At 42.8% G+C, this 417,019-nt stretch overlaps 37 protein-coding genes across 81 annotated transcripts; 15 read left to right on the top strand and 22 right to left on the bottom strand.

The window, feature by feature from the left end:
- Positions 1–1,305: 1,305 nt before the first annotated feature.
- On the top strand, positions 1,306–13,234 carry LOC108102082. Of its 4 annotated transcripts, none has more exons than XM_017206731.1 (8): positions 1,306–1,582; positions 6,975–7,611; positions 7,694–7,941; positions 9,716–10,438; positions 10,643–10,887; positions 10,948–11,120; positions 11,940–12,063; positions 12,616–13,234. In XM_017206731.1, the coding sequence occupies exons 2-8, from the start codon at positions 7,160–7,162 to the stop codon at positions 12,745–12,747; spliced, it is 2,097 nt and encodes a 698-aa protein (XP_017062220.1). In that variant the 5' UTR covers positions 1,306–1,582; positions 6,975–7,159; the 3' UTR covers positions 12,748–13,234. The 4 variants fall into 4 exon arrangements, with proteins under 4 accessions (XP_017062220.1, XP_017062223.1, XP_017062221.1 ...); XM_017206732.1 differs by having other exon boundaries at positions 1,313–1,397; XM_017206733.1 differs by lacking the exon at positions 1,306–1,582 and adding an exon at positions 1,878–1,919.
- A 3,241-nt stretch (positions 13,235–16,475) lies between these two features.
- Positions 16,476–17,729, top strand: LOC108102067 (thiamin pyrophosphokinase 1). Its single transcript, XM_017206707.2, has 3 exons — positions 16,476–16,856; positions 16,918–17,442; positions 17,500–17,729. Exons 1-3 carry the CDS (start codon positions 16,484–16,486, stop codon positions 17,646–17,648), a joined length of 1,047 nt encoding a protein of 348 aa, XP_017062196.1. The 5' UTR covers positions 16,476–16,483; the 3' UTR covers positions 17,649–17,729.
- Positions 17,730–17,769: 40 nt separating this feature from the next.
- On the bottom strand, positions 17,770–23,013 carry LOC108102065 (Bloom syndrome protein homolog). The gene is made up of 4 exons (XM_017206705.2): positions 22,777–23,013; positions 20,330–22,722; positions 19,436–20,258; positions 17,770–19,357 (listed from the first exon to the last, which is right to left on the bottom strand). Exons 1-4 carry the CDS (start codon positions 22,886–22,888, stop codon positions 18,132–18,134), a joined length of 4,554 nt encoding a protein of 1,517 aa, XP_017062194.1. The 5' UTR covers positions 22,889–23,013; the 3' UTR covers positions 17,770–18,131.
- A 217-nt stretch (positions 23,014–23,230) lies between these two features.
- LOC108102076 (WD repeat-containing protein 55 homolog) lies at positions 23,231–25,420 on the top strand. The gene is made up of 2 exons (XM_017206719.2): positions 23,231–23,358; positions 23,432–25,420. Exons 1-2 carry the CDS (start codon positions 23,351–23,353, stop codon positions 24,912–24,914), a joined length of 1,491 nt encoding a protein of 496 aa, XP_017062208.1. The 5' UTR covers positions 23,231–23,350; the 3' UTR covers positions 24,915–25,420.
- A 49-nt stretch (positions 25,421–25,469) lies between these two features.
- Positions 25,470–30,901, bottom strand: LOC108102020 (E3 ubiquitin-protein ligase Arkadia). Its single transcript, XM_043209201.1, is given in 5 exon segments — positions 25,470–26,461; positions 26,532–26,656; positions 26,713–28,731; positions 28,733–30,159; positions 30,216–30,901. Coding segments are annotated over 5 exon segments (3,840 nt in total). The 5' UTR covers positions 30,316–30,901; the 3' UTR covers positions 25,470–26,292.
- A 207-nt stretch (positions 30,902–31,108) lies between these two features.
- On the top strand, positions 31,109–33,578 carry LOC108102023. The gene has a single exon (XM_017206624.2). It carries the CDS (start codon positions 31,685–31,687, stop codon positions 32,195–32,197), a length of 513 nt encoding a protein of 170 aa, XP_017062113.1. The 5' UTR covers positions 31,109–31,684; the 3' UTR covers positions 32,198–33,578.
- Positions 33,579–34,122: 544 nt separating this feature from the next.
- On the bottom strand, positions 34,123–46,420 carry LOC108102022 (probable serine/threonine-protein kinase MARK-C). 2 transcript variants are annotated; one of them, XM_017206622.2, is made up of 6 exons: positions 45,441–46,420; positions 37,657–37,836; positions 37,083–37,594; positions 36,801–37,023; positions 36,467–36,674; positions 34,123–36,405 (listed from the first exon to the last, which is right to left on the bottom strand). In XM_017206622.2, exons 1-6 carry the CDS (start codon positions 45,622–45,624, stop codon positions 34,242–34,244), a joined length of 3,471 nt encoding a protein of 1,156 aa, XP_017062111.1. In that variant the 5' UTR covers positions 45,625–46,420; the 3' UTR covers positions 34,123–34,241. The 2 variants fall into 2 exon arrangements, with proteins under 2 accessions (XP_017062111.1, XP_017062112.1); XM_017206623.2 differs by lacking the exon at positions 45,441–46,420 and adding an exon at positions 41,190–41,701.
- A 3,398-nt stretch (positions 46,421–49,818) lies between these two features.
- Positions 49,819–62,205, bottom strand: LOC108102051 (zinc finger protein 92 homolog). Of its 2 annotated transcripts, none has more exons than XM_017206677.2 (5): positions 60,836–62,205; positions 54,148–54,255; positions 52,030–52,766; positions 51,545–51,641; positions 49,819–51,474 (listed from the first exon to the last, which is right to left on the bottom strand). In XM_017206677.2, the coding sequence occupies exons 1-5, from the start codon at positions 61,038–61,040 to the stop codon at positions 51,308–51,310; spliced, it is 1,314 nt and encodes a 437-aa protein (XP_017062166.1). In that variant the 5' UTR covers positions 61,041–62,205; the 3' UTR covers positions 49,819–51,307. The 2 variants fall into 2 exon arrangements, with proteins under 2 accessions (XP_017062166.1, XP_017062165.1); XM_017206676.2 differs by having other exon boundaries at positions 54,109–54,255; positions 60,836–62,199.
- Positions 62,206–64,424: 2,219 nt separating this feature from the next.
- Positions 64,425–70,288, bottom strand: LOC108102068. Its single transcript, XM_017206708.1, has 10 exons — positions 70,137–70,288; positions 68,998–69,942; positions 67,996–68,889; positions 66,954–67,792; positions 66,739–66,891; positions 66,266–66,669; positions 65,997–66,210; positions 65,735–65,935; positions 65,303–65,671; positions 64,425–65,242 (listed from the first exon to the last, which is right to left on the bottom strand). The coding sequence occupies exons 2-10, from the start codon at positions 69,881–69,883 to the stop codon at positions 65,123–65,125; spliced, it is 4,080 nt and encodes a 1,359-aa protein (XP_017062197.1). The 5' UTR covers positions 69,884–69,942; positions 70,137–70,288; the 3' UTR covers positions 64,425–65,122.
- Positions 70,289–71,071: 783 nt separating this feature from the next.
- LOC108102059 (glycine receptor subunit alpha-4) lies at positions 71,072–73,068 on the top strand. 2 transcript variants are annotated; one of them, XM_017206690.1, is made up of 6 exons: positions 71,072–71,303; positions 71,378–71,561; positions 71,667–71,976; positions 72,111–72,245; positions 72,355–72,734; positions 72,797–73,068. In XM_017206690.1, exons 1-6 carry the CDS (start codon positions 71,191–71,193, stop codon positions 72,941–72,943), a joined length of 1,269 nt encoding a protein of 422 aa, XP_017062179.1. In that variant the 5' UTR covers positions 71,072–71,190; the 3' UTR covers positions 72,944–73,068. The 2 variants fall into 2 exon arrangements, with proteins under 2 accessions (XP_017062179.1, XP_017062178.1); XM_017206689.1 differs by having other exon boundaries at positions 72,785–73,068.
- On the bottom strand, positions 73,001–80,761 carry LOC108102058 (myotubularin-related protein 13). The gene is made up of 11 exons (XM_017206688.2): positions 80,646–80,761; positions 80,196–80,312; positions 80,017–80,120; positions 79,636–79,956; positions 78,601–79,566; positions 77,535–78,544; positions 75,905–77,472; positions 74,253–75,846; positions 73,922–74,046; positions 73,780–73,862; positions 73,001–73,718 (listed from the first exon to the last, which is right to left on the bottom strand). The coding sequence occupies exons 2-11, from the start codon at positions 80,248–80,250 to the stop codon at positions 73,626–73,628; spliced, it is 5,919 nt and encodes a 1,972-aa protein (XP_017062177.1). The 5' UTR covers positions 80,251–80,312; positions 80,646–80,761; the 3' UTR covers positions 73,001–73,625.
- A 328-nt stretch (positions 80,762–81,089) lies between these two features.
- On the bottom strand, positions 81,090–98,659 carry LOC108102063 (chloride channel protein 2). Of its 11 annotated transcripts, XM_017206695.2 has the most exons (17): positions 98,390–98,646; positions 95,505–96,341; positions 86,769–86,876; positions 86,324–86,489; positions 86,105–86,233; positions 85,361–85,494; positions 85,080–85,236; positions 84,795–85,005; positions 84,607–84,708; positions 83,996–84,230; positions 82,834–83,931; positions 82,698–82,742; positions 82,583–82,618; positions 82,122–82,400; positions 81,976–82,005; positions 81,666–81,899; positions 81,090–81,599 (listed from the first exon to the last, which is right to left on the bottom strand). In XM_017206695.2, the coding sequence occupies exons 2-17, from the start codon at positions 95,676–95,678 to the stop codon at positions 81,294–81,296; spliced, it is 3,444 nt and encodes a 1,147-aa protein (XP_017062184.1). In that variant the 5' UTR covers positions 95,679–96,341; positions 98,390–98,646; the 3' UTR covers positions 81,090–81,293. The 11 variants fall into 11 exon arrangements, 10 of the variants coding, with proteins under 10 accessions (XP_017062184.1, XP_017062187.1, XP_017062182.1 ...); XM_017206698.1 differs by lacking the exon at positions 98,390–98,646 and having other exon boundaries at positions 86,324–86,508; positions 95,505–95,615; XM_017206693.2 differs by lacking the exons at positions 95,505–96,341; positions 98,390–98,646 and adding an exon at positions 90,811–91,718.
- A 2,126-nt stretch (positions 98,660–100,785) lies between these two features.
- Positions 100,786–104,642, bottom strand: LOC108102070 (heterogeneous nuclear ribonucleoprotein F). The gene is made up of 7 exons (XM_017206711.1): positions 104,509–104,642; positions 103,842–104,226; positions 103,516–103,647; positions 102,717–102,861; positions 102,137–102,282; positions 101,365–102,080; positions 100,786–101,291 (listed from the first exon to the last, which is right to left on the bottom strand). The coding sequence occupies exons 2-7, from the start codon at positions 104,206–104,208 to the stop codon at positions 101,010–101,012; spliced, it is 1,788 nt and encodes a 595-aa protein (XP_017062200.1). The 5' UTR covers positions 104,209–104,226; positions 104,509–104,642; the 3' UTR covers positions 100,786–101,009.
- A 473-nt stretch (positions 104,643–105,115) lies between these two features.
- On the top strand, positions 105,116–105,880 carry LOC108102003 (cytochrome c oxidase subunit 5A, mitochondrial). The gene is made up of 2 exons (XM_017206601.2): positions 105,116–105,217; positions 105,284–105,880. Exon 2 carries the CDS (start codon positions 105,286–105,288, stop codon positions 105,733–105,735), a length of 450 nt encoding a protein of 149 aa, XP_017062090.1. The 5' UTR covers positions 105,116–105,217; positions 105,284–105,285; the 3' UTR covers positions 105,736–105,880.
- Positions 105,881–105,955: 75 nt separating this feature from the next.
- LOC108102079 (kynurenine aminotransferase) lies at positions 105,956–108,056 on the bottom strand. Of its 4 annotated transcripts, none has more exons than XM_017206723.1 (3): positions 107,998–108,056; positions 106,857–107,396; positions 105,956–106,798 (listed from the first exon to the last, which is right to left on the bottom strand). In XM_017206723.1, exons 2-3 carry the CDS (start codon positions 107,394–107,396, stop codon positions 105,986–105,988), a joined length of 1,353 nt encoding a protein of 450 aa, XP_017062212.1. In that variant the 5' UTR covers positions 107,998–108,056; the 3' UTR covers positions 105,956–105,985. The 4 variants fall into 4 exon arrangements, with proteins under 4 accessions (XP_017062212.1, XP_017062213.1, XP_017062214.1 ...); XM_017206724.1 differs by having other exon boundaries at positions 107,988–108,041; XM_017206725.1 differs by lacking the exon at positions 107,998–108,056 and adding an exon at positions 107,708–107,827.
- Positions 108,057–108,299: 243 nt separating this feature from the next.
- On the bottom strand, positions 108,300–154,497 carry LOC108102056 (trophoblast glycoprotein). Of its 4 annotated transcripts, none has more exons than XM_017206685.2 (4): positions 154,022–154,497; positions 141,963–142,014; positions 124,121–124,185; positions 108,300–110,600 (listed from the first exon to the last, which is right to left on the bottom strand). In XM_017206685.2, exon 4 carries the CDS (start codon positions 110,580–110,582, stop codon positions 109,284–109,286), a length of 1,299 nt encoding a protein of 432 aa, XP_017062174.1. In that variant the 5' UTR covers positions 110,583–110,600; positions 124,121–124,185; positions 141,963–142,014; positions 154,022–154,497; the 3' UTR covers positions 108,300–109,283. The 4 variants fall into 4 exon arrangements, with proteins under 4 accessions (XP_017062174.1, XP_017062172.1, XP_017062175.1 ...); XM_017206683.2 differs by having other exon boundaries at positions 154,461–154,491; XM_017206686.2 differs by lacking the exon at positions 154,022–154,497 and adding an exon at positions 153,925–153,942.
- Positions 154,498–163,220: 8,723 nt separating this feature from the next.
- LOC108102075 (cytochrome P450 315a1, mitochondrial) lies at positions 163,221–166,012 on the top strand. Its single transcript, XM_017206717.2, has 6 exons — positions 163,221–163,601; positions 164,186–164,395; positions 164,483–164,709; positions 164,877–165,229; positions 165,293–165,499; positions 165,559–166,012. The coding sequence occupies exons 1-6, from the start codon at positions 163,357–163,359 to the stop codon at positions 165,877–165,879; spliced, it is 1,563 nt and encodes a 520-aa protein (XP_017062206.1). The 5' UTR covers positions 163,221–163,356; the 3' UTR covers positions 165,880–166,012.
- LOC108102074 (sphingomyelin phosphodiesterase 4) lies at positions 165,920–168,792 on the bottom strand. The gene is made up of 7 exons (XM_017206716.2): positions 168,641–168,792; positions 168,284–168,583; positions 167,403–168,229; positions 167,068–167,337; positions 166,688–167,000; positions 166,368–166,625; positions 165,920–166,311 (listed from the first exon to the last, which is right to left on the bottom strand). The coding sequence occupies exons 1-7, from the start codon at positions 168,671–168,673 to the stop codon at positions 166,009–166,011; spliced, it is 2,304 nt and encodes a 767-aa protein (XP_017062205.1). The 5' UTR covers positions 168,674–168,792; the 3' UTR covers positions 165,920–166,008.
- A 223-nt stretch (positions 168,793–169,015) lies between these two features.
- On the top strand, positions 169,016–178,705 carry LOC108102025 (RNA helicase aquarius). 2 transcript variants are annotated; one of them, XM_017206627.2, is made up of 8 exons: positions 169,016–169,213; positions 169,275–169,755; positions 169,814–170,157; positions 174,866–175,900; positions 175,959–176,413; positions 176,467–177,682; positions 177,740–178,108; positions 178,168–178,705. In XM_017206627.2, the coding sequence occupies exons 1-8, from the start codon at positions 169,100–169,102 to the stop codon at positions 178,612–178,614; spliced, it is 4,461 nt and encodes a 1,486-aa protein (XP_017062116.1). In that variant the 5' UTR covers positions 169,016–169,099; the 3' UTR covers positions 178,615–178,705. The 2 variants fall into 2 exon arrangements, with proteins under 2 accessions (XP_017062116.1, XP_017062117.1); XM_017206628.2 differs by lacking the exons at positions 169,016–169,213; positions 169,275–169,755; positions 169,814–170,157 and adding an exon at positions 174,714–174,733.
- Positions 170,159–173,569, bottom strand: LOC108102027 (probable G-protein coupled receptor Mth-like 5). Of its 2 annotated transcripts, none has more exons than XM_017206630.2 (6): positions 172,972–173,569; positions 171,660–171,784; positions 171,429–171,599; positions 171,188–171,369; positions 170,628–171,131; positions 170,159–170,543 (listed from the first exon to the last, which is right to left on the bottom strand). In XM_017206630.2, the coding sequence occupies exons 1-6, from the start codon at positions 173,213–173,215 to the stop codon at positions 170,285–170,287; spliced, it is 1,485 nt and encodes a 494-aa protein (XP_017062119.1). In that variant the 5' UTR covers positions 173,216–173,569; the 3' UTR covers positions 170,159–170,284. The 2 variants fall into 2 exon arrangements, with proteins under 2 accessions (XP_017062119.1, XP_017062120.1); XM_017206631.2 differs by having other exon boundaries at positions 170,628–171,128.
- Positions 178,621–179,691, bottom strand: LOC108102028 (putative inner dynein arm light chain, axonemal). The gene is made up of 2 exons (XM_017206632.2): positions 179,149–179,691; positions 178,621–179,092 (listed from the first exon to the last, which is right to left on the bottom strand). Exons 1-2 carry the CDS (start codon positions 179,519–179,521, stop codon positions 178,713–178,715), a joined length of 753 nt encoding a protein of 250 aa, XP_017062121.1. The 5' UTR covers positions 179,522–179,691; the 3' UTR covers positions 178,621–178,712.
- Positions 179,692–179,938: 247 nt separating this feature from the next.
- LOC108102024 (cadherin-87A) lies at positions 179,939–239,561 on the bottom strand. The gene is made up of 17 exons (XM_017206626.2): positions 239,512–239,561; positions 227,362–227,379; positions 206,592–206,621; positions 188,991–189,052; positions 188,581–188,927; positions 188,300–188,445; positions 187,926–188,233; positions 186,784–187,862; positions 184,975–185,991; positions 184,864–184,914; positions 183,419–184,018; positions 182,726–183,324; positions 181,886–182,669; positions 181,554–181,829; positions 181,231–181,493; positions 180,823–181,168; positions 179,939–180,763 (listed from the first exon to the last, which is right to left on the bottom strand). The coding sequence occupies exons 4-17, from the start codon at positions 189,043–189,045 to the stop codon at positions 180,689–180,691; spliced, it is 5,946 nt and encodes a 1,981-aa protein (XP_017062115.1). The 5' UTR covers positions 189,046–189,052; positions 206,592–206,621; positions 227,362–227,379; positions 239,512–239,561; the 3' UTR covers positions 179,939–180,688.
- Positions 184,071–184,947, top strand: LOC108102030. 2 transcript variants are annotated; one of them, XM_017206633.2, is made up of 3 exons: positions 184,071–184,358; positions 184,418–184,618; positions 184,683–184,947. In XM_017206633.2, exons 1-3 carry the CDS (start codon positions 184,114–184,116, stop codon positions 184,810–184,812), a joined length of 576 nt encoding a protein of 191 aa, XP_017062122.1. In that variant the 5' UTR covers positions 184,071–184,113; the 3' UTR covers positions 184,813–184,947. The 2 variants fall into 2 exon arrangements, with proteins under 2 accessions (XP_017062122.1, XP_017062123.1); XM_017206634.2 differs by having other exon boundaries at positions 184,702–184,863.
- LOC108102026 lies at positions 220,042–223,425 on the top strand. Its single transcript, XM_017206629.2, has 2 exons — positions 220,042–220,910; positions 222,116–223,425. Exons 1-2 carry the CDS (start codon positions 220,174–220,176, stop codon positions 223,377–223,379), a joined length of 2,001 nt encoding a protein of 666 aa, XP_017062118.1. The 5' UTR covers positions 220,042–220,173; the 3' UTR covers positions 223,380–223,425.
- A 3,010-nt stretch (positions 239,562–242,571) lies between the features above and the next one.
- LOC108102039 (hormone receptor 4) lies at positions 242,572–289,548 on the bottom strand. Of its 3 annotated transcripts, none has more exons than XM_043209107.1 (2): positions 289,138–289,548; positions 242,572–245,953 (listed from the first exon to the last, which is right to left on the bottom strand). In XM_043209107.1, exons 1-2 carry the CDS (start codon positions 289,159–289,161, stop codon positions 242,987–242,989), a joined length of 2,991 nt encoding a protein of 996 aa, XP_043065042.1. In that variant the 5' UTR covers positions 289,162–289,548; the 3' UTR covers positions 242,572–242,986. The 3 variants fall into 3 exon arrangements, with proteins under 3 accessions (XP_043065042.1, XP_017062150.1, XP_043065043.1); XM_017206661.2 differs by lacking the exon at positions 289,138–289,548 and adding an exon at positions 260,986–261,486; XM_043209108.1 differs by lacking the exon at positions 289,138–289,548 and adding an exon at positions 246,083–246,262.
- A 23,981-nt stretch (positions 289,549–313,529) lies between these two features.
- Positions 313,530–314,700, top strand: LOC108098044 (single-stranded DNA-binding protein, mitochondrial). The gene is made up of 4 exons (XM_017200713.1): positions 313,530–313,663; positions 313,724–313,811; positions 313,872–313,980; positions 314,345–314,700. Exons 1-4 carry the CDS (start codon positions 313,640–313,642, stop codon positions 314,565–314,567), a joined length of 444 nt encoding a protein of 147 aa, XP_017056202.1. The 5' UTR covers positions 313,530–313,639; the 3' UTR covers positions 314,568–314,700.
- LOC108098037 lies at positions 314,623–315,579 on the bottom strand. Its single transcript, XM_017200701.2, has 3 exons — positions 315,284–315,579; positions 314,926–315,228; positions 314,623–314,872 (listed from the first exon to the last, which is right to left on the bottom strand). The coding sequence occupies exons 1-3, from the start codon at positions 315,440–315,442 to the stop codon at positions 314,675–314,677; spliced, it is 660 nt and encodes a 219-aa protein (XP_017056190.1). The 5' UTR covers positions 315,443–315,579; the 3' UTR covers positions 314,623–314,674.
- Positions 315,580–315,876: 297 nt separating this feature from the next.
- On the top strand, positions 315,877–321,646 carry LOC108097367 (organic cation transporter protein). The gene is made up of 3 exons (XM_017199616.2): positions 315,877–316,170; positions 319,400–320,034; positions 320,445–321,646. The coding sequence occupies exons 1-3, from the start codon at positions 316,128–316,130 to the stop codon at positions 321,432–321,434; spliced, it is 1,668 nt and encodes a 555-aa protein (XP_017055105.1). The 5' UTR covers positions 315,877–316,127; the 3' UTR covers positions 321,435–321,646.
- Positions 321,647–322,190: 544 nt separating this feature from the next.
- Positions 322,191–333,159, bottom strand: LOC108097384 (protein sarah). Its single transcript, XM_017199639.2, has 2 exons — positions 332,807–333,159; positions 322,191–323,734 (listed from the first exon to the last, which is right to left on the bottom strand). The coding sequence occupies exon 2, from the start codon at positions 323,726–323,728 to the stop codon at positions 322,844–322,846; it is 885 nt and encodes a 294-aa protein (XP_017055128.1). The 5' UTR covers positions 323,729–323,734; positions 332,807–333,159; the 3' UTR covers positions 322,191–322,843.
- A 101-nt stretch (positions 333,160–333,260) lies between these two features.
- LOC108097391 (histone deacetylase complex subunit SAP18) lies at positions 333,261–334,036 on the top strand. Its single transcript, XM_017199650.2, has 2 exons — positions 333,261–333,480; positions 333,566–334,036. Exons 1-2 carry the CDS (start codon positions 333,415–333,417, stop codon positions 333,950–333,952), a joined length of 453 nt encoding a protein of 150 aa, XP_017055139.1. The 5' UTR covers positions 333,261–333,414; the 3' UTR covers positions 333,953–334,036.
- Positions 333,964–339,269, bottom strand: LOC108097376 (mediator of RNA polymerase II transcription subunit 15). The gene is made up of 3 exons (XM_017199629.1): positions 339,110–339,269; positions 334,401–335,269; positions 333,964–334,307 (listed from the first exon to the last, which is right to left on the bottom strand). Exons 1-3 carry the CDS (start codon positions 339,128–339,130, stop codon positions 334,082–334,084), a joined length of 1,116 nt encoding a protein of 371 aa, XP_017055118.1. The 5' UTR covers positions 339,131–339,269; the 3' UTR covers positions 333,964–334,081.
- Positions 339,270–339,860: 591 nt separating this feature from the next.
- On the bottom strand, positions 339,861–349,074 carry LOC108098023 (organic cation transporter protein). Of its 2 annotated transcripts, XM_017200687.1 has the most exons (7): positions 348,585–349,074; positions 346,587–346,781; positions 342,562–342,961; positions 341,735–342,002; positions 340,425–340,972; positions 340,217–340,362; positions 339,861–340,152 (listed from the first exon to the last, which is right to left on the bottom strand). In XM_017200687.1, the coding sequence occupies exons 1-7, from the start codon at positions 348,972–348,974 to the stop codon at positions 340,060–340,062; spliced, it is 2,040 nt and encodes a 679-aa protein (XP_017056176.1). In that variant the 5' UTR covers positions 348,975–349,074; the 3' UTR covers positions 339,861–340,059. The 2 variants fall into 2 exon arrangements, with proteins under 2 accessions (XP_017056176.1, XP_017056168.1); XM_017200679.1 differs by lacking the exon at positions 346,587–346,781.
- Positions 349,075–349,316: 242 nt separating this feature from the next.
- Positions 349,317–367,334, bottom strand: LOC108097693 (organic cation transporter protein). Of its 14 annotated transcripts, none has more exons than XM_017200186.2 (8): positions 363,834–364,056; positions 362,983–363,353; positions 354,554–354,993; positions 354,120–354,360; positions 353,067–353,334; positions 352,559–352,850; positions 351,157–351,483; positions 349,317–351,085 (listed from the first exon to the last, which is right to left on the bottom strand). In XM_017200186.2, exons 3-8 carry the CDS (start codon positions 354,977–354,979, stop codon positions 350,930–350,932), a joined length of 1,710 nt encoding a protein of 569 aa, XP_017055675.1. In that variant the 5' UTR covers positions 354,980–354,993; positions 362,983–363,353; positions 363,834–364,056; the 3' UTR covers positions 349,317–350,929. The 14 variants fall into 14 exon arrangements, with proteins under 14 accessions (XP_017055675.1, XP_043065019.1, XP_017055684.1 ...); XM_043209084.1 differs by having other exon boundaries at positions 362,983–363,310; XM_017200195.2 differs by having other exon boundaries at positions 363,838–364,056.
- A 4,165-nt stretch (positions 367,335–371,499) lies between these two features.
- On the top strand, positions 371,500–373,198 carry LOC108097290 (circumsporozoite protein). Of its 3 annotated transcripts, none has more exons than XM_017199521.2 (5): positions 371,500–371,634; positions 372,158–372,354; positions 372,416–372,659; positions 372,786–372,997; positions 373,053–373,198. In XM_017199521.2, exons 1-5 carry the CDS (start codon positions 371,588–371,590, stop codon positions 373,178–373,180), a joined length of 828 nt encoding a protein of 275 aa, XP_017055010.1. In that variant the 5' UTR covers positions 371,500–371,587; the 3' UTR covers positions 373,181–373,198. The 3 variants fall into 3 exon arrangements, with proteins under 3 accessions (XP_017055010.1, XP_017055003.1, XP_017054995.1); XM_017199514.2 differs by having other exon boundaries at positions 372,416–372,674; XM_017199506.2 differs by having other exon boundaries at positions 372,416–372,686.
- Positions 373,199–373,287: 89 nt separating this feature from the next.
- Positions 373,288–375,980, bottom strand: LOC108097284 (growth hormone-regulated TBC protein 1). The gene is made up of 3 exons (XM_017199493.2): positions 375,244–375,980; positions 374,531–375,162; positions 373,288–374,450 (listed from the first exon to the last, which is right to left on the bottom strand). Exons 1-3 carry the CDS (start codon positions 375,273–375,275, stop codon positions 374,119–374,121), a joined length of 996 nt encoding a protein of 331 aa, XP_017054982.1. The 5' UTR covers positions 375,276–375,980; the 3' UTR covers positions 373,288–374,118.
- Positions 375,981–376,166: 186 nt separating this feature from the next.
- On the top strand, positions 376,167–377,239 carry LOC108097312 (MICOS complex subunit MIC27). The gene is made up of 2 exons (XM_017199533.2): positions 376,167–376,491; positions 376,555–377,239. The coding sequence occupies exons 1-2, from the start codon at positions 376,340–376,342 to the stop codon at positions 377,090–377,092; spliced, it is 690 nt and encodes a 229-aa protein (XP_017055022.1). The 5' UTR covers positions 376,167–376,339; the 3' UTR covers positions 377,093–377,239.
- Positions 377,240–377,354: 115 nt separating this feature from the next.
- Positions 377,355–395,732, bottom strand: LOC108097270 (serine proteinase stubble). Of its 2 annotated transcripts, XM_017199471.2 has the most exons (11): positions 395,536–395,732; positions 391,364–392,068; positions 383,639–383,701; positions 382,220–382,882; positions 381,598–381,788; positions 381,144–381,487; positions 379,878–380,301; positions 379,173–379,362; positions 378,790–379,087; positions 378,379–378,528; positions 377,355–378,320 (listed from the first exon to the last, which is right to left on the bottom strand). In XM_017199471.2, the coding sequence occupies exons 3-11, from the start codon at positions 383,677–383,679 to the stop codon at positions 378,186–378,188; spliced, it is 2,436 nt and encodes an 811-aa protein (XP_017054960.1). In that variant the 5' UTR covers positions 383,680–383,701; positions 391,364–392,068; positions 395,536–395,732; the 3' UTR covers positions 377,355–378,185. The 2 variants fall into 2 exon arrangements, with proteins under 2 accessions (XP_017054960.1, XP_017054968.1); XM_017199479.2 differs by having other exon boundaries at positions 391,364–395,732.
- Between the last annotated feature and the right edge of the window lie 21,287 nt (positions 395,733–417,019).

Genomic DNA, 417,019 nt, shown 5'->3' with positions numbered 1-417,019 from the left:
CGTCCGTTCAGCAGAAAGTTTGGCCAAGGTCTGGGGACCTAAATGAAGTTTGTGCCCGCACTTAACCAAACCGCAATAAATCAAAACACCTGCTGGTGGTAGTGGTACTTAAGAGCCTTGCCGCCCAGGACGACAGCGCAACAATGGTGCGACATGAGCAACAAAACAGATAACAGCGAAGGGAAACTGTTTTGGTAGAGCAACTCCAAATACCCTTTATTATTAATAAAACATATATATACAAACACAAAATAATATTTTTGAAAATTTAAACTAATTTAATTGGTAAAGAATAATGTACAACAAGAAAAGAGAATTTTAATATTTGAATTAGTGATTTTAATTTATGCTTTAAGGCTTGCATCCATTCCTTAACACGTTTTAGCCCTTCTAGCTTCTCAGAAAATACGCAGAACTCCTTTGCCAAGCAAAAACAATGAAGAAAGTCTAGCTGCGAGCGAAATCAAAAGTTTTACGGCCCCACAAAATAAACGAAACGGCCAAGAAGGCGATAAGGCTACAACAACAATGGCAACAACAGGTGTTCGACACAGATTCCCACGTTCACACAGTGGCACACACGCACACACACACCTACACAAACGCAAACACAAACACACACTCGCAAGAAAGGCGGAAATGAAAACGGTGTTGCCTACTTGCAGGCGCGGCTATTTTGAATGCGGCTTTATCCTTTCAGGGTTCGGAGTTCTGCATTTGTTAACTGCATTTGCGGTTGCTAAACAGGAACACAAGCTACGCACTGTCGAGGAATGAAAAGTGAAAAACTTGGCAGCTGAAAAGTTTGCGGTTAAGTTTTTTCTCGCACCTTTTGCGGTCGGTGGAAGCAACCCATGGGATTCTCCCAGCAGCAGCAGAATGCAGTTAAAACTTGCTGCCGCAATTCAATTAAAACTTCAATGTAATGCTGGCAAGTACACACAGCAACCCCTGCGAACGGAATTTACACGAGTGCGGCTCCTTAACGCCGGGATGACAGCAGCGTGCCAAGTGGCAAGTGCCAAGTTGCAAGTGCCTTGGATGGCTTCAAACTTTGTTGTCCCGACCTCAGCTGTCCTCGTGTAAACAAACGCCCTAAAAATCAGGGGGCGGGCTGTAAATGAGCAGTGGCTAAGGACCACGGACGGCCAGCAAAACAGCCGGCATCATATTGTATTGAAGCGAAGTAGAGGAAATGGAAGTAATCTTAAAAATATTATCCGCGCAGGCGCATTTCCTTTTGCTTTTTGGTAACTATAAAAGCGGCTGTTTTGGCCATGGCCAAATCAGTTGGTTCGTGACGCTTCTCCGGTTAACTTCTAACAGCGGAAAAAGGATAAATATCCTTCGACTCAGTGGTAAAACTTCGAACTCGGAACTCCAAACACCAAACTCCGGTACTTCGCTTGTTGATGTTGTGGCAAAGCAATAAAAACTGTAATTAGTGTGCGCTTGTGGACTCGCAAAATTTAATTAGCAAGCAATGTGGTGAAAAGTGGGAAATAAATAAACAAACCCTTCAGGAGTACAAAAAACTAAACTAACAAAAAAAGTAATTCAAACGAAATGCAGTTTCCGAACGGTTAGTGCAACAAAGCGACCACAAAGAAATCTAATTTGCGTTGGAATTATAATTTGCATCCAAATCAGATTGCAAGCCTAAATACTTGTGTGCTATGAGGTTTTTCTGGTGAATAATAGTCCTTATTTGCTAAAGGAAGTAAATATTTATGGGCTTAGCTTTAGAAACTGAAAGTGGAACCTATATTTGAACTTTAGTTTTGCTCATTAATTTAAAAAGCTTTTTTATTAGTGCAAAATAGTTTTAATGTGGTGTTAAAAGTAAACTAATAACTTTTTATTGGAAATTATAAAATAATATTTGATTAAATAACAAAAAAAGGATAGCTGTAATCTAGGTAATTAATAAACTTTTTGAATTATTTGTATTGCATTTCAAAGTTTATTTTACAAAACTACAGAGCAATTAATTATAACGAAGGTGATGCCTTAAAGGCTCAGCAAAACGATTACCCAATTTTCGGTGGGGGCTTGCAATCCTCTAATTGTATTAAATTTCAAATTATACCTGGGTATTCCGACTGCAGGCCGACCAAGCTCCAAACTCCAAACAATTTCAGCTGGCTTGTGGCCGAGTTTGGGGGATTGATTCATGTGCTTCTGCGGTGGATCTGCCACACACGAATGGGAGTTCGAGAACGAGATGGAGAATGAGTGGGAGTTCGTGCGGCAAGCTGCCTAATTGCAGAGCAACCTCATCGCATCAAGCTCGCTTTGAGCCATTCCACAGCCACAATTTCATATTGTTACAAAATTGCATTGTTAATGGCCGTTGGCAACCCTCGACTGCAAACTAGCAACTGCAAACTGGCAACTGGCAACTGGCAACTGACAGTCGCTGCCCGATGCCCGATGCCTTTTCTGTCTGCCAGTTTTGCCAAGTGGGTTAATGTGGCCCAGACCAAAAGGGGGTTAGGAGGTGGCCTGAACCAGAAGAAGGAGGAGATGCGAGGGGTTCGAGGAGCCATTTACATACCATTGGTTAATGTGCAGTCCTTTGGTCCTTTATAATGGGGCAACTTTTCGCTCAGTCAGCGCAGAATATCTGCGGTTATCTCCGGGCCAGCGAATTTCTTTCTCCTCTCCAGATGCAATAAACATAATCCCGGCATAGATAATGGCTAATGGTTCGAACCGCCAGCACATAACGTAATATAATGATTAGGTCCTTCGGTCGTCGAATGATTTTACGCGGGGAGCAGCCAACTTGGCCTGTTAAATCCTTTTAACATCCTCATCGGCGACCTCTGGGAGTAGATTCACTCCAATTCACTCCTCCTTTCGCCTGCGCAACAATAACAATAACAGCAAACAACAAGAACAGAGGCGCTCTTATGCCATTAAGTGGCATTATAATTACAATTTGCACAGAGGACCCAGAAGTGAGGCAGCCGGCAAGTCGGGAAGTCGGGGATTTGGGGAGGGAGGAAACGCAGGCCGACCTCGACTATAAAGTTCGCATTCGAAGGACTCATTAAGCTGGAAGCGAGAAGGCCACTTAAGTCAGGCGGGTTAACGTTTAACTGCTGACGCCAGAGAGCCAGTCCTGAGATGCCAGGTCTCGTATTTGCCAGGAGCAGTCTAATCAGAGCTGGCCCAATTAGCAAATACGCTTAGCAAATAATCCGCTCAGATTTTAATTAATTGGTTCCACGTCTCTTTCGACTTTCGTCTCCAATCGGTCGGTTTTTACTGCAGCAGGTATATGTATTTATCTTGCCTTTGTGCGGTTAACAGACCTCTGTCTACTATATGATAAAGCCCCGATCCTGAACTACGGCTGAGATTCTGATTTTCAAATTAATTGTGCGCATAAATTTCCCAGGAAGCCGAAGCCGGAGCTCCATGGTTATATCCTTCCGCATCCGGAGGAGTCGGCAACCTTTCGGCTTTCGGCTTTGTTTTTGGGCCCGTCGAGCTGGCAATAAATTCACTTTCGTCTCAAATGAGTTTGCATAATTCAAATACCGAAAATTGAAATATATCCCCCAACAAATATTTGTTCAGTTATAAAGTGGATTTCGTCCAATTTGTTATGATTTAAGCGAGCAAAGGAATTAAGTCTGTTAGTTAATTGAGATGGGATTAACGTGAAAAACGAGAGGGATATAGCTTACCTGCAGTGCGATTCTTCGCAGAGGGGAAATCAATAACAACGGAATTTAATAAAGCCGCAGAGGAGCGTAGGGTAGATGGAAATTCTTTGCAAGGAATGGTGAGCATTCGGGGCAAAAAGTTCATTCGGCGAAACACGAACTCCGGCTGCAAGTGATTTACATATTAGGACCTGCTGGAATTAAGTATCTTCGAGATAGCGCGTGGCAGATAAAACTATTCGAGCACAACACAGTCGTACAATTTGTGTGGATCCAACTAATGGTTGGGAAGATTACGCATACGCCCGGTTGGTTGGTTGGTTGGGTGAGCCAATGTAGATTCGTCCCTGGGCTAAAAGCGCTATAAAATTAATTTAAAGACACTTCGAGCTTAATCATTCGCACAGATAAAAGGCGACAGTTGTCCCCGGGGATAATTGCGTATGCGTGTGGAACGATCCGGGGACTTTCAGCCAGTTTGAATCGTTCGAGGGTCGACGGCTTTGATATGCTGCCCGGAATTCGAGGCATAATTTGGGTACAGCATATTTTTCCCATTCCACATACTGCTACCCTGCCCCCCACCACCCCCCGCTGGACAATTCCTGACCCAAAGAAAAGGAAAAAAAGGGACCCAAATGGAGGACTCCCGCCACTTGTAGAAGTTTGGCCAAACGTGCTGAGCTTTTAAACTGGCCCACTCGACCCACGGGTGTGGGGGTGGCTATCAGTTTTACGAGTCCTCGGGGATCCACTCTTGTTAAACTCGCATCCCGCTGCTCGCATTGTTGTCAGGCGGAGGGAGCACTCGAAACATGTCGGAGATTTGCTTGAGCCAACTGCCTTTTGATATTCAATCATCTCGGGCGTTGCTCAAATAAAGGCACCCACGCACACGCCGACAAAAAATAAAAGTTGCTAGCGGACTAAATATTTTCAGATAATTAAATTTAAACTGGAGGTCGAAGCTCATCTTTTGTAATTTAAACACATTTTAAATAATCGGAAACTATGGTTATATATTTCCCGAATAGTGAATAACTAAATTAAAACAGGAAGTAGAACTTACATTTATGATTATTGACGCATTTTTAATATTCCCAAATTAAAGTCTCATATCCCACTTTTAGAGATTTAAAATACCAATATTTTACAATGCAATATTTCACAAAAACATTTGTATCTATAAACTCAATAGCAATAATTCAAGTAAAGCTTAAAATAAATTCAACAAAAATATTTATAAATAGTTTTAACAGCGTATATGACTGCATTTCAAACTTAGAAATCTTTTTAAAAATAAACATTTTTTGCAGTGCACACACACATGACTGGGTTGACTTTCAGCTAGTCTCCAATTTGTTGATAATAATGTCCGCCTGTTTTGAAGTGTCACAGCGTGGGCGGAAACATGTATTTTGATGTTTCCTTTTCCTGCCTTCAAAGGGAAATCCAAATCGATGTGTGTATTCGATTTGGGCCGTTTCGGTACCCATCCAAAGCGACTTAACAAAATTTGAGTAATAAAACCGTAAAGGCAGAAAACAATACTAATTTTCCGTGATGGGATCCATCCCGAGTTTTCCCCAGGTTTTCCCCAAGTGACCAACCGCAGAATCGCGGCGAAGTTCGCTGAGCGGGAAGCCGCATAAAATATGCATTTGACTTAGCCGGACGACTTTTCCGCCTGATTTACGTGCCTTGCCGTTTCACCTTGGCCCAAGTCTATTTGGAATTCAAAAGCTTTTAACAGATTGTCGCAGGCAGTAACTTTGCCAATTTGCAAAAGTTCAACCGAGCAACTGAGCAGCGGCGAGAGCAAAACAAAATGGATTAAGGGCAATAAAGGCGGAGGGAAAACAATAACAATTACACTGATTGCCGCCCCCGAGGAAAACGTTGAATGTTGACTGACGACCGACGGACAACGGACGACCTGCTGCCGAACGAGCCAAATGGTCAGTGGAACGCTCAAGCGGAAGCGGAAATGGGAGTGGGAAAGGGACAGAAGAACTCAGCTGAACTGAACAGAACTGAATTGGTAACTCGGTGGTGGCTCGCTTTCTGGGCCAACCGATAGAGCCTGGCCATAAAACAATTGAGGGCTCAATTTTCCGCACCCCCGCCTCCGCCGCCGCCGCATTTGCATTCGGATCCATATTTGCTCGTGTTTTGCATTTTCCATTTCGCACTGGGACCGCAGGACGCCCAAAGGATGCGCCCCGGTTCCGGAAAATTCGGAGCGCAACTTTCGTTAGGTCGAAAGAGCGCTGAGCCACTGGAAGCGAACATTTATCTACCAAAAATGTTTTCCCGCTGCCTTATTGTTTCGGCCAACAAAGATTTGCCGCGCTTATGTGCGTAAAAATTCTATTTGATTGCACGTTCATGTTGTGGACTCAACGCTTTTTTCTCCTTCGTCCTTCGTGCACAGGATCTTCCACTGGTCACAATGGCCAGGACCATTGTTTGCCAGCCAGTTGTGTGTGTGGCTGCAGCAATACTTAATCCTGATATTTATTTCCTGCACCAGGATGTGAAAGCGAATGCGGCGACTTTGATGCCCCGAGCCCTGCATCCTGTAATCCTGTTCTGGAGTTATCTTAGTCCTTAAGCCGCTTGTTGCCATGAGAACCCTTTACGGTCGCTATAAATTCTCGTAAATACTGTTTGCTTGGAGTGCATTTCAGGGGGCACGTAGATGTTATTACACTTTAGATACACCTGAAATCAAATTAGTTTAAATCTGATACTTTGAAGGGGGAAGATTGGTTTAAGTAACATAATTGCTTTACTGCAATGTAAATACTAACTTGATCCATCTAGAACTTTAGTTTAATAATCTTTGTTTGCTTACCTTTACATTATTATATGTATATTAGAAAAGTGTAGTAGTTATTTTTCGTTTCTGCAATAAAGCAATACGAAACTGGAGTTTAAGTAAACATTTTTAATATTCACATTTTTTGCCTTGAAGTATTTTAACAAGGTACTACCAAACTATATTGCACTTTCTGCAATAAAAGGCAGTTATTTGTATATAAATTCAACATTTTGCATAAGCGTCCTTGGGGCAACCAACATAAGTTTACCTACAGATGTATATAAAATTGTATATAAATCATTGCAAAAAGTAGCAACTGCAGCCGGCAGCCATTATCATGCAAAGCCCGACTTCACTATTTGAATAGAATTGGAGACTCTGCTCCCGGGGAAGCCTTTGTCCTTTTGTCCTTCGGCACTCCCACCTCAATCAGGCTCTGATTTTTTACTTATTTTTTTCTATCCTTTCTGCAGGGCAGCGATGAATGCAGGTGCTGTGTAAGTGCCTCTCCTGCGGATAGAGGGTCGGATCCCGGCGGAATCAAAGCCGGAACGTGACTTTTGCCGAAAGTAAATTGAGCCACCGCAGCGATAAAAGCTGCCATGCCAAACGGCGAGTGTCGCTAGGACACTCGCAGCCAGATAAAGGATCCGAATCCATGGCCGGGCCAAAACCCGGTGCTCCTGCGATGCACACCGATGACATCTATTCGCGGGCGCACTCCGTCGCCCTCGTCGCCCTGCTCCTCCTCCTCCTGCAACTGGTGGGCTGCTCCACGGCGAATCCTGTGAATCCCTGTGCCCACAAGGGCATGGCCGAGCTGATTCGCACCAGTCCGGTGATTGTCAAGGCCCTCGCAGCGCGGCTCTTTTCCGAGGAGCCAGAGGGACAATCCGCGCAGGACACGATTTTAATAACATTAACGCCGGAAACGATATACAAGGGCGCCTCCCTGCTGAAAATGGCCAACGGGGCGGCCGATGCCGAGGACGCCATGTCCTCGCGAGCCGGAGGACCCATGTCCTGGAGCTCTGCCCGCCGCAGCAGAGGTCCCTACGCGAACAGCGGAACATCCTGGAGCGGCGCTGAGTCAGCCTTTCAGTACGAGGGGTAAGTAATCGCCGGGAATGACCGGCCATCATCATTTTATCCACTTATTTTACCCACTCAACCTTTAATTTTTAACCCGCAGTCAGCTAAACGCGACCCTCCAGCCGCTGCGGTGTTTCGATAGTAACATGCTGAAAATGCTGCCGGCTGAATTAATTGCCTTTGGCAAACTGCTGCCCGCTGCGGCAGCAACATCCCCCGCAGGAAGTCCTGCTGCACGGCAGTTGCAGCGACCGCCCGTCGGCGGCGCTAGCGATGTCCTGCAAATCAGCGTCAACGGTCTGCACCGCTGGACGCCGCAGTTCGAGAACCATATCTGGAAGCATTTGGGTAAGCGGCCACTTCCGGTGTCCTAGGTCATTGTACTCTGCAAACATTTCACATTGGCATCTATGGCGATTTTACACTGAGATTAAAGGGGAAATATTATTAATAATTTACATTACAGTGTATTTTGAATGCATTAAATATATGACGCATTTTCTTAATCGATACTTGTTTGGGATTTTATTTAATATACTATAATCATTACTGCTGACTTTTCTAACAGACTTTTTTTCAATCAAGAAACCTGTTAAACATACCTATCACTTTTGTTTTAAAGTAATTTCTTTTATTAAAATGAAATTGTTAAAGTGTATTCTGGGCTATAAAATTCATTCAGGTATTTCAACATCGGTACATACTCTTCAATTTGTTTTTAAATATACTAATACTCAGCTTTCTTTAAATTAAATATATTTTATCTGCAATACTTTTAATTGCCACAATATTAGCAACTTAAATACAATTTTAAACTCATTTAAAGTTTTAAGAGTTTTATAGTTCATAGTATGATTTTCTCTAAGTGCATCACTTTTGCACCCCTCTCGATGGCCGCCCCCTTTCCCCCCGGGAATGACCCGGCTGGGCTTCCGTTACTTCCGTTAGTTAATCGCATTTCGCTTGTTAGTTGTTGCATTGTTGAGCAAATCGCCCCGCTCGGACGATGGTCGAGTATTGGATGGAAGCGGCGGGATAGAGTTTCCGAACCAGAGGCCACTGGTCAGGCCGAGCTCGGATGAGGCAATCAGTGGTAATTGGCACCGGAGCTCCAAACTCTCCGCCCGCTCGAATATCGCAACATAATTGCAGGCGACTGAGTTGCTTAAAGCGGCTTATATCCCTTTCCCTGCGAGCTTTTAAGTAATTCAACAGTAAAATACGGCAAACACTTGAAATTCACCAGCTTATTTGGCGCATTCACCAGTCTATTGTGACTTCATCAGCGCAGCTGTAAGATTAATCTTTGATGAAGATTGATAGCAATCGCCGTGATGCCTCTGCATGAAAGGGGGCGAAAATATATAAAATAGAGCAAAATAAAATACGAGTAAAGTGAAAAACATAATAAAAAGGGAACTTCTCGATGACGCAGCAGATGCTGCAGATGTGGGCCACAAGCCTCCTTTCAAGCCGGCAAATCCGCACCGTTGCCACTCGAGGGAAGCAACACTTGACTTTTGTGTCAAGCTGCGAGGCGCCCACCGAGAATCTGCCTCGAATTGCGGCAGCTGAATGAAAGCTGCCTTTAGTCCGAGAAAAAAACAGCATTAAAATTTGGCACGATGCTGTCTTATTTTTATGAGTTATAGTAGAGGAGAAAAACGGTTTCCGAATGCATTATGCACGGGAAAACTAACTAACAAACTAACTTGCTAACTACTCAAAAGAGTATATCAAGTTTATTAAATGAGAAAATTTCAGTCTATTAAAACTCAGGCAGCCACTTTGTTTCAATGAGTTTGCGTTCTTGGTAGTGTACCAATTATAATTTATTAATGTTTTTTAATGTATTTCTTTAAACCTCACACGCAATCATTACTAATTAATTTATGTTTAATAACATAAAAGTAAACAGTACCAATGTGTGCGGGGATTAAAAAAATATAAAAGCAAGATTGCTTTAATTAATTTGGAGTGCACAGAATAAAAAACTCAAATACTTAACATGTTAAAACAACTTTTTTGCTACTGGGTAGAATTAAGTTTGATTATTTTTTCGCAATTACTTAACATTTGTGCTTTCCGAAACTCACTGCAAACAATTGGCAATCAATTCCAGGATGGGACGACTGGAGCGACTTCACCCTGTGCAGCGTCACCTGCGGTCAGGGAGTGCAGCAGCGCTTCCGGCGCTGTCTGCTGGACAACCCGCTGGTGGACATCAATATGAACCTCAACCTGGTGGACGACGACGACGACGATGACGACGACGTGGTTGAGGGTGAGGGTGGGGATGCGGGTGGGGATGCGGGTGGGGATGAGGAGGCCGCAGTGGAGCTAACCTTTTCCAAGGAGGCGGACACTTTCGGCGACGGCAATAACGATCTGCTGGCCGAGGATGACGGGAATGAGCACGACCTGCTCATAATGCGAGCAAGTGGCGACGAGTCATTGCATAAATTTGACCAAACGACAACGATAATGCCACAGACCAGAGTCCAGGGGCAGGCCCATCCGAATCCGAATCCCAGTCCCCCGGGAGAAACAAGCGGCGGTAATGAACCGCCGCCAGTCGATGGAGCAGGAGCTGGCGAAAGTGTCAGGTTTGTGCTGAGTGCACACAATGACCGGAATGGAGGTGGAGTTGGAGTTGGAGGAGAAGCAGGAGCAGGAGCAAGAGAGGGAATGCGAAAGGGAGCTGGGAGTGGAACTGCGACCAGGAAGGCACGTGCCAGCAATCAGCACAAGAAACGCAAGCCTGCCAAGAGCGTCGCCCTGTCCACGCTCCTCTGCGAAGGATACAACATCGAGCAGCGCAACTGCAACAGTTTCGAGTGCAGCGGTGAGTTCCCAATCTCAAATTTCACATCTGCTTGAATAGGAAGTTCTGAATCAATAATTTTATATAATTTTTGTTGGTTATTAGACATTTGTTTGGCTCTTTCTGACTTTCTCGAAGAACAGAAAAAAAATAGAGTCATTTAACGTGCATAGAAACTTTTCTCATATGTAATATCACCCCTTTTCCATTAAATCAATATTTCAGATGATATCAGTGATCTCTTGAAATTCTACAAGAAACTCCCAATGGGTGAGGAGCTGCCCACCCAGCCGTCGGATGCTTCGTACGCCTCCTCCTATCCGGATCCGTATTCAAATGCGGATCTCACCACGGCGGGTGTGATGGGCACATCCTTCAGTCCAACGCCCTCGACGCCCTACAACATGGGCTACATCCGGAGCTGGAGGAACCTGCTCAACTTCACCCTGATGGTAACACTGAGGGCCAAAGTAAGTGCATTAAATCCATTTTTATTGAACGGGCGTAACCAGGGATTCTGGTCATTTCAGAACGATACCAAGAGCACGGCGACCATTTTCTCCATCCGCAACGCCACCCACAATCTTTATCTGGAGGCCTGCAAGGACGGACTGCGATTGTATCTCGAACGGGACAATACGACGGAAATGTTGCCGGTGAAATTCAATTTATACGATTATCGCTGGCATCAAGTGGCCATCAGGTGAGCCTGTGTGTGTATATGTGTGTACGTGTGATGGGTGGTAGTTCCCCACATGTGGAGATGATTGGCAATCACTGCCTCCATGCTTCTCTGTGTGTGTGTGTGAGTGTGTGTGTGGGTTAGTGGCACTCACTTCGATCTGATGGCCATCGACGTTGACACTTTCGTTTATTTGCATTTTCAATTTATTAGCATAAATGTTTGTGCCATGAAACGCACACTGTCAAACACTTGACACACATGCAAATAGTACGGTAAAACACAGTTGCGGTCGAAAAAGTATCACTCGGCATTCGAGTTTTTTATTTATACGACTGCCCTGTAGTTTTTAGGTTTCCCAATCAATTTATTTATTTTAAATGAAAGTGCGTTGTTTATTTTCCATTTGGGTTTTCTCTTAAAAAGCTGACTTCAAAAAAAGAACTTACATTGCCACTCAAAAAATGTTAATAAAAACTTCATAATCAACCAGCTAATGTGATTAATAAACCCACCACAATTCATGTAAAACCACAGCCAATTTAACTTGTATTGCTATTATTTTGACCACCAGTGTATACAGAAAGCCTGCACATGAATATCGAAGGGCCTTTTTTTGGTTTTCGCTTTTTTCTGTCTACAACGACACACTGCCAAATTGACACTCGGTTCAAGTGGGCACCATTTGTCATCGACCGTCGGCACATTTCTCACTGTCACTGTGTGGGCGCCCGCACACACACTTACAGTTCGACAATATGTATCCACATATAGTTTAATTATTTGCGAATAGCTCACTTTACCATTATTGTTTTGCTGTTATTTCCATCCACCGTGCAGCATACAGAACGGCGATTTCATATCGATTTACGTCGACTGCGCGTGGACAAACAGTTTTGTCGTCTCCAAGCGACTTTTCACGTTGCCCGTGGACGCGGATGTTGAAATCGGACGCGGCTTTAACGTGAGTATAAGCACGATATGCGACTTCCCAGGGGGGAAATATTTCGCGAGTTTTATGGATTGTTACTATGGCTCAAGTGACAGGGATGATACCTTTAGAAAAGCCAATATTGAATAGAAATAACCTAAAACTAAAACTAAAGTAAAAAATTTAGTATTTAGTATTTTTTAAAGTATTTGTTCGAATAATCTCTAGTTTCGCAAAAAATCTTTCTCAGTTTGGATAAAATAATTTAAAAAACAAAAACAAACTAATGAAATCTGAGCGAATATATATAGAACAGAGGTTAAAAATATCATATTTAAAAATTCAGTCTTTAAATAATTACAGTTAAATAAAAAGTGATTCTGTATTCCCAGGGCTCCCCATTGAGTATTCAATGTAAATCCATTAATGTAAACAAATCGAGGCTCGTGCATTTTTCACGAGGAGGCCTGCATGACGTTGATAGCGCATACGCCCCGTGGGGCATTTACAATGCAAATTAAACAATTATTGGCCGACAATTATGTACTTTATGCGCATTAACTTTCGCTTTTTTGTTCGTCGCAGGGGGAACTGCAGCAACTGCTCGTCCTGCCGGAGAACCAGGAGCGGCTGCAGTGCAGCAACAAGCGGACCTCCATCAACGAGGTGAAGCGCTACATCATCGACACGTTCATCGAGGACTACAACGGCAACTGAAGCAATTGCGAGTTCGAGTGCCAATCGACCGAGAACCACATGAATACAGCATGCCAAAATGCGTATATTATATTGCGGCAAATCCACACAAATCCGATTACAAATTTGCCAAATCAAAACTGCATAGATTTATGATTATATTCATTTCATTTGCATACACATAAGGGGCGAAAAGTATGTGCAACTATACATACTAATATTACGCATACGCCATGTGATTTATGCGCTAGCAAACAGCGCACACCACCACACAGCCCACAAAGCAGTCGGTAGAATTCGATTACGGACACATTATGGGTGTCATCATGCCACTAGAGAGAAGGGAGAATCAACCGGGGAATGTGCTCGGTATTTGTAATAATAAGCTAATTTGACGGAATACAATAATTGTAAACGCGGTAATTAATACATTTTGCATAGCGGAAGGCGACTGCAAAATAGAAGAACAGGACAGAAAATCAAATATAACACAACTATGTATATGGTAAAAGAAAAAAACTATTGTTTTCTTTTGGTGGAAGTTGTTTTAACATAAGTATAGCACACATTTTTAGCTGTCCACCCACACGGATTTTTGGGCTTGAGTAAGCAAAATTTGAATATGTAAATGAGGTGGCGTGTTGTTTGGTCAGCGGGGTTCCAGAAAGTTGACCAACTGTACGGCTGCCAGACAGTTGTGACTGGCAGATTGTGGGTTTCGTGCATTTGAGTGCGTTCTCCTAATTTGACAAAGGATCAACTTGTACATTATGCTGTGCCAGTCAAGTGTTTGCAGCCAAAACTGGAGGATAATCCCTGAACAGATCCCCTAGCACTAGAGAGGATTTGTACGTATAGATAGCTAAGGCTCCAGCGACTCTTGAATAAACTTTACGAACGGGAGGCGGAGCTCTAGCCGCACCTAAATTCATAATTTCCTCTTGGCGGAGAAAAGCCCGACGGTCGGCATCCGTTTTTGCGGCTTGCTTATGTCTCCGGATCGTAAATAACTAGCTCTGCTCTTTGCCCCAAGCTTTATCCTGGATCTTAACGAGGTTATATTAGTTGGATTGCACAAAATAACCGAGTGTACCATGTTTTTGTTATGCTTAATTTGTATGTTCAAAACTAAATAATTGCTAGTGCTACTAGTTATGTTCTTGTACTTAAATAATTTAACAATATTTTAATGAATTACAATTTAAAGATTAAAGTACCTTTGGTATATATTACTCACCTGCAGATTAGTAATTCAAATGCTTTAACCAGAAAAAATAAAATGATATTATCTTCACCTGCCCAAAAAGGTATGCTACAGTTTAAAATAAAAGATAAGGTATCTTCTGCTCGGGACACTCGACTATTACTTTCTTATTCTCCTTTATACTCCAAGTCATTGGCAATTTCAGGCTTTGGGTAAAAATGTTGCCGCGCTTGGCAAGTCGAATGCAGGCGACAGGCGGTGAAGACATTGATGAATTTCCTGTCGCATCCTTGGCGCTCCGCTGTGTGGCAGGTGGGGCTTGTGCTCGAGGACTCCAGGAACCGGGGACACCGCCTGGCAACGTCAAATAAACCTCCGACTCCGCCAAACAGCCAGCCGTCGCCTATTGTGACTTAATAACTTCCACTCACGTCATCAAGGTGCATTGAACCGTAAAGTGCGAGAAATAAAGATGGGCAAAAGGATAACCGCTGCAAAAAACGGGTTGAAACTGCGTTGAATGTGAGTGCAATGATATCTGAATTAACTGCGCAAGGATACACACTCGTTTTCATCTAGCTTTTAATTTTCCAAGCATAAATACCATATATGTGGCACATATTCGAGCTGCAAGCAATTAGTTGCAGTTGCAGTCGCTTCGGAATGGCGAGGTAGCCAGGTAAATAGAGCACGAACTTAACCAGACCTGTCATTAAAAATTTAATAGTTGTTATCTTTAAATCCCGGCGGTTCTTAAATTCGAAAATTTATACCTTGATGCAGGCAGACATAAATCTCTGCCCCAGCACATTTTCGCGCAACATGTTGCACTTGATGTGTGCAGTGCAGTGTCCCAGAAAATGCAAACGTAAATCTTTTGGACCTTTGCTTTTGCCTTGCCGCCAAGGCGAAAGTGTCGAGGCGAATATGTGAATACTTTGGACCACGAACAAGTCTGCAATCGGTTCAGAATGGCAATTACCCCGAAACTCTTGGTTAGGGTATGAAAACCACGCGGCAATCGCAAGTAATTCATTTCAAAGTCGTACAAAGGCGAACGAATACGCCAAAGGCATGCGTGTACAAGTGTAATTTTATTTATTTATGGTTGCTTTGGGGAGCCAACTTCTTCTAGAATACCTCGACGCACATTAAATTTCTTTTGGCTTCTACAATTTCTCCAGGTGAACTTTCAAGGAAAAATCAAATTGTTGAAATAATATAAAACGAAAGAAACCTTCGATGTAACATTAAATTTGAAGTTTTACCAAGAGATATTTGACTCCGAAATCAGATTGTTTTCATTTTCAATTAAAAACTTGTGTGTTTTTGGTTTGTAATAGTAAACTGGCTTTTCATTTTACTCATATTCAGTTCAATATACAAAAACTGAATTTTTTAGCAACTTTTAAAGCTTTCTTAAAGGGATTATTATTTTAATGGATCACACCGGAATATATCATCCGTTAATACAGCTAAGCGCTGCCTAGCTTTAAAGTTTGCAAAGTCACTGTGGAATAAAATGGTTCCGCCCAACAATGCGATTTGGACAATGCATTTCAGACGTGGCATGTAAAGCTATTCAACTTCACCCCTCCGAAGCTGGCCGGCCGACAATGGGCGTTCATGGAACACCGCCCACTGTCAATCTGAATCCAGAAACGGGGCTGGCCAAAGGCCATGGTCAGGGGTCCTGGCGAGGATGTGCTCATGCTCATGGTCTGGCCACAGGATCCGTATAAATGCCTTTATTTGTGTAGGTCAAACAAAATGAACTGTAACAATATTGATACAGCTGGCATCGGAGGTTCGAGCACAAAAAGTATTGTGGTACGACTGCGACTTTACCGCCCCCCGATAAGTCTGGATGGCAGCCTTTTGTTTCCGCTGTTCATCAAACCAGCGAGCGGCTTCATTAACCTAAGCCGCAAAAGTTTACCGAAGGATTAACTTGTCTATTGAATGAAAAATAAGTATTTGGTCGAGGTTGCATGCTCCAGAATGTGGGCATTAAAATAAATGTATGTACGCTGCGGTCAAAATAATTGGCTTAAATAGTTTGCCACAAATCACCGGAAATCTCATTAGAGGAATGCAAAATGTATGGAGTTTTTAGAATTAATTATCGAAAAAATGGCAAATGTACGTACATAGGTAATTAATTATCAGGAAAAAAAATGTTTAGGCTTTTGTTTGTATACATGGCTGTAAATAGTAATTATGAGGTTTCATTTTTATTGTTAATACAACGCTTGCTATAGAACCATGTCAATAACGACAAAGTTTTAAACTATACAAAAAATAATACAAACATTTTATTTAATATGTTATAAAAAATAAATAAAAAACAAATTTTAGATGTAGAAACTACCTTATCAGCGACAAATTATTTGAAATTGCCGCCACATAATGTAGCTCAAGTTCATCCCTAACAAACCGCCAAGTGACGGATGGTGTGACCAGTGCTCATATTTCTAACGACCAAATTTTAAATATTTCAAAAAAACAGTTAATTTACGGGCGATCTGTCCGGGCATATTCGTTCAAATTTATATGATTTTCATTCAATATTACGGCACGCGTTGCCGCACAATGAAACCGCCAAGCGGCGCCGCGGCCGCTTTGAATTTGATGCGTCGCTCCGGCCGCGGATTCGCATTCGTGCGATTGGCACGAGTTGGCAGGCCGACGCACCACCACCACACCACCCACTCACCCCCCACCAACCATCGCTTCCTCTGCACGAAAACAACAATCGGATTCCGACAGCAAATGGACCACACAATCCCGCCCAAGGAGTTCAAATGGACGCCGGGCAATCTCATCAACGAGAACTTCAAGTTGGGCGACAATGGGCACGTTTGCATGGTGCTAAACCGTCAAATTCAGGTGCCGGCGCACGTGGTCAAATTGCTGTGGAAGAACGGTAAGCCTGGAGGTGTTACAAAACCAATCCCAGCCAGCTTAGAGCTCCCCACCTCTTTCAGCTGCCGTGCGATGTGCCGTAGATGGAGGCTCTAATCACTGGCGTGACTTTGTGGTGGATCAGGCAATGTCAAAAAAGTCAACTGGGTCCGGGGCCACCACACCACTTGAACCGCTCGACGTGATAACGGGAGACTTTGATTCGATAACGGAAGAAACGGTGGATTTCTTTAAAACCACGCCTAAAGTCCACACCCCCGACCAGGATGCCACGGATTTCACCAAGGCCATTGCCGTCCTGCAACCCGTAATGGCGCAACGCAAAGTCCGCGATGTGGTCGTGTTTCATGACACCTCGGGTCGGCTAGACCACGTGATGGCCAACCTGAATACGTTATACAAAACGCAGAAGGACAACTGCAATGTCTTTCTGCTTAGCGGAGATTCGGTGACGTGGCTGCTGCGACCGGGAAAGCACACGATACAGGTGCCCACCGACCTGGTAACCAGCCAACGATGGTGTTCCCTGATGCCCGTGGGCTCGTCAGCGCACAATGTAACCACCACTGGTCTGAAGTGGAATCTATGTATGTACACAGAATTTCTCTGATCACTCGGAAATTTAACCAACTCTTCATCCCCAGATCACGCACAAATGGAGTTCGGCGGTATGGTCAGCACGTCGAATACTTATTCCACCGAGTTCGTCCAGGTGGAAACGGACGCCAATTTGATTTGGTCCATGGGCGCCTACGAATTCGAGGCAAAAATACGACAAGCCGCCAATACATAAGAGGCTATTGTAGGATTTCGTGTACTTAAGTGAGGATTAGGTTGCTAAGCATACTACAATGTACAGAGTTGGCCAAAGCGGCGTCCATTTGTTTTTTTGGGGAGCAAATAATATAGTGCTGTTATTGTTTGAAAAATATGAAAGTTTATGTAAAAATTCATAGTGATAAGCTCTTCTAATAACAGAAATTTTAGGGGTGAACGTGGGATGAACAACAAATGTTTTGACAACTTATAAAGGTTTTACCCCAGAAACTATGCAAATCGTACACATTTTTAAATTTAACGAAAATTATATAGGTACAGCTTAATTAGAAAAGTCTGTTTATCTTACAAAGTAACATTTTACAAATTTCCAAGTGAAAGGTTGATGATTATCCATTTTGTTTAAAAAAAAACCTTAAATGGAATCAATACCTGCAGATTCAAAGGCAAAAGAGCTGCTCTTTATGTATAAGTTGTTTTTCAAACGGTTGAGCTAACGTTATTTCGATCCTGGCAAGGGCATCAAGTCGAAGCCCATGCTGTTTCCTGTCTTCTTCGACTTCCATCCAGACGATGATGAGGCAGCTGAGGTACCTCCACGCTTGGCGCCGGCCTTGCCGCCCCTTGTTGATGTGCTCTTCCTGGCCGCCGGTGATGTGCTGGACTTGTATCTCTTGCTGGCTCCTGCCTTGTACATCTTTTTCCGCTTACCCGCCCTAAAGGAGTTGAAACCACTGCCGCCGCTAGTGTTGGCACCGCCCTGTGAGGCTACTGCTCTGTCCCAATCCACACTTTCGTTGTTCCAACCTGACGAGCTGGGTTTTTGCTTAGCTGCTGCTTTCTGCTCTTCCTCTTCGTCCAAAACGGCCTGCATCAACAGCTTTTCCGAAGCATAGTTACATGTTATTTCAAGCAGCTTGGCGCCGTACTTTTCAAAGTTCGCCTTGGTCACGTGAGGAATGCTGCACATATCCTTTTCGTTGAGGGGCAGGGTTTCGGCCATACTCTTCAGGGCCTGAATGTTCATGATACTTGCCATGGTGACGTTCCGCTGGCTGGCAATGGTTCGACACAGATCCAATAGATCCGTGTAGCAACGCTCGTGGATCTCCCGCATTCCATCACCACTACTGCTCGCCGCGGAATCAGAAACGCTTGCAACCGCCGCCTTGGCTTCCTTGGCATTTTTGGTCACAGCAAATTCGAAACTGGGCGTTCCCTCCATTAGTTTACTGATGTTATTACCCAGATACAGATAGGCCTGTGGAAAGTCGTTGGCAAATATAAGGTCCTCCCTTAGAAAGCCGTCGATGACCATTTTCCGCAGCAGTCTGTGTATATCGTTTTTATCCCAGTCCTTTAAGGCTCCATGGTGTGGTGTCTTGTGATGGTTAAAGTCCATAATTTTCTTGATCTTAGAGCCCTTCAGAACGTCGGCTACATGAAGAAGCGTGAAGCGGGATCGGCCGTCGCACAGATCCTTGACAGCTCGTGCCGCCTTACGGGCTTGCTCTAACGCGTCGAGAGCCTTATATGCCTTCTTATTTATGCAATTATCGCAGGCGGTCTGTCTGTTTTGTAGACATTGCTCACTGGTGAAATGCTCCCCAAAGTAGTCCAGCTGCTGGGCGCGACGACAGTCAGTGAGGTTTTCGCAGTAGCCAACAATCCGGTATAAATTGTCCACGTGTATTTTCTTCACATTGTACTGGAGAGCTTTATCGGCTGAAAAAGCAAATAAAATTAAAGATTTAAAGACTATTTTAGTTAAACCTAGTTTCAAACAAATTATTGATCACTTACAATCCAACATTTTCTTGATCCTTAACATGTCTGAATAGTTGTAATATAAGATACAATCGGCTGTTTCACCATCTCGACCTGCTCGACCTGCCTCCTGGTAGTAACCCTCGATGGACTTTGGCAGAGAATAGTGCAAAACGAACCGCACATCCGGTTTGTCGATGCCCATGCCAAAAGCGATAGTGGCACAGATGACCTTTATCTTGCCGGTCAGCCAATCTTTCTGTCGACTTTCCCTCTCGTTGTCCGTCAGTCCTGCATGATAGGCAACCGCACGGACGCCGTCCTTGCACATTTTCTTGGCCGTCTCATCGCACTCCTTGCGCGAAAGGCAATATATAATGCCGCTGGAGTTGGCCGGCTTCGTTCGAATAAAGCTACTTATATCGTCCAACGTGGAGGCACCCTTTTTGGGCAGCACTCTGTAACGCAAATTACTGCGATTGAAACTGGACAAAAACCACTTGCAATTCTTCAGATTCAACTGCGCCAGAATATCCAAACGCACGCGCGGAGTAGCTGTGGCAGTTAAGGCAATGGTGGGAACGTTGGGAAAACGCTTCTTCAAAATTCCAAGCTTCTTGTAGTCCGGACGGAAGTCATGACCCCACTGGGAAACACAATGAGCCTCGTCAATGACAAATCTGCTAATATAGTTGTTGGAATTCAGGGTATCGAGCGTGTCCTGGAAACGAGTAGAACTGCTTATCTTTTCCGGCGTTACGTAGAGCAGTTTGACCATGGGTGGATGGCACGCCAAATCATTAAAAATGGACATTACATCGGCCATTTTTTGCTCCCCACTCAGACTCTTTGCACAGATCTGTTGAAGAAAAAATAAAACATACTTTTTTAAAGTCACTTCTAAACAGCAAGGTATAATTTTCTACTCACATCCAAAGACGCCAATTTATTGATTTGATCAAAGATCAGCGACTTGAGCGGACTGATCACAATAGTCACACCCTCGGTCAAAATAGCAGGCAGTTGGTAGCACAACGACTTTCCTCCTCCCGTTGGCATCAGGACGAAGCAATCGTTGCCCAGAAGTGTGGCATTGATCACCTGCAGCTGATTGGGACGGAAACTCTTGAGACCGAAGCTGTAACTTAAGCCATGCATAAGTCTAGTAGAGTGTTCGAACTTTGTGCCATCAAACTCTCCGGTGATGCCGTCGTTGTGCACGTTAGAATGAAAGTTACCCGACAACTTTTGGCTGTCGGTGGCAGTGGACAATTTGGCAGGTACAACGCTTCTATTACTAATGGGAACTGGAGCTGGGCTGGAAACAGAGTTGTTGGCTGCAGCCTGGGAGTGCATTTGCTCGAACATATCTTCATCGTATTCGGGAAAGCCATCGTCATCCAATTTTACAACTTGCTGTTTTGGCTTTGGCTTTTCCTTCACCTTTACATTCTCGAAATCCTTGTATCCATAGCCATTGAATTCGGACTTACGGCCCTGCATCTGCTGGTGCTCGTCCTCGATTTCCGCCAGGAGTCCTGCCAAGTCATCATCGTCATCATACATCTCGCTGTTTGCCGTCCGTTGGGTCGGTCCATTCATTTGCTCCTGCTCCAAATCGCCATCCAGGAGCATGCTTTGGGCCAAGTAGTCATCATCTGGCTCTTCGCACAGATCGTGGATTATTTCCTCGCGTTTTCGCAACATTTGCGGATCGTTTTGTTTGCTAGGTGGCGAGTAATCATCTGGATCCCCACAAAGATCGTGAATGAGCTGCTGTCGTTTAGGTTCTGGTTTTGGATTGTTTTGCTTGCTGGGTGGAGAGAAATCCTCTGGATCCCCACAAAGATCGTGGATGAGCTGCTCCCGTTTTTGTATTGGGGGTTGATTGCTTGGCTTACTGGGCGGCGAAAAATCATCTGGATCGCCGCAAAAATCCTGTAGGAACTGCTGTCGTTTGGGCATCGTATTGCTTGCTTTGGTGGATGACACAATATCTTCCGGCTCTCCACAAAGGTCGTTTAAAAGCTGTTTCCTTTTTGGTAAATCCATAAGCTTTTTAGAGTTCATAACTTGAAGGCTATTTGGCGGTGAGGGTGTTGTTTGGTTTGTTGACCTTTGATTTTGTTCGGCCTCCCATTCCAATTCCTCCTTCTCCAGAGCGTCTTGCTCAGCTTTTAGCTTGCTCTCAGTCCTATCTAGCGTATTCTGCAGAAGCTGCGTTCGCGCCTTAAACTTCTGTCGCATTACTTTGAGTTTTAAAAACGTGTTTGGTTGAAACCCGGATATTTCATTGAAGTGCATGGCGGGAATTTGATCAATCAGAGAGCAATACTTTTCCATCAGCTCGATGTAAGTTGTGCGAAAGAAGCCCAGAGTTCTTTTGAGACCCTCCACGTTCTGCTTATTGGGATCAATGCTGAAGTTGTCGTTTTGAGCCAGATCCTTTAGGTAATCAGCAAGAGAGTTGTCAAACGCCACACTAAGTCTGGGTTTCGGGGGTGCCGTTGAAGGTGAAGGTTCGTTGAGACTTTCCTTGTTGAGTACGACAGACGTTGATTTTGGGACGGAAGTCTCTTTCACCGAACCCAATTTGTATCCTGTCTGCCCACTGTCACTCTTCTTCGGGGAGTCTTCGATTAGACCACCTTTATATGATTTGGAAGCTCGAGGTGATTCATGATTGGAGAGAGCAGGCTTTTTCTCTGAAACTTTTGTCTTCTTTGAAGAATCCTCGATTTTGATAGGATCATTTTGTGAAGATTTTTTTGGGCATGTGTTTTCCGATTTCTTAACCTGCACTGGAGGTGGCGGTGATTCGGGCAACGTGAGTAGGGGATGTCTTCCTCCATTGAGTTTGTTTGGTGAGTCTTCGAAAGAGTATTTTTGATGAGGAGAGTCCGTGTGTTTCCTCTCATTTTGCGAAAGTTTTTTAGGAGAATCCCCAAGGAAACAAACATCTGACTTTGCTATCGATTTTGCACCTACAGGAGAGTCAGAAAGTGAAAAAACTGGTTTTTTCCAATTATTTACTGACGGTTTTTTCAGGATATCTTCAAAGGACTTATTTTCAGGGGACTCCGACAAGCCCCGGTACTTTTGGGTTTTTTCACTCTCTTTAATCGGTTTGCCTAGTGGCGAGTCATCCAAGCTGTAATAACTGTACTGTTTAAAGTTGGCGGCCTCAGCACTCTTGCCAGACTGACTGGACTTCAGTGAATCCTTGCTGGATTGACTGGATCTCAGGGTAGGTTCCTCATCAGATGAAGAGTCCAGGAAAATAGGATTAAAAACAGCTGGGGGTTTGGTCCTCGCACTTGTAGCTAAAAGACAACTGTTAGTTAGCTTTATTAATTTGTTTAGATTAATGCGCATACCATTTGTCTTAGGTTGACTCTGGGAATTATTATCCAGGCCAATGAAACTGCTAAGTGTGAGCTGTTTTCTGGGCGCAGCGGGTTTCCTAGACATGACGACTTGCGATTTCATAAGCTGCCAGCGCTTTACATTAAAAATAACTAATTTTTGATTCCACTAAACATTACTATTAGGTATAAATCCGGACTCCGGATAAAAAATCGCGCGCAATTATATTAGAAACAATGCGAAATGTGGTTCAATGTGACCGTATCCTGACAATGCATATTAACCAAACGATTGCTTAGATGTAGTTTTAAAATAGCTGCTTTATCGAGTCCATTAAAAACCCATAATTTAATTTGTGTAACTCCGGTAACAAATATACATATATAAAATCGGAAGGGAAATCATATAGCAAAACACTTTCACAAATTGGCAAAAATCTAGCTATAAAATAGCCAGATCTTCTGAGCCCGCAAACAGCTGTCAAGCGACATGCTTTCTGCTTCCTCTTGTTCCCGGGGTATCCAAACAATTTCTAAACGTGGTAAATAAAAGCGCATTTTTCCCAATCAAAGAATTAACAATATTATGCATACGTGAGTATTAAATTATTCATTTAAATAAACACAAGCCTTTACAACAGTCCATTTACGGTTTTTCCTTTCGCAGGCATAACAACTTTAAGACCCCCTCCGACGAAGACGAACTGGATGATCTGGACGAAGACATGGTGGTGGGAGTCATAGCGGAGATCGAGCAGGAGGTGCTGAACGAGTCGGACAGTGACAACGATGAGTACGACCTTGTGGATATGGGTGCTCCAGCGCCGGAAAACGATGGCGACAGCAGTTACGATGGCAACGAGGAAATCAGCAGCGACGACAGTTTCGATCCGAATGCAGCGGACTCCGACTCAGATGACTCGATGGCGGAGGACGAGGCCAGTGCTTCAGCCGGAGGAGCAACGAGTGCAAAGCGACGCAAGGATGATGATACTCCATCGGGCAGCAAAAAGGAACCGGAGTCCACTTTCGACCTGGACGAAGACGATGAATCGGACGAGACTGTACGTGCCATTATAGCAGCCATAAAGAAACCCCGCAGTGCCCCGCCAGAGATCAAGCTGGAGGACTTTATCACGGATATCTGCTTTCATCCAGATCGCGACATTATCGCTTTGGCCACCATTATTGGGGATGTGCATCTGTATGAGTACAATAACGAGGAAAACAAGCTTCTTCGCACCATCGAGGTTCATTCAAAGGCCTGTCGTGATGTTGAGTTCACTGAGGATGGGCGCTTTCTGGTCACATGTTCAAAAGACAAATGTGTTATGGTCACCGATATGGAGACGGAGAAGCTAAAGAAGCTGTACGAAACAGCCCACGACGATGCCATCAACACACTGCACGTGCTGAATGAAAATCTCTTCGCCACAGGCGACGATGCGGGCACAGTCAAGCTGTGGGATTTGCGAACGAAAAAAGCAGTTTTTGAGCTCAAAGAACTGGAAGATCAGGTCACCCAGCTGATATCCAACGATCAGAACAAGCTGCTACTGGCAACCAGTGCCGATGGATATCTGACGACTTTCAATATCGGTGCGCGAAAGATGTACGTGCAATCGGAGCCGTACGAGGAGGAGCTGAACTGCATGGGCATCTACCGCGGTGATTCCAAGCTGGTTGTGGGCACCTCCAAGGGGCGATTGTATACCTACAACTGGGGCCAGTTCGGCTACCACTGCGACATGTATCCGGGCATTAAGAGCCCTATAAGCCTGATGATTCCCATCACGGACAGGATTGCCTGCGTTGCCGGGGAGGATGGTAATATTCGAGCTTGTCACATTGCACCTTATCGTAATCTCGGTGTGGTGGGGCAGCACAACATGCCCATCGAGTCGCTTGACATAAACCACAACGGCGAGCTCCTCGCCTCCTCCTCCCACAACAACGATGTGCGGTTCTGGAACGTGAAATATTTCGAGGACTTTGGGGACATTAAGTACAACGAAAAGCACAATGCGTACAAAGAGAAGCGTCACAACCTTCCCTCCTCAAAGTGCACCAATGCCTCAGACTTTTTCGCCGACCTGACCAAAGAAGATGCGGATGATGATCCAGGCGCTGGGCCCAGTAGTACAGCCTAGAAAGAAATGTTTGCTAGCAAGTGTTGATAGCTGGACTCCTTATGTGGGTCGGTGTTAAAAATGCTAGTTTGGGAACTACATGTTGTCATAAGTTAAAGATTATCTTATCTTTTAGAATTAATCTCGGATCCACATTGGGATTTAAAGAGAACTAGAGATTTAAAGCAGCTTTGTTTTAAAAAATGGACCTTTACATAGTTAACCGAAAAAAAGTATGTTTTTAGATGAACAATTTCATAGTGAAATAGGTCAAAGAAATTTTTGAAATATGTTTACAAATATACATATTTTTCCAAAATTAAAAGAAATTTGCCCATCCAGATGCATAGTAGAATTGATTTAATTAAATTCTATGTAAAGCAAACCCTTTGTAAGTAGGTATCAGTCTTTAGCTTGTTGCACGAAAGATTTTACACAAAGTTGCGTGTTTATATTTCGCAAAAACTGTTATCTGTAATAAACCAATTCACAACATTAAACTGATTAACTAAACATCCAATCGAAAACCAACTAGTTTTTTTCGTTTTTTTAGGGGGAATTAAAACAAAGGAAAAATGTATTTAATTTGATTATTTATTGATTTCTGCCGTCTTAGACAACAATATTATTTCGAAAAGTTTTCAAAAACTTTTATGATAAAATAACTCCATCTTACATTATAAGTTATATTATTTGTTAGCTCAAGCTTTTAAAAATTGCATCGAATCAAATCACTTATATGGCACGTTATGAGATATTGAGCAGTAGTGGGTAAGGTATAGCTCAAAGTTTTGACTGAATATACATATAAAAGTTAGAGAAATAAAATTTATAATTTTCTTTACTCACTTAAATTTTTAAAAATATTTAGAAAAGTCCTAAAACAAAAATCTAATTACACATATCAATCAATCTGATAAATAAAATGTCTTGGCGAACAGATTTACAAGCAGTTAAAATACGGGTCTGATATATGGTAGTTTTGTGTGACAATTAAAAATATAACAACAGGCTTGGGCCTAAATAAATATTTACGCCCATCGTGGGAATTCTATACTATAACAATATACGCATATTTATGAAATTCTTATCACAAGAATTTTGTTTCACAAAACGTGGACAATTTGTACATATGTATGTATAGGAAATAATTTGCCGAATCACTTAGTATACCTAGATATAGAAATTGAGCCAAACAGATTTAGCTTTTTGATATTGTTCCGCGCAACACGGCAGCAAGCTTTGTCAACTCTGCCCAATACATGCGTTGCGGTGGGTTGAATATTTTGTAAGGTTTGTATATAGAATTTAAGATTTTTTCTTTCTTTGTTCTTTTATCGATGCCTGCCGCGACGAACTCAGTCTAAGGGTTTTACATAAAGATTCCATGCACACAATGTCATAAGGCGGCTGTACTGGCGGCATCGGTGACTCCACTGGAGCTCGGCGCCATGGCATCGTTTGGCATGTGGGTTTCGATATCGACGCGACAGATTGGACAGTGCTTGTTGGTGACCAACCACTGATCCACACAATCTGTATGGAAAAGATGCATGCACGGCAGACGGCTGGAAGGCATTACAATGGAAGTTTGAGTCATATTTACGGGGTATTTTAAAAGCCATCATGTAAACCTACCGCACATCGTTCTCGATCTCGAAGAGGGTTAGACAAATGGCACACTTCTCCGCATCCTCATCCGTTTCGCTGGGCCGCCTCATACGTCTGTACTTGTGTGGCAAGGTATTCCGCTCAATGGTTTCCTATAGCATTTTTAATAATTAATATATATGTATTGAAATGGGTTTGATTTTCTTACCAAGGTTGCTCCCCGGTTGGGACGAGATGGTCCAATAAGGATACGGGAGCCCAGAGAGAGTGGCGTGGCCAGTCCGATCTCCAGATGCAACGGTGAGTAGTGATGGTGGAACATGTGGTGATGGATTGCCCGCTGTCGCTGCAATTGCTGCATAACCGGTGGAGATTGTTGAGCCTGCGGCTGCTGTTGCGACTGGAGCTGCAGGTGTCTCAAACTCGGTTGTGGTGCCCCGCCACCACTAGCAGCGCCAGATGTGGCTGGTGTCTGCTGTTGAGAAGGTGGTGGCGGAGCAGCAGCAGCTGTTGCAGCATCGTACGGTGGATAGTAGGCGGGGTCCAGGCTGGAAACAGGACCATTTCTCGCGTGCACACAACTGCAGATACTGTGCAAGTATCCGTTACGCAGTGTGCTCGTCAGCAGCGGGGCATTCGAGGACAGATCGATGGGCGTGGGCGTCATGTGCCGACGGTGCATTTCCTGCATGCTCTGCTGACGATACCACAGATTCTGATGCACTGGATACGGTGGCGCCGGCGTCAACGAGGTGGCCACAATGGCACTGGCCCGGTGAGGCGGATGAATGTGGGCGTGCATTTGGTTTTGTGGCGCCTGGTGGCCCTGATGCGGCTGCGGCTGGTAATGCTGTCGATTGCTGTATGCCGCCTCCGACCGTCGAACACTGAAAGGCGGAGATCCGCAGTACGGAATGGTGCTGCGACCAGAGTACATTTCCAGCGGCGGTGGAGGGGAAACCGCTGCCCCGATAGTGCCATTCGATGATGAACCAGGCGCGGGTGGATTGATGGTTTGCCTCTGCGATTGTTGCTGCTGCTGCTGGTGTGGATGCACCATGGCATGCGGTGGCGTTCGTCTATCGCCGTCCAAACCGGCTTCCATTGCTGCCGCTCGTCCTTCGTTGTGCACCTGTGAGAGCAGGTCATTGAAAGTTTGCGCCTGAGCAGCCGCCGCTGTGGCCGCCACTGCAGCAGCATTCAAAGCGCCGCTTAAGGAACTGCGACTGCTTCCGCCAGGACCTCCCTGGAAATGAGGATGTGGCTGGAGGCTTGGTGAGTACTCCGCCTCCATTACAGTTGGCAGTGTTGTGATCGCATAGTGGGGCATATAGTACGGATGATAGCGATGATACACATTCGCCGGACTGCTGCGTCGCCGGCGAGACTGCTGCGATGATGCCTGTCCGTTGGAGGAGCTGCTGGGCGTTGAGGTGGGTGCCCGCTGCTGATGGCGCACGAAGGCCTCGGCAGACGAGTTCTCGGGCATCGGTGGCGGGGGCAACGGCGATGGTGGCGCATGCGTAGGTTGATGTCCCTGCATCCACATCGATGACTCGTTGATGGGAAGAAAGTAGCGTTGGGAGTCCATGCTGGAGCACCGAGGCGGATAGAAGTGTCCGGCGGTGGGATCCATCAACTGGTCAAGCTCGTAGCTATAGTTGTGGTCGGAGATGGCAGCCCGGTCCGCCAGAGCGCCGCTGTAAAAGGCGAATGCAGAGGTGCCATCACTGTTCGGCTCCGTTCGTCTATCTGCTCTACGAGCATATGGCAGAGTGTAAGCACAGTTGTATAGTGGCCTCCTCTCGTGGCTTGGCTCCTCCACATTAAGTTGATGGTCGGTGCGATAGTGCTCTCGATCCCGATCCCGCTCCCGCTCCCTAACTCCTCCTTGTTCCCTGCTCCTCTGCTGTTGCGTGTCATTGGCCAAACCATCGTCATCTGAGGTTAAGTCAATCGATGCAATGGGCTCTCGGGTCGAGTGAACAAATACCACGTCGTCATCATCGTCATTCGAGTCCGAGGACCAGTCATCCAACTGCAAATCCGGAGCAGTCAGAACCACCGCATCGCCGCGGTTCACGTTACTGCCGCGCCGGCCCGTTGAAGTGGACGGAAGATTAGATAGCTCCAAGGAGGACTGCGTATCCCTCGGTCGTCCCACGTAGGTAATAACGCAGGGCCCATTTGCGTTCGGCGTAGAAGATGCGGGGGAAAGTCAATGGAGCAGGTTGCCCTGAACTGGTTCCCTGCTCCGCATATGTGCGGTGCCGACTTCTACCCGGCTGAAACGAATTATAGTTCGTTGGCGACAGTTTTGTGGACGAGCTAGGCGGAGACCGTCCTGGGAGATCCAAGCGCATCTGTTTTCTGGGCTGGATTGTGTCATCTGCTGGACGCACTCGACTCCATAACACGCCCGAGTTTCCTCGGGCGCTGAACATGCCCTGGGCGTTCGGTTCATCCTGGCGCTGCTCTTGATGAATATTTTCCACCAGATGGGACTGCTCCTGCTCCGAGGTTGTGGACGGTGATCCCGGAGGTGCCGGTTCAACGGATCTCCGACTAATGTGAGACCCGTAATCCACACTGCGGGTGGTGTGGGTAGCCGTGGAACAGTAAGCTGCCCGCATATAGGTGCTATCCGGCGGAGCTCCGCCCACAGCTCGTCGACTATTGTAGTAGGTGTGATCAGCATGCCCTGCCTCCGTCTCGCTGGAAGATCTTCTACCTCGAATAATCGTCACAGTGGGCTGAATTGCCGGAGCAGAGTTATGTACTCGCAGATCCCAGCCATCGTCGCTACTCTCGTTTTCCGGCTCCGCTGCTCTTGAGCTGCGGTAAGAAAAGTGGTTGATCTGCCGCCGTCTTGACTGCGCACTCGTGCTTGGCGTAGCATCCGAATCGACGGCGCCAGAGGAGGAATTGGAGGTATCACTGGAACGATTAGCCTTCTTCTTGTGCGCCTGCACCGCCGACGTGGTTGTCGTGGTGTTGGTGGTGCGCGTATGGGCAAACTGTCCGTGCTCCGTGTCCGAGGCACTGGACGTTACATCATCGTACGCATTCACAGCGGTTGGAACCGTATCGAAGGAGCTGTTGCTCAGCTGCAACGAACTTGAGGGCAGTTCGTACACCACAGCTGAAACATCCATGGCGTGCTCCTCCATGGCGCCGGCTGGCCAAGTTCCGCTAATGGAGGCTACCACCGTGTCACCGGCATTATCACCTTCCTGCTCCATGTTCAGGGGTTCAGTCTTCTTTCGCTTGGGACGTGGAATGGCATGGGCAACGGGCGGATTGGATGTAGACGCTGCCGTAGAGGAGGATGGCTGCTCCACGAATTGTGCCGGCTCCTGGGATTGCGCCTGGATTTGTCCCTGGGTGGAGTCCGCATAACGGCTGCTGCTGCTGGCCAGTGATTCACATCGGCACAATCCAGCCAGTGAACTGCACTTGTCGCACCGCCCGGCCGTGGCCTCGAATCCGGATGTGGACGCCACCTCCCGACGTGGCGCCACCAGGGCGGTGAACGTGGGCGGCGAATGACTGGGGTTACTGTGGGTCTGCGGACCGGAAAGGAACGGCGTCATTAGCATGTAGCTATCCGAAAGCGAGTCGTGCGGCTGATTATAGTACATGGCATATTGGGAATCTGCAAGAAACCGAAAAAATGACTACTATCTGGCACTGGACAAGAGGCGACCTTACGGGTTTCCTGGCTGGCCGGACTCGTGGCCACACTGCCATACGACATGGTGACCCTCGGCTGATGGCGCAGCTCATCCTGGTCTTTATCCAAGCTATCCATGTATCTCTTCAGTCGTCTAGGGTAACGTCAACGGAGCGACAAAGAAATGTTGCACCGCACATATGCCAAAAATGTACTGAAAATATGTATATGTATATACGAAAAGAAAATGTTTGAATTACGAGTATGAGTTATAACTGGCTGAAGGAGACCAGTTTGCTTTTATGTTCCGAAAGCAAGCAATTAGCAGTTTGGCTCTCGAATTCTTGCCACAAAAATCTCTAGTGGATCCATTTAAAATATGATTTTTATGGTTGCATCTCCCGAAAAAGCACAAATCCGATTATGAAGCACCAATTAAAGTTTAAAATCTGTAATTTTTTCGTAGCTTGTCAAATACACACTCCTTTTTGGTCAGCACCAATTTTCCGTCCAAATTTTCATTGTTATACGTCAAAATCCCAACAGTTTTTCAGGAAAACTCAATCGCAGAAGTGAGAAATGAAAAATTTGGCTCTTGTTTTAAGTAGACGGATGACGAGATTGTTTTCCACGGAAGCTCTTAATAACTTATTAGTTTTCTTATTAATTAAGTTCGGTTTTTTTAGACAACGCAATAGGGATGAGTTCAGTATCGATACCTTAACTAATCGATAGTTGATTTCGGAATAAAAACGGGTTCGGTAAATTTTATTTATTACATTTTTTATAAAAATAAAACAAGTTTATCGTTATCCGAATGTTTTTTTTTACTTCAGCTTTAAAAATTATAAAATCAAAATCAAAACAGCTGTTTGACTGAGAGGTAAAATCTAAACAGCTGTTTAATGACAACAAATGCGCTTACCTTTACCAACTTATAAATAATGGATTATTTCCATACACTTATGACAAACTTTTTTTAAGATATATTTTGCATTGTGTTTGGATGTAATAAAACAAGGAGGAAATTTCTAAGCGAGGTGGATGTTCAGATAAGAATTTGATGGGGTGGGAGTTAGGAAGGCAAACAGCTGCTTTCGGGTAACAAAAGGAAGCTTAAATGCAATTTTCTGAGGGGGCGGGGTGGAACATTTATCCGCCGCTACTGATCCTAAAAATGCACAACCCGCACTTTAAATAATTTAACCTCACGAAGTAAACATTTTGACTGTCTAATTGCAACATTTAGCAGCGACAAAACCGAAGAGAAAAACTGGCTGATAACTTTTTCTTCGACGTTGCAAAAATTTGCAATTCGGCGATGGAAACGATACTATCGTTTTCAAATTATCTATTTGTTGCAATACAGATTTTGTTACAGATGGCCACACTGTCAATTCAAAAATGGTTGAGCTTAAAAGTTTATTGGTGTTTCAGATGTTATACTTGTTGTTGTTAAACTTCAATCTTTGTTTCCCTAACTTTGCTGTCATAAAATACAGCATACATGGAACTAAGTCCAACATGCTGGCCCATCAAAGACAAAAAGTTTATATTTTATTGCCGAGGCACACCCGAAAGGCCCATCCAAGGTAGACTTCAAACTCGAGAGCACCATCATCACGATCATCACCATCACAACCACAACACAAACAACTCGTTCACATTTTTCCATGTTGAGGATGATTTGCGAGCCTTTTTCATTACAATTGGAAGGAGCCGACTGCACCATCTGGATTGGTTCGTTGTAGACAAATGCGGAAATTTCATTCGAAATGGAAAATCCATTTACGAATACAAAACTGACTTCAGCTGTGTGTACAAGAGGATCAAATTTTTAGAGGGACTGCTTGAAGAATGCTCGGATGCAAAAAACGCCTCCCATCCGGAGTTCATGGTTTTGCATTTTCCCCGGGCTAAAGCGCCCACGTTCACGGAGTCAGTTGCAGATAGCAATATATATTTCAACTGGCTTATCTGCTTTGCTGGCCTACTTCTTCTGTTCTTTTTGCTTAAATAAAGATGCATATCCAAAACACAAAGTTTAACATTTTATGTATTTTGCATTTTTATTGAGTTTTTATGTATAAAACAATATCTACTCTTCCTTTTATTGCGGGTTTCGTATTCCTTTACTTGGCTTATTTTTTTAATTTTGTATAGCAATAATTTTAAAACAAATTGTTTTCATACAAACATTTAATTGATGTAATCGTTCTGTTTATCAATTATTTGCATGTCTTCCCCGTTTTGTCGTTGGTGTTCACTTTTCGAAAGCAGCGCTGAGCAGTTTTAACGACTTAACTTTTAGCCATTGGTTTAACGGACATTTTCTAAACCAATGTGGTGTTTTTTTGAGTGTGCTTTCATCATGTTTTTAGCAGCGCTGCATGTCAAAATAAACTCATAGATATTTTTTTGTTTCGTTGCGAAACATTCCTCACAGTTTTACAAACAAAACGAAAGCGATACTTTCCACTTGAATATTTCAGTTTTAATGCAAATTTGATTGCGTCTGTAGGAATCGATTGCATATTAATAGTTTAAAATTATCTGGACGCTGTCGTTAATGTTCTTATTATTGGGTGTTCAAAACTTAAATCGAACTCAAAACGAAGCCGTTGGCCACTTTTTCTCAGCAGCGTTTTGAGCCAAAGTTATGAACAATCATATATTTTTCAATTTTATCGTTTCTTTTTTTATTGTTTTAAAGTTGCTTTTATTTTTTTTTGGAAGTTTTTAGTATAAGTTGCTGTTGGTTGGAAAAATAGAAGTATTGGTGTGTATGCACTTGACATTGATTTTGTGGGACGTAAACAAAGACTGTGGAAAATGTTACTTCTCTTGCGGCCTTAACAGTAGCTAGAAGTGGTTGTTGATGGCACAGCGTCATTTGATAGATAGATTTCTTCAGGTGCATTTACATTTACATTTTATATCACAATTTTTTAAATATTATAGGTGTATGTATTTAACAAAATTGGTTTGCATGTTATGCTGTCATTTACGCCCAGCTTAAAATGTTGAGCAACTTGCAATGTCAAGAGTTTGTTAGCTTTGCCCAGTGAAGTTGGCGATAGTGTTTGTGTATGTGTGGGTGTTATATAGTGTAGAGGAGTTTTCGTGGCCTTAAAAAAATATATCTTTCAACAGTTTTGGAAAGAAATAATTATCCACGGGGAAGACATTTTGAAGGGGTTTTCATGTACACACACAAAAGCTTATGATGATTTCAAATAGCGTTTGTGTGTACATGTTAATCTCTTCAAAATATTTTCACCAGCTTAAGTTGTGTTTAAGTTTAAATTTCGGGTCAAACTAATTGGCGAGCCGCTCGAAATTTGGACAATTTAATTGGTTTTATAAACTCAACTTATTTTGGCTGCCCGCATTCTTTTTTTCTCCTTATAACAATTTTTGTCATGAGAAATAAAAACATATTACTTAGAAATTTTAACAATTTTCACTTGTTGTACATTTTGGTATTTGGAACGGGGTGTTTTAAAATGATCTTCATTTCTACTCAAGAGGCATGCAATAATTAATGGGAGTACTTAGGATTTTATCAATTTCACCAGAACAGAAAAGTCTAAATTGTTTTAATGCATCTCTTGATCAAACACTTTTCGTATTCGTTTTTATTTTTCACAATAAAAAATTATACTGCAATATAAATTACAATTTTTCGAATCTTTTTTATAAAAAAAGGTATTTGTTTTCTGTTGTTTTCATCTCGAACGACTGTTTGGTTTGATTCAAAACAGCGTAGACGACAATTGCCACTCTCACTTTCCCTCGATTTCTGTTTTTCTTTCTCTGCGGTCCCTTTTCTTCTACCACAATGTATTCTTAACTTTTTTTTTACTTTTTTTTTGTTTTTGTGTTTTTTTTTTTTGTTAACTCTGTTTGCAATGGCGGAATAAATTGATTAAATAGTTTTCTTAAACTTTTGATTGAAACGTAAGTGGTTGTGAAATGTTGCACCAAAAAGAATGAAAGAACTGGAAAGTTGTTTTTAGAGAATGTGCGTGAAAAACAGAGTTCTCTGTCTAAACAGGACCGACCTAACCACTGGCGGTGGCCGGCTCGCAGTACTCGGACAGATCGTTGGCCCGCTGCTGTTGGCGCAGGCGTCGCTGAAGCAAAACACTGTCACTGGGCGGCGAAAGGCCGATCCGCATGTCCGGTAACTCCTCGATCAACTGGGAAGCCTGCAAGTGGGCAAAGCGACCGCTCCCGATACGCGGCTGCTGCTGGCTCCTCTGGCCAGTCGAACGGATGTGCCGCTGCTGCTCCGGGGGCTGGTTCATGCCGCAGCTGCGGGCGTAGACGCAATCCTGGCGCCAGTTACGGATCGACGACTGTTCGTCGGACGGAGGCGATCCTCCGCTGCCACTGCCGCTGCTTCCAACGCTGTTGTGTCGTGCCGCCAGTTGCTGTGGCGGCTGCTTCGGCGGCTGCATCGGAGCAATCTTGTAGCCAGCGGCACCGCCGCTATGCGAGAAGCTGCCCAAATAGTTCCGCTGCTGATTGCCATGGTGACCACCTCCGCCTCCGGTGCTAAAGGGTGGACGGTACTTGCGATAGCCCGCTGCCGGCTGCTGTTCCTGCGAGTGATGGGTGCGATAGCGCCAATTCTCGGTCTGCTGCTTGGGAGCGACCGGATCTGACCGCTGGTAGCGCGGCGCATAGTACCGGTCGAGCTGCGACCGCTGCTTACGGTTATGCATTGCATTGGCAACAGAGGGCAGCGGCTCCTCCTCTTCGTCGTAGTCGTCGTCCTCGTCGATATCGGCATCCTCATCGTTCTGATATGCATCGAGGGCAAAGTAAACATTGCGGCCGGCCTTACTGTGGTGGCCCGTGGTCTGGGTCTGGGATTGGGTCGGAGGCTTATCCTCCTCCGCCGCCTTGCCAAAAGTCGTTCGCATTGTTGTCCCCTCAGCAGCAGTCGTCGGTTTGATAGCGTTCGAATCATCTGTTTCTGGTTTATCGATTGGTGGGCGTGTTGCTGATGCTGCGTTTGCTGCTGCTGATGCTGCTGCTGCTGCTGTTGGTGCTGCTGGCACTGCCGCTGAGTTGACAACAATATTTGCAGTCTCATAAATTTCAGGTAGCTTTTCTTTTAAATCACTAATACTATCCAATAGTTTAACATCATCATCTTCATTTGCATCGCCAGTTTGCCAGTTGTTAATGTGTGTGGTAGTCATAACTGGTGTTTGCTGCTTGTTATTATCGGTGATGGTAGTAGCACTAATATCACTTGATGGTCCTTGCCTCTTAGCCCCATCAACATCATCCTGCTGCTTCTTCTCGTTCATCTCCTTGTCCATCTCCTGCTGCTTAATCTCCTTCTCCTCCTCCTGCGCATCATTGCGCATTGTGGTGAGTTTAGCAAATTCGCTTTGCTGTGTTGTTACCTCTGTTTCCATATTATCCATAATAAGTTCCTCCTTATCATACCCGCCGTTATCCTGATGTGGCTTCGAGTTTTCCACATTGGCAACGCCAACTTGTTCCACGTAAGCTTGCGATAGCTTAAGATTGTCAGCTAGTTTATTATCCTCCTTCTTCCACTCCTCGTTGACCTCCTCCTCCTCTTCCTCGGCTATGATCCCGTTGCGCTGCTCATACAGATGATCATCGCCCTCGTCCTCGTCCAGCTCACGCCAATAATGCTTGTAGTGCTGATAGTCCTCGCTCTCTCCATCGTCCTCCTCCACATCATCCCCCTCGCTTCCGCTCTGTCGCCTGTAGTGATCCGCGCGCTGTTGCTGATACTTCCTCGTCTCCCTGGCCCACTCATCGTCATCATCATCGATTCTGCCAAAGGCCTCCAGGGCTTCATCGTCGTCATCTTCCTCGTGCACATTGAGAGTCTTAAAGCCCCCGCTGTTTGGATAAATTGCAGATGCATTGCGAGAGCCATTTCGAGATGACTGACGGCTACTGGCTCTTTGGCCGTGCATCGAGGAGATACGCCCGCCGTAGCTGGACAGCGAGGCAGCGGGATTGCGCTGTGAGCGACTGCGAGTGTAGTGAGCCGGCGGCTTGGGATTGTAATTCTCATCGCTGTAGGCATCCATGTAAGCCTGTGACGGCTGGTAGATGTTCGGACGCTCCTTCATGTAGTCGTAGCGCATCGAGAAATGCTGTAGGACCACACGCTTGACGGCCATGGCCGATTCGGCAAATTGCGAGATTTCCCTCGCCGACTGGTGGTTGCTGAAATGGTTTTTGAAGGGTTAATTCATTGAACTATCATTACAATTTAAATTTTAATTACCGTCGAATGTTACTGGGTGTTTGCAGAGCCTTGTGGCGGCGTGATTGCTTGGCCGGCGGCTCTTGTTCGCTCATACGAATCCAGGGATGATTCAAGACTGCCTCGGCACTTAGGCGACTTGAGGCCTGCTTGACTAGCAGGTTGGAAATCAGGTCCTTGGCCTCCTCGCTCACATCGTGCCACTCGGCCTCCGGAAAGGAAAAGTGTCCTATAAAACGTAAAAAAAAATTATTACAAATTTTAATCAGGAAACATTATTTTGCTTCGTATAAAATACATATGTTCTTTGTTTCATTAAACTCTTATTTTACATTTAAATAATTTGCAAACGCACCTTGTTGAATGGACTCGAATAGTAGCTCCTGGCACGTGCGACAGTTCTCACCGCGATTCCAGCCGCAATCCTCGCCACAGTTGCCCGAAAACGGCGGATAGCCGCAAAGCAGGATGTAAGCAATGACTCCCAGAGACCACAAATCACACCTTTTATCGTAGGAATGGGCTTCTCCCACAAACAAATCAACCACTTCCGGAGCCATGAATTCGGCGCTGCCAACCTAAAAATTAAATTGTTTTAAATAGTAATTAAACAAAAGTCTTCTAAGGTCCAACTTACTGGTGTCAAAAGCTGGGGAGTGGCTGCTGGAGATGAAACGTCCGTAGTGAACTTAATTCCCGATCCCAAATCAAAGTCGCAAATCTTGATTGGGCACAGCGAGTCCGTCTTGACACACAGGATATTCTCCGGCTTGAGATCACGATGGGCGATGCCCTTCTTGTGCAGAAAATCGAGCCCGGAGGCGATCTCCTTGATTATCTGCGATGCCTCGTGCTCGGAGAAACAGATGTGCTCCTGGATGCGCGTCAGCAATGGACCCCCGTTGATCTTCTCGAATACCAGGTAGAACTTCTCGTCATCTTCGAAAAACTCGATCAGTTGCAAGATGCCCAAATGGCCCTGGCAATGATGGAATGTCTCCACTTCGCGAAAGACACGCGCACGTGCATGCCCCGGTATCTTATCGATCACCTTCACGGCGTACTCCAGATCGGTATAGATGTTCACGCAAGTTTGTACCGATGCGTAAGCTCCCTCGCCCAGTATTTCGCCAGTCAGCTTGTACAGCTCTTTGAAATGGAAATAACGATTTAATTTATGTATCTTAAGGCTTCGTCTATGATCTGCTTACCTTGGAACGTTGACGAATGCAGGGAGGAACTGATGCGTTTCTTTCGTCGTTTCTTCTGCATCTCCTCCTTGTGCCTATTCAGCTCCGCCTGCCGCTCCATCTCGGTCATGTTGGGCGCCTCACTCGACTCATTGCCCGACACATCCTCGCTGCTGTAGCGCGTCAACTCATTCTGCCCGTCTGCAAATAATAAAAGACAGAAATATCATTAGAGACAAGCTGCCAAAGCCAACATTTAACGCCACAACTTTATCTAAAACTCGAACCCATGAGAATAGTTTGTAATTGTTTTATTTAAACAAATAAAAATTGACTAACTAAGGCATTAAAAACCTATTTAATGGTTAACTTTTTGCCTTTTTTATTTCAAATAATCATGAAAATCAAAAAACTAACTGGCGATTTACTGAAATTTGTTATAAATTTTCTTAAATAAAAAATAGGGTTCGAGTTAAAATGGTTTGGGAACATTTTGATATTGTTTTCCGCTAAGAACCTCTCGATTGCTGCATTCTGGCTGGGAATAAACTGCTGGCACAACACCAACCTAAGATCAACTCAACAAGTGTGGTATACGCTTTTATCGAAATCGCTCGCCATATTTGCATGACTATTTTTTCTGCATTTATCAATGTTTAAAAATAATAATGAAGGAATTAAAAAAAAAAAAGAAAAGCTCGTACTTTTGCACTAACTGCGTAGAAAGCAAATCGCGTGTCGTAAACAAGTCGTCGCAAGTGTGCATAAATATGTAAAATTAAATAATGTGTAAACAGCCGCAAACAGGCCTCTATATAGAAAACTTCTGTGCGGAATCGTACAGAACTAGGGCTTGGAGCTAATCCAAAGCCCGGTGGAGAGGGGAGTGGAAACCGAGGGACCGGCGATCAGCTTGATTGGGTGTGCGCCTGTTCTTCAATTGTTGTCAATAGCCAGACGACTATTTATAAAGCCCACAAACAACTGCACCAAGGCGGTATCTGTCCGAAGATCTAGCTGGTCGAGCGAAGACCTACCTAATCAACCAAGAGGCACGTCGCGTTGCGAATAATGATCGCTTCATTGGAGTGCAATCGAGTGAAGTCAACTACAGTAGATATCATTGTAACTATTGCAGTTTTGAATTGCTTAAAAATATTTGCTACAACAAACCTACGCTACAAAACCTAAAAGTGTAAACTCATAAAATAAATTCTTGGTTTTAGAAAATAAACTTTACAGGAAATTCAAAGTAGAGCCTAGCAATCGATTTTAATTTTAAAAGCGAACACTCTTATACAAGCAAATCACTTGTCAAAAAAATGTGGTTGTATCACTTGACAAAAAAAATAAGTCGTTGTCCTATAAAATTAAATTCTGAAACTGATGGAATTTTTACCACCCGTATATCAAATAAATGTCGACTTGTTCTCCCCCTTTCGTCCGCCCACTCATCTCTGATTCTTCGCACGCTTTCCGTTCCGATCTAAATATAAAATTTGGCCTATTTGTTGGTCAGCTTTAATTGTTATCAATTGCGTAAATAAACGTAGAGACAAAAACAAGAAACTCGTGCGTTTGAGATCAAACTCTTTCGAATTTCTCTTGTTTATACGATGGATGGTCTCTCTGGTTCTGGCTGCCGAATTTTCTGCGCATTTAATTATGGTTTTTCGCCAAATCATTTCACTTTGATGGACGAGAGATGTGTGCGCTGGGGACGTTTTTATTTTAAATTAAATTGCATAAACAATCTTCGCAGTTCCGGCACAAAATGTCTGTGGATGTCGACATAACACATCATCCGATCCCTTCAGATGCAAGTCGATAAGGTGATGACGGCAATTGGAAATGAATGAAATGCCCTTAGTATATTTCGTCAGCGACTAGAAACCAAAACGTTAACGTCAACCGACCAACTTATGTAAAAGAACCTGGCCGAATGAAATAAGCTGAGAAACTGTTTGTCTATTGTTTGCCGGCCGGCTTCCTTTCCTCTATTCTTTTTCTATCTGCTTATGTACTCGCAATCCCGGGTATTCCACCGCCGGATAATGTATCTATTTTAAGTTCTTTATTGTGTAAATTTCTTTGCAATACTAAAAAAAAAATATAATTTCCAAAAAAAAATAATAATGAATTTGTTTCATGGAGGTACTACTTGATTTGAAATAGCTCATTAAAGATTAGGCAACTAAATTGAGAGGAAGGACACATCCCACCTGGTGCAAACAAAAAAAACAAAGGTGATAACACGAAGCTGAAAGCAAAACAAGAATCGAAAGCGTCTAGAGAAAACCTTGAGAATTTCAACTTTACGGCTTTAGCGCAAACATAATCGAAGGCAGTGCCATAATAAGTTATCAAATGTCTAGGTAGGAAACGCAAAACACGGTGGCCACGATTAGCGAATAAACAAAAGGCCGATAAGACCAGCGTACAACGCAAAAAGCGAGCAAAGCAAAAGGTTTGCTTTTGGCACTTAGCTTTGCTGATTTCAATTCAAATATAAAAAGAAAAGGAAAGGAGAAAGAACATGCGGTCGTCCATGAAGAGCTTTTAGTAAATAGAGAGCGGAGATGAGAGAAACGAGTAAAAGAGATAAGGTGAGACCGCCTCTCTTCCTGGGTGTTACTTCATGGCAGAGTAAAAGTGCGACGGGGCACATAAAATAAATTACCATTTAGTAGCCCTAAATGGAAGCCCTGACGTCAAAACCTGCGCGTTTCTTCCTTGATGTTCAAATTGGATTATAAATTCCTAATTATTTAAAAATTTTTGTTTAAAATTTTTTTTTTTAATTCTTTGAGTAATCTAAAAAAAAAAGTTTTATTATGTTGTTTATCAAACATTGAACTTTCTGGTTAAGTACGGTATGAATTTAAATAAAATTCACAATGTATTTATTTTATGATTTTATGAAAGAGAAGAGTTAACGAAACCTAAGGGTTCCTTTTTAAAGCAATCCCAAACTCACTCCTCTTTGCAAAACACCTTCCACTTTTGCCATCATGAATTCACGGGCAGAAGCACTGATACATATGCGCGCACACACACGTACGCTATCTGAACGCATGTGTTTGTGCTGTAAAGAAGCAGAAAATTATTGCGCAGCAAATGAAATTGTAAAAGCGAAAAATGTATGAAATGGCGAGTGAGCCAAAGAACAAGATACATATGTATGTATGTATGACAATAAAAACTAATTATGTATGTGCAATTAAATTATAGAATAACAAGCCTTTGTTTTACTTCGTTATTTAATAGGTTTGTTCAACAACACTCTTATGACAAGGTCGATCTAGTTATCTTTATCGTTGCGCATTAATTACAAATCAGTTTTGTAAAGACAATAGTTTAGAATATACAATGCAGTGCAGGCCTACAGCCTGTAATATATAGCGGAAAACTTGTTCGAGCAAAAACAATAACAAAATGCAAAAACCGGCATTTCGAAACGTTTCTCCCCACACAGTTGCACATGTTTATCGCTGTGTGTGTGAAAGTTCTCTCATCTCGTTCTAGGACTTTGTTATTGTTGTTTTTGTATTTACCCAACATGTTTGCTGCCGTTGTTGTTTTTTTTGACGTTCGCCTTTTAATCGCAACGCAATTTGTCTAAGCAACGCCCGTTTTGCTGCTTGTTCTTCTCCTAGGCGGCACGTTTTTGCAATGCGTAGATAAAACCGCCTGCTTTCGTTAATATATTATTGCTCCCCGTCGATATATTGCTTTAGTTTCAATTAGGTTGTTTGTTTTTGGGCTAATTTAAACCCTATTCCGGTTGGATCATCTTCAATTTAACACACTCCCTTTTCCAGAAACCGCCCGACGAAAACGAAAACAATAATCTGAACGCTGGATGGGTTGGAAGCACACGGAAAATTTTCAGATTAAGTGGCCGGAGATTTCGAATTGGATTTGTAGCGGTGTGTGTGCGTAGTACCGGCGACTTTGGAAAATTCGGGTGTGCGGCGAAAACCAATTGGCCAAAAAGTGAATTTAAAAGAAATGGAAAAACACGGACAAATCTTTGCGGACCAACGTCGCGCGGCGCCAACGAGGAAAGAATCAAATTCAAACACGCGCCCGCTTTCGGGGAGCGACAAAACCGAAAACTAACGCCATGCGAGAGAACGTAAGAGAGTTGTGGGCGGCGAGAGCAAAGCGAAGAGAGCGGCCGCAACGAGAGCGAGAGTGGTAGTTGTTGGGGCCGCGACTTGTAACAAAAAGGCATGAATGTGTATACAGTGTTGGCCGTTGAAATAGTGCACCCAAACTTTTAACAGTTTTAACACAAGACACCTTTTAAGCAATTTCACTAATAGCTATAGGTATAGATTTTGCTCGGGTTCTTTTTTTAATTGAAAGTGCCCTAGTTAAGATGGTTTACAATAGAATTCAACTTTTGGTTAACTTTTATAGTTCTGACGATTATTGCTTTGACTCCCGCTGTATGTAAATTTATGCTGCGCTCTTTGCACGTGTCAGAGCGAGACAGTTGGATGGTTCTAAAGCGGCACATACTAAATAACCAGCTCAACAATGGCAAGTGCTGGCAGCTCAAAATATCGGTTGGCATAGGACAACAATCAAAACAATAACTCGATCATTTTATTACAAACGATATTTAAAGCAGCCCGGAAGAGAAACGCCTCTGCTTGCAAAAATCCGGTTTCAATTTGAATGCACAGCAATTACCGGCCATGTTTATTCATCGAGTTCATATAAAAAATTCATATTTGCCGAGAACTCGATCGCAAAATGAAAAAGAGCGGCATTAGCTTTTGCGTTTGCCGATCAAATTCTTTGCTTTCGAGGAGGGTAAATATTGATGGACTAGTTTACGCCGGATCAACGCGAATCGAGGCGATCCGATACCGATACCAACACCGATACCTGTGTGATAACAACCTGGCCAATAAGCCCACGCACACCAACACATTAGCAGCGGAAAAGAGAGCGGAGATAGGCCACATCATTGATTGGACACAGAACCAGTTTTGACAAGAAGTAGCTTTGTGGTTGTGGCCGCCGCAGGAAAAACAAAAACAGCAACAGGAAAACAATAACAAAGCGGCAGTCCGAGAAGTAGAAGGTGGCCAAAAGAGAGACCGGGGGCGACTTAAGAGTACGACGCTGGAAAAGACCGGTGCGCCAGAGAGCCTTACATGATGCAATGCCGAATGCTGTGTTTCATGTAATAATTTAAATCCATTAAGCTTTCACAGGAAAAAAGAACACAGAAAACAATATTGATAAGTTTAATGATTTTGGATATTATTTTGAACCAGTTAGTTAGTTCAAAAAACTCGTTAAACGTCAGTATAATTAATATTCGGTCACCAAATATACATTTTTTTAACGTCTGATTTTCATGAAGATTTCAAAAATTTTTCCAGTGCAGAAAGAGAGCATTCTTTTTTTTTTTTGAAGTGCGAGAGCGAGATGTTAAATCGCACGTAGGCAGAAAAAATGTAGGAGGAGGGCCCGAGGGGGTAAGAGAGAGACTTCAACACTAATGCAGCATGGAAGGTGGTGTGATATGCGCGAGTTCTGTTTAAAAGCAAACAAGTGGAAAGGGCAAACAGCAAAACAAAAACTACATTTAACTTGCTTTGTTTTCGTTTTTGCACAAGTAAACAACAACATATGTATGCCTTTAGGTTTCAGCTGACGTTTTTTGATGGCGGCATTGCCAAAGCTAAAAAATACATTTTCTCGCAGGGCTTTTGCGCAAGAGTGGGAGATAGAGATAGAGAGATGGGCTGCTTTTATGAATCGGAGGCTGCACGTAGGCACTGGCTGTCCTCCAAAAAGTCTAGATAGGATAGGAAACTTCTTGATAAAAGTTAGTAACGGAAAACAAGACCAGCTATCAGACTCTTATTGACAGCATTTTCCATTCAGTTGATTGCTGTAATGGGCACATTGGGCACACTCCTTCTACTCCCCTGTTCCCACAATTGCAACTGTAATCCTCTCTAGAAAACGCTTAATGGGAGCATATGTGTGGGAGGCCTCGCGCTCTCATCGCTGCCTCCGCTTTGGCAAGCTCGTTCGTCTGCCGTCTGCTTGTGTTCGTTCGCCCGTCCGCTTTGGCTTGTCGTTCTATTTTGGGCTGCAACAAACGTCACCAAGTGCAATAAACGTCATGAAGGTTATATGTGGCTCGCTGGCTGCAGCTTTGGAAGTTTGTTCACATTTCGCCGTTCGATGCATTTTGAGCACGAATACCAATGCATGACGCTCAATCGATCAGCTTATATGACTCATTTTTCATTTCCATTAATTGCCTGCACACGCTCAATTTCTCGGCTAGCTGGCACAGATACTAGTGCTGTCTCCCTCTCTTTGTTTCGCCGCCTGGCAGCTGGTGCTCTCTGGTAGTGTTGGTAAAAGCAACATGAACCAGGAACCGAAGCTTGGAATACCCTTGTGCTTCTACTATTCCATTGGAAAGTGGAAAGCACTCGTCCCAAAAATCCTTTATATTGAGCTTAAACCCTTTTATAGAGACCAATACATTTCCTACAATAGATTTTCTATAATCTTATTGTGCAAAAACGACGTAATGTGTTCATCATCCATACATAGTAGCTACAAAATTAAAGTAGTCTGACCGAATATTGAAGAAGATAAAAACGAATTTAACTAAATAGAATCAAATGCTCTTTGTAATAACTATATATAAAATCCAGATGCTGGAATACCCTTTTAAAATAGGGCACATACATTACGTTTAATGGTCTCACATTCGCATGATGCAATTTAGTTCTCTTGGCAAAACAAAAAACAACTGTAAACACCCCACAGACAGGCGGTGGGTAGAGGTGCGGAGAATGAGGTGGGGGTGGTGGGTTAGTTGCCGGCAGGCAGACAACATGCATGTTCTCGAACTTTTTGTGACGTCAAGGAAATACACTGGCACTGCGTGCTCAGCTTGCCCCAGTCAATGCTCCCTAGTTCGCTCGATTGATTAGCAAGGGTAAACGAATGTTCTGCTTTCCAGTCTAGCTTTACCGATAGCTTAAAAATAGACGCTGGATGGCCGAGCAATGGTAATCTTTAACCATTTGAGTAGTGAAACCTCAACCAATAAGGATCGGAAAGGAGTCCGAAAATTTTGTAAAATGAATTTTGCCCAATCGAAATCACCAACTTCTACGCAGGAGTTAATGTAGGTTTCTACAGCAGTTTTCAGTTTGGGCTTTAAATTTAAAACGTAAGCCCTTGTATCCCGAATATACCAATTCTTATCCACTTTTAAAAGGTGATAAATTGAGTTGCTCACGTTTGACAAAAATAATAATGACTAATGCAGTAATTTAAATGATTTGTCTTGTAGCACTGTGACGAAGATTGCAAATCTAAATGTTTGCCCTAGCCAAAATCTGTGATCGCTGCCTAAAACGTAGATTGATTACGCAATAAGTAATTTTGGCATGCAAATACTAGTTATCTACAAAAAACACAGAAAATGAGAGCTGTGTAAGAATTTTAGATCTGTATTTTTAGGAAAAAAATTAAAGCTCTTTTAAACTTTCATTAACATAGTATAACCAGTTAACAAGTCTCTAAGTTCTAGCATTGATTACTCAGTCTCGATTTGCCTTACTTAAAGTGGTTATATCTAATTGTTTGACAATTGGAAAAAGTTGGTATGAGGTATACAAGTTAGACTCCATGGCAATTAAATCAATATCCTACCAATAGATTTAAAGACCTAAGAACTTCGATCGGATATATAATCGAGTTCTAACTTTTCTTTGAAACTAGCTCATGGCGACTAGTTAAGTGCTCACCTGACTGACTCTGGCTGCAGCTGTTGTCCGTGTTGCTGCAGGAAATGCCGCTGCCACTGCGGATGCCGCTGTCCCCAGATCCACGGGGGTTGTTGTTATTGTTGGCGTTGTTGCGCTGCAGCGCAGCAGCTGCACCGCCGGCAGAGGCAGCTGTGCCGGACTTTTGCTCCTCCAGCTCCACCATGGCGTTGTTGTAGTGTTTCTCGTTGATGGTATACGGCGTTTTCCTGGACGCGATTAGACGGAGACAGGAAGAGAGTTCCAAGCTGGAAAAAGGGTTTAACGGTTACGCCGCGGCCAGCTGCAATGCGTAGTGCAACAAATGAGCGCTGTTTCGCTCTCTCCCGCGCTCTCGCTCTTCTTTCAGCTCATTCAAAATGGTGGCCGCCTATGGGATGTTTTTTGTTTTCCTCTACTTTTTAATCCAATTGCCAAGAAATGCGGCGGCTGTTTTTGTAGTTGTGCAAACTGATTCGATTCTGGTGCCCTCTCTCTCGTTGGTCAAGTTTGGTGGTTGAGTCGTCGTTGGTGTTGCTGTTGTTGTTGTAATCGCTGGTTGCTGCTGATTTCTCTCATCACTCGGGCGAAAAAAAGCGCAAGCAAAATGGGGTTTATCTATTTGCACCGCTTTTTCGGTTATCTGAATTGGCTTTATTTTCTGCTTTTTTTTTCTTCTCGACTTTTGCGTTTCACCTTTCCTTTGTGGGCTTGGCTGTGCAGTAGTGAGTGGTAGCTGTGGTTGTAGTTGTAGGTGGTATATGTGATGGTGCAGGGTAATTCTATTATTTTCTGGGGCTGCTGGAAGTGGCTAGTGGTGGAGTTGGTCGTTGAAATTTCCTCTGCTGATTACAACACAAAAAAAATCGCTGAATAGCGGACAAAAGCCGTTTTCTTTGCGTATTTCGCTTTAAGTTCCTTCCCAGCTACCGATCCATTTTCAAAGTTCGAATGATTCCGACGAATGACGAGGAAAAATCGGTGTGCCCGAGGGCTCCAATTTGGTGGGGCTGTTTTTCGGGATCTTAAAGACACCAAGTAGATTGTCAAAAGTGGAGGGTTTCGGCAACATTGTGGCTTGGTCAGACATATTTACAAGGTGGCAATGCTGGTAGTTGCGCGCTTTTTAAAAGATCCAGTTTCGTTCAATTAAAAAAAATTAATTTATTGTTTTGATTTATAATCTTATGTACTTTCCAGAGTAAATTTGTAAGATAGCTTAAATATTTCTGATAATCAAGCCATTGCTGTTATGTTAATTCTGAAATTACCCCAATTTGTAAAAATTTCACATCAGCCGGTTCTGACACAAATCGTTTTTAATCACAGAGGTGGCAACGCTGGTGTCAACACTTGTTGGGTTGGTGTGTTCGCTAAAGTTTCTACGTGTATTTTACACAGTTCAGTAGGACCAAACTTGGCGGATGTTTAAAAATAAAACGTTACCCAATAAGAACCTAAAAAATTGTGAGTTCAACTAGAAAAATTAAAAATGATTACTATTAAAATTAAAAAATTGTTGTTATCGGTAAATTTTAATTAAATTTTTTAAGATTTTTGTTTATATTTTAGGGTTTTAAAGTTTTTTTTGTTAAAAATCTTTGACGCTGTTTTTATTTTTTATCGCTTTTTAAATCATAGTAAATGGGAATGGTGTTTATCAAGTTTGGAAATTGTGGGATAAAATTCCTAAAAACTTTTTTTATACTTCATATTTTATTACAGACAAAATCGTACTTACCAATAGCAAACACTTCAAAAGGCAATTGAAAAAATGCGTTTTTGGGTGATTATAATTTATTAGAATTTTTATTGACTTAAGGTAAATATAAATAAAATATTATTCAAGTACAAAGTTATACATACTCATTAATATTATTTGATTCAAGTAAATATATTTCAAAGTGGCGGTGTTGTATTATATCATTTTTCAATTAAGTACAATTTACTGTTCCTGCTCTATTTCTAAGGGTTCGCAGAGAGCCCAAAAGTACGCTTAACACTCGGTCTTGTAAGGTATATTATATTTTGGGGGCAAGCCACCTCCTTTTTAGATTTGGCTCGTCCACAAATTATTGCGAGTCGTTGACGCCGCACCTCCAAGTTTAGAACCTGGCTTTGGACTCGTGGTTTCCTCGTCTTAGAGACCCGGGGATCGAGTACTTGTGGGTGCTTTGCGAACCCGGACCTTTGCATCAAACCTTGCCCATGCAACAATTGTATCTTTGTGTAATTTACGTTTAATCAATGAATTTGGATCACAAACAGTAAATACGTCTTTAACGATAATTGCAGTTGAATTAAACATATTAAGATCAGGGGGTTTGGGGTTTTGGGGTTGGGGGGTTTTGGGTTTGGGTTACCTTGTAATTATAAAAATATTGTATCTGCATTTTACATGTTTTGTTTTGCTACTATCGTTTTTTGCTCGAAATTACATAAGTCCAGCCTTAAACAAGTAATTTTCGTCACCAATCGCACTCGCGCGCACGCTCCATTATCCATAACACTCGGTATCTTTCAATTCAATTTTGCATTTAAACGCTACGTTGCCTTAACTTCAGTCCTTTCGCAGAAAATCTAACCCTTAAATGTATTTAGCTCTTCTTCTTCGCCCGTCGATCTGTATTTTCTTCCCCTTTTTCATTTTTCACATTACCGCATGCTGCTGCAGACACTAAACATAAATTCAATACGTACAGTTTTCAAATTGGTTGTGTGGCATTAACTTCGTTTTCTAATATAAAAGGTGTAATGTTACGCGACCGATCCGATCCGTCAGATCCTTTAAATGCCATCCATTTCGTCCACTTCTAACTACAATTTAACTTCATCTTTGGCCGCATACCCCCGCATTACTTATTTAGCTCCTGTAAATATGAACTGCTGCTTGTGTTTCGCTTTTTTTTCTGTTTTTTTTCCGTCGTCTACAATTTATTTAAATGCACTAAATGTTGCACGGACCGTTTGCCTATGAAGTCGGTTTGTTCGGTTGTTCGGTTTGGTTTTGCGATGATGCGATTCTATCCTGTAATTGTCGATTTTATACCTTCGATATATAAGCCAATGAAATGTGAGAAAAATATGTTTCTATTTCGTCATTTGTTTGTTTGTTCGTTATTCATGCATTGTTTGTTGATGGTTCGTTTTTGCTTTTTATAAAATGCCAAAATTTGTGCAAATTTCTAAAACTTTTTACTTTGCCCTTCTCGTATTATACTAAAATATTTTTAACTTTAAAATGTACTTTCTCTTTAGATTAAATTTTTGTTTTTCATTTCTTTTGTTTTGTTTCCTTTTTCTTTTTCTTTTTTTTTCATTTTGTTTCGTTTAAAATATTGCATTTTTATTTTATGTTTTTCTTTTGGAGGCTTTATCCCTGAGTGATTTAATTTCATTTGTTTGTCATTTATTGCAACTTTTTCTTTATAAACTTATTGTTTTATACTTTCTTATTCGATTTAGTGTGTCAAGAGAGAGAGTGTGTGTAAGAGAGAGAAATTGAGACCAAGAAAATCAATGGCAAAATAATAACTCCTCGTCTGCTGTGAAGGTTGCTTAATTATTTATAAGTTGTCACGTTATTGTTGTATTCAAATTGTCTCTGGGTTGCCAGCCCACTGGCTTTCGGGCCGAAAAAACGCATTAATAATATGCTACCCTCTAGCGTAGTAACTGTAATTAGATTTGCTTAGTTTTCCTTCGATTTTTCCTTTACTTTTTGGCTAATAGATCTCCGCGGTTTACTTGTCTATGAGTAAGTTGCTGTTGTGTTGCTTTGTGGGTGCTTCTTTCTCTTGTAGGTGTTTAGTTAAAATATTTGTACTTCACTGCAAGTGTTTCAATTACGTTCCGCACTGTAAACTACTGTAGATCCGAAAGCGGCTGGCACCGAATCGAATCGAATAAATACAAAGGTGTTCGGCACCAAGCCGAGAGGATACTAATCTTGATTAAGTACATTTTCTGTGAGAGATGTGCCGGAAAAAATAGTCAAAGAACGTGAAAAATGCATGGAAATGTAGCTCTGGCTCAAACTCTTCGGGAAATTACAATTCGAACATTTTTGTTTGTCTTCTAATTTATAAAACTTGACATTCTGCTTGGAACCAATGGGTTTTTGGAGCTCTAAAATTTGCCTTAAATTGGAATGTGAAACGTTATCCACTCCCATTCGATTCGGAATCAAAAAGGGACTCAAGTTCGAGCTCAGGGGAACATTTGCCAGCTTAGAGATCGAAACAAACAAGGAAAGAAACAAACAAACAAGCCGTTGAGTGTTCGCTTTACAGTATCTGAATCTGCATTCGTATCTCTATGTGTGTATCTGTAGGTTAGCGTATCTAGTTTGAAGCTTCGTATAACTATACAAGTGTTTTTGCAATATGCTGCATTGCTATATGCTTGCAATTGGATCTGTTAAATCGTTTACTTTAATCGTTAATCTCAAAATGCTTTGTATTTGAACAGTAAATTACGTTGTCACTTGCTCGAAGTGTTTGCACTTTATTTCGGTTATTGTTTTATGCCTTTATTCCTATTCGGTTTTCATATGCTCTCTCTTTTGTATTTATATATAAAAAATATCCTTTTATACAGTTGTATTTCCGGTTATTGTTGCTATTGCATTGGCAAATGCTCCTTAAATGTTTTTTGTTGTTTTTAGCGATTCTGCTGGATTTGTTGACCCGTGCTATTCTGCGATTCTATGGCTATTTCTGCTGCTGCTGCTGCTGCTTTTGCTGCTGTATATGTGGCTCTTAACGCTATTTGTGGTTATCAGTTATCAGTAATTCAGTATTCAGTATTCGGTATTGATTGGTAAGCTGGATATAGGTGTACTCTTGTCGGATATTGCAGTTGCAAGCAATGACGATGGCTGGAAGTTCTGGGCACGCCAAGATGCAAGTTCGTATTGTGGCTTTCTGTCTAGTGTTTTGGTGTGTGACTCGCGTCGAAGTTTCTCCTTTGAACATTCAAGTTAAAAAGCTTAAGATTACATGACCTCGTTTCGGGTTTCCCTCTATGCCTATCGGTAAAATAAAATACAAGACTAGAAGTACAAATTTCGCTTGTAGAGCAGCTCCTTACTTCCTTAAAGTGTGTGTGTGCATATCTCAATTCAATAAGAATCTCCCATGGAGATGGGAATCTCCGCACGGGAAGAAACACATTTATCATTTAATGTAGTGAACAAAAGCGCCGCGCGGGCAACTAAAAGGCAAATCAAAAGGATCATAAATTGCACATACATATATATAGTATAGTAAATCGTTTAGCAGATATATTAACTTATTCTTAGAACAGCTTTCGATCGACCGACCGCCTACGATCGTCTCCGTTTGTTTTTTGTTTATGCAGCGACTACAGATCACAGATCCCCGAAAAAGAAACGAAAGCGACGTTCAAGCGGCGTTATCTTCACTTCACTTAACATATGCGCATACTAAACTCGAATTTAACGAATAAATCTGTCATTCTGCTGATTTGTACATTTCGATTGCTATACTTTGCTCGACTGTTCTGTGTTTTGTGCGAAAATCTCAACTGAAAGAACTAAAGCTAAAGAACTGAAGGTGTCGTGAACAAAATCGTACTAATACTTGCATCCAGTAAGTATGTATGTATGTGTATAACTCGTGTGTGTGTGTTTTATTGAGGGTTATTGTAATTGGAGTTGGGTGGTGACGCTCAGCAGGACCCCCGCTAAACCCCCAGCGAATTTCAAAGGCAGCCCGCCTGCTCCCGCCGGCCGGCAGTCCGAGATCCGTATCCCCGGATCCCCCCGCCCGCCGCCGCCAGCAGTTCGTCGGCTGCCTCTTATGGCTTGAAATTCGTCTGGGAGTTTACCAGAAGTCCTTGTACGATCCTCAGGAGCCGTGCAGCGCGTTGCTCTGCGCACTGTTGGCTCCTCCGCCGCCGCCGCTGCCGCCTCCTCCGGCGGATCCGTTCACGTTTTGCGCCGACACCTCCGACTTGACCCGTCGGGCGATGTGGGAGCGCGTGTGCTTGCGCAAGTGATCCTTGCGATAGAAACCTATGGATTAATTGAAAATATTAATAAGTAAATAATTAGGTAACTGATTGGTAAGTTCAGGGGTACTCACCTTTTCCACACTCAATGCATACATGCTTCTTCTCGCCGGAATGGATGACAATGTGCAGAGTTAGCTGCTCCTTGCGCTTGAAGGACTTCATGCAGATCTGTTTAAAAAAAAAGGAGAGTAAATTAGTAATGCAAATAAAATGAGAAATTGGGGAATTCATTTATGAGTATAATATATATTATAACAATCAATAATAGTAGTAGTAAATTATTTTTATGATATTAATATCTTTTTTCTGACATGTCTATAAAATCTGCACTTTGATCACTGATTTAGTGTTTCAGTATAATATATATTAGAGAACATAAAATACAGAGATTTAAGTTTGCCCTGATGATACCATTTAATTGGAACCAAATAATTTGTTTTAAATTTGAATAACTAATCTGAATAACAGGACATTTAAAGATGGATGTTATTTAAAATACACTCAAATTAAAAGGACTTTCTGGGGAATCTTTCAAGCTCCCTTGGGGGGCACTCACATTGCACACATGCGGCCTGTCCGGTATGTGGGAGAGCTTGTGCCTGGTCAGGTGGTCCTTGCGCTTCAGCGCCGCGTTGCAGATGTCGCAGACGAAGCGCCGCTCGACGGCGTGCGAGATGACGTGCTGCTCGATGAGGCTGCGGTCCGGATAGGCCATCTGGCACTCCGGGCAGCAGTAGAGCGTGGAGCCGTCCAGCGCCTTCGTCTCGCGGATCTCGCCCGGCTTGGGGCGCGGCTTCTTCTCCTTTGGTGGTTTCTTCTTTTTGGTCTTCTTGCCGCTGGCCGTTCCCGTGCCGCCGCTGGCGTTCGTGGTGCCCACGGATCCGGTGCTGGAAACCGCTCCGGCTCCACCATTGGTCACCGTCCCGTTGGCATTGCCATTCACTCCATTGCTGGCGCCGCCGTTCGTCAGCGCCGCTCCGTTGGCGTCCGTCATGTTGGTCATGTGGCCGCCATGGTCCATGCCCACCAGGCCGTTGTGGTGGCCGCCGTTCGCCCCATTGTTGCTGGGCGTCAGGGCCACGCCCCCCAGCGCCAGGCTGGCCAGGTTGGTGCCGTTCTTCAGGACATCGCCTGTGGACTCCTTCTTGATCGTCTCCGAGTACTTGAGGAAGTGCTGTATGGAGATGGGCAGTGTGGCGGAGAGCAGGTGCGACGAGTAGTCCACCGTGTTGGCCGTGTTGGCCAGCGTCTGCCACGATTGGTTGACATTCTGCAGGATCTGCTGGTTGAGGACTGTCGAGAGGGAAAAGAATACAGAAATGTTAGATTGGCAATTAAATGGGGCTTAAACCTCTTGAGATTTTAAGACCATAATGATTATACCAAAAACGTTACTAATATTCCCTAAAATGTACGGGTAAATATTTCTTCAAATAACCGACTTATCTTAGTTCTTATACCATTTTTCTAATTAGTATTTTCTGAGTATTATTATTTTGCTGAGGGTCGGTTAAGGTGAAAAAACATCACCCTGGACACACAGATAAACAAGGGACAATATATATTTCATACTATACATGCCCTTAATCCCTTTTTTGCTCTTAATCATCGAATATATGTATATTTTCCTTGCTCAGCGTATTGCCTTGAAAAGGAAGGGAAGTAAAATCTAACCAACACCATTTGGGGGCGTGTCAGCTGTACAAGTTGGTTGCTAACCAAGTATTCCATGATTTATTGTCTTCCTCGACTCGTTAAAGAAATATCAAACTTGCTTTAAAGTATGTTTATGGAAAAATAAACTGTTTTTAAATGGTGCACTATAAATAAACTATAAAACATACTGAGTCACAATATTGTATATTTTAAAGACACGTTTTCATACCTAACCTACGAATAAATTACAAACCTACAAAGAAATCAATATTCACTATTCCCTAATGAAAAAGAAAAATGTGCTTCTTAGTTTTCCTAGGGGAAGAATCCTTTTTCTTTAAAGAATGTTTTGTGATATGCTAAAATATAATCGGTTATTACTGGATTATCAAACACATATGTACACAGCTACCAAATATTTCGAAACTTTGTGACCGGAAAGGGCTGTCTATTCTCAAAGAATCCCCGGATAGTAACCATTTACTGCCAAGGACACATCGTATTCCCCGCCTGCAAGTTTTCGGTGCGGTGCAAACTTTTTGCCTTTGCAGCGTGCGTAATCAGGATGAGGGGCAGAGCAACATCCACTTGTTTAAGGTGGCTCTGGCTGGCGGAAAACTGGATGAAAAAGTATGCTATGGTGCCATAATAACCTCCCCACTCCCCTTCCCTTCCTCTATAAACCGCCCACACCAGCATGGGGGACAGCAGACAGGCCCAAAAACATTTATAAATAACGAAGCCGAAGGGAGACGCACGACGAGTGATGACTGCGTCCTTGAAATACACATATACCGACCGACCGACCGACCGAACTGAAAGCGCTGTACATACCATTTCAGCTCAGCGCTCAGCTTCAGCTTCCCCAATCTCCAATACCTTCTTCTCTATTTTTTTGGCCACGGAAAAGCCACACGGAACCACCCACTATCCGCCCGTTTTGGGGCACCCTTTCCCCGCGGAAAGTCGCCGGACTCACCTTCTTCCCGGTCACGTTCGATTTTTGGATGGATTTTACCCTTATGATCGGCCGCAGCGGCTGCATTGAGAAAGTTCAGATCGCCCTGCGGTTGTGAGTACGGTATGGATATATTCTGGCCATATTGCATATTGTTGGCAGCCGAAACTGAAACGAAAGAGAAACACACATTCACAATTAATTTTGGCTTAAATGTGGCGTAGAAATCGGGAAGGGGATAAATACGAAAAAATAGATATTTACACATGATGAGCACACAGCCTTTTTTTTTTTGTATAAATTGTGTATATAGTTCTTGACTTAGGATTAGCTTTTCACTGCGATACAACAATCCAACAAGCTTGCCACTCGATTCGGCCGCCGCTCTCGCACTCAACGCTTTCTGGCCGACTAACTACAACCGACTGGGCCCGGCCGGAGTTTCCCGATTTGGCGGCTCCGGCTCCTGGTTCCGGACAAATGTCTCCGTCTCCGGCCGGCTCCGAATCGAATCCCATGGCTCAGCTGGCGAGCCGAATAAAGATCGGGTGCCGGCACAAAAACAACATACGGCCGGCCGACAAAGTAACGACGCTTTGGCACGACACACGTACCCTCCATACACACACTTACTTATATATATATACGTCTATATGGATATATGTATATACATCGAGGTATACGCATGTATCTGGGGCCAGTAATTCTGTGCCTGTGTGGAGGCAGCCACATTTTCTGCATGTACAAATTTTGGGGCGGACTTTGGTTGTGTGCGACAAACACGTTAACCGAAATTGGATTTAATTTCTGCTCAAGATTATCACTCATACGCAGCTCATTACGTATACGCAGCGTTGTTATATATTTAAATAGTTTTCATCAAAATTGTTAATCTATTTATTTCACAGATAAGTTTAAAGGGTTTTAAAAAGAGTTTTAATGTTGGTAATGTATTGATATACAAATCAAAGCTTTTATTTTTCTGAAATGTACACAATGTACTTCAAATAAAACCAATAAAATGTCGTAAGCTCTTTAAAAATAATAAAATATTAAATGTTTTGACTAACAGTTCATATTATGAATTCAATTGGAAATTAATCGATAAACTAACAAATACTTTATTTATTTATTAAACATACAATACAATAATAGAACATGGTTATTGGCCAAATTGTGCAGGTCACTTGGCAACATTAAATTTATGGTACCAAATTGTTGCCTATTAAAATTGCAAGTTTGAAACACGAAAGTTCCACCCTAAAGTCCATAAATATGTATCGGCTCTATATAGTTAACCACGTTGTTCCTTCTCGGCAAACGTGCGTGTGGAGCCTACAAACTGTTGTTGTCTGCTGCCTGTCGTCGCCCCCCAACCGCCCATCGTCGCCACCCCCCTTCGGCCACACGCCGCCGTCTGCCAAGGCCAAATTTTCACACACACACACGCACACACATACAGAGGAGAACACACACGTGTTTTCGGGTCCCGACAACGCATACATAGGAAAAAGGAAATTAAAACTGAAACTGAAAATGCCGGCCGCGCACACGCCCGAATGTATGCCATAGGAAAAGCGTTCCCCACTTTTTCGGGGCTTTTTCGGTGGGTGTGCATTTTCCCACCAGATTTTTCGATCCCCCCACCCCTGAATTTCGATTCTGCTTCTTGGCGTTTTCTTAGCCGGGTGCTCGGTTTTATAAATAACATTCTCGGGCTGTTGCCAATTGCCTGGTTTTGTTATGTGTACTATTCAGACTGCTCCTGCTTTCCTTTCAAATTACATGGCCCGATTTTGGATGGAAGGATTCGGGAAGCTGTACTTTATATTTTATAATATTATTCAACGCAAATAAAGAAAAAACACAAGGAAAACGAAAAATAAACTTCCTTTTCTTCTTTCCTTTTAGGCTGACGTGATGAAATTTATTTGTCTCCGTGCGTGTGTTTTGTGTTAGTCTTAGTCTCTGTATAAATTACCATTCGACCTTGGCCACCCACTTAACATACTTCCAAATGCTTTAATTTTCGCTTAGGCCTTAGACTTCTTGGGGTAGATAAGCCTCTCAAATTGTTACTTTAATAAAATCATTGAAGCGGAATTGATTTAAATTGAAAACATATGCTCATGCAAATGGTTATGCGTACATGTATGAACGAATTAAAGGCAGTAAATAAAAAGGTAGCTTACTCCAAACTGTCTTGTTTATGAAAAGGATTGGTGCCAGATACAAATTTAGAAAAATATGGCATCAAGAGATGCCAAGAGATTATAAGGATAAGTTAGAATTGAATTTGTTGAAAAGTAGGCTATATATTTTTAATTAAGGCTTTAATATTAAACACAATTATGGCTTTTTGGTTTTAAAACATTTTTAAAAGATTTTCAGTTATGGTTTCAACCAAACCAAATTCGATTAATAAGCATTAGATAATATTTACAAAATCTATTTAACTTTAACTAGTTGGGTTTTTTTTTTAAATCTTTTAATAAAATTGTTGTGGATTTCTTAAAGCGTTACCATTTGGGAAATGGCAGTGAAATCTCGTGAACAAATGAATAAACAGGAATCATAGAAAGGGTTCAAAGGGAGCCGGAAAAATCGGCCGGAGTGGCCGAAAATCCGGAGCCATGGCAACAACAAAAGCGGGAGGCGTGCGTGGATGGCAACCGGCATTCGTGGCATTTCACTTTTCACTTCACTTTCCCATGAACGGGATGACGACAACGACAGGGAAAACAACGTGGAAAACAGCGTGGAGGAGACGAATATATCGCCGGAATCGGAGCCGGAGTAGCGAGTCAAAGTCGGTAAAGTCGGAAACACGGCCAAGCGAGAGTGAGAGAGCGGTGAGAGTGGAGAGAGTAGCGGAGTGGCCGAGAGTGGGAGAGTGAGAGAGCCAAGTGGGGTTTTGGGCGGATCGTTCGCACAACAAAGTGGAACAAAATGGAAAGGAATGCGCCTAGCAGCGATTTGAAAAACATGGCGTTTATCTGCTCCTGTCCAAGTCTATGTGTGTCGTTTGGCTTAGTGTGCGTTTGAGAGACAGTGTCAGTGAAAGCGGTGAGAGCGCCCGCGCGGGAGAGGGAGAGCGCTTGGGTGAGAGTACCCAAGCCAGAGAGTAAAAGAGCGTGGCGTGGTTGGGAAAAACTGCAACCCCTAAAGGAGTTGGGCGAAACTTGACCCCAAGCAGAGAGAGTGAGTCAGAAAGTGGGGGTGGAAAGGGTGAGCAAAAAGTATACTTTGAAAAAATGTAAATACTAAGTAAACTTAGTTTTATACCAAAAAAAAAAAATAGAGGACAAACATTTTTTGACAACATAAATAAAAAAGTTACAGAATTGGCAAAAAAGTTACAACGCAACCACTTAGTATGTTTTTATAAGCCAGTATTAGTATGTAGTTTATAATTTTGAATAAAAAAAGAATAAAAAATATTCGTTTTTTAAACGTTTAATATTACTTAAAATGTCTAAAGTAGGTCCCCGCAAACATTAGCATGGAAGCCTAGGTTTTCTGAGTGTAGTTTTAAGTGAGAGAAATCAGGGAGAAAACGAGAGGGGTACAAAGCAAACGGCGCCATCGGCAGAGTTTAAGTCATCAGCGCCAACAGAACGAAAAGAAAAACTGAACACACAACGTCCGCTTTAAGCCTTAAAGTCAATGAGGGAAAACAAAGAAATAAATAATCAATGACTGCTAATATTTATTTATCTATACCCATTCAAATGAAAGGGCTTTTGGGGGTTGGGGTTGTGTGCCCATCGTAATTGCTTTATCATGCGCACTTTTTTAGTGTTGCATACATCCAGGCAACGATTTGGGGGTGTAACCAGCGATTCACACCCATGAAGCACATACATCTCTATGTACTGTGCACATAGGTACAGAAGTATGTACATATGTACACACATAAAAAATGCAAATGGTTTATGGCTGGGGTGTCTGCTGAACATTAGGGGGACGTTAATAAAGGGCAGAGGACTGTGTCCTCGACAACAAGATACCCGGTGTCCACTCAAACTCACATTTATTCCGGGCGAAAGGTAAAAAAATTAAAAGTTAAATATATCTTATTTAACTTTGAAAATTCGAGCTACCTAATTTAGGTCTACCCAATTAAGTATGTATTTATGTCTTTGTATATACGTAAATTAAATACTAAATATTAGAACAAAGCTTTGTTAAGTTATTTAAGTATTAAGTTATCTGATTTATTATTTGCCACTACTTTTTGTTTAGTTTTATAAAGTAATTTAGTTTGTCAAACTGATAGAGTATGGGTTTAAATTGCTAATGCATTAAAGCAAACTTGTAGTTATTTGGAATTAATAAACGGTTTTCGTATGAACATATTTCTAAATTATATTTATTGCTGCTAGTTAATTATATGCTGTTTTGGGTTTTCCTACATCTGAACTCGGAGCAACCTTTCTTCCCGTCCTAGCCAGGTATTTATCTGTTTACATTTTGAGACCCATACCCAGAGGGCAACTCTGAAGGTCCGGCCATATCTACATCTACTGCTGCATATTTCCTGGTAACCCAATAATGATTTACACAAGCAAACCGAGCAAATTATCGGGTAGGTATCGAAAGATAAACCTCGAGCAGGTCACAGAGTCGCAGGGCAGCGATAATGCAGCTAGCTAATAAGCGAGAAAAGCAGGAAAATGCAGTAGCTCGAGTACGTGGGACATTTTACCTGCCTGGGATCAGTCGCATGCAGTCCACGAAAAATACCCAGACCCATAGATTACATCCAGTCGTATGTATTGGGAGAGATAAAAGAGCAGCCCACAACACACAGGCATACACATACTGGCAAACGCATTTTCCTGTTATAGCAGGTAAAAAAATATAAAACGCTAAACTGGAAATATAATGCGTAGCTCAAAAGCCGGGATCAATGAACCTAGCCAATGCAGAGGAGTTTGGGTCTGGGCTTGGTTCTCCACTTTCCAATAAATGCAAGTGGAAAATATCTGTGCAGTTGCCAGGGCAAAAATAAATTATGAAATGCAATCCAGAGTATGGGGGTTGCCCTGGGAATCTAATTATGCAAGCAAATGCAACTAATTAGAATTGATAAGATGAAGGAGCCTGCGGTTAGGGTTTGGCACATAGGGGTTATGTATTCTATATACAAGGGGTGGACCGGTCACACCCTGCCACTACAAAAAAAAAAAAAAAGTTGCAACTTGGCAGGAAGTCAGTGCAATTAAAAAGGCAAAGGCAGGCTCTCGGGGGTTGGGGGTTGTAAACTCACTCACACACACACTCACTCTTACCCAGCGCACACATATATGTATTTAATTGTATTTCTATGTATGTGCTTAAGTAGCTACAGAGAGCGGCGAAACCCACCCCTACAATAAAAAAAAACAAAGTGAAATGCAGCAAATTCAAAAGTTATTTGAGTTCATTGCATTTTCAAGCCACGCAAAACAACAACAGCCACAGCTCACACACACTGCTACACCCACTTTGGGGGTGGGTGGTAATGACTCAAAACATAGAGCGGAATACTCGTATAAAAAAAAAGAGCGCAAAACAAAAACAACGACGAAAAATCGTTAAATTCAGCTTTGATGACAGGGTATACTCGTACTCGCACTCGTACTCGTACTAAGTCGCTCCACCCCTCCGACCAACCCCCGAAAAATTGTAGTGCGGTTTACAAATTGCCTGAAGAAGATGTCTTCGCTGGCCAGAAAGCGAGAATAACAGGGATGGGGGTGGAAAACCCGCTTACACTCACACACATGTCTTTATGCGAATGCCAGTAAGTAGATCCAGATGGAAGCCACCTTTCGCTGACAATTCATGGAAAGTATTGTTCGAGTTTCAAGTGGGTGGTATAATGAAAGAATCCAGAAAACCAAACTAAAGTGCAGAAAACAAATAATAACCGTTAAAAATATGATCCTCAGTTACCACAAGAAAAAAAGTGTTAGCTGCTTTGTAATACAACTGTTTTTACCTTGCAAACTGTCCGAAGTAAACTTTTTAAAAATAATCTCTAAAGATCAATTAATCCATGTGTTGTGGAACTTAAGAAGCTATTTATTATATACTGCTGTTATAGAATTTACTAGCAATAAGCATTTACTTGAACTTGCCTTTGGGTTAGATTTTTGCTTACTCTTCAACATTTTTTGTTTTTATTTATTTCCTGTCTTTATTTCTACGGATCTACATAAGCTTCTGATTTTCATGGGCGTAGCCATTACTGCTTATTCTACGGAGAAAGGTTTTTATACATAAACCAATTGGAGAATATGTTTACTTCTTCTTGCCCTTAATTATTATTATTTTTGTGAAAAAATACTAATTTAACTGTTTATTTATAGTTTGTTTACATTTGAAACGTTGTCTAAATTATTTACTTTCCGACCAAATATCAAGTGCAAAAACAAGCAGTCCTGCTCACTGTATAGCCAACAAAAGTAGTGCCCTTTGCCCCAAAACAAAACCCTGTGTAGGGCATTAGGCGAGGCAGTAGCCGACCCCCTCTGCCGCCACCTCTGCCTCTGCCGCGGTCGCTGCCCGAGTGAGAGTGTATACCCCCTGACGCTGTGACGTCGGCGTCGCTGCCCCAGCGGGCGAAAATAAATCGATAAAAATAAAATAAATTTTTAGTGATTATGTTATACAGACACATGTGCATGCATGTGCATGTGCATGTAGATGTTGGCGTACAGGGCATTATATAGTTTGTAATGTGGGTGGCAGATGCACTTACCGTTGGGCACATTCTGATTAAAGTGATTGCCATTGGTCTGATAGCGCTGCACATGGTTATCGGTGCCGGCCGCTGCCGCAGCGGCTGCTGCATTTGCCGCGGCCGTGGGGGGCGTGCCAAAGGCGCCGGGCGTCTGGGCGTCGAATTTAGCGGCAAACTGATGGATGCCGGAGAAGGGGCCGCCGAACGCGGAGAAGTTCATCATGTCAGGATCGGCGGGGAATCAGTTACGGATTGATTTCGCGGGGGGCCTCGAGGGGCCCTAAGATAATCCTCAAAATCGGTTTAAGCACTATGCACGATCGGGGTTTTTTTTATTATTCTAATTCCTTTCTGCACAGCCCGGAACGATGACGAAGAGTGGGTGGTGGCGGTGGTGGTGGTGTGCTTTCTGTTGTTGTTTTCCTGTTCTCCGCCGCCGCTGGTGGGGGTTGGTTTTCTTTTCTTTGCCTCCTTTCCCTTGCCACACTCACACACTAGCGCACTCGCCACAAACACACACACTCACACACACACACTGGCGCGCGTACGAGCGCACAGTTTTATGCTGTGCTTTGCTTTTTCGGGGGTAGAAAAGCAGAAAAGCGGGCCCAAAGCACAACAACACTCACTCACACACGCGGAGAACCACTTTCAGTTTCGATATTCTCGATTCTCGCGTCTCGCTTCTGGATTCTCGAACTAACACGCACACAGACACCGACACCCCGGCGCAACGGAGGAACGGAGCGGAATCGCACTAAAGTCTCGCTTACGGGTTCGCTTACGACCAGCTCGACGAGGCTCCGACATCAAACTAAAAGTAACATTACAACGAGCCAAAAGAAAGCGGAAACACTGGGCCAGGCAACGCGACGCAGGCGGCAGCAGCGGCAGAGCTGCGACGCAAATGACAGTGACAGTGCCCAGGGGCTTGCAGGGTATATCGGCTCGATTTACTGTTTAAGTGGTTTTCAGTTTGTCTTCTATTTACTTTAACCTGCAGTTAAGATCGATGTTTAGTTTATCAGATCCTCGTTTGATCACATTTTTATCAAATACCTTCATTTGACTGCAGAAATTAAAGTCAAAAAGTTCTCATGTCCTTAATTAAGTAAACGATATGAAATTTTAAAATTGTTTTAGACCATCATCAAATTATTAAAACTGGCTATAGTAGCAACTTAATTTGATGGTAATTTGTCAGCTCGAGTTTGAGAATCAGGACTCACACCGCTTTTACTGGGTAGCAAATGGTCGCATACCAACCAAGAGAACGACTGCAGCATTCTTACATGTTTGTATTAGTTCGCTGTGTGTTTGTACGATTGTCTGTATGTGCGCTGTGTGCCGCTTTGAGGGTGGAAGTTTTTCTACTTCTCTGGAAAATGCGCGTTTATTTGTACGTTCCTTACATTTCGCTGCACCGAGCGCCGGGCATATGACACTGGGCCAGACCCCTGCTCCCGACTCCCAAGATTGGCTTGGTCACTTGGCCAGAATGCTTGGTAGAATATTCACGCGCGATCCGTGCAGGCTAAGTGCAATTTATGCTGGGACTGAGGCTCAGCCAGACACTCAGCGAGACACGAAATTCGCTGTAAGTTATCAGGATGAAAACCGGTTGGGAGCGAAGCATAAAAACTGGTTTCCAGCGAGAGATGAGCTACTTTTTGTGACCGCCGTCGAGGCAACAACAAATAAATTGACAACGCCGAGCAGGATGACTTTTCGAATATGTGGATTTGGTATTAAGTGCAATCCAAAAAAGCCATAAAGACTGCATTTTTTCTTTGGTTATTTAACACATAAATATGTTTTTTTTTAATGAATTTCATGCGCATTTAGAATATCTTATACTGTTTTTGAGGGGATTCACAAAACATTTTTCTTTAAAAAATACCCGATAAAATAGTTTGTTATTTTTGTATTATTTTTTATTAATTTAATAATAAGTAAATAAATAAATTTAAAGCTCATTCATTTTGAAGGGTTTGCCGAGCCTTGTAAAAGAAACCATTAGTTGGCAAGTAGGGTATCCGGAGATCGCTGTGGACTGTCAGCAAGAAAACGCACACACAATGCGCCTTGTATTTTTATTTGGTTTTCCAACTTTTTGGGGTTGTGTGGTATTGCTGTGCACTTATACGTTTACATGTGAATGTCCGTATGTACGAGCGTATGTACCGCGTGTTTCAAGTATCTATGTTTGGTTATATGCTTGTGTGCATGTATCTGGATCTGTTTGCCCACGGATGCGGAGAGGGAAGAGGCGGAGAGAGCAAGAGAGCGTTCTCGGGCGCATTGCTCTCGTTGCATTCAATTCTGCTGTATGTTGTATTAATGAAAGTGAGTCCAGCAGTAAAAGAAAGCAGGCCGTGGCTCAGCTGCAGTACGACAAGTTCTGTTTCTGATTCTGCTTCTGGTTCTGTTCTCCTCCCACCGGTTTGCAAGTGTTTTCATGTTTGCCAGACCCACTGAAAAGGGTTCGAGATCGGTAAATTAACGCCCCTTAAGATTTTCGACCCATTTTCAGAATACTGATCCGTCTTCAACCTGCAGTTTTCTAAGGGAATTAAATGACAGATCAGTTAATTTTAAAGAAAAATTAAAAAAAAATTGTAACTCTTTTGATCAAGTACTGTACATACATATGTTCAAGATCAAATCTATTAAAAATAAATTTCTTTTTAGGTGATCTATGGTGCAATTTCCCATGTTCTTTCAGTCAACAATGGAAGATTGTTTTGATGGAAAATCATATCTTGTAACCAAAAACCAGATCCAATAAGATATAAAATGCTTACATATTTAGTGCATATACAAAATTTAAACATATAAAGCATCAAGTGCAGGGCACTGGCTAGTCGTCCGAACTACAACTCATTTTTTGTGTTAATGCACACATATACAAACACTTGCATAAATGCCAGTGTGTGCATGTCTGTATGTCTTTCTCATTCTTGTTTTTTCCTGTTGCAGTCTTGTCTTCTACTCGTTTTATTAAGAGGGTTGGAGTTTTTTTACGTTCTCTCACATTCTGCTTGCTTCGTCTCTCACTCTCTAGCTCGCTCCCACTCTTGCGCCCTCTCTTTCTGCCGCGCTTGAACCTTTGAATGCAATGCTTTGTTTAGCTTGATTTTCGAGCAATTGCAACTGTTACATGTGTTTATCTAGAATTTATATGCACATTTTCCAATTATGAATTATTGCCCGGCTACCGGGTAATTTACTCAGAATATCGGTTAATATTCCTTAAACTCGATCACCGGCACTATCAAGTATTCAGATACACTCACACACATGGACACCAAATGTACCTGCAGACACATATTTACACTATGTATATTAATGTTATGATGTCTGTATGTATGTTACTCGTTTCCCTATTCAGCATCCTCTCCAAACCTTCGTCCCCATCTCACTCGCACACATTAATCATGAGCATGCAGGTTCCCGTACTCCTCCGAATCTTTTTAGCTAATACCCGACTTAGGACCACGAAAACCCTTTCCTATTCGGCCAAGATAAACCCTATCACCACTTGCAATAATTGAAAATGTCAAGGACCATCACTCAATGAGCTTAGGATAAAATAAAAATTCGTTTCTTAATGGCGTTTATTCATTTTATTAATTATCATGAGCTGTTAGTGGGCTGAAAGGCTTACGGCAAAAAGTTGGGCGTTGGGAGGGGAATTTAATCTATGCTAATTGAAAAAGACAGGCACAGCATTGCAAAAAAATATTAAGCCCACCTTACATAAATATCTTTCCTAATACACATTTATAAATGTTTATGTTCTGTTTATTTTATAAATAGCCATATATTGTTATTTGTATGCCATATGGATATGATCCTTGGACCAGTAGAGCACCCCCAAAACATAACATTATGGATTACATGTTTAATTTTTATATAAGTTAGATTACGTATGTATGTATAATATTTTGTCCTTATTTTTCTGTGCAATATTTGTACACAATGTATTTATAAAAGGTAAGAAATAATGACTGTAGAAAACAAGTAGAAACTAAATAACCTACAAAAAATATATACCAAGATCATTGATTTTAAGGTTAATATCACAAAAAATTATTCAAATGAATTGTTACTAAGCGCAAATGAATGGATGAGTCAAGCGGAGGCAGGCATTACAAAATCATAATACACATTACCGACTATATAAATATCAATACTTTCTGTTCTTTAGCTATTTTGAGTATTCAGGATAGAATATTTAACGCTTGAGATATATGGAAATATAATTATCTATTTGTAAATGGAGTATATGTGGCTATAGCCACTTTAGCCCAGCGCCGCCGATAGCAGAGGCTCCCAGGCCCTATTGGTATCCATATAGAGCTGGTTGCACTGCTCGGCCAGAGAGTCACCGTCGTCTAGTATAGTTATTGGAAATAGATCGTTCTGTGGATATTAAAACAATTAAAATATTTTTATATATTTTATAACCTAGCAGTAACTCACATTTTTAGACTGCCAAAGTTGCTCTAGCAACCGCAGAAAACGTTGCATTTCCATGCTGCTCGCAAAAAAGATCACCAGATCGTCCAGATTTTCTAGTGGAGCCTCCTGACAGGAGAACTCCAATATGCACCACCAAGTTTCGCTGCGCGAGGTAATCTTAATGCCCGTCATCGCTTTTATGTCGGCACAGGTGAGTATCGCCAGACCAGAGTTCTTTCCATAAACACTTGTCATTCGCTGCGACTTTCCAGGTGAAGAAGCAACTTCCTTTAAAGCAGCAGGCTCGTTGATTTGCCTAGTGGGTGTTGAGCTCAGCGAGGGGTACGAGTGCTGAGTGCCACGTGTTGGTGTACTTATAGTAGAGCCCATCTGCAAATGAAGCACCAAATTAAGATTATTTAAATCTCTTGAAGTTTTAAATATCATTCTTACCAAGCTGCTGGTTTCAAAAACACTGAGCATATCCTCCTCGAGAACGACTTCTCTGTTCTCCGGAACAGCTGCACTGTTGTCCGTCTGTTGGCTAACTTGCCGTAGAGGAGCCGAAAAGTCTTCGCGCAAGGTTATCAAATGGTTTTCTGTAACAATCAAAGTGCATCCGAGGGTTTTGTGCTTCTCTTCCTGAACCACAAGCTAGAAGCAGCAAGAAAAGTGTTTATGACATGTGAATATTTTTTATAAATTGCATACTTACACCACTAGCAGATTGCAGGAGGGCCTGGAGCCATTCGGAGGCCACATACTCGTCTGGTGCTGCCATTTGCAAGACTTCGCCCTTCAGCGTAATCTCGAAACAGTGTGGGCGCTCCGATTTTACAGTCCGCTGGGCGCCTTGGCACTCGGCAAGGGCCATGGCCCAGCTGGGGAGCCTTTGGGTGGAGTCGTTGAACATGTACAATACACCAGCTCTGAAATATATACATTTTAAGTAAGATTTTCTTTAAAACCACAGAATTAATTTACTTCAGTAGAAAGTATCCTGGTTGCCAGTATATTCTTGCCGCAGCTGATGTGCTAGTGTTCTGCTTGAGTCGTCGATGCATGAGGAATCCCTTAATAGTGGGTCCCAAAAGTTCGCTGGGCGATTCGACTCGCATGGCGCCACCAGCTGGCACATTTACAACTGCATAGAACAGCCAGTGCTCAGCTACGCCCACACAACTGTTGGCGCGGACGAAAGCCTGAAGTGGAGCCAAATGTTCTAGGGTTAGTTGACCAACTGCAGGCAGGGTGGAGCCACTGCGTCTGGCACACAACTCCAGATTTGCCACCAGGGATCCGGCTGGATAGGGTCCACCCGCGAGCAGGACCTGCTGCATATCTCGAGTGCTGTTGCTTAGCAAAACAGTGTTGCCGAAGGGTCCCATCTAAAAGGATTATAAGTAACAAAATAATTAACTATTTTTAAATGAAAAACAACAAGTGGTGACACTTACCAGTATGACATCCAAGTCCTTGTAGGCCAACACAAACTTGGCACACAGATTATTTCGATCCAAGTTTGCAACATACAGAGATTTATCAGTTAGTAGGACAAGCACAGGTGTCATAATACCATCAACACTATAGCCTGTATACAGTTTAAACACCTAAAATAAAAGGGATTTATTAAATGGTGATTATAGGTAGCTAAAAAATTTTTATAAAGTACCTTCATAAGCTGCTCATTTGATTGCTGCAAATTGAGCAAAGATTTTCCTTTGAAAACATCAATCGAGATCTCTCCGATGCCAAGTTCAAAATTCGAGCTGCCCGGCAAATCGTTATCCAAACTAATGGCAAGTTCCCGGCGTGGCGAATTCGTGCCGCACATCTCAATCTCCATGGCGATCTCTGCGTTAAGGTCATCTATCAACTCGTAGTTCTTTGGCCTTGCACCCTTTACATAGAGATCGGATCCCGTGGTCCTCTGTTCGGTTCGCAATTTGTCGGCGAAGAAATTATTCTTGCGTATGGAAGTCTCCATGATTTTCTTCTGCGTGACATTGCGAAGGAATCGATTTATCAGCGAGGTTTTGGCCGCCGGAGCAGGCGGCTTCAGCAAATGAGCATAGTCCACATCTGTATAATCTACGATGACCAAATCGCTGTCCATTGAACGCTTATCGTTAGTCGTATCCGTGGTTGTGATGGTTAGTATGTCGTCAAATTCCTCACTAAGGATGGTGCTCTTTGAATCGCGTCCACTGCCTCCTGGTCCACCGCGTCCCGCTGACAAGTAGGTGCTGGGACTGTGGAGACTCCTGCTTTGATGGGAATGTTGTTGGTCGTAGTAGCGCGGTGGCTGCAGAGGTTGTCCGCGCTTCTTGAGCGGAGAAGGAAGATGACGCGAGTGTCGCTCCGCATTGCTTAGCTGTGGGTTCATTGCCATCTGATGGTTGCTGCTAGTGTTGGTATTGGAACTGGGTTCCGATATGGTGGATGAGGAGTAATTCCGCTGAAGCTTGCCTGCGGGCGGTGCTTGCTGCTGCGGCTTTGAAGGTTTCGAAGCTGTAAACGGAGCATAATGGCGGTTGTTAGATTTTGGGTACAATTTTAAAAACAAATGCATGACTGTATTAGAACTGTATAGCAATAAAACTTGTCAATGTATAATAAAAATAAATTAGGAATACTTGGATGCCATTAAATGAAGAAAGCACAATGTATACTATATATGCACATAATTATAATCTTGTTATTTAGTGGCTTACCGAAATGGTTATTTGTGGCTGCCGGCTCGTCCTTCTCAACTGGTGTTCCCACAGCACTTGTGCTCTCCTTGAAGCTGCGAAAGAAGTTGCTGAACGTCTTGGCAATGGGAGCATCCAAGAAGGACTTCTTGATGTGACTAGCTGCCGGCTCCGCGACAGGAGTATTTTGCTCCAGCAAACTTGCTACGCTGGTGTGCTGGATGCCGGAGGAGAGTTCCGATTGTGGTTCACCCGTCTCATAGGACACTCCAGTGTGCTCGAAGACGGTGCTCTCGCAATTAATTATAAACTTGCTGCGGAACTCGCCCTGTGCGCTGCCCATTGGCACTGTTTCCTTATCGAACTCTTCTTGGCGGTGTAACATGTGCGACTGTTTTGATTCCATCGGAGATGCCTCCGTGGAGCTGGCACCATCGTCTTCGTTCTTATGTCGCAGTTGCTCGTCCACGTTGTGTACAAATTTCTTGACTGGTTGTGCCTGTTTGCTGCCATCCAGACTCTTGCTGAGGAACGGCTTAGCTTTGAGCGGTGGTGACTCGGCCACTGGCCGCGCTTTGTGCTCAGGAGTTTGCTCCAGCTCGGGAACGCACTCCACCACGGATTGCAGATCCTCGGAGCCCTCGGGCACTCCACGCTCTGGCAGAGGCATGGTGAAGATACTCTTCAGCGAGCCAAAGATCATCTTGCTACTGTTGTCCAGCAACTGGTGCTTGATGTCGTGCACGTTGAACTTCTTCACCCGCCCATTGAGATCCTGCTCGAGTATTACGTTCGTCTGTCGTTTGGTTTTCTTCAAGCAACTCGACTTGGGCTTTTTCTCCTTGTTCCAAACTGACTTCACCTTGGGACTGTCAGCATCTCCAATATTGGGCTCAGAATAGTAACAGTTCTCACCTGAGAAAAGTATTATTTGAAAGATAAGTATTCAAATTAGAAAATTATTGCTTAAATACTGTAATAAACAAACATGCGTTTATACAGACTTAAAACTCGTTATCTTACCGATTAAGTTGTTGTTGGCATTGCTCATACCAATGCAATCGCAAGAGCTGCTTTTAGCTTGCTCGTATTGCTTGCGATTTGCATTTGAGTTCTTGTCCTGCTCGTCGGAGTCCAGGCTGGAGTTGGAGCTGCTGCAGACACACTTGTAGAGCCGCGGTGGCTCATCCTTTTTCTCGCTAGCAGGTCCGTATTCGAAGACTCCCGAGGTGTCATAGTGCAAGCCGTGCGCTTCGTCCGTATCAAAAATGTTGTCGTAGTCCAGGACATCTGAACAGGCATTTCGGTAGACCAAGTGCCTCTTTCGCCTGGCTCCTCCGCCTCCGGCTGCCTCTTCACCATCATCCTCTATGCCAGCTGCACTGATTTCGTTGGGTCCCTCTGGCCTCTCTCGATCTGGACACCAAGAATAGCGACCCGGAGCACCGGCCACGCCCGCAGAGTTGGCAAAGGCCAATTTTCTTCCGTTCTTGTAGGTTATAAAGCCATGCTCAATGTGAATGTTGTCGGTCCGTGTGTTCTTCAGTATGTCCTCGTGAAAGGACACTCGTTTCTTGGGGGTTTTGGAGGCGGAAGAGGCTTTGTGCACCTTTCGTCGGTAGACTATCTTCTCGGTGGTGTCGAACGTAGAGCACTCGCTGATAGTCATGGACTCCTCAGGCGCTGCAGTTACATTGGAGTTGGGATCCACAGAGGCGAGGGGCAGGGGTCGCACGTTCTCCTCATATGAGCAGATGGACTCCACCATCACGTCGCTGTTCTCCGAGTCCAGGAGTTGAACTCCCGAATCGCTGGGCGTGGTGTCTTCCAATGTGCTGCTGTTCAGGCTGGAGCTCATCTTGTCCATGCCCATATTGTTGTTGGCCTTCGGATACAGTGGGGATTCCATGATCGATTCGATTTTCCACTTGTCAAGAGTTATTTGCGTAGTTGATTTCACCTAGACACCTTTGGAAAAATTTTAAAGTCGTTAAACCATTATTTGTGTATCTCGGCGTTCTTGCTATTAATCAATATCCACAAGTTGCACAATGCGCCGCAGTGAAATCGCGTCACTGCACAAAGGAAAATGACCCCTGACCCCCACCCGCTTGTAAAATCGCACCGGGATTAATTTACAATCTGTTGTTTTCGTCACTTACCTGCGATTTTATCCCAGGATTCCATTTTACTTTTGATCTCGGTTGTTTCGTTTTTCGTTTCTACCAGTTTTACGGTTTTTTATTTATAGATATTTCTTTACTTTTGCATTTTAAAATTGCCAAAAAAAAGAACCCTTGGCAAGTGAAACAATCAATATTTTGACCTTATAGAGTTGCCAATGATGTAAACAGCTGATTGCGCGCCAGTGCTGCCAGATTCAAAAGTGGTTGGCAACACCTACCGTTACACTGATGGGAAGTTCCGGTTTAAACAAATCGTGCTGGGTTAAAAAATATGATTTAGAGAATTTAATTTCAAAATTTATTTCGACAGTAATAATGATTCTTCTTGATTGGAAAATGTCAATATAAATAAGTTGTTGCTAATCAAAAGGTGCCTTTATTACTGATTACTGATTCAAAACCATATTAAGATAAAAAAAAAAGAGTAACTTGTGGTAAGCTTTTAGCTGTTAGAGAACTAAAGAAAACGCCAGATTTTCAACCTAATAGGAGAAAGCCAGAACGTACTGTAAACACAACTATATAACCCTTCGGTTAAAGCAAACATCGGAACTTACCCGATAAAACCGTTTGTGACATCGGTTGTTGGCGCCTATTTTCGCAATTTCGCGAAGACAATTTGTGTTTCATATTTTATAGATAGTTTTCGAAAATACAAAGTGAACATTCAAATTAATGCCCTTGTCACTGGGTACGCACATCATTTCCTCTTTGTCATTTCGCTGGCCGGGGTCAGTTGTCAATTTGAAAAGTAGTGTAGGCGAATGCCAATGAAAACGAATGAAACCTTAGAAATTAATTTATCACACTTTGCAGCACACATCACAATCGTCGCGATAACTCTGCCGTTTGTTTATTGGTTTTTGCAGCGGGACAAGTAAAATATAATTCCCGCATAGCATTCGTTAAGTAATCATATCAAGTTCATTTTCAAGCGCCTTCAGATATGAGCGATTTTGGCAAATGACATGGACTGCGGTGCAATGTGTCCCAGAAGACTATTACTAAAGTGGAAGGTAGTGTGCTCATAATGAAAAGTCCAACTAGCAAATTGGTAGAATTCAGGTTCCTGATTGCGTTGGCAATATATTTGCACGCGCTGGAGCAATCGATCCAGCAGTGCCATTGTGTTCATGGTTTCAGGTGAGTGCGAGTGCGTTTGTCCACTTTCATCAGATTTACCCCACAAGGCTGTTCGAATACCCGAATACCTGCAGAAACAATACGGAGAGCGCCGAGCTGGTCTCCCACTACGAGTCGAGCCTCTCACTTCCGGACATTCTGCCCATTCCCTCGAAGACCTACGACAAGAATCGGGCTCCCAAGCTCCTGGGCCAGCCCACTGTGGTCTACTTCCATGTCACGGTCCTCTCGCTGGACTCCATCAACGAGGAGTCCATGGTGGGTTATCAATTCATACTTCCATTTCTATATCTATCGATCCTTTTCTCTTAAACGCACAGTTGAATTTTTAAATCTTTTCTTAATATTCCATTCTTTGATTAGACCTATGTGACGGACATCTTCCTTGCACAAAGCTGGCGTGATCCTCGCCTGCGGCTGCCGGAGAACATGAGCGAACAGTATCGCATCCTGGATGTGGACTGGCTGCACAGCATCTGGCGGCCCGATTGCTTCTTCAAGAACGCCAAGAAGGTCACCTTCCACGAGATGAGCATTCCGAATCACTATCTCTGGTTGTACCACGACAAAACGCTGCTCTACATGTCCAAGCTCACTTTGGTACTGTCATGTGCCATGAAGTTCGAGTCCTATCCACATGACACGCAAATCTGCTCCATGATGATCGAAAGTTGTAGGTGGAAATGTGAAGGTTTCCTTATCCTGTCCCTGCTAGTCCTCTATTGCTTGAAAGTTTTCCTAACGCTTCTTGGAAAATAATTATTATATAGATTTTAAAGTAAGAACTTAACGAGCTACGATTGGCAGTATCGCATACGGTGGAGGATTTGGTTTTCATTTGGAATATGACCGACCCACTTGTGGTCAATGCGGAGATCGAGCTGCCCCAGCTGGACATATCAAATAACTACACAACCGATTGCACCATAGAGTACTCAACGGGTAAGGATATAAATTATTAAACTGTTCTATATTTTAGAATTGATTCCTGGTATTTAATATTTTTTTTGAACCACAAATTATATTCACTTAACTTTACTATTTTTTTTAGGCAACTTCACCTGCCTGGCCATTGTGTTCAATTTGCGACGACGTTTGGGTTACCACTTGTTCCACACCTACATTCCCTCGGCTCTGATCGTGGTCATGTCGTGGATATCATTTTGGATAAAGCCAGAGGCGATTCCAGCCCGAGTTACCCTGGGAGTGACCTCGCTGCTGACCCTGGCCACCCAGAACACCCAGTCGCAACAATCGCTGCCGCCCGTGTCGTACGTGAAGGCGATAGACGTTTGGATGTCGTCCTGTTCGGTGTTCGTTTTCCTCTCGCTGATGGAGTTCGCGGTGGTCAACAACTTTATGGGACCGGTGGCCACCAAGGCAATGAAGGGATATTCGGACGAGAACATCAGTGACCTGGACGACCTTAAGGTGAGGTTTTCGGTTGTATGGTAGTATTCCCTTTGACTGACGCCTTTCAGTCTGTCCTACAGCATCATCGGGAATCGATTATTGAGCCCCAGTACGACACTTTCTGCCATGGCCATGCCACAGCCATTTATATAGACAAATTCTCGCGCTTTTTCTTCCCGTTTTCGTTCTTCATACTTAATATTGTCTACTGGACAACGTTCCTATGATGGATGGCAAAGTTTCATCGAAGGAATAGAACGCAAACAATAATAATACCAAGCGCATTTGTTTAAAAATGTATATTATCGTTTGTAAGCCACAAATAATTGCATTAAAGTATGTATTATATTGATTACCATGTAGTATATAAATAAAGGAAAGCGTTTAATAATAGGGTTTAGTTTAAAGGAAGCAATCAAGAAATGCGTTTCAATTGCGCAACAAAGGTGGAATAATCTTTGGTAAATTCACTATAAACCTATATAGTTCAGGCATAAGGATTATGTATATGTATAAAAAAAATGATATCAAAAACTTGCGGGCGTGGCTTTTCCATTTTATCGTTAATTTATCATATAGTCTGGTATTTGTTTGTTTATATAATCACATCATTTTATAGTTTCTTTACATTCACATTTACAGATGGATTTCATTCTTTAACTAACTTTTCGCTTTTTGCTGGGCATAATTGTTGCTAACATTTATGTTAATGGGTGCGAGCGATTTCTTAAATCAACTAAGGAAATTCTAAGGTGATAGTTTAGCTATGATATGGTGTCAGAGCCACAGATTCAAAATATTAATACGTAGAACTGGAAACATACTGATTTACACTACAACAAAACTTCCGAATGGCATACAGAACGCAAAGGAAAATGTTGAAAAAATAATGATATTTTCCCCGTCTGTTTATTGCAAACACGCCTGCAACTTCTCGATCCATTCCTGTGCAAGATTTGCATTGATCGCGTAGAAATTATAGGTGCGCTTTGATGTTTTAAGCTAAAAGTAAACGAAGAACAGGTCAAATTTTATAAAGCTCTGTTTTGAAAACACGACTTACATCAAAAAATCCTTTCTCGTCTATGCTTTTTGCGCCAATTTGTGCAGGTTGTGCGGCAGTTACTGATTGCACCTCAGCCAGTTCTGTTGATAAATTAGTTAATTAGTACACTGTTTTTAAAATATCTAATAATTATATTTACCAATTATGCCCTTGGGAGCAGTGTCCTCAGAAGTGTCATAGTATCGCAGTTGATGCTTTATCGAGTCCAGGACGAACCAGCGTTGTTTCCATCCTTTGAGCAGTGCACCACGTTTGTACAGATGTCTATATAAAGAATAAAATTAAAAGTTTAATTAGTATTCATTAAATAATGATGCTTACTACTAGATTTTTAATCAATTCAATAATTTTATGAAACAGAAAACAAAACAAAACAATAAAACTGGTTTGGACAGATTCTTTTTCTCGTAAATGGAACTTTCCTAAATGACTGTTCACTTTTTTGGAAGCTCTTGGAGATTAAAACTCACCCCTCGTGCGTCCGATTTTCGGCAACGTTGCTGCTAAACTGGTTGTAGAAATGGTGGCTGGAGGTTCGCGCCGTCGTGGCGGCACTGGAAGCGATGCTGGCCGTGTCGCCCTGCGACATGTTCACATTTGGCGGGCCGACAGCGCCGTCGATGGCCTTGTACTTTGTGCAGTTCTTCATGGAGTGCTCGGTGCACTTTTCGTGGTAGGAGTTGCCGCAATCCATGCACCGATAGCAGACCGGTCCCCAGAGCAGCTTGCTGCAGTGGTTGCAGTTGGTGGGCGTGGTGTACGGATGCTTCTCGAACCGATGAGGATGGAAGTACTTGTCCTGGTATCCCGCCAGTCGACCCTTCATGATAATCTCTAATGTAGAGCGCTTGTGCTGATGCGTCTGCACAAAGATGTTGCCCAGCGAACTGTTTCGAGCAACTGGCTCTAGTTGTGGCACCTCCAGACTGTTCCACACCTGTAGCCACTTTTGCATAAGATGTCCTCGCTCCGTCTCCGCTTGCTTCACCTCGCTCAGCAGGCAAACATAGGCATTGGGGTTGCACTTCTCCACGTTGTCATAGCCCGCCGTAATTACCATGCGTTTTCCCTTCATCTCGGACAGATCGTTTTCGTCATCCACAGTGGTCACTTCCAGATCGTACGGCGCTCCCTGTGCCAACTCCTCGTTGGTATAGTAGCTCCACAGATCCAAGTTGGACACATTGCTCTGCGGTCGCAACGTAACGTTTTTGTCACCAGAATATAGGAAATTGTAGAATATTGGTGTTTTTATGTGCTGCCTTTCGATATAATCGAATATGGAGTGACCGATGCGATTCAGGGGCGCAGGAGTCCTCTGGCTTCTGATGTCCAGCGGATAGACACTGCACTCGTCATCGGAGCCATTGGACGCCATGCCGCCGGTTCCGAAAATATGCTTGGCATTCAGTGATCCTCGCTTATCCTCCATCGCTGCGATGCCCGAATCAGAGCGCTCAAGCTCGCAATCGAAAAGGAACGTGCGGAACCGACATGACACCGAATGGTAGGCTAGGAATCTCAAATAGAAATCGTTAAATTCGAAGGCCATTGGAAACTGGCGCTGCAGCTGATGAACCACGTCCAGGAACTGCAGGAAAGTGGGTGCGAACGCAATGTTTGTGTTTGCATGCGAGGGCTTCAAATTGCTACGATGCGCAAAGCGATGGCCAAAGGCCAGCCACTCCTTCTCCACCAGCACACGAAAGCCATCTAGGCTTCGGTAATAGGGATCCAGGCACAGCTGGGCAATCGAACTAAGCTGAGCAGTCACATCGGAGCCATCCTCCAGGGACAGCATCACGCTGCTCTCCTGCAGATCGATGAGGTCCACCACCGCACCCGAGAGCTGCATAAGCGAGGAGATCTGCTGCAGCCAATCGGATTGCTCCACCATCTTGGCGAAGGTCTGGCCATCCGCTTCGTTGGTATTGTGTGATGGCATACAGGCCCGAATCAACTTCTTGAAGGCCGGTCTCGATTGCCTGATGTCCGGATAGTCCACGGGTATAAAGTCCGCACAGAAGTCCACATTCATGTTCGACTTGGCCTGAGATTTTTCTCCTAGGAAATTGAGAAAGTATTAGTAATGACGATCGAAGTCTTAACGATCTTAACTCACCCAATGCGTAAAGACGCATCTTGCGGAAGGCGTGTGCTGATGAGTTCTTGGAATTGCTCTTCATGGTGCCGCCCTTGCCTCCCTGACTGGATTTGCTGCCATCGCTGACATCCAGATTGTTTTTGTGCTTGCGCGACAGCTCCGGAGTAAGCGGCTGTCGGTCGTCGGAAGGTCCATGACCCATCAACGAGCTCATCGAGAGGTTCATTCCGGAGTACTGATTGAGAGCCAGCGGCGTTAGCTTCGGCATCGTGTTGATCAGGGCTAGGAAGTACTTGTCCTGCTCAGGATAATGCGTCACATCGTGATGGGCGTTCGTGTTGCTTCCCGTGGTATTCTTCAGCATTCCGATGACCGACTTGCTGTTGGGTTGTCCACCTCGGATGAGAAGGGCTCCGTTCGCATGTCGCCACGTGGGCAGTGGTATGCGCTGGCCCTTGAAACACCGAACCAGATGCATTATCGCCGCATCGCTGCACTGCACGGGTGCCACAATAATCGCAGGATAGGAGCGGCAGGCGGCGTAACTGGTATTAACATTGCTAATACGGAATCCACGCTGCGACTCCGCATCGAAACCGAGTCGCTTCCAATCCTGCACGTAGCTCCTTTCCCGCATTCTTTCCACATCCTTAGTCGTTAGCAATCTGGGCATGGCATTGTTTTGAGTTTCGAATTCATCTCCATCCTCCAGTTCATCGTCGATGGACTGCGTTTCCTGGGCATCTGTTCCATAGTCATAGTCAGAGACCAACTTGCGCTTGGTCTGCTGCTTCTGCTTGAATCCCGCCTTCTTCGCCCCGCGGAGCAGCGTCTTTTTGGCGAATCCCTTTAAGGTGGAGTACTTCTCCTTTGTTTTTAACGGAGCCACACCCTGGAGCATTGTGCCGTACGATTGAAACGCGAAGTACTCAAACTCATCGAACGGATGACGAGCTTTGCTCAATATCTTCCTGAAGCTCTCTATCTGCTCCGGAGTCACTTCCGGATCGAAGGCAACCTTGATAAGCTGAAAGCTGCTGGAACGCAGCTGCAGTCCCTCGGTCAGCGTTTGGTCCAGGTGAGCCAGGTACAGTACCGATATCTTCTTCTCCTTCAGCAGGGAAGCAATTGGAAAGGTGCGCACGATAATCTGCTCGCAGAAGAACGGATCACAAGGTGTGCCCTTGAAAACCACACGGTAGTTGGTGAGGAACAGGGCTCCCTCGGCGGGTATCAGGCACTGGGTTTCGTCCTCGCGTCCATCCGGCATGAGGAAACAGCGCAGGTGGTCGGTGACCAGGTCCTCTCCCGGCAGAAGGCAAGGTGTCTGAATCTTCGGCTTCTGCACATGCGGATGACGCTTGGCCTCCAGATAAACCGGCGCCAGGGATTCAATGTGCATGTGCACCACTCCTGGCACCATGTCGTGCAGGTTGCGTATGTGGTCCGAGGTAACTCCTCCTTCGGTACAAACGCAGTCAATGAAGCGGGATATTTTCTTTGCAACTGCGACGCCAATTTCCGTGGCATTGTTCTCCACGAATCCTTCGTCGGAATGTTCGCTTAGGCTGTGCGAGCCCATAATACTATAATTGAAAAATAATTGGCATTATTTAAAATAAGTACACGCATTTCCTGGAATTCTCACCTATTGGAAACACTCTGGTTTTCCTCCAGACGAAACGCAGGCTTCGGCTTACTAGCGGCATCCACATTTACGTCGAGCGGAATCAGCAGGGAGACCATGCGGTTGGCAAAGTGAATGGCCTGGCTGTACAACGTGGACTCCTCCGACTTGGCCAGCTCGGCCTTTTTCTCCTCTTCGATGGTGGGACTTTTGCGCAGTTGCTCGGCCGTAATCTCAAGTGCCGTGGGCTCCTCCAAAGGAACCTCGTCCAGCACACAGTTGGCCTCCTTTTGATGCTCGTTCTGGCGACGGTGAAGCAGATACAAAGATTTAATCTGACCCTGAACATCCTGAAAGAATGTGGACTCCCAAAACTGCAAATTTTTCCATATGGCGTGATCCTGAATCTCTGTGTAGGCGAACTGCACCACTCCAGTGGACAGCTTCCGGCAAAAGATGGTGGACATGGGCAGCAGAGCCGCCGCCACGGTGTACTCATCGATCCCGGATGATTTATGTAGCGCCTTGTTCATAAATCGCACAACCAACTCGAATTGCTGATGGTCCAGCACCGCCTTGTTGCCATGCACGTAACCAAAGAACTCGCGGCAGAGGATCAACCTCGCATCCCGATGCATCAGGGTGCGCATCACAGCCGGCAACAGTTTCCTGGCATCCGTAATCCGGTTCTCGAAGATGTACGACACACAGATGCGCAGCACCTCCAGTCTTCGGGCGGAGTTTTGGACATTGGGACGCACGTCCAAGGCCTCGGGCAACCTGGGTCCCATCGGAATGATCCGGTGCTGATTACGCGTCACATGGAAGCGCTGTGGCACTCCGTTCTTTCGTATTCCCTCCTGAATGATAAGCTCAACCTTCTCGGTGCTAATTCGCGGGAAGGCGGGCTGGTGGATTCGCTGGAAGGCACCCTCAGGCGGGCGGAGAACCTTCTGCATGTAGCTAGTGTGAGCCAAGCTGCCTTCGTTCTCATAAAGAACGCGTCCCAGTTCCTGGATATGTGTGAGTATCTAAAATAATAGTATTTAATTAATAACAAGCATATAATAGTACAAGTTCCACTTACGAGATTCCGATTCTGGGCCTCCGTCTTGACCAGCTCGTTCATCGAGCTGTAGAGCTCATCCCAGGCATCGGAGGCACGCCACGGAGGTCCTCGCTCGTTGACAAATGTGGTGAAGAACATGCTATCCAGAACGCGAAACAGAAATTCGCTCTCGATCATATCACGCGCACCCAGAAAACCAGCCTTGTGGAAGGTTATCACTGGCTTGGGATGGATCCGAATGATCGTCAAGCAGGAGCGATAGCCCTGTAGCAGTTGAGCGAAGAGACGCATGAAGATGGCGCGAAGTTCCTTGTCGATCTGGGCGTCAGTCTTGGCCAGAGCAGACGGCCGCTCGAGCGTGGGGAATGCCAGATCCGCCTGAGCCAGATTCGGGAAAAGGATCATGCTGAGCTGCTCCTGCGTCTGCTCCCACAGTGGTGAGGGAAGTATAGGAACGGGTGGAGTGAGAGTGTCGGGAATGGTTACTAGGCCGCCATCCAAGTCCACGACGATTGCCTCGAGCAGATCGGGAATCTCAGATTGCAGCGAACTGTGTATGCCCATGATGAACGGGGTGGGTGTGGAGAGCACTTCCATCAGTGGCGCCGGCAGAATGGGTATATAAACGTGTGTATACCGGAAGGGATACATCAGAGCCACCAAAGCTCGGCAACTGTCCGTCAAGTGCCAATAGCATTTGGAGAGGAACAATATCTTGTTCTCCGTCATTACGGCGCAGAGCAGGATCAACACATTCTTGATGCCCAGCTGCTTGAAGAGGAAGTGCACTCCACTGCCCGTGGTGGGCAGCGAGGAGCTCTGCGGAGGCTGCAGCGACTGTTTATCTCCCGCTCCAATGGAGAAGCGCACCTGCGGTCCACCCGCTGGAGGAACTTGGATGCATCCCAGAATGTTGCCAATAAGTGTCTCCAAGCCGTAGGACAGGTTCTCAATGTACACGGTATAAATGGTGCCCAGGCAATTCTGTAAATTGAACAATAGGATTAAAATAGGTTGCTTCTAAATAGAACATTTAGTAAAAGCGAATCTCACTTTAAATATCTCGGCACAGTCCAATCGTGAAATGAGCACCAGGCACTTTGGAGCATACATAACGCTGTGGTGCGTTATGGACGCCGGCGAGGCAGTTGCACCTAAGCCATCCGTTGAGGAGGGGGTGGCCCCCAGCAGCCTGCTGCTCCCGATCGTTTCATCCTCGTCGTCCACGCTGCGCGTCTGCGTGATGGCCACCGTCTCGTGGAAACTCAAGCAGGCACAATAGTGCTTGTTGGCATCGATGTCCGTCAGCACGGAGACGAAGAACTTGGGCTCCTGCTTTTCGTACGATAAATTCCATCCCAGCGGCTGGCAGAACTGAGGAAAACGATAAGGTAAGCTCAGATATGCTTAAGAAATAAATTTTATGGAACGCACCCATTCAATGCCCTCGATAAACGGAGTGTCCGGCCAATCTTTCTCGGGAAAGCGCTGCACGATCTTGCCGCTCGTTGGCTGGCCGCCCACATTGCTGGCGGTCTCTGAGGGAATTGAGGGATCGGAGGAAGTCAGGGAATTACTAATTATGTCTGGGTATCGCGACTGAATGCACTCACTCTCCTTATCGCTGTCGTATCCGACTATTACGAAGTAATCAGCGAGCCGGGACATCTTGCCCAGCACATTGCCGGCTCGTCGTCGTCCAGGATCTTGTGGTTACTTGCTGGCCAAATCTGATAAAATAAAGAGTACTAGATTTTTATTTTATTTTGGTTGTTTTTTTTTTTTTTTTGGTCTACAGAAGGGGGCTGCGGCAGATGGCTACTATTCGCCAATGCCGTCATCCAATTTGATATGCTAATTAGGCTCTGTCTCTACGTTCGGCATACATGATTAGCTCGAAGGCGATCGACTGGCCAAATTGTTATTGTATTGTCTATAGACCCCGGAGGCGTTTACGATTCTTGGTCTTCACTCTTTTTTTTTTTAACCACACCCCGCCACGCAAAGTAACTAAAGGGCGCCGGGATTGTATGGGCACTCTATATATACATTAGCGCACACACCTCGCAGCCGGCTGCAGCTGAAATCCCCGCTCACTGCCTAAAAATCTCGGGGAATTCGGGACTACAATTATTATTTTTAAGTTTGCATAGAAAATGAGAGATGCAATACACAATTATTACTAAGAGTTTTGCAACACTGTTTGCATCAGCTGAGAGATTTTTGCGATAGTTTATTGGCGGTCTCGGAACTATCGATAGCTCTTATTGCGGTTAACAGCTAATCGGCGCTGTTTTTCAAGTAAATTTTACTTGAAGTTATTGAAAAACGAATTTTACCACTTTACGTTTTATGTGGCTAAGAGAGGGTTATATTCCCCACTTATAATTCATAAATCAAGCAATGTCTTGTCACCTCTTTTTCTTATTATATTGACAAGTTAAAGGGCCTGGTGGTATTTAAATTATAAGTTTAAAAACCCATTCAACAAAATAAAAAAGAAAGGCTTCGTTGGTGACTTCATTTTCTTTTCAACTTAAATATAGATCACGATATCTTTGACATTATGAACTAACGAGATATAAATACATAATAACATTGATGACTAACTCGTGTAAGACGTAACTTATGATATAGGTGTTTAGCTGATCTTTACAAACATATTACGTATACGTATCGTATGTACTATTCTGATGGCCAATCATCTTGTTTCAAGCATGATTGCCATTTTCTGTGGTTTTTGTGTCCGCCGGTGGGTTTTGGTTAGATTCCTGTGGCGGTATCGTGAGCGATACTGTGCCCTTATCCGTGTGCTTTATGTGCTCCATTTCGATGTCCGAGCAGTTCTCGGAATTGGACAGTGCCGAGTCCATTGAGGTGACGGTCATGTCCACCGCCTTATCGCTGGTGTTTGTCGAGAGCAGAGGCTTCTCAACCGCCGGCTTCTCATCCGCATCTTCATCTCGCGTGGGTGGCACAAAACTATTGCTATTGATGTCCTCGATGGCCTTGCGCAACTGTTGAAAGGAATACCATATTAGCATATTAGCTATAATCTTAAGACACGAGCAATCGAATCTTACTTCTTTGAGTCCCACAACGCCCACCAGTCTTCCGATCTTGGTGACATAGGCGTGGTTGATGCCCACCATCGAGAACAGCGAGTGGACCTTGAGTATGGAGGTGCGTTCCACCAGCTGAAATGGCGATGGGTCGATGTGCACATTGGCCTTTTGCAGATCGATGGGCTTCAACATCTCCTCCAGCTCCCATTGCTTCTGGTCCTCCGGCGACATGTCGATGACACGTTCCCTGGGCTAAAAGTAAATACAATTAAAAGTTCATAATGCTGAGTCTTAAAACTTGAATTAATCCTATTTATTCTAGACATACCAACTGCACTGACTTTGGTTTTTGAACGGTCTTGTTTGGGTTAATTGAGATTAAAAAAAACAAGAAAGAACGTTGGTTTCATTAGGTTGATGAAGTATGAAGACGTTAGTAGACATAACCTTTTAAATATTATAACACCAACCTACCTCGACATCCGTTTCTGTACCTGTTGCATCATCGACACCTTCACCAGTGGTTCCCGTTTCACTTGAGTCTTTTATTTCGATTTTCGTTCGAGTGGGCGAACCTTTAACAACCACTTCATTGGCAAACCTTATTTTCGCACATCTTTTTGTCGTTTGAGGAGAGCTATTTAAATCCGCAACCTTATTCGTTTTGAATCTTACACATGGTCGATCTGATGATTGGCTTGAGTTATCCCCACTATTTGATAATGCTATATCGCTGCTATCCTTTTCAGCAGACTTTGCACAAAAAGTAAGTGATTTTATAAAAAAATCCATTTGCTTTTAAATCTGGGTATTCGAGCATTCACTACACTTTTTACCGATTACATTTTTAGCAGTTCTCTATATATAGCTGCACTATCAGCAATATTAGGTTATTAATCTCCATTTTCTACTTTTATTTGATCTTAAAGCCTTACCAATGTTGTTGCTTCCGTTGAAATAGGGTTTACTTGCTTGCAGATATTAGATTGGGTTAAAAGTTTGCACAAAACTCACAGGAATGAATGTAATGAATGTTAGTAAGCTACTTACCAGCATGATTTGATCGGTTACAAAATCCCAATTAGTTTGTGCAGACTTGAAAAGAGATATTCCATCTCCCGGATTACTTTAAGATCCCAGAAATCCAACCCAATTCCCACTTACTTATTTAGATAGCTTTACTTACCAGCTGAACCTTTTTGGAAACTCCGGGAGTGCTGGGAGTTCGAGGCACCTCCACTTCGGTGTGGCTGGCGGCCGGGGAGAGGGAGCCCGTTTCCGGATCCGGCTGGACATCCTGGAGCGTGGTGGACTTCTTGAAGATGGCCTCGAAGGCGGAGCGGATGCGGAACTCCGAGTTGCCGGTGATCGTGGTGTAGGGCGTGATGCTGGGACTGTGGGCCATCGGTGGGGCGTAGGTCTTCAGGTTGAAGGAGTTGGTCTTCTTCAGGATGGATTTCCGAGGCGCCAGCGAACTGTGAAGCGTTTCCGCTCTCTTCTTGGGCGGCAGCATCTCATCGTTGGCAATCTGCCGCAGGCTGAGAATATCCGGAGCGGGAAGAACCTCGAACCGCGATGGTCGCCGCATCTTTAGCTCCACCTCCTGCTTCTTCTTCTCCTCCTCGAGCGCCCGCTCCTGGGCCTCCTTCTGCCACTTCTGGGCCACCTCCATGCGCTTCTCGCGACCGATGTGCTTCTCGATCATCTTGATCAGCTCGTACCGCTGCACGGAGCCCAGGAGGATCATGTTGTCCGGACTGTCCACCAGCGGCAGGGAGCGCAGCGTCTTGTTCTGCTTGAGGACCTCTTTGAGCTTCTGGTAGGAGATGCCGTGCCAAATGTACTTCACATCCCGCACCATGAAGTCCTCGACGAATATGCTGTACATCCCGGAGCTGGAGGGCAGCAGATCGGGCAGGTACGGCAGCTTCTTAATCAATATAATACTGTCGTATATCGACGGTTGCAAAAGCGCTGCCACGGCATTCGCCACCAGTACGGCAATCATCACCGGCACCACGTGCGTAATCTGCCCCGTCATCTCGAAGATGATCACGGCCACGGAAACCGTGTGGGTCACGGATCCCGAGAAGGCAGCAGCTCCCACCACGGCATAGCCTCCTGGCATAATGGGTGACAGTCTGCCTCCATATCGCACGCCATGGGGAAACGTAACCGCCATGAACTCGCCCACCAGTCGACCAAAGCCAGCTCCGATCTTGAAAACCGGAATAAACATGCCCGACGGAACTGGTATCGTGGAGGCGATAATGGAGAACACGAACTATAAAATAAAAGAGTATTTAATCAGTACCACCATAGTAATTTGGTGCAGGATATTTACTTACCGTAAAGAGTGTGTAGATGACCAGGTTACCAAACACGCTGGTGTAACCGGTCATCCAGTGGGTCACCACTGCCGCCTGCTCCACGGTAAGATCGTCGCGTGACCACGTGAAATTGCTGAAGAGCTGCGTCACCTGCTCGTGGGTGCTCAGTTCGCCGGCCAGGAATTGTCCAGTTCCCAGGGGAAACGATATGCTGGAGACCAACAGGGCCAGGAAGCCCGGATACAAAAAGCGACTGAAAGAAAAGTTGTATAATAAAAATTAGTTTTATATAACCAGGTAATACATTGAAAACATAATTACAGAAGTTTAGTTTTCCTTAAAAAGTTCTGTTAGAATAGAACAGTATTAACACATCAAACCTTTAAGTTAAACCTTTAAAATTGTAATTCTGTTTTATTTTTCCATAAAAATTACTATGTCAATTTCAAGTGTGCCTCTTGGATGAAAAAAATATTTGATTCATGGCAACCATGCGTATGCGTAATCAATTTAAAGGTCAACAATTTTTAAAACTAAGTGGTTCTAAAAGTGTTTGATCAACATGCTTTTAAAAAACTTGAATAAAGAAAGGAAAAGAGTATCTTATGCATGAGATCTTAAGAACTTACTTCTTCTGCAGGAACTTGTTCATCCGCTTGTTGGATCGCATAAACAGGACGTACCGCCGATGGACCCAAACGTAGGAGGCGCCACCCAAGCCACAGACCAGACTAAATAAGAAGAACATTAAAGTAATCAAGTAATTGAATAGTTGATTAAATAATTAAATATTAGAATAGATAGTTGAAATAGTTACCCAATTAAGGCGAAGACGAACAGCTCCTGGGGATCGAAGGGGAATTCGGTGGTGAAGTTCGTGAGGAAGAGGGCTCGAACGGTGTCCGCGTTTTGGAACCACACGGCCAGCAGTCTGAAGACGGTGGCGCCACAAACGGCGGCAAAGAAGCCGCGCCAGTAGTTGCGAACCGCAAAGTAAGTGGTGGTTACCTCTATGCTAAATAGCACACCTGTGGTTTACCGTAGGTCAGAGGTCAGAGCACACAAACAGATGGCGAAGATAAGATTGAGATCCAGTACTTACCACCCACTGGGGCTGCAAAACAGGCACCCACACCCACCGCACAGGCGGCGGCCAGCATTTCCGAGTTACGCGACTCATTCTCATATATGCCTTGGAATGATGTGACAAGTTTACTTAATAATTGTGCTACAATACTTGCTATATGTACGAAAGGACCCTAGGGAAACGAAACATATATATATGGAGATCGGAGATTTGGGCACTTATGGCAGAGAGAGATTTTCCAAACTGCACCACGCGGTGGTGCGCATATGCAGTGTGAGATCAATTCTTATACTTACTTCCTTTCCTAATGGCATACCGCTGCCCAGAGTTGCCGTTAAACCAATTACCTTGGCCACTAGTGTCTTAAATGTGAGATACTCTTTCAGCTGAACGCCGCGCAGTATGGTCTTCATTTCGGGTATACCGGAACCTAGACACAGTTTGGTTATATAGATTTGCATTGATCATACGCGCAGTGGTTGCTTGCTTAATAGTTCTAGTTTTAGTAGTTAGTTTCTGAGGTGTGCAGTTAGCAGAATTGTTTTGATAGTTAGTGCTTCGAGTATTTAACATGTAGACACAAAGGATTCAAAGGTTAAGACGTGCCAAGAGTGCTTGGAGTGGGCAGCTGCCAGAGTGCAGTGGTACTAATCGTACTTTTCAAATCAAAAACATTATGTTAAACGGGTTCTGCTAAAAAACCCTTCAAGTTCATTGAGAGGTAGAGACTGTGTCGTCACAGAAAACAATCAAGATTCGTTCGCTGAATTTGCCCTAATCAACCATAGAAGTAAAGTAAGTAAGCACAAAATTCATACAATTTCTACAATTTTGGAAAACCGACGTCAGCACAAACGGAAGAGTGGGTGGCAATTTAGGGCAAATTATATACTTATTTACTCAAGCGGACTAAATTTACAAAACTTCACTACACAAGTTAAGTTAGTTAGAGAAGAAGACGGTTATTAGAAGGAATATATATGGTATGATATATAGTAATGTGTGGCGTGTGGATAATGTGTGATAATGCCGACACTTACCTATACTTTGCGGGGCGATGAGATGGACAAAGCCGGCTGAGAATAATATCAGGCAGACCGGCAGTGAGACCCATGCTATGTACTGAACAAAAGGCTGTGACGTCAGATCGCGATATAGCCAAATTCGCGCTAGAGAGAGAGAAAAAAAGCGAAGGAGAAACGGAGAAAAATGGGCACTAAAAACGAGCTGAAAAATCGATTGATGGCGCTGGCACTCACCGTTTGTACATATGGATATGCCTTTGTCCATGATGAACGAGAGCAGCGCCATGATGATTCCCAGTAGCGCCAGGAAGACCCAATCCTCGCCCAGCCGGGCCACCGTGTGCTTCCAGACCCATGATGACACCCGCTTCGCCCGAGTCGAGTGCTTTCCCAGCAGTTCCTGCAAATATTTCCCAGCACTGCTGCTTTATAAACCGATGCGTTCGGAAGGGTGATCTTAAGTATACCATACTATACTATACTATAGGTATGTACGATCTACATGGGGCTACAACTCAAATTTAGTTAGCGGTGGGGCATGAATCTTGTGCGTGTTTTGTTTTCCTTGCATACCTTAGATATTTAGGATTCTCGTTTAGTTTGCATTCGAATAGATCGCAAAAACATTAATATTGTATTGTGTGCTGTGGCGATGCTTGATCGTTCTATTTAATTTTACCTTATTCCTTTGTTTATCTTCCTGCTTTCGTCGTTTTTCGAGTATTTTGAGCTTTTTGGCTTCATCCTTGGCAAATTCTCCTAGATCTTTGGTATAGCGACCATACATCTGCGAAGAAAAACGAAAAATTAGTCATGTCCTGAGCTTTGGTATCAAAAAATAAAGGTGTATATTTTCTAATTATAACTATGGTAAAGGCATATTTTCAAAACCAAACAAAGAAGCTTTTTGTGCTACCTGTGTTGAAAACAAACAATTACATTTGCCTTGAGCGTTCTAGACAAATGGCAAGAGAAAAAGAACTGATGACAGAGTAGGAAATGCACAGACACTTGCACTTAGAAAAATCCGAAACGATTGTTTTCCTCACCCATGTACATTTTTTTAAGGCTTGTGGAAAAACATGTATTTAAACATTTTTCAAAAAGTCAATTTATATAATTTATTTATTTATAGCATTCTGTTCATTCCTTTTCATTATTTATTATATACGCTTAAGTATTGTTAAAATATATTTCCGAAAATGGGTTAGCAACAAGTTTTTGAAAGTAAACAGGTATTTTCCGGTGAAAGAGATCTACCTTTTGTCTAGGCGATCTGAAAAGTCGAACAGCTGCAACTATTTGTGTACTAAATCACGTATACGTCATTATTTGGTTCACGAAAAATGTTGTCATTGTTGTTTCACGAAAATTGTTGGGAAAGTGAAAATCTCGATTGATTTCAGCATAAGTGAAATTTTATGAATTCCAATGGCGAATCTGATATATTTGCGCAACGAAGGGCAAACATCAGGGTGAATTTCTTTCGGTGTGTGCTTTGAGGGTCAATGCAAGAGGTTGGTAGCTGCAGCCGAGGAAAGTAAAATAAATAAATAATACACATGGATATATAAGTGTGGGAACTAGACAAGACTAGACGATTCGCCAGGCAATTGAGTGCTTAAATAATGGTCCTAATAAAATAATAAAGAGAATGTTTATGAGTTTATTTTTATATGTATAATTTTAATTCTGATATACATTCTCTAATTATTTTTCTTGGGTGAAAGTCCACTACTGCCTTGTTTAAAATTACGTTAAAATGTTTTAATTGTAATTATCGAAAGGGAAATTGGTTCTGGTTATTATGGTTTTTGCTCTTTAACGTTTTCAAAAATGTAACTCCCTTGAATTATCTTCAGTTTGAATATTTTAGGTTTAACACTCAAAAGTAAAGTATTACTGATTCAAATGGCAAACTGTTTTGTTATTCTAAAATTCATTTAAAAACATTGATCGCATTTCATTTTTATAAATGTAACTGGCTTTGGTGATGTTGGTTTCGGTTTTACTAAGATGGTTTTTTTTTATGGTTTGAAGGGCCAACTTCTTGGTGAATTTTTTCTGTGCTTCTTTGAGGGTCTGTTGAGGGCTGCATTTGATGACTGCCACGGGTGGATGCCACTCGTGATGGATTGGGAGGAGGGGCAGGTGGAGGGTGGCAGGTGTTAGGTGGCTCGTGGGCCACTCACATAGTAGAACGCCTCAATCTCGATCTCGATCTGGTTCTTGTCATCGCCGGGCGGATCGGCGTCGACGCTCTGCTTGCGGTGCTGCTCCTTCTGCTTGGCAATGACGTCATCCCAGCGCTGGCGGACGGGCGTGGAGGCGGTCGAGCGGTGGGCGCGCTCCTCCTTCCGCTGGTAGTCCTCGCGATTGATCAGCAGCTCCGGCTCGAAGGCGTATTCGCGAATGTACTCATCCTGGTGCGAGTGGCTGTTGTTAAACATGAAGCAAGCGATGCACACGAACGAGGTTCCCTACTCAAAATCCCGATCAGAATCGTATTCGTGTGTTACACTGGCATTAGCATTCACAAATCAAAATCGTATCAGAATCGTATCGAGAATTGTATCGCAATCGGCTCAAATCAAAATTCACAGTCACACGGATCCGGATGGCGACGGCCTTTGACATGCCCGCGGCTGTTGGCCGAATATTTGTGTCGCATCTTGTTTGCCAATTATTTTTATAGTTTTTTCTTTTCTTTTCTTTTCTTTTTGCCACGGTTATCTCGGCTGCACAGAAGCGTACACAAGCTGGCCGAATCTCTCACTGCCAGACGTAATTAGAGGTGGATGCCACTGCCCTTGAGCCCCGTTGTCTCGGAAACACGGCGATTGTAAAATGCATTGCCATTTATTTTTAACATTTTACACTACTGGGCCATCGGTTTGTGTTTACGGCTTGTGCCTCAGATTCTCATTTGGATCTGATTTATCGCTCCGATCGAATCGGGTATTGCTCACAAATCACCTATATATTTTCCAATAATTTGCACTTTCTAATGATTTCCATTATCCATTGATTTCTTGGCTCTTTTTCCCCGACTGCCACCGAGCGTTCTTGTATTGGCCTAAACTTTTTTGAAACTAAACTGACTTGTCGAGCTTTCGGCGGCTCTGTGTGGAAAATTATTGAAATTTTCTTTTGGCTAGACGCTGCGGCAGGGTAGCACGCTGTGCCGATATTAAAAAACGGCCAACACGAAGATGAAAAAATGGCCCGGGGGATGTGTAAACAAAATATGAATCTTGAAATTGTTTTCAAGTTCGGAATGGTTCGGTAATCAAAAGCGAATTCTTTGCTGTTTTGAAATGGTTCATAAATTTAATTGCACGTTAATGGATTATCAATTTAGGATGTGCTCTTGAAATAACTACTTGCGGCTTGATTTAAGTGCTCGGGAGTTTTCAATATTTGAAGGTTTTCGAATCGTGCATAATGCTCACCTACGGGTTCCCGGTACGGTCACTCTTTTTTGGCACCCTAATACCTTTAGCAATGGAATTTCTTTTTGCTTTCCTTAAATATAATAAACACTTTTCGTTATAATCGGATTAAAAATAGCTAATGTCTTTGCGTGTCTTGTCATTCGTCGTACACTGTTTTTGCATTGCTTTTACAAACGCCCAGATGCGAATAGAAGTGGGAAAATCGCCAGAGGCAACTAACAAGAAAAGCGGCGAGCGAAAGCTTGGAAAACCATTCAGGAATCATAAAAAGTTTTTGTTTTGATCGATGGTTTCACGGCAGATGTACCACAACGGGTGTGACGGCGAAGTGCAAATAAATCTGTGCAGATTATTCGATTTCAAATAATAAACAAAACACACACGTATAAATTTGCTTTTATGGCAAAGGCCACAGTGCGTATGATTGATATACTATGTGGTCGCCATAAATTTGTAAAAATTTAAATGGCCCTCTTTTCACTTCAATATTGTCTTAACAATATCATATGATATTAAAATATTTTACGAGTGCCTCTACGTGATCAATGATGAAAATGCTGACACTCCCTGCGTCATTAAATAGGGGTAATAATAATAAGAAATTCGGATAACCAGACTTATTGGCAGTATAATCACGACGATTTATAAAGCAATGCGCTTGTGAAATAAGCTAAAGTACTGTTAAACAAAAAAAGAAGGAAAATACGCAAGTTGTCATGAAATAAATTGATATTGCCAAAATGCTGTTCAACATATATACACACATTATTTGATAATATATTAACAGCAATATGATTTATATTATAAACATTTCATATAATAGTAAAAGTTTTGCAATTATCAGCAGTAAATAAAAAAGTGGTGGTTGTTAAAAAAAATGTTCCAAATTTAGAAGGTTACAATATTGCAAATTTACACATTGTTTTGTGTACCAATGTATTACCAATGAATTATTCTTTTTGCCGTGGCTGTATAGAAAAGCTATGCAAGTGCCCCAGACAGATGTTCAGATAACAACTTTATGCCTTGCATTATCAGCTAATAAAGGGGATTTTCCCTACCAGTATTTTTATTATACAACTCCTTATATGCACAAAAAAAGATTTAAAGATACTGATTAATATGTCATTTACACCATTAAGTAAAGTAATATTAATACCGGAAATTGTATTTTCTGTCATCTCTTTATCGCTTTTAAACATTCTCTATCAATACTATATTGATACTGATTTTAGAACAAGTATATTTTGTTTTCAGTGTGCTTACGAAAGTGTCGATGTATCCGATGGGATCATCGTCGTCCGAGGAGTCCGAATCTCGAGCATTTTCGGCCGGCGGCGGACACGGATAGAAGGCGTGCGACTTGATCTTCGGCTGGCGCTGCGCGTGACGCAGCTCCTCCTCCATGGACATGGCACTGTTGCGCCGCTTGCGCAACTGGCAAATGAACTTCTCGAAGTCCGCCCACTCCGAGTCCACCAGCTCGACGTTCTCCTCGCCAAACTCTTCATCGTGAATAATACGCTCGACTTTCTGATTACTCCGATCGCGATTGCGATCGCGTTGCCGATCGCCGAAATAAACCATTGTTCTGTTGTCAGTTCGAAATGGGTGTTTAATGGGTTTATAGCACTGCTTCAACGCAATCAAGGGCGCACTATCACAGATGGGATCGATACGGCCGCGTCACATCCATTTCACGGATATCGCTCATTTCCCGTATTTGAATTCCGTTCGGCGGATTGAGTTCCCGGCTGGCTGCGTGTGAGCCGAACAATGTCTTAGGTCCAACTGAAAACTGAATAGTGTCATGAGGATAGACGCTCCGGTCCCGCTTAAATTCAAGATTCCATTAAATTTAGTACACAGACACCGACGCACTCGTCTGGTCATCCAGCGGTCTCAAGTTTGCGGACGCCCGTCGCCAGATACATATACATATACCTACTCATATATATACAGATATAGTAGTTCTCATGCCCAACCAGTCACTCTCGAGCGGTCAAAGTTTGCGTGTAAACATCAATAGAATATCATAAATTTAATAATCTCGGGTCTGGTCAGCGGCAAAAAAGTGAAAATGCCAACCGCTTGGATGACACGAAGTGCGGTGCACAGTGGATGGTATCTAGTTTTCCTAGTCTTATCAGATGTCTAATAAAACATTCTTGAAAATATAATCCATAACTGAGGTATAATGTTTTTGCCGTTCTATATTCTCTTTAATTATGAACCTTGGCATTTATAATATTTTTCTGAAATACCATGTGGAAAGAGCTGTCATAATTTTCAACTTAATACTGTAAGTACTGTCAATGGAAATTATATATTTTCCTTGTAGATTTTTTAAACATTTTTTTCTTGCTCAACCCACTGTGTCGGATCACTTAAGCCGCATAAATTGCGATTACTTGCTTTAATAGTCTCAATGTGTAGACTAGGCATTGGGTCACATGTCTTCGAGCATCTGTTGGATTTATCACATTTAAGTGTACCGGTTCTTTTAGCTCGCCTGCACTATTTTAAATTTCATTATTGTCTTAGTCAATCCGCGAGTTCTTCCCCTTATTTGCGATAATGGCAACCCTAAATAGGTATAGATTGTCGGTGAGGGTGTAAACAGAGCACTCAGCCCATAATCTTGAACTTTCATCACTTTCAGGAAATTGATATAGAAATTAGAACTTAAGAGAGGCGATGTGAAAGAGAGTAAAAGCTTTATCACTTTCTGTCGCCGGCTGTTAGATATCAGCGCACTGCTTGACCAATTAAGCAGTGCGTGACAATAACCTGTCATTATGTTTCTGTTAAACAAAAAATTGTGGTAGGTTAAGTGACCTCTATAGCTGATAAAAACTTAAAGATTAACGATTTAATCAAATAATTACTTTTAACCAAACACATTATATAAGTTGCCTAGTTTTATTACTTCAATCCTGATTTTTTCTTAAAAAATAACTTCAACAATTACTGTAATCTTACTTTTGAAATTGATTCTAGAAGAGCTGTTACTTTTTGAAAAGGCTTTTGGGAAGGATTATCTGGTATTTGAACAGGTTTTGGTAAAGAATAAATAACCACGACGAATACCTAAAGTCTTACCCAACTTAGTTAAACAAATTCTGCCCAAAATTACAGATATCAAAATAAATCCGACGTGTACGCCAATATCGATGAGATGATAATTTACTTACTTTCTTGCGAAGCGACATTTTTAAAAACTCATATGATAGAAATTAGCAGGCTTGCGATAAAACAAAGTGATCTTGGCTAAAACTGTGTGGCGACTGGTGAGCCAGCATCTCAAATGGTGCTAGAAACACCTTCCGAGCCGCAAAAACCGCGATAAGGGTCCAAATAGCAACAACACCTGCTGCAAGGTGAACAATTTTAAAGGATGGGGAAGCAACCGAACTTAATTAAAAATTGAATGAAATCTGTGTGCAAATATCGTGCTCAGCATACATCTATATATATAGACCATCGGATTGTATCCGTGGGGAAAAGATAAACACAAAGCGCGTGAGCCCAAATACCATGCTATAAAGAAATATAATTTTAGCTTAATTACTTTATGATCCAAACAAGAAAACATATCTTTATGAGCTATAACAATATTTCAATAGCCAACGCAAACAGAAATTACAATGGCCAAATTAATTAGACGTATCATGTTGGAAATCCCGAAATCCCGAAACGGTGAACTAAGTGAAAGTGATTATAGATAACGATTCAATTTTGATGGATGGAACAATATAACTTCGATAAGAACCCGTCAAGCCCAAGTGGATAATGCTTCCTTTTGGGTTATCTGGTGATCAAGCGACTGGCAGTCTATTGCCTTTTATAAGCGGTCTAATAAACTCAAATTTAACCACTTAAACATCTACTTTAGTTTTTGTTGCCAAGGTATCTGTTTTCCGATCTCTAATTGAGCGCTCAAGTGAGTATTTAGCTTAAATACCTTTGTCAAAAGGTAAATTCATTTGTTTAGGCGCCTCTCAGGATTTTACTATAGTAAAAAAAAATTAAAACATTTTTACACTATGGCTACATTTATTTTGCGTTTATCCCTAGGTGCTAATTACAGAGTCGGAAATAATTTTAAACACGGAATGTATTTAAGACAGATTTATCTGGATCGAGAAAACAGATTTTACATTGTCAAGCACAAATAAATAAATATTCAACTTAAAGCCTTATTTGTAACTCGTGGGAATTTTAAATATTTCCAACATTGCACAAAAATACCTGCACATTTCCTCAAGTTTAATATAATCTCCGTCTCCATCTCATGTTGAGCTACATGTGTCATAGCACATGACAAAAATTAAAAAATATAAGCAAATAAAGAAAAAACAAGCAAATAGTCACATGTTAATCACATGAGCGGAAAAAGTAAAACAAGAAACAAGTGTGTAAAGGCGTATCGGTCTCAATTATACCCTAACGAAAAATAAAATAAATGTGTTCTAAACAGAAACACTTCTCACAAAAAGATTGATTTCATATTCTGAACAGTGGCCTATATAACATTTGTTTTTCAAATGAATTATACGTGAAAACCGGTTAACAAAAAAGGGCATTAAGCGAATGGTGAATGAACCGAGAATTTAACTTAATCAACTCGTCTGGTAGTCAGACTAATACAATTATAATCGAGTGATCCCCCTTGTCAATAAAGCCAACTGTGACAAGGTTGGAGTTTCCAAATCTTAGCGCCACACCGACGTGTTTATGTAAATAAAAATTCAGTGGACAGCAATTTATTATCAACATGGGATTTCCAGCCAACCAATTACGATAAAAAAAAATTAATAGCAAACAAGTGGGGTCGTTGGAGGCGTTCTAATGCAAACACAATTGTGGGCTTTAAATAGATAAATGTATTTTCCTATTAGCACGGGTATTTACGGCTCAGTTAATAATCGAATATTTGCTGCCTTCTTTTTTAGAAAATTCGTTTGGGTGTTACCGCACTTAATAGATTAGCATTTGTCGCTACTTTCGGAAATTGCTGCGATAATAAACCAAACTTTATGCTCATGAATCCGATTGACATTGTAAACCAATCAATCAATTCTCGATCAATAAAATTGTCGTGATAACTGGTGAGTTTTCACGCCACCCCCATAAAACTATATGAACGAAATTTATGATTAGGGAGCACAAGGGGCATGAATCACAGCGAATTTGAATAATTGTTGTGAATTCTCGCCAGAAATTATATATTATTTTAGAAATAAATCAAGTGGAAAATGTTTTATTTTAAATACGAACAATGGTGCTGACTACATATATGTGTTTGTTTTAATACTATAATTATTTTGAATTTTCTAAAGTATATAATTAGTCAAAAGAGGGGACTGAACTTTACAAAGAAAAGCGGAGCTAAAAAATAACAATGTATATGATGTTGCTCAACAATTGGCTCTGATTATCTAGAAGTAAAACAATATTGCCAACCTAATGCCTCTCACCACAAACAAAAATGTCAATAATGCGGTAATTTTCAAAACCCGATACGATATGGAATGACGTATGTTAATTCCGAGATTGAATGAATGTGATAGCTATCTTACAGTTAAATTAGCTTGTTACACAATCTCAGCAATTACTAAAGTAATATCAGAAAATTCTATAATGACTCATAATATCCGTTGAGTAAAACGTATTTTATAATATTCATCTTCAGTTATTTGACTAGTTATAAAATCTTTACAGAAGTGCTCATTTGTTAGTATTTAAAAAAAGAGTAATTTAAATGAAGAAATTGGAAATATAAAATATTTTGAATTTATATTGAAATATGGGTAATATAAATTGCATATTTTAGAAAAGAATAATTAATATAAAATTGTGAACTCTTTTTCATGTGCAACATTTATTTTTTTTTTAACGAGGCTAATTATCTTGTTTTATTTTAATTAAATATTGTCTGAATAGATATTTTTACTCACCAGCGTGTGGTGGTAGCCCAGACCACCCTCTTCATCGTCGCCGTGGGGCAGAGGACTCCTGTCGTGGTGGTGGTGGCCCAAGGAGGAGGCATTGGAGTAGGTGCGCAGGGGCATCAGGCGGGCTGTCGGCGAGGGGGCGATGAGCAGCTGACCTCCGTTCCTGGTCGCCTTCATCGTGGAGCGGGCGTGATGTGCGAGGCGACTCGGAAGTGAAATTTCTCGGCGATGGTAGACAATGCAAGCGGCAGAGGGATTGCATTCGTCACTTGGGCATTCGGATTTATGAATGCGAATTCCTTGAGCTCATTTGTGCATTAAATTCAATTATCTGCTGCACCACACGACCAAGTCACAAGACCGACTTCCTCTCAATGGCTTTCAGTGGAATTGGAATTGGAGTTGATCCGCCGATGTGGCCGCGGCCAAAGATTATTTATGAATATGCTGCTGGCTTTTATAGCTGCTGCCTGGGAAACTTCTACTGCTGCTGCTACTGCTACTGGTTCTGCTGCTGCTTCGGCTTCTGCTGCTACTGATATTGAATCCGAATCCGAATCCGATTCTGATTCTGATTCAGCTCCTCGACGACGTTATCTGTGAGATCACTTTTAACTTTTGTCTACTCCGTTGGCCGAATCCGGCTGTTGGCGATAAGGCAGCGCTTAAGAGGTTTATTGGTGTTCCGAGCGGACATTTCAAGTGGCACACTTAACTGTGTGAAGGCTTAATTAACACCGGCCGAAGCGACGACCCCGACGAAAGGCAGTTCAGCGAAATGTATTACACTTTAATTATCTCCTTATCAAAGTGAGTGTGTTGCCAAGGCGTGCCGACGATCTGCAACGAATCCGGAATATATTATATTATACTCGTAGGTCCATATATAAAAAGTGTAAACAAATGCAAATAACGGGCTGAGAGCGGCGTATCAGCTAATGAATTTTCCATGGGAGCGTGTGTATGCCTAACAAGCAATGCAAGCATCTCAACTGATAAGTGGCGCAAAAACGGCCAAAATAATTACAGGTGTATAACAAGGTAGTGAGCAGGTAAATAACAACAGCGGTTAATTCAAAGCGATACGATACAGAACTGATAAAACACAGCACAGCTTATCTTTTGTCTTTGAACATTTTTAAAACGGAATTTTTATCTAACAATTTAAATACTTATTTAAACATTCAAGGATAACTTATAAAAATCAAGACATTTTAACTATAATATAATACCTTATTTAAGTCACAGAATATTCAGTTCAACCCTTCTTACATTTACTTTCATCGTTAGGGAAATAAATCTTACACCAAACCTACAAACTGGAACCATCTACAGTATAGAATTTCAATGTTTGTTTTGATTTGCACAAACCTCTGACTGAGCGATAGACCCCACTATACGAGTATAGCCTTATCATTGAGGAAACCTGACACCAAATACTAGAGCAATGTGCAGGAATTATTCTACCGCAAAGTGGATTATGGCGGAATAATTTATGATGCTAATATTTCCTTTAAATACCAACCCTCTATGAACAACTTTTAAACTTCAAAGATTTATTACATTATTTTAATCTTTTGTCACTATTATGGCGCCCGTTTTGGCAAATTTATGGGCTTGCGAATTCGTATTCCCCCAACGATCGTCTATTGCCATCTGGAAGGAGCCCTTAAATCCACAATATCAAGTAAAAAGTGGATTTATCAGGCTTCGACGCAGATTTTTGCTTTTACTTGTCGAATAAAAAACATTTAAATAACTTTGCATATACATTTCGATTATTTTCCCTGATTTCATTTTGTTGCTATATTGATCTGCTAAAAACCAGATGATATTCATGACGAATTTAAATGGGTCTCAAATTATTTAATTGCTTCGTGATTTTTAGATTGGATTTGTTGACTGGGGCTGTTGATGGTAAACTAATTAGGGCTATTAATTTGCTTTCAGAGCTTTTTAATTAAGTAAGTGGTTGGAATTTCTTCGGAACACTTTTAAAGGGAAACAATTCCCGCACACTTTTTTATTGAATTATAAATACATGTCAATAGTTTAAAAAGTGCTCCACATAGCTAACATACTTTATTAATGGCAAATCTGAGTCAGGCCATAACGGCACGGATTTCGCAGAGCACTTGAAAAATATATGAACATGAGTGCACATATTTGTTCTAGCAGATAAGGAGAAACCTTATACTCTAAATGGGGAAGACAAATCTTGTTGAAAGCGGAATTTGGCGACCCAGATTGCCTGCTCAAGTTTTGGAATACTCATAATGGGATTTTAAGCCAGACCCTTTAACTTAAGCTGCAAGGAATTACCATTTACAAGTGCACACTCTAGATTCTCAAATGCAGTGCTCAACGGTTGATGAGTGTTAAAAATACACCAGGGAAAATATAATTCCAATTCCGTGAAAAAAACTCAAAGCTTGCCAAAAATATACTTAAATTATTTTTGCAAACACAACAAAGGCCAGGAAGTAATGCGCTAAACAACAGTATTGCTTGTAGAGAATTTGTACTATATGACAATGGATTTCGGTCACCCTTTTATCATCGAAATATTCCGCACTGCGGCGATCAACAGATATCTGAATGCGGTTGTAAATATTTGCATTTCGATGTATATATTTACTGTAGTAACACGGGCTTATGTACTCGTTATAAAATCAATTAAAACGGCGCAAAGATGCAAAACGAAAACGTCACGAATGCGAATGGGAATAATGAGAACACCGAATACACCGCCCGTCACCTTTCGAGCTCCACCTGCTCACACCTGTGGCGCGTGTTTGGCTTTTTATTCAGCCTTAGTTATTGTTGTTACGATCGCCAGGTCTCACATGCCAAGTGGCCAAGACACGGCCGGGATTGATAGCACTCACTTTTTGGCCTGATGTTTGATTTTGACGATGTGTTTAACTTTGATGTTTGCTGGCGTTTCATCGGAACCGAATCGCGTATCACAGCACGGCAATTAGCATGGTCGATATTCTAGCTCGGGTTGGCCGGAGTGGGGAATTACAATAATAATATTATTGTATTGGGGAATTATTATTGGAGAGCAGCGCTACCGATGTCAACGCGACCGCTTCGCGCTCTGGCATTGACTGGTCGTCGTCGCTGGCGCTGCGACCGCTGCTCATTCTCGCCGAATAGCTGGTGGAATGGTGGTGTTGGAGCCACTGCTTATCACCCGCAGTCTCGCGGTCTCGGCCAAGATTAATGACGTCCATATAGTTACAGTATTTCCATATTCGCTCGCTCGCATTGATCAGCTGATCAGCCTGGGATACCGCCACTTCCGAACGCTCTCCAGAATATCCCCAAACCGATTGACTTAATTTGGTGGAAAATTAGCATTCCGTTCGGCACGCTACCAAAAAAACAAAACAGTTAAAAAAAGAGAGTGAAACCGGGAGCTTGTTACGATTTCGATTCGAAACGCTTATCTCAAACTAGCTCTTTATGGGCCGAAATAAAAATCTGAGTGAGGGAGTCTCTAGATTAAAATTTCGGCGCGTTTATGAATGGGATTTGTTGGGTGTTGTAAAAATTCTTCAAGATTGGACGCTCTTTAAACTTTACCCACAACAAAAATATATAACAAGCTTAAATAAATATTTTTAAATAACATCACAAGCCAGAGATTTTTTGCAAGTAATAAAAATGTTGAGGGTTACAATCCTAGTCCTTGGCACACTTTAATTATTTTTAAACTATGCTAGTAATTATTTTAAAATAATCTCTTTCATCAGATGTATTTTCCCAATAATTTGCAAACCCAACTGAAATTCTCTAGAGGTTTTTATGAAACCGCAGATCAGGGGAATTTTTTATTCAAAACAAATTAAACTCGTCTAACTAGTTCTTGTTCTCCCCTGTAATCCGAATTTTCTACTTCTATTAAGCCGGCATCTGTACGCTTGTTGCGTAAAATTAAAATCTGCCCCGCAATAAACAAATCAACGAACGTGGTTGATCCATTAGCACCTGGCTATATGCATAGACACTATAGATGGGTGGAAATTATGACGGGAACGTACGAAAATAAACAGTAACATTTCATTTCATTTCAGTAACAGCCATTTATGAATAGAGGCGATAAAAAGTACAATAGAATGCTTTAATATTTCTCGCGAGGGTTTTTTTTAGGTGGTTGAATACAAATAAAGTTAATAAGGTGGTCGAGAAACAATTATTTTACCCTCAAAAAAGCCAGCAATTTTTGCTTACAAATTAAATTGAAATTATTTTATTTGCCTGTCAAATTGGCAGTTATTTTTGTTGTTGCTGACACGCGCATCAAGGCCCATCAAATAGATTCAAGTGATTAGCATGATATAATTTCTGTATCTGCACCTTAAAAGGAAAAAGCCGTAATTAAGTAAACATTTATCGCAAAAAGAAAAGCTGTGTCACAGCGCCTGTCAAAAAAGGTGAAGTAACTTTGAAGCTGCCGTGTGCCTAAATTCCTCTTTTGGTCATAAGTACATTTAAATACGTCTCCTTTACTTTACGAGATCTCATAACCCACAGCAAAGCTAGTACGTAATATGTATCGTACGTTATCTATTTTCAGCATTCAGTTTATTGGTACAATTATGAGAAATGATCATTAGATCAAAATAGACGTATAAATTTATTGACAGGTCGTTATCTATCGCCACAGAGATACTGAGCTGTCAACTGTGTATTAAAGAAAGTGAAATGTGAAACCCATAGATTTTGTGGCTCCCCAGATTTGGTAATCGTAAGGAAGATATCTATAACTCGGGTAAAGTCTAACAATTTAAGGGATATTTATTTTAGTAGAGAAAAATATTTTCAAATTTGCGACTTAAGATAAATTATTTATGCATGCTTCTCATTGGTTTATCAAGGTAACAAATTTCCTTATTTGTTTAACAGAGAATTTCATAAATATTTTTCCCACACTGTCAATTGATGCGGAAAACATGCTCTATTGTTACATCATTGCATGTGTTCCGCTATTGCTCGAAAAGCAAATATGTTTATGCAATTCATAACTTACTTTTTGTATTTACACTGACAACTGCTGTGAGCTGACAATATCCATGGTTTAAAGCACCTGTACACTTAGCTAAATAAGATAATTTAATTTTCCCCTTCAAAATGTTCAACCCTGTTCAAATTTTAATGGATACCAATAAGAAAACTCAGCCCTTAATTTTCATTTAAAAACAAAAGTTTATTTTAGAAAAACCTAAAATAAAATTTGGAACTTAAATATTAGGATTAAAATTTCTACAGAATAAAGTACTTAAATAAAAAAGTGCTCTTTATTCTTGATACATTATAGCTTACAATCAGAAAAGAGGTTTTCAAGCCTAACCAATTGTTTCCGTCTGAAATCTGTTCGATAGTTAAGTGGTTTACGTGGATGTAAAAGGGCCTTGGCGGTTTAGAGTACCGCCTTCATCATAATATTATCAAATACTTGCATCTACATTAATTTCAATGTAATCGAACTATGGAAGTGCTTCAGATGCGTCGCGAAAAGTTGCCGCCGCCCCCATTGTTACCCATGGCCATGCCCCCGCCGTTACCACCTCCATTGCCGCCACCGTTGTTCCCATTGCTTCCACCTCGGGTCTTTCCGTCGTAGAACAGCTCAATGTACCGGGAGCCCATCTTCTCTCGATGGCGCTTCATGGCCACTTGGGAATCCTCGTAGGTGTCGAAGTAAGCATCGGCAGTTCCACTGTGCAGACCCTTCTTGTTGTAGTTGATGCGCACATTAGCGGGTCGAATGGGCTCGAAGAACTAGAAATTGATAGGTAAAGTTAAATTGAAATCCAAACTTTACTTTTCTTCTATTCTGGTAATCTAAACCTACCTTAAAGACGTCATTTTCGAATGAGGTGTACGGCAGTCCGCGCATATGGATTGTGTAATGCTCGGCATCATTGCCCCGTCCTCCGCCAATGGGCCCAAAGTTGCCGCCTCCTCCAAGAGAGTTGCCGCCGCCAAAGTTGCCACCGCCATTGTTGAAGCCACCACCATTGTTGTTGCCTCCTCCGAAGTTCGAGCCGCCGTTTCCGTTATTGTTGTTTCCACCGAAGTTACCGAACCCAGAGTTTCCAAAGTTGCCGCTATTGTTGTTGCGACCACCGCCGATCGGGCCAAAGTTGCCGCCGCCGGAGGATGATCCGAAGTTGCCGCTGTTATTGAAGCCTCCGCCATTGTTGCCGCCGAAATTGGAACCTCCATTGTTGCCGAAATTATTGCCGCCAGAGGAATCAAAATTGTTTCCACTGTTGAAGCCGCCGCCGCCGTTGTTGTTGCCGCCGAAGTTTCCGCCTCCGTTGTTGCCGAAGTTACCAAAGTTTCCGCTGTTGCCACCGCCGTTGTTTCCGAAGTTGCCGGAGTTTCCACCTCCACCGTTGTTTCCGCCACCAAAGTTGCCGAAATTGCTCGGTCCAGAGTTGTTTCCGAAGTTGCCGCTGTTGCCTTGGTTGTTTCCAAAGTTGCCGGAGTTCATAAGGCTTGGCAGATTGTTGAAGCCCAGCATGTTGTTGGCACCAACACCGAAGTTGCCATTGTTGCCCCAATCTTTAAATAAAAATAATATTTTATATGTGAATACTATTAATAATCAATAACCTTACCGTTGCGCCCTCCGCCGAAATCGTTGCCTCCACGATTTGCTCCACGATCACGTATATCATATGGACCTGGGCGTCCTCCGACGCCACCGCCAGCACCTGTGGCCCTTTTCATCTCAGCAATTGAACTGCGGAATATCTCAATATACCTACATGGATAAAAGCAGAGAACACATTCACTTTAATAGTTGTAGTTGAAATATGCTAGGGTCGGTGGTGTTTTCTTTTGAGTCGCGATATAAAACGTAAATTTAAATAAAACAATTGAAAGTATATCTGTTAAAGAACTAATGAAAGTAACACTGTTTAATGATTTATTATTGTTAGATAAGCACATGCTGGCGCTTTTACAAGTTTTAAGAGCCCCACCAGACCCGTAGCTATGGGAAATTGTTGCTAATTGGTTTGTCGATGACTGAAATAGAAATTATTTATGATAAAATAGTTTTTTATTTAGTGAATAATCTATAGAAATTGGTGTTGTATTTTGCCTTGTGTGTTTCAACAAGTTAACAATTGATTACCACTTATGTTTCAATTTCAGCTGTTTTGTTGTAGAAGATATGATGAATTAGAAACCCACCTGTGCCCAATTTTTTCCCGATTTCGGCCCAAGGCTTGCTCAGTGTCGTCCTGGCTTTCGAACTGAACAAAAGCTTCCCCAGTTGCACGACCCCTTCTGTCCATAACAAAAAGTATGCCCTCCCGATCCGTTTTGATTTCCAACCCTGCCCATGACGATAACCAACAAAGATTTATACAAATATATAGAGTTCATATATATATACATTATGCAAGGTTAAGCTTAGATAGAGAAACAGAAATACAGAGGTTGATAAATGTTATATTTTAGTTCTGGCATCGCAGAACTTTTGCAGGCTCACGGAATTAGCAAGTTGCTTAAATAAAAAGTGTAATGCAGTCGAAACCCGATCTGCAATCAAGATGGGAATGTTGTCGAGGTTCCCCGACCACCATGTATTACAAAACTCAGTTCCTGTAATTCGTAGACGTGTAAATATCAGGTGTGAAGGGGAGTGAATAATGATCGCTGTTTACCCAAGCAAACTGGGTTATGTGACCAATGAAAAGTAAGAGTAATGATTTATCGGACAAGCGGACGTGACCGCGTCAAGTGTCAGCCGTTGACTTAGGAAGGAGCTGCGTAGACCGCCGAACCCGTTACACAAATGCAAGGGACTGCAATTCGATGCCCGAAAATATATACTGCATGAGCATGTGTAATTGGTATGAAAAGTGTAGATGAAAAGGGACCGTAGGCCATTTCTCAACGAAGTGCAAAAAGAAATACATGCGGTCAACCACTGTCTTTGCTCCTTGTGCCTACTAACATGAGTAAGTGAGACATTATGGGCACTCACCCGAGAAGAACTCCTCGATCTGCTGCTCAGTGACGGCATATGGCAGACCCCGAAGCTTCACAACGAAGGCAGTGCCGTGACCGCTGATTTTTCGCATGGCTTCCTTAGCCTCCTTGGGAGTAGCAGTGAAAACTGGGGAAAGAAAGAATATAATTATTAGCTTAATTACCTATAACATATTATAAAAAAGGTGGACAGGTTAACAAGTCTATAAATAAAATTCACACATAAATAAGCGAAAAAAAATGTAGGCCTATAATTGGCAGCACTTCTGTCATGGCTTATACTAGGTACAGTCATCTCCTGTGTGAGTGGAAGATACAAACCCTCAATGTAGCGGTGGCCCATGCTGGCCTTGTTCAGCTTGCGCGCCTCCTCGACGTCCTCCTGGCTGGCAACCTCCACGTAGGCCTCGCCAGTGTTCTTGCCATCGACTCGACTGGTGACCAGGTGAATGCCCGCCGAACCGTTGGTAACGTTCACGTTCTCCAGGAAATCGAGGATCTCCTTGTGGGTGGCGGACCACGGAAGACCGCGCAGACGGACGAACTTGGGGCTTTCGTCAACGTTATCGATCTTCACGTTGGGGTTTTCGTCAAACTGGTCTTCGTCATCCTGCTGGTTGCTGTCGTCGTTGAAATTATCGCCGTTGCCCTGCTGGCCGTAGTTGAATTGCCCGTCTGCGTTTGCCATTTTTCACTCGTTCTTTGTCTGCGAATCGGGACAATCCGTTTGTATTAGATATTAAAGATGTGAGTAGGGAAAATGGTATTTTTGATAGATTTACTAGTTCTGAGTAATGTATACTGTTTTAATGCGCTTTTTTCAACCGGTGATTTTCTGCTACGACGCTTGCTGCTTTTCTTTTTTTTTGCACAGCGTACGCCATTTTGATTTCTTCTCACCCCTAAAAGGCACATGACATTTTACATGGCTGACACGCAATATTTACGTTCCCTATATCCGCGCTTGATAAAAGATCGGTGGTATTACCTTATTCTGCACTTTTACAACTCGCTATATATTCTATACTTTATTTGGATCGGCTTTATTGCACGATTTTTCAGAGAGCTTGCTTGGATAGAGCACGCGTCAAGGAGTTTGCGATGATAAAACAGTTAGAGATGGTAACTTAAGCGATTAATCAAATTTCACAGCCGACTACCCCTGTTCTAGAAAGTCTCTAAAAAGATCATCTGCGATATATTTGGACGATAGTTTTCACGTGATACCTAAATATTTGATATTCACAGTTCTTATTTTTATACCTTTGCAGAGGGCTATTTCGAATAGCTCGTTGTCTTTGATCATTTTAAGACTTTTGAATTTTATATATCATATGAGCAATCGTCGAAACAATCGGCTGGTCGAAGTTAGCTCCCTATCTTGATTAATTTGAAAGTTATTTGGTTTTCTCGTATTAACGGTTGATGTTTGCCTTTTTGAAAATAAGAATCAACAAATGTATTGAAACACTCTAAAAATTATACATTAATATTTATTTAATTTAATTATTTATCACTACTTAGTGCAATGTGTACTTTACATTTCATTCTGAATTTAATCTGGGCCTCCAACCAATGTTTCACTGGGTTAATGGCTAAGTTTTGGTCGAGGTTGGCCTAGAGCCTTTGGGGGAAAATTCACAATTTACAACACTGCTCCATCGCCCTCTCGCTGAAAAGTAGCAAGAAGAAGAAAAGTGAGTCGAACTGTTACTTAACCAAATTTTTGCAATTTAGCAGCATTTTTCTGCCCTAAAACACAGCCATGTTGCGCATCACGGCCCGTAATTTGGCAAATGCCCTCCGCGGCAACCTTGTCGGCACATCGTCGCGCGTCGCTGCCGTGCGCTTTGCTCACGGAGCTGAGGAATCGGCTGAGGAGTTCGACAAGCGCTACGAGAAGTACTTCAGCCGCGAGGGAATCGACGGCTGGGAGATCCGCAAGGGCATGAACGATCTGTTGGGCATGGATCTGGTGCCCAGCCCCAAGGTAATTGAGGCCGGTCTGCGGGCCACCCGCCGCGTCAACGACATCGCTTTGGCCATCAGGTGGCTGGAGGGATGCAAGGACAAGTGCGGCGACCAGAAGGCCACCCTCTACCCCTACTTGCTGGAGAAGATTACTCCCACCCTGCAGGAGCTGGGCATCCCCACCCTCGAGGAGCTGGGCTACGACAAGCCCGAGTTGGCCCTGAAGTCCGTGTACGATGCCTAAGCGGAGTGCCCTGCCAGGATTAGTTTAAATACACAACACACAACAGAAACCCACAGCGACACTAGTTACCTATCCATTGTATGGTGCGGATGAACATGTTGTTGGATTACTAATAAATGGAGATTGGAGTAAGGCTACCACACCAGCACTCGGTTGTTTCCATTGCGGTTACATAACGCCCAGGTTAGGGAACTGCATTCCGCCAGAGATAAACAACGCATTTAAATCAAATTCGTTTATTGTCCGGCGACTATTTCCACTTGGCGAGCAGTTCGGCCGCCTTGTCCAGGTTCTCCTGCTTCTTGATGAAGCAGTAGCGCACAAAGTCTTCGCCAAAATGCTTATTGGGTTCGCTGTAAAAGGCGCTGGGCGGAATGCCCTGCAGGCCCATGTTCTTCGTCATCCACTTGGTAAATTTGTAGTCCCTGTGCTTGTCCGGCTCTGAACTCAAATCTACTTTGCTCGAAAGAGGGGTCCAGTCTGCCAGCATAAAGTAGCCGCCCTCTGGAATGGTGGGACGCATGCCGGCTTCGGAAAGGAACTTGGCCATATAGTCCCGCTTCTCCTTCAGCTCCCGCGGCAGGCTAAGGAAGTAGCTTTCCGGTTGACCCAGACGAGCCAGTTCCACTTCGAAACTACGCGCCACTCCCTCCTGCAGGGGCGTCGGACAGGTGTAGACCGAGTTCTGGTGCACCATCTGCAGGTTGCGGATCAACTGAGCGGGTCCGTAGGCCCATCCGATTTTCCAGCCAGTCACAGAGAAGGTCTTCCCTGCCGAACCCAAAGTAATGGTGCGGTCCCACATGCCCGGAAGCGTGCATATGCGGATGTGCTCCGCTCCGTCGAAAACCAGCCACTCATAAACCTCGTCCGAGACACACAGCACGTTCCACTTGCAGCACAGCTCAGCTATCCTCTCCAGCTCCTGGCGGTTGAAGACCTTTCCGATGGGATTGTGGGGTGTGTTCAGGATGATCATTTTGGTTTTCGAGTTGAAAAGACTCTCGAATTCGGCGTCGTCAAGAACCCAGTCAGCAGAGCTGATTGTACCCTCTGTCTTGCGCTGTAAATTGAGCAAATAAGTAGGTAAAATGGCTCTGGAATAATAAGTTATTCTTTACCGGCTTCAGGGGCACAAAGCGGGCCACTCCACCAGCCATCTTAACCATTGGCTCGTAACAATCGAAAAAGGGTTCTATGATGATCACCTCATCGCCCACGTCCACATGTCCCATTATGGTGGAGTAGAGAGCCTCGTACGCACCGGAAGTAATCAGAATATCGGTGAGGGGATTTAGCTCCTTGCCGACCAAACCGCTGTACAGCTTTGAAAGGGCATTGACCAGGCGGACGTGGCCGTAGCCTCGGGTGTACTGATGCAGGAGCGGATTCTCGTCCTTGGAAATATCCGCCAATGAATGGGTGACGTATTCCGGAGCGGCATCATCAGGAAATCCCTGGCCCAGGTTCAATGGCTTGTACTGCATGGCCAGGGCAATGTACTCGTTCCAGACGCTGGGCGTGCTGCCCTGCAATCTTTTGGGCAGATCGAATTTGTCCATGCTGCTGGCGGTTTGTTGGTGGCGAATGACTTGCAACTGGAACTGATCCCGGATACTTCTCTTGGCGGCCGAGAGGGTTATTCGGCAGCTGCGTAGCATCTGTAAGAAGGTGACTTTAGTGAATGACTGCTCCCTTTCGCCTTATCACCGCGTGTTGGTTTATTGGGCGATAAGCACGCACTTTGCCTGTCTGTGTGTTTTATGTCTGATCTTAAATGTAACAATAAGGAAATATCACTGGTTAAATGCAATCGTTGGAGTTAAATTCTGGAGCCCTGCAATGCGCGATGACGTTGCATAACGCCTCGGAATTCTGATTAGACTAGCGGAATATCTATATGCGAATACGGTTTTGTTTAAAGCGCTTACACACACTTGCATACCATATATGCAAATAAACAAATATTTACGTGGAAGGGATATACTGCCAAACTGGGAAAGAACGAGAATTCACAGTAAAAACAGCTGCAATAAATAATAACAATGCCAGCTGATCTGTAAAAATATTGTTTTCATATTTTAAACTAAACTAATAACGTTTTGATCGAAAGGAAATCCAACGATCATTTTTTAGTTGCCAACATTAACCCTGACTCTAAATTACAAACGATACGAAAAGTGCAGGCATAGGAAGTATAAATAAATATATATTCAAATACTTTTAAAACACCTTAAAATTAAGATATTAACCGTAACTCACAAAATAAACAATAAGTTTATTATTATTTTACACGGGGGATACGTAGTGTTGGAAATCTCATCAAACTGTTATCGATGTATTTTACCAGGGCTGCCAATAAAACCGCGCTACACACAATCTGCCACATCGATAATGGGAAAGTATCGAAATTTGAATTCGAAAAAAAGTTGGCGCGAACTTTTTTTCATTAAAAGTTTATTTTCATGTTTATTAAAAACGTTGTTATTTAAATAATTTCAACTTAAGATTGGTGGGACCCCTTAAAATTCCTAAGCATTCAACAAAAAAAAAAAACACTTAGGTTCATTTTTCAAAAGTTTATTTATAAAAAATGCTTGTTATTGGTAGTTAATCAAGGATGAAATTATCGTATATCTAGTATAATTGACAAAATAATTGATTAATAACATATTAAGCATCGAAACATTTTTTCATTACGTGTAGAATTATCTGTTATGTTAGAAAAGAATTAAAGTTTGTTTTATTTTTTCCAATTTCGATTTTAAATGTTCGTTCTGCAGAGTTTCAACAAAGTAAAGCTACTAAACTTAAATCACAGATAACACTAAAGTGTTTGTTACGATATATGCATGTATATATATGTGTCTGTTTCTATATATATATATGTCACTATATATGTGTGGTCAAATCGGTTGTTACAGGCCCGCTTTGCCTTCTCCCCTCGTACGATTCCTTTGTGTGGAAATCATAGAACAAATAACTCACTTAAGGTTAAGATAGAAAACCGCTAAAACTAACGAAATTGTTTGTGTTGTCTGTGTTATGTGGTTTTGTGTTGCAGTATTTCTTGTGGCCACATTCCATCCGCTGTTAAATGCAACAATTGGCTTAAGTACTATGAAACAAGAGGTTGAAGTCCTGATATTGATTAAGACTTTAATATGATCCAATTGTTTCCTCCTTTTTATCCCTTTCTGGTGTGAATGGCACACGTTTTGCGTAACGCGAATGGCAAAAACAAAATCGAGGCTTTGGGCCCGGTTGTGGATTTCATTCCGATCAAACTTTCTTTTTTCACATGCCTTATTGGTGTAATTTTAAAAAGACTGTAGCTGTTTTACATTTCTTAGAAAATTAAATTTTGGTAAAAAAAACGCTTAGATCTTCAGCAAATTGAAATGGCAGGAACTCTTGTGGATTTGAACAAATTGTATGAATTCCAAAGGCGTTACTTTAGAGCGGATTTGATATTTAAAACCGGGCCTCATTCCCCTTCCTCTTCCTTTTCGTGTTGATCCTGTGAGTGAAGTGTTGATGTGCAGCTCCTAAACGTGCACTTCCGGGCAGTCCTCGTCCTTGATCGATGTGTACTGCACCTTTTTGGCCACGTTATCGAACACGGGCGTGATCATGTACTTCAACTTATCCCGACTGACGTAGACGAGGGCCACCAGAAGACCGAGCAGGATCATGCTGAGCACGATCAGCAGGAAGATCAGCGTGGCCGTGTGTCCGCTGATGTGAGCCTGCGGCTGGATGGACGCCTCGGCGCCTCCGTAGCGCTGCTCCTCTTCGGCGGTATTCAGGATGGTGGCAGCGGCGGCAATGGCCTCCGCACACTGACCCATGTCCATTTGCAGGAGGTGGATGGGCGACGGATCCACATGTTCCGGCGTGTGGAAGCACATCAAGCTGTCCTTGTTGCGCACGGTCACCTTGGTGTTGGGTATCCACGTGCGGAAGGGCGCAATGCGGCAATCGCAAACAAAGGGGTTGAGGTTAAAGTCCACAATCAAGTTGGCCGTGCGATTGGGACGCTCCTCCAGTTCGTTAAGGACACGCAAATCGGTGGGCTTCACAAAGCCAAACTTATTGCGCTCCAAGTCGAGGAAGCGCAGGTTGTTCAGGCAGCGCACCTCGAAGTTCAAGTCCCTCAGCTCGTTGTCCCCCAAATGAAGATCCCGCAGCGAAGGCAAATCGCAGAAGACATTGCGATCCTTGAAGTGCGTGATCTCGTTCTGCTCCAGATGCAGTTTCTGCAGCTTCACCAGCTGGCTGTTCACGAAGATGTCGTGCAGATCCTCGCTCAGCTGCGGCGAGCTGTTGTCCTCGAAGGCGTCGGTTAGATGCAGACTCTGCAGGTTGATGAAGTTCGAGAAGACGCGCGGATGATGGTGATTCACCTCGTCGTCGAACCGCGAAATGCTCAAGTTGTTGTGATTGAGGATCAGGCGCTCCACACGCGGCACATGGTGGTAGCTCTTGCCGCGGATCTCGCGGATGTGGTTGCTGCTCATGTCCACGATGCGCAGCTGCTTGTAGTCGTTGATGCTGCCGAAGACGTTCCACGGCAGTTCGGTGATGCGGTTGCCCGTGAAGATGAGCACCTCCACCTGCTCGGGCATGAACTCCAGCACACTGGTGTTGCGCAGTCCGGCGTTCGTGCAGTTCACCACGTACTGCATATCGCTCTCGTACAACTCCGTGCCGCAACTGCAAGCCGCTGGGAAGTTGGGTCCGCAGCTGGACGAGCTCTCGCCCAGGACTCCTCCGGCTCCAAGAGCCAGGCCAATGGTCGCGATGACCACGGCCAGGGTAAGTCTCCTCAGTTCGGTGGGTGGCATGTCGCTGGTAGTTTTAATCTGTAATAAAAAAACACAACAATCTCTATTAAATAAAGGTGTATTTAATACGATGTTATATTCATTTAAAAGGGGATATAATATTGTTTTTAAGTTCAGATATATTATTCATGACAGAAGATTATGTATATATTTTATTGATTCTGAAACTACCAACCACCATTCTTTTTCAACAGGCAACCCCAGATATAAAGACATCCTGGTCAAAAGTCATTTCGAAACTAATCATTTTAGCATCATAAGTATTGAGTTTAGAAATCATTGGCTTGACCATTGGTATTCTTAGGTTGTGTGCCGTAGCAAAATGGTTTATTGGCTGCTAATGCATTTTAAATTGGCGCACATGCCGCAGAGAGCCTCGCAGTTTTCTACAGATGCCGGACTATCCAGAGCCACGGCTCTGCCCACTTTCCACTTTCCGCTGAACGGACAGCTTATTTATGCTCCACAAGTTGCAGATTTATGTGCTTATGAAACACGGAGCTCTGTGCCACACCTCAACGGGTGGGGAGCATCTCTCTTCCCAGCTTTCCCACCCCCATCTCAATCATCGGCCCACGCGGCGTATGGGTAATTTCTGTTTAGTGGCAAACTTTTCGGCGTCGGAAGCAGAAATAAACGCCTGAAGGGCACCAAGGCGGGCATCGGCAGTCATCCAACCGCAGCAGGAGCAAAAACTGGAGCAGCAGCCGTAAACCTGATTATTTTTCGGCTTTTATTGCTATTTGTTTAGTGCGAACAAGTGTGTGTGTGTGTGTTTATGAGTGGGTGTATATCTTTATAGCGGGTGCTGCGTAAAATCTTTAAGCCTGGTCCAAAATACTTAACTAAGACTGCGAGCCCAGTTTTAATTTGATCATATGTATGCTTTTTATTCAACCGCACTAAAAGAGCAGATGCTCAATATTTAATTAGTCCATAAGAAACCGATAATAGGTTTCACTCTTAGTACCTATAAATTAAATGACTGAATGCCACAAAATGATACTGAAATTACAGACACACAATAAAGTTTAACAAATCAATCATTGTAACAGCGTGCACACAAAAATGTTGTAAAACCAATTAGGACTATTTACGACTAACGTTGTTTTGAAATTTAAGCTGTGCAGACTAAATTGGGGCAAATGGCTGTGGAAAACTGATGGCTGGTCAGCTTGAAAAGGAACTGAAACACCAGGAGTTAGATGCTAAAAGCGCCTATTTCAAATGGAACAGGATGGAGCCCCTATCCTGGCGTGAATAGGATCTCACTTTGGCCATTAATCTCCTTGTTAAGAGGGCGCTTCCAATTGGTCGCTGGCCAAGGGTCACTCGATGCTAATGAGCGCATCGAATTCCTGTTCGGGAAAATTGAAAACTAACGGCGTTTTAATGGGCCCAGCAGGGCAACCCAAACACTGTTCAAAGCCCTCGACTCCCCGCTTCTGGAGACCACTCAATTATCTCGACTGGCAATTATGTTGCCTGCCTCCTAGCCGGAATTTATGATGGTTTAGCGAATGCAAATTAAATTTACAAATTTTCAAATATATATCCACCACAAATCGGAAATATTTACAAATTAGGGCGATATAAGTGGTGTGTTAAAAAGGGCGAGAATTTGGGAAATGTTTAGTTTACCATACTTTCAGCCATAAGCGTTTATTTTCTCTTTTGGCCAAGTATATGTACATAAATAAAAAAAGGGCGCAAAAGGAGAACAAAAGCGGCGCTGCACTTGAATCTTCCGTTAGAAGTTCATGATGTATGAGTGTGTGTGTGTGTGTGAGTCACTTCCGGTTTGTCGGACTAACAAGCAGTCACAGTGTTTTTCCTCTCATTCCCTCTGCCGTTTTACTTTAATTTCAACTTTTATGTCTTTGTTTTTGTTTGCTTTGTGTGTTTACTGTTGCAATAACACACACCTACCCACCTTCATGCCCCATTCTCCACCCCCCAACCCCCCAGCCCCCTCGTTACCCGCGGCCATTCCACTGCAATAATAAGGCAAACAAACAACATTTGTTCCTTCTTTACTGCACTCGGTTCGCTTCTCGTTGGAATTTATGCATGCGCGTAAAATAATAATAATACAGAAAAGAAACAGCAGCGGCAGCAACAACAAAGGCGAACAACTACAATAACAACGGTATAGTATGAATGTACGTAACAAGCGCAAGCAAAATAATAATGCTGAACATCGTTGTGTGTGTGTGTCCTTATACTCTTACGTAAGGTGTAATTCGTTCAAATTGATATCTTTGTGGCGACAAAAAATGAATACTGCAGGGTAATATTACGCTTCTCCACAAATGACACATTAAGAATGAAAAGAATTAAGATGTGAAGTGTTGAATGGACTTTTTACCACATAAATAAATACATTTAAGCTGTTTATTAAACCTATGAAAATTTTATCTATAACCAATGGTAAAAGTAGTAGGGGTACTGATTTTACTGTTACACAGAACCTTTACCCTTAACTAAAACCTGTATATCTTTTTTTCCAACGTTTCATATGTTGTGATTATGTTCGTGGCTCTAAGCCATTTGGAATTCCATAAGCTGTAATCCTCTAGAAATTTTGAACAATCAGCTAAGGTATGTTAAGCTTCGGTTTTCAAAGCCAACTTAGCTGGCTTGTTTGTTAATATTTTTTCGAGTTTTTTTTTACGTGCTTTGCATTCGCATGACTCCCGCTCTAATTCCCCTTGTGTCCCCCTCTCGTCTTTTAATTCGTTAGTGGAGAAGTGCCAGGCACTTGGCAGTTGCAATACAAAGAAGGAGCGGGACGAACAGGACGAGAAGGACGAGGGAGAACAGGTGGAGGAGTGGAATTAAAGGTGGCCCCTCAATTTGTAATGCACGATGAAAGCGAGCTTTGGACTCCAGTGTGTGCGTGCACGTGTGACGCTGACTTTGTGTGTTTGCGTGGGTGTGGTTGTGCGGTCTAATTAGAGCATAACTATATGGTGGCAGTCTGAATGGAGAGATATGGTGGGGTGGTGTCAGGACGTCCCAGTGGAAAGTCACATGGGGGGAGCTAAATTTAGCTAATGTCAACGAATGACAGCCAATTAGGTTCACTTTCGAATATCGCTCGCCATTTTCCCCAATCACCATCATTCGAAATTCGATAAATACCAATTTTGTCTATGGAAATTTTTCTGTTTCCGCTTTGGTTTGCCATTGATTGCAAATTTTGTATAGAAAAACTAAAACGTTGTATACTTTTTAATATTATAAATTATTATAGTTAAAAAACATTTTAATCCTATAAGTAATGCTGCATGAATATCCATAATAATCCCTACTTCCCATATTTGAGCTGAATTTATGACCAATCCTTGACTTTTGGTTCACCTCCAACATGGTAAATTCCCCCTGGCTTTTGCCTCGAATTTCGCAAAGTTTCGCTTGAGCTCCTCATTAAATAATCTCACCCGCCACCCAGTCAGGATCCCCTTAAAATTGTTGAGCAGATGTCTCCATTATCGCAGCTCTGCTCAATCGGATGCTGTGGCCAAGGCTCTTACCGTTTTTCGCACTGAAAGGCGACGCCACGCCCCTCACTTTCCGGTGGGGAGTGGTGGGTGGTGGATGAATGGGGGCGTCCTTGGGAGTTTTGCCAGTCAAATTTCATTGTTGGCACAACTCGTTGCATACTTTCGGGCAACACTTGCGAATGAAAAGCTCTTCTGAGTGAATTTCGCAGCTGCAACTCGCATCCAACTGGGTAAATGGATATATGGTGGTGGGTAGAGGGGGTTGAGGGGGGTAGAAGGAGGTAGGTTGGGGGGTTGGGTGACTGAGTTGAAGTGCTGCTCGGCTCGCTCTGCCAACTGCATTACGGAAATCCTAATGCGGCCAACAAGCGTTTAATGTCCTGCCCGGCAGTCATTAAGCGGGAGTGAGAAATGTTGAAATGTTTAAAAGCTTTTCGCCAACTCCAACTGCAGGCCAACTCCACTGCCAGCAGCCAAAAATGGCCAACTAACTGTTCGTTGGCTGGCAATAAATTTCAGCGGGTTGTCTGGAGTTTTTAAGTAGGCGCCTGGCCTTCCAGCCAGAAAACACTAATCTCCCATCAAGGATATCGAGCAATGGCTGCAGTGAACTCAAGTGAACAGGGGAAATTATTTCGCTCAGAAATAAGGTTGAGAAATTTGGGTCACTGAGTTGCAAATTAATAAATTTATTACAAAAGCTATACTTGATAATATAATGAGAATAATAAATAGCATTAGAAATTGCAATTTCAAACCAGGTTTTATTAGTGCAATGTTTTTTATTAAAACCAAGTATAAGAAATATTTTCATTAGTGGCAGCACCATGAACTTAAATCTTAAATTTGTTTTCCCAGTGTGCAGTTGAGTTACTACAGAGTCTGTTTTTCCATCTTGCTGGCTTTGTTCAGGATTGTTTATGCCCTTTTTGACTGCCCGCGAAGCGAGACGCGAGTAAGTAGGCAACACTTGTCGGCGTTTCACCCCAAGCCATATTCTCCACCTCTGCACCCCCTTCTTCCCAAAGCTCCCCTTTTGGCCATGTTCATTGTCAACCTGCTGGCGTTTTCCTCAGATGCTGGCGCTGGCTTTTGAGGACCGCGCTCCTCTTGCCAATGCAATTAAACGCGACTGCAGTCCCGGCATGGTTTTACTATCCTGCCCCGTCCTGGCCGCATGAAACTCAATTAGGAAAGTTCACCGGGCGCTGAGGAGCGGAAAAAGGGGAGCGAGGTGGCAGGTCGGAAGCTTCGAGGATGGAGTGCCAGCCACAATATGAAATTGGTGCACGTTGGCTTCATAATTTCATTATGAGTGCGCCGTGCGAAGTGCAAAATATACGAGTCTGACAGAATACAGAAGCCACAATGGCAGGCAACTCGATGGGGCGATAGGGCGATGGGGCGAGGGGCGTGGCAGGAGAGCCTCATGCCATCACTTCTTGGCCAGAGACTTCGCATCCGCTCGGACTATGTAATTAGCAGACAGCTAATTGCACTTCAATGGCCAAGTAAGTGCTGCTCCCCCACCTTCGGAACTGGAAAGTCTGCGAAGTTTTTCACACGCCAAACGGAAAGTGGCGGGGGCTGAATTGTAAGGGAATTGTGAAAGTTGGCCAAGAGTGTGAATTGTGGCTTTGCGGTCTTTTAAAGACACACTCATGCTCCACTCGGCAATGTGGCAATGGGGCAGCTGGCCGGATCAGACTCCAGGTTTATGATGTGGTTAACCAGTTTCGGGCGGGCGGAAAGTGGGCGTCGGAGGAGAGGTCATTAGGTGAGTGGGGTCGATACCGGTGGCAAACACGTGTTTTGCAAGCCGGTATAAGTTTATTTCCGAGAAAATTTAATTTTGAACTTGCGTTGTAACCTTTTGTAGCAGTCCTTACTGCTTTGAAATGTTTCAGACTGTAATGGGAACTTTTCTATTTCATGGTTCTTGTTTAGCTGATAGAGCTCAAATCATTTCCAAAAACGATTCACTTTTAAAGAGGAAAGGGCTTTATTTACCTCTGGTTAAGCTCCAAAACCTAAATCCAACTCAAACTGGTAATTGGAATAAAACGCAATACGAGACGCCCAGATAAACACACACACCCCCCACACACACACACACTCCCATATCCGACAAACACATCGATGGAGATGCAGATGCACAAATACCCGAAACACGTTGCCAACACTTGCCCGAGTGCATATAAACCAGGCAGAAAATTGCACGTGTTACCAACAAGAGCTAAAGCAATACCAACAACAACAACAACAACGGAAGCAACAAGAGCAACAACAACCATGACAACAAAAATACAAGCGGCAGACGCAATCCGTTTTCGAACAGCATTTATAGCAACAGCAGCCCAGTCCCTTTTTGGCCCTGGTAACAAGAATGGCTGTCAAAAATCCATCGAATGCCAAAGGGAAGCGGGAGTACAGACCACAAAAAATGTTTAAAATATTTCAAAACAACCTAAAAACGAAAAAATCTCTTTAATCGACTTAATCTGTGAGTAAAAATCCCCTAATTTCAGATATAAATAGGTATAAAATTCAATACTTATTTATATCAATAATAGAAAGGATATATAAACAAAATATTTTCCAGTGTATCGACGGAATGCAGGGCCTAGAGTGAACGAGCAGGCGACAATTACGATTGCGGGGCTTTGTCCTTTGTTTCGCAAATGTATGCAAGCAAAGTCGCGAACAAGCCGCGCCTGAAACGCGTCCAAAACGCGACCAACTCGCACGACACTTGCAAATTGCATTAAAAGCGGCCGCATTGCAATCGCCCAGCGCCTACCGCTTGTGCCACGCCCCTTTTGGTATTTGTTATCGCGTTTGTGTTTTTCCACTTTTCTGTTTTCACTCGTTTTTTCCAGCTGCTGTGCGACAAAGTTTTCGTTTGCATATTTTTTTGGGCCGCGTTTTGTAGTTCGGTTTTTTATTTGTCAAACGGAGGAGTGGCGCAAAAACCTCAGCAAAGCACTGAATTTATAACTCTTTTTGTTCGTCATATTTTTCGTGGATTTGAAGAGCTTTGAGTGAAAATGTGTTTAATGCAAACTTCATATCCGGGCAATAAAACCAAAATAATATTCAAAGGCATGTTCAATAATTTAAACAGTAAATTGCCCCCCAAGTGCACATTATTGCAGATAAGTGATTATTTTTGGTTAAACGGACGAGCACGTTTAAGTAATTTGGCAAAGAAAATAAATCGTGTTAAATATATTCAAGGCATATTGGTTTCTAGAACGTAATTAGATCTGTTTTTGAAGTTTCATTGGTCATTAGTTAAGGAAACAAGCAGACAACGCAGGCAAATTTAAAAATGCACACTTCATCAATAATATTTGTCTTAACGAATCTATTATTTGTACATTCAGATTAAATAATCAAAGAGAAACAAACACGTAAATTCAACTTCAGCTAAAAAGACAGTGGAAAATCAACGATTTAAAGTCAGGTTATTTAGGAATTATTTGTGGTCAAATCCTGCCAAATCCGATTTGCAAATATTTTCGTTTGACTTTAACGAGCTTAGCTTCTAACTTTGCGATGGCAAACAGTTTATTTTCTTGTCTAAATCAAATTCTCTGGACTTATGCAGCCATTCAAAATGTTCTTTAATCACGACTAAGTACGCTTTTGTGGTTGCACCAACTTTCCACTTGACACGAGAAGTTGCTTTTGTTTTCGCTTTTCCGCTTTCACTTTCGGAATCAATCCAATTTGTAAAACACTTTTCGCGTAAACAAAACCGCGAATAAAGCTCCAAGGCACACGCTTTGCTTCATTGAATCTGTCTCCCAGCATTTTCCTCCCTTTTCTGACCATTCCCTCCAATGGAAACTTTTCAACGTTCCTTTTGTCTACGTTTGCCTCGATTTTTGGTCGATCAACTTTATGTTGTGGCCCAAACTGAAACAGCAGAAACAAAAAAAAAAAAAAACCTAAAAATGTATAAACTGTTTTTTGGCAAGCGGGGCAATCGAAGGGAAAGCGAGTTTGTGACATGGAGTTTGGCTATCCAATTCAATATTTTCGATTTCATCGTTGACGGGAAATGTGTTTCGTTATTTTTCCTGTATTTTTTTTGGCGTTCCCTTAGACTTGGCCAACAATTTGGTGGCATAAAAACTGCGAATGAATGAATTTTAAATAAACGCAGGCTCGACCCAAAGCTGAAGCTTTTCTTATGGCCTGGGAATGTTTTTGCATTGGAAATTCAATGGGGCCTCTGTGAGGAGTTTGGGAAATGTAAATCTACTAAATTTGTTTTTTTTTATTCCACCCCTCCACTTTTTGCCCGCTTCTTTGACGCTGTTTTTGTTGCTCAACTTTTTACTGTCCTGGCTTTTGACTTGCCCGTTTCGCGGTGTTTGAGGAGATTGGGGGGTTAAGGGGATGGGCGCAGACAGGGCCAAGCTGTTTGTTTCCAATTAGAGTCGCCGGGCACCATGGCAGCACCTAGGGGCCGTATGATAATTGGATTGCCATGCATGGAGGACACTCCCGTGTCCTTTTTATGCACAGCAGGAAAAAGTTATAATTGACAACAAAATTAACAAAGCGCTGCAGCTTTATCGAAAGATTCATGGCTTGATATTGTTTTTATGCACAGATACAAGTAATATGTTATTATAATTAATAAGTATGTAATATAAATTGTTGTAAAGTAGGTAAGATAAAAAATATTAAACTGTAAAAGTTGAAATATTGATGGCTTAATATAACCAAAACATTTGGTAATCATAGAACATTTTTTTAGTAATTTAAAATGTTAAATAGATCTGAAGACCATTTATTAAAAATACTAATATGTTTAAGAACCTTGAGAATTTTCATTGCAGCTTAATTTTTAAATTTGCTTTTTCTTTGTGTATAGGACAGAGGGAGATAGATATATCTGTACAAGGCTGCATGCTTCCTGTTTTTCTGCTTCTCGGTTCTCCTTTCTCGGTTCTCCGTTTACCGTTGGCTGTTTGCCTTCTGCTCTAACAGATAAATGGACAGCCCCGTGGGGCGGTAGACAGAGATGGCAAATCAACAGCAACGATGTGCCACGGGAAGAGAGAGCGAGAGACGAGATCGGCAGCAAGAGGCAGACAACAAAGAAACGTCAACAGTTGACAAGTGGCTAGCAAGGAGTGGCCAAAAGGGGTTTGGTGAGGGGGAGAGGCGGGGAAAGAGCTACAAAAACTGTAGCACACTTTCGAGAGCAGCGGCAAGTGAGAAGCGAGCGGCATGTATGAGTGGGGGCTATAAATAGTTGCAGGCGCCTTGGGAACAAGAACTATGCCAAAGGATCCAAAAAGAGGGTCGAAGGGTGGGCAGGTCAGCGTTTAGGCTCAACAGTTGGTCGTCATTCAAAGGGGAAGGCGAAACGAGCAAACATTTAGGATCCCAGTAACATGTCTGTTAGGTGCAACTGTAACCTTTAAAGAGGAGTCCTTTAAGTACTCATCTACATTTAGCAGCACATTTTTTTTATTAAAAAATTGAATGGAATTGCAGGGCTAAATAATTACAAAACGAACTTGTTCAGAAGAATTTAAATCCAAATTAAAATCCCGGTGGTTTTTCATTATCAAAAATGCACAAAAAAATAGTCTATGTTTGTTTTTAGAGATGTTCGTTAATGGAATATCCTCGTAAGCTCTAAGGGAACCATGCATAAAAACTACAGGTATCTAAGCCACAGCGACAAGGTAATTTGGCTCACTGCCGCGGAGCAGAATCAACAAATGGACAAAAGGCCAGTGCATTGTTGCGGTAAAAGCAACACGAGCAAAAAGTCTTCCGTCAGACAGTGCGTATGTGGAACATTACCAACATTGCGTATGCAGAATTTCAGCACTGTTGTCGACTTACACTGCTCGTGGCTGCACTGTGGTTAGATTGAAAACAAAGCAGAGAGACTTTCCTGAAAATCCAGTATGCTTTTACCATATTTTCTCTGCTTAAAAAAACCGAATATAATTGAATAATAAACGATCGTTTTTATGTCCACAGCATCTTTTTTAATATGCAAGTTAATATTTAACATTTTTTCTGTGAACAAAATGGGCAAAATGCTAATGGAACTGGAGTGTGATTGAAAATGGGGTAAAATTAATTGAATGATGCCTTTAAAAGCTTTTATAAGTATTGAAATTTCTGCAGAGCACGCAGATTTTAGATGATATTAACTACTGTCAGTAGGCTGTTCAACTTTTTAGATTTTAATTTACAGCAGGTCAAAGGAAACGCATAAGAGCACTCACTATAGCATCAAAGCCAAAAGCTCAAAGCAAGAGCAGATCGGAAAAAGTAGCAGTAATAAAGGAAAGCAGATAAGCGACAAAGACGAGTCAGTAAAATGACGCGGTGGCAAAAGCAAAAAACCAGCAAAGCACCTGAAAAGCAGATAAGCAACAAAGCGCACAAAAATACAAATGACTTGAAAGGCCAAAGGTTAGCAACTACCTACACAACCGCAACAGAGGCAACTGTTTAGACCATAAAGAAACGAGAAAAACTATTCCAAAGTCATTTGGCAAGCGTTGAAGGGCATTGGGAAGCTTGGGAGGTAGGAGGTCAGAGGTCGGCGAAGGGGCGGGCCAACGGTAATGGTAATGTCAATGGGCAGGGCAGTGGCTCAGCTGAAAGCAGCACGAAGTGTTTATTGCAAAACAAAGCAGCAATAGTTTCAGAAAACAACAATGAATGGCGGCAAAAACCAATGTAGAATATTTGCCATATACGATAGGATCGAAAGGGTAAAATGTGGAATGGCATAAATGGCATGGAAATTGAAATGAATCGAATCGGGTCAGTGGCATAAGAAAGTGTTAAAGAGGTTAACACCTAAATGGTTTTTTTAAGTCATGGGACTGAAAGTTTTCGAACTGTAATATAGCCTAGGAAGTGTTTTCGTTTATGGATTTTTCAGCATCATTTATTCTTTTTTTTTTATTTTAAATAAGGTGAGAAATGCTTTAATAGAATGAGAATACTTTAATAATAAGACAAAATGTTTAAAAGATAGATTCTATATTTTTATTGATATGATGCGTTAGAATAAATTTAATTTAGCCAAATGGTCTGCTCAATGATGAGTTTTTCCGGACTCCAAACTTCGCCTGTCTCCTTTTGCGCTCCTCAAACACTTTTGCCTTTCTACCATTGTTGCACTTTGATTGCACCCTTCCCTCGAGCGACTTGGCCGGCGCCATCATCGTCTTCATCGCTGGTCACCCGTTGGCCTCGTTAAGTTTTTGACAGGCCAACTAATTTCAGGGCAAAAAGGAACAAAAGTGGCTCGAGGACAGTGAAGGGCGAACGCGAAGTGACACTTTTTCACCCCTTGCGACTCGACTTCAACCGGAGGCCAATCAATCTTGGCCCGGAGTGCTGGCAGGCAGTTCAAGTGCCGGCCAAAACCCGGTTCACTTCATCTTCATTCATTTGGGCAATTGCCCGGCTGTCGCCTCCACTAAGTCCTCTTCCTCTTGGTCCTTTTCGTCCTCAAAACTACGAGTATTTTCGCTTCTTGGTCCTTTTCGGCATCCTAACGACAATTGCAAATATGTTGCAATTTCCCGGTTTGGGGCCAATGGTCGAAGGTTGCTTTTCCTGTTGCTTGTTTGCTTCTTTCTTCCCCCTTTTATCTCTCCTTCTCTTCTTCTCTTCTTCTCTTCTTCTCTTCGCTATTTCCTTTTTCTTCTCTTCATTCCTGACAGGACATGGCAGGCTGAGCAGAACCCCGGGGAGCTCCAAAAAGTGTTGCAACTGCCTTGTCCTCCGAATCATTCTACTCTTATTTTTTTGGGACCCCACTCGCTTCACTCCTTCTACCACGAAGATTGATCACAGTTGGGGCAAGTTTTTGTAGTCTCGCCTGCAATTTTTATTTCCGCCACCTCCTGCCACGCCCCCTCCGCCTGTCGTTTAATATGAAAAATTGCGCGCAAATATTTGCAAAGCTTGGAAAGCAGAGCAAAAGGGAAAAGGAGCCTCATCTGGCTATCCTAATTGTGAGAATTTGTCAGTTTTGTTGCCGGGGTCAGATATTAATCGTTTGCCAAGCGAACTACACTTTTTCCGCTGAAACTTCAATTTGCGGGGAATAGAGTAATGAATATGGAATGTCGAGAATCGCGAGCAAAAACAAACTAATGGTAAATGCAAATTAAATTAAAGCTTTAATATACATTACAGTTTAACTTTCGTTTGTAAAGTGTTTAATTTTAAAACGTGTTGGCTATTGGTTGCACACTCAACCATTAATCAATTATAAACTTTTTTGTTAAACAAAGTTATACAGACCTTTTTTGATTCAATGTACCAAAAAGAAAAATCATTTTATGAATTGTGTTGTAATAAAAGATTACAGGAAAATGGTCGCCAAATCGTATATAACTCGTGGTCTGTTACTTAAATTGGAACTAAATCATTAACCCTTTAACTCGGTAATATAACACTTGCGAATCCCGTGGCACTTATTTTTATTCGCTAGGCGGCTACAAGCTTAAAATACATCAAAGGGATCAGGAGCAGCGGGAAAGTACGGAATAAAATAGCAAGTGAAGATTAACCGGAGTAGCTTACCGTTATTCGAATGCACTTAACGGGAGACCCAAAGCTCATTGCCAGTTGTTAACTTGGCTTCATTCGCCACAGTTTTAAATACTTTTCACGACTCTCCTCCTTTCGCCCGAAAGCAAAAAGAGATAAAGAAAACACAGAGAAATACAAACAGAAAGGGAAACTTAATGCCATTTAAAGAAAAAAAGCGCGGAGAGGCACAAAGAATCCATAAAATCTAGCATTAATGCCTTCATTTTGTGCGCAACAACAGCGAAAGTTAGTAAAGCAGACAAGGCCAAACGGAAAAGAGGAACTCGAAAGTGGCAAGAGGCAAAAAGAATCTTTGGGCAAAGTTTTTCGCTTTTACTTCCTCTCGATTTTAACGCATTGCTTAAGCCCCGAGGGAATCGGTGCAGAAATGGGGGCGGCGAAGGGGGCGTGTCATGGCCTAACGCCCGACTGCAATTTGCCAAACGCGCAAGGATAGCGAATCGAGAAATTGGCCTTAGACCAGCAGGAATGATGGGAATTTTCCAACGCGACAAGTTTGCAGTGGGTTATAGCAGAAGCTATATGCATGGATTCTACCTGCACTGAAAAAAACATGGTAATTTATGTGGGGTTAGGAGTAGGCGTAAATTTCAGTTCATGATTACCCTAATATGTTTATCTTAAGCCAACCGAAATTAGTTCTAAGGCTTAACAACGAGTAACATTCACTTTTTTACGATCTGATAAATGATTACAATCTTAATCTATATAAAGACTTGGTTGCCTGTGAGTATTTTTTACGGTGTAAATACATATATCTTCTTGTTGGGCGGTTTTATCCGTCTCCGGCTCTAAAAATGAAAATTGAAAATTGCTTGAATTGCATTTCGCTCTCGTTTTGATGAGAATCTTCTGGTGGAGATGGGGGCGGGCAGGAATTGGAAGGGGTTTCACCCCTCTTTGAGCCATGAGGATGGTTAGGCAAACATCTGCTGCAGTTCGCTGTGCTGCTCCATCTATTTCTGCTGCTGCCGAGGGCAACGCGGCGTATGAGCATCTTCGAGATCTCTTGAGTTTCACACAGCGCGCGGACTGACAAAAGTTAGAGTGCCATGTTTGTTATGAAATCCCCACGGATTTATCGCCTGTCCCTCGTTAGATCCCCTTTGCTCGAGTCCCATCCTATGCCCTTTTTAGTTAAAATCCCATTTAATTAAACCATTAAGCCTGACATGGGCTTTAGTAAGAGTTTTCCACATTTGTGAAGATAAAGATGCAAGGCAATCCAGACGGAGATTGCCTTTGGTTTAATGAGCAAATGCTCCACGCTCCCCAAAAAGTTGTGTAATTGAAATTGCGGATGTGGCGAGGGTAAGCACTGCAAATGACTTTCTGTTTGCAGTTTGTAGTTTTCGCTTTTGGTTGCGCCCTCAGTTTTTAACTTGTTTTCGCGCTGCATTCCGAACTTACCTCAAATGATTTATTTATTTGTTGGCTGTTTTGACTGGTTTGGAATTCGCTTAGACGCCAAAGTTCTGCAATCGAAATAAGAGAGAGAGAAAAATTATTGACGTGCTATGACGGGCAGCAAGGGAAAATATTTTAAATGATTCCAACAAATTGTGACGAATTTTGTTATTGCATTCGGTTGGCTGTTGCCGCATGAAAAGTTTAGGACGGATTACAGAGGCATTAAATATGTTGAATTAATTTTCTGCTGCAGCAGTAATTATACATTTTACTGGCAAAAACATATGTGTGACAAATACTTAGCATTGAGTTTTAATTAACGTAATTATTTTTAGATTTTATCGTAGTAAAGCACAAAAAATGTATAAACCATTTTTTTGTTTTTGAATTAAACCGGAAGCCAATCCAAATAATTAAAATGCAAGATCTTAATAGGCATTGCAATAATGAGCTTTTAAATAGACATGCTGGCCCATTAAATATTACTAAAGTGATTTGCGATCCTTCCCATTTTATAGAAAAAGAAACAACTTTCAGCGGGCATTTATCAAGCCGCTTAGTCATAATTCTCGATAGATGGTCCAATGGCTTTGTCATATTTTGATGACCCAACCTCGAGGGCTTTGGGCCCATTTAGTGTATAAATCTCTGGGCAATCCCTTCAACTGCAGCAGTGACAAGCTTCGGTTGGCCAAGGGGACGGCTACTGAGCGCAATTTGAGGGCCTCGAGCAGCTTACCCCTTCTGTGGACCACGTGACGTATGCGCAATATGCCATCAGCTCCACTGGGGACTTAATTCAAAGCCGCTTTCATCAACAGCTCGCAGGTCAGGAGCTCAATTGGGGGATGGCAGCAAACAAAATAAAACTTCAAATCCACAACCAGACCCTCCGACGCCTCGTCCTTCGTCCTGCCGGCATTTAATTATGGCTTTACAAAGGCAGCCAGACAGATGGACAATTAGTGCTGGCCATGAATTATGAGCTCTCGGCTTTTATTTTATTTTAAAGTTTTGTTTTTTCTGCTCCTCGGTTTAAGTAAATTATGGTCAGGAGTCGGACTCGGGGCTCATAAAATCACTTTAAACAATAGCTGGCAAAAAGGGAAGCCTGCGAAGCAAGGGCCAACAAATGTATAGTTAACTATTATGGCTGCCAGGAGTCGGAGCGTATGTTGAGCAGAACTGAACTTTTGTGCTTCATTTCCGTTTCCGGTTGCGACTGCACATATGCAAAGCATTTGAGTGGAGGGGAGGGGGGGGGGTGGGATGCAAGGGGTAGGTTTGCCAGCATATGGATAATGGCAAAACGTGCCGAAAGCCAAAAAGTTTATGAGCAGAGAAGACAATGTCTGAAGCGGAGGCGGCTGGCAGTGAGGAGGCTAGTGAGGGGCGTGGCCCCAAGAGCAGCTCGTTTGTTTTGACTTTCAATTGGAATGCTTTTCTCCAGGCCCCAGGCGCCCTTGCCTACTGTTGCTCCTATTTTATTTTTTGGTTTGTGTGCCATCTTTTCTTCCGCCTTGGAAAAACTTTTGGCAATTTGTTTGGCGCTGCTTGGATCGCTGGTGAAAGCTCCATTTATGCAAATATAAATACAAATTCAGTTGAGTTCTGGAAAAGAAAGCAGTCATTATAATAAGAAAGAGCTTATTTATTGCCTTATTATATGAGAGTATCTCTGTTTTTCAGTTATTGACTTTAAAAGAATTATGAAATTTAAACAAGATGGAACGCATATAGAATTCATCAAATTATTTTGTTGTCATGATCAACTCATATTAATCCCTTAAAAGGGGTATCCATTAAAGATTTGGTTTCCTTACAATAATATTTGCCACAACCAACAATAGAAAACTCATGTGGTTCTTTGTTTGTAAAATAAGAAAAAAAACTGTGAAAAAAACAATGGAAGAAGGGTGAAGGTTTACAGAAGAGCTAGACAAGAAAACACAAAACGAAAGGATGTTTTCAAAGCATCGAATTGAAGTTATCTTCCCCAGCAGTTTCTCGTCCTGTCCGTCCTTCTGTTTGTCCATCTTGTTAACCCTTCTGCCAACCCACTCCTCCACCTCAATTGCGATGCTATTCAAGATAAGACCTTAACTAAACTCAACCCACTCGACTTGTTGGCCCAATCTCTCATAAAGAACTCTGAGCCAACAAGGCCAAAATCGAGAATTGTTTTGGCCTTAAAACTGTGGGTCAATTGTCGTTTGCTGTTCGTATTTTACATTGCTTTATCTGCTTCTCGTCCTGCATTTTTCGATATATTTATGCACATTTCCATAGTATTTTATGTGACAGGCAAAGCAACTATGAAATGGGGAAAGTTTTGCATTTTCCATTCAGTTCCCCCTTTTTCCTTAAAGTCTCCACTTGTGACAGTTGGTAAACATAAATCTACGTGAAGGGATAAATGACAAAGTGCAAATTTGCTCTAAATAAATGATCAATTTTTAGGGAGCTACAATTGTTGGCGACAGATTTAAGATGGGGTAAATGCAAACTTTGATCGGCTTCTGTAAAGGATAATATGGTTTTGAGAAGAAAAAGCTGCTTTGCTAATTCCAGAGTGGAAATAGCAATATGTTCTACACAAGTATAAAAGGAGAAAAAAAACAAAGCTTAAGGATATCGTTCTGTTTTGAACACTTCTCGACTGTTTGTCATCAGGCTTCCTCCATGGAATAAAAAGCTGATTGGGGCAGCAAAACTCATTTTCCCGACTTCTAATTCCGTACAAAAATTTCCAGTGGCCGGGTGTCAAAATCAGGCCGAATTGGATTTCTCGTCCTTCCACTTCCGTCTTCTTGCCCAAAACAGGAGAAAGCCGTCGACAACAATGAATGGATATATCTGCGGCTGACATGTGTATAACAGAAAGAGAGGCAACTCAGCCAGAGGGAGCTGGAGGGAGAGAGAGAGAGAGAGACAAGGACAGACGCTCTGACAACGTGTTCCATCAACCGCACAACAAAAGACAACAACAACAGCCCCTGTAGAAACAACAAAAGCATCAACAATAACCCGTTGAAGATGGAGATGAAGGAGGATTTATTGTCGGTGGACCGAAGGCACCGTACTGCACATTCTCGGTGGGCTTCGGGCCTTCAGGAGGCGGTTGATGTCAGAAGTCTTGGCTATCAAAAGATTAAATCAAATTGAAGACCCCGAAGGCCAGAGGAACAAAAAAAATTGTTGCCTACATTCGAGCGTCGATGTTTAAACTAGAAATACAAATTTGTTTAAAGAGTTTATAAAATGCAAAAGACATTTGTAGGTATATAAGAAAACATTTATAAACTTTTTTAATTTCTTAAATTCGTTGATTTTCAATATATGGGTGATTCCATATCAGATTTACAGTCGATATCGGGAAATTCGATGAGATATTTTTTTTCATGCTCTTTATCGAAAATAAATCGACACGTATTTTTTTATTTGGCTCAGAAAATTTTTTTGACAAAGTTATGATTTTTTGAATTTTTGATGAACTGCCCTTTTTTTGATGACAGTCGCGTTTTCCAGCCCCAATAACTCGAAAACCGTACGTCGCAGGAAAAAAATCTATAGGAAGTAAAAATTTCATCCTTCCTTCTTCTTTGCAAAACTTTCGTGAAAAAATTTTTTAAACAATTTTTCACCACAAAAAGTTCAAATGTTTATAACAAATTCATTTTTCTCCAACTTGGACATTTTTGATTTTTTTTTTTTCACAATAAATCCTTCAATTTCTTCTGATGAACATACTAAAATTTCAGAATGGGATCAAAATTAGTTTTTGAGTTATAGAATTTTAAAGATTATCATGCACGGTCCGCGCGTCAATTCGCTTCGCGCGCGCATAGTAAGGGTCAATAAAATGAATTTTTAATGCTATTTAATTCTATAACTCAAAAACTAATTTTGATCCCATTCTGAAATTTTAGTATGTTCATCAGAAGAAATTGAAGGATTTATTGTGAAAAAAAAAAAAATCAAAAATGTCCAAGTTGGAGAAAAATGAATTTGTTATAAACATTTGAACTTTTTGTGGTGAAAAATTGTTTAAAAAATTTTTTCACGAAAGTTTTGCAAAGAAGAAGGAAGGATGAAATTTTTACTTCCTATAGATTTTTTCCTGCGACGTACGGTTTTCGAGTTATTGGGGCTGGAAAACGCGACTGTCATCAAAAAAAGGGCAGTTCATCAAAAATTCAAAAAATCATAACTGTGTCAAAAAAATTTTCTGAGCCAAATAAAAAATACGTGTCGATTTATTTTCGATAAAGAGCATGAAAAAAATATCTCATCGAATTTCCCAATATCGACTGTAAATCTGATATGGAATCACCCATATATATCTTAAAGAATCCTAAATGTTTCTGCAAATCCAAAATTAAGAAAGTTTCAACAATAAGTTTAGGTTTTCCACACATACATCTTAAGGACTCGCTGGCTCTCTACCATTTTTTTAATACTCATTAGCTAAAAGGGAATTTTCCTTACACAAGGAAGAAAAGTACCTTGGATATGTGCTCTTTCACCCACATAAATATCCAGACATCTAATTCCGGCAAATTCAAATTTGCCAACTCATCAGCGAAATCTTCCTCCTTATCTGCTTTCCCGTTCCTTTTCCTCTTCCTCTTCCTCTCTCTCTCTGCCTCTCTGTCTCCATGGGAGGGATTACTCCGCTTGCGGGCTGCCATTCAATTAAGTCATCATCGCCATGCATCTTCTTGGCAGCGTTTAACACGCAACTTGCCCCTGCCACCCAGAAAACACCCGCTTAACCCCATAGCCACTTGTCGAACATGATAAATTTGTGGGAAAACGCCAGTTGGTTCCGTACACTAAAAAAACACGGTAGGGCGACATTTGCGTGGCGCTCTCCCGCCCACTTAGATGTTATTGCACATTTTTAGCACACCCAACTCCTCCCGCGAGCTGCGTTAATTTTGCGCCAGCTGTCAAATGTCAAAATGTCTAGTGAAACAAAATTTTCGCATCATGAGAAATGCATGTCAGAGTCACACAAAGTCTCCATGGAGCACGAGCGGGGAACGGGTGGGGTCGGGGGCGGGTGGGGACGTTAGCCAAACTAAGCGACAGTCTGCTCTCCTCTTTTTCCGCTTTTCCACCCAGAGTGCATACTCTAGTTGCCACCCCCCGCGGAACCGCCAATAGAGTGGCTGCCTGGCTGGAATCGTTATCGAGTTACCCAGCCGGATCTCGCTTCATCATCATCAAACGGAGCATGGAACGGGGGAGGGGTGGCAGGGGGCTGAAAAACCCCTAACGAAGGGCTGTGCGGGAAAAGGTCGCAGGGCTGGTGGTTGAGCAGCATCAACATCATGATAATGCCCATTATTAGCAGTGGCAAGGCTTTTGCATGCATTTTAGAATTTGTATATTCCACCAGCCGCACTGCATTTCTGCGCTGCTTATTACACCATGCAACAGAGTAAGAGATTTAAAAAATGTAATTATATTTGTAAGAAAGACTTATACCTTGAGTTTCCAAGTTATATTTAAATTAAATAATAATATGGTTTTTTGCTTGCGGGGGAGATTGAATAAAATGTTACATTTTTCATTTTAAATAAAATTTTGAATTATTTGGAAATTATATTATATATTTTATGTTTGTGTGTGTATAAGTAAAGCAAACGAATTTATACTTCCAATTTAGTTAAAGTTAAGAACCTAACTTTTGCTGACATGTGTGATGTCTAAAAGAGGAAAAGTTGCGTGTCAGTGGTGCGTTGTGCATCTGCGGCGGGAAAACCTCAGACAGACAACGGCCCACGAAAACAGCTAACACTCAGCGTGGCTCTGCTCTCTTCTCCCCCTTTATGGATCCCCGAATCGGAACCGATTTATGCGCACATTATAAGCAATTACACGGCCAAGTCTGCTGGGAACTGGCAACTGGCAACCGGCAACTGGCATCAGTTCCATTGCCACTTTTGCGCACACTTACAGCCACGGCCACAGCCTCGTCCACATCCACTCGCATATCCATTTCGATAACTATTTCGGGCGCTAATTGAATCAGAGACTCATGATGGGAGTAGCCCACCTCCCCGGAGGTTAAGCGATGATTTGATTTGCCGCCCAAGTGTTCCATAAAAGAAGCAACTGCCTCCTTCTGGATATGCATATGCATGAGGGTTAGGGTGAAGCTTAAGTGGCTAAAATCAGACAACTGCATGCACTTCACTTTGGATTTCAATTATAGAATGGTTTGCTCTCATTATTTGAAAGGCTAAAAACATGTACAACCTCATATGAAAATATAATAAACTTCTTGTTCTTATAAAGTTTAGTAGACTGCATTGGATCACCACAAAAATAATTTATTTATATTTATTTTATTATCTTTATAATATTTTTCAATGTGTTCAAAATACGTATGAGTAGTTTTATGCAGATATAACCTTTGACCTGATATACTAAGCATTTAAGGTCCACCCTAAAATGCATATTAGTACTTCTGCCTACGCAAACCTTGATAAAGTCTGTCGGTGAGCGGTTTGTGTGCCGTTCGACACTTTGAGTGGCGACAGGCCCTGGGCCAAATCAATGCAAATGGGAATGGAAATGGCAATGGAAACGACAGGCCATCTCAGCCCCAATATTTACCTCCTGCCATCTCCGTCTTGATCCTGTCACAGGCATTTCAATTGGGCTGTGGTGTAATTAAATTTCACCTGCCTTGGGCCCTGTGAAGGTAGTGAACGACTTAATGGAGCCGGATCTGCATGAAATTGCTCATCAAACGATTTGCTGGGGGGAAGATCCACTTAATGCTCTTAGGACCGAATTTCGGCTGTGGGCAAATGCTTAAGTGGATTTCCGTACAGCAATGTCCGGCTAATTGCAGCGAGTTAACTCCACCCCCAGTTAAGTACCGTCCAATATGTTTGTGGGGCAAAGACTTATTACTTTCCTATTATTCAATCATGCCATCGAAAACGGATGGAGCAAAATGCAAAATTCTGGGATACTGGTAAGGGCCAAAGGAAATTGCCAAGAGCCAAAGGGAAAATGGCCACAAAAGTTGAAAGGGCCATAATAAAATGTAAAATTAATAAAGTTCAAGCGCTTGGCGAGCAAAACCTCAAGCAATTTCCAAAGGATTTGCAAGAAAAATATTATCCATGAAGTAAAAACTTATAATACTCTTTTCTGAATACGTTTTTAATGGGTTAAGGTATTAAAGAAAATCCAGTAAGCTTAAGTCAAAATGTTTGTTATTATAAAAGTTTAAATAGCAGCAGTCGTTGGTAAAAGTATTTCGTAATTAAACAGATCAAATTAGTTCAATACACAATACAAACTTTCTGTCATTCATTTTCAGCGTATTCAAATAGAAGCAAATGTTAACTCAACTCTGAAGCTTAATTAATTTCTTCTGCCTTGTCGCAATGCCTTTTCCATCAGAAGCTTTTCTTTTTGCTTTTGCTTTTCTTCTTTCTTTTTTGACGTTTTCTCCTTGTGATATTGACGTCGAAGAAGTCGCGTTGAGGAGTGGGTGAAAAACTGCTGGGAAAAAGAGAAGCAGTCGAGAATAATCAACGCACTCATTGAAAAATGCAGCGCGACATTTCCGCTGCCGCTGGCAAGGCAAAGCAGAGTCGGAGAAAAAGGGGAACCTCTGGAGATTCAGCGGGATTCATGTTTTCTTCATGAATGTCGCCCTGAAGGTGTCGCCCACGTTTACGGTCCCCCCGCCTCCCTACTTCCACCAATCGGCATTTCTCCGATTGTCTCTTCCGCCCCCTTCACCTTGCCATCCCCCCTTCTTCGCCCCCTTTTTCATGGTCTAAGCTTTGTGCCTTGGGCGGCGTGTCGGGTGCGTGATTTATGTCACACGAAATGCAAATACATGAGTAAACATGCAAGCTCCGGCCCGGACAAATATATACACTTCTGCATATGTATGTAAGGACACTGGGAAAAAATTGTGAATATTTTTAAAACCAGTTATGTAAATAAAATGTAAATGTATAATTTAGAAATATATGTGTACAATTTGATAATTTATGGTAGTGTATTAGTTGAACGGTTTCTCTAATTATTAATTTATTGTCAGTAAAAGGTAAACTTAGACAAGAGAGGATCCAATGTATTTAAAAAGATAACACTTTATGTATGCGTATTATGATTTTTCGGAGTGCATGCATAGAGAATCATCCATATGCATGCCCACATATATTTATATAGTGGGAATGGTTATGGAAATGCGGATCGGAGTGGGAATGGAAATGAGAATGAGAGTTGGTCTATGTGGCCGTCTAACACAAAGTGGAGACCAAAACATTTCACGTTCCTCAAATAAACTGCACACGAGCGGATTAGAAGGGGAGTGGCGGGCGGAAGATTGTCGGGCATTTTGACAGTTGGCAGAACATTCTTTCTAATAAATTTATGCGGCATGCGATATGCACCAGGATAGGGGTCCTGGGGATAGAAGTCCCCCAGGCGAAACCGGCAGGCAGACAAGGGAATTTTAACTGTTATACATGCGATGGTATGGCTGAGTCATAAATGCAGATTGTTTATAAATCGTTGGAAGCCACTTGTTAGGATTACATTTCCATTAACTGTTGCTTATCCAATTTATATATAATATCAATTGATAAACCTTGTATGTAGATATTGTCTTTTGCAAAACAGTGTCAATTAAATTGTGTCTATTTGCACTTCAATTTAATGCTTACACAATCCAATACAGAAACCGCGGATTTAATTTAATAAAAAAGAGAAATTGGATTGTTTATTAAACAGTAACATTGTAGTTTTTAGCTGCACATTGAAAATATTGATACAGTTGTCAGGAAAATGGTATCATTTAAATGAAACACGTTTGGTTACGAATCTGAACAAATTTACTTATTTAAAGTATAACTACACCAAGTGAAAAATATTAATTGGATTTAATCAGTTCATTATAACACATTTAACAGCCGGCAGCGCGGAAGAAAAAGAATGCAATTATAATTAACGAGCATTTTGATTGATTTCTGTGTTATGCATGTTATGCAGTATAAAATTACTTTAACGCATATTTACACATTTAAGTCAGCAAACGAGTTTAAGCCAACAGACGTGCAAAAGTGCGCAGCATATAACATATGGAGAAGTGTTATAATCTGCTAATGAGCGCCACAAAACGTAAATCAAACATTTGGCTTTAATGCATTTTTAATGTGCTCAGCTGATGCGAAACGACCAACGTTCGGTTGGTTGAGTGAGTGAATGACTGGCTGACTGATTGATGGCGACATTTTAATGAGGCCCATTGGCAATTTGCTCTAAATTCACATTATGCAACTGAAAATCGCACCTGTTCCACCACCAGCATTTCGGCTTTTATCCCTCGCTCGTTTGAAGGCTGTATCTTTCCGCTTTCACATGCATCGTTGGCCTAGAATTTGGTTCGATTATTTTTTAGAGCTCGCAGCAAGAAAAATTTGTACGAAGCGTCGGCGCTTTTTTTAAAAACTGATAACAATCTAGTTGCTATCTTACCTTTCATTCTGGCATCCTCCGTCTCGTTCACTCGCGGGCTGGCGTACGGTAAATGAAAGGGGCGCCGAAATGAAAGGGGCAAGTGAAATGCAGAGGTGGAAATAAGACAAGACAAACAAAGTCAGACAGGGAAAAAATGCTGAGGTGGTCCCGCAACACGAACACATAAACACCAAGTAAACGTTGTTGCACATGCATTTACACTGAGAAACAAAAGTGTTAAGATTGGAACGGTGTTCTACTAAACCAATTGTGGATTGATAAATATTATAAATTATATTTAAAATTCTTTTCTTTCTTAAATAGTTGGTTTGTAGTATTTTTATAAAACCGGTAGCATTATAGAAAAATATTCCAAATACGAGAGCTTTAAAAATACGTATACTTTATTTTGGAAGTTGAAGCCTAATGTAAAACTATATTTAATAGATTACTTTAAATATAGGTTTTTAACTGCATGTAAAATCAACTTTTAAGATTTTCCACCTGATCTTTTCAGTGCAGTTCCGCTATACGTGTTGTTGCAGCCGTTGCTGGTTCGCTTTTTGTGCGGTTGTGTTTCGAAGAGCGAGCTGCAGAATAAAGCAAATCGTGTCAATGACATTTGGTGACACACACACCAGTGCGGAACACATACATATGCCGACGTAGATTCATGTGCGTGTGATAGAAGGAGAGACAAGATAGAGCATTAAAAGAATGGAAAAGAAAGGCCGATACAAGAAATTGCTTTACAACAGTGGGGGGTTCCTGGGTTTCTTGTCTAACCGTTTAAGTGGGCGCATGTATGTTGCGCCTGTCACAGATAAAAGGGAGCAGGGCGAATGGGGAGGGGGATATCGCAGGGACTAGAGAACATAATTTACGGTTAGCCGGGTTTGCGTTTACTATTAATAGAATCGCTTTTGGGGTCACGTTGTTGTTGTGGCATACTGCGGTTGTTGTAGCACGATGCTGTTTAGTTGAGATATTAATGCAAATGAAAGGGAATAAGGTGAAATATATATGAATGTAAAGTAATGGCATCATTTTGGTCTTGAGATTACATAGGTCAACATTTTAATTTTACGAAATTTGTTAGAGTATTGCAGTAAATAAAAATAAATTTTAATCTCGAACAATGGATAACTAGTTTTAACAAAACTTTTTCTGCTTTAACCAACATAAAAAAGAGAAGTTAATAGGAAATTCATGTAGGATGATCCAGCGATTAAACACATTTTTATTACATATATACATATGCATAAAACAGCTTTATTTGATTGCACAAAACTGAGCGTGGGATAAGATAGAAAATTTTGTGCTGACATACCTGAGATGATTATAAATACCCCATTAGGGAAGATATGGGTTTTTAAAATTTATTACTTTCCAAATCTTCTCATAAAACTATTCATGCTTCCAAGATCTGACCCATTTTGTCTATTTTTATTTAATCTAGGACAGCCATAAAGCAACCATTTGAAATTTTAAAACTATTTTAGTATGTAATTAAGCAGGAAACTTTTATTGCATCCATTTCCTATGATTGGATTTTTCCTCCTCTTTTTAGTAAATGCAGGGAATTAAATACGTTTAATTAACTAAGCAAATAAGTAACCCACGATGTGTGGGTAAAAGCTTCAATCAAATCAAGTCCTTAACGAGTAATGGCATTGTCATTCAGTTTTCGTCCCGTCAATTTTCGCTTCCATTTCAATTATTTTTTATGCCAGCTTGCATCGATCCAGCCAGCTCGAACCGAAATGCAAACTGAACGGTTTGTATAACCATCCGCCCCGTAGTCCGGCCTCTCTTATTGGCCTGAATATATAATACGGAACAATTCAATTTCGAATTTTTTTCTTGTTTGTTCCTAGCTCCACTTTTTTGCCTGTTGCCATATAATTTAATTTTTTTTATGCTCTCCCTCGCTAGTAGCCCCTTTTTCGGTGGCCATTTAGCTGACCGCAGTGGTTTCACCACACTTACCACCTGCCCCCTTTCGAGTCACCCAACTCAATGGCATTTAAAGTTAAAAGCCATGAAAATCAACACATAACAAAACCCAAATCGAGGTAGGAAAAAAGTTTTTGCGGCTTTGCGGAAATTGTAATTTAAAACTACGCCTCTGCGGTATTGTTCTCCTTCGTTCAGTTGTACTCTGGGTTTTTTACTCATTTAGCCCATATATATTTAATTTCATTAGTAGGGATTTTTTCATTGTTAGCGTCATTGAGTGTTCATAGAATAGCAATTCAAATATATAAATGAAATGCAAATAAAGCGCGCAGCAGAAGGGCAAAAAGTAGCGCTAATCAACAGGCGGCGTTTAAACAAAGCAAAAAGGTTTTCAGGTGCAAGCTATTCGAATATGAGTTACCGTTTTATAAATGTTTGAATCTGATAACATAAAATTAAATAAATTTAATTCGCTGCAAGGTAACTTCCTTAACCCTAAAATACAAAATGTTTTATTGAAATACAACATTTTGTTGTCAACAAAGTTTAAATATCCTTAAAATGTTCACAACTGGCAGCTGTTTAATTTCAGGGTAATTATATTAATAAATGCATTATTTCCAGATGAGTTTCGTTTAAAATCAGTTCATAAATATTAATAGGGCATTCGAATTCAATTTAATGTCCCACAGAAACAACAAATTATGTACCCGTGTAAAAGACTTACATTTCAATACTGAACTTTATCATTCATCAGGCGTTTTCCAATTCCGTTTGTGAACTGCAGAAATTACTGCAGACCGATGACATCCGGTGATGTAATCAGGTATTATAGATGACACAACCTTCTCTACTTCATATGCCGCAATTTAATTGCACTCCACTTTACCGAGGGTACGCAAAAAACAAACAATTAAATGCATTTAGCAGAGATGTAGTTCCACCACAGGCAACCTTTAAACTACATTTAACACACCATGTGCTAACTATACAAATTTATCTGGAAATGCAAAGGCTTTTAAATGTGAATATTCCGTACCAGTTTAAAGCTTTAAAACTCAGGAAAAGTTTTGGGGGCTCTGGCCAACAGACAAGACTGACTTTTCCGCTTGCAATTTGACAATTTTTAGCACCAATTACCAATGTCATTCGTCACTCTTGTTGGATGGAAAACTGGTATATGCAAGAAATTTGCTTCTACTGTTGTCGTTCTTCGTCTCCATCCCCCCTGGCTCCCCATTGCTCCCCATCCCTCCCCCTCGTTTGCTCCCTTGTCTGGCTTGAGCTTATTTAAGCATTCTGCTTATATATTATTTCTGTTGCGGGAAAACTCGGCCAGCTGACAGCGCCGACAAGGCAATGTGTCAACCCAAAGAGGCAAGAACGGACCGGGCAGAAAGCAGCATAAAGAAAAGGCCCAAAGAGAAAAGCCAGATGAAAAACTGGGAGCTCGGGAGTCTGGGCGCAGTTTCTGGTGCTTTTTCGCATACCTGAGGTGGCTACCAAAAGTTGACAATTTCTTTTCAGTTAGCCGTGACTCCTGAAATTAGTTTTGACTTAAATATGCAAACTTCCAAATGAAATGGAATGGAAATTGGGCAAGAGGCAGAAGCGGAGGGTAATAAAGGAAAAGTTCGGTTTAAAGGGAAATTGCCTGGAAGAAACTGGCAGCTAAAGGAAATACAACAATTTATAAATGTGTGGTAAGGAAAAGTTAAAGAATGCAAAAGAAAAATGCTTGGTAAAAAATTATTTTTGTAAGATTCTATTTAAATAACTGATTTTAGTATTTATATTAAAGTCTAAGTAAGTATTTCAATATAATTCTTCTTATTTCCTTGGTTCTTCTTAGTATTAGGGTATTTAAATGACTCCCATCAATCTCTACATAAACTAAAACCAAAACAGACATCATTGATGTCATCCTATCATTTTTCTTGACTTTCGCTCAGCACTTGGCATCCAATTCCCCCACATCGTTGGAGGCCAAATCAACTACAATTCATCACCGACTGGATGACATAAAAGCACTCTGCTACAGTCACCGGCAACTGCTAATGCCCCTCCCCTTTCTGCGGAAAATTTCCCTTGAAGCGAACTTCGGTCTGCATAATTAATGAATTTACACATGCATAATTATAATTACTGGCAGCCGGCAGCGACTAACTGCCAACTAACATCGCTTAGGGATAAGCAGGGGGCGTGGCGCATGATGAAGTCGGATTGCTCGGAGGAAACAACAACAATTACAAAAAACAACAAGAGCAACTTCATTGAAAATTCAAACCAATTGGCAATTTGTGAGCCGGCTTTTTGTACACAAAACCCCAAGCCCCTTTTTTGCAATGACTCCCCCGACCGATTTGGACCATGTTAATTAGCTGCCGGTTGAGCAGAGCAGCGTGGGTCTGGTTTTAAAGGGCGTGTAACTGTACAAAACTGCAATGAATTTGATAAAATAGGGCCCAGACAAACAACAACGGAAACAGAGGAACCGGAAGAGATACACTGTAACAATTAGTTCCATTCCGAGCTTAACTTTTATTGAAATTAAATATTTATTTTTTATAGCATTTTAGGTAAGAAACGTGAATTTAGCTTACTTGTTTAGACCATTTTAAAGGTTTTTTTTGTGATAAAAAATATTATTTTACATTAAAATATTATTTTTAGTAAACGAAAAGTTTTGTCTGTAATTGGCTATAAAGTAGGAACATTACTTTTACATCTAAGAGCTTTTAGATGGATTTGTTAATTTCAAACATTGATTTCAGTGTAGAAACATTGTACTCAGCCACGCCCCCTTCCGCCCCTTTTTTCGATCTAGCTTGATTACTGAATAATTGAGTGCTGCGTATAATGAAATTCGTATTCAAAATTCGTCGTCATTCAGTTGGCGCCGCTAAATCAGAATCTGACTAAATGTTTGTCGACCCGAGGGGCAGTAGGTGGGGGTGTATATATATATGTATGTATATAGGTATATAGGAGGAGGGGCCATTCAGAGGTGAGTAAGTGCGTTTGTGTGTGCGTTCCTGTGTCTGTGTTTGGTTTGCGTAGCCGACTTGCATACGTAATGTTCTTCCTCCCTTTCAACTGGTTCCCCATCGCCTTGCCACCCTCTGTTGCCATGAAACCCCTTTCAACTGCCACCCCGCCGCACCCCCTGGCCATCATCATCGCAACATCATTCAACGCTTTTATAGCCATTCAACTTGACGCATCCGTTTTGGCCAAACTTTTTGGCCTGGGCCGCAGCTGAATGGGCCACGAGGCCATGAGCCAAGTTCTACGAGCTGCTGTTGCCGCTAACGAGTGGGTGGTTCAAGAGGTATTACTTTACAAAGTGGAATTTCCCTGAAACAAGGTATTGTTTAAGCCAAGTTGATAGACAGATTTCATACTAAATATGTTTTCCTTGATACCAAAATGAACTTCGTATAAAAAGAAAGTTTAAAATTTACCATGTGAGTAAGTTATGATTTATTGGCGCGAATGCCTTATGAAACTTTTGAATTTGTTTTATTATAGATCAACGATTTTTAATTTTTTTTAAATGAAATTTAAAGTAAGCTTATATAGTACATGGTTTAAAAGATGTTGTCTATTTACACATTGCGTATACGTAATATATGTTTTTCATATTAATCACGTATACGCATTGTTAGCAAATTTGGTAAGCCAATTTGGTAAGCCAATTTGGTTAAAGATCAATTAAATAAAATCAAAAATCTAGATAACATTCGCACTTTCTACTCTCTCCAAACTAAAGGAAGTATTTAGTACCTATAAATTCTTTCAAGATTATTATTATTTATTTTGATTAAGACGCCCACAGTTTTTATAGAGAAATGTGGGTTATATTTGCATACTTTATCTATTTTACAATCATCTTAAATTCCACCCTCGCTGGGGTTTAAAAGGGCACCGCTGCACGGTTCTCGGGGCAAGGGAATTGGAATAGGAAGAGAAAGAGGACCAAAACCAGAACCAGAACCAGGAGCGGAACCAGGACAAAACAGAGCAGGCCGGGCTTTATCCACTGAACTCCAAGAGCGACTAACAAGTCGCGTTTGCTTCATTATGTGGCCTCTCCTTCGTATTACCGCGTTTATGTCACTTTTCACTTTCTCACTCGTTGACTGTCTCTTTCTTCCATCTGACCCTCTCTCTCTTTCACACTGGCACCGCTGGCGTGTCATTTGGCTTGGTTCATATAAATTGTTTTGGGATTTAGCCGCACGATTTTCCTGCCCCATCCCCCCCCCTCCGTCATCCTGCCAATCCCCAGACTCGGCTCACAGCTCCGGCTCATTATTGTCGTCGGTTCGTTTCTGTTCTTTGTTTAATGACATCATTCTGTATGAAAAATTGTAGTTGCATACAGAATGGCAGGCGGAAGGGGGCGGAAGTAGGATGGCAGAAGGATAGGGTCGGGTAAGCCCTGACAAAATTATAAAGTTGAGCAATGATTAATGTCCGTACTCCTTCCCTGGCTTCCTATCACGCATATATCGCCTGCGTAATAATCCCTGTCATGAAATATTTCGGCGGGGACATGAAAACTGCTTCATAAAATAAAAAAAGGACGGAAAAAAGAGACAAATAAAAAGTTCTTAATTTTTATATTTCTTGACTTCAAATCCGGAGTCACGTTTCTCAAAGGAAAACGCATGAAAGCAAAGGCGAATTGCGGGGAAAAACGAGATTCAAGCAACTCGGGAATCACAAATTAAATGTGTTGACAGCTTTGAAAGAACCGAGAAGTTAAACATGTTAGCAAAATTTGTCTACAATGTGACTTGTTTTTTGGAAAACCAATGAAGCGAAAGAAAATCAAAGAGCTCTTACAATTTTTCGTGCATTTGTTTGATGTTTTAATTAGGAGCTATGGCTTTTGGTGAAATTGATTTATAAAATGTAGAGAATGGCTTTAATATATAAACAAGATAAAATGTTAGCCATCAAAATGAGATACGAAACTTAAATTTACAATCTCCATATTAATCAAACACCACGGCTCGGAATTATTTAAAGTATCTTTCTCCCTTACCATTTAAATCCTTAATTGTGATTGCCTTTGTAAGCACGTACTAAAACCCGTTCGCGGTTATATTCTGACTCTTTAATAAAGATATGAATCCTAAGGCATTACCACAAAATGGTAATGACGACGATGATGATGAGGAAGGGCTCTAACCGCACACATCTTATACGAGCCATTCCTCAAATTTGACTGACAATAAAAGTGAATAGTCCCGACCCGGCCTGAAAATTCTATAGTTTCCTTTTTGTAAAATCCCCGGCACACATTGGACAGGACTCTCGGCCAATATTTGCTTGAAGGCGTGCAAACAGGGTGCCGCGTGCATTGTGTGCACATTAAATACCGCATAAATTAAATTAATTGCTAAAGTTTATTTTTTATTACCCTAACGAGGCGAACAGCCGGAAAGAGACGGCGAGTGTGTAATCACTTTCCATTATGTACCAATCTTGGCACAGTCTCGGCAAAAAGTTTTCAACACTTAGCTATTCAAGGGAAGGGAACTTTCCGTCGGATGGAGTGCGGCATCTTGCGGTGGCACATTTAAAATTTAAATGGCTTCAAAGTGAGCCTTTGCCTATACAGCCTTTTGTAACCTTCAACACAACCTTTCCCATTCCTATTAATGAGTGGCAATCCTGGGATAACCGCAAACGTGTAACGGTAAAATACAAATGTCAAAATCTTCAGCAGCTGTCAGTTGCCCCAAGTTGTAATAATGGGTTTATGTGAAGTCAATTTCTCAAAATTGTATTTGCAAAATAGGAGAAAATGCGTTTGGCAGTAATTTATTAGGTGTGAAAAAGAAAGTGACAGCCCTTAAATTAGGCAACACGTATTAAAGAATTTATGAATTTTACTGTATAAACTGCGTAGATAAAAACTGTTTTGTTTTCTCCGGAATTTCCATGGAAATCCCAGTAAAAGTGAAATTTCCCCAGCCTGCAGTCGAATTAATTGTTCCCTTGGTGAAATGAGGCAGAGCAACAAACATCTAACTGTCTTTTTGGCAACTTTACTCTCCCACTGGGTGCAATTAAAAATTATGTTTATATTTATTTTCCACTCCCTTCTCGGCCAACCATTCTTCTGAAATGACACTCGAAAAAAAGTCGAAAAAACCAACTACCGAAAGGAAACCGAAATGAAAAATACAATATGGACGTCAATGTTGACAGCAGACATGGCAGAATGTTTGTTTTCCTCTGGCTTACAGAAAAGCGGAAAAGGGCTCAATACGGTTTTAAGGTAACAGCTTACACGAAATACCCTTAATCGGAAAAGAGTAATTATGATTTCGGAAATTGTAAGAAAAATAAAATTAATTTTGCTCACCATTAAAGGAGTGCGGAATTAGCTTAGACAACAGGTTGCCAGTCCATAGGAGCTAAAATAAAAAGAAAATTTTAATGTTTTAAATGGACAATTCAATGATGAAATAAAACCTTGTATGAAAACCAAAATGTATTTTTTTGTTGCTCTTTTTTGCCATTTAAGCTTTTAAACCAGTTGATTCCAATCCACCAATCATTGTCAATCAGCAAATCTGTATAAATCGCATTACATTTCCCTTATAGCATATAATAACATAAAACTTTGGTTTCGGTCAAAGGGTCTGTTAAGTTTTTAATTCGAAATGCTTTTGTTTTCACTTTTTTTGTTCGTATTTGTTGCTTTCCAGCGAAAAATCGCCAACTACATGAAAAACGCATAAGCCCAGTTCCCCCTTCTCAGTTTTTGCCCTTGGTCTGCGTCCCGCTCGAGCTCCTTAGTCTTCATTGTTGCTATTGTTCTTCCTGCTGGCCATGCGCTTTATTTGCCCAGAGGAAGCGAGACAGGGAAAGCGCGAGAGCGAGACAGACGATGCGGGACAGCGGCGACGACACCAAAATGCATTTATACGAGGCATCGGCTGCAGATGCGAAAACATCAGCAAACAAAAAATAAAAAAAAATAAAAGAAAAGAAGTACTGGAAAAACAAAACAGAAAGCGAAACAAAAACAGAAAGGGATCTCGCAAAAAGACCGAAATACAATGCGAATGTTTGGTTTGCGGGCTTTCGGGAGACGACTGTGCAATATTCATGGTGTCTACGGAGTTCTATAAGCCGCGCTTTATAACTCATATGGGCTTGTTATGTGCCATGTTATCGTCTTATTGTTGTTGTACGCATTTGTCTTGATACTCAGCATGTTTTTTGTAGCCTTATTTGGTTTTTTTTTAAATATGGAAGTTCACCCAGGGTATCAACAGGGGTATGCAAGATTATTTGTAGCCCAAAGCAAAATAAAAAACATATAATGAAAGCTCATATGTAATTACCATTTTCTCAATATTTAATATGGATGTAAAAATAAATGGTATTTTTTTAATAATATGGTATTAAATTAGTAAAATTCTAAAAAACTTTATAAGTATAGATCAGGGGCGGACGCAGGGGGTGTCCGGGGGTCCGGACCCCCCCAAAATCTCAGACTTTTTCAAATTCCCTTACAGCACACGGCCTTTCAACCATATAAACTAAAAATTTTTTGACCGGACCCCCCCAAACGAAAAAATTTTTCGACCGGACCCCCCAAAATTTTTTCTGCGTCCGCCCCTGGTATAGATCGATAAACTGACTACCAAAAGTTAACCAAAAAATTGTTTTATCTAAAATGAAATCTTTATGAGCTGATTGTAGCATTATAACTACCTGTTATTTGAGCTGTTAAATTTTATCATCTTCAGAAACCCTTTGCAAATCGATAATCACTACCTTCTCAGCTTTGCCTCTTCGCTCGACAAACGATCCAATGCCATCTAACGACCGATTGATCACCTCTTTCGCACAGCGGGGCAATGTCCAGTCCATCTATGGTTCGGGTCCGCCTCCTTTTCGAGGAGTGGGCGGCAGGGAGGAGGGGGAGAGGGAGGAGGAGCAGAACGGGAGCGGAGCAGACAGGGAAAAATGCTGTTAAACAAGTTTCGGGCTTTTCAGTTCTCGGATTTTTTTCCTCGAAGCCTGCAGCCTGACGAGTGCGTGCCTTATGCCCAGCATGGGAATGAGAATTGGTTTTAACGTTTTCTCCTCTTTTTTCGCCACTTTTTTACCATTTTTTTTACCATTTTTTTTGCAGTTCTGTCTGGAAGTGAACGAAGTGCGGAGGCACTTAATAAGCAAAGTGTTTGCCCTGCATCGGCAACAGAAACTCGTTTGGGCAACACTCCTGACAACTTGTATACTGCCGCCTTATCGATATTACTAAATTAAAACTCCGAAAGCCAAGTAAATACATATATATACATTGTAGGCAGGTTGATACGAAACTTGTCATCAGCATAAGAAGGTGGCAGAACTTTTCCGCCCGAATTCAATTTAAGGCGCGACAACAACGCCAAACAAATTCAAGCTCAAGCCCAAAGCGACGGAGAAGTCGAACTCAAATCTGGAGGGGAGAATGAACTTTTCGCTGACTTGCCAGGGTAAAGTTTTATGGCAAAAGCGTTGCCCTCCGCCCTCGAGGTTCGTAAATTACGTTACGTATACGCAACGTTGGCAAACACATAAAGTATTCGCCTTATGAATATAGAAAGAAGTAAACGCAGTAAATTAGGCGAAAAATTCAATAATTTTCCCAACCAAATGGGGACAGCAAACACGGAGGGGCGTGTAAACGATCCAAGTGTTTGGGGCTTGTGCCCCTGAGTGGCAAACTGAAGAGGGTAAACACTCTGAAGGATGTCGATAGCAGCGAAATGATGTTAGGAGAAACACATTAAGAGTGGACTATTATGGCTGTAATGGACACCGAGTTTGTTTTAAGATATTTAATGTTGTTTTTGAAACGATAACTTTAAGGTAAAGTAACGATATTAAACATTTAACTTTTAAAGCCAACAAACTTGTAGTTAGATTTTAATTAATCCTTAAACTTCTTAACTATCAATTCCGTGCGGTTAACCGCTTAATCTTTATCACAGCGTTTTTGCAGATGCAATATTCAGCAGGCAACTGGCCACTAAGTCGCCACAACTTTTGGCCTCCTGCCAGCCGTAATTGGTCTGGCTATCATGAAAGCAGCAAGCGGGCAACACCCCAAACTAAATTACACAATTAATAAGCGCAGCCAACAAACCAAAGCAGAACACCAGGAAACCGAGACAAACAACAACAGCACAAAATAACCACAGCATTTAAGCCAAAAATCTGCACTTAAGGAGAGGGCCAAACGAGGGAAAAAGGGGTGGGGTAGCCCCAAAGAAGTCCAAAGAAGTGAATGCGTGGGAAAGTAAGCATGTTTCGCTGCTGTTGGCCAAACGCGAGTCCTATCCGAAAAGCGACTCAAAAATTAATCAGGCGAACATAATGCAGCGGGCCAGATGAGGCAAAGGAATGCGATAAAAACGAAATGCGAGTCTTCAATGTATCGCCGGGCATATATAGATAATGAAATACGAGGCTCCCTGAAATACCAAAAGCAACCGCATCCGAACAAACCACTGCGCTCCTCAGACCCGGAATAAAGTTTTCACCCGCCTCATCCCGCCGAACCCTTCTTGGCCAGTATTTTCGTCCTGGCCCGAGGGCAGACAGGCCAAAATAATGGAGCCAATGGCCATGGAACAGAACAACAGCAACTACAGTAAAAGCGCCCAAAAATGGTTAACAAAGCAAAACATAAACAAAATTCCCAGCGAATTCGTAATACCCTGAAGCAATGACAAGGCAATAACGAAAGTTGAAGGGTAAATAACTAGAGCGTTAAAGATAATACACCTATCCTCTAATATCCTTACACTAAAGGTAATCTGATTAAAAGGTTTTTATGGTAGGCCATGCATTTATGATTTATGGATTGTTGTTTAAATACTAATTTAAAGGTAATTTTGCTACCTACCAAACTCTTTTTACGGTATGTGACCTCAAGAAGAATAGAAAATATTAACTTAACAGTCCATGTTTAAAAGATTCACTCCTCTTGGCCAAATAGTTCAAGTACTGCTCGGCGAAAGAGTAGCTGCAAACAAATAAAGTGAGCAGAGACCACGAAGACAAGGACGACAAGGAAAAAGCTCATAACCGAGGTCCTGGTGCTTGGCATTTTTGGGCAGCAGCTGCCAGACAATGCCACGCCCCCCGCCTAAGCACATATGTGGGTGGGTCGGAAAACTGAAGTCCGGAAAATATGATGGTGGGGGGTGGGGGAAAAATGCGGGGCGAGCCGAGTGCAATGGCTTCCCCGAGGGCGCGTGGAGAGTAGGGAGAAAAGATATGGCCAGAGACAAGTTCCCGACTTTCTTATCTGGAAGGGGGTAGCGTTTTTTCCTCCCCCCGGCTACATCGTTTGTTTTTCCCAGCGCATGAAACTGCAAACATTTTCCCCGAGTCATCTCAAAAGTGGAAAGTGAGCAAAAAATAAAATAATAAAACGGAAATCCTTTGCTTCTCAGCCAATAGTCATTAGATTTGTGCAAATACTTTGCAGACTCCCCTCTGCGCTTTTCGTTCGACTAATGATGGCTCCCCATTACCTCCCCCCCACCAATTCCAAAAGTAATTCCACTGCTTACGCAATTTTTCATTTCGCGCTCGCTGCGCAAATAAATCAGAAAATTCCCAAATTCTTTTTTTTTACGAGCCACCAACATTTTCCCATTGACTTTTGGCTTGTTCTTCTTGCTTCCATGGGGAAGTTAGTGCATTGGGCGTGACCTGCAATGCTAAGGCAAATAAATCGTTCAAGTTTCGGTTTCAATTCCCATCGAATGTAATCAATGCCGAGCACTTCACATCTCAAATATGTTTGCCATTACCCAACGTATTTCGGGTGAGTTTAGGTGGACTTTGACTGAAAACTTGCTCTTTTCAAGCCAAAAGCACTGGCTTAAAATTCAATAAGCAACTTTAAAGCGAAGTGGCAGAGACTAAGCTTACAAGGCATTATAAAAAATTCACTAACAGATAGCCATTTCAAGGCATTTTTAGAATGCATAAATACTTTTCATGCGTATACTAAAACGAGGAGTTCAAGGAAAAATAATTTTGAAAATATGTATGTATTTTTTAGTCGCTACAATTTGAAGAAGCTTGTGATGTGTTTTAGACGAGTGTTCCTCTTAAATGGCATAAGCATTTTACATCTATCCTGAAGACAAAAAACATTACATTTCGTACAAAATTATTGCCACTTCTCGGCTTCAATTCGATTTCCATGCCAGCACAGTTCCATGCTCGACATTCTTCTGCCGGCTCAGTGAATAATCCTGTTAACATGGTATTCATCCCCACTGCAATATCCCGCATTTGGAATTCAATAATTTCCATTTGCTTGCTACATAGCTGCTCTGTTTGGCAAACCCCCCTCAATTAGCTGCCCTCCACCCGTTGAGTTGCACGAAATGTGCTCCCATTTGGCCACAAATTAAACTAAACCCACTTATGCCCTGTTTGCCTGCCTGCGCCTTCGGCAATGCGAAATCTGAGGGTAATGAAGGGCCTTTTTGGGGGGAGTTGAGCTACCGAAATATCGGATGGGGTTATGGTGGTGGTGTACGAGTACACCTGGTACGATGGCAGCTAAAGGCGAATGCATTCAAGTACCGGGCTTTGTATTTGCCACTCGCAATCAATTGCCACAATTTGTGTTGATATACGGGTTGCCTCTACTCGCTCCCTGATGTTTCCCCTTTCCCCACCCATTTCACACCTGCCCTTTTCGGCCTCCAATACAGCCAAAGTAATTTACCATTAAATTGGAAAAAAAAAACAAAATATATTTTAAAATTCCATCCAGTTTAATTTCCATCACTGTAAAATGCCTTTTCGACCTGTCGTGATTCCTTTTCATCAATATTCCTGCAACTTTTTTCGTTCGTGCTCTGCTGTTTTTATTTAAAACTCAAATCGAATTGCAATTAAAGGCAGCCAACGGTCCGTAGGAATATTTACAAGCCATCCTGCTCGACATCTGGAGCTGGGCCAAAAGTTCAGTAACAAAAATAGTTCGAAGGCTGCTCGAACTGGGAGGAGAAACTAAAAATATCTGAGGTAGTGCAACCATGGTCATGTTGAACTTAAATGAATAATAAAGAAGAACCATTGAACATGTTCCTTTTTTGGGATAGGTGAAATCAATTTCCAAACAGAAACGACAAGGTCGCTTGAAAGTTAGAATTTGAAACTTTTTGACAGGTTCTGTAACAAAAATACATTTCAATAAGCAGAGCAGTTTATAAATTTTACAAACCGTGTGCTACTTTCTTTTAATCCTTTCAATAAATTTGCCTCACTATGCAAGCGTAAACTTAATAAATTCCCAGACATAAGCCATTATCCGTAATTAATTCGCCACCCAATGGACCTCATTCCCTCGGGAGTTTCACTAAAACATGACCGCAGTAAATTGCTTTACAAATTGCAACAGTTTATGCCTAATTATATTTAAATTTGACAGGCCATTGGCTTCGCCTTTGATGCCACACAAGGCGCCATTGACCTTTTCCCTCGTCCCTTGGCTCCCGCCCCCCAAAAAGTCAAGATGTCGGCCACGCCCACCCACCAGTAAGAAAAGAGGCAAGCCCCTCAGAAGTGTTGGGGGGAATATGGAAGGTCGCAGCACAGCTGATAGCTGTAATCCGACCAGCTTAGACCACCCCAAACCACCTCAGAGAAACCCCGCTTTTCATTTTTTCCAGACCCGACGGAAGGAGAATGGCCCGGCAGTAATTCACACAATAAGCCGCAGACAGGCAGCCAAGGGAAAAAAAACAACAAACTTAATGGCGGGAATCGGAGGTGCCAGCGGAGCAGATACTCATTAAATGCTAATAAAATGGGAAGACACAGTAAGACAGGTACCCTGTTTAAAGATTCTGTTGGGTATTTTGTTAATCTTAACATTTACAGAGCATTTTTGTTTAGAAGAATTAAGTTTTCTATTACACAAATACAAAGTTTTTCCAATAAAAATATGTAAAATTGGAAATCACTTTGGAACACACAAAAATAATCAAAATGAACAATATAGATTTAATTAGCAAAGAATTACTTACTTAAGTACAGGTAATCATTATATTGAATGCTGATATTTTTTATACAGATAATCATTATATTGACTGCTGATATTTGTGTTTATCAAACAAATTGTCACGAATTCTTTATAACAGTACAAATTTTAAGAAACTCAAAATCCTGTGGTACCCTGAAAAATGTCAGGTATAAATACATGTCGGGGAAAGCAGAACGAGCAGAAATGAGAAAAGAAAATTTTCTGAAGCTGGCAGCTTGTGGCACGTTCCACCCACACGTACACAAAGTCGCACACACACCTGAGAGTGGTCAAAGAGGAGGAGGAGGGGGCAGACTTGTGGCATGCCTCAAAGGCAAATGTGGTTCAGACAAAAACGCACAGAGAGACATTTCGGCATGCCAAAGCAAACGATGAGGGGCTAGATGAAAAAATAGAGAAGCTCTCTGCCCACTGGAACTTTGCTAGCACACCTCTTTAACACGTAAGCGACAATTACAGTGCTGCAGTTGTAGTTGCAAGATACAGATACATCAGCAACAGTATCCAGAAATATGGGGAGAAAAATCAACCCGTGAGTCATAAATTCACATCGACGCCCCCACGATTTTTTCACCTTCTTTTTGTTGTTTTTTATTTTGTTTCATTTTTTTGCAGACACACAAGGGGGTAAATGCAGCCAGCCAGACGGGCGGGAGATAAAGATAATGTATACGGCGTGGCTTACACAACGTATCCGAGAGATACAAGACAATTAAAGGCAGCCGGCAATCGCTTTAATTGTGATTTTATGCAAATATTCGCCAAGCCCGAGATTCTTAAAGGTTTACTCTGCCGATTGAATTAAATTTCCGTTCTCAGCTTAACTCGCTTATGGCATGTTTATTCGGCTTGCAGAGCACCTCCTCTCCTGACTCATCCTCGGCTCGGAGTTTTTGGTTATTGTATATTTTTGCTGCAAATATTTTCCAGCATCCGTTCTCCAAGGGAGCGGCGGTTGTATCTGAATTTTGTGCTAGCTGACTGCCTTTACCTCCTTCAATTCCTCTACATTTTTACATTTGCCGCACTTGCAATTTACTTGAAATTGTCTTCAAAGAAGCATAACAATAGCAGCTGCATAACTGCCCCAACGTCTGAAGTTTTAGTTGCTGTAGTTGCAGCTTGCAGATTGCAGTTTGTGATCAAGTTGCAGCACGCTTATCCTTTGACAGACTTTGATGGACAGCAATCCGAGAATATTGTGCAAGTTTGTTCCTCTTTACGGTGATTGAAGCAAACCACTTTTGATTATATCTATGGCTGGGTGTCGGAAGATTACATTCAAGTCAACTATTTGTCTGTCTCTTGTAATAAGTTAATTTAGAAGTAATTGTAAATAGTTGTAAATCACGAGATATGTAAAGTTTTCAAATGATTCTTTGCCAAACGTACATCTTAAAAGATATTTTGTTGTTAGCCATCTGAATATTTGCCTTAAAGTTCTTTTGGTTTACGAACTTGTTTGTCCAAGGGGAGACTTTTTGGCAATTTAATTAAAACTCTCAGATATTTCTGGTTTTTACGCAAGGCAATCAGGGCACCCACCTGACCAGCATTTTATCCGCAATTGGCCAGTGCTGCAATTACAACCAGTGGCCATGCCACAAGCTAAGCAAACATCTCAAAACAAAGGAACTATTTTTGTATCTCTATTTCAACCACAGAAGTGGAAACTCCTTCCCTCTATAAAATTCCTTCCTTTGCTAACTTTGCTAAGCCGAAAGTTATCCTCCCATAATGTAAATGAGTTTGTTTGCCATTTTTGTGAATTTCTACTTGGCTCGACATGTGTCCGGCATGCGAAATAATTAAAGAAAATATTCTTTGTTTTCCTTCCATTGGCTTTGCGACTTAAAGTGGGTGAAATGGCAAGAATGCAGATCATGAATACCGAATTAAACCTCCATTCAATTTGTTTAAAGGGGAAACGGATGTGGACCTCCTTCCTGACCAGGGCAATAAAACATAACAAGTTGTCACAAGTGTGACACTGATTGAAATTATAAACTGTCACCAGCAGGGACATCCCTTAGATACATCTCTGCGTAGATACAAACATACGAGTGGGTGTCGTGCCGTGTATATTATTTGAGATTTTTGCATACAAATTATGCCAAAAGTCTGTCTCCTGGCAACTCCAGCGAATGTATTCCAAGTATTTGCCCAGAGAAAGTGTTGACGATTTGGGGACGGGAAAAGGGGGAGCGGGGGGATGTATGGGGAAGGTTTAGGGGGAATTTTCGGGGTATGGACAAAGTTTTCGCCTGCTGCTGTGCGATAGAAAAAATATTGTTGCGCATTAAGTCTGGCTTGCAGGGATAGTTGGCAGTTTTAGTCCCAGTTCTAGTGGCAGATGCACTGGAGCCCATGCAGACTCAATTTTTGCCCCCCTTCCATCGTTTCTCCGGCAGTATAAACTTTTAATTTGTGCGTAGCTAGCGAAAGTATATGAAAAATGGCACAAAAACAAAAGTTGAGCATAAAAGTAGATGCATGGATGCAGGTTTAAGGAGAAGGAGAAGGAGAAGGGGGTAAGGAGCTGGGACAGGAGCCAGTAATTGAGGCAAACTGTGAAATACGAGTACATAACGAGTCTGCAAAAAGCAGGCCAAACAAATTAAAAAGGCGCGAGCCTCGGGGGAATATTGGGGCAGATCAGGACACAGGGATTGAAGGATAATTAAGTGACTGCGTAACGAGGTAAAAACTTTCTCCGATGAAGTCGATTTACCTATTTTCCTATCGGTAATAAATATGTATTATGTTTCATGTTTCATATACCAGAAAGCCCGTTTAAATGGCTTTCGTTTGGCAGCAGTCTTTAAATCTTTTTTAAATCAACTTTGAAGCAATGCAAGTTATAGAAAAGCCGAAATAAAAATGCCTTGCTCAATAAATTCGAGTTACTGTTAATTTGTCGAATTTCCCATCCTTTTCTATTGATTAGGTATTGATTAGGCGAGTAAATAATGCAGAGCGACAGCAGCTTACATGTTCCACAGTGAGCAACAAAAAAACATGTTCACGAAGTTGCAGTCCTGGTAGGAAAGGATAGTTGGAACAAAGTCAAGTAAACTAAATTTCAATTAGTGAGCACTGCCTTAAAAGAAGAAGAGGAGGGGTGCGGGGGGAGAAGTGGGGAAGGAAGAAGCAATGTCAAAAAACAACTCTTCTATATTCAACCAAAGTTGGCTTCGGCTTAAAGTTGACAATTAAAAACTTTTTCGGAGCTTTTTGTGTTCTCTGGTTGTTTCTTTTGTTGTTGTTTTGCCTTTGCTATCAGTCGTTGTTGCTTTATCTTGTTAAAATTATATTTTGAAATACCCTTAATGATGATAAATTAAATTTTTTGAAATGAAATTTTTACAATTTCATTGAAATAATTTCATATCTTTATAGAGATGGTTCGCCTTTCAATATTTTTTATTTCAAATTAAAAACTATATAGCAACTGACTAGTCACTTAATTATTGGAACAACTAAAAAACTGCAAGGGTATAAAAACTTTGGCTTGCGTAATTTCCTTTTTTTTTTATCTTTTTCTGTTTTTTATCTGTTTCTGTTAACACAGAGAGACAAAGTTTGGCAAAAGCGAAACTGTGCAAATTAGTTTAGTTTACTGCTGTTCTGTTGCTTCTTTGAAATGATTTACATTTTCTGGTTCTAGAAATAAATTGAAGTTATCTCCGGTTCTAGTTGGGCAAATGAAGAATGCCTCAACAAGTTGTTGGGGCTTTGCCTCTTTGTGGAGGGGAATCAGTTCGGATCGGGGATTGGGGAACTGATTCTCCGATCAAATTAAAGTTACTTTTCACATACGACAAAAGCCAGTTTACGACGTCGACGGCGGCAGAGAAAGCCGCGACATGTGGGCGGCAAAACACACACACACAAACACAGATACAAACGCACACCAGTGCACTACTCACCTCGGCCAAACCCAGCGGGAAAAGGTGTGGAAAATATACTATTTTCCTGTGCTTTCTTCATACAAGCGGAATGTGGAAAAACCCCTTTACCCCTTACATTTTTGCCGTCTCTCCTTTCAAAATACACGGGGGTGACACAAAAATGAAGGGGTAAAGGGAAAAATCCAGTGGACCTACAGCTGCTGAATGCAGGGCAAAATCCTGTGGATGCTCTGGCTGCTGAAAGCAGGGCAAAATCCTATGGACCTACAGCTGCTGAATTCAGGGCAAAATCCAGTGGACCTACGGCTGCTGAATGCAGGACAAAATCCACTGGTTTTTTTTACAGAATTTCCACAAGCAATAAAAAAACAATACTTTTTAATTTGGTATATGCATTTATTAATCTATTTACAGTCCAAGGGCCTTTATCATAAATATTGTTGTATGTTTTATTTTTTGCCTTAGTGAACGGTGAACGCAGATCATCTTGATATTGGGGAAGACTGTAATTGTCGTTTCTGAGTGACTCTGAAAATAAAAACCATAATATGTTAATATATTACATATTAATACAAGTAATAAATATATAAAAAGTAATGGGAAAAATGGAGAAATTTAGAAAAATAAGTAATAAACATAGTAAAAAGCATGGGGACAGGGCTGTTGAAACTTATTAAAAATTTAGTGAGTACTTACAAATTCTTCTGGATTGGCTTCGGCATCGGAGTCCAAATGGCCGAGTTCTTCAAATGACGAAATCGAATTGTCCGCTTGCGCCTGTTCAGATTTGCCGTTAATATTAACACAAGGGCCAGAATCTTTGAAGTCGAATCTATTACAAACTCTAAAAAAAACATTGTTTGTTCTTTTAAAATTGAAAAATAAATTTAAATGAAAAACTTACACACTTACTTGACAAACGCCTCCGGCGGCTAAAATGTAGTTTTTGGAAAAATGCCTATGTTCACCATATCCGTAACGCTGAAATAAGGATATACATACAAAATATATTTATGTTATAACTTACCTTTATCTTGTTTTTTAAGATTAACACAACGTTTTTTCACTTTTTACACTTTTTGCACGAAATTTTATACTGATGTGACCGTGCATCATAACATAATTTATAACAACATTCCGAAGAAAGACAATAATTAGTCACAACTTCGTTGTAACTTATGGTCATATTCAGAAACCCACCCCATTTAGCGGTCCGAAATTATTTACCCCTTCCCAACGCCTGCCAAAAGAAGTAGGTTTTCATCTATCCCTACCCCTACGCCTGCTAAAAGCAGTAGGTTTTCCACTGGTTTTTTCAGAACAAAAAAACCTACTTCCCACTTTCCCGCTGGGAAACGCTGCGACTGCGCTGCTTCTGCTGCGACGGCTCGAAACTGGTTTTTATATGCTATATGCTACACACATACATACATATATATAGTATTTCTGGCTTAGCTTCTCTTCTCGTCGATATATGCGTGTGTATGTACCGCTTTGGTATTTCTCCTCTTTTTTTCCAATATATATGCTTTTTTATGGCGTTGCGAAACACTCGAGTAGGCTTTTGCCGCTGTTGTTGTTTTTGGCCTGTGGGTTCTGTTGGCCCATATGAGACAAGCATTCAATTAAGCCCCACAATTGGCCAGCAAACAAAAGAAATCACACAAATAAACACTGGCGCACTGTTTCACCCATTCGAACACAGATAACCTGTGTGCTTCACTTGTCGCGCGCGCTTTTCTTCAGCTTTTCCTCGACCGTTAGCGTGGGCGTTTGGTCAGGGGGGCGGGGGCTTGGCGGGGCTGAACGGACCGCCGAGCGGCTCTAGACTATGGATTCGAAGTTTGTAGCTCGTAGCGATTCGGTTTACCAGACAACAACAGCGCGCACACATCCGCACAGCACAAAGTTTATAAACAAACTGAAACTGAAGCCGAGCAGCGACGCCGAGCGCCAATGCCAACGGCGACGCGGCAGAGGGGCGGCAGCGGCGGTGGCGGCAGCAGAACGGCCTCCACAATGGCAGCCGGCTCCAAGCAGGTTCGAAGTCAGCCTGCAACTCAAACATGTTCGAAGGGCAACAGGGCCCGGATGGTGGGTGGTGGAGCGGCCCTGAATCGCAAACAATTGCTATTAAGTATTAATAAAATTATGTCAAAATGACATCAGGCTTCATTTTAAGGTATTCTATCATACAAATGCAATTATTACAGGTGTAATAAACATATCAATACAACATATAATAATATGTGCTAGATATTACAAAAGTTTTTAGTGATTTTTTATTATATTATATTAATTGTAACGTAGATTATTATAGGTAATTAAATTGTGTAATTAAAATGTATAAAAAAAAAAAACAAATTAAAATTAATTTTTAACCTAGATATAAATATAAAACTTTGAGATATGCCTTAAATAATTTTCTTTCATAACTTCAATTAATGATATGTATATATTTGTCATAATTTAAAAACTCAATCAACCCTCGCTTTGGTTTGGCTGTACCAACCTGTTTGAGTTCGATGTGTTGCATTTCGAGTGGAGGCCGCAACTTCCCGAACCAAAGACCACTAATGTAAAGTACGATTATAAATAAAAAGGTAACGAGGGTATAAGCACGACAACGACTTCGATCGAACTTATTTGATTTAACGGAAAATAAAAATCTACTTCTTTGGTTCCTCCCCTTTCCCTTTCTCCTTAAAGGTAGACTTTCATAGCATTTACATTTCATTTTCATTTTTCTTCGTCGTTGATTGTTTGTTGATGTCTTGTCATGGAGCTTTTTATTTTACATTTTTTTTTGCTGCTGCTGCTGACGCTGCTTCTGTCACCGACATTGTTGTTGCTGTCGTCGTCGCTAAGTCAATTTTAAGGTTTATTTGAATTTCATTTTTCCTAGTTTTTTCTCTACGTATTTTCGCTTTTTACTTCGTCTTCGCTCGTTGCTGTTGATATTTTTAGTGTTTTATGTAAATTTTTAAGGCGCTATTGAAGCCATGTTTGCCGTCTGCCCTTCTCTTTCGCTCCCGCAATCTTCAGACTGGCTTGCATACTTGCTAATGAGGTTGACTTTATGCCCGGCCGGGCCCGGCCATACTTATTGGTTTTCCAATTTCAGTTTTTTTCAGCTCCTAGCCAGCATCCTTTCTCCTTCGTGCGCCTGTTGCTTGTGTTTGCTGCAAACTAATAACAAATTAATTTTGATTTGAATTATTCATGCTCGGCTTAACACTCGCAAATTTTAGAGCAAAAGCACACAAGCACGCACACTGACAAACAAATTAGCATTTCGGATTCGGATAAACCGATTTAACACGCTGGATGCAATTAGCGCACTTGGGGATCCGCTTTGGCCCAAAATGAAATTCAATTCCAAATACTGAAACCGCAATAAATATAGACCAGCGTCTGTTCAGTACAATTATTCCAACCAATAGTTCCCTAAAAGCTAAACATATGTGACTGAAAGTAAATAATGTGCATACATTATGGACTGTTTAGAAGTCATAATTTAAGACTCATGATAACATGCGGATGGTTTGAGTCAAACCTTCTAATTTTACCTCTGTTATTACCAAATAGCAGATGCACTCCGAGTCTTCCACTGATCGGATATCTGACTTAATTCGGCTTTAACTAGGTCCCCTTTCCTATCCTGTTTTCTACCTCCAGCAGGCAATCAACAAAGACAACAGGAAGGTGAAAGGAGCAAGGTAAAAGGAGAAAGTCTGAGACCCCCGATTCTCTCCTTTCAAACGTCTATCCTTTTGGTACCGTTAATGATGATGCCACACACGTGTTTCTGCCGCTCTGCTTGTGTGCGCGCATACGTGTGTCTGTGTGCGAGAAGGATGCAGCTGAGCTCCAGTAGGATGCACTCATGCAGCTTGATTGGCCTCCTCGTTTAACCAGCCAACCTCCTTCTTTTTGCCATCCGCCCCATCCTCCCCCTGGCTTTCATTCTCCTCGCCCACTCAATGACAGTCAAAGCCAAAGAAGAGAAACAGGTGGGGAATAAACTAACTAAGATGGAGGAAATAACTTCCTGCACTTTATATTTTACTGTTTTTTGCCTTGCTAAATAAATGGGTTAGTATTACCAAGGACACCTGATATACTGACGGAAAGCAGGGGAGGAATTCTTGCTAAATTGAAAACGTAGGCATAGCAACTAAGAGGGTATTATATTGCCAGGGGAAATTAATTTATAGCAAATCTATGGGGGAAGAAGACATAGCAATATATAGTGCTTTAAATAATGATATTAAGTATTATTTAGGGAAAAGTATGTTGATATAGGAAAATTAACAAAATAGGCATGCTTAAGATACCCACTATTTCCTTTAACCAAACAAAATACTTTACCCGTATTCTTGTAACTTTTCTAGGTAATATCTAGTCAGATTTTTGGGATACTCCGCAGATGACATGCCAGATTTTCGATTGTTGCCCATAGCAATCCATTTAAATTAGCTGTCATTATTTATGAACACTGCCCAATGGGTCCTTCCAATAAATCCTTTGTCCCCGAACTTGTCGCACATTTGTGGGCTAATTAGTTGGTCCGCAGTTCGGAGCCCAGCGTGGAATTATTGTAGTGCCGGCTAGCTGATAAAGCCCAAAACATCCTACCACAAAATGCCATCATCATCATCGATGGCGCCGCAACTGTCAGTGCAGTCCGGTCCATGATTTATGCCTGGATTTGGCCGAGGGGCCTCAGAATAAACATTTCGGCCAAAAACTGAACTGAACCGAAAACCAGACAAAGCCAAACAAAACTATTGCTAATGAGGTCCGCAATGCGCGAGGCAAATAAATTCAGAAGGGAGCTGACCGCCTGACCCCTGACCCCTTAACCCAAACCCCAAACTCAAATTCACGCACTCGACCCTTTGCCCCAAACTTCACCCCTTTGGCCGCCGAAAAAAAAGGCTTCTCCGCTAATGACCAAAAGCGGATTTCGCATTGCAGGCAATTATTATTTCTTGTTCTCCCCCTTTTTTTTCAAACATAAATTAAACTAAGCCGCTCAAGTGGTGACCCCACAAAGCTCCCAACACCCCTGCTCACCACTTTTCGGAAAAAAACTCCCCGAAAAGTAAGTAAAACCCGGTGAACCGTTTCAATTTTGTACATTTCTTGATTCACGGCTAATGCGAGGATATCAAATTTAATTTTGCGTAATTAATGTCGCCCAAACTTCCATTCGCAGCCCTTTTCCCTCTGGCCAAACTTGACCAAGGTCCGAAACATGACCAAAAGAAAACTCATTAATATGATTTAGGCCCACAGGATAAACAACAACAGCAGAAGCGGCTCCAAGGCCTAAAACGTTCAAAACAAACCGAAAAACAACAACGAAAAAACGAAAATGATTTTGTATTTATGTTTTTGGTCCCACATCGTGCATGACTGAGCCAAGGAATACGAGAGTTTACGGGAATAAAACCCTTTGCCAAAGTCTGGCAAAACAAAAACACACTGAAGGACGAAAAACTGACGAGCCGAAAAAGAAGACGATAAAGATGGATGGGGATGGGGGAAAATTTCGAAGTGCAAAGCAGAAAACTGAAAAAGTTTGTCACCTACAAGTCGTTAGATTTCAAATATTTTACACACCGAATGCGAAAATACTTAGAGGCAATATTTGTTTATACAAACTAAAGAATATATATTTAAATGTTACAAAATAAATATTTTAGTTCAAAATTATTTCTCTAAACTAATGAATTGATTTATGTAAACAAGTTACATTCTATCCTCTTGTTTTTCGGAGTAAACACAATTTTTATTGCCAATAATATTGATTTCACTTGATTTCATGGCAAAATGTGAATATTTTAAAACATCGAATTCACAAATAATTAACAATTTCCATGTTTACACAACAGGAAATTTTAGTGGGAGTGAAACCAATTGCAAACTAAAAGCAGAGGTTTTTCCATGTTCCCGCCACCTGGTTGCCCCCCATGAAGTTAGGGCAAAGCATCGAAAAGGTTTTAATCAGCACGTGGCATGCATCCTGCGTGTGTCCTGTTGGGTGTGCGGATTGGTTGCTGTTTCGGTGCTTGGCCAGCCATCCGCTTGACTGCGAATATTGCCTGCTCCGGCCAGACTCATACTCGCCTTTCTCAATTTCCCGGCTGCCCGATTGCCCGAGTGCCTGGCTGCCTTGTTTATTTGCATTGGCTGCGGCGATGGATTTATGAGCGAAGCCATTGAACTTTCTCATCGCTATCGCTCACTCCACTTCTGCTGGGCCGCCCATCCTTGGCTATCAGTCCATGCCTCCTCAGATGTGTGGTTGGCACACAAATATGCCAAAGGCACGCACATACCATAGCCTAAGCCACTCGTTTGTGCCAAAACACTCGCCCGCCCACACACGCCCCGTTTGCCACGCCCCCTCACACTTGGTCAAATGCTCCACTCATCCTATGAAACACCCCTTTCGGCCAATTGATCCCCGCCGGCCTCCACCAATTTTGACATTTGCGTTTTGACGCACGCGGCGTATACGCAATTTCTGACTCTGACTCTTTAAGCCCTGTTTTAGCTCACGCTGCCAACCACGTGACCAGAAAATTGTTATCGCTCGCATTCCCCTTTACTTGGCCAAAAGTTTCCAATTCTAAATATAGACAGGGAGATGGTATACGTTCACTTTAAACTACACCACGTTTCATAACTAACTTGTATACGATATTAACTTAATGATGCTTTCCAAAACAAAAGTATGAATTGATAAATAAAAGAAGATAAATATTTGTTAAACATTCTTTCTTATTTAAAAATTCAAATACTTGAGTTAAATCCAATAACTAGCATAAGGTGTTGACAAGAGTGTCACTCGATGACTCATGTAGATGCTAGATAAATGTACAAATATATATTCCATAATATTGATGACAAACATATATTCTTCCTTAGGCTATTGCGATCATATTGCACACTTCACAACTGTCACTCCATTATGAAACGGACCTTATGTACACACAATGGAAGCGTGCGATTTCTCATATTTCATAGCTTGACCTCTCTTCCTTTAGCCAGTTGTATAAATTGTTTGTTCCTGTTCGAGCACTGTTTGCTGTTGCTGTTGCTGCTACTGCTGCTGTTGCTTTTGTATTTATTTTTATGACCCAAAATGTTGGCACGTATGAGCGGAGAACCCAGAGCAAGCTGCCTTCTAATACTATAACCAATATAAATGTCATTTATGTTTCGGACACTTTTTGGTAGCAGCAGTCGGTTGGGTTGAGTAAGAGGTGAAACAGCACGGAGGGCTCTTTGAGTGGGCAAAAAAGAAAAGCACTGGTAGGGTGAAATTCTGTCATGGTCAGCGATACAAAAACCGCAGCGAATCGAGGATTCGGAATGGGGATGGGGAAGGTGGAACAGAATCAACAAATACTCGAAATCCACAACCACCCACGAGGGATATATGCAGGATGCACAGAGTGGCGGCTCCATCCGCGAGTATCTGTATCTCCAAATCCAAGTGTGTTTGTATCCCTGTCTCTACGTGAACACAAACGCTGTGGTGGAGTGTGATAACCATCACATTCCACACACAAGAAAGAAAGATAGCACCACTTAGTGGCACTTAAGGATATGCAGAAGCTGTGAGGACTTCCGCTTACGTTTCGCTCAGGATACTCCAGCGGAGCTAGAGCAAAGCTGACGTTGTCCTGGAGCTGGCCACTTCACCTACTTGCCTTTTGGTCTGGAAAAGTATTTTGGCTCGGCTTTTCTGCATTTAGTGCTCCGGATGTTAATATTTTTATTTCGATTTCCATTAAAAGAGACATAGTAAAACTCCATTTTAAACATAACTACATATATGCATTATTATGGGTCTAATTGTTTGGCATACAATCCTTGTTGTACTTTTTGCTGATCCAAATTTATAAAAAAAGGTATGTCACTTAAAAATCTGATTGAAATCAGAACTGGTAAAATTTGCTCATATCAGCAAAACCATTAAATTGGAAAAAATCGGCCAAATATTATAATAAAAAAATTCTTAACATCCAGTTTGGTATAGAAATAAACTACAAAATATAAGAGGTATGCCACTTCAAAATCTGATTAAAATTATAAATGTTATCGACTTAGAAGTAGTGAAATTTGGTCAATTTTTAGCAAATCTTTTTTTTTTTGAATTTGCAAACACATTTGCAAATCAAGTAGATATGATCATAAACAACGGCGGGATAATTTTTTTGCCGTTATTTTTTCGATCCCTTTTATGGAAGCTATCCGATATAGTCGCCCGATCTGTAAGTAAAAAACGGGTAAAGTTTCAGCAAGATAGCTACATTGAAACGGATTGGTTCGCATCAGATAATAATGCTTATCAGGAATATATAAGGGGTCTAAGGTGTCTCATTCACTGCGATGCAAACTTCTGACTGAAATTTGAATACCCTCTTCGAGGGTATGAAAATTAAATTTACTTTAACAGGAAAGAAGAAAACTCTTTAAGCGTTTTACAAGTGTTAACATCAAACCAAATCAGCATTCTACGTGCCTATTCTCAACCTATTCAGACGCAATATTAATGGACAGGGAAATCGGTGCTCATCCATCTCAACTTTTCCATTTCCAGCTGAGGAGAAGACAGTCTTCCATTTACTCCGTGTGAACTCCTTGACGTGCGGAGAGAGTCGGCACTCCTTTTACCCATCCCCCAAAAAAGCTCATTCCAACTTCCGGTCTCCTGCTGATTCTCCTTCCAAAGTTGGCAATAAAAGCGGAAGGCGTCACTTTCAAAATGGCGTCATGCTGTTTTGAGCTTTGTTTTCCGCCCCCTTTCCCCTTTATATATTTTTATTTATGCTCTTTCCGCGTTGCTCTTATTATTGCATTAGCTGAAGAGCAGTTCAAGGCGGGGAGTCCTTGTTCATTTTGTTATTTGTTGTTCTCCATGTTATTTCATATTATCTTTATATGAATTGCGGTTCCTGGGAGCTCCACTCATTTTTCCGATATTATTATTTTTATTATTATGCATGTCGCGTGTGCTGCCGCAAAGACAGAAAACAATATTTATTTATTTCAACCCTTTTCGCTCTGTTGGTGGCGGTTTCGGGTTGACACTGGCCCCCCTTTAATTCACCATAAATATGGCAGCGATTTCCGTGACAATTCTTAAACTCCCCCCTTTCTCCCAGTTCCTTTTGTAACCTTCGTCAAGAAGTAAAGTTGATTCTCAGGTCACGATTCCAGGCTTCCTTCGCTTAGTAGCTTTGTTCCAATTCCAACTATTAATAAATAAATTTCATTGTCCAAAACGCACACATTTTCCTTGCTCTTTTCACTTATTTATGATTGTTTTGCTTTCTGTCAACTTTCTGATGGCGCATTTGTTGGACTTATCTAGCTTTTGTCGGTCTCTATTTGATTTATTTTCAGTTTCAAATAAACTGAAACATGCAAAATATGGCGCCTTAAATGCCGCACATGTTCCCCCCTCATCCCACTGAAATATTTCAAATGCAAAGTCAGTGGTTTATAAAAGAACATTTTATTCTGTCACCGAGGTGATTTAAAATAATATGATTACGTGGGCTTAAATCAAAACACACAGCGGAGGATTGAATTGTGTGGACAGGAATAATATTTGAAATATTTTTTGATGTGATCATTGCAACGTATAGTAGTAGATTTTAATAAAAGTAAAAATTTATTAGTTTTACTAACGGGTATGCAGACCCAACTGACAACATTTAAATATTTATTCTGAAGAAGTGGAACCAGTTCCATAATTAGCATTTTATATTTTTATAGATTTTAATAAATGATTTAAAATAGAGATATATTATTTTATTTATTTTAGAGCAGTTAAACTCAATTTAGTCGTTTACCAACAGAAGTTCGAAGCGCGCGCAAAAGGAAATTCAAATTTAACAGAGCTGTAAGCCTGCAGCCCTGGTTCGAAAATATGTCGAAACCAACTGCCAGGGACTTCGAAAATTCGTTTTTAACGGATAAAACTACACTGCGCAACATTTTGGGGCTCGAAGGTATCATTATTAAAAACAGTTTGCGATATGCGATATTTTTGTTCCGCTTTAAAATTATTGTATTGCTTATCAAAATGTTAATAACCTTTAGTAGTACATAGTACTTTAAAAATTAATTTTAAAATATTTTGGTAAACTCTAAAAAAGGAGTTTTAATAATATTAATTTGAAATTCTATAACCTATTTTATTGTGAAAGCGGGAGCATATTGAAAGCGGGTTGGTTTACTGTGACACAGAATTGACCAAAACAATGCAAATTGGCAATTACCTCAACTTTCTCGCTCTCCTTGCGTTTCCTGCTCGCACTCCCTCGCTGGCAATTTGCATGGCCAGCAGAGTTTTAGTGTCCACTCAGCTCGTCTGCGTGCGAATGCCGATTGGATTTGCGCATATGCACATATGTATATCAATCGGATCGGATCGGATCGGGCTGAGCACCTATGCTCGATTCCGATTCGATGCCCACCGGCATCGCCGTCGCACTGATCGTGGGCAGGCAGCGCAGGTAGCCGATCCATGCGATCGCGATGCTCGATACTCGATGCCCGACTCTCGGTGCTCGATGGGTTAAAAGGCCCGCTCCGGCCGGCGGGTCGAGTCAGTCTGCCCCTGGCCTGGCCCTTTATCGGGACGGGACGCATTTAACCGTGAGCGTGATCGTGATCGTGAGCGTTGCAGTTGAGCAGGTGCAGGTGGCTACCCCCCGCTGCCACCGTGACGTACAGCGATGAGAGTGAAGAGGGAGCGGCCGGGCCCGCTGCGCTGGCTGCGCCACCTGCTCGACCAGCTCCTGGTGCGAGTCCTCAGCCTGAGCCTCTTCCGCGCGCGGTGCCAGCCCGAAGATCCTCCTGCGGACAGCTTTCCCGAGCCGGAAATAACAGACGTTGCAAAATACGTGCCCATTCCAAGGGTTAAGGGGTTGCCGATGGTCGGGACCCTACTGGATCTAATTGCCGCCGGTGGAGCCACTCAGTAAATCCATTAGCCTAAAACTCCGAAATAAAAAACGAGCACCTTTTAAACCTTGAAAAATAACTTCAATAAAACTGTTCCAGTTTTGCGCGCCGAAAAACACTAACCAATACAACATAAAAAATAAGCCTGTTCCTCAAGAAAAAAATATTATAACACGCAAGTTAAAAAAAGTGATTACATTTTAACTTATTACTTAAAAAAAAAAAGTGCTGTTAAATCTACTTAATTGTGCCTGTGTATGTGGAAATCAATAATCGAGTGCAAAAACAGAACCTTGAGACCTTAAAATTTTTGAAAAATTAACAACCATTAATCCAGTGCCAATTTATACAAAATATTACAAAGATAACATTTTAAATTAATGATTATAAAACTTCATTGAAAATAATCCCGTTTACAATGAACAATATTGTTTTTTGAGTGATTCTTAAAATCATTTTCATAAGCGTTATCAATTAAACCATTCACAAATTAATATTATATTAAAAATACTTTTAAGGACTCTTTCTCAAATAATAAGATTCATTGAAATACATATCAGATGATCCCTATTTTAATGTAGTTCTCTTTGCCATAATTAGCCTTCATAAATATGTTGATGCCCGGCACCGGCAGTATGGACCGATCTTCCGGGAGCGGTTAGGTGGCACTCAGGATGCAGTGTTCGTATCGTCAGCGAATCTGATGCGCGGAGTCTTCCAGCACGAGGGTCAGTATCCCCAGCATCCGCTACCGGATGCCTGGACGCTGTATAACCAACAGCATGCCTGCCAACGTGGTCTGTTCTTCATGTAAGTGGGGTGGACGAAATGAGTCCGATGAATTGCAAATGAGGAGTCTTCTAAACCGATCTCTATGCCGTTCCTCGACGGGAGCAGGGAGGGCGCCGAGTGGCTGCACAACCGACGCATACTTAATCGCCTGCTGCTCAACGGAAATTTGAATTGGATGGACGTGCATATTGAGAGCTGTACCAGACGGATGGTGGAGAAGTGGAGAAAACAAACGGCAGAGGTAGCTGCTGTTCCGGCAGAGGAGGGTGGCGAGACCCGGAGCTACGAGCTGCCCCTGCTGGAGCAACAGCTATACCGTTGGTCCATAGAAGGTGAGAACGTCATAGACTAAAATAAATTCATTCTCCCGTTTTTCAACGAAAATTTCCTCAGCAATCTTAATTAAATTTGAACGGTGTTTTGCATTGCATAACTCTTTTCTTGTACTATAGCTTCGATCTAATAATTCCCTTTTCGTACATACCCTTTTTTTCTGCAGTCCTCTGCTGCATCATGTTCGGCAGCAGCATCCTCACCTGCCCCAAGATCCAGGCCGCCCTGGACTACTTCACACAGATTGTGCACAAGGTTTTCGAGCATAGCTCGCGGCTGATGACATTCCCGCCCAGATTGGCCCAGATGTTGCGCCTGCGCGTCTGGAGCGAATTCGAGGCGAATGTGGATGAGGTGCTGCGCGAGGGAGCTGGCATCATCGACTACTGCATTGGAGTGCAAGAGGAGCTTAGACATCCTCATGACGAGGCGCTTTACCATCGTCTGCAGGCGGCGGAGGTTCCAGCCGAGATGATCAAGCGGATATTTGTCGACTTGGTCATAGCAGCAGGTGACACGGTGGGCAGAGGAGTGATATTTATGGAAGAAACCACTTAATAACTCCCTTTACATTTCATTCAGACCGCCTTCAGCAGCCAATGGGCTTTGTTTGCCCTTTCCAAGGAGCCGCGACTGCAGAAGCGCCTGGCGAAGGAACGAGCCACTAATGATTCTCGCCTGCTTCATGGCTTGATCAAGGAATCCCTGCGTCTTTACCCTGTGGCTCCCTTCATCGGTCGCTACCTGCCTCAGGATGCGCAATTGGGAGGTCACTTTATCGAAAAAGATGTGGGTAAAAGAAATTCATCGAAGAGCTAGAGCTCATACCTTGCCCTTATTTCTTTCAGACGATGGTGCTGCTCTCCCTGTACACGGCAGGTCGCGATCCATCACACTTCGAGCAGCCGGAGCGAGTGCTGCCGGAGCGTTGGTGCATCGGCCAGTCGGAGCAGGTGCATCAGTCGCACGGCAGCCTGCCCTTCGCCATCGGCCAGCGGTCTTGCATCGGCCGCCGTGTGGCACTCAAGCAGCTCCACTCCCTGCTTGGCCGCTGCGCTTCCCAGTTCGAGATGAGCTGCCTCAACGAGAGGCCCGTCGACAGCGTACTCCGCATGGTCACCGTGCCCGACCAGATCTTGCGGTTGGCCCTCCGGCCGAGAACCGAGTGATACAGTCATACACGCATTAACATAATCATAATACTAACAGTAATGGTAATCATAATCGTAGTTTCTTTAGTTTTATACAAATATATAAATTTCACACCTTTAGTAATCTATCTAGTAAAAAACTTCAAATTAAGAAAACAGCGCCTGCAGCAAAGTGTAGACTAACAGTATGGTGCCTAGAATTATAAGTCCTATGGTAGGGGCACCCCACAATAGCTGTCCAAATATCATGGCACATGTCATTGTAATGAGAACGGGAATAGAGCCCAGGGATCGAAGGCAAACTCGCGGAGGCACCGGGTTCTCACATATTTCCACTTGTCCAGTGCTTTTGTCAAACCACTGCTCCGTCATGGGAGCATAGAGCACTTGCCTCGCAACCTTTCCACAATAATCTTCGCGGGCATAGAAAGCTTGGATCTGGCCGCCATACTGGAATAAAACAGATACTATAAGATAATGTCTTAGATAAACTTAATAAACCTTACCTTGTTGTTAATCTTGTCAGAGATAAAGTGCAGTATCCTCACGAGCGGCTTGATTTCATTTGTCTGGATAGGCAAAGTTGCGGGATCAACAGTGGCATGCATATTGGAGGCATTAAGAGACATTTGGTGCGGATTTAGCTTGGAGGTGTCCAAGGAGTTGCTCGAGTCAAAAAAGCTAAAATTTGGCATCGTTTTGGAGGCAGGCGGACAAGGTTCCTCTGGCAGGTTCTCATGCATGGACAGGTTGGCTTGATCCACCTGGTCAAATATGCAAATATTTTATATTATGTTCAATTTTGGAATTTAACTAACAAACTTACATTAAACGTTTTGCAGAAAGCATCGATACATTGCCGCAGGACCTCCGGAATGCGACTGAATTCACGAAGGGTTATTTCATCCTGGGTGCAATCGCCAAAGATCTTGTTAAAGAAGTTCTTTAGGAATCCCTCAGAACGCTGCTTTTCTGCAATATCATTTCTTAACGAAGCAATGTCTCTGAGCACTGAATTTCGGGCCATGCTGATCAGGAACAGAAAGCTCTCCATCTGCATTTGCATGGGGTGACTGAATAACTTTGTCGAGTTTGTGTTGACTACGTGATTCCATTGAGAGCCCGGTGAAAAGGATTTGCTATAGAAGAAATAATATGAACATTTAAAATATAGATATCTACTTGACTTTGTTATGTTCAACCCACTTCATCATGTTGACCTGTCGCTGCGGGGAGTCAAAGCCATAGGCATTGCCTGCATGTAGACGCTCGAACCGTTGCAATCGCTCTACAAGATCATGCTGAGCAAAAATAGTAGCCAGTCGATACAACATGAAGGCATTACGATAGACAGTATAATCCAGGCGCCCAAAGTGCGGCAGCAGCTGCATGAATATGTGCGTGTACATAATCAGATTGTCGATGATAAAGCCATCGAAGCTGGACGAAATAGGAGGCCTATAGGCAAGGCTGGACCTGAAGTTAAGAATATAGGTTAATAGCAAAATATTTTTATAATAGTTTTAAAAGTTTATACGTACGACTTGTTGTTCAGCGCTGCCATAGTGTACCTCCACGGTTGGATGTAACTAAGCCAAAGCTCCAGAACCACCATCAGGGAGCTGTCAAGGGGCCAACGATCGATCAAACCGCAAAGAAATGCGTAGATCCTCGCCTTTACCATGCTTAAAGAGACTTTACGCAGCGCACACAGTGAACTATGATCATGCTGGGCACCATTGGCAAAGAAGTGAACCTGCTTGACCAACGTCCTTACGCCGCGCACAAAATCGCTGCTTGGCAAATGGTGTTCTGACTCGATGTCATAGCGCAACCAGATGTCCACGAAGAAGTGCAGTACAGTCTCGGAGCGCCAAGCGTAAGCCCTGTTTGCACTGGCATTTTGACTGCTGGACTGTGGTGAGGCGTTACCGCCGCCACCACTGGCATTTGGACTACCTCCTCCGCCCGAAACGTTCCCTCCGTTGCGAAAGGAGCTGGGGATCTTGATGTATCGCGGCTGTCTTTGTGGCTGCAATGCCTGTGCGGGCAGCGGCTGTGGAGCCTTCACCCCGCCACTAAAATGTACAGGTTCTATCCGGGCATCGGGAATTAGGGGCAGGAAGTTATTAAGGTACTCCGAAACCAACTTAAGGTAGATCGTTTTGCTGCGCACGTTATGAATTTGCATGGCGATGGGATTGATGGAGTGGAGCGGTTGCAGTGCATACAGCACAAAGTGGATCACGTAGAAATCGAAAGCATTTAGCGAGAGTGTCGCCACCTGGTGCCTCAATGGATCGATATTGATGAGCTCCGCATAGAAACGGGGGTTCTGACCAGACTGCAGCATGCTCACAAACTTGGCCTGAAAAAAGGAGTTTTATGGATGGGAAATGATAAGCATATGTACACTACTCACCGGCAGGAGGTTGACGTCCAACTCGAATTTGCATTGGTCTAAGAGGAGGCGGTGGCACAAATGCATCCATGGACCACAAACGCCAAAGAACTGATGCAGAGTCTGAAATTGCATTGGACTGTTCTCCAACGTCGTCGTCCGCAGGCCCCAGCCCAAAGGATTCCCATTTATTCCAAATATGGAGTGCACAATGTGAGGAAATATATCCTGGATTTGACGAAGGGAGCAGCGGTCGAACAGAATGCTCAGCTCGTGCAGACGATCCAGCAGAGGCAAACTGAGCACCGTCAACAGGCGGCTCTGAAATGTGCTGTCGGTTTAGTCGCAAAATTTGTTAGAATTAAATTTGCTTCTTACGCTAAGGTTTTCTGGCGGCATTGTTTGCGACATAGTGATTTTGTAGGTCTAGCAGTTGTATAAAATAACGAATAAATAACACTTTAATTCCCTAAAAACTGCAGCCGGCGTGCTGTAAACAAAAACCTTTGGTGGCGTTGCCGGACCCGTCGAACCCCGTGCCGCGCCAAATGAGCTGCCACTTCGCCAAAGAATATGATTAGGGGTACCCACTGGCTAAGCATATATATATAAACGATTTACTTTCATAATTTTAAAGTTCTATGCACCATTTGGTCTATTTAAAATATATTAAAGTATTAAATTCAGTGAAACAAGTTTTTCTGTGGATAGTAAAATTAGTTTGCACTGCTAATGGAATATTTAGCGGTTCTAGCTACGGTCATACTTTCGACCGGCGTTTGTTTTGCTGTAGAGTTTTGTGTTTATTATATATTTTTGCAATTTTGAAAGCATAATATGAAGCGTAGAAGTCAAACGCAGGCTCAGAATGCCGCACCGCCTAATAAAAATATGAAGGAAAAAGCTGGAGCCCTCACAGTGGCTCAGTTAAGCTCCGATGTTGTTTGGCAGGTGGGTGCTCCGCTGGTAAAAACTTTTTAATGCAGATTATAATTTACAAATTAATCCACAGCTGGCATCGCAGTATTGGACGCCGGAGACGAAAGCGGACCATAAGCCATATAGCGCTAAAATCATCGAGCGCATCTACAATGAGGAAATCGCCGGAGGCGGTGTCAACAGCGCACGGCGCATCAATATGCTAGAGTTCAGTCAGTACTTGGAGCAATACTTGTGGCCACACTATCAGCGGGACACCGCCACTCATGCCCACCTCATGTCCATCGTGATAATGGCTAACGAGAAGTTCAGGGAACGCGTCGAGGTGTGGACCGTGTTTGAGAAACTCCCGGATCAGTATCCAGCCTTCTTCCGCCACGTGCTGGAGAGCTGTTTGCCCGCGAAGAAAGCCAAGGAGGCCAGCAGCACGCTGAGGGAGCGAACCGCTCTTTTGATGTTCATTAATCATTGCTTCAACAGTATGGAGATCGAGCTCTGCCGCGAACAGGCCAAGCGCCTGGTTTCCCTTTCCATGTGGCACTGCCTGCAGCCACGTAGGTCTCTTTAAGTCCTTTTAAATCCTTTGAAGCTAACCAACATTCATTTTTTAAGGCCGCCGCGAGCAGGAGCTTCGAGAGGTGCCCGAGTGGCGAAAGTACTGGAAACGTCTGCTTAAAAAGGAAAAGGACAGCAAGCCAGAGGTCCTTTGGGAAAGACACTTCATGCAGAATCTTATTATCGACTTTCTGCACATACTAGAAAAAATTCCAGCCGAGGGCGAGGTAGCTTCCAATGTGGTCCACTACTGCGAGCGCTTCCTGGAATTCATCATTGACCTGGAGGCTCTGCTGCCGACAAGAAGATTCTTCAACACAGTTCTGGACGACTGTCACCTTATTGTGCGTGCTCTTTTGTCACCTCTGGTTCGTCGCGAGGAGGGTAAACTGTTTGGCCAGGTAGGTGTCAGACTTCTCTTTTAATTACTATCTCGTACAGCATAAATTAGTTAAGTTTAAGTACAAATCTCAATGTTGGACATTGCTAAACTACGAAAACACTTAAATTAGTGTGGACGGTGGCTTCTCAGTAGTCGTTGCCGTTCATGTAGTGCAATTCATCGCCCCAGTCGTTTGCGGAGGGTGGCTCGTTGTAGCAACAGCTCTTTTTCAGCAGAAAGGTCACATGTCGCTGGCGCAGCACGCAGATGTAGAGCAGCAGCGGTGACTGCAAGGCATTAACTACGATATGGGCATACAGCAGTCCTTCCAGCTGCAGCCAGGACATGATGAGAAACAGCCAGGCTATTGACATAACCAACAGCATCAGTGAGAACATGATGAAGCTGTAAAAGAAAGATTATTTAGTAACTAAAAGAATTTTATAAATTTGTCATTCATGAATCATGATCAGTGAATGATTGACTCACTTGGCTTTTAGCTTGTGCGCAATTCGACCATAAACCGTCCGCCGATTGATCAGCTTTCTTGTGGTCACATAGAAAAATATGTTCACCAAAATGGTGCATGCAATTGGTGCAAAGAATATGCAAATGCCAAGCATGCCGATCGTCTCCTGCTCGCCTACCATCTGCTCTCGTTTGTAGGACTCTGCATCCAGGAAGAAATGTGCAAATACAGCCATTGCAGCCATTGTAGCTGTGCATCCCCACGCGTATGCTGAGTAGTAGCAGTACTTCCTGCCATCCGTAACTCGCAGGAAAACGTTCCTTGAACGAAAAGTCTTCCAGATGTAAAAGCCGAAACTATTCAGCCAGAAGAAGGCTGCGAGCAGACTGAAGCACATGATGATGTCCGCCACAATAAAGCTAACATGACTAGTCAGCTCTGTAAAGATTCGCACCAAATCTGCAGCCTGGCTGACCATCAGGCACATGGCTATTGTTGTAACAATATTGCCAACTAAATCTCTGCTAAATGGACACAAAATTAAGGCATGAAGAAAGTCGGACTAAACATTACTGCTCACCTGAGTGTAGGAAGTATAAAGTAGATAATGGCGATGACCAGGAGAATGATTAGTGAGATTCCATGGAATATGGGGTTTAGGATTTTGCGCAGCAAGAAGTTGGAGTCACTCCACTTGATTTCTTTGCGCGCCAAGCAAATCTTTGCATAAAGAGCATGCTTTTCTCCTGTGCTGGAGGTGGCCTGAAGTAGGATTGTAAAATTATATATTTTTAACTACGTTAAGTTATGATTAATCCTACCCTATCGATGCAGTACAATCCCTTGTCATAATCGTGGTATCGTGGCTCATGACTTTCGGGAAGGTCTTCCTCATAATCTGTTTGTATTCCATGACGCTCCTCTTGCTCATCCTCGGCATTAGTGTAATGCCTTAGAACACCATTTTCCAGTAGCACTAGCTTATCAGAGCTCTAAAAGTAGCAAATATCTATAAGCTTCTGTAGAACCTGTACAATAGACGTGAGACTCACCCCATCGTAATGGTATATGGGCCACATCTGCATTGATCCGCAGTTGGGAATGCCAATGACGAATTTATAGTCAACTTGTCTATTCTGTTCCCCTTCATAGCTGGTGAACATCGGCTGAAAGTAGTCTGCAAATGGAAACCAATGATAAATAGAGAACACAGAACGTGGAGAACCATTAAGACTCTTCAAGTTCTTGCCGCCTTTGTTGGTCTTCTGGATCGGAGGGGAGCCATAATTTCCTTTCCCATTCTTCTCCTCTATAAATATTTACGCTCCAAGGCAAAGAACGTGAGCACTGCAATACATGTTCATCAGCTGTTTTCCAAGTTTTTGCCATTTGTGCGGATTTGTTCTCCTCCAATTACCGCAGCTGGGATGCACATTTGTTCCATTGATATGCTAATCCTACCTAAACTTGCGGACATTCGGTTCTTTTAATGCAAGTGTTGATTATGTGCTGTGCTTTTTTGTTTAGAATTACTCAAATGCCTTTGATTACAAATCTGATGAGATCAGTTCGCTGCCTTCCGGCAATGATTCAGCTATTCTATATTGTAACATTTTTATGTGTCACCTTAATGGCAAATCCAAGGTCGTAACTATTGATCATTCCTGTATGGTATTGCTAGAATTTTGATTTAGTTACTATGACGCCTTTTGTTACAATCATTCCCCGCAATTTTTTGGTTGCTTGTCAAACATTAATCTGGTATAGTAGATATAGGCTGTTCTAAATTAGCAAAGCATTCGTATAAAATATCTTGTTGAGAAACTTTTCGGCATCTTTTTAGAACTGAGATCATTTAACATGTCAAAAGAAAAGTATTTAGCCATTAGTTCCGTCTAAATATTTATGGAAAGGAATCAAAATGACTTTTACATCAATCTAAGAAAAACAAAAGCATCCATAGTACCTTGCTAATGGATTTTCCGGCTCATTTCCTTTCTGAAATGATGATATTCCCGATTGAGGAGTCCCCCATCAAGTGGCTGCCTTAAAGTTTAAACAGAAGCATACCCCACGGCATAAATCATAATTCTCAACAGGATTGGGGCCACTCTCTGTTTGTGTTAAGAACTTGCTTGGGGGAGAGGGTGAGAGGGAGGAGGTTGGGGTTTTGTAGCTGCTGGCTGCGTTCCACTGATCCACTGATAGCCAACAAATGGGCCATTTAATGTTGGGCGTACATATGTTGCATGCCAGGAGGGTAAATCCATAAAGTTGAATGCCCAACCGAATGCGCTGTGGTTGTTATGGTAACTTTTCCAAAAGGGGTCAGGAGTTTTCCGCCTGACCAGCTGTTGGACTCACCCGTTTCGTTGACCTGCTGGCACTCGTTGTCCACGTGTATCTCGAATTTTTCGCAGCATTTGTTGACCAACACCAAGTTGGGATCGGTGGATGGAGATGCCCCACTAGTTACATGACTGGTTACCGGTAGAGGTTGCGAAGTAAGGAGTAATACTGGAAGCAACCGAATCAGCAGAGCGGAGCAGCTGCTTTTTTTTGCATATTGCCCGTCTGCAAAATGCGCGCCAAGCGTTTTTACGAGCATCTTTTGCTCAGCGGTAGCAGAGATACACAGATACAGATACAACTACACTGGTAAGCGACCGTTTTCGTTGTTGTTTATGTGGATCTGGGCTTGTTAAGAAATGCGTCATCAAGTTGCCGGCTGTGAGCCAAGATCATGACTTGCATGCCAGAAACAGGGTAAGACGACACTTTTCTGTATAAAAACACACCCACAAAGTCACTAAAGCCGGGGACGGGAATCAGGCTAACATTCAGTTAATAAACAACACGCGCTTTATTTCCTCTAAACAATATATATATATTGGTATTCAAATAGAAATGAAAATTCAAGAAGAACCATCAACCGATTCCAAGCGACGACAAAAAGCGAATGACTCTCTGTCGCTCGCTCTTTACTTCTAGTCACTAAGTCGGCGAGCGTGTGGAGAGTTTCGAGAGTATCGCTCAACCCCCATCAAAGCGCTCCCTCTCGCACTGAAAACAGGAAAAACGACATGGAGTATACCTCGATTGTTAAATACCCTCTAATCGCCGTTATTGCACTGCACTGCACCACAGTAAACTCATAAAGGGATTTAGTTCCTAATTAAACAAGCTTTTTGTTTCTTAATTTTATTTTGGAAAGATCAAGAAATCTTGGTGGTTCTTTTCAGGATCAAAAAATCTCACTCAATGTTACAAGTCACACACGAACCTTATTTACCTTTTGCTCACCTAGGGTATGCAGAGTTGAAGCAGGGCTTTGAATGCACTTCTCCCTCTTTCTTTCCCTCGGGTTTCCTCTTCCTACTCTCTCTTGTTTCAATTGAGCGACGGAAATTATCAATTGGAGCAAGTAGTCGGTACAAGTAAAGCAGGAACCGGCACTGTCTACATGTATGAGTATGCGAGGGCTTTGTTTGCTCCTCTAGTATCCCCCTCTCTTTCTCTCCGCCAGGATGTGGCTAGATGTTGCAGGGTGATAAGATGCAGATGTGTGCCTTCCCCTAATGACGCGTGCCATGTCATCACACTTGTCCCCTCGCACCTCCACAAACACTTGAAACAAGAAAGCAACAAGGAGGAAATCTTCTGTAAAAATTTCCTTTTAGATTAAAGTAAGCCAGAAATACCCTTCAGTTAACCTTCACCACAGATTTGTATTGAACACACACGCATATATTGGGTTTCAGGGAATGTCCCTCCTTCTCCCGTAAGGACTTCCGCTTGCCGCTCACCTGGCTCGCCTAATTAGCACTCTCTCTCGCACACAAAGCTATGTATCTTTAGTTTGTGTGAGTGGTCTTGCCCAAACTGATGACGTATCAACCTTTTTGGGGCAGACCAACCGGCTTGGCTTATATTGTTCGTCTGGCCTTAAATACCTGTAGTGCAGCTGAAATTAAGAGAGGCAAAGAGAGTTTGCGTGAGTTTGTAGAATTCACGAGGCAGGTAGTAAAACAACAGAATACGTTCCATTCAATGCACGCGTTTGGGGAAGCGGACAGGAGCGGATCAGGGGGTTTGAAATGATCCCACTATATGAGTACTTCTGCCAGTACATAATATTTCCAATAATAACTTGAAAAAGTTTTGTCCGTCACTATTCTTGATTTTTAAATGCAAATATTATATTTTTTTTATGTGTAATCATCCTTCTTGACGAATTGCAATTATTCTTTACCTAAAGCTCCTGGATATGCTAAAGTTTTACACCCGCTTCGAGATCAACGACGTCACTGGCAGCTCGCTCACGGATCACGATATGACCCAGCTCCACTACAAGAAGATCACCTCTCTGCAGCGGGCTGTGTTCGCCAAGTTCCCTAGCCTTCGGGTATTTGCTTTGTCCAATGTGGCCACAGTGGACAATCGGGAGTCACTGGAGCAGCACTTCGGTGGATTGGATGGAAAGGGACTTCTGCAGATCGCCACGTTCCTGAATCTGGTTCCCGAGGAGGTGGTGGCACCTTTGGACTGGCATCGTGTGGATGAGCAGTTTCTACGCGAGCTGCTGATTACGCGCCACGAAAAACGCTGCTCGCAACTAGAAGCACTTAATGAGATGCCCCTGTATCCCACGGAGCAGATTATCTGGGATGAAAATATAGTGCCCTCGCAATATTATACCGGAGATAGCTGTCTGGCACTGCCCAAACTTAATCTACAGTTCCTGACCCTCCACGATTACCTACTGCGCAACTTTAACCTCTTCCGTTTGGAATCTACTTATGAGATTCGGCAGGATATCGAGGATGCCGTAAGCCGTATGTTGCCCTGGCAGTCGGAAGATGGAGATGTTGTTTTTGGAGGATGGGCAAGAATGGCACTGCCCATAGCCAGTTTTGCGGTGGTCGAGGTAGCAAAGCCGCATCTTGGCGAAAAGAAACCTTCTAGGGTACGCGCGGATGTGGGAGTAACGCTTTCCGTTCGGCGGGAAATCAAGGCCGAATGGGAGAACCTTCGAAAGCACGACGTCTGCTTCCTAATAACCGTAAAGCCAACGCAGCCTTACGGCACGAGGTATAATCACCGGGAGCCATTCATTCCGCAGGTCGGTTTGGTCAGTGTCCGTGGCTGCGAGGTGGAGGGCATGCTGGATGCCAACGGGCGTGTCATAGAAGATGGACCGGAACCAAGGCCGCAGCTGCCAGGTGAACAGCGTTGCTATCGCGTGTGGCTGGACTCGAATCAGTACCGCCTGGATATGGACGATCTACAGGAGGTAAGCATTGGAAAGCAATGTGACTTGCAATATCTTATTTATTACCTTCAAAACTTAGGGTGCCGATGATGTCTACGAGAGCTTCAACATCCTGATGCGTCGCAAGCCCAAGGAAAATAACTTTAAGGCCGTTCTAGAGACCATTCGCCATTTAATGAACACAGAATGTGTGGTTCCGCCTTGGCTGCACGACATCCTCCTGGGTTATGGAGATCCTGGAGCCGCTCACTATAGTAACATGCCCAATCAGGAACGCAGTCTTGAGTTTAACGATACCTTCTTGGACTACAAACATTTGGAGGCCAGTTTTCCTAACTACGAATTGAAATGTGACGTTCCAGAAGAAAAGCGACTGCCGCCCTATCGGTTAATTTTTGAGGATGTACGCATTCATAAGGATAGCGATGACGAGGAGAATGAAGAGAAACAGGAGACGGAATTACCCAAGTCCATTGTTGTTCAGCCCTATAAATACGAGGAAAGGGGACCATATCCCAGCGATAAACCTAAGCAGTGAGTAATTGAAACCGACATTTAATATTCTGTTTCTGACCATTCCATTCCAGAAACTCCATTCGCTTTACACCCACACAAGTGGAAGCCATTCGAGCGGGCATGCAGCCAGGATTGACTCTGGTGGTGGGTCCTCCTGGAACCGGTAAAACCGACGTAGCCGTGCAAATCATATCGAATATTTACCACAACCACCCCAATCAACGCACCCTGATTGTGACACACTCCAATCAGGCGCTGAACCAGTTGTTTGAAAAGATAATGGCCTTGGACATCGATGAGCGGCATCTGTTGCGTCTCGGTCACGGCGAGGAGGCCCTGGAGACTGAGAAGGACTACAGTCGCTATGGACGAGTCAACTATGTACTGGCCAAGCGCATGGACCTGCTAAGCCAAGTGCAGCGTCTGCAGGAGGCTCTCGGCGTGAGTGGGGACAATGCTTACACCTGTGAGACAGCCGGCTACTTCTATCTTTACAACGTGATGGCGCGGTGGGAGAAGTTCCAGAGCCAGATGAGCGTGCACAGGGAGGAATCGGATACGGAGAAGCTAAGATCCGTTTTTGAGAAGGAGTTTCCTTTTGCCAAATTCTTTGCGGATGCTCCGCAACCTTTGTTTAAGGGCGCAAACTATGAGGAGCTAATGGACACAGCCTCCTCCAACTTCCGATACATATCGGATATATTTACCGAATTGGAGGAGTTCCGCGCCTTCGAACTTCTGCGGACGGGCTTAGATCGGTCGAAATATCTGCTCGTTAAGGAGGCCAAGATCATTGCCATGACATGTACGCATGCGGCACTAAAGCGTAAAGAACTGGTTAACCTCGGCTTCCGATATGACAACATCCTTATGGAAGAATCGGCCCAGATCCTGGAGATCGAAACGTTTATTCCCCTGCTTCTGCAGAACCCGCTGGATGGACTGAATCGTTTGAAACGTTGGATTATGATTGGAGATCATCACCAGCTGCCGCCTGTGATCAAGAACATGGCATTCCAGAAGTACTCCAATATGGAGCAGAGCCTTTTCACCAGACTGGTGCGCCTGGGAGTACCAACCGTAGATCTGGATGGACAGGGTCGTGCCCGGGCCAGCATCTGTTCGCTGTACAAGTGGCGGTACAAGAAGCTGGAAGACTTGCAGCACATCTTTGAACGGGATGAGTACAAAAAGGCAAATGCAGGCTTTGCCCACGATTATCAGCTCATCAACGTGGAGGATTTCAAGGGAGTGGGCGAAAGCGAGCCCAATCCCTACTTTTATCAGGTGAGCAGCAACTTCTAACTACTTAAAACTCAATCTAATAAATTTTTTTACCCACAGAACCTTGGGGAGGCGGAGTACATTGTTGCAGTATACATGTACATGCGTCTGCTGGGTTATCCCGCGGAGAAGATCTCTATATTAACCACTTACAACGGTCAAAAGCATCTCATCCGCGACGTTATTAACGCCCGATGTGGCAACAATCCGCTTATCGGTTGGCCGCACAAGATCACTACCGTGGATAAGTACCAGGGTCAGCAGAACGACTACATTCTCATCTCCTTGGTGCGCACCAAGGCGGTGGGACATCTGCGGGATGTGCGGCGTCTAGTAGTGGCGATGAGTCGTGCTCGTCTTGGTCTATATGTGTTTGGCAGGGTTTCCCTCTTCAAGAACTGTTTGGAGCTTCAGCAAACTTTTAAGTTGGTAAGAAACATCAAGGAAATTTTAAGATTTCTGTTTTCTATAATTCAGTTTTCTTGCAGCTCACACAGCGACCTCTTAAGTTGAGCTTAGTACCCGAAGACAGCTACCCAACAGATCGTTTTGCAAGTGCAAGTGTAGACAATAAAGATATCAAAACGATCGAAAACATGTCCGAAATGGCACAGTTTGTCTATGAGCGTTATATGGCCAAAATGGAGGAGCTTAAGGGCACTCTACCCTCAGAGGAAGAGTTGCAGGCCATGCGCAACCAACTGCCACAGGAAGACGATGATGTCGTCCCAGAGGAAACTTCTGAGGAGCCTCCTGAAAAACGACAAGCGAAGGAAGCTCCCGTGTCAAAGCAGAAGACTACAGAAGCCTTCAAGCCCACACCGATTCTCAACGAAATAAATGTGGACGAGTCGGAAATGGATCAAAGGGAACAAGTTGAAAAGGAAGCTACGGAAGAACAAACGCAGGAATCCACACCTACTGAGGAAACATAGTTCCTGTTAATTTGCTCAAATAATTTAATTTCAATAAGTTCCAACAAAGTTTAAGTGACAAATGCAAAACACATAGACCATACACCATAAATTTTCATCTACTTTTTGGGTGCGGTTATGCCCTCTAGCTGAGCCTTCAGCTGGGCGTTGGTCTTCTTCAGGAAAGTGATTTCCTCGGTGAACTTCTTCTCCTCGGAGGCTCGCAACTCGGCATTGCGCCGCTCGGCTTGCTCCTGTTTCAGTTTCATGTCGGCGATAATCTCCTCGAGCGCCTCTTTATCCTGTTCAAGAGTCTTGACCCGATCACGAAGCATCTCCTTTTCCTCGTGCGCCTGCAAGGCTTTGCGCATTCCGAAAGCCACGGAGCTGCAATAAAGTGTCTCGTAGGCCTCCATAGACATGGCGATCTCATCGCGGATGCGCAGCAGTAGCAGGCCGCGCTCGGAACAGTTTATGGTCACCTGACGAATAATCTCATCTGCAGGGCGAATGTTAACTAAATTTGGAAACAGGGAAATGATAGATAGTTCTTACCAAAACACTGTGAGTAAAGCTCACGGCGGACTGGACAGATGCCCGTTTCGCGGGCTTGAGTTTGCTGCAGCCTCGTGTCGAGCATCTCCTGTAAATTAATCACATCCTGGCGTGTGGCCGGAGTGCTGGACACAGACTGCTGCCACAGCTGGCTATCCTCTTCCCAGCAACGTGGGGGCAGTATAGAATTTAATATCTCCTCGGTCTCTCGTTTCGTATCTAGTAAAGCGCCCGCCGTTTGCGGCCTTTTCATCTCAATCTCCGTTAGCGGAGCTCCTCCCTTTTTGTCCGGGTGCTTGACCACCAGCACCGGATTATTGTACCGCACCAGGGTCTGGAACTGACCCACGCTGGTTATGTCTAGCTCATCCATTTTGCCGGCGGTAGTTATTTATTTTAATTTAAACAGGAAAAAAAATATATATATTCTAAAACTTGTGTGTGCTTCGGGAATTCGAGTAGTTCGTTCAACGATTTTGTTGATTGGAAAATCTGAAATGCCTGTGCTGGGAAAACTCCTGGGGGTGTGAGTTTGTTATTTTCCATGCGCCGGCTAGCAACGCTCGAAACTGGGCAACCACCGAAATGTATTTTTTTTTTGTGGCACACATGGTAGCAAATATCAACAGGTGAAAGGTAACACCATGTAAGTAAATTTTTCTTTTTTACTGTGTCCTGAGAATTGATAATTAAATTGTGTTTGGTTGATTGATCGTTAGCACAAACAGTGCGAGTCCATGATTTTCCAGCGAAAAAGGTTCTCCAATCGTAAACAAATATAAACTCTGAATTACTTATTTGTATAATATGTTTAATGTAAATGCAAACATAAATGAGTTTCTGGCTCTGTCCGTGAGGAATCGAACAGCGGTCAAAAGTAACTTAGTTCGTTGCACATTTCCAATTCTCTCCAACTTAAAATACGTACTTATGAGTATGAGCAAGTTTGGCTAATTAAACTAGGGTCTAAAGAACTAATTGTTAGCGACACAACTAAACGTAGAACGGAATTGGAAGAGCAAATAATTTAGTCTTTTTAGTGGTACAACTTAGGCTGTAGACGCATTTGATCGCCATTAAAACTAATATCGCGGAAGTATTCGAGAGGATTGAATTGTGTAGATGCAGATGTAGATGTACATTAGTAACTCTTACATATTCATATCGTTTCATTACGGCTAGACATTGTCAATATATAATAGTACATATATATTATTGTCATTATTTATGCGGGAGAATTTCCTCTATGGGTTCTTGTAGTTCTGTCTTTGCTCCTGGCTCTCTATCCTGTTTACTTGAGTTCTAGATAAACGCTGGCTTACCAGATCCAACTACGCTATGTATATACGCTCTCGCTATAGGTATTTGTATGTGCTATGTACGTGTTTTAAATATTGTTGGTATGAACGCAACGGCGAACTCAAAGATGCAACAGAACGGATTCGGTTTAACTAAACCACGGCAAGGGCTTGTCTACTACACAGATACACAGCTACTACATAATTTACACATCTTGTTGGGCAGCAGATCCCATTGTAGCTTAAATTAGCTCGGCCACGGCATCGTCTCCGTCCCGAATGGGTGCCTGGAAAGTGGATCCTGTGAACTCGTACAGCTGTAAGGAACCAAAACAAGGTTAATTGTATCCTTCAGTTGCTTTTTCTTAGATCTTACCGATGGCGCCCTATTGTTTCTTAGCGTGGCATAGTCCGCAAACTCAGTCATGTGCGGATCCACGCGTGCCAGCAGAAGGCCAGCACCACCTACTCCTCCCGCACTGGCGCCACCACCGCTGCGCACAGATCCACCTCCACCGGCACCACCGCCTCCAGTAAAACGATTCTGATTATTACGCGGTTGGATGGTCGCATAGGTGTTATCCACCGTCTGTCCCACGTGATGGACTTGCTCCAGTGAGCTGCGATGGTCAAGGTGGCCTGGCGCCTCAGAGTTGGAAATATGATCGGGCTCCGAGAAAACCTGCATTGTCAGCTCTTGCTCCTCATACAGTTTCAGTTTTCTAGATGAATGAATTACACAGATATTTAAAACCTCTTAAATCCAGCTAGTATAATTACGTACTGTTCTATCCACAGTGGATTTTCTGTAGTGTTCAGGTCTTCGATTATTTGTTTCTTGATTAGGGCCTCTTTGCGACGCGTCTCCACAGGAACCGATAGATTCCAGTGCTTCAGACAGCAGCACAACACAATAAAACTGATAACGCCCACGAAAAGCACAATCACCAGGGCCACCAGTCCAGCCACAGCTAAATCAAATTCATCTTGGACAATGGCTATGTAGGCGGGCACAACGTTTTCAATGGCAAAGCCAGCATAGTAATCCTAGAATGCAAGCAAACTTGCATTAAAATAAGAAACGGGATTAAGGTCGTAAGAAACTACCTTTAGATAATCGTAGTTCCTGTCAATGTCCTTGAGTATCTCGTCAACGGGAGCAATCTGTTGGGTTTGAGGATCCACGGCATGGAAGTACAGGTCACACCAGTCCATGCGGATGCGACCAATGGAGTCCAAATGGAACCGAATCTCATCCACAATAATGCGGTGCTGGGTGGCATTGCGTAACTCGGCGATGATCTCCTCCTGCTCCTGGTAAACCTCCTCCGGCGGACGGGAAAGGATTACACGCACAAGCTGAGTTCCATCAAAGACCCAAATCTATATAAAATAAAATTAATTAAAAATGTTTTTTGGATTATTCTTCGGCTATTTACATTAACTTTGGTACTGGCAGATCGCTGTGGCTGTTCCAATTCTCGGGCAACAATCTCCAGTTCAAAACGATCCTGGTTGTATTCGGCCATGATTGTGTTGGCGGTGATTCGGCCATCCTGCGAGATAGCAAATGGACTGGGAACAATCGATCCGGTGGCTTTGGTGGCACCAAACTTATATAGATTGGAGGCGACGATCATAAACTCGATCTTTGCGTTTTTGCCTTGATCCGCATCGGTGGCATTCACCAGCGTGATAGCTGCACCCATCTTGGCATTGGCATTTACGCCGGCATAGTAGACAGGCTTCTCAAAAACAGGAGGATTATCGTTTACATCCAGCACGGTGATGGCCACCTTTGCAACTGTGTTATCCCGATTCAAGGTCTTTATTGAGAACGAAGCACGTTCCTCTTCAGAGATGTGCAGATCTGCCTTGATGCTGGCCAAGATGTATAAAGTATACACATCTGTTTCTTCACGATCAAGGCTCTTGTTTGTGTAAATGTCGCCCGTCAGTTTGTCCACATAGAAGGCTCCATCCTCATTGCCCAACAGCATGTAGTAGAATATATCCCGATTGTGTTTGCTCCTCGAGGCAGCTTGAATATGACCGATTTTCACATCCCGACCACTATTCTCGTTGATTGACACCTTGTAAGGATTGGAGGCATCGGGAAACTCTGGACGATTTTCGTTGGCATCCACAATACTGACGCTGAGCAGACGTAGCGACTCAAATGGTGGATTACCCGCATCCCGGGCCACCAGAATAATGTCGTAGCTATTAGTAAAAATCCAAATTAGAAAATGTATCTATATTAGTTAAAGTCCACTTACTTTGCTCGGTTCTTGCGGTTCAACTGAGTCCTGGCTCGCAATTCTCCTGTCACTTCATCGATCTTGAATTCCCCGGTTTGCTGCTCGTTTCGGTTGTTCACCTGCAGGTGGTAGCTGATCTTCCCGTTCTCCTCCGTATCATTATCCATTGCCTTAACGGTGAGCAGAAGATAGTCCGGCTGGACAATATCGCCGGGTATCTCAATAGTCGCATTGGATAGAGCGGGTATAACGAACTCCGGCTTGTGACGATTAACCCTCAAAACAGTAATGATCGCTTTGGCTGTGCTCTCCATGGTTCCAGATCCCTGGGTATCGCGTGCTGATATCGTCAACTCGTACACGCCATGTTTTCCGGTCAAACTTTGTGCAGGATACACAATGCCCGACTGAGCATCGAGTTTAAAGAGCGCCATTTCGTTGCCAGCCGTGATGATGTAGCGAACATCCCCATAAAGACCTTCATCCTGATCGATGGCTTGCACTTGGAGCAAGGCAGCCGGAGGTTGATAAGCGGCATTTTCCGCTACCGTGGAGTTGTAGACATCTCGTGTGAAAACGGGAGCATTATCATTGACATCCAGAATGTTTATGTGGATCTTTTAGAAGATAAATATAATTAAATATAAAAGTAATTAGAACTCCTTTCATTTTTTAATGAGGGTTGAATTTTATAGCCTTTGTGTAACTCACCGTTGCCGTCGCTGATTTCTGGACAGTAGCAGGAGCCTTGTCCTCAGCCACAACGGAAAGTGTTAGCTCCTTGATCTGCTCCCTATCGAGTATAGAGGCATTTGCCACCATCACGTTGCCCGTGTAGGCATCGATGCTGAAGTGCTTATTATTCTCCCCAATCAAAGTATAAGTGATCTCGCCAAAAACTCCTACATCTCCATCCCGTGCTTCAACCTTTCCTGCCACAGTTCCCCGCGGAGAGTTCTCCGTCAGGTTGAAATAGTAATCGGATTGAGAGAACTTTGGATCATTGTCGTTAAGGTTTATGATATCCACAATCACTTCAGCAGTGGCTGTCAAGGCGGGAACACCCGTATCACTGACGGTTGCCTGGAATTTAACCTCCTTGACTGCCTCGTAATCCAATCGCGCAATGGTGTAGATCACTCCGCTGGTCTGATTAATGGCAAAATAGTCATTGTCACTGATGTTGAATTCGCCAATGCTGGAATCTTCATCGGTGGCCTGCAGAGTGGTCAGTACGGTGCCCACTGGTTGCTCCTCTACCATTTGCAGCTTGATCTGCGGCTGTTCAACACTCCATGGTGCATTGAAGCGCTATTAGAATGAAAAGATTATTATTAATGTACCTTAGGAAACACAATCAAAATTAGCTGCTTAAATTTAAAGTGTGATTTCTCAGCGTAAAAAGCATGATCAATGAGTTCTCCTACACAAAGCTTAAACTTCTGTTCATCAATGTCTTTGTCATATTGCACAATGCCACTTATTTGAATGTATATCGCCTATATGGAGACTTAAGAAATGTTAAGGATGAAGTTGATGGCTCTAATGAGGAGATTTGGATCAGGGAAATCTTCACTTTTCTCATCAGTGGTCTCATAGTTGTCCGATTCCTATTGAGCTTTGTTGGATTAGCTTCGAACATAGTGGCCATGTGAGTGATTTAATCATGGGAAATCTTTAACTATTAAGCTTAACTTGTATCCATTTTAGATATCCCATTTTAACTAATTCTCAGGCTGAGATGCTTATGCCCACCATTATTGTGCAAGCAATTGACAATGTGATCCTGAATCTCTATGAGATTATTTTGGGCTATGGCAGTTTGTGCTATCTTTATCCTGAAAGTACAGCTGTTTTTATCTATTTTCTTTTTAAGATGGCGGTGAAGATCGTCTGCAGCATTTCTGCACTGTATGTATTATATATGACATTAAAAATCAAAAATGTAAAGCGCCTAATTTCATAACTTTAAAAGAAATATTTATTCCGATCAGCACAATCACTTGGTAAGTCTGCTAAACTTCAACGAGGAGTCCCAGAGCTTTGGACCAGATAGTGTGGATGAAATTGAGTTGGCTAACCAAAATTTTGATGTAGCTAGCTAAACTTAAGGATTTCCCCCATTAAAAACTATTTGTAATAATTATTGTACTAACCGGTGGAATCTTGTTGACATCAATGATTTGTATAATCAGCAATCCGCGACCCTAAAATGTAAATAGGATTATAAAAACTTTAAATTGTTTTTTATCTAGTAAAAACCTTACCTGCTGGACATTGGGAGCTGTGCTGTCCGTGACCAGAACATTAATCCTCATCACCGCAAACAGATTGCGATCCAACTGCTTGTTAACCGAAACCTTTCCGTTTCTGGCGATGGCAAAGTACTCCTTGAACTGATCATAGTGGGGAAGTTCCTTGCCCTCCTTATCAATTGCGGTAATGTCATCGGTGGCGGCGAACTCCAAGGCATTATGACTGGCAACATCCGGATCGAGGGCGATTAAAGTATACACCAGCTGGCCAGGAGGAGCATCCGCTCGCACCTCAGCATGCTGAGTGGCCGGCACAAAATAGGGATCTTTGTCATTACTGTTCTGTACATTTATCGTAAGAGTTGCGGTTCCCGTCAAACTGGGAGTTCCCAAATCGGAGGCCTGAACCTGCAGCTGGTAGGTGTTCCTTCTATCGAAGTCCAGTTTCCGGGAAACAAACACCTCTCCGGTGCGCTCATCAATCCCAAAGTCGTTGAAGCTTCCCTGCTGGATGCGATAGCGAAGTTCGGCGTTCATTCCCGTGTCCAAATCGGTGGCATGCACTCGCTCCACACTCGTTCCAATCTCGGAGTTCTCCTCGACATCCGCTCTATAGCTCTGCTGCTCGAACTTGGGCACATGGTTGTTGACATCCCGCACTGTGATGTTCACACCGCAATGGGCGGTGAAGAGTCCGTCGTTGGCTTCCACCACAAAGATCAGCTGATCGCTGTTCAAGTTGGTCACATCCAGAGTGGCATTCGGTCTGATGGTGATCTGCCCGGTCTCACGATCAATGTCGAAGATACCCTCAACCTGCTCGGATCCCCGAATTCTGTAGCTTATCCTTGACATGGTGTCCGCATCCCTTGCCTTTACAATCAGCGGGGAATCGAATACGACTGCACCCTCATCCACGCTCGCCCTGTACAGTGGACTCTCGCAAACGGGCGGCGAGTCATTGGCATCGGTTACGGAAATCCGGAGGGAAACCACAGAAGCCGAACCCCGACCATTATCATCGGTAGCCTGTTAGCAAAATTACACATTCTTGATTAGATTTATATTGTTAAAATAAATAAACACATTAAAACCTAAATTATAACATCAAAACCTCATATTTTCCCATTAGTTTAACACCACACACACACCAGATTAGTATCACGAATTATGGTAAAATGCCTAAATTTAATGTACATAAATAATTATCATTTAGTGTCCTTCCGTTGTGAATAAATTTTGCTTACTACGTTACTGAAAAGGATTGATAATAATAATTGTTTACGTTAATTAATTTATTCAGCTAATAACCATATTTGTTTTTGATAAAAGCACAGCTTTTTGTAAAATAGAAGGGTTTAGAAACGCGCTCTCAATTGAAGAGGAGTTAACTGAACATTAGCTCACTCTTACGAATTAAAACTGATTTACCCAAACAAGTGGGCGAGATAAATTCCTAACTAAAATTAACATATAACTAAAACAAAATAATTCTCTGTTGGAAACTTTTTGTTTCCTTTTCTCATTCACTAAAAAACAAAGCTGTATTTAATACTATGCTTAATAGTTTTTAAGCTCTTTATATAAATCATTTTTTGTTCTTCCCGATATAAATCAGGCTTAAGGTGTTCAAGTGTTGTATCATGAAAAATCAAGACCGCAGGCCTGAATTTTAATCCAGTTTCGTTATTTATTATCCTCGTTTTTGATATCTGCCTGCCTACACGAACTGCACGAAACCTATCCCACATGGCTTCCCCGGCCAAAATACGCACATAAAAACCTTGCCACCCGCACACGAAGATTGAGACAGTCACTCACCTTGTATGACAAGAAGTACGTGTCCTCCGATTCGTAGTCCAGACACGTCTGCGGTGCCTTGTCGTCATTAGCAGTCGGTGCGGGAGCTCCTCCAGCTGGAGATGGGGATGCAGCTGAAACTGGAACTGAAACTGGAACCGAAACCGAAGACAAGGCTTGCTCCTCTGGCGCCTGGGTGATTAACGTGTACTGGACGGTCGGCTCTGTGCCAATCTCTCTGGGCGCCGCCTCCATCGAGAGCATTTCCAGGCGACCCTCACCATCGTCGCCGGCATTCTCATCCTCGTGCAGATCACGTCGCTCGCGCCTGTGACTCTCGCCTTCGGCATGGCAATCGGCCAGGCTAATAACACCTGTCTGCTCGTTGACATGGAAAAGTTCAGCTCCACTTCCGGACAGGCTGTAGCGAATGCCCAGGTCGCCATAACTGCCGGAGTCCACATCCCGGGCCGTAATGGTGGCAATGTACTGACCCGGAAGCGCCGCCTCCGAAACGGATGACGAGTAGCTCTCCTGCTCAAAAAGCGGCTTATTGTCGTTCGCATCCAGCACACTGACCGTAATCGTTGCCGTTGACGAGAGCTTAGGATTGGTGTCCGTCTCCTCGGCCACCACCAGTACGATAAACTTCCGCTGGTTGGGATTCTCGTAGTCCAGCGAGCCGTTCGCCACGCGAATGTTCACCTGCGAGTAGCCGGTGACCACTTTGGGCTCCACATCGAAAACCCCGGATACGTCGTCTAAGCGCAGCGAAAACTTCGAGTTAATACCCACATCAGCATCGCTGACGCTCATGTCCAAGGCGAGGGGCGTGCCGGGGGGCGTGTTCTCCAGCAGGGACACGGAGTACTCCTTGCGATTGAACACCGGCGGAGAGTCGTTAACATCCCTAATGGTCACCGTTGCCTTGGCAGTTGCACTTGTCAGTGGATCATCGCTGGGCACTCCATTCACCAGCTCACGAGCGCGAATCACCAGCGAGATAATGCCGGTGGAGTCCTCCAGAGCTTCCCGATCCAGTGGTTTAGCGGTACGCAGCTCACCGGACTGAGCATCCAACAGGAAGTAGTCATTGGGATCTATTAATAAAATAATTAAGGTTGTATTAACGTGAGTTTACCATTTAGTCAACTCTAACTTACTTGTCCTTAAATCGTAGACTATCTTTCTCGGTTCACCCGTATCACCATCTCGAGCATGAACCGTAAGAACTAATGTGTTAATGGGACTATCCTCATCGATCACCGTGGAAAGGGAGCCTTGGAACACAGGTGGCTTATCCTGGACATCCTTCACCCTGGCCTCAAAGGTTGTCTGGGTTTTGTGCGGTCCATCGGTGGCTTCGATTTGGAAGTGGTACACCATCCGTTGGTTGTAATTCAGGGTGTCATTGAGGACCACTGATGCTTCCAGAATGGTGGCGTCTCGCTTGGTCACATGCAAGCGGAATCTGAACGGAAAAATAAAAGAAATTTATTTAAATGTCCTGTTTTGCATTGATGATTGGGGAACTCACTTGCTGCAGGCCTCAGGACTTTGTTGCTGAGGCAAGCACTTCAAGTCGAGACTGTCTCCAGCTATATCCCGATCCTTTACAAGAATTTTGTCGAAAATGGTTGTTCCCACCTTAGCATCCTCGTTTACATCGGCCTCATAGGGAAGCTGTAAAACAAAGTATTAAAATATTATAGAATTACTTAATAGATACCAATGTAATAAGTATAACTACTTTTGTTCTATCAATTTTATTATTAAGAAATATTTTTTTGTTTTATAATAGTATTGTTATTTACTTACGTTCTGAAACTCTGGCGGATTGTCGTTAAGATCGAGAATAATAAAAGTGATCGGCACTTGAACGACATTATCCCGTTCTGATTCTCCTTCAGGATCTACGCGATCCCTGATCGACACCAGGAAATTCAGGGTATCCTTCTCCTCTCTGTCCAGTGGTTTGATCAGGGTTATATTTCCAGAAACTGGATCCACACTAAAGTGATCCGCACCAATGGCTCCGTAGGTCACGGGACTTCCCTCGGGATCGTAGGCTTCCAGCCGGAAAACAACTGTACCCACTGTGACATTCTCGTAGAGGATAATGTTGTTTAAGGTCTGCGTAAACACTGGAGGCAGATTTGTCTCCGCTGCTTAAAAAGAGGCAAAGTTTAAACTGTGTGAATTTCTTTAGGTTTTCTTTTGATTCTCACCCTTGGCAAGGCTCAGGCCCAGACAGATCATAAATAGCCCCAGGGGGAGCTTCATTTTGGAGCTACAAAGAAAAACAAAATAAACATAAATTGTTTGCTCAATTTTTATATTTCGATAAAGAGTGGGACCAATGAGCTTAAACCAACAGATTTGCGAGACAAACAGGAGACAAGCAAAAAATCAGAGTTCAATAAAGGCGAAGTTCAAAATGCTCTAAGCAGGTGTGAAAACAAATATTAAAACAATTAATTGGAAAAAATAAAATCTATGTTCAACTAAAGTTATAATTTATTTAACATTTTGAAACGCTTTTTCCTAAAAAAAAAGGACATTGCAATCAAATGCAATACTGAGAGTATATTAAAATCCTTTTATCATATTTTAGGGTGTTGTATATTGTTATTTGATTTTTTCGACTCTGTCCTTGTTTTTGTTTTTGGCCATTTGGTGGCATAAACAAACAATAAAGATAAATTAAATTTCATTTCGTGCTGAAAATTCAATTAGCTGACAATGCACACGGGCCAGTGAGAGCGTGACAACGATGATGCGGATGATGATGATGGTGGCAGTGGTGGCTGGTGGCTGCGGCATCAGAGGGGCTACTGATGATGATGGCTATAACAACATAACGTTGTTGATGACAAGCAGCAACAAGAGCAACAACAAAATAAGGCAGCAAGCAACATTGTGGCAAATTGTGCACTTTAACTGCGGGTTGGGGGTGGGGCCAGGCCAGTGTGTTGGCCAAAGGGGCGGGCTTTTGGAGTCAGGGAATCGCCTGAAGGCGCCAACATTCCTGTTGCGTCCGTCCAATTGTCCGGCACGCACCACCTAACCGAGAACCAGCATTGCGATGCTCCTGACCAGGGGCGCACATATCTGCCAACCAGCAGACGGGCAGCCGGGCGATGACCACACAAACAGTCGAAGGAACGGTAGCACACTCGAAAAAACAATCTTCTGTTATAAACATTTTTTTTCTGGAAGTGGCAATAAAAACTAAAGAGTGCTTGGCCCTCTAGAATCTTAGTAACATTTAAATTCAGCATTTTATCTGAATGGTTTTCTGTTTAACACAAAAAATATCCTGTGACTGATTACCATAAAACTTTGTGATACCTTTATCTTAATCGTTGTGGTTAATATTTTAAAGAGATTAAATAGTTAAATGTTTATTAAAAACAAATTAAAACAACCTTGAATTTGTTGCCGAATACAGGCCATTTTTTCGACTGTGCATAAGCAAAAGCAGCAGCAGCAAACATAAGCGAGAACCAAAACCAGGCGCAGAGCCAATTAGTTATGCATAAAAGCTCGACTAAATATTTTCAGTTTGGACCATGTTTTGTGTGGGTTTATTTGCTTACAACACGGGCCGAGAGCCTAAACGGGCAGCACGAGCAACAGAATACACACCCCAAATAGTAAGTATGCCTGTCTGGCTGAGTTGGGTCCATAAATTCACCTACAAGCGTTTTGCAGTCGCCCGGCACTGACCATAAACTGAACATTTTAGGGTTAAGCGGGTTTGTTTTCGGGTCTGCTGAGGGTTTGTCGGGCTTGGACTTAAACACACTCCCCCCCGTCACGAAACCCAACTCAATCTCCACCGCAGGCCAAAAGTTCAGGCTGGAAGACAGAATACTCTAATGGCGAATAAACTGTGAGCAGACAGAATAAATGTTTAAGCTTGAGCATCGAGCTTAAAGACACACTTTTGCACTTTGAAAATCAGGATTAAACAAACTTTTAATTCATTAAAACGGATATATAAAAAATATATCCTGCTATTCAATATTTTATAGTTGTTCACAAACCAATAAATGCTTTACTTGCAATTTGAAGTTATAAAAATATTTATCATTTTAAATTTTATGTTACTGCATGTCCTGACTGATAGACCTTTGATGTTTTGTTACCCTTTCTTACCCAGAGCTCGATATAAATTTAATTCAATATTCAACTGGTTGCCACCACAGAAAGCATACATCGTCGCTTTCCGACTGTTTGTCCCCCTGACGCTGCTGAAATATCGTTTAGGGTTTATATTTGGTTTCCAATGATATTCCGGTTGACTCCATTGGCAGGGGGTTTAGTCGAGCTTTGTCCCGTTGATTATAACTAAACAGTGGGAATTTATGGATGTCTAAATCATGTTACCCCCAACTGAATAGATTGGTAGCCATTGTGCGTTAATCTATGGGGATTATGAGCTCAGTCTTTCGAGCAAACAGCGTCCAATGGACTTCCATTGTCTCCTCGTCGGCCAGGAACTAATGATTGTCCCTATGCCATTTCAGACTGCATCGCATTAAGTTGGTACATAACGTCTCCTGAGCTCTATGGAAATTTCATTGCATACAAATATGATAGAATTTCCGGAGCGAAATAATTGCCAGAATTTTGTCGCCTTTGCAAGCTTTAAATATAAGCAAATATGCAAACGGATGCGTCGATATGCATGCAAATACTATTTGCAACGTGCACTACTTTCCCTTAAGGTAGTTTATTCTTAAAGGTTTATTTACAAGTTTGATTTTTAAGGATTTAAATTTAATCTCAAGTGAATTAAACTATAAGGTATTACAAAAAGAAACAAACACTGAGTGTTTCTCACAATTTATTTGGAGCTTAAATTTGATGTGGTGAAGTAAACAAGTCACTTACTGATTCACACTTGTACTGGCTTAAAGTCTTTGGGGATTCACAGCTGTATTCCCATCGAACATTTTCATCATTTCCCTCAATTTTCTGGCTCCGCTGAAGCGAACAGATTTCCCCCATACCGCTAATAACCCGCAGTCTCCTGGCAATATATTTTTTGGTTATTCACCAGCCCGTTCTCCCGCTCTGTGTCAATATTATATCACGGCCATTAAGGCTGTCTCCATAAATATATATACCCGCACGTATATGGACACGCGTTCACTGAAGCTTAACCAATATCAATCATACAGTAAATTTATATTGCATTTACGTATTTCCCTTTTCATGTTTGTCAATCCAAAGCCGAAACAGGAGGGGATTTGCAATCCTTCCCCAACTCCATCCAACCTGTTGATGATTCAAGCCTTTTTGCCGAGGTGGCAGTCACAATTCATCCCCGAGGTCAGGTCGTTTGCCCCAATCGCTTTCGCGTGGCACCATAAAAAACCATGTGTACTTGAGTCAAATTTATTTTTTACTCCTGTGGCAGATGAAGTGGAGTTTGAAGTTTGGCAATCCTTCGAGCAGATTGCCTCCACTTCTGGATCCCATCCATCCCTTTTTCCTGCCATGTCAAACATAATAAATCATATTTATTTAAAATACATTTTGCTTAGCCAGCTTGGCTTTCGTCCTGTGCTCCTTTGGCTCATTCTTTTGGGGATGGCCATAATAATTGAATTAGGTGCGCTCCAAGAGTCTTTACTTCTCGGTTCACCCAATGCTTTTTGTCCCCCTCATCCGATTACGGCTAATGCTAAAAACTTGTTTGTCCTCGACTGTTGCGCGGTTTTCGCCGCTAATCCGGGGAATCCCACTACGACTGTGACTGGCTGGCAAACTTGACACTTGAGTTCGCCGAATCCGTAACTTTTTCGCTTTTCTCGCACTTTCCAGACCAAATACTACAGAACCGCGGATTTAAGGGAATAAAAGGTTGGGGAATTTTTTTGTAAAGAAAAGATAAAGTCCATAAAGTCCACTATAATATCAATATCTATAAAGTTTCAAGTTAAGTGTAACGTATTAAATAAATTTTTAATATTGCAGTAACCAAAAAGTACTCAAGTAAACCAGTTTTTATTTAAAACAATATAGAATCGGTATTAAAATCGATTGTTTATATGTTAGTAAAAATTTTACGTAAATGGCAATGCAATTTTTTTGTGCCTGAACATTTTGGTAAGGGTATTTCGCTTCAATGTTTCATCTTTGCCACCGTTATTCTTTTTATCTGATTTTAGCCCTCGTTGGCATAATAAAAATGTCAAAGTCCGTATGCCGCCGCTTGTAATACATTTTATTCATAAAATGTGTTTTTTTTTACGATTTCAGTCGGCTGTTGCCTAGCTTATTTCCCGTCTATCTTTATTTTTCGTTCATCATCTATTTTTTATTTTATTTTTTCTTCAGCTGCTTTGTGTGTGTGTGTGTGCGACATTTGTTGGGACTGATGATGATGATATCCCAAATGCGGGGGAGGTGAGGTTCACAAAGTGCTCCACTTAAGTATGCTATGTAAATCACCTGTGCGAGTGCCTCCGCTTTTCCCCCTCAGGTGACATCCCCTCCCCGCGGCCAACGAACGTGTCAGTGCCGTCATTTTCTTTATGTCTTGCAGTTTGCTTGGCCCAAAACGTCGCCGGCGAAAAACCTTTGCCAGGGATTCTATTTAAACGGCATTATCTTCAGTTGCCGCCTGGCCTTATCTCACCTACCACCTTCCCCTTTCCACCGCTGCCGTTAGCTCCTTGGAGATGCCTCCACATTTTTCGTTCGCATTTAAATTGCTCTTTTTTTATTTGCGCCTTCTGTCCCCATTTTGTTGGCAGTGGAGACGGGGGTGTTAGGATTTCCCTCTTAATTTATTCATAAGCCTGATGGCGTTGGTTGGGCGGATAAAGGGGGGTGTTCTACTTCTTGAGTGGGCCAACATCATTACTATTACTCATGCAGGGCACACAAATACACTTATACACACACACACACAGTAACACCAAGTCAAACAAACTCGCACACACTCACGTGCGTGTTCCGCCGTAACTCAAAGTTGTCCTGTCCGTGTTTGTTTGGGAACCATCCCCATGCTCAAAAGTCAAAGTTTCCTCATTCTTCTGGCTTGTTTTTGTTATTTTTTGCTAAGCAATTTTCACATTCACCTGACTTGCCACGGCCCCTCTTCTTCTTAACTCCCGATTCATACCGCCTCGCATCGCTCATCGCCCCTTCACAGTTTCACAGATTTGCGCTGTATAATTATGCCTAGCTCGGCTCCTTACAATCCATATAAGCCATGAACAGTGCGTTTCAAAAATATAGGTCGTAAAATTAGAAAACATTTTTCGATGTAAAAGCTTATGTTAAAGTATTGAAAAGCACTCTGCATTTTTTAGAACCACAGCAAATGAGTTCAACCATTTTAAATTTGATTACTACATTTAAGAGATGTAAGTTACAATTTTCAGTGGATTTTTCTTTTAGATTTATATTAAATTTTAAAAATTTAAAACATTATATTAACGTAACGCGGTGTTCCCCTGCAAGACTTTCTCATTTCGTATTCAAAACACTTGTGACAGTTTAACAAATTTGGAATTTAAATTGCACTTGCACTTAACTAAGGGGGGATTGGGTTTGGGTTCGGGGCGACTGTGGCACCTGTTGGGGCAACACACACACACACACACACACACACACTCACTGAAATCCCTTGTTCATTTTACACATTTGGGGGGTACGCGCGTGTGTGTCTATAAATCTGTTGCCTTAATCGTTATCGTCGAGGATGCTGGTTTTTATTATGAGCGAGTCGCTTAATTTCCACAATCCCCTCGCAATTATGAAAGACAAACGGAGGAGGGGCGGGGCTCAAACGTGCCACATCCGAATTTTCCGCTGGGTCGGGTTGCCTCCCGAAAACTTCGGGTCTTAAGGAATAAAGCCAGAAAGCAAGCGAGTTCGAGTTCGAGTTATTATCAAGTTTCTTCTTCAGCTGTTTGCCTTTGCGCTTTAGTTGTTTTTCTTTTTTTTCTGCTGATTTTGTTCCTTTTTCGGGGGATTACCATTGTTGTTTTTCCCACGAGTATTAAGTGGCAGACCGCCCACTTCCACGAAAACTCACACCGTTCCTTCGGCAAGGACAGGTGGGAAACTCGAACTTAAAATTACGACTCTGAAATGAAATTAAAATGGTTTTCTTTCTCGTTTTCCAACCGAAAGGAGCTTGCCGCGCGGTAGTTTGTTATTGTCTGTCTGCATATTGAGGAACGTTAAACAGTCCGCCCCGAGACCCATCCGCCCACTTGGCCAAGTTTAAATTGGTTTTATGTTAAAGCCAAATGAGTACAGCTCGGAGCCTGAGGTCCAGGCCAAGTGGAGAGCTTTGGGGTTGGGCTCCATCCAGCCACCACCGCACCACCGATTCCAGTTGAGCATCAGGAAATGAAATTTCTTGCGAATTCCTCTTATTTTTTGCCTTCCTCCTCCCTTTTTTTTTGTTCTCCTCCTTCGTGCGGAAAATGATGGGTTTGTCGGAGGGAGTTGGAAAGTGCCGTCGAGAGGCAGATTTCCCAGCACTTGACGAGCGGCCGCTCAAGGAGTTTGACTGCTTGTCAAACACAGCCAAATGTTTTGATATATTTCATATACTTGACAATCAGCTCGAGGGATTGCCAACGAATGGGGCAATGTGGGGGAGGTGGGCTGCCAAAACGTGGGCCAAGATGAGAGCATTTCAAATAAATGACCCGTAATGTATTAGATGGTCTGACCTTGACGCAACTTCCACCAACACTTAACCCACTAAGAATACATAAAAGTTTTCCTTATGTATATTTGTTTAGGGTGCCACAAAATCTTTTTCCCATAGAAAATCATTTGCGTGCCCATGAATGCTCTTGTATTGGAAAACCAACCAAAAAAAAGTTCTTCTTAAACTTTCAGAAAACTGCAAGGAATTTGTTAAACTTTTTGGGTTTTGTGGTACCAACGATGCAAAGTAGCCAATGGCCCTATTTCTTGTAATTTCCACTTAAATATAAAAACTAAATCAAAACAAAATAGTTACTGCTTCAAACAGGTAATATAATACATTTTTTTTATTATATAACACCATTGACTTTATTATGTATTTAATAAGCCCCCGTGAACTCCACAGGGTTAATTGTTTGCTGTTTTCGCCAAGCGCTAATGCAGCGTGTTTTCCCTCAAAGAAAAATAGCGATTTTTCTTTGTTTTCTCTATTTGTTCTAAACTCATTGTTCTCTTGGGGCGAAAGCCGTGGAAAATGTGTGGGCCGAACGAAGGAGGGAAAAACTGTGTACCGTTTAGATTTTGGGAGCTTTGTTTCGTGATTTTCTTGGCTCTATCTCTTTCCACTTTAATAGCAATACCATTATCAGCAGAACACTGAAAGCGCTGTGACAATAGCAAAGCCAAAAACAACTTCAACGCTTTTGTCTGTGAATGGGCAGAAACCAACCTGTTACAAAACACACAGCCAAATCCGAAATACCAACAATATCAACAACACGGGCAACAACTATGGCAACCGAAGCAACAATTCTCAGAGGAACAACAGCAACAGGAAAATCAGCAACAACATGCAATAGTCATTGCATTAATGCAATGCATTTACAATGCATATGAGAGCGAATTTACTGCTGTGCATTTAAGCCTTAGGAGTTTGTGAAGTTCTGAGTACAATAATAGTGAAGACTTATGCACCTCGAACACATAGAGTAAATTAATATAAGTGTACCTTGAAAGCTTATGAAGTTTAAGTAAATGGTAGAACACTTGTTAATTTGTTTTTTATAAAATACGAACCTAGCAATTTATGAACAAGTTGCATAACCTGCAACTAAAATTCTGGTGGTATTAGAAACCACACTGGAGCAATCTGAAGAGGTGCAATTACTCTCATTAAATATAGAAAATGTTCGCCCATCTCCCAGAACTTTAATCGCATTACTGCCTCCCCAAAACAGCCTCATCGATAATCGACTGCTATCATCTCGATTGCAGCTGGCCACCCTGCTCGACAATTTCCCTTCGACTTTATCCCCTCACGCGCTTCAAGTGGCCATTCATTATGGCCCTTAAACCAGGCATTGCAGCGTAGTGAGGCCTAAAGCATTGCCCCGTTAGATGGGCAATCGATGGGTTAGGGCCTGGCTGGGCAGATTGGGCTGGTTATGCTGAAAGGACTGCACTGCGAGTCTGGCGGGATGTAAGCAAAGGCATTATAATATACTACTACCTGGCTGGCAGGCTCTCAGCCAGAATATATAACGTTCTGTCGAATGGCAGAGGAGGAACTCGGGGCACGTTCCGGGAGAAAGCACTTAAAATATCTGCGCACGCATGACTGATGATGACTACTTAGGGCCTAGCAGGATTTTCCACAGCTCCCACCCACTTTGCACACAGGTAAGAGCAAAAGCTGATAAGTATTTTATATTTTACGGGATTGTTTGTTGTACGTGCCTCAGATGCCACCCACATAATTACAAGTCCTTCAACTTTTCACTCCACGCGCTCGGTGAAAATTATCGAACATCGAGGGGCAAACATCAAACGTGGTATTACACAAACGGTTGAAAGACATCAGTATTTAATTGCCCCTAATGCGCCTGAAATGGCATGTGCAAACATGCCACAAGTGACGTGGCCGGTAATATACATACATTACATATTTGTATGCATGTGCAGATATGTATCTCTTGGCTTTTCCTGGCTGCCATTGACTGCAGTTCAATTATGCCCGACAACGACTGGATAATTATCGTAACGTACACAAAGAAAACCAGAAGATAAGGCCCAGAAAAACAAGGCATAAATTGAATATAAACTTAATTAAATTAGTCTGCTTGCATCCATTAGTTTTGAACTCTGGCCAATTAGTTTAGGTTAATTGAAATTGGGCTTTAGTAAAATGTGATTGAGCATAAAGGTAATTGGAAAGCTGATGTCGTGCGTGTAATGTTTAAATCAATCACAATCTTGATTTTTTGAAAACCTGGAATGTAATTATATGCAAAAAGTTTAGTAGGTGTTTTCTGAAAATTTTACTATCCACCCAAACAACAACAAATTTCCAAACCAGGAAAAGTTTTTTTCGGCTTTTTGTTAAACCGTCTTTTGGTGCATTTTATTTCCGATTTTTGTTGTCTAAGGTCAGATAAAAGACCACGTAGATATGATCCATTACGTGACACTGACTACGTTTGGAGAGTCTTTTACTTAGCACAAACAGAATAAATAAATAAACAAACACAAAAGTGTACAATCAAGCCCGAAAGAAAAAAACAGGAATTAAAGCAAAAACTAAATCCGCAAGAATAACAATAACATTCAGTCAAGACACGGAGTTCTATCATTTTATGTCGGCGCTCGTGTTTGTGTGATTGTTATTGTGATTTGGTTTGACTTCATTTTGTGACTTTTTATCAATTTGTCTGCTTTACTTTTTGTCCCATTCATCTTGCCATTTCCCCCTTATGCGTGTCACAATGAGGAAAGTACGATGAAAAGATTGGCAGAGAGAAACAGTTAAGCGCATTTGATGCTTCAAAGAGTCAAGAAAGTCAGAAGACATAAAGTATACGACCTGTGGATACTTGGTGCAATGAGAGTAAAAAACAAGCCAACTAGATTCCTCTTGGAGTTTTTGGTTTATAATCAATATTATTAACGAAAACATATTACTTTAACTTTTCGGGAAATAAACTACTTTATGTCTTTTAGCTTTAAACTATTTCTTTGTATTCGGAAGTTCAAGATAAATGCGAATGTGGCTTGTCAAAAGTCGTAAAAAACTTTATATTTTATGTAGTATTAGTTCTAAAACTAATACTTTCCTATATACCCTGAGAAGTACTTTCTCCTACCCTGTACAAAATTTCACAATAAATATTATGCTACTAAAGCTCTAAGAGAATTACATGACAGCAGCAGCAGCATCCACAGTAGCAAGAAGAACTCCCGACGACATCTTGCCACGCTCTTCATACATCTTGCCACCAAAACAGAAGCGGGGACCTCGGAAGTGGTTGGCAGAAAGTATAAAGAAATGAAAGAAATAAGCGTTATTATCGTTATTACGTGAGCAAAATACATACACACAGCAGCATCTAAGTAAAAATGGCAACAACTACGGCAGTGAGCAGAACTATATATTAACAAACAATAACAAAAAACCGACGATGGGAAAAATGCAGGAAGGGTGCTTTATAAAGATGACGGTGACGAGGACGTCGAAAATAAGACGACGACAAAGTCACCAAAGTGCAAGTGGAAGAAAGTGCGCAAAAAAAAGCGAAAAGGAGCAAGAAGCTCTGGTAACGTGAAGCTTGGAAGTGATTTCAGGGAGCACTTATACCACTTCTATATATTTCACTGCTCATATGAGTATAAACATATATATATATATATATATATATATATATATATACATATACATATAAATGTATATATGAAACTAAATGGACACACGTACGTCGTCTTGGACGTGAAGTGCTCCTATCAACAAAAAAAGGGTCGAAATAAAATTGCGAACAGCTAGCTGCAGATGTGATAGAAAATAGTAAAAGTAAAATTGAGACAAATGCACATAAAATACATGATTTATATTGCCCGCACACAGTTCCAAATTGATTTGTAGCTGCATTAAGCCAAACAAATCTATCGCTAAATGAGCGAAACATGTCGGAAATAAAGCTCTAAATGACCTAAAGGCATACTTTATGGTGAAAAGAAATTTTTGACCAAATAGGTTGGAGTCATAAACAGCTTAATTTCGACCAATACTAGCATCATCAAAAATTTATTAAACACTTGTTATTAACAATGATAAAATCAAAATAACATTTTTTTTGGTATTAGAGTACTTAATTAATTAACATTTGCAATATTGATTTATAACAGATTTCAATCTGTTCCTAACTTACAATCGACTTTAATTTAGAAGCCGAACAAATTAAATTGCAATAATAAAATAAAATTCTTCATCTGGGAAGCCATTGGCAAAACCTTTTGGAGGCCATCAAATAGAATCCATTGGATCTGAATCGAATTTTATTCCGCCGCTTGTAGTCCTATTCAAATTACTGCGGATTTGCAGCCGCCAGTCAACATATGGCCAGCAAAGGCCCTCGGCTGGCTGACTTCCTTTTGTGGGCATCAATGGGCTCCAAAGGCAGCAAGGGGTGAACATGGCAAATGCCATTGGATTTGAGCTGCTTATGCCGGGGATTTAGTTATAAATTCCATGGAAAAACGGGCGGAGATCGCTCCTCGTCGCTCTTTGCGAATTGAAATTTAATGCAAATGTAAATGTTGCAAAAGCGAGGGGAAACAGAAACAGATTATTTGTAGCACACATTTGGGGGCCCTCCACTTGAGGGGGCGTAGCACAGCCTTGCGAATTGTAACCCCTTCAGCATTAGCGCCAACCAAATCCAAACACACATCTATGCGGATTTACATACAATTTTAATACGTTTTTATATTGGTTTTATATTTTTTCGTTATACATTTTTTCAGCACTTCAATTTGATTTAATTTACACAAAAACTGCGCGAGGCGGCTTATGTAGAGATTTAAGGGTGGGCTGTTAAGCCCCTGTTTATTTTATTTTCGGCTGAATCTTGTTTGAAGTTGACACAGTGCTTAAAAAAACAATGAAATATGCGCAACAAATACGCAAATAATGACAAAATCCGACCAGCCAGACGAAAAAAAATCTGTAACAATATTGAAATATTTTATGAGTGAACAACGGGCATGCTGCTGCCTCATTCCCCATTCGTTGCCCCCCCTTCAGTCTGCAATCGCCTCCTCTGCAGACACACCCAAAAAAAAAAAAAGAATGTACACACATACAAGGTACACCCATACATCGACGGGAACGTTACGTCCTTTTCCGGATTTTGTGGAGAGCCCCCCATCTCTGTATTTCCCTTTTTTTAGCTTTCACTCAACGCGCGACACTTAAAGCGCTTTAAAAGCAAATTTATCTGCCATTTCCTCAAATGCCACGGGCTCAGCAGCCAAGAACAGACGCATCCTCTGCAAGGACCTCGTCGTCCTGCGTCCAGGATTCAAGTTGCCTCCGACCAATCTCGGCTCCTTCCGTCTATCTTCAGAGACAATTGCATTTGCTGCAGAAGGGGGATAATACTAAAGGCATAGACACACTCAAATATTGATTTATCGAGTTGCTCACATGCTTTTCCCATATGTCCCGGCAGCAACTCTTATTTCCTTCGGCCTCCATTGTCCTGTTTTTCTCGTCTCCCCTTTCTGCAAACAATAAAAATTGCTGCAAAATGGATAGGAAGTGCGGGGGTGCGGAAATTCGCAACCGAATCACTTCAGGTTAACCTCAAGTCGTTCACACCTCGTTTGCCCCCTTCCCTCGCTGGGACAGTAAAAACTTTAAGTCTAATGACTTTTATAGATACTTCACAATAAAACCTTCTCCATCGTCCTTTCGCCAGTCCGAGAACTGCCTTCTTCCTCTGTATGTATGTGTGTATGTGTGTATGTGTGTGAGTGTGCGAGGTTGGATTTGGCCAATGAACTTGATTGTGGCAACAGAGTCTTAGCCGGGGATTGACACAACTCAAGTGGAAGAGGAGCCAGCTAGCAGCACAAAAGGCCAAAAAGCTCATAATGCATTAAGCCCTCCTTTGGAGCAGGAGTCGAGGAAATAGAAGGAAAAGCATCCGAAGTGTAGGAGAAGTAGGGATAAGACTATCTTTTATGAATATTCTCCTCTTTTATTAGCCTCTTCCTTTATTGGACGCTATTTGATTTAGCTTGATTTCAGTTTATGCTTTCATGATCAGCTTATCCGGTCATAGTTGGCCACTTTTACTAAGACTTAAAGGACAGGACAAAACATAAAAAACGGTATCTTAAAGAGTTAACAGATATGAACTTAGCATTAAGGGGTTATATACCTTTTTTTTTTTTAAAAAAAACGAAAAATTTTTTTAAGCTGAATCCTAAAGTATATCCCCTAGAGAACATTTTCCCAAATTTTTGAAGAGATCCGAATAATAGTTCGATAGGAAAACAGCGTTTTGAGGCGCGGTACGTCACTCTTTGTACCGCAACGTAAAACTTTGAATGCGATTATCTCAAAGTCGTTTTTTTCCAAAAGTGCCTTTGCTGTGACCGCGATTGCACAAGAACTATTTGATCGATCTTCTTCAATTTTTTTTTTAAATATTCGTAATGATTGTGCCGAGTTCGTCATTGAATCAGTTTTTCTGCGGCAATTTCGATTTTGCAGATAAGAAATTTTTAATAAAATTTTTAGAGCTCGAAAAATCAATTTTTTGAAAAAATTGTTACTGTATGCAGAAAAAACCAAATATTCTTGAAGTGATTCAATGACGAACTAGAAATAATACTAAACTAATAAAAAATTTTTGGTTTATTGATTTTAGTTGACCCGCTGGACTTCCATCGTGGTCACCGCAAGCCGCTATAACAAAAAAAGGGTTATGAGAGAATTGCCATAACTTCGAAAGTTATTTATATTTTTTTAAGAACAAACGTTTGTTGTGTCTATAAAAACATGTACTATCAATAAATAATAACCTCAGTATCATAAAATAATTGCTACACACCTGAAAAAAAATCCAAAGTTCCCTCATTTTTTTCGCTCAAAAAGGTATATAACCCCTTAAGCTTCAGATAAGGATTGGAACAATATGGTATTAAATCTTATGAAAAAAGTGGCTTTCTTTGTTGTAAGTAAAACTCATAAAATTAAATTTCTTTGCAGGCTTCATAAGATTTTCTTTACTTATATTTCAATTATTTCAGCAGAGGAAATAGTCCACGAATCTTTCTTTTCTTTCTTATTCCTTACACATTTATCATCGCCAATGACTCTGCGGCAAAAGGACCCTCAGGACGAATCCGTACTTTGTCCTTTAATAATCGAGGCTGCGGCGGGGATAAACTGCAGTCCCCGAGCAGCAGAGCATACTGCAGCTTATTGACCACACCCCCAGGAAACAGAATAAGATCACCTCATATATACACATATATTCAACTGAGCTTTATTACACACTTTCGGCACTAAGGAAGGCACCATTCCTTTCTTCGGCAATAAAAAGGATATAAGAAGGACTACAAATTGCCAGAAGAGGTGTTGCACCAAAGGCGCAAAACTTTACAGTCAGCCAGAATAAATTCTTTAAATTCTGAAATGAATTCTGTGCACTCTGCACTACAAGAAAACCGCCTGGTATTCTTTACCAAGTGCTGAGCCCATTTAAAAGCCTTGTTTAATTACAATGATGAACAATTGACAGCTTTTAATGAGACAACAGCACAGCGCAAATTACGAGTAAAACATTTCGTTCTCATTCGCATTCCAACTTTTACGGCCTTCGATGGATGATGGGATTGCTTTCGGCCGGAACACTCACACCAACCTCGCCACTGCGGATTCACCCCCTGACTTAGCCAGAAATTAATGGCCTAAAGGGAGAGGACGTGGGGCGCACTCTTTATGGACTGCCAAATGGGGCAAGCAAGTGTAAACGAATGGATGGAAAAGTAAAACAAATTCAAACTGCTTTTTACGGCGAATGGAAATGGAATTGGAATCAGAGTTAAAATCCGATCGGAAGTGCAGCTGCCTAGGGATTAGCATTGCAAATTAGTTGGGGAAATTACAAAAGCGAATTAGATAACTAACAGGAGATTGATTAGGTAAATGGTTGGGTTTACAAAATTCTTAAGCATATTGGATTGTGTGAGATTAAGTTTCTTGTAAATAATTTAAGAGTTTTCTTATATACAATATTTAGAAGACAAAACGGATTGTCAAGACTTTAGTAAAGGGTTTTAAAAAGAGAACATAGTTATAAAAAGACATTCTGTTTTCCCAAAAAGAAGTTTCCAATCTCAGCATAAATTATCATTTCTGCATGCAGTTGACGCCTTCAAAGGAAAAAACCGAAAAGTTGCAACTCGATTGGCTCCAAAATGTTGCCCAACTTGTGCATCTAGAGGCAAGCTGGAAAAACTGCATAATTCTATAAAAGGCACACAAATTGAAACACAAACAAGAGACGGAGGAGAGACTCTCTCCCAACTTGGTGGCTCCATCTCCCCAGTCAGTAAAAGAAAAGTTGGGCTGGCAGTCTGTGAGTTTCTATTAAAAATATTGTCAACTCAATTCCGGCGGAGTAAGTGCAAGTAAGCGGGAATAAGGCGACGGGGTGACTGTGAGTTGATTGTTGTAAACAAAGTTTTCATAAAGAATTTCCACGCCGCTACAGGGGCTACAAAAACCTAAAAAAAAAAAAAAAAAAAAAAAAAAAAAAGCCGGAAGCCGACAAATTGGCAAAACCTCCAAAAGAATCACAACACAAGGCAAAGGCAAACCAGCCAGCTGCGGTTGGTGGCACAACAAATAAATTGACATTCCCCCACCGCCATTTACTCGGCTATCCCCTGTCTGAGCCACTCGTTATCATAGTTATGGTTGAGGCTTTAGCCGCAACCAGGCAACGATGAATGCTGCGGTTTTTCCGGAAAACGGAGGCAGCATCGGGCAAGGACCAAGGTGTTAGGCTGAGGCACCGAATCGGAAGCTGCCGCTGGCTTTCCATATACTACCGATGCCGTTGCCAGCTCCTGCGGCTGTTGCTGCCACAAATTAAAATGTGGCCGCGCTTAAATTCCCCACAAAATTTATTGTTTGCCGCCAGCTTGGCAAGAGCCCAAGGAACAGGAACAAAGCCAAGCCAGTCAGCCAGAAATAGGCAAATAAGTTAAATGCTTTCTGGGCCAAATATTTATTGGCAAGGAATGGGAACAAGTGCGAATGAGATCGTACCATATCATATAACTTAAAAGTAATTGGATATAAACAAGCTGAAAGTTTCTCTTAACATAATCCTGAAAAAAATCGAATTTATTAACACCTAATTTTTTCGTTGACTACTAAAACAGAAAAAGTTTATAATCTAATTATATTTAATTATGGATTTACTCTTTCATCTCGTTTTAAATGAATTTTAAATTTACTTTGATGACGACCTCTTCCACTGATTTATTTTTTATGACGCACATTAGTCAAACTGCCCAACAAAGTTATGAAATTCTCGCCGCTGGCATAATACAAAAAAAAAAAAAAACAAGGAAAATCTCCTATCCGGCAAACAAAACAAAAATAGCTGCCAAGGATAATGCGTTGCAAATGTCGACGACAATAAAAAGGATAATGCGACAAGTTGAAAACGAGCCAAAAGGCGACCGAATGACCGCCATTTCTGTTCAGAAAAGTTTTCGCAAAGCGCAGGAAAGCAAAAAAAAAAAAATAGAACTTTGTAAAAACGAGAAACAGAAAGTTGAAAGCATTTAATGAGTTTATTGAACCAATTGCAGAAGTTGCAACTTGTTAGCTGCAAGTTGCATGTTGCGTCATTGAGTTTGCAGAAAGGCAGAGAAATCCAGGCTTTGCTTGCTACTCTACTTGCCAAGTGACTCTTGGCCGAGTAAGATGAATGAAGAAAAAATCGCTCGCTCTCTCTCCGTCTTATCTTTTAGTTAAGAAAGAATTAAACCTTAAGTTACGGAGGGAGTCGACAAGTTTTTGTGTGATTCGCCGGCTCTTAGAGCTAATTCTGCCCAGCGTTCAGCACAAGCCAACTGCAATTCTTCTTGGCCATTTTGCCCATATCCGTCTGAACGTCGCCAGGGTCAGCAGTGCTGGGCAACGAAATTGCGGCAGACAGAAGTCATTTAAGGAGAATTTATGGGATTTTAACTGACATTTAAACAGTCGCCAAGAAACAGGGACAGATAGCCCCGGGGAAAATGGAGAGGAGCGGCATGGGCCAAAAGGAACTTGTCGGCCAAGATTAGCGACGACTGTGCAACAAAATGTTATGGACAGGGCCGGATAATGAACGACTCAGGCAATGGAGATCCCAGGGATATGAAGAGAAGAAAAGTCCGCTCCGAAAAGGAGCGAAGCGAGAAAAATGAAATGTAATTACATTTGAAAATGGCAAAAAGGAAAATGCAAAAGGAAAAATGTAAGCGACGGTCAGTCCCGAGAACCATCTGTACCCGATGGCCAGTTTTTGGGGCGTTGCCGTCGAGCAAAAATCACTGCAGCATTTCCTTGTAATTAACTTCATGAAGATGTTCCCTATTTTAAGACTGTAAAAAAGGAACTGAATGGAAAGAGCTCCGCTGACAGCTCAGCTTCAAGAAAGATGAGTGAACGAAAGGGGAAATGCTAGCTGGAAAATTGAGTGCTTACATTTTTGGGTTTCCACTTCAGAAAAAAGCAATCAAAGCCCAAATGACATTTGTATTTTAGAATTTTCTGAATTAATTAAGTAATAATGCTTGTGCTAACATTAAAATTATTTAATTTAAAACACCATCAAATTTCTTATTAAAACTTTAGCAATGTTATTGAACAATTTAAAAACAGCATTCCAAAATTCGGCGTGGGCAAAGAAGTCTTGTTTGCCTTTTTGTTTCAATTATTTAACATGTCACGTAAACGTTTATTTTGTTTGCCATTCAGAAATCACATTTCTAAGTTTTCAGATAACTGCCCGGGGCTTAAATTGTCATGAGGAATTCCGCTTTAATCAAATCCCCCTCAAAATATACATATGTGCATATACATTTATTTTAGCACTCCCAAGATAAAATAAATGACTGTAAGCATATTAAAGGAGGACAAGAGAAAATCATTAAGTTGGGGAAATTCAATCAAAATTTAATTAAACAGAGATTCAAAGGGTCAAAGAAGGTAAAATTGACTGAAATAATCAGACGCCACAAAAATAAAAGCAGGAGTTTTTTTTTCCTCTTTAACTTACATATATTGTTCTTACCTTTAATACTGTTTATCACTTCAACTGTATCTGCAAGAAAACAGGAAAGAGTTAATTAGTTAATTGGCGTTTCGTGATAAAGTTTCAAACTTAAAAAAAAGTTTGCAAGTGAGAAAGTTTAAAGTCGAAGAAAATGCTTGATAAACTTTTCTTTGGAAATTCATTTTTTATGAGCTTTTAATTGAAATTCCGTAATGGCCAAATTTAAACAACATAATCTTAGCTTCCTCTAAACTAGGATGTAAAGTTCTGTGTCTTAATGCTCTTATTAGAGCCCAAAACCTTAAGACTTTTGAATGACGTGAAAACAACAAATCGTGAATGAGAGTATAAGATTTCCATCATAGATACATTATTTTATTCCGAAGCATTCTCATTCAACTATCTACATACATATATTCAGTTGCAAAGATACATATGAGCAGCGTGGCTTATAAAAAATCAACTTCAGCTCAACAAGGTCGACCCCAATTTAATGCCCGCAGCACAGTGAGAATAAAAAGGGGATTTAATAGGCAGGGGAAGAAAGGAAAAAAGAGGGCACTCAAACTGCCAAACCGCAAATTTTTGCAGCCACAATTTCTGTCTGTGATTTGCTGCTCTCCAGTGCATTTTAGCATATTTCCACAATTTTTAAAAAATGTATGGCATTCAGAGGGGCTATCCCAGAAACAATTTACTCGTTTTATAGTTTCTTCCCCTCCCATCGATATTTTTATTTTTTTCAAAACTGCACTTGTAAGTTTCTTCTTCTTGGCAGCAGTAACAAACTGTGGCAACAGTAATCGAAAAGTTAATTCTCCGAAAAACAAGGTAATTAGTGTAGCAGTGCCCATAAAACCCAAGCGAATGTGCAAAAATAACGAGAAAAGTTTAAAAAGTGCCCAACAAAACGGCAATAGAGGGAAAGAGAGAGAGGAAAGGGGCTAGAAAAAAAGTGCTGAAAAAGAGTAGAAACAAGAACTACGAAGTGGGGAGAAGTGTGGCATTGTTGGTTGCAACTAGGCAAAGGCAAACACGCCGTAATGAATGGCTCCGACTTGTAGGATGCAGGCTGGGGGAACAGGTGGCATCGTGGTATAGTTAAGGGCCCCAGGTAAAACTATAGTTACTGCCGGAGCGCCAAATAAGGGTACGCAGCCAACAACTAGAACTAGATCTCGTTAGGCGTTGCCAAGGTTGAAAAATATGCCGGTGGGTGCTTGAACTGTTAGATTGGTAACTGATTCCATGTCAAGGTTTTAAGGCTTCAATTTTGTTTTCCCAAATAAACCAAGTTTTGAAATGTTTCCATTAGAGTGCTCTATGTTTACCGAATCTGAATGAAGCTTAAATTTTGGAAGTTACTTTACTGCAAAGCACATCTTAGATGTTTTATTTTCGACTTAGGGTAAAAGAATAATCAAATCACTTCATTTACTTCCACGAAACAACATATTGGCTAAGAATCTCTTCAACTTTGGCTCCACATAGAGCAACTGTTTTGAACCACTCACATGCACGAGCCCTCAATTAATTAATAAACAAAACTTTTCGCAAAACTCTTCGAGTGCCGCAACCGCACACACACACGCGTAGTGCGAGAACTTTTCGCCGACTGTCGTTTGTTGTGCCAAAAACTTGACTTCACCCACCGATTTGGGCCAAACACATCCAGGAAACCTTTCGGCTACCCCCTTCGGCCCATTTTGCCATTTCGCCTCCGCCTCCATTAGTTGTGCCTAATGACAAACATGAAGTTTTTGCCACCACATCAATCAAAAGTTTTTCATCAACGTCATCAGAGTTATCACCATGGCCGCAGGCGGCACACAAATAAAAACAGCCACACTCACACACAATCACTCCCAGAAATATAGATTCAGCAACAGCAGCAACAAAAGCAACAACAACAACAGCAACAACAATAGCAAAAATAAACCGCTGCCAACACCCTGAGACATGTTGACAAACAAGAACAACATCAGCTAGCCGAGAAGACAACAATGGCAAAAAGAGCAAAATGCCGAAAGCGGGAAAAACTTAAATTATGAACGGACAAGCGGTGAACACGCGGCGTATACGTAATTTTCCACGGTCTTGTGGCTGCTGCTAAATGTCTGCATAATTTATGGATTTAACAGCAACAACAACAAAATCGACCACAGCAGCCGCCACAACGCCAAAGAAGATGAAGAGCAGGGAACAGGAATGGTGGCAGTGGCACTTCAGATGCGCTCGCACCTTAAACAAGAGAAATGGCCGCCATAAAATGCCAACAGCAACGGCAAACAGCAAGTGGAACCAGAGTGATCAGGGGGAAATATCATCAGCGGACCAACTAAATAACTCAAATAAAATGCCTCAAATGCCGCACAAATCTTTTCAACTTGCTCCAACGGTGAGGCGGAAGATGTTGCTGTTGCTATTGCAAGGGGACACTGAAAAAAAAGGAGACAGGAAAAACCTCATATTATTTTAATCTATTTTCAAATTTGAAGAATAAAAAATTTAATAAAAACCTATCTATTACATTCTCTTCTCTCTTTAACCTGAAAAAACTGAAACATAATCAATTCTTTTTAAGTTCCTTGTTAACAAGACATGGAATACTTCATTTGAATAAAGCTAAAATAACTACTTTTTCGCACAAGATCTTTTCAGTGTAGTATTGATAAACCAAGCGCACTTCATCTTCTTCATAGGACGGAGTAAAAAATATAAGATAAAGATATGGCCGAGGAAAAAGAAGATGGGCCGCAGCCAGGGAGCCAAACATAATCAGCTTCATCATCAAGGTGGTGGCAAGTGGCAGGTGGATGTGGATGTGGATGTGGAAAGGTGGAAATGTGGGGGTTACTGAGAAGGCAGCTTGCCACACCTTCGCCCAAAGATGGCCATGTCATGAATCAGGCTGAGCCGGAGGTGAGGGAAAAGTGGGTGGGATGAGGTGTTGGGGTGTTGCTGTCACCATCAACATCTTCATCTTGCTCTTGTTCCTCCCATTTGCGACGGGGGCGACATCTTCATCTTTCAAATGCGTTTAATTATGTCAAAGTAGGAACCTTTTTTCCGCTTTTCTTTAGCCATGGCTCTTCTCGCTCTTCTCGCTTTTCTTGGGGCTGTCCTTTGGGAGACACCCACCAGCATATATAGTCACCTTTCGGATATAAAGCATCTGGAGACTGTAGTGAACCAGAGATATATATATTTGTAAATTTGTATGTAGTAGTTTGGATGGGCAAGCGCACACACACAACATAACCTCGTATTAAAGCCGTGTGTAACGTGTGTCATTTCCATTTTATTTTCCTACCAAAGCCACCCGGACTATACCATCCTATCGCTTTTTGCATTTGTTTCATTTGTGCGACGTTTCACATTAAGCTTGACAGTCGGGCTTTTGTGCATAATCGTGATGCCGTTAGCTCCGGCTTTAGTCCTGTTCCCCGACCATCCAACCCAGGTCCTGTTTTCTGGCTCTGTCCCTTCATTTCCTTTGGTTCCTCCTTTGGACACCAGACACCCGATCCCGCCAGCCATTCCGTCTGCTGATGGAAATAAGCTACCAATTACTAAAGTGTTTCACTCTAAAGCCATTGCAGTTGTTGTTGCTCCTGATTTGGCTTCGGTCGCTGCTTTTGATTCTGTAACTCCATCTCGACTCCCCTGCTGCTGATCTGGACATGAAAACGGACTAAAATGTTGGACGTTTGCATTAGTCAGAGCTCCAGGCAAAATACTAAAGCAGCTGGATATCCACAATTGCAAGTAATGTTTGAAATTATAACGTGTGTTCTCATTGTGGTTACAACATTATCTTCCCCGAGAATATATATTAATTTGCATTTGCGCTAAAATTATAGAAAATTGAACAAAAATTTGTTATTTTTATACTCGGGGTAATAAAAGCGTTTATTAAAAAAGTATGTTTTAAATTTTCATTTATCATTTCCGGATAAATATTTTAGTGTTTTAAAACAGATTCTTATCTTGAGGCATTCTGATGAGTTTAATCTTAACATGCGTGCTCGCATTGAACGACAGCAATATGACCCACATACGTTTATATTTCGTGTCACGTTCAGTAATTTTATTAAAACAACAGTTGATGTCATCGTATTAACCATAATCACTTCCAGTATAAAAAACAGGAAATAAACAAAAGGAATATTAAAAAATTGAAAAACAAGATAAATATTTATAATGGATACTGTTAGATTATTGTTGTTATTAGACAACTTACATATCAAGGTACATAACTTAAAGATTTCATAAATACAAGAAATTAATCGCTTTAAATATGTTGAAATCTGTTTGAAATTGCGTTGGGAATTTCATATTGATTAATAATATATTAACAAGCATCAAAAAGGTTCATCCCCTGAAAATGCCAGCTTCAATCTTATTCGCTCGCATTTTCAATTGCCATTCAAGCGCAACACAAAGCACACACACACACTCATATACGAGTCTGTCCATCATCATTTTAGCATTGCAGATTTAATTTCGTCAAAGTGGAAAAGTCAACCGAAAGGTCGCCGGCGGCAGACTACGCACCAATGAGTGCCACACCAAAAACACTCTGATTCCACCGCCTCAACCTCCTCTCGAAAAGGACTCTCCCGGCCAAATACTCCTCATGCATATGCGTGTGACCCACAGATGGCAAAAGGACCAAGGACAGCGGCAACAAACAGGACTAACCCAAACATAAGGCGGCAAAGAAGTCTGAACAATCGCGGAGGGTTGCTCCAAAAATATAAAATTTATGCATATCCACACAATTCAAGGTTTGATGTGATTAAATTGTAATTTAATGTGCATTCCTTTAAAGCCGAACAAAGATGAGAATTTATTTTGGAATTTTAGAAAAAGGAAAAAGACCTAAAACGGAAAAGAAAAGTAAAAATATTTGGCTTTAATGTTGACGACATTCATAATGAAATTTAAAACTTCTAACTTAGTTATTTATTGCAAGATACAAAACATATCAGTGTCACTTTATAATCTTTATTTTTTATTCTTTCAAAAGACAAAAAACGATATCACACTCAGTTGCTTTCAGAAAGTCTAACAGAAATACTTCCCCTCATATTTACCCTCTGATTGACTCAATTGATGCCACCTCGAAGTCTTCGTTTAACCCTCGCCCCAGACCCAAACTTGAATACTAATGACATTTGCTACCTGTTCATTTGTCTTGGCTGTTTTCCATTTTTTTTGCGTTCGGCTTGAGCTTGTCAAAGGGTTAATTGACGGAGAAAGAGACAGCGGCATGGTGCTTACTCGCTCTAACTAACCGTACTCGACACGTTCCACTTGGCTGGGTCAATATGCTGGCGGATTTTCTGTGCCCTGTAATTAGACACTTTTTCTGAGGAAGGGGAAGGAGGGGGAAGCAGATTCTCTCGGTGATGAGCCAAAGGTGAATGTCTTCCCCTTTCACCCCCATTTCACCTAGAATCCCCCCTCGCCACCTATGTCAAACAGTTCATTCCCCGAAATTAATGAGATTCTTCGAGTGGGCACCTAAGTTCATTCCTCTCATCGGTTAGACCGAGCTCAAACGCTTTAAAGACCCAATTAGACGCCTAACGTTTATTTCGGCCCACAGAACGGTACTCCCAATTTCCCTGTCATTCCCATTTAATTGACAACTGTTAGCTTTCGGCCTAATTGATGGCTTGATGCTTTATCTAACTTCTATCGTTTCCAGCGCTCCCCAAATGCCCCAAATATAGGCACTCGCATCAAGTGTTGTATTTGCGGGAGCCTCCTGCTAGGCAAATAAATAAATCAAGATATAAGCAAAGAAACACTCGGGCTCCCAAATGGATTCGAAATAGTTGCAGTCCATCCGTGAAGCTGTTGACTTCGCCCGGTCATAAAGTGAAGAATCCACTTGCCAAGTTGAGTACTCGAGGACCTCTGGTGTGGGCAGTGCATAAATTGTATAAATACATTTTCAGCAGCCCATCAGTCATGGTCAGTCCGAAAAAGACCAAACTGCAGTCATATATGTATGTAGTACCCATTAACTTTTCGCTGAAGAGGATAGAAAGGACTAAAAAAAAAGAATACTAACTAGCTTTAAAGTTATTCAATAATGAATTTAACAATTTATCAAGTTACGTTGCTATTATTGGGTAGTTTAAAATTTCGTTGTTCATTAAATATTTACATTCATGGCAAAAACACCAACCTGTTTAGGATCCCATGCCCTACAAAATATATAAAACATATGTCTGAAAATTTGATTTAAAAATCAGTTAGTAAAATGACTTAAATTTGCTAGTGGGTACCATATTGTCTTAACATTCGACCATAACAATATTCCCACTTATTTTTGTTCGCTTCGAGTGCAATGAATTCATACAACAGCAGTAATCTCTGGCATTTTTCGGACATGATATCTCAGCCTGGACCCACATGGTCCACATCAGCAGTATCAGCATCAATGTCAAAAGGGGATGCACAAAATGCATTTTGAATATTTATGAATCATGTCAGGCCGACACCCCCTCCGATCGAATGCGTGCAGCATAGTCATTAGTGAAAATATTCGGGCTAACGTGTTTCCATCTTGAGGACAGGCAATTCATGAATATGGAAACGAGCATATAACGTATACGCCTCCTGGGCAGCTTAATAACAAAGTGTCAACTCCCACAGAATTGCCTTGAAAATTGCCAGTAAAGTAAGCCAGGCTGACCTACCATCTTTTAGCCTGTTTGCATAGTTAGCAATTCTGTTGTGGCTGTTAAAGGGTTTTTGAGTTTGTCCAATTTATTAGAAAACTATTTGTAGGTTTAGACAACGAAACGTGATCATCGCATAGTTGCTGGGATTTCGGAAATGGAAATTGTTGACGCAAACAATTATTGACAACAATGCTGTTTCGTACGGAATACGGAATGAACTTTTTATTGCGGAAAATAAAACCAGAAATCAGAAACCAATACAGTTTTAACAAACACAATGCAAAACAAAAGTTCTGTTTGGCATTTCAACCACGGAGTTTTACAGATAGTTCTGAGCTCAACACGCAAAACAACTTGTATAGAACCCAATTATCACTGATTCGCAACCACTTTCTTAATAAGTTTTAATTGTTGAGAGCATTTTTTATCCGATAAATGCAGTCCGAAAATTCACCATTTACCTCCAGTTTGGCGTGGCATTCAAAGTGAATTTACAAAATGTTGAATTCAACAAAATATAATCAATTGCATAGCAACGGTGTAATCCGCAACGGCATCTCCACTTGATGGGCCATTTTCAATTAAGTATTAGAACGACAAACAAAAATTCAATTAGATGCCATGCCATAGATTTGCTGCCATTCATGTTTTTCCTTTTGCATTTTGTTAAACCGTTGAACAAAAGATTTATGGAGTGAATCAATAAATGCATTTGACAGGGAATTCGAGTGAGATGGAAAATACAACAAATGAACTATGGCACCAAAAGTGTATCCCTCCCGTTGGTCACTCCAAACCCCCAGCCTCCCCGATCCCTCCAATCGCTGTCCACGTTTGTCCTGCCGACAAAACCCAAAAAGAGTCCAACAAACTAATTCAATCTTTGCCGCTTGTCCACGTTTATCACTGATTTTCTTTTTTTTTTGACACCCCTCAACCCCGAAAATTCCCAATGCCCCTGTCAGTGTTTTACAGCAGAGCAAAGGAAGAAGGAGGGTGGGGGGAAAAAGTCCATTTGTGTGAATTGCATTTTTATTTGTATAGAATTTTCATAGCTAGCTGCTTCGCCTGGCATTCACACATGTCCCTGTCCTCTGGCAGGATATTCGACTTTCCAGGGGCGGAAATCTGGATGGCGGCAGGGGCCGTTGCCTCGTGTTGCTTTGACAGTTTTTTGGCAAACAGCCAGACGGGCCGAGCGAGCCACCGGCAATGGAGTGCACTCATCGAGAACAAAAAGTATGGCTGCTGGGATGGGTTTAAAATCCGAGATACCCTCTTATTAAAAAATAATGAAAGCCCGCGAAAAAAAGAAGCTCACTACCTTTATAGTTTGTAATAGTTTAATTGTTTGCAACGACATAACACTCAATCAAATAAAAACTTACATTTTGAAGTTATGCAAGAAGAGGAAAATGCCAAAAGCAGTGCCTAAACTGTGTAATATATTAAACCTAAACATGCAGAACCATCTATCACAATTAAAATAATTAAAACGTATTTCCATTCAATAGAGACTAGACATTTATCAAAAACCATTAATCATGCAACAAAAGAGAGATTTTCATGCCTAATTAGTCCGTCAATTTAGAACATCAATTTCATTTTAAATGTCATATAACATTACGGCTACCTCCAAAATTTACAGGATACATCGAAACAGAATACTAGAGGATAAAGTACAAAAAGGGGGCCAAGTTACATAGAGATAGGGATATGGGTAGTGATAGGGAGATAGAGATAAAGCGAAGAATGCGTGCGGAAAATTTAGCACGCTCTACGTGCCATGGCAGCAAATAAAAAATTGAAGTAAATTTGGCAACTGGCTACAGAGTCGTTAGAAGAATCAGGAGGGGACGGTGGGGAAACGTTTTTGGCAGCTAGGGGAATGCCTGGCGTCAGTATTCGGCCCCTCGCAGCTCCTTCGTCCATCGACATACAATGAAATCCGCTCAAAACCAAGGCCCCAACTCAAGTTCAGCAGTGCGGCAATGCAGCTGAAAAGAACAAAAAACAGAACGAAAGAGTCGGGGCGACAATCAGACACGGAATCCTGCTGCAGACTGCAGACATCCTGTCGCCAGACAATCGCCATTTTTTTTTGCTCCTACTGCGTATTCAGATGCAGCTTAGGCCATTAGCGTTCGTGTTCTTCGATTGGTTTGAACATAAGAAAACCATTGGGATTGCGGTGCGAATCTGGTCAACTACAAATGAACACCAGATTTTTTCGTTCAAAGCTTTAAATCTCTTTTTAAGTGTTCTGGTTTAAGTGGTAACATTTATTATAAAAAGCTCCAACTGATCAACTTATAATTAAATACTTTAAGGTCTGTGCACTGCAGCTTAAATTTTAATGGAAATAAACCAATATTTTAAATATTCTGTTTTGAATCCAAGCAGAACACGCAAGTTGAGCCATAACATTAAATCATTACCCAATGATTTAAGACTTAAAGTGAGTACCACCAAGCAAGCCGCAGTAACAGCAGCGACAACGTATACGCACCGTTGGCCACCAACGTAGCTGCAGCAGTAACAACAACAGCCATCGGCCAACGAGTCTAATGAATGACCAACTATGGCCAGCTGGGCCGCAGCCAACCCACTAACCTGGCTCGAACCGGAGCAGGAGGCAATATACATTATGGTGGCTGGAAAAGCGTGGCCCGAGCAACTTATTAATATGCAGAGCAGCCAGCAGGTGTCTTTGCTACCGTTTTATGCCACAATTTGCGCCACGTGCGGCTGGTGCTTGCCGCCGTTGCTTCTCCTGCTGCTGACAAGGCTTTAATAATGCTGCCACTCGGCTGCGTTTGCCTGGCTGCCAAAACGATTTCTTTGCTCAGCTGCAGCTCGAAATTAACAATTCGTAGCTCATTTTTCTGCCAGCAGGGTGGGCGTAATACCATGAGGCAAGTAAGCTAAGAATGGGTGGACCACTTGCAGCGACAATTAGTTGAGTTATTGGCAGCAAGTTGGTCCTGAGTTGTCCCCTTTCCAGCTTGAAGTTTTGCCGACCCGAGTAATTTTGTTGCCTGACAAACAGCAGCCACAGAAACAACGCCCCAAGAGAAATGTTGCCTTGTTTCTGTGATGAATATTGGTTTGCCTTTTTAAGAAACTAATTTACGTAATTTAAAAAACAGGATAAAATACTAGTTTTTTTTAATAAAGAGATAATAAAATTATTAAACAAAATAAAATTAAATAAATCCAAAAAATGTTTGATTAATTTTAAATCCATTGACTATAACTTTTATGCACAAAAATACAAACGTATTCTGTTTAAATTGTACATATCATGAACAGATGCAATAAAACAAATCTCCTCAATAAAATTCTACCAACATTTTACAAAATATAAAAATTAAAATTTGCTCTAGCAAATAAACCTTTTTTGCTGGGCTTTATTAACAATTTGGCTTGGCTGTTTGCAGTTATATTCCTGGACTCCGCATGTGGGATGCTGATCGGTTTGTTAGCTGTTCATCCCAAACATTGTCCGCTGGCCCACATCCACACCCAGTCCACTTTTGTCTCCGGATCCAGTTAGGCAAAGGACTCGAGGCGACCGCTGTCATCGCATAGTTGCTGGACAGGACACTGGGAAGCCAAGAGGGCAGGAGTCACAAGGCAGGAGGCAGGTGCAGAAATTGCAGCAACCACAGCAACAGCAACATCCACCCACGGACGGATGCTCATATGCTCTGTTCCTCTGACAGGTCGGAATACCTGGCCACAGGCCAACTGCATACTGGACCGGACTCTTCTGGTTGGCCAGTCAGTCGGCACAAGGACTTGCAACATGCCACAGTGGCAGGAGGAGGAAGCCAGGAAGGCCAAATGACGAGCACTGGCGGATGATGAGCACTAAGCTAAAGTAGCAGTATTACGACGAAAATCAGAAGGAGGAACTGCAATCCAAGCAATCCGCAAATTGACTGCTGAACATGTCAAGTGATTGAAGCCTTGCTCAAACTCTTCTCGACCGGGCCAAAATTGTCAGTCTATTGTCGTCGTCATGTGTCCATTCAGTGTCGACTGCAGATGAGGAGGCAAATCGAATCAATTGCTGCACTAAGCTTGGCCATCCAAATTGGATTGTTGGAAATCTGATTGCAGCATAATACAACTGGGATTCTGATCACGTTTAAACAAATAACGCAGTTTTATTTATAGCACATCATTTATATATAACTATATATAACTTGTTTTAAATCGAAAAGTATAGGTCTCGTCTTAAGATCTTCATCAAAAACAAGCTTGTTTTACCGAAACAATTTATATCCCTGTTTTATGTAACCCATTGTTTTTTAATTACGTTGAAAGCCAGCAGCTTAAGTGACTATAGGCAAACAAAAACATCACCAACTTGTATGTTGACTACAGCCTCTACGACATTTTCATTAGGTTTTCCATCTACGCTTGTGTGCGTATACGTAACGTAGTTTGATGAGCAACTTATTGCACATACGCAGTGGTGAACGGACCTCCGCCTCCTTCCTGGCCATTCCCACGACTCGTTTTTGTTTTTTAGTTATGTGTGTTATATGTCTATTTTTTTTTTTTTTTTTTTTTTGCATTTTCGGCAGTCACGGCTGTGCCTGACATTTCTCGATGTTACCCCTTTTTTGTTGGGCAGGGGAACGAGCGGATGCTGGCATTCAACTCAGACTGTAACTTGCACCGTTTGGCAGAAGCAGAAGCGTCGGTGGCAGAGGAGGATGCTATAAACCTGCTCAATGCACAAGGTTTCGCAGCCGAAGGAAATGTCAACGAAAGCTACAAAAATGCAAAACACATTGGCAAAAAAGAGAGAAAAAAGCCATAAAAACACAAAAAAAAAAGTGGGAAAGGGGAAATGTAAAGAAGAATTCACGCCAAATGAAATCTGCAACGAGTCTGACGCATTTAGCTGTCAGTTTGTCTTAGCGAGTCGGTCGTTGGATACGCCGTCGTCATGTCTCATTGTGCTGCTGCTCCTCCGATTCCCAGGAAAAGGAGAAGCCAAGGATCCTGACGTTGAAGAGATGGCGAGGCTGGAGGCAGGAGGCAGGTTATCCAACCAAACCGAGGCGGAGGCGAAACGCAATGCGCGTAAAATAAACAAATTTCCGCAGACGACACTCAACTATGCAAACAGTAATTGGAGCAGGCAGCGGGTGGGCGGATCCAAGTCGAAGAGTTGAGAGATGCTGGTGGGTGGCGTAAGCACAGGTAAAATCTTTAGCCAAAACCAAAAACTGAAACTGAAATTCAACGAAATAAAACAACAAGAACAACAATCAAGGCAACACGAAAGTTTCGACTAGGGATTTTCAGAAACATGGGATATCCTGTAAAGTTCGTTTCAATATGATTTCACCATGTTGCAGCACACTTAAAATAATAATAAAAAATTTATAGTTTAAGCCTCTTAATTTGTACATTTTTTTAACCACACCAACATTAATTTAAGCCACAAACTAAAAGCGGATGAACATATTTAAACAGGATTATAGCAAGTACACATGCTGTCGAAAGATAATACCTCATTAGTACATTCCTGAAAATGCGATACTCGTGTATCCCATATCTCAGCAAATAATGGGTATGCACAGGAAACCGTAACTCAAATGTAACGCGGGTAAGCGCACTGGATGGCGGCAGCAGGTCGCTAGGATTCACAGGATCCGCGCAGGATTCATATAACGCAAGACAGTTGACGGTGGAATAAGAGACGGAGAGGTGCTCCAAAACGGGAATGAGTAGCGGTTGTGGGCCAGAGAGAGAAATGTTTCTGCAAATGCAATATTGTTATGCTGTAATGGTATAAAATGTATGCATATGTTTTACACAGGATACAGGATGCTGCAAACGAGACATGACCGAGGAAAGCAGCGGGAGCACGAGGGGCACAGCAGAGTTGGAAAGGAAAAGAATCACAGGAAGCAGGAAGGCAGGATGCCGCCGCTTTGCAACCTCCGCTTGCGGAAAATTAAAGAAAACAACATCGCGAATTTCGGATACGGAAAGGATTCCGTCAATGGAAAACAAAGAGGAGAACGAGAATGAAAATTGAATGAGAAGCACAATTCCCGTTTTGTCTCCGGCTGTGAAATAGATCCGGTTACTCCCGTTTGGTCCTTTGCATCGCAGGACTGAAGATAAGGACCTTTCTCAAACACTGAAGGCACTTTTAGATCCCCAGCTGAGTTTAAATTTAATTAAATCATTGGTTTGGGAAATTAATGTACAGAAAAATGGGGCTTCCGGCAGAAAAAACTACCTGAATTTACAGATATTAACTGTATGTAATATTACCCCATTTATAATGTCCTTCCGGTTAATTAATTTTTGAATGCATTTTACATATAAAAAAATATAAATAAAAACTGGAAACTAAACCAGTAACGATACAATTGATTTAGTACCAAAAGGAACAAATATTTTCCCAGTTATAGATTATCTCTTAACTAGATTTCGAAATGTGAACTGGAGAACACCTTGTTAGTCCTATCTTGCAAATTGGAAAGGAGTTAGAAAGGTAGCGAAACTAAACTGGCTGAACAGCGAGTGAAAAATCCAATCAAGTTGGGCTAATTAAAACACCCGACAGCAGACTCAATCACTGAACTCTTCTCGAGGGTCTCATTATTTAGTCTTTGTTTTTGCCTTTTGCCGACCCTTGTTTGGATTTTACTTTGTCCTTTTTTGGCAAACAAAAACAAAGCCAAAAAGGGTGAAAGAACTGAAACTGTAAACTATGCTAATTGACAAAGAACAAACTGCAGCGAGTGAAAAGAAACAAAGTAGATATAAAGTCAATCAAACAAGAGAATAGAGGGAAAAGCGTTTAAAACTTAAGACTTTTTAGATTCTTGGCAAATCAATATACTCAAATTTATTAAGGAACTATGTCGATGTTTAAATCTAGATACCTTAGGTTTGAATGCCTTACCAGAAAATATTTATTGAAAAATATAACTAGTTATAGTATAATAATTGAGATGCAGAAAATCAATCCCAACTTATTATTGCTGTGCATCATTTTTTTTGTGCTCCTTGGACAATATTTTCGGGAACCACTGAAATATAAAGTGGTAATCGAGCCACCCCTGGAATGCAAACCTGAAGAAAGGGGTCTCGACGTCAACACGTCGGAGTGCCAAATAATTGCCATGGATCCCCTGTCGCCCATGGCGATGTACCACATGAAACCGATGCCCATATACTGGTGCTATATGATCAAGTTGATAGAACCGAAAACCATTGATGGTCGCAATTATCTGTATATGGCCGCTGGACGGGAAAAACTGTTGAAAAAGCTTGGTGTTCGGAGGACCAGCGAAATTACCTGCGGCTATAATCGCTTTAAGCGAATAGACGATTATAACAATGAGGACTTGGAAACTGAGAGGTTCGGCTTCAGCAGGTGGAACAATTTCACGGAGGTGATGTCGGGAAACATTACAATGCGCGTCTGGTGCTGGGTCGACTTTGGTCGTTTAGTTTATCACGACGTCCTGATGTTTCTGCCAAAGCCAGAAATAAAGAAAATAAATTCTTCCGACACGGAACCCGCTAAACGTCTTTCCGTTTTGGTCCTGGGCATCGACTCCATTTCCCATATGCACTACCGCCGCTACTTCAGGTGAGTATCTGCTTTATATCTTTTGTTTACATACAAACAAAAACTGTTGATTGTTATTTAAACCAATTTCAATGGCCCTCTAAAAATGAACGTGCGTCACAGGAACCGAGCAAACAAAAGCTTAAGGGGTTACATGGGTTTCCTGGGGTAAAAAACGGCCTTTTTTCAAACATTTTTTTTGCATATAAAAAATGAAATATTTCAATGAAACTTTTTATTATTTAAAAGATACATATTTAATAAAGATTTTGTGAAATTTTCAAAAAAAAATATCAAAATGTCGGCCATTACGACGCCATTTCCGGCAGTCCCTCGGAAAAAAGGTGCCTCCGCGTTGTCAGCAGAACTTCTTTCAGGATCATCCAAAGTAAAAATAAAAAAAACGTGTTTCAGTATAGACAATAAACTAGGTATTGGACGAAGGAAAAAAAAAAAAAATGAAAATTGGATTTTTGGCAGACGTTTTTACAAAAAAATGCAAATTTCGATGAAAATTTCTCGACATTTTTTTTTTTTTAAATAGTTGTAATTGAAAAAAAAAAAAATCCTTCGTTCAATACCTTGTAAATGATATCTCGAATACTTGTGTAAAATTTCATTAAGATCGGTTGAGTAGTTTGCGAGAAATTTTGACAACCGACTTTGAAAACATAGTTTTGAGAAAAACGCGTTTAAAGTTTTAAGAGACAATAAAAGTGGTCTCAAGCGTCCACCTTGTCAAGGCTGTATCTCCGAGACTATTACTCGGATCAACTTGAAAATTTAGGACAATATTCTAGAAATGTTATAGAATTTAATAAGCCAAAAAAAAAAAAATCGATTTTTTGAAACCGTGAAACCCATGTAACCCCTTAAAATACTGAAAGTAAAAATCAAAAACAAGTTATCCAATTAAAACGTACATATGCATATATTGACAAAAAAAAAATTAAAGCCACCTGGCTGCACATTATCTGTCATAACTATAAATTTACAACTGAACTATTGGCCCAAAAATGTTTTATATCATTTACATGTCCACCAATTTCATTTTAAAATTGTTTGGTCAATAACATTTATTGAAATAGCTTTGTATTCTTTATGATAGTAATTAAATATAAAACACATAATTAATCGTGAACTAAGAAGCACTCCTCTTAACTTTATTATTATGCTTATGATTTTTTTTTATACAAAATACCTAACAAAATTTGTATATCTTTTAGTCAAGTGATGGACTATGTGGACCGATTTCCGCATACGGAGATGTGGGGCTACAACCGCGTTGGTCGAAACTCATATCCGAATCTGGTGCCTCTTCTAAGTGGTCAAAGTGTTGAGGAGCTGGAGGCACCGACCGGCTGTTTTGGGGCAAACCAGAAGGCAAACTACGACCGATGCCACCTCCTGTGGCACGATTTCCAGGCAGCTGGTTATGCCACCATTTTTGCTGAGGACTCCCGCATAGGTGGCACTTTTACCTACACAAAACCCGGATTTAAACAACAACCTACTGACTTTTATCTGCGCGGCGTTATGAACGAGGTGCACAAGCGAACTCAATATTCGGCAAGGGGTCCAGTTGAAATAACATGCAGTGCCGATCGAGTGTATCACCATATTCTCTACGATTTCATCTACCGATTATTGCCGCATATGCAGGCAAGAAGTCGGGATCGAGGATTCTTTGCCTTTTTCTGGCAGACGATGGGCGTCCACGATTATTTCCAGTATGGCGAGCAAACGGACTTGCAGTACTACTTAATATTGCGCGCTCTACATAGGCGCAAAATACTTGAAAGGACATTGGTTTTGATTTTGTCCGATCATGGCCTGCGATTTGGTCGTTACGTAAACACTTTTCAGGGAATGAGGGAAACCTCACTGCCAACTATGGTGGCCATATACCCTCGCTGGCTGGAAGAAAAATTTCCTTTGGCGGTGGCAAATCTTCGAACCAATTCCCATCGACTGATGACCACATACGATCTGCACGAGACCCTCAAGGATGTGGCGAACTTGGAAAACCTCAGTGATGAGAGTATACGCAATAGAACTTTGAGACTACGTAACGATCATAACGTATCTCTGTTTCTGCCAATTCCCGAGAAGCGAAGCTGTTTTTCTGCACGAATACCACTGCACTATTGTCAATGCGATGGGTTTGTCAAGATACCTTGGAATGCGCTCAGAATCCAGAGGATCGCCAAGTTTGCAGTGGCGACCATTAACAAACTGCTCTCTTCCTACAAGCAGTGCTCCAAGTTGCAGCTACTCAATGTGGAGGACGCCTACCTTCGGAAAAAGCAAACCAACGACACGATTACTGTTCGGCTGGTTACCAAACCGGGAAACGGTCATTTTGATGCCACAGTCCTTGCCAAAAATGACAGCTCACTGCAAGGAGTTATCACACGAACGGACCAGTACAAGTATCAGTCCGCTTGCGCCCAAAAAGAACCCATCGAGATCTACTGCTACTGTTCCTAGAAATTTTCTTTTCTACTCGAAATAAAAACACATGAGCTTATATTGAAATCACTAGATGTAAATCGTTTAATGCCTCTAATTGAATTTATTCGCCCACGTTAAATCATTAAACATTATCATTTTGTGTTCATCCAATAATGTAAAAAATTCACACATTTATTGACTGACTGATATGCTTTTAACAAAGCTAATAAACATGTACACATTGGTGTTCACGCTATAAAAAACATGATAACAAAGACAGCAACATGTGCCACAGTAGTCAACAGAATGAATTTAATTAACAAGTTTCTTTAGCAATGCAAATTTGCTAACATATTAATGACTGCAATGTAAAGTGCTATATTTAGGCGAAACTGTAAAAACTTTTCGTTTATGTGTTCGCCAATATCAACCACTTTCAAACTCCTACTAATTTTTAATGATAGACAACTCTCTCTTTGCCAATAGTGCAAGCAAGAAAAACGAGGATAAAGTACCGCTACGGCAAGAACCTGGAAGAGCCAAAGTAGCTGGCATTAGGATAAATGGCTGGCAAATGTGTTTAGATTTCTCTTAATTTCATTTACCGCACATAAACACCCATGCACTTAACCGAAGCTGTTTTTGCGACAAACTGTCAACAGATGGCGCCGCTGTGTCTTCCCATGCATGCAAGACAGAGATGCTCGCGTGACACGATTTATTATTATTGCGAAAACATATGTGCTCGTGACCCAAACAGTTACTATAAAAATATAAGAGTTAAGTAAATAGCGTTTCTTTTTTAATGGAACAGCGTTTCTCGTTACACTTTCATTGCGATGTTCCCATCATAGTTAGTAACTTTTTTATTCAAATCTTAAAAAATTTAACGTCTTAAATAGATTTCTTGTTTGTTAAAGAGATCATCGCTCACGAGTGCATCTCTATGGCAAACGCCAGCAGAGCGAGACAGAGCGACTGGCACACATATGGCGGGCATAAACATTTGTCGTCGCTCTGCTGTAATTAATAATAATTTGCATTCACAGTTTGCAGTTCAGCGCCCCGTGCGAGATTTCATTTTAATTAAATTATGTGCAGCCTTGTCAGCGTGTGCGAGTGGGTGCGGGTGCCTGTGTGCACATGTTGGTGCCTGCTCAGCGGTTGAGGAGGCGTGGCTACTACAAGATAAAGCTTGGAAAGTGGGCGGCCGGGCGGTGGGTGGCACCCGATGTTGGCTTCCACTTGCAACATGCAGCATGCATAAATTATTAGCGCTATCTGTTGTCATTTAAGGTTCGCCTTAGTTTAGTTAAATTCAGTTAAGTTACGCGAGTGTGTGTGTTGCGTGCTTGCAACACCCATAATAATGGCAATAACAATGAGTCCCAACCACGATAACCATGTTATCAGCTACCACAACAAGCAGTCGAGTGGTGTGGAGGGGTGAGCGATGGCAAACAAAAGTTTGCAACCTGCATGAGTGATGACATAAGTTTGCTGTTAGTTTCAAATTGTCTTAATTATGCATTATCCCATTATCAAATTTAAACAACAGGGGAAATTATTTTTGCATAGCAGAATAATCTAATTGCCAGATTATACGTCACCATTAAAGTTTACTTTTAGTTGTTAGTTGCGACAACGTTGTTTCAGTATTGTTGTTTTGAAACTATTAAAAGTTCATCCAATAAGGTAAAAATAATATATCTTACCTTAAATTTTTAGTTTTCATTTAATTGGATTCCTAATTATTTTTTCAGCAGATGAGCATAATTAAAACAATTAAATTTTCGCACTTTCATCGTAAATTACAAAATTGTTCTTCCCTTTCTTCAAAACCCTTTTTATCTCTAATAAATGGGGCAACATGTCGCATACTTAATATCACGCATACATACCGTTGACGGTTATAGCGTCACAACGCGTAAACTTCATTTTGGAAAACGAATGACCCTGTCGAAGGGGCATGGACGAAGGATAAAAGGCCAAAACCGAGCGGGTTAGAGAGTTAGAGGGTAGTTGGACTCGTGGCAAATGCCATTAAGAGCTTTTGACCAGAACGCGCCGTAAATCAAGTCACTTTAATTCAATAACAAGTTCCCCAGAGTGGCCCAGAGGTTCCACTAGCCAACTGTAACCATTTTACCCCTCGATGGCCCCTCAATCCAGCGCAATGTGCAGATGTTGCCATTTGGTTTCGGGCCCGGTTCGTGGACATTGATTTCGTTTATCTGCGATGCCAAATTATTCATTTGGACCACAGACAGCCACACGGACAGAGAGGGCGATACACATACACATATACATAGAGGGAGATAGAAGCAATATTGGTTGGCCCAAGCATTTTGCTGGCCAAGTAATTTGGCACAATTTGATTTCGAGTTTGGGCCAAAAACAATCGAGGCAAACTTTGGCTGCCTTTTGGCATTTCGAATTGTCTTCAATGTAATTCAAATGTTTTTATTAGAGGCTGCTGCTGCTGTGTTGCCATTTAATTTCCAGTCGCTATAAAAGCCTATTCAACCTTGAACAAGTTTACACAATGCTAAATAAATTAGACAACGACAAAAGCGACGGCTACAACAAGAATAATAACGCCAAAGAAAACTTTCAAACTCTGCTCAAGTGTCAAGCTATTGTTGAATTTATGTTTTGCATTTTCCCTCTTAGATTTATTTGCTATGCAAATCTCAAGCACAATTAATAGCAATTATGGATCATTGAAAGACGGAAGTCGAACAAGAAAGAGAAGGAAACCAGAAAGGGACGACGACAAATTTCGCTTTTATTTGAACATTTTCTTGCATAATTATTGTTATTTATTGTGAAAGTATTTCTTACTTACTTCCCAAATTGAGATTTATTGCAGGGAAATGTTTTGTCATCTGCTCCCTACAAAATTGAATAAATCATGAGATTGTCAATTCATTCGAATAATTTTGAACGACTGAATATTGATTAGATTGATAAAAAGTTTTCGTCAAATCAAGTATGTTTATCTGTGTTTAAGAGACATATTTGTTAAATAAATGATTAAAAGCAGCAAACTGTTGCAAAGCTGTTCTATTGTGTCGTGTATTTGCTTTACGCTTCGCATGCTGTTGATTTGCAATTTGTTACTGATTAAACGTAGATAATTTTAAATGGAATTCAAATTACTACCACACCCTCCTTTCGGAATTCTGAATCTGAATGTTTGCCAGTTGTGGTTGACACAGACAAACTTGACTTCTGGGCAAACACACATGTGTGCAGATTATGATTTAAGCAACCGCAGGGCAGTAGCAACTGCACCATTCAAACCACCGAAAAGGACGCGTTTCCCCGAATTATGTCCACCGTTTTCCTTTTCTCGCATCTCTAACAGATTCCACCACAATGGTTTCGGCTAATCACGCTGTCATTGCGTTAACCGCATTTCGTATATTTGCCGCATTGCATTAAATGACCAAATTGGAGGGTGGAGAACATCGGGTGTTGGCATAACGGCGATAAGAATGCCACCACAGGGTACATTCATTCTAATGCGTTTGCATGGCATTTTTCATTATCAATTTGCATTGGAATCAATTTGCGGGGGAAAAGAGGAATGTGGCCAATACCCGAAAACCAATCGCATTTAGCCGGTTTGCATAGTTTGCGGGCATCATTCGAGCTCTAAACATATCGAGCAGCCAACACCAGAATTTCGAACAATGTTCGGCTCCAACATTGCCCTGACCGAACTCTGGATGCATTTTAACTGATTAGATTTATCGAGTGGTCAGTGCTCGGGGGTCGGGTTCAATCGGGACAGGACGTCTGCAAGCTGCACTTGGCCGCAAACAAGTTTTGTATCTGACAGATGGCGAACTATTGGTCACTGAGGGATTGGGCGAGGTTTTAAGGGAATCAAAGTTGTATAAAATTGAAATCATGGGTTTTTTTTTGTTCTTGTCATTAGTTGATAAAGAAGGTTCGCTGCTTATTGTACTTTAAAATCGGATTCAGTGGTTTTCGGTGATGATGTACTTACAGCTTAGATGTTTTGAATCTGCAATGAAAAGAAATGAAACAGAATTAGTAAACTTTATTAAAGGTTTCAAATAAGAAACTGAAATTGAAATAAACATCTTGCATTTTAAATGGTTACCCCATGATAGTCCCCTTCGATGAGAAAAGCTCTTGGCATCAAATGACCTAATCGAAAAACCCTCCCTTACAATGAATGGCTCCAGTTGCCTACTTACAACCATGTGTGGCACCAACAACAATACAACGTCGCCTTCATACAAGACCTACATCTCGATATATAGTACATTTCCACCCACCAAAGCTACTGACAATAGCAAAATCTATAAACTATTGAATTGCAAATTGCGTATAAAGTCAAAAGAAAATTTTTGCAATGTAAATTAACAGCCAACGAAACTGAGCAAAAGAGCCAAAATCGAAAAAAAAATCAACAAAAAGAGAGAGGACGATGTAAGAACAACGAGAATAGAAGACCACAGTCATTTGGTGACCCATCCCCGCCTACTTCACCACCCCCGATTCCTTTCAGTGGAGGGGAATTGTGCTATGAAATAATCCGCAACGACAAATATGCGCGCTGTTTTTGTTGAGTGAGTGTGTGTGTGCGTCTGTGTGTTTGTTAGCCATGTTTATTCGACTGACTCGTCGTGTGTATGAGTGCGGCGTGGCCAGTTGGTTAGCCAAGTATCGCACAAAGCCGTGTGCTGTGCAAGTATTTTGTATTTTCGGAGCCAGTTACCCAGTCTCGCCAACAACAAAAGCAAAATACTGCCACAGCAGCCACTGGCAAACCACACACATAAACCGGTTCAACGAAATTCCAGACATCGGCCGTCGTCGCCAAAAGAGCAAAAAAGCCCCAGTCTCGGTCTCGGTTTCAGATTCAGCCGCTGTCTCTTTCTCGGACCCTGATTCTGCCCCAGTCTCCCAGTCTTCAAGTCTCCCAGTCTCCGTTTCGGTCGCCATCGAAGAGCTCAAGACATGGCCAAGCAGCAGCCGGCACTAAATGTCAAGCCAGCGAACGGTTTCCAGCTGCGGCGGCTGCCCAAAGTGGGAGTGGAGTGGATACAATAAAAAAGGTAGCATTACAAGAATAAAATTCTTATCAAAATAACACATTTTGGCGGTAAATATTTTAAAAACCTAAAGACTCTTTGTAATAGATATTTCAAGAAATTCCTCAGTACTCTAAAAGTTCAACTCGTATTTTGAGAATATCATTTTGAAGCTGTGATTTTTTACAGTGCAGAATTGCAACTGTGCAAAAAATCAAAGCAGGAAAAGACCGCAGCGGTTGGCATAGAAACCAGAACTCAACACCAACTGTTAGCGTGGAGAATGGAGTTGATCAAAACAAAAAAATAACAGCAGATAATTTAGCGATCTTTTCTGAAGATTTAGAATGGTTAGAATTTTTAATACAAACCGAGATTGTTATCAAAGTAAAGGAAAATAAAAACAAGCAGAATCTTAGCAAACTCCGAAATAGGCAAGCTCAAGAAACCAGAAGAAACTGAGAATGAAATGAAACCGAATGCCGGCTTTTGTCAACGCAGGCCTTTATCTCAATCTCCAATTACTATGCCAAATCATATTTCAATATCCTTAATGGATATTTAATGGAACGTGGAAATATCTGACAAAAAGAAAAGATTAATAAAACCGACATTCGCAGGAGGCAAGTACTTGCTCGATTACATACATACATATATCAGTTATATAATCACATGTTTTTTCCCTCCTTTTTCAAAGCCGGCGACAACTTCGAGCGAATGGCGACGGCAAATTTGTTGTAATCAATATGAACTGGCGTCTGGCGGCTGCCTCAGATAACTCCGCAAACACACACACACATTTCGCCACCAGGCCATAAACGAAGGAGTATGTGTGTGGAAAAACAGATTTGTGAAAAATGCGGAAAATGGCAAGAAATGAAATCGATGGTTCCACAATCCACAGCAGGAACCATTGCGTTATATTGCAAAATATAAGTGTACGATGAAGCCAAGGGAAATGGGAAATGGTGGCTACCACCAACATGTGTATGTGTGTGTGTCTGTGTGTGAAGTGTGTTTGTGTTACATGCGTCAGCCATTATGATAAATCGCACCTTTTATTGCAGCATCAGCGCCTTGGTAACTGATTCATAAAGGGTGCCTAGGGCTGGTTTGAGTTTTAGTTGGTTTTGCTGGATTTGTGGGACTTTTCCAAATCGTTAAAGCAATAGACAAACAGATACCATGCTAAAACGAGACTTATGCACAAGAAAATCAAAAGAGAGAGGGTGTGCGAACATGACATCATTCGACGATGTCGCTTTTCCTCAACCTCCGCGGCGGATGCTTCTTCTTTTTTGCTAGCTTATGGCTGGTAACCCATACACCTCCCCACCTCCCCTCCCCCATTTTGCCCTCCACAACTTTTTCTGTGTGCGTCGCTGCAATTACGAATACATATTTTTGATAGACTTGCTTAAGCCAAGCAAAAAATGTGATAAACGACCTGCTAAAAGGAGGTAAAGCGCGATGAAGGGGGATTGTACGACGCAAGTGGAGCAATTTTTATACCACAAACCCACATATCTACATATATTCCATAAGGAATTTAGCGCAAACAAAGTGACTCAGGAGTAGGGGTGTTCTCTAGATAAGGTCAAGGGGAAATACTCATAATACTCAGAGATGAGAAGACAGCATTTAAGAGCTAAAAAAACACTTGACTTTGGTTTTTAAAGCACTTCAAGGGTTAAGTGGTTTATCGCTTTTCAGATGATCACATAAATGTTTAATGTCTTCGACCAGTTAAAGAGTAATTTGGAAATCACTTATGCTTAAAAATTAATAGAACTTAAGGCAACATAGAATATTAACGATTGAAAGTTTTAATAACAAATAGTGTGCAGTCCTGACATTTTCCTACTGAAGTTTCAGAACAAAGTTAAAAATACATTTCGCTCGAATTTCTAACCATATTTTTCAGCAACTTTGTTGACATTGGAACATGTGAGAATTTGAAAGTTTCGGCAACGAACCGCTCCATGATGCATGACCGAGTCCCAACCCACCATTATCCACCCCGATCCGCCCATCCGAACCGAATGCTTGTGCAACCCCCTGCCCCATCAATATGTTACCTCACAATGTTTTTGCTGTCGCACTGCCCCATTAAACATTCATCATTTTCCATGGCCATTCGTCATCAATGCGTGGAAAAGTTAACGCCAAGAGACGAGGAGTCAAAATGGTTGGATGAATGGAGGAATAAAAGGGTAATGGGGAAGTGCAGCAGTGCTGAAGAAAAGGAAAAACAGAAATATAAAAAAGACCAACATTGGTCAGCCAGCCAACACAACAACCAACACAAATAGGGCAAAAATCTCAGTTCGCTGACATACTCACACAAATCCGCAAACATTTATCGAAATATTTCACACGCGTTCGAGCCGAAGAAATGTGTGGTAACAGCAACAAACAATTACAAAACTACAAAGGCTTTCTGTTGTGATTGAAGCTTTAACATGCAAGCAGATATACAGGGTGCGCCATCTCGAGCTTCGGTATGAAAATATTGAATAACTTTGGAAAAAAACAAAAATTCATGGAAAATGTTTTATGTTTATTTAGATTGATCCTTTACAATTCATTTGAGTTAGTTTTTGAAGGGTCTAGAAAATTTCTGGTTTCAGCAGGACGGGGTCCCATGTCAGACAGCAAACGAAACCATGCAGTTTTTGCAGCAAAATTCCTGGATGCGTTGTGTCAAAAAGAGGCGATATCGACTGGCCGGACTTGACCCCGCCGGATTTCTTTTTGTGGGGTATACATAAGCAAGCCCTAGACCATCACAGAGCTCAAGGAGAGTATTCGCACCGAAATGGCCAATATATCGGCCGATTGCTCAAGAAAATAATGGAAAATGCTCGAAAAAGGACACTTTTTGCCATCAAGAACAAAGGAAGTCACTTAGTCGATATTGTATTCAAAAACTAACTCAAATGAATTGTAAAGGATCAATCTAAATATATGTAAAACATTTTCCATGAATTTTTGTTTTTTTCCAAAGTTATTTAATATTTTCATACCGAAGCTCGAGATGGCGCACCCTGTACCATTTCATATAAAATACTTAACAAACAATTAATTATTGGTATTATTTTTTAACGTAACCAAAACGTGTTAACCAATTTTTTTTAACTATTACAATTCATTAAATATCATGGCAAGATTACATATGTTTTTGTTCTATATCAATTGCATATCGAGTCATTTTATTTTTACAGCTTCGTAGATTTTTAGACTACTGTTAGTACACAAACCAAGGGTAGAAAATACCAGCAAAAAAATTAAACAAGAAAGCCAAACAGCGATAAAGTGCATTGAAAATCTGCAGCTGAGAACTAAAGTGAAGTGAAAGCCACAAACTGCACTGGAAAAACCCTTCATTCTACGAGTTGCATTTGGACAGAGAGAAATGCGGCTTCCCAAAGTCAAGCTCAAAACTTATGGACAGACAGACACCTGCGAATAAGGTCAATAGAGTTACCGAAGAAATGGGTAAGGCAAAACACGATAGAGAAGAAATAAACACCAGAACAACATTGCTCCAATGTCACACCAAGATAATGTTGCTCTTTTTGTCTTCTTTTTTTCGTTACCGGTATTTTATTTGCCTTTGCGGTTAGCACCAGCATCAGAAATCAAAGCTCTACTTTTGCCTGACCCATTCATTACCATAAAAAGTGGGGGCCAGGCGTCGAGGGGTGGAGGTTGAGGAGGCAGAGGAGCGGAAACAGGTTTCATCATCATTGCAGAACAAGAATATTCATTGGGATCTCCGGGGGACAGCGAAAGTGGTGCCATAGAAAGTTGGTTCGTCTTTGAGTCGCTTTTTTGCTTAGCTGGGTGACACACGAAGGCACACAATCACGCAGGCCAAGAACTTTTTAATTAGGCAGTAAACTGCAACTATCACGAGACCCTTTCGGTTTTTCCCCAGCTTAACCAAGGACAGCACTCATTATCCTGCTGATTAATAAGCAAAACACTGACGGTAAGGACAGTGATAAGCGAGTTACTCGGGTTTCTTAAATGACTCGCCAAATGGAACTCAGGTTGTCAAAAACTCATTTGTTTTGGGAAAATTGTGGCTGAGCTTAAAGCGGATTACAGAAGCTTAAACAAATTTTTAAGGGGATTAAGATGCGATCTCCGAAAACCTTTTATACTAATGAAATAAATTTTAAATTTATTTAAAAGCAAACACAATTTACTCAATTTTTAGATGAATTTAATTTTAAATAAATAAACATTTTTAAAAATATTAATGGTAATGGAACTTGTCTTTTATGCTTTGAACCCTATGATTGAATAACCTTTTTATTTGTTAATTTCTAACTTTACTTTTTTAACTATAACCCATTGCATTTGGGCAATTCCATATGAATGTTTTGGGGGTTTCCATATAATAGTACAAAATTAAGATTCAGTAAGTTAACCATTTCCATAAAACCATTCCCTTGGAAGAAAAGTTTCCTTTATAGTGTATTCCACAGTTCATCGCCATCCCAGCAGAATACCACCTGTCACACTGTAAACGATCAAGTGACTGACAGTTGGCTAACTGGAGCAAGTCGGTGACTGAAAAATGCCCGCCGGGCAGGAACAAGAACCCGATAAAAAAAAAACTGTTTGAAAAGTGCAAAAAGTGCTGAGCCCAAGATGAAAGTTTAACAACATTTAGCTGAACAGGCACAAAGTTGCCAGGCGGCAGGGATGCGAAAAAAAATAAACCAAAGAGAAGAACAGATGACGGGGATAGAGTGGAAAAAAAGGGGGAGTTGGAGTGGCAGACTGGGAGCCTTAGCTGAATGAATGGGATCAAACAATTCGCTAGTTTACACCTTGGACTCATTTAATTATATTCATTGTAGCAGTTGAAGTCTCTCATTAGTCGCTCCCTCATTACGCCATCCCCATTCTATATATTCAATCCCTCGCTCTCTTCCTTTCTTGGCCATAACAACAACCAGTTGGCAAAGTTTTGTGCAATTTCTTGAACAAGTGACCCATAAGTTGGGGCGAGCGCCATCAGGAAGGCAGGGAAGCCCAAGAAGCCAAGGAAGGTACTTCTTCTCCGTTCCCAAAGAAAACCATCGCACTTCCTTTCTGGGAAGAAAACCCAGCCATCTGCCGACGCCTCCCTTAATCCTCCGCCTCCTTGGCCTAATGAATATGCTGCCCTAGGGCCAACTCTGGGCGTCTCGGCAGCGTTTACTTAGCAAACTCAAACGGTGTTGGCGTATCCGTGGCTCTAATTGCTTTGTTAGACACCGTTGAGGCAAAATATGATGGTCCTGGGAGGAGTTGCAAAGGAAGGAGCTCCGCCTGAGAGAGTTGGTGGCAAAGTTTGCTCGCCGCAGGATATGCACTTTGCATGTGAGTCTCTAATTTGATTACGAATGGGATATGATATCTGGAAGTAGGTAATCTAATTAAAAAAGGTTTATTTGTGTACTTATTCAGTTTTTAATGCAATTACAAAGCATAAAACCTGAATACAATTGAAAAGGGAATTTAATTTAAAGGTAGATGCAATAAATTAAAGGTAGATGCATTTTAAATTCTTTATTTGACAGTAAAATCATTTCAACTTGATACATTATTTAAGGAATTTCTCCTGCACTTAAAACTATTGATTAGTTTGCAAATCCTGATTTTCAGTTCACTCCTTTTATGTCAACACAATCTTTTAAAGCAAATAAACTGCAAAAACTCGTCAAACGCCCCTCGGGGGAGGCTTTGGGTTGGCTGCCCATCCATTCGACCGGATTCGCACAAGTCTGAGCCCTGAGGCTGGCAATTATAAATACTCTACTGCGATGGCGTTTAACAGGAAAACATCACAGGACATTTCACTAATCTCCGGGACAGCATCAAGTCCATGTCAACACGGGAAAAGTTGTGGATGGAACGAAAGGCGAGGGAGGCTGACAGGAACTGGGAGCAGGTCACTGCTTTTCCCCAGGCAATCAAACTTCGACTTCATTTGACAACTTTAATGGAGTCCGAGGCGAAGCAGCAGTTTGGAAAAGTTGCTTATTGCATTACCGCTGACCGTTGACTAAACTTTGTATTACATAACTACTCTGTTGGCTCAACATCACTCTGGCCCCCACAGTTTCCCCCATGGCGAGGCCACTGCCCATTGTCACTCATAAATGTTAAACAAATTGTGTGGACTCAACTCTGAACCACTGATACTTTTGAATACTCTCATTTGACGATACGAAAGCAAAATACAATACAAAACATAACAACAAGTAATAAAATAAGTAATAATTCCATTAAGCATAAACTGTTATTCTAAATAATAAATAATAATAATGATTAAAATTAATATTTTCAATCCTTAGACATTAAATCAAATTTTTGTGTAAACAGAAATTAAGAAATAATATAATACACTTCCTATTTGATTTTAAACTAAAATTACTTTATTTAGTTTTATCAAATGCTATCTGAATGCATCTTTACTTAAGGGTATCCCTTTCATAATTTAACAAAATGTCTTTTACTCTTCCGTATTTCTTTTCTTTTTTTTGGTAATTTCAGTTGAAAACTTGTCTGGTCGTTTTATGTGGAGTGGCTGCCCCACCGCCCACCGACTAGACCAACTGATGTGACATGTTGGCTTACCGCTAATTGTAAGTGAAATTAGCGGTTTTTGTTGTTGCTAATGAAAATTGTTTGAGCCGAGAACTTTGCATCATTTGTGGAGGGGGAGTAGAGGTTGTAAGAGCTGGAAAAAGTTTTCCCAAGAGACCGAGAATGGCAAACGGAAGCGCACCGAGCGATTAATCGGATTTCGTGTAATTCCAATCAAAGTTTGACTCACGTTATGCGCATAATTAAAAATTACTTTTCTTCGCTTATTTGCCGTTTCCTCTCGGCTCCCCTCTTCTTCCTTTTTTTTGTGCCAGGCTATGTCGCCATATGTCCAGGCCACGCCCAGACGTTGCGCCCCCGCTTTTTCCCGCATTTCTGCCCGATTCTCCTAACATCTTCGACGAGAAGTGAAATTAATGGCTTTTCTATTATTTTGCACAAAGTTTCGAAGCGCATTTGACGTTGATTGCATTTTTTGCGCTTTCCAAGGACGAACATTACGGTGGGGATGAGGGACGCTGGCGGGGGTGGTGGGTTAGCTCCAAAATGGCTTCCACCAGCGGAATCACAGCTGCTGGCAAGCTTGATTAAAAATTTAGTCCGAGTGCGGGCGTATTAGTGAGTATCTATGTGAGTGCCGCTGATGCCAAAACCGGGCAATTTGCCTGTTTTTTATCCACGGATTCCCATTAACCGGCGGAGATAAAGAGAAGAAGAAGAGGGCGGGGATTAGTGGCCAGAAATGGCAACCGCTCTCCACGGCATGGTCCATCATAGCCGCATATGTTCCAACGAGTGACTCTAGTTTATGGTTTGATTTATGCGCTCCAAGGTGCGGAGGATCATAAATCCCGATAAGAAATTCTTCAAATTGCTTTTGGCACAAATGCACTGCAGAGAAAAAGAATGTGGCCAAAACAGAGAATAAGCTCGAATGCGGTTGCGAATTAAATTGTAATTTCTGTGGCGGGAAATTTTTCTAAAAAAAAAAACTGGTTGAGAATGTTGACTTACTGATGATATTAAAATGAACAACTTTAAAATAATTTTTTAATGCTATGCTATGCTATGAATTTAAAATTTTGGAATCCAAAAAAATTGTTATTATTATTAAATTCCATTTTAGCTTAATATCTTTTTAAAGACAGATTAATAAATTGAGATTTTGAACATGTAATCTGATAATAAAACAGCTATTAAAGCGTTTGTAATACTTTAGTTTTGATTGCCAGATAAGCTTATTTTACATGGCTACTATACTGAAAACAACTTCGTAATATCCAACCGGTCATCAAGTTTTATCTCCGATCTCTGCAGCCTATTCAAAATGTAAGACGGTCTGAGGAAGGAGGGGATGCAGGCCAGACATGCAGCCAAGCCAAAGGAGTGAGAGAGGGAGAAAAGCGTTAAGTTGCACAAAATGAACTTCCTTCCTGTGCTGTCTTCCTGTCGCGGCTGAATGGCCGACTTCCACTAGCCACTCACAATCCGCCCAAAGCACGCTCCCTTCTCCTAGGATTGCAGCACACCCCTTTCTAAGCGTAACCGCCCACTTGGCTGGCAAAAGTTTTTCAGAGTAAAATCCCAGACGGTCCGGTCGAAAACCTCAACGCGCCAAAAGAACCAACTAAAAGTGAACCCTGGAAAACTTTAAGCTCACTTTATCCTTTACATATAGAGCCGTCCATCTCGACGCCGTCGAACAATACAAATGGCTAGAAAGCGTTGCGGCCCAGACAGGATTCCATGGCCTGGACAGGCCAACCGGGCCAAAAACAACCAAACCAGTTAATTTCCAAATTGTGAACACTACCAAAAAGTGCGACAGACCCCTGGGGAGCCGGGAGGTGGTGCATGGGGTAATGGGTGAACTATGTATGAGGTGGATTGGTGGGCTTAGAATTGAAATGATTGCATTAGAGATGGGAACTTAATCTCCAGATCATAAGGGTGAATAGATTATTAACTTTTTTAAAGATTCCACAATTGATTACCACCAAAGTCAGTATAATTTATAATGAAAACTCATATTTAATATATATTATTCTCCTGCTTATTTAAAGAAAAGCTGCCTAATATAACTTTGATATTCTATTTCCTGCTAATTTAATGGTAAAAACCTCCTTCAACCGTGAACCCTTTTTATCACGTTCCCATCTTTAGGCCGACCTATGGTTTCGGCCTGATTTGAAACGCCGCAACTAGTTCAAAACTACACAACTCGGTTGCACCGCAGCCCTGCCACTGAACCATACTATACCCAACCAAGTGAGTTCGGGCGTAGAGCGGGTCTGGTTTTTTGGGCTCGGAATCGCATTTGGCGGGCGGAACCGGGAGCGGCCAGGAAAAGGGGAGCAATGAATTGTGTAGGCCAAGAACAACACAGGCAGCTGGCCACAGAAGCCGATGGACTGGTCAGAGTCGAAGTCGCGGAGAGTCGGAGTCAGTGCTCTAGCGTCATCATTGCCAAAGCATAAAACTTGTTTCTGTCTAAACATGGAACCCGCCGCCAGTGGCACCCAACCTCCCCCTTTTAGGGGCCCGCTTGCAAGCCTGTCTGAAATATCTTCCGGCTTGCGACGGCAATAACAAAAACAACCACAACAACGACGACAACAACAAAAAGCACTAAGAAAGAAACAGCAGCAGTTTGGACGCAGTTCCGTCGACGGCTTGGGCAAGTTTCCCATTGTTAAAAGGTTTCCCAAAAAAGAAATAAGCAGCCGCTTTTCCAGCTCTCGCTCCTTGGGTTGCAACAAACAACAACATTTTTCCCATTGTTGGGGCCTGCATTAATATTGTGATTTAGAAATTACGAAATTCTCCAGTGGCGGATAAAATTGAAGTAAGCCGGGGAATATTGCGACCTCAGCCGGCAGTCCGTGATCTATTGTTGCTGTTGCTGCTGAATCTGCGATAAATTTTATTTGAAAAAAGAACGGACAATGGGGTTAAATGCGGGTTGACAAGTAAAAAAGTGTTGCGATAAACAAAAAAGGTCGTATGGTTTTAATTGTTATATTAAACTTCACCATGTTAATTTGCTATTAAAATTGCAATTGAGTTGATAACTTGATTTTACCCTCATTTAAGTTAAACCTTTAATCTGATTATTACTTCTTTATAATTTAATTTATTCACATGACTCACTCATAAAAAAAACAGCACTAATAATATCGAAAAGATAAATATAGAGCGACGTAATAAGTTCACCTTCCAATCAAAACATCATTAGCTTTTACGAGCATAGAGAGCAAATATTAACACAAACATTTGCCGCATAATCACATTTGTTTTGCCAACTACATAAGTATACATATGAGCAATCCCCATCAGCTCGAACAACTCATTAGTTAAATTAGCGAAAGATTGAACTCTCGAAGGAATTTGGATGGCTAAAGTTCATTGCCATGAGGATCGGCAGAGTCTTAAATGAGGTTTATGGACCATTAAAAGATCATCAAGCGAGCGGAGGAGATGAATCAATTTTGGGCAATGGCAATGGCTCAAATCAAGTTTGCGAAATGCTCTCGAATTTGGGTTACATTGCGACCTCACCAGGTGCTAACCCAAAAGCCCACTTAGCCGCTTGACTTGCGCTCCCCCGTTAAACACACCCAAACAAAAACCCGTACTTGAACAGACAGCCGGGGAGCAATTCATAATTAACATAATTGAGGCAGCCGCCGTTGGATGTTTTTGTGCTTTGATGAGCAGAAAGCGATGCCCTGTAGATGATGAGAAAGGAGGCGAAGAGTAGGTTGCTGTTGTGGGGAGAGGTGCCAGTTGCTTTCCAGAGGCGCTTGGCAGAACAACGATGGATGACGACCCATAAAAATACAAGGGGCCCGGATTTGGAGGGAAAGGGGTTAGCGGGCAGTAACCAAGCCACCAAGCACAGCAGCAGGTGGGCGGGGGGTGGTTGCTGGGATGTGAAAACGAAACAATATGTAATTTCTACGCAAAAATGTTTTCTCATGGCCCGCCTGACTGCGGAGGGCGTGACACAACAGCAACAGCATGGAGGAGGAAGCAGTACAAGAATGGCAGGCACAACATTGACGTTGATGTACTTACTACCTACAGTGTGGAATGGGCTTGAGGAATTTTTTTAAAATTTCTGCCAATAAAGTTTTTAAATAATTTATTTTTAATTAGGTACATTGCTGTTATTTATTAAAAAATTTAATGAAACGCAGTTATTAAAAAAGCAAACCAAATCTTGAAGTTTTATATATAATATCTCTTAAATTTATTTACCTAAAAATTTTATGCATTTTGAGCCTTTAAAACCAAACATTTTTACATAGAGACAAGAAAAACGAAAATAAGAAAAATAAATTAAATTAATTCAAAGGTGAGTTCATTGAGAATTATATTAAGCTACTCTGAAGTCAATAAAGAAATGATTTAGTATCAAGTTTCAGAGCATCATCAAAGACTGTGGCACTTAACCAGGGTTACCTGTTCCCTCCAAGTTGACTTACCCGCTGCTTCTGCTGTTACTGCTTTTCTCGAGGGGGTCGAAAGAAAGAATTTCGGTGACCCGGGCTTGGCGGCTGCGACGGCCTCCGCCGGCTGATGACGCTGGAATGTGGCCACCAAGGCTCCCGGAGCTCTTCTTGGGCTCTGCTGACGTCGCAGTTGCGTTTTGTTTTTATCTCGTTCTTTTTTTTGCCTCCTCCAATGCCGGCTTAGTTGTTGCTTTTTGGCTTTTTCTCTGGCCTTTTGCTGCTGACAAAGGTGATGGCAATTTGTTGTTGTGTGCTCTTCTTCGACTTCGCACCTCGCAAACTGCCGTTATTCATTGACGAAGGGCAACGCAAACACAAACACATATTGGGAAAAGAGAGGGAGAGAGAAAAACACAAACACTCAATATTTCAGCAATTCAATCATTCACATATTTTTATTTTTTCTATTTAGCAATTATGCACGAATTATCTCACGGTCAACTGGTTTTTTGGTTTTTTTACTGTATTGTACGATTCGAATTTCGAATTGATGGAAATGCAAATAAACGCGCAACGGGCAGAGAACATTTTCCGGGCCAGAGTAAAAGGAAAAAGAAAATTCAAAACGGCACGCGACGCACGTACTTAATTACTTCGTGTGTGTGCGTTTGTCTGTGCAACAATAACAAACAATATAAAAACTCAATGTCAGAGAGCCACCCACACGAACTGAAAAGTCAAACGGACAAATTGAATTTCGGCCTGCAATTTACGCTTTTAATTAAATCATTAAAAAGAGGGCACAAAGATTACGATTACGCCATTTACACGCCATACAGAGCAAAAGTAGTTGCATTATCAACTAGACGTTCGCAGATCAGCTTGATATTTTAATATTTCTTATGCTGAAGATCAATATTAAGATTTTTTGTATTTTAAATAAACATAAATAACAGATATGATTTCTATACGTGTTTGCTATTAATAGCCAGAGTTCAATGATCCAAAAAAATTTTAATATTTCAGTCTAATAATATTACTTTCTAAGTCTTGATAAGTAATTTTTGATAATAATTTGCCATCAATTTTATTCTCTGTGTAGTAGCAACAGTTCAGTGTTTGTGTTTTGTGGCTCAAAAATGTAATTACGCACTCCAATGCAAATGCAATCGACAGCAAATTACATATTTGTAATTGTTTGCAATTGAACTGCTTTTAAAATCGAATAGCAATTAAATTGTTGCTTCGCAAACACGCACACATAGAAACAGAGCCGAAAAAACCAGACGGACCACTACACACACACAAAGGAACGCTGCTGCGCCGACGCAACCGCGCTGCAGAACTTTTCTGTTCCTCATCGTTGCTTTCTTTTACCTTTGGTTATTATCTATTTTAGCATAATTTCATTCACACACTAGCTTTTGTTTGCATTGAATTAGCCGTGGCGGCTGTAATGCGGTAATTAAACAATGCGGTATTTCGAAACACACGCTGAGAACGAACAACAACACCAACACACACACCCAAGCGGGCCCTTCACGCAGACACTTTTATTTAACACGTAAACAACAACAACGCCGCAACGCCGACGCAACTTATTTTTCCGGCAGCGACGCGTCCGCACACGTCCGCTCACGTTCCGTTTCGAAGAGAGAAATTGAAAACAAACAACAGAATCACTTGTTGCGCTCTTGGTGGTGAGACCGTTGCAAAAGCACCACGAAATGCTGGAAGTGCTGGATATTTGCACACATATAGAACGGGCACACTCTGCTAACCGGCAACATGTTGACAAGCTCGCCGGCATGTTGCTGAAGAATTGACTTCATTTGAATAGTAACAATATTCTTTAATATCCCAACCGCATGCGTTTTTAATCCAGCTAATCTTAACTCCGAATGCCGTAAGCTGTTAACCATTTACTTAAATAAGCAATTGTTTCGCTAAATGTCTTATTTTATAATATCTGTTCATATTTGTCTCGTCCATTGCTAATATACTTTTGTTTTAAATTGTAATTCTTAGATATTTATTTGAAAGAGATTTCTAAAAAGTTTTTAAAAAATTGTTAATGTTAAATTGTATTTTTCGTTTGCTTGTTAATTTTCTAGCCTTTTTTATCTACAAATCTGTGTCTCTTCTCCTCAGCGGATCTTTAAACCATTGTTGCATTTCCGGATCGAAACTTGGATGTATGGTAAAATTGCTTCGACGCCACCTAATCGTGTAAGCATGGAACTGTAATCTCTGACATTGTATTTATCGTAGACACAAACCTCGTTGACTTATACATAAACCACAAGAGGCGCCACTTGCTGGACAGCCAATGCCACGTTGCCAGATCATTTATTTTTGTTCAGGCGATAATTTAAACGCTAAAGTTTTGCGCGCACCGTTATGTCCAGAAATTGTGGAAAAACTGATATCCTTTTTTCTTTTATTTTTAGTAAAGGGCTTCAATAAAATTTTAACCCATCACTCCAAATACTTTGAGTTTTATACCCTTCTGAAAAAGAAAATCCCGACCTTTCCCAAAATATTCAAAGAGATAATAGTTTTTTTTAACAAATTCTTTATATTTGCTTGCATTTTTAATTTTTTTTGTTCTTTTTGTGGGTTTTTTCTTTGTTTTTTCTTTTTATAAAACTTTGTTTTAAGTTGTTCTTTTGTTTGTTTGTTTTTTGCGGGTTTTGTATATAAATAATAATACTTATGGCTAGTAATATAGTAAACGTTTTTCGATTTTTCAATTTTGTTTTGCTGCTGCCGAATGCTGCATCGTCTTTAGGCCAAAACGTAAATTTAGTTAATTGATCTGGTTTTTGTTGTTGTTTTTGGACAATTTCCAAACGGCCAAATGTTGTTCGTTTTGATGCTTTTCTTGTTGTTCTTGTTCTTTTTGTTGTTGTTGTTTTGTGGTGTGGAATCGAAAAACTGCAACAATTGCAACTAACAAAGCTAAAGTTACGCTAATATAGAATTTTTGTTTTGCTTCCGTTTCAAACTTACTTATCTAGGAGTTCGCTGCTGCTCTGCCTTAAAAACTAACAATATTTACACTTACAAAAATTTGCTAATAGTTTTGCTTGCTCATTTGTCATAATCATTGTTCATTCCTCTTCTTCCTTTCGATCTCTCACTTAGTTACGAATTTCTTTATGGATTGCAATTACGTTCTTTATCCTCGATTGCTTGCTTGCTTGTGTGTGTGTGTGTGTGTGTGTGTTGTAGGGAGAAGGAAAAGGGGAGGGGAGGGGGGAATTAGGACCAAGGATTAGGATTATATATATCTGCATGCACGTTCACAACCTGAGCATTTAATTAGCATTTAAGATCCCCCCTCCCCATCCTGGTTTTCCCACCCCGTCTCGTGTCCTTCGTCGATTCATCAATACTGCTTGGAATTGCTAGTGGGCGCCAGCAGGCGACGCGACCAGCACGTCGCCCTCCTCCGCTGGGGATCCTCCTTCGTCGTCGTCGTCATCGTCGTCGTCTACAACTGATACTAACTGCCGACCATGATGTGGGCCGGCTGCTCCAGCTCGTTGTCGTGCAGCCGCGATGCGGCCACCACTTGGCCACCGAGTCCGCTCTTGAAGAGATCCTCGGAGCTCAGCTTGCAGCTGGGCACCAGTTCGGTGAACTCCGAGCCCAGGCCGAACTCCATGTCCAGGAAGCCGTACTCCCAGGTGTTCGCCCCGGCCGACACATTCGAGCTGATGCTGCTCACGTACGACGAGGTGAGCGAGTGGGTGGCCGACGAGATGGTGGACAGGGTGGTGAACGTGGCCGTGGTGGAGCTGCTGCCGCAGGAGTTGCTACTGCCACTCCCACTTCCGCTGCTCCCGCTGCTCGCCTGAACGGTGGTGAAGCTGCCGCTGAAGGCCAGCGTGGAGCCGGAGTTCGAGGAGTTGGAACTGCTGGCCGCCGGCACGGACACCGGAACCGCTGTGGGCGTGGCTGCCGCCGGGAGAATGCTGAACAGATCGTTGTTGTTCAGCGGATCCAGCGCCGATTGCGAACTCAGGCTGAGCACCGAACTCCAGTTGATCGAGCGCGTGGAGTCGTCGTCCGCGTAGCCCGAATCGCTGGTATCGCAGTTGTTGTTGTTGCTGTTGTTGCTACTTGCCACGGAGGCTGCAACTGGCGACTGGCTGCTCGGCGCGTTGCTCGAACTGCTGCTCATTACAGTGGAGGAACTGGTGTTGCTGCTGCTGCTGGTGGCGGGGGAACTGCTCAGATTGCTGCTGCTGCTGTTGCTGCTACTTAATGTTGCAGTTGCAATTCCGCCGCTGGCCGCTGCTGCTGCTGCTGCCGCCGATGCTGCTGCCGCTGCTGCTGTGGTCGTGGGGCAGGCGGGAAAGGGCGTGGCACGACCCGACTGCGACTCCCGAAAGGGATAGTGATCGTAGGGATGCAAACTACTGCTGCTCGTCGCCGTTGTCGCCGAGGAGTTGCTGCTGTTGCTGCTGCCGCTGGCCGTGTTGCTACTCGCACCCGCCGCCAATGTATCACAGTTGCTGGGCTGCGTGCCGAAAGCCCCCGCTCCCGCTGCTGCCACGCCCCTGTAGGCGGCAGGCTGGCTCTCCAGTCGCTCGTGGTAGCCATGCGGTTGCGGAGGTTGTTGCTGCTGTTGCTGCTGCTGTTGCTGTTGCTGCTGTTGTGGCTGGAAACTCAGTTGCTGGTAGTGATCCATGTTGGCCAACCGAGCGCAGTTCAAAACGGGTGCGTAATCCATCTGCTGCTGCTGCTGTTGCTGCTGCGGATGCGGATGCAGTGGCGCTGGCGGGGATTGCTGCTGTTGCTGCTGCTGTTGCTGTTGTTGCTGCTGCTGCTGTTGCTGGTAGGCTGGATGGTATTGCGCCGCTTGTGCCGCCGCCGCTGCTGCTGCGGCTGCCGCTGCCGCCGCCTGCTGGTGGTGCTGCTGCGCCGCCTGGTGCAGCTCCTTGGCTTCCGCTTCGATCTCGCGATCGATGCGCTTCAGCGTGTTGCAGATCAAGACGGAGCGGTAGAGCGACTGCTCGGACACCTGGCGGAAGCGGGAGAGCTTGAACATGGACAGGTTGCGGATCTTCAGCCGCGTGTCCTTGTAACAGCTCCTGTTGGCACTGCACCACCCGCCGGCTCTTCCGTCGCAGCATCGCTTGAGTGGCAAGCCATGAAGTGGCAGTCCGGCGAAGGGAACCACGGGTGCCGACGAGGGCGGCGGACTGATGGGCGAACCACCGGTGGCTCCGGAGGCTCCACTGCTGCAGCCCAAGTCCAAGTAGGACTTGCCGTTCTCCGCACAGCGTATCGTTTGCTGTGGCGCCGCCGGCGGGGCATAGGCTCCTCCTCCTCCGCCTCCTCCTGCTCCACTGGCGGACTCGTAGAACTGCTGCGATCCCACCGCGGGATTCGCGGGACTGCCGCCCGCTGTCGCCCACTGCGGCGGTGCAAAACCACGCGCCTGTTGCGGCGTCGGCGGCGGCGATTGCGTCATGTGCTGCGGTCCGCCGGTGCGCGAGCAATTCTGCTGCGGAAAGGGTTCCGAGTAGTAGTTGGGCTGCCTGCTTCCATAGCCAGGGGCATAGCTCCTCTGCAGCTGCGAGTGTTGCTGCGCGAGTTGCTGCTGCTGCTGGGGATGTGGTTGCTGCTGCTGCGAGAGCTGTTGTTGCTGCTGTTGCTGTTGCTGCTGCTGCTGTTGTTGCTGTTGCTGCTGCTGGTGGGGGTGCGGCGGCAACTGGTGCGGATGGGGATGCGGATGCGGCACAAACGGATGATAGCGCATCGAACAGTAGGTGGGTATGGTGCTCTCCTCCTCCTCGTAGTCGTCCTCGAAGTCATCGTCGTCGTCGTCCAGCTCATCGGCACTCAGCAAGGTGGTGGCCAGGGTGGAGCGGGTGGCAATGCTGCCCCACGGATCACTGGGCACGGCGACCGCCTGCAACTTGGAGATGCAATCGACGGGCTCAGCGGATCCCGCTGGTGATCCCGCCACCACCGCCGAGGCAGTCGTCGTGTTGCCACTGCCCGTCCAGGGTTCACAGGGCACCGCCGAGGCAGCCACCACCTCCAAGCGGGCGATGCTGTCCTCCGGGATCGCCGCACTCGCCGTCGGCGGCAGCGGCACCTCCGCCTGACTCTTCAAGGTAGTAACTTCATGACCATTGCTAATACTTGGCTCCGTTGGCTTCAGCCCATCCATGGATGCCACATCCAGCACGATGTGGTTGTTGTTGGACTCGACAGCTGCCTCCGTTGGCGATTGCTGTTGCTGTTGCTGCTGTTGTTGCTGCTGCTGCTGCTGTTGCTGTTGCTGCTCCTCGAGCGATTCCAGGTAGTTGTTGTTGCTGATGGCCCACTTGTTGGCCTTGACGGGGGGCGGGGCACAGTTGCCCGTGTAGGTGGTGTTGGCATCCTTGCTATCGAAGGTCAGCTCATGCTTCCGCTTGGTGGCGGCTGTTGCTTGAAGACCCATCGCGGAATTCACCTGCAAAGCGAAGGAAATGCGAAAATACGTTTAGTGATTTGCCGCCAAAAATGTAAAGCAAAAGGATAAAGTAATACAGAGAGAAAATCTTTGTTGACTTCTACAATCAAACAATATTATAAATTCTACCATTCTTTGTTCGTTCACTTCGATTTGGGTTTTTCCCTCTGTGCATCATAAATTTCCGCACGGTTCGCACGAGCCAACAAAGGACACACAGCCAGCTAAAAACTTATCAAGAAAATGGAAGTCAGGCAGGGACTTGAACTTCCCCACCAAAACCACCCACCCACAACCCCCTCTCCTCTTCTCTCCTCCCTTCCGCCCACTCGAGCCATGAAAATGAAATGGAAAATGCCAGGCAGCAACAGCAACAACAGCAGTCAAGCCAAGTCGAGGCTGTCTGGCCGTCAGTCAGTCAGTCAGCCACCCTCCTCCACCCATCCACCCACTCTCCACCCCCTCAGAACACCACCCCCTCTTCTCCTCTCCTTTCCCGCTAGCATTGCTCATCAACGCTGCTCGAAATCTTCTTAAAATAAAACGCACAGCAACGGAAAGAGAGGGCAAGACCCCGAGTTTCGAGATTCGTATTCGTGTGGGCCGCGACGATTCTGTGATTCTGTACTATAGAGTCTTCCCATTCCGAGTGCTCTGCTGCCTTCCCATCAACTTCCGCCACATTTGCTGGGCGACTTTCCTCCGTTCTGCTCTTCTTTTTTCAAAACTATTTTTGGGTTTTCGAGTTCTGCTCCAGCCATGATTTTGGATCAACACTGCAATGGCATGGGAACAATGGCAGGAAAGAATTTCCCGGATGGCTCTGTACTCCATAAAAAACAGTGAAGAGTACTAAAATATTATAAGGTTTTTGGTTATTTAGTGACCCTAATAAACTGAGTATTGGTTTAGTTTTGCAAGAACATAATTGTATTAAGAAAATTATGAGAATATTATGACTGCTATTTCTATTGAATCTATACTTGATAAAATATATATTTTATTTATATTTTTTTACATATTCTTACAATTTATGTTCTCCATGATCTTGAGTTGTCACAACTTTTTACAAATTTAATACATTATCGATGATCAAACATGAGCTTTAATAACCCTAATCCTCGGCAAACCACACCACCATCTTCTGCCCTAAGTGCACATCTATCGATCGCTGAATCATGCTGGGGATTTGCGACTCGCAATCCCCCTTCTTTTTAAGAGTTGCCACCCTCCGATTGCCGGCACTCTGCCCAAAATTCAGTGCCCTTCGCCGGCAGTTTTCCCTATTGCCCATTGAGTTCTGAGTTCTGAACATCTGTGCGAACGTCGCTCGAGAAAGGAACGGCCTTTGTGATATATCCATATATCCATAAGGGTTGCCATATGCTCGCATATTTGCCGGTGTTGCTGCTGCTGCCACCGATGTTGCCTGCGATGTTGCTGCTTCTGCTGCTGTTGCAGTTGCCTTCAGCATTGGGGGAATATAGTATAGAATATAATACGAGAGCCCGAACCCGAGGGTGAGTTTTCAGTTCTGAAACGCAGTGTGTTATCGTCATCGAGGTCGCTCGTCGTCGTCGTCGTCGTCGTCGCTGAGTCGCATGTGTTTCGCATTTTTCCCCTTGCCACCCCTGTCCCAGCCCCTTCCCTCTGCCACTCGCCCCTTGGCTTCCCTTGTTTGCCTGTCTGCCTCGGAGTCTTGCCACTGCCGCATGTCTCATCATCATCGCATTTCATCCCTCGTTTCGTTTCGTTTCGTATCGCATTTTGGTGTTCTCGTCTGTGCAGCTGTATGTTTTTGGTTCGGTTCGGTTTTATTTTTGGTATAGGGTATAGGGGCTGGAGCGAGTCTAGACAGGCTGGCCTGCCTGCCTGCCTGCCTGCCGCCTGATGATGATGATTTGCCCTTTTGGGAGCGAGCGTCTTCGCTTGGCTTTGCTTTGCTTTCCACGCAGCGAGAAGTTGAGTTCTCGGAATCCAGAAACAGACAGCCCTCTGCTACCCATTGCCATTCCTCTCGAGGGCTGACTCATTGCTTATCGCCGCTGTTGTCGCTTTAAAGGCGAGCCGCGCACTTATGGCTCATTGTTCTGTTGACAACTGGTCGTATGTGTAATGCGGCCGAAGCTCGTTGCGCATACGCCGTGTTCGCTCGAAAGCTGCACCACAAAACCAATCAGCTAAAAGCTCGCCATCCCAATCCAAATCAATTCGCATCAGCAGAGCTTCGCAACGGGAAAAACCTAAGCGAACATCAACCAAAATACAAAAAAAAAAACACATCAAAACAACACACAAAAAAAAAAAAAAAAGGAAAAAGAAGAAAACTTTCTACGCTAATTTTCGTTCGAATGGAGAAATGCTGGCTTGTTGGCTGTTTGGCTGAGTGGCTGACTGGCTGGCCATCATTATAAGCCGCAACAGCACAACAACACAACAACAGGCAACAACAACATTTATACAATGCTGGCCATCATCTTGGGACTGGCTCACTGCTGATGTTCATGATGATGATGATGATGGTTTTCGAGCTGCGTTCGCTGGCAATGTTGCTGGAAGTTGAATTTTATTGCCACACCAACATCACTCAGGCAGTTTCGAAGCGGCAGCAGCAGCAGCAATACACAAAAGCCAGTCCCCCCGTCAAGCGTTCGTTGCTTTTTACCCACCAGCAACATCTACAGCAACAGCAACACTAACGCAGCAATAACAACAGCAACAGCAGCAGCAGCAACAGCAACTGCAATAGCAACAGCAACAGCAGCATTTTACGCTTCGCCAGCAACTCGTTTCAGCTGGCACTGGCAGCGGACTGAAAACAGAAAAGCTGAAGAGGAAGGAGGAGGGGATCGGGGATCGGGGACTGGGGATTGGGGCTCCGACTCTGGCTCCGACTGGCTCCAAATTGACGGGCCGAGTCTAAAGCTCGCACGCAGCGTCGCTGCAGTTGTTGCTGCTGCTGCTGCTGCTGCTATTGCTGTTGCTGCTGCAGTAACAACAACAACAACGAACGACAAACAACAGCAACATCGTCGCTACCTTCAAATTCCACAATATTCAAGTTTCAGGTTATGAGCCAACCGAGCAGCCAGGCAGCCAGGCAGCCAGTCAGCCAGCGAACAGAAACCAACCCAACCTGAGACTCGGAGCCAGTCATCGTCGACGGCAGCAACACCAACAACAGCAACAACAACATAAGCAATAGCAACAGCAACACGAAACGAAATGTTTGCCCGAAAGCCAGAGCCAAGAGCTAAGAGCCAGAGCCCGGGACAACGGCAACGGCAACAACAATAACGAAACGACGTCGTCCGCTGGGGGATACAATGGGCCAAAATCGAACTTTAAGTGGTTTTTCATATTTCCCCACTCTAGGATATAAACTAAAGAAGCTAAATATAAAACCTGCAGATCAGAATAGAATTCATAAGCAAGAAACCATTATTATTAGGTGCTTTAAATTTAAAGTAAAATGGTTCTCATATTTGTAGCGCATATAATATAATATAATAGATATTATATTACAGATCATAAATGAAATCCATAAGCAACAAACAGTTTGGTACTTAAAGCATTATTTATGAATAAGAAATAGCTCAAAATAGTATAGAAAACGAAATAAGATATTATTATTTTCAGGCATACTATTTCTATTCGTATTCATTTTTTTAAAAGATTCCATTTACAAAAAAAATGTAGGTATATTTTACTTTTATCAAAGTATAAGTTTCTATCAATTGAGCTCTAAATTTGCGTTACCAAAACTTCAACATTGTTATGACTGAGTATTTTGTGTTTCTAATACTAATCGAAACTCATCTTCAGCATATATTTTTTCCGATCAATAAACCCCTTTTCGGCCCACTGTGCTCGCTTGGCTCTCGAGTCGACTTGCAGGCATTTAAGTCGGTCGCCGTTGTCGCTACCTCGAGTGCCTGGCTCTGTGGCTCTGGCTCTTTGGCTCTGTGGCTCTGAACCGCCGACTTACTATGGGACTCTGGCTATAACTCTGGGCTCTGACTGCGACTCTGGCCCGGCCCGAATCGACGCGGCCCGGCCCGATCCACGCCACTCCGGTCGGAGCGGGTCTGGTCTGCCGCCGCTCTGGTCTCGGGGCCCCACTTTGAATTCTTCGGCTGGGGCGCACAGCACAACGTGCGATACCAGCGAAACGAGCCGCACACAGCCAGCCAACTAAGAAAGACGAAAAAAAAAATACAAATAAAAACCGAACCGAACGACGTCGAGAAAAAATAACAAGTAGAAGCAAAAAGCCGAGTTTCGGTTTTCGAGCTGGCTCTTAACTTGGTCTTGGGTTTGGGTTTGGGTTTGGGTTTGGGCTTGGGTTTAAGCCGCGATCTCCGCCAAAGCAATTTAAGTGTACGAGCCAAAGAGGAAGAAGAAACTTTGGAAACATAAAAAAGAGCGCTCGGTTCGAGAAGACGACGACGACGATGAGGCATAATAAAAAAAATTACCAGCCAAAGCTGGGGTTCAACCGAGTGAAAGATGAAGAAGAAGACGTACAAGAAGAAGAAGAAGAAGAAGAAGAGGCAGAAGACAGCAGCGGTCTTCTGCGCTGCTCATCATAATAAAAATGAATTGAATTGAAGACGAACCACCCGCTCGAGCTCTCCGAGTTTTCTCATCCGATGGACGTGGATGTGGATGTGGATTTAGATGGGAAGAAGCTCGAGATGTCGGCGATATGGTGGCTCGTCGTCTCTCGGCGTTTCCCATGCTGGCTTAGTTATTTTTCCCTCCCTCATGGTGAAAACTTTGAATGCAAACACCCACAACAATAACAGAGCGCCGAGCTATTTGCTATTTGCTTATAGCGGCACATGACGATGTGGGAACGGAAAGATTCCCGAACCCGGCTTCTTCCCACCACTGCGGTTCAACTTCCATAATTTCAACTGCAGCTACTTAGCATTTCTAATATTCGTACGGCTTTTCTCTGCCACAATTAAAAAATGTTTTCCAAAGTTACAAATTCCTTCAAAAAATAATAGTTTTAAAATGACAAACGTTTTGTATATCCAGTTAGTATCAGTATATCATCAGTTTTAGTTATAGTAAATTTGGTTTCAGTTCTGTCTTCGTATTAGTTAATTATGTTTTTCTAAAGCTTAAACGTTTTTGAAATTTAAATGTTAATACAAGATCTTTGAATCTGATAGATATAGTAAAAGGTACAATTTAATCAAGCCAATTTGATTGTAGTAAATACATATTTAAATAGTAATACCTTATGGAATAAATTATGAAAATTCAAGTTAAGATGAATTGTTTTTTTTTTTTTTTTAAATATTATAACGGAATAAGTTTTTGTACGAAAACATGATGTAAGGTTAGGTGAAGGCTTTGAATTGGCCTTGCTTTGGGGTTGGGGGTAAAAAGTGGTGGGTGGTGGGGGGTGAGCAGTGGGTTGCGTTGTGTGAGGCAGACTTTTTTGATGTGCGCATATTTTGCGTCGGCCATTTCATGTTGCCGCACCACGGAGTTCGCCGCACGACTGACAGACAGACAGAAAACCCCCGATTCCGATGCCGATTCCGATACCCAGTCGAGTTCGAGTCCGAGTCCGAGTCCCCGTGTCGATGTGGGGCCGTCGAATTGGCAGCAGCAGCAGCAGCAGCAGCAGCAGCGGCAGCAGAGGCAGGAAGCCACGGCGGCGTCGCCGTCGACCAAATCAGCTGTTTTTGGCGAATTAGAGCAATTTTCAATGCGCGCCGCTTTGCCGTTTCTGTGTGTGCCTGTGTGTTTGATTTTTTTTCACTTCTCTTGCGGCTTTTTGTTGCGCTTCATGTCGAAGATTTATAAGCAGCGACGCCGGCAGCGAAGTTGGCATCGCAATTGGTGACATTGAAAATTTGCAAGGCATCTCTCGCTCTTGCCACTTTGCGTACGTGTGTCTCTGTCTGTTTGCGAAATGGGGGAACAGCTGACAAGCATACATTATCCACATGTGGGGAGGCCCAACTGGGAGTTTGGGGGGAAAAACCCTCCCCCCTTCTGGTTAAGAATGGTGACTTTTGGTCAATGAACCATACCTCCCAACTTCTCCTCCTTCGAGGCAGCAACTCAGCTGTTTACGCGATGTGCAGAACCCGGCATTTCGTGAAACGTGAGGCGAGGCGAGGCAAGTCCCTTCTTCCAAATCCCAACTTTATCCCAACTCCATCCAAAGCCATCCCGTTCCATTGTTAACCGCCCAAGGGTCGCTCGAGCCTTCTACCTACGGTCGAGGACCGTAATCCCTGAAAAGGATGCAGCGCATTAGACACGCCAGTGGGTTCGGGTTCGGGTTCAATTTCTGTGTTGTTTTTTCTAGGACTGCAGCACTCACTTTCTACCTGACCATCCCGAGCGATCCATCAATATGTCGTTGCGACTGTCGAGACTTTAAGGACGAATTCGACTGTGATTGAACCTCTGCCAAGTGCCGGGGGGAAATGATATGGGATTGCAATTGCCAGGAAATCAACCTGTTGGTCGATTGATGGCCCAGCTAATAAGAATTCGTAAGAAAAGAGGTCCGGTTAAAGCCCATTTGATGGTGGGAACTCAATTTGATTCGAGAAATATTGGTATCAGCTCAGGTAAACATGGTAGCTTGTATTAAAATAATATATTCGCATCCAAAACTTAACTATACTAAACTATGGGAATCTATTGGATAACATCTTTACATATAATATTATACGACACACATTAAAACTGCTGTTTTTGGTACCAGCTTAGAAACCATTGCATCACATCTGCTTAAGCCATATGTTAATCCTTTCTACGTCTTAAATCTACGATCATCCTGATCACTTCGAATGAAGATCCCCTTCTGATGATTTCCCGGAACTGTAGTTGTTCCACTTGCAGCCCAACAGGCAATACAATCGACTTGCCAGATAACCGATGATCACAAGCGAATCATCATCGATGATCATCGGCATGCTAAATTTTTGCCGTGCGACGCTTATCAACCAGACCAGCTGATAAGACAAGAGAACGAGAGCGAGCCGCGCGAAGAGAGCTGAAGCCAGGGCATTGCGTCAAGTGCGCTAATCGGTGGCTCCGAATCGGAACCAGGGCTACAGCCGCCAGCAACAACAATTGCCGTTAACAATTGCCGGAGCGACAGCACACTGCGCAAATTGCACGTCGCGCAGTGTACGAGGCACCAACAAAAACACCAACAGCTATCAAGGCGTACGTACGTACGAACATTCACCAAGCCGCTTGGTAAACACAAAATTACAAAAAAAATACTATGGAAAAAACTGTCGGTATATATGTGTATACCGAAAATATACACACAGCCCCAACCAACAAAGACTCCACTCCACAGCAACGTACATACATTCGTACATCCACATCCAATGTTGCTGACTCGACTCACCGCATACATACAGACGCACGTATATATGTACGAGCGAGAGAGCAGAGCCGAACGACCGACACACGAAGTACAGTCGCACAGTTAAAAATAAAGTGTGGGACTCGGCAACGGGGAAGGGGAGGAAGAGATGGCAAGACAGAGAGAGCAAGAGGCAGGCAGGCAGGCAAAGAGAGCGAGCGAGGGTAAAACAACAAGGCGAATGCTGGTAAATAATGATGATGGAACCAGTGTGCTGTGTATATGTGCTCGTCCGCATGTGTGTGTATACTGCACAGTAAAATTTCATGTATTAAAATCGTTCGTTTGTTCGTGTATATGCATGTACACTGTACAGGGTAAGAGCTGCCATCGCTGGCTCTGTGGTTGTTGTTGCTTTTGCCGCTTGTGCTGTTGATAGCGAGGGACGTAATATCGCAACTTTTGCCGTTCCAAAAGCACGGAGCCAAGCAAACGTTCGTTCGTTCGTTGGTTCGTTCGTTCGAGTTTAATTTTGTAGTACGTAGCAGGAAAAAAAAGAAACGACGAAAAATAAATGATGGCGGCAACAACAACACAGCAGCGACGTCGACTGACTTGGCAGTGTTGCGTTCCGATTTTTGTTGAAAATATTTTTGTTTCTTTTTGCGTTTCGAAAACACACTCAACGAGCTGGGGAAGAGAAGAATGAGGAACAAGAAGAAGAGGGTTTACGGCGACCGTTTTTCTAGTGCGTTTCGCTTAGAATGGCAAAAACCTCCAAGGGGACAAAGAATCCCACCCCAAAGCACCCATCATAACGCAACCCCCCACTTTGAGTAGTGTGGTGAGTGGTAAGTACGGCCTCGCACGCTCGATTTAGCGAAGGTTGCCGCTTTGCTAGCGTGGTGGGATAACGGATGTTGGATATTCGTCGGATGTCGGACAACGGTCGCAGCGTAGCGCGCGCAAATTCACGTAGTTTGAATCGCTTTCGGCTTTGGACTCGCCAGCGCAGCGCCACAAAGCTAACGGATCGAACCAAGGTTGGCCCCTGGCATTTTCCTACGGCACACTGCATGAGGCAATCGAAATGAGACGAAAGTTTCGAAGTATGCCAAAGACTTTATAGCAATCTATGTCAGTTTTTAGGAGTATTATATTCAGTATGCTTAGTTATACAAATTTTATTCATTGATCTTATAATTAAAGTCCTTATTTTGATCTGCAATCACAAAATATATATAAAGAAAATGTGTTTCGTTCATGCCGATCTTTAAAAATGTATAACTAAGATAACTGGATATCCAACCAAAATGCCTTTAAAGGCGCACATGTGATCTAATTAATGTACGATCTAACCCATGACTTCATTCATTCCACTTCCTATCTTATTTGATCTTCAATTTTAAGTCCTATCACGGTAGAACATCCGTGTCCTTTACTTAACGGTTCCATGGTTAACGCTCTTTAAGGACTGCCCTGCCGCTTTAACCCATGTCCGCCCACGAGCGCCCAGCCGTGACTATGACGCCAACACCCGGACTCCCGTACTCCCGTTATATTCCGGCTCTGCTTCGATACGGCCGCCCACACATACAGACAACACAGCCCCGCTGGCAGTCCCCCCTTATAACACCCTGAACTGTTTATAAAATAACCTTATTTCGCACATGCACACTGGTTTTCGTTGTGCTTGTGTGTGTGAGCTCCATCAGCGCCCACGGGGTTGGGCGATTCCTCCTCATCCAGAGCCACCCAACCACCCTCTCTCTGTTTTTACCCCGTCTCTCTTTGGCACTTTATGCCTGACATTATTATAATATTATATTCTTTATAATAATGGGTTGGCAGCACTGGCAGCCGAAAACCACCTACAGCAATATACCAGCCACCCAATCACCCATCCACCCGACCATCCTTCTTCTCCTCCACTCCTCTTCACTCTTCACTCTTCCCTCTTCCACATCCTTCGCCTCATCTCTAACCCCTCTCATCGAATCGAGTTGGCGACCCTGCGCAGTAAAGTCGAGCCGGCTTTTCTCTATCGTACGACCCTTCACACTCCGATATCCCCGTTATAAAACCGGCCCGAGCCACCCACTCGGAATACTCCTCGTGTGTTGGGTGTGGTGAGATATGCCGTGTGACGTATAAAAGCTAAAAACGTTGGCAAATATAATGAAATTGGGTGAAATGCTATGCCGCCCACCGTCCCCCCCATTAACCCCCCCAAGTTCTGGCATAATAAAGCCTACGAACAGGACGAGGAATACGCTGGGTTTTGGGTGGATTGATGATGGTGGTGGTGGTGCTGCGCTGCTGTCGACGCTGGTGGTGGTGGTTTTGGGCCATCCACTAGTATGAAAACCACTTTTCCAATTGCACGTACACCACTACGTGGGCTGAGTAACAGAGAAAGAGAGTGCGGAAGAGCGAAAGAGAGATGGAATGCTTTCCACCACTGCACCACCTTCCCCTTTTCTTTTTTTTGTTGCCATTTCCAATTGTTGTTGCTGCCGAGTGGGTGGTTGGGCGGTTGTCAGAGAGAACAGCAATGAGAGAAATGAAAATGGAAGCGAGGACAGGCGAAGGTAGGACGAAAAACATTGCACGGAGCAAAAAAATAATCATAGGAGGATTTAAAATGTGAGTATATTTGTGATATAGAGTATATTTTTTGATTCAGATTTCTTTATATGCTGTTAAATAAACAAGAACTAATACAAGATTATAACTAAAGGAAAGTTTCTTTTAGAAAATAAGTTCTTCAACAGCTTATGTAAAAATCAAATCAAATCAATTAAGAAAACGTTGTTGAACTATAATACTTTTAAGTGATTCCATCTCAGAAATAAAACCCTGAATAGTAATCCTTTTTTTGAAAGTGTACTTGAGTGGGTGGTGAATTGGGGTGGACCGTGCGGTGGCTTGCCAAGGGGGCAGCTAGCCTTGCTCTGTCGCTGCCTCTGCCCTGCTCACGATAACTTTAATTTGGCTTAATGGAAATTTTCGCCGGCGCTCTCGTTGTGCTGTTATCCTTAAGCAAACTCACGGATGCTGCTCCTTGTATTGCTCTTCACCTACACCACCACCTCCTCCACTGTCTTACTTTTCCAACTGGCCATGGTCCATGGTCCATGGTCCGAAGTCCCTGGTCCGCGTGTTAAGTAGGTGACGCAACCGCAAATTTGCGGCTGGCGATTTAATAATGCTAATGGTGTGCGTGTGCAAGTGCATTGGTATAGTTGCCCATTGCACGACGCTTAGTTGTTGTTGCTGTTGTTGCTCTGGACCGTCTGTGAGACACGTCATCATCTCGGCCGTCGTCGTCGTCATCGTCGAACCATTTACGTCGTCGCCAGCCGGTAATTCCCCGAACCCATAGCCATAGCCATCGCCATCGCCATCGCAATCCCCTCTAGGTGGTGCAAACAAGTGCAAGTGATGCGCATTCATTGATAAGATTTCGTGCCACAACTCACCGCTGCCGCCGCCGCCGCTGCCGGCAGCTGTCTTTGTGCACTGCTGCCCCGTGGATGTGTGGGCATACATTAAGCCAAGTCAAGACCGCGTTGCCATATAGGTAAGCTCGGTGCGAGCAAATCTTTCAATCGGTCAACGGGGGACCCAAAGAGCCAGAGCGAGCTTCAATGGCCTGCATGGACAAACTTGCCACGCTCTCTGCTGTGTTGTGGTCAAACAGCTGTTAACGACTTGCAATGTCATGAGCGATAAGCACACGTTCTGAAATCGCCAGCGATCCACCTTCGAATCCCTTAACTAGCCAACTTGGGGTTTATTGAACCCACCGCTTACGATACGCTCTTATCTTGGGCTCTGAACTTAACCCTCGGCGGCCAATCGAAACTCATTAACAGGGGGCTCGGTTTTATGGAGCTAATACAGCCACGGGAATACTAATTAATGGGCGACTACCGAAAAGATATTATGAATGTGCAACGATAAGGTGATAAGTAATAAAGTTAAAAGTAGAGTAGTAGTAAAAGTAGTAACTATTTTAAAAAATCCGTATTGCCACTAAAACTATCTGCACCTTTATCCCACTAACAACTAATTCCCTCGGGGTAAGTCCCCAACTAAAAACTCCTGAACTTATCCGAATTCTTCTCTTTTTCACCTGCGGGACACAAGTCGTGACTGGGACCCAAATTGCTCATGCGACGTGGTGGCAGAGCCGACCCCTTCCTCTTCGGTCTTTTGTTTACATTTTTAGAAGACTGGCACCACAACAAACGAAAGGAAAAAAAAAAAAAAAAATTACCAACTCCTCCTTCCTCTTGTTGTTCTTTTTTTTGTTTTGTTATTTGATTATACATTCCTCATTGAGCAATTTGCGTTTTCGTGTTGCACTTGACCCAAGGAGCCGGCAACAAGTTAAGATGCGAGGCCAAATTAAGGGAGCCAGAACATCCAAGGATAATGGTATTAATGGAGCACACACAAACACAGACACACACACACACAGGGCCTTGGATGCGGGGTTTAAGCCCCCTGAAGGCATTTATTTTATGGCTGCCCCAGACACCAGACATGTGTGTGCGTATCCTTCCTTCCCCCAACTCGCACTCACACAAACACAGACACATACTCATGCAAATATGGCAGCGGCTGCAACCAAAGCGTAACCAAAACCAAACCAACCAAGTCGCGATTTTCATTCATAAAATCGAAGAGCCAAAGAAAATGGGCAGCGAAGGAGGCTGTTGGCGCTGCGCAGTTGGCGTCGCTGCCTCTGCTACCAATAACTCAAAAGGCGCGCGCATTTCAGCGCACTTGTGTTAATGTATCTGAAAGTGAAATCACCAAAGGCGGCCCGCTGCCTCTATATATCCATGTATCCGTGCCATGCCGGTCCGGCGCCAACTTCAAACTATTATTTGCCAAGCCACGCGGCCAGTGCCTCTGCTTCAGTCGCTGTCTCAGCCTCAGTCGCTGTCGCTGCCGCTGCCTATGCCGCGGCCGGCGTCGCTGCCTGCTCAATTAAGTGAATTAAGTCTCGTGCCGGAATTTGCACCACCCCAAAAACCCCAAACGAGCAGGCGAAACGACGAAGAGGAACGAAAACAACAACATTCAGCGCACATAACCATAAAGAACAATTAAAAAAGCAGAACAAGAAAGGAATAAAGATAAGGCGCAAAGAATCAAGACTGCAACGAACGGGAAATGCCCTTTGGCTTCGGAAAAGGTAAACAATCAGTGGAAAGGTGTCCGCTGCATTTATCAAAATGGATTATTGTATAAGAGTGAAAGGTGCCAAGTTGGGTTTGTAATTGTACTTCCTCTTGAAACTCCAACTTCCTCAACTCAAAACAGCACTCGTAGAAACAATGGTGTTTACAAAAGATTACTTGAAGAATTGACATCTTATTTGATGTTCTTCTTTATATTGGTTCAAAGCCAAATGATTTCTAATTTATATCAATGATAGAGATACATATGTGGTTTTGGGGATGATGAGATGGCACTTTTCTTGGTACTTATCTGAATCCTAACTATCTTGTACCCTTGATAATACATATTTCTATTGGTTTCTAACTCTTAGTTTCTAAAACTCTATCTTTTAAAGAAACTGTTTTTACTAAGAGTTCATTTATTATCTCCAAAATTGCATAGTTTCCTTTAGCGTAAGCAGTTTTTGCCAAGCCAATATTTGTATCTTATACTATTCTGATATTAGAGATCTACCAAATCTAGAATTCGCATGCAATTAGGGGATTCCCACTATGTATTTCCGTTCCACCAACTGCCCGGCAAATTCACCATGACCTAAGCGCATTGTAAAACTTTTCTTTACTGTCGAAAGAACTAAGAAATTAATACGAGCTGCTCCGCTGCCGCCAACGAAAGAGAAAACGTAAACAGAGCAATGACGCTGACGCCGACGGCGACGCCGAAAAGTTTGTTGCTGTTTTCTGCGGGGGAGCTGCGGCAAAGGACGGGGGCAAAAGATGGAAGGGGGATGGAGACGGGGCAGAGAGAGCGAGCATGAGGGAGAGCCGAAAAAGAGCGTTTGCATGTAATTAATTAAACGGCCCCAAAAGTCAGCTGTCTGCTGGCGCCGCTTCTGCTGCTTTTCTGCTGCTGCTGCTGTCCAATTGTTGCGTTGCATTAGACGGAACGCAGCGGCTTAGCCGGCGACAGCGACGTGACAGAGACGTCGACGCGGGCAGCGGCTATTTAGCATATTGTGCGAATGTGTGCCAATAGATGGCGCTGCATGATGCCAACCTGCCTGGGCACAAAGTGCGAGGGAGAAGGACTGCTAGCTCAGACTGTTAATACTGCACTGAAAAACCGTCAAGTGTTTGTGCTAAGATGTGGGAATTCCACAATCACCTAAGTTAAAATGCAGTTTACATTTTACAGGCATTGGTAAAGGTTCAAAACCCAATCAAAGTTAATGATTATATGGTGAACATGTGCAAGAAGTAAAAGTATCTATTTCGCAAGTAATCTACCAACCATTTAATTTAAAACCTCAAGATTGTTCGGCTAAAAATACATTTCGAATGAAATTAATTAATTGGTTCGTTCAATATAATATAAGTAATGGCAAGGGTATATTATTTGAAATGACTGGTTGGTAACAAACAAAATGAATCTGTAACGGCAAGTGTTATATAATTGTTTCAAGCATTACCCAGCGTAGTGTCACCTCATTTCTTACTGTGTTTTGGCAAAGGTGGTGTGGGGTTAAGGGGGCACTGGCCAGCCTGCTGGCTGCACGTGCAACTTGTGCATTGTTTACATTGCTGAATGGCAGCAGCCGCCGAGAGCGAGCATTGTTGCTGTTCTTGGTTTGCTGCCATGTCCCTTTGTTGCTAACCTTCCTTTGCTCCTCGACTCTGCTCGCATTATCCACCACCTAAGTTTGCATGTCATGCCCAGAGCACCAGCACCAGCACCACCACCATCATCGTCATCATCATTGCCACCACCCACTGAGGCAAACACCCGCCCACGCATTGCCAATAAGCTGGCACAAACCACATGTTGAAGCTACGCGCATTTCGCAAGACGGCGCTGCAGGTGCGGTGTGCCACCTGAGAGATTCCCCATTTCGCGGAGGCGCAACCCTTAGGTCGCCTTATCAATCCTAAGACGAACTTCACTTGCGGCAAGTTCAAGTTGCTGATAAGTCAGCTCTGGCATTTTGGAATTGGTTGGCGATGCGCCTTTATCTCGCTTATACTTGAAACCTTAGACGGGATTTCCCGAAATATATTTAAATGATTTGGGAAATTACTCGAGAGTTTTTTTTTTAAAAGCAGATTGCTCCCAGTTTTGCAGATCAAATGAAGAACTTGAAATTGGAGTACGGCATACATACTTTCTTAAGGAGAATAACTTACGTTTTAAGAACAGTAAAAATATAATTAAAATATAAAAAAAATAACTATTTTGAATATTTGTAATCTAACTTATATTTCTAGTTTTCAAATCAATCAGTTCAAAGTAAAACATCCTACTATAGGGAACTCTCAGCTCTCTTGACTAGTATCAAAAATTGATCATTGCAATTAGATACATATTTGAGGTCTCAAGGAGTGCTATGTTATAGATATATCAAGTTAGAAATAGCTCCTTTCGTATATCCTAGATATCTTGTGAATATGTGGGACTCAATCCTTGTTGGTCATATGGGACTCACCTCAGTGCACATTTTCGGCTGGGCCGTTCTTAGATTCACAACGTTTATATCCAAATAGATGGAAAACGAAAAAAAGGTATTGCGTTGAAGTTTTTTGTTCAGGGCGGTACGATCCCTGTCAGTCAGTCACTGGGCGGCGTTTTTGGATCAGAGGGCGGCCAGCAGGTGTCCCGAAGGGAAGCGGGACGAGCAGGCGTAGGAGCGGCCCAAAGCGGCATCACAGAACTTGGACAACATAGCTGGCACTACTAGCACTACTATCAATCTGTTTGTTCACTATTTTTCAATATAATTTTCCAGTTGGTTATGCTTGGCACCGAACGTTTTGCACTTTTTCCGGGAATCAGTGTTCCGAGTTGATAACTTTGAATTACGCGCGCTTGGCGAACGGCTGGCGTTTACGTCGTTTTCGAATTGGAGCTGACGGGCGGGCACGGAGCGATTGGGCGACGTGGACCTCACAGCGCCGTGCTGAAATCACAAATAAAACGCTCGGCGCTCAAGAAGCAGGCAGCAGGCAGCTCATGGTAGAATATGCTTGAGGTAGTCGCGTCGGATCATTCAGTCCTTTAACAATCACTACAACGAGTGTGAGTGAAAGGGTGTTTTTCGGGGAGTGCGACAGAAACAGCAATAGAGTGAGTTGTCTATATGCGGTGCATGGGGTTTAAACTGGCCTGTGCTACAATGAGTGAGAGAGCCACCCGAACGTTAACGGACTGAACCTGAATCCGAACGATTTGTAGTCTTTCCGACAGTTATTCTCTCAGGCACGCACACCACTGCCAGTAAATGCACCCCTGTACGAGCGCCGTCATTGCGCTATGCGTGAGTGCGAGCGAGAGCGCTGCACAGGCTATCTCGCTCCCGCGACCCGCACTTATGTAAAAAGCACTGAAACTGAACGTGTTTGTGGACGGCAGCGGGGGTGAGAGCGGCGACGGGAAGAGGGAAAGAGCGACAGAGCATACAAAGGCATTGCCAGCTGCGTGTGGGGCCGAGCGGAGTTGCCAGCCACCAGTTTTCAGGCCAGCACAGCAACGCAAAGCAGAAATCCCAAACAACGAAACATCAAACTACGAACAGCGAAGCGAAACGTTGTGCAAACCCAAAGTAAACCCAAAGTTGGCCCGCCGGTTCGTTCGGTTCGATTGTGGGAGCGGGTATTTCAAAGATACAAGCAGCACTGGCGGCGTTGCCAGAGTTCGCCGCTCGATTTGAAAGTCGATTGGGATTCTGACATTTCGGATAGCGATCGGATGGTTTTTGAAAACTGCTAGGGTTGACTAGAAACTTAAGGTGTGGCGATACTCATTGGGATGATATTGATTGTAAGATATTTATATTCTATAATTTTCATGGTCTTTTATATTAAGACGATATTGGTTTCAAGTACTGGCATTCTATAATTGAATCAATATGCTATGTCTGATGTTCACACATATGTGAATATCTGTTTTTGCTCTAAATACTCACTACCAATTTTGGTAGGTCGACAATAGAGTAATTGTGTCAAAACCAGAAAATATTGTAACCAAGATGAAAATTGTTGTTTTTGAAATAATCGCTTACTTATATATGGGATATATGAATTCATTTTGTCTTTAGATGTTATAGTCTTCTTGATATTATAAAAATGAAATTGTCATTAGATCTCTACACACTGCACTATTAAAATGCAATAAACCAATAAAGAATATAAAATAATAATTATATCTGTTGAATGCAATATAAAAAATATGTTTGATCTTCCGTTTCACCCATTAAGATCAAGAAACTCAGTAATTTTCCTAACTCACTAAGCATTAAGTCCCGAAATTTCGGCCATATGGCAACCCTCTGCTGCACAAACGCTGACTAACAGTCTACACCAATACCAACAACGGCGTATCTCTCATCCGCTGTGTGTGTGCGTGTATCTGTGTGTCAGTCTTGCTTGTCAGTTGGGATTTCGTTTCGTTCGCTTCGTATCGGGTCGTTCGTTTTCGTTTATATAAAGGTACATTTCCACATGCGCTCATGTACACACGGCAGCCAGGGTGTACGTGCGTGTGTGTGCGAGTGGTATGCGGCGAAGGCAGCTACAAAGCAAACTGATCCAAAGCGACTGAAACTCGCTGTGAAAAGCAAAACTGAACCCGAGTTGCTGTTGCTGTTGCTATTGCCGTTTCGCTGGCGACGTCGGCGTCGTCTCTTCTTGTCTCTCTCCCCCTTTTCGTATTTTCTGTAGTTGTTGGAACATTTTTGTTTATTTCAGCGGTGCGCTCGTATCTGTATCTCAGATGTTGGCTGACTGGTTCGCTCCGCACACTGGCAGTCGTATCTGTATCTGCCAGGTACTTTTTGCCCGCTTCGTGTGCGCTCTGTGCTATTTTATGCGCTATTGCCAAGATTGCTGTGCGAATTTCGCCTTGAAACATTTTTGTATTTTTTTCTTGTCTGCTTTTCGCCGAGCTTATCTCTTTTGGCCCCAAAAAAAAAAAAAAAAAAAAAAAAAAACAAACCAACAAAAAAGACGTAGCTAAAATACAATCTGCATATGGCCAGAAAGCGCGCGCCAATTCTAATTCGCCTGGCCAAAAAGGCGAACTCTTGATTGAAGGTCAGCGCAGGAGAAGTCGGCAGTCCGTCGCAGGCTGCGGCCCAACGCTGACTGATTGTTTTCGAGCTGCTGGCTCGAATACGGCATTGGAATGGCAGTGCCACCGAAACCGAAAACCCAAGCCCAGCCAAAATCGCAACCCAACCCAACCCAACTCAACCCAACCAATTCTGCGTCGCATATTTGGCCGTATCCTGCTCCGCTGCTTCCGTCTCTGTCGCGTCTCAGTCGCTGATGTCATTACTTCGAGGCGAGCGAGAAATGGGGTTTACTTTTTTATTCCCCATCGAATCGACAGGGGTACAAAGGTAGTCCGTGCTCCGTTCCAGCTGATGACGGACATGCAACTGGTCGAGCGAGGGCTATCTGTATCTCAGATGTTGGCAATCAGTTATCAGTAAAATGGGTCCCGGGCCCTACGTTTTATTTGCGGGGGAGTGCTGACTGTACCAGGTGCGACAAAGTAATCTAACTGTTTTAGAACAGTAGGGAAACATTAGGGGTTTTGATCTATGATCGTCGTTTGTGACATGGAGAAGGGTTATTTGAAAGACATATGAATAGGATATGATGAATTGAAATGGAATTCTCAACCGTATAGTAATTCCACTATTTTTAAATTTTATATAACACAGATTTTATAAGCACTGAATGAAAGTCTTTGCAGTTACAGTTACTTGTTAAAGGATCTTAAAAACTGATTTCAGAACTAAATCCCATACGTTCTCATCTTGTAGATCTTTCTGCATGTCCTGACTTGTCAGCCAAACAATCGATCAATCGATCAGTGCGATTGGAATGCCGAAGTGGAACAAAGGCACCCCCAACTACCGAGTATTTCCTGAGTATCGAAAGCGTCGGGAGTTCCGTTTGTGCGCCACTTCGCTTGTTTAGTTTAATTCGTGACGCGATGCAGAGCAGCAAATAAATCAAAACAACGGCGGTGATAAAAAATCGCCTTTTTTCACGTGAGAGTAAAAGCTTCGAGTGCTGCGGGCGGCGCTGCCGGCGTCGACGTCAACGTAGCTGTTACAATGCCGCCGGCAGAGCTGTTGGCGATTTGAATATGTTATGATGTTGATGTTGCATGTTGGCCCGCGTCGCCAACTGGTTTTATTTTTATTCTCTATTTCTATTGCGTCTACTTCCGAGTTCAATGCAAGTGACGTTGGCGGAGGCTGCGACAGAGGCGCTGGCAGCGGCAGAGGCAGCGACGTTGCGCAACCGCCCACACGCGCTGCCGCTAGCTTTTCTAAAAGTGTGTGTGTGTGTTTGTGTGCGTGTGCTATGACTGCGAGGCTGCGTCGTGCAAATATTTTGCCAGCATTCGCTATTCACACATATGTCGGTGGCCCAGAGGCTGCGCCACCCCTGAGGACCCCACCCCCTCCCGCGAGCCACCAAATAACCACCACCCCCACCAAACGTGTCCCATTGAAAGCTAGCCGGCACTCACTCACTGGCAAACAACACACATGTTGCTTCGGTTTAGATTTAGACGAGTTTTGAATACTGAACAAATGGCCCGAGTGGCAGAAGATGACGAAGGAGCAGGAGTAAGAGTATGAGGACTTTTGCGGCACCACAATCGCCAGCTTTGTGCTACCAACTGCTGCAACATCCACGGCAGCAAACATCGCTGCACCGCAGCAACAATAGCGATCGTGTTGCAAAAACAGGTGTCCGCTTTGCATAGTCTTGTTTGGTTTCCATTGGCCGGAAAGCTCTGAATATGGTCAACTGGGAAGTTATCAATACAGCTGAGTTGTATCTTTGTATCTTTGATGATATATTTACAAGGTACTCTCTTAAACTATGATTCTACACCTTACGTATTCTATTTGTCCACTTAAATAGTTTCAAACATATTAATATTCCAGTTCCTGTTTTTGAATTGGTTAAGTTAATGTGAACTAAGTTATTTACACAAACCATACAAAAATAAGGATATACAACTTAGTATCTAACAATAAATAAATAAATTAAATCAATTACTATATGAACTCTTCTAGAAAGTAGGTTTCCTTATCAAGGCAAAAAAAATAATAATTAAACCACTGCTGATTAGTTATTAAATAGCGATAATGTTAGGTTGCGTAGCAATTATCAAAAGTCATTAAACTACCAAATACTTTTTAAATCGAATTTAATAATTGGAAATCGGTTTATGCTGAACAGCCTCGTCCTTTTACATTTTAATTAAGTAATTCGACACTCGAAATATGTTTTCCTCCACAAACACCAATTCGTACGTTTTGCACCGCTGGTAAATTACGCATAACAATATTTACATAAATACAACAAGGAAACGTTTCCTATTTGATATATTTAGTATGTTGAATGGTTATGCAACATTCCGTTGATTCGATCCCCATTATTTTTTGTTGGCTACGCAACTTCTGTAACGCACATTGTGGACATAATTAAATGTTTTGTTCCCAGCCGAGATTTCTCTTTTTAAAGGATTCATTACCTAATTAAACTTTGCAGCGCACAGAACCTTATATGGGCACATGGGGACTTCGCTTCATGCAACTCCCTCGCAAATAAAGCAGAATAAAAGCAAGCAGTGCGAGCGAGCGGCGTTCAGTAATCGAATCAATTCAACGCCAATTATACAATCTGTCAACAGGAGCGGGAGCAGAAAAGGAGCAACCTGCAGCACCAACGCTCGACTCCCCGAACCGACGACCCTGACCGATACGATACCATCGGGCGCAACCCACTGATAAGAAAGCGTTCGAACAGGAAGCACTCGCCGCCGTTGTTGCAAGGAACAATAATCAGCGGCAGAGCCAACAGACAGCTAGCCTTCACTGAGCAAAAAGGAAATAACTACTGCGCAGCCAACACAGAAGGTAGTTCCTAATTTAAAGTGTTTGTGTTTCTTAAAGTCTAAATTCTTTGTTCATTTCTCTTACTAAATTATAGGAGATACTAATGGTTACCAAATCCTAACAATCAGTTTATTAAAAATCTTATGGATTCCACATAAGAACGCAATCTTAAATGAAGAACTTAAATGAATTCCAAGCAGGGCTTTTCCCACAGTGTCTGCAAAAAGACTTGCATTCAAACCATAGAGAACACGTTCCTTGCACTTCTTCTGCACTTGTTCGCTTGCCCGCGAACCTATCGTCATCGTCGATCCGATCCGATCCATTCATTTCCGCTTTGGCTGAAGTTTGTTGTTGTGTTGCCACAAGAGCAACAACAACAACAACAACTCCACTACAAAAGCGTCCATTCGGAACCGCTGAGCGAGAAACTATTGCACCTGATTGCCTTGAAAAGCGAGCAAAACCAAAGTGGCAGCAATAAACAAAAGCGATCCGTTTGCGGCGAATTCAAAGATCGCTTGAGGATTGTTTCTCCGCAAAATAAGAAGAGAGTTCTCATTCACTTCCTGCTCTCTTCTTCCACTTGCTGAAACTACATAAAACTCAAAACACAGCTGACGACAAGTTTTCGAAACGAAACTCAATTGTTGTTGCTGCTGGCTGGAAATTGCAGAGAAATTCCTTTGGCTTAATTAGCCTCTTTCGTTCGAGGCGAAAATATTTTCAAATAAGAAACGCACAGGCCGCCAAGAAAGCGGCACAACAGCAACAACAACAACAACAACAGGAACAGCAACAACAACAAGATTGGCTGAGAGAAAGAGTGTGGAACGTCAGGCAAAAGCAAAAAACAACTCTGAGCTCAGAGCACAAATGAAACCAGTTTAGTTCATTTCGTTTCGTTTCGTTCATTAATTCAAAATTTCCATTTGAAACTTTTTTCCCTCTTCTGTTGCTGTTGCTGCTGCTTCTTCTTCCTCTGCTTTATTTTGTGTGTGCGCTCTGCTCTTCTCTGTTGTTGTGCTGTCGTTGCTCATCCCCGATTCCCAACCGCCCGCCTCCCCCTGCTGCTTTCACCGCTCCCCTCACCACCTCCCGCAGCCCAACGTCATCGTCATAATCAGAGTTTTAACATTTTATGTACAGTGTGCACAGGCGGCATTCGCTACAAGGAATACAGCTAATAACAACAATGTTACTCGAGTTTCTTTGTTAATATTCTAAATTTTAAAATATATTTAATCAAAAACGTTCAAAATATATGGTCTGCATGTGTAAAATGGGTTATTTTATGAGGTTATTTTCATTTTTACGAAAATATCTTAATAATCTTTAAGTTGTATATTTTCAAAAATATCTGACGGATATTATTAACAAAATATGTATTTCTTGGTAAATTTGCAGGCTCGTAATTCGTTTCCAAGTATTTCATTAAAACGTATCTACGAGATACTTCACTCTATTTTCTAGTGCCCACTGTATTTATACACTCCCCCACACACAAAACGCCTCATACATAGAGCAAACGCAAGAGCAAGAGAGCGAGGGCCGACGAGCAAAGCTCGTTTTCGTTGTGCTGCCGAAGCTCCCCTGTTCGTTCGTTGGTTCGTTCGTTCTCTCCCACAATCGCAATGCTTGACTCACACCGCTCCACCGACCGCCAGCTATATACACATAACCTACAAAAATACATAGCCCGTACATACACGTCGGATTGTATGTGCGCTGTCAGAGGCAAATGGCTTGATGGCCGTACACTCGTCGGTAGAGGGGCGGGGGCGGATGGGGAGAGGAGAGGGATCAGGAACGGTGAGGAAGGGTAGCGGGACATTGCAGGCTGGTTGGCAGACAGGCGGCATAACATCAGCAGAGGCAGCAGCAAAAGCAGCAACACAAGTGCACAGGGTTGCCAGGCGGTCGGCCATACGAAACGGCATTGAACCCTCAACGGGGTCTCGCACAGCAGATTGCGGGCTTTGTAACGAGTTCCGTGGAACTACATATAAGATTAGCTTGTTGGCTAGTTGTTAAATAATATATTAAATAACGAATTAATAACAAGATTAATTTGAGCATTTTCAGGGAATTTCGTCTTATATAGAAGTAAAACGAATCCGTCATAACCTTTTACTTCAGGAAAATATTGAAGACAAGATTTTTATTAAAATGGGTTGATTTCTATTTAGTTAATTTTTTATTATACAAATATTATTGATTTTGAGAAAAAATCTGAATGATTTTTTTGTTTAAAAAAATGAATAAAACTTCTGAAAGTCGGACCTTTAACAGCCACATGAAAGACATCTTTTTCAACGATGCCTTCAACAGAATATATTTCTTTTCCCAGCCACCCTGGCAACTCTGGCTGACGTAGTATCGGGTTTTATATGTACATGCGCTGACGCTGTCACGGCCTCTGCCGTTTCCCTTCCCTTCCTTTCCTTTCCTTCCCTCAACCGCTCATTGCCTCTCAAGCCCCCCTCCCAACAACCATTCTCGTTTCGTTCATTTCGACCGTCGAACTGTGGGACTGAGCGACCAACCAACCAAACAACCAACAGACCGACCGACCGTCGTTCGCCTCGGCGCGTCGTATGTGGGAACGAAATAATACCTATAAAAAAAATTCTTTTTCCCTCGGTTTTTTGCCTCTGCCGTACTGCTTCCTCTTCTTCTTCTTCTGGCTCCGGCTCTGGGCACAGCGACAACGAAAAAGAGAAAGACTTGTGGGTAGAAAACCAACAAAGTACGACTATAAAGTACGACAACGACGGGGACCAATGGAGGATTGGGGGGGATGATGGGGACGGAGAAGGGGATGGGTTGTAGGTTTCGAGGCGAACAGAAAAATTTAAGATGCTTTTGCTGAAGCGAACCAAGATCTGTTGGCTGCGGGACTGCGGACCCGAGAGCTCGAGCTCTGTTAGAAACATGTTGAAATGAAATTGCTGAACGGCGAGTTGAGCTGAGTTGAGTGTCAGGTCGGACCAACCATCCAACCAGCCAGCCAGGGAGCCAACCAACCGACCGTCCAAAAGCAAAAATAAAAAAAAGAAAGAATGAAAGAAAGAGGCCCCTGCGTAATGGTTTCTGCCGCTGCCTCTGCATTTCCCACTGCCGCCGCCTCTGCCTCTGCCTCTGCTACTGCGGGGGTGGGCAAATGTTTGGCAGCATTTTTGTATTAAAATTTTATGCGAGTGTGTGGCGGAGGCGGCTCTTGCTTGTTTTTGTTGCTGCTTGTCGCCGTCGCATCCGAGAAACTTTGAACATGTTCGGTGCTGGTGCTGCTGTTGTTATTGTTGCCTGTGCTAGTTACTCGAAATATCAGCAAAAAAAGGAGGTTTAACCGATGCGACCGAAGCTTTAAACACCCTTGCTAACTCTATTTTAAAGGATCTCCTTAGCACCACAGTTACCACTAAGTGCATTTGCTAGAGGTTGCTATAGGACTAGCTAACTACGATATACGATTGTGCATCTTGTTGCTAGTCATAAACCCAATGTACTTGCTTCTTTATACATATGGCCGTTTGGGTGCAGGAATATCTTTAAATTATGCGATTATTTCCAGGGACTTAAGGGTTTGGATATTAATAATGTAAAGATTACAGTTTATAAGAACCGAATGGAATCGATATCCATATGTACATGCATATCATTGCACCGATACTGATAATACAAATATTATTGTACATATATCCCAAAGATACTTTTGTATCTTGTACTTGTAAAATGCTAGAGAGGTGAAAAAATTTGTATTTTAAGGCTTGCAAACTAGCGGATAAAAGTGCAACACCCTCTCCACGGGTTAGGGTAGAAAAGTGCTGCAGGTTTGGCGGATTTTAGTGTGGATATGCTGCTGTGTGGATGTTGGACGTCGATGTGAATGTGGAACGCCGAGTCGAAACAGAGCGAACGGAATGGATGCGATGCCAGCAGCCAGCAGCTAGCAGCCAGGGACGTGGATGGGGATCGAAAAAGAGGTCGAAGGCGGAGGCGGAGGAGGAGGGGGACGAGAGGGGATAGACACGGAGATGTTGGATGCTGATGCCGATGCCGATGAAGACGCAGATTCAGATTCAGATGCGGATTCGGGCCCCAAAGACCAGAGCGACCAGCTGTTGGCCTTGTGCTCGGCGCACTGTTGTTGGCATTATTTTTGGAGACTCGCTCGCTGGCTCTCCACGTCGCCTCGCCTCTGCAAACTGGATGACGATGACTCGATGCGATTGAGTAAAACTTATCCAAACAACAACAAAGGCATTAATAATGTTTGTGTTCGGCGGCGCTGGCTATTTTTGCCCGACCGCTGGCGAGGAATTGCGACTGTCGAAATGATCGGTTGTTGTTCCGTGGCCATACTCGTATATGATCTCTTCGCTCCTGGGGCCGCAGAACCATTGATAACTGCGATCAGGTGCAGCCTGGAATCGAGATGGCCTGAAATTGCTAATCGTAGCGTATTCCCATCGCTTGATTGGCGCCGCATTCGTTTCTTTATTAGATTAAGTGCTCTTTCATTTGGTTTCTGGGTCACCAGTTTGGGAATCACGAGAATAGATCTTCATATTTACACCGAATCGGTTGGAATGTGCTGACTTCGTGTTGGGAGTTTCTTGTGGATAACCAATCTTTTTATTGGGGTCTGTCCCTACCTTAAATACAATTCAAGGCACACATTTTAAATCGTATTTTGTTGGGATAATGTTCCCAAAGTTTAAATTTTTCGTAATCAAGATAAGTGCACCGAAAAGTAAAGCCAATTAAATGTTTTAATATTAATATGACAATTACTTTTTGCATATGCGGAACTAAAAATGCATTGAATTGTATGATCTTTCGGAAAAGATGAGGACTATAACGGGTGTGTTTAAGCTTCTTAGTATTCAGTTTGTTTTGCGAGTGCTGGTTTCCATCGCCGCTCGTCTAATGCCAGTTTCAATTTCCGAAAGCTCGCATTGCAGCCACCCACCTAGCGTGATTCCACTACCCAGTCCCTCTGGCATCCTGTCCCGCCTTTCTGGCCAATCTCACTAGCCCTGCCAATTCCCATGCCCCGTCCGAGTTGTCCCTGTCGGATTAGAGTTTTGGCCAGGGCCAAAAGCTGGTTACGTTCAGTTCAGTTCGCTTCGGTTCGTGGCGCCGAGGGAGGAGTCAAAGGGGACGCTTAGGGCATCAATGCAACTTCAGTTTTATGATTTTCCCACTGGACAACTATTTGGGTAACTGATAGGCTTAGGTTGAAGTGAACTAAACGATAATTAATAACCAAAGGGGTTCCTAATAGATAATAAAATACAAAACTTAAGTTAAGTGCAGGTACCAAGGTATAAAAACAATTTAACCTCAACAAAACTATAAGTGAAAAATACTAATAAACTCTAAGATAACTCGTATATCTTAAAAATAAATAATTAATAAAGAAAAATGTATAAAAAGCAAACAAACAAAAAACCAAATTTTAAAATGTTAGTCTTGATTTTCTAGCATTTATGATTTTCATCTTAACATTTTTTCGAGTGCAGCTGGTGCTGGGGAATGGAAAATAGAGAGGGAGTGGACTCCGATTGCGGCTCCATGACTGCGCCACTCGAAGGAAGAAATGCGATTGCCGATTGGGGTTTTAATGGATTTCGACAGTCCAAGAGTTGTGCTCCAGCAGCGCTGCCGGCGTTGACGTCGGCATCGCAGTTGCAGTGCTGCATTCGGTTCGCCGTTCCTTTTACGCTTATTAGTTTAATTTGCCGCTGCCAGGGATTGTGGATGCTGCTGCTTCTGCGGTTGTTGTTCAGTTTTTATTACGATTTTCAATTTTTTGTTTCTCCTTTTTTTTTTGCTTATGGCATGCAACATGCTGGCTTTGAAGTTCTTCGGCGACTGACGCGAACGCTCTCTGTGAGGCGACTCCAAACAAGTTCGAATTCGCGACGTTGCAAGGTGCATTTGCCCCAATCCCGAAACGGCTGAGATTGTGTGTGTCTGTGTCGTTTGGGGATTGTGTGCGGGCGATTTGCATATATGCAAAACACTTTTGGCAGCGCCAAAAATCTGAGACCTGCGACTGGGCAGACTCACATGTTGCATTCGCCTTTAATTTATGCCGATTCGCCGCCGTCTCACTCTGCCTGCTGGCTAGTGCTATCCGTCTCACTTTGTCGCAGCTCTTCGACTTGCAGCTCTGCGTTTACAGTTAAAGCTATCAATGTCATCGTTTGACAGACAGGCGGACAGGTAGCGCCACCACCACATATCGGTTCATCTAAGCTACAGTGGGCACTCAGCAGGAAAAACTTTATGAATTTTGGACTAACTAGATTTTAATCAGTAAGCTTAGAGTTTGTGTGCTATAACACAGACTTAGAAACAAGAAGTAAAATTTAGTCTTTTTAGTATCAGGACAGAGAAAATAACATGCTGAGTTTTATAAATAACTGTGTTATTTTGTAAAAGGGGGTTTATGATTATGAAATAATCGGCCAGTAAATATGAGAAATCAATGTTTCATCTTACATATTTTTCAATAAATAGGATGATTTATTTATCATAATATCATATAAATGATATTTGTTTTATTAAAATTGTTATTTTGGAAAGATGTAAAGCCCTTGTATAGCTGTGCTAAAGAATATAGATACTTTGGGGAAGTACCCCAAAGCAGTCGATGGCACATCACCCTCGCTTATACTATCGATGGCTTGAGCGGGTTTGATGTATTCCAAAGAAGACCTTCGCATTGAAGAAGTTTGGCCAAATAAAAACACTCGAGAGTCGAGAGCTTCTAATTTGCGAGCGACCACTGTGCCGTTTATCTGTCTATGTTATTGGCAGGGGCAAGAGGGTAGGAAGTTGAAGGTCGTTCGTTCTCCCTGTCACACACTCACACACGCACACATTCTCGTCCGTACTCATATTTATTTATTACTTTTTATGTTGTTTTAATGACGACGACGACGACGTCTGCTCTACTTCATCTGTTTCTCTGCCGGCGTCGCTGTAGCAGCGCTGCCTCTGCCTCTCCTTCGAGCCAACTATTGGCATCTCTGTCGCTCGCCCGCGATTATTTTCGGGTTATTAAACCAACCGCAACAACTCAGACGGCAAACAATAATAACAAAAACAACCAAACACACAACGACAACACACAGCCACTTGCAGTTTTTGAATTGCTGATTAATTTTATTGCTTGTTGTAATGATAAATTCGTTTTTTTGTCGGTTTTTGTTTTGATCACTTGCTTCGCCGCTTTACACGTGACTCTGGCCCCTCTGCCGCCGTCGCTGCTGACTGCTCTGCCACTGCGCTGCTCTTTGCCTTTTGGTCTCCGGCGTTTCCTCTGCCGTCTATAATTTATTAATTGTGCTCAGAACGTGAAACGCTGTCGTCGCCTTTTTTGTTTTGATACGCCACTTCGTACTGCCAAAGGGTTGGGTGGTCCAAAGGGGGCGGGGCTTACGGTCGCGACGGGGGGGTGTTGGCGGAACAAGTCTCGTTGTTTTTTGCCGTCGCCAGTGCACTTGGTTAAAGGCCCCTCTTTCCTTATTGAGGGGAACACTTTGGACTCTGTGGACATGTCAACTCAGTCTGAAACCGTCTGATGCTGCACATGGTAGTTTTCGTGACGGAAAGATACATTCACACTGGCAGAGCTTTGGCAGTTGATTAACGGTCATCTAATTAGTTAGTGTCATGGTAATCGCTCGTGAATTAGAAGCCTTTATTAAGTTTTTATGAATTACTAAATACTAGAAAATTGACTGCTTAATAACCAACAGCACACGAGCTGAATATTTACTTTATTACTTCTATTGGTTACTAAGATAAAATAGAATTAAATGTTTAGGAAATACGTATAATCATAATGGCAAAACTTGTACAGAGACAATTGGCGTACACATATCATAAGATACATTTGTATCTTGTATCTTGTATGTATCAAGAGCTAAATTAAGTTATCTAGGATTTAAGAAATGCTTTACGATATTAAGAAATCATTTGGATTCCGGCTCTACTTATTAACAGTTTGTAAACATAAGTGTTTAGCAGTTTGTAAAATAAAGTGTTGGATATTTCTATATGTCGACTTCATTTGTAATATCTAAGCCACTTGATTTCTTCTTCTTTTTCCCCTGACCCATTTGTATTCCCCATGCGATCTGTTTTTGGTGTCGCAATTGGAATAGCACTTTCGTTCTCGGTCGCTCACCCGCCGGTTTCATTCATTCATTCCCATTCGATTGTCATTTATTAGGGGCCGATCATTACGTAGCCATTTGTGTTTGACAATTTGTAACGCTTGTATCTGCCAACGCTTATACCGTATAGCGACGCCACCAACCTTCAACATCAAGGGTGGAGGAACTGTGGAATGGCAATAAGGAAAAGGGCAGTGAGAGCAACAGGGCCAAATGTCATCGAGTTCTGGGTCTTTATCCCATCTCGAGAGAGGATCTAGGGGTAGGCGCCAAAAGGGTGGCGTCGGTCGGCACAGTTCAACCAAGTTGATCGAAGGTGCCAGTACATATCTTCTCCAGCCAAAATTGTGATCTTAATCCCTGAAGCTAAGTGGTGTGAACATAATTTTTTTGTGAAAGGAGCTCTGAGCCCCCTGGGTAAGTGGGAGAAATATTTTTTTTTAAATCCAAGGGGAGAAATAATAAAAGGGATCCGAATTCTAGTCGAACTTCACGACGGTCATCAAGCGAGGTTCGGTGAACATATCAGCTCGAACCTAGTTCTAGTTCGCTTGCGACCGCGCTCGACGGTGGTTTTCATATTTCTGCTCCCCGGGAAAAATTTCGTTTCTTGCCCAAAATCGGTCGAATTGGCCAAAACCCAAACGCCAAGCGTGGGACGAGTGCGAGGCGTCGGAAATCGTGGTTCCGGTATTCCGCCAGGCCTGGGAGACGCGCCAAAGGCTTGGCGCTTCTGGAACCGCCTGCAGCGATTGCGCAAGAGGAGAAAGAGGAATAGGATACACTGGACGAAAGCGAGAAGAAGGAAGGACGGAGGACCAAGGACTGGATGGAATTTTTTTTTATAGCTTATAAATAGTGAATCAGTGTTTTTTTTAGGTGTCATTTTCAAAGAGAAGAAAATTTTTGTTTGCGCATCGGAAAAAAAATAGGATGTGAGAAAATTTTGTGCAGTGTGATCGGGTAGTTTTTAGTTCGATTCCGTATTTATTTCTTTCTGCCCCCTTACACCAGATATCCAGGCCACCACAATCCTCGGGAAAGCGCTTTCTTCGATGGAACGCCAAAAAGTGCGGGTGAGTGTGAATTACAACATTAATTATTAAAGAAGGAAAAGGGAAAGGTAGAAAGAGACAAAGAGGAAGAGAATATCGCCCCATATATATTTTGTCAAAAAAAAAAAAAAAAAGAAATAGGGAAAAAAGCCCACACACTGCGGAACCTATTTCAATGGGCATAATCAAACCGACCTTTTAAATTAAAACTTAAAGTAAAGTAACTTAAAGACTAGGGAACCGGACTTAAAATTATTTCAGACGCTGGCGATCGGATGAGCTTTTATATGTTCGAGTGCGCGTTTGCATGTTCGTTTTGCTTGTTTGATGTTCGTTTATATGTTCGATAGCCCTTTCTCATGTTTTATCTTTGTTTATTTGTCCGTTGGCCCAAACAAAATTTTAATGAAGAAAAGATTACGCTCTCTTAGGGAAGTAAAATATAAGAATAGGCAACTCTTTTAAAATATCCCACTATATATTCATTTACCCATTTATAACTATTTTAAAATTATATATGTATATGTTTTCTTGAAGTCTTTAGATTATTATTTGTCTTTAAATTTAATGTTAAGCTCAAAACTGATTTTCTGTCTAGTTATTAAATAAATTTTATAATGTGTTAGAAACCTTTTTGTCGACCTTTAGCAGACTTATGACCCCGTGAGACCCCGACGCGTAGGGGCTGCAAAAGAAATATTTGCTTTTGGGACAAGAGCAGCCGAAGGTAGGGAGGGCAGATCGGGCTTCAATAACACCGGGAGTTCCGCGCCGCGTCGGAGGAAGACCCCAGAATCAAAGAGATCTGTAATTCGTAATTCCGATAGATTTTGGCTCGAATGATTGTGACCCCTTTGTTTTTTATCGCTTGCCCCGGCACGCAGACTTTTTTTATTAAGGTAATGACAACAGGCAACTCGGGAGGAGGCGGCATAAGTACCACCCCATTTGCTGGCGAGCGAGAGGCCGGATGACTTTGTAGTTCTGCGTGCGCCCTCTCCCCCGACCCCAACACCTAGCCTGAGTTAGTGTAAATTGATGTACACGTTACATTTATGATCATAATCTATAATCATTATCTTATAAAATGGCGCCCAACTCAAGGGCCACGTAATTTCACGTAGCTCAACGTCACAATCCTCGTTTTAGCCTAATTAGTGCGGACAATCTTAGACTCTTGCGGGAATCAAACGACTTTTTCGTTGGCCTAATCAAGGTTTTGGTCCGCGCTAATCAAACCAGCATCAAACCTCGCTCGAAGTTCGATCAGTCGATTCGGAAATAGTCAGACCAAGGAGTTCATACACTTAGTCGACTAGCCTCGATTCAATTCGATCTTGGGAGACGGAAAATTTTCTATAGACACCCTAAATTTTTTTTTGTTTCAAATCAATACGTTTGTTTACATCAGACGCATAGGATCATTCGGCATTTGCATTTTTTTAAAGCGAAGAGCCAAACCACGTTTGATGGTCAAACGATAAATAGTTGACCCTTTCCATAAATCGCATTGGAAAGCAGTAATTTAATACCTTATTAAATTTACTGACCACGATAAATGGGAAAGCGGTATACCCTAATTGCAGTGTGCGTAGCTCGGATGATAGGCAAAAGCGTTTGATCGCAGCCGCCTAACCGCAAGCGCCAGCCGCACCTGTTGCTGTTGTAGTTGTGCAAGCAGCAGACGGGCGTCAGACACGCGCAATAAAATTTTTCTTATCTTCTTATCTTTTTTTCTTCTCTCTTCTTTGTATTTGGGTCTTGTCTCACGGGGATTAGTCATGCTTGAGGTCGATTTATGTCTGATAAATTTTTTTTTGTTTCCGAGTTTGTGATTACTTTGTTCCGAATATCTTCCAGTGTTTGTCTACCTACGCAAATTCTTAGTCATATAACCAAATTTGGTTTGAGTTCGATCTACAATAAATCAGGTTCGATCGAATTCAACACCTTTTTGTTCGTTCTGACTTTCTATACAATTTTTTTTTAGTTTGTCTCTTATTTACATATACCATTACATATAATTTTATATTACTACCAAAACCAATTTATTTTTTTATTTTTTAAATTCCTCCTTTATTTATGCTATTTTATTTTATTGTTAGTCTTATTACCATTTTCTGGTTATTTTTAGCATTTTAGCCATTTAAAATTTTACTATATTAGATTTACAAGTATTTTACTCACAATTAAACATGCCAGATTCTGAGGGAAACATAGCACAAAAGTGCTCTTTGTGTGAGAATAGTCTCGATAGTGGGAAAATCTACAAAACAAAATGTGGGCACGAATTCCACCAATCTTGCATTATTACCTATTCCAAAACCAAGTCTACCTGCCCTACTTGCAACACTGTGTGCTTTGAGAAGCCGTCAACCCCCTCTCAAAACACAAGAGGCCAAAAAGGACATATTTTATTGGCCAGCGATCGTACGCCCAGTGGCTCATCAGGGTCAGCAGTTTTGGGGGCGGCTCATTCTGAGCTAATTCAAAACGCAGTTGCAAGTGCAGTGCAATCAATGCAGAACGACCTTTTAACCCAGCTATCTGAAAAAATGTCCCAACTAATCCAGACTAACTTATCCGCACATTTTCGGTCGGGGGAACCTATATCGGAAAGCCAGTCGAGAAGGAATTCCCTAGGTCCCATAAACTTAGATAATTTTAACGGCCCATCCGGTTCTGGCCGAGATACGCCGCGTAGCAGTCAGTCCGATTTAAGCCATAGGCCCGATAAAGTAGGACACATCATGAATAGTTGGAAACTGCGCTTTAGTGGAAATCCCGATGGGATCAGCATCGACAACTTCATCTACCGGGTAGAAGCTCTCACAAACCAAACACTTGAAGGAAATTTTTCAGTCCTCAGCAGCAATGCAAGCCTTCTTTTCGAAGGAAAAGCTAGGGAATTTTATTGGCGATATCATAAAAACACGCAGGAATTGCGATGGGAATATTTATGCACGGCACTAAGAAGGCAATTCCGCGATGCCCGATCAGATTTGGATATCCGGGAATCGATTCGAGATCGAAAGCAGCGGGAAAAAGAAGGATTCGATTCGTTTTACGATGCGATCGAAGAGTTGATGGACAAATTGGATATGCCTTTCACCGAGATGGAATTGGTGGAAACTCTAAAAAGAAACTTAAGGCCTGAAATTAGGCATGAGATTCTCAATATTCCAATTCGTTCGGTAGAAAAACTCCGAGAAATATGTCGTCGAAGGGAAAGTTTCTTGGAAGATGCTCGAAAATCCCAAGGGTATCAAAGGGTTGTACCATTCCGTAAGCAGGTTGCAGAATTGTTGGAAGAAATGGAAGAAGCAGCAGAATTTTCTGAGGGCGATCAGGATGCGGAAGTGGGTGCTTTGGCCCTAATATGCTGGAATTGCAGAAAGGAAGGCCATCGCTACCAAGACTGCGGAAGCAAAAGAAGGGTTTTTTGTTTCGGGTGTGGTGCAGCGAACGCTTATAAGCCAAGTTGCTCAAGGTGCCAAAAAAACGGCAAGGCGAACACCGCCAGCAGTCGACAGCAGGCGAGTGTTCGGAAAAATCAGCCGTCGAACAAGGATCTGAGCCCGTAAAGCCTTCCCAAGTGATCGAGAAGCCAGAAGTTTTGATTACAGGTAGCACAACTGAAATGTGTTGGCCGAGTTTAGTGGCCCAGCAAGAAAAAGAGTTCGGAAAAATTCCCCAAAATCTAGTGGCATCTAGAAATAAGAATAGAATAAGAGCATATTGGAAAAACGTTAAAACTATCAATACTATAAGGTTTAAAAACAATGATAATCGTCCATACGCCGAAGTTAGACTTTTAGATAGAATAGTCGTTGGTCTGCTGGATACCGGGGCCGCCATCAATGTCATTGGAGGCAAGTTGGCAGAACAAATAATCCGTAGTAGGATTCCTTTTAAGATAGTTCCTACCGTGGCAACAACGGCCGATGGTCGAAAGCAAGATGTTGTGGGAAAATTAAAAACGGAAGTTAAATACAAGGATATGGCCAAGGACTTAGAATTTCATATTATTCCATCGCTAAGTCAAGACTTGTATTTGGGAATTAGTTTTTGGTCCACGTTTAATCTCTTGCCGCCATCCATGCAGATTTCTGAAATCGCAGCTGATTCTCATGCACTATCTGAAGCCCAGCGTGCTTGTCTAACTGAGGTAATAGGGAAATTCCCATCCTTTGCTGTATCAGGGCTGGGGAAAACCTCTCTTATATGCCATGAAATCGATGTCGGCGAAGCAAAGCCAGTGAAGCAACGCCATTTTCCGGTATCGCCCGCAGTCGAAAAGCTTCTTTACCAAGAAGTCGATCGAATGTTAGCGATGGGGGTCATCGAGGAGTCTCAGAGTGCGTGGTCCTCGCCCGTGGTCCTGGTGCAGAAGCCTGGAAAGGTGCGTTTATGTCTGGACAGTCGGAAAGTCAATTCGGTAACAACGAAGGATGCATACCCCTTGCCACAAATTGATGGCATCCTGTCTCGACTTCCCCAAGCCATGTATATCTCAAGTTTGGATCTCAAAGATGCATATTGGCAGATTCCTTTAGATAGAAATTCTCGAGATAAAACTGCTTTTACAATTCCGGGAAAGCCATTGTACCAATATAAGGTGATGCCATTCGGTCTGACTAACGCATCCCAAACAATGACTCGGTTGATGGATAAGGTAATCCCGCCCGAACTTAGAAACGAAGTTTTCGTATATTTAGATGATCTTTTGGTGGTCTCAGATACTTTCGAAACTCATATGAAGGTATTAGGCGCAGTGGCTGATCAAATAAAAGCAGCAGGATTAACGCTCAACGTAGAAAAAAGCAAATTCTGCATGCGATCGGTAAAATACTTAGGGCATATCGTGGGTGAAGGTATCATTCGTACTGATCCAGAGAAAATTTCGGCCATGGCCGACTTTCCCCTACCCAAAAGTTTAAGATCTCTTCGAAGTTTCCTGGGCATGGTGGGGTGGTATCGCAAATTTATTAGTAATTTTGCCTCGGTGGCTGCTCCGCTGACGGATTTGTTGAAGCCAAGAAAAAAATTTCAAATGACCCCAGAAGGCGAGAAGGCATTTGTCGCGTTGAAGGAAATGCTATGTTCGGCCCCAGTCCTGCGAAGCCCCGATTTCACAAGACCTTTCTATGTCCAATGCGACGCAAGCAAGTCAGGAGTTGGAGGGGTATTGGTGCAGAAGTCCGACCAGGGTGATGAATATCCAATTGCGTTTGTGTCCAAAAAATTAAATAAAGCGCAAAGGAACTATTCAGTGACAGAACAGGAATGTCTGGCGGCCATGATTTGCATCAAGCGGTTTCGTCCTTATGTGGAAGGACATGAATTCACTGTAATTACCGATCATGCCTCCCTTAAGTGGTTAATGTCCCAAACTGACCTCCATTCTCGCCTAGCTCGCTGGGCTTTGAAACTCCAAGCATTCAACTTCAAGATCGAGCATAGAAGTGGGAAGATGAATGTCGTACCGGATGCCCTATCCAGAGTAAACGAAGCAGAGACAGCAGCTGTAGACGCGATGCAGGGATTATTAATAGACCTCAATTCCCAGGAATTTAAATCGGAGAAATATGTGGAACTGGCCGAGCGCGTAAAAGCTAATGCTGACAAGTTGCCTGATTTGAAGGTAGTTGATAATTTGGTTTATCGACGGTCCGATCACGCTTCGGGAGACCAACTGCATGACACGTTCATATGGAAACTATGGGTTCCAAGTGGATTGGTCGGAGAGGTCATGAAGAAAAACCATGATGATCCCCTTGCTTCCCATGGGGGCATTCATAAAACGTTGGAAAGGATTCGAAGGTATTATTATTGGCCAGGGTTAGTAAACGATGTAAAGTCTCACATACAGTCATGCGAGGTCTGCAAGTCTACCAAGCCGCCAAATAGGACACAGCGGCCTCCCATGGGCGTGTCACCAGAATCGGAACGATTCTTCCAACGACTCTATATCGATTTTCTCGGTCCATATCCTCGTTCTCGCAGCGGAAGTATAGGCATCTTCATAGTTTTGGATCATTATTCCAAGTTTGTGTTCCTTAAAGCGGTGAAGAAACTTACGGCGGATGTAGTTATCAAGTATCTGCAACAGGATTTATTCCACACCTTTGGCGTGCCAGAGACCATAGTTTCTGACAATGGCTCGCAGTTCAGGTCTGAAGCTTTTCAGAAATTGTTAAGGGAATATTCAATTTCCCATACTTTGACGGCCGCCTATTCGCCCCAGGCAAATGCTTCGGAAAGAGTTAACCGTTCAGTTGTAGCAGCGATACGTTCCTATGTCAGGGCAGATCAGAAAGATTGGGACGAGCATCTTAGTAGCATTTGCTGCGCTCTCCGAACCGCAGTCCATTCTGCAACAGGTACCAGTCCGTATTATATGACGTTCGGGCAGAATTTCGTATCGTCTGGAGCATCATACAAGTTGCTGAGGACCTTGGGACTCCTGGAGGACAGATCAGCAGTTTTCTCTCGGGAAGATTCGTTAGACTTGATCCGGAAGTCTGCCTGCGATGTCTTAAAAAGGCAAAACGAGAAAAATGAGCGGCAATATAATCTGCGATCCAGAGAGGTGGTCTATCGGGAAGGGCAGGAAGTTTTCTTCAAGAATTTCCGGCAGAGTAACTTCGCATCTGGGTATAGTAGCAAACTGGGTCCAGTGTATTTGAAAGCCAGAGTACGGAAGAGATTGGGTAATTCCTGCTACGAATTGGAGGACTTGCAGGGCCGCATTCTTGGGCGATTCCATGCCAAAGATATGAAGCAATAGAGAGAGCAGCTACCAGCTTTGTGGGTGATCCGTCTTCGGGTGTCGAACCCCAAGTCAGATCCTTGGCGGGGGGCTTTGTAACGCTTGTATCTGCCAACGCTTATACCGTATAGCGACGCCACCAACCTTCAACATCAAGGGTGGAGGAACTGTGGAATGGCAATAAGGAAAAGGGCAGTGAGAGCAACAGGGCCAAATGTCATCGAGTTCTGGGTCTTTATCCCATCTCGAGAGAGGATCTAGGGGTAGGCGCCAAAAGGGTGGCGTCGGTCGGCACAGTTCAACCAAGTTGATCGAAGGTGCCAGTACATATCTTCTCCAGCCAAAATTGTGATCTTAATCCCTGAAGCTAAGTGGTGTGAACATAATTTTTTTGTGAAAGGAGCTCTGAGCCCCCTGGGTAAGTGGGAGAAATATTTTTTTTTAAATCCAAGGGGAGAAATAATAAAAGGGATCCGAATTCTAGTCGAACTTCACGACGGTCATCAAGCGAGGTTCGGTGAACATATCAGCTCGAACCTAGTTCTAGTTCGCTTGCGACCGCGCTCGACGGTGGTTTTCATATTTCTGCTCCCCGGGAAAAATTTCGTTTCTTGCCCAAAATCGGTCGAATTGGCCAAAACCCAAACGCCAAGCGTGGGACGAGTGCGAGGCGTCGGAAATCGTGGTTCCGGTATTCCGCCAGGCCTGGGAGACGCGCCAAAGGCTTGGCGCTTCTGGAACCGCCTGCAGCGATTGCGCAAGAGGAGAAAGAGGAATAGGATACACTGGACGAAAGCGAGAAGAAGGAAGGACGGAGGACCAAGGACTGGATGGAATTTTTTTTATAGCTTATAAATAGTGAATCAGTGTTTTTTTTAGGTGTCATTTTCAAAGAGAAGAAAATTTTTGTTTGCGCATCGGAAAAAAAAATAGGATGTGAGAAAATTTTGTGCAGTGTGATCGGGTAGTTTTTAGTTCGATTCCGTATTTATTTCTTTCTGCCCCCTTACACCAGATATCCAGGCCACCACAATCCTCGGGAAAGCGCTTTCTTCGATGGAACGCCAAAAAGTGCGGGTGAGTGTGAATTACAACATTAATTATTAAAGAAGGAAAAGGGAAAGGTAGAAAGAGACAAAGAGGAAGAGAATATCGCCCCATATATATTTTGTCAAAAAAAAAAAAAAAGGAAATAGGGAAAAAAGCCCACACACTGCGGAACCTATTTCAATGGGCATAATCAAACCGACCTTTTAAATTAAAACTTAAAGTAAAGTAACTTAAAGACTAGGGAACCGGACTTAAAATTATTTCAGACGCTGGCGATCGGATGAGCTTTTATATGTTCGAGTGCGCGTTTGCATGTTCGTTTTGCTTGTTTGATGTTCGTTTATATGTTCGATAGCCCTTTCTCATGTTTTATCTTTGTTTATTTGTCCGTTGGCCCAAACAAAATTTTAATGAAGAAAAGATTACGCTCTCTTAGGGAAGTAAAATATAAGAATAGGCAACTCTTTTAAAATATCCCACTATATATTCATTTACCCATTTATAACTATTTTAAAATTATATATGTATATGTTTTCTTGAAGTCTTTAGATTATTATTTGTCTTTAAATTTAATGTTAAGCTCAAAACTGATTTTCTGTCTAGTTATTAAATAAATTTTATAATGTGTTAGAAACCTTTTTGTCGACCTTTAGCAGACTTATGACCCCGTGAGACCCCGACGCGTAGGGGCTGCAAAAGAAATATTTGCTTTTGGGACAAGAGCAGCCGAAGGTAGGGAGGGCAGATCGGGCTTCAATAACACCGGGAGTTCCGCGCCGCGTCGGAGGAAGACCCCAGAATCAAAGAGATCTGTAATTCGTAATTCCGATAGATTTTGGCTCGAATGATTGTGACCCCTTTGTTTTTTATCGCTTGCCCCGGCACGCAGACTTTTTTTATTAAGGTAATGACAACAGGCAACTCGGGAGGAGGCGGCATAAGTACCACCCCATTTGCTGGCGAGCGAGAGGCCGGATGACTTTGTAGTTCTGCGTGCGCCCTCTCCCCCGACCCCAACACCTAGCCTGAGTTAGTGTAAATTGATGTACACGTTACAAATTTGAATGGGTTTTCTCACGCTAAGCAGCGCTGCCGACGCCGACGTCGACGTCGGTTTCGCTGGCGCCGCTTTGTCTTTCATTTCACTCAGTCATTCAATTTTCATGCCTCTTCTGGCCGTCGATTGTTTGTTTGCTTCCGTCTGCCTTATTTTTTACTGCTCTGCTCTGCGCGCAGGTTGTTTTTTTTTCATTCATATTTATTTAGCTAATAATATAAGTCAAATCGAAATTATTTATGACACCCGGCGCCGAACGTGAACGTGAATGCGACTTCGACCCTACCCCAATCAGCTTTTGTTTTGATCGTTATGTAAATGGCTGAGAGATGATTTTTATTGTTTTTATTGCCACTGAATAATCGGCGTGGGTTGATAGTGAATTCTCGCGTGCCGGTATGTGTGGCTCGTAGTAAATATTTGGCTTTGAAAAAGTGTTCAATGAATGCCACGGACAGCTGATCTAATCGAAAGTGCTTTTATTATAAGAGCTGTCCGGTTTAAAATATCATTTGCCGGCAAACTGGTCGAGATACCATATGACTTTCTTAATCATTTGTATTTACCTGTGTCCAGACTTCCTGAAACCATTGGGATGGTTCATAATAAAGTATATTCTGCTTAGCATTTCTAATAAAAAATGTATAACTGCATATGCTAAATGTGTTCTAAATAACCTTACTATTTAACAACTACTATTCTTTTTATTAATTCATTTGTACTCAATCGGTCTTTTTTATTTCGATTTAGGAAAACCTAGAATGGTTCTCATATTGTGTGTACTTACACAAACTGATTGTATCTATAGTTCCTTTCCTTTTAACTGTCTTTTGAGTTCCACTCACCAAATTAACACTCAAACGTAATAAAAAACCTCAAGGACTTTGCCAGTTTTCTATTTCCCTTTGTGCCGCTGTTTCGCACAACATAAAAAGGATTGCGGGGTTTCCCTATGCTAAATGTCAAAAAAGAAATCTCACTGCCCATTCCACTTTCAAAAAAGTAGCGGCTTTTTTGCGCTTTCATGTATTTCCTCTTGATTAGAAACTGCAAAGCAAAACAAAAACCGGAAAAAGGGTTATTTTTTATTGCTCTCCGTGTGTCAATGTGTGTGTGCCTGTGTTTACTTCTTAACTTTCGGCGATTCCCTTGGTTTTTTCTTTTGTTTTTTTTTTTTTTTATTATTATTATTGTCGCCGGCTTGGGTCGACTGCGCTGCCGGCGTCGCGAGCTTTTAGCATTTTTAAATTGACGTTTATTATGCGCGCTGCCTTCGTCGTTGCCTTTTTATTGTTTTCTTTTATTTTTGTGTGTGCCTTGTGTACTCAACATTGTTTTTTGTATCTCTCTCCTTGCGGCGTTGGCGTTGACTGCGGCAGCGACGTCGACGGCAGCAGCGCTGCGCTGCGCCGTTTCTTTAGTTTGTTTTGGTTTTTAATTTAATCGTTTTTGTGGCCGCTCTTTGTTGTTGTTGTAGTTGTCGTTAAATGTGCTTAGCACGTGCTGCCAGCCTACCTCCATCTCGTTCACTCTTGCAGCGGTTATTGTTGACTCTTGCTTTTGCCTTTGCTGTTGCTTTTGCTTTTGCCCTTTTGTGTCTGCTGCTCTTGATGCTTATTAGCGAGTGGCATTCACTCACTCTTTCAGCCAGTCACTAACCTCCTCCCCCTCCACCCTCTCTATCACCCTCTCACTCTCCATTCATTCATGACGACGGCAGGTTGCTTTCTGCTCTGCCGTCGCTTAGAAACAAGTGGCCAATAAATTATGGCCAGCCGCAAAGAGCAAGAAGAGCAGCGGCAGAGGGACAGAAGGGGCAGCACGGCCCATTATTATTGCCCGTTGAAAGCGTAATGGTAAATACGCATAAAACCGTTTTACAGTCCAACTTCCTTAAATTGAATTGGCCTGACTTAAAACGAAACATTGCGGCTAAACTAATCTGTAAATGTACGTCTATTATACTGCAATTTAATCAGCGAACTTTTAGGGTACAAAACCAACTACAAGACCTATAAACTTTTCAAAGTTGGTTGATTTGAATTCCCCTTATTTAATTTTTATTAATTTAATACAAATTGTATCGTTTATATACATATATCCTTATGTAGACTTAGTTATGCAATAAGTTTAATATTTTCAATATAAACCCTTAGAGGTAAAATATGTAAGCACGTTTTTAGAAACACTTATTATTATAACAACCACTTGAAATTCCCCTTAAACACTTAATGAATAATATTGAAATAAAATATAGAACCCCAAGTCCCAATTACGGTATTTGTTTGTTTATCAGATGGTTGTTGTTCGGGTTAGAGATGTCTGCCTGTATTTATAGCCCTGAAAAAAGGGTTTGTCCGCCGCCGGCATCTGCCTCCAACCCCTTGATACTCTCTGTATGTGTGTGTGTGTATGTGCGCCTGAGCTTTTTTTATGATACGGAAACTGACCTAAGGTATTCGACGGGCATTTGCATGGGACCGATAATGAAAATGAGTTGCTGGGTGTTCGCCCCCCTCCCACAAAAAGAAGCGGAACAAGCGCAAGTCATGATGCTATTATTATACAACGTTCGGACTTTGGTACGTCACTGTGTCAAGGACAAGTGGATTCCTTTACGAAGGAGTGTGAGTCTGTGTGTGTGTGTGTGCGTAAGTTGGTAAGAGGGGAGTGGCAAGTGTATTTATTGTTGATTTACCGTTTTACGACCTCTGCGCTGTTAATCATTAAAGTGGAGCGGCAGCGAATCTGTTGACTTTTTAACAGCAGACTTTCCCAGTGGAAACCGGGAAATTCCGCGTTTATTTTGTGCCATGGATTGTTAAAAAATTTTTAGGGTTACTAAGAAAATTCAGGATATTTCCACGGTTATAACTTTACTATTAAGGATCTGAAAAGTATCTCCCATTTACACTTTTTATTGGGTAAACTAAAGGATAAAATGTCTACATACATATTGCCAGTTGCTGAATGCTTAAAAAAATTTATTGCGAAAAAGTTGTAACTGATTGGCAACAAATTTAATTTGGCAAAAGTTGTACAACTGTTACAGAGAGAGCCTGAAAAAACCTAGATATACATATTCTATATACAAACCATGGGATACTTTAAAATAATTTTTTTTAATAAAATAACGATTGTATATTCTTTGAATGTATGCATGCAATAAAATCCTTCGTATAAATGCTACCTGAAAAATTCCGAGCGCCGAGCATTTTTCCCAAAGTCAGCATATCGGCCACTGTCGAGCACTTTGGCCAATTGTGGGTCAAGTTTATTTCAATAAATTTCTTACCCTCTTGTGTTTTATTTGTTGGGCAACTTCGGAGCGTTGGCTGCAACGAATCTTAAATGCCAATGCACTTTACACGCCCCAAACCAACCGCACCGCCCCCCCAGGCGATTGCCCACCCCCGTCGACGCATATGACATTTTTGCAGTTTTTGTTTTGCTCGCCGGCTTCTACGCCTCCTCCTTCCGCTAGCCCCTCTCCGCCCCCTCCCTTTGGCCCCAACCTCTGCCCCCTGTTGTCGTCCATCATCACAAAAACTTTCATTTAATTGCTGCAAGCGGTAGAAATAAAGAAAGAAAACAAAGAGAGAGAAAAACCTTGCTGTTGTTGCCTTTTGTTTACTTGGCTTCGATTGCGAAAGGGGGCTTGTCGAGGGAGGGAGGGGAGGGGTGGTTGAGGAGGGTGATTCGGGGCTTAAGACCCCAACTTGGGAATGGAAATCGAATCGGAATCGGCCGTCGAGAATCGGGGGAATTCGGGGAAAGGGAAAACGGCTAGCTGACGACGCGTGCTGTGCGTGCCTACTACGAATGCCCCACATGGATATGCGTGCTGCTTCGCTAGAGCCCCCTCTTTTCGACCCCCCCAACCCCCTGCCCCTTCCAATAGCAACCCCGTCGTCACGCCCCTGACCAATCCATTGAGCATTTCCCAGCCGTAGCCAAATGGCTTTTCAATTGGTTTCGCCGGTAAACGGCAAAAGAAACACGCGCACAAAACATAAATGCCGATAGAAGAAACTCAAGAATCAAAACAAAGATAGTGAATGCACCTCAGATGGCAGAGGCACATGTTACCTACTCATACGCAATTATACACAGTTATTGTTAATTGGATACTGAAGATTTACTATATGGTATTATTTAATCTTATCTTTACTTTCAAAGTGTAGAAAGATCCTTCACTATACTTGCAACATACTCTACTATAATTATAAAATAAATCATATTATTAAGGACATAAAATAACTATAAGTATTGAATAGTTCTTCTCTTAGATACTTAAAACATTATCATAGGTCAACATCTTTTATATAAGCCACTTCACTTTCGAGGCAATAAAACTAAATGATCATATCATAAACTAATTATAAATTAAGATCTAGAAATTGAAACAATTTCAAATAAAATAAAAAACATTTAAAATTATTTTAAAGTGAAATTATAGGTCTACAACTAAATGATTAGACAAGGGCAACACACATTCCCTGGCTGATATCATCAAAGATGATCAAGAGCATAAATCATAAAGAGTTGGTCAAGAAAACCCTTATCTTATCACGATCTACTCACATTGGCTTCGGTCCACATTTTCATGGTTTCCTGCAGGATCTCGAGGAGGTAATCTCGGCTGGCGGTAATCTAAGTTTGGCGCCTTTTTCTGAGTCGCTGGATGTTGTGGGTTTGGCGGTGTGCAGTTAGCCCCAGCTCCACATTTTTGCGGGGTTGGGGGTTGGTTGTTTGGGGGACTTGATCGCCGGGCCAAGAACAATTCACTATTGCACACACACGAAACACACACTCACTGGCACACACATACACTCAGACCGTTGTTGGTCCGATGTTTTTGCTGCCGCTGTTCGACTGGGAAAACTGGGGAAAATTGCTGTGGAAAATTTACGTAGTTTTTGCTCGGGCTCTGTGGCTTTGGCCGAGCGCCTTTGGCGTCGTCGTCGCTGGTCGCTTGGCGTCTTGTTGTGCGAAGTGCAGAGTTCGTACTGAACGCTTTCGGCCAGGCCAACACCAGTCGACAGCCGGGCGGCCAGAGTTGCCGCCGACGAGGCTGGGAAACTCTCTCGACGCTGGCAACCCTGCCACATGCGCACACATCGAGCGCACGTTGTTGTTGCCAGCTTTTCCGCCTCGTATTTTAGTATTTTCAGTTGCTCTGTGGAAAGCCGCCAGGCTGGGACAAAAGCGGGCGAATGCCACAGGCCCATTCCGAGTCCCAATCCCATGATGCTCCCAATATCCCCCGCCCAAGCTCCTCCCTTTCATCATTTCCTGAACTATTTTAGTGGGCCCGACCAACAAACAAAGGCAACTCGACTTGGCTCGGTTCGATTCGGCCTGGTATTGCTGAGTTCGGTTGGGCTTGCTTTTATTTGGCTTGGTCGCATTGCTCGTTTTCATAAAGTCGATAATTGTGATTGGCGCCCAACGTTTTCCAATCGATGCAGAGCGATAATATCGATACTGATGCATTCCTGTTGTCACTGGGGATCGATATCTTGGTGGTGAATATTGCGATCGTTTTTATGATCGCTATTAAGAAGGATCCCACGGGAGAGTTTTTAAGTCACGTAAAAAGTTTTAAAGTACATAAATTGGATATTATCTATAGAGCTAAAAATTTAAGTCAAGTGGTTCCATTCTTTTTTTAATTTCTCGAAATGTCCGTCAGTCGACTTAGTTTTAGTAGCACTACAGGGTATAAATGCACTTTAAATTTGTTCTTCAGCTCAAAGACTCCATAACTAGAACATTCTTTGTTGGCATCTGGAGGTTTGGTCATGGATGTTTCAACATAAATTGCTCATACGACATGTTGGCTATTACAAATTTTAAAGAAACAAGTTAAGTCCGTTTTTTAAATTGTAATTTAAGATTATGAAAATAAATATAAAAATATTTAAGTAAAATATTTCACAAAGAATTTGGCGTGTTTGTTTTTTGTGACAACATGGCGTATGATGAATATTCATACCTCAGAAATAAGTTTTTGATAAAGTACTTAATAGTTTGTGTCTTGGATTACAATTACTGTATGATCTATTTGGATCATTTTCTGAAACCCTGCCGTTTTTTTACTTCAAATAAATTATTTCAAGTTCCTCCATAAAAAATTTACAATTGCTTAAAATACTTTATCTTAAAAATATATATAATTGTGTATATCAAATATTTAAAATATGCTGCAACTATTACTATAGGCTTTATAAATAAATAAATACATCATTGAGATGAATACGTCTTTATATTAATTTAGCACCCTTACATAAAGTTTGTTTTTGAATAAACCTTTTTAAGATTGTTAAATAAATAAATCAAAATCAATTCAGTTCGACGACGATCGCAAGTGGTCATATTATCATTATTGATTACGAAGGCAGGCATCGTAATGTCGCACCTGATCTCGCCGATTCTTATCAGCAGCTGGCTGGCGAGTCAGGTGCTATTCGGAGCGGAGCGACCACAGTGCCGAACGACCTTTTGCTGACTGATAAAAGTGGGTGGTTCGGGTGGCGAGGCGTCGGCTTAGGCATACTCCCCGCTCTCTCTCTCCCCCCAAAGCACACACACACCACACACACTAAAATCCATGAGAGCAATTCCCCACTCTCTGACCCCGCTGACTGCTGATTGCTTTGCTTGCTTCGCTGCACACACACACTCACACATACACACACAGAGCGGAAGAGAGAGTTGGGGAGTGGGAGAGAGCTGGGTGGCTCTTTGTTTTGGCAAAACTCTCCCACAGTTACCAACCCAACTCCCCCCTCTCAGCCACTCTTTGTCTCTCTCTTTTTGCGAGAGCCAAGCCGATGTGAGAGCCGAAGTTTGTGCTGCCAAGGCAAAATGCTAAAGCCAGATTTCTGGCTCTGCCGACGTCTCTGCCGCTGCCTCTGCTGGCGGAAAAGTCCTGGTCCAAAGGCAGCCAAAACAACCGTCGACGGATGACGACGTTTTCCGACTAACAACGGACGCGCATTTTCCACCGTTTCGAGGCAAGAGCGCATTGAAAATTGTGCGACGCAGCGCAGCCTCGAAATTGGCAAAAGGGGTTTTAACGGGGGGGCTGCAAAGTGGTAATGGGCGGCTAGTAAAAGGGGGGTCGGTTAAAGCTCTAACGATGTTGGCCGCTCTGGCGGCTGTGGCATTCATTGTTCGCCTTCGAGCGCCAAGCGATGGAAATGCCATTCTCACTGAAAAGAAAACAGGGGCAGAAAAATATATACATAACTAAATTCCTAAGTTATTGTTTTGTAAAAAAAATCAAAGGCAATTATATGATAATGAAGTGTTTTCTTAAACATTTTAATACATCTTAATAACTTGTTAAAGGTAGAACAAGGTAATAGAAACCAACGAAATTTAAAGTTATAAATAATCTAAAAACCAAATGCTTATTTTACCAATATTGTAAAGCATTTTTTAACTAGTTATCTTGATTTATTCCGAACTTTGTGAATACAGCTAAGGATTGCAAAATATTTAATAAATGTAAATTTCTACGAACAGAAGATTTTCAGAATCGCAAATGCATCTGACTAATGCCGCCTTATCGCGCAGTGTGCTGATGCGATGTTGTTGCCGCTGTTATTCCACACACTTTGCGTATCCTTTGGCTGTGCTGCTGATTTGTGCGCAAAACTTTTACAACATCGCAGTGGCAGAAGCACCAGCAGAGGAACAGAATTAAAAGCAGCAACAGCAACAACAGCGGGAATGGAAGAGGCAGCCAACCTATGGTATCAGCAACATTAACGAGTCTCAGCAGCGACAGCGTCACCGTCGACGAGCGCCGTTGTTGTCGCGTGGTTATTGCCGCCAGTTGCGGCTCTGCTTTGTCTACGAAAGGTCGAAGACGGAGTCTGTGGTCTGTCTCAGTCGCAGTTCCAATCTGAGGGGACTCGGCCTCAGCCTCAGCCTCAAGTGGCTGGGCCATGGGGCACGGCGCACGGGGCAGGGGCATGGAGCAGGGGCACCACCAGTCGCCTTCGGCTTTGTCCGCTCTGGCAAAAAATAAGTTCAAATATGCATTGCCTTGGGTTACAAGGGGGGGCAACAGAAGGGAATTATCTAGGGAGAGGGTGGCGAGCAATAGTTCTTCAGATGGGCGGGATCTCCGGAAATCTAAAAGTGGTCCATCAAATGTAGTGGTGTGGGCCACCCATAAGAAGTTCTTAGGAATAGATCATAAATTGAATAGATATCTAAGATACTTAAGAGAGATAACTTTGAAAGGTAAATCACTAATAAAGTAATTAATACAAAAATAAATGGAATATTTAGAAAGATTGAACTAAAAAAAAATATAAGTATTTAAAGGTCAACTTATATGATCAATAATCAATAAAATATAAGTTGTAAATAATAGAAAATTAAAGATTTATTTATAAAATTAAAACCATTATAGATGCTTTCTTAATTTTTGGAATATGCAGGTATATTTTGTATTCTGATCACAGCTTGTATTAATGATCGCCCCCTAAACCTTAGAGGTGAGAGCTCAACAATAATAGCAAACATTGGGAAATGATCATTCGTATATTTGTGTAATTATATTGGCTATATTCAAGATATGCAGGGGCGGACGCAGGGGGGTGTCCGGGGGTCCGGACCCCCCCAAAATCTCAGACTTTTTCAAATTCCCTTACAGCATACGGCCTTTCAATCATATAAACTATTAATTTTTTTGATCGGACCCTCCCAAACGAAAAAATTTTTGATCGGACCCGCTTGAACGAAAAAAATTTCGATCGGACCCCCCAAACGAAAAAATTTTTCGACCGGACCCCCCAAAATTTTTTTCTGCGTCCGCCCCTGAAGATATGGAATTAATTAATTTAAAGGTTGAAAGGAATGTTTTGAAGAGTAGTCTTCTGTAATGATCCTATTCTTTTGAATGGCATTAACTCCGGTAAATCTTCCCCCTTGCACACAACATTCGTATGCCATTATAACCCCTTTTCTACTGGCACCATTAAAGACTTAGGCCATCTTCGCCTACGGAAGGCTTTAATAATTCTGTGTTTCTAATAAAATTCTCTTGATTGCCCGAAATGTTAATCATTTATTGATATTTCATTTCTGCCACAGGCCTTTCTACGCGCTTCTCATGCCCGACTCGAGCCAAGTCCACATCGCATCCAATCCATGCAGCCCGTCTCTTTCGTTCAGCTGGCTGGCTGGGGGTTGAGTGCTCGCTTTGATGATTTTGTTTTCGAGGCTTATCCACCCCACTCGGGCACAGTGGACCCTGGCCCTGAGTCACCCTCGCTTTTAACCTTTAGAAATCTCCCCTCAAAAAGGTAGAAATAAAACCCCAGCGAAGATATATCTTATTCAGAGTTTGGTTTTTGTTTACCGGAGGATCTCCAAAAACTATTCCACCCGAGTTCTTTAGTGAAAGCTTTCACTGTATATGCCAAAGCTTACACATACAGTTGCTGGCTTTTATATACATGTATGATATACTCAAATACATATGCATCTATATGAACAGAGACACACACACACCCCGGGCATATGTATATACACACATCTATAAGTAAGCATATGAAGGCAAACAAAACTGAAAATGCGGTAAGCCAGCGGCGTGGACTTAAAAGGGGTCAATGCATAGATGAACACGGAACACAGGTGGAATGGTTGTTTCATAATGTTCTGTTATTTTTGCATTCTACACGAGTCTGCTAAAAGACCCATTGGCAAGTAATGAGTTTCAATTAGTCGGAACACTAAAAGTGTACTTTGAAGAAATTGATTTAATATTGGTTACAGTATTTTAATTTAACTTTAACTAAGCAAATGATAATTCAATCAAAATAGGTACTTTTTTAAGATATTATTTATTTGTAATATTATTGTAGCATACTTCTTTGGTGTTGTTAGGAGGCCTAAGATCCTTTGAGAGTTCTCAGCACATATCAATGTTCTGAAAATGTTTTTAATGTTATTAACTAGTGTAAAGATTTTTTAAAACCTTTTAAAGATAAATAGTGCCACTATCCTAACACTAATTGTACTAAAAATAAATCAAAAATTGAAGTTTTCCAATTTGTTTTGCTCGACTTGTAGGTAATCTTTTACCTTTGAATCAAACAAAATTTCGAAGTATCCCAATCGAAAACCCCTTTTGGGGCCTGCGCCCCTGTTGTTGCTGTTGCTGCTGTGATGCGTTGCCAGCCCTTGTTGTTGGTGTTGTCGTTGCCGTATTTTGCCGCAGCAACAACAGCAAAGGCAACAAAAACAGCGGCAACAACAACGAACATTCGTTTCGTTCGTTAGATGACTGGCTCTGTGTGTATCTGTATCTCAGTGCTTGTACGTGTTTGTGCTGTGTGTGCCTGTGTGTGTGTATACAGTCCTACATTTCCATCGATTTAATCTATCTGACTACGACATCAGCCAAACATACACACAAAAACACACACACACACAGAGAGAGAGAAAAACCCACCCAAAAGTGGGTGGAGGGAGTCGTAGAGTGGGTTAGTGAGTGAGTCAGTGGGCGAGTGGGTGGGTGAGTGGGTTGGTTTGTTGGTGGGTTCGTCGCTTTGCCGGTTCGTCGGATAGTCGGTTGGTTCGTTGGTTCGTCTGTCGACAGTCGACGGTTCGACAACGCCGACGATCCGTACAAATAACGAAATGGCAATGGGGTGTACTGCGAATGAAAATGGGAATGGGAATGGGCCTGGGATGAGATGGCAGTTGGGAGTTGGGTTCTGGGTTCTGGGCTCTGGGTTCTCGGTGCCCGGTGCTTGGTGCTCGGTGCTCGATTCTCGGTTCTGAGTTCTGAGTTCTGTTCACTCGGAGTGGGAATGGCAATGGAACTGGGTGCTGTTTTTTTTTTTTGCTGGGTGGTTGCTATTGCTATTGCTGTAGCCGTTGCCGTTGCCGTTGCCATTGCCGCTCCATGAGCAGTGACACGATGCCAGGGCACCAAGGGAGTGGGTCTCGAAATGGGACTGGGAATGGGAATGGGGATGGGGAATGGGTGGGTATGGGTATGGGCCAAATTTCGGTTCGACCATACAGCCGGTTGCTCTGGCTTCGACTCTGAATACGACTACGACTCCGGTTCTGGCTGCTTCTACGGCTCGGATTGGATTGGACCCAGTGCTGTGTGTGTTCTGCTTTTTGGGCTGGAGTTGGAGCCGCATAAATATCGCTCGTCTAGTTCGCCTCTGTGTGGCATTGTGTATGCCGACAACTACGACGGCGCCACAATTGAACTGTCAGTAAGCTGAGTCAATGGAGGGGCATCGGAGGAAAGGGGACTTGTGGGGTTGGCTGGCGCTGGGAGTTGTTGATGGGGGAGTGGCCGGGGGGCGTAGTAGGGAAGCGACTAAAACAGAGTGTAATTCATAGTGCTGTAGTGTGCACAGTGTTGGAAAGGCACAAAAGGATATCTCGGCCCCCGTTGCGAGGAAGCGAATAAATTCATGACGAAACTCATGCAGACTCCGGTCTCGCGAACTTCAATGCAGAGCTTAGCCAGAGTTGCCACGTTTCAGCAGCGAGCAGTGCAGTTCATTAGGGATTGCTAAAGTGGGTGCTTAGTCATCAGGCTAAAGGAAATGCTTGAGTTATCTTCCCCTCCATAAAGTGAGTTCGCTCTTCTTCCTCTTGACTCACAGCGGGGCTTAGCCAGGGTTGCCATGTTCATTATGCAAGCACATAAGCTCATAACCTCCCCAAGATTTCAATTTCGGTTGGAATGTGCTTTGTGATGACGTCTTTCAAGCCCCGAAGATAATTTCAAATCAAATGTCGTCATTGGTTAGAACTTATGCATATATATTATATGTTACTCATAGTTGATAAAATGGGTGTTCAAATTGAACTTGGAAAGGGATGAAAAGTAATGATCAACCGCTGGCACTTATTTATGATATACCAAACATTATAAAAGACCCCATGTTTATAAATGTTTTAAAATCAGATCTACATATTATTTTTTGGTATTTGTATTTGAAGTTTACCGAAATTTCTAAGCATGTTATTAAGTTCTTAAAAGTCTACATAGAGAAAAAACAATGGTAAGATCATTTCGATATTTTTATTATTAATACTACTTATAATAGTTTTACTACTCTAACCATTATTTAGGGATAACTTGGACAAAGGGAAGGTCCCTTCTCTCAGTACATTCATCTATTGCCATGGCGACAACAATGAAGCAACAATGCAACAAAGCAGGACCCTTTGGTTAGAGGAGAAGTTGGCCAGCGGAGGAGCAGGCAGAGGCAGCAGCCAGAATCGAGTGCTGCATGCGGCCCGGTGAAGAATCGGAAATGGAGGCAGAGCTGGAGCCATGGAGCCATGGAGCCACGGCTATAGTCGCATAGTAATGGCAGGAGCTTTGCCCAGCAGTCCACTGATTGCCGAGCCAGCTGAGAGGGTCCTGAGTGGAAAGGGGGGAGGGGGGAATTGGGATCTGTGCGCTGAACTCGGGCTCCGAAACTAAATAGAAAGCATAGTGTGGGGCTGCTGGCTGCACTGGTTGGTGGGATGGCAACAAGCATGCTGCATTTTGGCCAACGGTCACCGGTGGTCCAGGATCCAGTCTGAACCGGAGGGGACAGTTGGTTGAAAGTTGACAGGACGATGATGACCAGAAGGACGAACAATTTCGGAATGGCTCGCTTTCAACGGGAACGGGGCTGCAATAGTTGCATGTTACGTATACGTACTGTAGTCCCCTGTGTATTAGTGTCTCCAAATATGTGTGTGCGTATGAGTGTGTGTGTGTGTGTGTGCAGGGCAGACACAAATGCAAATACACCGATGCAGACACGGACACCAGTACATAGATAGAGATACTCATAAACATGAACATGGCCACGTGCATATGAAATACTGACCGCTGCATTGGGGAACTCGGACATTAAGTTTGCGGCAGGCTCTCGGCTTTCGTCTCTCGATTTTGGCCAAGAATTGAGCTGGGATCAAAACCAAGTGGAGTTTGCCATGGCAACGCTCGCTCAGTGTTTTTGCTTCTGCTTTTTTGACACAATGCTGAAATAAGATGGCTGGGAAAGAACTCAAGCTTAAATTGAACTCGTTGCAAGGGCTTTGTTGCAACTTAAAGCTTGATTTTAGGTTTTGGGTCCAGCAGCAAATTTAATCCGCAATTTATGCTAGAATCTGGCATTCATTTGGTTGCAGGAATGATGCAATTTAATAACTGGGTTTCCGAGAAAATAAATGTAAATAGTATCTTGTTGGTTACATTACAAATATTTGTGGTACATATCTGGTTAATTTCATTTTATTTTTAAACTGTTGTTTAGCTTTTATCGCTTAGAGTATGAAATTAAAATATTTAATCCATTCTAAGCTTATTTTTTGGATTAAATCTGAAGGTGGTTTTTGTTTTCAGCTTACCTACAAAATTACGCAAATCCTCCTCACATCTTTCACTATTTTATTAGACAGAAATACGCTTTCAATCAATCCACATTCATTCATGAATAACCCGCTTTCATGAGCCATTGTTCACGGCTAATTACGAATACCGCCAAGGTGGCGAACTCCACTTAACGCCATTCTTGTTGCGGCTCTTTGGCCGCAGAAACTAAGCCAAACCTGATTTCAGTTCTGGCCATAAAGATGAGGGGGAGAACCACTTGTTACTCGGGGGGTCTCGATACATTCTTTTTTTCGCGCTGTCGTTTTGGGAAAGCGCCAAAGTCAAAGTGGCCGAAAGAGCATTGAACGTAACACTTTCGCTGATGACGTAGCAGCACCAGCAGCACCACCAGCAGCAACATCAGGAGCAACAACAACAACAACAACAGCAGCAACAGCAACAGCAACAATCAGCGGCACAACAGCAACATTGACTAATGATAGATGGATGGATGGCTGCGGCGTTGTGTTGTTAAATGCTGCTTTTTGGTGGTTTGATGTTGATGGTTTTGAGTGACAGGTTCGCCGGTTGTTCCGACTTTTTTCCTCCCCACTCCTGCCCCTCTCTCTTTCTCCCCCTTTGTGCCCCCAGTTGCCGCACCTTTACCATTCTCATGCCGCTTGCATACATTACACAGCGGCAGCGGCAGCAGCAACACCCATAAATAAATAAATAAAAAGCAGCCAGAGGAGCAACAACAGCAAGTCGAGGAGAGGGGGGCAGCGAGGAGGCAGTAAATTGTTCAAGGTCGCCGCTTGTCTGCTGCTTTCGAGCATGAAAAATGCAAAACAAACGCCGTCGTCGACGTCGACGGTGGCAGAGTAGCTGGCTGCGCGGTCGACGTTGGGCTTTAAGCGTCTGCAGCGACAACAAAAGTCTGTCATAATTCACATGCGAGTGCCGAGCCCCCTTTGGCCGACCCACCCACCCCGACGACCCCCTCGCTGCCCCTTTCTAGCCTTTTGGCGCGAGCGCCTCTCGAAAAAGGCAGAAGCAGACATAGAAGCTTTAGTTTAGCAGTGCCAAACAGCTGGAAAAATGTATTAAAAGCAAACGCACCGAGCGGCAACAACAGCCGGAGATTCTGCGGCAGACGACGCATCACCCCGCCCACAAAAACCACCCTCTAAACTCCCCACCCCCTCCCCCGTCCATCCTTTGTGGGTGCATTGCCACATATGCACACATGGCTTTGAGTTCTACGTGTGTGTATGTGTGTGTGTGCTTGGGTTTGGTTTTCCCGGAGTCTGAGTCTGCATACAAAACCATAAATTGAAAATACGCTCTGCCTTCGATGCTAACGTCAACGTCGACAGCTCTGTCGCTGCGCTGCCTCTGCCTCTGCTCCTCGCTCTGCCGCCGTCGACAGCGACGCTTAAAGGGGTTGGCTAAAGTTTTTCACTTTTCACGGCGGCGCAAAAAAATAATAAAAACCGAAATTGCTGCCTGCCAAGAAGCAGCGGCAGAAGAAACTTTCGCTTGAAGAGGACCGGGGACTTACACAACGGGAAAAGTCCTGGCAAAAGATTTAAATTCTAATCTTTAAAATGCAAACCCCAATTCAACCGCTTCCTAATGTTATGTTAAAGTTATAGAACATTTTATCTTATTATTTCTAGTTAAATAACAACTAGTTAAATATTGCTCACTTTTTTTTACTATTTATTAGGTAAACAAAGACATCCACGAAATATGTCTTACTTTAAATAAAGGGAAGGATAATTTCAAGGTGTTGTATGAATCGTTTTAATTATAGTTAAGTTTCCTTATTATTTTTAGTTCAAAGCACCTTGTAGCATATTTTAAGCAGCTATCTAAACAGGTTTTAAATCCCATGAGATTATTATGCAAGTAATTGAAAATAGTAAACTACTCGTATTTTATAATAAGCCTTATAGTAGCTACATGATAAAACTATGAAGAGCAAAGGTTCGAAATTGCTGCCAGAATGTTAACTTTAGGTTTATTATATGTGTAACTTAATACACTCCTTTTATTAACAATCAGATTTGAAAATGCTTTAAAATAAGCTGGTAAAATTAATGAGGCTCTCTTATAACCTTTTCTTTCAGTTCACAGGAAGACATGCATGAGGTGGGGGACTTCCCCTTGCTGCCTCTCGGTTCCCCACTCCCCGCTGATTAAGCGCCGCAAGGAGTCGTCACCGTCTGCAGTCTCGGTTGGCATTGTTGTCCTCTGCCGCTGCTGCTGCGGTTAGCCAGACTCAGACCAACAGGGGTCCTCTGCGGGGCGAGGGGGAGTTCTCTCCAAGAAGGGGGATCCCCCGGGGAAGGACGTGAAAGTGATGAGGCGGCACGAGTGGGAAGAGGGGGAGGGGTCGGCCTAAAGGGGAAACCGACACGAACTCCGTGGATGGCGGCGCCTACACTTCATGCATTTGCATAACTCCTCGACGCACTTTGACATGTGGCAGGCCAAGTGTTTGGCTTATATGAATGAACAGCCATTGTGCAATGGTGTGCTGCTGTTTCCAGTGTGTGTGTGGGCTTGTGCATGTGTGCTGTGTGTTTGTTAGTATGTATTTGGGTCACATGCATACACGCACGGGGGCCACAGACAGCCGCCAACAAGGAGCAGAAATAGCAGCAGGACACGGCCGGTTCTCGGCCAAATTGCACCGCAACCTGCGGTTGCCTTGGCTGACCTTTCGCACAGCGGGCGGTGTCAGGTGGGCGTTTGCCAAAAGGGGCGGTGCCAGGTGGGCGGGGCGTAAGCCATCATTGCCTTCGAGGTGTCATCACATCTCACCTGCTGCTGCTGCTGCTGCTGCTTCCACTGCTGCTTCTGCTGCTGCGAAGCCCCGAAAACTTTTAGCAGGTCAAGTCATTTCGTCGCTTTCTGCACAAACCAATTAGTGGGTCATGTTACCCAATGTTTACCCGCTGCAATTCGGCAATAAATATTGTTATGCGGAGCATGGGGGGTGTGTGCTGCATGCGGCAAACACACGTTTTAAATATTGTGAATGTTGTGGTGTCCGCTGAAAGATATCCTCTTAGATACACATCGCTAAATATGAAAGACAAATAGCCAAAATGAAAAGCTAAATTGTAGCGCAATAAAATTGATTAAATCATCACAACAACATGCCATGAAATGGCCATGAATAAATATTAAACGATTCATAGAAATTTAAAGAAATTTATTGGGTAGACCTGCAACTATTACTAAGTATTGTTTTATTATTATTTGTTTTTAAACTATAATATTTGCCATATGCATTAATACAACTCATTATCGGCCTCAATCTTTGTAATTTTCGCATTGTCACCATACACTCATCAAATTGCAGGGGGTTGATTTAAAAATGCTTGTCAGCAGGGTTCTGCTATGATACTTATCTCCTTTTATTCCGATCTGCAGCACAGCTGTTGGCATTATAAACTGCGTAATCCAGTCTTTTGTTATTTTCAAAGGCGCGTGAATTTTCAAAGAAAAAATCAAGATCAAAGAAAACAACCAGTATGTTAAAGCAATGAATTAATACAAGCTATAAAGTTTGAAATGAAGCATAATAATTTTAAGTTTCTAAGCCAAACAGTTTTTATCTTGTATTTATTTTAAGTTTAAAAAATAATAATATTTAAAATTGATAAGCAATCTTATCCAAATAGATACTTTTTATCATTTTCATATTCCATTCACCGCTCTTTAAATATGCCGAACGCTTTTCAAGATCACTATTATCCCGTCCTCTCATTAAAAATATAATGCTCTTCCATTCTGTTAGATTGCAATTTGATTCTGTTCTTGTGTTTTGCTCTGTCCGGAGCTTTGGTTTTCCCCAATTCCAACAACAGCACCAGCTTAAATGCCAGAAATTTAATAAACAATTCTAGTGGAATATATTTTCGGGCTCTGTGTGCTGCTAGCTACCAGCAAGAGTCCTCCAACCTCCAATCTCCAACCCCAAGTCCTTGCCTTTCCTCTGCTTTCCTTTCCTTGGCCCCCAACCCAGCTCAACCTAACATCAATTCCTTCTGCAGCTCACCCCTGATGTTGGGCTTCCACTTCTTCTGCTGCTGCTGCTGCTGCTTCTGCTGCCTCTGCCGCTTTTCCACTGCTGCTGTTTGTATAAAAACAAGGAGGCCAGGACATCGAAGCGGTGGTGGGAGGAGGGCGGTACGAGGCGGGAATAGAGAAGCATTACGACAACACCAACGGCAACAACAAGAACAATGCGAATTCTTGGCGTGTTAGACTTTTGCCCAGCAACAACAAGAAATTCGCATCGAAATGAAACGAACGGAGCAAAGGACCTAGCTCTGCTCCTGCTGGTTTTTTGTATGCACTGAGAAAATAAATTAAAATATTTGGTTCTCTTTTATAAATCTTTCTTTTATGTAAGGGAAATAGAATTCTATCTGTAACTTAACGAAATATTTTAAATTGAAACAAATTAAAATACACATTAGAGTAATTTATAAAAAGTGTTGCCTACTTATTGGCGCACCAATTAAGTATTATCGAGAAACACTTCTTTAATAATCTTTGTAAATACGTTTTTTATTTAATAATAAATGTTACATAATTATATATACTATATCCAACCTTCTTAAATTGTTCGCAGTATTTTAAGATCTCTCTTTATACAAAAAATTCAATCATATTTCCTTTGCAAAGTGAAATGGATTACTTTGGGTTTTTCTCAGTGTGTTCGAAGCCTCAGCTTTAGATTCAGCTTCAGTTCAGCTCGGTTCTATCTGTGCGCATCTCTGTAATCATCATCAACACCAAGGCAAGGCAGGCAAAGGAAAGGAACGGCCAGGCCAGGCATGGCAAGGCAAGGCAAGGCAGTCAGGCAGCCATCCTGTCCTCGTGCGCAATATCCTTGTCGTCCTTTCACAGTGGCACACACACACACACACTCAATGGTAAGCGGCAACTGCGAGACAGACACCGACACAGACCCGTACGTACACATTTTCCATTTTCGTTTTCATTCTGGCCAAGTCTCTGCTGCTGCCTCGCTATCCTCGAATCCTTCGCTCGCCTTCGCCAGCCATCCTTTTGCCATCATCCTTTGCCATTCCGTGCCTTGCGTCGCCTTGCTTTGCCTTGTGCTGCTGAGTCGAGTCGAGTCCTTGCTGCTTCATTATTTCAGCATGCGGCTGCTCGATGCCTTTTCTATCTGATGGATACGTATACGTACCGTGGGCCACGTTCAGACTGCTGCTGCTGCTTCTTCTTCTGCTTCTGCTGCCGCTTCTCTCCTTGTTGTTGCCGTGAATTTGCAGCATTTTATCCTTCGCTCAAGCATGGCTCGCTGTGCATGTGTTGGTCTATCCGTGTGTTTGTGTCTGTTTGTGCTGACAATAAAAGTTTCGAACACACACACACACAACGAACGATACACCCACGGATACAAACACACTCACATGAAAGCTTAATGCTTTGTCGCTGTACGCTGCTGTGTGTGTGTGTACGCTCACTAAGTATGTATGCGTACAGGAGTGTGTATATATGTTGGCCCATCGTATTTCAGAGCAAGTTTCATTTTACCCTATAGCCATGAAATCGGCAAAAAGGTTCTACGCTATCTACAACTGGTTAGTTTTATGTTTTAACAACTAAAGGTTGGCTTTAAGTATTCTAGATAATACTTCAATTCGGGAAATATTTCCATTAAGATTTAAACCTTTTTATTAGTTTTACTTTTTTATAATTTGTTCATATTTAATTTTTCTTTTTGACTTTTGCTACAAATTAATATAAAGAAAATAAATTGAAACAGGGACTTAAAAAAGTAAAAAATATAATGAAATGAAAATACATTTTAATAAATCTTAAAAAAAATACGAATTTAAAAATATTTTATTCATTTTGGTTGATTTAAATATCTAGTCGAAAAGTCATATTCTAAAATTATTTTTCTTACTTTTTAGCATGTGACAATAAAAAATAAAAAAACCGAGTATTTATGATATATCATAATGATAGGTACATATTATATTATAGTTTAGTAAAAAATCTAAAACTATAAAAATTCGAGTTATTATAATCTTGCTTCGATTATAATCTTATATTACAAATTATTAAGAAGCATACTTTTAACTGAGTATTAGGGCATAATCCTTTTCGGCTATGCCCGGTTTCCTCCTCTCATCCTGTGTGTTGGATGTGTTGGTGTTCGTTATGCCGACAACGTAGTCCATGCGGTGGGTTGCCGTTGGGTGGTGGGTGGTGGTGCGACCGCCCGGCATGGTGGGTGGTTGGGTGGCCGGCTTGATTGGGTGGCCGTGGTGATGGCTGTGGTGGGTGGATGGAATGGAACGGGATGGCATGGGATGGATTGGGATGGGTGGTGGGTGGTAGATGGTGGATGGCATTGCGTTGCGTTGCTCTTGCCTGTCAGACATTTGGGCTCTAGTGCTATGGCTCTGGCTCTCCACCAGCTGGGGAAGGCGGGGAGGGGAGGGCTGGTGGGGTATGCCGGTGGTGTCTGTGGGTCGCATAACGGTTACAGTGAAACTTTTGCCCTATTGTGACAAACAAACGAAGGGAAGGGGCGGCAAGGGAGGCTGACTGGGGGGAGGACAAGCGACTGGCATTCACCCTCAGCCGTGCGTCCTGTGCCCCTTCCCTCCCCTCCCCTACCCTTCATCCTGGTTTACCCGCCCCTGCCCTGGGCCGTTGAATAGCAAAGTGAGCGACCGACTGACAGCCGAACCGGGCCTGAAATGTGTGCCGCTAAACAGGGTGTTTTCTTCAAAAATAGCTAAAAGGATACTTTTCTAATTCAACAATTTAAGATTATTTAACTCAAAACCGGACTTTTTTTGGTTTCTTTTCTTTTTATGGTGGCTATTTTATAAATTGTTATTATATAGTTTAGTTTCAACATAAACGTTACACTTAATTTACTTATTTTTATATAATTTATGAAAATGTTTTTCCCGAACTTGTTTAATCCTTTTCTGAAACAGTATGTATTTGGTATATTGAAGATTTTTGAAATATACGAGTGTAATGCTTTTTAAGGTTAGCTGATAAAAACAATAAATTGGTTTATTATTTTATTATTTATTCATTTAATAAACACCGTTTAAATAGTTTGACAGCTTTTTGGGTAAAGCTAAAGGAAACCCTTTTCGAAAGGATCACCCTCTACTATCTCCCCTGGCTTTTTATGCATTCGGCTGAGCGGCGAGGTTGCGGAGGGGGAGAAGGACACAATCTACCTAACAGCAAGGACTGCTGCCTCCTTTGTCCCCCAACCCCGAGGAACTATTGTTGCTTTGGCTGTACGAAAACTAAATGAATGAGGCGAGTTGTGGGTGGAGGATGTAGTCGTGTAGTGGTGGTGGTGGTTGAGCGTGGCTGATGGCCCGAAAGTGGGTGGCGTGGCCCGAGATTGCTTTAAGGGGTGGGGTGCAGTTGGGTGGGTGGTAATATCTGTGTGCGCCAACGGCTCGAAATCCTGCTCAAAGTTCGGTCCCAGCTGGAGGATTTCGACGGGCCAAAGTAGCGGCGGCGCAAAAACGCTCCCCAAGGATCGCACACTGCGCAGCCTTGATTGAGCCATCGGCTCAAGTTCGCCGCTGGGAAGAGGGCATCGAATCGCATCGCATCGCAACGAATCGCCTCGAATCGCTTTTCACATCGCATATGACGCATCGCCAACACTTTCAGGTTTTTATCGCTTGTTTCTCTTTGGGATGAATACGAAACAAAAAGCTGAGAATAACAAAAAATGGAATTTTTTCGCGCTGCGTTGTTTGCAGTGACGAACCAAACCAAACCAAACCAAACCAAAAGCGAGCCGAGCCTGAACTCTGGGAACGTCCCAAAAAAAATATCTCATGGCAGTACTACACGCAGTTGACTTGGCATTGGTTCAACACTAACGAAAGCAACAACAACAACAACAACAAGTCGAAGGGGCTAGGCCCCATTGAAGCGAACCTAAGTGGGGCACACACTCCCAAGCACACACCACTCACACTCGCATTGGCTTTAACTGTAATTCATGGTAGTACCTCGATGATTTATCGATTTTGTAATCGATTCGAGTGCAAAGTTGCAATCAAATAAACTCAAACAATCAGAAGACTTCGATTACTGCGATGATTTACTGCCTTCGGGATTAGCAAGGCAGTAGAATATCATCTAAAATAATGATCATAATCTAAAATAACAAAGTTAGGAATATATTGCAATGATCACGTTTTTGGGTTGTTGAAACTATAAATGTGAAATATTAGATCTACCTATTGTTCATTGTTTTTAAAGACCAAAGACCACATATACAATGCATATTTTTTTCGGGAATATTTCTATGCCTTATTTTATATTCTATATCGTTTTTCAAAATTAGCATATTACTTTATATTAACTTACTGTGTTAAGTTAGCCATATTCATTTTAAAACCCAATGCCTTGATCGTTTATTATATTAATTACCTTCCGTAGTCGGAATGTATTTCCGGTGCCTGCTCTAGATCCTTCACTTCTAATGGCGCCTTCAATTTTAATTAACCCATCTTAAATTTGGAGCAATCGATAGAGAGCTCACTCAATCTCTCCTTCCCGCCCACCACACTTTCTGGCCAAAACCACCCACTCAAATATCCGAAAAGGCTGAGTCCGCTACTATTTCTGTCCGCCACAGCGGATCGATGGCTCAAGTTGTGTGTGCGAGTGTGCGAGTGAGTTTGTTGTTGTTGCCACTGCTTCTGCTGGCTTGGTTATTTCGGTGGCGTTGCGCAAATGGCAAGTGGTCGTCACCGTCATCGCCGTCGTCGTAGTTGGCCATGTGCTTGGTGGCTGGCTGAGAACCAGAACCGAAGTCAGGCTCAGCCAGCCGGAGTCTGAAGTTCGAACCTCAAGCTGCGCCTGAGTTTGAGTGTCAGGCAGCTGAAGAAGCTGAATCCGAGTCTCAAGTCGCACTCTAAATGGGAACGAGGCAGTAATAATAAAGCTCTACACTTAAATATAATTTCGGCTTTGTATATTAATTCAAGTATTTTGGAAAAATAAGAAGAAATGAATTGAGCTTCTTAAAATTTAGGTTTGATTTTAAAATTACATATTCTTAAATTAATTTTGTAATTTTAATATTTATACATAGTTTCTTAATATTGTCTTCAGAAAAACTAATTTTTTCGTAAGAGTCAAATAGTCAAGTTAAAAATTGTAATATTGTAATAATCATTTTTTAAGTACAGAGGCTGTTAAGACAAAGGCAGCCATTGAGTTTAGATTTTTAATGCATAAAACGAAGTCAATAAAAACTGACCGAGACTAAGCATCACAATATAAGTTAGAATTGTTGTAGCCTTGAATATGATTTCATTATTGTTATGAAGTTTAGTCAACAGCAGATTGAATTTATGTTGGTTTTAAGTTGGGATTTTAGTTTTTAGATTGGGATTGAAGATTGCAGTTTAAAATGAATATAAAAAAAGGTTAAATTTAACTCTTGTTTTTATAAATAATATTATATATTTCAAAAGATCCTGACATTTAATGGCTCTCAAGAAATCATAGGTTGTTTGAATGTTCTCGAACAGTAGTTTTAACAGTAGTTATTGCATACTTTTAGACACCTGCTTAAGTGATTTGAAAAACTCTTCGACTCTGGCTTACTTTTAGTTAATTAGTTGAATAGAAGTAGACTTCAATGGTATGGAAATTTTCGATCGCGGATGTTGTTAAGTAGTAATGTGATTTTCCTCCTTTTTTTGGTTCGCAGGTTTTGGCTCAAGGCTCGGGTCCGCAGGACAAGAAGTGGAGACAGCGGGTTCGATCTTGGGACTAGAGGTTACTGGAGGGTTGGGTGGTGCGGTGGTTCGGTGGCACTGCAGGGAAAATGTGTTGTCACAGTGGTGTGGTATTTCCTTTATCGCAGCAAAATGAATGGTGGTAACCGAAGGACGGAGCAGGTGTGGGCTCGAATATTTTAGGTCTCCGCCAGCCCCACCAGCCCCACCTGCCCCACCCAGCTCTCAGCACTTTTGGTCGCCCACCGCCCACTCCTTGGCGTTTCATTTCGGCCCGGTTCGTTTCGTTTGGCTCGTTCCGTTGCGTTCGCTCTTTCGTTCATTCGTTCGTTTGTCTTGACATTTGCGTTTTGCCTCTGCCCTCAGCACCAACCCCACTCCCCAATCCCCACTTCCCCTCCCCCTTCCCCTCGCCCCAAGCCCACATCCTTCCTCCGAAAGTGGGGACAGTGGGACGATGCGGTTGCCGGTTGAAGAATGCCAGCAAATTGAGGCTAAGATGCGGTCAGCAAATCCCAACTATGAGTTTCTATTTTCGGTTTTCCTCCTTTCAAAGGTTGCGCCACGAGCAGTTAAAATATTTCATAATTCAATCTGAAAATCTATTAAGGAAAACTTGTTTAATAATTTAAATACTTAAAGAGCTTTACTGTGTCTGCAAATTTGCGCCTTAAGAAATGTGGTTTGTATTATATAAGTTTTATTTTTGTAAGTGAAAGGAACTACATCTAAATTTTAATTAAAAACTAATTGAAAACTTATTTCAAACCTCTGGGAATGGTTTTTTAATTGCTAGCATACAATGTTTAAAACTAAAAAAATTCTTTATTTAGCACTGGCTGCATATTTGCATATTTTGGTTTTAATTACTTATTAAGGGTTGCCTACCAAAATTTATTTTCCAGTTTAAAACACTCAAGTTTAAAAACCCATATACTAATTATCGCTTAACCTATTAATATATATTCTAGTATAATTTAATCTATAATTTTTTTCTTCTATAGAACAAACTGATAAATCCCCTAAATATTTTGCTCCACTGTGCTCGGCTTAAGCGAATTTTCGTTTATTCTGATTACAAAAGGCGACGTGGGGGAAGGAAGGATGGAAGGTGGGAAGGCAGGGAGCACTTGGGAGGGAGGGGCAATTGCGGAGGACAGAGCGATGGCTGAGGCACAAATTCCAACTTTACTTTAACTTTAATGTTGGGTCGGGTCGGTCGCTCGGTTGCTTGTCGTTGTTCATCGCCGGTTGCTGCTTGCTGGTTGTTGGTTGCTGCTTGCTGATTGCTGGCAACTCAGGGTTCTCGGTTCTCGAATCTCGGCTCTCGAAGCTCGAAGCTCGGTCCCGGTCTCGTTCTCGTTTTGGGTCCGGTCTCCGTGTGTGCTGAGACCTCAGAGCAGTCGGAACGGCGATGACGAAGGTTCTGACGCGAGCACCGACTCCGACGTTCCGATGACTTCGTCTATTACTCTGGCTCTGAATACCCTAGAGATCCGCTGGCTTTTCCTAATTCCCTGTGTTTCTCTGGAGACTATTAATTTTAAGACCTTAAACTTTATGATTTCTTAGAACTTAATTTCTTTTGGGGGTATATTTATATATCACATTATACTCAATGATTTTTTATAATAGCCTATAATAGCCCAAGATTTAAGATAATACGTTCTTTACAAAAATTATTGTTAATGCTAAAATAGTATTATTGTTAAAAGTTATATTTTTACAGTTCATATAATTTTTGTTTCAAAAATGTTTTTTTCGTTATAAAGTAAAAATCATTTAATATCTAAGTTTGCTTCAACATTTTCTAGATTTCATATGTAATTAGAAATTTTATATAATATTTGGCAATCTTAATCTTTCAAATTTAACTTTAACTTTAACTTTACATTTGCCTTTTTGATCCTTCATCGATCGGCTGGCAAGGGCATCCCCCTTTCATGATGGTATTAGCCATTTGAAATTCTCGTTCTTGGCCAGGTCTGATGACTGGTGCCTGGCGACGGCTGATGTTGCCGCTGCTGCCCCTGGTTGCAGTTGCAAGAGTCGCCATCGCAGCCGCTGGTTCGTTGGTTCGTTCATTTGCTGGCTATACTATATATATGTTGCTATTTTTTTTGTCTTCTTATTTTCCATCAGCGACGCCGTCTTGCCTGTGGTACTGAGCCAGCCAAGCCAGCCAAGCCATCCAAGCCAAGTCAAGCCAAACCGAACCGAGCCAGGCCAACCAACGCCATCGCATGCTTCACCTTCGCCCCACCGCACACACAGATACACACGCACACACACTCGGGCACTTTGTGTGGCGGCTGCCTTCCCCATTCAGACCACTCCGCTCGCTCCCCACCGATTCCCCTTTGGGCCACCACCACTGCTGCTGCTGCTGCTGGAGTTTCTTGTTTTCTTTCAGGCAACCCGGCCCCCTTCCACTCATCAACCTTCTGCCTTCTGCCACATCCCACACCCCACACACCCCACTCCCCATTTCCCCATCAGCCATCACCCATTCCCACTCCCCTTCCCCTCCCCCCAAACAGCCAACAGAGCCCAATGCTCTGGCTCTTTGCCTTGTCGTAATTTTACTTGGATTTTTTCCGTTCGCTCGCTCGTTCGCTGGCTGGTTTTCTTTTTCTTTTTATTTTCCTTTCAGCGCGCTGCTTTCTGCGCCGCCTGCGACTCGGTTTCGAAATAAACTTTAATGCGAGCCATTCGTTCGCTTTTCGGTTTTTGGGGTCTCAGTTTCTCAGTTTCTGCTGCTCTGTTAAATTTTCTGCTTGAATTTTGTGCGCAGTCAGCTCGCGATGCAGTTCGAGGCGGTGACTCGATTGGGGCTGCTCGCGGGTTGCTTTAGGGCCAGCTGGAGTTGGCCAACTGCCTGGGCTTGATTGAATGGGAGATCCTTCATCTAGGGGTTAAACGTTGGGCGGATTTCTTACTTGTTCTTTAAAGCGAAATTAAATTTTGGTTCTGATTTTGAATAAGGTATTTCAAATGACTAAGTAATATCTTAAGGGTGCACCTAGGAATGTTGACAAACTTTTTCTAATAAAAAGTTGAAGAGAAGTCTCTAAGTTGTTGAATATTTTAAAGGTGTTTATTGGTTAATGATTCTTCTTGATCTTAATTATTTTTGAACATAAAAATATACAAAATATTGCTTAAGAATGCAATTGTTTCGCATTTGGTTAACCTTTAGAAAGGTACTCTTTAAATAGTTATTGTAAACTTTTCTACTAATCTGAAACAAACAAGTTACGTAAAATAACCATTGATTTCCGGACTAAAACTTTTCTTGTTAGTTCCCACATATAACAGATATTGCATTCTTAAAGATCTCTCTTTAAAGGACCCCCTTTCCACTTGAGTTTAGTTTAAGGACTTCAGTCGAGGAGCTCGACTCCTTTTGCGCAGTCTCGCACTGGGCAGCAACATCGGCAGTGACAGCGGCAACATTGCAAGTTGCCGGAATGCTGCTGCCGTTTATAGTTTCACTATAAGGCGCACATATGAATTTTGCCATCGCTCGCTTTTTGGCACGCAAACGCACACAGCGCACATCGCACAGCACAGGCAAACGGCTAAAGAGCCATAGAGCCAAACAACCAACCCAGTCGGCCAGTCAGCCAGCCAGCCAGCCAGCCAGCTAGCGAACGTCCTCGACAAGCCCAGTCAGCCAGGCCAACGGCAACGGCAGCGGCAACGGCAACATCATCAACAACAACAGAAGCGGCGGCAGCAGCAACCACTTCAGTGCCTCGAAACCCGCCAACCAAAAGCCCCCCCCTTCGTCCCCCTTCGACCCACCAACCCGCTGCCAACCGCCATGGCGTACAATCTGAAAATATAGAAAAAGCAGCGACATTTGGGACGTTCGCTCGTTCGTTCGTTGGTTCGCCTGGTACGTTCCGTCGTCATTCGCTTTTTGTTGGTATCGCTGCGGAACGCTCAGAGCCGGAGCCCCAAACACCAGATACAGATACGAGCGCACACACTCGGCTACAGATACAGATACAGATACACGGACTCAGTGCCGGGGCAGCAACAACGGCAACAACAGCAGCAACAACAGCAGCAACAACAGCAGCAGCAACCTCCTATATGAGTGCGCCCGTACATATACGAATGTATATTTATATAGAGTCGCAGCAACACGCGCACTGGATTCAACGACGGCCACAATGCTCTGCTTCTTCCTTGGCTACGGCTGCAGATATAGATACGGACGGAGGGTCAGAAAACGAATATAGGGTTGGATCTTGTTAGGGGAAAATGGTTTTTAGGGATATTCCACCAAAGGGATCTTTGGGGCTTTAAAAATCCATGAGCTCAAATACTCAACTAAAAATTGTTTTTATTTTTCAAAAAATGAGATCTTAGAATAACTTTTTTTAAAAATCGAATTATTTAAGTTTTTGAGATAAAAATCTGTTGTACATATTTTCCGTTATTAAAGATCACTTTTCAAATTGTTCATTTTTTTTTTTAACATTTTATGGATTAACATATAACATGAATTTAAAATGCATATTCCGTCAAACAAAAAAATTATAAATATAAGATCTTGAGAACATAGATCTTTAAAATACAAGTGAGTCCCAGATAAAAAATGGTTATTATTAAAAGTCATTATTATAGGGTAATACAATAGGATTGAACCTTTTTTAAACTAGTCATAAAATGGTGGTAAGTTTGGAAATGTTGAAAGCAGAAATCTAAAAATAAAACTCTCTTATAATATATTATATATACTTATCTGAAGCGCCCAAAAATCAGGCATTTTCTCCAAAGAGTGTCTCTTATCCTATTTTTAAAATAAACTGTAATTGTAATTGCAGAAAGCAGAAAAAGATAAGCTTTTTAATAAGAGTAAACCTTCTTGATACTGTCGGTATTTATTTAAAACCTGCCTGGAAATCAGAATTTTCTTCAGTATTATATAGCGATATGGCCAATAAGTCGGAACTGGCTGAGCTGGCCGCGGTATCGCCGCAGCATTTGTATGAGCTACCCAGAATTGCTCGAGTGACGCAGATGGCAAGCAGTTCCGAGACTCTCGTTGGCAATATGATGTTCTTGGGGCAGCGACTTCGAAGTGGACTGTCGTCATCGCCTGAGCTGAATTTGAATGCAAAGTCGAGAGTTGTTGTTTTTGTAGTTGCTGCTGATGTTGCTCTTGTTGTTGCTGCTGTTGTTGGTTTGGCAATTGGTGTTGCAGTATCGGCTCAAGAGCAATGCGAGTATAAAAATGGTGATTCTGTTCTTCCGCTTCGCTTCGGGGACGCCTCTCGGGTGTCCAGGTTTTTATTAGCACCCGACTAACGGACACTTGTCCGCTCGCTCTTCCTCTTCCTCATTAGCAAGTTTAATCAGAACTTTTCAAATACTGCGTTTGTTATTGATTATTATTGATTTATAATTGTATTTTAACAGCAAAAATATTGAAGTAAATATCCATACTCTTAGTAGTTAAGAAATATTCTAAAATTTTCTTGTTAAAATTCTTCCTTTTTTTATTTAAAAGTCCTTTAAACAACGCAATCTCTTAATGTACTCGTTTTTAATCTACAAATTACCCTTTGGTTAAAAAAAAAAACTCACTGAAATACCTCGATTGAAAAATATAGCTGATATTGTTATTGTATTTAAAGGCACTTTTTATGTTTTTATTCAAATGTTCACTGTGGCGCCCCAAAAAGTTTGTTGTTTATATGCAGAACTAAGAGGCGCCCTCATTTGGTGAAAATGCGCAGTACGCAAATCTAGTTAGTTTGCACAAAATTCCACAAGAGGACGTTGCTTGTAAAGAACAGCTGATTCCACAAACTATCCAGCACGAGATTGTCGTTTACCAACACTAGGTTCAGGAACTTCGTAGTTTTTTGATCAACAACAAAACCTTTGTTAAATAATGATGCAACACACAAAGCGCATGGTAAGTTTAATAATTAAACTATATTTAATGCTTAGTATTGTAATCTTTTGTGAAATCTAGCTTACTCCGTTGATGAGCGGCCTGCGAAATTTGCCGGCACGCGGTGCAACAACCACGACGGCGACGGCGCCCGCCAAAATTGAAAAAAGTAAGTAGTTCTCTGAAGATAGTTGTGAAATCCAATTAAATGTTAACTTAATAAATACAGCTGTTAACACGGTTACCATATTGGGTCGAGTTGGAGCCGATCCGCAGCTGCGTGGATCGCAGGAGCACCCGGTTGTCACCTTTTCCGTCGCCACACACACAAACTACAAGTGAGTACCGAAGTGCAAGAGTGTGTGTGCGAGGAACAGCATGTGCTCTCAATTGAACTTGAATTTTAATCTCAAAGGAGGCAACACAGTCCTGGTCATAAATATAGCCTCAAAAATGTTTTCATAGTTATGTATATGACATAACTATAAACAAAAATGACATTGTAGTAATATTTCTAAATTTAATGTAAAAGAAACAGCTTTATTTCATTGACAATTTAATTTTTTTCACCGGACTACAATGTCCTTTTCTTGCATAAATTAAAAATATAACTGTTGATTAAATAGTTCAAACATTTACATGCCCATTGAAAGAATAAGAGAAGAAAAGATATATGAAATAATGTACAATATTTTCCTACAGGTACGAGAATGGCGACTGGGCCCAGCGCACCGACTGGCATCGCGTGGTGGTGTTCAAGCCCAACCTGCGCGACACCGTGCTGGAGTACCTGAAGAAGGGACAGCGCACCATGGTGCAGGGAAAGATCACCTACGGGGAGATCACCGACCAGCAGGGCAACCAGAAGACCAGCACCAGCATCATAGCCGATGACGTGCTCTTCTTCCGCGATGCCAACAACTAGAATCTAAGCTAAAAAGACCAAACCTAATCTTAAGCACAAAGTTGAACTCGCAGCATTGTAAGCATTTTTAAGATTCGTATGGATATATTATGTTATCAGTTGTCGGATTACATGCCTAGTTGTATCTCACAAACGTCCTTGGGCTTTGATTTTTCGTTTCCTTTGCGAAGGAGGTTTTGTACTTCCAACTTTTTACTTAGCTGATCGAACTCCTTTTGCACCTTTGTAACCTGGCTTTGCAGGTTTACAATATGCTTCTCCAGAGATTCGAGGGTGCTGTTGTGGTAATCGATGATTTTCTTGACCTGAGATTGCGTTTATTAAATGAGATGTACATTTGTAAATCATATTTTCATACCACATTTGCAGGCGCTACTTTCTCAGCCGCTTCTTTGCCGTACATCATGATCTGATCCCTCATTTGGTTGCACTGAGATGCTGTTTGTTCGGTGGAAAGGAGCAGACCTAACAAATCTTCGTAGGTGGCACGAACCAAAGGATGCACGCGGCAAGTTTTCCTATCAGCACTGGGACATCTTTTCTCCAATCGAGTAACTGCCTTCTCCGCTTCGAGCAAGTTTGTTTCGTTCTCATTCAGCTCCATTTCCAGCTTAAGCATGGAGCGGTTTACCGAGCCAAGGAATTGGTTCACCGACAGTAACTGGTGGTTAAAAGATGCTAATTATTATTCTATAATTAGTGCTTTAACTCCTCACATTTTTGCCATTGTCTAGAACCTTTTGCTCCTGCTCCTTGATGAACTGCATCTTGGTATTAAAATCGGACTCCATTTCAAGGGTGTCATGCATTAAAACATCGGCCAGCATATCCAAATACAGAAACGCCGACGGATCTGAAAGGTTTGTTTTACTCATAATTTAGTTCTGTTTAGAAGGTAGTCGTATTTTGTATTTGTTTTTCGAATATGTTTACTACAAAATTTGGTTCGAGCGAGGTTTGGGGGATAAACCAATGCTTGCTCGTTTGATTTTAAAGTTGAATATGCACTACGGAAAAAATCACAAGCTAACCAAATGTTTAATTATACTCTAAAAATTTTGGAAGTATAGTTCCAAGTAAGGTAAGAGTTTCAGTAAGAGGGTTGCGATCGAGTGTCAGGGAGTTACCATCCACCAGAGACAGCTTATTTGCTACCAACAGTGGAGACCCACTCGAGAGCCGCGATCCACAAGCTCTCTTCGCACATGTGAGCTTGGAGCCACCTTATCGCCATTTACCAGCCGATGTGTGTGTGTTATTCAGCCAGAGCTCCATGGGCCATGCGATTCGATTTCTCGCTGAGCGGGACAGTTCGCAGTTAGCATTTTGCCAGTTCAAATGCTGCCGGCGGTCGGAAGAGTTGATAGCTGATCGAGCGCAACGTCCGCGATTCATTTTCATTCAAGCACGTTGTTTGTCCCGGATTCTCCTCCGTCTTCGCGATCCGTAACTATCAGTGTTCAGTCTTCACTCCCTCGGAAGATGAAGAATTGCTAAAAGGCCATATCACAAGAACTACCATTTAATATTCACTAATAAGGTCAACAATAAATAGCAAACATGGCTGTGGATTATGTGTTGGAGGAGCTCATGGGAAAACTAGGTGAGTTGATTGTGTTGGGAGTGAAGACTTTTAACAAAAGGTCAGCTGTTACGTTGCCAGGCGTCTCCATCCCATGCTGATAAGAACTTGTATTACGCTTATCATTTTGAGTGGTCTTATCAGCACTGCAAGCGGCTATGGATAATATTTGATTTTAGCCGGCGGTATTCGGTTTATCACCACCGTTCTGCCCTGCATTCAAATTTCGTAATTAATTTTTTTTCGGTATTTCGTTTGAATCTCCGCCTAATCTATCCAGCTGGCTGTCTGTCAAGTGCTCAAAAGAAGCCGCCCCTAATACAGTTTTAATTACAACTATTTTTGCTTTCGGTTTTCGCACTATTTCTAATTTAATAAATCCTCAAGGCCGCGGCAACTGGCTGACATCTATGACAGCTTGATAGCGATTCCGACTTGACTTTATATACTATATACTATATCAACACATGTTCGTGTGGGCCCAGTTCTGAGCTGGAGGCTGTCTGACACTTGTTGAACCTTCTTGGCTTTAGCACAGTGACGCTAAAACGATTGCGGCTAACGAGCAAACAAAAATGGCTGGAAAAAGGGGCGGTATCTGCTGAGCCTTTGTCACAAGACTCCAAAATGGGCCCGTCATAAAGATCTTGGGATTTCTAGGTTTATTTTCTTAAAATATATTGTACACCCTAATTGTGCGGTCGAGCTATGCAGTTAGCTTATGGGATATAGAAGTATACGCCCTGTTGACTTGCTTTAATGCAAAGTAGTTAACAATAATTGTGGGAATATAGTGGAAGACCTACAGACAGACAACTATAGTTGTCTAGACTATATGCCCTATTTTTATGGCTCAAGATTTTTGGGTGTCTGATTATTATTATACTATCTTAAGGTTCTTATGACAGAAATAACAATTTGTTTTATACATTTACCAGAAACATTTTTCTAATTAAATCATCTTTATTAGCTATTGAGCACCTATATATTTTGCAAATCATGTTTATAGGTTTCGAACTGAAACAGGTTTTCTATTTAGCATTCGAGAAACCGCAGCCTATAAGAAAGTGACAGGAGAAGGAGAGAGGGAGTAATAAACGCATTAGTAACTTTGCATATTTTCGCATTCATTTGTATCTGTGAAATGCAAAAAATGTAAACTGGTTTGCTCGACTTCAATCGCAAAACCCCTCGGCCCTCAAAACTCACATGTCGCTCTTTCATGTGTGTTTATTTCGTTGAAGGCCTTTTTGGTGGGCAGGCGGCTCTAATTACTTCTTATTTGGAGGCGGATTGCAGTGCTGAATTCGTGAATTTCTGGTTGCAAGAAGGTTGCTATTAAACCAACAACTTACAATGGCTTTGGAAGTGCTTCCACATGCGCTGTGTGTGAAGCTCAGAACAAAGCTAAAGCGACCTTCACTTGTCTGTAATTTATGAAAGTGAAAATTAAAAAAAAAAAAAAGGGAAGCCATAAAGTAGTTGAACTAAACCATGATCTACCTCAATTAAAACCACATAGTATTTTTAAATCTAACAAGAATTCAATGAGGCGCGTTCCCATTAAAAAACATCAAAAATAAACCAGTTTAAATAATTTAAATTTTTAATACAGCGTCATTAAAGCCCTGTAGAAGAGTTTTTATAAAATGATCAGTATTAGCAAGCAAAGTTTTGTAATATTTCATGGGCTTATCAAATTCGCTTATCGCCTTTATTGCTTCCAGAGTAAACAACGCTTTAAACCTGCTCTATATTAAGTTTAGTGAGCAGTGTAGATTTAATACATCATTAAACCTGATTATTAACTAGAACAACAAACATTGATTAAGCCAGAAAGAGAATGTCACATTCAAGGGCCACTTGGCAACGAAAATAGGCCTACTTATATTGGTCGGATGCAATAAATTAGCCGCAACAATAGTACTGATATATGTATTTAGATACAAAATTTAGTGGCCTCTGATTATTCGCTTTGATTTCCACATGACAATTTACTATTAAGAGTGTAGCTATCAATATTTTTCCATATCGACGCTAGAACCATTAAACGCTGATTATGTTTATCAAGGCGAATAATTGAATTTAATTAAGGATTGTGTCAAATTTTAAAATTGAGATTAATTAAGTCGTGCCCTTTTGGCTTTGACATAATGTTACACTTTCGGTGACATAATTTTACACTCCACGCAATCGTTTTAATTATACGAATTTAAAATTCTCAGACGATTCACTCACGAGTTGGCGATCCTAACGTAACTGGGGTGAACGTAACTTTCTATTTGATGGCAAGAGTTTCGCTTAAACGATCAATAAACGTAACCCACAAATCAATTGAAACGGCTGATTGAACATTGGACCGCTCAAGTGTCGAATTCTCGTATCTAGGCTACATATTGTCCATGCCAATAGAAATTTACACAGCCCCTGCCCTCTGACAGAGCGATCGATCGCCCAAGTCATAATCGATTCAATGCATTCTCCCAAGACACACAATTCTCCATAGGAGAGCACTGACTACGCCAAACCAAACCAAACCAAACCAAGCTGTGGGCAAATATTTGACGGGCCATTCGCATGCGCTTCAATTGAAATCGAATTGAATAAATTCCACTTGATTTAATTGCTAAGCCTTTCGAGTGACGACAATGCCAGCGACACCCATAAAAAGTTTGCATCTACATAAAAAGAGGGGGTTTCTTTGGGTTTCATCAATCACCTTCGCTTTTATCGCCAATACGTGGAGTTAGGGTAATGATTATGATAAGTTGTTTAATAATGAAATATATTTTTGGAGTCTGAAAACTTAAGTCCTGATCTTATGTTTCCAAGAAGGGAATTAAAAAACTTTTATAAACTATTAATATAAAATATATGAACAATATTCATTTTACCATAAACTTTGTCAGAAAGGCAACATGTAAAAGTATAAATCAGTAACTTAATTGCAAAAAACATCAAACAAAAATAATGAAGTTCTAGGATACTAACATAAACATACCTTTTTAATTAAAAAAAGATAAATACATTTTTTTCTATAGGAATACATTCTTTTTAATTTGTTTTTTTTTTTTTAATTGTGTAATAAAGCTAGTTTCATTCGTGTTTTTATCTGCTGCTAAAACTATGTACGTAGTGCTTATTCATATAAGAGATAATCACTATCTCTTACTTAGCTGAATGCTCACTCACTATTCTAGCTTATGACCTTTCCCAACCCATCTAAAATTGTGACTTCTCTTTATTCCAGGGGACTTTGGCAAGTACCAGTTCCTGCAGTTCTTCCTGCAGGTCCTCTCCGGCTTGACCGCTGGCATGCACATGCTGTCGCTGGTGACGGTGGCCGCGGTTCCCGAGCACCGATGCTTCATCGAGGGCGTCGACAACAGCAGCTTGTCGGTGACCCCCTGGAACTCGAGCGACATTCTGGCCGCCATTCCTCTCAAGCCAAGTGGTGAGCTGGAGTCCTGCTTCATGTACGATCCCGCCGATCGGGCCTCCAATGCCACTGTTCGCTGCACACGTTACGTATACGACACGACGTACTACAAGACCTCGCGCACCATCGACTGGAACTTCGTGTGCGATCGCCTCTGGATGGGCTCCATTGTGCAGACCGTGTTTATGTTGGGTGTGTTCACCGGCGCCGTCACCCTTGGCGGACTCGCCGATAAAGTGGGCCGGAAGACCGTGTTCTGCTGGTCGGCTCTCTTTCAACTGATCATCGGCGTGGGCGTGGCCTTCATCCCCGAGTACTTCTCCTTCATGGTGGCCCGCTACCTGCTGGGAATCGTGGGATCCGCCGGCGCCTACATCTGCGGATTTGTGTTAACCATGGAGTTGGTGGGACCCTCCAAGCGAACTGTGTGCGGCATTACCTTCCAGGTGAGAATAAACCTACTAGCATATAAACAAAACTTATATATGATATTGCCACTTACTTCTTTAAAAACTATTTCAAAATTGATATAAAATATAAAAAAACAATGTTTAAAACTGATTTATTTAGGAAATAATATATATTTTGTTGAATTTTTAAGTTCATTGTTTTTCTATAAGTAAATGTAGATAACTTATAAGATATACCTTTCTTCTTTAAGTCTTTTATTGAATATGCGACATACTTTTTAAATACCTGTTCTATTATATTATATTTGTCAATCTTGTTGACAATCACCTTGCCACCTTGAATTCCCCAGATCAGCGGCATCTCATTAAATTTTTACATATTGATATTTACTTAGCACTTAATCTCGGCTGTTTTCCCCCGCACTAATGCGCTCTAATCTTTTCAGGCTGTTTTCGCTGGCGGCATCATGTTGGTGGCGGGATGGGGAGCCCTGATCCACGACCGGCAGTGGCTTCAGGTGGTCTACGGCCTGCATGGTTGCCTGTTCCTGGGCCACTGGTGGCTGCTCGACGAATCTCCACGCTGGCTGTGGATGCAGGGCCGTGCCGCCGAGGCGGTGGACATTGTGGCCAAGGGACTGAGGATCAACGGTTCGGGAATACCGGTGGACAAGGAGTACTATGTACAGAAGGCCAAGCAGCAGCAGGCGGCCACGGAGGAGACCAGTGCTGGATTGAGTGATCTCTTCCGCACTCCCAACCTGCGGATGAAGACCTTGAACGTGTGCCTCTGCTGGTTTGCCAATTCCATCGTTTACTACGGACTTTCGCTCAGTTCCGGCAAGATGGCCGGCAATCCCTACCTGCTCCTGTTCATCCTGGGCCTGGTGGAGTTCCCCAGCTACATAACCATTGTGTTCGTTCTGGATCGCCTGGGTCGTCGATCGATCACCTCCACCTTGATGTTGGGTGGTGGCTTGTGCTGCATTGTGGCCGCTTACATTGCCCAGGGAAGCAGTGCCTCCACGACCGTGGTGATGGCAGGAAAGCTCCTCATCGCCGGATCCTTTGCTGTCATCTACAACTACTCGGCGGAACTGTTTCCCACTGTGGTACGAAATTCTGCCATGGGCTTGGGATCCATGTGTGCCCGTCTGTCGGGAGCGCTCACTCCGCTCATCTCGTTGCTGGACTCCTTTGATCCCAGGATTCCGGCAGTGCTCTTTGGCGTGGTGGCTCTGATCTCCGGTTTCTGGGTGATGTTCCTGCCGGAGACCATGAATCAGCCCATGCCCGAGTCCATCGAGGATGGCGAGAACTTCGGCAAGGGCGACACTTGGTTCAGCCAGTGCGCCGGTCGCAAGAAGCGCCAGAATAGCGTCTATCCCGATGATCCCGAGCAAATGGTTCCGCTCAAGAACATCGAGAGCAAGTGAAGTTAAAAGCCAAAGACGATTGTGCAAGTGTCCCGAATGCAGTTCAAATTTCTTGTTACCCTGTTTGTCTTGTTAAGAATTCTACTCTTCTGCCTAGTAGTAAGTTTTAAGAGTTTCTATCCATTCCAAGTGAATAAAGTTATGCTAAAGTGTGGGGATAGCCACTTCAGAAGGCTTGAACCAACACTGTGCCACTATAAGTTGTTTGTAAATTATGAGTTTTATTTTGTAAGCTAATAAAGGTATTTAAAATAAAAGCCACCCTAATATGCAATTCAAAAAAAAAAGGCCTTCTTTTAGGTTGAGTCATTAATAGATACCTACAAAATTTGAACCCCAAAAGTATAATACAAATGATCAGCTAAAGCTTGTGGATTTTCGTATCGAGCGGGTATACTATATTGGTTTTATGGTATACCATAGCTCCCCGCAATGTTTTCCCAAAACTTTTCCCCCAATTAAAGTTTATCCCCTCCCCAGAAGGGCAAACCCAATTCGAGTTCCTTTGGCCCTGGAAAGTTTTCAGTAATTTCCACTCAATTGCACTATCCAATTGCCAATTGTCGACAGGGATTGCCAATGTCAAATCCATAACCATCGCTGCCACGTGCCACTTGCCACTTGCCCCACAGCATGTTTCCTGCTGCACCAACCGTCAATTAAACTTGTCTGAAAGAGTTCTGTTTCGGGTTTTTCTGTTTCTGTTTCGCTTTTGTTATTTCTTCTTTTTTGTTTTGTTTGGTACATTTGAGAACATTCATTTCGAATTTGAATATATTTTTTCAATTTAAGTTTTAACTACACGTAGGCATATAGATTTATATACGTATGCATGTATGGCGATATCTGATGCGATACCGCTACACCATTTCGCTGGCTTAGAATTACATTAACATTTACATAGATATATTAGCTTTATATCTGGGATTTCGGATCGCGGTTCTCGGCAGCGCCTCTGGCAGCGATTTCCCATCGAAGGTACACAGAGATAGAGATATCGTTAGCAGGTAGTCGCGATGGGTTAACACACCGATATTCTTACACGTAGACACACTCAGATCGAGAGAGATAAACACATCTAGATGCGGTTGCTAGCCAAAGAACTTGTATCAGAAGCCAATTCGGGGGTAAATGCTACACTTGAAGGAGGTTGGTGGGTGGGAAAGTATGTATGTGGGTCATGGGAGTTCGAGTGCCTAGTAATACAAACATACGAACGTAGCTAAATGTATGTGTAAATTAATCACAATTGAATTTGAAAATATTTACAAAAAAATACTCAATCCAAGCCCCATCCATCTGCGGATCGTGATCGTGTCGTGATCGGTTCCCAACCCGTTGTCCAGTTCGTTTGGATGCTACAACTCAAGTTATCAGCTTTGTCTTCAGCTTCGTCCACCACCGGGTGATTATGCCCGTTCCGGGCACTTCGTCTGGACGATCGGCGTCTTGGCCTGCAGCCCAGGAGCCGTGTCCGCCAGCATGGCCGTGTGCACAATGATGGCCGGCTGGTCCTCGCTCTGGGGATGCAGCTCGTGCGACTCGCCGGGCGTGAGACTGGCCAGGGCGGCCAGCAGGTCGTGGTTGACCAGCGGCTCGCCCTCCTCGCGCGGCTCCCAGCCGGCTGGCGGCGAGGCGGGTGGCGAGATGAGGAACTGTTTGACCGGCGCCGGCGGCTGCAGGTTCTTGTTGCTCACCGGTGTCACCGGCTGGGCGAAGTAGCACGTGATCACCGTCTTCTTGTTGAACTCGTACTGGTGCAGCTTGATCCGCGCATTTGCCGCCGCAATGGCGTTGTCATAGTTCACCCTCAGGCGGCGGAAGCTGCGCAGCCATTGGAACGTGGCGGATTCGCTGAATGTGCGGAATAGCTCCTCCATCGAGTGCTTCAGCTCCGGATTGGTGAACACCTCCGAGTGGATGTTGGTCACGATGATCGAGGTGGGTAGGTCGTCAAACGAATCGGCATCCACCTCCGGCTCCGTGTCGCTGTCCACATCGCCCTCCTTCGGCAGCGACGGATGCTGATTGGGCAGACCGTCGGCGGCGTTGATGAAGATGTCCTGATCCGGTGACATTTTGTCTATGCTCCCGCCTCCGCTGCTATTCTGGGTCGACTTTAGTTTGTTCTTGCTTTTGGCGCTCCCGTTGGCGCTGTTGTTGTTGTTGTGATTGCCGCGTGGAGTTGTGGGCGTGGCGTCACTCGCCTCGTCAGCTCCTCCAGCAGCGTCGGGAGTGGCTGGATCGGGTCCATCGGCAGACGCGTTGTTGTTGGACTTGGCCGCGTCGGACATGGCTGCCTGAAATCACAGAAAAAGGAGTTAGAACCAGTTATCTCAGGATAAAGGTATTCTTAGAACTGTAAAATAAAAACCACCAGTGGTTAATTACGCTTTATTAACGTTAATTTACTAATAAAAAGGTGGAGTTAGCTTTTAACACATTCTCATAATATCTTCAAAGCGGTAAAAAAAATTATTCTAAGTGCCCGCCTTTTTTCAAAAGTTCAATAAGTGGTTTTTAAGCTGACCTTTAAAGCACCTAAAGTTCAATTAACATCGGGAATATTTATATTTCTCCTCAGTCATTTCGTAGAATCAAGAATTATTTATAACTAAGCTCATTACGAACAATTAGCATAGTTTCAAGGGCAATTCCTGTGGGAAGCTAGCTTCTGCTCGGAATCTAAATTCGTACAAATCATTACTGCTATTTTTAAATAAGTACGGCCCTTAATTATAGCTCCGAACGCAAAATAACTTTACAGTAATTGGATTCAACAAGTCGGTGACATTTTCCATAAATAGAACTGTCAGTGGGCCAACCTTCACCGCCAAACATTTCTAAAAAATTGGTAAACAGCGCTTGCAAATTAATTCCACACAAGGACCAAAGGGTGATGGGCAAACAACATTGGCATTGGGCTAATGTTTTTGTTTACGTAACACGTTTGCAACAAATTTCAAGCGCCACGCTACGACAATAAAAAATTGCTTACCACCAGCAACCCTACAGCCAATTACGCGACCGAAAAAACTACAGACCTGTCTGAGTTTTGAGCGGAGTGGTGACGGGGGAATTCAAGGAAGTGTGTCTCGGCGCAGAAAGGACTTAAGTATCGACACGTGAAGCCAATCAATAGGCTCCACCAACCAAGCGGTTGGAGTATCAAGGGGGATTCGATGGTGACGCACTGTTGATTCACAACTGCGCTTGATTTTATTGTTATGCCCGCGTGGCACAAAACTAACGAAGAGGGAAAAGCGCCAGACGGGTGATTAATAGTGGCGAATTTTTTGTGAATGAATGAATGAATGACTGGAACTGAGGAACTGGCGCCACGTTGCTGGCGTCAGAACAGGAATACGAATACGGTGACGTGTGTCTGCTTTCGCACCTGTGACCGGCATGAAACCCATTCCCGAGGAAAAGAATCCGAAGGGAACTTTTAGTGTGTTTTATTATAATAACTGGCAGTCGTCGTGCTTCTGGATGGGCGCCCATTTGTATGCTATAAAAATAGCATTTTCCCCTAATGTTTTATTGTGACCCATGAATCAGCAATATGCAGTGAGTTAATTATACGCTGTTTACCCCGGGGAGGCAGCTATTTTGGCCAAATGCAAATGGTTCCTTGCGCCGGCTTGGCCAACCGAAATTGTCTTAGTTTCGGGTGGTGAAATTTGCAAACTTTTTACGAGACGCCATTTCGCGACCGAGGGGCCAGGGCCATGGGTCGAAAATGTTTTCTTTGTTTTTCTTAATTAGTACTTTGAGCATAAATTACAAACCCGTTTGAAAGAACTTTTAATGGATTTTAATTAGAATTTTGATTTTATTGTTGCCATAACAAAATCGATTTCTTTGGCATTCTAAGATGAAGAGATAATTTGTTAAGAGGTTTTAATTTTGCTTAAGCCATGGCGTTTATAACCTGGCGATGCTCTACTTAATTTCTAGCCAATAACATTGCTGATGGTCAAAAACATTTCAATGCCATTTAGAAGTGCACACGTGCAGTTTTTGTAAATTGGGTAATGTATTTATGTTATCTCGTGCAATTTCAATTTACATAATTTGTTTATCTTTGCCCAGTAATAAATGTTTTTCTGAGATCATGATCTACCTAAGCACGCAAATAAAGGGTCCTTCTGTGGAGTGGATAGCATTTTAATTTAATTAAATTGCAACAACCCATTTGCGATAAGCCATCTTACTTATGCACTCCGAAAAATGAATAACCACTTGAAGGGACGACAAGGCCAAGTGCGATGTTTTAAAGTGTGCCAGACCTCTGCCACCCGAAATATCCTGCCTGAAGGATTGTTGCCACTTCTACTCTTCCTTTTGTGACCGCGTTTTTTGTTGACTTTCACCTCAACGCAGCCAAGCAGAGCAACAACAGAGCCAAGCGTAGCTAACAATAAAAACAAAGGCCAAAAAAGAACACAACGCCGAATTGATCTATTTCCGGATGATTGATTTCCTTGAAAGGACACTCCCACACAATTGTTACTTGTGCTCGGAGCGGAAGTGGAGGGGGCTCTGTATGGGTTTTGAATCCAGGGCGAAACTTCGTTCGTTCATGACGTGTGTACTTAGTTCGTCGGGGAGCTTGATCCCTATCTCGGGAGGAGCTCTTGCGAGGACGTTGGCAATTGCAAGTCAGCAAAAACGAGCTACTGGCATGCAAATTGTTTGGCCCCGGTGTGACGTCATTGTTCCTGCACGCAATCCGTTGCAAAAAAAAGCGAAGAAAGCTGGCCGAAAGCGCACTGATAACTAGACAAAAGTAGCTCTCAGCCCCGCCCACTTTTCAGAGGAGGGCGGTGCCGTGGTTTCGACATGATGATGAATTGCCTGCCGGTCGTTAGCCGGCGACCTTCACTCATTCATAATTGCTGTCATCATTATATCAAGTGGTCGCCCCCCTCCTCCTCCTCCCGGGGAATCCTGCCCTCCATCCGTCCCCTTATATGTTATATCCATTCACTCGCCAATCCATCCATCCTTCGGCTCATCCCGTCATGAGAGACTTTGCAGACTTTTAGCCGTAAGTAGCCTGGCACACAAGCCACCTCAAAGACACGCAAAAGCTCTTTAAATCATGTGAGACGGCTTTATTGGGCTGCTCGAAAAAGCCGCACACAAAAGAGTATAAAACAAATTGGTTAAAGCGATGTAAATGTTTTACACAAGCAATCTGTAATGTTTCCCTTTAAATATTCATGATATTAACATTTAAAGGATTTTCTTTCCATAAGCTCATGGTGTTCGAATAAAGTAAACTATCATATTCACATTCATCCTTAAATCCCTTAAGCGCTTAAATTTGTGAATTGCAATTTAATTGAAACTCGTCCTCCACTTAAAATGGATCGGTCGTGTGTGAATGCGAATGCGAGTGAATTGTAGCCTTATTTACATTATCGTCTCGTTTTCGTGACAAAAGGCAAATCCCATGAGTGCGTTTCCACTCTTCATCACAGATGCTGCTGCAGTTTGCAGTTGCCGATGCAGATTCAGTTTACCCTATTTCAATGCAAATGCAAATAATGTTGGGGGCGAGATTAATTTGATTTCCTGTTGAAATTTTAAACTTTCCCTCGAACCAATTCCTGCCAGAGTCAGATATTCGCAATTGATGGGCATTTCGCTGGGAATTTAATTAAAATGGTACGGGTATTTTTGCCGAGCTCAAAGCTTGTTTTTGTTATTACATCTTCTTGCTGCGGTTGCTGCGGGGCTCGCTGCTCATATTTTAAGCCTGCAAGTGTCGGCTTCGTTTGCCACATGTCACATGTGTTGCTGCAACCGGAATCCTTTCAAGGCGAACGCTAAAGGTCAGGCGGTCAGGTTCGGTATCTGGCCGTTAGGCAGGTGGACGAGAATTTTATCACACATTCTGTGGCAGTAAAAGGTTCGCAAGGTCACGCGAAACGTGTCTGAAGCGCAAGCCTCAGCTGGAAGATTTGTTAACAGAATTAATTGAATCCTAATTAGTTTGAAACTTCCATCTGTTCAACCAGCGTTCTCTGCTCATTTGTTCTGTAAGTTCTGAGATTTCTAATTCGCACTTGCATATAGAATGTGGAATGCTGGAAATTTAAATACACCTTTATCTGCACCTGAAAGTATGCTATTCTTCCCACACATCCAAACACACACACACACGGACAAAAACACACACCTAGCCCCTTTGTAAATGAGCTCTGCACAAAACCGAGTTGACTTTCCACGGCTGCTGCGGTTGGATAATTGCTGCCAAAGGTGAAACGTTCACCAAAAGCTTACCTACCGTGGGCTGATTTACCTGGGAGTGGCACAAACCAGGTGGGCGGACGTGGGCGGAACGGAACAAATACAGCTGATTGGCAGGACATTGATTGGTCGCATGTACCGTGTGTGCAAAATGCAAAATGGCTTAGCTTTGGTCTGCAAATCAGCGGGAATTGTGTGTACTAAATACCCAGCGAGACAAAAATGTAAAGCTAGGGTCAGATTAAACACCTCTATTTAAGGAAAATTTTATCCATGATACAAAATTGGATTTCTTTTGAAACAAATATATTGAGTAATCTAATACATTTAGGTATAAACGTCATCATTTCTGATTAATTATAGGTGGTCAATTTATAAACGAATGAAATATGAAACCAATTCCTTAATATAGTAACGAAATCACACCTTTTAGCTCAGAAAAAAAAAACCAATTACCATCCCATCTTCGAATCAAATAATTCAATAAACAGATTAATTACACCGAAAGTTATCGGTTACTTTTCTGAATGAACTTTTATTTGCCCATCGGCGGCGTTTCGCACTGTGTGTCCCGAATGCTCTTACTAATTCAATAGGCAGCTGTGTGGGTTTGTTTTGTGGACTCATTAAACCTAATCCCCTTATTCATGGGGCAGTCCGCCGCTGGCCACCCACCGCCCATGGAGCATTCACGAGGGGCTGCGATGATAGCAACTCGCTTTGTTGATACTGAGCACTCTGTGGGTTGCTCTCAGCATCCGAGGGGAATGCTACTGAATCTGCTGAATTTACCTATTGACATTGCATGACAATATCAGGTTTTCGTAATTACCCGACACTTTCAGGCATAAACTGTTAATTAAATCATTTACACACCGATGGCCCGCACCGCAATAGATTTGTAAACAAATTTTGCAGCAAGTGTATGTGGCAAACGGATTCTGACGATTGCTTTAGACTTTTTGGGGCAGAATATTCCTGGCATTTGGACTGACCTTCAATCGGAATTGCAAATTCTGATGTGGCCCACACACCCGTCAAAGTTCACCGCCACCCCCTCCGCCCGCTACTTTTGCAAATTGGATTGTTATCACTCAAAGTCCTTGGGCGATTCGGAGGAGTTCTTCCCTCACCCCCCAAAAGAAGTCCTCCAACAACCATCGACCAGCCCCTTTGTTGTCGCCTGTCACTCGCAACTGTGCGCCTCCATGAGTGTGCATCTGTGGGTTTCTCTGCGGGGCCGGCTGTCTTGTCAGCGTTTTGACACGAAAATAGTTTGGCCAACTTAGCTATGCAAAAGCGATTTATATTAAGAGCCAGCCATCGCCGACATGTGCCGCCCGAAATTCCCGAATTCGGGGAGGGGTTTATCAAAGTTAACTGTGGTTTCACTTTTGCGCAGGGCAGAAGATCAATAGTTGCTGCTCCAATAAATTAAACATTTGCTTAGGCATCAAACTTTCTGTGCGCCAGTGCTATCAGCAGTTCAAGGTTAAGTTCAGATGGTTGAAACCAGATGGTTATTTTAAATCAGGGCCACGGTAGTCCCCTACTTTGAAGAGCTTCTTATCACCAGTTCCCAGTGACGCACCAAACGGTCGCATCTAGCCCCTTGCCCACGAAAAAAAGATAACATTTGGCTGTTGCTACTATCGATAATTGAGACGTTTACAGCCGGTATATACCTCAAACCTCAAGTCCAAACGAGTCGTGCCAAATCGACTTGACTACCGTATGCAAGGTTTCGAATACAATCGACGGCGATGCCAATCAGACCGATGTGTTAAGTGAGTTAGGGGCACTTTTGCTGGGACGTGACGTCAGTGCAACTGCAGCTAGATCCAGTCAAGCCAATTGACGAAAGAGCCGACGGCAGCGGTTGGTCTGTACTCAATTCATCAATTGGCAAGCCCCGGCAAAAAGGCAGCAGAACGGCAACAGCAAAGAAGCTAGAAAACAAAACAAAAGCGAACGCAAACCGAAATAGCATAAAATGGACAACAGACGACGCGACAACAGACCGCACCGCAATCGCAGGGGGAAAAAGATGAGTTGCTTTTATTTTAAAACCGTTTCATTTATTTTGCGTCAGCAGCGCCGCTCAATGAGGAAACGCTGCGTATACATAATTTTCTGGGCAAATATACGCACTCTCATATCTGTCCGCCGTCGATTGTAGTCGGTCCCAATCAAAAGTACGGACGAGTGATCTTTCCGGTCTCCACCAAAAACAGTTTGTTATTCCCCTCTTGCCAGCTCTTAAAACTGGGTTGTTTTCGAGTGATTTCGATTCTGATTTAAAGATTGTTTTGGGAAAATACTGCTTAGCCTTGCTTTCATTACCACACTTTATACTTGACGTCATTTATATAGAATCTATTCTTGAATTAATCAAAACATATACATTTTTGTTCAAGTGGGTCAAACCAAAACACAGCAAATCAAATATCCTATATGATATTTAATAATAATCAGTTATAATAGACTAACATACAAAAAAAAGTTGATACAAGGAAAGAATCTTCAAAGTTTCTTGTTTAAATGGGTAATTAAACCAATTTCGACGTTAGCATGATTCTATGCAGTAATGTAAAAACTTTTAACAAGATAATAGCTTAATAACCGGCCACATTTCTTGGCTGCATATAATAGCTGTTATCTGCTAATAGTTCCTTCCCAGCTATCTTGTATTCTTGTTTTTAATCGCTCTAAAACACACATCTGTTACCCATGACACGATGAGTTGCTATTTTGTTCACAGGCATTAATTTGTCATGATTCTTTTGAGCGTGCACTTTATCCGAAAGTCTGAACAGCTGGCTGGGAAATGGAAACCGGATTGGAAACGGCGAGTGAATCTTTCTTCGCTGCTCAGACAACTGGGCGCCACTGGGCATTGTGGGGATATTTGTGGCGATGGAAAAAAAGGACACAGCGACGCAAAGGTCGCTATGCAAAGCCAAGGTCGAGACTTACAGCCAGGTCATTGTGTTGTGTTTTGCTGGCAGTAACAACGCCCACGCACTCGCCCTTGTCAACTAGCCGGGTAAAAAATAGAATCAAATACATATTCGTAGAACAGGAGCTGAGCAACAGCAGCGCTCTTATTTTATTTGCATTTGTGAATTTATTGCTTTCGGTTACGTTTCGCTTTGCCATTTCCCAACTCGTTGTGCTGCTTGGGGAATTTTCGGGAATCGTTCGGGATTGGGTTTGTAGCAGCCAGGGGCTTCTACTGTTGCTCAAAGCAATTAAAATTTCACAAAAAAAAAAAACAAAAAACCGACGAAAGCAGCAGCAACAAAGCGACCGCAACAGTGGCAACAAACCTCCTCAATCGCCCCCGCTTATATGTATGTACAAACATACGTCTTCATTTTTCAGCCAAGGACTTGCCACGCTTAAAATTCAGGCAGCAGCCGCAGAGTTAAGGCCGTGAACAGTGGGCGGAATTTAATTTCAAAAAACAACATATACTTGGCTGTTCTGATCTTTAACTACCTTAAGTTAGAAGTCGTTAACTTCAGAAATGTTTCTTCTTTAATTGAAGACTTTCATGGGTGTACACAGTTCAAAACGCCTTTCAACTTTAAGCATACTTTCTTCGATTTGGCTTAGGTTTCAAGCTCTTAATCTTTTATTTTTTAATTAAATAGAATATATTTAGTTTTACTTTTGTAATTTCACCAACTTATGCCCAATCTATCAGTAGCCCTAACTATATTTTTAAATTGTTCATCATTGCAGTATGATTATATCTTCTATTAGCAAGGTCTCTTGAATTTTATCTATATTTAATTAATTTCATCACTTTCGATGTTCATTATGTGGCCAAGAATGTGCTTGAAAAACTAATTTTGTGCTTTTTACTGCCACAGTGCAGTGGCTGCAAAAGTATGCGATAACAATAACATGGTCCACTATGTGGTAGGTGTTGGGGTTACGGGCTGTCAGTCACGGTCACGGCTGCAACCCCTCCCCCCGCTCCCCTTTCCGTTGAATTCGAGTCCGGCAAACAATGGCTGCGCGGAGGACGAAGAAGAGAGGAGAGCAGAGCAGAGTGGATGATGGCCAAGGATGAAGGAGGGAAATTCAATAACAGCAGCGGCAGGAACAACAAATATCCTGCACCCACGCAAGAGTACCAGGAACTGTGGCAACAACAGCTGCTGCAGGATCAAAACGAGGTGGGTGTGGATTCGAGGACTTAAAAACAGGAGCTAGCCAAAAACAAACAGACACGCCGAAACCAGAATACGCTTTACCTTGAATCAAAGGGGGGTTTTAAAATCATTAATCACAATTTATGGGGGTTACCCTTTTAAAGGGGTTCACCCTCTTCTGTTTTTCTGGATTTTATCTAAGGGGGGGTTTTGTGAAAAAAGTTCATTTCCTTTTGGGAACTTTTTCCACATATAATAAATTGTGTACATATGTACATATTTTACCTTATTTATATTTTTGGGATTTTATTGTAATCTTATTTAGACCTTGTGTGTTTAAAATATCACACGTCAAGTTTATGTATAATGTTGGAAAGTAAATTTGCTCAATAATTTAATTTCAGTTGAAAGATGGTTAGAGTATGGCTTTGAAATTCGAAGTTCCCAGTAAGCCGAGTGGATTGAGTTAAGATCATAATTTTATTACTCACACTTGAAAAAGCCTTTGTGAGATTTAAAACCCCACGACTAGCTGTGCACGCCATTGCAAGGGTAAAATTAGAACAACAAAAACAGCATGGCATTTCTGTTGGCAAATAATGGCGTGTGCATAAAAATAAGCAAAATGGAAACCCCCTTCTCTGCGGGGGCTGGGATAACCTTGTACTTCTTTTGATAAAAACAATTTGCTTTTTTCCTTGCCGTTTTAGCGGCTTTCGGCTGAATGTTTATAAACAAATCGCAAGAGAGGCGGTTGACAATGGGGGTGGTTAAAAAGGGGGTGACTTTTCGCAGACGCTGCGGCACCCACACAAAAGACTGAAAGTGGTAACACAGCAACAATTTGCACGTAAAACTCAGCTGCTGCGTTACATAAGAAAGTCTTGCAAAAAATAAGTGCACAGCTCAATTTGGTATGCAAATGGACCTCTTTCACAAATTACTCACCGTTTTAAAAACTATTCAGAGGCCAAATTGCGATTCGGTTTTATGCGCCAATAACAAACGGCACTTTTCCCCTCTTTTGTTGTTGTGTTGTTGCGTTTTCCTGCTGCTGTGCGAAGTAGTTGTTGTTTTTGTTGGCTGCAATGCAACGGGAATTCGCAAGTGCACCGCTATTGTTGAATGTTATTTAGCCGATTGCCATCCAAGTGGAAGCTTCCAGTCTGCGTCATTCGCGGAGACGCGCTACTTTACGTTCGACGACACAACCGCTCGCGAAGAATTTTGTTTTTGGGAGAGAGGCGAAAATCAGTCTTACCAGACAGCGAAGTGCCTTTCCCCAAATGCTCCACCAAAAAATGCTACTAAAAAAAACTCAGTTCCCACACAAAACCACCAACTTAAATTGGTTGTGAACTCGGATTTTATTGCGAAAGAAAACGGTCACACTCAGGGATGTGCGATTGTTAACCGGAATCGCGTCGCTCTGCTAACGCTTAGCAACACTGTTTTTACGCGAGTAGCAAAAGAGAAGCCCAAACATTGATCAAAAACTTCTAATTTTATATTAAAATTAGAGCATTTAGTGGGAAAGAATCTCTCAAAAGTAAACCATGGCCAACGTGGAGTCTATGATCGTAGAAGAAAAGACTCAGGTCAAGCAAATTGACCGCGAGAAGGTTTGTGCGGTTCACCGGCATTGTTTATTTATATGTAAATCCGTTTCCCTAGATACTAATATAGACTATGTGCTTTATTTTTTAGACCTGCCCGCTGCTGCTCCGAGTTTTCTGTTCCACCGGACGACACCACTCCGTTTCCGAGTACATGTTCGGAAATGTGCCCACCAACGAGCTGCAGATCTATACCTGGCAAGACGCCACCCTCCACGAACTGACTTCCTTGGTGCGGGATGTGAATCCGGATACCAGGAAAAAAGGAACCTACTTCGACTTTGCCGTTGTGTACCCCAACTTCCGGAACAATCACTTCCAGATGCGCGAAATAGGAGTGACATGCACGGGCCAGAAGGGCATAGATGATAACACGACACTCGCACAGGCTAAGTTCAGCATCGGAGACTTTCTGGATATCTCGATTACGCCGCCCAACCGTCTGCCACCCACTGCCAGGCGTCAGCGACCCTACTGAATTCACTCGTATTTCAATCTATTCTAATCATTTTTAATTTTTCACTTGACATAATTATAAGTGGAATACAAGTAAGACGACCTACGAGCTGCTTTGACTTAAGGGACTAAACATATGTGCTGGGGAGTATCAGTTCCTGTAGATGCCGTTCGGGCGCTTCGACTTCTTCTTGCCCAGCTGCGTCATGTCGATCTCCAGGCCGTTGGGCAACACGGCGCGGTTCTCCTCGTAGTTGATGAAGCCGTTCTCCTGCAGCTCCTCCTCGTTGTTTCGGTTGTTCGGGTCACACTTGATACCCGTTTCGTAGTGGTACTCTCGTTTGTTACCGTCTGGATCAACGTATCCATATGTGCCCCTGTTGGAAGAAAATTTGTGGGTGGAAATTACATAAATAGTTTCTCTTTAAGATCTATGGCGCGAAAGCCTAGTTTCCGATCGCTCTACTTACTTAGTGATGCAGTCTGTGCCGATCAACTCCTCCTTGAAGGAGCCATCGTCGTTCTCGTAGCCCCATGTGATGCTTCCGTCCTCGTTCTCCTCGCGCCACTTCCGAATGGTCTGGGAAACGGGTTGCTTGCGGCGCTGCTGCTGCTGCTGGTCGATGCGATCGTCCTGCAGTTGGTTCTGATCGATGATGGGACGCGGCTGGACGGGCTTAGGGCGTGGTCTGGCCACAGGCTGTGGTGCTGGTGGCTCAGGACGCAGAACAGCGGCTGTCGCTGGTCTCGTACGGATCACAGCCACTCGTTGGGGCTGTGGAGGTGGTGGTGGTGGTGGCGCAGCTGCCGTTGGAGTGGGTCGCTCCAGCCCGAACCTCTGCGAGTTCTCAAACCGACCGATGCCAAAGTCGTTGAAGGCGGCGGGACGGTTCAATGGAGCCGGAATGGATGGACGTTCGGCGGGGAAGCGAGGAGGAGCTGGCAGAATGGCTGCTGGCTGGGAGTCCTCATTCTGAAGGAACTGCTGCACCGGCGAGGGTTGCTCGACGGGTTGCTGGCCAGCCAAGAAGGCGGCAGCTGCCTGCTGGAACTGCGATTGCTGGGCCTGGGCCAACTGCTGCTCGCGCAGAAGATTCGGGAGATATGGCTCCGGTTGCTCATCCTCTGCTGCCTCCGTCACCGGACGTTCCTCGAGGGCAATGCGCTGCGTCACCGCTGGCAGGATGGCATTTTGCTGTCGCAGAGAAGGTCCTGGTCGACGGACACGCAGAACAGGTTGTCGCTGGGGCAGTGGACCAGGTGATGCCACCGCTCCGGGAATAGTCAAGCGCTGCGGATAGTTTTGGGCCTCAGCCAAAGCGAGGGCGCTGCAAACGAGCTGCGATTGGATGAAAAAAAAATGGGAGTCATTAGTGCAGGCCATATAAGGACGAACTGTGCCAATTGCCGGAACAAGGCGTTGCAGCCAGTTTGGCAACAGCATGCCACACGTGGCTAATTTGCCACCGTCTGGTTTCTCGCTTATGGCTTTGTCCCTCTTAATTATTTTATATGGGCTGTTTTGACAAGCTTCTCGGCCAACTGCTTCTTAGAATTTTCATCACCCTTTGACTGTTTTTGGGGGCGGAAAACCCAATCGACTTTGGTAAACTTGGTCGTATCTTAATTGGTCAACAAGTTTACAAGAAGACAAAAAACCAGCGAATTTTTATTTAATCATATATATTTTTTTTTGGTAATTTAGAGGATAATTTATGATGAACTTCAATTATTTGTTAATGATCAACATATTTTTCTCTTTTTCAACTCAAAAGCATTTGTATAGCATTTTAAACAAATTCAATGCAATCCATTTTCTTTTTATATTTTGTAAGTTTATGCCTCTTAGCATGGCGCTTTTAATTACCACAAATTCGGGAATCGAAAAAGCGTTCCCCTCGCAATGCCACTCTTGTGGCACTTCTTGGTCGAAGTTGCTCACCTCACACCTCCGCAAACTGGTTTAAAATTTATCAACCGCTTATGTACTGCCGCTGCAATTTGTAATTGTAACGGTGTGGCGGCGGCAAAAACAATTGTGGCAATACTGTAATGGCTGTAAATGTGGAACATAAAACAAATCGCGATTTCTGCCCCGCCTCGCTGCCGATCGATCATAAAAGTAAAAACCAAAACCAAAAGCACAACCAAAACCAAAGCCAGGCCAAGAGAAGCCGAGCCAAAGCCAAAAGCGAGACCAAAAACAGAAGAAAAACGAAAACATTTCAGTCTTGCCGTCTTGATTGCGTAATTTGCATGATCGCAGTTATGTGGCATGTGGCAAGCACATTGGCCAAAAGTTTCCGGTTCGGAAAAGAAGTCAAAGTCTAGGACAAGTGACCGACCGACCGAGTAGTCGGCTTCATTATTTTAGCACGAATTGAGTGTGTCAACTTTTAATTAGCAGCCGCCTTTATTACACAATTCTTGGGGCGAACGCGGGGGCAAATAGCCGGCTTATGGCTTTGGTTTCGGTTTCCATCTGGCCACAGATCAGATAACTTTTTGCCCCACATTGCCGCGTAGCTTATATAAAAGAATTACTGGTGGGGGAAGTGGACAAAAGTCAATACGGAATTATGTTTTCCATTAGAGTTCTTGACACGATAAGCTTTGGATAGGAATTAAATAGATAGGAGTTCCTTAAATGCAAATTGACTTCAATTTTTTTTCATTTTTAATTTATGGTCATTCAGATTTTTACCAATTGTACCAATTGTTAAATATTTTAGTTATATGCAATTCATATCAATTTGTAATTTGCATTGTTCTCCCTATCTATTAAATTTTGATTTATAGGGCTGAGCAAAATAAAGACACAAATCTCCTCAAGCCATTAAACTTTATTGATTAAATAACAATTTTTTAATACTCATAAAAGCAGTCCACTTCGGGTTGTGGTCCATAATTCAATTGTCCCAACATAAATAACTATTACAGCTTATAATAATCAAACGAGTCAATGAAGCCTGTGGCTCATGCAGATTTTGTTATGCATGCAGTCAACACATTTTTCTCCCATTATTATCCATTATTTTCCTGTATCTGAGCTATTGGCTTTGTTTTTTGTTTGTTTGTGTTTGTGTTCGGGCCATTCAAGCCGAACATTCCAGTGGCCAGTGGCGGCTTGGCTGGCTGCCCAACTACCTGGTCAAGTGAACTACTTGGCTCTTGAGCTAATGAAAAGCCAAGTCTGAAACTGAGCAAGGCCTGTCAGACACTTGCAGCCATTTATTTGGGTGCATTGCTCGGCGGGGGAACTTGATTTGATTTAATTGCTTTTATGACTCCGCCTGCGTCTGCGTCGCAGTTCAAGGAAACCGAAAACCCAAAAATTCGTAGGCATGTGTAAGTGTGTAATGGAAGGTGTTCCCAACCCGAAGCCGAAACTGAACCAGGTGAAGTCAAGCCAAGTGGAGCCAAGCCCAGCGGGATAAACTCGCGTGGGTGTTCCTCTGATGTAGCACCATCATCATAATCAGCGAAAGGCAACAAAAGATGTTTATTCGTTTACTTCTGATGATCGGTTCATTAGTAACAACAGCTTGGCTAAGGACTTCTGGCCCGGCCTTGACTGCCTTGATGGCCATTGACCGAACGGGCGAACGAAATCGAAAATATGTCCTATGCCAGCCTGGCATTCGCCGCATTCGTTATTTTATCTCATTTTTTTTTGAGCTGGCCGGACTCGTTGAGCTGGAATAGTTGTCAGTGCACTTTCGAGCCGGCTTTGGTCTCAAAAAATATGTAACACTTATGCATGTATAAAGGCTTATTTATGCAGGCACATACTATATACCCGTTCATTACGTAATCCCAGCACACTACGCCCAAATGCGTCGGCTTGGCTGGCTGCCAAGTATCTAAAGCGGTATCTGTATCTGTATCTGTATCCGAGTCTGCCTGCAGCCACTGCAGCTGAGTGGAGTGTGCGTGCCGAGAATTTGCATCGCCTTGGGTGCGATTTTTGTGGATCCCAATCGCCCATAACTAGTTATTAGCTGCGGCCACCGACGACCTTGGTACACATAATCGGGGCTCGCACAATAACGTGTCGTGACGAACTGCGCCCGAACAATACTCTCCCAAAATTACCGGCAAATTGAGTGTTTCTTGTCGTTAACAATTCATTTTCTGGTCCAATTTTTGGCGAACTCATTAGGCCGTATCCATAATTTGGACAAGACAATCAATCAATCAAGCTAAGGCATGCAAATCTGATTAGAGTCGCTGATTTATTGGATTTTCAAGACGTGTTTTTGGTGTCGAAATTTCAGAAGTTTTAAGTTTTCACTTTAATATCTTTTTAATAACCTGATACTTAAAATAAATAAAATCTTTTAAAAATTTAACACTATCCAAATGCGATATGATTTACCTTGTGGTGAAATTTAACGAACTAAATTATTTCCTATTGTCTTTTTAGGATTGTAGGACGATTTGCTCTTCCTAATTAAGGGTAACACATTTTTTACAAAAACCTTTGATTTCCATGAACATTTAAACCTGGATAATAAACGTCTTTTGAACCAAGGTTATTTTTACTTGTTGGTTTTGATTGATTTTGGCGATCGAATCGAAAATAATTTAATTTATTTAACCCATAATTGACAATTCATCAGCTTTGCGCAGTAGCAAAGTGCTTTGATAATCTTTGTCTGCACAACAAATTGAACTTAAGTCAGTTGCGAGTCAATTTCGCGTGCCCAATATTCAGGTTAATAATGGAGGTTGGGGGAATTTTGCAAAGTTAAGGCGGAGCTGGGCTTGAAGCCAACAAATGCTCGTTAAAATTTCTGACCCGAGGGCTGGGTTTGGTAATTCCTCAATCGGAATTCTTGGGCCACACAGTGCAAAACAATTGTTGAGCGATTGTATCGCATACTTTAGATGTAGGTTCCTTTGTTGCTCGATCTTGGGTTTTATGATGCCAAACGGAATGAAATGTCAATTAGCCAACATTAATTGCTAATTGCGTTGCATTGAGACACAGGTACACACTTTCTATTTAATGCAAATACTCGTAAATAGCAATGTCTCAATCTGAGATCGAATGTGAGTCTTTTAAGCTGGCAACCGAACGACCTTGATACTTGCATATTTATGATTCACTTGCATGATTAAATGGAGAACACTAACACGTTTTAAATCCTTGGGTGGTTTTTCGCATCCAACTTACCGCAATTAGTTGGAGCTTCATGATGGATCTGGAATGGGTGGCTCCTCTTCTTTAATTTCTGGCCTTTTGTCACACTTCCGCAAGACGAAAAGAAAGCACTCTTTGTGGCGAGGAGAACTATTTTATCCGCAGGGCACCTGGTACTTCTTGGCTAACCGTTGATCGCACAAATGTTGGGCCCGCCAGGTGCGCAGGCGACTTTATAGCCCCAGCTCCAAAGCGAATCGAAGCTTTAACAACCAGCGGAAAATTTATGTGAGGTGTGTGTTTGGCATGGCTATGCAATAAATGACCAAGTCGAAACTGGAGCGCATCTCTTGATGAAGTAACGAAAGTGACAGGGCAGCCTGCTTTTTTTGCACTCTTTTGTAGACATGAAGAATGGTTGGTATCGATCAGCTCAAGGAACGTGATTTAGTTTTAAATTACTTTTACCGCCTTCAACGGTCCGCTTTTGAATTGGGTGAGCTGGCAACGCTTGAGCCAAGCTTAAAGTTTATGTTTAATCCACGAAAGTCTGGCCAACGGAGCGTATGCGCAATGGTATATGTATTAAATAAGTTGGTTTATAGGAAACATAGCAAGGTTTCACACCATTGTACTTATGGGTACTTTTATAGAATGTTTGTTTTATGGAAACCTTTTAAAACCATTACTTGGTAAAAAGAACTAAAAATAGGTATATTTAAAAACTAAATTAATTAATAAAAAATATATTAAATTCAACCCAAATTATTAACTAGTGCAAGTTTTGCATATCATAAAAATACTGTGTTTTTAATGCAATGAAAGTATAAATAAAATAAAATCATAGTTTATGCTAGAATGAGAAAAACGATTTAGTGCGGGTGCGCAATGTCCCCCCAAAGGTCCAATATATATCACAGTTAGGCATGTCAAAACGGAAAGTCAGCTCCAGTCCCTCTTGAAAGTCCAAATCCAGCTCTAGGTTATTCCACATCCTTCATGAGACTGATGGCTACAGCGCCAATCAGGCCGCAAACTCCCATAACGTTCAAGGGCAGCAAGGGATCAATGTGCTCCTGCAGAGGCAAATACGGATTGGTAAAATGATGATAACGAAGGTAAACGATTTGAAGGACCCACCAGATGCCAGAGGAAGGGCACTAGGATTAGGGCAACGCCCGATGCCAAGTTGCCCATGCCAACGCCAAAGTTGCGAACGATGGTGGGATATTGCATCGCGGTGTAGGTCGGAATGATGGCATTGTTGGCGCCAATGAGGCACTTGGCTGAAAGAGTTTATAGCCATTGAGGGATTGCTTTTGTTAATGAAGTCATGGGTACAACTTACCTATGGTGGCCAGTGCAATCACTCCCGTTTGGCTTGGCATTAGATTCGTGGCCAGACAGCAGATGCCAGGTAACAGCATATAACCAATAAGACTTCGTCGTATTCCCACCTTCAAAACCACCAGGATGCTAATGCAAATGGACACGGCTTCCACGGTTCCAGCCACGGCACTGTTTATGTATATATTGCCACCCAAGTTATTCAGGTGCAGAGTGAGTCCAAAGTAGATGATGATCAGGGTGAGCCAGATGACCAAAGTGAGGCAGGTGGTGCGCCAATACTTGGCGCTGAATACCACCAGCAGGGGATTCACATGACCACTGGAGCTTGGATCTGGTGCATCCGCTTCGGCTGCCTTCGCCTCTTCAGCTGTTGATTCTGGTGGAGATTGGACCGCCCGCGGTACCGCCGCCTCGAGGGTCTTGCGATAGTTCCCAGGCAGACTGCCGCTGGTGCCGTTCGTTTTGGCCGCTCGCTCAATTAGATTGCACAACTCATCCAAGCGACCCTGGGCCAAAAGCCAGCGGGGCGACTCCGGCAGCCAATACCTGAAAGGGATGAAAAAGGGCGGTGGGAATCAATGTCATGCAATGGTATTTATTGGCTGTTAGGAATTTTTTCATTTGATTTCGAAAGCGGTCAGCTAATGTGGCTTCCTTTGGCCCGCTCTGCACCCAAGGATAAACACTGAGGAATTCACTGGACAGGGGTCTCTTTGTCCCTGCCGGAATCTAATTGATCTCACGCATTGTGTTGTGCTCGGTTTTCTGTTGTCAATTCATTTAGTTGACTGCCCGCTGAAAATGTTTACGCTTTGAAGTTGAAATGTGTTCGGCAGAGGACAACCAATTTAAGCTACACATAGAATCTAGGGTTTTCAGCTTAAAACATAGTTTAGTTTAAGCAATAAAATTTTTTTCCCTTGCTATAATAATTTCTAAATAAATATCAGTAATTTTAACGCAAAACTTGAACTAATTATTAAGTAGGTTTGGCTTTCCATTTAAAGCTAAAATATATCAATTGTGTTAACAAAAAACTGTTGGCCGTCACGTGCATTTTTACTTGTTTGTAAAAACTATGCCCCATACAATATACTAAAATTGTTATGAATGTAATTCAAATGAACTATAACGTGTTTATTCATACAATAAATCCGCTTAATTAAATTAAATATCATTAGAGCATTTATGAATACGCCGCCCAAAGCGGAGTGCATAAAAAGACCTCGATTTCCCTCCAGCAAATGTTCGTGTTACCAAATAACCGCTTCATAATTGGACACCCAGGATTCCCCCTACCGGACTTACCAAATGCTGAGCATGATTAGCCAGGGAAAGGAGATGGCCAGCTGGAGGTGCCGCCAGTCGCGGATGAGGTAGGCCAGTCCGGCGGAGAGGACGTACGAGATGGCCACGGGCAGAATGTTGAGAATGCCGATTACGGTGCGCCACTTGCCGGAGACCAGCTCCACAACCAGTACGAAGCTCACAACAGTCACGGTCATTGATGCGAATCCAATTATAACACGTAGCGACATGAACATGGCCACCGATGTTGAGAAGGCCAAAATTCCACCTGCAACGGGGAGCAGAGAACGCAGTCGGTGGCCAAAAGGGCGGCAGGCGGTGCGGAATGTCAGTGGCAAGGTCGGGCACGTAAATAAGAGTGTAAAGTCAATTAAAATCCCAGCCCGGCAGCCCAGGGAGCAGGACAAATGCAAATGCAGCTGTTAGCCCAACGATTCACGGACAAAGCTGCATATAAATGACAATTAGAAAATGAACCCCACTCAAATTGCCATGGTCAAAGGGAATCCTCGAACCCCGAGACCTTTTTCGGACAGTTACCATTTCAGCTGTTTAATTTACACAGGTGAAAATAGATGAGACACCTACGTCTTTTGGAAAATCATTAATTAGTTACTTTAAACCGGTCTTAGAAAATATAGGATCTTTTGGGTTATCTTGAAAAGTGTTTTGATTGATTCGGCTTTGGAATATATAAAGAATTATTACTGACTAAATATCATAATTAGTTGATGGACTCCTACATGTTCACAGTTAAATTATGGTAATATTTCTACTTTGAAATTCTTATAAACAAAAGGTTTCTTTGTTTGCATAGTTTTACTCACCAAAAACGCTTTGAATAGTGACGAATGCCATTAGGGTGTGTCTCCTGCCAAAGCGGTCGGATATCCAACCACTAAGAACCGCTCCTGCTGCCGCTCCCACCAGAAAACAGGTCTCCACCAAACTGAGGATGTCCCTTCCGCAAACCAATTCAAATTCCTGCACCAAGGTTTTGGCCGTTCCTTCCTCGTCGGAGAACTCAAAGTGCTGGCACTTTCGGTAGCCCAACTCGGTGGCATTTGCCGGCCAATTAATGAGTTGGTTATCCTCATAAGTCACCTGGGAATAGTCCATGTCGAGGAGGAGGCATCCATCAGTCGACTGACTGAGGTTTCGCCATTCGGAAACGCTCATCTGCAGGAGATTATCCGGTCGGGCACACCAAAAGTCTTTGGGAGCAATCTATGAAAAAAAAAAATGTAAAAAACTCTTAATGGAAAACGTTCAAACCTAATAATTTAACTGTAAATTAAAAATAAATACAAGCAAAACAAAAGTGTACAATAATAACTAGCAGCAATCAGTTCCAGACCGAATACATATATGATATACGGGAGTGAAGACCTTCAAACAATCATGAACCTATCTTTATTTGCCTAATTAGCTTTTTCCCCAGATTGTGTTTTAGCTCCCGATAAGAAGTAGAATTTATCGCATTCGCTGCTTTTAATACCATTTATAATGTGATTGCTATTCAAAATATTTATAACCAGTTTCTTAAAATTAAACCAAATGTTACTTGTCTTAGCAATCAAATGTCATGCAAGCTCTATTAATTCAGACTTTCATAAACTCATAAATAACTTTGCATACAAAACTCACAATAAAAATCTAAGAAACACAGAAATTCAGTAACAAGTTCTCATCGGAATACTGAAGTTTGGAATGCTTCAGCATTCGATTCACGTTTGCAATTACGTGAACTACATAAGACATTAACTCTTCCTAACTTCCACGGCGGCCAATCAAAGTTCGAACGCGAAGTGCCTGCGGAGCTATAAATCGAATCGGAGATCGGGCGATTCGGAAACATTTCGCCAGACACAATTTAAATCGGTAGTTAAACCGTTTAAATTTCTTCCGCATGTCGATTGCGGTTTGCTCGTAGTTAGTTTGCTTACAGCCAGTCCCATTTGTCATTTGGGTTTCGATTGCAAAATGTTTCGTGACAGGTTAACACGGCTGAAATTACTGAACGCTGTTACAACACGAACAGAAATGTGCGGCCGTCTGATTGATGATCGATTCAATGAAAGCGGCTTATCAATCGCAGGAGGCGAAAGGGTTGTTAACCACCGCCCACTCCGAATCGCCGCCCCTCGCTAACAAGTGCAACTTACAACAGGTTGATAGCCTCGGCCGACATTGAACGTGCCTCAATTAAGCATTTAGTATGCGCACCGAGGAAATGGTTTCAAGTTCAAGTTGAAGTTTAACAAGAAAGCGAAACATTTTCAATAATTAACGGCGGTAAAAGGCGTGCTCTGCTGATTGCGTTTTTTTTTTTAAGGCTTTTTCCCCATTTTCTCTCAGGTTTTATGCCCGGGTTTTTCCTGCCAACGTTGATCGCGTGGCAGGTTCTGATGTCATTTGTGGCCGCCGTGGCAGTTGTTCTGTTGCCACTCGGTTACATGTCACGTTTCAGGCATTTGCATAGCGAAACAGACTCTCGGCCAACAATGGAATTTTGTGCCACAACGTGGGCAGTTCTCGACTACATGGGCCACATAAATTTCGCTTGATAAATTGGATTTACAGATATGCACGAGCTGCACCTGAGAGTGCGCTCTATTTTAATGACAGGCTGGCACACTGGGTAAGGCTCAAATTAATCATAACCCTCGGATTATAATCTCATTTGCAGAAATATTTTTTTACCACTTTAAGGAATTTTATTGCTTTCTAATAACGTAATGCTCAGAAGTCACTAAGTGGGGGATTTACCAGGTCAAGCACCCTTGCTAAATGTTTGCACAATGCAAATCTCAATTAAGATATTCAACGATTAGCACGATTAATGACAAAACATGAACTATTGTTTCTTAATAAGATAATGACATATCTTAATTGATTGGTTCGGAAAACTTTTTATTGAATTTGCATTCAATTGTTTAGTGAAATCTTAGTAAAGTTTATTAACTCAAGCGTGGCATGAGAACAATTTCCTGTATTCTCAAGAAAAATTTTACTATTGTGTTGTTTAATTTATTTACCTTTTCATCTAATCTGTCCAACTTGTCACAAATGACATTTCCTATGTATGTACATATGTACCTACGTTCCCAACACTTTGAATATAGTTACACCTAATTTGTTAAAATAATTGTTTTGAATAATTAAATGTGTGTGATGGGTAAATTATATGGTTAACGTATTGTTACCAAAAGTAGATTTTATTTTTATTGCCCTATATATTTTGAAGTTGTCATGACTTTGAAAAATACATTAAAAAACAGATCAAGGCATTGATATTCTTGTAGTTAATTTGCTTTTAAATTTAAATTTATACAATTTAATAAGAAATAGGTTAGTCTTCAATTATCTATTTTATCTAACCTTCTGGAGATTTCGTGTTTGGAGGAAACCGGACAGTTGAGTATAATACAACGTGTATGCGTTTCAGGTGCTCATGGGCGATTATTAACTTAATTGTTACAGGGTCATCTAGTGACCCCAGCTGAGAAAGTATTTAAATTGCCATTTCAAAAGTTAGTTCCAACTCGATTTTATGTGCAGCAGATTGGAGACCAGTGTGCCGGGCTTAATGTTTCTCACAAAAGGTATCTCTGTGCATTTTATTATTATTGTTTAATTAATATATTTAGACAGTTAGCGGTCAATATTGGCCTGTGGCAGAGAGTTACCTTTCGAAGGCAACCTTGGGTTGAATTGAAGTCGGAGTAAACCACCGACACCATCGACACCACCTGATATGGATCAGTTGGGAGTGGAAACTAATTGAAAAGTTATGCCAGCTCGGTGGGAAATCGTGTTGTCATGGTGTCAGACCACAGAGCATAATCCACCGAGCGAGCTGTCGTCTTCACAATAAATAACACAAAGCATGCAATTTGCGGACTTGGCCAATTAAGATACGGTAATCCAACACGAAGACTTTGTCAAATATATGCCATTAAATCGGTGTAAACACATCAACGGATTTTGGGGTGCAGGGCGGGCAGATGGCAAACAAGTTTCGGCCTAAGCCAGTTCAAATTTGTTATTACTCCGCAGGCAATTATTGTGTGTCAATAATTAAGCCCAAAGTGGAACAATTAAAGTGGATAAGTCCAAGGCGCATTTTAGACTGATTAGCTAATTATATTAAAAATAACATAAAGTATAACGGTTTGTGACTAACAAGAAAACATTAAAAGTTAATTTTTCAAAACATTTAGAGGCTACCTGAATTTCAGTTATTTCAATACAAAGAAGCAGTAGCAAAAATATTTAATTATCTCTACAGTTAGGCAACTAATATTTGCAATTAAACAAAAATTGTTTCACTCATTGTTTATCCTAATAAACATTAATCTTTTCTGAAACAGCTAGTTCAATAAACGCATTCGTTGTTCGGCAATAAAACGAATCAGATATTCCCGCTCCCAAATCCGCTCAATGGAACAGTATCTTTTGCGGATCAGTAGGTAGCTGCACACCTTGCAAACAATATATATCGAGAGCGCGAAAACGGGCAACAGGTTTTAGCCGCCCCACTCACACCTGCAATCGGAGTCACTTGATTTCTCGTTATCACGAGCACATTGCTGATAACTGACATTGGGGGAGGCACGGGTATATATTCGTGTTTGTTTTTGCTGGGCAAACAGAACCTTGTCAATTGCGGTTGCGTTGTACTTAAGTAGTTGTCTCTGTTTCTGCCGATGTCGATGTTTGGGCATTGGGCCAGCATGAGGTGGCAGTGGAAGTGCAGGTGGAGTTGGAGGCACTACCCACAATGGCAGGCGATGGAGCGCAACGATGGCTAAGGTGGGTGGCTAGAGGCCGAGCAGTCAACCCGACTCACCTGGAACACGTAGACGAAAATGTGGAAGGTGCAGATGGCCTGGAAGATCGAGAGCAGGGCGCACCAGCGACCCTGCCAGCGGGACAAACAGCCCAGGAGCCGCTCCAGCAGCTTGGTGTGCAACTGGTCCAGCTCCTCCATGTTGCCAGCTTCCAACATGGGCGAGGCCTCGCCATCCGAATTCGCATCCGCCAGCTCCATTTTGTTGCGACTCTAATTGCAACCGTTTGCGCCTTGCGATGCAAGTCAACTGAGTTTAGAACGCTGGCTTTCGAAAGTATATCTTATGAAATTCAAATTGGTTTCAGATGCAAGATTTGGCAGGCCGGTGTTTAATTTTTTTGCTGCTCTGAGGTGTCGAGAGCCGAGAGTGCGTGTGTCAGAGAGATTCGACCGAGTCTCCGGTTTTATGCAGGTGCGCCGTTGTTACAGATTTCCAAGGGGGGCCCTGAGATAATGACCAACCAGCAGACACCGCGATTTTACGATAGCCAAATTACTTGTTAACACTGTCCGTCTTCACGCCCGGCCAAGTGAGTCATTAAAGAACCACTTGATGACTTTATTACGTTGGACCGACGACCTTTTCCGGGGAGTGCCTTGACCAACTCCTCCCACAAGGCTGATGCACACTCTGCGACACGTCGAACTCATTTGGTATATCCCGCCAGCATAAAGATATCTTTATAGTTCCAAACTTTCTTTAGTTTGACTGCCGTTGGTAATCTTATCTGCGACCGTCTATTTTTGATTGGTTCATGTAAATATGCCGCCAAAGTTTTAACTGCTATCAGAAGTGCTTGGTTATTGTCTATTTCGCTACCAATACAGTCCCTATAGATGATTAAAAACTTTTATAGTTTGGGCTGATAAAAGTGTTTGATTGTTTTGATTGCTTGGGTTTTGCCTTTGATATTATTATTGGAAAAAGACTAGACACTTAAAAACCAATCATATTATCTACAAGTGCATTTGGGTAAACTGTTGCTTTAACAATTTGTGACAAACAAATTTAAAAAATACTACCAAAACAAATGATTAAACACTTCCTCCCTCTTGCATCACAATAATTCCTAAGGTTAACCAATCTCTATAGTTATTCCCCAATTTATTGCCTCTCAATTGATATAATTAACCTCTGCAAAATAACTGTGCTCAGTTTGGCCAACTTCTTGGGTTCTTGAATGACTCTTGCAATTTCCATTGGTTCTTGCCAAGCTCTATTGCCCACCGATCCACCGATCCATCGTACCATCGATCGTGTGTGTCAAGGTCGAGTGTGGTTTTTGCTCGGCTCCCTTTGATTTGGCGTTATTTTTTGTAGGTGAAACATTGGCACGCTAGGCATTGATTACCCTGATTACCTTTGTCAGCGAATCATCGAATCATAGGCAAATGATGCACACGCAACCTGTCCACCGATAAATGGCTTCTAAAGTGGCTGTGACAGCCTCCCTGAAAGTTGGTCAAAGGTGCTCGAAGGCCGCGAATTTTTTTCGAGGGGCATTCAAACAGTATTTCATAAATTGGAGCCAAGTGATCTCAAAAAAGTGTGGTCGAAATCGGCATGCGTTTTGGCGAGATTGTAGGCCAGTCAACTCAAGTGGCTGCTCTCCAAAGTGTTATCAATTGTTTTGGTCGAAATCGTAAGTCACTTTACGCCAACTCATTTGATAACGTTTAGGCAATGCCAAAACATGTTTCCCTTTTCACCAGGTAATTACTTCATTGTCAACACCTTGCATCCCAGAGATACACAACCAATTAGCCGACTATTATTAGTGCAAATCACTCACAGACTTCCACAGCTTTCAATCAATCAATCAGTTGCACAATGTTTTCTTCCGGTCTAAGCCCTAATTTCCCCCTTTTCCCCGCGAAGGGGGGCGTGTTTCGTTTTAGGGCGGTGGGTTTACCTACCATAATATTTGATTTCGATGTTTTTGGCGACGCAATCAACTGGGCAAATATTTGCCAAGCCATAAAACCGAAACTCACCTGGAAGACAAACATGAACAGGTGGAAGGTGGTGGGCAGCTGGAAGAGGCAAAGGAGCAGGGTCCACAGGAAGCTCCAGCGGGTGTAGTGTCCCAGGAAGTTCGATATCACGTCGCTGTCCGCATCCTGGCTGAGGTCCTTGCCAGGCGGCGACTGCTGTTGCTGTTGCTGCTGATGCTGCTCCCTCTGCTCCGTCGGCGGCGGCTTCTTCAAGTCCTCGGAGTAGCGACGAAAGTCCAATGCTATCACACTGATTTCCGGGGTTTTCGGACCGGGCCTTGTCTCGCGATATCCGCCATAGAGGTTCGCCTCCAGGCTTCCTCTGCCCTTGTCTCGCGGTCCGCCCACACAATCGAAATTCAAGGAACCGCGACGCAACACGCCACTCATGTTATTTTTCTTCGAACGATATCTAAACGATTTTCCAAGACTGCCGATTTTAGCAGCAATCGATCGATTGAAAATGAATTAAACCCGCGTAGATCGTTGGTATCTCAGCCGTCGGCGTCGATCTGAAACCGTTAAATGTTCGGCGGCTCTGTTATAAGCACTCTGTAAATCTGCAAAAGAGCGAAAGCTACTGCCGCGGCATTGCCAGCATCGAAAAAGCTCAACTTAAAGCTTCGACCACCCCACGATCGATCAAATTGGCATAGTCCCTCGTAAGCTTTCACTCGACTTGAGTGAGTAACTTCCTTCGAGCCTTCGAAGCCCCACAAAAAAACCAATAGATTTCAATTTATTTATTTGTTTATATTTTATTTTGACACTATAATTGCGTTTGCTTTGGTAATTTTGATTTACAACAAGTTTCATAAATTTATTTCAAGTGTTGATCGCAACACCGTCGAGCAAGTAATCTTACTTCAACTTAACAATTAATTTAATTTTGCTTTAGATTCTCGGGTATCCGTTTACTTGAGGCTTAAAAAAATCTCTTACCTATGACAAATACATAACGAAGCTGTTTTGATCTTAGCGGGTAAGTACAATAGGCAACATAAATAAACGTAAAATAAGCGAAATAAAAGTACGGAAAATTATACAAAACACAAATGAGCAATTAACAACTTGGTAGGTAAGTACAACAAGTAATTCAACAGGTTGATTTTTCTAATTCCATTGTTTTCCTTTTCACTACATATACATACACAAACGCACACATATCCATATACACATAATTGTATACATTGTTAAATGCATTATATTGGAAATTTATTTTCTTCTTTTCATATACATATAATCTTTGATGACCTCAAACAGTAAAACTCCTTGTATGTTCTGTGTCCCTACACACAAACAGACATATATACAAATCCATAATTGACCGATACTTAGAGACTGATCTGTTGTATATAAGTTTAGGGGTACGCGTAGACTAAGGATTAATTGACTACAATTACTAGAGATTACAATTTGACGCTTGAGTTCGCCATTATCCTTTCTCTGGAAGATTTAGCTCCTTTTCTTATTGATCTCGTATTTGAAAAACATTTATTAATAGACAACAAGAAGACGACGACGACGAGATTATGCATACGTTGAGATATTGACAAGACATATTGACAACATTATAATTTTAGTTTGGTTTTTCTTAATTTGTGTTTGTCTGTGCGAACATTGATTCGTTTTTAAATTTAGTGGCAATACAGAACTTGTAATGCCTTATTTTTGGGGTAATTTACTGGGTAATTTTAAAGATGTTGATTTGATAAACCTACCTTAGGGAGGAGCAGTAATTTGTTAGGAAATAAAAATAATTAAAACAATTGAAACTAAACGCGAATTAAAAATGAAAAACATTGAATTTTGAAGGACTTTTTAAATTATCTTATAAAATTATAAAATTATGTCAATTAATTATTTACTTTAAAGAAAGTTATGATTAACTAACTATATTTAAGCCCTTCCTAAGGTTGGTTCAGATTTATTGGCTTCGATGGGAACCGAAGAACTTAAGCTACTTCGAGTTTTTATTGAGTGACTTTTGGGGTGTTGTGTGTTCAGTACTTAGACTACGACATAAACTACAAGCCATTGTTGTTAGTTAATTGTTAAGATACATACTCACTACGCGCTACGCAAACAAGGTCCTGCCTGACATGTGACATTCTCTGGCGAATTGGCAATTCTCTTGGACATTCATCGAGTCGATGCCATGAATTTAAGGTGGCTTCAGGCGGTGGATATGTCGGGGGGCGTGGCAGGTTGGGGGTTAAGTGGGGGAAGCAGAGCGACATCGGCAGCGGGATCTACTCTGACTTCTAATCGGCATACTTTGGACCAGCCAAAATACTTTGTTCCTCGAGGGATGAGCAGGTTGGGTTCGGCTGGACTGGCGGTCATTACACCTGCTTGGCGGCATTGACATTTGCATTGGATCCAGCCTGGTTATCTGCCTTCGAACGCACTGCGGTCTCGGGCAGGAAGAGCACTACAAAGCCGCCGAAAATGCTCCAGGCGGTTAGCAGGGTCATCAGGAGGTGACCCTCTATTTTGTTCTGAAAGAGATTAATTAGGGGTTTTCATTACAATTTTTTTTAGGTGTTATTTTTTAGCCATATAGACTCACCAGCAGCGAAAGATAGGGTGTGAGAATAAGGGCCAAACCGGCGGCCACATTACAAGCTCCCACGCCCACGTTGCGTATGGGCGTTGGATAGAGCTCCGCCGTATAGACCGGCATTATGGTGTTGCCCGCGCTGATTGTGAACTTGCCCATCATCAGGAATGTGATCTTCAGCCAGAGGAGGTCCGCCTGCCCCTCGGTGATCGCCGCACAGCAGCAGGCGACGCCGGCACAGATCAAAGTGGCGCAGAAGAGCCACTTCTTGCCCACCTTGGTGATGATGTACATGGCCACGGCGATGGCGGGTATTTCGACTAGGCCAGCTAGCGCCTGCAAGGGAGGTGGACACAGAACAGAAATTATGGGGCTGAGTCGGAGCAGGGCAGGCGAAAGAGATGTCAGCTGTCGGCGGGGCGCATTAAATCAGAGCGGCATCAAAGGTGCGACCGGCGTTGTCAAAATAAATTATGCAATAAATTAGCTGAGGAGCTCGCTGGCATGCCCATTGTCGTTTGCTGGACAGTGGTGAGCGATTGGCTCGGAAAAGTCTTTAAATCAAAGATTTATTTCACTGTACAGTAAGCTAATGAAACTAATGCTAAAACAAGAATTTGAAAACATATCAGCCTAATTAACTAAGATCCTTATACAGCATTTCTAGTATTTATGTAATTTCAGTTCACACTATTATGAGAAAATTTACTTTCAATATTTTAATGTATTATTGTGCTTTTTAAATATTTTCTAAATATTTATGTTAATGAAGCATTTATGGTATTCTAAAAATGACAGGAAAAACAAATGTCTTAGGCATGTAAATGTTCTCTTTAAATTCTTGACCCCACTTATTCCATCAAATTTTTCGAGCAAAAAGAAAACAAACAAGGAGATCAGACAACATTAAGCGCCTTAACATTCGAAAGCAATCAAATCCCGAACAAATGCCAAACATGTTTAGCACATTGTGTTCTCCAAGGCCCGTCAGCACTGTGCTCAACATTCTGCTGGCCAAATGCCAGGTGGAGGGGCTAAAATGGCTGCGGCTGGCGCTGCGGCCGCGACAGGATTTATCTACTATATCGTAGATGAATGGGAGGTGGGAGGTGGAAGGTGGGCGTGGGCCAGTAACATCATAATTCGATTGCAAACACATTTTCACACCAGCGTCCAGCGGTCGAGGAAGCACACTTGACATCGAACAGACATTCTTCAGTCAGCGGCTGATGGAATTGCTGACAAATCCAATTAGGCGGCCATCAGCATCAACCGAAATTTGTGGACCACTTGGCACTTGCTAAACGCTTGATTGAACCTATATGCCGACAATATTTCCGATGAAGTTCGCCCTAAGTGGATTTGCCTGCGCCCACGCTGCGTATACTTAATTCCAAGAAGTAAAACTCACCGAATTCAAGTAGACATTGCCGCCGAAGGAGCTCATGTTGAGAATAATGCCGTAGTAGACCAGGTTCATGGTGAACCAGATGCAGAAGAAGCAGATGGAGATGCGTCGCAGGTAGCTGGAGCGGAAAAGGTAGGTGAAGTCCTGCGTATTGCTCCCCTGCGTCGGCGGAGTAAGTTGGTAATCGGCGGGCAGCTGGCGACCGTTGAACTTTGCCGCCGACTCGATGATCCGACGCACCTCGTCGATTCGACCCTTGACCAGCAGCCAACGCGGCGATTCCGGAACCACAAACCTGTCGTACATGAGTACCAGAAAAAATAAAAAACATTTAAAAAAGAAACCAAACGAAATATATCTTGGAAAACATGTGCCGCTGAAATTATGGCACTCTGTTTATAGTAGCTGCACACCCACGCTCTGTTTTCCCATTTATTCACAAGTCTGTGATCTATATACACATGTTTTTATGTTCTTCTTTGTTTACCTACTAAATCGATCAAAGACTCACCAGAGGAAGCAGAGAAAGATCCCCGGAATTCCGATGCACAGCTGGAGGCGTTGGTAGTCCTGGGTGAGATACGCCAGGCCGGAGATGATCATGTAGGAGATTGGCAGTGGAAACAGGTTGTACATCCCGGCAATGGTTCGCCACTTGCCATCCACGTACTCGATGGCCAGGATCAAGCCCGAATAAGTCACCGATACCGAAACCAGACCGAGAAGAGCTCTAAGAGTCAGGTAAAGCTCAAAAGAGCTGCAGATGTAGAGCCACAGCCCTGAAAAGGATATACACACCGATATTATTTATAATACTAACCAAAATATTAGGAATAAAATAAGTTGAGTTTACAATAATCCTTTTGATATCACTCATACGACTGGTGGTACCTCCAATGATTAAATAAGCTAATTGGACTGATTTAATTGTTAAACTGAATTCTGCCATATTATTAATATTATATTAACAAAGTAAAGACTTTGATGCAATAACAGTTACCTCGTTCAAACAGCAACAATAATCACTCAAAGGAATTTAGTGATAATTAGCTCATAAGTCAGTTCAACGTGCATTAAAGGAATTTCCTCAGAATTCGCATGCAATGCAGCCTCGCAATTAAAAGCAAGTCCGCACACGTGTCCACCCTCAATTCCAGTCCCTCATTAGTAATGTCCTTTCGAATGCAAATTTCAATCATACACTGTGAGAGATTTAATCAACAAGGACAACAAGGCTGGCTGGCAAGAGCCCGGCAGCCACAACTGCAGCCCAGCAACTGCGACTGCCACCAGCCACCAGCCACCTGCCACCTGACAGCCCGACCCACAACCAAAAACGCACGGAGGGCCACTCGATGTGCTCGTGCTGACCCCCCGACATGGCCAAGTTCACAGTCACCGGAGGAGGACATCGTCAGGGCCAATGTCGCTGTGACTTCCGTATATTCAGGGGTATATACCCTATGCACCTCTCCACAAAGTGACATGTGTGTGATGGGGATGGCTGGATGGATGGATGGATGAATGGGGATGGAATGGCCTTTGTGCCCCGAGAGCCACTCACCGAATATGGTCTGCAGCACGGCCGATATGAAGAGCATTGTCTTGCGTCCAAACTTATCCGATAGGTAGCCGGAGATGATGCCACCTGTTGCCACGCCCAGCAGGAAGAACATCTCGGCCACGTTCTTCAGGTGCTCCTTCTCGCACACCAGATCCCACTGCGATGTCCAGGTGTTCCCCACGTTGTCGTTCGTCTCGTACTCCCACTTCTCGCAGGACACCAGCTTTCTGTCTAGGGGTTTCTGGGAAAACAGATATATAGTACTTAGTACGTGATACTTCATAGAAACTTGCATATCGAGAAATATTAAAGAAATGTTAACATAATGATATTGAGTGAATGAATTGAGGAAATGGATAGTATCCAAAAATATCCAGAGAAATATATACAATTCATTGTATTTATTTTATAGTAAGGACAAATCTTATTCTTACCTTCCAATCTGTTGGCAGCGCGGTCTCATTGCCCGCCTGGCTCCAGTCGATGCCCTCCCACCTCTGGCAGTTGTCGACGGATCCGCTCACGTTCCGCCAAAGGGCCACCGGCATCTGCTTGAGTTCCGCTGGCCGCTGGCACCAGAAGTCCTTGTTGGCCGCCTGGTAGATGGACGAGGATATGTGGAAGGTGTTGGGCACCTGGAAGAGCGACAGCAGCACCGTCATCAGCAGCTGCCACTTGCCGTAGTGGCCCATCAGGTCGCCGATCACGTCGGTCTCGTCCTCGTCGTCCGACGGATCCAGTCCGCTGACCGCCGCCGCCGCTGCCGGCGACTGGGGCGTCGCTGCCTGCTGTTTGGGCGGGATGGTGGGGCTGGTGGTGTTGGACGCGGTGGTGGGGGACGGTTTGCCGGAGTCGTGCATGATGCACAAAGGAACTGCAAAAAATCAAGGGGAAAAATAATTAGAAAATCAAGTCAAGTGAAAAGATATTGTTTATCTGTAAAACGTGTACTATACAACTTGTCATTGGCCAATAAATTTATCATGGAATGTTTTGTGTGAATCAGCGCTTTGTTTAAAAATTGATATAATTTGTATTTAAAGGTAAATCAAATCCATTGTAATTTGTTGTCTACTTATAAATATAACATTTGTAAACACTTTTAAGTAAACAAAAACTAGTAAGACATTAAGCTTTGATTAGCTTTCCTTAAGTTTTTCCACAGATGCAGATTTTTCAGCTTCTGCCGAGCGGAGCATGCAAATAATTGACTTGATAGATGCCTGCGGTAGGGATTTGGGGGGGCGGGGGAATTAATTTTATTGCCCGTGTCAGGAGCACACAAAGGAGCAATTAGTTAAGTGGTCAGTGACTGGACATAAACCAACTCGGAATCTCGAAGTCTCGAAGTCGGAGGCGAAAGCGAAAGCGAAGGGCTCTCAGAAACAGTCCGACTGCAGTCAAGTCAAGCGGCTCTATTTCATTTATTAGGACGGCCCCCGCTCCCCGCGGAGGATTCACGAGTCCGGTCATTGGTCAACCTGCGTTCGATGGAATTCAATCACGTTGGAGGCGATTAACTACAGCAGCCGGAGACCGGCAAAAGTTGCTGCTGAGCACCGAACACCGAACACCGAGCGAACTGAGCTCCACAGCTCTACAAAGTAAAAGAATAATAGCCAAGATTTAATGTAATTGCGTTGGGTTGGGCGGCTAAAGGGTGGGGTTTGCCCCAGCCACTTTCGTGTCCTTTGCTCAGTTTGCTAGTTGAACTTTCCCCCTCCAACCTCATTCCCATCCCCAATCCTCTCCGGCATCCTTTCTCCGCTTTGCCCTGTTGGCGTTTTCTTTTGTGGCCACTGGCCAGCGGGCTTTTGTAGCGCATTGGCTTTGTCTGGGATTTGGCCCGAATGGGTCCACATACACTTGTACAGTGTGTAGTATTGCTGAGCCCGGGGCCAAAGTGGCCGAAGGTATCAATGCCCAAAAGTAGGCAGCGGACTTGCGAACTTTTCGACTTTAGTTAGCCGGCCGGACTTAAATGTTTAATTCTTTTCAGTTGATTTACCAACGGGGTTTTATTAAGCAGAGTTAAGCGATTTACCACACGCAAAGAAGGGGGATCGGGTGGAGTCTAAGTAGAAGCGAAGAAAATTTGGGGATTGTTTAGTAGTTTGTGGGGAAACTTGTCAGAAAACTGAGCTTATAGAACTAAACAGGCTTAAGGCGTTTGCAGAAGTCTATAACAAATGATCGATATAAAGAATATACCATATGAGCAAAATGGTACCAAATGTTAATATTCTATTTAATAAACATATTTATAAAAGTCATAATTATATATATAAAATTCTATAAATTTAATGCAACTCAACAACTTTAATAAAATTCCATAAGTTAATCAACCAATTCGCTTGATTCACTGACCATACAAATCTATGCTATGTATATATTGCTATTGCAAACTCTATTGTTGATGCACAATCGTATAAATCAATCAAACTCCGTTATTCAGATGACTTGTCAACAGCGGGGATATCCCTGTGCAGCCCATGAATCAAACACTCGCACATATCAATCAGCGGAGCCAACATTTATGGCACTCGAGAGTTGAATTTGCATACGAGTGTGTAGAAAGGATGGCCAGGCGCCGGGGGGCGTGTCCAAGCCCCCGGAAGAGATATTCCATTTAGGAGGGGATTTAGCATATGTGGCCAGTGGGCAGTGCACCGCACCACTGTGGCAGCAGAAGCAGAAGCAGAAGAAGAAGCAGCAGCAGAGGCAGCAACAGCAGCAAAAAGCTGCGGCTGCGGCAGTAAAATTCACGCCATACGCCGCACGTGATAAGCAGTTGAGCGCACATTTTCACGCACTTGTAAACAGGAATAAGCGAAGCGTGTCCGCGAAAAGCCGCGGGCTTGTGGATTGCTCTCCCCATCCACTTAGGATCCCTATCGTGCTATCGTGCTGCCTGGCAGGATAATTAATTATCAATTTTATAGGCAACCCCCGCTGGATGACACCCAATTTGCAGTTGGGCTTAGCTTTTGGACAGCGGAGTTACTGTGCGGCTGCTGCCACAGATGCCACAGATGCAACTGCTGCAACTGCTGCAACTGCTGCTGGTGTCCGCCGAAGGTCGTCGCGATGTCGTGTGGGCACAACGGCTCAATTTCAATGCTATAAACTACGTCGCTACGTCGCCGTTTACCTTCAACTCGCGGCGCACATGGCGTATGTGCAATATCATGGCACGCTGAAAATAACGCTAATTGCATTCTGCAGCTGTTGTCGCCCTGGTCACACCCCAGCTGGCCATCCCTTCCCCATTTTTTCCATCTCGGTCCCCTTTCGCTAATAATTGCTAGTTTGACAAATCGACAGGTTTCGAGATTAAAATAATTTATTAAACTAATTGGGAGCTGTCCAAGATTGATTACTTTTGTGTCTTCGGACACGCTGTAATTGCAATTGAACGGATTTTAATTAACGGATTTATATATTTTAATCGTTTAATCAAAAATCTAGGCTAAAATAATTCTTTAATAATTGGACAGGCAGTAAAGATTTATCAATCTTTTAAATAAGTTATTTTAAAGAGCAACTACTCAAAAATGCCAAGGTGAGCAATTTATAATATTATAACAGCTTAAGATGTTATAAGCTATTAAGTTGATTGAATATATATTTTAATATGCACATTGATATTTAATTGCTTTTATAAAGAATACGATTTTCCAGTAATAGGTGAATGTTCTACTTCATCAATCGCGAATCTAAGCGACAGGTAGCCATTAAAAGCAGAACTGGTAACTGATGCAAAAGCAAGTCGGTCTAGTTCGCGCTCTTTCTCGATTTGTATGCATATCAGGGGTTCATTGTGCTACCAAAGATAGAGCTTTATAGACAGTTTCACACCCAATGCTAATCAAGCTGCAATGGCCCATGTCCGATTGGTAATTACGTTTACATTGCAGTCATAAATAACGAATTATAATGCCATGCACGTTCATAAAAATGCATGCTCATCCCGCTCCCTCCGATGTCCACAGATGTCTGCAAGCTCCCAGTTTCCCAGGCAGATTTTCCAGCAGTGGGGGCGGATGCTTCTGGGCGCGATCTCTTGACACGCTCCACCAGCGATGGGGCGCCTCAATTGAACACGATCCACACAAGCTTCTCTAATAATGATTTGTTTCAATTGAAAAGTCAATGCCAGAGCTCTCTCTCCCACTGGCCATTAATAATTTGCTTATTCGTGGTTAATTAAAAATAGCAACGAAAAAACGGCGCCAAAGACAATTGACAAAGGGTAAAAAGAGAGTGCGAGGTTTATTCGATACTCATATTTGCATAAATATGCGAGAAATTGCTCCCGCAGGTCGTAAAATATTAATGAATATTAAATTTAATTAAGAAAGAGTTAAGAGTTTCTCTCACATTCAAGTTAGTTCGTTTTTCACACGCATATTTCTAAAGCAAGCTAAGTGGAGGAATTTCAGATGACAGACTTTAAAGCCCGCAGGCAATAGAAACCCCTTTTTATTTATATTTCTTTTTATTATAGCTCTTCTGGTTTTACATGTTTACTATTTGCCATAAAATGTTTATTATTTCACTTAAAGTAAATCGCTAAATTTTTGCTTAAACTATAATTTAATAAGTGAGTGGGGAAATAGCGCCTTTTATAAAAGTTCTAAAGAAGGCTTTTCTATTAGGTTATAAAAAATGCATTTTGGGAAATATGCATTTAGTTATCATTTACTTTTACTTCTCCCAAATGCTTTAGCTGAATTTCTCGTGCAATTTAAGCAGCACAATGACAAATCGAGGGGGTTTCCCCAGACAATTACGACTGGCCGAGTGTAAATAATCAGAAATGGGAAAGAATCTCGTAAGCGTCATAATCACAAAAGCCGAAATGTGCTAAATATTTTTAATACAAAGGCAAGCGTTTATCTCTGGGGAGCCACGAGATGGGCTGCGAGAGGCAGACAAATTGCCGCTGTAATTAGCCGTCATGCATATAAAACTGCATTCACTTTCATACCAACGATAGAAAGGAGGAAAAAGAGTGAAGCGGTGGAAAAGGCTGGTTGATGGTGGGTGGTTGGGTGGTTGGGGGGTTTTTAATGATAATGATGACGCCTGCATCTGCATTTGTGCAAGCATGGCTCGGTGACGTTGCCAGCTAATTTGCACATTTATAGGATTTGATTTGTTTATTATGCATTCGCCTCCGGGGAGGAGCACAAAAGGGGCGGGACGGGCGGAACGGGCGGCATGGCACAGAGAGTGCTGCCAAGTGGGTAATAGTAATCTTCAGACACTTGCACGCAGCAACGAGCTGCGCTTCCGTTGCGCCGACAAGTGCCCTCAGTGCGGATGAGCGATGACGATCTGGAAAGGGATGGGAGTTGCCGGGGCGGGACGACATCCCGCCGGATGACGGCCCGTCATCGTAAGGCAGTATAGCTGTATAGCTATATAGCATTGGCCAGCCTCACTTCATCACTTGTCAGACTAATTGCAGCTGTATGACAGCCGCTTTTCGGATAAGTAACAGCAGCCGTATCGCACCACGGGGCGTATGCGCAACGTCTGGCGAATTGCATTTAATGCGACGGCCCGCGGCGATTGCGAATAGTTTGTATTTCAAATTCGATTTTCGCCCGCGCAACGCACCATCCTAATTGTAAACAATTCAACCTAAACTTTCGATAGTGCCAATTTGCGAACGAACGTGCTTGAACCGACCGTCCACGGTTCGATCTTTCGGTGGGTGAAATTTACGGCTTCACGCCTTGCCATAAACACAATCGATTTTGGCACTGGGTAAACAAATTCGAAAACGAATCCATAAACAACACGAATTCAATCTGGCCCCTTGAGCCAGTAAACTAATGCGACTAATTGCGAAGTAAATCAGCCGACAAACGATCTGAATTTTTTCTCAATGTTTCGCCCAAACCTTGTGTTTTATGACTGTTTTCCGGGGAAAAACAAAGCCAAAGAAAATATACGAATCGAATATCAATAGACTTGCTCCTCGCCCAAAGAAAACTTTGACTCTCATTAAAAGGCGGATTTTAGGCGTCATAAACTGTGCGAAAAAGATGTCTGGGAAATTTAATTCAATTTAATTGATAGTCGCTAATTAAATGTTGTACTGACCGGAAAAAATATTCATATTAACCATATATGTATTTTCCAGAAACCTATTAATTGGGTTGGTTATATCTAGAAACACTGAGTTATTTAATTGTTAGCTTCTACAATTAAAAAGAAAATTAAGCAAAAGGACTAACATATTTTTCTGAATTTAATCTCAGACTAATGAGCAATACAAAGTACCATAAATTGCCCCCAAATAAAGACAAAACAACCAAAAAGAGCAGTTGTCAGCGATTTTCATATCAATACGAGAACACATTTGCCATTTTATAAGCCCGGCCAAAGCCACAAACCCCTCGAGCACATTTGATTGCCACAAATTGGAGGCAGCTTGACAATTTTGTGTGATCGGATTTCGTAAAATGGCACATTTTCACAAATTTTCAAATGCCAAAATCATTACAATGAAGTGGGCTCCCCACGCACAAGGATCAAATCAATTCGAATCAATTGAAAAGGCAGCCACAAAGTATTTTAAAGTTTTTATGAGATGGGTGTTTCCCACCCACACACACTCATGTGTGTGTGTGTGTGTGTGGGTTTGTTTGTTGATATATTATGCAAATTTCAGCTACCTTTCGGTTGGCTTCACCCCACTCATCCCCCAGCAATTCCACCTCGAAACCGTTCATCTGCGGATATCTTTTATTTAGCAAGAATTACGAAGCCAGCGAGAAGGAGGAAAAGCGTTGGGGAGGTGGAAACATTGCAATATGGCAATTCCGTTTCGTTCTCGTTCACATTTGAAGGGTCTTTACTGGCTTCCTTCCGCTTGCCGCCTACCGTGCAGCTGCTGCTGGGACGTCCTGCCCGGTTCAGTTCAGCTTTCAGCTCTCAGCATTCAGCTTTCGGTTCGGTTCGGTTCAGTTGAGTCCGGCCCTGGATGCATTTTGCTGTAAACAAAGTCAGAGATGCACAGGATACAGCCGGACTCGCAGCCGGAATCGGTCCAGTGTTGTAGCCAAACACAAAAGAATATAGGTCATCAGCCATGGGCGAAATTGCGCTAACAAAAGGTATATGGGTACTACATTTAAATTTCAGATACCATCAATCGAATATGTAAACTTTAATGGACTCAGTTCGGTTGGTTAACAAAGTCTGCAGTATTGGATTTTAAATAAATAAATCGAACACCTCTTTGAATATTTATATTAAACAGAAAGCTAATTTTTCCAAGAAAAAATCAAGTGCCCTACTGTTTGCACATTGTCAATCAAAAAACGTAATGTGAAGGGTATTCCCAATTTCATTGGCACCACTTTTATGGAATCATATTTGGTTTCTGTTTAGCTTCACTCTTAATGTAAATCTGTATGAATGTTTAAGTGAATGCTGCTGCTGATCCATTGTTGTCAACATGAATTCACAAATCTATTTCCATTTCGACTTGTCGGTTGTTGATGATGGGCGCTTCTACCCCCCCGCGGGCCCCCCGGCTCGTGTCTTGTTAATCGAATAGCAAATCGTTTGGCAATTTCAAATTTCGCCAGCTAAGCATTAGGAAAGCCCCTCTTTCGCCACATCAAGCCCGCCCATCTATTGTGGGGAAGCGCGTCTTTTTGATTAGAATTTCCATTTCAAAGTGCGCACTGATTTGCTACTTTTATGCGCTTCCAATCAGTGGCAAGTCGAGAGTCAAAGCATCCGCCATTAGCATAACCTCACGGCAAAGAGTGGGTGTGGCAGGCACCAGGCGCCAGGCGCCAGGTGATTGCCAGCTATGTTTGCTTGCCCCCCTTTGACCTCCGCCCGTGAATCTTCTGCCTGCATTGTCAGGATTCCCATGCCCATTCGAATATGCTTATAAGCTACTCAATATGTTCAATGCTTGGTTATGAGTCTTGGGGTTCAGCCATGTGGAGTTTTCAATTTCATTTTCTTGAGGTCCCCTCTGTCACTGTCTCCTTAGTATTTCGCCTTGAGTAGTCTCAATTCCTCGGTGAGATGGAAAAGCATTTGCAGATGGAATTTTATCAGCCCGTTGACGTTTGGTTATTTATCTCAGGCAGCCGCAATAACTTGTTCAACATTATAAAGCTCAGGATTCAGTTAGACAAGCATTGGTCAATGTTAATAGAATGGAAAAGTGATTTGAAAAGAAAGGATATGTGAATCATAGTTATAAACGATTGATGTTTTCTTCTATGAAAAGTTTCCTGTTACTGCGCTCTTAGTCACTTTTAGTTGTTCATAGCGTTATATTATGCTTAAAAAATATATCAAATTTTTCATATGATTCACCCATTTTTAAAGACCATTTCCGTTTATGTCATTTATGGTACAATTTACGGGAAAATCCCTGAGGCAAATTCAGATGCTTGGAGATTTTGCCCGAGGGCCTAAAGCTGGCTTCAACAATCTGTCAGGATAAAGTCATTGTCGTTGTCATTGTTGTTATCCTCATTGTTGTTATCCTGCTGCTGCCGTTGTTTTTGTTATTGTTGTTGCAAGAGCCAAACAAATAGACTCGGGCGGCGAAAAAAACGCACAAACACACACACACACACACACATACTCACACAGAGAAAGAAAGAAAGCAAAAAAAGGCGCACAAATAAACAAACAAAGGAGAGCAAAGCAAACGTCGCTGGCGGCACGTCCGCGAGCAAGGATGCCAGGACTCTTGCCACACAGAGCGGCATGTTCACACATTCCCCCACTGATTTCAGTTGTTGTTGTTGCTTTTGTGATGTGTCCTGCCGCGTTGCCATCGTCGCCAGGCAGCCAGCGTGCGTAATGAGCTTACCTTATGGATAGACAAAACAAGTTGCTGATGTTGCTGCTGCTGTGATGCTTCTGTATTGCCGCTGGTGTTGCTGCTGTGGCAGACTCGGGCGCAGCCAATCCTGCAGCACGCGTCCTGCTGCACAATTGGCAGGGCTGATGGCGACTTCCTTGCCCGCTTCCTGTTGCTGGAGCTTTGTTTTGATGGTGTCTGTCTTGGCGCGGAAATCCGTCGCACGTTTGTCGTTTGCTTTTTCCTCTTTTATTTTGTTTTTGTTGGTTATTCTTTTTTTTTTTTTTTTTTGCTACTTTCTGAATAAATTTACGGCCTCAAGCGCACTAAACGGAAACTGACACATAAAATGCTGTCTGATTTAACGGCTTCTACTGTCTCTGCGGAATATACGATACGTTTAACGGCTTTACGCCTTCGACACGTGGTCAGGTGGGGTGCACGGAATTCGACTATTTTCGATGCATTTCGGGGATTGCTCATACGCAGCGTGGTACGATTGAAACGCGCGCGTTTCCCGCTGAAACAACAGCAATTTGCAATTCGAACAACAACGGCAAATAAGAGGCAGCGGGCAGCAGCACTCTAGTAAATAATAACGTCAAATAATAATAATCGTAATAACATTGGGGTGATATTATGAAATTTCGAAGCGGTTCTGCTGTGTGGGCCGCTGCCCGCTCGCATTATTTATGGGTTGTCCAAACATTGTCTGGCGGAACGTCTTCGGGTGGAATCATGAGTCCCAGTGTCTATATATTAGCACATCTCATCGAAACACAGTATATATAGCATCATTGTTGCCACTCGCATTTGTTGCTGTTGTTTCGTTTGTTTAATTTTATACTATGCGCACTCACGCACCCACACCTCGGATCTCGGGATCTCGGGGGACCTCGTACCGCAGTCGTACCGCTTTGGTCTTTGGCTTTTCGCAGCAGCGATACAAGCGGGCGAAACAACAAGCACAACAGTGGTATCGCTTCCTGCTCTTGATTCGCACTATTTCCTAGGCGCTGAGGCTGAAAATGCGATTCAACGGACGACGGCGGCTGTTGCGGCGTTCAAGTTCATCACACAACGACTGACCAAGAGGAACTGAGCGCTCGTCTCCGAAGCGAAGAACTTTTATAACCTTCCCCCATTCGCCGTTCCCCACGACCCCACCGGCTGGCTGCGACGCTGGCAGCGATGCCGGCAGAGCCGATGCTCGGATGCTGCCAGCTTGGACCATTCTTTGCCAGCCGACGACGGCGTCGTGTGTTGTTGCTTCTGCCGCCTCTGTCGCTGTCGCTGCTGCTGCTGCTGCCGCTGCCGCTGCACCTGATGCGCGTTGGCGCTCTCTTAAACGGACATGGCGCTCTCTTCGGCTCTCGCCTCGCGTGGCGCGCAAAACTGTTGCTGTTGTTATTTAATCGCCGGCACCGCTTCATTCGGCATTACTGGCCATACACTGCCCCCAAAGGGGAGTCCCCGGGATATAAATGCTCTTGCAATCGACTATTTAAAATTTTTTTTGTCTAATTAACCGACTCTAATTGGGTAAGTATTAATGGTAGCTCTTATAATTATGTGAGAAATAATATACACTTTAATGTAAATAGAAAACTTATAATAATATCACTTTAAATATTATGAGAATAAATAGAAAACTTGTAATAATAGCACTTAAAATATTACGAGAAATAATATAAAATATACGAAACATTAAACCTTAGTTAAATAAACGTTAAGCATCGATTTGGTCTTCTCAAAATTATTGCTTGTTGTAAAACCTTCGTTAGATTGATTCAGATTGAAAGAAAATAAAAAAACATCGTCTTTTTACACTTTTGTAAACTAATACATCCCATCAAAAGAAAGAGTGTGCACACTTCGACATCAACAAACGCCACGTTGCACTTCCGTCTGAGGTGTAATGATATAAATCAATTGATCAAATGGGTATGACTATAGCTATCTCCGATGTGTGAACTGCAGTTGCACAGAGAACGGCGGCAAATCGGCGGAGCGTGCCGAAAGATCGCTCGACACTCATTGATCAGCGGGTGTTTCAGCCTAATGTACATGTCCGTCGGCCGTCGCTAACAATTTGCCTGATAGATCACATCAAATATAATTCTGACAATTTGTTGACACTTCTGTGTGTTGTTGGGTCTTTTGTTTTGTTTCTCGTATTTATTTTGGGGCGGTTAGTTGACAATGATTATTTAATGGCAATTTACTCTGGCTGGTTGTTCATGGCGTTATGATTATATTATTGACAGAGGGATCTCTCCATCATTTCTGCCTCGTATTTCTCTCGGCGATTCCCGAATAATTTTAGACGAAATTCGGCAACTGAGTGTGCCGGTTTATGATTGATTTATGACCGCGGGGTCTGTGGGGTCTGCCGCTTATTTATTGTTATTTCGTCTCATTACGCGAAAATTTGTTATTTATTTGCTTTGAATAAAACGAATGAAGACAAAGTTGCCGCGGTACTGCTGCAGTAGAAGATTACAAACGAGATCTTTGTTCACTGGCTAAATTGTTGCTAATTGAAAGCCATAAATGGTGCTAATTGTGAAATCAAGCCTGAACTTTAAATTACTATTAGCTGAAAAGATTAGAACTTCTCTAGGCTGTATATCTTCACTTAATTTTTCAATGTTTGTTAAACCCTAGCATGAAAATTCTTTGATTTACAGATAGTCAATATTTCAGTTTTGTATATGATTATATTAAATCAACCCAACTAATTTGGACGTAAACAAAATCATGACTCATGCATCCTGTTGATTTAGGAAACGCCCTCTTACTAAGAGTAAATATTTTTAATTAAAGTGAAAATGTTCCCGAAGAAGTGTAATAAATTTGTCATCGCAACGGAAATTGACAGTGCAAAATTTTGAGTGATTAGATTCGCTAAATAGAACCTTTTGAAGAATCCGAATAGACAAAACTATCCTAAATGATGATCGATTGGATTATATTTCAATGAATATAACTTTTTTACTGCAGAGTGACTGATTGGGCATGGAACCAATTTTTCAATTTTTTTTTGACTGTTTTTTTGTCTTAGTTAACAAATCGCATATATGTGCGCACCCTTTTATATCAATATTCATTTTATTTGAAATAAATAGGAAGCAGTTTAATTAAAAAGGTTGGATTAAAAATCAAGTACTTAAGATGGAACATTTGACTTGTTTCGACAACAACAAGATCAATATAAGGGCCAAAACTCTGGGAAAAGAAATTCAAACGGTAAAACAAATACAATTTATCAATTTACTCTACGCGTTACGGGTACAATTAGCTCTTCTATTGAAAAGGGCTTACACACGAAGTTCATTCACATTCAAACATTGCCCCTCCCACTTTTCCCATTCAGAACTTCCCACCCTTATCAGAATTTTCATTCACAGCTTAAAAGGCAAATAACAAAAATTATCGCATGCCATTTTTGCCTTGCCTGCGACAAAAAGCAGTGTCTTATCTGAAGTGCTCATTGAATAAAAATTATTATTCCATTTGCAGTTGTTTTTGTTTGGTTGAACTGTTTTTGTAGCCGAGCAAATAAAATGCAAATTGCGTTGGGTTTATTTATAATTCACGAACGACAGAAATAATTAGCTATTGAGTGGGAAAACAAATGACACCGAGCTTTTATCAATGAACCGAATAAAAAAGGGGAGGGGTATTCAGATACATATAGGAAAACCAACGAGGGAGGGGCTCGACTTCATCCAGCTGCCGAGAGTATCGGTTTCAATTTCAGGCGAGAGAGTTTTGTTTTCTTCGATTTATTCTAATATTCTAATTGAGTTGGCGCTACACGATTTCCATAAATTAAATGGCATACAAATTATTTGCATTCTCATTCGATCGGGGGGAAGACGAAGCCAAGTCCGCAGTATAAAAACCCCTGCCCACCGAAAAAAAAAACTCCGGCTGTATTGCAACGTGCAAGTGTCACTGATTTATGGCCAAAGGCGTGTGTGTGTGTGTGTGTGGTGTGCCAGTTAGCTTGTTTTGACCAAGTTAACTGGTTTAATGGCCCAATGCTGGTGGTGGTGGTGGCATACTCACTTGGCCCGCTCCTGCTCCGCTGACTCCGCTCCTGCGGCGCCAGAAGCGGCAGCTCCAATTCCATCGACGGGTTGTCATGGGTTAAACTCACACGCTTGGCCATCGCTCTGTTTATACTTTAAATACTTTGGCTTTGATTAATGGTCATATACTAATTACTGTGATACGCGGAATGGCAGTGCCAGTGTCGTTTTGATTCCGATTTCGATTTCTATTTATACATTAGTTTTAGCAAGAAGCTCACTTAATTTACGACTTGGCGCCTTTTTTACGCTCTTATCACGCTCGCGGCGCTTATCAACCCGGCATTGGCGGGGTTCCGCTGGAAACTGACCAGCTTGGGCGCTCGGGAATAGGAAGCGCACTCCGTTGCCCCACATAAATCACGTTCCAATTAACCGAAATTGGCCAGACGTGTTGGCATTCGCTGGCATTACTCTCCAGTAGTTCCAAAACAATGGGTCAATGGGTTAGCGATAAAACTCGGGATGAGCCACTTGGCGATTGGGCACTTGGGGGGCCTCTAAAACCGGGACTGTTTCTTGGCGCAACGTGTGAACTGAACGGCGGACGGTGGCTAACTGACTGCCTGGCTTTCTGGCTGGCCAGTCGCAAAAGCCCCAGAGTCTGAAGCGATTGGCGTCGCCTTCGGCTGCGACTAACGAAATTTACGATTCAACGGCGACATGCCACTGCAGAAAGTATTATAGGATATTTCACACCGAAGCAGAACCTGGCTGACTGCCTGGGATATTAACACCTAATCAAAAATGTATAGAGCCAAAAATGTGCCATAAAGTTTAGCTAGGGTATTCAGCAGTGTCTATAGCCTAGTGCAATTTATAGGTCTTACGACGTGCTAGGACATTTACTGTTATCTTAAGTGCTTCTATTTATTCAGTTGTTTTATATAAAAAGCTTAACTTCAACATCGTAATCCGACTAATACATTTATTTATTTCATTTATATATTTTTTTAATTAGACACATCTATTATATTAACATATGTTTCTAAAGTTTCTATAAAATGATTTCGGTGAGGGTATTTAAACTTCGATAGGGCGTAATTCCCATAGAGTTTTTTTGCATGTCTTGTTTGTTTTGGTTTTATAATTAACAGAACAAAGATAAGCAGCAAGTTCGTTTATTTGGGGATTCATTAAAATGTATTTACATGTTCATTGATCACTAGTTGCGAACCGAAAGCTCGCATGTTTGCCCATTGAGAAGCGATGTGAAGTGCGCGGGCGACAGCTGAATGTCATCCCCGAGTGAATCTGTGAACCTCATTGAACTCGGACATCAATATTTTTCTTCGATTTCAGGTAGTCAAATCGGTGACAAGTTGACAGGCGTCTTTCGAAATATATGCAAATTTTAAAGAAGCACGCTTAAGTTTGCAAATTTCGAGGACAGGTTGATCCACCTGAAAGAAACCTCGATATTTCCGAAATATTTCTCTTGAATTATGGTATTTTTAACGTGTTTTCGAACGCAAATAAGCTATATTTCTTGTGAATCTTAAGCTTTGGCTTATTTATTTATATTCCAGAGCTATATTTAACTCCGTAAGATGGCGCATTATTGAATTTATAATGAAGTTATTAATTAATAAAAATAATTCAGCGCTGTTAATTTAAACAATTTCAAACGCGCCAATATTTAAACAAGAAGTTGTCATAAAAAGCATAGGAAAATCAGCCTTGAAAGCTCAAACCGAAAAGACAGTTTTTCCACCAAGTTTCCTTGTTAAGCTCGATGAAAAGCTTTCACTTTTCAAGCCGAAACTCACCTCAGCCTCTGGCGCCAAGGATGTTTGCTTTTCCCAGGATACTCGGCCACGGCGAATCGGAGCGCATGAAATGGCAGGGACTTTGCACGCATTAAACAACATCAAAATAAACAAACAATTTCGCAGACAATTGCTTCGAGGCAGTTGGAACCAGCCGCAGCGAATTGCGGTCGAAGGTCGAAGGGCGAAGGACGAGGGGAGGGGTTCCGCAACAAGGTGGGGTGGGATTATCCTTGTGGAAAAGTGCTTTGGTACTTGGGTCGTGTGCCGCCGCAGAGATTCACAGAATGGATTTGCTCTGGTTTGGATGCAAAGCGCTAATCGATAGAAACCAGACAAGGGTCCTGTGTGCTGAGTCCTTCGTCCTGTCGGCTTTTTCAGCAGGGGTGCTCTGCGGTTGATGGCTGCGTCTGCAACTCCTTGACACTATCAATCTGTTTTCTTTATTTGAGCAGTGTGTGAGAACCGTTTGGTTCAATTATGCCAACTGACTGATCTCAGATAATCTTGGGTCGCTCTCTAAAAAAGCTAAAGCTAGGAGAATAAATTTAGAATAAAACTGAACTTTGATTTAATAGCTTGGAGAACTTATCAGTTTTATTTATTATGAAAGAAGTGCAGATGTTTGCCTAATCTAGTGTTAATCAACTTGAATATCAGATTCAAAAGAAAGTAATCTGATTTCAAAGTACAAAGTTGGTTTGATTATAGTTTTGGGTTTTTACTTTTTTCTTAGTTTTTACTTAATTTACGTGTTCTTAGCTATTAACTGTACCAACCGATAGTGGGTCTAATTCGGCGTAAAATGATAGGAATTTATATATTTTTAATTGAGAGTAAAGTACAGTTATTTACTTGATCAGCTCACGTTTTTTTTAATTCTTCCCACAAATCACACAACTAAATTGGCCAACTTACTCAAGGTCAAATTAGCTTGTTCCATACGGCTTAGACCGAAACAACTTCTCCAGTAATACTCTTATATGCAAATCAAATGGGCTTAGGATATTCGTTCTATTTATTTTTGGTTTTCCCACAGTCCGCGATTTCCACTTCCTTCGGTGCACTCGTTTTGAAATGCGATAATTTAATTGTGGTGCGATGACAAGTTAGGGTTAGGATTTGGGTGAGGCTACAAGGGAAGTACCAGTGTGTAGGGCGGTTTTCCTGCGGCAATTGCAAAAGTTAAATTAACAATCGTGTTTACATTGGTTGGTAACAAGATTTCACTTAAGGATGTCAGCTTTGTTGGCGGCAGCACATCCTATCCTGCCGCTCAATCGTTGCGGACTCGAACTCGGCGCCGGATTCGGGCACTTACCCTCCATCAAAACTGATTACTGTCATCAGGGAACGGAGTTCTGGGTGCGAGGGGTGTGCGAAGTGTGCGCCGACGCGTGCGACAAGCAAATTTGTCTGTTAATGAAAAGGTTTGCGCATCCGCCCTGACATATTGTCGGTCCTTTGTTCCCGGGATCGCAATGCTCCGGATTTTCGCGCCTCGGGTTAGGACACGCGACCTGGTCGCCCGGCTGGGCGGAGCAATCCCAACTCTGACGTAGCTAATTTGCGAGCAAACCAAAACATCAAATAAACATAATTCAATTTCAACAATTGCTCCGCGACGGCTGTTGACAAAGACTGCGGCTTCGAGTGGTGGCTGATCTCCATTCTCGTTCTGGTTTGGTTAAATGATCCGTGAAATGTAGCGACCAGCTCTATCTGCCTTGGATCTAATTGCTCTCGTCCTGATTTCACCTCATCCCCTGGGAATCAAATCCCAGTTGGGTCAGATCAACAGGTCCTTGGACCCCTATATCGCACTCCGATTACTGGCAGACTTATCGAAAAGGTTTTATTGAGAGTTTCGTGCTCCATATGTTGCTAAAAATGGACTTTGAAAGGGGGTACATTACGGTAGGGTTAACTGTGGTTAAACAGCTTCCCCATCTTCAGTTTGCCTTTTCTTTTCCTTGCCCATCATCAAAGCTTCCTGCTGTGCGAAATATAATGGCAGAATGTCAAAAACAGGTGAAGGAAGCACAAAGGGAAAGCTGGAGCTAAAGCTAAATATGTGGGGGAGTGTCTGGAATATCTGACTGTCGGTAAATAAGACTTTAGGATTCTCTACCATAAATATTATTAAAATCAAGGATTCGGTAGTAGTAATAACTAGTATACCATTTATTTATTTATTCCTACTAAGTGTTAATTCAAAGTTTAATTTTAAAAATAAACAAAAAAATTCTTTAAAGCATAGTTTCAAATATTATTATTATTATTATATTATTATTATTAATCTTATGCAAAAATCAAACCTAGCTAGCAAATATTATATAGCAAGATCAGAGTTAAAACATCGACATACCAATTATCATAATTAACTGCAATTCCGTATCTACGCCCAGCAATCGAAGGGCAGCCGGAGGCAAATAAGACCAGCGAATTTCCCACAGCATCCGCTTTGGTTGCAGGGGCAGACACCCTGTACTTGACAAGCTCCGCCCATCGAGTTGAGGGCGCACAGGACTGGCTGCAAGGATACTTAGGGGTTGATAAGTTCCTGGCCAGAGTTGTGGCATTTCCAATTGGATCTGCGACACTATAAAAGGCTCGCAATTCCCGGGAGATGGACTCATTAAAGTTTTTAACTTATTGGACAGCGGAAGTGCGGAAAGTGTCGGGAAATTGCAATACATCTAAAATCCTAATAACTAATTAAGACCGAGTGATAATATTAAAAAGAAAATGTCGCGAAATCAATTGCCAGACTCTTCCTCTTCGCCACCCATAAGGTACAGTGGCTCTGCAAAATAACTTTAATAAAATGTATAAACTGTTAAAAAAATTTTAAATGATTTATTTTGATTTAACGCCAACTGTGGTTATAAGAAACAATGAAAGCAAAATAGTTTTTTTTTTTTTAATTTAAATATGAAGAAATAACAAAGCGTGCGGCCACGCCCCAACATTTTATAGACTTTTGGGTGCGCCGTCGGAAACCCGGCTTATCAAAAAAAATATTTTCGTTCTTGGAGCTCATAAAACATATCAAAATTTTTTATGATACGCTTTAATAAGCAATGTTTTTATGGGTTCACTTGTATGTACGTACAAAACATATCACTCTGAGAATAAAAGAATCAGATTTAAGTCCAATTTTGTTACACAGCGTAACAGTTACGTATTAAGTAAAAATTTTTTTAAATCTTTAAGTCACTAATTTGAGTACAAAAGCCCTCAGCTATAAATACTGCTGAAGTTTCTTCGGATCAGAAGGACTTAAATAAATTCAACAATGCCATTTTTCCCCCGCAGTCATTTACCCTTTCACAACTTCGACGATGACTTGATCAACGATCTGCCCTCCTGCATTTATGCGGGCCAGCATCAGGGCGGTGGCGCCACCGGAGGAGGTAATAGTGGATCAGGAGGAGGAGGCGGCAACTCCGGACTGCGACTCAGCTCGAATAATCTTCGGCATATTCAGCAGCACTATATGCAGCACAGTGGAGGTAAGAAACTCCAAAAATATGCCTCTGATGAAATTTGTATTAATAATATTCAACATTTCAGAGAACCTCCTCGATTCGTCTACTAATTCCATGGGAGTCCACAATTCCGGTGGCGGCCAACCCTTGATGTGCAATAGCCCTAGTGCCAGCAGCAGCGGAGGAGGCGGCGGCAATGGAGGATCAACTACTCCAGGCGGCGGTGGAGGCCCCAATCCTGGTTACGGATCCGTGGGAGGTACCACAGCGTCCAGCTACAAAATGCAGCGACAGGCGGCCAATGTGCGGGAAAGGAAACGCATCCAGAGGTCCGCCCCAACTGGGTACACCAAATGGTCTTTTCCATTTTTCAACTTCCTAAAACCCAAGTTATAACTTTGATTTTGTAACTAACGAGCTTTCCTCTTTATTTTTCTTTTTCTTGCGCTTTGCAGTAGCATAAATTCAGCTTTCGATGAGTTGAGGGTCCATGTGCCCACTTTTCCGTACGAGAAACGTCTCAGCAAGATTGACACTCTTCGCCTGGCCATCGCGTATATATCCTTGCTCCGTGAGGTTCTTCAAACTGACTACGATCCTTTAACCTATGTGGAAAAGTGTCTCCGAGGGGAGATAAAAGCTGATCGGGCCAATTGGAACACGAGTGGTGAGTAGAGGATTCGGCGTGAATACCAATGGTCAATAAACTGTTCGCCTTGCAGATCTAACTGCTCGTCTTTCGTGGATCAACTGGGAGAACCTGGGTGTTCATCCCGGCAGGCGAACTCTGCTCACTTCGTTGGCTTTATCCTCGGAACCTCTGTGTGGAGCCCACTGCGGAATGCCATAAGCGTAGAGAGAAAAATTTTAGGCTCAGCCTATCAAAGCTGCTAAAAGCACTTACCCTTTAAACCCAAAATCTTCCCAAAGTCTTCCTTTATGATTTTGATCTCACAATTTAGTTTAAGGCTGTATATATATTTCTACAGTTACTAACAGTTAGCAATAGTATTTTATTTGAAAAGCATGTCGGCTCATCAAGCACAAAATCCACAATGCAATGGGATAATGCAGTTACAAATCAATTCCTCAAATCATATTTCAGGATAAATCTTTTGTAAATAGTATTGAGTATTGGGCAACCGATTCGAGACAAATCGATTGCGGCTAACAGACGTTTTACAGTTAGTCAACTATGTAACAACTTTAAAAGCATTTTTTATATAAAAGTAAATACATGTTTTATCTAGACGTAGACATTTACATAGCTCCCTATCAAAGTACAGATACTCGAAAATAAATACTCCTTCGATCAACAAGATAACTTAGAACACAAACAGTTTGCTGCTGGGTGAAAAATTTGCTAAATGCGCTGCCGATGGTTATGCATGTATATATATGTACATGCCTAATAAGGTCTATATGCGGAAGATATTAACTAGAAACATTTGGCTACAACTTCTACTTAATTGGTACATACATTTGCGGATAAAATAATCTGTTCGGTTCTGTTCCACTTTAAATTTTGCTTTGGTAACTCGATTTGATTTCGTTGGCTAATACTCGAAATGTTTTGGCCTTGGCTACAATTTGGCTATACTGCTAACACAAATGCGTACTATATAGAAACGATTACATAATGCACACTCACAATCATGAACATGAATACAGTGACACGGTTGAACTACTCTCCTAATAATTGAATTTTTCGATTGCTTCTCCAATTTGTTTTTGGTTTTGTTGCCGTTGTTTGATCTGTTGGTCGTAAAGCCCCTCCTTCTGGGCTTTTTAAGCCGGATTGAGCACTGCCACTTTGCGCAGGCTCTCCAGCTCGCTTCGCTTTAAACGTATACTGAACATGGCCTCGATAAAGCTGTGACAGTTTGTCACAATGCTGTCCTGAATCATTGTGTCCCGGAATAAGTTGGCCAAGGCGGCAATGTCGTCGCAGGCCAGAATGGCGTTCTTGTGTGTTACGAACATGGCCAGGGCAGCACGGAAAACGATCTTGTACCCCTCAGAAAAAACACAGTCCCAAATGCGTAACACCGTCTCCACAGGCAGCACCTCGGCAAAGATGCAGATGAACCATTTGCTGGCGATCACCGGATAGGGAAGGCCTAAAAATAAGCAAAGGTTTCAGGTTTATTCAAAATATTTCGTTATAATTTCAAAGATATAATACAAAAGTAAAACTCACCCAAATTATCCACTTGCCGATTCACAGCTGGAATCCGTCGAATAACAAGCTCTCGAAAAACGGCGAGATCCCTCAAAAGATTGGCCATGTTGTGTGAGTGGTACTGGGGCACAATGTTCTCCACAATGTGCTTAAGCAGCCAAAAAGACTTCTCCTCGTCGTCGGTGACGATCAGCAGCAATCCTGCTATATAGTTGAGACCCTGGCAGTAGCCCACGTCCCGGTTGTGGTGGGCATAGGCGATGAGGATATTGTACAGGCGCTGCTTCTTCGTATCGAAGTGAATATTGTCGGGGAAGGTACGAGGTAGATCGATTGATATGGAATCGCTGATTTCCTTGTCGAAGGGACCGTTGCTCAGCAGGTTACGAAAGAGGTCCGGATCGCGGCGCTGGGCAGCGGCGGCGCCGGATATTTTCATCCAGACGTCGGGACGGTACGGACCGGGAATGCCCTTTCGGATGTACCGCTTCAGCTTCGGGTCCATCTGGGTGAGATCGGTGTTCTGCTGCAGTATAGCCTCCCATTTCATTCGACGTCGCGACAACGTCTTCAGATAGCCGTCCATGAACTTCGAGTAGTTACTATAGTCGAAGTGCTCGCCACGCTTGAAGCCATACTCGTCCACATCGCTAACCACGCGCGGTTAAGATAAAGAAAACGGTGAAATCAGTGAAAATAAGTAAAACTCCAGCCATAAACTGTCTGCTCACCTGAACTTTGAACTTGCGGTAGTAGCATCCATATGAACTAATGACTAGAGTTACTATTGCTCACGATAAATAAGTGTGTGTTTTTTCCAGGTAGCTGCCCACGATGATTTCCTGTCAGCCGCTCGACGTGCGTGGCATGGCCGAAAATATATAGGCTTTTAGCATGCAGCGCACGATGCGCGGTTACGTCGTTACTGCTGCTTCTGCTTTTGCCTCTTCCGCTTCTGCTGCAACTACTGCAACAACGGATTGAACTTGTAGTTAGGCGTCAATAAACATTGCCTTTAAACGGGCCCTTCATTTATTTATACGCCAATTTAGCCTTGCGAGCACCGTGTACCTCTGCCTACGCCTCGTCCTTGAGCACTGGGTGGCCTTTTGTGCGCGCCCACTCGTTGTTGTTTCTGCCTCTTCTTTCGAACTGATAACATTAACGGACCGACGACCAAATTGGGTGGGCGGCCGACGCACAGGTGAGGGGTCGGGCAATTAGGGCCGCTCCGCTGGGCACGCACTTGCAGGTGGTCGATGGTGGTTTATCTGGGAGTAGTGATTTCATTGAAGATTACTGGTCCGCTTATCAGTGGGCTTAAGTTGGTTTATTTTTGTTTTTATAGCGAATAAAATTCGCGTCTTGTGACTGGTGAGACCAGAGGCAGGAACTAGCAGAACGGCGGAAGGAGAACTAGTTCAACTTTGCGATACTCGTGATGTGATTCATCGGTAAATAACCGTTGCTAAGTGAAACTAAATAAAACAACACTACAATTTATATGGATGAAAAACAGTTTTTTTTTTTGACAATAGTAAGTGAAAACATAATATTTTTAAAATTTATTAGTTATAACGCTACAATTAACCCCATACCGATGTTTTTAGGGACACACGTGACAACGGTGAACATCTGTTGCACAAATCACCCGTTGCCATATCGTCATTCCGCGCCATGCATCGTCAATCGGTCGTACCGTGCCCTGACAAATTACGCAATGTCTAACAACTGATGTAAAACACAAGCATTTACCTAACAGTTGGCTAAATTCCGTGTGTACACACACTTCGATCGACCCAGCGAGGCACTTAATCCATCTCCGAGATGCTACGCACGACGGCCACGATGGGACTTATGGCGGCGGTGGCCGTGAAAGCGGCTCCCGAGCCCCAGACCCCAGCCTCCGGGGCAGCGGACTGCAGCCTGGTGTGCCGGCCCAGCGAACTGCCCATCTACGGCAGCTTGCGCAAGACAGAGTTAGTGCTCCAGCTTCATTTCGGGTTCTTCCTTTAATCTGGATCTTTTTCGCCTTCCTACAGACCCAAACCGGAGCGACATGAGCCTCAGGACTCGGTGCTACACAAGAATCTGGAGGCCGGAGTCCGTCTTGTGCGCGAGGAGGTCCAGTCGAGCTACAAAGCTGTTTCCGACCAGGCCGGCGTTGTGGGACACTACTTCGAAACGGCCAAGGCTCACACCCGATCAACCATTGACCTCCTCAACGAACCCCAGAATTCCCTTCATCGAAGCGGAGCCATCGTGGTGGGAGGTCTAGCCGGATTTATCTTCGCCGCCCGCGGAGGCTTCATCAAGAAGGTGGTTTACACCGGCATTGGAGCAGGAGCAGTGGCCTCCTTGTGCTATCCTCGCCAGGCAGAGGAGAATTGCCGCGTGGTGTTGTACGAAGGCCGCAAGATCTTCGCTGTGGCCTATAACTTCATCAAGGGCGTGAAGCCGGGCGAGGAGGTGCCCATCGAACCCATCCAGAAGTTCCCCACCTCGCTGGAGGATCTTAAGTTTTTGGCCGGTGACCTGTACGAGGAGGCAAAGGAGCTGATCTTTCCCAAGAAGAAGTAAACCTAATCTAACCCATTCGGCCGTGAAGTGTGCATCTATTTAAGTTGTTTGGAGCTTGGATTCTTTCCTATTATGTGATCGAGCTGGAAGTAGTTATCTCTTTTCTTGTTGCCAGAAATAAATTGGCCTCGCGTCCAAAAGTGAAAACCCCTTGCTGTAACTTCGCTTATGTGTGTGGGCCGTGGCCAGAATCGACACTCACATGGATCTTCGAGTGATTAATTGTTCGGCTGGCCGGCCAGAGGTGTTGGTGTCAAGTCAAATGTCACGCCAGTGAGCCGTTGAAAAGTGAAATCCGGAGGAAAGTGGCGGCGGCAACTGCGGATGTCTCCCATCTCCCCACGTGCAAATCGATTGTGCCAATCATCTTCAATGGCCCGCAGCCGAACATGGCGATGACTGCAAATTGTGTGAATGGTTTTGGCCAAATTCGTAGTGCCCTCGGGGGCCCACAATTGCTGAGGAGGAAATGGGCTCTTATGGAGATGGGTATCTCCTCTGGAGCAGTTCCCCAATGGTCTGTCATATTTATTGGACAATATTTTCAGTAATCTTTTATTGCGCTCGGTGCTTTCGCATCGCTATAGATAAACTTGTTCTTTGGGCAAGATACAAACAACTTTCGAATGTCTGCATGCATTTGTTTACAATAAATATAGATTTAGTTAATTGTTAAATACTTCTATACTAAAATACCAACAACTTGTGGACATGCAAATGACTCTCCATCCCCCTAGTCCCTTCCCCCGATCTGAGCTATTTACAAATAGATAATCCCTTCGAAATCCGATCGATTTCCGTGTTAGACAACTTAAGGCGCTAACATTTTCGCTAGACTAACTTAGTGGGCTTTGACTGTGTGTGTGTGTGTGTGGTAAGTGCGTGCGTGTGAGTGCGGATAGGGGCGTGGCAGTGGCCCACAAGGCCAAGTCGGGGTCAATGCTGTTAAAATTGTTAAATTGAAGCTAACTACGCTTAACATTCCTTTAAGATAAATCACACAAGACTTAAAGATACAACTGATAAATTAAAACAAATAACAAGAGTCGGGCTGTCATCGTCATCTTAATCGCCGTGATTTCCGGACTGATCATCATCTGACATGCTCCAAAATCCAGGGCGTGAACTTGGAGATTCGCGTACAGACTCCCGGCAAATTGGCCTCGGCACAGCCAATGCCCCAGGAAATGATTCCTGCCAGGAAGAAGCGGCCATCCTGCGACTTGGCCTGAACGAAGATCGTTGATTGAGAAGTTTCAATGGAGTTTTTGGGGAGTAGATCTCACCTGAAGGGGTCCGCCTGAATCGCCCTGGCAGGAGTCCTGGCCTCCTGATTCGTATCCAGCACACAGGAATATGTCCGGGATAAATTCCTGGCGACCGGCGCGCATAAACATCGATTTGCATTTGTCATTACTCACAATTGGAACGGATACCTAGTTAACAATGATTTATGGAAGAAAAACATAAGGGATTAGCGTTTCGATTTTCGATTTAAAATTCCTTGGGTAATAACTTTTCTTCTTAAAGGGTTATCCCCCATTAAAATCCCTTTTATGATCTTTTTCTGACGATTCCTAATTGCTATCTCGCCATCACACTCCGTGCAAATGTCCATTTGCCTGCGTTCGATTCGCTACGGTTTTCATTGTCGCTGGAGCTGCAAATGGAGTGATGGCTTGGGGAGAAACACTCACCTCCTGGAGCACGGAGGGCAGGGTGCCGCCCTCGCTGAGGCGACCCCAGCCGGTGACCGTGGCGTTCATGCCAATTAGAAGGCTCTCCGTCTCGGGCAGGCAAATGGGACTGACATGCGGCGCGAATTCGAGCGGCTGCTCCAGCTTGACCAGCGCCAGGTCGTACTCGTACGTGAGGAAGCTGTACTTGGGATGGACCACCTTCTGGGCCACCCCGCGCTCGATGTAGGGCAGCTGCTCCTGCACATGCGAGAAGTCGTGCTCGCCCACGCGGATGCGTATCTGCGAGATGAGCAGGCTGGCGGAAGGATCGGAAAGGGTAGAGGGGCAGAGATTAGCTAGATCTGGTCCGGTTTTCGGGGCCAGCCCTGGGATCCACTCACTCGTCCACGCAGTGTCCGGCGGTGGCTATCCAGTTCTCGTTGATCAAAGCGCCACCGCAGCGGTGGGTGCTGGAGAAGCCGAAGAAGGAGGTGCGCCGCACCGACACCTGCCAGGGCCAACGACCGAAGGGCGCGCTCTTGCCGCCCACGATCCGCGTCTCGGGACGCGCCAGCGTCGGCACTCCGCACTCTGCAATGGCAGCGGTAACAAATTGCATTGTCAGGTTGGGTGATCACAGAAAAGCCAGCAAATACATATCAATTCGGAGGTGTCTCCTCTTTTGCCCAAATTGAATTTCTATCGGTCTAAGGAATTTCTTTTTCTTGGAGGAATTCAATTTTATCGCTTATCATCGAGGAAAAACTTGTTTGTAGCTTACGAAATCATAAGGAAATTGGTTCGGCTTTAAACTTAATTGGATCAACCATTTCCTATTAAGGTAATAAATACTTAAATTTATTCTCCAATTTAGTCTGATTTATAGTAATTGCAAAGTTATACAATTTTGAATAGATAGAAATTCTTTCTTTTCAATTAAATTGTAATTGGGTATTATATTCAGTTAACCACTTTTTTCAGTGTACAATTCCAATTAGGTTAAAAGCGTGTGATATGCAAATGAACATCTTAATTAAAGTAATTTCTCTTCCCCCGTTTAGAGGTACTTAAACTGATTTTTGTGAGTGCAGGGGCTTGGCACTTACCGCTGCGCGCCGCCGAAATGGTCTTCACATGGCCCAGGGCTCCGGAGTCGGCGGAGGAGGAGGCGGAGGAGTCCGTTATCTCGTTGGTCTCGATGCCGGAGGTGGCCAGAACCGGCGGACGGTGCGTGGGCCGCTGGCTGCTGGTGACGACTCCGCTGGAGCTGCTGGAACTGCTTGGCATCGGCCTGGTCGTCGTGGTCGTGGTGGGTGTCTTGCCCGAGGTGCTGGAGGAGCTCGAGGAGCTGGTTATCACCGTGGTGGGCCGCTGGTAGGGCCTGGTGGGCTTGCTCGTCGTGTTCTTCCTTGTCGAGGTGGCCGGTGTGGTTGTGCGTCGAGTGGTGGTCGTCGTCGTCGTTGAGGTTGTCGTCGAGGTGGTTGGCGATGGCCAAGCCGAGGATGCGGCTAATGATGTGCCCGGCGACAGCTGCAAGGCAGGCCAAAGTGGTAAACATTATGCTAAAATACTTGGCCGGGCTAGAGCGGCAAATCATTCTCCATCCCCGTTCCCGTTCTCCAATCTCCATTTCCATTCCCATTCCCATTCCACGCAAAGAATCAATTTTTCATTTCGCCGCTAAATCTGCATTAAGTGGGAAACTCGATTGGAGTTTATTTGAAAGTCTGAATGCCCTAACTAGAGATCTAGGCACTCATCAACTTTTTAGTATGCATCGAATTAAAATGAAGTTGTTTTAATAATACTACTAATTTTAGTAAACAAAATGTTAGTACTAACAGATTAGTTATTTTTTTGAAGTTCGTGATCAGTAAGTTTCGATGGGTAAACGCAAATATAATTGCCTTGTTCCTAGTAACCTTTAATAGCTTCTTTATATGTTCTTTGGAACTAAACCAAATACTTTCCCGGACCTCAAATTAGCAAGTTAAGCGCTCTGTTCGAGGTACCCGGTTCCTGGAAGAGTCCTAAATTCCGCACGCACCCCTGAGAGCGGCAGGCGAATCTTACATCAACTTTTGGCTCCGGCTCCGCATTGTGCAAACAATAAAATGTCCCCCAAGGCTGTGGCCTGCCATTATGGGGCGCTGAAACCGAGGCTGAAGCCGAGGTTGACTGAGGCCCAGTCCCAGTCGAGGAGTAAATGACCTCGTGGCTCGTTTGTTTCGCTTTCGACATCAATGCATCACCAAGACTTCGGCTGAGACTGCTGCTGCGACCGAGGCTGAGACCCAGAACCTGAACATGAACCTGAACCCGAACCTGGGGAACTTGGAACCCAGAGCCTGGACTCTCGTGTATTTACATACCTGCGGCCTGGTGGGGCGATGCGGCTGGGGGGGATGCGTCTGGCCATTCCAAATCAGCGACGCTGCTGTCGTCGAGGTGGTGGACGCAGCAGCAGCTGAAGAAGAAGGCAGAGGAGGAGGAGGAGGCGGTGGTGTCCGGTCGTAGACAATCGGTTTCTTTGTGGGCTTCGACGGCTTCGAGGGTCGCGCGGGCATTGGCAAATTGACGATGCCGGGCTTGGTCCAGCCGGTGGGTCGCGGCTTGGTAATAAAGCTCGGCTCGGTGGTCATCTGCCAGTGGTTCTGCTGATTCTGCTGATGCTGCTGCTGCTGCTGCTGTTGGGTCGATGTATGCCAAATGCTATCTGCGGATGGTATTTGTTTGTTACAATTCCTGCTAACAATGCACCACCGCTGGGCGGGGGCGCCATGTCCCCCCTTCCCTTCCCCTTATCCCTCTTTCCCCTCCACTTACTGGGGCTCGAGTCGGAGCCAAAGGAACTGGAGCTGGGATGCGAGGCGGAGCTCTGCAGGTCCGAGGCGGTGGTGGGCTTGCTCTGGTAGGGCGGCGGATGCGGGCGCGCCAGAGTTCCCTGGTGGTGCGGGCCCGAAGGACGAATCACCAGGGTGCCAGCGCCATGAGGACGCTCGATGGTGGTCATGCCGCTGCAGATTATCAAGCGAAGGGAAAGTGATTAAGTAAATACATATACAAAATTTAGATTTATAGTTAGTATTTTAATTGTACCAATTAGTCAAAAATCAAGTTTAACTGTTTTTAGTTAAAGCTGCTAAATTATGAATTAATTAACATTTTGTTGTTCTTACATGCCTAAAAGAAATTTAATTTAAAATCGGTTTACAACGAAAATTTGGAAAAGGAAAAAATGTAAATTCAACAGAAGTTAATGAGCACTACATAAAATAATAAAATAACATAAATTCTTTAAATCGTATTTGTAAAGGAATTCATTTAAAGAGCTTAGCTTATAACCCAATTATTCTCATGTACAAATATTAACTCTTATTATTTTAAATTAAACCTTTGTTGGTACATGGTTTTTAGCATCAATTAATTAATCGGTGTAATCTCTTACCTGATCATCGGCTTGTAGGGCGGCGGCGGTCGCGGGCGGAGCGTGAGCGGCTTGGTGGGCCTCGTGTAGGAGAAGGCGGTCTGCGGCAGGACGATGTTGTCGGTGTAGTTGTGCGTGCAGCAGGAGCCGAACATGAAGGAGTCGACGCACATGCCCACGTGCCTGCCCTCGGACTTGATGCACTCCCACACGAACATGCAGGTGCCCTCGACGCGCCCGAAGGAGCACGGCTTGGGGCTGATCTTGAAGTTCTGGCCGCGCTGCAGCTGCTGCATCTGCGGATAGCCCTCCAGGCGGTGTGGGCTGCGATAGAAGCCGCCGGCCAAGTCCTCCTCTTCATCGGAGGAGGAGAAGGAGGGCGCCGACGCGGAGCCCAGGGAAAGCGCTTCGAAACTGTCGGGCGGTGTGATCAGCGCCGCTGCCGCCGTTGCCAGGCAATTGACTAAGACTAAGGCTACTAATACTTCTACTATTTGGTCTAGACTGCGCCTGCTCCTCGCTGCAGCAGCTCCTCCCGATCTTGCCGATCTTTCCGATCTTTCCGATCTTGCCGATCTCTCCGATCTTTCCGATCTCTCCGATCTTGCCGATCCTCCTGATCCTCGGTTGACTAGCCAATGCCGTTTGGGACACATCTTGGTGGCTGCCGCTGCTGTGCTTCTTCTGCAAGGAACGGCATGACAGTTTTCGGACATTAGTCTTGTTTCGCCTGCCGGAACCCATCCACCAGAACCCTGTTTGGGCCTCCCACCCCCCGCCGCTTGGCTCCCCACTAATTAAGCGCACTTGTCGCAACAAAAAGTGGCAGAAAATATAAAAAAAAAACTCCAAAGTCAGGCAACGATTTCTACTCTTTATGATTGTTGCTGCTGCTGCTGTTGCTGTTGCTGCAGCAGATGTTGCTGCTGTCGCTGCAGTTTGTTTTTGTGTGTTGCTGCTGCTGCTGTGCAGTCAGTGACTGGTTTAATTACAACTTTTCACTTTTGCTTCATAATCAGCTTTTTTCGTGGCTCTTGTCTTGTTTTATTGTTGAACAAGACTGGAAAAAATTTATTGCGATCGCACGACGACGACGTCAAACGACACATGCTACAATTAATAATTTCTTGTCCCAAAAGCGAGTGCACAACGATGCCCCACCCTTCCTCCTCCCGGTTGCAGCTCATCAAAGCGGAATCGCAGTGGTGTTGGTTTTTTTTTTTTTTTTGTTTTTTTCAGCAAATTTAATTAAAGTTTAGCCAATCCATTGCTGGCCAAATTAGATGTTTGCCTTTATGGTTTGTAACCTAAACTGGTAGCACACATCGTTGCCTCCTGAAGATGTAGCTATTGCTGTTGCTGTTGCTGTTGCTGTTTGCTGTTGCTACTGCTGTTGCAGTTGCACCTGCCCCGTTCCCTCCCCCCGGGTTGTCAACTCACCTGTGTCTGAGTCTGGGTCTGATTAAAGTCGCTTGCTTCATCGGTAACGTGCCGGGCGCATGTCTGCAATGGATTGCACGGAGAATAGTAATAATCAGTATGGTTAGCAGAAGTCGGTTGTTAGAGAATCGTATGCTTTTCTTTCTTTTTTTTTTTTTGTTTTTTTTTTTTTATTGTGCCAAGCTATGTTTTATGCTGTCGAGAATGCCGGGCGGAATGTGCCCGGCTGTAATTAGTGGGCTAACTGCGGGATAACTAACTATATGCGGCCATGCATATGGTGGTGGTGCTGCTGCTGGCGGAGTTGCAGTTGTGCACCGGTGGTTGTGCACCGGCAAGACACTGGCCCACCCACCAGACAACCCACACTCACGAGATTGCGGTATTAGCCGGCCACAGATCGTAATCACAAGATCGCCATCATCATCATGATGATGGCCGCAGGTGATGATGATAATGGGGGGCGGCGGAAGGAAATGTGGCAGGAGTTGCCAGCTGTGCTGACAACACTTTGGGGGCGGAATCGGGGCTATTATGTGACACTTGAAAGTATTATGCAACTCATTGAAGCTGAGATGAAGGATCTTGAGATAATAAAGTGGTAGAGTTGGTGAGCAAGAAGTTAGTGAGTAATGTAGGCTACATTGTAGTGCGTTTTATCTGTACAAGCAATTAAAATATAAGTATATATAAGTTTAAAAAAATAAATGGAAAAATCATCGTTACTTCAATGATGTTTGCATTTATGCATTTTGATCCTTATGATCCTAATTTCCTTTTTGGTTGTTGGTAAAACAAATAAACTGATTATTAATTTGTTTAATATTCGTGCAAAAATTAACGATTTATTATACAACATAAAGCTATCAGCACTGAAATTATCACCTTTTGCGTTGTATATTATCATTAGAGAACCTTCATAATTCGCTTTGAACCTATAATCAAACGTTCCCGAAACTATAATCAAATATTTATTGATATTCATCCAGCGTTTATGGGAAAACGCTGATAGCCAAACATCTTTGATCCGACACACTCAAACAACTTGAGCCCCAGCCAAATCCCGTTTATCGCCTAATCATCTTAATGTTGATTATAATTACAAATCGTTTGAATGCAATTTGATACCAAATACTTTGTGCACATCATTGGCTCGGAAAACGCTTCATGTCCATGTTGATTGAAACCGAAATTGATATTGATGCTGGAGTTGGAGTTGGAGTTAATGTGGCTTTAGATGTGGATGTGGATGTGGCGGTTGCCGTGCTGCGGATGAACATGTGCCCCAAGATTAATTTCAGCTTTGGCCCCGAACATCTGAACATCTGAGCGTCCGAACATCCGAACATCCGAACATTTTCCCCACATCGTGGCCGACTTCGTGCCGAGTTCTCCATGGGCCCCTCGAATCGAATCATCAATTGAGTGGCGAGGTTTGGCCGGCCGAGTCCGACTGCTCAATGGACTCCATTGAGCCAGAAACGCAAACGAAACGTTAGCGCTAGCGCTGGTGCTCACTCCTAATAACTCTATTTCCAATTGGGAGCGGGGGTAAAGATGTGCTTGCCCCTGCCACACGCCGGCTATATGGCGATCCGTTCGGCGCATGAACCGTTGGAAATCGATTTCGTTACGTTTTCATTTCCTCAACGAAAGCAGCAGCAGCAGCATCTAGTTTTTTGTTTCTTCACAACTTCTTGGCCTTCTGTACTTTGGGCTTGGTTATTCTCCTCTTTTTGTTTTTTTCGCAGAGAGCTGGTCAAAGAATACCCGAAACGTAATTACCCCGTTTAAACGCCCCAAAACAGAAGCAGGGAAAAAGTAGCAAGTCGAAGCAGCAACAGCAATCTCTCGTGCTAATGACTATCTTTAGGAGCCCAAAACGAGCCAAAGACGGGTAGCAGCAGCAGTCTGACAAACAGTCAAATGGCCAGACATCGACTCAGGCCCAGACAGACAGAGACTCAAATCCAGCCGGAGGCCAAATAATTTCCCGGCAAAATGCTGCAACTATTAGAAAAATGTTAGCCGAACGCGGCTGCGTCTCAGCATGACCTGCTGAGCTTGGCTCTGGCCAAGAAACTATGCAATACTCACTGCCAAAAATTATCTGGGCCTTGAATTATCAAGGGCAGCATTGGACGGAGAAACTAGAACTACAAGTATCTGGCTTTAATCAGTGTTAAAGTGCAAACGGGAGTTTTATTTGCATAAGGAAAACTTGATAATTGGTTCTGCTCTGGTTTTTACTTTCGTTTGATTTTGAAAAGAGAACTTTAAACTTAAAAGAAAATTTGTAGTTAGTAAAAAGTATTAATAGTACAAAATTTTAAAGAAATTTTAAACTTTATTAATAAAATGTTGATTTAGGTAAACTACTTGAAATGGAATAAATTATACTTTTTTAAAAGAATTGCTGTGTATGGCTGTGTCGTAACCAAAAACTGTTCTTTTCTTTGCAAGGAAAGTCTTAGAAGTAATACCCCCTTTTTGCTCACTGCAAGTACGTGCCGAGTGGCTCAGCTGAACTGAAAGCTGGGCCTGCAGCAGCCAACTTAGTGGAAGAGAGTAATTGTAATAACAATTGCGCAATTTGCGTCAGTCACTTAACTGCCACCGCCCCCTGCCCTTTTCCCCAGCTGCTGGCGTGTGGTAAAGTGAGGAAAAGTCGCAGCCCGTTTAGTTAAAAGCACTCCTGTCTGGGGGCATCGGCATCTGGCCAACTCCAGCTTTGACTCAAGCCATAGCTTCAGTTGCAACATCTGGTATCGGCTTCGGAGGATGAGGAAGAATCTTACCCGGTAGGCGTTTTGTCAATCGACTGGCGATCGACAGGCGACGGCACAGATGACAGGCCGCCCAGGCTAATGAAAAAGATAAACAACTGGATCACACAAGCCACGAGCGACTTAAACAGCCTGACACGCAGCACACTGGTGCACAGTAAGAAATATATACGTACTCCTATATAAAACCATTTTTAATCATTTCTTATTTAAAACCACGAAACGTGATACTTATATCTGGGTAGAAATCTCTTTCTGTAACACCAATTAAGATCTTTAAGTCAAATGATACCCTGAATTTGTTGTAGATTAAATTTAATGATTCAATTAGCGATCATTAGATAAATGATTATAAATATATTTAAATGACCAGCTTTAACAATTTGAACATATCTCCTAATTTCCTTTATTTTTATTTTTTATCATTTTGATTTAAGAGCATTTAAATTCTTCTTAAAATTTTCTTGTTACCCACCTATGGGAATAATCTGTAGATATAAGGTGCTAACTTCTTAACTTTTCTGGCTGTGCAGATGGAAGGGTTTTTTTAGGTGGCAGGGGGCAACTGAAGATGAGGCTGAGCTGGCGGCATCTTTTGAGATAGTGAAAGAGGGATAGTGAGGGGGGAAGGGGAGAAGAGGGGGTTAGGAGCTTGTTATAATCACTGCGCGTAACGCAAACACAATTTTTGAGTGGTCGGCCATGTGAAATCCATTCCATCCATACCTGGAGGCGGTCACTCGATGCTGCTACTAAAACCGGGGACGGGAAATCCGAGAAAGAGAATCTCTGCGAGTGCGAAGTGTGAGTAGTGAGTACCGAGTACCGAGTACCAAGTACTGAGTACTGAGCACTGAGAACAGTGAGGGGGAAAAGTCGTTGCACCTGAGCCGACCGCTTATCAATGTGAAAATCAAAACAGGCAGGCGAACGAGTCTCAAACAGCGGAAGCAACGCCGTAAATTGAAAGAAGTGTTTAAAATCTCGTTATAACTGAGAATGGCTCTAGGAAATATGGAGCTATAGTCCAGCATGATAAATGACAGACATTTGATATAGGGATTAATGGCCAGAAACCGTTTTACGCGGTCGGGAAAAAGCTCTAGGTGAATATTATTTATGGGCATGCACGTAAAAGAGTGTTCTTTTTATAATATTTAAAAAATATATTTTTTCTAATAGGTTATTAACTTTATTGGAGGAAAATGGTTGATTTTATGACCGTTTTAACATTTGTGCAACAAGGCATGTTTATGGATCCATAAACTTGGCATTTCTTTCGCGAAAATGTTGATTTACATTTATACGCTCATAGCATAAAACATAAACACTTTCTAATTGAGTTGTTAATTTTGTTTTCGCATTTTCTCGGCTTTTTCACGATTTTCATTAATTTATTTCGTTAGCAAGCAGTAAATATCACAGGATGCTGTTTATTCCCATACTTTCTTTTCGTTTTAAGCCAGTTGAGTTAATGGAGCGACTGCTGTAACCTGGCGCCTGTTAGCGCTGATCGAAAACTTATGGCAGCGGGGAGCGTTAATTAATTGCGCTTTTGCAGCCTGCTCGGGCATTACGCATACGCAATGTGGAACGCATCCTCCGGCGTGCCATTGGCGGGCGGAAGGGGGGAGGGGCAGCATCAATTTCGGCTGTGGCCGGTCCGAAATAAAAGCAACACGTTTCCAACCTGTTAAGTGTCCGAGACTGGGCCACAAACATAAATCACCGCCGGAGCGGGCAGCACTCTGCTTGGCTTCCCCTGGTTTATTAACCTCACGCGGCTAATGGCCGGCGGTGGCCAGTGGTCTTTTGGCCAATAGCCAATGGCCAGTGGCCAGTGGGCATGGTCAAGTGCTATGCAACCTGTGGCTGCCCCTCAGCTGCACTTGCACCTCCGACTGACCGCAGAGGGCCCCCAGCTGTTATTGTTGTTGGTTTTGCCTTTTGGTTTTGGCCTCGGTATGGGTTTGTTTGTTTATTTGTTTGTTTTCCCTCCTTTCTTCGCCTTTGTGGGCTTTCCCGCTGCCAAAGACAGAGAGATAGAAAAAGACTAGCAGGGGTGAGCTGCGGCCCATTGTCCAAATATTTACTTTGTCTTGGCCAGGCTCAAGCCGCATGACGCTGCAGCTTTTAAGGTCGGGTTCTATCCAAAGTGACTTCTCGTAATTTATTTTCCACTCCGCGGCATAATTAATTCGGTTTTCATTTCCAGTTGGCTTTTCCCCCCATCCAACCAGCCAAACAGCCAGCCAGCCATCCAGCACCTATTCTAAATAGCTTCATTTTCATTTTCGATTTCATAACGGTCGCCATAAGGGCCCTCAACTTGAATGGATTGGTAAATTGAAAGACCTCATTTCGGGCACGATCATGATCATGATCGGACCTCAGTCCCTTTAGGAAGTTACGGCAACACGTGCGTAACCGTAACGCTCCGAATTGGCCGCAAATGAGGGCTCCAATCCAAAGGCAGAAACAAAAAGTAACAGTCTCTGCAAGCGTAACACTTTTCAGCCGAATACCTGGCAAAAATGTTTGAGCCAAAAGTCGTGCAAGCGCAATCACTTTTTGGCCTCGCTCAGTGTGTGACAATTTGACAGATTGAAAGTGAAATGAGCTCGGAGTAAGTGTCCCTAAGTGCTGGCGAAGGGATGGCCAATGGGGCTATCGTTAATTTGCATTAAGTGCACGTTGCCAGCATTTCAAGCACGCCCCGAGCGGAATCCCATGGCTCCATGGCTGCGGATCCAGTGGGTCAATCAGCATTCACTTGTCCCGTTCGCCGACAACTCGAGTGCCAGATAGCAGATAGCAGAAAAATAAAATAAAATAAAATAAAGGCCCTTCGGGCAGATGAGCTGCAGAAAGTTAGAAAAGAAAAGTGGCGAAAATAGAATGGAAAGGAGTGCCGCCGCATCAACCCAACCGATTGATCCATTCACACCTCCAGCCAGACTCATTTAAACTAGATCTTTGGCCCGGCGAAGAGTGTCAAGAGTGTTAATTTCTCTGTCCGGCAATTAATGCTGAAATAATTACACATCTGCCGCTGGATGTTTTGCCATTCATAATCACAGGCCGTTCGCTCATTTATTCACTCGCCTCTTCGGCCATTCATTCATTCATTCAGACGCTCGGTTGGCCGGCCAGTGATTAATTCAGCGATTGCATTCGCCGTCTAGACTTTAATTGCGGTTTGTAGCTGTAAATTGAATCTGTGTTGATGTTATAAAATCAGCTTAATTGGTAATAATCGACGCATAGATTTGGAGCGACTTCTGGTATGCGTTTTTCAGGTGACCCCAACCCGATAAACTCTTCTGTTCTTCTTCTCTCATCTTATTGATTGACTGCGAATAACGTTTATGGTGTAACAATGGAGCCGCTTAGATAACTCTCAAAAGAGGCCATTTCTCTTGGCCCTGATTATACCTTTTGAGTCATTCTTAATTGTCATTGTTTTGGGTGGGAACTTCTTGGCGAGCTCTTGAATAATAATCTTCTTATTCAGCCTCAAGGGCAGAGAACCGCAGCTATTACTTCATGTATGATAAATTCTTAATTTCTTTGAGGTTGAACATAAGAATGACTTGGAGAAGTTGTAGAAAGAGTAAGAAATAATTAGTATTTGTCTTTCTGGAAGCTATTTCTAAAAAGAGTTGCTTCGAAATTCTCCTTTGCATATCAAGTTTGGTTTAAAAAGATATTATATTTCTTTCTCGTTGCTTGTTTTCCTTGTAAAAAGTCCAGACAATCAATTTGGCCAATTGCGTCCTAAGGCCACTGCACTTTTATTGTATAACTACCCCGAAAGCCAAGGTCTTTCCCAATCACCGTAATAATCAGAAATTAAACTATCGCACAGATATTATTTCACCATTTCCCAAAGCGACAGAAATTTTTGTCGCATTTAAATAATTTTGCGCCTGAAGTTGTACAAATGGAATAATGGGTTCGGAAAATTATATAACCACTGGAAGCCGCCGAAAGACGAAAGACGGTCACAGTTAGCTGACTGCTGTGTTGCCAACACTGTGTGGGCCCAGAAAGGCCCAGAGACACCGAAATTGGTTAAGAGCAAGAGGACAAATTTGGTTTTACGCGCAAGTGAATTGCGCTTTATGAGCGCCCGCTTTGATTGCCGCACGATGGTATATATGATGGGATATTATGGGACTGTATATAGTATACTGCGTATGTAGGATGGGATATGGAACTGCAGAGCTGGGTAGCTGGGTAGCTGGAGGGGGCACACCACATACACATTGCAACAATTATTCTGCTCGATGACTTTCGCTAATAAAACGACACACGCTGCGGCAGAGGATTGTCGAATGCCCGAGGTTGACACAACCCAGACGTTCGGATGAGATGACTTCGACTGGGGGTTTTATAACACTCCGCAGCGGATAATCGCCGGCAATCTGGCAGACTCTGGTTTACAGGTAAGACTCGATGCGGCAACTATTGCGAAATTAGAATGGCTGGGCAAATTAAGCGGGGCCAAGAGCACAATCAAATTGGTTGGGAAAATTACACCTGCCAAAGGTGCCGAGCATTTGGGGGATTATAAAACAATTGTTGATGTTAATTTCGTGGTAAATACAGATATTAAGAAAGTTCTCAAGCGTCGAGAGTCGCCAGAAGTGTTTGTAAATTAAGCCTCCGACCTAACGGACGATTCCCTAATTAAGCGACTTGAAAGAATAGAAGGGAGCTACAAAGTGATCATTAAAATATTAAAACCGGTAATATAAGAGTTCTGGAGAGGTTTTCTTTTTGGAAAAATATTAATCCGAGTTTTATATGAAAGTTATTTCGAAAATGGTTTCGGGCCAGAGTCAAGTTTATGCTTTTCTTTATGTACGAATTGCATCGTTAGTTTTGGTGCTAGGTGAAAGCTTAGAAAATACAAAGAATAAATATTTTAACTTACTAGACTTTCAGTTCAGTTTCGGTTGGGCTATCTGGCTGCGATCGTAAAGAGTTCGCCTTGCCTTGAGAGTCTGTTAAATGTTTAATTATCTTATATAGAACGGCCAACTTTTGATGGATTATTAAATTTGATTTGCACACTTTGCCATTTTGGTCACTTGGCGGTATTTCTTTCAAGATTAATCTCTCCTTGCTGTTATTTCGAATATTTGCACGCACAAGTTGGGGAATTCTTGGTCATTATTTTACTTTTTTTTAGAGCCGCGGACTTTCCATCATTTTCATGGTCAATAAAACACATTAAAATCCTCGGTTAATGGCAAGCCAAATTGTAACAAAAATTTCTTTAAGTTTTCCGATGTTTGTATCTCCTTTTGTTTTAACACTAATGTGTTTAATTGATTTGCATTTCACTGCGAAGCCATAAAAGGCTTTTGTAAATATATGTGAACAAGTTGATTTTTTTTCGTTGTGGCTCCAACAACAATCACGGGCCACACGCTTAATTAATAGTTGCTGAGACCTCTCTGGGTTTTTATTTGTTTTCTTTATTGCTGCGGCTCGAACTGAAAATATTTATTTCGCCTGTGATTGAGTTAAGCTTTTATTGCACCGTGATTTTCCTTGGCCTTTATTGTTTTTCACTTTTGTTTCGGTTGATTTCTTTTTATTTTCTCACCACCTTTTCGACGTGGGCGTTTGTGGGCTGCAAAACACAGAAAAAAAAACAGAAGTAGAGCTGTTAATAGAAATGGGCCAACGATCGAATTAGAAATCACATAGCCTAGCATCGATTTTCGGCGCCGCTCTTGGCCAGTCGAAAATTTATGCAAAAAGCCCTCGACAGCCATGTGATTAGGCCAAACACGCTCCGCTCCGCTCGGCGGACCCTATTTGCATTCGATCCGCTGGTAGCCGAACGGAATTGCCAAAAATTGATGCATATCAGTTGGCCGATCAGTTGATTGCGGGGAGTCTGCTCCACCGAACTGGTGGACCACTTGCTTGCCAACTTGCCCAGTTGCCCACTTGCCAGTTAGCCAGTTAGCCAAAGTCCCAAATTGACGGCTATCTTGAGTTATGAGGCGTTATGGAAATTGCATTTTACATTCGCGGACCACTCAAAAGTGACAGTTGAAAGCGACGACGATTTAACGAATTAATGTTTCGTGTTTATAATTTCAGATCTCTGATTCGAAAGTGACAACCAAGGGGGTCCCCTCCCAGCTGATGGTCTTTAAATTCAAAGATGCTTAACTGGGTGAGAGGAACATTATCACACCAGTAATTGGGCTAACAAATTGGGTTTTCTCTCTGCCTCGAGGAAATTAGTCTGAATAAAAGCCACATAAAAGAATCGAACCATTTGGAAAAATGTCTGGGGCTTACAAAGAGCAGTAAAATGGTGAGTTCAACAGAAAAAAACTTAATGATCCATTAGGTTGAAGTTAAATTTAGATGCGATAGAACATGAAGTTTATAAGCAAGGTGGTTTTAACTCTACTCCTTAATTTGCACAAATTTTGTTTTGTCTATTGAAGACAAAACAGACAACTAATAGTTGCTTAACATGCTTGGAAAAGTTTAAGTAATCGCACATCAAAGTGCTCTAACCATTAATTTAACGATTTAAAACGGTAATCAAAACAAATCCGTGGTGCTTTATTCTAATAAACTGCATAATTATTGTGTGTTTATTTATCTTAATGATAGACCACTTAGGGGCAAAAAAGTATTCAAGAAACTGTAAAAAGACATGGGCAAAAAGTAAATAATTTTCATATTATTAATTTTCTTCATAGCAATAATTTGCAGTTTACCACTCGTTTCCCTTGTTTATCTTTTCTCTTTGGCAATTGCACTTGCAACCGCCAAGATTCCTCAACTGCCCGATACCACAAGAATCACTTTCAGCTGGCTCAGACCGCAGCTTCCTGCCCCTTTTCCCCCTTTTCCCCCACTGACTGGTGGCTCATTAAATGTGAATTTGCACTTCTTTGCCGCTTAATGGTATGCTTCCTTGTGGCACGACGACGACGACTACGACGAGTGGAAGTTGTCAACGGCCAACAATTAACTGGTGCAGATCCCCAGGCCGCTGGCCAGTTAGCTCTTGGCCATGTCCAGATCTTTTGTTGCCAGCCCCTTGCCTTAATTGTGCCAAAGTGCTGCCAATTTTTATTGCCGACTTATCGCTTGATTTTTACCCCTCCCCATCTCCCCGTCCCCTTGCACCTTTCCACTGCCTCTGCCGTGTTGTACTTCACTTAATGAATCCCGTTAGGCGGTTGCAGCCACAAGTTGATTTTTCGCAACGCATTCGCAGAACAAACATCAAACTGTTGCCTGCTGTTGCAAGCTGAAGCTGCTGCTGCTGCTTCTGCTGGGGACTCCATGGAGCGCTATCAAAACTAATTTATATGCAAATGCAGTTCAAGTAGCTGCAACAAAAGACAAAGTCAAAGACTTTGGAGCGGAGTCCCTGGTGGAAAATTCACGGCACCAGCTTCGGTGGTGGAAAAGCCTTCAATAAAAAACAGTGGGAAGTGGGCAGAGTTCTGATCTGAGTTCTTCTGCATTCGCTGCACAGCAAGAAATGGGATCGTTGTGGATATTATATGGCAAAATAAAGACCCAGAGCGGTTTAAGATATAGGTTAAAAGATAAACATTGTGAATTTTTCTCTAGTTTAAATCCATGTTAAAGGAAGAAATCAAGGAACTTTATTTGGAAATTCGTTCGTTATTTATATTCAAAATTTAAAATACTCGATGGAGTTTAGAATTTTTCCAAAGTACACTCTTTGTTTTTAGTTCGAAAACTTTTTAACAGTTGTATAACTTGGATTGTTTTTAAATTTTATGACGGCTAAAAATTTAAAAACACCTAAACACGTATTTCTTTTTGTAATTTAACAACCAATCGAAATGAAAATCACGGAGTTTATTGAAAATATCCACAGTTTTTCCCATGTGCCCCTCGTGCTCTCTGTGCGAAAATTCTGGCGAAGAGGCAAAGAGCCAACACACACGGCATGATTTACCGTAGAGAACAACAAAGAAATTAATTAACTGCACTTGTATTAGATGCCTGTCCGGCCAACTGCCCGTGTAGTGGTGAGTATCTGTGAGTGAGTGCATTAGCTTGGCAGTTAAATGCCTCGCGAGCAAGTCGCCCAGCCCGCGAGTTGGCATTTGACAGTGTCGGGAGCAGGAAAAACTGGCTGCCGCGGCATTAACTCACTTTGCATTTGCAGCTAGCTGAAGTCGAAGCTGAAGCTGAAGCTGAAGCTGCAGCTAAAACTGAAACTGAAGGCGAAGCGTTTTTCGTTGTTCTCGCTTCGTGATTTTTTTTTTTTTTGTGTTGGCCAACAAGTGCCAAGTTGAGCGGCGATGGCTGTTTGCATTTAGCCGGGACTGCGACTAATTAGTGCTCATGTCGCCTGCCAAAAGTTATCGACTGGCCGACTGGCGGAGAGGTCATTATCCTGTCTAGCTGTTATCCTGCTGTCAGCATTTGCTGCGGCCGATAAGGCTTTATTTCTTAATTAGCAGCCAAGTGCTCCAGTTTGTGGCACCCCTCGGGGTGTTAATTTCAAAATCTCAACGCGTGCTGCAAGCAGAAGTTGCTGCTGCTGTTGCTGCTGTTGCTGCTGCAGCAATGCGTTGACAGCGAATGCAATTTGAACTTGATGGCCGGCAACGTGACACGCATATTAAGCAGACTCCGGAGCTCCGGTTTTGTAATATATGTATATGCGGCGATGTCGAGGCGGCGCTTTAAATACGCACAAAGCGGCCTCGCATGCGCAATTAGTCGTGATTGAGTCGCAAGTTTGTTTAACCATCGAGAAGAGGGAGCACAAGATGAAGAAACTACGGCAAAAATTACTTCGAACATGGGCACGAACGTGGAAAACTCTCACTTTTCGACGGGACTCTCGGTCTTCTGGCTTTATGTCTTAACTGTTTTTTATTTTTCTACCATTTTGTGTAATTTTCGATTAACAATTTCGATTAGGTTTTGCGTCTTTTTGATTGATTGAAATGTCTTGTCGGTTTCGGTTACTTCTTTTTTTTTTTTTTGTTTCTTGGTTTGATTTTTTTTTATTTTTTTGTTTGTGGGTTTCTAGCCGCTGGGCTGAATGTTTAAGTGTGTAACAAAATTAGGCACCTTTTTGTGTATTTCTTCTGGTTTTTAATTCGTTTTCTTCAAGAATGAAGCTGCAAGTTGGCGAACCGAAAGGCGAACGGCAATCGGCAAATAGCAAATATCAAACGGCGAACAGCAAACGGCAACTAGCGAAATCGAAATCGAAACCGAATCCGAATCGGAAACCGATCTGAACCGCACTCGAGCGCTGTGAAAAGCAAACTGCGGCCGGCAAAGCAGCAGCCAGCGCATAAAACTGCGCCAGGTGCCAAGAGAAGAGTTCGTTCCGAAAGAGAGCCGAAGCCAGAGAACCGAAGGCGCAGCACTAAGCTCCGAAGAGAGATTTATGACGGACAAGTTTGTGCCTTAAGTCTTTCGTTTGAACAGCTGATTGCGAGCTCTTTGCCTGGCAAATTGATAAGTGCACAAATGTTTACGGCCGCGGCGACCTCGACCCCCCAGGCTGACTGGCTCACTGGCTAGCTGGCCGCCTGGCTGGATGGTAAACAAATAGCCCCTCGGCACACACACACACACACACACCTATTTGACCATCAATTTGCGACCGAATGTGCTTTTCGGCCACTTTCCCGCCCATTCCCACCGGAGTTTTTGTCACAGCACCCGCGCCTTCTGGGGTGATTCATGGATCACCGATTATTTAATCTCCGTATTAGCGCAAGCTCTTTTATTTTCGACGCGAGTGCGGTTTCTGTATTGACTCACCGACTTTTGAAAGTGGGTCAGTGTTAAAGATTTTTCGCCTCACATTTGCTGGGCTTTTTTTATGAGTTATCAGTATAACTGTTACATAACACTGAGTGCAGACTATTGTTGCCGGTTTTTTTCTTTTGGGTCCAGTCGATGATTCAGATCAATTCGCGCCTGGATGCTGAAATACTGGTAGCAACAGGGGCTTTCATTAAGGCAGATATTTGGTTAACTCGTGGGTCAGCCATCATTGGGGACTTTAATGAGTTTTCCGAAAAACATATAAAGCTGCCAGCATAAAAGCGGAATTCAAAAAGGGGAAAACGCCCAGGCCACTCTTTGATTTGTACCATTTGGGCTGGGCTTCTTCCAATAAACACACTTCTTGAATGAGCACTTTCTCGAAATAAAAGTCAACCATAAATAATTTCCGCGAGTAATTATTTATCGCCACACCATCGGCAATCAATTATGCTGCGAAGGGCATGATGTACTTAATCAGAAACACAAGTGATGTTTATGTTTCTCCTGGCAGATCACTGATCACTCCAGATTACCGCGAATCAATACGATTTGCCCGATGCTATCCGCCAATACCAATCAAATTTAGCCTTAATTGCCAATAATCTCTTACGGCTAACCGGCTTGAAAAATTATCACTCGAACATTGTAAATGGCCTAGCAATCGGTTTAGTGCAGTTCAACGAACGTTGAAACGCTGGATTCTCGATCGACGATCTTGGCGAATTGAGGAGAAACACTCATTCATGCCTGACTGAGCGCTGATAAATGGATCTTCGAGTGGATTCCTGCACCGCAGAGCAGTTCAATGACAGAATACTCAACACTGATCGTCGATCGTCGACGGCTGGGGATCGTGGATCCATGGGATCCTACTACTGAATTACTCAGACGTCGATTGAGCCAAGATCATTTAACACTGTCATCGCTAAACGATCATAAATCAGCTGAGAATGAAGTTGTATATAGAAGCCAATCAAGGGTGAACAAGGAAAATAAGTGAATTGTTATCGGGAATAAAAGGAGCGAAAGTTGGGCTAATTGAACGATTTCAAAAGTTCTTCGAAACTTGGAACCTTTTAGCTTTTGATAGTTATTTAATGGTCGCCCGCTATAATTATAAAAATATGCATAGGTTTTCGTGGCTTATAAACTTATCCGCCACTAATTTAGCTTATCCGGCTTAATGGGTCTGCTTTAACGCTCTTTCCCTCTGCCCACATTTTTTCCATTTAATAATTCCAACTGTTATGGGTCTGCCAATTTAGCCCGAAACTAAAATATCTCAATTCTGCCATAAAAACTCCCCATGACATCTTTTTTTTTACCAATATTTAATTTGGCTCTAAGCGTTCGATGTAAGCCGAAAATCGAATTCCACCTTACTGACCCATTTAGTCGGCTCTCAACCCCGCGGCTGGCCAGCAAAACGCAGCAAGTGGCACTCTTCCACTGGCGAACTGGCGAAGAGGTTGCGGCCAGTGGCAAGAAGCGAGGGAAGAAGAAGAAGAAGATAAAGAAGAAGAGGGAGGATGGGGCAGAGCCAGTTGGACTCGACTCGCTGCTTGCGACTTGATTAATCGTTTACACGTGAATCAAATCTCGAATCGTTAATTTAAATGGGTAACACAATGGCCGGGGCTTGAAACAAAATGCTGCCAATATATTTGCCAATTATGCTGGCTGCCAAAGATGCAGACAAAATAGGTTTACCAGTACATTAAGAAAAATGGTTGATAATCTTTCAGAATTAGACTAATTTTAGGAAAGTCCTTTCTAAATGAGAATGGGTTCTGAAAAAGTTGGGAGCATATTGGAAATGAATAACTTGTCAAGTAGTTATTGACAAATTAAATAATATTCAATAGATATATTTTATATTTAAATACAACCTATATTTTAATCAGAGCAATAGCCTAAGGGATCTATAAAATGTACTTAACATTTATAGTTAACTTTCAGTCGATTCGAGTGTAGGTTTGGTTTTTAGCATCCTGTCAACGCTTCTCTGATTGACATTTGCATAATATGAACCCACCGGAGATCTCGTGAGCCGTGTGTGAACTACGGGCTTTTGGGTCTGGGCTGGTTCAAAGTGAAAGTCCGTGTCAAGATTAATGGGTCGCAATTTGTCATGCCAATGAGGCCTCACTCCACTCCGCTTCACTCCACTCCATCCCACTCCACTCCACTCCGCAGTCCAATCGATAGAAGAGTCTGGTGCTCTGGTTAAGCCCGATCTTGGCGTGCACATCATGTCATTTTCATTCGGAATCGTTTTGTGCTGTCAACAATGCCACAAAAGCGCTGCAAATGACATGTACGAACTCAATCGATTATCGAGTAGGAAGTGGAAAGCGAGGCGAGTTTGTGCCTTGAGTCTTTCGTTTGGGTTCCGCAAGCAATGCGAGAGAGAAACGGAGCATCCGATGGCGCGCCGGCTAAAGCCATTGGAATGCGGTAATTAATTAAGCCAAAAGCAAGAACTGCCAACGGCAGCTGTCGAAGAATTTTTCTTTCATTTCCAGCTGGAAAAGCCAAGTAGCTTGGCGGCAATGGGCAGCAAATGCAGCAATATGCAGCAATAGGGCGACGAAGGGTGGGACATGGTGGGCGGTCGATTCCCGAGAATCCAAACATTGCATGCATGAAATGAGCGTAATTATTAAGTACAAGCCAGGCAGCTGGGCACTCAGTACCCCCCTCCCCCCTTCCCAATCCCCCTCCTCCACGCCTCTTGGCCATGTCTTTATTTAATAGTTGTGTAAGTATTTTTCACAGCAATATTGAATTTTCCGCACACACATGTGACATGGGTCAGTAACCTAGAAATGAAAATAACACCTTGCTGCGGCTGTGGCTGTGGCTGCGGCTTGGCTGCCAACTGCCATAAATGTGGACGGAATGGAGATGGACATGGGATGGAGCCGACTCTGGGAGCTCTGAAGCTCTGGATGGCGTTGGATGGCCATGGAGCCTCGCTGCAAACGAAACGAACCCACCAGCGACCCCCCTCCAATGTGTGTGTGTGTGCTAGTGTGTGTGTGTGTGTGTGCGAGTTTGCTAACGTTTCAAGACCATATCTATATCTAAGCAAGTGTACGGCAGCCCAGGAGAAACACTGGCAGCACAACAGAGACGGCGAGAACCTGTATGGAGAGACAAGACCATGGCCAAGACCAAAACCCAGACCAAGACCAAGCCAAAGACCAAGACAAGACCCAGGCCGAGCCGAGCCGAGCCACATCTCCAGAAAATTTGTTAAACCGCAGCAGAGAAATGTTGAAAACATAAACCCAAAACCGCAAAATGTGGCAAAAAAAATAATACACACACCAAGTGGAAAACCAGCAGCAGTTGAGGCAGCAACAACAATACAAGGAACAATAACAACAATAAAATGGCAGCGAACTCTGGAGGCAAATTAAATTAAAAGCACTCACAAATGTAACCCTAAACATTGTCTAATGGCCAAAAAGAACACAAAAGGCCCAAAATGTGTGGCAATGCGAGGGAATAAGCATCCAAATGGGAATGACAACAGGAAGCTCAAGTTGGAGTTAGGGAAACCGAAGTTTAAATGCTCTCAACTATTTATTTTTAAAATTTGTAACCTAATTTAACTATGCTTTGGAAAAGGTAGTAAAGAAGAATATATTATACACAAGAAAAACAACTCTATATCTATATGACATTATTTCAATCTTTATTTCAGTTTTAGTAACCAATAAAAACATAGCAAGTTGTTAATGATATGCCATAATTTAGGCTGATTTTTAATTATACAGAGAACCTTAGATGAAAGCACACGTTATACCAAACTTTATGATATTTATGGTCGTGGAAGATTCTTACGCAAGTTTTGTTCTCCTTAAGCAACCCTATGATTAATGTCCAACTGGGGTCTATTAATTATATTCAAGTTGTTCTAGTTTTGATAAGACCAGCTCTCCCCAGAGCCCCCATCCCATGCGCTAGACCCCGAGATCGGGGGACAGGTCGCCAGAGTATAAGCCATATAGCATATAGCAGGGGGGCACTGACTCTCTTGGTGAACTCTTAGTCAGAGGCAGACGGTCACAGTCAGTTAACAGTTGGCGTTATGATGATATAATAAACAATGACGATCCCAGGCAAAGGAAGAGGGGAATTGCTGTTGCTGGTGCTGAGACCGGGCTAGAACAGATAGATGGGGTAGATTAAAGCCAGGTCATGTCAGGGAAAACGGAGTCAGCAGTCAGCAGTCAGCAGTCAGCAGTCAGCAGTCAGCGCTTTGGCATGCGTTTCATTTTTGGTGTTTGGGGGGAGCGAGGAGGGGAACTCAAACAAATCACCCAACAAACACCAGCGACTAGTGTTGGACGCAGATTAATTTCAGGTGACAAATTACACATGAATTTCTAACGGCAGTCCAATATTTATGGGAATCTTCCCCAACCCCCTGCCCCCTTCCCCTTTCCCCCTCCAATTCCCGCCAAGAGATGCGTGCAGGCGAAGCAAACCAAACCAGAAAGAACCTGAAGTGGAGCGCCTTCCAGGTTCCCACTCCGGTTGACAGCTGAAATTGAGATTAATTGTGCTAAATTAAGTGAGTGAGAAATTACGAAATTATTGCAGCGTGTGTTGCAGTTAGAAATCGCAATCAGTTTGCCCGAATCAGCTGGAGAAAAAAAGAGTCGGGCCCCAGAGGGTCCTGCAAATTGTCTTCGTCGCGATCCGTGGACTCAACCTGGTGAAAATTACAGGTGTGTGTGGTGTGGTGTGTTCTGGTCGACGCGAATGGTGTGAAGCTGGCCGGAGATCCCGATTTCAGTCCCGATCTCCAAGAACCCAGAACCCAGAATGGAGAACTGCATCTCCAGTTGAGGGAGAACGGCGGTACGATTGGGTGAACGCCCAGTTTTCGACCGGAGAGTAATGGAATGGGGCTGCTGATGACTGATGATATAGTTGATTGAAAGTTAACAGCCAGCGAAGGTATCCCTTGGCAGGCATTACCTTCAAATGTGCCGGGCAAGCCTGCCTGTCTGAATTTTCCAGCTTTTTTCTTTAATGGCCCAACACGTAGAAGTTGTCGGGCTTACGAAGACCAGTTGTAAGTCCGATCAGATAGCCCCGTATCGTAAGTCCGTAATTTTACATATTTAATTTCTATTAGAGGTAATTAGAAATACTTAGCAGAATCTGCATGTAAGAAGTGACTATCAACGCACCAAGATGTCTGATAGAGCTGATTGAAGGTTGTTCCCGCTGTGAGAAATTCCAGGCCAGGCAGTTAGGCAGCGAAAGATCACAGATATTTTACCATAGTTCTTGAAAGTTTCGAGGGGCAGCTTTAATGGAATTTTTAATCACTACCAGAAGGTAAGCACTTGGTAAAAAAAATAAGAAGAACTTGTTGCATAATTTCTATAGTGAATAATAAACATAGGTAAGAGATCTTTTTTAAATACTTTTTGAAGGCTTAAAAAAACTATAAAGGCAAATAAGTTGTAACTACCAGTTGTAAATAAATTCTTTACATTTTAATGTTTTTATAAGTAACAAGTGCTGTTATAGTTGATTGCAGGGACTCTCTCCCCTAGAGGCTTTCAAAATCATAGTTTAAGACCTTCTCCGGAAGAAAGTATTCTCACGTCTAGAACCGCATTCCACGTGCCACGAAAAGCGGCTTAGGCAACACCCACCATTCCCGAAGGTGACACATCACAATCGGAGCAGCAGCGGACCACTGGAAATGGCTTTTGGCCAGGCCGAGAAGGAAAGGAAAGGGAAGGGCGTGGCCCGGCAGTCGGATTCGGTTGCAGTTTTCCGTTCAGTTCGAGGCTTGTAGCTCCCGGCTGAAGTCAAAAACGAAAGGTGTCACGGGGGCAGAAGGCAGGAGGCAGGTGGAAGGAGGCAGGAGGCAGTGGCAGAGGCAAGCGTCAAAAGCTGTTACAAATTGTGCAATTGGTTTTGGGCTAATGCCGGGCACAGGGAACCACCGCCAACCGCGAACCGCCAACCGACTGGGCAACTTGGATGCTGATGCAGCAGATGCTGTGCAGCCCATGCTGCAAGTCCATGCTGCAATTCCATGTGTGAGGAAGCGCAGCCAAACCGAAAATGGTATACGACCACTGCAACCTGTTTAGGCCATCCAGCCGAGCTTTGGCTGCAGATGGAGCAGGGGATGAGGCCAGAGCTGGAGAGCTGGAAAGCTGGAGCTGAAGTTGGAGTTGAAGTTGGAGTCAGAGACCGCGTCGCACTTTACAGTTTGATTTCTCACGAGGCAGACGCGGCATCTGCCGCAGGACCGTTACTTACATGCATCTGGTTCCGCACTTCAAGTTCAGGTTTGGGCCAGGCCAAGAAAAATACGCTTTTCATGGAGGAAGGAGAGTGGAAGGGGAGGGCAGTGGGGTGGTGCCTGGTGTACTGGGTTTATGGAGGGAGCAATTTGAATAGGGATTTTGTTTTCACTTGTGTCTGGGTCGCAGCCAGCCACATCAAGTGGCACAAGGTCAACGCTGTGCGGCAAGATGAAGATGTTTTGCCACCAGGAAAACCAGCCCGTGTACATCTTCATTCCAAGCCCATCATGATCATGATGATCATGGTGATAATGATAATGATGATGACGATGATGATGATGGGCATGGGGAGGACGGGTTGGGGCAGCAGTAATGAGTTCAAATCACAGTTGCATCCATGAGATATCGCTGCTCGTGTAATTGTTGGCATTGGCATTTGTCAAACGTTTTGCCCAGCAAACCGGAGGACCGACCGCCAGATGCAGTGCAGCAATTAAAAGAAGAAATAGAAGAGAGTCCAGCACTGGGATGCTGGGACTGCTGGGATGTTGGGATGCTGGGATGCTGGGAACTTGAGGCAGAGAGACCGAGGCAAACTGCAAAAGACGGACGTGATTGAACTGCAACTGGGGAACCTGTTTGCTTGTCTATATTAGATATGAGGCAGCGATAAGTGGAGCGTTCGCTCTTTCTCTGTCGCACGAGTGAAGCCAGCCAAAGTTGAGATCGTCAATACAAACATGGCCAAGATATCAGCGACAAGCTGACATTCTCTAATAATTGGCCACTGGCATTCCTTCGCGCTTTGAATTTACAGAATTTATGGTCAAAGAGGAAAGATCCCAGGCGATGGCTCACCCAAATCCAATTCCCATCGTTTGAAGCATCCGACCAAAGACCAAACCCCAGCTGCAATCAGAATTGAGAGCAGGGAGCAGACTAACTGCAGCACCAAGTGCAAGGCCATTACTCCAAATTATGTGGCACAGCCGTATGCAAGTTTACAGCCTCGCAATTCATTAACAACAACCGACCAACTCCTGGAATCCCCTGGGCCCTCTTCTACTCTACTGATGTCCAAGGGGCGCCTCCAGCTAGGATCCCCAGCCGGGGAGCTGCCATAAACACAGGTATGAATATATGGCCGCATATCCATGTTGGTACCCATCACTCAACGCCACTCTGGGCAATTAGCCGAGTGAAATTCAACACTAGCCAGCGGTACCATTGTCCAAATGGGGATGGGTTCGGCCGAGTCGTGCGATTTGGTCATCGGGCGAATGCCGCTCGGAAAAGTTGATTCAGGCCGGGCCGCTCGCACTTGATCGCCCGCTTCCTGCTCGGCATTTTTCGGATACTTAGCACTTCAGTGTGATCAGATTATTGGGAAATCTGTTAAGCTATTCAGACGGGGGCCTTAAAGAAAATCGATAAGTGAATGCAGTGATTGGAGGAGAGAACAAGATTTTCCCATTGACAAGCTGTTCTAGTTCGCTTCCTTTTCCGGTTTTTTGTTTGGAATCTAAGCTTGGCAATAGAAATATTGGGAAATTTTCTTAACTGGAAGATTATATTGATTACTCTGATTACTATTTTTGAGGAGAGAAATTACACCTTTAATAATAAACACAACTGTACGGTTTCAAATTAGTTTACAAAATAAAAATATCTCACAAACGCTTTTGTAAAAATTTGTATTCAGAACCCAAAATAAAAACTTAAGTTACAATAAAGACAAATTATTTAGTGAACATTTCTGTATTCCGAGAATTGAAAGAAAAGTATTTTAAAGTCATTTAGGAATTTTAGAAGGCAGAAGGCTTCGTTCCGAGAACTCCCTTTCCTGAATTGCTTGCATTTAGGTGCGGCATGAAAAAAGTCGCGTCGCAAGTAACTTGGCAATGGCAACAACTTCATTTGCTGCTGTGGCCGAGGCCGGCATCTATTTTTATTAGCCAGGCAATTTGGCCAAAGGCAGCGGGAAAAATAATAAAATAAGCCCGCCACGAGAGGAGGCAGCGAAAGAGACTGGAGACTGGAGGTTGGAGGATGGGGACTGGAGACTGGGATGAAGTGATGGCAGACCCCAATCCCGAGGAAAAACCCAACCGCTGGGACGGAAAACCGTTTCGAGCTGAAGAGACACCTGTCATGGGAGCCTCTTAACAACGGCCATCAGCGAAGGCAGCAACACCTCTATTCAAATAAGCCACAGACTCAGATTTAGGATCGTCTCCGTGTCTCCGTGTCTCCATCTCCAAGTCCGTGTCTCCTTGTCTCCGTTTCGTTCGGTGGTGTCGCCACTTGGCGAGTGGACTAGAGTAGAGTGGTGTACAGTGGTGTGGTGTGGTGTGGAGTGGTGTGGAGTGGTGTGGAGTGGTGTGGAGTTTAGTGGCTCGGTTGCCTAGTGTCTGGGCCATGCGTGGTCCCATTTCCCAGCGAAACCACTCGCGGTTGACCCAATGCTAAGCGGGCTAAGTTGGACAATGGCCCACAGCGCAGTTTAACGGATGCTTCCTCATCGCCGTTGCGGTGGTGCAGCAGCAGGAGGAGAAGCTCGGAGGAAGGAGGACACAAAGGGTGGAACGGGTCTGGAGGCAAGTTGCTCCACGGAGCACCGCAGATCGCCACTCGAACTCGTTCCGCGGAAACGTGTTTTCTGTTTTGCGTTTTTTCTGTTTGCAGTTGGCTCTTTGCTCTTGGCCATTTGCTGCCTGCTGCCTGTTGCTTGGTTTTCTGCTGCCTGGTGGTTGCTGGTTGACCAGCACACGAGCGACCGGGCCAAGTCCATGGGACCACTTGCATACGGCATACGGCCAGTTGGCCAGTTGGGCCGGGCCCCGAAGTGTGGCCACAAATCGAATTGTTGTTAATTAATAACAGCGAAACACCTTTGTCTGGAACCGAATCCCCCTTGTTCTGTGGCAGGTGCTCCTAATTTGGGGTGGCGCCCCAATGTTGACGCCCTTTTCTGGATCGGCTTCGGTTTTTTATTTTTTTCTTTGGATTTGGATTTGGTGGCGGGCTTGTTAGCATGGAGTTTTGGCCACAAAGTCCAGTTAGCAGCCAAGCGCGTCCAGCAGTCGCCCAGTTGCCCAGTTGGCCGGTCGTCTATCGCCATCTCTGTCGCTTAATTTGTGGCATAACTCGTTTCGTAATTGAGAATTACATTAGATTCGTGACGAGTGCGTGCAGCAGAACTAGTTACACCAGCAACGACTATTGAGTCATTTGGCAGCATAGAAAAGAAAACGAGAAAGGCTTTAGTTTGGGGGCATCGAAACTCCGAGTACCGAGTACTGTTTAGTATAATAAATTTAGAAATTTATAATAATAATAAATAGCAGTTTAAATGTTTGACTGTAAAATGGTTAATTAGTTGGGATTTGATATCACAAGATTTCCTAATACGATTATAAATCCTTTAAACTCCCTTAAAAGACAGTTTATTACTTGGACAGTTATAGTCCTTTCAGTCATTCCACATTAATGCTTCAAGTTATATTATATTGCATATGACCCAAATCGGGAATACCCCCATATACGGTGTGCCAGGAACGTGGCTATAAATTGGCCAAGATAAGCAGGCCGTATGCCAATATTTATACGTATACGTGATGCTCTCCGCTCGTTCGCTCTCTTTCTGCGATGATCAAAGCCTGATAGTCGGACCCCAAACATATCTATCTTTTATTGCACGCAATTTCCTTTCAGCTCAATTCGTTCGCCAAATCATTCCGATCCCCCCAACCCCCCATTCATTCCCCATCCGATTGGGCAAACATTTTGAGTGCTCCGCCAGCCGCTCCCGGAGATAATCAGCGGTTGGACCGGGGCCCGCTACCAAAACGAGCTACCTGATTGCCCCTGGAGTGCGAGTGCGGAAAGGAATGATAGCCAAGTGCCAAGTGGCAAGTGGCTCTCGCTCTGTGTGGGTATTAGCATGGCTAATCAGAGATGGGGCACAGCCCTCTCCGAATGGGGCAGGTTATGCCGAGCCGAGGTGGTTGATAGAAGCTGCCGATCGCAGATAATGGAGCACACAGAAACAAAGTGCTGCAGATAGCAAGGCAGAAGATCCGATCAGCAACAAGTGTTTTCATCAAAAGTTGCATAACCCAAAGATGGGAGCTCCAATAATAATGGGATCCAATTATCCCTAAAGAGATTTTAGCCACTCAAACTTAAGGCATTAATTGGTAACTAACCTTCTAAGGAAGAATGATGCATATAGGAATCAAAAGGTAAATAACATTTCTTAAAGTCTCTAAATATAAATCCAATAACTGTTAAAAGACGAAGGTATAATACTAGAATTTCCTACACGATTTCCTATCGCAAAGTGGAAGAAATCAGTGAATGGCAAATCGAACCTTATATTATCATCCAGCAATCGGTTTGAACTTCCTGTGTGCCAGTGGCTTTGTCTGCGGCAACCACACCGTTCACATCCACGAACCTTTGAGCACCTTTAGTACGGCCAAGCCACTTGGATATGGGCCGCCAATTGATTCCATTGCTAATGACTGCTAACGGTTCCACAGACACTTGCCGCAGCTTCAATTGCGGCTGCGGAAAGGAAGCCAGCGGTTACCAATGCAACGCCCAACTGGCCGCCAATCTCTTCCAGCTGCAGATCTCGACGCACTTCACCTGCGGCACAGTCAGGACAAGACTGATGGATCCGAAATGATAGAGCTATGTCAATAAAAGGTTTTTAAAATCGTGACTAATATAAAGTTAGGAAAACTATTTTATTACCCCATCTTTACATTGGGTGTATAACTTTTTCAATACAAGTATAACATTTTATAACATAAATTCCTAAACTTCCTGATCAAACAAAGTTAAGTTAAATACCACAGGACAATAATGACAGTTTCAGCTCTGGTTAAAAAAATGAAGAAAGGCAACAGTTCGTATGAGTAATAAAAGGAACTTGTTATTTTATTGCTTAACAACGTTTCTCATGTTTTTTTTCTAAGTGTTGCATTTAAGCAAATAAATATAAAAATATACTAAAATGCTAAACTAAAAGTGTTCATAAATAAATTGTAGTAAAAAACGTTTTATGAACTAAATAACCAACATTGCGCATGAGTAATTAAAAATTAATCATTGAATTTGCATGTGCGGCTTATCCTTTTTGAGTTTTTTCTCTACCATGGAGAGTTCGTTATGCTTGAGGCTTCACTGTGGCTGGGCAACAGCACGTTTGCGTGTGGCTTCCGCGGCCGCCAGTCCGAGATTGATTGGGCACTCGTTTATTGTCAGTGGAGCTGGCTTATCGCATCAGTACAATTTGTTTTCGCCGCTGCTGCCAATGGTGGCGGTTGTGGTGGTGGTGCTTATGGTGGAGCCGATTCCCCCAAGTGGCTCTGGCGCAACAAGTGGATGGATGCCAGGCAGCAAGGAGGAAGGAGATCGCAGGGGAGGAGGACTCGCTGCCAATGGGCAAGCACGCAACGCGGCTTAATGACCCGCAAGCCTTAATTAAGGCCCGAACTAAAGCACTTTGATTGATTTACGCTTGCAAACTGCCCGGGGACAGGGACACCGAGATGGAGAGTGCCACAATTAAGAGTGCAGTGGGGCCAGCCCCACGATCCGGCCGCTTGCATAATTACCCCATAAGACTCAATTAACTGTAAATTAAAGAAAATGTTCGCTTACATTATGGCTGCACTTAATGTCGCGTGTGATAATGCTGCAGATCTTCTCTGGCACTCAGCGCTGCGCTGCAAATTAAGGCGAGTGGAAAGCCGAAGCGGTAAATGCCCAAATAAACTTTAGACACTTAGAAAAAATGGCTTTTAAATAAATTGCATTCTATAAAATAGAAGTAGGAAACTCCAAATAAGAGTTTTGTACGTAACATAATATCTTTTAAATAAATTTCACTCTATAAAATAGAAATAGGAACTCAAAATAAGAGTTTTATAAGAAATACACCAACAAACTCTTGGAATTTTAATAAAATGTTCTCATTTTTAAATTGATTATTAAGGGGTCGTCAAATGGGCTATAGTGAAACTACCAAAAAAGTACTTTTAAACAAACAAAATCTTATTGGCAAATATCCCAGATTTTTATACGATAGGCAGCATACTCTCTGTGTTCATCCTTTGATCCAATTTTAAACTGATGCAATTATTATTGCTCAGACTTATGTTATGGCTTTGATTTTAACGTAATTACTACAACGTTTTGCTAGCACTTTCCTGGGAAACTGGGATTTCTGGGTTGCCCGAAAACCAATAAAACAAACAGGAGAGGAGTAACGTCGAATATATGTAAATTAAATTAAGGTTTTAATGGATTTTCCTCCATCTGACAAAGCATTTGCTAACCGGTTGTTAAGGCCATATGCCCGCTGATAGGGTATATTAAGATGATCGCAGAGTAAAAAGCATTTTTTGTTGCTTCCTTTTCTGCTTTTGTTTTTTTACTCAATTTTTTTTTTTTTTTTTTGTGCTGCCACTGCCTCTCCTTTGGGCAAACACATGGAATTAGAGCGGGTAAAAATGTACGAGGAGATAAAAGAGAGGCGAATTAAGTAACAAGGCACTTAACGTTAACACTTAACAAGGCAATGTCGTGGCTGTCTGAAACCGAGGGTTTCCATGCACCGTCCACGGGGAAGTTGGCCATAAAACGGAGCTCCAGCCGGAGTTTGACTTCGAGCTGGAACTTTGGACGGGCTGAGGGGCTGGCAGCGAAATGCCATTAAGTGTCATTGCTCATTCCTGCGAAAGATTGATATCGGGGCTTAAATATGCGTACCCCGACATCGGGCAGATGGGCGATGGGATCGGATGGGACTGGATGGGTTGGGATGGGATTGGATGGGTTGGGATGGCAGGAACATCAACACTGTCACGGGGTCGCAGATCCCCTGCTGCAACGCCTTGGCCAAACTTCCCATAAAAAACAGAAGGCGAAACACATTCTGAGCGGAAGCTACGGGCCTCTAATTACGGACTTTACGAAGACCAAATTATACGTCTTCAAATCAGTCTCAACATTCTCGGCTTTTATAACTTTCTTCTCGCGGCTCTCTTTGGGAATAGTACTGAATCTTTGAAAGTACTTCATAAGTCGATGGAAATTATAACCAAGACAAGTTCGTAACATAAATCAATGCAGAAGTTTTACGATCGATATAAAGCAAATAGCTAATATTAATTGTAACGGTGAATGTGAAGGTATCTTCGAAAGTTTGGCTTGATTGACTCCTAGTAGTGTTCAAAAGTTACATAACCACAGGAAAATGGGGTATTTTCTTATGGCCCCCACGAATGCTAAATTGAAAACACCTGCCTTCCCGAAACTTTGATTGATCGCAGCTTTGTAAACCGCAGACATCGCCTTCGATACATACCAAAAAGTGATCGTCAGGTGGGGCCGCTAATGTTGGCCCGCAGTGAACCCCAAGTTGGCTTCGAAGCCGAAGTGGCAGCCAAAGGCAGTTTGCGGTTAAAGCGGCTTATCACATTAGCACACTTCCAGACTTCCCGGCCTTCGAGCCAAAGCGAACCGGGCTAAAAGAGCCGCTGGAGGAGAACCGTTAGCGATCGCGACATTCGCATCCTGCTTGGGATCCTTCGCACACACGCACACCCAATCGAACTGAGATACAGATATATCGCAGATACTGCACAGATACGAGTTCAAGTTCGAATACGAATACGAGTACGAGTACGAGTACCGGCCGGCTGCACTTAACTCTTCGCCTGGACGAGATCTTAACAAAACTAACTCGATCGCCATTGATCGGACGCATTTCAACTGAAAGTCAAGTGGAGAATGCCGACGTCGACGGCGACGTCAGCGCCGGCGTCGCCGTCGGCAGCGAACTGCATTCCCAACCCGAGTCGCGGCTTACTCACAAAATAAATAAAACAGAATGATACAAACACAAAAACCAAAAAAAAATAAAAGAAGTTCAGGAGGGGAATAAGAAACTAAGCCAAAGCGAACTGTGTGCAGAATTTATGGCTTGGGCTGTGGCCGTCCGGAGAAATGCTCTACAAGGCGGCCACTCAATAGATCTCGGCTCTTCCCAATGAATCAATGGCTTTCCCGGAGCCACCAAATGAAATTCGCTTGCGTAAGACAAAGGAAACCGAGGGAACCCGCCCGGGTTCAAGATCAATCTCTATAGGGCCCAAAGAAAGTGGCGCTTGAATGGGAAGGGAGGGGAGGGGAAGGGGCAGGCAGGGACCACCCTACAAGAGTGATGGAAGACAGCAGATTGGAGATCTCGGGTAACAGTTGCTATTGTTAGACTTTGCCAGAAAATAGTAGAGATCTTTAAGAAGGCAATAAAGTTTTTTCAGTAAAACGGATTCCTATTTTAGTACCTCCTGAATATTATAATTAAACAATTATTATTTTACTAACAAGATTGTTATCAACTGATTATACAAGATTCTATCATATAATATACTTAACATGTAAGCTAATACCTTAAATGACTTATATAGAAGATTAACTTCCGAGTCGGCATAAAATGTCTTTTGCGACATAATTTAGAAGGAAAACCTGAATAAATTCCCTCCACGTCATAACTCGGATACTTTGTGTTGATCCTCCGGTGACATTATTTATGGATGCTCTTAGGAAACCGAGGAACCCAAAATACCTCCGTGTAGCGCACAACAAAAGTGTGGAGGAAAAGCAACGTTCTGCGGCGGGCAGCTCATTTTGTGCGGTTGCATGGCTGCGGTGCAGGTGGGGCAGATGGAAACAGGTGGGGCAGCGGCACCAGCAGTGGCAGAGGCAAGAGCAACGGGCCAGCAGCAGCGGCACAATCGAGTTTCCACCAATGTGAATTAAATAGTTGGCCAAAAGAGAGGCGACAGAGAGCTCAAATGCCGCTAAAAACGCAACAAATCCCAGACGCTGGCCACAAAGTAATGGAAATATTGAGAATTCCTTAGTTGCAGCTTCGACGGGGACTCCATCTCGGTTAGAGTCTGGGTCTGAGTCTCGGATGTGGCATAGCCGTAACTCAAACCGACCATTAGAAGCGGGGAGCATTAGCAAAAGACGTCCGAGAGCTGCAAACTGCGAGCGCTGCAAAGGAAAAAGAACTAACGAACCTTGACAATTAAGTTTGCGCCACTCTGCCAAACCCAATTGGAATTCAATGTGCATGCAATGCCACAAGCGGCAGCAGCAGCCAGCAGCCAGCAGCCACATCGACGTGGAGGAGGAGGAGGTGGTGGAGGATGGGGTTCTCGAGGAGGATCGGCGGCCGCAAATGACGTTGATGATCCTCCCCAGCCTCCCCATCATAACGAAGCCGAAGATCCCGACTGCAAACTGCAGACTGCAGACTGCAGTCGCTGTCTGTCGGTTGCTAATTCCCCAACAAATGTTTGCTGTTGCTGTCGGCGGCTTCTGCAACATGTGTTGCAACAAATCGCCAACCGAGTGCAGCTGGAAAGTCGCGTGATGATGCGCCAAGTGGAGAGGAAAAATCTCGTTAAAGGTCGTGTCACAAATTCTGCAGCACTCGCGAAAAGGGGACAATGCCAAGTGCCGAAAAGCGGCAGCAACAGCAACAACTGCCACAGGCGCAGCAGCAACATTAGTTGCAAGTTGCTAGTTGCAAGTTGCTAGTTGCAAGTTGCTAGTTGCGGCACCACCAGCAGCAGCAAAAGCAGCAACAGCAGATGCAAACTCGTGCCGCAGCTAACACAATAAATTTTCTCTTTCAGGCCGGTCGAATCTGGCGGTGAACTGCGTACATGGGTGGCCAAGTGGTGCTCCTCCTTCCCCTGATCCCCCCTCATATCCCCTTACTCCCCCCTGGTCCCCAGTTAATGGTAGCAGAAACAATCTGAATAAATTTGTCGCCAACTCCGGTCTTGCTTCCCGGGAGCGGGTGGAAAATTTATGAACTCGCTGATAGGCCGATGGAGATCTTTCGGGGAAATATTTACATGGGAGTGGAGGATGGGTTAGTATGGTTTGGGGTTTACCTATTGGGTAATATATTACGTAAAGTGTTTCATAATGTGTGAATACTATTGGCTCGATAAAAGCCTGTTTTAATGCCCTGTGTGTTAGAGTTATTCTTATAGCCTTGTTAAGCATCAATCTTAATAGTTGATCCATATTAAAGCGAATTCCTTTAGATGCGAAGCCTTTTAGATCGATGTTTATGTGTTATGGCAATATCGTTAAAGCTTTAAACGAATTACCAGACCGACAATTGGATTATCTATGGGCCTGCTATTAATGAAATGACCGATCCTAACAAAGTCTTGACTTTTAATGGCCCACCATTTAATGTAAGCGATTTCATTTGATTTTAGCTTTGATTCAACCCCACCTATCAATATTATCCTTAATACAGTGCAAATTCCGCCTTAAGTACTTGCCATTAAGCATCATTGCAGTAACTTTGTCTTGGCCATAACTCGGGACCCGGTATTCTCATCGGGGTCTTTAATCTCCCGCGGTCCGGTTGCCGTCAACTGGACCCCATCCTCGATCCTCCATCCGCCATCCTCGATCCCGACTTTCCACGTCCGCAGCTTCATGCGTGACCCCGATTCCCACAAGACTGGAAATGTTTACGAGGGGAAAAAGAGGGGGGAGAAGATCGGGCATCGGACATCGGGGATCGGGAATCGGGATTGGGTTAGGGATATGGATGGGCTGCGATAAGCGATCACGGAATGAGGGATAACTGGTCGGTTAATGAATGGGTTCGCAATAATTGATGCCACTTTAAATTGGCCAAATGTTGATGGCCGCCGAGAACCATCGTCAGAAGGGAAAGTTAGCCAAGGGACTGGGGGCTGTCCCAAGGCGAGTGTTGCAGGTGATACTCAATGCTCGATGCGATATTTCAACCTTTCTCCCGCAATCCCAAAAGCGAAAACATTTTGCGAACGTGATTGGGGATGTGGCTGTGGCAGTGGATGTGGATGTGGCTGCGGCTGTGGCTGTTTGGACATGGCCTTTTAATCAAGCGCACATTGCGAGGCAAGTGATTTTATGCCATGCATTTCAGCGCTCACTGACCAATTTAGCCGGCTGAGCACAAAATTTCACCGCAAGATCATCGCACTTGGCACGCAACCCAAAAGCCAGGCCCAAAAATCCCAACTTGGGACTGGACGCCGCCACCGCCGCCGCTGCCACTGCGGCCTGATGTTTATGTATGAGTTCAGTCACATTTTGGGCCAAGCCAAACGGTTAGTTGGATGCTGAAGCGCTGAGGAGCTGCAATACTAAAATACTGAAATGCTGCAATGTTGAAAATTTGAAAATGGGATCACTGCTGCGCTGCACTGGCTCGCTGACTGGCACTCGCATGCTCCAATTAGTGCCACGATGGGATGGGATGCGATGGGCTGGGTTCGCTGGCCGGCCATCCAGCTATCCAGATATCCAGCCATCCAGCTGTCACTCCCGGTTATATCACCGAATGGGGGCCCAAAACCCCGGAATGGAGTTGAATGCACCCGCCAGCGGGAAAGCGCGAATTCCATTGGCCTCTGACTCTGACTTCGACTACGAGTGCGATATGCGATTTGGACTCCTGGGAAGCTGTGGAAATCGACTGCATCACATCTCGGAGATCGCGGCGGTGGAAGAGGAGCAGCAGACCAGCAGACAACATCACTCATATGTGAATGATTCAATGATTGCATGATCACGAGGCAGATGCACCGGCCCCGGCAACCACCCACCTGTCCATCTCCGCTGGCCGCTGGGGTGTTGCATGAATTTGCGCAAATCTCTTAAAATTTAATTAAAAACAATTATTTAAAAATAAAATTTAATTAATTGCAATGTTGCATGAGTAGACACCCCGCTGCTGATACTGTAACGGTGGCACTGGCCTCGCCGCATGGGGCATCCACACCTCCAGCTCTTGGGTGGCACAATCTTCTTCTTCTTTACACCTACCTCATCCTCCTTCTCCTTCTCCAACTCCTAAAAAAACTGCATGCCAAATGCAATGTGCTACATGGCCTATATAGCCAAGTCGGTGTGGCACGGGAATAATTAAGTTATGCTATCTGCTGCCTGGTTGCATAATCTGAGATTCGAGGTAATGGAATGAATAACATTCTCCGGATTAGGATTAGTCTTCGTCTTGTTTATTGAGCGGAGAGAAACGAATAATAAAATCCAGAACAAAGAAGCATAAAGTAGCCAGCCTGAATTGATTTTTTATGACTTGGCGAAGATTGAGATACAAACACGGCTAACTCCCGGTCTCGAAAAGCAAATCCTATTATAAAACCGCTTACGGATGGATGAATAACAAATATATGCAGAATAGCACCTCATTTTATAATTAAATTTGTTTGCATAAGAAAATTAAAAAGAAAGATAGTTATATAAATTTTTTGTATAATATTTAAACTCTGAATAATAATTATTGGTAGATCTTAACAACTTTTTAAATAAGTAACTTTATTATCTAATTTACTATTTATTAGCCGCAAAGTATTTATGGTATCTTTCTTACTCAAATTTTAACGAGCTTATAGCAATTAGGTGTACATTTATGTGAAAATGAATATGATAAACACAGCAGGTGTGAGAAAGAAAGTAGTAATAAAAACCTAAGTAAACATGCACCAATGAAGACAACCACATTGGTCAGCAACAAAGTGTACTTTATGTGGAGATACAACCGAGATAAAGACCAAAGTGTAAAGCTGGTGATAACAAATCGGGGCTGTCAGTGCTAAATTAGATTAAATCGCTTATTTACATACCTCAGAAGTAAAATGCACACCGAAGGAAAGCTGCCCCAACCCAAAAGATCTCCGGCTGCCTACATGCCTGCTGTCCGAGGCTGGGAATAAAGAAATTAACATGTTGCCACAAACTGCAGTTATGCCCTGAAACGACCGAAAACGAGGCAGATACCGAGCACTAACCACTGATATTGGCCCACGGGACCGAAGGCAACACATTTAAGAAATGCGCCCAAAATATGCCGAGAACAAGGAAATGTTTACTTTGGCAGTTAACATGCCCGCTCCACTTGGACCCAATAATTGCCGACCAGAACCGAAATAACAGCCCAACTTGGTCTTGGCCGAATGCTGCACGCATAAATTTAGCCTTAATTGGCTTTAATATTATGTTGTCAGCCAAAAAAAAACCCAAAAGAAAAATAAGAAAAAGAAACAACACAACCGAAATCAGCAACGCCAATCAAAAAGGGTCAGGATGGGAAACGGAATTCGGACACAGGATCGGGAATGAGAATGAGAATGAGATTGGCACTGGGACAAGACTCGCCAAATGTGGCACGTTTTCGGATGCCACGGTGTTGGGCTTAATCAGCGGTTTCCCTGCAATTGCCAAAAACAAAAACATGTCTTACACAAAAGAGGTGGATTGGGCCGAAGGAGGCAGATATGCATGTGAAAGTAAAGAACAGGCCCTTAAATAAGCCCAGATCACAGTGATTACCAGGGCAATGATGATGATGATGGGTCAGGCATCTGGTCCCCCGGTTCCCCGGTCCACGGTACTTCTCCCTTTGTGGCCAGCAACCTGTTGGCCTTTTTGGCGCATTAACGGCTAGCCAGAGCCGCTAAAAAGTGAGGGCAGAAGGGCGAGTGGGCAGGTGGGAGGACGGGAGGGTGGAGTCGGATGATGGGGCAACCTTTCGGATAGTCAGGTTCAATGCCACCCAATGCGACGAGGGCAATAAAAACAAACTACCAAATTTGAAATAAAAAACCCAGCTGGGCGAGCAGCACAAGTGGAAGACGAAAAAAGTACACAGCGTTTATATGGCAATTACCAACGCTGCTCGTGTTTCGGATCATATGCAAGCCGCACTCTTTTCGCGGCGACTGTGTGAGTGTTACATCAGAGCTAGAGATGGTCAAGTGATTAACTTAAATGTTAAGAGCTTACTAGCTTATAAGTTACATTCATATAATTTTGTTTATTTATCCAAAACTGAAGAATACAAGGAATCGGAATTTATTTCTATATTCTTGCATTTGTTGTGTAATAGAAATTATTTTAACAATAATGTAGTTATAATTCAACTTTGAAAAACGGGTATATTAATTTATAAATTATGTATTTTGGGGTTTATCCACCTTCCTTCCTTCCTATCTTCTTCCTAAACCTTATTGAATTATGACCAGACTACTAAGTTGGTGATACATTGTATTCGCTAATAAATTACTCTCATTAAAAGTCGCTTCATGAGAAGTCCTTCTTTCCGGATTAGGATATAATGTTGCACTTGGGTCCATCGCTCTCGCAGCGGGAACTAGCCCACATCACTTACTCATCTCTGGCCGTGGTCAGTGGCTACTTGGCGGGGTTTACTTAGTGGCTGCTGCCAGAGGGATATAGAGATATATAGTATTCGTAGATGCAGATGCGGTGTTTGTGTGTGTGTGTGGGGTATCTGTGTGCTGGTGGGTTTCGGCTCTGGCTAGCAACAACATCAAAAGTTCATTATGCGCGCA

Source organism: Drosophila ficusphila, unplaced genomic scaffold, assembly GCF_018152265.1.
Source record: "Drosophila ficusphila isolate 14025-0441.05 unplaced genomic scaffold, ASM1815226v1 contig_791, whole genome shotgun sequence".
In the NCBI taxonomy this organism is placed as follows: domain Eukaryota; kingdom Metazoa; phylum Arthropoda; class Insecta; order Diptera; family Drosophilidae; genus Drosophila; species Drosophila ficusphila.
Note: the sequence above shows the minus strand (reverse complement) of the source record. Positions and strands in the feature narration are given on the sequence as shown.

Coding starts and splice junctions, on each gene's coding strand:
- LOC108102068 (XM_017206708.1), bottom strand. CDS start 69,883: ATGGAATCCCCACTGTATCCGAAGGCCAACAACAATATGGGCATGGAC. Junction 66,670..66,738: donor AGGACTTGGATGTCATACTG/GTAAGTGTCACC, acceptor TAATCCTTTTAG/ATGGGACCCTTCGGCAACAC. Junction 66,211..66,265: donor CCAGGATACTTTCTACTGAA/GTAAATTAATTC, acceptor TATATATTTCAG/AGCTGGTGTATTGTACATGT.
- LOC108102025 (XM_017206627.2), top strand. CDS start 169,100: ATGAAGCGTAGAAGTCAAACGCAGGCTCAGAATGCCGCACCGCCTAAT. Junction 169,756..169,813: donor GTGGCACTGCCTGCAGCCAC/GTAGGTCTCTTT, acceptor TCATTTTTTAAG/GCCGCCGCGAGCAGGAGCTT. Junction 170,158..174,865: donor AGGGTAAACTGTTTGGCCAG/GTAGGTGTCAGA, acceptor CTTTACCTAAAG/CTCCTGGATATGCTAAAGTT.
- LOC108102028 (XM_017206632.2), bottom strand. CDS start 179,521: ATGGATGAGCTAGACATAACCAGCGTGGGTCAGTTCCAGACCCTGGTG. Junction 179,093..179,148: donor GCTTTACTCACAGTGTTTTG/GTAAGAACTATC, acceptor TTCGCCCTGCAG/ATGAGATTATTCGTCAGGTG.
- LOC108097367 (XM_017199616.2), top strand. CDS start 316,128: ATGGCTGTGGATTATGTGTTGGAGGAGCTCATGGGAAAACTAG. Junction 316,171..319,399: donor GGAGCTCATGGGAAAACTAG/GTGAGTTGATTG, acceptor TCTTTATTCCAG/GGGACTTTGGCAAGTACCAG. Junction 320,035..320,444: donor TGTGCGGCATTACCTTCCAG/GTGAGAATAAAC, acceptor TAATCTTTTCAG/GCTGTTTTCGCTGGCGGCAT.
- LOC108098044 (XM_017200713.1), top strand. CDS start 313,640: ATGATGCAACACACAAAGCGCATG. Junction 313,812..313,871: donor GCCCGCCAAAATTGAAAAAA/GTAAGTAGTTCT, acceptor TAATAAATACAG/CTGTTAACACGGTTACCATA. Junction 313,981..314,344: donor GCCACACACACAAACTACAA/GTGAGTACCGAA, acceptor ATTTTCCTACAG/GTACGAGAATGGCGACTGGG.
- LOC108102056 (XM_017206683.2), bottom strand. CDS start 154,484: ATGTGTGCGCGCTGTTGTTGTCTG. Junction 124,186..141,962: donor AATTCCGCACTCCTTTAATG/GTGAGCAAAATT, acceptor TTTCGATTGCAG/AACTTTGGCGTCTAAGCGAA. Junction 110,601..124,120: donor AAATAAATAAATCATTTGAG/GTAAGTTCGGAA, acceptor TTTTTATTACAG/ATTAAAACTACCAGCGACAT.
- LOC108097290 (XM_017199506.2), top strand. CDS start 371,588: ATGTCGCGAAATCAATTGCCAGACTCTTCCTCTTCGCCACCCATAAG. Junction 371,635..372,157: donor TCCTCTTCGCCACCCATAAG/GTACAGTGGCTC, acceptor TTTCCCCCGCAG/TCATTTACCCTTTCACAACT. Junction 372,687..372,785: donor CCAACTGGGTACACCAAATG/GTCTTTTCCATT, acceptor TGCGCTTTGCAG/TAGCATAAATTCAGCTTTCG.
- LOC108102063 (XM_017206693.2), bottom strand. CDS start 91,131: ATGGTTTATTTCGGCGATCGGCAACGCGATCGCAATCGCGATCGGAGT. Junction 84,231..84,606: donor AACAAGTTCCTGCAGAAGAA/GTAAGTTCTTAA, acceptor CTTTTCTTTCAG/TCGCTTTTTGTATCCGGGCT. Junction 82,743..82,833: donor TTTCCAAAAAGGTTCAGCTG/GTAAGTAAAGCT, acceptor TCTCTTTTCAAG/TCTGCACAAACTAATTGGGA.
- LOC108102070 (XM_017206711.1), bottom strand. CDS start 104,208: ATGGCAAACGCAGACGGGCAATTCAACTACGGCCAGCAGGGCAACGGC. Junction 102,081..102,136: donor TTTCGGCGGAGGGCGCAACG/GTAAGGTTATTG, acceptor TTTTATTTAAAG/ATTGGGGCAACAATGGCAAC. Junction 101,292..101,364: donor TCGAAAATGACGTCTTTAAG/GTAGGTTTAGAT, acceptor ATCAATTTCTAG/TTCTTCGAGCCCATTCGACC.
- LOC108097693 (XM_017200167.1), bottom strand. CDS start 367,150: ATGGCCAAGCGTGTGAGTTTAACCCATGACAACCCGTCGATGGAATTG. Junction 353,335..354,119: donor CGTGCTGCAGACCATATTCG/GTGAGTGGCTCT, acceptor TATCCTTTTCAG/GGCTGTGGCTCTACATCTGC. Junction 352,851..353,066: donor ATCTTTCTCTGCTTCCTCTG/GTGAGTCTTTGA, acceptor CATGTACGACAG/GTTTGTGGTTCCGGAATCGC.
- LOC108102074 (XM_017206716.2), bottom strand. CDS start 168,673: ATGTCGCAAACAATGCCGCCAGAAAACCTTAGC. Junction 168,230..168,283: donor TGGACGTCAACCTCCTGCCG/GTGAGTAGTGTA, acceptor TCCTTTTTTCAG/GCCAAGTTTGTGAGCATGCT. Junction 166,626..166,687: donor CTTTCTGCAAAACGTTTAAT/GTAAGTTTGTTA, acceptor ATATTTGACCAG/GTGGATCAAGCCAACCTGTC.
- LOC108102039 (XM_043209107.1), bottom strand. CDS start 289,161: ATGAAAATGTGGACCGAAGCCAAT. Junction 245,954..289,137: donor AAATGTGGACCGAAGCCAAT/GTGAGTAGATCG, acceptor TTCGCTTTGCAG/GTGAATTCCGCGATGGGTCT.
- LOC108102079 (XM_017206723.1), bottom strand. CDS start 107,396: ATGCTACGCAGCTGCCGAATAACCCTCTCGGCCGCCAAGAGAAGTATC. Junction 106,799..106,856: donor GCTTTGTGCCCCTGAAGCCG/GTAAAGAATAAC, acceptor CTCAATTTACAG/CGCAAGACAGAGGGTACAAT.
- LOC108102027 (XM_017206630.2), bottom strand. CDS start 173,215: ATGCTCGTAAAAACGCTTGGCGCGCATTTTGCAGACGGGCAATATGCA. Junction 171,785..172,971: donor CCAGCAGGTCAACGAAACGG/GTGAGTCCAACA, acceptor TTCCATTTGCAG/ACTACTTTCAGCCGATGTTC. Junction 171,370..171,428: donor GATTGTACTGCATCGATAGG/GTAGGATTAATC, acceptor ATCCTACTTCAG/GCCACCTCCAGCACAGGAGA.
- LOC108102022 (XM_017206622.2), bottom strand. CDS start 45,624: ATGGTGGAGCTGGAGGAGCAAAAGTCCGGCACAGCTGCCTCTGCCGGC. Junction 37,837..45,440: donor CTGCAGCCAGAGTCAGTCAG/GTGAGCACTTAA, acceptor TATTATTTGCAG/ACGGGCAGAATGAGTTGACG. Junction 36,406..36,466: donor ACACCCAGTAACATTCGACG/GTAATTAAAATT, acceptor AAACCATTTCAG/CAACCACCAGTCGGCGAGGG.
- LOC108102065 (XM_017206705.2), bottom strand. CDS start 22,888: ATGAAATCGCAAGTCGTCATGTCTAGGAAACCCGCTGCGCCCAGAAAA. Junction 22,723..22,776: donor GAGTCAACCTAAGACAAATG/GTATGCGCATTA, acceptor GTTGTCTTTTAG/CTACAAGTGCGAGGACCAAA. Junction 19,358..19,435: donor GATCAAGAAAATGTTGGATT/GTAAGTGATCAA, acceptor TTGCTTTTTCAG/CCGATAAAGCTCTCCAGTAC.
- LOC108102051 (XM_017206676.2), bottom strand. CDS start 61,040: ATGATGAACTTCTCCGCGTTCGGCGGCCCCTTCTCCGGCATCCATCAG. Junction 51,642..52,029: donor ACAGGCCGCATGTGTGCAAT/GTGAGTGCCCCC, acceptor TTTTTTAAACAG/ATCTGCATGAAGTCCTTCAA. Junction 51,475..51,544: donor ATGCATTGAGTGTGGAAAAG/GTGAGTACCCCT, acceptor ATTAATCCATAG/GTTTCTATCGCAAGGATCAC.
- LOC108102030 (XM_017206633.2), top strand. CDS start 184,114: ATGATCAATGAGTTCTCCTACACAAAGCTTAAACTTCTGTTCATCAAT. Junction 184,359..184,417: donor GCTTCGAACATAGTGGCCAT/GTGAGTGATTTA, acceptor TATCCATTTTAG/ATATCCCATTTTAACTAATT. Junction 184,619..184,682: donor GTCTGCAGCATTTCTGCACT/GTATGTATTATA, acceptor TAACTTTAAAAG/AAATATTTATTCCGATCAGC.
- LOC108097312 (XM_017199533.2), top strand. CDS start 376,340: ATGCTACGCACGACGGCCACGATGGGACTTATGGCGGCGGTGGCCGTG. Junction 376,492..376,554: donor GGCAGCTTGCGCAAGACAGA/GTTAGTGCTCCA, acceptor GCCTTCCTACAG/ACCCAAACCGGAGCGACATG.
- LOC108097384 (XM_017199639.2), bottom strand. CDS start 323,728: ATGTCCGACGCGGCCAAGTCCAACAACAACGCGTCTGCCGATGGACCC.
- LOC108102082 (XM_017206731.1), top strand. CDS start 7,160: ATGGCCGGGCCAAAACCCGGTGCTCCTGCGATGCACACCGATGACATC. Junction 7,612..7,693: donor TCAGCCTTTCAGTACGAGGG/GTAAGTAATCGC, acceptor TTTAACCCGCAG/TCAGCTAAACGCGACCCTCC. Junction 11,121..11,939: donor TGGCATCAAGTGGCCATCAG/GTGAGCCTGTGT, acceptor TCCACCGTGCAG/CATACAGAACGGCGATTTCA.
- LOC108102075 (XM_017206717.2), top strand. CDS start 163,357: ATGAGAGTGAAGAGGGAGCGGCCGGGCCCGCTGCGCTGGCTGCGCCAC. Junction 164,396..164,482: donor CAACGTGGTCTGTTCTTCAT/GTAAGTGGGGTG, acceptor CGACGGGAGCAG/GGAGGGCGCCGAGTGGCTGC. Junction 164,710..164,876: donor ATACCGTTGGTCCATAGAAG/GTGAGAACGTCA, acceptor TTTTTTCTGCAG/TCCTCTGCTGCATCATGTTC.
- LOC108102059 (XM_017206689.1), top strand. CDS start 71,191: ATGAAAAGTCCAACTAGCAAATTGGTAGAATTCAGGTTCCTGATTGCG. Junction 71,304..71,377: donor CATTGTGTTCATGGTTTCAG/GTGAGTGCGAGT, acceptor GAATACCTGCAG/AAACAATACGGAGAGCGCCG. Junction 71,562..71,666: donor CCATCAACGAGGAGTCCATG/GTGGGTTATCAA, acceptor TTCTTTGATTAG/ACCTATGTGACGGACATCTT.
- LOC108097284 (XM_017199493.2), bottom strand. CDS start 375,275: ATGGATGCTACTACCGCAAGTTCAAAGTTCAG. Junction 375,163..375,243: donor ACCGCAAGTTCAAAGTTCAG/GTGAGCAGACAG, acceptor GCGCGTGGTTAG/CGATGTGGACGAGTATGGCT. Junction 374,451..374,530: donor TCGGCAAGTGGATAATTTGG/GTGAGTTTTACT, acceptor GCTTATTTTTAG/GCCTTCCCTATCCGGTGATC.
- LOC108102024 (XM_017206626.2), bottom strand. CDS start 189,045: ATGAAGCTCCCCCTGGGGCTATTTATGATCTGTCTGGGCCTGAGCCTT. Junction 184,915..184,974: donor CAGCTCCCAATGTCCAGCAG/GTAAGGTTTTTA, acceptor TTTACATTTTAG/GGTCGCGGATTGCTGATTAT. Junction 181,830..181,885: donor CTGCCAGTACCAAAGTTAAT/GTAAATAGCCGA, acceptor TATTTTATATAG/ATTTGGGTCTTTGATGGAAC.
- LOC108102067 (XM_017206707.2), top strand. CDS start 16,484: ATGATTTTCATTCAATATTACGGCACGCGTTGCCGCACAATGAAACCG. Junction 16,857..16,917: donor CAAATTGCTGTGGAAGAACG/GTAAGCCTGGAG, acceptor CACCTCTTTCAG/CTGCCGTGCGATGTGCCGTA. Junction 17,443..17,499: donor TGGTCTGAAGTGGAATCTAT/GTATGTACACAG, acceptor CTTCATCCCCAG/ATCACGCACAAATGGAGTTC.
- LOC108098037 (XM_017200701.2), bottom strand. CDS start 315,442: ATGAGTAAAACAAACCTTTCAGATCCGTCGGCGTTTCTGTATTTGGAT. Junction 315,229..315,283: donor TTCTAGACAATGGCAAAAAT/GTGAGGAGTTAA, acceptor TTTAACCACCAG/TTACTGTCGGTGAACCAATT. Junction 314,873..314,925: donor AAGTAGCGCCTGCAAATGTG/GTATGAAAATAT, acceptor ACGCAATCTCAG/GTCAAGAAAATCATCGATTA.
- LOC108097391 (XM_017199650.2), top strand. CDS start 333,415: ATGGCCAACGTGGAGTCTATGATCGTAGAAGAAAAGACTCAGGTCAAG. Junction 333,481..333,565: donor AGCAAATTGACCGCGAGAAG/GTTTGTGCGGTT, acceptor TTTATTTTTTAG/ACCTGCCCGCTGCTGCTCCG.
- LOC108097376 (XM_017199629.1), bottom strand. CDS start 339,130: ATGAAGCTCCAACTAATTGCG. Junction 335,270..339,109: donor TGAAGCTCCAACTAATTGCG/GTAAGTTGGATG, acceptor ATCCAATCGCAG/CTCGTTTGCAGCGCCCTCGC. Junction 334,308..334,400: donor GGCACAGACTGCATCACTAA/GTAAGTAGAGCG, acceptor TTCTTCCAACAG/GGGCACATATGGATACGTTG.
- LOC108102023 (XM_017206624.2), top strand. CDS start 31,685: ATGGAACTAAGTCCAACATGCTGGCCCATCAAAGACAAAAAGTTTATA.
- LOC108097270 (XM_017199479.2), bottom strand. CDS start 383,679: ATGAAGCAAGCGACTTTAATCAGACCCAGACTCAGACACAG. Junction 379,363..379,877: donor CATTTCGGCGGCGCGCAGCG/GTAAGTGCCAAG, acceptor CTGCCATTGCAG/AGTGCGGAGTGCCGACGCTG. Junction 378,321..378,378: donor ATTCAGGCGGACCCCTTCAG/GTGAGATCTACT, acceptor ATCTTCGTTCAG/GCCAAGTCGCAGGATGGCCG.
- LOC108102058 (XM_017206688.2), bottom strand. CDS start 80,250: ATGTCCCGGCTCGCTGATTACTTCGTAATAGTCGGATACGACAGCGAT. Junction 79,567..79,635: donor ACTGTGCCGAGATATTTAAA/GTGAGATTCGCT, acceptor TTCAATTTACAG/AATTGCCTGGGCACCATTTA. Junction 75,847..75,904: donor GATGCGTCTTTACGCATTGG/GTGAGTTAAGAT, acceptor TCAATTTCCTAG/GAGAAAAATCTCAGGCCAAG.
- LOC108102026 (XM_017206629.2), top strand. CDS start 220,174: ATGTCGATGTTTAAATCTAGATACCTTAGGTTTGAATGCCTTACCAGA. Junction 220,911..222,115: donor CACTACCGCCGCTACTTCAG/GTGAGTATCTGC, acceptor TATATCTTTTAG/TCAAGTGATGGACTATGTGG.
- LOC108102003 (XM_017206601.2), top strand. CDS start 105,286: ATGTTGCGCATCACGGCCCGTAATTTGGCAAATGCCCTCCGCGGCAAC.
- LOC108098023 (XM_017200687.1), bottom strand. CDS start 348,974: ATGAGTGGCGTGTTGCGTCGCGGTTCCTTGAATTTCGATTGTGTGGGC. Junction 340,973..341,734: donor CTAATCATGCTCAGCATTTG/GTAAGTCCGGTA, acceptor CATCCCTTTCAG/GTATTGGCTGCCGGAGTCGC. Junction 340,153..340,216: donor TGCCCTTCCTCTGGCATCTG/GTGGGTCCTTCA, acceptor TTGCCTCTGCAG/GAGCACATTGATCCCTTGCT.